This window comes from Nyctereutes procyonoides, unplaced genomic scaffold (assembly GCF_905146905.1).
Source record: "Nyctereutes procyonoides isolate TBG_1078 unplaced genomic scaffold, NYPRO_anot_genome, whole genome shotgun sequence".
Taxonomy (NCBI): Eukaryota; Metazoa; Chordata; class Mammalia; order Carnivora; family Canidae; genus Nyctereutes; species Nyctereutes procyonoides.
The window spans coordinates 49,643,678-50,216,177 of NW_026575043.1; the positions used below are offsets into that span (position 1 = coordinate 49,643,678).

General features: G+C 46.0%; 3 protein-coding genes and 1 long non-coding RNA gene across 5 annotated transcripts; 2 read left to right on the top strand and 2 right to left on the bottom strand.

The window, feature by feature from the left end:
* Window positions 1-1,693: 1,693 nt before the first annotated feature.
* Window positions 1,694-20,402, top strand: WSB2 (WD repeat and SOCS box containing 2). Of its 2 annotated transcripts, none has more exons than XM_055322502.1 (9): window positions 1,694-1,800; window positions 8,006-8,174; window positions 12,920-13,164; window positions 13,317-13,448; window positions 15,768-15,868; window positions 17,089-17,261; window positions 18,006-18,116; window positions 18,241-18,348; window positions 18,970-20,402. In XM_055322502.1, the coding sequence occupies exons 1-9, from the start codon at window positions 1,788-1,790 to the stop codon at window positions 19,130-19,132; spliced, it is 1,215 nt and encodes a 404-aa protein (XP_055178477.1). In that variant the 5' UTR covers window positions 1,694-1,787; the 3' UTR covers window positions 19,133-20,402. The 2 variants fall into 2 exon arrangements, with proteins under 2 accessions (XP_055178477.1, XP_055178476.1); XM_055322501.1 differs by lacking the exon at window positions 1,694-1,800 and adding an exon at window positions 6,818-7,534.
* A 402-nt stretch (window positions 20,403-20,804) lies between these two features.
* On the bottom strand, window positions 20,805-32,518 carry RFC5 (replication factor C subunit 5). Its single transcript, XM_055322504.1, has 11 exons — window positions 32,338-32,518; window positions 30,599-30,663; window positions 30,199-30,335; window positions 28,724-28,803; window positions 27,755-27,828; window positions 26,287-26,446; window positions 25,435-25,516; window positions 24,902-25,031; window positions 24,249-24,326; window positions 23,034-23,088; window positions 20,805-21,728 (listed from the first exon to the last, which is right to left on the bottom strand). The coding sequence occupies exons 1-11, from the start codon at window positions 32,400-32,402 to the stop codon at window positions 21,632-21,634; spliced, it is 1,023 nt and encodes a 340-aa protein (XP_055178479.1). The 5' UTR covers window positions 32,403-32,518; the 3' UTR covers window positions 20,805-21,631.
* Window positions 32,519-66,982: 34,464 nt separating this feature from the next.
* Window positions 66,983-466,206, top strand: KSR2 (kinase suppressor of ras 2). The gene is made up of 19 exons (XM_055323016.1): window positions 66,983-67,162; window positions 155,496-155,636; window positions 159,311-159,461; window positions 228,683-229,196; window positions 301,460-301,644; window positions 366,686-366,755; window positions 369,857-369,940; window positions 386,931-386,996; window positions 389,805-389,931; window positions 399,297-399,465; window positions 407,241-407,282; window positions 407,727-407,799; window positions 411,814-411,862; window positions 413,787-414,154; window positions 453,376-453,472; window positions 454,453-454,586; window positions 460,015-460,146; window positions 464,902-465,031; window positions 466,069-466,206. The coding sequence occupies exons 1-19, from the start codon at window positions 66,983-66,985 to the stop codon at window positions 466,204-466,206; spliced, it is 2,850 nt and encodes a 949-aa protein (XP_055178991.1).
* A 14,595-nt stretch (window positions 466,207-480,801) lies between these two features.
* LOC129507543 (uncharacterized) lies at window positions 480,802-490,064 on the bottom strand. The gene is made up of 3 exons (XR_008664029.1): window positions 489,927-490,064; window positions 488,856-488,995; window positions 480,802-481,840 (listed from the first exon to the last, which is right to left on the bottom strand). It is a non-coding gene; the product is annotated as an uncharacterized LOC129507543 (long non-coding RNA).
* Window positions 490,065-572,500: the final 82,436 nt, after the last annotated feature.

Below are 572,500 nucleotides of genomic sequence, written 5' to 3' on the forward strand. Positions count from 1 at the left end.
TCTTTCTTTACTGCGCTCCAGGTTGCCTCTGCTGCCCCCCACTTTGCTCCCCAGCTCTTTATCACAGCGGCTCCACCTTATTCCCTAACAAAACCCTTAACCTCAGTATCCCAGGTTCCTTTCAACCCAGCCCCTCCCTTTGACTATGTGTGGGTTTATTATTTTTTTTAATAATTTTTTTCCTTTTTTAAAATTTTTATTTATTTATGATAGTCACAGAGAGAGAGAGAGAGATAGAGAGAGAGAGAGAGAGAGGCAGAGACATAGGCGAGGGAGAAGCAGGCTCCATGCACCGGGAGCCCGATGTGGGATTCAATCCCGGGTCTCCAGGATCGCCCCTGGGCCAAAGGCAGGCGCCAAACCGCTGCGCCACCCAGGGATCCCCTGTGTGGGTTTATTATTATTATTATTTTTAATTTTATTGATTCATGAGGGACAGGCAGAGACACAGGCAGAGGGAGAAGCAGGTTCCCTGTGGGGAGGCCGATGGGGGACTAGATCTCAGGACCCCGGGATCACGACCTGAGCTAAAGGCAGATGCTCAACCACTAAGCCACTCAGGTGCCCCTATGTGTGGGTTTAATCCCCCCAAGAAGGTTCCTGAGCCCCCACCGTGCCCCTGTTTCACTTCTCTCCGTGCAGTCCCCCAACACCTCTTTCCGCGACCTCCAGCCCTCCCGGGTCACACCCATGTTTACCCAGCTTCTCCATTTTTGGACCCCCGCTCTTCTGGGATTCCCCCCTCTTTTGGTCCGGCCCGCTGCCTCTTTTCTCACCGCCCATTTTAACCCGGACACGCTCGTTTTCACCCTCCATTTCCCGCTGGGCTGGTCTTTTTCTGGTTCCCACGCTTTAGAAGCCGGGGCGCACCCCCCCGCTCTGGTCCTCGTTCATTCCTAGCCCCGGAGCTACGCTCCTCCGCCACGGCTCCCATTGAACCCCCGAGTCCCCGGCCCCAGCGCCCCCATTTTATTCTGCAGTCTCGTTCCTTCCCTACCCCCGTCTCAGCGGCTCCAGGGGGTTCCCGGCCCCCCTCCCCAGTTCTCTCCTCGCCCTCCGCCACCCCCCAGCTCCCCCGATCCCTGGCGTCTTCAGGGCTTCGCTCTCGAGCCACAGTCTCCGTCCTGCTGGCCGCGCCCCCTCCCGGGTTCTCTTCTCAGCCCTGCCCCCCACCCCGGACTCCCTGCCGCACCCCGTCTTCTGCCTTCAACTCCTGCACCTACTCGCCCACCCCCGCCGTTGTCACCGCGTTCCTTCCGCTCCCGGCTTGCCCCCACTCGGTTTTCACCCCTCCCCTGCTTCTCTCAGTCCCCGCAGCCCCCGGTTTTGAGCCTGCCGGGCTCACCTGCATCCCCCCACCGCTTCCCCTCAGCCCCGCCCCCCGGACTGTATCCCGTCATTCACCTGCCCGCCCCCCTACTTCCCCCGGCCCCGCCCCCCGCGTTCCTCCCAGCCGTCTGCCGTACCTGCCCACCCCGGTCTTATTCTGCGCCCCCCACCCCGCCCCTGTTTTATCCTGCCCTCCCACCCGGTTCCCCGAGGCCCCGCCCCTTCGCCCCGTGCCCCGCCCCCCGCGCATCCCCGCCCGCTCCCGCCGCCATGTGACGGGAAGCAGCTGATGGCCTCTCCGGGCGGCGGCGGGCGCGGCGGCGGGGCCGGGGCCGGGGCCGGGGCGGGGGCCGGGGTGGGGGCCGGGGCGGGGGCGGGCTGTTTGGGGGCGGCATGAGGGCGGGCGGCCCGGGGGGCTGAGGCGCCCGCCGCCTGCCGCGGGGCCGCGCGCGTCCTCCATGGAGGCCGGAGGTGAGCGGGGCCGGGGCGCGCGGGTTCCCCCGGGCGGGGCCGGGCCCCTTCCCCCCGGGGCGAGCGGAGGCGCGGGCTCGGCCGTGGGAGGGGCGCGGGGCGGTCGCGAGGCCGGGGCTGTCCGCGCGGGCCGGCGGCTGGGGGCGCGCCGGGCGCTCAGCTTTGTTTCACTTTCGCTGTCAGAGGCCGCCACCCGGTCTCCCGCCCGCTGCGGACTGGACCGGAGGAGCTGGAGCCACTGCGTGCCGGGGATCCGCATCCCCCCAGGACCTTGGGAGGCTCCCGGGGCCCGACGCCTACGCCTAGGGGGACCGCGGGGGGCCGCCGGGCCGCAGGGGGTGATGACCCCGGGGGTGGGTGCCCAGGTGCCGGGTGACGCACTTGCAGGTGTGGGTGGGAGTCCGCTCCGTCCCTTACAAGCGGTGTGATCGCGCACCGGCCGCTTAAGTCGGTTTTGTATCTGCAAAATGGGATAATAATAGGACTTGCCCGGGTGGGTGGTCGGGAGCTTCCCAAACTTGCCTGTTCGTAAGAATGGGGTTTGGGTCCCTATTTAAAAATACCTATTGCGAGTCTCTCCCAAGAGGAGACTTATTCCTAGAGGTGGGGTGGGGCTGGGGATGCTGATCCTTGCTGGCTTGTTTGATCGGGCAAGTTTAGGATACATTGACGGGTGAGGTGCATGCCTTGTTAACAGCTGTCATCAGAAAACAGTGTCGAAGTCAGAATATCGGATGTACTTGGAGAGTCGGCCCAAATGGACGTGTGATCTCAGTGTGCTTGTTATGTGTGCTTATTAGGCACAGGCAAAACCTCCAGACTATCCTTCTGTCTTCTCGCTTCCAACCACTTTGCCTCTAAACTCGCCCTGTACAGAAATTTGGGGTGGGCTTGGGACTTATTCTGGGAGTTCCAACTCTTGAATATACCCCCGTGCTTAAAGGCAGTTTCTTTAGAGAAAATTCTCAGAAGGGGTCAAGGCCTGAGGTTTAGAATTGTTGCAGAATGTCTTGGTACTCTTCCAGTGAAGTTCAAGCCTCGTCTTGCTCTGAAGGCTTCTGATTGTTGATGTTTGCGTTTCCCTGGCTAGTTTGATGGAGCTGGGGATTGTGGGTGGGTAGGTTCAAATCAGGGTATTCCCTGGGGTGGTGTAACTTTTTAATTTGGGAAATGACATTTCTTTGTTTACTGTAGTCAGGCATTCAGTAAAAGGTGTAGAGGCAGCTCTCTCTGCCTTCCCATCTAGATAAGGGCTTTCTTTTCAGTGAGTGTTACCACTTTTTAAATGGCCCCTACTGTTTGTCTGAATCTTATGTGAATCTTTTTATAGCTTCCGCTGTTGTTTCCATTGACTCCTTATAGTTAAAACTGAAAGCGATCTGTAGCTAGTCTCCCTTTTTAGCTGGAATCTGTTTCCAGTTCTGAGTTTTTCCTAATGATTGACGACTGTGTTTTGGGGTGTGAGCAGAGCTGTTGAGAGCTGCCAAGTTGCTGTAAAAAAAAAAAAAAGGCTAGAGACTTTTACGTTCTTTTGAAACTGAATAAAGCCCATTGTAATGGGATTACAATGGACAACAGTAGATATTCTTCAGAGCACTGGTTAGAATTCATTTATTCTTTCGACAAATATTTATTGAGTATCTACTGTGTGCCAGGCAGTCTCTAGGCCAGTGCTGACCAATAGAACTAGAATGCCACAACTGTTATTTAAAATGTTCTAGTGGCAGCATTAAAAAACTGAAACAGGTGAAACCAGTTTTAAAATTGTATCTGTCAATCCAACACATCTAAAATATTGCCATTTCAGCATGTAATCACAATTATTGATATATTAGGGTTTTTTGGTACTAAGTTCTAAATATGACGTGTGTTATATACTTAAGAGCCCACCTCAGTTTGGACTTCGCATATTGCAAATGGTCAGTGGTCAAGTGTGGCTAGTGGTTACTATATCGGACAGCTGCAGCAAGCAGATAGGCAAGTTTGGGGGTGGGTGGGGAAGAGATAGACAGTAAATATATAAAAACAAGCAATCAAGGCAAGATGAGCAAGTGGTACCTATAAAGAAAATTGAACGGAAGGAAAGGAAAGTGACTGAGCCACTTCAGATAGTGAGGCCAGGAAGGTCTCTAAGAAGGTGACATCAACACTAAGCCCTGAATGGAGTCCTCAGACAAAGATCTGGGCCTACCATTTTCCGGGTCAGATGAAACAGCTAATGTCAAGTTGCTAAGGCAGGAAAAATCACCAAGCTTCTTGCCGGCTGGAGTGAGCCATTGCTTCCATCTCTATGTTCAGGTGAATGTCCTTGCATGGAAGAAGCCAATAATATATTTTCCATTCAGCCTGGTTGTCCAAATACAGCCCAATGTTTAACTAGAAAACCCTGATCCGTGGACCTTTTCACCATGAAGGACCATGGCATGTTCAGTCCCAGATGAAAGCTGAATCCTCTCTGCTCTGTTTTTTTTTTTTTTTTTTTTTTTTTTTAAGTTCTGCACTAATTATGGCTTTTCGCCCCCAGCAGCCAAGTTTAGTTTGGGCCCAGACTCCACTTCAGAATTTCCTTAGTTCTAGAAATGAAGAGACAGGAGTCCCTGAGTTTTTTTCTTCTTTTAGCTCCTGGATTCCTGAGCCTGAAATAGCAGGAGATTAAATCTCCAAATCACAGAAATAGAGTGTGAAATCTGGGTATGGCTCTTGTTTAAGAAGCATTTCATATGAAATGTTTGGCATAGGCATCATAATACTTTAAGGGGCTTCATTTTGTTTATATTTAAAGAGGTGTACCATGTTTATTTATTCAACAAATACTGCCTGCCTGCTCTCTGCCAGGAACTCTGTTCAGCACTGAGGATAAACATACGAGGTCCTTGCTTCTCTGGATTTGTCCTGGTTGGGGGGAGACAGATAACTAGTCATAATGGTGACTGTGCTGTAAATAACATGACGTGAGGAGTTGTGAAGGAGATTGACTCGAAGGAGTTGTTATTTGAGCCAAGACCGAATGAAGAGAAGGTGCCAGTCATGGAAGGGTATGCCAGGTGAAGAGAATAGCTTGTCCAGAGGCCCCCAGGTGGTAACTAATTGAGCACAGTCAAGGGGTGAGGAAGGCTGGAGCCTGGGGCAGAGAGGGGAGAGTTATAGGCCCAGATAGGAGATGAAGGCCTGGGGTGAGGTTATACAAGGCTTCAGGGACATGGTAAGGAGCTTGAATTTTATTCTAAGAGTGGTTGAAACTGATCACTCGAGAATGGATGGGGAGGAGCAGAATGGAAGCTAGGAGAACAGTTGGATGGCTGTTTAGTGAGAGATGACGTTGATGAGATGGTTTGCATAGATTAGAATAGTAGCCATGGAGATGGAGAGAGGTTAGGTTTGCCAAGCCTTTTGGAAACAGCCTTGATAAAACTTGTTAATGGATTTAGTTTGGGAAATAAGGAAAAGAAAACAAGGAGGACCCCTTTTTGTATCGGCCCAGCGGTCTTGGTGTCAAGAGGATAGATAATGTGCCTGTTGTGGAGGAGGTGAACCAAGTGTGAATATTATCAGGGTGGAATAGATATCTATCCTCCAATAGATAAAAATGTACCTCCAGATCAATCAATGTCATTTAATATTTGACTACATCTGAGTTTCTCAACCTTAGCACTATTGATGTTTTGAGCAAGATAATCCTTTGTTAGGGAGGGCTGTCCTGTGTACTCTAGGACGCTTAGTAGGATCCATGACTTTTTTTTTCATTAGATACCAGTAGCACCACCCCCAATTATGACAACCAAAAATGTCTCCAGACATGTCCGCGTGTCCCCAGAGGGCACCATCCCTTCAGAACCACTGGATTGCATGAGGGAGGTATTGACAGTTTAGGGCTAGATCACCATAAGAAAATGTCTAGGAATAATGAGAATGAAGACAATGCAACAGAGTTGCTTGGTAATATTGAGAGACCTGTTTTGGATTGAAAATGTAAAATAACTTTTTAACATGCATATACTCCCACCTAAAGGAATATGCTCATACAGACAGTAATTGTGTAAATGAAAAGATGCCATGTACAAACTTACAGATTTCAGGAGAAATCCGTTGTTTAGGCCTAAACGAATGCCAGTTTAGATAGACCTAATGTATTAAAACCTAGATTTATACATAGAACCTCGAAATGAATATTCTCTTTGCAAGGAAACTTAATTTTTCTTTAAATAGCAAAGCCACCAAAGGTCTTATAGATTAAAATTCTATTTAAAGACAGAATCTTCAGCAACACATTCATTTTATAAAATGAGGTAGTTACCTACATTATCTTCTATATTACATATACCAGGAAGTATTATAAATATACATATATAAATATCATATACAGATATGCTTCTCACTACATATGCATGTTTACCATCTGTTTCATTGAACCCAAGATACCATGGTTCATATGTATCACTGAGAAAAAAATACTGCCTATTTAACTATAAAAATTCATTATGTGTAAGACACATCCTGATTTCAGTGAGGTCAAAGTGTGAGAAGATCTCTAAAGGTGTATCCTAAAATATATGAAATAGGGGCTGTTTAAATTAGTATCTATCTGGTGACAGGCATAATAAAAGGGTCAAGGTCTCAAAACTACTGAAGTGGAATGTAGCCATCAGGAAGTGACCTCATTCGGAGTGGAAGCCAGTTTTTATAGGAGTATGTATCATAATCATGATTAGTGATCAAAAAAATTCTGAATGCCTTTATTTTTTTATTTTTTTTCAAAGATTTTATTCATTGGGCAGCCCCGGTGGCGCAGTGGTTTAGCGCCACCTGCAGCCTGGGGTGTGATCCTGGAGACCCAGGATCGAGTCCCACGTGTCAGGCTCCCTGCATGGAGCCTGCTTCTCCCTCTGCCTGTGTCTCTGCCTCTCTGTCTCTCTCTGAATAAATAAATAAATCTTAAAAAAAAAAAAAAAGATTTTATTCATGAGAGACAGAGGCAGGGACACAGGCAGAGGGAGAAGCAGGCTCCACACAAGGAGCCTAATGTGGGACTCGATCCCAGGATTCCAGGATCACACCCTGGGCCGAAGGCAGGCACCAAACCTCTGAGCCACCCAGGGATCCCCCTGAATGCCTTTAACTTATGATCTGCATCAGGCATTTGAGAACCTTCTGTTAGAGTAGAGACTTGACCTAGAAACTGCCCTCCAGGTGGCTGAAGAAGCACCAATGCAGCACCCGCTCTTCACAAGGCACCATGCACAGCCCTGAGGGAAAGGAAAATGAAATCATTTTGGTGTTCGAACAGTGTGCTTAAATTCTGGTAGAGGGTAATTTGTAACTATAGGAGATAATGAAGTAAGCAGGATGGGACTGATTTCTGCCTGGGTAGGGATCAGGATATGTACTTGGGATTCTCATCAGTCCAGGTGTGAAAATGAGTGAGCTGCTTGGGGTGTGGCCAGAGTGTGGCAGGTGGCCAGAGGTCACAGGAAGGAGGCGGGCCTGGGCTCCGCTGCCCTCACTGTGTACCCAGGTGGGAGCCTTGGAATGTGAGGGAAAGGTGATGTGTGTTCCAGCTTTAGCAGAGTTCCTGGGGCCAGGAAAATCAGGGCTGTCTTATAAAAGTTCTGGGCAAGATTGGGATGAAGTTTAAACTAGAGCAGAGATGGAAATGGGAGGCCAGATCAAGGGGTCTGAACGGCAGGAAGCATGGCGGGTGCTGCACATTTTTGCCTTGATGAGGAGGACGATGCTGGTGAGTGACCGGGAGCCTTTGAGTTTCAGACATTCCTTCTTGCACTGGCTCCCCAGTTGGCAGGTTCTTTGGGGGAGACCTTAAATCCATTGGAAGGCTTCCTAATCTGTACCATCTAGCCTGGTCCCAGCCTGACCGGCTCTCCTTTCTTCCTCTTCAGGCATTCATAGGAAAATGAGGCCCCCATTCACCCGGGTCACTCGTACAAAGGTTACTCTGAGTCATGGTTAACTGGCAGTGGCCAGTGCCAGGGCTGAGTAACTAGCTGGAATGTGGCCTGTGGCTCCTGTGATTGCCGCAGGTCATTTAAATGACAACTCCCTCCCGGAATCCAAACTATCACCCATTGCCGTGGGGAGACGGTGGCTTTCCTGGGTCTGAGTCAGCAAGGTGGTCCGGAGCCTGGCTCCCTACTTCCCTCGCCCCTGGAAGCGAGAGTGTTTACTTGAAGCATGCTGTCTCCTGTCTCAGAGGAACCGCTGCTGCTTGCTGAGCTCAAGCCCGGGCGCCCCCATCAGTTTGATTGGAAGTCGAGCTGTGAGACCTGGAGTGTCGCCTTCTCCCCAGATGGTTCCTGGTTCGCTTGGTCTCAAGGACACTGCATCGTCAAGCTGATCCCCTGGCCACTGGAGGAGCAGTTGTAAGTTCTCACACCCCCAAACCCAGAGGAACGGGGGAGTCCTCATGGCGGGGAACCAGAGTGGTTCCCACTTTACTCCCTGCCCTTTGGGGTCTCCCTGCCTGAGCACAGGAAGGGGGGGATGGCTGCCAGCAGTTCAGGATTTGATCATTGGGGTTTCCAGAGTCCCACGGTCAGTTCGTGTGAAAATTAATTCTGTGGAGATCATGTTAGCCCTGCTGTTATTTTTTAACAGCTTTAATGAGATATAATTTACATACCATACAATCTGCACATTTAAAGCACACAGTTCAGTGGCTTTTAGTATATGCAGGGAGTTGTGCAACTCTCACCATGATTAATCTCAAAACCATTATCATTGCCACAGAAAGCAGCCCCATCCCTCACTTGTCATCCTCCAATCTCCAGCCCTGAGTGGCCTCAAATCCCCTTTCTGTCTTTGTTGACTTGCTTATTCTGGACTTCTTCTGTACATTGAATCTTACACCTTATAGTCTTCTGTGATAGGTTTCTTGCACTGAGGATAAGGTTTCCAGTCATCCCTCTTATAGTATCAGTACGGCGTTTCCTCTTACTGCCCAATAATTCTCCATTGTATGGAGACAGCTCACCTTATGTATACATTTATCAGTTGCTGGACGCTAAGGTGGTTTTCCCTTTTTGGCTGTTTGCATAATCCTGCTGTGCACATGTATGGATGGCATTCTTTTGCATGGACACGTGCTTGCAGTATTCCACCACTTGGAAAACAGACTGCTGCTGAAGGTGGCTGCGCCATTTTGCAGTTCCACCAGTGATGTGTGGGATTTCCATATCCTCTACACCTGTTCCATATCCTCAACACTTTAATTATTTTCTGTCTTTTCCATTCTATTTTTTTTAAAGATTTTATTCATTTACTCGTGAGAGACACAGAGAGAGAGACAGAGGCACAGGGAGGAGAAGCAAGCTCTGTTCAAAGAGCCCGATGCAGGACTCAATACCGGAACTATGGGATCACGTCCTAAGCCAAAGGCAGGCACTCAACCACTGAGCCACTCAGGCATCCCTGTCTTTTCCATTCTAGCAGAGCCATCCTAGTAGAATGGGAAATGGCATCTCATTGTTTGGATTTGCATTTCCTGATGGTTTCTGACTTGGAGCACCTTGTGGTATATCTTCTTTGGAGAAACATCCATTGCACATCCTTTGCCCACTTTTAAATTTGTTTTTTGGTTTTTTTCTTTATCAACCAAATTGTTTCTGGTATTAACTGGTTTCTTTCTTTGGACTGGACAGGGCCCAGCGTCTGCATGCTGTGAGCTCCAGGTCAGATGGCCCAACCAGGGACAGGGCAACTCCACATGGGTCTGTGTTTATTCAGGCAGCATTTGTTGGAAATCTTTGCCTGACGTTGAGCTAGGGGCTGGGAATCTTGAAATAAACCCACTGTGGCCCCTACCCTTGAGGGTCCCATTTATTTTGCTTTAGGCATTTCTTATAAATTGCACATTAGATTAAAGTGTTTTGTAAGTTCAGTCTGGAACTTGTGGCCTTGGTGACAGGTCCCACTGACAAGAGCTTGCTGAGACAGGTATTCTGGGCACCACTAGGTTTGAGGGGTGTACATCTATCTGCCTTTTCGGCATTCTGCATCAAGGACCTTGAAGATGTTTTTCCAGCTACTAGGAATCTCAGAATTGGGGTCATCTATTTCTATACACTGACTTTCATCACGGAATTAGTTCTATAGTAGGGAGAAATCAGAAATCACTTAAAACCTGGTAGTGAAAGGATGGTAAAGGAAATCATGGCATTGTCATAGAATATTTTTGCAGCCTTCAGAGACTTTTTTTTTTAATCATGATTTTCAGTTCCTTCTGTGGTCAGTTTAATGAGAATGCTAAGGTCTTTCATTTTTTTTATTGATATCTTACCCTAAATGCAAGAAACTCAACTTTATATCCAGTCTGGTATAAATTTAGAGTCTGAAAAAGAATTTTTTAAAAAGTGTACAAATGAAAACTCTCTTTTCCTGAAAATCATTCTTATATTCAAACATATATATCACTACAGGTAAATATATCTGTCCAGTATAAACTCAGGGAACTCGAGTATTAATCCATTTTGTGTATCTGTTGCTTAAAATAATAAGAGAAATGTTATTGTTTAATATGTTAAGTGAGAAGTTACTTGTTTTAGGGAAAAATCACACATTTTGAAGAATAATAACTTAGGAAAATGTTTATAAGACTTAATAAAAAAGTAAGCTATAAAACCATATGTGTAATATCCAAATTTGTCTTTTTTTTATGATTTTATTTATTCATGAGAGACACAGAGAGAAAGGGGCAGAGACACAGGCAGAGGGAGAAGCAGGCTCCACACAGGGAGCCCGATGTGGGACTCGATCCCAGGACTCCAGGATCACACACCCTGGGCATGAAATGAAGGCAGGCGCTAAACCACTGAGCCACCCAGGGATCCCCCCAAATTTGTCTTTGAAAAACTTAGGTACATATGCGTAAATAAAAACTCAAAAGTGAAATGTTTACTCTGGCTAGAGTAGTGTTAGGATTATGGGTAATTTTTATTTTATTACTTGTCTCACTTCCAAATTTTCCCCACATCTTTATTACTTTTATAATTTAAAATAATTGTTATTTTAAAAGTCCTTTAAAAGGGGCAATCAGAAGTCTTTAGATTCTTGTTTGAAGTGCTACACACTTTTTAAAAAATAGTGCTTTTGATATTGAGGAAATAGTTGGTACTAACCAAATAATTGTACTACCTTGTGCAGCTTTTAGAAACTTGAATTTCAGTAAAGTTAAATTCCCCCAGTGACTCTGCCCTGCCCTGAGCCATCCCTTTCCTGTGCATGCACCCCCCACGTAACTCATCCCTTGATTCATTGTCAAACTCTGAAGTCCAGGGGATCTGTTAAGTAGTAGGCTTGGATACCCAGGACTTAAGTTCTTGTTCCAGTTCTGCCCCTGATTTTGTGAGCCTAGGAAAATTAACTCTACACCTAAAATGGAGGTTTTAGTATCTCTTTCTAGAGAAATTAAATCTATGATGTTAAGATGAATTAATATGCAGATGTGCCTTAATTCCTTTGCAATAAAGTAGCTACAGATTTTTCCTTAATCAAATGCAGAAATTAGGATTTTATAAAAAAATAAATGTAGGTTTGGTGGTACCAAACTGTCCTAACAGAGCTTCCCTGTGGCTTGCCTTTTCCACACGGCTTCCCTGGATAGCAGACCTAGGCCCCTGTGCCAGGCCTAGGCAGCTCTGTGAGGCATGTGGATTGAGCAGGGTCAGTCAAAAAGACATTCATTATCACATTCAGATGTTTGTCAGGACAAGAAGTTTTCAAGCTACATTTGACCTTTGAGACCTGGGATCAGCAAACTTGTCCTTTGAAGGCTCAGGTGGGAAATATTTTTGGCTTTGGGAGCCATATAGTCTTGATTGAGACTTCTCAGCTCTGCTGTTACAGTGTGAAAGCAGCCATTGACAGCATGTGAACAAATGAACGTGGTGGTGTTCAAATAAAACCTTATCTATAAAAACAAATTGCTGGCCTGGGCGTAGCTTGCCAACCTGTGATTTCGACTAACAGAGTTTTAGAGCTGATGGAGCCTGTTTGCCTCAGTTATTCCCTTCTAATTTTATTGGTGAGCTTGGTTAAAATTCTTTTTAAAAGAATGTTAAATTTAATATGAAGTATTAAAATATTTCAACCACACACTTGGCAAAAATATGACTCACAACTTTGGGGGGACAAGTCTAATGCATAAAGAGGTCTTAGTTACATATACATTGAGTATAGGATTTTTCATGGAACTGGGTTCCAGCTTCATCATCTTCATTTCCCTAGTTTAATACACCCCAGAGTGTGTTCAGGGTCACACAGAAAAGGAGGACTTACTACTTGTACTGATAAAGTATACTGCAGACAATAAACTTCGATTTTGAGCCTCAGGGATAACCAACTGCTCAAGCCTGTTAGATTTGGTCTGCTGTGGGGGTGATGGGCAGGGTCTAGATTTTAGGGAATTAATCTCATGCAGCTCATCTGGGCCTGTGTTTCACCATAAGTAGAACATAAAAGGAGCGGTTCAGGCCATGGGATCTTTGAGGTCAGTGTAGCTCGCCACAGCTCTGTGGGCTCTTTCCTCCTGCTGGTTGGTTCCTGTGCTGGATGTACCCAGAGAAGTAAGTGAAAGAGCCTCACTAATTGGTTAGAACATAGTGGAGGTAGAAACCCAACTTGTACCAAGCAAACTGTGTGAGCCAAAAAAGGCTTTATTTTCTTGCTCCTTGGAGCTTTCTAACCTAGAGATAAAAGGACTTGTCAGGCAGGGAGCAGCAGATGGCTATTCAAGTTCTAAGATCTGTCCTAGTTCCACACCTACAGCATGCTTTCTTCCTCATGGGAAGAACTGTGTGCATCTTTCCTTCCATGCACCAAACCTGAGAGAACTTTCTGAGGAAGCGTATGGCTCCCTGGAGCTCCTGTGATCTAGTTATCCCACAAGGCAGGTCATCCCATTGCAGGACTATCACAAATGGTGTGAACTAAGGCTAGTGAAGTATTTGTTATGGGAATTCTAAAAAGAAATGAAAAGTCATGCCAGAATTCACCGAAGACCAATTTGTTTCTAGAACCTTAATGTCTCAGCATGCCAATATCATGGCATGAAAAGTTGGTTGACTCAGTGGCAATTTTTGACTTATGAAGAAATCTCTGCTTCCTGCAGCATCCCTAAAGGGTTTGAAGCCAAAAGCCGAAGCAGCAAAAATGATACAAAAGGACGAGGCAGCCCAAAGGAGAAGACTTTGGATTGTGGGCAGATTGTCTGGGGTTTGGCGTTTAGCCCGTGGCCTTCTCCACCTAGCAGGAAGCTCTGGGCACGCCACCATCCCCAAGTGCCGGACATCTCTTGCCTAATCCTTGCTACAGGCCTCAATGATGGGCAGATCAAGATTTGGGAGGTGCAGACAGGTAGGTCTTTTCTGGCGGGACAAGGTCCCAGGGTGCATGTTCTCCGGGACCAGAGAGGCTACCAGCCTCCTAGTTGGTTGAGGGGTGTAGCCATGACCAGCAGACTGGCTGCTGCCTCTCCCACTGACTGAGTGCTCCTGCTCCCATGCCAGGGCTCCTGCTTTTGAATCTTTCTGGCCACCAAGATGTTGTGAGAGATCTGAGCTTCACACCCAGTGGCAGTTTGATTTTGGTCTCGGCATCTCGGGATAAGACTCTTCGCATCTGGGACCTGAATAAACATGGTATGGAAGTGATGGAACTACTTGGTAGCTCTAAAAATACTATATTTGCCCTTTCTCTACCAGTATCACTTTTATCTAGAATAGTGTTTCTCAATTGAATTTCCTAAGGACTCTTTTAAGACCTTTTTTCCTAATCACACACCTGCCTCGTCCCCATGAGAACATCAATACCAAAAATACACTGCTTATGCACTGAATGCATATGTATACTTTGTACATGATTACTAGGAATCAGTTTTCACCCCTGTCGAAAATAGATGATGTCACATAAGTTTTCTCAACCATGGCACTATTGACATTTTGGGCACACTAATTCTTTGTTATGGGCTGTCCGTGCATTCTAGGATGTTGAGCAGCATCCCTGGCCTCTCCCTACCAGATGCTAGAAGCACTTCCTGTAGTTATGACAGCCAAAACGTCTCCATACATTGCTCCCTATCCATGTGGAGGCATAGTCTCCCTAGGTTGAGGACCACTGATCTAGAGGAAGTCGTCCATGTTGGGTACTTCCTATTAGAAATGAAGTTTCTTTGTGAAGTGGAATCTTTGCCCAGAATCCTCTTAGCTAGAGAGGGTCAACTTTGGTGGAATTTTGCTTTGGGCAGAACTGTATAGAGAGGTAGCCCATACATCTCTGGTTATTGATCTTCAACTGGAAAGGTGACATAGGGAAGGGGAATTTATTGCCAGGCCCTTTATTCCCCATGTGGGCAGGACGCAGGGGCTGGAGGGAGGTGGAAGGAGGAAATGGCAACATGGACAGATAAAACAGAGGCACACCCATCCCCAATAATACCAAGGCGCCGGTACTCTTGCCCCAGCCATGACTGCTAGCTTTCCACAACCATGAGGGGACCTACTCCTGCCCTCTTAGAATCATGCCTGATGACTTGTCAGACTGCCAAGTTGGTGCTTGTGGTGTCCTCATCTGATAGCATCTGGTCACCAAGAGAACTCTGGGTAGTCTCTGCCCTCAGCTGTGGTACTTGAAGTCACAAGATAGATCTGCTGGTGGGAAGGCCTCTCCAAGGCAGTACCATTTTTAACGTGTATCCAGAGGCAGCTTGTCACCATCTAAAGAAGATCCTTGAAGTGACTTTAAGTCTTTCTGTGGTTGGGAAGGGAAGACTAGCTGAAGGGGACTGGGAGCTGGCAAGCGCACTAGGACTTTCTCAGGAGGGGAGGGGGCCCTGCCCAAATTTGTTCAGCATTCACAACCACCTGGGGGTTGGGGGTGGGTGTTGGTACTATTCTTATTTGATGGCTGAAGAAACCATGACTTATTAGTAATAACACTATATACACCCACACACACACACACACACACACACACACACACACACACTCTTAAAGGCATATGCATAACTATTCATAAAAGTTTTTTCCCTTTTTTGTTTTGGTTTTCATCCTCTCCATCTCTTTCCCTATTTTGTCCACCCCACCACTGCCTTCCCTGTAATCACCCTGTAATCATGACCCATGCTAAGAACCTTTTGTATTTCCCTCTATACTTGCATGATCCTTCTTAGACACTTAAGACACTTATATTTGTGGGCTTTGGGATATTGTTCCCAAAAATGGGTTCCTCACATTTTCCCCATAAAACGGAAAATCTAGATCCTTAGTGCCATCTGAATTAATGGGGTAGATGTATTCCATATATCCACATGGTCTCTTATGCTTATGGATGGGCATTTAATTTTTTTCCCAAAACTCAGAACTGGAGCAGTTATGTGAGTGGGCCTGGGGTATGTGCTGAGTAATCAGTGGAGTCAGGGTTCAAACACAAGTTCTCCTGACTGCAGAGCACATAGCCCTCGTTATTCTGCACCATCACTATCCAGACACTCTGGTGAGGGTGAGAGAGAGAGCAGTGGGACCCTTGGGAGAGGGTGAGACCATTAGAGTGTAAACTACAGAAGTGAAGATAGAACGTTCTTAACATTTGAAAGGATGCTTCAAAGTACTAGAGGTAGTCTAGTCTGGTGGGGGTGGGGGGGTGGGTAGTCTGAAAAGAATGTTTTCTATCAAAGGGGTTGGATCTGATCTATGTACAGCCTTTATCCTACTGATCTTGTGGATTTTGGTGAAACAGGAGGTAATGATTTCCTTGGGGATTAAAATATTGTATTAATATCAGGTGTTTAAATGACAAATCATGGCGTATTTCTTTCTCTGCATTAAAGAAAGTGGGCCTTTGGGCTCAGTTGATAGAGAACCAGGTGAATATATTGGGTAGGTGGGCCATTACTACCAGTCCTGTCCCCCAGCTGTATGGTTACGGGAATTGGTTCACCGTTTGCTCCTTTTCTGTGCCAGGTAAACAGATTCAGGTGTTATCGGGCCACCTGCAGTGGGTTTACTGCTGCTCCATCTCCCCCGACTGCAGCATGCTGTGCTCTGCAGCTGGAGAGAAGTCGGTAAGGCTCGGACATTGGGTGCCATTTCCTCTGTTGCCAGAGTCTAGCAAGACCTGGAGGTCTGAACGGGCCTTATGTGTGAGAGGGCAAATAAGCCCAGTGCCTCACAATCCATCTGCAAACCAGCTCTAACAGAAGGCATGCTTATGGGCCAGCACCTCCTTCTGCTCTCTTTTGATTTGCATTTTGACATAAACCAAAAGAGAGGAGGTGTTTAAGTAGATGGATTACTCTCATCACTGGAGATGGGCTGTTTGTTTGCCTTTATAAAATAATAAAACTGTGCTTTGTAAATTTCTTTTCCCCTTGGAGTCTCAGCTTTTTAAAAAAAATTTTGGAGTCTCAGATTCTAGAAGTTGTAACCCATATCTCTGTTCAGATTTCCCTCTGAACAATTTAATTAGAATCTGTGTAATTTGGATTTCCATTTCAAATCAAAATGGATGGTTACTTAGTTGAACGGTGTTCTGACGTCTGTTATTTAAGAAAGTGTTAGAAACTCAAGAACAATTTGGAAACAGTTTGTGTAAATTTTACATCTATGTTGAGCTGTTTGCTGTGACTAACTCGGGAAAGTTGAGTTCACTATGTGGTACAGCCCAGGTGGTTAATCATTTATTTAGGGTTTGGAACGACGTGGAATCGAGTTTAAAGGGAAGAAAATAAGATCTCATTTTTAATGATTCTCAAAGACCTTTCAAGTGATGAACCACGTCAGATCGTATGTACAGTTGTAGGGCAGATTTCCACCATTCTGTAAACACATGGTGTAAAATGTACTGGCAAGGTGCCACTGCTTTGTTGGGAGCCCTGGAGCTCACCTGACCCCTATTTTTGGTTTTAACTGAAAGGACAAGATAGTTCTTGGCTTGAGTCTTCATCAGCACACACTGTGATTTTGCAAACAGGGCTCAGAAGCAAAACTCAGAAATCTAATGGTACATTTTGGCAGGTGGTCTTCCCAAGGTTGGCTGGGTTTATTCTCCCTCAGAGCAGGCTCCTTGAACATGTGTATTGGTTGGGTGTCTCAAGAATTCAGACCTATTCCTTTACCTTAACCGCTGTGATGCATTCTGGGAGAGCTATACAAAAGTGGAGAGCTTGGCTTCACCTGGCCGTGCGTGGGGTCTGACGTAGGCATTGCTATGTCCTTTCACTCATTGTTCACATTCTAAGCATTTTATTGCCACCCTTAACCAGGCACCTATTCCTTTCCACAGGTGTTTCTATGGAGCATGCGATCCTACACATTAATCCGGAAGCTAGAGGGCCACCAAAGCAGTGTTGTGTCTTGTGACTTCTCCCCTGACTCCGCCTTGCTTGTGACGGCTTCTTATGATACCAATGTGATCATGTGGGACCCCTATACTGGCGAGAGGCTGAGGTTTCTCCAGTAAGGATGGAATCCCTGCTGATGACTTTCTTGGGCACGGGGTCGGGGTGACTGATGAGAAAGCTGCCTTGGGTTAGGCACGGCCCTCGTAGAGTCCGGGGCAGGGAAGGGGACAGCCTGGGTAAGAAGCACTGTGCATTCAGTGCTGCTTCTGAGACAGTGGCATGCAGTGGCACTCCTTTGTCACTTATGTTCTCAAATCAGACCCAAGTGCCTTCGAGGCTACCAGTATAGGAGGCTCTGTGTACTTCTCTGGATTCAGTGATAATGAAACCTCAAAATGACTGTTTCTTTCCATTTACTAATAACTGTAGTAGCAAGTTCAGAATGATCCTCTTACTGAAACTGGTATTTCCAAAATGAATTTTCATGTTCTCTCAAACTTGGGTCTTTTTCCTCTCTGTTGTTTTCTGAAGCAAATAATAGGTAGTCCTATAATTATCATGTATCTTAGCTGAAAAAAGACTTTCAGTTTGTACTGTGGCATTAAAGTGAGGGCTGACCTACTTTGCGTAAGGAAATTAGTACAGGGAGTGTGACTAACTCTTTAGCCCCTTCCATGAGACACTTAGGAAATACGTTCTTTTTCCAGTCTGCTTTTCCCAAGGTTTTCCATATGGGGTAAGACTGGGTCTTTGAGCCTATCATATAGTCACAGCATTTGGGCCACCTGCCCAGGAATGAAGGTGAAGGGTGGAAAGTGGCTGTCACCCCAGGCCTACTGTCCTGTTTCTTTCTCCTCAGCCACACGCAACTTGACCCCCCCATGGATGACAGCGACGTCCACATTAGCTCCCTGAGATCTGTGTGCTTCTCTCCTGAAGGCTTGTACCTCGCCACAGTGGCAGATGACAGGTAATGAAGAGAAATTCTGTGTGTGGCCTCAGAGCAAATCTCTGCCAGTCACTGTAGCATCACCCTCCAGGTCTGGCCCCAGGTCTACTAATGTGTGAACATTTCTTTTCTCTTTCTTGTCCAGACTCCTCAGGATCTGGGCCCTGGAACTGAAAACTCCAATTGCATTTGCTCCTATGACCAATGGTCTTTGCTGCACATTTTTTCCACATGGTGGAGTTATTGCCACAGGGTATGTGTCTGATAGCTGAACAGATGGAGAACAGTTTCTGCTGAGTGTACCATGTAGCTTTTTAAGGAAAGAATCTAGAATGTTCTTGCCTATGATGAAGGCTTTAAGGAAATCCAAGATGACATAAAATTCTAATATTCTTTTCTGCCATTATAGGCTGTCATTTACTCTTAGTATTTAATCTAAATGTAACTAAAAAACTGATTCGTGCCACTTAATGGGCCAAGTCACAAGGAGGCGTAAGTCGAGATGATGCAGAATCTCTGGAAAACCATTTAGGGAAAAAACCGCCTTATAGGGAGCATCTATAATTCAGGAGGCAGCACTCTTCCCTCTGATACATTGGAACTCACAATGTGATTGAGAAGGGGCCATTGCTCACAGATAGCACTTTGGTAACAAAGGTGTCTCGAGTTCTTATGATCCTCTCAATGGCCTTAATTATTCAGCATTACAGCCTTAACGTTGATTTCAACCATCAGGATTGCATTTAAGGGCTGCATTGCACTCCCTGGGTGTCTCCTGCTAATGCAAGTCAGAGTAGAAACAGTAATATCCATCACAGTGAAAACATGGATTTCTAAGGTCTGTCTTAAAGCGCTGGTTTCTGTTTGGTTTCAGGACAAGGGATGGCCACGTCCAGTTCTGGACAGCTCCTCGGGTCCTGTCCTCACTGAAGCACTTATGCCGAAAAGCCCTTCGAAGTTTCCTGACCACCTACCAAGTGCTAGCACTGCCGATCCCCAAGAAAATGAAAGAGTTCCTCACATACAGGACTTTTTAAGCCACGCGCCATAGTCTTGTTTTCTTGTAGCAAGATAAGCCTTCCTGGCAGAGGAGTAGCTGGAACGATGGGCCAAACGTCTGGTCTTGGATTGAAATAGAATTTCTCTTTGAGATAGTGAACAGAGTGTAGCAAAAGCAGATTTTGGTGGACTAGTCATCCGTTTCTCTCCGTGACCTGTGGGACTCAGCCACGGAGAGGATTCCACTTCCATGGCAGCAGAGCCTCACCTGAAATCCTCAGCCCACTTAGAGACGGCAGTATCCAACGCTTTTCCAGGTCATTTTGATTCAGAGCGCAGTTACTCCTGTTAATTTGATAAGCAGTGTAACCAGGCCTTGAGAGCCTCTCTGTAGTGGCAGATTATTCCCTCGACTGGCAAGTACTGGCAAAGTATGGCTTCTTCCTCATATATGTCACTATCACATCTAGGTGCAGTGGTGACATTGTTTAAAGTTCTCTCCTACTGTGTCAGAGTGGCTTTGATGTTGGCAAGTGCTTTCCTTCCTCTAGCTCCCTCTGACCAGCAGGACCAAGTTTTCGTGGAGCCGTCTGCTGTGAGGTATTAACTAAATTACAGGTGACTCAGAGGCCGTACTCCTGACTGATACACTATAAATGGCTTTTTTTTTTTTTTTTATAAACAGTGGTGTGCATGTGCAGGAGATGACAAATGTGTATGTCCGATTACACAAGGATGTGTTCCTAAACTGCATGACTGTTCAAATGGCTACTGAGTTGTCAGTGGTTTGCCATCTGTAGCATATTTATTTGTATTTTCTCAACAGATGTTAAGGTACAACTGTGTTTTCCTCCGTGGTATCTAAAAACCATAGTTCTTAAGTCGAACAGTTGTGAAGATGTCTCTTCTTCATTGTGTAGAGAATTGTTGTTACCCTTTTGGCTGATTTTCACGTACGGTCTGACTTGCTGCTTCACCTCAGCAGACTAATCAGCCAGTTTCAACTCTACCCCTTAACAAAAATAGCTCCTTGAAAGTACTGTTCTCCTCCAGTGGTGTGTAGTTATCGATCAAGACACCTCATTCAAATGAAATCTGCCTTTGGAAAATTTAATATATTTTAAATTATTTTAAAAGAAATGCAACATCTTATCCTTTGGCTTTCTTACTAGGTGCTTTATGAAGGCCAGTGTTAACATTATAAAACTTGTTGCAAAAGTACAAGAGTCTCCTCTACCACCTTTGTTGCTGAAGAAAAACATTTCTTTTCAAGATGAGAGGCTTTCATTGAAGGAAAAGTTAAAAAGCTCTTGGCTCACTGTTTCATTTTTCCACTAAGAAAAAAAAAATCACCTTTTAAAACAAGTGAGTACAACAGGACAGTGGGGAATGGCTTGGGCAAATTCTTAATTTTGTGGTTATCTTGAAATATCAGTGTAGTCTGAGAGGTTCTGGGTGGTTCCCCAGAGGTCCCACTTGGCCAGGGGCTTCAAACTTTGATATCTTTGGGGAGTGAGTTGTATGTGGATGATGGAAATAACCAACCTCTCCCTTTTGATAGTATAAGAACCTACCACCTTTATAAAGAACAGCCTCCTGAGTAAGCTGATTCTATGCTATCAGATGGGGGAGGCTTTTTCACATAAACGCAAGTTTAATAAAGTCCATGTCTTTATAACTGGTGAAGAAAAGAGTCACTTGTAAGACAGCCAACATGCCAGCTTCTTTATTTTTATTGAGAAGAACACTATCATAAAGGCAGTCTGTTTGCTATAAAATAAACTGCTACACTGGACACTGGGCCTACCCTTTCAGCACTTGGAGGTTTAGAGTCTGGCCCGAGCCCATCAGCCCTCCATACATCAACAAGGGAGTATTATACAGCCTTGCCCCCACGGCCATACAGTGACACTTCACTGTCCACACCACAATTAGGAACCTGCTAGCACTGGAGAAATTAAAAGACGTTTTTAAAGTAAGAGAACTGAGCACATTTATAAGAGCACAATAGTTTAGGCCAAAAATCTATTAATACCTATTTAGAACAGATACACTGTGACGCAGATTGAGGTTTATGCAGATTGAGGTTTATACGCTGAATTGTGGAGATGCTTTGTTTACCTGGAGTTAGTAGGCAATGGCACCATGGGGGGTTTGGAAGCCTTTTAAGTTCTAGACCAAAATAAGGGAGGGCAATTTCCTCCCATCCAAGCAACTGAATGGTTAAAAGCCTTAAGGCTTAACAACAACAACAAAAACCCACACACAACTTTTTGCACTTTCTTTTTCCCTGTAAAAAACACAAACAGGCAGCACAGTAAGACAGCTGTCTGTTCCAATGGTTTTGTACCTGCTCCAAATAGCCACAGACACGGTACTTTTTCAACCTTTGCCCGCCGGTGTCGGGGACAGAGGTTTCCACAATTCGGGGCGACTGGCTTCACTCTCCAGCCTGGGCAGCATATCATCCTGTGACTCAGTTTCCTGTTCTTCAGTCACCGCGGGGCCTGCGAACCGCAGTGAACAGGCTTCAGCCTCTAGGCCTCTGTAACAATCAGGTCCCTGGTGACCTGGAAAGCGGCAATGAGAGAGCTCAGCTGAATCTTCTCATTGGTGCCAACAGAAAGTCTGTATCTAAGAGAAAGCAAACGAAAGGTAAGAATATGGAATATTATGGACAGCTACCTTTTGACAACAGAATGATAAAGTTTGAAGGTGGAACAGTTTGCTAGAGAAAAGCAGGTAATAAAGCTTCATCCCAGACGGTCATCTTCAGTATGTCCCCTAACGTTTTCTTCTCATTTATATTCGATTCAAACTGGTAAGGGGAGGGCAGCCTGGGTGGCTCAAGCAGTTTAGCACAGCCTTCAGCCCAGGGCGTGACCCGGGATGGAGTCCTGCGTCAGGTTCCCTGCATGGAGCCTGCTTCTCCCTCTGCCTGTGTCTCTGCCTGCCTCTCTCTCTCTCTCTCTCTCTCTCTGTCTCTCATGAATAAATAAAATCTTTAAAAAAATGGTAAGGGGAAATTAAAAATTGATAGTTATCAATGACAGTGTTCTGAACTGAACTTCATGCTGGCTCTATAGACATACACAGAATTTACATGATAAGGATTTACTTCTTCACAAAATGCATTCAGAGAAATTGTTCCTCTTTTTAAAAAAAACATATATTTTTAAATTTATTCATGAGAAACACAGATAGATAGAGGGAGGAGCAGGCTCCCTTCAGGAAGCCTGATATGGGACTCGATCCCAGGACCCTGGGATCACACCCTTGAGCTGAAGGCAGACACTCAACCACTGAGCCACCCAGGCATCCCCATCTTGCCACCTTTCAAGTGCCTAGTCAGTGGAGGCAAAATCATGACACTCATCACATAGAAGTGGTGACCTAATGTGTGCATGTAAAGGCCAATGACAGCAAATTAGAGTTGATCCTCTGTTGGTGTCTGTTTCAAACCCAGTGCTCCTGTCCACCTAAATGCTAGCTGCCAGCTTCACTGGGACAAATACCTGCATTTATGGAACCAGGCAAAGTGGAAAACAGAATTTATGTTTACTCTCCCCCCAGTATGGTTTGCTATGCCAAAATGCTTTCATAACAGCTGGATGGCTGGTTGTCCCTGAATAACCGAGATGTAACAGCTGCGGGCCTCCCACAAGTGGCTCTTCTAGAACCAACATGGACTCTAAGCCTTTGAGGTGTAAGGAGAGGCCTTTATCTATAATATGTAACTGAGCTGAACCTGTCCTTGTATTTATTCATGTTCTTTAAGCAAATCCTACTGTTCCTGTTTCTTTCAGTGATCCCACCAAAAACTAGATTTGTACCACAGGGGATTGATGTAGACAAGCAAGTTGGAACCAACCAGGCAGAAAAAAAACCACACACAACAGGGTAAAAAAGGGAAAACAATAAAAATTGGGGAGTACTCACTCTATGTCTGCCATTTTGGTCAGTAAATGTACTCGAACTGATGATGGAAAGTCAACTAGGGAAAAACAAAACTGAGTGAACAAGGGTCTGCCATCCCCTACTACTAAAACAAAACCAAACACACAATTATGAACTTAAACAGCAGGAGACACTAAACTTGTCTAGAGGGGGATCCCTGGGTGGCGCAGCGGTTTGGGGCCTGCCTTTGGCCCAGGGCGCGATCCTGGAGACCCGGGATCGAATCCCATGTCGGGCTCCCAGTGCATGGAACCTGCTTCTCCCTCTGCCTGTGTCTCTGCCTCTCTCTCTCTCTCTCTCTGTGTGACTAAATAAAAAAAAAAATTAAAAAAAAAAAAAAACCTTGTCTAGAGGCCTGAGGTCACTAGGTGCCACACCTCTAAGGAAGTGATCGCTGCAGGAGTTTTCAGTTTTTACCTATTTCGTGAACAGGTTCCAAAGCAATCACAAGAACACAGGGAAGAGTCAACCACGCTGCTTTAGCAGCAGGGCAGGTTTTAAAAACAAATCCATCGATCTGTAAGTATTCATTTTCCACAATCAAAGCGCAGAGCTGGGCTTGAGCCGACCATGTTCTTGGGCAGCGATCAACCTGCTGCTTGGCCCTGGGGAGGCCCACAGAGGCACTGGCAGAACAAGCCATGGACCTGACTGTCGGCAGTTGGCTGTGGCGGAGGAAAGAGCCTGATGGAAGAGGCCTCAGAACAGACCACCCGGGAGAGCCTGAGGAAATCCTGATGCTTGCTTGGTTCCCCCCAAAAGGCCAAGTGATTGGTCTGGGATGACTACTATGTGCTGCCAAGGTGGAGAACCAGTTCTCTGTATGGTAGATACAGCCAAGTGTGCAACTTAAGATGGTTTAGTTAAGACTGCTCTGGTTTACATCGAAGATAGTTCCTTCTCTTTCTCTCCTTTTGAGGGAAAATACCTTTAGAAATGTACTATTTACTGCTGTAAAATTTAAACCCTTGGAGGAAATAAAGTCAGCCCTCTGGAGCTTCTTCCCCCAGGAGCTTTGGAGGTTAAGAGTAGTTTTGGAACAGAGTTTTAAATACTAAAGAAAATGGACTACAGGGCTATGGTTTATACTTCATTCTCGTCTCTTTGCTTCAAAAGTGAAGCCTCATGTTCCCTCCCTCCCACCCTTAACTCCACTCACCTCCTCTCCCATCTCAACTAGGGAAGAACGAGAGTTACCTCTGTGCACAAACAAGTGTATCTCTGTCAGGATATCATGTAGCGCCAAGCCCTTCAGCGTTTTCAACTCCATTATATCTAGAGGAACAGTTAAGGCAGAGGGCACAGGTTCCAGAACAAATACACAACATGGAATTCTGAACCCAGATTCCGGTGAGTGGGAAGGAGGGCTTTTAGCCCCACCCAACAGAGTGGTTTCTCTCAATCTGAAGTTGCATGAGGTGGACTCCACTTGTTACCTTTCCCATGTTTCCCATTTTCCACAAGGGCTTTCTGGCAGAACTGTGTCTCTGCCTAGTAGAGAACAGAGCCCACCCATTCCCCTGAAGGCGTCCTATCACTGCCCCTGGCTTTTAATTTCACAGCAAAACAAGAATAACACCTGCCACCCCAAGATCTGACTGCTGCTCTCCTCTGTGAGGAAGGTGGCTTCAAGCCAGACCTATGTCACACTCCTTCAGGAAGAACTTCAGGGCATTAAAGACAGGACCCACTCCACCCACAGACACCGTTCGTCCACAGCAAGCCGACCAGCCTCTGGAGCAGCCATGTCTGGCCAGCAGGGTGCAGGCACTGGCTGCACCCTGGGCTCCCAGGCCACACTTGGGCCTGAGAAACAGCACCTACTGTCAGCAGGACACAAGGAAGGATACTCCTGTAGGCTGTGGTGAAGTCTTGATTCAACATCCAGTCCAGAATGTTAGCAATGTCTGACTTGAGGGGGTGCCCGGTACAGGTGTAGACGGTTTCCTCTGTCACCTTCCCGAAGGCCATATTGGTGCTCTGTGCAAAGAGGGAGTATCGTGGCTGTCACGGCGGCCACCACGGTGCAGGCGGATCAGGAGGAAGCTGAGGCAGCACTGCACATGCGCAGTAAAGTGACTGGGCACAGGTCAGCTCGAACGCTGCACAGTTTACCTGGTAAGACTTGGCCTCAGCTGCAAGCACGAGAAGATGCTGCTGCTGTGTGCCAGCCAGCCAGAGTCCTGCCCTAGCTTTCCCTCACTGGCAGCACGTTATTCTTTCAATTATTTAAAACCCAAAGGTGGGGGGAGATTGTTGGTACATGATGAAATTGAGATCTTACCGCTCTCTAGATTTCTGAATTTGTAGGTTAGCTGTGCTGCTGCCTACCTATAACTCTTCCAAAGCAGCAGCTTGAGATCTGCTACGAGTAGTACTGTACCTGCAAAATGTTCAGAGCCCTCCGCATATCTCCGCTGGAAAGGGTCACAAGTGCTTTCATCCCGTCCTCACTTAGGTCCACTCTGAAAGGAAAGAGGCAGGAGGAATTCAGAGGCCCCGAGAGCACCAGCACTCACCCTGGGAACGAGATGCCCCCCAGAACAACGAAGGCTTCCAGTAACGAAAGAGAGGGGAGGGATGGAGTTCACAGGACTCTCCGGATCTACCGCTGGGGGCGGATCCAGAATTCACTTTGGCTTTTAGGGCTGTGGGCTTCACGTGAGCAGTCATGGCCACTGCAAGTCGGGAAAGGCCCTCACCCAGGACCAAGCACTGAGGACCAGGTGAGCAAGCGGCTTTGCATGCTGTTCTGCGAGGCCCGGCCCGGCGAGGCCCCGCGAGGCCCCGGTCACCGAGCCAGAGCGCCCCCTTTCAGAAAGCAGCAGCTCGGGCGGCCACTGGCGAGGCAGCTGAGTACACAGAAGGTAACGTCTCAGCACCTTCCCTTCTGGCCCGAAAAGGCTGGAGGCGTCTCGGCAGAAGGGGCGCTGGCAGCCTGCAGTCTCCAGTGACAAAAGAAGAGTAGGAGGAAATCGGGACAGCTTCCAGGGGGGAGGGTGGATCAGGAGCAGGGCCCAGGGCCTGCCTTTATGAAGGCTGCCCGGGGATGCCGGAGGGCGGCGGCGGCGGCGAGGGGGCTGCCCACCGACCCACCGACCCACCGACCCACGGACCGGGCGGCCCCCCTGGTTCCCTAGCCGCCCCCCCCCACCCCCCACCCCCCGCACGCAGCGCCTTCCGCTCCCGCCGCCGCCGCCGCTTGCTTCTCCTCACGGCTTCTCCCCACACGTACTTCTCCTCTCCTACGACGTGCTCCAGGCGGGGAACCATGAGCTCGGGGGTCAGGGGACCGAATCGGAACCTCGTACACCGGGACTGCAAGGCCGGGATGATCTTCGACAGGTAGTTACAGATGAGGCAGAACCGGGTGTTCTCGGTGAACTTCTCGATCACTGGCAAGGGAGAGGAGACGGCGCTGAGGGCTGAGGGCGGCGCGGGGCGCCGGAAGGGGCAGGGGCCGGCTCCTGGCGGAGCTGCGGCCCGCGCCACCGCCGCCACCGCCGCCGCCGCCTTAGGGGTGGTTCCTTAGAACGTGCCCCGATTCTGGATTCGGGCGTTCGTGCTGCGCTGTTCCATTAGGCCACGAACCCCGGGACCCCTGTCTTTGGCCTAGAATTCCATCTGGCAGGTTGACGAAGCGGCGGAGGGGTGGCTCTCCGCGGCCTTCCCAGGGGGCTGGGTCTCGAAGCCTCGGAAGCCCCGGGGCGCTGGGCGGAGGGATAACTCGAATTCATCTTTTTTTTTTTTTTTTTTTTTTTAATTTACGATAGTCATACAGAGAGAGCGAGAGAGGCAGAGACACAGGCAGAGGGAGAAGCAGGCTCCGTGCACCGGGAGCCCGACGTGGGACTCGATCCCGGGTCTCCAGGATGCGCCCTGGGCCAAAGGCAGGCGCTAAACCGCTGCGCCACCCAGGGATCCCGATAACTCGAATTCAGAAAGCTTACGGAGCACCGGGTTCGCTCCGCAGTTACCCGACGTTCTTGCTCGGGGATCTGCCCAGACCTTCTGCAGAACAAATGCTGAAGAAAGGCTGCCAAAGCTTTTAAGATCAGAAGATACTCTAACTGTCCTCCCCCTCCTCTTAAACCTGGCCTGCACTCCACTGTCTCGCCAGACTCCGAAAGATCACTCCGCTCTCCTAGCTCATTACCTCTGAATCTTAATGCGAGAGGTGACCGATGTCCTTTCACAGAAATCCCCTGCACCAGATCCCTGAAGACAGACAACTCACATGATACTCCCTCGGCAAACAGAGACGCCATGTCAGCTCTGAGTGCTACCCCATTTCCTGGATTATTTTCCCGGCTACTGTGTGTCTCCGGGTACCAAGAGCAGAAGGGTCTACCCAGCAGCCCCTTAGGAACCACGGGCTTTCCCTACCCCATCCTCTCCCTCACCTAAGAATACAAATTCCCAGCCCCAAATTGAACCCCGTGGAAGAGGAGGATGGGACACCAGTGTCTGGTCAGACTTAAAAGTCCCATCAGGTGAGGCCCTTATCTTTAAGCTGCTGAAAGAGGGAAACCCCAACATTAGAGATTTGGTCTAGATTGACAGCAAAGGTCAACCGATTTCTCTGGGCCGGAAGATAAATGAAAACTGTCAACCATCCATGCTGTTATCTCACATCCAAAGTTCCTAATTCTCTTTCGAATGCACTTAGGAGCCAACAAACTACATCTGGGAGCTCTTCTTACCTCTCCTCAAGGCATTCTGGGCGTCTTGAGTCATGGCGTCAGCTTCATCCAGGATCACTAGTTTGAAGCCTTTCCTAGGAAAACAAATGGTACCATCTGCATATCTCTTCGACCTCATCTCAACTTCCAGGCCCAACCTACATTAGTGCCACGAGGCCCTGCTGGGACAGTCCCTTCCTCCTTGACCTCGGAGCGAAGCAGACATCTGTGCTCACACAGGGGACACGCCCATTACTCTCAGCTCTTTTTTTTTTTTCCAAAAATTTTTTTTAAATTTTTATTTATTTATGATAGTCAGAGAGAGAGAGAGAGAGGCAGAGACACAGGCAGAGGGAGAAGCAGGCTCCATGCACCAGGAGCCTGATGTGGGATTCGATCCCGGGTCTCCAGGATCGGGCCCTGGGCCAAAGGCAGGCGCCAAACCGCTGCGCCACCCAGGGATCCCCTACTCTCAGCTCTTAAAGGAACTAAGGTCTGACCTCTGCATGTTTGCTGCATTGTTTCCTCTGGCAAATGCACCTTTGTTCTGCGCACGCAACGTATCCTGCTACTCAGGCGCCTTGCTTTTTTCTATCACCTTCACCCTTCACTCATGCCTGTCTTTTCACCTTTTCCTTTGTTTACCATCATCCCGGTTATCCATCCTGATGTCAGTTCATTTTGGTTTAAATTCAAACCACCTCATCCGGTCTCAGGATGTTATCAGTCTTCAGGTAACTAAAAAAATGAAGTTAATGCTTCCCAAAGAATGTGCTGATATATATATATATATATATATATAGACTTACATAATATTTTGATACTTGCATTCTTTCCTACTCCTGTCCTTGTACTTTCTTTCTGATGCCTACTTTTTACAAAGTCATTTTTAACCTTTACAGACTGGCAAAGGGAAGGATTGAAAAACTAAACTCTGTCATCCCACTGATCAAAATCTCCAGGGAGAGAAATTATGCCAATAATTCTTACTTAAATATTGTCCTTGTGCTAGCGAAGCTCAGGATTGGTCCCCGAACAATATCTATTCCTCGGTCGTCTGAAGCGTTCAGCTAAATGTGGGAGAGAGAAGTCGGAGTAAATTAGAAATATGCTGGTGTGCTACCTATGAATTAATTCATCTCTTTATCAGTCCCACTAGGCAGGCTAGGTCTAGGTCTCTCAGTCTAACAGCCAAGAGATAAACACCTATTAAAAAACCAAGATCACAATTGTATTTAAAACTCACAACTCACTAGATCGTTACATTACATTCTGAAAGGCAAATGAATGTGTTTCCTTCCCCTTTCAAAGACAATCATTGACATACTCTGGAGGAATAATTAATTGGCCTGGTCACAGTGAAGAGCACCTCTGGCATGAGCAGAATCATGCTAATTTTAGCTACCACAACCCAGAGTGATCCGGAAGTTACCAAGTCTTTTTTTTTTTTTTTTAATTTATTTATTTTTATGACAGTCACAGAGAGAGAGAGAGACGCAGAGACACAGGCAGAGGGAGAAGCAGGCTCCATGCACCGGGAGCCTGACGTGGGATTCGATCCCGCGTCTCCAGGATCGCGCCCTGGGCCAAAGACCGGCGCTAAACCACTGCGCTACCCAGGGATCCCCCAAGTCTATTTAATACATTGAGGTAAGAATACTGGTGGCAGCCAGGTTCTAAGATCTATAACAAAAAAAAAATAAGTTAAACATTTTTTTCCCCCGGCAATAGATGATATTTAGAATTTTGTAAATCTAAGTGTATCAGTCAAATCTCAGAGGCAAACAGATGGCATACTCAAATTCAGTGATTTGAAGAGAATTACATGAAGCAGTATTTTAAAAGGTGTTGGTGGGGTGTGGGGAAACCGCAAGGGCTTTGCGATACCTCTGCAACGACTAGGGCCCATTACCGACCGACCCCAGGTCTTAGGTGAGTGGGGGAGCGGTGTGGGCACCTAGAGAAGGCTATGTGGATTTGCCCTGCAGGTGGGGATGCTGTCAGCCTGTGGTGACCAAGACAGGACGAGGCATCCTTCCTCTTCCCCTAACTCCTGTCAGGGCCCCTACTGGCCAAACCTAACCAGGAGCCAAAGAACAAGGCAGCCTGTAGTCAATACAGCGCAGCCTTCCAGGGCAAGAACAGGGTGGAGCCATGTGGAGGAGAAATCTGGACAGGGACATGGGAGACAGCAAGCTACTTAGCAACCACTCACTGAGTGACCACTGAGTGCTTGAGTATGAGTTGGCAAAGGCAAAGAAAAATACCTAGCCCTACAACTGCCCTCTAGCTGATGCCAACCAAGACCAAAATGTCTATTCTAGATAAAAAGTGACTGGAAATATTCTAGGTCTGTTCCTTTCCCCCACCTCCAGTATAGCAACTTAACTTGTAAAGTAAATCGAAGAGTACTAAAAGTAAGAGACTCGAGTTCTTTGCTGAGTAAGAATAATCCTCCTGTTTACCTCCAAGACCATGGAGCCAAATTCCTTATCTTTGTATAGCTGTTTTGCACAGGCCAGGATGGTGGAAGTCTTTCCTGTCCCTGGAGGACCATAGAGGAGCAGGTGGGGCAAACGGTCTTCACTGATAAATTTTTGAACTGAGGAAGAATGAGAGAGGCCATCAGTTTCAAGAGTTACCTGATTTACCTTGGGCCCTTGGGGTTGGCCTGAATGCACTTCAATCCCATGTTCAAATCAGAGACAGATGCAGGAAAGAAAAATCCGAAGGACCTAGCTCACAGAGCAACATTCCATACAGCTCAGTCAGATACTTCGAGGTTATTACTCAGCAGAGACATAACCAAGAAATTTATACAAGTCTTCCAACTAGAATGACAGCAACTGACACATGGATGCTTACTGGTACTCAAAATGTCCTGATGAGAAATCAGATCATTCAGTGTCTGCGGCCGGTATTTTTCAACCCTGAAAGACAATTTAGCAGGGATTACAATATATACCAATGCAAGAACACACTGTAATGTGCAAAAGAATCCTTTCCTACTCTAATGAAAAGAGGAAGAGAAACAAAATCCTCTAAGTTTGAATACAGACCATTGGTTCTCAACCAGAGGTAATTCTGTCCTCCAGGAAACACTCAGTGATATCTGGAGACATTTTCAGCTGTCACAATTGGGTGGAGGTGCTATAGGCCTCCAGTGGATAGGCACCAGGGATGTCACTAAACCCTACAATGCACAGGACAGTCACCATGCCCGCCTCCACCAAGCGTCTAGCCCAAAATGCCAATAGTGCTGCTCTAATTTTACTTTCCCAGCTGTCTGCCTATAAATAATCTCAACCTGGATGGGCACCTATTATTTCAAAATAAATTAAAAACTGAACTCATTGGGGCTCCTGGGTGTCTCAGTCGGTTAACCATCTGCCTTCAGCTCAGGTCCTGATCTCAGGGTCCTAGGATCCCACTCTGCATCAGGCTCCTTGCTCAGCAGGGAGTCTGCTTTTCACTCGCCCTCTGCTCCTCCCCCACACTCGCGTTCTCAAGTAAATAAGATCTTTGTTAAAAAAAATTGAACTCGTACCCAACTATACATCAAAAGATGAATGGATAAATAAATGGTGGTCTATCCATACAATGGAATATTATTTACCCATAAAAAGCAATGAAGCCATGACACCTGCAACAGTACAGGTGGACCCAGAAAACATGATGCTGTGAAAGCAGCCCAGTCACAAAAGGCCACATACTGATTCTATCATGTAAATATCCATGGTAGTCACTCCAGAGGCAGAAAGCAGATTAACGGTTGCAGCAAGTGGAGTCGGGGGGTGAGGGGGGAGATGGCGAATAACTGCCAATAGGTGTGAAGTTTCCATTTGGGGTAAAATGAAAAATTTTGGAACTAGACAGTGACCTGGTAGCACCACATTCTCAATGTACTTAAAGTCATTGAATTACACGCTTTACAATGTTTACAACTGTAAATTGTATGTTATGTGTTCTTTCCATGAGAAAAGCAAGCTGAACTCAAGAGACAAGGCCGACCAACTTGGAGCTTTCACAAGAACTCAAGCTGAATCCCATCAGTTTCTAAAACACCATCCAGATGCAGCCGTGGAAGTAGGATGCTCAAGAGGGCAAGCTCTGATTTCACCTGGATGCAAATCCCAACCTATTTTCCTGCTCTGGACCTCAGGCAAGTCATTTAACCTTTTTGTTTTACAACGGGAATAACGACCTACCTCCTAGGGTGTTTGTAAAGATCAAGCATCTAACAGGGTCCCTGCCAATCTAACGGGAAGCCATTTAAATACAACTCCACTGGGGAGCATTATTATGACCGTTGTCCTTTCAGTAGAGAATTTGAGCAACATTGCCTGAGGATTCCGGCAAGAGTGGCCGATGCAAAGTCAGAAGAGGAGGGATTGAAACCTCTACGCTGTCACCCAGTGAATACCAGGAATGGGGGCGGTGGGGGTGGGGCAGCGGGAAGACCTGGAAAAGGCCTAAAAGAACGGAGGGCGCTGGGGCGCTGGGGGTGTCAAGGCGAAATTCTGGGGCTCCGGCCGGCCGCAGGTCGGGGGCGGTCGGGCGAGGTCACCGGTCCCCTTTCCCGCGGCTGCCGGGCCTCCTCCTACCAGGGCAGGTTTCTGATCTTGGCCGCCGCGGGCTGCTGCTGCTCCTGCTGCGCTGAGGTCTCCATGGCGCGGTGAGAGAGGCGTCCGGGTGCGCCGGCGTCGTCGCGGCCCCCGCGGACCTGCACAGCTACCAGCCGCGAGCCGACCCCGGCCGGGACCCCGGCTCTTAGAGTTCGCGCGCAAAAGCAACTCTCGCGAGATGTAGCCTCCTGCTTCCGACTTCCTGCCTGGGTCCCGCCCCCTCTCTGTTGCCAAGGGGTCGGTTACCAGGTTACCGGGAGGCGCCGGCCGCACGCCTCCCTCCGGGTCCGCCCTTCCAGCCCCCGCTGCCCCCCTGCGCGCGCGACGGAGCTTCCCGGGCCCCGGGAGCCCAGGAAGCTGGGGAGGCGAGGCCACCCTCTGCAGCCGCCAGTCGTCCTTACAAACTAAGTATCACGGCCAGAGCCAATTCCAGCTACCAGCAAAGTTCAAACCCTCACCGTTCAGAGGAACAGAGAGCGTCCAGCCCTAAAAAACAAAAGACAAACAAACCCGAGGATCAAACAACCGCGATTCCCTAGGAAAAAAGACTCCAAAAAACCTTTTGGCCCCAAAGCTGGGAGGTGAGTACTTCGAATTGATGAACAACTCCAAACACACACAACTCCAATTTACCTCCCAAATCCATGCCCCTCGCCCAACAAGATCTAGAGAACCAAGTTCCGGAAGCAACCCCAGTGAAAAACAAAAAATAAACTTCCAGTTAGGTTAATGTGTGTGACTGGAAAGCGCTGGTTACCAAACATGGAGGACAGGGACCCTGCGATCTGAAGATAGGAGAACCAGTATTGAAATTTTTTCTGCAATGAGGTGATTATGGAGCACTCTTATTTTCTTCTATTTTGCTGATCTGTATTTCCCAGCAATATGTAGTACATATTACAGATCACATGCTTTATCCATAATAAAGTTGTTTGTTGTTATTTTTTTAACATGTTGAGAAGGACATGAGGAAGAGAAGGGAGAAGACTTGAGGCTGGCCTGAGTCAGGAGTGTACTGATGCAGAAGTAGCTACTCCTAGGCCACCTGGGTGGCTCAGCCAGTTAAGCATCATCTGCTTTCACCTCAGGTCGTGATACCAGGGTCCTGATAATTGAGCCCTGCGTCATTTACCTGCTCATCAGGGAGTCTGCTTTTCCTTCTCCCTTAAATTAAAAAAAAAAATTTTTTTTTAAGTAGCTGCTCCTTGCATCTTATTACATCACTGGCACCTGCCCCAGGAACAGAGTAGAGGGACAGTTGGGCAAATACATGATGGTGACTATGCTTCACACTAGCCCCTGCCTATAGATTCAGAAGAAGGGGGGGTTCAAATGTGGTTTGTAGTATGACTGTGGCTAACTCTAACTCTGGTTGTTTAGGTCCTTAGTGTGCCACTTTGCCCCTTAGCTTTGGGCAGCTTGCCTCTCTCCTAGTCCAATAACCTCTACTCCAAAGGTGTCTCGAGAATCAAGTAACACATGTGTGGCATCTGGTACATGGCCACTTTACTCTCTTCTTCCCTTCTAGCACTTTCCACCCACCCTGTTTGTGTTTCAAATGTTTCCTCTCAAGCAAAAACCTACTCAAGAATTGGCTAGTGTGACGATGCCCACCAGGGTCGGTTTTATGTGTTGACGTGACTGGACTCTGGACGCCCAGGAAGCTGGTAAAATATTTGGAGGCTGTGTCTCTGAGGGTGTTTCTGAAAGAATCTGGCATTTGAATCAGTGGCCTGAGTAAAGATTATCTCACCAGTTCAGGGGGAATCAAAATCCACTGAGGGGCTGAATAGAAGGGAAAGGCAGAGCAAGGGTGAATTTGCTCTTTTTGAGCTGGGATATCCATCTTCTGTTGCCCTCAGGCATCAGCACTCTTGATTCTCAGGCCTTTGGGTTCAGACTGAATGACACCGCTTGGCTCTCCTGAGTCTTCAGTTTGCAGACAGCAGGTCTTGGGACCTCTTGGCCTCCCACATCATGTCAGCCAATTCTTAGGATATAAAGAAGATGAATATATATGTGAATATAAAATGAATATATATGAATATAAAAATATAAAATATTTTAAAATACAAAATATAATATGAATTATGTTATTGATGTAATATATAAAACTAAATCATATATCATATAATATATAATGTAAAAATATTTTAAAGCCTACATAAATACAAATATAATTGACATATAGATAGCCATTCTGCTAAGGGGCCTTTGCAATAGAAAGAAACATACCACTACCTCCTTGAGCTGGAAGATATGAGTGAGACTGAACAAAGTTCTTGTAAAACTCTGTGTGCACCTGCTGTTCAGTCAGCTTGGGATGTAGAATTCTTCTGTGTGACATATTTTATATTTACAAGGTCATGTATTGTGTGCCTCCCCAATGGATTGTAAGCTCACTGGGAGGCAAGGCTTTGACTTATTCACCTCTGTGCACCTGGTGCCTGGAACAGTGCCTGGCTCAAAGGAAACAGTTAATAATTGTTCCATGAATAAATAAATGAATGAATGATAATAGCTAATATTCATTAGGCAGTTATGATGGGCCAGACACTATTCTAAGTGCTTTGCTTTACATTTATTATACTCACTCAGTTGTCAAGATAAGCCTAAGCCACTGTCATTAATCCCATTTCATAGACATGTTAGGTCACTTGCCCAAAAATTTAGTAGGTTTTGTGACTTGATGTAAGGGGTACAACCGGATCTTTTGTGTGATCCTATAGCCCAGACTGATAGCCACTAAGCTAGTGTGGTCCCTGGCCTAGCAGCAGCAGCTGTATCCCCTGGGAACTTGTTAGAAATGTTAATTATTCTTCTCCTCACCCCAAACCCACTGAATCTGAAACTCTGGGGGTGGGCCCAGCCATCTGTGCTGTAACAGGCCCTCCAGGGGATTCTGATGCACTCAAGTTTGAGAACCAAGGCCCTACCCTCTACTGTTTCTCAGTCCTTGAGCTCTACTGTTTCTCAGTCCTTGAGGTCCCCATCACTTCACTTTCTAAGAATGAGAATGGGTGCTCACATGCATACTCTGGAAAAACAGAGGTGTCCATTTAATGTGTGTGTGTATGGTTTTGTTTGTTTCTGTTATTAATTGAATTAATCGGAGGTATAGTCCTTTGGGCAAGTTACTTAATACGTCTTTGGACCTCAGTATTGGCATTTGTAAAATGGGCATGGGTAGGAGGTTGGCCTAGACTGAGAGATGACATTAAGAGCACCTGAGGATTTTACAAAATTCCAATACCTGAGATCCAGTCTGACCCATTAAACTTGGCCTCTGGGAGTGGGACCAAGCCTTGGCAGTTTAAAAAAGCTTCCCAGGTGATGAGAATCAACCCAAGTCGAACTAGGGCCCATCCTGAGCCAATCACAGCAATCCTAGTCCCCTGATTTGCATAAAGGTGAGCATGTGACCCAGTTCTGCCCAATGAAATGGAAGGGGAGGAGGGGGCGGGGCCTCTGGGAAACTTCTTCGTATGAACTTTGTGGATGCTTGTTTTGAGTGGTCTTTCGCCTTTCTCCCAGGAGAAAGATTTTGTCACTTTAAAGAGAAAGAGGTAAGAAACCAAAATTACAAGCTCACCTGAGTCTAAGCAGCCTGGGAGTTAGTATCTAAAGCAAGAGGGATGGGTGGAAGATTTAAGCAGAAAAGGAATGCTATAACAAAATATTGGCTGGCTCACTATCCATCAGAAGGCTGGAGACCCCGACTTGGAAAATGGGACAAAGACAGGCCAAGGAACTGAAACCATAGTCCAAATTACACCATGGAACCAACCAGTAAGGAAAGTGTAGCTGCTTCTGACCGTCAGAGGCCCCTGCCCCCTCGCTGCCCCTGGAAACTGGATGTTGCTTTCACCATTTCCACTGTCGGAAAGAATTCACCCATTCCTTCCCTGGATGCTAACTGAAACTAGCACCCCATTTCGAGTCTGGGAAGATATACCTGCTTGTCCAGGCTGGGGCTGCATGCTAGCAAGTCCCTGATACAGAGCTTGAATGGCAAGGACTAATGTCTGCCTCCCACCAAGACTTGTGAACTAAGGACATTCTTGAATATAGGAGAGGGGTCAGATGCTGGCGACAAAGGATCACAAACATCCACTTTGCCAGTATCCAGCTATGAGGGATGGCTGCCAAATGTTGCCAGAATTTAGGATTTTTTATTTTATTTTATTTTTTTTCAGAATTTAGGGTTTTTAAAGGCAAATCATAAATTTAGATTTTTTTCTGTGAAATTACTGTATGTTATTTTTAAAGATTTTATTTATTTATTCATGAGAGACACAGAGAGAGAGAGAGAGAGAGGCAGAGACACAGGCAGAGGGAGAAGCAGGCTCCATGCAGGGAGACCGACAGGGGGCTCAATCCGGGGTCTCCAGGATCACACCCCAGGCTGCAGGCAGCACTAAACCGCTGCACTGCCAGGGCTGCCCCTACTGTATGTTAAATATTGACAACTAATTAAAAAAAAAATCTGGTCAGGAACAAATGTTGGATCACTTTGTGACTTTTTCTTTCTCAAGTACAGATGACCAGGCAAAAGATGGAATTATCCCTTCTTACCCTCTGCCTAGATTAAGGGTAAGAATCTGGGCAAGAATCTGGGGGAATTAAGGGTAAATCAAGCTGGTATCTCCATGCGAATTGTGACATTCATGAGCATAGGCACAAACTTTTCTTATGTAATCAGAACCAGATTTGGAAATGCTTTAATAAAACAGCAGGTCCTAGAGATGGCAGGATCAGAAGTTACAAACATAATTACCAACGAAAGACATTTGCTCTTAAATTGAATTAGGGAAAGGGAGCCCTGGATTTTATTACTCTCAGCTTTGGAACAAACTTGGCTTTAGACACAGCACTTACTGCCTTAGTTTATTTTTAAGATTTGTTCTTATGAGAGAAAGGGATGCGAGGCTATCTTTGGAAGATGCTGGCAGAAGAAAATCAAAGTGGGTCTTTCTCCTGAGCATGTTTATACTGGTGAAATCATGTTTAAATGAAGAACAAGGGCTTGAAGAAGGAAAAAAAAATCCCAAAGGGCAATTTGAAGAGTTTGTGTAGAGGAAGGGCCATCTTCTTTGGTGACCACAGCAAAATCAAAGACTGATAAGGGACATAAATCCTTGGGGACATGTTTCCCCTTCAGTGACTTTCTCTTGTCAGAAGCCTCAAAATGCCCCATGTCAGAGTTTAGGGAAATCCATTCATCATCCCCTAATGTGTGTTATCGAATAACTAAGGAATGGTTATTTTTTTTATTCCTGAATCTGATACGCTTTAAGTTTGAGACTGAGAGCGTGATTTATATCAATTTTCTCCAGGGGCTCAAAAAAATTCACATTTTTAAATTTTTCTAAATTAAATATGTGGCTCCAAGTCCTCCACTGTCTCTTCCTCAAGCCAAGGGAGTTTGGAAATTCATTCTGTGGGAGTTGGGTCCCTTCCCTTGCCTGGCGTCATCCAAGAAGGCTGAGAGGTTGTGGGGAAATGGGCCGGAACATTTGAGGAAGGGCTTTTAGTCTTCAGTTTTTCCTGTAGTCTGTTGGAATAGACGCTCTTTGTCCTAAGGTTAGAGGTTTAGACTTCCCTGTGCCCCTCCTCTGAAATTCTTCCACCTTCTCCTCCTCGCCTGCTTACTAACTCAAAGTGAGGTTCCAGAACCAATAGTATAAGCACTCCTTGGGAGCCTGTTAGAAATGCAGAATCTCTGGACCCAATCCAGGACTCCTGAATCAGAATTGCATTTTAACAAGGTCTCCAAGCAGCTGGTGTGCAGATTTCAGCCGAGAAGCCCCAGATACCGCATAATGTATCTCTCTCCCACCATCTTGCTCCTCACCGCTGTTCTGCATTTTTAGGGTGGGATTCTTCAGAGAGTAGGACCACTGGTCTCTCCAGTACACTCCCACCTCCCCTCTGCTAAGCGCCTAGCATTTTGATAATTCAACTCCAAGTCCCAAAGTTTCAAGGCACGTAAGCTCCCCTGAGCTGGGCAAACCCAATGCTCCAGGATTCAGAGGCTTAATTGCTTGGGGAAAAGACAAAAAACAAAACAAAACAAAAAACCTGAGTTTTTTTGTGATGAGTCTGCAGTAGAAAGTAAGTCCAGCTAATTTCTCAGTCATATTAATAATAGGCCCTTTGGGCTGATGAAATTTTAAAAATATTTCTTCTAGAGTCTTCCTGATTCCTTCCAGTTTGAGTCCAGCATAATTCCCCTGGGCTAGAATCTCTAGGGCCATCTTGATTAAAAAAGAGGAAAAGGTGTTAATAAGGAGTGGATGGAAGTGTAGTTTACATTATCCTGGCTCTGTCTAGTAGGTCCAGCCATAGACCACACTGCCTTTGGGTCTATGCAACAGAATCACGAGGCAAAAAGCAGTTGGTGTGTACCTGTTGTACAGTCTGTTGCAAAACAAGGGGACTGTTTCTCTCCCCTCTCTCATCATAGCAGGGACCCCGGGGGGGATGTAGTGAAGTAAGAAATAGACCTTAATATTGGCAAAAGACTGCAGATTCAATTCAAGGACGAATAGTAATAAGAAAATGCAAATTACTATCATTATTTACGTTGCGTGGCAGAGTTACACAACACTTTATTATACAGTAGATGCTATACAAAGAACTGCTATTTATAGACATTTCGTCCTGTTCCTCCAATCTCCCTAAACTCACTCTTTCAAAGCATCTGGCCCAAGTTCAATGGCAATGTGATAAAAAAAAATACATATTTTATTTATTTATTTTTTAAAGATTTTATTTATTTATTCATGAGAGACACAGAGAGAGAGGCAGAGACCTAGGCAGAAAGAGACGCAGGCTCCCTGCGGGGAGGCTGATGCAGGACTCCATCCCAGAACCCCGGGATCATGACCTGAGCCAAAGGCAGACGTTCAACCACTGAGCCACCCAGGTGCCCCAAAATACATTTATTTTAAATAAATGCAATACTGAAAAATAAAACAAGAGAGCAATACTGAAAATTGAAGAACCAAGGTCCCCCAAGTCAATGTGAAGATTTTTTAAACTTGAAGATATTTTAAGTGTTCCAAAGATCTAGATGTTCAAAATATATTTTAAAAATTCTTGGGCAGTCCAGGTGGCTCAGCGGTTTGGCGCTGCCTTCGGCCCAGGGCCTGATCCCGGAGACCTGGGATCGAGTCCCACGTCAGGCTCCCTGCATGGAGCCTGCTTCTCCCTCTGCCTGTGTCTCTGCCTCTCTCTCTCTCTCTGTCTTTCATGAATAAATAAATAAAATCTTTTAAATAAATAAATAAAAATTGAAAAAAATCCTTTCAACTTAAGAGAAAGTTTTGTTGTTGTTGTTGTTGTTGTTGTTGTTTTTAAAGGGAGGCAGCTTAGAAATCAATCTTATTCCAAACTGAAGATACTTGGCAAATGTGCAGGAAATTAGAATATCTGGCATGTTCATTAATATGAAGATTGGACAATTGTGTCTTGAAAAAGTCTTAAAATTTAAAGGTCATTTAAAGTACAGATTTTTAAAAAATTAATGAAAGCAAATTTCCTTTCTTAAAGGGGTATTTAATTAAAGTTTCCTGAATTTCATGGGAGTAAATTATATTGTACCCTCTGCTTTAATTTTTTTCTTAAATTTTTAAGGGATATTGGACAAAAACAACATATTCAGTATGTCATATTTTGGCAAATGTCAACTAGAACTGGCTCATTAAATGTGGGTTATCTTCAGTTTATGCCAATTAATTAATTTAAAATGCTTTCTTTAAAAAAAATTTTTTTTAAGATTTTATTTTATTTTATTTTATTTTTTTGAGAGAAAGAGAGAGAGCACACAAATGGGAGAGGCAGAGGGAGAAGGAGAAGCAGACTGCTGAACAGGGAGCCAGAAGTGGTTCTTGATCCAGGGACTCTGGGATCATGACCTGAGCCAAAGGCAGACACTTAACAGAATGAGCCACCCAGACACCCCTAAAATGTTTTCTTAATGCTAAATTCAAATAAGCTCTTGGTTTTGCTACAGCTTCTAATTTTCTTTTGTTGTTCAGGTGATTTGAAATTATAATTGAGAATAAATTTTGCTAAATTAACACATAAAAAGGCATCACTAGAAACGTTTTCCATTGCATAATTCCAAATGCCATGGAAATAGTTGGCATATTTGGATAATCATGTAACTTAATTCCATACGTACATATTTCAAAATTATCCATCTGCTTAACACCAGGAAGGGTTTCAATGGTAAGATCTTGGTGTACCCGATTGTGGAGAACTTGGTGTGATAAAATTTGCAAAATCAAAATCGTGTTGTTTCTTTAAAAAAACAATTAGTGGGATTAGAAAGTTGGTCCAAGCCTGCAATATGGTGTTATGAGAACAAGAAAACAAGATCATGTATTCATGTGTCCCTGTACTCCTATGTGACCACCAGGGAGAAGACACACACAGAGGTAATGAACTAAAGATCCTCCTAGGTCTTAAGGACTAGGTGACTTTAGCTTAAGCTTTACTGTTTTTAACCAAGCAAGACCATCTCACTATTATAAGTGCTGAAAAACTACAGTGACATTCAAACCCTGCCTTAAGTATATTTTATTGGGAAAATACCTTGACATCTTTGATCCCAACTACTACAAACTATCCCAATACTAGTACTAAGCTATGGTAGATAAACTTCTCCTTTGATTTGTAGCAACTTTATAAACAGAATGGGTACCAGTTATTTATAAATACATAAATAAAGGGACACCTGAGTGGCTCAGCGGTTGAGCATCTGCCTTCGGCCTAGGCCGTGATCCCGGGGTCCTGGGATCAAGTCCCACGTTAGGCTCCCTGCATGGAGCTTGCTTCTCCCTCTGCCTATGTCTCTGCCTCTCTCTGTGTGTCTTTCATGAATAAATAAATAAAATCTTAAAAAAAAAAAGAAAAATACAAAGTTACATAAATAAGGTGACCATGGTAGATTGTCTGCAAAGATGGTTGCTGCCCATTCCTTCTGTCCCAATGGGCTGCATGCAGCTCCTGCTCTCAACACCTGGATTCTATTTCCTCACTCCTTGAAAGCTGGTTTTGACTTGCTTTGACCAAGAGAATGTGGTGACAGTGCCATTCCAGAACTTCCAAGCTGAGGCCTGGAAGTTTACCCTTTAGCTAGAAGGAATACCATCTGCTGTGTCAAGAAGTTCAGGCTTTTCTGCTGGAGAAAGAAGCCAAGGCAGGGGGACTCCAGGAACTCAGATGATAGCCAGAAGGCCCCAGAGACATGAGGGGGTCCAGCTAACACCACAAGGAAAGAAGCCCAGCTGTCCTATGCGGTCCTCAGTTGTTCAAGCCATTCTAGCTGAAGCCCTATGAGTGAGGCCATCTTAGGTCCTCCAGCCCCACAGGGAGCCACCCAGCTAACACCATGGGAAACACACATGAACTGTCCCTTTGAGCCCTGCCCTAGTTCCTGGTCCACAGATTCATGAGCAAATAAAATGGTTGTTATTTTTCACCATTACATTTGGATGTGGTCTATTATATAGCAGCAAGAGATAACATCACAGTGACAATTTTCTATTAAAATTGGGACTTACCAACTCTTTTTCTTTTTTAAGATTATTTATTTATTTATTCATGAGAGACATAGAGAGAGAGACAGAGACATAGGCAAGAGAAAGAAGCAGGCAGGCTCCCCCAAGGAGCCTGATGCAGGACTTGGTCCCGGAACCCGGGATCACACCCTGAGTCAAAGGCAGACGCTCAATTTCTGAGCCACCCAGGCGTCCCAGGACTTACTAACTCTTGAAACATTTTGGAGGTTGAAAGGAAAAGACAAGTAGAATATTCATTAACCAATGCTGTCATAATGATGGGAAATTTTAAAGTCCTTTTGAAAAAGTTTTGTGGCTATGCTTATAGACAATCTTATTTGCTAATAATTCTGTCACGGGGAGTGATTTATTTATAAGTTAGCTAATATGTAACCTTGACTATAGCAATGACAAAAGTAGTTTTTTCAATACTTATCTCATTTTCACTTGGTTATGATGTAAATGAGAAATTTCAAGGAAGCTGTAAGGAAGAACAGCCTTACAAACCAGACCCTCTGCTAAGCACTCCTAGGCTGCTAATATAATCTGTATAAAGTACACTTGATATACTTGTATATCAATAGAAATGCTTGTCTGCATGTATTCCTAGACCTAAGGCCAAAAGAAATTTATCTAGGCCTAAAACATGTTTTAAGTAAGTTAGAATTTTTATTCAAATTATAAATATGACTTGCAATACTAGTACTGAATTTTTAAAAACTTGGCCACCTCATGTTACCAAATTTGCCAGAATTTTGACAATGGTATGTATGGAAACATTGCTAGCAGTTTTGTCGACCTCAGGATTTTTTTTTTTTATCTGCAAAATTGGGATAGATTTTTTTTTAAGAAAAGAACATTTAAATTAGCAGGTGACATATGGATCAGATACTAGCTATATTTGGTGCCTGTTCACTAGAAAATTATATAAAAGGATAGTTAGGAGGTGAAAAAGAACCAGTAATAGGAGCCAAATACTAAGGGAAGAAAAATCTAGTTTATACATAAGACATTATTAGCTTAAGGCATTTTGTTCTGTAATGTAACTGTTGTAAATGTAGAAAGAGAATAGGAGAAAAGTGGTAAATATACAGAAAATAACAGGAGAATAAAGTGACTTAAAAAACAGGTTCATGCACATAGACTGAGGGAAAGAATATAAACTAGTCTACTGGGTTTCCATTTTGGGGCATTATTTTGGACTAGATAATGTAAAAACTTTCCCCACAGTTAATAATCATCTAGATAATGCTGGATAAAATATAACACCACCAGAAAACAGGAATAATCTTTAGGAGTCAGAAAAACAGAAGGTGAAAACCAAACTGGTAAGGATTGTCTGCATGCATCAGGGGAGGGGTTTCAGTTGTAAAAGTCCCAAAGACAGGGGACAAAATTTGGGGGGAAGGGAATTGTGGCCTCCACCCAAAGACCCTCAAAGAGCTACACCCTTATAGAGAAAAGGATGGAGGGACTAGAAAATTTCATCTAGCCAACATAGGGAGATAACAAGGAAGCTTATTTCTTTTATTCTGGACCCAGAGTGGGAAAGAAATACCCCCTTAGGGCAGCCCCGGTGGCACAGCGGTTTAGCGCCGCCTGCAGCCCGGGGTGTGATCCTGGAGACCTGGGATGGAGTCTCACATCAGGCTCCTTGCATATGGAGTCTGCTTCTCCCTCTGCCTGTGTCTCTGCCTCTCTCTCTCTCTATGTGTGTGTGTGTGTGTGTGTGTTTCTCATGAATAAATAAATAAATCTTAAAAAAAGAAATACCCCCTTAGAATTTGTCACAATAGGACTATACTCATTTAGACTTGGGGTTCAAATTCACACTATGAGGAACCCTCAAACCAAGAAATGAGCTAAACAAACTCTGGAAGGACAAACCTTCAGTCTAGATGTACTGGATTCCCACAAATAAAGATCTATGTGTTTGAAATTACAAAACACACAAGGAAAGAATTCACCATGAGCAAGAGTCAACAGAAACAACAAACAACAAGATCAGATCCCGAATGCTTCAGATAATTGGTTTACTAAAAACCCATTTAAAATAAATTGGTTTCCAACGATTAAAGCCACACATAAATTAATAAACACAAGAAAAGGACAACTCTTAAAATAGATGAAATACTTTTGAAAAAGAAACTAGGATGTCTTCATCTTGGTAAGCAATTTTTCTCTTTATCGTTGTCAGTGGAACCAAATATTCAACATGAGACTGCACCTACGCATTGTATATTAACCAGAAGTGGTAAAATTTCCCCATGAGTCATTCATTATCACTCATTTAGCAAACATTTATCAACACCTGCAATGTGCCATCAACTGTGCTATGCCTGGAATGAGGACATGGGGGAGGCGTTCAGCAGTTGAAGGAGACAGATCCTCCAGTGGGGCAGAGAGAATTGCAGGCAAGATAGACGTGGAGTTCATTTCTAGCATGATGCAGGTAACCCAGGATGAAGGAAATAAAACAAAGACCCAGGCTGAGAGGGGCCTAGAAAAAACCTAAGGAAGTGATGCTTTAGCAGAGACTCCAAGAGTGATTAGAATTCAGGAGATAGAGAGGCAAGGAAGAGGGATGTTGGAAGGCCTAGATTCAAGGCAGACTGGTGCATTTAGTCTGCAAGAAGACCACTAAGAATGAAGAAAGCCAGTGGGGGTGGGGGAAGGGCATGGGTTGTACGTGTAAGTCTACCATTGGAGGCTGAATAGCTCTAGGGGCCAGATTCTTTTTTTTTTAAATATTTTATTTATTTATTCATGGGGGGCGGGGACACAGAGAAATAGAGGCAGAGGCATAGGTAGACAGAAGGAGAAGCAGGTTCCCTGTGGGAAGCCCAATGTGGGACTCGATCCCGGGGCTCTGGGATCACGCCCTAAGCTGAAGGCAGATGCCCAACCACTAAGCCACCCAGGCATCCCTAGGGGCCAGATTCTGAAAATCACTTTCTGCAAGGCCAACGGGCACAGATTTGGATTTATTCTGCAGGTATTGGGGACATTTTGGAGAGAAGAGACCTTCAAATTTAAGCTTTGGTAAGACCGTTCTGGGGACAAGGCACCAGATGGTTTAGTAAAAGGTAGATCTCAAGGTTGTTGTAGCCACAAAGAAAAGGAAGTTCTTATCCTGGCAGTTTTTGGGGAAAACACTCAAAACTATTTGATAAGTATCAATAGGGAAATGAAACAGTTAAGAGAAAGCAAGCTTGGAAATGCATCCACTGTGCATTCCTAAGTGGAAAAACAAGCATAAGAATAATATATAGAACATACTTCCATTTTTAAAAATGGAAACAAAAACCTAAAATCACCCCTACCTACATGTGTGTGCATGGTAAATATATATATATATTAATATGAAAAAAAAAGCTCCAAAGAACTTCTAGCCTCCTTTTCTTGTTCCTCAGGTTCCAATTGTAGATAATTGTCCAGAAACAATAACAATGACGCTTCCTGTTTTCAAATTCATCGCTGATTGTGCAAAAGAATTAAAAAAGAGGGAAATTAAAAATTACTCTGAGGTCAAAATCATGACTCCCTCCCTGAAAAGTGAGCTCCCTGGAAATGAGCCACATGTTTTATTCATTGTTGAATTTCTCCAGCGCCAGGCACATAAATGCCCAATAAAAGTTTATTGGATGTGAGAATAAGAATATGGGAATTTGGGAATGGCCTAATGGTTGTGTGAAACTGGCAGGGGATTACATTTTTCAGAGTTCGATCCAACAAATATTTATAGAGCCCTTATACTGTGCTACCCTGAGCTGGCATGTAGGGTGAAGGATGGTGGCTGTGGCTGGCAATTTAAAGACCCAACCTGGGCAGCCTGGGTGGCTCAGCGGTTTAGTGCCACCTTCATCCCAGGGCGTGATCCTGGAGATCCGGGATGGAGTCCCACGTCAGGCTCCTTGCATGGAGCCTACTTCTCCCTCTGCTTGTGTCTCTGCCACTCTCTCTCTCTCTCTATCATAAATAAAATCTCTTTTTTTAAAATTTTTATTTATTTATGATAGTCACACAGAGAGAGAGAGAGAGGCAGAGACACAGACAGAGGGAGAAGCAGGCTCCATGCACCGGGAGCCTGACATGGGACTCAATCCTGGGTCCCCAGGACGGCGCCCTGGGCCAAAGGCAGGCGCCAAACCGCTGCGCCACCCAGGGATCCCCATCTCATAAATAAAATCTTAAAAAAAAAAAAAAAAAAGACCCAACCTTAGCGAAAAGCAAAGGAGGATTAGAAAGACTTGATCAAGGGTACCAGCTTTGGAGTCAGGCTAACCAGGGTTTAAATCAGGATTCTTCCATTTACCAGGGGTTTGACCAAATGCAAATAGCTTAACCTCTTTGGGTCTCTACTTCCTCATCTGCAAAATAAAGATTATAATAATAGTGCCTATCTCAGAATTGTTGAGAGAAATAAATGAGGTATTCGTGTTGAGCACTTAGCACAGTACTTGAGCCAGAATAAACTCTGGATTCACATGAGATATGATTGCAGACAAAGGTAGGGATCACATTAATGTACCTGGTAGGTGCTACTCTTACCAGCTGCTCTAAAATATCTCTTTGGTAACTGGTAGGCAGAATAATGGTCCCCCAAAGATATCCATATCCTAATCCCTGGAACCTGTGAAGATGGTACCTTACATGACAAAAGGGATTTTGCAGATGAGATTAAGTTAAGGATCTTGAAATGCAGAGATTATCCTAGATTATCCTAGTGGGCCTCTTGTCATCATGAGTCTTTATAAGTGAAAGAAGGAGGCAGGGGAATCAGTAAAAGGTGTGACTGTGGAAACAGAGGTTGGAGTAATGTGTTGCTAGCTGGGGGGTCACAAGCAAGAATTGTGAACAGTCTTTAGAAAATGGGAAAGGCAAAGCCATGGATTCTCCCCTAGAGGCAACCAACACCTTGCCTTTAGCCCAACGAGATGATCCAGGATTGTAAGATAATAAATGTATGTTGTTTTGTTTTTGCTAATTTGTTACAGCAGCTGTAGGAGACTCAGACTGTAATGATGGACAGTGAGATGGGCTGCCCAGATCCTATGCAAGGAAAGACTACTATCCCATTGCCAGGAGAATCATCAAGAGATGGGCTCTGGTGTTAGCTCCTTTGGCTTCAAGCCTCAGCTGGGGAAAGCTGCTCATCTAAGGTCGTGTCCTTTCTGGGGAAGCTCATACCGAGTGGCTGAGGGAGGCAGGAGTGGGATGGGGCTCCAGGAACCTGTTACTTCGGCCCAAGTCCAACAACTCCCACAGGAAATCATTGCTGCAGAGCTTCCTGTGGTTTGGGTGGAGGCTTTGTTGGGTGCCCACTCTAGCTGGGCTTTTCTTTCTGCTCAATTCTGCTTTGTTTAGAAAAAACCCCAGTTCTCCCTCCTGTGTTTTTCCTTTACTTTCACAGGACTACCACATTCACAACACTTCTGACACCAGATATGTGGGGGTTTTCCCTGCACCAAGCAATTCTGCAATACCAGCTGGGTGTCCTACAATTCAACTCAATTTTGACACTATCTATCTGTAGGTAGCATCAGATCCCACAAGACTGTCCCCTCAACCCCCACTTCAGATGCCTGTTGCAATAACCAGGCTCAGCACCTGTACTTCTGACCCATTGGCTATAAATCAGACTTCCCACAATCCCCTCCTCAGATTCAATTAATTTGCCAGAGCATCTCACAGAACTCAGGGAAACAGTGACTTACTTTTACCAACTTATGAAAGGACATGATAAAGGATATAGATGAGGAACCAGATGAAGAGATACACAGGGGGAGGGTCTGGGAGGGTCCGGAGTGCAGGAGCCTCTGTCCTTGAGGAGTATGGGGTATGCCACTCTCCCAGTATGTGGATGTTTTCTCCAACCTGGAAGCTTTCCAAATCCCAGAGCATTGGGATTTTATGGAAGCTTCTTTGTGTGGCATGATCAATTATTAACTCCATTTCTAGCCCCTCTGCCCTCTCCAAAGAATAGGCAGTGAGGCTGAAAATTCCAAGCTTCTAATCCTGGCTTGGTCCTTCTAATGGCTAGCCTGCATCCAGGAGCTCATCCAGGAGGCCAGAGAGAGTCACCTCTTTGATAAAAAAATTGTTCAAGATTTCTTATCACTTAGGAAATCACAAGGGTTTCAGGAGCCCTCTGCCAGGAGCTGGAGGGAGAGATAAGCATGTATATTTTCTATTATCTCACATGCTTTTTCCTGCTTCTTTTCACAAATGTTGAGTGCTAACTTTTATACTTCAAACTGTTTCAGTATTCTTTCAGAAAAATCAACCTGTAGCAGAAACCCATTTGAGAGTAAAAGACAGTGCCTTTGAGATTGTAGACCACTATTTAACTGTCTGGGCTTTTTTTCCTTTTTCTTTTCTTTTCTTTTCTTTTTTTTTTTTTTTAAGATTTTGTTTGTTTATTCATGAGAGACACAGAGAGATAGAGGCAGAGACAGGCAGAGGGAGAAGCAGGCTCCTTGCAGGGTGCCTGATGGGGGACTCCATCCCAGGACCCCAGGATCATCCCTGAGCTGAAGGCAGACACTCAACCACTGAGCCACTCTGGCATCTCTAACTGTCTGGGTTTTTTAAAGCTTTTAAATTTCTCTAAAAATAGAGAATATAATGGAAATCTGGGTGGCTCAGTCAGTTAAGCCTCCAACTCTCAGTTTTGGCTCCGGTTTGAGTTAATAGGTTGAAGGATCAAGTTCCGTGTTGGGCTCTGTGCTCAGCAGGTAGTCAGCTTGAAGATTCTGTCCCTTTGCCTCTCACACCAACGTGTGCCATCTCTCTCACAAATAAATAAATCTTTAAAAATTAATTAATTAATTAAAATAGGGAATACTAGTATTTTATACATAATCCTTTCACCAATGTATTTAATTACTTTTCTGTCCCCTTCTTAAAAATAAAATAAGATTGAGATAAAAGCAAAAATCTGATTTAGACCTGGAGATCACATATCCTGCTTATTTTTTTATACTTTGTTTATAAATAGGAAAGCCAAGTCTGATTGCATTTGTAATTTATGTGCACAGGAAACAGTTTGCCTTGTTTAGGTGTTAGCCAAGTTGAGCTGAGGAGTATAAATCTCACAAGAGAGTATAAAGGTTATCTTCTCTCCTCAGACAAAGAGAAAAGAGGGCAGAAAATCCATCCCCTGGAAGGCTCACCTTTGTTCATATGCATGGATATTTTATTATATTATTCAAGGTACTTGAGTTTTATTTAATAAACCATTGTGGAATTTCCAATTAAAACTAGCATATTGGGAGACATCTTTATTTCTTCTTCTTCCCAAAATCTGGCTAAAATATAATAAAGGGATGAAAATGTACTAACTGGGGATCCCTGGGTGGCGCAGCGGTTTAGCGCCTGCCTTTGGCCCAGGGCGCGATCCTGGAGACCTGGGATCAAATCCCACATCAGGCTCCTGGTGCATAGAGCCTGCTTCTCCCTCTGCCTGTGTCTCTGCCTCTCTCTCTTTCTCACTGTGTGCCTATCATAAATAAATAAAATAAAATTTAAAAAAAAATTAAAAAAAAAAAGAAAATGTACTAACAAGGACAAAGAGAATGGGTGGAGAGACAATTACAGATAAAAGATTTCAACAAATATTGAGAGACAAAAGGTTGTTGGAGGGATTTCCAGTTGAACATGAAAGACCAAATACTTTACATTTGTCTTTGTGCCTCTTCTAAAAACCTCACTGAAACAACATTAAGGAGTGGCACCTGGCTGGCTCAATCCGTAGAGCATGTAGTTCTTGATCTTGGGGCCATGAGTTCAAGTCCTGCATTGGGCATAGAGTCTGACAAAAAAATGTTGAAGCTCCTGGCTGGCTTCATCAGTAGAGCATGCAACTCTTGATCTTGGGGTTGTAAGTTCGAGCCCCACATTGGGTGCAGAGATTACTTTTAAAAATATTTTAAAAAATAAAACAACATTATGGAATAAAAAAAAAGTATGTATTAGACATAGATGTACCATACCGGAGGGGAGAGTAGTCACCAGCTTTCCAATCTAGAATTCTATACCCAGCCAAACTATAACTGAAGAGTGACATTAGAACAAAGGTATTTTCAGGGAGGCAGGGACACAAACTACCTCTTTTTAAAAAAGATTTATTTATTTATTTATTTATTCTTGAGACACACAGAGAGAGGCAGAGACACAGGCAGAGGGAGAAGTAGGCTCCTCCAAGGAGCTGGATGTGGAACTTGGTCCCTGGAACGGATCACGCCCTGAGCCAAAGGCAGATGCTCAACTGCTGAGCCCCTCAGGCATCCCTGAACTACCTCTTTCAGTAAGCTTTTGGAAATGTACTCCAACAAAATGAGAGTAAAATAAGAAAGAGTGAGAGAAGACTTCAAGGAAGAGGAGATTCAAAATGGACAAAAGGCAAAGGAAATTCAGAGGATGGTGGCAAAGAGGTGATTCAAAATGACAGCTATGCAGCAGGCCCTAGAGAACAACTTATCCTGATTGGAGCAGTCACTGGGATGAAATAATCCAGGAAAAACATGAAACTGATTCTTTGAAATGTGGAAAACATATTATAGACAGACCTATAGCAGAGATGTTGGAGCCCTTAGAAAATACTTAGAAACAAACCACGTTTACTAAGGTTTGGTAGAAAACAAAAATTTATATGGTCATAATATAAACATTTTTTCAAAATAATACAGTTGAGGGCAGCCCAGATGGCTAAGCGGTTTAGCGCCGCCTTCAGCCCAGGGCCTGATCCTGGAGACCCGGGATCGAGTCCCATGTCAGGCTGTCTGCATGGAGCCTGCTTCTCCCTCTGCCTGTGTCTCTGCCTCTCTCTCTCTCTCTCTCTCTCTCTCTCTCTGTGTGTGTGTGTGTGTCTCATGAATAAATAAATAAAATCTTAAAACAAAACAAAAAAACCAAAATAATATAGTTGAAAAGCACATAACTTGAAAGAGCCTTCTTCTTATGAAATTGAAGAATTGACAAAATATTCTCAGCATAGTGGTTGGGCAATGACTCTGGAGTTCAATGATCTGCTTTTTAGCTTTAACTCTGCCATGTGCCTTGGATAAATCACTTAACTTCTCTGAACCTTGATTTTTTCTTGCCTATACAGAGGGGGATATCAATAATACCTATGTCATAGGAATGATTTCAGAATTAAATGAGATAAAAATAACAACAATAACAACTAAGGAACTGCTAAGCTCTTTGTACATGTTATCTTATTGGATCTTCACAATCTGTCAGTTTTATGAAGAGCAAACTTATCATAATGCCTAACTGATTATTAATTATTTAACAAACATTAGCAGTTTTCTGACAGTAGTTTTATGGGAATAAAGACAAACAGGAGAAGCAGAATGAAAAAATAAAGATAAACTCTGCTTATTTTGAGACCAGATTTGTGATGTCCTCTGTCCCCCTATTACACATAGTCTTGAATATGAAATAAGAAGAAAAAAGTCACCACGGTATCAAAGTTCTGCTCAAACGTGACAGTTTTTGGCTTAGCTCTGCACTCTTTTTTATTTTTTATTTTTATTTTATTTTTAATTTTTATTTATTTACGATAGTTACACACACACACACACACAGAGAGAGGCAGAGACATAGAGGGAGAAGCAGGTTCCATGCACCAGGAGCCCGACGTGGGATTCGATCCCGGGTCTCCAGGATCGCGCCCTGAGCCAAAGGCAGGCGCTAAACCGCTACGCCACCCAGGGATCCCTCTGCACTCTTTTTTTTAAAAAATTGTGGTGGGGCGTCTAGCTGGCTTCATTGGTAGAGAATACAACTCTTGATCTTTGGGTTGTGAGTTTGAGCCCCACATTGGGCATAGAGATTACTTTAAAAAATAAATAAAATTGTGATAAAATATACTTAACATAAGATCTACCATTTTAACCATGTTTACTTTAGTACCATTAAGCACATTCACATTGTTGTGCAGCCATCACCACCATCTGTCTCCAGAATTTTTCATCTTTGCAAACTGACACGCTGTCCCCATTAAGCACTAACTCCCCACTGCCCCCTGCCCCAGCCCTGGGAAACCACAATTCTATTTTGTACCCCCATGGATTTGATTATGCTGGGTATGTCATGTAAGTGGTATTTGTCCTTCTAAGTTAAGTTATATAAACTTAGCATAATGTTTTCTTTTCTTTTTTTTAAGATTTTATTTATTTATTTATAGAGACACAGAGAGAGAATGAGAGGCAGAGACACAGGCAGAGGGAGAAGCAGGCTCCATGCAGGGAACCAGGCATGGGACTCTATCCAGGGTCTCCAGGATCACGCCCGGGGCTGCAGGCGGCGCCAAACCGCTGCGCCACCGGGGCTGCCCAGCATAATGTTTTCAAGGGCTATCCATGTTGTAGTATCTCTCAGTACTTTGTTCTTTTTTTTTTTTTTTACTTTGTTCTTTTTCATGACTGAATCATACTTCTTTGCATGTATATTCCACATTTTATTATTCATCTGTCAATGGACACTTGGGTTGGTTCCACTCTTGGCTATGATGAATAATGTTGCTGTGAACATGCAGGTGCAGATATCTGTTTGAGTCCTTGCTTTCAGTTCTTTTGAGTATATGACCAAAAGTGGAATTGCTGGATCACATGGTAATTTTTTGAGGAGGTACCATACTGTTTTCTGCAGTGACACACAAGGGTTCTAACTTCTCCACCTCCTCACCAGTACTTGGGGCTCTGCACATACTATTCTGTGCCCATGAGGAAGAGATTCTCTTGCATGGATTTTTAGGAGTAGAATTGCTAGGTCAAAGAGTATAGGTCCCCCAGAGGAGTTGTACCCATTTACACTACCATTCTTATCTGCTATATTCTTAGATAATATTGCACTCTTTAATATTTGCAATGCTGATGGACCAAAGATACTTCACTGCATGAACTTGTATTTTTCTTTTTTAAAAGATTTTACCTATATATTTGAGAGAGAGAGAGATTGAGAGAGCACAGGAATGAGCAAAAGTGGGGGGGGAGGGGCAGGGCAGAGGGAGAGAAAGAAGCAAGCTCCCTGCTGAGCAAGGAGCCTGATATGGGACTTGATCCCAGTCCCCTGGGATCATGACCTGAGCTGAAGGCAGATACTTAACTGACTGAGCCACCCAGGCTCTGAGCATCCCTGTATTTTCTTGATTACTATTAGAGAATTTTTTTTTTGCATTTTTATTGGATGCCCATGTAACTTTGCTGTGTTTTAATCAGTTCTCTATCGGTGGACATTTGTCTTGGTTATTAGCCCACTTCATATGTGGAATGGCCAAAGAAGAAGGTGAATATGGGAAGGTGTTAGAAATGTGTCCAATGACAATAAAATGACTGCAGAGACATTCAAAATAATAACCTTGAATCATCAAGTTTCACTGTATTTAGGAAACAGAATAGTGTTCTACAAAGAGTTCTATCAAAAATGGTTAAAAATATGAAGTCTTGGTAATTTTTAAAAGCTACCATTTATTGGGATCCCTGGGTGACTCAGCGGTTTAGCGTCTGCCTTTGGCCCAGGGCGCGATCCTGGAGTCCTGTGATCGAGTCCCGCGTCAGGCTCCCTCCGTCTCTCTCTCTCTCTCTCTCTCTCTTTGTCTATCATAAATAAATTTAAAAATCTTAAAAAAAAAGCTACCATTTATTGAACATCAACCACTCGTCATCCTCTGTGTTAAGGCTTTTCAAACATCATTTGATTTCATCTTGGCTTAAACAAGTATGTCATTTTATTTTGTAGCAAAGAAGGTTTCTGGAGACTTGCCCAAGGTTACAAACCACAGTTGAGTGGGTAGTTGGAGCCTAATCCAGATCTGTGACACCCTCGCCCTTTGAGAGTGACATCTGAGGGAGGTCCTGGAGACTCATGGACCACAGGTCCTGTACTTATCAGCATCTCGAATGGCCCAGGCCATTGTTTTTGTTTTTGTTCTTATTCTTGCAAGTCCAGAGTCAGTAGACTTTCAGGTAAAGATTTTATTGTAGTCCTGCACAAAGCGTGCCCCTTGACTCACTAGGAAATGACTTTAGGTGGTGCTCAGACACAACATTCAACAACACTATATCACCCAGCGAGGAAGCTACTCTCCCTTCAGTCCCTCTCAATCATGTCATCAAGGAGAAAGTCTCCACTCGGTGCTACCAAATCTGTAACACCTCTCTGACACTTGCTGATTTTTTTCTATTTAACAAATGCTGCTGCAGATTCAGAACTTCAGCCGGTAACAGTGTCTATATGGAATTTAATCACATTATTTTTTAAAAATGATATTTACTTTTACAGCTATCATCTAGTTGTGGCAAGATGTCTATTTTTCATTTGCACTAATGAAATGAATTTCCCTTTTTAAATTATTTTTGAAAAGATTTTATTTATTTGACAGATTGCACAAATAGGTAGAGCTGCAGGCAGAGAGAGAAGGAAAAGCAGGCTCCCTGCTGAGCAGAGAGATCAATGCAGGGCTCCATCTCAGGACCCTGGTATCAATGACTTGAGCCCAAGGCAGACGCTTAACTGACTGAGCCACCTAGGTGCCCCTAAATTTCCCTTTTAAAATGAATTTATTTTGAGGGTGCCTGGGTGGTTCATTTGGTTAAGCGTCTGCCTTGGGGTCAGGTCATGATCCCAGGGTTCTGGGATGGAGCCCTGCATTAGGCTCCCTGCTCAGCAGAAAGTTTGTTTCTCCTTCTCCCTCTGCCCTTCCTCCCTGCTGTGCTGTCTCTCAAATAAACAAAATCCTTTAAAAAAATGAATTTACTTTAGAAAACATAGTGTGTCACTTTAAAGAAAATTGTAAGCATATGCTGTTACTAATTGTCAAGTAACTGGACAAAATTGTGAATAAAGGTAACACTTGAATGATGTTTGGGAGACACTACTTTCCTGGATTCATAAGAGTAGTCTCTAGGCTCCATGGATATCACTCTTTGTTAATTCTAATCATACTTTCCTGACTTGAGGGTACATTATATCACATGAAATGCTTGTTAAAAATTCAGATGCCCAGACCTTTAACCCCAAAGAGCCTCAGTAGGTCTGAAGACAGGGTCTGAGTTTTGCAAGTTTGATTAAGCAACCCAAGTGGTTCTGATATGAGCTGGTCAGCACATGGCATTTGAAGAAATTCTGAACTGGATCTTCCCATTTGAACCCAATATAGATTAAAAAAAAAGATTTATTTACGTATTTTGGGGAAGGCAGAGGGAGAGAGAGTCCTCAAGCAGATACCCTGCTGAGCGCAGAGCCCGACATGGGGCTCAATCCTAGGACCCTGAGATCATGATCTGAGCCAAAACCAAGAGTCTGTTACTTAACCCATGGAGCCATCCAGGCCCCTGGTGATTTAGATTTCTTTGGAAATAGATGGGGGCAGAATGCTGCATGCATGTAAATCTGGCAGAATGCAGGCATGCTTCTGCCTTTGTATTATTCTACTGGGTTCTGTTTCTGGGGCAGGAGCAGTCACCTCTAATTTTCAGGCAGCTCTGTAAACACTACACACTTTGAGTCATTTCATCCCCAGCACAACCTGGGGAAGCAAATACTATTATTACCTTCATTTTACAGGTGGGGAGACCTGGACACAGAAAGGTAAAATCACTCACCTAAGGTCATGGGGCTGGGAGGTACCAGAGCTGGGATTTGAACGTGGCCATCAGATCAGACTCAGAGCCAAGACTCTTACCCGCAGTGGTCGGCTACCTCACCTGGACTTGTCTCTATTTGTGATGATAAAGATCCATCACGCCCTCTAATTCTGTAGATTCTTGTTGTCCTATCAGGAGATCAGACTCTCTACTTATAATCAGAAATTAATTGATAATTGAATTAAATGAATGAACGAATCTGGACTAGGTAAACATCCCAGGGCTGCTAACCTTCCAGCTCAGTTGAAACCATGGACTAGGCCTGTCTTTAAAAACTAAAAGCCAATATTTGTACTTCCTATGACAAAAATAAAAAGTATTCTTAATTTACCAGGTGAACCAAACCGGTACTGATTTATCTGATTCTGTGCACAAAAGTACAAGATAGGGGAAAACCTGTGATCTGTCCCACTCAGCATTTCTAATTTTTTCCCCCATTTCCTCAAAGAAGAAAGTCTAAAAGTCACAGAAGAGACTTATAAAAGACCATCAGTTCAATTTTTCAGACTGAAATACAAGAAGAGTTCCAATAAACCCAGGGTCTGTATCTTTCAGAGGGCAAATCAAATTGTGGATGATTTGAGGCTCATCCAGGACAACGTGGGCAATTTGGTTCATCTACATTTCTTTTTTCTTTTTTCTTCCTCCCCCCACCCCCCACCCCAAGTCGGAGATGGGTGTGCTGGAAGCTGAGCTAATACTGCCACGAGTTGCAGACAGCTGTGGTGGGGTGGGAAGAGGAGGCACATTCTGCCTTTACTGACCAGACAAATGGCCCACAGGTGAGCTGGAAGGCAGGCGTGGGCTTCATTTCTGACCTGGGCATTGCTGACTGCGGGAAAGGTGTGTGCAAGGGGAGGTAACATGCCTTGAATATGTCCAGACTATGGAACAGGTTTTGTTTTTCCTGCCAGCAGATGCTTTTTTATACTGTTGGAGAGCTTGGTGGAGGAGTTCACCAGCAGAAGCACATGGAAAATGCATGGCCAGGATGTCAGCAGTTGCGTCACGGTTGCACTCTGGAAAGGGGTGATCACTTTGAACAATGCACAACGTGTTCACATGACAAACCATTAAGACTCCAGCCTGGGTAAACAGCACATGTTCTTTATCAGATTGCTTCCTTAGTCTCTAGCACAGCATAGGTTAGAGACCTTCATGCTAATTAAACAAATGCAGGGTTAAGTTCCAGGTTTTTATGAGGTACATTCAATGCTGTTTTTTGATAATGAAGCCACAGGGTCCCCTACAAAAAAATAGAGTATTTATTCCTATGTTTCTTGTATCTGTCAAGATAACTGTCGAGCAGCTGAAGATGGCATATGTTTGTAGGGGTAGCTATCCAGAACAACAAAAGATATTTACTTTAAAGTCAAAGCTTTAAAGATTCTCAACACATGTGTAGTTTGATCTGTGACATCTGAGGCTAGAAAAGGTGCAATTCTCTAAAAGGAAGATGTAAAACAGTACTTCTCAACTTTGGCTCCATATCAGAATTCCCCGGGGAGCTTCTGAAACTCCCTCCCAGGATCACACCCCAGACCGAATAATTCAGAATCTCGGGGGGGGGGGGGTGGTGGTGGTGGTGGTGGTGGTGGTGGTGGTGGTGGTGGTGGTGGTGCAGGCACCAACATTTTTAAGTTTCCCAGGTGATTCCCTTGTGCAGCGAAGGTTACAAATCGTTGCTTTAAGGGGAAATTTCCTCACCTTTTTGAAAGTCGTGTGTAACACTTCTGGGGAAATGAATCCACTGACAGCTCATTGATGGATGAATGAAAATGGAAATCACCATATCGATTGCCTGATTTCCATATTTGATTATCTGCCTCTTTTCTAATTGTTTTGTGAAAGTATTGGAAATCTGCACTTTAGCGCCCCTGGGGACCTAGCAGATAGAGCAGATAAGGATCCCAGGGGAAAGAAGGCAGAAGGGGATCCGAGAAGCTCAGCTCCAAAGCTGAGTAGCTGCTTCGCCTTCCTCATGATGCTGCCGGGGGCAGATGGAGCTCAAGTGGGGCCTGGGTTTTGGATTTTTCCGACTAAATTGCTCATCAGAATTTTTGTATGTAAAATATCCCATTTTAGAAGCGTTAGCCACAAATTAAAGACTTTTTAAAAAAACCTCCATGCAGCCAAATGAAACTCGTCTGCAGGCCAAATTTGGTCTTGTGGGCTGCCTTTTAGGTCACCTGATTTATACACCTTTTGGGAAGCAGGGATTCTTTTTCTTCTTTTTTTAAAAAAATTATTGTGGTAAAATACACTTGCCATAAAATTTATCATTTTAACATGTTCAATTCAGTGGCATTAAGCACATTCATGGTGTTGTGCACCCATCACCTCTGTCCAGTTCTAGAACTTTCTCATTACCTCAAAGAGAAAACCCATACCTGTGAATCCCCTTCTCCAGCCCCCTCACAACCACCAACCTGCTTCTCTATGGATTTGCCTATTCTGGATATTTCTTATCAATGGAATCGTTCAGGCTGTGGCCTTTTGTGTCTGGCTTCTTTCCCTTTGCATAATGTTTTCAAGTTCATCCATGTTGTAACATGCCTCAGTGCCTCATTCCTATTTATAGCTGAATACAATCCCATTGTATGGATATGCCACATTTTGTTTATCCAACTCATTAGAAGATGGTTTGTTGGGTGTTTTCCACCTTTTGGCTGTTGTGAATAGTGCTGCTGTGAACATTTGTGAGCTTGTTTTGTTTCAATAGAGGGATCATCCTCACATAACAGATACCCCCATAACACTAATCTCAACTCTGAGCACACTAACAGGTGCTCGAGAGTCGGGGACTTCACTATAGGACCAAATTGTCCCACTTTGCCTTGGATTGTCCCGGTTTTACCATTGAAGGCCCCACATCCAGTAAACCATTAGAGGGAAGTCTGGCAGTGCCACATCCCATCCACCAGCAAAAGCCTTCTCAAGGCAAGGCTAATGGTTTTAGTATTTTTTATTGTGACAAACATGTTTCTTGCAGTTGTCTGTAATCACCAGTGATTTCAGGGTGCTGTGCTTTGGCACAACCAGTCCCTCCGTGTTGTTTAATCTAAGCTTTCAGAATCACGTCCTCAACAGAACCTTCCAAGAGACCCTCCCTTGTACAGGGTAAAGGACTCCTCTCCTTTATTCCCAGAGCATAGAATGGTTATAGGATGCACTTGCATGGGTTTCCCCCCTTAGACCATGACTCCCTCAAGGACAGTGGAATATGACTGTTGTTTTGGTCTGTCCAACATCCATCCCCTCTTCTGACAATAGAATTTCCCCCTTTCCTTTGGGGGGACCAGCTCTCCCCTAATCTCATACAGCACAATACCACTTTCGCTCAATGTCTCCACACTGCATTTGGGTAATTCTTGCAACATTTCAAAGTTTTTCATTATTATTATATTTGTTATGGTGATCTGTGATCAGTGATTACACCTCACTGAAAGCTCAGATGATGGCTAGCATTTTTTCGCAATAAAGTATTTTTTAAAGATTTATTTATTTATTTGGGATAGAGAAGGAGCATGTGTGCACATGCAGAAGTGGGGGAGAAGGGCAAAGGGAGATAATCTTTAAGCAGATTCCCTGCTGAGCACGGTCCTGATGTGGGTTTGATCACATGACTCATGAGATCATAATCTGAGCTGAGACCAAGAGTCAGATGCTTAACCAACTGAGCTGCTAAGGTGCCCCAGGAATAAAGTATTTTTATTTCATTTATTTTTTATTTTATTATTATTTTTAAGATTTTATTTATTTATTCATGAGAGAGGCAGAGACATAGGCAGAGGGAGAAGCAGGCTCCCTGCAGGGAGCCCAATAGCGGGATTCAATCCTAGGACCCCAGGATCACACCCTGTGCAGAAGGCAGATGCTTAATCACTGAGCCACCCAGGTGACCCAATAAAGTATTTTTAAATGAAGCTATGTACATTGCTTTTTTTTTAGACATAATGCTATTGCATACTTAATAAACTGCAATCCAATGTAAAGATAACTTTTATATGCATTGGGAAACCAAAAAATTCATTTGACCTGCATTATTATAATATTTGCAATATTTATCATGGTGGTCTGGAACCAAATTCATCTCCAAGGGATTCTCATATGCCCAACAGAATGGATGACAGGTGTTCAAACAACTGGTACACAAATGTTCACAGAAGTGCTACTCACAATAGCCAAAAGGTGCAAAAACCCAAATATGCACCAACAGATGAATAGGCAAACAATGCAGTCTATCCATATGATGGAATATTACTCAGCTGTAAAAAGGAATGAACTACTGATCCAGGTTACAACATGGATGAACCTCAAACATTATGCAAAGAAGCCAGACATAGGAGGTCTGATACTGTAACATCCCACTTCTCTGAAATATCTAGAATAGGAAAATCCGTAGAGACAAAAAATAGATTTGTGATTGCCAGAGGCCCGGAAAAAGGAGGGAATGCTGAGTGACTGCTAAATGCATATGGGACTTTCCTCTGGGGTGATGAAAACATTCTGGAAGTACAGAGTGGTGATGATGGTTGTACAGCGCTGAGTGTCATAAACGTCACCCACGGTAAATTTTAGGTTATGTATACTTTACCACAATAAAAACAAAACAAAAGAATCAGGAACTTCACCAGGGCTGCTGCAGATGGATGTCATGCAGGTTGTTTTCTTCATCAGGTGCCCAGACCTGGGAGGAGAGGGGCATGTCCTAAATCCAGACTGTATTCTGCCCCCAAGCTGCGACCCCTTGTACCTGAGCAGAGCACCTGCTTGCTTCAGATTCACCCTTTAGGAAAATGCAGTGCTTCGCAGACAAGATGGTGTAAAAAGTAAGCAAGTTTGGTCGATGGCATCACTTTCAGGCAATTGTCAATGATACTCCTTCACTGTGTTCTAAGTGGTCGGCAAGTGCCACAGTACACATCCTCTCCCATCCTGAGGGTGCTGTCTGAAAATTCACAATGCATTGTTGAGTGCTTAATTTGTAAAGCTAGCATAAATCACTGGACTAAATTGTCCACTACTGTGAGCTCAAGTTATCTGGCCATCAAGAGAGTGATCTGGTTGCTTTGTTTGCACTGGAAAATTAAGAGACAAAGAGGCAAAAGGCCAAAAGGGAAAGAACTCTAGAAAAAGTCAGTTTTCTGATGTTGGAAAGACTTCACAAGGTTAAGGATAGGAGCATTCTGTCTGCACTCATCAAAGGTATTTTTTTTAAAGCCATTTATGTTTTGGGGATCAATGAGTTAGAACAGAATAATAACAGTCCCCTTGCAGCTAAGGAGGACTTGGTTGTGTCCTGAGGGCTGGGATTCTGAGATTGCTGCCCACCTCTCCCCACCCCCCATTCCACCCCCACCGACCCCCCTCCAAAGAATCAGTAGAAAAAAGGGAAAAGGGGGGGAAAATGCCCTGGGAAAGCAGTATGTTGAACCCTTCAAGGAGAAGTCAGTGTTAGTTTTGTTCAGTTCCAGGAGCATTGGCCACCCTGCTACTTCCTAATGTGCCACTTTCCCATTTGGGTCCCTATTGACAATGCAACTTAGAAAATATCGGGGACAGCTTATCACTAATATAACAAAATGTGGGATGGGATTTTTTTCCTCTTGACCCAGAACTTCACCTGAAGCTTCAAAGCTGAGGGCAATGGGCAACCACACTTCCTCCTGTCCAGAGGCGGTCAGATTGGTCCCTTGACCATCAATAACCATCAGCCTCCAGCCTATATAAAACAAGGTCAGATTCTCTGCAGAGGACGTTTCTCTGACAGGTCTTTGTAGGGAATTTTCTTCTCCTCTCTGATCGCCAAGCCAAGAGAGGAGAGCTCAAAGAAGAATCACTCATGAGACTGGGGGCACCAAGGCGGGGTGTGGCTGGCATGTCCCTGCCAGCACATGGGTTGCCCATGACAGCAGGGCAAGAAATGAGGGCAGAGGGCAAAGGCGCACCCTATTTCCCACGGGCCAGACTATGTATGTAGGTCTGAGTCATCCTGAAAAGACTCACCCAGAACCTCAGGAAAAGAATTTGGGGGTACTTCCTGGGGTATGAATGGAAAAGAGGAGTGCAGGAAGTCACCCAGCATGTGCACTGAGTCTGTACAAAGTCCCCACAGAGTTCTCCAAACATTTCCCCAGTGCGCCTCATGTAAAAGATCATGTGAGTGCTTGCCAGCGCATGGCAGGGGGTGGGGGGCATGTGACACTTGAGAGAACTATACCTGTTCTCAGCAAAGGGTCCCTTTCTGCTTGTTCCTCTTCTCCTATACTTCAGCAAGGCGACCCAGGAAGGGGCAAGAGAGGACACACCTGCCCTAGTCTCCATGCAGATTCCTGAGCCATCTGTGGGTCAGACCAGAGTGGGTGGAGGAGAAGTATTAAACCGCATATAAGAGTAGAATTTTGATTGGACTGGATTTCTAATATGAGACTGTTCTTATAGTTGAAACTAAAAGCTGTAGGATCTGATGTGATATTTCCAAGCTCAGCTCATTCTATAGCCCAGTAAGAATAATTTATTCCCACCATTGATAAAGGCACTGTGAGACATGGAGCATCCAGAGTGCTATGCAGTTTCCAGAACAAAGTCCCAACAACCACAGCACAACGCTGAGCAGTCAGTTCCAGTTCTCCAAGCTGGTGATTGGTGAGATTTCTATTGATCTGAGGTGCAAACTACCTTAAGTTGTACCAGGGGCAGCAAATGCAAATGCCAACAGGGGCCAGGCAGGAAATCCAAATAATCAATGAAGGGTGTTAGGTGGGGGCCCTGGGGAACTGGAGAGCCTGTGTCCCATCTGAAAGGGACAGCTGTCTCTCAAATCTAGCCAATTGTTGCCCAATGAAGCCAGATCTTCCTGTTTTCCCAGAAATGCCAGAAATCTCCACTTTTGGTAGTGTCTCCTGATTTCAGAATTGTTGGTAAGAATATCAGTTAGGGTCCTTTGTGGCAGAGACACAATGTACTCCAGGTGGGTCAAGTAAAAGTGCTTTTACAGGGTGGTACTATGGACTGAAATGGGTCCCGTCCACATTCATATGTTTAAGCCCTAACCCCTTAATGTACCTTTACAATGCTCAGGAGGTAATTAGGGTTAGGTGAAGCCAAAGGGTAAGGCCCTAATTCAAAAGGCAATGAATGGCCTAATAAGAAAAGGAAGCCATGTGAGTCATGCCTGCCATGTGAGACACATCAAGATGCCCTCTGACATCCAGAAAGAGGGCTCTCCCCAGAACCCAAATATGCTGGCACCAACGTCTCCAGCCTCCAGAACTGTGAGAAAAATAAATTTCTCTTGTTGAAGCCATCCACCAGCGGTATTTTGTTAGGTTAGCCAAGGCAGACTAAGACAGGTGGTTAGAAAGCCTGTGGAATCTCCAGGAGGACAAGAGTGCTAGTTTCAGACTGTACAGCTGGGAATGATGCTCAAACTGCACAACTGGACACTCCTGTGAATACCATGCTATGCCTCTCGGCACAGACCCCATGCTTACACAGGGGCGGTCCACCTGGAAGCAGGTGCATTGGCTGCTGTGCTTACTATCAGATAGACTCCTCTTTGTTGCTCACTTCCAAGTATAAATCTCATGTGACATGTGTAATGGTAGAGCCCAGATCACATGAAACTTGCTTGCGAAGGAAGGTTCTGGAGGAGTGCTTTGGTTTCTTTCTTTCTTTCTTTTTTTTTTTTTTTGCTTTGGTTTCTCTTATGGAGAGATGTGACTCATAATGTAGGTATTTTCCAAACATAGGAAAGGTATTCAAAGGGGGCTGGATGCAAAGCATAACAAATATCCACTATAGCAATTAATTGAAAAGATGTGATAGTGGTTATGCAGGGATGGGGGCAAACAATGCCTTTGTGTGCTTGCTTACAACCCTGCCAGTGATGACTTCCGAACTATGGGCTAATTTTTTAAATGTCTATTTCCTCTGAGAACAACTAGAAAAGCCAAATCAAATCATTATCATCATCACCATCATCACCATCATCATCTACTTAAAGGCATTCAGAAAGCTGCTGAATCAACCAGAACTGGAGGGGCCAAAATTCTGAAACAATGTTGAAGTGAGTTGACAAACTGCAGCCACTTTTTCCCTGGGGCATTTGCAATTTTGGGCACTTAGAAATCTAGAGTTTTCCTGGGCAAGGATGCTGCTGCTGGGGGACAGAGAAACCAGCAGAATTTCAGCAGTGTCTTAGGACTGGAGAGACTATCCTAGAGAGAAGGGAGGGATAGAAAAGTGCTTGATGTTGGCGTTTTTCCCCTTAAGATATTTGGTAAATTCTGAAGCAGTGCAGGCCAAGGGGCTAGAAGCCAAACAGAAAGCCCCTGAAAAACAGAGCAGAGTGTCCAGCAGTCTTGCCATGTTATGGCTACAGAATTAGAGCACAGGACCAGGGGGAGGTGCCTCGGTGAACATCTGAAGTTCTCAGTTGGACTCTCTGAAAGGCAGAGCCTTAGAGGGGGGAGCCAAAGTCAGATGGTCTCTTATTAAAACTGCAACACAGCCTCCACCCAGCTCAGCCCCTGATTGGATTAAGATGCTTAGTACCCCTGCCACCTGCATGCAGAGAAAGGGCGAGCCCTCCCCAGAGTTAGATATTACCTGGAGACTTTATATATATATTTTTCATACACAGATGTTATATGGCATTCAATAAAAATTACAAGGCCTGCCAAGAGACAGGACCAAATCCCTGAAAACAAATAGAAAAACAGGCAATAGAAACAGACTCTGCAGGTGACTGAAGCACTGGAATAAAACCAAGGCTTTAAAATAATCATGATTAATATGTTCAAGAGAAACAAAGCAAAAGAAGGGGAAAATAGAGGAAAAGATAATTTTATCAGAGAATTGGAATCCAGGAACTTCACAGTCCAAAAGAATGAGGACACAGAGAACTCGCTTGAGCACCTCCAAATCCACAGATGGATTTTGAAAATGCTGAGTCAGCTCTGTATGAGCCATAAAACCTCATGGCCCACAGTCCAAAAAAAAAAAAAAAAAAAGTTTCCATCACTGTCATTCTCTCTACTTCTCAAGTGGCTTCCTCTAAGGGATACATATTGTACCATGTGTTCTGAGTCACTCTGCTCTATAAACCCAGTTGCCGGCCATGGAGCTCTGTTTACCTGGAGAAAGAGGAGCCTTTTGCTAATTATCCTAAATACATCTTTTGAGCAATGTGTGTTGGGAGTACTAATAGTTAAGATAATCATCAGGAAGATGAAGCCTCTCTAGGATGATATTTGAGTCAACACCAAGTGACAAGGAACCAACCAGGGGAGAATTAGAGGGAAATGTGGTTTGCACAGAGGTGATATGGAGAGCAAAGAACTGAGGCAAGAATATGTTTGCTGATTTAGTCAGGGGTGGGCAGACTTTCCTGGAAAGGACTCGATAGCACGTATTTTAGGCTTTACAAGTCATACAGTGCCTGTTGCAAGTACTCACTTCTGCTGTTAAAACACAGCAGTAAATGCAGACATAAAACGAATAGGTGGCAGTGGTCCAATAAAACTTTATTTATGGACACTGAAATTAGAATTTCTTATAATTTTCACGGCACAAAATCTTTTGATTTTTCCCCCAACCACTTAAAAATATAATAACCATTCCTAGTTTGCTGGTGTAAGGTCGTTTAGGTAGGCTGGGATCAGATCGTACATAGGACCTGGTAACAATCAGATTAGGGCAAAGCCCCTTTCCCCGTCCAAATGGAAAGCTACCCGTCAAGGTAACTGCAGGCCAGGGTACCAATTCTAGGGGTGGGCAGCTTCCTACAGCTCATGGAAGACATCAGGTTTGCATTGCTCTTCCCCAGTAGCAAGAAAGGACAAACGAACGCACACGCACGCACTCGGGGAGGCAGCTCTCCACAGCTCATGGAAGACGATCCTGTTTGTTTTCTTTTCCCCAGTAACAAGAAAGAACAAACGAACAAAAAGACAAACAGATGCGCACACACACAGGGCTCATGGAAGACGATCAGGTTTGTTTCGTTTTACACACACACACGCCCCGAGCCAGAGAGCCAGAGAGGACGTGCCCAGGTTCACGCTGCCGCCTCTCCAGCACGCACTAAGGGTCTGAAAGTTGGGTGCACACCTGCTCCCAGCCCGAGCGCACCTGCGGAGCGGTCCTCGGGCCTCGTCTCGCGAGAGCGTGCCGTAGTAGTGGCCCCCACCCCCGCCCGCCCCCCCCCGCCCGCGCCCGCGCCCAGCCCAGCCCAGCCCCCGCGCCCGGGCGCTCTCCCCGCAGGCTCCCTGCCCGCCGGCTCGCACGCACGCACGCCCGGTAGTAACTGCGCTCCGCCACGCGAGCCCCGCAGCCCCGCGAAGCCCGCCCCCGCCCCCCGCCCCCCGCGCCCGGGCCCCGGGCCCCGGGCCCCGCCGGAGCCGCAGCCGCAGCCGGAGCCGCAGCCGCAGCCCGAGCCGGCTCCTCCGCGGGCAGGTGCACGAGCCTGCGCGCGCCGCGGCCGCCTCCTCCGGCGGGTCCCTGGCGCGCCGGGCCGGGGCGGCTGCGCGCACGGCGCCGCTCCACCAACCCGCTCCCCGCAGGTCCCTCGCTCGCTCTCCATCCCTCGCCGGCGCCCCCCCCCCCGCCCGCCCGCGCTTTGATTGACAGGCAAGATGTCGGTGTGGAGCGAGGCAGGAGCGAATGCAGCAGCCGTCACCCCCGGAGCCCGGCGGCGGCAGCAGCAGCAGCAGCAGCAGCAGCGCGAGGAGGAGACAGCAGCCAGCCGCAGTCGCCGCCGCAGCCGCGCGAGCAATGCAGACCGCATCTTGAGGACGCGCTAAAGCTCCCCAAACGGTGGACAATGCCGTGTCACTGCAACCGGGAGGGGGGCAAAGCAGAATTTTTTTGACATAAAAGCCAGCCAGCCAAAAATATATACATTTGTCCTTCACGGAGCCGGTGTGTAAAGAGTGAGCGCTGTTTTCCTTCGCCTCCTCCTCTCCCTCCTCTCCTCTCCTCCTCCTCCTCCTCTTCCCCCCTCCTCCTCTTTTTCCTCCTCCTCCTCCTCCTCCTCCTCCTCCTCCTCCTCCTCCTCCTCCTCCTCCCCCCTAAGTGTACAGACAGCATCACATCACCTGGTTTGCTTCTGAGAAACAGCATCTCTCCTTTTCAGGGACCAGAGACTCAGAGAGAGAGGAGACATTCTAATGGAGTCTGCCTGATACCCCAAAATAAAATAATAAATTTTGGCTCTCGTCCCCTCCTCCCACCCCACCCCCTCAACCCTGTGTGAGATGTTGGGTTTCTTCTACATGAGACATTGTTGAGAAGTCGCAGTGGTTGGAGAGCGTAGGGGGTAGACTACCTCTACTCCCCCCCCCCTTTTTTCTCTCTGGGAGGAGGAGGAGGGGAAGGGGGCTTGCCGAGCAAGCGATGGATGAGGAAAACATGACGAAAAGCGAGGAGCAGCAGCCTCTGAGTTTGCAAAAAGCCTTACAGCAGTGCGAGTTGGTCCAAAACATGATAGACCTGAGCATCTCCAACCTGGAAGGGCTTAGGACCAAATGTGCCACCTCCAACGACCTCACACAAAAAGAGATCCGGACCCTGGAGGTAGGTGTTGCCTATGGAAAAAAAGCAATCTTTCCTTACCTCTCCCTGCTCCCCACCACCCCCTTTCCTTGGATTCTGTTGGTTGGGGGGGGGGGGAGGGCAGGAGGGTGTGGAAGGGCAGCAAGGTGGGCACGATTTGATTTTCTGTGATTTATCCTCTTTGCAAAGCCTGCACTGGATGTCCCTTTACTGTACCGCTGTCGTCTACGCTTGGTTGGGTGGTGGTAGTAGTAGTAGTAATTGTGATTCCTTCTGTATTATTATTCTTGCGGCTGTTATTATCATTCGCTTCCTTTCCGAGGAGTGAGTTCTCTCTTTTTTCCGCTTGTGGATTTGTTTCTATGCCACGGGGGCTTGTGTGCTGGGTAAGACATCAAGGCGCTGCAGAGAACCCACGTGACCTTGCGCATTCTGCAGGTGGTCAAAAGGTGGTTTTTGCTCGCGGAATGGGGCTGCCTATAAATATAGACCTCTTCTGCTCTCGGCCTCCTTCCCAGCCCCGATTTTGCCCCTTGGATTTTGCTTTTTGTTTTTGTTTTTGTTTTATTTCAGTGGTATACATGTCAGGAGGCAAGATGAAAAAAAAAAGGAAAAAAAGAAAAAGAAAAGCAAAAAAGAAAGAAAAAATTCCCATTGAGCTCCCCATTTCCAATCAAATCATTTGATGCAGGGAACTGTTGCAGGCCTGAAACGTATAAAAAGAACATAAAATATGCCTGGATCAGCACATGCGAGTGGTGTGGGAAAATACTCTTGAATCTTGGTGGGACCGTTCAGGAGAGGGGTCAGAGGAGGAGTTACCTCTGTTGAGTTGTAACGTTGTCTCCCACAGAACTTGAGGGGGAGTTTGAAGCAGTTTGGGGGATGGAGTTGGATTCAAAGTTACTCTGAACGAAGATGATAGAAATTATTTCTTCCCAAGGCCATTTGGTCAAAGGAGGAAGGTTTCCAGAGCCTTAGAAAATGTCTGGTGTGCACGTAATCATTGGGCATCCACGTTGTTGGAGACATCTGAAGGGTTCCACTCACTTCTCCCTCAAACCAGCTGTACACATAGCTTGATTAAATTTGGGAACTCCCATTAGCTGGCATTTGCTGAGGGTGGTGGCTGTGGGGCTGGGAGCAAAGGAAAGTTCTCCCTCTGGCGAAGTGGGCATGTGCAGTGCTGGGAGGTTCCCTCATTCCAGCCCATGAGTGTCTAAGGCCTGAACTCTTCTGTCCCTGATGAATCTTTGAGCCCTGTGTCCCCTGTTCTGGCCTGGGATAAGCCCCCCTCTCTGATTCACTTTAAAATCTTTTTTTTTTTTTCCCTTTCCATGGTTTTAACTTCAGCTGGTTGTCAGCACACAGAAAGGTCATCGATTTGAAAGTGGAGTGTGTGTGAGTGTAATATGCTGTTTGCTACCCTAGAATACATGTCTGTGTGCACCTGTCATCTGGGAAGATGATCCTCAGAAATGAAATAAAATAAGTGTCAAGAGATATCAGAGGAGTGGAAATTCAGTTGGGAGGCTAGGTATTTTCTTTCTCAGAGCTTCGGGAGAATAGTCTAGGCTAGGACTTTGTTGCTAGAAGAAAAAGTGTGGGATGCCCTGGCCCAGCCTTCTATTGTGTGTGTGAGCAGTGTTCAAGGTAAGATTTTGTTCAGAGCTGCAGGCAGTGAATAAATAAGTAACCCGAAAAGTCGTCTTCTGGTCCTTTGTGCCAGGAGTCCCAAGTGCTAGTTCTGGTATCACTAAGTTCCTTCAATTTTCTTTACCTCTTTTCAAAGCATGCTTCATCCTCTGATAGCTCCTTGAGTGATGGTGATGGTCACAGTGGACCCTGGTCCCTGTGGCTTCTTCCCTGCACAGTGGTTTTCTTTGAAAACCAGGGGATGGAGTTGAAAAAGGTGGCAATTACTCAGAGTGCATCTGATTGTTAGTTTCCTGGTCCCAGGATGCCACAGAGCAACCTCACAATCACTTTCCCGATATTGCGCAGGGAAGGGTCTCCAGCATTCAGGCCAGTCTGTGCTTCTCAGGTCCCTGGGGCAAGGGTGGGGCCACTGAGGAAGAAGGGTGGTGACTCCAGGTACAGCCAGGTCCCTAGGAGCCTCACCCAGGTGTTGGACCAGACAGAGGTCCTTTATTCCCCCAAACCTTCACCAGAACCCTGAGGGAGCTTATTTAAAATGCACATTCTCAGCCTCTTACCCCAGAGGTTCTAATTCAGATGGGACTGGGGGGGCAGAGAGGGGGGGAAGGCCCAGAAATCTGCATTTAAGAAACAGTCCAGGTGTTTCTGATGCATGCTTTCACATCGACACTCTGAGAAATACCCACCTATTAGGAGGTAGATGGTGTATTTCTGCTATTTGATGGTGAGCACTTCCTGCTCACAAACACTAAAGTAAGCGGTGAATCTACAGACTATCCCTGAAAACCGTAATAATAGGCACAAGTTAGTAGCATGCATATGACCCTGTGGGAACAAAAATGTACAGCGTGGAGTGAGCCTTCCGGAAGTGTCCTGCATGATTAGGGAGACAAGGCTAATAATATACATGTGAAATAATGATCAAGTCCAAACAGCAAATAATATGGGAGGGCAGCATGTGGGTCCATGAGGAATGTGTTCAAGCCGCATGAACTGGAAAATCCAACCACAGTGTTCAAGTGAACAGTGGCTGCTTTTTCTCGTGTAGCAAGAAGTCTGGAGGTATATGGCTGCTTGAGTTGGCTCAAGTAAGTTAATAACATCAGGGCCGATGTCTCTTTGAGTTCTCAATGGCCTCTTTCTTATGGTTGCAAGATGGCTCTTGAAGCTTTAGCCATCACACCCAGGTGAGGCGTGTGCAGGGATAAACGGTTCATCATGTCTTTGTATCACTTCCCCAGGATACCTGCAGTTACCTACCCCGCAGATGACGTTTAATTGTGTCTTCTCGGCCAGACTCAGTTAGATGGCTAGTCCCAGCTGCAAGGCTGGGAGGTGGGGAAGCGAGAACACCATCGTGAGTGGTTTATATGAGTCGTGGTCCATTGCCTCAGTTGATCTGTTGCCACTCCATACAAAATCAGGGTTCTGCTGGCATGGACGAAATCACGAAGGGATATTGGGTGGATAGCCAGTAACATTGGCCTTGGCATGTTACCAGGAGGTATTCTGGGAGAGAAGAAAGATCATGAGCTTTGGAGTTAGACCAATAAAGTTTTAAATTGTAGTTTTTCTACTTAACTTTATCTTGGGCTAGTGATTTAAGTTTTCTGGACCCATGGCTTAATTTTTTGGCAAAATGGCAAGAAAAAAATAGCATTACCTACTTTGGTGGTTATGAGGATTAAAAGAGAAGATATTTTCTTTCTTTTTTTTTAATGAATGTATATTCTTTTTTTTTAAATTTTTTATTTATTTATGATAGTCACACACAGAGAGAGAGGCAGAGACAGAAGCAGGCTCCATGCACCGGGAGCGTGGGATTCGATCCCGGGTCTCCAGGATCACGCCCTGGGCCAAAGGCAGGCGCTAAACCGCTGCGCCACCCAGGGTTCCCAAGAAAAGATATTTTCAAAGTTCTAGGACTATGTGTAGCACAGCCCTCAGGGGCCAAATAAATGATAGTTAAGATGATGATATGATTAGCATTACATGGTGTGGGGTAGATAACACGGAAGGAGCAGCTAGATCTGAGGGAGAGTTTGAGCAGCATTTCCAAAATATGGAAGGGAAGAGTTTGAGCAGCATTTCCAAAGTATGTTCTGTGGAACTCTAGTTCTGTGGGCTCTTGGCTTTTTTTTTTTTTTTTCTCTTGGCATTTTTTATTCTTCCAACAAGTACTTGAAATCCATGGACTGTATTAGATGCTGGTAGTTAACAAGTACTCTGTAAACAAAATGAATTCCTTGGTTCAAACATCTGGGAAAGGTTGAGTTAAACAAGGGGAAACAGACTTCTCAGAGCCTTTACTATATCAGGTATGTGTGTCTGGTGACTCCAAGAGAGGATAGAATCTGCTGCGTTTCCTTTTTCCAAGGATATCCCTTGGGACTGATGTTCCATAGAATACACCCAGGGAAACATTTGGCAAAGCAGTTAGGGTAGCTTTCTTGGTTGGGGACTTGGGGACCCTGAGTGGAGAGAAGGATGGGGAAGGTTGAGATCACAGCAGGTTGGTAGAACCTGCTCGGCAAGAACAGCCAACCAGATGAAGGCATATCGCGCCCATTCATGCCTTCATAGGGCAGCCTCGAGACCAGTTGGTCCAGAATGGAGAATACTGGAAGAATGTCATAGAAAATGAATTTAGGTCACAGACTCTTGAGATCTGACTAAGGACAAGGGAGTCAGACTGACCAAATTTCATTCCTTTGAGGAAGGAGATTGAAGTCTTCAAAGGTTTTGGAGTGATACGATAAAAAGTTGTTTAAAGGTTAGTCTGATGGCCCTGCAGCAAGGGCCAGCAAACTTTTTCTGTAAAGGGGCAGTTAGTGAATAGTTTAGGCTTCGTGGGTTACACATCTTCCATCACAGCCACTGAGCTCTGCTGTTGTACTGTGCAGCAGCCGTGGACGAACTTTCTCCACAAATGGACGTTTTCCAATGCAGCTTTATTTATGGATCCTGAAATTCAAATTTGATATAATTTTCACATGCCAGAGAGACATTATTTTCCTATTGATTTTTTTTTGACATTTAAAAATGTAAAAACTATTCTTAGGTTTTGGCCCTTACAAAAACAGGCAGTGGGTCAGATTTGGCCTGCAGGTTACAGCTAGTTTGCTGGTCTCTGATCTGTAGGGTGGATGATCTAGTTCTGCTGATCTTGCCTGGGTCACTCATGTGGTTGTCATCATTGGATGGCTCAGCTGGGCTGGATGGTCCAAGATGGCCTTGCTCACGTGGCTGGTGGTTGGTTAGGGTACCTTGGTTTTCCTCCACATGGCCTTTCCAGTGGGACAGCCAGATTTCTTACCTGGTGGAAGCATCAGTGTTCCAAGAGAACAAGCCCCATTGCACAGCCCCTCTTGGGCCTTGGCTTCCGTAATGTTTGCTAATGTCCCATTTGCCAAAGCAAATGGATAAGCACAGAGTCAATGTAGAAATTACTATCTAAGGGTATGTGATCTAGGAAGTGTGGTTCACTGGGGGCCAATGAACAATCTAATGTAACAATGTACTGCAGCTATGGGAAGAACCCAAAACCCAAAATAAAACCAAAATAGCATGGGAAAGAGGGAGGGTCGTGGAATGATCAGCAAAGGTACCCTCAAGGAGGTTTTACTTGAGGAAGCAAGCCAAAACATATCTTTGGAATGCACTAGGCAGAGGAGCAGCAGATGCAAATTTCTTGGGTGGGAATGAACTTGGCATGTTATTAGAACAGCAAGGAGACCACTGTGGTTGGAGTGGAGTGGGTGGGTAGGGAAGGGGTGAGGGACACAAGGGAGGCAGAAGCAGGGTCCTGGTCATAGAGGGCTTTGATAAGATACTTGGATTTTGTTCTAAGTGTGAACAAGGAGGTGACTGATTTATGTTTTTTAGAAGGTCCTTCTGGTTGCTGCAGGGAGAATAGACCATAGAGGGTAAGAATGGGAACAGAGAGACAATTTGGGAGATCATGGAAAAACCAAAGCCAGAAGTGACTGTTATGCTGGTTGGGGGAATGGGGCAGGTGGCTGGATTCAGAAGGTCAGGTGCACAGGAGGTGCTCACAAATCAGATATAGGGAAAATAAATGATGGAGGATTACTTCTAGGTGTTTGGCTTAAGAACTGAGTGAAAAAGAAAAAAAACGAACTGAGTGAATGGTGGTGTCTTTATTTGAAATGTGAGAACTGGAGGTGGAATAGGTTGAGCTTGACAGACAAGTCTGGTTTGGACACGTTCCATTTGTCAAGTGGATAGTTGAATATTCGAACCTACAGCTCTGAGGAAGGCTAGAGACTTAACATTATAAATAATACCTTAGTAGACATTCTTGTGATTTGTAACTGTCCTTTAATTCCAGGGGAATTGCTAAATCCCAGGATATGCAAAGTTTCAGGACTTATGATAGGTTTTGCCAGATTACCCTTCACCACGCATGTGAAAAGGGCCTGTTTTCCCCTTTCCTCAGTGTAAGTTCAGGCTTTTTTTAAAAAAAAAAAAAGATTTATCTACTTATTTTTATTTATTTAAAATGAATAAATTCACTTATTTGAGAAGGAAAGAGAGAGCGCACGAGCGGGAGAGGGAAGGAAAGGCAAAGGGGGAGGGAGAGAGAATCTTAAGCAGACTCCCACCGAGTGGAGCCTGATGTGGGGCTTGGTCTCCCGACCCATGAGACCAGAAGGCAAGCTGAAACCAAGAGTCAGATGCCTCACCAACTGAGCCACCCAGGTGCCCCTGAATTTATGGTTTATCTTTTGGTTGCCTATGTTTTGATGACTGAGAGCTCAAGGTTAAGGAGGCAGCTGCCTCAGGTTAGAATCTCATCTTTCCTGCTTCTAGTTGAGAAGGACCTAGGGATTTGTAGATACAAGAGGAGTACTTGGTTTTCCATACAAAGTGACCAGCCTGTAAAGACCTAAGCCTCGTCCTTCTTCTTATTCTTATTAAAGATATGGGGAGTGGGGTGGTCTCACAACTCTGAGTCAGTGGCAGAAGTTATTTCTGAAGGGTTCTCTCTCCCCTCTGGGTATTTGGATTGGATTCTGTTAGGGAGCTTGGTATCCTTCTTCCTCCAATGGGCAGAAAACTGGGGAGTCTTCTTCCTCCCCCAGAGTATCAGTCATTTTCTGGGCTCCCACCCACTGGGCTCCAACTGTTGGGACCTGGCCTTCCTCCTCGCCCCCAGAGTGCTGCTTTGGAGCTGGGGAGTGGGGAGGTGTTCAGAAGCTGAAGAAGACAAGGGACACATGGCAGCTGGGATGGAGGATGGAGAAGCCAAAGAATGGGGAGGAGAAAGTCAAAGCAGAGAATAACTGTCTGTAGGGTTTCCGTGACCCTTGCAACATCTCTCCAGTGGGCAGGTTCCTGTTTCACAAGTGAGTTTACTAAGGTTTAGAGTCACTGATTTGACCCAAACTGGAGGCTGAGAAGAGGTTTACTGTTCTGCTGTGGGCTCCCCAAAGGTGGCGTGGCCTGGAAGAGAAGAATGGAAGAGTGAATAGAAGGCAAAGGGGAGGTGCAGGCGATCATGCTGAGGTGGTCAGAGGTGATAGCTATCAGGTTAGTGAAAATCATCATGGTGCAATACTCTCACTCAGATACTTTCATTTCATGGTGACTTTTATTTATTTTATTATTATTTTTAAAGATTTTTATTCATGAGAGATACAGAGAGAGGGGCAGAGACATAGGCAGAGGAAGAAGTGGGCTCCCTGCGCAGAGCCTCGATCCCAGGATCCCAACCTGAGCTGAAGGCAAATGCTCAACCACTGAGCCACCCAGGTGTCTCTGATAGTGACTTTTATAGGTGAAAGCTATTGGGGAGAAAAATAGAACCAATGGAGACAAAGTAGGGCATCCACAGAGGCAAGTAAGGATGAGACAAAGAGAAGGAAACAGATTCAGGATGTCCAGTATGGCAACCACTTGCCACCTTGGCTCTTGACCAGTTGAAATGTGGTGACTTCTGACTGAAATGTGTCATTGGTATAAAATACACACCAAGTTCTGAACCTTTAGCATGAAGAAGAGAATATAAAATATCTTATTAATAATGTTTTATATTGACAACATGCTGCCATGATGTTATTTTGGACAGATTGGGTTAAATGAAATCTGTTAAAATTACTTTCACCTGTATCTTATTATTCTTTTTCTGGAGGCTACTAGAAAGTTTTAAATTACACAGGTGGCTCACTGTGTATTTCAGCTGGATAGTGCTGCTTTTGGCCATTGAGATGATTTGTCTATTTTTCCATAATAGAAATCTTGTTCTTGGTAAAGACTGAGATTGTTACTAGGGGTTACTAGGCAGCCATTGTCCTGAGTTTGCTTGGACCAGTAGAAAAGTGAGATGAAGACTCAGAAATAATAATTGAGTCTTTAGGAATTTTTGTGGATCCTTAAAGTAGTATAATCTAGTGCAAGCCTTGGGGTCCGCCATAAGATTGCTTGGATTCCAGTCTGAGTTCAAGATAAACTAGCTAAGTAACTGGGAGAAATGAGCTCTCCTTTCTGAGCTTTAGTTTCCTTGCTTTTAAAATTAGGATCATGGTTATTAGGATTGTTATGCTGATTACAATGGAATCATGCATTAAATTGTTGAGCAAGGTGCTTGGCACATGGCAAGTACTTAACAGCATTCCCTCCAATAGATGGGCATGGGAGGGGGAGGTTAGGGTATCTCAGCCTTCCAGAGGTTCCATCTTTGGTTGTATCATTCATTTATTCAGTGAATCTAACTGAGCTCCCAATGTGTGTGAGCAAGGTGTGAGAAGGAGAAACCCATAGAAGCCTTCGATGGGACAATGGCACACCTGCTGGGTTGCAGGTGACGTAAGTGAACAAGATTCTGATACTAGGTCTGGATCTTTGAATTCGCCCACAGATGACTCACTTCCCATCAGTGCCTGGCAGGCTTTAGTCTTTAAACCATGTGCTCATCACAACGCTAAGCTGGATAGCAGTTATGGGGTTGGGCCTCATAGCTCCTGAACTTCCCTTAAGCTTATTGTGGTAGAAAGAACTGTGGTACCCAATTGCTTGAAAATTGTATCCTCTCAAGGTAGGAGGACCCTTAAGAGGTTGGCTAGGCTTACCTCTTAGCCAGTGTCCAGCTTTGGCGTGGTGATTTGGGGTGAGCACTATCTCCCAAGGCAGCCTTTAAAAAAAAAAATCTTTTTTATGGTGGTAAGTATATATCCCATAAGTTTACCATTATAACCTTTTTAAAGTATGCAGCTCAGTGGCATGAAATAACATTCATAGCATTGTGCGACCATCATCGCTATCTATCTGCTGAACTTTTTCATCATCCCAGATAGGAATTCTGTACTGATTAAGTAGTAACTCCCCAGCTGCAGGGTCACCTCCATTTCCTGTCTATATGAATTTGACTATTTGAAGTATCTCATAGAAGTTGAGTTGTACACCATGTGCCTTTTGTGTCTGGCTTCTTTTGTTTAGCACTGTATTTCTAAGATTCATCCATGTTGTGTCAATGCTTCATTCCTTTTTAATGGTTGACTAATATTCCATTGTAGGCATAGACCACACACATTTTGTGTATCCAGTCATCTGTTGATAGATACTTGAGTCATTTCCAGCCTTTGACTATGGTGAATAATGCTGCTTATAAAAATTGATGTACAAGTATCTGTTTGAGTCCCCGCTTTGAATTCTTTTGGGTATATGTCTAGGAGTGGAATTGCTGGGTCATATCATGAGTGTCTGTTTGATTTTTTAAAAATATTTATTTATTTTCAAGAGAGAGCATGTGCACACATGTACTAGTGTAGGGTAGATGGGCAGAGGGAGAGAGAATCTCTAGCAGACACCTGCTGAGCACACAGCCCAATGTCAGGCTTGACCTCAGGACCCTGAGATCATGACCTGAGCTGAAACCAAGAGTCAGATACTCAAAGTGACTGTGCCACCCAGGCACCCCTCCATGTTTAATTTTTTGAGGAACTGCTATACTATGTTCCACAGTGGCTGCACCATTTTATATTTCCACTGGTAATGTACCAGGGTTCCAATTTCCCTACATCCTTGCCTATACTTCCTATTTTCTTAAATTAAAAAAAGTTTTTTTTTTTTTAAATTGTAGCTATCCTACTGGGTATGAAGTGGTATCATTGTGGTTTTCATTTATAGTGCCCTAGTGACTAATGATATTAGGCATCTTTTCATGTGCATATTGGCCATTTCTATTTCTTCTTTGGAAAAATGTCTATTCAAGTTCTTTCAAAAGGCAACCCTTTGATCTGGGTGAGTTATAATGGTTAGAATTAATCTCCTTCTGTTGAGTTGGATCTGTTCTCTGATGACTTCTAGCCTTTGACTCTACTCTCTGGAACAGAGAGAATGAGGCCACTCCTTATTCTGGCTGAAAAAAATAGTCTCAAGAAGAGTCTGTATCTAGATTTGGAACCTACCAGGTATAGACAAGAGATAGCCAGGCCCACAGACTCCTGACAAGTCTCTGACCCAAATTTTGCAGCCGCCACCTCCATGCTCTGTCCTGTGTTAGTTCCATTCCAGAATTCCAGAATCTGGGGTCACAGGCAATGGTGAATTTCCCCTTTCCTGTGCACCTCTTAGTCATAGTATCATGCCACTCAGACGTAGTCATGAATGTTTCTCTGTGAGCTCAGCCCCAAAGGCACTAGGATGGTGCTTAGGCAGGATTGAGTGGCTTGGACTCAAGCAATGAGGCAAATAGGTATGAAAAAGAACTCATCAGTCAAGTAGGGAATCCAGGGGCTTTGTTTTTATTAAGAGGTGGCAGAGCAAGTTTATTTTATTTTAGTTTCGTTTTTAAAGATGTTATTTATTTGTTGAGAGGGGGGGGAGGGCAAGAGAGGGCAAGAGAGAAAGAGAGCACATAAGAGAGCTGGAGGAGGGGCAGAGGGAGAGGGAGGGAGAGAAGCCCAAGCAGACTCCACACCGAGTACAGAGCCTCATGCAGGGCTCACTCTCACAACCCTGCGATCATGACCTGAGCCAAAACCAAGAGTCGGACACTCAACCGACTGAGCCACCCAGGCACCCCAGGAGGCAGAACAAGTTTAGATGTCACTTTTTGTATTTTTACCTTTATCTGGCTTAGACAAAAGTGCTTTGTGATAAATCCTAAAAGCAATATTATTCTCTTCATATATTGCTAGATTTAATCCATTAATATTTTGTTAAGGATTTTGAGTCTGTTCATGAAGGATGTTGCCTATAGTTTCGTTTCTTGTACCATCTTTGTTCAGTTTCAGTATCAGGGCCTCATTAAATGAGTTGGGAAGCACTCCCTCCACTTCTGTTTTCTGGAAGACATAGTGCACACACAATTGGTGTTATATCATCTTTACATGTGTTAAATGCTGGTAGAATTGAGCAGTAAAACTATCCAGACCTCAAGATTGTTATTGTTTTTTTTTGCACATGGAAGTTTGTATTTATTTATTTATTTATTTATTTATTTTTTAATTTTTTTTTTTAATTTAATTTAATTTTTTTTTTTCATTTATTTATGATAGCTACAGAGAGAGAGAGAGGCAGAGACACAGGCAGAGGGAGAAGCAGGCTCCATGCACCCGGGAGCCCGACGTGGGATTCGATCCCGGGTCTCCAGGATCGCGCCCTGGGCCAAAGGCAGGCGCCAAACCGCTGCGCCACCCAGGGATCCCCTATTTTTTAATTTTTTAAAGATTTTATTTATTCATGAAAGACACAGAGGAGAGAGAGAGGCAGAGACACAGGCAGAGGAAGAAGTAGGCTCCATGCAGGGAGCCTGACGTGGGACTCAATCCCAGGTCTCCAGAATCAGGCCCTGGGCTGAAGGCAGGCGCTAAACTGCTGAGCCACCCAGGGATTCCCACACATGGAAGTTTTTAAACTACAAATTCAATTTTAAAAGTTTGTTCTTGGGTGAATTTTGGCAGTTTGTGGCTTTTAAGGAATTGGTACATTTTATCTGAATTGTTGAATTTACATGCCCAGAGTTGCTCATGGTATTCCCTTACTATCCTTTCACTGTCTGCAGGATCCTCCATCCCTGATGTTGGTAATACGTATTCTTTTCTCTTTGATTCTTTGCCAGTCTGGCTAGAGGTTTATCAATTTTATTCTTCTTTTCAGAAAACCAGATTTAGGCTTCATTTATTTTCTGTTATTTTTTCAATTTGATTTTTTTAAAAATTTAGTTATTCATGAGAGACACAGAGACATAGGCAGAGGGAAAAACAGGCTCCCCGTGGTAGGGGGTGGGGGGAGTGGGGGATGGCAATGCGGGACTTGATCCTGGGAATCCAGGATCATGCCCTGAGCTGAAGGCAGACGCTCAACTGCTGAGCCACCCAGGCGTTCCAATTTGATTGTTTTCATTATTATTCCCTTCTGCTTTGGGTTTATTTTGCTCTTCTTTTTCTGTTTTCTTAAGATAGATGTTTAGATTGTTGATTTGAGATCTTTCTCTTTTTCTTAGTGTTTATCACCACAGATTTCCCTTGAAGGACTACTTTAACTGCATCCCACAAATTTTGATGTTATATTTTCATTTCTTCCATTTCTTTCTGTTTGATGCCTGCGTTATTTATTTATTTATTTATTTATTTATTTATTTATTTATTTTTTGCCTGCTTTCTTTAGATGAGTGTTTTTTAATTCCTGAGTGTTGTGGTTATTTTCTAGTTTAATTCATTTAGGGTCCATGAGCACATTTTGTATGGTTTCAATTATTTTAAAGTGCTTAAAGGTTTATTTTATGACCCAGAATATCTTCCCTCCTGGTGAACATAACATGTGTCCTTGAAAAGAATGTGTATTCTGCTGTTGACAGGTGCAGTCATATAGCCATCATTTAGATCCAATTGGTTGATAATATTGTTGAGACCCTCTATATCCTTGTTGATTCTCTCTCAAATTGTCTTATATTGATTACACAGAGAGGAGTGTTGATAGCTACAGCTGTCATTGTGGATTTGTCCCATTCTCCTTACAGATCCATCAGTTTTTGCTTCATGTACTTTGAAAAGTTACTATTCATTCCTGGAACTTTATCCTTGCTCTGAAAACTGTTTTCTCTGATATTAATATAGCCACCCCAGCTGTTACTTATTTAGGTTTTTAAAAATTGAAGTAAAATTCACATAACATAAAATTCACCACATGGACTACTTTACAGTCTGCAATGGAATGGCTTTTGGTATATGCTTCATGTTGCCCAGCCATCACCCTTATCTAATTCTAGAACATTTATTTAATTCTAGCCATCATCACAACCACAAAACACACAAATACCTTGCACAGGCACACCTTGGAGATACTGCGGGTTCAGTTCCAGACTGTTGCAATAAAGTGAATATCACAATAAAATGGGTCAAATGATTTTTTGGGTTTCCCAGTGCACATAAAAGTTAGTTTATGCTATACTATAGTCTGTTAAGTGTACAATAGCGTTATGTCTAAAAGAGCAATGTGAATATCTTAATTAAAAAATCCTTTATTACTAAAAAATGCCAACCAGCGGGACACCTGGGTGGCTCAGTGGTTGAGCATCTGCCTTTGGCTCAGGTCGTGGTTCCAGGGTCCTGGAATCAAATCCCATTTCGGGCTCCTTCTGGGGAGCCTGCCTCTTCCTCTGCCTGTGTCTCTGCCTCTCTATCTGTTTTTCTCATGAATAAATAAATAAAGTCTTAAAAAAATGCTAACCATCATCTAAGCTTTCAGGGAGGCATTATCTTTTTGCTGGTGGAGGGTCTTGCCTCTATGCTGATGGCTCCTAACTGATCAGGCTGGTGGTCACTGAAGGCTGGGGAGGCCGTGGCAGTTTCTTAAAATAAGGCAGTGATGGAGTTTGCTGGATTGATTGACTCATCCTTTCAAGAATGATTTTTTTAGTAGCAAGTGATGGTGTTTGATAGCATTTTACCCACAGTAGAACTTTTTTCAAAATTGGAGTCCATCCTCTCAAACCCTGCTGCTGCTTGATTGACTAAGTGTATGAAACATTCTGAATGCTTTGTTGTTTTATCAACAGTCCTCACAGCATTCTTACCAGGAGTAGATTCCATCTCAAGGAACCACCTTCTTTGCTCATCCATGAGAATCAACTCCTCTCATCAATTCAAGTTTTTTCAGGAATTCTAGCAACAAGAATCATCTTCTTGATATTTTGACCTCTTCACATGAACTGCAAATGTTCTTGATGGCATCTAGAATGGTGAATTCCTTGCAGAAGGTTTTTGATATTTTTTTCCCTAGATCTATCAGGGGAATCACTGTCTACAGCAGCTATAGCCTTAGAAAATGTATTTCTTTTTTCCTCCCTTACTCCTTCCTTCCTTCCTTCCTTCCTTCCTTCCTTCCTTCCTTCCTTCCTTCCTTCCTCCCTCCCTCCCTCCCTCCCTCCCTCCCTCCCTCTCTTCCTCCCTTCCTCCCCCCCCACCTGGCCCATCTTTCTTTTCTTTCTTAGTTGGCTCCATGCCCAGGATGGAGCCCAGCATGGGGCTTGAACTCATGACTGTGAGGTCAAGGCTCGAGCCAAGATCAAGACTCCAGACGCTCAACTGACTGAGCCACCCAGGTGCCCCACAAAATGTATTTCCTAAATAATAAGACTTGAAAGTTGAAATTACTCCTTGCCCCATGGGCTGCAGAATGGATGTTATGTTAGCAGGCATGAAAATAACTTTATCTCGTTGTACATCTCCACTTCATCAGAGCTCTTAGGTGACCAGGTACATTGTCAATGAGCAGTAATAGTTTGAAAGTTATCTTTTTTTTCTAAGTAGCAAGTCTCAACAGCTGGCTTGAAATATTCAGGCAGTCTTGTTGTAAATACATGTGCTGACATCCGGGCTTTGTTGTTCCATTTACAGAGCACGGGCAGAGTAGAGTTAGCATACTGCTTTAGGGCCCTGGGACTTTCAGAATGGTAAGTGAGCCACTGGCTTCCACTCAGAGATACCAGCCGCATAAGCCGCTCACAAGAGTCAGCCTGTCCTTGGAAGCTCTGAAGCCAGGCACTGACTTCTCTCTAGCTATGAAAGTCCTAGATGGCATTTTCTTCCAGTGTAGGCTTGTTTCATCTACATTGAAAATCATTGTTTAGGGGGCACCTGAGTGGTGCAGTTGGTTAAATGTCTCAGGTCATGATCAGGTCCTGGGATCAGCCCTGTGTTGGGCTCCATGCTCAGCATGAAGTCTACTTGGGATTCTCTCTCTTCCCCTCCCCCTGTCCCTTCCACTTGTCTGTCTCTGCCTCCCTTTCTCTCTCTCTCAAATAAATAAAATCTTTTACAAAATTATTATTTAGTGTGACCACCTTCATGAATTATCTTAACTGGATCTTCTGCAGAACTTGCTGCAGCTACTCCATGAGCACCTGCTGCTTCACCTTGCACTTCTGTGTTATGGAGATGACTTGTTTCCTTAAACCTCATGAGCCAACCTCTGCTAGCCTCAGATGTTTCTTCTGCGGCCTCCTCACCTCTCTCAGCCTCCACAGAACTGAAGGGAGTTAGGGCCTTGCTCTGGGTTAGGCTTTGGATTAGGGTAGTGTTGCACCAGGTTTGAGCTTCCCTCCAGATCACTCACACTTTCTCCAGATCAGCAATTAGGCTGTTTTCTTTCCTTATCATTTCTGTGTTCCCTGGAGTAGCACTTGTCACGCCCTTCAAGATCTTTTCCTTTGTATCCACAACTAGGCAGATGGTTGGTGCAGGAGGCCCAACTTTCGGCCTTTGTCAGCTTTTGATGTGCCTTCCTCACTAAGCTTAATAATTTTTAGCTTTTGATTTAAAATGATGAGATATGCAACTCTTCCTTCTACTTGAGCACTTGGAGGCCACTGTAAGGTTATTAACTGGCTTAATGTCAACATTGTTGTGTCTTAGGGAATGGGCAGCTCTGAGGAGAGGACAAGACACAGGATAACAGCTGTTGGTAGAGCAATCAGAACACACACATTTACCAATTAAGTTTGCCATCTTAGGGCACCTGGGTGGCTCAATCGTTTAGCATTTGCCTTTGGCTCACATCGTGATCCGGAGGTCCTAGGATCAAGTCCCACATCAGGCTCCCTGGAGGGAGCCTGCTTCTCCCTCTGCCTATGTCTCTGCCTCTCTCGATGACTCATGAATAAATAAAATCTTTTTAAAAAGTTTGCCATCTTATATGGGCACGTTTTGTGGCACCCCAAAACAATTACAGTAGTAATATCAAAGATTACTAATCACAGATCCCCATAACAAATATAATGATAATGAAAATGTTTGAAAAATTGTGAGAATCACCAAAATGTGACACAGAGACCCCCAAGTGAGCAAATGCTGTGGAAAAATGGGGCTGGTAGACTTGCTTGACACGGGGTTGCTACAAACTGTTAATTTATGAAAAACACAACATCTGTGACCACGATAAAATGAGGTGTGTTCCTACCTGCTTGTTATCATCAATCCCAATTTCCCTGCCCTCCATCCCCTGGCAAGCGTTAATCAGTTTTCTGTGGCTACATTTTTCTTCTATTCTGGGTATTTCACATAGATGAAATTATATGATCTGTGACCTTCCTTGTCTGGCTTTTTTCACTTAGCATAATATCTTCAAAGTTCATCCATTCATAGCATCATATGAGTACTTCATTCCTTTTTATGGCTGAATTGGATTCCATCGTGTGGGTTTATCTGTCCATCAGTGGATGATTGGGTTGTGTCCTCCTCGGGGCTATTGTGAATAGCTGTGGACATTTGTTTGGCTAGGGCAGCAGGGGCACTTTGGAAGTAATCCATTTTTCCTTGGCCAGAAACTAAAGAAATGTTCAGGCTGGAACATGGTAAGGAACCCTAGAGTCAGAGGTTCCTTGCCTACGTTTGGTAATTGTATGTGGTGGTCTCTATGATGCTTTCTGGAGCTCTTAAGGGTGCTTAGTTGGCTAGTCCAGTTATCTATGCCCGGTTATGAATTGTTCATGCAGATCTCAGAAATAGAAGTCATTAAATAAAAATGTCATTGTAAAGACAGACATTTATAGACATCAAAGCAAACCGTATTCATCATAAGGAAAATAGAATATATGCTGAATTAAAAATGCACACACTTCTCCTACCACCCACAGACGAACACTCTTCATACCTTGTTACAGAGTCTTCCAGGCTTCCCCTCATACAAATCTGTGTTTTTATGTGACTTTTAAGAATAACTGTATTTTATATATTTTGTAGTCTCTTTTCATCTTAAAAGTTGATTTAAGATGTGAATGTCTCTCCCTGTCAAAAGCATTTCAAATGACTAGTAACATTCCAGGCTAAAGAGAGAGCATAATTGAGTTGACCGCCCACCTTCAGTGAGTTATTTGTTTTTTTCCTTACTCTCAGAAACACAGCCTTAATGACTACTTTTGAAGCGAAATCTTTGTGAAGTGCTTCTATTTGTTTCTTTAAGAAACTTCCCGAGAAGTAGAATTCCTACGTGCTTATGAGGCTTTTCCTCCTCTCTGGCCCAACAGTCCTTTCGGAAGATCCCCATTTATAGCCTTTGTAGAGTTTACAAGAGTCTGTCGCCTTGTGTTTTTCAGGAATGACAACGGTAAGAGGGAAATGTTCCAATAAATCTGTGGCTTAATAAAAAATATATAAAGTCTCTTTACTGCATCTGTGAATCAACTTGTAATGAGTTGAGAAACTTGACGTAGGCCTGGTTTTTGACAATGCACACTTTCTGTTGAATTATTACTTATTTTTAAAGATTTTATTTATGCATGAGAGACACAGAGAGGCAGAGACATAGGCAGAGGGAGAAGCAGGCTCCCTGCGGGGAACCCGATGCAGAACTTGATCCCAGGACTCTGGGATCATGACCTGAGCCAAGGGCAAGATGCTCAACCACTGAGCCACCCAGGTGTCCCGACCAGATGACTGTTACTGCACCAATAATTCCTTAGTCAGATATTTCCCTAAATCACAAATCAAAATACCTGTACACAAAAGAGAATTGTACTTTTGAAGCAGCCACAATGGCAGGCCTTTGCCTTGCCCTAGTTCTGCTGGCATTACGTAGGATGTTCTTGAAAACTGTCTTTAGAGTCACTTTACGAGAAAACAAGTCTCTTTATTTTTTGTCTTTATCCAAAATGGTAAAGCCTTCATGATGGCTCTTTGAGTCCCAATGATTTTTGTCTATTTAGAACATAGAAATATTCAAGTCTGCTCTCAACGAACAGGATGTGTTGCCACTGAAGAGGATCACGACAGAGTTCTGGGCTCGGTGTCTGAAAGGAAACTCAAAGAGAAGAATCATAGCTCTGGTGTTGGGCTATGTCTTCAGCTACTTCCAATGTCTGCTCTGAGAGGGCAACTAGTTGGTTAGCTTCAGCATGTACCCGCCCTCCATCCCTCCTGCTTGGTGTTAAATGCATTAGCTATACTGAGGCATCTTGCCCCCATGGGCAAGTACTGAGTGCCAAGTACTAGGTACTATGTTAGGTCCTGGGACACAGTATTTGCTCGTGTTCTAGTGATGTGATATTCAAGATAAGACTTGAAAGATGGGATTATCAGAGGTGAGGAAAGGCTGTTCCAGGTAGAAGGATGGTGTGTGCAAATGCCTAGAGGTAGAGAGATCATGGGGTGTTTGAGGGGCCAAGTAAGTCCAATGTAGCTGGAGTATAGAGGATCTCAGGCCCATTTGAAGGCGAGGTAATGGGATAACCCTTTCTCCTTTGTCTAAACGGGGTTCCTTTGCATCCTTTTCCTGCCTCATCTCCTCCTCATTATAGAAAAATGAGGCGGTCTCATTTGCCAAATTGAATAAAAGTCTAATCTATGATCTCCATTTCTGAAATACGATTTGAAAGCATAACATGAATTTATTGGTCCCCCAAGGTGGAAGCTGGCCCTTCCACACCACCACAAACACAGGCCATCCCATTATAATAATACACGGGCAAGACCTCCAGAGGGGTCGGCGAGGGGCAGGGGGTGCAGGGGAGACAGAATCAGGCCAGGAGAAAAGAGGCGGCGAAATGGAAATACATTTCAAATCCCATGCTTTGTGGTTTATTATTAACAGCAGCGCAGAAAATGTCTCTACAGAGTTATGAAAAATTCATTAGGAGCGTGCTACAGGTCTGAGAAGCTGGTCATTGTTTGATCAGATTAACGATAATGAGAGCAGTCTTAAATTAACTCAGATTAAGAGGAGGACTCTCCCCCTTACTGTTCAGTCATACGTGTATAATTATATTTCCTCACAGCCAGTCGCCCTTAGTTGTCTGCTGAGATGGGAACGAGGGGCTTTTTGCAAAGGTGAAACCAGGCTGGCAGACGGTGGGCTGAGCCCAGATGCCACCTTGAAACTGGGGTCTGATGGAGCAAGAGTCCCTGGACACTCCCTCCCGTGTCCTCCAGCCTCTGTCTCGTCTCCCTGACACTGCTCTTCTGTTTTCCAGACCTGTTTCCTTCTTCCTGGCTCACGATTTCCCAGCATGTAATGTCTACAAAATGCCATGCAGTATTCTGGGGTGGGGGCTGGGAGTGGGGGGATACATCCGTTGAGTTAAATAGGCAGAGTCCTGCTGTTGTGCCTAGTCAGAGGAGACAATACATAAACATAAGAATAATCAAGAGTGGTGAGTATAGCAAAAAAAAAAAAAAAAAGAGCGAACTTCATGGAAAAGGTGACATTTGGGCAATGATTTAAAGGAAGTGAGCTAGTGAAGATATCCAAGGCAGGCAGAAGAACAATTATGGTGAGGCAACAGCTTGTGCAAAGGTCCTGAGGTCTTGGAGGAACAACCAGGACGCTTGTGTGACTGGACTGGAGTGTTGAGGATTGTAACAGAGCAGCGAAATAAGACCAGTCTAAAGACTTTTACTAAGTGAAGTGAGGTGCACTGGAGGTCTTTGAGCAGAGGTTAACATGATCTGACTTGAGTTTTAAAATTATCCTTCTAGCTGATGGTTGAGAACAGACTATAGGGTAGAAGCAGAGGAGTTAGAAGACTATTTAGGTGAGAGACGAAGGTGGCTCACGTCAGACTGGTGAGCCATGGATGGACTTCGGATATATTTAGAAATTACAGCCAACAAGATTTCCAGATTAAATTTTTTAATTTGAGTATCATTGACACACAATATTACATTAGTTTCAGGTGTACAATAGAGCACTCGACAATTCTGTCCGTTATGCTGTGCTCTGCAAGGGTAGCTATCATCTGTCACCAAACAACACTATTAGAATACCTTGACTATAGTCCCTATGCTGTCAGGATTTCCAGATATATATATATATATATTTTTTACCTTGCCTGTTGAGTGATGTGAAAAATGATAGTATTTACTGGTTATGTTAGCCTGAACTTTTTGGTTGCAAGTGACAGTCATGTACCTCAAATTTCTTACGCAAAAAATCGGAATTCTGTTTCTACAACTTGGAAGTTTCTAGGATAACACTAGCTTCAGCATGGCTGTACCCAGGTACTTGACGAATGTAGTTAGGGACCCTTCCCTCTGTCCCTGAGCTCTGCTTTCTTGCTGTATTGCTTTCATTCAGGCATCTTCCTCGTGGTGCTGGGATGGCCATCGGAAGTGCCACTCCTCCATTGTATCACCTTAGCTCCAGTGGAGAAAGAGCATGATTATCTACCGGTGACTCTGACAGATGTCCTTTTTGCTGGTCACACTTGATTCATTTCTCCAACTCTGGGGTCAGGAGTGTTCTGCATTCTCCTAGTTTGGTTCTGGAGGGAGGTCAGCTCTTCCCAAGCTCCCGTGGACCAAGAATGAAGGTTCTTCAAAGGAAACCTGGGATGTTAAATCCAGAAAGTAGTAAGCTCAGGAGGAAACAATAGATTCTATCATCCCAACATAGCTGAAATTCTTAATCTAGAATTCTAGCAAATGCAGGAAGTTCTAAGCAGGGTGTAGGAATCTAAAGTGTAAAGCATACCCTGGGAGTGTCTGGATGTTCAGAGTGGAACATTTCAGAGACCTTTAAACTCAGTACTCATGAAGTCAGCTGGGTTTTACATAATAGCCCCACTCCACTAGTCCAAGAAACCTTTGCTTCCAGCATGTTCTCATGTCTGGCCTCCCAAGATGGACCATGTGTCTTTGTTGGGACAGAAATTAGATGGAGGACCAGGACAAGGTGCCTATTTCCAGCTCTGCCACCCTCTTGCCACTGTCTGACTTGGGCAAGTTACATAACTGCACTGAACCACAGAGGGTACAGGGGGAATCCAGGGAAAGAAGGAGTTTTAGTATTGCTTCTGGTTAAGCGGTGCTTAACATTCGCTGATCATTGAGTTGCCAGGTAGGAAGATACAGGATGCTCAGTTAAACTTGAATTTCAGATAACTAATGAATACTATTTCAATATAAGTATGCCCAAATATTGCATAGCACATATTCATGCTAAAATGTTATTTTTGTTTATCTGAAATTCACATCTAACTGAATACCCTTTTATTTGCTAAATCTGGTAGCACTAAGCGATCGTAACAAGGCAAGTGTGTTATTATTGTTCCTGACCACTCATGACTACCCCGAGACAACCACTTCATGTTAGGATTAGGAACAACGGTACTCTGGAGTGTAGACATCATTCATGTTTTCAGATTGGATGCGAATGAACATTTTGTTCTGTCTTTTGAGTTTTTTTTTTTTTTCAAGATTTACTTGAGAGAGGGAGAGCATGAGCAGGAGGGACAGAGGGAGAGAGAATCTGAAGTAGAGTCCCTGCTGAGTGCAGAGCCCAACACAGGGCTCAATCTCACGACCCTGCAATCACAACCTGAGCTGAAACCAGGAGTGGGACTCCTAATTGACTGTGCTACCCAGGCACCTCTTGAGTATAGGTTTATGCTAATTTTTATTTCTCGAATTTGACTGTATACCTATGTCAATCCTTTTTTTTTTTTTATGTCAATCCTTTAACACCACGTTAAAAGATGTTCATTTTGAGATATCTCAGGTTTGAGTTTTGGGTAACAGTGTTGGCTAATCCAGTTTTGTGCCATAACATTGGAATTCATCTTCTCAGCATCTCAGTTTCCCCATTTGTCCACATAGAAAAGTGACATGCCTGCCTGTAATGTGGTTATGAGGGTTAGCTAAAACGTGCAAAGTGCTTAGCTCAGCATCTGGCCTGTGACAAGTGCTCTTAAGTGTTAGCTGCTGCAGGTATAGTAAATCTACAGAGATTAATCTGGCTGGTCTAGAATAACCCGTGTTTGCTTTTCCAGATTAATTTCTCAGCTCTATTTTATTTATTTATTTTTTAATTTTTATTTATTTATGATAGTCACAGAGAGAGAGAGGGAGAGAGGCAGAGACATAGGCAGAGGGAGAAGCTGGCTCCATGCACCAGGAGCCCGACGTGGGATTCGATCCCGGGTCTCCAGGATCACGCCCTGGGCCAAAGGCAGGCGCCAAACCGCTGCGCCACCAAGGGATCCCTCTCAGCTCTATTTTAAAGTTTTCTGGTTGAATTGTTCTTCTGGTTTGGGCTCGCACTTAGCAGGTCATACCCCTGAAGCAGAATGATAGGATGCAGTGTTGTACGTGACACGTATGAGAAACTTTCAGCTCCAAGTTGGGGGAGGAAAGGAGGAAGGGGAGGATTGTTATTTCTAGGTTTAATGGGCATGATTTTGACAGTCTTGACTCTACATTCTACCCTGAGTCCAAGCAGGCATGCCCTGGTTTGCAAGGGGGATGGACATAGGAGTGTACCTTGAATCCAAGCCATGGACATGTGTCCTTTTTTGAGTCAATGTCTGTAGCCCTGGTCCCTAACTCTTTCCATCTATTTCTCACTTGTAGGCCCTGAGCAGATGCTGGGGACAGGTGGAAATGAACTCTGGGGTCTTCAGAAGTTTTTTGGGGCTGCCCAAGGACAGGGGGTAGACAGGGCTAGCCCGAGGTTCACCCTGGTGTGTTATGCATGCTTCTTTTTGCTTGAGATCATTTAAAATGGAAATGTTTTTCAAGCTTGGTGTTTTTATCCATATGCTGCTTAGAGAGAAATGTTTTTAGATGACTGTGGGAGACACAGCCGCTGAAGTCTCTGTTCTGCAAGGCTCTTGTAGCTTCTGTAAAAAGAATGTGCTTGGGGGTTATGAAATTTCAGAGGCAGATCAAAATGTGCTTCTTTCTTCTTGAAATGAGCATTTTACCAGTGAAAGACAAAGTTGTTGGAAAAGTCTGTATCAACTTCAGTGTTTATCTTGTAACCATAGCTAGCATTTGCCTGGCTCTGACTGAATCCTGGGCACTCGCCTGAGCTTCTTGTGCATGGCTGCCCAAAGTGTAGTCCATGGGTTGGGTGGCATTGGTGCCACCTGGGACCTGGTGAGAAACGCAGAGCCTCATACCCTAGTTCAGACTCACTGAATTGCGTTTTAACCCAACCAGGTGATCTGTGTGCACATTAAAGTTTAAGAAGCACCAGTTTAATCCTCAGAACACACTGTTATTAATTCCATTAAAATTTGTATGGTGGTAAAACATACATGGCATTTATCATCTTAACCGTTTGTTAAGTGTTGATTCAGTGATGTTAGGTGCATTGACAATGTGGTGTAGTCATCACTACGAGCTTTGCCCAAAACGTTTTTATCATCCCTGGCCAAAACTCTGTACTCATGAAATAGCACCCTCCTCTTCCCTCTCCCAGCACCTGGTAACCTCCACTTTCTGTATTTATGAACTTGCATGTTCTAGGTACATTGCATAAGGGGAATCATACCGTATCGGTCTTTTTGTCTGTCTTATTTTACTCAGCATTCACTCTTCCAGGTTCATCTGTATTGTAGTGTGTATTGGCACCCCATTCCTTTTCACAACCAAATAATATTCCATTGTATGAATAGACCCCATTTTGTTTAGCCACTCATCTGTTGATGGGTATTTGGGCTGGTTCTATTTTCTGGCTCTGGGAGTAATGCTGTTATGAGCATGAGGGTACATATGTCTGTCTGAGTCCCTGCTTTCAGTACTTTTGGGTATGTATATTCCTAGGGGTTTTATCTCCCTTTACATATGACAAGAGCAAGATGCAGAAATGACAAGGACTTCCCTGAAATAACACAGCTGTTCAGGAGTGGTGCTAAGTTTCTGGATTTACGTGGTCCCTTCCCTTGACCCCCAAGGCCACATGCATATATTCCTTAAAGAGAAGGATGGATGTTTTTCTTCCTTTCTAGAGGTGACAACACAGCTGGTGGGAAATCTTGGGCTTCAGAGTCTTTAAGATCTGAGTTCAAATCCTAGCATTTCCCCTTGCTAAGCTGGGTCTCTTGGACACATTACCTACCCAATTTCAAGTATGTCCCAAGGTCTATTTTCTCATCTGTAAAATTGAGGTGATGATGTCCAAAGCAGTGGTTGGGAGGATTAAATGAAGAAAAAAAATAATCCAAGTGCCTGGTGTATAAATATTCGACAGGTAGAATAATTCTGCTTGCTAGTAGAAATAAGGAGGTTCCTCAAAAAAAATTAAACATAGAATTACCATATGATCTAGCAATTTTACTTCTGGGTATATACCAAAAAGGATTGAAAGCAAGGGCCTGAACAGATATTTTACACAGTTGTTCATAGCAGCATTATTCACGGTAGCAAAAAGGTGAAAACAACCCAAATGTCCATTGATGGATGAATGGATAAGCCAAAGGTGGTAGATACACACAGTGGAATAGTAATTAGCCACGAACAGGAGAATACCACAATGTGAATGACCCAAGAAAACATTAAAGCTAAGTTAAATAGGTCGGACACCAAAAGACAAATACAGGTGACCCTTGAACAATGCAGGGGTTAAGAAGACTGACCCCCCCATGTGGTTGAAAATCCACATATAACTTTTGACTCCCCTCAAACTGAGCTACTGATAGCCTACTGTTGAGTGGGAGCCTTACCACCAACACCAAAACTCAATTAACACCTATTTTTATGTTGTATGTATTATATACTGTATTCTTACAACAAAGTAAATTAAAGAAAACATTGTTGCAAAAATCATAAGGGAAGAGAAAAACATTTACAGTACTGTACTATATTTCTTGAAAAAAAAATCCACATGGGAGTGGGCCCACACAGTTCAAACCCATGTTGTTACAGGGTCAGCTGTACTGTAGTATTTCATTTATATGAGATACCTGGCATGGTCAAATCCACAGAAGCAGAATTGTAGGAGCCTGGGGCTGGGGGAGGGGCAACGGGGAGTTAATGTTTCATGGGGACGGAGTTTCAGGTTGGGGAGATGGAAAGTTCTGGAGGTAGATGGTGTCACGTGATGGTTGCACAACAATGAATGTACTTAATGCCACTGAACTGTATGCTTACGGTTAGAATTGAAAATTTTATGTATGGATCTTTTACTACAATAAAAAAAAAGGAGGAAGAAGAAGGGAATAATGGATTCTAGGTACCGATATTGTATTGGAATGCATCAATTACCTTGTTTGTCCATAGCAGTGTCTGATTAGTGCCTGGGAAAGGCCTGGTTCTTTTTCTTTTTCCTTTTTACATAAAATGATGATAAAAAATCATTACTTGTAAATGATCGGTGTCAGATACTGGGCAAAGTACTTCCTATATGTTATCCTGTTTTCACCCACACGGCAGCCTGAGAGGTGGGTGCCATCACATTTGACACCCGATGACTGAGAGATGAAATGTTTTCTGAGAGACACAGTTAGCCATTGGTGGAAGCAGGATTTTAGAGCCTGGCGATGTGATATTCTACAGGCCATGCTGTGTTGCCTCCCAGGCTGCCTGCCCAAAGGCAGTTGACCAGGGGGCACTCTTAATTCTGCCTCCATGTTGCAGGGAGAGGGTGGGTGCTGTGAAGGTCGCCAGGCCACCTCTGCCAAAAGCAAGGCCATCTGTGACTCTCACTGCCGGTGGCTGCTGAGTGATTTTTCTCCTCTGGGTTGGTGTAAACACATGATGAGGAGAATGGATGTTCAGGGAAACTTCCTCAGTGCCAGAAAGTGCTCTTGGAAACAGCACCATGAGAGTCCCTTCTGGGAGAGACCAACCAATTTCCTCCATCTAAAGCAGCCCTGACATATGCAAATCAAACTCGTAATTCACCTCCAAAGCAGCAGATTCCAGATTCCTAACTGAGAGATGCTAATTAGGAATTATGGAGTGTTTGTCATCCTTGGGGGTGCTTTGCACATGATGTTCAGTGCTCATAGCATCCCTGTCAACAAGTTATCAAGACTCCTGTTTTTGTTCCAGAAAATATGATGGGCTAGTGAAGCTTTGCATAGTTCCCTCAGGAGCAAAATCAAGGCTAGGATGGGGAGACAGCTGGTTTTTCTTCTCTTTTCTCTGTTGTTCAATTCCACATGTACATGAGGAAGATCAGTAGGCAGCCATTACTTGGTCTCTGAAAAGGCTACGTTGCACCATAGATAAGCACACACTTTGGAATCGGTCCTTTGTTCAAATCTCAGATTTGCTGTTTATTAGCACTGTGTCTCTGAACTGCTCTGTGTCTCAGTTTTTCCATCTGTAGAATACAGATAATCACAGGACTTTCCTCTCAGGGCTAGGATGTATTTATTTATTTATTTAAAAGATTTATTTATTTATTTATGATAGACATAGAGAGAGAGAGAGAGAGGCAGAAACACAGGCAGAGGGAGAAGCAGGCTCCATGCCGGGAGCCCGACGTGGGACTGGATCCCGGGACTCCAGGATTGCGCCCTGGGCCAAAGGCAGGCGCTAAACCGCTGAGCTACCCAGGGATCCCCCTAGGATTTATTTTTAAGGATTTTATTTATTTATTCATGAGAGACACACAGAGAGACAGACAGACAGGAACAGAGATATAGGTAGAGGGAGAAGTAAACTCCCTGTGGGAAGACCCATCCTAGATGGGACTTGATCCTAGGCCCTGGGGATCACCACCTGAGCCAAAGGCAGACATTCAACCACTGAACCACACAGGTGTCCCAGGGCTAGAATTTAATAAGATAACACCTGAAAAATGCTTAGCCTTATATCAGACATGCAGGCAGTAATAATATGAATAGCTTATGGCTGCTGCCATTATTCTGTAATTATTATGTAAAATACCACCACCTGTTAAAAATGATCAGCATGAACTCTCTTCTCCTTTAAGGGGTAAGGTTAATAGGAGACAATTTATTATTTTTCAAGTCCTTTTTAACAGAAAATTTTAACACCCAAGAAAAAAAATGGGAGAATGAGCTTTTGTGTCTCTATCACCAGATTTAACAATAATCAACACTGGCAATCTTGTTTCATATGTCTTCATCCCACTGTGTGGTGTGTGTATGTGTGTGTGTGTGAGAATTTTAAAGCAAATCTCGATTATAGACTTATATCTTTTATAGACTTTTATCATGTATCCTGAACAGATAAGGGCATTTATATAAACACAAAGCTCTTACCCCAGCTTACAAAATTTTAAAAAACCCCTAATTTCTTAATATAATTTAATACACAGTCCTTGTCCAAATTTCTCTGGAGGTTTTGAAAATGTCTTTTTGCAGCTGATTGGTTTGAATGAGTATTCATAAGAGGATGTCACATTGCATTTGGTTGCTTAGTCTCTTAAGTTCTAAATCTCCATAGTTCGCCCTCTTTTCTCCCCACATCCCTTATTTGCTGAGGAAATGGAGTCATTTGTTCTGTAGGTTTTGTGCTTCCTTGGTGTATGATTTACCGTGTTCCTATATCCCTCTATTTCCTGTCAGGTGATAGCTAAATCTAGAGATGGTCAATTAGATTCAGGTTTATTTATTTAGTTTTCTTTTGCAAGAATACCTCACCTGTATTTGTCATGCTTACACCAGAAGGCACACAGTACCAGGGTATGGTGCTTTTAGTGATGCCAAGATTAATCCAGTAGGATCAGGTGTTGTCAGTCTGATCTACCCCTTATAATGCGTCCCTGCGGTCTTTTACCCAATGACTGGCATCTGCTGACAACTATATCTAGCTCTCTTACTCTGTTAGGGGTTGCAGTATAAGGCTTTTCAAATTCTATCATTCCTCTTGCATTTGAAGCTAGAATTACTTTATAAATAACTTTTGTTTATCACCTATATGGTTACCTTGAAGTCCAGTTTATATGGAAAGGCAGGATAAATGCCTGTTCTTTCCCTTTACTTACCAATTTTTCAAATATAGAGTTGGTACACTGGCACATCCAAAGATGGCCAGTGATTTTTAAGAATGTTATTATAAGTTAATGGATTAAAAAATTTACTTGATTTGTTTCAACCCATTGCGGCTGTTATTCTTTTTGAAGCTCAAAATGTCCAATTTTGGCCAATGGGAGCCACTTTATGTTGCCTCACAGGTTCTCTGGATATGATCTCAGTTGTCTAAAATGGTTTCCATGCCTTTTGGTACAATAAGTTGTCCCAAGATTATTTTGTTTCCCCTTATCTCTGGGATCAGCTGTTTCCCAAAAGAAGCCCTGATTCCAGGGCAGCTGGATGGCTTAGTGGGTTGAGTGTCCAACTCTTGATTTTGACTCAGGTCATAGTCTTAGGGTTGTGGGATCGAGCCCCCGATTGACTCAGCAGGGAATCTGCTTGAAATTCTGTCTCCCTCTCCTTCCCCTTACTTGCATGCACACTCTCCTTCTCTCAAATAAATGAATAAATATTAAAAAGAAAGAAGGCCTGACTTCTTTTAGAGAGAATGATATTTAGAAAACACAGTTGGGCACCAGTGGTGCTCATTGCTACTGGGTTATCATTTTAGTAGATAGAGTTGGAAAATACACATTTTTTAGAAAGGGAAAAATGAATTCAAGATGTTATTTTCAACTGAAATGTAAGATTATATAATTTTATCTAACTATTGATTTTCTATTTGTATCTTATTTCTTTTAAGCTAAGAATCTTGGTTTCTAACTACATTGACCTGGATACCTATTGTATATGTTTCAAAATAGTGATATTTATACTGTTATTTTTAAATAAGAATACTTTTTAAAAAATATTTATTTATTCATGAGAGATAGAGAGAGAGAGAGAGAGAGAGAGAGAGGCAGAGACACAGGCAGAGGGAGAAGCAGGCTCCATGCAGGGAGTCTGATGTGGGATTTGATCCTGGGTCTCCAGGATCAGGCCCTGGACTGAAGGCAGCGCTAAACTGCTGAGCCACCCGGGCTGCCCTTAAATAAGAATACATAATATAATTATAATATCTATATAGTATAGATAATACTATAATTGTATATGTCTCAAAATCATATTTATATTGTTACTATTAAATAAGGAAATAATTAAAATAATGCTTAATACAATTAATAATTTTGAAGTTCTTTTTGTTATTGGGATACATCCTGCTAGGTACATATATACTCAAAACACTGTTTTATAAGAAACATCTGTATAGTTACCAAGGTGACATGCAGATAAGTTCCTTTGTTGAGTTTTTATTTTATTTACTTTAAAAGTTTTTTATTTATTTATTCATGAAAGAGAGAGAGGCAGAGGGAGAAGCAGGCTCCATGCAGGGAGCCCGAAGTGGGACTTGATCCCGGGTCTCCAGGATCAGGCCCTGGGCTGACGGTGGCATTAAACCACTAAGCCACCTGGGCTGCCCCCTTTGTTGAGTTTTTAAAGTTAATTTTAGTTTTAGCCTTCATCAACAAAACAAATATGCATGTATATATTAAAACATATTAATTAGGGTATTACCTGGGTAGCTCAGTGGTTGAGCATCTGCCTTTGGCTCAGGATGTGATCCCGGGGTCCAGAGATCAAGTCCTGCATCGGGCTCCCCACAGGGAGCCTGCTTCTTCTGCCTGTATCTCTACCTCTCTCTCTGGGTCTCATGAATACAATAAAATTTAAGAAAAAAAAAACATATCAATTAATACTACCTCTTTCTTACACAAATCTGGACTACCATAAGCACTACATACTCTAATAATCTAAAGTACGGCACTCCCTGTTTAGTTCAATTTCAGCTTAGTAGTTTGCTTCATTGCATTTATAGATTTGAATTCCAGTCGATTCTTATTATTCACAGTAGTTATATTCTATAAAGTCTTCACTGAATTAATGAGCAACTGAACCACTGTTCCAGGGGAGACAGGGTTGGGTTCCTGCAACCGTCTGGTCACGTTTCCACCGACTGATCAATACATAACCTTGTTTTATATGTGTTTCTGTTCAAAAACACCTTATTTAGCGTGCATTAATGTTGAACTCCTGGCCAACACTACTGTTACTCATGCTTAAATGAAGCTTCTCAAACACAAATTTTCTGTGTAAGGCACATCACAGCCTTCTTGTGCTTAGGAGCACTAGACCGTGTGTCACCACTATGCTTGGGGACCATTTGAAACAATGAAAATCACCAAAAAAAAAAAAAAAAAAAAGAAAAAAAAGAAAAAATTTGGTTCTAAATAAACCATAGAAAGAGGGGAACAAGAGGCTAGAGTATCACTTTGTTTGACCTCAGTGGGTGACTCAAATGGTTTATTGCCCTGTGATTGTCCCCAAATGCCTGAAAGCACCATGTGTATTGATTTCAGGGTTACAAATACATTTTAACAAGTAGGCAAATCTGCAATAGGAAATCCGTGAATAATGAGGATGGATTGTATTTTATTTTCCTGTATTCATTTTCTTTTTCCTCCATCTCTGCAAAGTTATAGGCCTCAAAGGGGGAGAGACCATGTTTGTGCGTGTCTTGTACCTGGGAGAAACTTAAAAATACAAATGAACGAATCCTCAAATGAGAATGGATAGTTTCTACTCTGGGTCTTACAGCTCTAAATATATGTTTAATTTAGTTTAGATGTATTTCCACTCTTCTGCAATAGTAGTTTTTTGTCAATAACACTGGTCTGACACATCAGTCATCAAAGCTTTGAACTCTATTAATAAGTCTCGGTCTTTAGAAATGACTGAACCCAAAGTGAAGCTCATGTCAAATTCCCCAAGTCCTTTACTTTCGACTGTTGTTCACCCTACCAGATGATCTGCCTGGATTTTCTTTAACTAGGGAACTCTACTAATATGTGCAAACTGTGCTTTCATTTGCTGCAGGTTGACCGACATGTACTCTTTCAGCCATACAGACTCTGACCAAGAAGCTCATTGTCCTGATAGCTGATATTTGAGCCATGAACTTTAGCCTGTTAGGGAGAATTTCTCATAGAATTTCTCTGAGCAGAAGTTAAAGCATTTGCATTAGATTGGCTGATGAGATTTTGTAGGATGTTGCTAATTTGAGACTCGCTGGGTTTGCCCTGTCTTCAGATAGGTGGGAACATTTCTGGGTGTGATTAGCAGCCTAAATATACCACATCAACATGCCTGCAGAGGAGCTAAGCTTCCAAAGAGCTTGGGAAGGAGCCCTGGCTTCTGTCTGGGGAGTGCTTCTATTAGAGTCTTCATCATACTTTGTTTACATTTAGTGCATCAAAATCTAGGCAAATAAAAGTATACAGCCTCCATAAATAGCTGTCACACAAACATACATTTGCAAAACTCTTCAGGGATTTGCATTCATATATGTAAGAAGAACATCTACTATTTACTGATTACTTCTTTTTCCTTTCAAAGGTTCAAACTACTTTACTAGCTATGCATTCTCTGTGGTTGCCATTATCACATTATTTGTTGTGGAAAGCTGTTGGGTTAAGTGAGTCCAGTGTATTGACTTAGTTGTTAATAGTGTCATTTAATGAGCATATGTTATATGCTGGGTGTGGTGCAAGGAGTTTAATGCTGATTGGATTTAGTTCTTAGAGCACTTCTGAATAGATCATATCAACATCTCCATTTTACAGATGACTAAATGAGGCTCAGAGAGATGAAGTAACCTACCCAGAGTCACACAGCCTGTTAGTGGCAGAGTCCAGGACTTCGTGACTCCAAAGCCTGTGTGCTAACCACCTCGATTAGAAGTGTCTCTAAAAGTTTCCTTGTGAAGAGGTCTTTCTTTGTGGTCTCAATGACAGCCTATTCAACTTGTTTAATATTTACTGAACATTTATCATGTGCCAGACACCACAGGTGGCATTTGTGCAATTAAGAATCACAGCAGCAGTGGCCAGCATTTATTTAGCATTTAATGTACCCAATGCTCTTCTAAGGCTTTTGCATTTATTGGCTCAGGTAATCATTTTAACAACCATTGGAGGTAGGTCTGATTATTGCACTCATTTTACAGATGAGGAAATTGAGTCCCAGAGAGGTTAAATGAGATGTTAAAATCACAGAGTGAGGGAATAGCAGCCAGGATGCAGACTCAGGCACCAGGGTGTCTGAGCTAGACTACTACAGTGCTAACTGCCTCTCAAAGATAAACAAAACTCCAGTTTCAGGAGTGAGAACAGGACCTAAGGAGCTGTAATTTAATGGGGGGAGAGTTGTGTGTCCATCTATGGTGAGCCCACAGTTTCATAAGTTTGGCAACCCCTGCCCCAGAACTTTGCCACCTGTTGTCCACAAATCCATTTTGAAGCCAGGTGGGCCCTAAATTCAGAAATTCTGTTTCTCTGTGCTCCCTTCCACTCCATTCTGGGCTGTGCTTCAAGTTAATGCATATGAATAGCTGGTTTAGTGCCTGGCCTACAGTAAGTGTTCAATAAATGGCCTCAATGCATTACTATTATTGATCTCTTTTATTTCAATATAGGTAATGGTCTTATTCTTCCTCTTTTCCAGGTTGAAGCCACTATCATAGGACCTCCTTTATTTTCTCTCATTTAAGTCTCTCATCTAATAAATCAAAAAATTATTGATGGGATACATGACTCATTTTCCTGGTTAAATATTAGAGTATTACAGATAGCACTAAAATATTCTTGACCGCCCCTCCAGGTCTGGGGGCTTGTTCTCTGCTCCCCTGAACTAACTAGTATGGACAGTTTGCTGTGTATCTTTCTAGACTACATACACACCCTTGTTTTGTGTATAAATGAGTATTTTATGCATTTACTATACACATCATTCAGTAATCCTCTTTTTTCACTTAGTAATATTTCCTGTTATTCCTTCTTTTTCAAGTCTTCTCTGTTCTTGCCTATTTTGTCTAGTTCTTCTATCATTTACTGAGAGTGGAATATTAAGATATATTAAATATTAAAATACTGAAAGGATAAACAGTATTTAACTATTGTTATTAAATTGTTTTTCCCATCAGTTCTGTGAGTTTTTATTTCATGTGTTTTGAGGGTTTGTCATTAGGTGCATATATGTTTATAGTTATTAGCTTCATCTTTTAGAGTACTGCATTATATTCTTTGGAACGTGTATCAGTCAGCATGGGCTAGGATATGCTGCAGTAACAAACAGCCCTCGAGTTTCAGTGGCCCAACACAACAAAAGTGTGTTTTCCTCTCACATGTTCAGTGTCAGTCAGCAGGGGTCTTGGCTGATGGGGAGCTTTAATCTCCTAATCACTGAGGCAGAAACAGGAGATGGAGAGACTCCCACCCTGACTCTTGAAGGTTTATGTTTAGACATGATACCCATTATTTTTGCTCACATTTCATTGGCTAGGATAGGTCATATGGCCATGCTTTACTTTAAAGGATATGGGGAGGAATAGCCTTTTATGAGAAATTAACAAGGTTATGTAATAACCAGAATGTGGATGTTAGGTAGCTTATTTAACCGTTTTCCTGTTAAAAGTCTGGTAGGAGAGACACTTGGGTAGCTCAGTGGTTGAACATCTACCTTTGGCTCAGGTAGTGATCCTGGGGTCCTGGGATCGAGTCCCATATCAGTCTTCCTGCAGGGAGCCTGCTTCTCCCTCTGCCTATGTCTCTGCCTCTCTCTCTCTGTCTCTCATGAATAAATAAATAAACTCTTAAAAAAATAAAAGTCATGTAGGAGATTTCTACTTATTTTGTTATTATACACAGTGCTGCAACAGGTAGCCTTGTACCTTGAGGATTTACCTTCCACCACATTGTGTTTAAAGCTGATGTTACCCTGACCTATTCCCTGGAATGCTTCTCTTACCTCTTATTCTGTTCAAGGCAGTGGACAGCAACAAAGAGACACAAAGGCTCTGCAAAGTAATCCTATGCTTAGGACCAAGATAGAAATCTCAACAGTCTCTTCATTGTTGGGGTCTGAGCAGCCTGGGGGCTCTGGGACTCGTTTAGCAATAAGCTACAGTTAGAGCATAGGAATTGTTGAAAGCAGGGGCAAGAGCATGCCTGGTATGAAGGAATAGGAAAGGTTTATAAGAGACAATATTTGAAATGGGTATTGAAAGGTCAGTAGGACATGATAAGGGGGAAGGAAGGAATAACAAGTGAGAAACAGGGCAAGGAAGTGTATGTAGGGTTTGTAGCTCGAGTGTGTGGCAGTTGGCCATTGAGACTGGGACCATATTGTCAAGGGTTTTAAATACTCAGTAGAATGGGCATTGGGAGCCAATGAAAGTTCATGAACAGGAGAGTGGCATGATCACAGGTGTGTTTTAGGATGCTGATGAGATACCATGTAGGGCTTTGGTTTGCACACTCAAATAATTATAAGTGTCAAAGAGGCCATCATAATGAAAGAGGTAGAGTCCCCCTACAATAAACATACAGTCTAAGTAACAGTAGCTTGCTAGGACAGGGCAGCTCAAGTCAATGATCAGCCTCCTCTTTTGATCAGAAAGCCATCCTAGTGGAGCTGCCATTGACTGGGTGTAAGGTAATAAGGAGTGCAGGGGTAGGGAGGGAATGGGACACACTGGGAAGTTGGGGACAGCCACTACTGTGTGCCAGCTGATCTTTTCATGCAGGAATGCAGACTCAGAATTCTCAGATCTTCTGTTGTTTTTCAAGAGAAGCCAAACATTCAGATTTTATGTGATTTCTCCTCATTTTTAAAGGTTGGAAAACCAATGCAAAATTGGCAGATCACTTTTGTGGGCTGGATGTGGCCTGTAGTGGCCCATTTTCATCGTCTGCTGCTGGGGAGAGAATGGAACACAGGCCATATAGAGTAGGGATTTAGAATATCGATTATCATCCAATATACCCACAGATACATTCATCCATGGGTGCTGCTATGTCAGTTGGGGTTTCTCCAACCGAAAGAATATTCCTCTTATAAAGGAAAAAAACTTTTATTTTTAAAAAACAAATGTATTTATTTATTTGACAGAGAGAGCACAAGCAAAGGGGAGAAGCAGGCTTCCCCTCTGAGCAGGGAGCCTGATATGGGGCTTGATCCCAGGACCCTGGGCTTATAACCTGAGCCGAAGCAGATGCTTAACTGACTAAGCCACTCAGGCACCCCAAAAAGGCTTTCAGATATGTTATATAGACTTAATTATTTTAATGTGACTTAAAATCTCTACCAACACAAGACTAGTTCTTTTATTTTTATTTTTATTTTTTTTAACAAATTTATTTTTTATTGGTGTTCAGTTTACCAACATACAGAATAACACCCAGTGCTCATCCCGTCAAGTGCCCCCCTCAGTGCCCGTCACCCATTCACCCCCACCCCCCGCCCTCCTCCCCTTCCACCACCCCTAGTTCCTTTCCCAGAGTTAGGAGTCTTTATGTTCTGTCTCCCTTTCTGATATTTGCCACACATTTCTTCTCCCTTCCCTTATATTCCCTTTCACTATTATTTATATTCCCCAAATGAATGAGACCATATAATGTTTGTCCTTCTCCGATTGACTTACTTCACTCAGCATAATACCCTCCAGTTCCATCCACGTGGAAGCAAATGGTGGGTCTTTGTCGTTTCTAATGGCTGAGGAATATTCCATTGTATACATAGACCACATCTTCTTTATCCATTCATCTTTCGATGGACACCGAGGCTCCTTCCACAGTTTGGCTATTGTGGACATTGCTGCTAGAAACATCGGGATGCAGGTGTCCCGGCGTTTCATTGCATCTGTATCTTTGGGGTAAATCCCCAACAGTGCAATTGCTGGGTCATAGGGCAGGTCTATTTTTAACACTTTGAGGAACCCCCACACAGTTTTTCAGAGTGGCTGCACCAGTTCACATTCCCACCAACAGTGTAAGAGGGTTCCCTTTTCTCTGCATCCTCTCCAACATTTGTGGTTTCCTGCCTTGTTATTTTCCCCATTCTCACTGGTGTGAGGTGGTATCTCATTGTGGTTTTGATTTGTATTTCCCTGATGGCAAGTGATGCGGAGCATTTTCTCATGTGCTTGTTGGCCATGTCTATGTCTTCCTCTGTGAGATTTCTCTTCATGTCTTTTGCCCATTTCATGATTGGATTGTTTGTTTCTTTGGTGTTGAGTTTAAGAAGTTCTTTATAGATCTTGGAAACTAGCCCTTTATCTGATACGCACAAGATTAGTTCTTAAACAGGGGTGATTTTGCCCCCTCCCAGAGGTCATTTGGCAATTTCTGGAGACATTTTTGGTGGTTATGATTTGGGGGAGCATAGTCCGCTATCAGCAACTAGTGAGTAAGGGCTGGGATGCTGACCAACATCCTGTAATGCATAGAGTGGTCCCCACAACAAAGAGTTGTCTGGCCGAAAATATCAACAAAGCCTGTGTGGAGAACCCCTATAGAAACCTGGGTATAAAAGTCCTTTGCTTATAGATGTTGAACAATTAGGAAGACAAAGCAAACTTCTAAAAATTCAGCATAAATTATTTTGCAGGCCCAGTACATTCCAATAGATAACATCAGTGGGGCAAATGATATTTTGCTGAAAGTCATTGAAACTTATGTGGGACTCTACCTACTTTTGTACAGGTTGTCTTGTCTTTGGTGGCTTCGTTCTTCTGTAATACAAGAAAGGAAGATGGCAGGTGTGACTTCATTTGGCCTTCACTGAGTGGGGGTTGGGGGGGACTCATAATCTATTTTCATTAGCTTGTGATAATTAAAGCAAAACAGCTTGGCACCAAAAGGCTCATAAATTATAGGCATTAAAATTGCCAAGGAGAACTGGTTTATAAAGTGGGCATCCAGAGGCACCTGGGTGGCTCAGTGGTTGAGCATTTGCCTTGGGTTCAGGTTGTGATCCCTTGGTCCTGGGATTGGGTCCTGCATGGGGTTCCCCGCAGGGAGCCTGCTTCTTCCTCTGCCTGTGTCTCTCCCTCTCTCTCTGTGTCTCTCATGAATAAATACATAAAAATCTCTCTCTAAAAAAAAAAAGGGCATCCAGATCATCCGGCAGGTGTATTGTATGTTCTGTGTTCCATTTAAAAAATTACCTTTGAAGTGAAAACTCAAAATTTAAAAATTCGTGTAGGGAACTTAGAGACCCTTGAGAATTCACCTAAGACTCCTGAAACTTCCATGCATCCTAGCCAAAGGGGCACTAACATGGACCCTATCAGAAGACACTGGGTTAAAAAAAAAAAAAAAAAAAAAAAAAAGAAGACACTGGGTTGGTAAAAATAAAAGCAAGAAATGGTAGTGGAGTTATTTGCTAATCGTTCAGTTGGCAACTTGATATATTGGCCATTTCCTCAAGGTCTGCTTAGTGGTGGGGAAGGTTTTGGTAATTCTGGGTGTGGGGCAGATGGTGGGAGGGTGTTATGGGTGTGTAGGTGAGATATTAATCTTTGAGTCATGGAGAAGCTTCAAGGAGGAAGAGATATTTGAATCAGGTCTTGAAAAAAAAAAAACAGGAAAACTTTTTAGGCTATATCTCAGGCCAAAGCTTCTAAATTTGTCAGGTTCCATGGACACACAGATATGACAGTTTTCCTTGGCTTTCCGAGGTTAAGTTTAGCCTGTGGTCAGCCTCACAGCAGAAGTCAGAGCCATATCAGTGTTGGTTACTACTATTTCCTCACTGTCTGGTAGGTACATGTATGCAGTACCTACAAGTATGCAGTTGGATATTGGCTAAGAGAGTGATTGCATGGTCATCTCAGTTCAAAGTTCTCTGCCCTAATAGCGCCATAAGGAGCTTGTCAGATCCTGAATCTTGATTTTGGGGGAGGGAAAAATCCACTGGAGACACAGACTATTCCTGGGACAGAAATATGGCTTTGGATGACCCCAGCTGACTTGTGATGAACTACATGAACTTGACTCTGAGATGCTCTGCTGACCCATAGCCCTCCACACTTGGAGATCCAGCCCTGACTTCACACTGTATTTAGCTTATGCATATAAAAATTGATTCCTTGCCACTTTCATCAAAGTAGTGTCAAAGCACTACTACAAGAAGCAAAGCACTTGCTATTGCCAGGTACTGAGACAGGCACGGGGATTGAAGGGGAAAGAAATCAGGGATCTTGTAATCTCTTTGTGATATAACAAATCTGATTCTTAAGAAAGCAGAGAACGCACAATGAATGTTTGGTTGAATCTAAATTCAGCAATCTGAGCTTCTGTTTTTTTTTTTTTTTCTCTTTTCACCCATACAAGGGAAATAATGACTTCTTCGCTAAAGTTATTACGAGACTGGAACAGATCACAAAGTGGAAGGAGTTTGCAAACTCTAAAGGGGTAACATTTCTGGGATTGAGGATTTAGTAACTGCACATTTTTCTACACCATTCTTGGAAGCCCAGAATCCTTCACTCTTCTCTCAGCTCTGCTTTTGTCCAAGGCTGTGCAGATGGACCTAGCAGGCAGTGCCAACGAAAGGGGCATAAACTGCTGAGTAAAAGCATTACTGATTACGAGAGGTAAAGTCAGTTGAGTGTTTCCGAAGTGTCAGGTGTTGTGCTGAAGTGCTTTGCACAAGATTACTTCTCTGACCCCTGCAATAACAGTGTATGCCCGGAATACCATTAATGCCAGTCTGCAGATGGGAAGTCTCATGCACCAAGAGTCTGATGGGGTGTATTATCCAGTGCCACACAGCCAGCAAGGGGGCAGGACCCCCTTAGGGGTGGAAGAGGTGGGGGAGGGTAGGCATATTCATTTCCTGGGGCTGCTGAAACCAAATTCCAGAGACCCAGTGGCTCACTACAATAGAAATGTATTCTTTTACTGTTCTGGAGGCCGGAGACTGATGTCACTGATGTCAAGGTGTTGGCAGGGCCAGTCTCCTTCCAGAAGCTTTAGAGGGAGGATCCTTTCTTGCCCCTTCTGGCTTTTGGGGGCTCCTTTGGCTTGTGGCCACCATCCCTCCAGTGTCCTCACATGGCCTTCTTCCCTCTGTATGTCCTATTTCTGTCTCTTATAAGGACATGCTTACGGGATTTAGGGCCCACCCCAATTTAATATGATCTCCTCTCAATTCATATCTTAATTACATCTGCAAAGATCCTATTTCCAAATAAGGTCACATTCTGAGGTCCCAGGGGCACATGGATTTTGGGGAGACATTAAACCCACTGTGGTAGGACAGACAGATTTAAGGGGAGGAGTGGCATGGAAGGGGAGGGAGCCATGGTAGCTGGTAGTGGTGACTGCTTCCTTGTGTGTGTGTGGGGTGGTCTTTGAAGCTCCCCCAACCCCCTGACATTTGAGCAGCTCACAGCAGAAAGAAACCAGGTCCCCGCGTCCTGGTCTAGAAACTTGCTGTACAAATCCCAGGATGTTTCTCCTTTTGAGCCACCTGGGATCAAGCACTCTGCTTCTGAAGCCAACGCGGGGAGGGGTCAAGAGATGCCATTCATTTTCTAGTCGAAGATGTCACAGGCATCCCATCCTTATTCCGGGCTCCCCTGCCCCAGGTAGGGCCTCTCACCTCTGGGGCCTCAGGAGATTCTCATCAAAAGATTAATTTGGAACAAATTGTTTTCAGAACTGCTGGAAACAGTGTCTGCCCTGAGGGGACTGACTGCCAATGAATTTTTTTTTAACTAGGTAAGCCTCCCTAGCTAGCATTTCACTGTCTTTCCAGGCCCCGGCTTGCTCTCCTCCTGAAATATAGCATTAAAAGAGCTGTGATCAGAGGAAGTTCTGTCCTCTGGGGTGCTGAGCCTCCCTTCTACTTTGTGTTTTAAAATCTGACTCCTTGTTGAACATTTAGACAGTATGCAGAAGTGTTAAGAATTTCAAAATGATTCCATAATCCCACCACCCAAAAGCCTGCGCTGAAACATTTTTGGTATTTTTTCCCCTTTTTATATTGGGGTCATCTAGATGCAATGCTTAGTGTTGTTTTTTCTGGCTTAACCTCACCTTATTAGCATTTCTGTATCATTTCAAAACTTTCAGACAACTCTAAAGCTCTCGTGGACCAACAGAATTATAGTTTTCCAGAAGGGCATTCATCAGGACACAATCCTTCTATACTGGCATGGATTTGCCATTTGCAGGGTTCCAGATGGTCAGGAGGTCACAGGCATATATTTTTGTGTTTCCCAGCACACTATAACATACCATTATTTGAATGATATTAATCTCTACTTTCATTTTTTTTAAGATTTTATTTATTTATTCATGAGAGACACACAGAGAGAGACAGAGACACAGGCAAAGGGAGGAAGCAGGCTCCATGCAGGAAGCCCGATGTGGGACTCGATCTGGGGATTCCAGGATCACGCCCTGAGCCAAAGGCAGACACTCAACCGCTGAGCCACACAGCGTCCCTCTACTTTCATTTTAACAAGGAGGCCAAGATACAGTACTAAGCAAGGTTCAAGATCCAAGCAGACAAAAGCAAAGTAGCTTTTCCCACTCAATGTGGCTACTTCGTTAGACCCTGGGAGAAGTTAACTTTCATATTTAGTACGTAATGGCATTGGAAATCTAAGATGCTTGTTTACTGCATCACCTCCTAGAGGTGGGGAGAGGCCCAGGCCACTTCTATTCTTTTAGTTTCCCATTCTTTTGGAAAGGAAAAAAAAAGAAAAAAAAAAAAAAGAGGAAAGACCCAAACAGAATCCTGCAAGTTGGTGATATATTTTAAATGTTTTCACTTAGAAAATCAACATATTAATCACACATAATACAGTGACTAATGATTCACATGGCCTTTTGAGATGGCATCAGATGTCTGAATTGCAGCTCCTTTCTGGCTGCAAAGCTCAGAACAAGTGGTCCTCTTGGTCGAAGAAGCATAAGCCCTGCCTTCTTGTCAAGCAATATGTTGGGGTGTTTTAAATTTTCCTGTGTTTGCTACTTCTGCCCATAGAGACTGAGAATTTGTGATCACTGTGAATCATAGTATTTGGTCAGTACTGCAATGTATTTTCAGCAAATGTATCGACTACCTATCTGCTTTATAAGAAAGTGGAGAGATATGGTTCCTGTTTTCAAGGAATTAAATATCTCATGAGGACATGGACTTAAAAGAAAAGAATTTTAAGTATGATAAGAAGTCCTTGATTGGAAATACCTTCAAATACTCTCATAAGCAGAAGAGGGAGGTCTTGTTCGGAGAACGTACTAGTCAGCTTTTGCTGCAGTAACAAATAGTCCCCAACTTCAGTGATAATTACAGCATTCTTATTTCTTGCTCATTAGTCTGTGAGTCATGGCAGCAGCTGTGCTGTAAAGCTGTGGTTAGGGTTGAAGTCTGCTCCAAGGGACTCTCATTCTGGGACCCAGGCTACAGGAACACCAGCTACTGGGGCATCTTCTTATGAGAGATCACAGCAGTACAGGAGGTCAAACCAAAGCAGGTGTATGCTCAATGTGGCAAACATGTCACTACATGTTCCATTGGCCAAAGCAAGTTACCTAACCAAGCCCATCATTAGTGCGGTGGGGGATTATTCTCTGTGTGTGTGTGTGTGTGTGTGTGTGTGTGTGAAAGAGAGAGAGAGAGAGAGAAAGAGAGATAGAATGAATATTGGCCAGTTAGTAATACAGTCTACCATAGAGAAGATTTATCAGAGGAGATAGCCTTCAATTGGGTTTTGAAGGATGCACAGAAGTTCATCAGGCATGAGTGATTCATGGAGGCATAGAAACATGTAGTATCTTAAAGGCAAAGTACTGAGTATTACAACCACTTGCTTGGGTGGGTGCTATATGGCTGATAGGGCAGGGGCCTCTGATAGTGAATTTCAAACATGATCAATTGTAGGAGATCATTGAGTTCTTTGGTCTTTGTGAATGATATCCTTCCCTTTGCCAGTGACAAAGCAGCATAGATGAGCACACAGATGCTCACCTGTTTTCTTAGGATCACACTATGGTATGCTTCCTGCTAGACTCATGCCTGCCTTTTAAACTGACATATGAAGAAAAATTTCCCAAAGCAGCACACTCTAGAACCTCCTTTTAAGAATTTCATGATGCTATATAACGCTATGCCCCATAATAAGAGGATACAGGTGAAGATCTGGTGCTGCCTATTGTACTCAGAGCACTTTTCTAGTTGTCTACAAGAGATCTTGTGAAATACTAAAGCTTTTCTAAAGGCAACGTAAGTTTAAATTGTGATAACATTGGGGGGCATTCCCTTTGAGGGCAGGGGCATCATTCAACCCATCCTTTCTGAGCCTTATGCAAGAGTAAGTACAAAGCAAAATCCCATTGGCCAGCATAGACTCTTCCATGTCAGGCACTGTATTGAGCACTTTTCATGCAGTATCTAACTTGAACCTCACAGCTATCCTACAAGGCAAGTATTCTTATTACAAATGAGGAAATCGAGGCTGTTCCTTGTTTAGAAGGAGATTAGCAACCACTGGAGAGTTGTTAAGAATGTAATAGCACTAAATTGAGACTTTCTTGGTATGAACTTGATGTGCAAAAGAATTAGAAAAGAGAGCAACTGGGGTACCTGGGTGGCTCAGCGGTTGGGTGTCTGCCTTTGGCTCAGGGCGTGATCCTGGAGTCCAGGGGTCGAGTTCCACGTGGGGCTCCCTGCATGGAGCCTGCTTCTCTCTCTGCCTATGTCTTTACCCCCCCCTCTCTGTGTCTCATGAATAAATAAATAAAATCTTTAAAAAAAGAGAGCAATTTTTATACCATATGATTCAGGGTTTTGTAATGCTATGTGCACATTCCAGCTTCTAATATTCCCTGATATTAACAGGTGTACACACACCACATTTGGGGAAATGGCATCTTAGGTAATTGGGGATGAGGATAGAGGATAAGATAGTTAGAAGACATAGGAGCTGTGGTTGGGAGCAGTGGAAGAGGAACTGGAGAGGCCTTGCCACCATCCTGGTAAACAATGTCAAGCAACTTAGACGTGGTAGAGAGGGAATTTGTTTTATAAAAGACGATAGGAGTAGTACAGACGTGGTAGAGAGGGAATTTGTTTTATGAAAGACAACAATAGGGGTAGTAAAGTGATGTCGAAATCTTGTTCAGGCTGTAGAGTCCCTCTTTCTAAGTGAAATCTTATCAAGACTCCAACTTTATATGTTTACATATACTTTATACTTTTTACATACTTTATATGTATATATAAAGTTATATATACTTTACATATACTTTATATGTAAAGTATAGCTGCTAGGTTAAAACTGTTGGGGTTCTTGGAATCCAGCCTGCTAAGACTCTGTGTGGAACCCTGAGGGATCCATGGAACCCAGTTTGAAAACCATGAGTGTAAGGCCATGCATATTTGTCTTGGGAATCAAAACCAAGGATGAATCTTGGTGCTGGGACAACTAACTTGCTTTTCGGCTTTGTATGGCATGCCCCTCCCTTATGTCTTATTTTCCTTACCTGCAAAATTGGATTGGCTCACTTTTAATTTCAATATTCTACATAGCGATAGACCACAGTGAATTAAATACTGGAACTGAATAGGACATTTCATTGCTCAGATACCTCATTGCCTGAACAGCTCAAATGAATAATACCCTGCAACTTGGGTTGGAAACCCAGGTGTGACTTATTCCAAGTGGATAGCTTTTCTCTGTAATGTGTTAGAAGGTTTGTTTACAGTAGTATGTGCCTTCATACACTATGCTCCCCCACTCTTGTGTGAGTCAGAGCACACATGGAAGTCTCTTTGACCTCAGAATTCTATGGTTTCTCTATTCAGATCCCAAAGATTGAGTATTGTCTTTATGTATTTGCGTCATAGTGATTCTTAAGAGCTACACTGTAGACATCCTCCAGGTAGTAGGAAGGGCAGCTTTCATGAGTTGTGCCTCTGTTTACAGTTCTACTCCAAAGGCTGGTTGCTTAGGAATATTTTGCCTTGATGATGTCCCTTAAAGGTGAAGGTGGGTGTGCATTTCCACATTTATTCAGACTTTAGAAGTCTTGTTTTTCTCACAGAGCAGCCTCACTCAGCAAACATGCCAGTGGATTAGAAAATGTAATCCAGAAGAAAGCTTAAACTTCAGTAAATAATTAGTCTTGTAAAAAAGCATGCATGGAGCCAAAGTTAATGAATTTTCTAGTTATTCGTGGCTGATGTTTACTTGGAAATGTATGTAAAATGGATATATGACAAGCTCATGTAAATCAATTCTGTGCTTTGCTTTTCCATTATGAATCACTTTCATTTCAACATGAAATACAAATTGATTGCTGTCAACCACTCTGTCTTACAAATACCCACCCCCAGTGGTTTTTTTTTCTTATTACCTTTTTCTTTCTTGGGAACTAATTATCACTTCACTTTTAGCCAACCTGAATCTTCCAGTATTTTCCAGCTCTCACCAGGAGCTTCCACTTGATTCTTTTCTTTCTAGAAGCCAAGTATTGTCATTGTATTGAATACCTTCTCAGCCAGTTGGCAGCTCCCAAAGAGGGTCAGTGGAGGGATGATTATGAAGCCAGTGTTATATAGCTTTACAGGAAGAAAAAAGAAGACAAAAAAAAATGCAAGAAAGATGTGGCTAAAATTCCCCCCTCCAGATATTTCTGGAAAGCTATCATTAATTTCTCTTCATTTGCATTTCATGACTAAACAGTGTGAGGTCAACTTATGTTAACCTTGTACTCTTAGAGGTGGTTGGTTTGTGTGCAGATTTTTCCATTCACTTTTTTTTCTGATATTTTTCTCCCTCTCCCTCCCTTGCCCCCCCCCCCCCCCCCGTGTTGTGTGTTCTCTTAATCTCTAAACAGGTCAGGGCAGGAGAGCAGTTTCCATTGGGGCTGACGTCAATCCAGCCCTGCAGATTAGTTAGCAGAGGGTGTTGGGAGAGAAGTGCAGCTGTTGTGCCTTCACCTGGAGACCAGATCTCACCTGAGGTGCCTGCCGAGTGTGTCGTCTTGGGCTCCCAGATCTGGCACATCCAACTTCACAGGATAGAAGACTCATTTCTTTGAATTTCATAAATTCTGGCTGAAAGAAAGTGCACCTGTTCCGTCTCTGCTGAATCAGCATTGGCAGAGCTCCCCATTCTAAACAAAGACAAATAGCAATGGCTAATTGTGTAGATGTCATCAGAAAGAACCAAGCATGAATCTTGGTGCTGTCACTTCCTGTGTTGATCTGAGGGAGTAATTTGATCTCTCTGAGCCTCAGTTTTCCTAATTGTCCAGTGAGGAAAAGAAAGTACCGACCTCATAGAATTGTTGAAGGGTGGTGGCTCTCGTAGTGGGGTCCCCGACCAGTGTGAATAAGCATCACCTGGGCACTTGTTAGAACTATAGATTTTCAGATCCTACCCCAGACCTACTGAATCAGCAAGTCTAGAGGGGGCGCCCAGCGGTGTTTTTTTTAATTAATATATATATATATATATATATATATATATATATATATATATTTATTTATTTATTATTTATGATAGTCACAGAGAGAGGGAGGGAGAGGCAGAGACACAGGCAGAGGGAGAAGCAGGCTCCATGCACTGGGAGCCCGATGTGGGATTCGATCCTGGGTCTCCAGGATGGCGCCCTGGGCCAAAGGCAGGCGCCAAACCGCTGAGCCACCCAGGGATCCCCGCGGTCTGTGTTTTAACCAGCTTTCCAAGAGATGTGATTTGCTCTAAACTTTGAGAGCCACTGCTGTAAGGTGTCAGTGAGACAATCACAGACACATCCAAAGCTTATACTTGCCCAGGGTCACAGGTGTATGAAGACAAGTGATTTAAGAAATTAAAAAAAATTTAATTCCAATATAATTAACATACAGTATTATATTAGTTTAAGGTGTGGGGATGCCTGGGTGGCTCAGCGGTTGAGCATCTGTCTTTGGCTTGGGGTGTGATCCCACACTCTTGGGATCGAGTCCCGCATGGGGCTCCCCACAGGGGATCTGCTTCTCCTTCTGTCTATGTCTTTGCCTCTCTCTGTGTGTCTCTCATGAATGGATAAATAAAATCTTTTTAAAATTTTCTAAAAAATAGTTTCAGGTGTGCAATATAGTGATTCAACACTTATACATTGAAGGAAATTCATTTTCATTTTTTAAAAGATTTTATGTATTTATTTGAGAGAGTGAGAGAGAGAGAGCAAGCATGAGCAGGGAGAGGGCAGAGGGAGAAGCAAATTCCCTGCTGATCAGGGGGGTGCATGTGGGGCTTGATCCCAGGACCCTGAGATGATGACCTGAGCTGAAGGCAGATGCTTAACTGACTGAGCCATCGAGGCATCCTGGCAAGTGATTTTTAAATGTATATCATCCATGTGTTCTCAGCATTTGGAACAGTGCCTGGTGCATTGTAAGTACTCAGTAAATATTTGTAGAATGAATGAATGTTAGCTATGATCGTGATCACCCTATTGCCATTCTTATTACTAATTATTACATACTATCTTCCTACTTTTAATTGATGTGTTGATTTTCCCCCCTACTTTTTAAATCATGGGATCAGATCAGAAAAAGGGGAACTTGGTGTGTTTTAGTCCAAATCTCTTCAGGAAGATAAAGATACATGATTTCTACTTTGTGATGATTTTATTTAGTATTTTCCTTTTATTATGGCTCTGTGTCTCAGCCTCAGGCAGAAGGCAGAGCTGTGATTCCAACCCTCGTCACTTGGCTCTTCAGCATAATGTGTTTTTCTGCTATAAGTTGCTGTCTTTATTGGGAAGAGAATAGATTCACAGCAGTTCTTGGTTCTGCGTAATTTTTCATGCCTTCGGTACCATAACTATGGTACATAGCCTACAAAGCGCACCAGCTTCTTCTCCTTCTTCCTCTGATCACCTGCCCTCCTGCGTTGCTATTACTAGTTCTGGAGTTCCGAGCATCCCAGAGTCTGGTGCACTGATCACCAATGGACACTTCGGGATTTGGGACTGAGGTGTGGCCTGTGGGCAAAACATTTTGCATTTTAATGTGGTCCATTTTATTTGTATTAGAAAATACGTAACTAGCATATCAAAATTATGGCTTTTCAGGTATTATGTAGGACAAGGCTAACTAACATGAGTCATAATAGCAGCTCTGCATTGACTTGAATACAAGTTTTAAAGAAGTAACAATCACTGATTTCAAATAACCAGCAGTGGCTGGGGCAAAGGTTGTAAAGGTGGTGAGCAGGTGGCTAGGTTGGAAGAAACACTGACCCAGAGGCTTGAGAGCATCAGCTTTAGGGTTCAGCATAGCTGGGCTTGAGTTCAGAATCTGCCATTTACCAGCTCTGAGACCTTGGCTAGGCCATTAAACATCCTTAAACAATGTTTCCTCATTCATAATTGTGAATAATATTTCCCTCCTCCCAGTGTATATGAGTCCCCTGTGTGTTTACTAGAGGAAGGGGGTTATAAAGCTTTTTAAAAGACAGCCTAGCCTGCCTTTAAGCAGAGCGTTGAGGTGGAAAGCATGAATATGAATGGCATGGGCTGGACTTCTGAATTCTCCTATAATTTCAGTCTCTGTGTGGCTGGTTGAGAACTGATGAGACTATGTGTATATATACTGGGCACCCACAATAATCCCATCCATTGAATTTCAATGTCAGTCAATGTATTTAGAAACTGAATATAGCAGAAGCACCTTCCTCCAGTGGAGGAACTCCGCTGTGAGGCTGGTGTCCTGTGATGTGAACCCCCAGGGCCTGCGGAAGGGGGTTCCCTTTGTGTCATGTCAGGGATACTGTCCTATACCTTGCAAGCGATTTTTCCTGGCATGTGAGGACTGCTCTATCAGGGGCTAGCATGCTAACCATTTTCAACAAAGCATTTCAAAGTGTTTTTTTTTTTTCCCTAGGAAGGGTTGTGAGGTACAATAAATAATGGACAATTACATTTGGATTTCAGGTGAACAATGAGTAATTTTTTCTTGTTTTGTTTAAGGATGTCCCATGCAATCTTTGGGACATGCTAAAAAAACTATTCACTTACTTGAAATTCAAATTTAACTAGATGTCCTCTATTTTTATTTGCTAAATCTAGCAACTCTATAGCCTTACACTATTTGCTATTGCACTGTTTGATAGAAGGCACACTTTCCTGTACCAGGGCCAGCTGTTGACCTGTGCTGTCTTATGACCCCAGAGAATCATAAGATGTAAGTCAAACCCTTATTTTTAGATGTGCTTTATTTATAAATTGTAGCCTGTCTTAACCATGATTTTATCAAAACTGGCGACTAATGCAACTGAAAAGAAAATCAAAGGGAAATGTCTTTATAAATATGTATTAAGTATGAAAACCAAGCTCTTACCCTGATTCATATGGCTCACATTTGTCAACGGCTCACTCTGTTTAGAGTGCTTTAAATGTATCATTAAAAACCTTCACAACAACACTGTAAATAGAAAGCAGGATTTTCCTCTATTTTTTTTTAAGCTCAGAGAGGTTAAGGATCTTGCCCAAGGTCACACAGCTCATAAGTGGTAGCAGGATTTGAATCCAAGCAATCTGACTCCAGAGCCAGTGACTGACCTCTCCGCATTGTTCAGTATATGTCTGTGATAAATCTGTAAATAAATGTGTGGAGCCTTTGGAGGAATTTTTCTATTAGGGCTGGCTTAGCAGAGACATCTTATAATAGGAGTCTCTTGATGTTTGTACTGAAGACTCCCTTTTTCCTTTTCTGGTAATTCACTTTTAGCAAGCAAGCATAGACATGCTTCGTTACACGCAGAATTTTCAAATTTTCAAACCAAGTTCAAAATTATGTTCCTTATATTTATCTATTGGGTGTTCATGAAGATAGGAATCTTTGACTGTGAAATGCTGGCCAGGGGCAGGGGCAGAGGGTAGTTTGGGCTGTTTCTCTTAGTGCTAAGCAGAGCCATATTAGGGCAGGAGGGAAGAGGAAAAATGTGTGCCCCCATGCACCTTTATCAAAACATCTTCCCATACCCTGAGCCAAGTGGGAGAGTTAGTAAAAGTTCTGCAATCAAAAAACATCACTATATGTAAAGCCCTGCATTGTCCAGTGTGTTTGCCAGCTGTGATTGTCAACCCTCATAAACCTACTAGAAGACATGATGACCTCGTGGCTTTAGGAGACCAACTAAAAGGGACAATTCCTATTGTACAGTAATGCAGAATCTTAAAATGAACAGTCAACCACAGCCTATCTTTTAAACAAATTTAGATATTTTGTTCATCATGAATTTTTTTCGCATTGATTTGGATTTTGAGAAGCATTGCACTCAAATATTGCACATTTTATTTAGAATTTTGTATATATTTAGTGTCGCATAATACATTTAATGTGCATTTAATTATTTATTTATTGTATTCCTAAATGTTTTGGTATGCCTTAAACTTTGCACCCATGGTGAGTAACTCACTTGCCTCACCCCGAGCCCTGGTTCCCCACTTCAGTGACCCCATGGTGTGTTCTTTCCTTCTTGAGCATTTGTCCTGATGATAGTCTCTTCATAAGCTGACTTTTTTGGAAGAGCTCTTGATGTTTCTGAATTTATTATGCCAATAGGTTCTTTTCTGGGGAAGATGAAACCATCTTTTGGTCTTAATGATTTGATGCCTTGCCATGCTGTTCTAAGCACTTTGAAGAGAAAAGATGCCTTTGCCAGCATCACTGTTGGTTTGGAGGCATATGAATTTGCTGTGTCAGATCAAGCATCCATGCAGCCCAGAGCTTGTCCGCCTCACATGCTGGCCCATCACATTTGGTTTTCACAGTTAATGCTTTGGTCTAATGCCAGTTGACTCAACAGCTTATAAGTGTTGGGTGCATTCTTTTTTTTTTTTTTTTTTAAGATTTCTTTATTTTACTGGAGGGGGGCAGAGGGAAAGAGAGAGGGAGAGGAGAGAGAAAGAGAGAGAGAGAGAGATATCCAAGTAGACTCCCTGCTGAGCATGGAGCCCCAAGGGGGCTAGATCCCATGACCCTGAGATCATGACCTGAGCTAAAACTACGAGTCAGATGCTTAACTGACTGAGCCACTCAGGTGCCCCAGTGTGGGGTGCATTCTTAAATATGGGTTTTGGTCATGATGCTGATGTTCTAATGATATGAGAGATAATAAAATGTAGTGGGTTACAAGTTGTAGGTTGAGTTTGCCTACCTGTGATATCTCAAAAGCCCAATTGGTAATAATAATGATAACCAGCTTATGCCTACTATGAAGATGAATTATATGTGTATACAAAGTCCCAGCACTGTGGCTGGCACATGCTGGATTTTCAGTAAATGGTAGTCATTATTATTTTGAGTTTTATGTGTATTTCCTGTTTTTCTCGCCTTTCTCTTGATGCATCCATGAAGTGTTCTTCGAGTATCCACTGTATGCTAAGACTAATTATAGCACCTTTGTGTATAGTCAAAGAGTCTCTTTCTTATAGGGTCTGTTCCTGATGGGTATGTCTTCTTAGTATTATGTTTCTTATTCATTGTGTTCCACAAAAATATACACCTCAATTTAGGTCTTGAATAAGAGTCAATAAGCTTGTGTATTGGATATTAGGCAGGAGTCAGGAAATCTCTGAGTAAGTAGTTAAGGGCCTCTGTGTTAGTTTTATATTGCTGTCTACAAATCATTATAAACTTAGTGGCTTAAAATAATACATGTTTATTATGTCACAGTTTCCATGGGCCATCAGTCCTGGCATAGTTTGGCTGAGTCCTGTGCTCAGAGTCTTTACAAGGTTGTAGTCAGGGTGTTGGCTGGGCCGCATCCTCCTCAGAAGGTTGGACTGGAGAAGAACCTGCTCCTGAGCTTGTTCACATTGTTGGCAGGTTTGTGATGGAGGGCCCCAACCTCTTGCTGACTGTCACCCGGGGGCCACCCTCACATCCTAGAGGTTACTTATAGTTCCTTGACCATATGGCCATCTCTGTAGGCAGTTCACAACATGGCTGTGTGCTTTTTCCAGACCAGCAGGGAAGCCTTTCTCTCCAATCTGCTAAGATGGAGTTTTATATAATGAGTCCTGACTATGGGAAGGACATCCCATTACCTTTGCCATATTATTTTGGTTAGAAACCCTGTCCCATGTTCTGCCAACATATCAACCCACAAAGGGGAGGACTTGTACAAGGTCAAAACAGTTCATGAGGCCGTCTCAAAATTCTGCCAACCACAGTCTCCTTGGGGAAAACACTTTGGTGTTAGTATATGGGCTTTGTTTAACTTCTCATAGGACTTCGTTTACATTTATTTTGTGATTGTGTCTCAAAGGGGAGGGGAGTTGGTGAACGTGAGGCCTAAGGATAAGCAAAGATTTTGATGTTTTTATCACATGCTAAGTGTCCATTATGTACTGATCATATTTATAAAACTGTTGAGATAATCTGCTTACAGGATGTTGGGATCCACAGGATCAAGGACCTGTGAAAGGGAGGGACTTTTTAAAAAAGCTTTTATTTAAATTCCAGTTAATTAACATGCAGTGTACTATTAGGTTCAGGTGTACAATATAATGATTCAGCACTTCCAGATGATCCCCAGTGCTTGTCACAAGTGTGCTCCTGCATCCCCAACGTTTCCCCCATCCTACCTGGCCCCCCCACCCCCACCTCTCCGGTAACCATCAGGGTGTTCTCTGTAGTTCAGAGTCTGTTCCTTGGTTTGCCTCTGTCTTTTTTCCCTTTGCTTGTTTGTTTTGTTTCTTCAATTCCACATATGAGTGAAATCGTATGGCATCTCTCTTTCCCTGATGTATTTCACTTAGCATTATACTCTCTAGCTCCATTCATGTCATTGCAAATGGCAAGCTTTTATTCTTTTTTTATGGCTGAGTAATATTCTATTGTATATATAGACCACATCTTCTTTATCCATTCATCTGTCGATGGACACTTGGGCTGCTGCCAAATCTTGGCTATTGTAAATGATGCTGCTCTAAACATTGGGGCGCATGCGTCCCTCTGAATTAGTGTTGTTGTATTCTTTGGGTAAATACCCAGAAGTGTGACTGCTGGATCATAGGTTAGCTCTACATTTAGCTTTTTGAGGCACCTGAAATGGAGGTACTTTTAACGAGAATTGACATAGAAGGAAGAGCCTGAGGTCATCTGATCCTGCTTCCCACCTCCAGGCAGGGATTTTACTTTAGATAGAACTTAGCCTTCCCAAACAAAAAGAATCCAAGAGACAAAACAGCCCCTTAAAAACCTCCTACAGTCTTCTTCAAGAAAGTGGAAAAAGAAAAGCTTCCCTAACCCCTTCTCAGGCTGGAGGACTTTTGAAGTGTGATTGCATTTGGCTCTGTGCTAAGACAGTTGTGGAGAGGTGCGGGTTTGGCCATCAGTGTCTGTGTTCAAACACCATCACCCTTTTGAAGTGCATTTGGCTCTCCTAACCCTCGAGCTTGGGGACTGGCTGCAGGCAGCTGATGTGCAGAAGGCTGGAGTTCGCAGGAAGCGACCCAGGAGAGGTGTCAGGTTGCTGAGCGGAGTGTAATATATGAGTGTTTGCATGCGTGAGCGCGCACGCGCGCACACACACACACACACACACGGTGTGCACAACAACTGCCAACCCTTTTGTGTGGGTGGACATATTCTCAAGCCAACTGAAACTTCTGCGGGGGTGTTTTCATAGGAGACTGCAAAATAAAACTGTATTCCCAACAATTTGGAGACTTGAGCCCATTATATTTGTAGGGCATCTGCTCGATGGTTTCTGCTGCATTAATGATCTGGCATCGCTGGGTGTCTTTGCTCTGCACAAAGCTAGCACCCAAGTCACCTAGCTCACATTAAAAAATATATATATAGGAAAATTATCAACCCAGTGCTTATTTTTGTACCAAAGGGGATTTCCACGGGGTAGGGGGGCAGGTGGAGAATTTTCCTTTCCTCTGAAGGCCATTGCTACCTCAAAGGCATGTCTGTTCAGCCAGGTAATGGGGACGGCCCGAAGACAGGAGGAAGCCAGAACGCGGCCCCTTGCATGGGACTCACAGGAGGTGCTGGTGAGGCTTTGATTGTATTTTTGGACACTGCAAAGCTGGTGTGGTTTCCTAGTCAACCTTTCATGCTGCCTGATAATGGAAGCTGCTGGGCGGACTGGAGTGCTTTCTTTTTCTCTTAAAAGAAGCCGAGATCTCAGACTTGCTGGGTCAGGGAAAACAACCTCCTCACCTTTCTTCTGTACAGCATGCTGAGTGCCAAAGCTATTCTTAGTTCAAGTGCATTTCCTTGGCACCCATGCCTTGGGTATTTTTTTTCCCTCCAGATCATTCCTGCTGTGCATAATGTAGCTTGAAACTGGCATTTGCCACAGCTTGGGAGATGGATACTAATGAAAGCATTAATTCCTGATAACAAAAGTGTGTGTGCTTCCTGCCCCCCGAACTGAGCACCAATCTCTGTTGACCTGGGCAAAGAGGAACAGGGCAAAGGGCAGGAAACCGCTCCCCTCTATCACCCACTGGTTGGTGGGGGAAGTGTCTCAGCCCTGCTTGGCACTGCACCTGCCCTGTCAAGCTCTCTGCATCTGAGCCCTAGTGGAGCCTTGACCTTGCTGAGTGGGAGCCAACTACCAGTGTACCCATTTTTTAAAGGTGGAGACTGAGTTCCTTGGCTGCGTGTTTGAATCACATGGGGAACTTTTTAACTGAGATGCAGTTCACATCCTATAAAATACCCCTCCCTATAAAGTGTACAGTTCAGTGGTTTTTGGTATATTCAGAGAGTTTTATAACCATCACCACAATTTAATTCCAGAAACTTTCCATCATCACCCCAGAAGAAATACCATGCCCATTGGCAGTTGCTCTTCTCTCTCCCTCCCACCAGCCTCTGGCAGCCACTAATCTACTTTCTGGAAGTTGCATCTAAATGGAATCATATAGTATGTGGCTTTTTGCATCTGGCTCTTCTCCCTGAGCATAACGTTTTCAAGTTTTACCCATGGCGTAGTAGGCGTCAGTGCTTTAGTCCTATTTTATGACCAAATAATACTCCATTGTATGGATGTGCACATTTTCATACATTTCTCAGTCGGTGGACATTTTGGCTCTTTCTACTTTTTTTTGGCGATTGTGAATAGTGCTACTGTGTTTAATCGTGTACTAGTTTTTGTATGAACATATGTTTTCAATTTCCTTGGCATATCCCCACGAGTGGAATTGCTGGGTCATGTGGTAACTCTATGTTTAGCTTTGGAGGAACTGCCAAGTTGTGTTCTACAGTGGCTACGCCATATTACATTCCCACCAGCAGGGTATGAGGGTTCCAATTCTCCACATCCTCGCCAGCACTTGTTACTGTCTCTCTTTTTGATTATAGACACCTTAGTGGGTGTGAAGTAGTCTGGAGAACTTTTTAAAAATACCAAGTGCCCACACCACCGCCTCTCTACTTCTGATTAATTGGTTTGGGCATAGATTTAGGCATTGCTTTTGTTATGATTGTATTTTGAATTCTCCTGGTTGAGTCTCATGTACAGCCAGGTTTGAGAACCACTGGGCCAGGAGAACTTTGTAGTGCAAATGAGATAGTTAGTAGGCCTCCACCCAGGTCTGGGACTAGGCACTCCCCTTGGGTGAAAAGTTGAAGGGGCAGAGAGCAAAAAAATAAAAAGCAAAAATTCATGATAAATGAAACATCATCATTTTCTTTTCTTTTTTCTTTTTTCTTTTTTCTTTTTTTTTTTTAGGTTCGAGAGTGCTTTAATGGGGAGCGCTCCTGGGTGAGGTTCCATGACTTGGAGAGGTGGCCCAAGTCAGGGAAGTCGCAAACATCATCATTTTCTATAAAGACAGCCTATGATGTAGTATCTGCATGATTTACCTCCCTCTGCTCACCCTAGGCCTGGCACAGTTTAATCCTGTCTTTATTTAAAATGGTGAAAGTTTGTTCTTCATGGATTTTGGGTCGGAGTATTAATTTTGATTTAAAAAACTAATTGCATTAAAATATAACTCATCTTGATGACTGGTTCTTTTTTTTTTAATTAATTAATTTATTTATTTACGATAGTCATACAGAGAGAGAGGGAGAGAGGCAGAGACACAGGCAGAGGGAGAAGCAGGCTCCATGCACCAGGAGCCTGACGTGGGATTCAATCCCGGGTCTCCAGGATCGCGCCCTGGGCCAAAGGCAGGCGCCAAACCGCTGCGCCACCCAGGGATCCCCTTGATGACTGGTTCTTTTTTGGGGGGTGCCTCCTTCAATTTTGCACCTGGGGGTTCATGCCTCACTGTTCTTACCCTTCCCCCAGCCCTGCCTTTGCCTGCCGCCAGATACTTAATGAAGTACTCACTCTGTTTTGGGCATGTTTAGTTACTGAGTGTGATCTCATTGAATCACACCTCATTCTTGCAATAATCCATTAGAAGTAGGTGATAGAATCCTCAGTTGATAGGTGAAGATGTGAGGTTCAGAGAGATAATGTGATGTAACCCAAATTACACAGCTAGTATGTGGTCAATCTTGATTTGCACCCAGATTTTTGAGCCCAGAGATAATGCTTTTTTTTACAGCGCTGTGTTGCTGCCTGTGAGGGAATGTGACATGTTCAAGTTTATGAGCCTCAACCAGCCCTGCAAAGTACAAAGAATGGAAGGTGTTGGTCTCCATCTACAGATGAGAACACTGAACCCGAGTCACTAATTCATTGGACACTTCAATCACCTCTTTTTGGGAAAGGCTTTTTTTTTTAGCTTACATAGAATCTCATTCCAGTTTTTCCTTAAATTTCATTAACACTTCATTAACTTGGCTCAGCAAAAAATTCTTGAGCCTGGCTGTGTGTCCTGTCTTTGTTGATTATGGGGCAGGGACCAAACTGCTACAATCCTACATGTGGAGTAAAGATGTAGTACTATTTGATAAAATTCACTTAGAAGCAACTTCTCAAAAAAAAAAAAACAAAAACAAAAACAAAAACAAAAAACAACTTCTCATGAAATTGACTTTTTTTTGGTATGTAGAGCAGGAGGCCCCAAACTTTTCTATGAAGAACGAGATAGTAAATATTTTAAGCTTTCCAGGTCATGTAGTCTCTATTGCAGTGATTCAACTCTGCAGTTATAGCACAAAAGCAGCCACAGACAGTATGTGAACTAATAGATATGTCTGTGTTCCAATAAAACTTTATTTATAAAAACAAGTTGAGGGCCAGATTTGGCCTTCAGGCAGTAGTTTGCTGACTCCATGTATAGGGAAAGGTGGATCTTTGAACAGAAGCCAGTATAGAAGAAAATGGTCAAAAGAGTCTAAAATTGGCTGATGAAGAAGACCGAATCTTGAAAGACAGGAAACAAAATAGGAAGAATCCTGAAGGGAAGAAATGGAAGAAGTGGGAATATTGTGTTGTGAGAGTCCCCAGACTGGGAGGCATGAGGAGTGGGAAATTAAAAAGAAGCAGCAGCAGCAGCAGTCACCAATAGTTTTGTTTTTTTGGGGGGATGAGAAGTTGCTTTTAATGTATCCTTGAATTTTATTTTATTTTATTTTATTTTATTTTTTATTTTTTTTTTTTGTATCCTTGAATTTTAAATAGGAAAAAAGAACATAAGTTAGAACAGATATGTTTAAAAGGACATGGAAGCTGCTGCCTTCTTCCCCCTTTGATTCTCATCTTCCTTTTTTAAAATTTATTTATTTATTTATTTATTTATTTATTTATTTATTTTTAAAGATTTTATTTATTTATTCATGAGAGACATAGGGAGAGAAAGAGGCAGAGACACAGGCAGAGGGAGAAGCAGGCTGCAAGCAGGGAGCCTGATGTGGGACTCGATTCCGGGACCCCAGGATCACGCCGTGGGCTGAAGGCAGGCGCTAAACTGCTGAGCCATCCAGGGATCCCCTCATCTTCCTTTTTAAATTATTATTTTTAAATTTCATTATGGCAAGGACATTTGATATGAGATCCACCCTCTTTACAGATTTTAAGGGTACAACACAGTACCATTAGATAGATATCTGTAGGCACAATGGTGTGCGGCAGATTCGAGGACGTATTCATCTTGTGTAACTGAGATCTTATACCTGTTGGTTAGCAACTTCTCATTTCCTTCCCCCCAACCAATGTTTTAAAAATCACTTTAGATGTAACAAGGCATTTGTAATTTAAAAAGTGAGCTCTAGCGATTGAGACCGTATGGCTAAGAATGTAGGAATCTCATGTCTTCTGCTCTGCACACTTCTTGTGTGACCTTTGAATGATTTAACTTTTCTCAAGCGAGAGATGACAGTGCTTTACCATGTAGCAAGGTGACCCAGTGGTAATTCCTCATTAACAAGGGAATCCAGTAGCCCTTCGAGGTAGAAGATGGGATGTTGCAATATTCCACTTTGAGACCTCCTTTTCCCATCTGTTGGAGCTTAAATCTCCTGGCTCCCGGTCCAGCATTATTTCCATTACACCATTCAAGTGTGATGCAAGGTTTGGCAGAAAAACGTCCCAGGGTGGATCCAAGTGGGAAGAGGAAAAAAAAAAAACCCACTATGGTTTATGGATATATAAACAACTTTAAATGCAGTAAGATGGATCTGAATGAAGCATGAGGGAGGGGGTCTCCACATAAAGTTAATTGGGCATGAAACCATGGATAAAATAGTTCTTTTATAAAAAGTTTCTAGTACCTGCAAAGGGCTTTAACACAGAGAGGATCTTTTAAGTGGTGATCTGGTTTGAAAAGACTAGATTTACAAGCTGTGTTACCAGGAGAACGCGATGGTGGAATTCTGAGGTTGAGCCCCTTAGTCTGAAACTTACAAATTTCATTAACAGAGGATGATCATGATTGGAGAAAACCCATAGCAAAGGTACCATCCTGGGCTCCTAGGACACTTGGCTGCACACTGTAGCCTATGGGCACCCAAAGTGGCACTGGATACTGTACGGATCTGGGTTTAAGTACTGGTTCTGTTGATAATAGCCGGAGTGACTTTGGACAACACTTGACCCCCCCTTGAAGCCTTAGATCTTGCATCTCTGCAATAGGAAGAACAGTGCCAATGCCAATGACTGTTATGAGGATAACCCAAGACAGTGCTTCTCACACTGTAGTCCCTGGCCCAGCAGCAGCAGCATCACCTAGGCACTTGTCAGAAATACAGAGTTGGGCATCTCCCCAGATCTGCCTGGGGAAGCAGGGAGCATAGGGGTCCAACAATCTCATTTATTTTTTGAGGGAGAAGATTTTTTTTAAATTTAAGTATAGGGGCACCTGGGTGGCTCAGTGGTTGAGCATCTGCTTTTGGCTCAGGTTATGATCCCCGGGGCCTAGGATCGAGTCTTCCCGCAGGGAGCCTGCTTCTCCCTCTGCCTATGTCTCTGCCTCTCTCTCTGTGTCTCTCATGAATAAATAAATAAAATATTTTTTAAAATTTAAGTATAATTGACACACAATGTTACCTTAATTTCAGGTATACAACATAGGGATTCAACAGGCCTATACATTATGCTGTGCTCACCACAAATGTCGCTACCATTTGTCACCATACAACACTATTACAATACCATTGACCGTAGTTCCTATTCTATACCTTTCATCCACATGACTTACTCATTAGAGAACTGGAAGCCTGTACCTTCCACTCCCCTTCATCCATGTTGCCCATCCCCCCACTTCAGCAATCGGTCTTAACAAGCCCTCCAGGGAATTCTGATACATGCGCAAGGTGGAGAACCATTGGCCTAGGAGTGGGTTTCTCAATCTCATCACTATTAGTATTTGGGGCTGGATCATTCTTGGTTGCAGGGGAGGAGGTGCTGTCCTGTGCACTGTAGGGAGTTGAGCAGCATGCCTGGCCACCACTCACCAGGTGCCAGTAGCCACCTCTCCCCTGCCTAGTTGTGACAACCAAAACTGTCTCCAGACATTGCCTATTGTCTCCTGGGGACCAAAAATCACCCCTCGTTGAGAACCAGTGGCTTAGGGTAAAGTGAGTTCCTGGCCTATGATAGGCTCAACGTCTTAATTATCTTTTACTTTCTTTTGCCGTTTGGCTATTTGAATTGTGTTAGGGGAAAAAAAAAAGGAGAACGAAGAGGCAAGATGTGAGCCTTTTTACCTTTGCGAGCATGCTGACACCGTGGCCTGATGTCTCATTTAAAAATAGTTGCACCCTTTAAACTTTCTAACAAAATTTTCCTCTGGGTTGAAGCTAAACATGGAAAATCTCAGCCCTAGGGACTTGCGTTAATTCTCCCCCAAGAGCTAAGTAGCTGCACATGGGGATTTTGGTGGAAAGTTTTAGGCCACCATGGCTGCAGAGCTTGCTGCCCAGATGTACGGGCACGAGGTCCCTCCACTTCACCTTGGGTTTCTCTCCTGTGAAAGCCACACAGCTGGTACCCTCCACAGCTGGCTGCCTCGCCCTGCTAATAATAACCAGAAGAGGTCTTCTTTGCTGGTGAACTCTCATGCCTGGATTTTCCTTCTACATGAGACCCAAGTTTGAACTAGCATCTGAGGCTGGGGACAGGGTGCATTGTCCCCATGTGGTGCCTTGGAGTTGGGTGAGTTGGGTTCCAGTTCTTCCTCTGCTGCTAAGTTGCACAGAAAATGCTGGGAAAGTCATCTAGGGCCCTGATTGTGTTTCTGTGTTTACATCTGTAAAATGGGCAGAACAATACATCCTTTTTAAAGTTATTATGGCAAAATATTATGTTTTATATAATATAAAATTTATCATTTTAGCCATTTTACATTCTGTGGAACATAAATTTGCAGTTCTGTGGAAGTAAGTAGATTCACATTGTTGTGCAACCATCACTACCCTCTGTTTCCAGAACTTTTACAACATCCTAACCTGAAACTCTGCACCCATTCACCAATAGCTCCCTATCAGCTCAGGCTGCCTTAACAAAACACCACAGGCTGGGGAGCTCAAACAACAGAGATTTATTTTGTCAAGGTTCTGGAAACTGGAAGTCTGAGATCAGGGAGCCAGCAGGAGTGAGTTCTGGTGAGAGCCCTCTTGCTGGCCTGCAGATGGCTGCCTTCTGCCTGTGTGCTCACATGGCAACAGAACATGCATAGATTTCTTCCTCTTTTTTTCCCTCTCTTTAGTTTCAGTGAGATAGAATCAGCATGCAGACTAAGTTTAATGGGTACAGCATAATGACTTGAACACAATAAGTTAACATCCATCATCTCATATAGATACAAAAGAAAAGTTTTTTTCTTTGTGATAAGAATGCATAGGGTTTACATGGCAACTCCCCCCACCCTCGACCTCTGGTAAACACATAGTTTATCTTTTCCTATCTATGAGGGTTTTTTTAAAGATAATACAGATAAGTGAAATCATAGAGTATTCGACTCATTTCCCTTAGTATATCACCCTTGAGAGTCATCCATGCTGTTGCAAATGGCAGGATTTCCTTCTTTTTTATGGCTGCATGGAATTACATTATGTATATGCCATATTTTCTTTATCCATTCAGTATCTGTCAATGGACACTTGGATTGATTCCATATCTTGGCTATTGTGAGTGATTCTGCAGTGAACATGGGGGTACAGGTAACTCTTCAATATAGTGATTGCATTTCCTTCAGGTGCATACCCAGAAGTGGGATTGCTGGCTCATATGGTAGCTCTGTTTTTAATTTTTTCAGGAACCTCCATACTGTTTTCCACAGGGACTGCACCAATTTTCATTCCCACCAACAGTACATAAGGGTTCCCATTTCTTCACATCCTCGCCAGTATTTGTTGTCTCTTGTTTTTCTGAGGATAGCTGTTCCTTCTTTTTTTAAAATTTATTTTTTATTTTCTAAAGATTTATTATTTATTTTAGAGAAACACAGAGAGAGAGAATCCCAAGCAGACTCCCCTTTGAGCATAGAGCCTGACACGAAGCTTGATCTCACGACCCTGAGATTATGACCTGAGCCAAAATCAAGAGTTGGATGCTTAACCAACTCAGCCACCCAGGTGCCTCTCTTCCTCTTCTTATAAGGATGCTTATCCAATCATGGAGGCCTGACTCTCATAACCTCATCGAAATCTAATTACCTCCCAAAGGGTTCCCCTCCAGATACCATTGCACTGAGGATCAGGGCTTCAGCATATGAATTTAGGGGAGACACAAGCAGTCCCTAATACTTCCCACCTGCCACTCTCCTTGCCTGGCAACCTCTAAATTACTTTCTGCCTCTGGGAATTTGACTAATCTAGGTACCTCATATTAACTGCAATCATACCATATCTGCCCTTTTGGAGAATATACTTTTGATATAGTGGAAGCTTTTATTTGTAGCATCGATCCCTTTTGAGTTTTCCCAGAAGCCTCGTCTGGGCTGAGTCTGACCTCCGGTGGAAAATTTGGAAGTGCCCCGGGGAAAAGCCAAAGGTCAAATATCTGAATAAAAAACTAAAAAAAAAAAAAAAAAAAAAAAAATGCTGGTGGTTTTTTGGTTATCCTCAATAGGGATTTAGGCCAGAAGTTATTTGGGGCTGGGAAAGAGGCTGCAAATCTTTAGAAATTTTATCTAAAACATTCAGCCTTTCTTGAGGCAAGCACCCAGTGTGGCAGACCCTCTGATTTGCCTTTGCAAAGCCATGAGCCTTCCTCCTTGCTTCCCGAATCCTATCCTGGTTTTATTCCCTCTCATCTGAGTAGCATGCCCCGAAACAGCTCACTGAGGGACTGGTCTCAGCCAATGACATTCTCCTTGCAGTGATTGGTTGACCATAGCCAACTGACCCTCCTCATCTAGCAGAAGCCTTCTGGAAGAGGGCCCCTGGCAGAGGCTTGTCTCATTCAGAGATATATTGGAGAAAATGTTGTGCATGTCTTGGTCAAGACTTGGAGTTGCTGCAGCTACTTTGTGCCTGTAAGGAGAGAAATCATTGATATTATTGATGAGCCACTGGATGGACCAACCCTGGCAGCCGCTGTGCTTCTAGATTTCTTGCTTTGTAACTACAAGATAAATCTGTTGAAGCCACTTTTAATAAGGTCTTTAGTTCCCTAAAATAGAGCATCCCACTGATAGGTTGGATTCTTAGGAATTGGACACTGACCCTTGTACTCTATGTCCTGTGTGTATTGGATTTTGAGCAGACTTTGGCCTGCATATAAACATCATAGGCACCGCCTTCCCCCCCCCATCCCTGCCTCTTCTTAGAAGACAAGATATTCTTTCTCTTTCCTAGGGGATGACCCTATTTTTTTAATAGCCCGGGTAGTAGATGTTTATGATGTAAAATATATATAGTAAAGACAAATAAGAGATATATATAATAATTACTTATACATAGCTATATGTGTGTGCATAATTATATATAATGTATGTATATTACATAAATGTGTATATGTGTAACTATAATATGTATATATATTTTTAAAAATTTTACTTATTTGAGAGAGAGCACATGAGCAGGAGGGAGGGGCAGAAGGAGAAAGAGAAGCAGACTCCCTGTTGAGCAGGGAGCCTGACTTGGGCCGATCCCAGGACCCTAGGATCATGACTGAGCCAAAGGCAGATGCTTAACCAACTGAGCCACCCAGGCACCCTGAGTATAATGTGCATGTTATTATTACCTGTATACATGCATGTGTGATTATAGGTATATTATGTATGTAATGCAACACATGTGCTTTTTTCTCTCAGAGATAACCCTGGCAGGGTAGCCTAGTGGGTTGGGTGCCTGGGCCCTGAGCTAGACCTTCTATTTTCATTTCCTTGCTCCACCTTTTCTGGCTGTGTGATCTTGGGCTAAGTGCCTTACCTCTCTGTGTGCCAGTTTCCTCATCTGTCAATTGTGATGAATAGTAATATCTACTTCATAAGATTGTTGTGCATGTTGTATGAGATATACATGTAAAGTGCTTTGCATGATGCCCAGCATGTGGTAAACATTCATGAAAGAGGGGCAGTGGTGACTTCTACAACCTTCTTTGGAAAGACCCAGATTCTAAGTCCAGCTGTACCACCTCTTAGGTGTGTCAGCCCAAAGGAGTCATTTTGCCTCGCAGAGCCTGGGCTTCCCTGTCTGTACCCAACAGGCTGTGGTGACCATGCCCACCTCAGTGGAATCCAAAGCCTGCATATGTAATGTGCCCAAGTATGCCCAGCTGGGACTTGTCCTCCCTCCTCCGGGCAGGAGCATCCTTTGCCATTACCCACTGCACCTCGCAAAGGAGGACAGAGAGGCATTAGTTATGTGCAGTTTTTCTCCATGGCAGGTGCTGCAGCGGCCTTCGTTTAATGTAAAGAGAAGGCTTTAATGTAAAGAGAAGGACTAGAGCAGGTGGTAGAGAAGATGGTGACAGAGAAGGGAGGGGAGCTCTCGTGGCCCATTTTCTAAGCTGGGTTGTCTAGAGATCTATTTCATGCAGCCTTTTGACATTTCTCCTTGCTACTCAATCTACAACAGCTACAGAGGCCACAGGCATATGATTTGAGTTTTTAATTATTCTTGCTAGATTATTTTTCCTAAAGAAACAACAAAGTGCACATCCACCAGAAATAGAAGACTATGTGCTTCCTCAGCTGGAGGTGGCATTTTGGATGACATCTCTTCTGATAATCACCTTTTGGTGGAAATGGAAGATGTGGGCCTGGCCGGCAATCAGGATGCTGGGAGGGCTTCCCCCACCCCCACCCACCCCTCCAAGTGATAGAATTTCAGAAATTCCCCTTCTCAAAGGGAAATTATTAGTTCTAGTGGCACCTGGCGCTATGCAGGGGGGAGGGCGGTGTGTGGCCTATCTGATATGGAGCTCAAAATGTCCATCCCAGCCTAAGTCTATGCTCATTAATGAACATTGTGCAGAGGTTTCACTGGAGACTGGATTTCTCCTCATCCTTGGTCTCATGCCTCCTTCTCTCTTTTGTTGTGTTATTTTGCTGTGGGATTGAGGATTGTGCAGAGGTGTCATCGGTAAGAGGGGTTTCACCATTTAGAGGCAGGAGGAGGCCCAGATAGCTAGCTGGGTGGGTTATAAAATTACAGGGCTTGAACAGATGGATCAATTGGTATCTCTCTTTCTCCCCTTTGTAAAATGGGCATGATGATGACGTTGGCTGGAAGCATCTCTCACAAAGTTGTTTTCGGGACAAATGAGAATTTTTTTTTTTTTACCCATTTTATCGAATAATGTCATTCCACCCTTACAAAGTTTCTGCAGTTCCCCACCTTATAGGAGTGAAATACACCTCCTTGCCATGACTATAATAGGACATACATGAGCTGGCCACTGCTTTTATCTTTGACCTCATCTCCTCTTCCCTTCACCCAGAATATGCCAGCTCTCAGTTCTTGAAACATGCCAAGTGTTTTCCCACCTCAGGACCTTTGTAAATGCTGCATGTGGCCACCTGGCCCTTTCTGTAGGGAGACTTCTTAGACTGGTCCAGCTAACAAACCATCCTTCCTTATTATGGGTTCTAAGCTCTTTATTGCAACCATAGCATTTATCACAACAATCTGTGGTTATCTTATTTATTGCTTATTTGGCATCTCTTTTTCCCACAAAAATGGAAGTTCCGTAAGAGCAGGGAGCAAGCCTGCCTTGTTGACCATTTTATCCCGGGCCTTAGCACAGTGCTTGATACTTACAGGAAATCAACTATTCATTCATTGTTGTCTTTGTGCCAGGTAATAAGAGAAGCACCTGAAAGCATTATCCTATTTTATTATTTTATTCTGTGTATTTGGTTATAAATTAACCTTATTATTAACAATAGTAATAGGAATTTATATCACTTGGATGTAACTGCTACACATAGCATGATGTGCCCACTATGATGTCATTCACTTTCAAAATGGGAGTCAAGGGATCCCTGGGTGGCTTAGTGGTTAAGTTCGTTCCTGCCTTCAGCTCAGGGCATGATCCTGGAGTCCTGGGATCAAGTCCCACATCGGGCTCCCTGCATGGAGCCTGCTTCTCCCTCTGCCATGTGTCTCTCATGAATAAATAAAATCTTAAAAACAAAAACAAAAACAAAATGGGAGTCAATCGTGACTTCCCTGTGCTTTCACTATATGGTGCTAAGCAAGTACCATGAATGAAATGCTTATGTGATGGATAGATGGTTGCATGGATGCATAGATGGGTGGATGGACAGATGGTGGATGGATAGTTGCATGGATAGATGGAAGGGTGGTTGGATGGGCAGATGGTGGATGAATGGTTGCATGGTTGGATAGTTGGATGGCTAGATGAATGGGTAGTTGGATGGGGGGATAGGCAGATGGTAGATGGATGGTTGCATAGCTGGATGGTTGCATGGCTAGATGAATGGGTAGTTGGATGGGTGGATGAGCAGATGGTGGATGATTGGTTGCATGGATGGATGAGTGGTTAGAAGAATAGTTAAACCCCAGATCTCTGAAATTAAGGATTCCAGGATTGAAAGGAATCTTAAGACTCACCTATCCACATGTGATTCCTGTATGCTCAAGTGGAAGCCAGTGTGGGTGTGTTTGTGGGTGTGTAGGGAGTAATGGAATGGTGATTTGGAACATAGGAAATGATAAGTATCTGTCAAGGTCTGTTCTGGATGTGATCTCCTCCAGGGAATTATCTCAGATTGTCCTTCCTGGACATCATCTCTCCTTCTTTGGAACACTTTGCTTCTGCCTCTACCATAGTGCCCACTGCCCCCTGCAGTCACAGTCAGGTAAAGGAGCTCTGTGTGCTCACACTCACTCCCCTACATTCTGAGCTCCTTGAGAGGGGGCCTTGTTGGGAGCTGCAAGGTGCTTTCCTCTTTTGGTGGTCTGGCCTGTTAGAGCTGCCTGGAGTTCTCCTGCTAAGGCCCATAGCTGCTTCTGGATTTCAGGGAAATGTGTGTTCTTAGTAAGTGTGCATAGGACACTACTGCATCCCCTTACAGGGATCCTGAATAGGATTGTGGTACAGAGGGTGGGGCCCCCTAAGCTATGCTATACAGGCTCCTGTTCTCTGTTCTCATGACCTTAAGTGATATGAATTGTTCTAAGATGCATAGTCACTAACCAAGCCTGCTGGGCTTGAATCCACAACGTTTGGCCTCTGGTTCCCTTACCAGCTTGACTGGCTGCCATAGCTTGTGAAAGGACTGCAGCTTCAGAGTTGGATGGCCCTGGGATCAGCTAGATTGTGCCAACAAGTTCATTGACCTATTCTTTTCCTCATGTTGACAGTGAGGCCAACCTTGTAGGTTTGAGAGAATATGCATAAAGAGCCTGAAACATGGAGCTCTGCTGTTGCCATTTCTTAGCTGCTGAGACACTTGGGAGGGATGGTACAGCAGGGGCTATGGGGCAGTGGTGGTAGCACCAGCAAATGAGAGGAAATGAATCTCGCTCCCTTTCTCAGTGGAAAGTAGCTTTTCACTTCTCCCTGCTGTCAACAACCTCATTGCTAGGTTAGTAGCAGATGGCTGGAGTTGCCAATCTGTTGTGTTTGTATCTCTTTTTCACCAAACCCCCTCCGTACCCCAAAACAAGCCAAAACAAACAAAACAAAAAAAGTCCTTGGGAGTCCAGGCTGGGAATCCAAACCCAGGACTGATTGGGCAGCTGTGGGGTTTGTGCATGGTGAAGGTCTTTCATTTGTTCATTTGGGTCCATCCTTCATTCATTCATGAATCCATTGTATGGATTAAATGGCTTCCCAGGGGAAACCACTGTATTCATTGTTGGAGGAAGGCAGAGATAATAAAGACAAGACAAGGCTCCCTGCCTTTGGATATGTAAAATCTGGTGGGGGAATTAGGACACGAACATAAATAATTCTGATACAAGGGAATATATTTCAGGTGGCAAGCATAAACGCTGTGGTTTAAGAGTTGAGGGAGGTGGATTGTACTTCTGGGTGGGAAAGAGATAGAGCTTCCAGGCAGAGTGAGCATTTGAGCTCAAACATGAAGGCTAGACTGGAGGTCAAAAGGCAAGGAGATCAGTTCAGAAGCACAGAAGGATCTAGAGCAGGTGCTCTCAAGCCAGAACATGCATCGGAATCATCTTGTGAAAAACACGTGGCCGTGTCATTACTATGGTTTCATCCAGTGGGTCTTCTTATGGACTTGGGTCAGGTGTTGTGGGGTTCCAGATGGGGGAGAAGTATGCAGGGCCCTGCAGGCCAGGGTAAGGAAGGTCTTGGGTGACATTCTCAAGGCTGTGGGCCTTTGTCCATGACTGCAACAAGATCTGAGAGGGAGAATGTCCCAAGCTCGGCGTGACAGAGCCATCTCACACCTTCTCTTAGCAAATCCTCAGCTCTCAGTAGTCATCCCTTTATTCAACCCTTACAAAACACCTGGAAAGTAGAAAGGAGTATGTGTGGGTTTTTGCTGAGGGGGAGGGAAATGGAGAGAAGAGATGTTATGGAGAAAAGATTACATCTTGCTTCCAAGATGGTAGCCATTGGCCAGTTGCATGTGGCTATTTATAGCTGAATTAATTAATGTTAAATACAACTTTGAATTCAACTCCTCAGTTACATGCAATAGCCACATTTCAAGTGCTCAACAGCCACATGTGACCCCTGGCTACCATCTTGGACAGCATAGAAATAGAACATCGCCACTATCACAGAAAGTTCTACTGGACAGCCCTGGCTTCAGTGATTTGCTGAGCGTGCTTCTGATCAGCTTGTTCAGGAGAGAGCCAGACAGGAACATGGTCATCTGAACAACTCCCAGCTTGGAGCTCTTTTTTGCTCCATCATTTCACTTTGCTGATCCCATGGTAGCCATGTGTGCCAGAGTCTCCCTGCCTGGAGCTTTGTTTGGTTGCAATGCAAAACCAGAAGGCTCACACCCCTAACCCTGAGCCCCACCTGCCTGGCAAGTGTTCTTTTCTGAACACTGTTGCCAAGGTCCCCAGCGCAGCACAGAGACACACAAAAATGCTTTTCCTTGCCCAGCAAAGCTGAGACTAGTGTAAACCTACAAAGGATACTTTTGCCCTTCCCCCCATTGGTGTCACCTATAGGAATAATCCTGGAATTTTTGAACTTGGAGTCACTCTGGGAGAGCAACCATTTTTTAACCTCTCATTTAATGAAGAGAAAAATGAGTCTGTGAGAGGTCCCACAGCAACTTAATTGCACAGCAGGGAGTCGAATGCCGGACTCTCTGCCCTTGATTTTAGGCTTTCATCACCTGTGCATTCAAAAGACATAGTGATGTTGTATGGTTCATCTTGGCTGGACCATTTTCCAGCTAACTTGAAAATTTCCAGCTGTATTTTGGGGTCAGATTTTTTTCCTGTGTATATGTGAAATTCACCAATTGGGGAAAAAAAATCAAAATCACTTAAACCACTACCTGATTTCCCATCCCAAGCTGCTCAGTATTGTGCAAGGGTCAAGATGACAGTAATACTGAGAATTTGGCAAAAATCCTTACAAAATAAAATGGAGAGGGGTTAGTGGATATGTTTATAGCCTCTGTGCTTCCTCCTAAAGGATTTTATGGATTCTCTTTGTTCTGGGGTAAATCTCACGGCCAGGATTCCCGGCTCTGTTCTCTACCTCTCCCACTCAGATCTGCTCTGTGTAGACCTATGCCTCCTGTCATTCAGGAGCTTGCGTTTTCCATTGAGACAATCTGCAAATCTTGGAGAGAGTAATATTGTGCATTTAGGGTAAAGGGCTTTGGGGTGTTCATTTCCTAAGAGATCTGCTACAATTGCATGTGTGGTTTAGAGGACCCCCCCCCCTTGAGATGGTGGATGTATTCTGTATCTGTGGGGTCGACACAACAGCCACTGGTCAAATGTGGCTACTGAGTGCTTGAAATGTGGTTGGTGCAACTGAAGAACTGAATGTTCACTTTTATGTAACTCTTCTTTGGTTTTAAAATTAATATTTAATTTATTAAATCCATTCACTTTACGGAAAAGTTCCATACCCTTATTTTCCTTATGCTCTTAAGATAATATATTTTTAAAAGATTTTATTTATTTTTACTTTGTCTTTTAAAATATTTTATTTATTCATGAGAGATACACAGAGGCAGAGACATAGGCAGAGGGAGAAGCAGGCTCCCTGTGGGGAGCCCAATGCAGGACTCAATCCCAGGACCCTGGGATCACACCCTGAGCTAAAGGCAGATGCTCAACCACTGAGCCACCCAGGCATCCCCATTTATTTTTCTTATAGAGACAGAGTGTGTGAGAGAGAATGTGTGTGAACAGGGGAGGAGCAGAGGGAGATAATCTCCAGCAGACTCTGCACTGGACACAGAACCCCAGGATCCTGAGATCATGACCTGAGCCTAAACCAAGAGCTGCTCGCTCAACCGACTGAACCATCCAGGCACCCTTTTCCTTGTACTTTTAATCCAGTGTATATACAGTATTATTCTGTTCGTGTGAGTCCAGCAAATTCCAGCAATCACATCTAGGGGGGGTTTTGCATCATCTTTGCTTCCACCGACAACTGTAGTGAATTAAACATCACCAAACAACTTAAACTATTTATAAATTTGATATACAGGAATTAAAAAAAAAACTGCTCTAATTATTGACAGGCAAGCCTTGCCACCTGTTTACACAGCACATAGAAATCTAAAAAAATCAGACTTACAAATATGCTGGGCCTTAAGCCCTTCCTAATAATGTACAGAAATTGTATACAATTTCAATGTCAAATTCATGGCTAAATTATTCAGTTACACGTTTCAAACCAGAAAAGTGAATTCTTGCTCTAAATGGCCAAATTATTTAAAACCTTAAGAGAATAGAAAATAAATACTCCAAAGGTATGGACTCTTTACTTTTTATTTTATTTTCTAAAGATTTATTTATTTGAGACAGAAAGAGAGAGAGAGAGCGCACGCACACACAGAAGGAGAAGCAGAGAGAGAAGCAGGCTCCCCGATGCGGGGCATGATTCCAGGACCCCGGGATCATGATCTGAGCTGAATGCAGATACTTAACCGACTGAACCACTCGGGTGCCCCGGCATGGACTTTTCAATTCAAATATTAATACAATGGATTTAATTATCTTAAATATGTCTATTATTCATCCTAGATTTTCCCAGAACTTAAAGGTGCTAAACCATCTGGACACTAGCTTGTCTCACATAATTCTCGGCTCAAATTCTCATGACATTTTTTGGGAGTTGAATTCTCTAATTGCCTATATCCCATGATGATCATTAGGGATGCTTTCTGGATTTTTTTTCTCATTTTCTGGATTTTTGGTCAGTGGTTCCCATAAGATGCCCTATCCTTGTTTATTCTCTCTGTGAAATATTTATGTAATTTTAGTCCATTTTAATTTCTCTGTACATAGCCACATGTGCTGAGTGGCTATGGACAGAACAGGCTTCCAGGGTCAATGTGAAGAAGTGCCCCCTCCCAAAGAGACTTTACTTTTAGTGCCTGTGTGTTTTGTGTTTTTTCCCCTGATGCATCTAGTCTTTATTTCTGGGATCTTAGTTCTACTTTACCTATAATGGAGGCAGTGGATAATAAGGCAACATATTGCTTAGGGCAGACCCTCCACAGATGTGTTTGGCTACTAATTGCATCTAGCTTTGTCCCCCCCAGCTGTCCAGGGACCATAGTCATGGCATCCCAGAATTTCTGCCTAATTCCTCCCCAGCTCTGCTTCCTCTAGTGGAATACCTGTCCCTCCCTCCCTCCTTCCTTCCTTCTTTCTTTTCCATCTATCTTTGTTACTTGCCAGGAGGTCTCATGGTTCAAAATGCAGGTGCAAAGGATGGACCCCCACCCTATGAGCTTATGTTTCTCTGCACAGCTTGGTCCCTGGTGAATAATTAAGGAGGGGATCAGGGAGGTGGGCAGAAGGTGACTTAGGCCTTGTGCCCCTAAAATCAGCCCTGGACAAAACACGTGTTATTATTCATTACTCTTCATGCAGGCCCTCCTTGTTCCAAAAAGGCTGGGAGTGGTTACACCTGTGGCCAACCTAAGTTTGCCTTAGGGGACCCTGCATCTTATTTTTCTCCTGCTCCTTCTTCTCCTTTTTAGGATTGTTGGTTCTACATACATCGCTTGAAACTGCCCTCTCTGGAATTTCAGCCCCTCAAGACTCATTAATTTAATCAGATCACCTAATTGGCACTGCACTGGTAATGAGTGACAAAAAAACCGAAAGGCGGTGGTTCTGGACTTTTTGCCTTTGTCAGAACTATCTGGGGACCTTGTTTAAAAGAAACGAGAAGCCCCCTGGCCCCGAGAGTATTTGATTCTGCATGTGTGGGTTGGGGGAAGCAGGGGCTCAGCCTGTGTATTTTTAAGACTGTCCTGAGGGGGTTCTGCTGCAGGCTAAGTTGGACCACTTTAAAGTGTGGTATGGAAGGAAAGAATTGGGGGCGACTTAGAGCCCTGCTTGCTTTCCATGTGACTTTCAGGCAGGTTGTTATTCTGTGCCTTCAGTTTCTCATCTTTATAATGGGCATAATTGGACTCTTAGCCTTCCGTGTGTGTATGCAGTAAAATATTAATGAAGCACTTATCACAATGCCTGGCATGTAGTAAGTGCTTAGTAAAACTTAGCTCTGATAATGTTTATGACTATCATATTCTATATTCGTGTATTGATGACAGCATCGTTATTAACCTAATTGTGTAGTAAAATGGTAGACGCTGGCTGGCATATGAGAAGTATCAACAAATGTCGGTTTTATCATTAGGAATATATACTACATGCTATATAATATAAATAATCTTATATTTCTAGTTATGTATTATATGCCTAGAAATTCCTATGATTTACATATGAACATATATTATACGGTATATAGACATACTACTGTATTCTAGCATGTTTTGTTACAGCATAAATATTAAAATTATAATGATGACTATGTGAGAAAGTTACCAGTGGGTCTGGCATCTAGTAAGTGCTCATTAAATCAATGAAACCCCCCCATTGTTTGTAATATTCATTAGCAATAGTGATGTAAAGAAAAGCCACTAGCAACATCGAGGGCCTTACTCCCAAGTGGTGTGCAGTGGGCATTTTCTGGCATCCGTGGAGGACAGCCCAGACTGGTGGGTCCCACCTGCTTTGGCCAGAGGGACACCGCCCAGATGGATCTGGGGAGGGAGAGCAGAGAGGAGGAAGGTGCATCTCCCAGACCTCCAGCCCTCAGCAGGGAATTTGCCTACGGATGCAAATCAGCTGGTTACTTGAGACGTTAGCCAGTCAAATAATTCTCTCCCCCGTCAGCTGGCCCCATGGAGCACCAGGGATGTTATGACAATGGTTGCCCTGGCAACCGCGGGAAGGCGTCGGGCGGCTGGCTGGGCCCCCGCCACGCAGCCGGAACGCAGAGCCTTGGCCGGAACGCAGAGCCTTGGCCGCAGAGCCAGGGCCCCGCTGCTGGACGAGCTTCGCTCCCACTGGAAAAGGGGTTGGGACTTCCTGGGAGAGGCCTGGCCCTCCCCACCCCACGCCCGCATGAACCACCAAGAAAAATGTCCTGAGTACTGACTGTGTGCCAGGCACCGCTCTGCAAGCTGGGGGCAAAGCCTGTGGTGCTCTTTTGAGCTGGCATTCTGATGGGTGTGTGTGTGTGTGTGTGTGTGTGTGCGTGTGTGTGTGAGTGTGAGAGAGAGAGAGAGAGAGAGAGAGAGAGAGAGATGTGGTGCTGATGGGGGCGTAACCATGGAAACCAATCAACAGGCTCATTTGTGGGCTAAGGATAAGTGCTAGTGAGGAAAAAAGCAGGGTGGTGTGATGGTGACACTGGGGGGTGGTTGGGAAGGGGTGGTGCCCGAAGGGTAGGAAAGTACCATTTGTGCCTGTAGTGGAGGAGAGAGCTCTGGGCAATGGGGAGAATCGCGGGGCGACCCCCCCCCCCCAGCTGTGGGTTCGCAGCTTCCAGCTGTCTGCTGCTAGCCGGGGCCTGCCAGCCCCAAGGCAGCAAGAGTAGGGTGTTTGCTGACAGGCAGCCCTGAGAGGGACAGCGCTGTGGAGTCTGCCTCTTCATCCGTCAGATTTTCAGGCCAGTTACGCCACATTTCTGAGCCTCAGTTCCTCCATGTGTAAAATCCGTGGGAGATGAGACCCTCCCCTTGGCATTGCCGTGGGATTTATAGCAGAGGTGATTTGTGAAAGATCACATAGAAGATGCTCAGTCTCCCTTCCAGCTTTCACACACTCTGCTTTAGGTTTTTGTTTTGTTTTTGTTTTAAATAGCACCTGAGGGGGACCTGGCCAGCTCAGTCAGAAGAGCGCGTGACTCTTAATCTTGGGGTCGTGAGTTCGAGCCCCATGCTGGATGTAGATAACTTTAAAAAAATTAAACGAAACAAGATAGCATCCAAGCAGTGCTGGTTTGGGGCTCAGCAAAGTGAACCCCAGGAGCTTAACCATGGGTCAGTCCCAGGGTTTACCTTGGTGTAGATTCTAAGTGCAAAGTTCCCCATTACACATTAAAGATTTCAGACAGGATTATTTATAGTTCTGTCACATGTCTTGACTTTAAGCATTTTTTTCTTGTTGTTTATGCTGCTAAATTTACCATCATGCTAATACGGAGTACAGTAATAAGGCACTGAGGATGCTCAGATCCAGGAGGGTCTGAAAAAAAATTTTTTTCCAGTCTGTGGTGGAAAGTGCCAGGCTGCCCCCTGGTGTGGAGTTGGAGAACTACACCTCTGGGTGCCTTTCTCTGTCAGGACTCCAGGGGATCCTTGGGACTCCATCCAGGTCCGGAGACCTTGTTTTGCACCCGTGCAGGGCGAGGGCAGGTGGTGGGCTCAGCATGGATGTGCTCTTTCCAGGAGCCCTGTGTTTCTTTACTTGAAGGTGGCACCTTTGGACCTTGGGCGGTTCAGCCCTGCATTGACTTGAATTGAGGGTGACCTAAAAATAAATTAGGACACCTGGCAGGGTGAGGACATACAAAGATCCATTTGCAACTGTACTTCTCAACCTTGATCTCTAGGCCTCTCTGCAGAAGCAGAGGAGTATTGGGAAGAGGGCCCGTGACTGGTAATCAGAGTCTGAGTTTGAATCCTGATGGGGTGTTGCATTTGTTGTATGAGCTCGGGCAGGATTCCAATGGCCAGAGTCTTAGTCCCCTGTCTGTAACATGGCAATAACAATTGAACACCCACTTCAGCATTGCTGTGGTGCTCTCCTAAGGCTGTATCCCTGAAGCCCTTGTGCAGAGTAATGTATTTAGTCATGTAGGGGGATTCAGCTTCATCACCGAAATTCCCTGAGTGTGGAGGACAGTGACTCTCACACCCCCTGGGGGTGAAGAATCAGCTTTTCTGTTCTCCCAGTACTTTGCAGCCAATGCTTTGGTAAAATATGATAAAATGATTTTGTAGAAAAATGAAGGGGACTGAAATATCCAAACAAAATACAAGCCTCACTTTGAAGACATTGGATTTAAGAACAGAAAAGCACTCTGTCAAATCGCTATCAAAGTAATGGAATGCTCTCAATTTCTGTGCTTATCTGAAGGAGGCTGGCCTTCATAGCCTTCAGAGCAGGCTTCTTCAGGCCACACCTAGAATAGCTGAACAGCCCTGCCCTGGGGCAGGGAGGATGGGTCATTGATTTTGTATCCCTCCCTCTTGGTATTTAGAAAGCCCCTTAAGACACACACTCAGTAAATGAATGAATGGCAGGCCTTCTCCTAGAATAAACAAACATAGAACTCCCACCGGTATCCTGTCATCATGGCACATTGCTATCTACGAGACTGTTCTCTTAATTTTGCACCCTTGTGCCTGTACTGAAGCCTGGCTGCTCCTCTGTTCTGGCTCCTCTCACCTGGTCTTGTGATTTGTGTTTGCACCTCTGTCTCGTCTGCCCCCCTGGGAGCCCCTTCAGGCCTGGACCGGTGCAGACTGCTCTTTGAATTCCCAGGGCCCTGGACAGGGTCTTTCCCTTAGAGCTGCTCAGTGAATGCCTACTACCCACAGGAGCCCACAGCCCCAGAAGCCACATGGACTTCCGGAATTGGGTTTCTGCCCCCGTTTTGTTGTCCAAATGTCCTGATGCTTTAGCTTGTCAGAGAAACAAACTGCTTTCATTACGTAATTCAGACAGTAGATGAATGTTTCTCCTGCTTGCCTGACCCTCAGAGTCATTGGGGCGCTTGTGTTTTTATGAATTCCTGGGCCTTCCCCAGATTTGGTGAATCAGGCTTTCTAGGGGATGGGCCTGGAAGGTTGATGTTTGAACAGATACCTCTAGATGATTCTTATGGTCAGGGAATTGGGGAAAATGGATGCTTATATGTAAAATTATCTTCTACCTTGGAGAGCTGCTAAAGCTCTATGGCTCTCAGTCTCCTCATCTGTAAAGTGGGGACATCTCTGGGGTTATGAAGGTTAAATGAAATAAGGTAAATGAAATGTTTAGCTGAATACCTGTACTGTGTATAACATACAGTATATAATAGTTATATATGTAGTTTAGTTATATATAGTATAATTATCACATGCATAATATAGGGTTATATGTAAACTTTTTTTTTTCTTTAGAGATTTTATTTATTTATTCATGAGAGACACACAGAGACAGGCAGAGACATAGGCAGATGGAGAAGCAGGCTCCCTATGTGGAGCCTGATGGGGGACTCGATCCTAGGACCCCAGGATCATGACCTGAGCCAAAGGCAGATGCTCAACCACTGAGCCACCCAGGTGTCCCTATAAACTTTTATATATAAACTTATTTAATGAAATGGTGGGCATTGCATGTATCATATATATGAGATATATGTATCATGTATTTATCAGATATTGTCTAAGGGCTTTATCATGATTTCATGTAATCTTCATATATATATGTATATATATGTGATGTATATATGAACTGTCACAGCTAGCACTGTTGCATGGATTAAGAACGAACTGCAGGAAAAATGGAGACCTTATTTAATGAGGTGGCTGACTTTGGCTATGTCCCACATAGCTTTATTGTTGCTAAGTGTCAGATTTTCATGAGGTTTGTGATGAATGATCATATAAGTAATTCAAACTTATAGAAAAATTATAAGATATACATGCACAGAAATAAGCAAATAAATCCCACTGATGATAATCCAGAGATGCAATTTAACTTTTTCTTAACTTTAAATGGGGGCAGTGATTGATATCACAGTGTCACTGTGCGGAGTAAATAGGTCACAAAAAGTGTTTATCACACCATTTGGCTCAGAGAGAACCCCTGTTGGCTGACAGCTGCGATTATTCTATGCTATCAATCTCGGGGACCCGCTGGGGGAAACTGCTAATTCCCAGGGGATATGTTCCACTTGGGAAGTATTGTTTGTCCAGCCTCACACTGGCAGGTTTCTGGGTTTTTCCCTGCTCAGATTAGCTGTTCTCTTGTCCTGAAAGGTGACTGGTTCCCCTTTGCTTCAAGGGGAAGCCTCGGTCCTGTGATTGCCCTCTCTGCCTTTCTTCCCTACTCCGCCTGCTTCTTAAACCCATCTATCTCCCCCTCATTCCTTTTTTTTTTTTAAATTTTTTATTTATTTATTTATGATAGTCACACACACACAGAGAGAGAGGCAGAGACACAGGCAGAGGGAGAAGCAGGCTCCATGCACTGGGAGCCCGATGTGGGACTCGATCCCGGGTCTCCAGGACCGCGCCCTGGGCCAAAGGCAGGCGCCAAACCGCTGCGCCACCCAGGGATCCCCTCCCCCTCATTCCTAATGTATCATAGTGGGGATGCCCCTTGATTCTTGGTCCTGGGCAGGTATATAAGGTCCAGTCTCTGGGTGACTCTGGAAACATCTCCCAGAATTCAAGCATTCCTTCAACAGATAGTTAGGACACTATGTTCATGTCGGAGGAGGGCCCAGCTTGCCTTCTGCACAGACAGTATCTCATGTGATGCCTCAGCAGGCCTGTGAGGAAAGGTGGTATGTGCCCATTTTACAGATGAGAGAGTAGAGGCTCAGGGAACTAATGTGACTTGCCAAAGCCTCAGAACTAGAATTTAGAAACTCACTTCTCCCATAATACCTGGAAGCCTTCCCAAGATGAGTGAGGGGTCCACGCCTGACTTTGGATTTCCAGTTCAGTGAGAAGGATCCGTGAGCAACTCATAGTGCAACATTCTGCAAAAGGGAGGGAGCTTTGGGATCATGCTGTGGTTCCCCAACTTACATAGTTTTGTGGATCTGGGTAAGTGATTTAACCTCTTGACACCTCAGTTTTCTTGTTCACAGAATGGGCTCAGAATACCAGCCTCACAGCTAACATTGTTGCATGGATTAGAAATGAACAGACACATTCAAAGCACTTGTCCTACCGTGCCAGGCTCACTGCAAGTATTTAGTAAATGGTGGCTGCTCTCATGGCTGTTATTCCTAAAACGCTTTATCAGAGCCGACAAAGATGCCCCCAGCAGACATCACAGAACTGCTCACATCATGGGCTTTTGACCCTGGGATCAAAGGAATCCCTCATGCAGAAGATTAAAAAGAATGAGTTAGATCTGTATGAACTAACAGAGAAAGATGCTCGAGGCTTGCTACTGAGTGAAAAAAGTAAAGATATAATTTATGCGGAAAAAAATAACCCTACACATCCAACTGTGGTGTGGAGTTTATACACACACACACACACACACACACACGGACATGCATAGAGGCATAGAAAAAGGTCTGGAAATATGGACACCAAACTAATCTCTGTTGTTACTTCCATTATGTCTAGGGAGAAGAAGGCCAGCATTAGTAGGAGTGGGCAAAGGGGGCTTTGGCCTCATCTGAAATAGTCCAACTTTTCCACAAGGAAAAGATATACACGTGCTTGTTAAATAATTAACATTAAAATAAAGTTACCCTTTCTGCAATATTGTGGGCTTGGAATCAGATTGGGTTTGAATCTTTGCTCTCTACTTACTAGCTATGTGATCGTGAACAAATGGCTTAACTTCTCTGTGCATAATTCCCCCATCCATAGAATGTAGATCTTTTTTTTTTTTTTTTATGACAGTCACAGAGAGAGAGAGAGAGGCAGAGACACAGGCAGAGGGAGAAGCAGGCTCCATGCACCGGGAGCCTGACGTGGGATTCGATCCCGGGTCTCCAGGATCGCGCCCTGGGCCAAAGACCGGCGATAAACCACTGCGCCACCCAGGGATCCCTAGAATGTAGATCTTAACAGCATCTAGCCTCTGGGAATGTGTGAATATATTGACATGATGGTGTTAGCCCTTTAGCCTGGGCTTGGCTCATGGAAGTGCTCAATAATGGTACTTTTACTATTGTGCTTACTTCATTTATCCAAATGATAAATCCTTCCAAATCTAGAAAGGGCTCCTTAACCTTTTGAGAGATATCCAGTGTCTTCATTATTAGCTGATGATAATGCAAAGAAAACTGTGATAAATGTTATAATAGAGTATGTAAAAATAAAATGCCGAGGACTTGCTGGAGAAGGTGACATTTGAGATGGACTTCGGAGAAAAATATTTCCATGAGTTGATGGGGTGGTGTATCAGCTATGTGCCCCCATAATGCTGCGTAACAAATGACCACAAAACCTTAGTTGCATACAACATAAACGCTTGTTAGCCATGCATCTGGGGGTCAGTTGGAGATTCCTGGCTCTTCTGATCTTGACTGGGCTCACTCACAGCTAGGCAACAATTGGCTATTGTCTGAGTTGAGATGGTTTTGTCTGGGGTGTCTGGGAAAACTTGGCTTTACTCTACATGGTCTCCATCCTTCAGTTGACTAATTAGCCTGGACACATTCTTACATAGATGGCAGATCCAAGGCAGCAAGAAGAGCCATGCAAAGCCTTTTTATTTTGGCCGAGGCAAGAAGCTTCACCAACTGATTGCAGGGTTATGGGCACAGACTCTGCCTTTCTTGTGAGTTAATTGTAAGGGCACATTGTGAAGGGTACAGAGGCAGGAGGCATGAAGGATTCGGGGCATCTTTACAATCTACCCACAGGTGGGTATAGAAAGGACTTCTAGATGGGGGAGCCTGAGCAAAATCATGGAGGGGCAACATTTGAGGTGATGTATTTAGGGAATTGCATGGAAACGAAAGAGGTAAGGAAGGAGAAATGGACTACAGTTGAACCCTGAATAATGTCTGAGTTTGAACGTTTTTCTATAGAACAGTATTTCCCAAACTCATTAGTTTGATACCACCATTGTGCTTTTTGCCATATCTGTATATGTTCTTTAAACGAACTGTTTTTTAAAAAAAATATTTTATTTAAGAGAGTGAGAGAACACGAGTGAGGAGAGGGGCAGAGAGAGAGGGAGAAGCAGGCTCTCCACTGCGCAGGGAGCTGGATGCGGGGCTCAATCTCAGGACCCCAGGATCATGACCTGAGCAGCTGAAGGCAGATATTTAACTGACTGAGCCACCCAGGTGCCCCTAAATCAACTCAATTTTTGAAAACATACATATATTTATTTTTTAAGGTTTTAGTTATTCATGAAAGACACACAGAGAGAGAGAGAGGCAGAGACACAGGCAGAGGGAGAAGCAGGCTTCACGCAGGGAGCCTGACGTGGGACTTGATCCCGGGACCCCAGGATCACGCCCTGGGCCGAAGGCAGGCACCAAACCGCTGAGCCGCCCAGGGATCCCCCCATACATGTATTTAAAAATAAAACATTATTCAACTATTGTAACAGAAAACTAGTACCACTTGCCATAAATGGAAGCAACCAAGAAAATAAACACCATACAAACAGTAGTGTCATTATATCGCACTCACTATTGTTACCTGCCCAAGGCTGTGAGTCTGTGTCCTGCTGTCTTTTATAGAGATCAGCAAGTGTTAGGTCTTAAGGACATAGCATCACTGAACAGAGACTGTCTCCTTGATATATGGTGAGATGGCTGAAGAGAGATTTGGAGAGAGGACATGTTTACTGTGGCACTCATTGTCACTTAATGCAATGCCTCAAGTTATCAGTGTTACCCAGACTTGGGAGATCTGCTACTTAAGAATGGGTTTTTAAGCAAGGTAGTGACATGGCTCCCTTGCTCCTGCCATTCGGTATCAATGCTTAGTCCAATTTTTCAATCTTCTGGGGCAATGAATACTTAATTAAAAGTATGAGAGGGCAGCCTGGGTGGCTGAGCGGCCTTTAGCCCAGGGCCTGATCCTGGAGACCTGGGATCGAGTCCCACGTTGGGCTCCCTGCATGGAGCCTGCTTCTCCCTCTGCCTGTGTCTCTGCCTCACTCTATCTCTGTCTCTGTGTCTCTCATGAATAAATAACTAAAATCTTTAAAAAATATTTAAAAGTATGAGAGACTGGGGCACTAGCTGTTTCAGTCGGTGGAGTGTGTGACTCTTGATCTTGGGGTTGTGAGTTCGAGACCCATGTTGGGTAGAGATAACTAAATAAAAACTAAAAAAATAACGGTATGGGAGACATGATGTCACTGGTTTTCTTTGTTTCTGTAAGTCAAGAAACCATATTGTGGGGCACCTGGGTGGCTCAGTTGGTTAAGTGTCTGCCTTTGGCTCAGGTCATGGTCTCGGGGTCCTGGGTTGGAGCCCCATATCCGGGTCCCTGCTCAGCAGGAGCCTGCTTCTCCTTCTCCCTCTACCACTTCCCCTGCTTGTGCTCTCTTTCTTTCTCGTCAAATAAATAAATGAATAAATAAATAAATAAATAAAATCTTTAAAAAACAAATGAAAGAAAGCATATTGTTTTTATTTATGTCAAGAAAACACATTCTTATTTCTTTCACCCCATATTTGAAATCCAACATGGGCATATATAAACATAGAATAATAAACAGCAAAACTTTGTTTATTTAGGTGAAAAGTCTGAGGAAGGCCAGTAAGCAAAAATCCCAAATTTATAGATATTGTTAATAATAAAGTAAGCATATGTTACTTTTTAAGCAATTTCTGTAAATTGGGTTTAAATCCTATGGATTTCAGAATCAGTATTTAAATAATGAATTGAGAGATAGTTTTCATTTTAATCCAACTAAAAGCACATTTCTTTGCAGTATAATGTACATTTTAAACATTGGAGAAAGGATATGTTTGATCTTTTTTTTATATGTTTGATCTTTAAAGAACATATATTTTGAAATAGATTAATTTAATTTTATTTTTTTAAGATTTTATGTATTTATTCATGAGAGAGAGAGAGAGAGAGAGAGAGAGAGAGGTAGAGACATAGGCAGAGGGAGAAGCATGCTCCCTACGGGGAGTCTGATGCAGGACTCGATCCCAGGACCCCGAGATCATGACCTGAGCCAAAGGCAGATGCTCAACCACTGAGCCACCCAGACATCCCAAAACAGAATAATTTTAATTTATTAGAAAGACTTTTTCTGGTACTGAGAGTTAGTAAATTGGGGGCACAGCCCCTTTGAGGTAACTCTGGCAGATGCTTGTGAGCTTGGGTGGTACAAAATCAGCATCATTGGTGTGGCATTTGGAGTGGTTCTTCAGCACCACTTTGTGTGAAAAATCCCTTTTAACTCTCCCACCATCTTGTGAAGTAGGTATGCTTGTTATAGCCTTCAGTTTCCAGGTGAGAAAACTGAGGTCAGGGCGCTTTTGAAACTTGCTTGAGGTGGTTCAGCTACTAAGGAGTGCAGTGCGATTGGAGCTCAAGTTAGCCTGACTCTGGTGCCCAAAGTTCTGGCTCCTTCCTGAGGCTTGCCTCTTATTCCAGCACGCTGGCATGGAAAAAAAAAATTCAAGATTTGTACAGTATAGTCCTCTTTCTCTGGTACTATATTGTGCATTTCTATTTTTTCAATTACTAGGAAGCCCTCAGCTTAAAACCGTGCAAAGCAAGCAAGCTTGCTAGGCACACTTACTGCCAGTCAAAGATGGCATTTATCTGAGGGTCTGAGAGATCTATTTTGCTTTTAATTACTGGAGTTTCTTTTCTGCATGATGAAGAAAGTTGTAATCTGAGATCTCCTCTGTCCTGAAGCTTCCTCAAATGGATAGAGTGAGTGATAACTGCTGGAGACAGATTTCATATCTAAATCTTCAGAAGTTCAGAGCTGACTTTGATTCTCTGTACCAGAAATATCAGAAGGCAAGTTTTTGGTTGATCATATTCGTTATTGAATTCCCAGAGCCCAACGAGGTGCCTGGTGCACTGGTGAATAGGGCACACTTAGTAAATATTTTATGAATGAATGAGTGACCCAAAGGTTAGGTAGGTATATGCAAAGCATGGAGAAGATGCCTAAACTAAGTCTTAAATTAAAAAAAAAAAATCCTTCTGGGGCACCTGGGTGGCTCAAGCAGTTAAAATTCTGCCTTTGGCTCAAGTCATGATCCCAGGGTCCTGGGACTGAGCCCTGCATTGGGTTCCCTGCTCAGTGGGGAGTCTGCCTCTCCTTCTGCCCCTACCCCTCCACTTATGCTCTCTCACTTTCTCTCTCTCGCAAAGAAATAAAATCTTAAAAAAAATTCTTCCAAATATCGAAAAAGCAAAGCCGTATGTACTTATTATAAACATCCAAATAGCATCTGTTTACAGTAAAAAGTGAGTGCCCCTCTTCCCCCCATGCTCGTTTGCCATTGCAGTTCATTGTAATCTGCCCAATATTTTTCTATATAATTATATCAGAGATTTATTTATATGTTTGTTAAGATTTTATTTTTATTATTTTTAAAGATTTTATTTATTTATTCATGAGAGACACAGAGAGAGAGAGGCAGAGACATAGGCAGAGGGAGAAGCAGGCTCTATGCAAGGAGCCTGACATGGGACTCGATCCCAGGACTCCAAGATCACACCCTGGGCCGAAGGCAGTCACCAAACCACTGAGCCATCCAGGGATCCCCTCTTTTATTTTTTAAATATTTTATTTATTTATTCATGAGAGACTCAGAGAAAGAGAGAGGCAGAGACACAGGCAGAGGGAGAAGCAGGCTCCTTGCAGGGAGTCCGACACGGGACTCGATACCAGGACCCTGGGATCACACTCTGAGTCAAAGGCAGACACCCAACAGCCAAGCCACCTAGGTGTCTCTAAGATTTTATTTTTAAGTAATCTTTACACCCAATGTGGGGCTCAAACCCACAACCCCGAGATCAAGAGCCTTGTGCTTCACTGACTGAGCCAGCCTGGTGCCCCGACACACATAGAGTTTTAAAAATATAAATGTAATTATAGTATATGTATGTTGTCTTTGCAGATTGTTTTTTCACTGAAAATAAAAATCTTGGAGATTTTCCCAAGTCAATATGTATCAGTCTACCTTATTTTTGAAAGTTTATATAATATTCCATCCTGTAGATGTGCTATAATTCATTCATTCTTAGCTTTTTGGGTAATGTACCTTTTAATTATTTTATAATTTTTTAAAAAGACATAGTTTTTATTTTTTTAAAAGATTTTATTTATTTATTCATGAGAGACACAGAAAGAAGAGACACAGACAGAGGGAGAAGCAGGCTCCATGCAGGGAGCCCAATGCGGGATTCAATCCCTGAACCCCAGGATCGCACCCTGAGCTGAAGGCAGATGCTCAACTGCTGAGCCATCCAGATGCCCCATTATTTTATAATTTTTTAAAAAATAGTTTGTTTGTTTATTTATTTATTTATTTGAGAGAGAAATAGAGAGCTGAGGGGAGAGACAGAGGGAGAGAAATTCTTCAGCAGACTCCACACTGAGTGCAGAGCCCCACATGGTGCTCAATCTCATGACCCTGAGATCACTACCTGAGCTAAAACTAGGAGTCAGACACTTAACCAATTGTACCCCCCAGGTGCCCCTGGGTTCATGTACCTTTTTAAACATTATTTTCAAGTTTTAAAACTTAATTGTGCTGCAGTAATGAGCAAGCCTTTATCCCATGTACAAGCATATATAAGTATGTCTCTAGGGTGGAGTCCTAGAAGTGAAACTATTAAAATGTTGAGACTAAAATCCCTTTGCCCTCCAGTGGCATTCTCAATGGTGTCTCCCATTCTTCCTGACACTGGATAGTATCTTTGTAAAAGAAATGTTGCCAAGCTCATCTAAACATTTTTTCCATTTATAAGCAGGTAATACATATACATTGTATTTTCTAATTTTGCTGTAGAGAAGCAAATAGAAACAATCTCTATTGATAATATGAATATTTAATAATAATCCCATCATTAATAATCTTAATCTTAGTTGTAATTATTCTTAATCTTAGTAATCGTAATCACCCATAATCTTACTATCAGAGATAACTGCAGTTCGCATTTTGTAATATACCCTTCCACAGCTTTTCTATGCATATATACACAAATAGTTGTATACATTTTTATGATTATTTGTACATTATAAATATACATATTTTATACCTTATTTTTAATGATACACCATCATATAGATATATTGTAATGTATTTACATCTTCCCCTCTTGGTGAAGAGTTGGATTGTTTCCGATCTTTCTTGGCTATTATCAACTTAAGCAAAGCTTTGTGAATATTCTTAATTATTTATTTAGGATAAAACCCTACAGCAGCACTGTCCTTTAGAAATACATTGACAGTGGGACATCTGGGTGGCTCAGTGGTTGAGCATCTGCCTTTGGCTCAGGGCTTGATCTCGGGGTCCTGGGATCGAATCCCACAGCGGGCTCCCCGCAGGGAGCCTGCTTCTCCCTCTGCTCATGTCTCTGCCTCTCTCTGTGTTTCTCATGAATAAATAAATAAAATCTTTAAAAAAAAAAAAAAGACGCCTCGATGGCTCAGCGGTCAGGGGCCTGCCTTTGGCTCAGGTTGTGATCCCGGGATCTGGGATTGAGTCCCACATCAGGCTCCCTGTGAGGAGCCTGCTTCTCCCTCTGCCTGTGTCTCTGCCTCTCTTCCTCAGTCTGTGTCTCTCATGAGTAAATAAATAAATATTTAAAAAAATAAAAATAAATAAAAAAGAAACACATTGAAAGTGACAGATGTGTGCCAAATGTGTAATTTAAAATTTTCCAGTAGCCACATTAACAAAGAAATAAATTAAATTCATATTAATAATATATTTTATGTAATCCAGCATATTCAAAATATTATCATTTAAACATATAATCAGTGTAAAAATATTAAGGGGATACTTTATGTTACTTTTTCCTACTAAGTCTTTGAAATCGGGTATGGATTTTATACTTAGAGCACCTCTCAATTCAGGTGCTAAAATTTCAGTTTTGAAGTAAAGTGTAATTCTATCAAAGTAATAGTTACGTTTAACAGAAAAACATTTTACATGGATTCTATTTTTTTTAAAAGATTTATTTATTTGAGGGCAGCCCGGGTGGCGCAGCGGTTTGGCGCCACCTGCAGCCCAGGGCGTGATCCTGGAGATCCGGGATGGAGTCCCACATCGGGCTCCCTGCATGGAGCCTGCTTCTCCCTCTGCCTGTGTCTCTGCCTCTCTCTCTCCTGCTCTGTATCTCTCATGATTAAATAAAATAAAATCTTTTAAAAAAAGATTTATTTATTTGAGAGAGACAGCATGAGTGGGAGGGGCAGAGGGAGAGAATCCCAAGCAGGCTTCACACTGAGTGTGAGCCCCAACTAGGGGCTCGATATCATGACCCTGAAATCATGACCTGAGCCAAAAACCAAGAGTTGGATGCTTAACTGGCTCTGCCACCCAGGTACCCCTATGGCTTACATTTTTAAAATTTCAGTTAAGTAAGGTTAAAATTCCATTCTGTGGACAGACTGGCCATGCTTTGACTGCTTAGTTAGCCACACGTGGCTAGTGGACTACCATTTTGGACATTTCACTCAGACCTGAAATCAGTTTCATTCTCATAAACCAAAGCAGGGAAAGGAGTGTGTCTGCGAAGAGGATCTGAGCATCCCCTGGCATGTGTCAGCATCTGAAAAAACAATTTAACTCAGGATTCAAAAAACTCAAAAAGGAGGTAACAGAACTCAGGAAAGGATGAGAAATAAAAGGGGAATGTCATTCATTAAGGTAAATAGGTGAAAAGTAAGAAAACTTTGTACAAATCAGACATACGTGGAAATCTCCATAAGACAGGCAGTAGTGCTAGGGTAAGAAGTCAGTGCAGCAGGGGTTGAGGCCCATGAGGAGAGCATCCAAATAGGGCAGTGGCCCTGTGCAATTGTGAAATTAAATCAGTAGACTGAACAAAAAAAAGTATTGAAGATTGTTTTTCTCACTGAGATGAGTGATACAGATGTGGGAAATAAAAAAGTTAGAATAAATGCTATGGTATTGGATTGTGACTGGAAGTATTGGTTATCAATACATATAAAAAATCTAGGCATAAACTTGTGTATCTATGTATACATCGGTGCATTGCACAAGCATACATATATTGCCCAGGCTGTCCGCAGAGGGGACTGGAAACAATGACACCCCAAATTCAGTAAGCACATCAAGCACTTGAATCTTGGCTTCTAAATACCATTTCCCGTTCAGAGGAAGCAGTGCTTCCTGGGTGAGAGGACTGATTCTAGAGCCGTGGCAGGGAAAGAACAAGATGAGCCTGGACAATTTTGTTATGTGGCAAAGAGAGGAATTGCTCAGAGAGTGACTGTGTATGCATCAAAGTATATTTCTTTCATGTAGTTTTTTTTTGTACCTGAGTAAAAAAAAAAATGGTTAAAGCAAGTCAGAAAATAAAACAAAGGACAGACAGGAGAGGTCTGTAGGTATCTTAGTTGAAAGATCTGCTCTGGGGCTTCTGGATGGCTCAGTTCGTGAAGCGTCTGCCTTCGGCTCAGGTCATGACCCCTGGGTCCTGGGATGGAACCCTGCATTGGGCTCCCTGCTCAGCGAGAAGTCTGCTTCTTCCTTTCCCGCTGCCCCTCCATCCTGCTTGTGTTCTCTCTTGTGTACACACACACTCTCTCTCAAACAAAGAAATAAAATCTTTAAAAATTAAAAAAAAGCTCTGCTCTATTAATAGGTCAGACCCTATTCATTCAGAATAGGGAATTAGAGAAAAAAACATTCTTTTGGACATTTTCTATTTTAAAACTCTAGACTGAGATTCCGGATGACAAGTGTGGGAACATTAGCTTCATGTGATTTTTGTGCCACTATTGCAATGGAACTTAGGCCACTATTGCAATGGAACTTAGGCTTTCTTTATCAAGAAGAATGACAACTTTCATTTTATTAGTAAGGTGAATAGAGTTAATGTTAACTGAAAAATGAGTTCTGATTCCTTGCAATCAGCCTCAGGCGGGCTCCCATATGGCAGCAGGGCTGGCCTGGGCAGCTTCTGGCTCTTATGGTGTCCCCTCATTCCCCAAAAACTCTAGAGGGAAGTGAGGGCTGTCTCCTGAGCACTTGGGAAGGGTTGCTGGGGAGGGTCCTTGGGGGCTGGGTCTGGCTCACTTCTTGTCCTTGATCCAAAAGCTGTGATCAGGCCTGGGTCATGTGCCCGTCCTGCAGCCCGAGTGGAGTGGGTGGGTGAGACTAGCCTTACCAAAAACCATATGGACTGGGATCCCAAGAAGGAAGTTTCCCCCAAAGAAAATTGAAATATTCTTTTCAGCAAAAGGGGAAATGCAGATCAGCTGGACAGAAGCAACAGATGCCCACTACCATCATCTCACTGTTAATGTTAGTTTTCACATAACTAGTTTTCCTTTCTTGTGTCATGGAATCTCTCCATAGCATGAGTTCAAGTCCATCTCATTCTAAAAGTATTTGTGAATTTGTGAATATTTGCACGTGAATTAAGATTCACAGAGTACAAAAGGATTTATTTATTTTTAAAGATTTTATTTATTTATTCATGAGAGACACAGAGAGAGAGGCAGAGACACAGGCAGGGGGAGAAGCAGGCTCCCTGCAGGGAGCCCGACGTGGGACTCGACCCCAGGACCCGGGGATCACACCCTGAGCTGAAGGCAGACTACTGAGCAGACCACTGAGCCACCCAGGTGCCCCAGTACAAAAGGATTTAAGTGAAATGTTTCTCTGCCATACTTTTCATATCTGTGACTTATTTATTTTCTAACTGGAAGTTTGTACCTCTTACTCTCCTGAAAGGTACAGCATTGGGAATACAGTCAATACTACTGTAATAACTTTATCTGGTGACAAATGTCACTACACTTATCTGCTTACCATAGAGAGCACCGCATAATGTATATAATTGTTGAGTCACTATGTTGTACACTTGACACTAATATAATATTGCATGTTGATTATACTTCAATTAACAATTAGAAAAAATAAAAACAAAAAAATGTTTCTTCCACCCCTTTTCCCCACCCCCCCCTTCCCTTCCATAGCATTTTGGAAATCCTCCCAGAGTGTCTGCATTTACAAAGCTGTATAAATGTAAACAGTGCCCACATGCATGGAGAATATTTATTTTTATGTATCAATGTATCTTGGAGGCTGTTCTGAATGACTACATAGCACACTGCCTCATTTTATTTTATAGCTGCGTAGAATTCCCTTGTGTCATGTACCCGCATTTGTGAGTCTTCTGCTCATGGACCCTCAGGGTGTTTTCAATCTTTTGCCATTGCAAGTAGAACTGTAAGAGCTATTCTTTTATAGTCACCTTGCACAGGATGGCGCCTCTAGGAGATTTCCTAGAAGTGGAATCATTGCATTGGGTCCGAGGACTTATGCAGTGGAAATGTACATGATTGCAGCCCCAAAGCCCCCTGATAAAAGTGGTAACAACGTGTGCCCCTCCTTCCTACAGTGACACTGGTGTTTGAAATAGGGGTTGGATGGGGTTCAGGCAGGGAGGGGGGGTGGGGGGCGGGGAGATTCTTGCCTATTCTCCCATGGCAATGCCTGTGACCCATCCCCTGTCCTCATCTGTGTCTCCACAGAGCAAGCTGGTAAAGTACTTCAGCCGACAGCTGTCCTGCAAAAAGAAGGTGGCCCTGCAGGAGCGCAACGCCGAGCTGGATGGCTTCCCCCAGCTTCGACACTGGTTCCGGATCGTCGATGTGCGGAAGGAAGTCCTGGAGGTGACCAGAGACAGCCCCCCACCCCCTGCCCCTTCCTGGCCAGAAGCCAGCCCCTCCGACAGCAGGTTTTTGCCTGTGCCTCACGCAAATATGTGTTGGATGAAGGCGCAGAGGATCTCAGATGCTGTCCAAGTGGGTTGTTAAGAATATGGCTCTACATTCAGTTGGATCCTCTTTCAGCTCTGCCTATTTATTAGCTCAATCACCTTGGCCAAGTCACATTACCTTTTAGACCAGTGCTGCCCAGCAGAACTTCTGTTATGATGGAAATAATTTATATCCGTGCTGTCCGAAGACAGCATGCCATACATAGCTGTCGGGTGCTTGAATTGTGATGAGTGCATGTGACTGATGAGCTGGATTTTTAATTGTATTTAATGTTAATTAACGTGCCCAGTGGCCACCATATTGGATCCCACCATTAAATGGGGGTAAAGATTATCTCCTCTTCTGAAGTAGCTAGAATAAAATGAGAAGATCCATCTAAAATGTTCCGCTCACAGTCTGGCACCTTACCATTGAAAACTTTGGAAGTAACGAGAGTGGACCACATCCTTAAAATCTCAAGGATAGTGAGATTTTTTTCCTACCCTCTTGGATTCTAGGTCCCCACTGATTCCAGTGACCAGTCTGGCCCTTCCAAATAAAACTAGTTACTGAATGTTTGGGGCCAGGAGTTGTCCTAAGGGCTCTACACCCAGGATCTCAACTGTTGAGGCTCGCAATGACCTTTTGAGGTGGGGACAATTATCCCCATTATGCAGAGCAGGAATATAAGGCTCAGAGATGAAGCAACTTCTCCTGTTAGAGTAGATGGGGCTGGCAGGAAAATGAGCTCAGTAGGACTCTGGAGCCTATGGGAAGCGCTGTGCTTTCTCCTCCTTTTGATGTTGCTGGGGACTCCCTGAGCTGGGCAGACAAGGGAGTGCCCCGCTTGCCTGCAGGATCAAGTGCCATTTCTCATGGTGCACCCTTCTTCTTGCTTGAAGAGGTCTTCCACCTTTTGTCTTTTTCAGACTTTGACCTCTATGCGAGAGCTAGCATGAACCCACCTGATCCTGAGCTAGAGGAAGGGCCCATACATTCCTCAATCACACCCTACCCCAACCTCGTGCATGCACACTGGCTGACGTATAATTCTATGTTCCTTTCATTCCCAGAATGGTAATTTCATGTGAATTTCCTTAAAATGAAAGGTCACGAGAAACTACAGACAGCACATTTTATTTGCATGGGCAAATCCACTTTTTAGAGGCTTTTGGGACCATTTATTTATCAAGCTGGATGAATACAGAGACAAAATCCTTTCAGCCAGGGATTGAAAACTGGTGGTTCCCAAGCTGTTCTTCCTTGTATCTGATGCACAAACATTTTTTGTTTGTCTGGTATAGTGTTTGCAACATATTTTTTTGAGCCAATATTTAAAAGCTTAAAGAGTTTGCATTAAAAAACCCCAGATCTCTGGCTTCTCTTGAAAAAGTCCAATTGGGGAACTCACTGAACTGAATTCCTGTCTGGTGGCAGTGAATGACCTGATTTCTGCTGCCCCTTCGGATCCTGTAGGCTCCTGCTAGTGAGCAGTTTTGCTCATTTACATTTACCTGGCCTACAGGTGCCCCAACTCTGGCTCTTTTTTTTTTTTTTAAATTTATTTATGATAGTCACAGAGAGAGAGAGAGAGAGAGGGAGAGACACAGGCAGAGGGAGAAGCAGGCTCCATGCACCGGGAGCCCAACGTGGGATTCGATCCCGGGTCTCCAGGATCGCGCCCTGGGCCAAAGGCAGGCGCCAAACCGCTGCACCACCCAGGGATCCCCCCAACTCTGGCTCTTACCTTAGTCTGTTAGAATCCTGAGTCCACTAACCGGGAGATGAGGACGAGCTGGGCTTCCAGCTCTCTGTCTGTAGCTCCCATGTGCGTCCACCAGAGGTCCCCTTTCTGAGGAGGAAAAGGCTCCCAAGTAACAGCCTGGGTTCAGACTTACTTGCTCTGCAACCCTGGGCAAGTGGTTTAATCTCTCTGAATTTTAGTGTCCTAATTACAGACCAATGATGATGATGATGAAAGTACTCCTTTATGTGGTCTTTGTGATAGTAAAAAAAAAAAAAAACCCAGGGAAAGCCCTTAAAACAGTGCACCATCCATTTCGTTTTTGTTTATTATTATCATTTTATTGGAAGGAAGTGCATCTGGTCTGTTAGTCCACATTTCTTAAGGCTTTGTCCATTTTTAATGTCGTTATTACTTTTGTGGTTTTTTTTCTATGACCCCAAATTTCAGTGAAAATTGAGTGTTTGGGGGAGTAAATGATAGGATTAAAATGCACAAGTGAATCCTGCAGCAAAGAAGAGAATTATTTTATGCTGTCAGTGAGTTTCTCTAAATGTGATTTGTTTTTTACCTTCAGATCCTGGACCCTCAGTTTTCTTAAAGTGGGCTTTACAAGCCATGTGTCTCTATTTGAGAAAAGCCCTAAATGCCTCAAATATTGTTTGTTCCTGCTCCTTGCCCTAGTGAATTGGAAAGGCACTGATTTGTCTTTGTGGCCTTTGCCCTGCATCTGTTTTGAGGTGGGGAAAGAAATTTTCCTCTTTTTGGCTGCCAGTTTAATGCCTGTGTGTGTGGTAGAGATGCTGGTGTGGTGGTGGTGGTGGTGGTCTGATTTTGTTGTAATACACAGATGTTGCCACAAGAGGGCAGTAATGTTCCACGTTGTCCTAGAAACCCCATCTTTAGGTATCTCAAATTCTTACTTAAATAATATATGTAAAAACAATGGATACCATTAACTGCTATAAAATGAAGCCTCTTCATTTCATATACATGTATAGCTATAGATGTATACAGATGCATAAATGCAAAAAGATGCGTAAATATTGAAGTTTGACAAATTTCAAGGTGTATCCATATCATGGTGTTCAGGGGACACATCGTTTTGGGAAAGGGAGGGTGGTTGCTTTTGGTGGTGAAGGGACATTTATATCTGGGAATCCTACCCTCTCCAGAGGTATCCCTGTCCCCACCCTATGCTATACCCCAGCCTTAGCACTTTGTCTTAGAATGCAAAATTGTGCCCTGTGGGCTCAGACACAAATCCAGTTCCATTTCCAGCACTGAACTACAGACAGGGTTCTGTTCTATGCTCAGGCTACTGCCTCTTAGGATTCCTAAGGCCCCAATCTAGACCCTTGAATGTGTAGCTTGGGAGGACAGCCATCAAGAGACTTGGGCTCTGCTCTGAGTTCACCCCTGTATTGGGGCCAAGCCAAGCCAAGCAGGAGGCCCAGAGAGCCATCTAAAGATGATGAAAGTGGAATCTGCCCATAAGAAGTTCAGAGAGTACAGAGGAGGGCAGATAATTAACCACCACCATCCATGGAGCAGTGACTGCGTGCTCACAATAGGTGCTACCTTACAAAGTAGGTGCCATTAAGACTCCCATTGTACAGGTGAATAAAATGAGGCTCAGAGAACGTGACTTGCCCAAGGTAATCAGCGGCAAAGCTGAGATTCAAATCCAGGTCTGTCTGACCCTAGAGTCAGAGACCTCAGCTGCAGTTCACACCGGGTGTTGCACGTAGGCTGCTAGAGGGCAGTGTGGAGGCTCAGCCCACTACCCTTCCCTCTGGGCACCTGAGGTGTGTTTACCGTCTTTCTTCCTTCCCTCTTCTAGGAAATCACCCCCGGCCAGCTGAGTCTGGAGGACCTCTTGGAGATGACAGATGAGCAGGTGTGTGAGACCGTGGAGAAATATGGAGCCAACCGGGAGGAGTGTGCCCGTCTCAATGCCTCCCTGTCCTGTCTCCGGAACGTCCATATGTCAGGTGAGCAGGCCTTGGGGATGGAGACTCGTCCCCAAAACATCTGCCTCAGTTCCTCTAGATTTCTGTGCCTGAGCTGCAGGCCAGGATGAGACAGAGTCAGCTTTAAATACCACTCATGAGCAGAGAAAAGAGAGGCCTGGATTCGGAAGCCAGAGGTGGTGAGGGCAGCTCTTGGAAGCTCTTCCTTAAGGGAGAGCTCAGGTGTAGGGCATTTGGTTCTGGATAACACCAGCCAAAGGGTCATTAGTTCATCCACATAGTTGTTTCAGTTTCCACCACAAGGTGTCGCTGCAGAACCTCAGTCTGGACCCATCAGGCCGCTGGTTTTCTGCACAAGCCCTTTACAGGGTTCAGCCTGGGACATTCAACAAGTATTTACTGACTACTGTGTGCCAGCAGGCTGGGGTACAGCAGGGAATGCAAGAGAACATATATGGAACAGGTCATTGGCTCAGGTTCCCCATGCATACCCTTTGGTAGTCTTTCTTGCTAGCGTATCCTTATCAAAGTTATCATCAAAAGGGACCCTGAATCAGGGGCTGTCTGTCATTGAAGAATATATGGCAACAACCCTGGCCTCAGTTACAAGATGCCAGTAGCACCCTCTCAGTCCCGGTCATGACAAACAAAAATGTCTCCAGATAATCTACATGGCCATGTAACCTTCCAGAAAGTTTGTATCAATTTATGCCTCTCCCCAGATCCTGCCCCCTACAATACACGAGGGTGAGCATTGATGTTAGGTTCTTAATTGCTTTTCTGAGTTCACAACTTCCATCAGAATTCTGCTGCTGAGTTCAGTGAAGTCCTTATAAATGGAGCTGGCCTCCAGCTCTGCCTGAGATAGGTGTTTCACTCATCTGTGGTGACATCCTGGGCTGGACAAGACCATGAGAGGACCTCTAATCTTGTGTTTTCCAGTTTTGATCAAGATGCCTAGAAATGAATCGGATTTACACTGCAACTCTGTACAGATACACACACACACATACCCATACACATACATACCTGAAACGAGTCTCGTGAAATAAAGAATGGCCATCAAACATGCATGGTATTTTGCATCCTTTCCTATTTTATTCTGTATTACTTACCAAATGCTGTTCATGACCCACCACTTTCATGTCACACCTCATTTATGGATTGTGAGCCATGGTTTGAAAGACAGCGATCTTTTTGGTTCTGGTGGGGAGAAAAATTTTTCTCTCTACTCTTCTGGGTCCTTGGCTGAAATGGCCCCTGAAATAAAAGACCGATTAACAGAAGAAAAAAAAGTTTTAAAGTTTAATAACATGGTTACTTCCTGTATGTGTGGAAGAGCCTTGGGGAAACTGAGGAACTCCTTAGAGTGACCCAAGACACCACCTTCAATTGCATCTCTAGTTAAAGACAAAGGAGAGGAGGCAGTTGGGGGGTGGGGGCAGTTGTGGGAGGTGACCAGGAAAAGCACAAATAACAAAGGGAAGGTGGGTGTGCAAAAGTCTCTGCCTTCTCCATTGAGAGGAAGAAGTTTCTAGAGTCACCCTTCTGATACTGAGTTGGAGACACCTTTATAAATGGAGGTTTCCTATATAAATGTCGATGTCTTTTGCAAAAGTGCAACTTCTACTCATGTTTCAGAGCTTCACCTGTGTCTACTGTTTCTTCAAAATAATCAGCCTCAAATAGCTTTTATGCTAAAGGGACATATCTTGGGGTAGCAAATTCTGCTCCCTGTCATCCTTTTGCCTCTACAAAGTCTTCCCAGGCAGCTCAGATGCTGTCTACAATGTCCTGCTTCTGATACCAACCTTATGGCCACTGGGACCTTGACAGCAGTGGCCAAGTGCTGCACGTTTGCCCAAATCCTATGGCACTTAGTGTTGAGGTCAGCATGGGGAGCAGCGCAACTCAGTGCCATGTGGGGCGCATTCCACTGAACACAACCCAAGTAGGTGTTGGAAGTGAAGACCTTGTTATTACTTGTTATAAGGAAGGAGGCAGGGAGATAACTCTCCAAACAAGGCCTCTCCCAACAACAAAATTGGGGAGGGGTTTAAGCTGCGGGTTCATACGTATTCAGGAAGGAGCATGACAAAGGATGGTTCAGGCTAGAATTGGGGCAAAAGTCATCCTCAGGTGGCAGAGTCCAGGTCCTAGTTGACTGAAGTCACAGGCCAGCCAGGTTCAGCATCATCAGCGCTCTGGCTCCAGGTAGTCCAGTATTTGTGTGCTCAACAGGGTTTAAATCCTGCAGAAATGACACAAGAGTGGGCATTAGGTCAGTCTTTACTTTTGAAAAAGCACTGGGAGCTTTACCACTGATTTATTGTCTCTGCTGTGGTCAGACTGTCCTGGCTTGGGAGTGGCTGTTTGTTTTTCACTTTCTTTTGTTCCCTTAAAATCATTAACTACCAAGATCTATTTTTTTTCCTGCAATTTTTATGCATCCTAAGAAGTTCTGTGAGAAATGTGCTTGTGCAAATAGTGCTGGTCTGGCATCGATCACAAAACGGCTGGGGTCCTAACATGACTTCTGTGATGTTAAGAAAGCTGTATCTCATCTTTACTTTTCTGGGGACCCTTAGCTCTGTCTTGTCTACACACCCAGCTCCGAATTTCTATGGTGTCATACTTCATGTCTGATCTTCCTGTATGCCGCATGGTTGTTTGTTACATTTTAATTTAAATTTTAACCATTTTTTTTGGGGGGGGGTGTGATTTAAAAAAAAAAGGATGCCTATCTCCCTACCAAACTGTAAGCTGCAGAAGGGCAGGGATCATACCTCTTTTGGCTCACCGTTTTATTCCCAGCCAGAGATCAGTATGTGATACAATATTTGACTCTATGAACTTAGTAAATATTTTTGAATTAATGCACCTTTCCCCACATGTAGCCCATGCAAATCACCAATGGCTTAAAGTATATGGCCTTTCCATGGGTTGTAAAGAAAGCTCAGGATTTGGCTTCTATTTGGAGCCCCACCGTTCACATTTCCCCCTCAAGCCTTGACTATTGGCTAAATCTACTAGTTACTTAGAGTTTTCTAGGCCAGGCATGGATTTCGCATGGATTTCTTGCTCCCAGTGCCACTGCCTAGAATTCTCTTTCTCTTTGTTTTTCCAGGGAACCCCTGCTTATCCTCACACCCAACTCCTGCCTCAAAGCCTCTGCACTTTGTTGAGCGAATGAATGAATGCTTCTGTCACCAACTGACCATGTCTTGCAGTGGTTGTTAGTTTCCTGGCTCCCTCATCTAAATGTGACCTCCCGCTGGGCAGGTGCAGGACAAACCTAGCTCCTGGCTGGGGTTGTCTCTGTTAAGGGAAGACCCAGGATGCTGTTGGATGTGCTTGCCACTGATCTCCACCAGGGGGAAGCAGTGAGCCATCCTGGACCCATCCTTCTTTTAAATCTTCCCTCAAAAATGATCATTGGTTCCTAGAAGCTTCTAACTATCTTGGGAGCTGGATGATTCCATCATTTCCTGCCCTTCGCCTTAACTAAAAATGTTATCCCAAACTAAGGAACAAACTAGTGTCTTTCCCACGAGACTCTTGTTCTTAAGCATCATGCCATATTTATGCACCCTGGTAACCCCAGCTCTCGGCTGGAGGACTGGAGTCTTCTACGGCAGTGAAGTCAGATATTTTAAATTCTGGCTTGTAAATGGTGACTTGATGCATGTTTGTTAAATGACTGAAGGAATGCAAGTTGTATTGAGAAACTCATGGAAGCAGATAGAGACAAGTAAGCTTTAGGCCTGGCTGAGGATACTCTCTGCCTCTCTGTCTCTCTCTTAGGGGATCAGGCAACTTTATTTTAGACGTGTGACTCTAATCTTAGTTTTCTCCTTGGGTTGGGTATATTTTTGTTTTCCAGTGTCCAAGGAGCCCCTGAGTTAGGGAAAAAAAAAATTAACCATTCTTGACTTTTCAGAGCTTGTTAGATCAGCCTCACAGCCTGAAACTGAAGAAGCCTCAATTGTCCTTTCAATAGGCTCGGGGGACCCCAAATCCATGATATGTTAACCTTTTCTTATCATATCAGATGTGGCCTGCAACCAAAAAAACATTCAGTCATTCAACAAAGTTTGTGGAATGCCTGCACTGTGTCAGGGACTGTTCTGATCTCTGAAAATGCAGGCTTGGATGTCAGTCCTCGGGGGTTTACGTTCTAGCAGGGGGAGACAGATGACACGTTATGATCATAATAAGCAAATGCATTGCAAAGTGTGTTAGAATAAGTGCAGTGGGGGACAGAAGAAGAAAAGTGGAGCAGTCTCAGGGGGGTTGGCAGAGCCTTCTGGGAATGGTGGCCAGGTTGTCCTATTAAATAGTGTGGTCAGGGCAGGCCTTCCTCCTCTTCAGTTTTCCTCTCTGCTCTCCTTTCCCAGGCTTTCACTGTCTGCTAACAGTGTGGAATCTGGACAAACCCAGCCTCTGCCAAATTCTGAGTCTGCAACCTATCAACTATGTGATTTTCAGTATGGCCTCTCCAGATTCTGAGCTTAGTTTCTTAAGTAGTGGGATGAAGATGATGATCATTTCCACCCAGTGGTTGTTGGAAGGATTACATAAGATGGCACAGGCAAAGCATGGGGCCTGGCTCAGATTAGGTACATGATGAGTCCTCTTGTTACCATTACTGTCATTGTCCTCATTAGCACCCTCCCTGCCCCTGTCCTACATCCATTACCACCATCTCTGCTGAAGTTCTACTACCATCACCACCCATCACCACCATTGTGTCATCACCATCATCACCACCAGACACACCATCACCACCACCATCAGTGCCACCATCACCACCACCACTATCCACACCATCACCACACCACCAACCACACCATCATCACCACCATCATCATCACCATCACCACCGTCATCACCACCAGCCCATCACCACCACCATCAGTGCCACCAACATCACTACCACCACTATCCACACCATCATCACCACCACCATCACTACTATCAGCATCACCATCACCACCATCATCATCACCACCAACATCACCACCATCGCTATCTACGCCATCACCATACCACCAACCACACTATCACCACCACCATTATCATCACCATCACCAACATTGTCATCACCGCCACTATTACCATCACCAGGGTCCACTAGCCTTTCTCTGCCTCCAACTCTCTTCCTTCTACCTTTCTGCCATACTCCTCCCTTTTTTTTTCTCCAAAGGGCGCCTGGCCTTCAGTTTTCTAATTATGCTTCTTATTCTGTGTTTCTCTGATTTCCCTTCCCCCTGAGCCACTGTCTCCCTCAACATTGCTGCTTCTTTAGAACCTATTTCCCCCCCTCTGTTTGACTTGATTGTTCTCTAGAGGTGGCCCACGTTTCCTCTGGCCAAAAGCATCAAACAGAAAATCCCGAACAATTTTTTCATGGCACATGGCCCCATTTTCTCCATCATGGTCAGTACAGAGCCAAGGTCCTAGGGTTAAATTGATTTATTGCTGGAAGAGTGTATTCCTGCCATTTGCTCCCTCTCCCCTTCAGCCCCGGACTGGGCCTCAGGCCTGAAGACCACAGCCTCTCTCCTTGAACTCTCCTCTCTGGGTCACAGCTGCTTATCAGAGAAGAACTTGGAGGGGACAAGGCTCAGAGATCAGAATACAGATGCTGTGCTTTTCTTTCTCTTCTGCTTCATCTTTGTACTCTTGGTCTTTTGACTGTTTTCAGACTAATAATGGGCAATCATTTGCATCTTTGCTTTCCCAAGGAAAGACCCAGGTCCCACATCATGGAAGACCTTGATTTTCTCCTTCCTTCCTTTCCTTCTTCCGTACTGATTTATCAAGAACTCAGTATGTATCAGGCACTGTGCTAGATTCCAGGCTTGGGACTCTTTTAGGGCTTCAGGGTGGAGAGTTGAGAACCAAAGCATGAGGAGGAATTCTCCTAATGACTTGGGCGGGGGGGGGGGGTGGTTGGGTAGCATGCAGAAGTGCCTTGTGGCTGGAGGCAGCATGTTACATTCCAAGCACAGACAGACCTGTGTGACTGGAAGTCTGGGCCGGCTTTCACAGTGGACCCTGGCACAGAGCTTGCATAATGGGGTTTTGAGCAGAAGATGCACAGATCATTGTCCACTTTTCAGACAAACACTCTGGCTTCAGAGGAGGGGAGTGGCTTAGAGTGAGTTGCTGGTAAGTGCAGCAGGAGGAGGCTCGAGGACTTCCAGGGTGTTGGAGGGTTGTGGAATGCAAAGGTCAAGAAAGAATTCTTGAGATTTTGTATGGTGCAACTTAGTAAGTTTATTTAAGTAGCATGGGGACAGGTGCAGAAAAAATGGGCAGAAAAAGCTGAACTTTTGTTGTATGAAGCTGGTGGTTGTATGCTTTGTGCTCAAGGGGGAAGGGACATGTAGGGAGTATATCATAAGTGTCTTCGGATTTCTACTCCTAAAACTACTTTCCCAAGATTTTTCTAGTGCTTATCATTGAGCTTGACATTAATTATTGGTGAGAAATACAGGCAGTCAAGAGGTCCTTGAAGAATGTAGCAATCAGCACATATTGATCCTTATCGGAACTCTGCAGGCTGTAGGCCAGCCTTCTGGGCTAAAGATGAACATTTTTTCTGCTTCCATCCCTTATCACAGGGAGAGAGAGAGGAGGCTGGGGTACAATTGGCCAGTAGGTACCCCCATGCCCCAGCAGCCTCTCTGGAGCTTGTGCTGTGTGGCCCCCTCCAGTTCCTCCTCCTGCATGTCCAGGGGGAAGACTGGGAGTCAGGAGAAAAACAGGACACAAAATGCCCTGAAATAGGACAGCCTCAGATGTTCTCTTGCTCCTTCCCGGTTTGGGCGTCGAATGAAGCCCACTAGAACCTTGCCTTCACTACAGCCTTCCTTAGACTGGAACAAAGAGTGAGAGCAGGATTGATTGCCCTATTGTTCCAGTTGCTTCTAACTTTGGGCTGACTGGGGAGGCTGAGGGAGAGTGGCCCCTCCCAAAACCCACAGTGTCTGGTGTGTTCCAGAGCCCATGTCCTCTTTCCATCATCAAACCCTCTCCAGCCCTGGGCTATAGATCCTCAGGAACACCTTGCACACAAGTAGTGCCACTTTGGGTCTCTCAGTGGCGAGTGATAGAAATTTAATGCAGCCTTACGCACAAGTGGCTCATGCATTCATTCAATAAATACCAATCCAACTTCCTGGCCCAGTCACTGTTGGGGGCTAAGGGACATAGTGGTGGGTAAAGCCCACCAGCTTCCTGTGCTCAGGGACCTTATATTCTAGACCCGCACTGTCCAATCAAGCAGCCACTAGATTGTTGGGTGTGAGTTTAGTTCGGGCTGTGTGCTGGGGCACCCAAATATTGCCTTTCCATGTAACTTGGGTTTCTTATAGAATTAGTTGATAAGGGGAGACTGGAGATTCAGAGCAAGGTCTCTAACCTGTCCTGATGTGGGTAAGCCAGTCTGGGTTTTTGGAGACCTCTGGAAGCCAGCATGTCCATCTGTTGCAGGGAGACCAGGAAGAGGGACCAGGGTAGATGCCTATGGAAGGTTATGGTTCTTTGGAGCTGTTCCCTCTGGGAGTTTGCAGGAAAGTGTCTGGTGTCAGATTTGAGGTCACTGTTGGTCACCAGGGCCCACTGTCAGGATGAAGAGGTGGTCATGGAGCAGGACCCGATGAAGGATAAACTAGACCGGCACCTCTACATCTGTCTCCTATTGTCCTGGGCCACAACACTCCAGGTGGACCCCACTGTGTCTCCTGCTTCCTACACTTCTCACATTTTATATGACTTTGGCCAGCTCTAATCTGGGACCCAACAGAGAAGGAAATTCTGGAAACGTGGATGCCAGCACAGCCAAGTTGACAATACACCGGAGAAGTGCAGGGAGCAGGAAGAGAGGCGAGCAGCAGCATGGAAGGTACAGGGAGGGGAAGAGAGTCAGGTACCAGCTCCTCAGGAGCCTCAGAGCCACAGCAAGAATTGGGTTTCTTTGAAGCAGAATAGGAGGCTGTTGGAGGGTGTGTGTGTGTTTTTTTTTTTTTTAAAGATTTTATTTATTTATTAATGAGAGAGACAGAGAGAAAGTGAGAGGCAGAGACACAGGCAGAGGGAGAAGCAGGCTCCATGCAGGGAGCCTGACGTGGAGCTGATGTGGGACTCGATCCCGGGTCTCCAGGATCACGCCCTGAGCTGAAGGCGGCACTAAACCACTGAGCCACCCGGGCTGCCCTATTGGAGGGGTTTTAAGAAGGGAATTGCCTTGGTTTGATTTCATTCAAGTCATCAGGCAAGGGTGAATGGAGCTGGTTTTAGGCAAGTTCCAATCCATTGGCCAATCTCTCTTCCTCCTTCTTCATCCCTTAGTTCTACTTCCCTTGGGCTTGGCCTCAGCTCCCCCTGCTTATTTATCTCTATCTTTCTTTCCTCATCTGTAAAATGGGGATGCTGGTAGTATTTTCCTTGTGGCACCGTTGCCACAAAATAAATGAATTAATACAAATAAACAGTCTGATGTCTGGCCAATTATATGCCTAATACATGGTCGGCTCTGGTTATCTTCATTATTTTAAGTTGATCCCTCTACCCTCTGCCCTGCCCTGCCCCTGGCCTTTGTCTTATAGCCAGGGAAGCAGAACCCCTGCTGAGAAACCTCGTCCAGGGCTTCATCTGCCCTTCCCAATATAGCTGCTACTTTTACTTTCTTGCTTGCCACCTTTGGCCTGTCTCTTTAGACCCCCGCCACTTCATGCGGTCAGCCCTGGCTTTTGTAGGAGCCTCCCAGTGAGAACAAAGAGAATCTGGTTTCTGGCTTTCATGTCTGATAGAAGCCAAGGTTCCCCCCTCCCTGTATTCCTTGCATTCTGGATGTAACAGAGTGAGAAGAATTAGGCTCCAAACTGAGACTGAACTTGGACCGTGGAATCTGCAGGGGCCGAATTGTTTGAGGCTCGTGGGTTCTATGTTTACTAACCAGCCGAGCTGAATCAGACTGAAACTGACCGTTCCATCTTAGAGTCAGACCCAAGCCCCTTCCCCCAGGCTCCCAGGTGGTCCATCTCCAGATGGCTTCGTTAGCTTATCACACCAGCTACCCTGACCTCATGGCTTTTCTTTGAAAAGCCCGCCTCAGGGCCTTTGCACAGGTCATCCTTTCTGCTTGGAGTGTTGTGGCCCCAATCTTCCCATGGCTGGTTCCTTGTCATTTTGGTGTCAGCTCAGATGCCACCTCCCCAGCGAGTCCCACGTCTGTCCCAGCCGTTCACAATCCCCTTACTCTATCATGTTTTCTTCACTGTTCCTATGACATCTGAAATGATTCTGTTTATGTGTCTGTTTCTCTACTCCTCACTAGCACAGTGGTTCCCAGACCTGTGTGTGCATCAGCATCCCCAGTAGGGCTCCCGGATTTTCTGTTGGGGCTGGTCTAGAGAAGCACCTAGGCACCTGCATTTATAAGCAGTTCCCAGGTTCTGCTGTGGCTGGGGGTTTGGGGACACCACTTGGAGAACGGCTGTGCCAGAACTGTTCCAGAGCCTGGCTTTGAAGGGTTGAGTAAAAGGTAGTCACTGAGTGGTTAAGTGAATGATGGTGGCCCATGATACTAGTAAAAGCAGAAATCAGTGGAGTTCTTACTGAGAGAAGCAATGTGCTAGATCATCGACAGGCAGCACTAGCTCATTGAATCCTTTCGACAACCTCATGAGGTTTATATACTTAGTTTTTTTATTTACTGGTAAGAAAACGGAGGCCCAGAGAGGTAGACACTTTCACCAGGGTCACACAGCAGTGTGTTAGAGCCAGGGTTGGAACTCAGGTTGGTCTGACTCCTGTCAAGCCAAGTGTCCTCCCATAAGACAGAGGGTGGGGATGGCTTTCTCCTTAGCCCTGGAGTGGGGCGGGGGGGAGGGTCCATGTATTTCCATTTGCTCAGCTGGAGTGTGCACCCCTCTGGGGAGCTTATAGGGGTGTGGCAGCTTAAACCAGAAATGAGAGAAAAAGACATTATTTAGAGCATATATGTAAATACTGAATAACAACAACATTGCATATGCACAGAACACATTCAGTTTTGAGAAGCTCCTGCCTGCAGGTGGTCTTATTTCATCCTCACAGATGTATGAGTGGTGGGCAGACCAGGATGAGCACCCATTTCACAGGTGAGAAAACAGAGGCCAGCAGAAGGCTGCTCTGACTTGCCATGGAGCTGGAATTGGAATGGCAGCACCTGTTCCTGCTGCTCAGCACAGAGCCCTTTCTACAGTGGGGTGTTTGGGGCTGCTGGCGGGGGCCGCCTTGCCCCTCCAGGTTGAATCCCAGAGCTGCGGAGCTGGGACCCTGCCCTGAGGTGGGTGTGGCTGGGAAGGTCAGCAGTCCCTGGAGCCTCCTCGGAGCCCTGGGAGGCTTCTCCCCCTTCCTCCAGCAAGGCTTAGTCTCCCTCAGTGAGTATTTCTGCCCTGTTCTTAGCAATGGTTCTGGAAGAGAGTGGGTCTCTGATCCTTGGGTACGTGATTCTATTTGAAAAGTTCAGTAAATGTGCCAGAGGAAGCAGGGAGGGTGGGGGGAGTGGAGAGAAGTCTTTTCAGGTGATGGTATTATTTGGAACCAAATTTGCCCCCTGTCCATGTCCCAACACTCTGATTGTAGCATTGCCGGACACAAGGAGATGGCTCCAGCTCCTTATGGTCATGCTTTGCACTCAGGTGGCCTTTTGTGTTAATTATTTTCCTGAATATCGACTGATAGTCTTGTATGATAAGTGCCCAAACTACTGTTCAGGGAAGGAGGAAGAAAAGGCACTTTTTTTTTTTTTAAAGATTTTATTTATTTATTTTGAGGGGGGGAGGGGCAAAGGGAGAGGGAGAATCCACAAGCAGACTCCCTACTGAGCCCAGAGCCTGACAGGGCTGATCCTGGGACACTGAGATCCTGAGCCAAAACTAGGAGTCAGATATTTAACCTGCTGAGCTATCCAGGGGCCCTGGAAAGGCACTGTTCTGACCAAGTTTGAGGGTTATTTTTGTTTTCTAAATGAATACATAGCAAACAATTCTAGAAGGAGATACAGTTGGATATTTAGCATAGTTGTCTTGGATCAGGGGTGATTATTCTTTCTCTTTTGCTTGTCTGCATTTTCTGTCTTTCTGGGAAAGAAACAAGTAATTGTGTAACTTCAAAGAGAAAAATTTGAAGGAAAAAAACTCCACGTTGTTTACCTTGTTCTGTTCCCCTTGTCCTGTGTTCCTCCCAGCTGCTGGTACCTGGTGGGCCTGGATGCTCAGACCCTGCAGACCTGGATGATTTCATATATTTATTAAATCCCCTCTTTGCATCTGTTCAAAAGAGAAAGCCTCCTGACTGCATGTTTTGGAGTAAACCTTCCCATGGCTTAGCAACTCCTGACAATGCCTCAAGACATAAATGCCCCCACTGCCAGGAAGCTTGCCTTGATTGCCGCTGCTCTCATCTTGGCAGTTATCTTATAGTTGTTGTTTGGATATATAAATCTCCCCTACAAGATTATAAATTCCTAAGGTAGCAGGTGCTATCAGTTAGTAACAATAAAAATAATAACAATAAGTTATTGAAAGCATATTATGTATCAGGTATTATCCTAAGCTGATTTTAAGAAAAACTTCAGTTACACTTCAGAACTTCCCCAGGAGAGAGACACCTGGGTGGCTCAGTCAGTTGGGTGTCTGACTCTTGGTTATGGCTTGAGTGGTGATCTTGGGGTTGTGATCTCAGGGTCATGGGGTGGAGATTGGTGTAGGGCTCCATGCTTAGCAGGGAGTCTGCCTGGGATTCTCTCCCTCTCCCTCTGCCCTCTCGTTGCTTGCATGTGCAAGCTTTCTCTTTCTCACTCTCTCTCTCTCAAATAAATAAACAAATAAATCTTAAAAAAAAGAACTTCCCCAGGAGATAGGGATTCATATTCTTTGGTTCTCAGATGATAGAACAAAGGTACAGAGAGGTGAACCGAGTGATCCAAGGTCATGTGGCCATTAAACTTGGGGCAGGAGGGCCCCAGTCAGCTTTGCGGCCCACACACTCAACGAACACAGGGTTTCTTTCTTTCTTTTTTTTTTTTTTGTAAAGATTTTATTTATTTATTCATGAGAGACAGAGAGAAAGAGAGAGAGATCGAGAGAGACACAGGCAGAGGGAGAAGCAGGCCCCATGCAGGGAGCCCAACGCTGAACTCGATCCTGGGTCTCCAGGATCACGCCCTGGGCTGAAGTCAGTGCTAAACCGCTGGGCTACCCGGGCTGCCCTCTTTTGTTTTCTATAAAGTACTCATCACCGTGGCAAAAAGTATCATTGAATGAATTAACAAACAAATGAACTGTCATAATTGAATCATGGAAATTGCGCCCTTGGAGCAGAAGGTTGAAGCATTTTTAGATTTGCCCCGGGAGAGAGAAATGAGTGGAAGACAGTTTCAGGCTATATGTCAGTGATGGGCTCATGGGGTAGAGATGAGGAGCAGATAATGAGAGAGAATTCTCTCTAAAACAGAGATGGGCAAGCAGCCCACAGGCAAGTTCTGCCCTCCGTCTGCTTTTGTAAGTAAAGCTTTATTGGAACACCACCATGCCCATTTGTTCACATGCTGTCTGTGGCCGTTTTCACACCACAACAGCAGAGCTGAGCGATATGACAGAGCAAAATGGCTCAGAAAACCTAAAACACTCTCTTTTTGCAGAAACAGTTCGGTAACCCTTGCTATAAAAGGCCAGGCAGGAGATGAATGTCAGCGCAAACAAATGCATCCATGGTCGAAACCAGAAGAGACCTCAGTTCATGTAAAGAGGGAGGAGGGGAGTAAGTAAGGAAAGGTGTCCTGAGGGAGGGGAGGGCATTACCTGTGGAGAACTCTATGGATGAGGGTGAGCTACTCTTCACACAGCAGGACAGCATTTACGTGGAGCTGTCATTTATTGATGCCTTACAATATTCTGTGCCTTGGGGAGGGAATAAAGGGCATGAAGGATGGGCATGCCCAGAGAGGCTAAGTAACTTGCCCAGGGTCACACAGCTAGGACACGATAGAGCCTGCCTGCATTCAAACCCGTGCCAGTCTCACCCAAAGGATGTCCTTTCATCAGACAGTGTCCTATGTGCTGACTTTTCTGATCTGTCCCCTCCAGACTGTGGATTCTCTGGGGTTGGGGACCATGGCTTATGATCTCTAGAGTGCTGTCCAACTAATGCCCTGCAAAGTGCCCCACTATCCCATTGGGATTCTGGGCATGCTGTGTCTCATGCTCCAGATCGCCTTCTTGACTTCAGCCCTCACTTGGAAAAGAAACCTGAAATGGCCTCCCTTCCCCCAGCCACCCAGAAGACCTGTTGCCACCTCCAGCCTCCCACGTCAGCCCCGTCCTTGGGCACGGAGCTCAGTTTAGTTCTATCATCTGATCACTTTCTTTCTTTAGCGCTTTTGTTTTTTCCCTTCTCTGTCTGGTACTTTGTGGAAGAGAAATGAGGAGGACAGGCTTTGTAATCGGATACCAGGGTGCCCTTGGTGGCTGAGGCTGGTGCTCTCCCTTCTTAAGACCTTCTGCCTTCATGGTCGTGGAGGGCGGAGGAACCAGGGGCAGGGCTATAGCTCAGCTTTCAACTCTAGGCTCCTTGCTTGAAGAATTTAGCTCAAAGAGCTGGTCGGCTGCAAACACTGAGATACTTGGGGATACTTTTTTTTCCTCCCTGCATTTATCACTCTGGACACATCATCCCACCAGGGCCACTTTGTGATGATTCCTGACGGCCACCGGAGGTGCTCCCTGACAAAGGATTTGCTCAGGTGCCGCTGCGAAAGATTTATGTCAATGTGCCAACGGCAAGACACCTCAGTCTCATCCTCTTAACTTTCAAATAAGGAACAATGGAGTCCCAGAAAGGAGGAAGGCAGGGCCCAACCATGGCGGGGAAACAAGTGTGGGCTTGGCTTACACACTGGGTGTCATCCACAGAACGTTCTGGGCAGGCTGAAAGCAGGTGGGTTGGGGGACCTTTGGTCTCCTTTTCCAGCTGCACAGACCAGACATCAGAGCAGGCTCGAGGTTCCTGCTTGCCTCCAGTTGGCTCAGAAGGGGTCTTGCTGTCACTAACCTCCCTGCAGGGCTCTTGTCATTGTCGCTCTCTCTCGTTGGTCTCCCTGCCACGCTGCAAGGCCAATGGAGAGAAGAAGATGAGCAACCCTGAAAAGCAGGTTCCAAATAATAGTGAAAATGCAAAGGGAGCTCAAACGGACAGGGGTCTCATTTCCTCAGGAGACATCTCAGAAGAGCTTGGGGGGCAGACCTGGGGTGCCTCCTGTGGTAGGAGCCCTCCTAGAGCCTGTTGATTGACTCAGGGAAAAGCTGTCAGACTTAAAACCAGCATCTTCCCCTTTGCACATGCCCAGCATTGGGGGCACATACAGAAAAGGCAGAGCCATAATTGGCACAGGAGACCCCAGGCTGTAGAGAACCTGGTCCAGCCCTGTCTCCCACCAGAGCCTGTCTTTGAAACAGGCCTAAGAAATACCTAATCATTTGGTGTTGTCGCGAATAAGTGAGATGCTGTACATTTTGCCTCTGTCTGGGGCTGCTTCCCCCTGTTGGAACAGAACCTTACTTTGGTTCTTTTGGCTGGAATGAATTGGAAATTGAACCACCCAAATGAATGGGCCGAGTCAAAGATTTCTCTCCCTGGTCTCCTGTTCTGCCTCCAGCCTCCTTCGGGAAGGCTGGGAAGGCCGAGAAGGCTGGGAAGGCCAGGAAGGCCAGTTCCTCTGGAGCTGAATGGCCACAGGCGCCAGAGCTGGTGCCACCTGCTGTGTGATGAGTGGGGCCAGCTGAGGGTTTTGCCTCAGGGACTTTGTCTGGTGGAGCCCCTGAATTTGACAGAGCTGGTGCCCCATGCAGGACTGGGGGCTTTGCAACTATTTTAGTATTTTGGAGCAGGAAAAAAAGGTAGCGACCAATCACAGTCTTCCTTTAACATATTTGGGAGTTTGGAAAACCTCCCATAATCTTTTATAGAACCACGGGACTATATTTATCCCTCCGAAGTGAACAAGCTTCTAGACTAAGGGGCTTTTAGGCAGGGGGTCTGTGGGTTTACATGTGGTCCTTTCTCGCTGAGCTCTGTCTCGAGGCTGTGCGGCGGGGGAGCCGTGCTTAAGAACGTAATGGTTGCCTGTTAATGCCATCAGACCTCACCAGATCTTGGGTCCCCAGTAGGGGATCTTGGGGATCATAGCATGTAAAGGGCTGGCCTGGGGTTTCAAACCTGGGCACCATTGACGTTTGGGGATGGATGATTCTTCATGGTGGGGGCTGTCCTGTGCATTACAGGGTGTTTGGCAGCATCCCTGGCCTCTACCCACCAGATGTTTGTAGCATATCCTCCCTCCCTCCCCCATTGCCCCAACTCTTCAGCTGTAAAATCAGAAATGCCTCTAGACATTGTTGAAGGTTCCCGGTTGAGAGCTACTGTCTTGATGATGCTCTGGCTCGGATGATGACAACTTAAGTATTCTGAGGCCAGACGAAAGCCAGGAGATTTTTGTGAACTGAGGCTCTGTAAAAGCACAGAAAACCATAATTGAGTTGGGAGTTGGACTTTGGCTTATCAAGCCCAGAGCAAGATTTTCCCAGGGGTCCTTAGTCACATTTACAGGAACCAGATGAAAGCTAGGAGCTTTGATGTGGCTCCCTCTCTCCCTCACACATAAACACACCACATGCAAGCATACACACCCTCGCATTCACAATCTCCCCCTCTCTTCCCAGGGACCTTGTTGCAACTTCAGGCTTACAGGCAAACAGCTTCCAATCATCCTTTTCCTTGAGGAAGGATTCCGTGAAAGGGGACAGTAGTGGACATTGCTCAGGGTGGGAGGCCAGATGCTTGGATTAGCCCTCCCCTGACTTCTCTGGCTATGGGAGTCTGGACGAGCCACATGGCCTGGCTGAGCCTGGTGTCCTGGTCTATAAAATACCCGGGGACAGGAAAGATAATAAATCCCCAGCAATTCCATGTCTGAAATTTGACGTTCACATCAGGCCAGTGAACTGACAGCAGGAACCATGTCCCCATCCTCATAGACAGCTCTTTGGCTCTCACCTTGGCTCCCAGTTGCTGTTACTATTAATTGTTATTGCATCGGGCCCCATATCAGCTCAGTGGCACCTTCTTTGGATGCTTTGAACATAGGAAACTACTCCCCACCTTTGTTCCTGTTTCTTCTGCCTGCAACAGAGGCCATGGGCTGGCTCTTTCTCATTAGTGCCAGCTCAAATGCCGTAGGAAGCATTCAATACACAGTAGTAGTATGATTACCTTTGCCACATTATTTGTTGTAGACACGGAAGCAAGGGGGCTGAGAGAGCCCAGGGGAAGGCGAGAATGCAGCCAAGCGAGTCTGGGGGCACTTTCTAGAGGGAAGACCTGCTACGTGTGGTTCCAAGGGTGACAGTCTGTGTTTGGGCTTCTTCTTGGGTTCGTTATTTTGTTTTATTGCCCGCCAAATGCCGTATCTCAAATCTGCTCAGGGTGGATGTGCTTTCTTTCAAATTATCATAGCTCAAAATTCTTTTCCTTTTCCTCTGCAATATCTTTCTGGTTTTTTTTTTTTTTTTTTTTTTTTTTTGTAGTATCTTTTTGGACCATTTTGTGTTAAAAAGCTGTCTGTAGACTTTCAGTACTAAAGTCCGTAACATACACATTCTGGGGGAAACTATGCCTATCTCTCTCTCTTTTTTTTTAAAGATTTTATTTATTTTTTTACTTGAGATGTAGTGTGAGCGAGAACGCAAGAGAGAGCACAAGTGGCAGGGAGCAGTAGGCAGAAGGAAAGGGAGAAACAAACAGGCTCAGCACTGAGCAAGGAGCCGAATTACGGGGCTCGATCCCAGGACCCTGAGATCTTGATTCAAGCTGAAGGCAGATACTTAGCCAACTGAGCCACCCAGGTGTCTCCCTCTTTCTTTCTTTCTTTCTTTCTTTCTTTCTTTCTTTCTTTCTTTCTTTCTTTCTTTCTTTCTTTCTTTCTTCTTTCTTTCTTTCTTTCTTTCTTTCTTTCTTTCTTTCTTTCTTTCTTCCTTCCTTCCTTCCTTCCTTCCTTCCTTCTTCCTTCCTTCCTTCCTTCTTTTTTTTTTTTAAAGAAGGAGGTAGTATGTAGGAAAAATGCCTGAATCTTACCTAACTATATCCACTTTTCTTTGATCCTCATACCAAACTCCAGAAGGTAAAAGAGGAGTTTAAATGGAATTCCTTGAAAGCCTTGACCATGGGCTTTATTCAGGTTCCTGGCTTATGACACTTCTCTGATGAGACGCTGAGATTTTGGCAAAGGGGCATGATGACATCAGTGTAGGGCCAAACATGTTGGAGAGGAGGAGATTGGAGGTTTCTGTATGAAGGGGGTGCTGGCGTCCAGTGGATTTTTCCAGATATTCCTGATGCCACTGCATGTGGAAAGGAGGAGCTACCCCCTCTTGGCTCCCATCTTTTGTGGGTCTCTTTCTGCATGAAGGTTTGTTATTCCTGCTATGTACAAGGCGTCGGTCCATGTGTATGATGTGCTAGATGTGTTGCATGCAGGGATTTTCCATAGATGGCCTCCTTTAGCCTTATCACAACTTTGTAGGATTAGGGCTGCCCCATTCTTGTAAAAAGGGAGGAGATGGTCTTCAGAGAGGTGGATGAATTTGGCTAAGGATGCACAGCTTTGACAAGGCATGAAGGCAGGCTCACACTTGGGGTTTTGGTGTGCGACCACTGCTTTATGCCACACCCCGAAGCTCTGAAGGAGAGAAAGGAAGGGGGTGGCACTTACTGAGAACCCCGGTGCTCTACAGAAGTCACTCCAGTGAACTCAGATCTGCTGAAAGAAAGCCCGTGGGCTTTACCATTTAGACCCGACTTTGAGGAACATGAACCATGGGATGGTAGTGACTTGCTGGCCCTGGTCCAGGTAATACTGGAGGGTAGTTTGATGCCCTTTGAGTAGACTGGACCAGAGCAGCTCAGCAGGTGAGCCTGGAGGGAGAAGTGGGTGAGGAGGAGGGAGAGGCAAGGTGAGGTCAGGAGGAGGCTGGGACAGGCCTGGAGTCTGAAGGAGTATCCTGTTCTGTGATTTCAAGCAGCTGCGGGCCTGACCTTGTTGGATCTCTAATTGAAACAATAATGGTGCCTGTATCTTCCTTAAAAGGCAGGGTGGAGGATGCCATGAGGTGGTGCATGGAGAGCTCATGGCTCAGCACGTGGCATACAGTATGTGCTCAATAAACAACAGATGCTACTTTGGCTATATTTTTTCCAGTGGCACAGTTCAAACGGAGCTTTCCAAGGGGCAAGTAAGAGTGGCCGCTGGGACTGTTTCTTTAGGTGAGGTGTCAGGTCAAGGGAAGGCCTGGGGGTCCATGTAGTGAAGGGGGCTGCCCAGGTCTGCCTGAGTATGATATTTTCCCTCCTCAGTGGGCTGAGTTGAATTCGCAGCCAGTTTTGAGGTCTGAGGGCTTTGCTTCCTCGGTGTCGGCAAGCTGGGGTGAGCCCAGGGAACGGCTGAGAGCTTAGGGTGGTCACCACCAGGTGGGAGAGAAGAAGGAAAAAAGTGTCAGACTGTCCCACAAAACAGGCATCATCCCCCTAAGCACCGGCTCAGCATTTAGGTCACGTGGTCCTGGTCTCAGACTCTGGGCTCCTGCAGCTTACCCGCTTGTAACCTTGGGAAGTCTGTTTGTTCCTTCGGACCTTGATGTTCCCATCTGCTTGATGGGGATGAGGCCAACATTTGTGTGAGTCTGTGGAGCAAGGGCCGTGTGAGCAGGGAGCATCAGGAGAAGGCCCAGCAAACCAGGCAGGGGACACGGGTCACAGGGCCAGAAGTTCAAGGTGAGCAGGGACAGAGGTCGTGTGAATACCACTCACCACCTGCTCTGCATTTTGTACTTATCCTGTGGGTTCGATGGCTTCTCGGGGCCATAGAATGTCTTGGATTCTGCAGCCAGCAGCCGTTCTGTCTCTGACCCACGAGCCTCCTTGCAGACCTGGGCTGTGGGCACAGTTTCCCAGGACAGAAAAGCAGCCCAGGGCAGAGAGCCCCAGATTTGGACCTGAAATCTGCCTTGAATCCCTTGTACCCACTTCCTAGGTCACCAGAGGAAGTCACATCACCTGAGCTTTGGTTTTTCCCTTTAAAAGAGAGAATTGAAATTCTTGTTTTCCTTTCCTGCCAGGATCTTGGTGCGGACTGAACAAGGTGAGGTCCCAAACGCGCTTTTGCAAGCTGTCAAGTGGCGAGAATTGGAAGGAGCCATGATGGCTGGCTCTGAAGCCTCCGCTTCGTCTGGGGCCTTTAGCAAAGAAGGGCAGAGTCTCTGTGTTGAAATAAATTCCTTGGACCTCTGGTTGCCTCCCCCAAAACATGTACATGTGGACACGATACAGACTTTGTAGAAACACACTCGAGTGGCCTTAACAGCACGCCCTTGGAAAGAGAGCCAAGTTAGCCATCTAGAGAGGTTGTGGCAGTCAAGAGACAAGGATATTTTAGTGTGTAGTTCATTTGTATACTCAGCTTTAACCAGCATTTATTAAACACCTACTGTGTTCCTGGCCTTGTGTGAGAGAGCCCAGTTTTGTGGCCCTGGGCGAGTTCCTTCATCTCTCTGTGACACCATCCCAAGCATGAAAATTTGGTAGCAACCTGTTCCTACTTCTTGGCTTGTTGCAAGGACGAAATTAGATAAAAAATGCAAAGTGCACTGCCTGGCACAGAGTTACTGTGGCTGCCTGATATCTGGTCCTTGCTCTTATTATTAGGGAGCTATCGTTATTGTTAGTTTGGTTTCTTCACCCATCTGATCTCACTTCATGCTTTTGGGAGTCCCGCAAGGATGATTTGACTTCTCTTTCAATGCCACTTTATTTTTACATTCTGTCTTTTGTGTGAATTAAGTGCCTGGTGTTCACAGCTCCAATCTGTAGATGAATAAAGAAATACAAAGGCTGAAGCCACATGCCCTGATCTCAGTACCCCAGAGAGAGGGGTCCCTTGCCTGCCTCCAGCGAGGTGCACCAGGTGGGAGGGTTCTGGTAGTGTGATGCTGGACACTTACCATCTAAGGAAAGGAATGGCTAAGTGCTGGTGGAGAGAGATTGTCAACCAAAAAGTAGAATGAAGGGGAAGGAGCTAAGAAATAACCCAGATTTTCTTTCCTAGTACATTTGTTGGGAAGGGAAAGAAAGAACAAAACAAAATGAGTTCTGTCTGGGCGGACGTGATTTAATGTGGCCAGGGCATATTGACAATAATATCAGGGAGTTTCTTGCTCTGGGACAAGTATTTGGATTTTTCATGCACTGCCAGTTCCCCTAGAGACGGGGGCAGGCATGGGAGGAAGTTGGATTTGGGGACATGTCACATCTCTTTTCTTTTACCGTCAAGAAATCTATTTATTTAATTAAATTTCCTTCGAGTTTGGTTTTTCCCTTGAGCTAATTTTCTCTTCTGTTTTCTTTCCTTCCTAAGACATTGGTCAGGGCAGAATTTATCAATGGAAATGACAGTATTAGTAATAACAGAAGAAAATGGTAATAAAACCCACTCGGCACCCACATCCTCTGTTATCTGAAGTCTGTGAAGTCACCTCTGTCTCTTCAGAGGAATCTGTCATTAGCTCGTAGCTTACTTAGATTTTATTTTCATGTCCGCCTGAAGGATTTGAAGCTTGAGGTCTAAGGGAGTTCTGAGAAAATCTTTTTAATCATCCAGAAATGATTCAGGCTTTCTTAGGAGCTGGCAAGCCTTCCCTCCCTCCCTCCCTCCCTCCCTCCCTCCCTCCCTCCCTCCCTCCCTCCCTCCTTCTATCCTTCCTGCCTTTCCCTGTTCTAGCCTGGCCAGATATCTTTGAAAGAGAAAATGACTTGCTAAGGATGAGCCTATCTCCTTTATGCCATTTTGAGACGTATTAAATAATCTAACTTGTTAAATGAGTAATCTAACCCAGGAGTTGACAGACTGTGTTCTACAGGCCAAGTCTGGTCAGCTGCCTGCTTTTTACAATAAACTTTTATTAGGACACAACTATACCGACTCATTTATGTACTGTCCGTGGCTGCTTTTGCTCTATAATAGCAGAGTTGAGTTGCAACAGAGGCCATATTGCTCAAAAGTTGAAATGATTACTGTCTTGTCCTTTACAGAGAATGTTTGCCAGTCTCTGTTCTAGTCCTTGGCTGTGGTCTGCTATTATTTTTTCTGCTGCCTATGCTTGTAAACAAGTAGGCTCTTTCACTTATTCATTCATCAAGTATTTAGGAAACACTTTCTTTCTGCCAAGCTCCATGTTTACATGCAAGGAGTATTTCTTGTCTTTGAGGAATTCTTGCAAAGCAGTAGGGCACAGAAGACCGTATTGCAGCGGTGACACAGAGGAGGAGGCAGGTAGTATTTAGGAGGTTGAGTGCAGGAGAAAGCTGGGGAAGCATTCATAGAGGAGGAGACATTTGAGATGGCCCCCTAAAGGCTGGGGGACCATGAGCTCCCAGGTATGAGAATGGCCTGTGGTGAGGTGTGTAGTTGTGATAAAGCAAGACCAGCTCAGGAAGTGGAAGTCAACCTGGAAGAGGGCTTGGGGGATGAGGGAAAGAAATGAGGTTGGCGACATAGGTGAAGGGCCATGTGAGGAGCATTCTATGAACAGGAATGATGACTTCTGTTTGTTAATTCCATGGTGATTAGCTCCAAGCCACAGTTTTGGGGCAGTGTGTAGTTGATGAGATTCGTTAGACTGGAGGGCACCCCAATGTCACTTCATCTGCAGATAGCTTTGGAGCTGACTGATCTGGATTCATGTTGGCTTTCTACTTTTATACCTATCCCAAATGTCTCAGAGGTCTCCCAGACTCTTCAGAAAGCCTATTTTTTTTTGTTTTACTCCTTGCCTTCTGAAGTCAATAGAAATGTAAGCACTAGAATAATCCAAGGCACAGTTTCTCTTTTCTTTTGAGATTTTATTTATTTATTCATGAGAGACACACAGAGAGAGGCAGGGACACAGGCAGAGGGAGAAGCAGGCTCCTCGCAGTGAGCCTGATGTGGAACTCTATCCCCTGACCGGGACCATGCCCTGAGCTGAAGGCAGACACTCAACTGCTGAACCACCTAAGCATCCCCAGTTTCTCTTTTCATAACATGGTGCAGATGGCAGTGGGAGACTGGCCAGGAGAGAAGGACAGGGGGCTTCTGGGGACACACCTGCAGTCTGCTGTGTTCCATAGAATGTCTGGGCAAATCCCAGAGGAACGTGTGGTCTGGATACCGGATGCCCTAGGCCTGAGGTCAGGGCTGAGAGGTCTGAGAGTTGGCAAGATTGGGATTGGTTGACTTTGAATGCTAGCTGTTCTTGTAACTCAGGACAGCTTGGCTCTAAGGGTGGGTGCACAGTTTATACATTCGCTTTGATAATGAGGTTTGGAGATCTGTGCTTCCTCATCTGTGAAATGGAGACAATTATAATACTTCTTGGGGTTCTTTTAAGAATTCAATGAATTACAATATATAAAGCAAGTACTTTGTATTAGTAAGCACTCAATAATATGGTTTAGTTATTAAATAACTGCTCAGGGAAGCATTTTATAAATGATATTAGGAGTTCTAAAAAACAAATCAAACAGATTTCTTTCCTATAGTCTTCTTGGTTAGTTAGTATGATGCTATGCACTATGATTTTACTTATAACATCATGATTCCATTTGGATTTGGCTCTGGCTTCCTTGTTCCCTTGCACATATGTTGAGACAAGAGTCTTATGAAGCAGGCTTTGGTAAATGCTGTTTAAGAAAACTGTTGGTTGAGGACTTTCTCTGTGCCAGGCACTGTGCTGGTGGGAACTGGGAACATTAGGGTGAACACAGGCCTACCCTCATGGACTTTGGTTGATAGCCCCTAGAGTGAACATGAGAGTCCTGAGCTGCTCTACTCCTCAATGTTAGAGTCTATAAAATGGGAACAGTATGAACCCTGCTGCATTTTATCTTACTAGGAGGTTGGAAAGATCATATAAGATACTGGCTTGGGAAGGGATTAATGGAACTGGGCTGTGGAAGGATCATACCTAGCATAATGCAGGAGTGAAGAGCATAGACCCTGAAATCAATTGGCTGAGGTTGGAGAGCTCTGCTACCTACCACCTGTGTGGCCTTGTGCAAGTACCTTAACCTCTCTGCGTCTCTATTTTTTCTTCTATCAAATGAGGAGAGTACTGCTAGTACCTCATAGGGTTGTTATGAGGATTTAAGGAGTTATAAAGGCACTGACATATATACAAAGTGCTTGTTAGTGTTATGATAATAACAGCCAACATTGACCAACTATGGTACTTTACACGGATTGTCTAACTTACTGCTCACAGTGACTTTATGTGGTATTATTGTTATCCCCATTTGACAGATGAGAAAACTGAGGCTTATAGTTAAGCCACTTCCAGGGGTACATAACTAAGAAACTAAGTATTAAAGTTGGTTAACAGACTTCAGTGCCCGAGATCCTAATTACTGCTCCATCCCTGTGTGGTTGAGCTTATTTCGGAGGGAGGATGTGGCCACCAAGCAGAGATCCAGCTTGCAGGTGGGCATGGAGGGGAGAGCCCAGGAGCTGCTGAGGGGGCTGGCTGCATTCAGTTGAGCATTTCTGAGGTCACCCAGGTCCGGTGTTCAGACTTCTGGGAAGAGGTACACCTTCTCCTTGCTGTCTTTCAAAAATACAGACTTGATTCTCTTTCTTCCTCCTCTAGCCTTTGTAACAGCTTTTAGAAGTCAGAAGTAGAGTTCAGGGCTCCTGAGAACAGATCTGTAAAAGAGAGAGCTACTTTCCATGAGAAAATGTGAGCCCTAATACTTTAATCAGTTCTCTGTGTGTGTGTATGTATTTTTAAAAAGATCTTGCCAAATGCTAATACCTGCTTCTGCTAATGTCAGGCAGTGATTCATGGAGGTCACCCTTTAGATTTTATGTGTCTCTCGCTTGTCATCTTCTGAATATTTTTGTGAGTGGGGTGCTTGACCCCCTCCCTAAGAAGCAGTGTATTTTAAAAATGCTTTTATTGTTGTTGTTTGTTTGCTCATTAGAGTGGTTTTTTTCCCTCCTTGTCTCTTAAAACCTCCCTTTTTCTTCCTTCCCAGTGCCTGGGAGCCTGACCCTGCCTTGCTTATCTATGACAGTAAAACAGGAGCGAGCTAATGTCAACTCCCCAAGGGTAGGATGTTGTCGCAGCTCTGGCCAAGGCTACAGAGCAGAATTGCCGTGGCCTTTGCAGAGAGAGAATTTAAGTCCTTTAGCACCTGGAAGGGTTATCTATCTTCTCTGTGAGCACTGTGGGCTTTGTCAGCAGGTGGCTGAGCACAGGTAGAGCAAGACTAGGTTAAGGGGGCAGGTGTCCTGAGCCTAGGTTGGAAGGGAATAGGGTGCATTCATTCATTTACTCATTCATCCATTCTTCCTCCATCTCTCTCCCACCCTCCTTTCTTCTGTCCTCTCCTTTGCTCCATCCATCCATCTGTACATCCATATGTCTCTTCCTCCATCCATCCATCCATATATCCATATATCTATCCATCCATCCATCCATACATACATATATCCATTCATCCATATATCCATCCATCCACACACTCATCCACTCACCCACCCACCTGTCCTATACACCTATCCATCCAAATGTTCATCCATCCATCCACACATCTCTCCATCCGTCCATTCATCCACCCATCCAGCCATCTATTTACTCTCCACCCATATTCCATCCACCCACTCCTTTGTCTTTTTACCCACCTATGCATTCACCTGTTCATCCATTTGCCCACACTCATCTATTTTATGGGCACAGAGTCCCTTTTATGCACCAGGTGGTTTGCTGAGTCCTGGAGATGTAGAAATTGTGAACAAGGCCCCTGCCCTTGTGGACCAAACTGTCTAATGAGGGAGGCAGACCATTAAACATAGAGATGTGATGATCTGAAAACCTGTTTAACATTTTGAAGAAAGTAGTGAGAGAGCCATGTTAGCTAAAGTAGTCAGAGAGAAGATTTCTATGAGGAAGTAACACTTGAACTGAGCTTTGAAGAATGTGAAGGTGAGAGCAAGTGACATAAAGAATTCTCTAGACTGAGGGAATGGTGCATGAAAGGGAGAAGGGGTTCCTGCTTGAGGAACTAACTAGAATTCTCTGTCTGAGGCTATTATGTCCATGCCCTATCCATGTACCCATTCATCCATGCATCCATACACACCCATGCATCTATACATCCATCCATTTATTTATACACATATCCATCCATGTACCCAACCATCTATGCACCTGTCCATTCATCTATGTACACCTTCGTGCACCCATCCATCTATTCATCTGTCCATCCATGCACCCCCATCCATTTGTGCACAAATGCATGTACCCACATACCGATTCATGTATGCATCTATCCATCTATATGCTCATCCTCCATCGATGCCTCTAACAGACACTCACTGACAACGTACTATATGTTAGACACATGTTTTTTAAAAAATATTTATTTATTTATTTGAGAGAGAGGAGGGAAAGAGAGAGCAGGAGTGGAGGGAGAGGAAGAGGGAGAAGCAGATGCCCCGCTGAGCAAGGAGCCTGACTCAGGGCTCAATCCCAGGACCCTGGGATCATGACCTGAGCCAAAGGCAGATGCTTAACCAACTGAGCTACCCAAGTGCCCCACATCTGTTTCTCTTACTTGACCTCCTAGTAGCATAAACAACTAACCACTTTTTCCTTTTGGAAATTTTCTCTTCTCTCAGCTACCAAAAAAAAAAAAAAAAAAAAAAAAAAAAAAAAACCAACAACAAACCCATACTCTCCTGGATTTACTCCTGCCTTATCTAGGCCCTACATGCCTAAAATAGAATTGATTCATCTTCTAGGACCCAGAATTGCTCTTTCACTAGATTTCTTTCTTCTTAATAAAGGGCGACACCATCTTTCTGGTTGTTTAGCTGCAGATCTGGGAGTCATTCTGATTCCAACCTTATTCCCTCTCCTCAGGAGCTGCATGTCCCCAGGTCATGTTAATTCTGTCTCTGAAATGTATGTCAAATCTGCCTACTTCTCACAGCCGGTCCTCTAGTCTTGCCTGGAAGACTTCAACAGCCTCCTATCTGGTTTCCTTGCTTTCATACTGGTTCCCCTCCACTGTCTTCTCCACTTGGAACCAGATTAATCCCCTAAAATATTGAATTGAGTCATGTGATTTCCCTGCTTGAACTCTCCATCTACCTGCCTACCTTAATGGTCTCATCTCCTATTTTCTCTTTTACTCAAAACCATTCAGTCACACTGACCTTATTTTTCAGATCTTTGAATGCTTTTCTCCCCTTAGGGCCTTTGCATATGCTGTGCCTTCCATCTGGAGTATTCTCTCTCTTCCTTTTCCCTAGCTGACTCCTACTGAACTTCTACATTCTGGTTTACAAGTTTTTTCCTCTGAGTAATCTTTCTGTTTCTGCAACTCAAAAGGGCACCCCTCTGCTTCCTCTTGGGTTACCCTGTTCCTTTTCTTTATAGCATATGTCCAAGTTTTTAAATATATATATATTTGTAGGCTTATTTGTTTAACCTCTGTTTCATAATACTATAGCATTCCCTGAGGCCAAAAACTGTCTCTGCTTTGTTTACTACTGTTTCCCTGTCACTTCTTCTGGAGAGTGGCTCTCAGTTTAACTGATTTGTTAAAATAAAATGAATATGTTCTCAGGGAGCTAATATCATATGAGGATATATTGTATGTTCACATAAGAATATACTAGGTAAGAAGTTCTATAAAGATAATTCAGACAACAACAGTATCTAACATAGATTCATTACTCTGTGTCAGGCGTGGTACAAGGTGCTTTCTATGTATTATCTCATTGAATCCCACAGCACTTACTATGAGGTAGGTGCTCTTGTTATCCCCATTTTACAGATGAGCTGACTGAGGCACAGGAACCTGAACTTATTCTAGCTCTCACACAGAGTTCATGGCCAAGCTGGGATCCAGATCCAGAAATGTCTGATTCTTGAATTCTTGCTCCTTCGTCTCAGTTCTATAGGGTTTTAGCATACAGAAGCTCAGTACATGTTTCCAGACTGGAAAAAAGATGGTCTTGGCTGAGAACTTGAACGTTCTTTTGCTTTGAGGCAGGGAGGTATACCAGATGAACCACAGCTGGAACTCCAGCCCTGGCATTCCTCAGAAGGTCTTACCTTGTGGGTAGCACCACGATGTTTTTTCACACTTCCTCTGATGCCTGCTAAGTTTTTTTGTTTTGCAAAACTGAGGGCAGTTTGCAGCTGATAAACATCTGGTTTGGTGGGGGCAGTGGTGGTGTGCTCCTCTGCCTTCCGTGTTGGGTGGTCTTGGGTAGGAATGTGACCTTGCTCTCTGCCTGAGCCCTTCCATTTCTTCCCATTCCTCCTGCCCCTGGGATCTGGAGCTAGAGCCTGGTTTTCAAATTGCAAGATAACGATTTGATTTAGTGATTTATCAGATTAGACTTAAATGTATTTATTACATGCTTAAACATATTCCAGGGAGCTCTGAAAACGAACCGCAGGACTGTCCTGGGCTGAATTTCCGGGACCCACTGGAGCAAGTTCAAGAAAAGCGTAATCTACTTAGAGGGAAACAGAAGCAAGACCTAATCCAATCGGCATCTGTGTCAGGCAGCACATCCCCTACCTCCTGCCCACAACCTCTGTGCCCCCTAAACCTCCGTCTGGAGATTGGAAGGGGCCGTAGGGGTTGGTCTTCAGGACATTAGGGCTCCTCTGGATTCTCCCTCCCCAAGAACTGATATGAGGAGACTTTACCTACCTTTTATTTGTTGTTTTAAAGTGATATTTATTTCCCCTTTTTGATACTAAAACCATTTTTATTTGCAAAAATTCTAGAAAAGTAAAAAAAGAAAGCCTAAATCACTCATAATCTCGCTCAGATTCACATTTTCTGGTGGGTCCTTTCAATATTCAAAAATGCTTTTAAAATTACCCAAGGATTCCATTTTAACTGTGATAATTCCCAGGCTTTTTTTAAAATGTATTTTTAACAAAATAGGAAAAATATCAAATGATAGAGTCTCATATCCTTTTTCCTTCACTCTTTTTCTTTGAGGAGGGGTTATGCATCACATTTAATAGCCATACCCTATTTCTTCTTGTGGATATGGTGAGTTTGCATAACCATTGTTTTTTGGTTATGTTGCGCTTTCTGGTTATGTTCACCTCCCTGAACATCTTTGTATCGTGTTGTCCTTGTATCATTTACTGCCATTTCACTTTTTAAAAAGATAGTCTTTTTTTGTTTTGTTTTATTATTTATTTATTTTTTTAGAAATCTCTTCACCCAGTGTGGGGCTCAAACTCACCATCCTGAGATCAAGAGTCTCACGCTTTACCCACCCAGCCCGCCAGACATAAAAGATGGTCTGTTTTTTAAAGAGCTTCATTGAGATATAATCAGCATATAATGAACCGCACAAAGTGTACAATTTAATGAGTTTTGACATATGATACACAAGGGAAACCATCATGATGAATCAAGATAGAAAATGTACCTGCCACCTCCAAACTGTGAGTCCCTTTGTCCTCATTGCATTTAAAATGACCTCCCATGGTCTAGGATGTTCTCAGCAACTCTGGATCCCCATGTCCTGCACATAGGAGAAGTCTTAGTGGGTGTTTTCTTCTGCTTGGTGTAGGCAGCTTCTTGCCATGGATGCCTTTAGTGATGGGGAGCTCACTCCCAGATAAGTCAGCCTCCTTCCACGGCTGACTTGTTGTGTACAGTCTACCCTGGAGGCATATCAAACCGGCCTCCTAGCACATCTTTCACCCTCTGATAATTCTGCACCCCAGACTCCACACGGTGTGCCACTTCTCTCACCCTCCTGATTGCTGCTCCTTTCCTGTTCATCTTTCCACTGGGCTGATGTGAAATAGTCTGACCACAGTGGTGAGTGGGACACACCTGGTGCCTGCCTTCACAGAGCTCAGTTTGGTGGGGAAGATAGACTTGCAGCGACTAATTGTGTCAATAATGATTTAACCCCAGCGTGAGCTATGAGCGCTTATAATGGGGATCTGGCCTTTCTTGGGGCAGGTGGGGATGCCATGGTCAGGGAGGACCTCCATGGAAAGTGACGTTTAACGTGCTTTTTGCTGTTTGGAAGATAACATCTTATCTGCTTTTTATTTATTTTGTATTTTTAATTTTTTTTTTTAAATGGTTTTATTTATTTATCTGAGAGAGAGCACACTTGCAAGAGAGAGAGCAGGAGCTGGAGGGAGGAGCAGAGGGAGAGGGAGAAGCAGATTCCCTGTTGAGCAGAGAGCCTGACACAGGGCTCAATCCGAGGACCCTGAGACTATGACCCTGAGCCGAAGGCAGCTGCTCAACTGACTGAGCCACCTAGGTGTCCTGTCTGCTTCTTTTCAGTTCCTTTCTCTAGACCAAGCATTTTCAGTTCATTTGGCCATTCCTCAGTGGGCAGGACCTTAGGACCTCTCAATCCCCTACCTGCTCTTGGTTCTCTGTGAGCTCAGACAAGAGGACACTGAGAGCTCCGCCTTGGAGGACATGACTTGCCTAATCCTGTAGTCAGTCCTTGCTTTATCGTTTCCTCCTCCAGCCACAGGACATTTTCAGCAGGATCAAAAGCTGGCTCAGAAGCAACAGTAACCACAATGAAGCAACAACACTCAAATGCTTCTCTTCCCAGCACTAAGCACTTCCATGCACTCGTTCCCCTAGTTTTCCCACTAACAATATAAGAGCCAATCCTTTACAGCACGTGGGGTGTGAAGACTCTGGTATGAATGATTTATGCATCTCAGCTCACTTAATTCTCTTAGCAACCTTCTCTGGTAGGCATTTTTATGATGAGGAAATTGAGGCAGACAGGTTAAGTCACTTGCCCCAGGCCACACAGCCAGGCTCAAACCCCCAAGGTCAGTGGGTGGAGCCACTGAAGCACTATACTGCCTGTGCAGTGGTTCATGATTCTCAGGTGAGGATATTACGGTATAGAAGTTTCCTGAGGCCAAATGGTGACACTGGGATTTGGCTTCATCAATGTGGCTCCAGATCCTTATTCTGTTTTACCTTCTCTTTGAAAGAACAGCTGAAGGAAGGGAGGTTAGGTGGGTGAGGTCGCAGCAGGGAGAAGTGATCTTTATCTACCGCCACAGTCCCTGGGGTCTACTTTGGGTGTCATGAGCAGCATCAGTGTTGGCACGTGGACGAAGGAGATTGGGAGAGAGCCACTAATGAGGACCCCATCTCAGATCTGGAATGGGGCGCCTTTAAAGAGCAGTGAGTCTGTTGTCGGGAGGGAGACTCCTTAGGAGCTGAGATGTGTATCGATGATCTGGAGTGAGTGTCATGCCAACTTTTTCCCTTTTTCTCTATTTATTGAGTCATTAATTAGAGCTGTCTAATTTCCCATGCCGTTCTTATTTGGGAACGTGAGGAGGGTGCATGAGGGAGGGAGAAATCAGATCATTATCTCCCATGCCACGCTCAGAGTCTAATGAAGTTTTGCTAGAATGCTTTAGAAATTCAGACACGAGCCGACAGTAGATCTTAAGGGACTTCTCTTTGTCAGCAAACTTTCTCTTCTACAGAAAGAGAAACTTCTATGGAAAGACTCTGAGAGGTACTCTGAAAGGTCTTCCATGGCTTATCAAAATGTCCATGAGTAATTGTTGAACTTGGTTGAAAGCTGAGTTTGGGGATTCCTGGCAACATTTGGCAAAAGGGCATTGTGCCCTGTGGCCCATCCATCGGGGGCAGTGATGTATCCATCTGGCCATATGTTTTTCCAGAGGCTTCTTCATGGTGTGTTGTGTAATGGTTCATAATGCAAGTTACGCATCTATCCCAAGGGCTCTGGGTTGCCATTTCTGTTTTACCACTTAGGAGCTGACGAACCACAGGCACACTCACTTTACTTTTCTAAGCCTCGTTGCCTTATCTGCAACATGGGTGGTCATCCCTATATCCCAGGCTGGTTGCATGAATTAAAGAAAATAGTGCAGCTCGCTTTGAGCTCAGTGCCTGGCCCCTTGTGAACACTCAGTCATGTGTTCCATTGGGTCCGTTTCTGCTCTGGGGACTGAGGATGCAGGAAGGTGTATGACATGGACTCACTTCTAAGGAGCAAGCAAGTTGCTAGAGGAGACAGATGTGTATGCTGATAAATAGAATAAGTTATACCTGCTGTGGTCCAGGACTTGCCCCCTCAACCATCATGATCTTCCAGAGGTTGCATGATGACTAAGGAAAGACAGGATCAGCTATCAGACACTTGTAACATGTTATTATTGTTCCTGCTCTGTAACAAATTCTCCGAAATCGGTGTGAAACCATTTTATTGTGTGGATGGATTCTGAGGGTTGGGAAGTAGGACACGGTCCAGTGAGGATGGCTTGTCTCCATTCCATGGTGTCTGGGCTGGAAACATCTAAAAGCTGACCTACACTCTCATGTCTGGAGGTTGGTGCTAGCTATTGACTTAAAGCTCAGCTGCCCCCCCCCCCGCCGTGCCACACCACTAATGCAGTTTTGCATTTTCTAGAAGCCCCTTTAAAAAAAGGAAAAAGAAACAGCTAACGATTATTTTCCAGCTTTATTGACCTATAATTGCCCTGTGATACCATATAAGTTTAAGGTGTATGATGTGATGATTTAATTTGCAAATATATTATGAAACGCTGACCCCAGTAAGGCTAGTTAGCACTTCCCTTACCTCACAGTCACCGTTTGTTGTCATTTCTGTTGCTATGGTGAGAATATCACAGCTCTGCTCTCATAGCAACTGTCAAGAATATAGTACGGCATTAACAGTAGTCATATGCTGTCCGTTAAATGTCTGAAACTTAGTCATTTATAACTGGAAGTTTGTACTCTTGACCAACCTTTCCTCATTGCACCCCCCACCCCCCAGGCTCTGACAACCACTATTTGAGTTCCTGAGTTTAATGTCTAGATTCCCCCTAAGAGTGAGATCACACGGTATTTAGTTTTTGTCTTTCCCTGTCTGGCTTCTTTCACTTAGCATATCGCCCTTAAGGTTCATCAATGTTGTTGTGAATGACAGGATTTCCTTCTCTTTTTTTGTGACTGAATAATATTCCATCTATCTATCTATCTATCACATTTCTTTATCCATTAATTGATGAACACTTAGGTTAGCTTGGCTATTGTGAAAAATGCTACAGTGAACATGAGGGTACAGGCATCTCTTTGAGATAGTGGTTTCATCTCCTTTAAATAAACTCCTAGAAGTAGAATTGCTGGCTCATATGGTAATTCTATTTTTAATTTTTTGAGGGTACCTTCGTACTGTTTTCCACAGTGGCTGCACCAATTTGCATTCCTGCTAACAGTGTACATGGGTCCCTTTTCTCTACATCCTTGCCAGTATTTGCTATCTTTTGTCCTTTTTTTTTTTTTTGGTAATATCCATTCTAATAGGTATGAAGTGATATCTTACTGTACTTTTGATTTGCATTTCCCAGATGATGAGTGATGTTGAACACCCTTTCCTGTACCTATTGGCCAGCTGCATGTCATTGGAAAAATGCCTGTTGAAGTCCTCTGTCCATTTTTAAGTCAGATTGTTTACTTTTTTTGCTATTGAGTGATAGGAGTTCCTTGTATATTTTGGTTTGCAGATATTTTCTTCCATTCCGTAGGTTGCCTTTTCATTTAATTGTTTCTTTTGCTGCATGGAAGATTTTTAGTTTCGTGTAATCTTATTGTTTTTGTTGCTTGTAGTTTCAGTGCCATGTCAAAAAAAATCATTGCCAAGACCAATGTCAAGGGGCTTTTTCCTTATGGTTTTCTTCTAGTTTTATGGTTTTGTGTCTAACATTTAAATCCTTCATCCATTTAGAGTTAATTTTTGTGATAGGTGTAAGATAGGAATCCAATTTTATTCTTTTGCATGTGGATATCCTGTTTTCCCAATACCAGGTATTGAAGAGACTATCCTTTCTCTGTTGTGTGTTTTTGGTTGCTTTGTCAAATATTAGTTGACCATGTATGCCTGGGTTTATTTCTGGGCTCTCAGTTCTGTTTCATTGGTCTATGGATCTGTTTTTAATGCCAATACAATACTCTTTTGATTGCTATCATTTTGTAGTATGATTTTGTAGTGTAATTTGAAATTGGGAAACATGACGCCTCCAGCTTTATTCTTTCTCAAGCCTGCTTTGGCTATTTGGGGTCTTTTGTGGTTTCATATACATTTTAGGATTTTTTTCTATTTTTTTCATTAATTTTTAAAAATTGTTTAAGTTTTTTAGAGAGATTATGCGGGGGCAGGGGAAGGGGCAGAGGCAGAGTGAGAGAGAATCTTAAGCTGGCTCCATGCTCAGCATGGAGCCTAACGTGAGGCTCAATCTCACAACCCTGAGATCATGACCTGAGCTGAAATCAAGAGCTAAATGCTTAATTGACTAACCCACCTTGGCACCTCTTCTATTTTTTTTTTAAAAATGTGTTCGAATTTTGGTAGGGATTGCACTGAATCTATAGACAGGTAACATTACGTGTTTTATTAACCCAGTACGTGCAAGATATAATTATTGCAATATGTAATCAAGATGAAAAAAAATGATTGAGACATTTACATTCTTTTATTTCATGCTAAGTCTTTGCTGTATGCTGTATACTTACGGCCCATCTCACTTCAGCCACATTTCATGTGCTCTGTGGCCACGTGTGGCTGGAGATTTCCCTGTATTTGCTAGGGCTCTAGGGCTCTCACAGGTACGGGTACGTAGTTTATGAACATGAACAAACCATTCCTCACACTTGGGACTTTAACCCATTCCAAACAGAATCCTGGCTGCTCCCTGGACCCTGGCTCAGTGGTCTGATGCCTGGCAGGAACTTCTGCGTGGCATTCCCAGCTGGCCTGCTGAGGAAGGAGACCAGGACAACCAGGCCCATTTCTCAGGTGGGGCTGAGAAACTCATGATGCTCCCCAGAAGACACTCTGAGTTCCTGCAGAATCTCCAAAGCACCTCCTTTTTCTGAGCAGACAAACCTAAGGAGACCTCCACAAGATTAGGATCTGCCTTCTTTGTAGCTACCAAACCCTGTCGCAAACAGATTGTGATAATAGCAGTGATCAGAACCACCTTTTACCAACCTGCTTCCCAGGTGCCAGGCACCATGTTAACTTCATCATAGACCTTATCTCACCCATTCCTCACAGCCACCCTGTGGTGCGGATACTTCTCAGACCCCCCTCTTATAGACGGGAAATAGGCAGAGAGCAGTTAAAGTAACTTGCTAAGAGCTGTCTTAGTGTGAAACGGTAATTTTCAAGCTTGAGCAGAATCCTCAGGAGGGCCTATAAAAAGCACAGTTTGCTGGGCTGCGGGGCCTGGGATTTTGCATTTTTGACAAGTTCCCAGATAATGCCGATGCTGCTGGTCTGGGGGTTAGGGTGTGAGAAGCACCTAGCTACAGTTCTACCTTCCTCCGACTATTTCCCTTGCAGGAAGGTTGAAGGAGCTAAAGATATTTTTCTGGAGCAGAAGCGGGGAGGCACACAGTCACCCCTGTTGTCACATAGGAGAAGGGCTGTCATGGGGCAGAGGGGGCCGTACTGTGTGTGTAGAGGGCACAGGAGGAGCAGGAGGGTGGAAGTCATCTTATCTAGAATTGGGCTCCGTAAAAGGAAGAATTTTCTATTCATAGGCCTGCCCTCCATGCAAGGGACTTCTAAAGTACCAGTGGCCAAGAAGTTTGGAGTTGAGACCTGGTATTAGTTGGAGAGCAGGTGAAAAAAAAAATCCCTTCCTTGGTGGATTCTATCAAGACTCATCAATTTATCAAGTTTGACTCTCTTTAAAAAAACATCCCAGCACATTTTAATATTGATTTAATCTTATTCTGTTTCACAACATTATTCTCATTTATTCATTTATTTTTAGCTTCGTTCTTTTAAGCTCATTAACTTTACTTGTTTGGTTCTTTTTTTTTTTTTCCTGTTTTCTCTTTTCTAAAAGCAACTGAAAATAATTCCTCATGAACAAAACAAAACCGAGATTAGCTGAAGGTTTGGGATGGTTAAGCATGGCTTACTCATCCACATAAGGCAGTGGCTGGCCTTCTATTCCTCTGCATATTAGCTGGGAATGTTAAGAGGAGGGCCAAGATGCAATTACTTGACTTGCCAGTCAGGTATCACATCCAAAATTGAGAGAGGATTCATTTTATATGAAACTAGTGTTTGATAGAGATACTGCAGCATCTGGTTTAATGGAGTCCCAGCTTGTGAATGATGTGGATTCTTTGTCATTCTACTGGCTTCAGGGAGGTGGAAAACAGGTGGGTTTGTTGGCTTCCATTGGCCAGCAGCTCACTGGTGGTCAGTCCCCAAGGGGTAGTAGCCTCATGTCTGTCTTTCCCATAGTACCTGTTGATGTGTTGTGGAGCAGTATTATCTGGCAGAGTCCAGTTTGGGGAATGTTCTACAGCGACAGTGGTTTTATTGTGCATCTTCTCTCCCTGTCTCTCTTTCTTCTACATCATACTCAGGCCCTCCCTCACTGGTTTTCAGGTGGCGAGGGGATATCCTGGCGGTCAGGTGGAATTGAGAGGAGGGTTTCTATAATATAGTACAGCCGTGAGTTTCCCAAGAGACCCAGGAAACATCTGCTTCATTTTCTCCTCACTTTGTTTCTGGAACAGGCGTGTGAGAATGATCAGCTGTCAGGTTTCATCAGGGCCCCGAAGCCTCCCTGTGGCACCGCACATTCCCCACCATGAAAAGGAAGTGTCACAGTTGCTCTGTCTGAGTCTGAGTGGGGCCGAGCAGAACAGGTTCCCATGACCCGTGTCCCTCTGTAATGGATCCTGGCAGGGCGGGGGTGCTGGGGGGGAGGCTGGTGACAGGCGTGGGGGGCCAGTCCACTCTGTTCTTGAAGACCAGCCGATGTCTTTAAGCCTCCGCAGGGATTAATTTGAGTTTCGATTCACGGAACACTAGAGCCTGAATATGATTTAAAAGGAGTGAAGTGCTGACACCTGCTACAGTGTGGAGGAGCCTCCAACACACTAGCCGAGTGAACAAAGCCAGTCACAAAAGGCCACAGAGCATGTGATTCCATTTCTGTGGAAAGTCCAGAATAGATATACCCATAGAGGCAGAAAGCAGATCTGTGTTGCCAGCCCCTGGGGACGGGAGTTGGGGAGTGCCTGCTGCTGGATACGGCATGCCCTTTGGGGTGTTAGAAATATTTTGGATCTGGATAGGGGTGTTGGTTGCCCAGCATTGTGAATATAAATACCATCAAAGTGTGTATGTAAACATGGTGAATTTTATATTATGTGAATTTTACCTCAATTTTTTTTTTTTTAAAGTCCTTAGTCTGACTTCGTCAATGTAGAGGGTGGGACATGGACCCGACAAGGGGTTTTGGGATCCGTTTGAACTGAAATGGGGAGTCTCACCCCAGGCTCCAGTTATAATGACCTGGGGAGCTTTTAAAACCCTGGCTGCCTGAGCTCCCCCACCAGAGGGTCTTTGGTGGGATCTGTGGGGCAGGAAGTGAGAATCAGAAAAAGTGGCAGGTAAGCAGCAAAACCAGAGCCAGAGCAAGCATCTCCTGAATCCCACCCTCCCATCCTGTGTTCTTTCTTTATACCCATGTCCCTCCTGAGTCTCAACTGTCAGGAAATGCCAGAAATTTGAAACAGTGCTCCTCATGTTCTAATGTGCATGTACATCCTGTATGGGGAAGGAAGGGTCGGGTTCAGCAGGATCAGGATGGGTGTGAGAATCTGCACGTGCAGTCAGCTCCTGAGTGATGCCTGCTGCTGCTGCTGGTCCCAGCACCACACTTAGCCAGGGTCTGAAATGCAGAGAAATCAGCACAGTTACAATTTGGGTGCAGAGATCTTTTTTAAGCCCAGCTAGCACAAGGCGATGTGCTATCAATGACTATTGAGTGTCAGGCTCCCTTATGCCCTCTGGTCATTTAAACTCATTTAATCCTGACACCAGTTCTGTGAAATAACTATTTCAATGGTCCCTGTTTTGCAAATGAGGACGCTGAAACTTAGAGGCAAGAGTAACTAGCCCACACTTGTACAGCTTGAAGTAGCAGAAATGGGAGTCCGTACTTTCAGCTTCTACCCTTCTCTGCCGGGAGGGAGAGGATGGGGGAGGGCTAGCCCTGCACATCTTAGCCCAAGATGGTGCCAAGATGGTGCAAAGACAGCCCCCTGATATTCAGAGTCCAAACTGAGCACACCTTAGTTAGGCCCTGCAAAGGTGCATGGATTACGATTCATTAAATAGGTCCCCTAAATGGAGAGCTTTGTGGTTGGCTTCTTCAGGGCTTCCCATCTGTTTCTGATGATGTGAACTCCCCATGTCTCATGCTGAGGATGACCAACTCATTCTCGTTTGTCTGAGACTTTCCTGGTTTTAGTGTAGAGAGTCCCATGTCCCTAGAGGTCTCCTCTCCCCCGGTTCTTGACTAACATCTCAGTTAGACTGAGCCCCAACTTAGAGTTCAGGAGTTCTTTTCCGGCTTTAGAGGATGCTAGGTTGGCCAAGGCCAGCAAGGCAAAATGTCTGAAGGTGCCTCTACTCTGGCTATTCCCACCTGTCCTACTTAAATAGCTTTCACCTTTTCCAACTATGTACCTTTGGACATCCCTGGCATTGGTCTGTGGTGGGAAGGAAAGCAACTTACATTTTTGGAAGAGCCTGTTGAAGGAACACAGCTGTGATTTGAGTTCCCAGTAAGAACCAGAAACAGTGAAAGCCTTAAAATATTACTGAATATGTGGAAGGATCTTGTGATCGACTGCAGGAAACACAACACTTATTATCTTGAAGTCTGGTTCCTTGATGGGCTGGTTGGAAAGATTTGTCTTTCTCAGGGAGGGAGAGATGGTAAGAGTGGCATAATGATGACAGTGATGATAAAACCACAACAGCAATAATGAAGATAAGGATGATTTTGGCCACCATTTACTGAGCACGTAGTGTAGGGTCTCCAAACAGATTGTGTGCTGGCAAATGGGAGGGTAGCAGGTGTCCATAAACTTTCTTAAAGAACCAGACAGGAAATAGTTTAGGTTGGGCAGGTTTAGCGCCGTCTTCAGCCCGGGGTGTGATCCTGGAGATCTGGGATCGAGTCCCACGTCAGGCTCCCTTCGTGGAGCCTGCTTCTTCCTCTGCCTGTGTCTCTGCCTCTCTGTGTGTGTCTCAATAAATAAATAAAATCTAAAAAAAAAAAAAAAAAGGAAAAAGTTTAGGTTTCGTTTCTTTTCTTTTTCTTTCTTTCTTGATTTTATTTATTCATGGGAGACACAGAGAGGCAGAGACACAGGCAGAGGGAGAAGCAGGCACCCAGCGGGTAACATGGGACTCGATCCTGGGATCACGACCTGAGCCAAAGGCAGAGGCTCAACCCCTGAGCCACCCAGGCGCCCCAGGTTTAGGTTTTCAAAGCTGGACAGTCTCTGTGGCCACTGCTCACCCCTGCCATTCTAGGGTGAAATCAGCCATAAACAATACATAAACAAACGAATGTGGCCGTGTCCTGGAAACATCGATTCTACAGAAATAGCCCGCTGCTGGTTGTAGTGGAAAGAGCACTGCCTTTGGGAGTCAAACCTAGGCTCCAGATACAGCTCTGCCACCTTCTAGCAGTGGGACCTTGTCTTTTCTGCGCCCTGCCGCACTCATCTGTGACATGGGGACAGGGACGGGGTCCGATCTCCCAGATTTGCAGTGAGGACTAGTGCAGTGAGTACTCGCATGTGAGCTCCGCAGCGTGGGGCAGGGTGCACGGGAGGCAGCTGGCAGCTCTTTCGGAAACCGTGGCCACAGGACGATGAGCTCTGCTGTCCAGACTCTGTCCCCAGCCTGGCCTGCAGACTCTGCCTCTTGATGGCCGTGCGCCCCGGCTCTGGGGAGGAACGCCTCGTTCTTTCGCCCAGGTGTTGCTTAATGACGGAGAAGCGAGACTTTCCCTCCTCAGTCTCACATCCCATAAATCACCTTGACAAGGGCTTGTGATTACTTAACTCTCTACATTGTTTGGGCAGTTGCTGGCAGGCGTGGGGCGGGGCGCCAAGAAAGGGCATCATTTTGCCCAGAATTGGTTCAGGAATGGAAATATTTTTTTTTGTGAATTAATATTCATCACACAGATCAGGTAAACATCCAGTAATGACAATGCACAGGCGATTTATCAGTTCCAGCTTCGCGATGCAATTATCAATCAAATGGCACCAAAACACTGTAATGAAGCCTGCCCAGAAAATCCCATTTGCTCCCAGATTGGGGGGCGGGGAGGTGGGTGTGAAGATGGCCCACTTTTATATGAAGAATGATACCTTTTCCACTTTTATATGAAGAATGATACCTTCTTGTCAGAGCTGGGGCTGGAAGTCAAATGTTATTCTGTCCTGAGCCTCAGACCTGATTTCAGAGATGCAACAGGACTCCCGGGGTTTTCTGGGAAAGTGTGAGGAGAGTAAAGGTGGGGGAGGGAGCCCCAATCACGCCTCCACCTGCTGCTTCACCTGCCGTGCTCAGAGGTCATCCTATGCCTGATGTCATCCTCACAGAAACCCAGGACATTGGTGCAATTATTACCATTATTATTTTCATCCCCATTTTACAGGTGAGAAAACAGAGGCTCAGTGTGGAGAAGGTGCTTGCTTGCTGTGGTAGCCAAATAAGGGTCCCCACAGATGTCCACACCCACATCCCGGGAGCCTGCGAATATGGTACATTACAGAGCAAAGGGTCCTAGCAGATGGGATTAAGTGAAGGATCCAGAGATGCAGAGATTATCCTGGGTTATCCAGTGGGCTCCGTGTCATCCCAGGGGCCCCCATAAGATGGATAGGAAGGCAGGAGGGTCAGAGCCAGAGAGCCAGATGGCAAGGTAGATGCTGTTTGCTTAGAATGTGAGGGAGGGGGTGGTGAGCCAAGGAATGCAGGGTCCTCGAGAAGCTGCAAAAGATACTGCATGTATGCTGCATCGAGCCACTGAGTGTATGGTGATTTGTTACAGCAGCATTTGGGAACTAATTTACCTGTCCGAGGTGACCTGGCGGGCTCCTCTCAACACCTTCTGCAAGCACATCCCACACCCCTTCTATTACCTTGTGTTGCCCTTTCCTCCAGGGCAATGTCTATGTAAGAAACTCAGATGAGGTAAAATTCTTGAGCCTAGGGCCCCTTGGGAGCCCAACGCAGGTGTCTGATGGGCTTTCCTCAGCTAGAGGAGCTTTCTGCTTCCTGGATCTTTCCCACTCCTTCTCCGTCCGGTTGGATCTGCTTTTCTTCAGCTGGCAAGGGCTTGGCCTCCCCAGCTCTTCAAGGGACATGCACCCAGGCCTCTGTGACTCCTGGTGGTTTTATGCTTTGGTAATCAAGAATAGCAGATGAGGAAGCAAGCACCCATGGGAGCTCTACCCTCAGAGCTCCCTGACCCCCCGCCCCAGCGCTCCCTGACCTCCCGCCCCAGGGATGGGCACGGGGTGAGAGCCCTGTGAAGCCACTAGAACAGCCATCTCGGCTCCTAGTCCCTTTGACACCTTTGAATGGTGTCCAGCAGGCAACTGGAGCTTCCATCCTGTTGTTATTTGTGCCTCTGCCCGAGGTGAACTATCAGCTCCTAGAGCTGTGTAATTGCAGGTGGTGCCTGAGGCCCTTCAGAAGGGCTGGTGCCCGCAGGTGCCTACGCTTGGGAGATGGATTCTGGATATTTCTCCTCTGTCTCCAAGTAGAGTCAGCTATGGGAGGTGGAGAAGAAGTTTGGTGCTACTTACAGGCTCCTCAGGTTCTTAACAATCATCACTATTTATTCAACACCATGAGCCAGGCATGGTGGTTTGCATCCATGTTGACAACCACCCGCAGCCCCCAGGGTTCCATTACAGGTTAGAAACCAGGCTCGGAGATGTCAAGTGCCTTGTCCAAGGTCACACTGCTTGGAGGTGGCTGTGCTAAGCAGCAAACACCGATCTGCTTGATTGCTGATACTAACCAACTCTCTGAATTTTGCTTTTAGGACAAATGAGGCCAACGACTGCTCATTGCCTATGATTTTTTTTAACATTTGTTTATTGTGGCAAAATATGCATTATGTAAAATTATCATCTTAGCCACTTTCAAGTGTACAGTTTGGTGGCATTAATGACATTCACAGTGTTGTACAACCATCACCACTGCTTTTCCCAAAACTTTATTATCACTTCAAACAGAAACTCTGTTACCCATTCAGGCAATAACTTCCCATTCTTTCTCTCCCAATCTCTGGCTAATCTTTTTTTTTTTTAAGGTTTTATTTTTTTGCTCATGAGAGACACACAGAGAGAGGCAGAGACTTAAGCAGAGGGAGAAGCAGGCTGCCTGGGGGGATCCTGATGCAGGACTCCATCCCAGGACTCTGGGATCATGACCTGAGCCAAAGGCAGACGCTCAGCCACTGAGCCACCCAGGCGCCCCACCCCTGGCTAATGTATTCTACTTTCTGTGTTTATACATTTGCCTATCCTAGCTTCTTCATATGCCTTTTTGTGACTGACTTATCTCACTTAGCATAATGATTTCTAGGGTCATCATGTTGAGGTATGTGACAATGATTCTTTTTTTTTTTTGTGGCTTAGTAATAGTACATTTAAAAAATATTTTATTTATTCATGAAAGACAGAGAGAGAGAGACAGACAGACAGAGGCACAGGCAGAGGGAGAAGCAGGCTCCCTGCAGGGAGCTCGATGTGGGACCCGATCCTGGGACTCTAGGATCACGCCCTGAGCTCAAGGCAGGCGCTAAACCGCTGAGCCACCCAGGGATGCCCTGTGGCTAATAGTACATTACGTGGAAACCACGTTTTATTTATCTAGTCATCCATGGATGGAAATTTGGGTCCACTTTTTGGCTACTGTGAATAAAGCCACGAGGAACAATGGCATACTGCCTCATGCTGCCCATAGCACCTCATGCTTCCAAGCACGTACTCCGTTATACATAATGCAGTCTATTTTTAGATCATTACTGAGGTGAAACTCACATAACATAAAATTAACCATTTAAAGCAAACGATTCAGTGGTATTCAATACATTTACAATATTGTGCTGCTATCACCTTTATCTAGTTTCAGAACATTCTTATCACCCCATATAAAAACCCACACCCTTTAAGCAGCCATTCCCTGCTTCCTTCCCCCCAACTCCCCAGCCCCTGGCAGCTACCAATCTGATTTCTGTTTCTGTAGATTTGCCTTTTCTGAACATTTCACGTAAGTGGAGTCCTACGAATGTTCCTTTTGTGTCTGGCTTCTTTTGCTTAGCTTGTTTGCGAGGCTCATTGACGTGGCAGCAGGTGTCTGTGCTTCATTCCTTTTTATGGCTGAATAATATTCCACTGTATGGTTAGATCACATCTTATTTATCCATTCATCCAATGAGGGACATTTGGCTGGTTTCCCACTTTTGGTGATGGTGAATGTGCTGCCATGAACATTTGTATGTAAGGCATAGTGTGAGCCAAGGGGAGACGTGTCGTCGGCTGAGCCACTCATGCGCCCCCTCATGTGGCAATTCTATGTTTAACTTTTTGTGGAACCAAAATCCAGCCTTCTGTGATGATTTCTCTCGATATTGCAGTCTGTCCTGCAAGAACACGGGCTGCCTTGGTTCTGCTCTCTGTGGTATTTCCAGCCTCTGGTTCCAAACTTGACATACAGAAGGCACTTGGGAAATGCTTGTCCAATGAGTGAGAGCCGTGAATAAAGTGCCCGTAGGTGGACCTTCCTGTTCAGAGGGATTCCAGGCACTTTGGTGACTGTGCAGTGGATCTATGACCCCAAGTGCCATTGATTCTATTGGCAAGTGGCTTGGATTGGAGATCTGTGGACAAGGTCCAGTAGAGTTAATGGGGAGTCAGCTAGGCATTACTGGTCCATTTTATAACTGAAGAAACTGGAGCTTTGGGTACCTGGGTGGCTCAGTAGTTGAGCATCTGCCTTTGGCTTAGGTCATGATCCCAGGGTCCTGGGATTGAGTACCACATCAGGCTCTCCACAGGGAGAACCCTCTGCTTGTGTCCCTGCCTCTCTCTCTCTGTGTCTTTTGTGAATGAATAAATAAAATCTTAGAAAAAAAAGAAAGAAATCAAGGAATGAGGGGCACAGGCCTGGTGAATGGCAGGCTGGGGTCTGAACCCAAGTCTGTTGGATTCTGAAGGGTGCGCTTTTTATCCAATACAATGTTCTCTTTTGGGTAAACAGCTTCCCTTTCAGGAATGTAACACAAGTCTAGAAATTTACAGGGCAGCTTATATCCCTTACACATCCCATTAGAAGTGATCAGGGTGATGTCTTGGTCCTTACTATGTGGTCCTGAGTGATTTCCTTGCATTATATGATTGAGTTGTCACTCATCACCTTACTGGGTAGATACCATTCGCCCCTATTTACAGACAAGTAAACTGAGGGTCACACAATCCCTTGCTCACAAATACTAGCTAGCAAATAGGAGAGCTTGTTTTTAAACATGGGCTTCCAACCCTGACCTACAGTCATCCTAAACCCACATTCTCCTGCCAGCAGGCTGGTATGGCCTCTTTCCTGCATCTTGGAGGCTGGGGTTTTTCTCTAGGTACCAGGGGGCATCTGTGAAGATTCTGGATCACTCTCAAAGAGTTTCCATGTCCTGGCAGTCCAAACCTTGTCACGTCTTCCCAGGTGTTCTAGTCTGTTTCACTTGGCATGTGGATTTCTATGTGAAAAGGTGGCATTCTCTTCTGGGGTGGGTGTCACCAGGAGGCAAGGGGGATGGGGTCGCTGGAAAGATGATACCCAGGCCTCAAGTTGAGCCTCATCTATTTTCTAAAAAACTTAGAGGTTTCAAAACCCTGTGCCAGTAGCCCCTGGAGTATACAGGAGAGAAGCAAACCGGCTCAGCCTCCCAGGCACTTTCAAAAGCAAGGGACAAATTTCCAGCCATTGAAGAATGATGAGCCAGTGTTCCTTTGCTGTGCAAGTCAGGATGACATGTCTGGGGGGCATTTCTCTGCTAAAACAAGGAAGCATGACACCACCTTAGAATAAGGGACACTCTTGTGGCAAATGAAGTCCGGGGAGGTTGCTAGAGCTGGGAGTCAGTGCTTTGCTGCTGCCTGGGGACAGCTGTTTGCCACCGCTGCTCTCTGATCCTGTAGGTAGGCTGCTCATTCTGTCCCCGTCCGGCTGCCTCCTGACAAGAGCTGCTAGTAAAACGTCACCATCACAACTCACAATGGGAATGATAAAGGAGGAGAGGACTTCTGCCCCTTGATTAAAGTTGGTGTGTTTTCCCATCCCATTTAAAGTGACTAGTGTGTGTGTGTGTCGCGCGTGTTGATGTGAGTGTGTGTGTTGGGGTGTGTGTGTGTGTTGATGTGAATGTGTGTGTCTGATGCAACCCCACATTTGCCATGGTGCCTTTACTTCCAAGACACCGGTTATTTTTAGGGATGACGCACCCAACATCAAAATAACTGGTTATTTTTACTATTGGGTGCATCAATCACATTATGACATATCCCAGCTCTGGAGAAACAGTGGCCAACCAGCAGTGGAGACATGGGAAAGATGCAGAGTGAGTCAGACATGGGGACAAAGCCAGAGGGCCAGGGGCCGCGGGGCCACCAGAGGCAGCTGATTTGACTCAAGTGACCGGGATTCCTAACCAAAGCTCCCTTGCTGGAGGGCTTGCTTTGCACATGGCCCAGTGCCCAGCTCTCTGCATGTGGGGTCCCAAGGACTTGGTGCAGGTATCCTCCAAGATGGGGGCTCCCATTCCCTCTGTTGCAGGTGTGACCACTGGAGCGCAGAGTTAGGTAGCCTATCAAGGGGTTGTCTGGAGTGTAACTTGCTTCATATGACTCCAGAGCCCTCATTCTTTTTTTTTTTTTTAAGATTTTATTTATTTATTCATGAAAGACATAGAAAGAATGAGGCAGAGACATAGGCAGAGGGAGAAGCAGGCTCCCTGAGGGGAGCTGGATGCAGGACTCAATCCCAGGACTCCAGGATCACAACCTGAGCCAAAGGTAGAGGTTCAACCCTTGAGCCACCCAGATGCCCCCCACCAGAGTCCCCGTTCTCAACCACTGCTTCTCCTCATGTCTTATTGTGGCAATGCTGATCCTTTCACCTTGATAACATCCATGTGGTTACAAAACGGTCACTCACTGTGGATGCTGAGTGAGCTGTGCAACTTATCTCTTGTGGTTGGAGAGAGGTGCAGAGAGGGATGTGGAAAAGGTGTGTCTGGCTCGTCTACAGGGAACAGTTTAGTGAGGAGACAAAATGCCGATGTGTGCTTGACACAGTTCGCCCTCTGGGCAGAGCAGTGGGATGGACTGCTGGTGTTTTGATGGGTGAGGCTCCCTTTCCTTTCTCCCCCTCATTCATTGGTCACACGTCTGTCCAGATGTCCCTTGAGTTGATGCGTGTTCCTCCTGTCCCTCTGGCTGCTCTGGTCTCTCTGCTGGATTCCCTGCCAGTCTCCAGAAGGATCTTCCTGCCGTCAAGTCGGCCCTACCTTCCCTCCTTCTGCCAACAGTCCATTTGGACTAGATCTATGTTTCCCAAACTGTGTACCATAGAATATGAGTCCTGAAAGTACATTTGGGAAAGACTCATGCTCCTCCCCGCCCTCCATTATCAGCCCAGTTTCCCATCAGATGGACTTGCAGCATTTTTTGGCCTCTCACTCACTCATTCCATAGATATTTGAAGACTTATGTGCCAGGCTCAGTTCTAGGTGGAAGAACAGTAAACAAGATAAAGTTCCTGCTTTTATGGAGCTTACATTCCAGTGGGGGGAGACAGACAGTAAATGAATAAACTACAAAGTATCAGAGAATGACTCAGTGCTTTGAAGAAAATACAACTTTGATATACTAGGAAGTGAGTGGGAGGAGAGGGGAGGCTGCCCTGAGAAGGTGATGTGTAAGCTAATGACCTGCAGGACAGGGAGGTAGTTCCTGAAGGATCGAGGGGGAAGAGCTTTCCAAATAGGGACAAGCAAGTGCAGAGGTCCTGAGGTGAGTTGATATATTCGGAGAAAAGAAGGAAGGCCAGTGTGGCAGGAGGTGAGAGGGTTGGGGAGGAGGCAAGAATGAGGAAGGAGAGATGTAGGCTGTGCCCTGATGAAGGGTAGGCTTGTGGGTATGCCAGGAAGGAATTTGAATTCTAAGAGTAATAGAGAGCCATTGAGGTTTGTAGTAGAGGAGTGAGGGTCCATTATAGGACCATGCCAGATGAGTTGTTGTTGCAGAGTGGGTTTTAGAGGAGCTGTAGGGTAGGCAGGAAGGCCAGCCAGGAGGCATGAGGTGATGGTACCTTGGACAGGGCAACAGCAGGAGTGACAGAGCAGAATTCAGGGTGTGTATAGAGGTAGCGTGAGCTCTACAGAGGGGCAGAAGGGACAGAGATGCATCAAGATGACTCCTAGGTTTGGCCCCAAGAGCTGAGAGGATGGCATTGCTTTGTATGGAGTTGGGGGGCTAAGGGGGAGTGGCAAGGGTCCAGGGGTGACAGTGGAGGGGTCCACCCAGGGCTCCTCTTGAAGAGCATACCCTGTTAACTCCCTCCCCTCCAAGATTCAACTAAGATGCCATCTCCTCCCAGAAACCCTGTCTGAGCCACCAGATGTGCCACGTATCTAAGTGTGGATGATGCATTGCACCCTTGGTGACAGTTGTCTCTCTGTGTGACTTTGACCCCAGCAGGGATGGGTGCCTTGTCTGTCTTCCTCACGGCTGTGTCTCCAGGTACCTGATGCTTAGTAGTTCTTCATGAAATTGAGCAGAATTGATTACAGGACAAGTCAGTAGAATGGAGGGGGTAATTCTAGAATATATTCCTGATATAAAGACAGAGATTGAAAGATAGGAAAGAGGAGGGTATCCTACTGGCAAGAAGAGAGTCATGCAGTAGGAAGAGTCCCAAACATGGTCTCAAATGATCTGGGTTCAAACCCCAGTTCCTCATCTTTTTACTGTGTGACCTTGGCCAACCACTCCACCTCTTGAACCTTAGTTTCACCTCCAATTAGAAGGGCATCATGGTAGCTGCTGGGATAAATGAGACTGCATGAGTGAAAGCATCCACATGGTATCTGGGAAAGAGTAGGGGTATGATTGTGTTAGAACCTGAGAGGTCTGAGCATGGGCTGGCTATGTTTGACATCCCCTAATAATGCCATCTGGGTTTTCTTTCTTTTATATATATATATCTTAAGATTTATTTATTTATTCATAGAGACACACATAGAGAGAGAGGCAGAGACCCAGGCAGAGGGAGAAGCAGGCTCCCTGCAGGGAGCCTGACGTGGGATTCAATCCCGGGACTCCAGGATCACTCCCTGAGCCCAAGGCAGGCGATAAACCCGCTGAGCCACCCAGGCTGCCCCCATCTGGGTTTTCTCTGGCTGGAGAGGGCTTTGCAGACTGTTTACAACCTTAAGGATCACATTCCTTTTTTGTGTTCCCTCTCGGCCTCCCATGAAGGAATGAATTATAAAGGTTTGAAGACTAATTCCAGAATGAGATGTGTGAAGCTCTCTGACTTTGGGTTGGTTGAGATACTGAAAGGTCTTAATCTCAAAGTATGGGTAAATGGTTTCCAGAGGAAAGTCCCTAGACCAGCAGCATTGGCACCATCTGGGGACTCATTGGAGGTGCAAAACCTCAAACTGTACCCCAGACCAAAGGCATTAGAACCTTGGGGGTGGGCCCCACAATAGGTGTTTTAACAACCCTTCAGGGGACCCGGATACATGCTCAAACTTGAGATCTACTGGCCTAGAGCTTCCAGCCTCCAATACTACTTTCCCTTTAATGGAGAGAGGATCAGAATGTTCAACTTGAGATCAGAGTTATCTTCTAGTCCAGGTTATTTGAAATGTGTGCAGTAGAACATTAGTTTTACCCACGTGTGGTGGAAATGAGGTGATTTGGGTTCCATGATCAAATAAGTTTGAAAGATGCTGAGTGTCGTAGAACATAAGCCCTATTGTGCAGCACTTCTCAAAGCCTTTAATATGCTGATATGCATATTGTTGTGAATCTCCAGTGGAGGGGTATAGCACGCAATCTTTCTCCTGTATACTTTTGGGATTCATATTCTATTGCACACAGTTTGGGAAACATGGATCTAGTCCAATCTCTCATGGACAATCCTATCTCTAAATATGTGGTTATTGTTTTTTTTTTTTTTTTTTTTTAAGAGGGACTGTTAGTAATTGTTAGTATTTGCCTTATACTAAGCCAAATCTGCCTGCCTTTAATTTCCTCCTGTGGGTTTTAGCACTGAGCCCTGGAACCACCTAGGATGGGCTAATTCCTCTTTTGTATGACAAAAGAAAGACACCTGTCTATCCACCATGTCTTCCTGAGACTCCTCTCTTACAGTTCCCATCCCATAGACACGATCTGACTTTTGTAGCTAGTGAAGTGCTGGGAAATTGCTTCTTTCAAATGGCTTCTTGGCCACGTGTGGTTTCATAGAAGTGATTACAAAACACAAACATTTATCATCGAGCTGAGAGGTATTTTAAGAATCTTCTGTTGTAGTTTATCCCTATTCCATCTATTTGAGACAGATAATAAATAGTCCAGCCTATTACTAAAGATCTGGGGAGATCACAGCCTTTCTGATTATCAAGTCTAGAAGTTTTGCTTATCTTACAGCTCCTTAAGAGGAGATAGAGGTAAGATAACCACCTGGTAACTTACCTTTCTATTTCTAAACTCTGCTCTTCACTCTAATGAACCAATTGATTTGATTGACTTCCTTTTTTTTCATTTGCCCATTTATTCATTCATGCGAGCATCTTTGAGTGTCCACTCTGTGTCAGGCATCTACTAGGTGCTTCAGAGCCAAAGCTGAACGAGACCAATTTGATGGGCATGGACCTCATAGTCTATAGGGAGAAGAACAATGATAATGTTAAAAAAGAAACAAAAACAAAAAACAAACTAACCCATAAATAACAACTTTTGAATTTGTGCTAAGTGGGAAGGCAGTAATGGAGAATCACAAGGGGTGGAGACCAACCCAGAGAAGATGGTTTGGGAAGGATGCTTGATGTTGGAACTGACAGCTGATAATCGTTGTAACCCATTGCTTTTGGTTTCTTAGTTCTATTTGATCACATCATTATAATCGGGCTTAGATTATAAGGACCCAGGGAGTAGGGGCTGGTTTTTCATATTGTGCTTGGTATAAAGACAGCCATTGTGGTTCTCATTCTCCCTCCTTCCTGTTAGAGCTGCCGTATGCATTCTGTCAATAAATGTTGGAGTAGCTTGGGAGTACCTCCTGGACATTTGGAGTATCTGTCGCGAGATTCTGAGTTTCTTCCGGAGAATATTGATTTGTTTGTTTTACTTTGCTTTTCTTAAGCAGGGTTCTGTTTTGCCTTCTGTGGCTGGTGGTCCAGGGCCAGATCGTTCTCAGAGTTTCTGTGATGCTTCTTTGCATTCGTTCTAATCACGTGGCGAGTTTTACACAGAGAGTTAGGGAGCTCTTTCAGCTCTTGGGCTCTTTCCCTTTGGAGATCTCTTCCACACTCTCTGGCCCCCAGGGGCTTCTTTCTCCAGTTCTTTTGGCCAAAAGTTTTAGCCTCCTGCCCTGTTGCGTGGTTCTGGATGTCTGATCATGTCCTCACAGGGAAATGGTAAGAGAAGACAGTGAGAGAAAAGCCCATGGACTCTCCCTCAACTTTATTCACAAAACATTGGTCCCCACTCCTGGTTTCTCTCTCCCCGAAGGGATGGGTTTTCTCCTGGGGGTTTAGGTGCCTGTGCTGTGTCTGTGTCAGGTCAATGCTATTGTATGGCTAAGTTGACCTGAGGGCAGGGCTGAGAGAGGAAAAAGAAAAAAAAAAAAAGAAGAAGAAGAAAAGAAGGGTGCATGCAGGGCCTCATTTTTTGGTCCTCTGCTCAGAAATCTAGGCTGCCCTGGATGTTGACTGTCACACCCACCCAGCACACAGTTCCGAGATTCTCCTCACTTTCAAGGCAGAGCTAGGAATTGGTGGGACATGCACCATGGCCATATTATTGGTCATTCTTCACATTTTGGCCTTCCTCCCCTATTCTTCTGTTATTTACATTCTTTGAACCCTCAGGCAGCTGCCTTTGTGTTTTTTTCCCAGAGTTTTTGGCTGTCACCAGTGGGGAAGACAGTCTGCTTGGGTGGGCCTACTCCACCAATGCCAGAACCAGAACTGGGGTGGGTATTTAATAAATGTTGGCTCACTAGATGCTCAGAACAATCCTAGGAGGTAGGTGATACTATTCCCATTTTATAGGGGAAAAATCAGAGGCCAAGAAAAGTGAAGTCAGGATCCAGACCATCGTCATGCTTGTCTAAAGCATCTACATGGCATTGAAGCTGCTTCCCTGGGTACCTTGCCTCCCCTCCCCTGCTAGGGGACCCTTGGGGCTGGGGGCCCCATCCCCCCTGTCCTTCATCTATGAAATGGGGGAAATCTTAATATCTCTCTTGTGGCACCCTTGCAAGGATTGGGTTCAGAAATCTAAACATTGGAAGCAGCATCTGGCACACAGTAGTAAACTCTGTGCAGGGTAGCTGTGGTCATTGTCACTGTTATCACTTGGTCCTGTATAGTGAGCACTGAGCAGCGCAGCACCCAGCATACCCATCCTGAGTGGCGCTCAGGAAATATGTATTGAAATACCTGTTGAGTTCAATCTTTTGTGAAACCATTTTGCCCTTAAATGCAGTGGATTGTACTTTGTTGGTTTTATTTGTAAATACATTAGCATTTTTTGGCCATTACCCCTTTCACTGCCTCAACTGCTGACATTGCTCATAGCGGGCTGGGGGCTGGTTCCCATTCCTGCTCTTTCCCCAGTTTCCTTTTTTTGTGTGTGTGGGGCAGTTGAACTTCTCCTTCTCCTTCCTTATGCTCCTCCACCACAAGAGGGGTAAGGAGGAGCTCTGGGTCCATATTTTGGCTTTTTCACTTAACAGCCATATAAAACTGCAGTACTCTCCACCCCCACCCCCAATCTTATCTATACCTTGTGAATGATTGTTTCTGCCTCACTATGTTGCTATGAGAAGTCAAGTGAGATAGTATGGGCAAGGTGCCAGCCTACTTCCTGGTGCATAGTAGGTCCTTAAAAACTGTTGGTTTCCAGATGCCTGGGTAACTCAGTCTGCGTTTGGCTCAGGTTGTGATCCCAGGGTTCCTGGGATTGAGTTCCTCGTTGGGCTCCCTGCGGGAAGCCTGCTTCTCCCTCTGCCTATGTCTCTGCTTCTCTTTGTGTCTCTCATGAATAAACAAATAAAATCTTTTTTAAAAATGTTAATTTCCATATGAACCATATTAACGATAACCAGAAGTTTCTGCTGCCATGGGAGAGCAGCTGTTCCAGGCCTGACACAAGAGCTCCGGTTCAGATACAGCTGGCCGAGACTTCCAGCACCTTCCCCTATGCTCGCTCTCTCTGCTCCCTATTAAGTGCCCCACAAATGTTTGTGGGATGAATGAGCAACTGGAAGGCTCAAGTTTGGCACCTTATCTATCAACATCAGACTCCCCACCCTGGGGTTAGTAACTAGGGGTAGGATGCTGTTAACTATGAGCATCCGCATTGCTAATATCTAGCTATGCTTGTTTTCATCTTGGTCTGTGATTTTTATCAGCGTAGAAGGTTTAATTATTGTTTAGACCTGGGGGGAACATTTGTAGTTTTGCATTTGTTCTTCATCTCTGGGCTTGGCAGCATCTGCTTTCAGAAATGTCCTTTGGAAGCATCGTCAACATGGGTTGGGTTCCAGTGGCAGGCTGGGTGCAGGGAATGGATAGGTGCAAGGGGGACAGACCCACTTGTGTTTGTCTCTTCCAGATCAAGCCTGCAGACATTTACGGGTGCCAGTGTTGTGCCAGGGGCTGAAATGGAAGGTGCCAGGATGTGGCCTCCTGCAGTTCATGGTCAAATTGCAGACTTGGATCTGCTACTTAAGTGCAGTGGGCTCCTGATGGTGGTTAGCAGGGCTGTGGGAGCACAGATGGCACTGTCCTCTGGATAAATGCTCAGATCCCCACCTTGGCCTGGGGGTCCCTGCCCAGTTCCCCCAGCTCAGTTCTCACCCACTTGGCCCTACTGGCCCCTTGCATTTCCTCCAGTGGGTCCCATCCTGGCACACCTGCTGGTCCCACCTGGGATGATTGCCCTATTCCTTTGCCTACTTCGCAGAGCTGCTCATCTGCCAGACCCAGCTCAAAGATTACTCCTTAGAAACCTCTCCCCAGCCCTCAGCTCCTTCTGTTCTGTCATAACTAAACGACTGAAGTGTGATCCTGTGTTTAGCACCCGCCTCCTCTCCTAGACCCATGTGGGACATTGTATATCTCAAGGGAAGACAATGCAAGCCATGTCTGTAATTTAACATTTTCTGGTTACCATATTAAAAAACATACATGGAGAGGTGCCTGGATGGCTCGGTCAGTGAAGCGTCTGCCTTCGGCTCAGGTTGTGACCTCAGGGTCCTGGGATCAAATCCTGCATCAGACTCTCTGCTCAGCAGGGAGTCTTCTTCTCCCTCTCCCTCTGTGTTCTCTCTCAAATAAATAAATAAATAAATAAAAATCTTTAAAAAATAAAAAAACACATGCAAAGAAACAAGTGACATTATTTTTCTTATTGTGGTAAATGTACACAACAGAAAATTTACCGCTTTAAGTGTACATTCGGTGACTTTAAGTACATTCTATATTTAAGTGTTCTATAATCACCAGCATTCTCCCTCCCTAGCTCTTGTTTCAATCATCTCAGATTGAAACTTGACCCCTGAAGCCACCTCTGCCCCTGGTAACCTCCTTTCTGCTCCTGAAGTTAGCTACTCTGGATCCCACATTGAAGTGAAAAATATTAACAATAGGTATCCTTTTTGCTCCTGGCTGGTTTCACTTAGCAGAATGTTCAATGTTCATGAATGTTGTGTCTGTCTTTTAGGTATTGTGATGAATGCTGCCGTGAACACAGGTGTACAAATGTCTGTCTGAGTCCCTGCTTTCTGTTTTCATGGGTCTATTCTTTGACTGGAATCACTGGATCATGGGCTAATTCTATCTTTAACCTTTTGAGGAATGATATTAAATTTTATATGTTTTATGTAACCCAGTATTTCCAAAAAGAGACCACATCAATATGTAATCAATATAATGAGCAATTATTAACGAGCAATCTTACTTTATTTTCCTGTGAAGTCTTCATTAATGTGGTTTGCAGGGTGTGTAAGTACTGTGTGGCTGGAGAAGCTATCCATCTTGTGCATCCAAGTGCCTTGTCCATAGTAGGTGTCCAACCCAAAGATGGATAGACATAGCTACCTGCTGCTGGGAACAGAATTCCTGCTAACAGTAGCAATGATAGTAACAGCGATGGCAGACTGACTGTTTGCAAGGCACTTCATTTTCATGAATTCTCAGAACAACCCTGTAAAGTGGGTACTTTTATCATTCAGTTGTAGATGTACAAACTGCAGCTCAGAGAGGTCAAGCAGCATACCTCAGGTCACACAGCTAGTGAGTGCTGGAGCTGGGATTCACACCCAGCTGGGTTCTGTTGTCCTTTGGCCAGGAGTTATCTCAGGAAATGCTAAACCTAGATGTCTTGGAGAAGCCCATGGAGATGTCTGCCTTTGTTATCTGGGGTGAAGAAAGATAATAAAAGTTTACCCAATACATTTTCTCCTGGAGGCATATGCATTTCTCTCTGCCTCTGGGTCAAGACTGTGAGTATAACCTCAAAAAAAATTGACCTCCTGCTGCACTGGGCTGCAAACCTTCACAAGCATTGTCCCTGGAGAGGGAAATTGGGAGAGAGAGCAAGGCAGATGCTGGTCCTGCTCAATCCACATGGCGAGGGAGAAGACAGAAGGATTGAGAAAAGCTACTTCAGTTGTCTGGAGATAAAAATAAGGTGCTTTGCAACACATGAGGTGATCTAATGCTGCTTTCAGTGTTCTTGAATTCGCCAACACAAGAGGTTAGAAAACTAATATCATGCCTGTCACTCAAAGGGTGGTGAGTTCTGGAATGAGAAGAGTCTCAGAGGTCATCTTTTCAAATGTGGCTTCTCCTGGTGTAGACTCTCTCCTGCCATACCCCTCAGAGTTGATTGGGGCCAGATGGGCCTCCCCAGCCTCTGCCTCCTTCTCCTTCCTCAGAGGCCCATGGGTGGGGCATCGTGTTCTTCTGCAGGGAAGCTGAAGGCGGGGAGGTGGTAGGGAAGGCATGCTATTTCTCAGAGGATGTAGAGGCAAAGGGAGACCAGATTAAGATAAGGACATCTTCCTACCTGGTTTCTTTGGTCACCAGACCTTTATTTCTCAAGACTTCATCCACCCAGGACAATCCCAGGCTTGAATGGAATTTTGGTTATGGCAAGGCATTTCCCACCTCATATCTTAATTGACAAATAACATTGTATAGGTTTAAAGTGTACCATGTGATGATTTGATATACACATATGTTATAAAATAAACAACTGTGCTTGGTGCCGAGCAACACAGTGGTAAGAGAGGCTGGGCCCCTGCCTTCTGAGACCTTGTATTTTAGCAGGGAAGAGAAACAAATAAATGATAAGTCCAGTCAGTCTTCATCATTCATGAATTCCATATTTGTAGATTCTCCTACTTGCTAAAATGTATTCGTACCCCCCCGCCCCCATCAATACTTGCATGTGCAGAGTAGTGAAACATTTGAGTCATCTGATGCTTACATCCTCAGCTGAGGTCCAGCGTGGTGACATTTGGCCTTCTTGTTTCAGCTCTCATAGTATGAACATAGTATGAATTTGGTGGTCTTGAATTTAGGCCATGTTTTTCACAGCTTTTGTGTGTTTTGGTTGGTGATTTACTGTTCAAGACGACCCCTGAACACGGTGGTGAGGTGCTGTCTCCAGGTCCTGAGCACAAGAAGGCTGCCATGTGCCTTATGGAGAAAAACACATTGTTACATAAGTTTAGTTCAGCTTCATATCATAAGTGGTAGAGCTGTTGGCCATGAGTTTGCTGTTAATGAGTCGACTATCTATATTAAACAAAGTGCCTTTAAACAAAAACCCACGTAAAACAGGATGACATATGGAACTGTTGACAAAAATGTGATAGAGGTGAGGTGCCTGGATGGCTCAGTTGGTGAAGTGTCTGCCTTTGGCTCAGGTCCTGATCCTGGTGTTCTGGGATAGAGCCCCACGCGAGGCTCCCTGCTCAGCAGGAAGCTTGCTTCTCCTTCTCCCCCTTGCTGGTGCTCATTCTTTCTATCTCTGCCTGTCTCTCTCAAATAAATAAATACAATCTTTAAAAAAAATATGACATAGGTCTGTAGGAACCTAACCCTGTATTTCCATGAGGGATGAGGGTTCAGTGTTTGCAGCATCTTTTCAGCAGGTAATGACTGCGAATAACAAGAATTGATTGTATGACAAAATAATCCCACTGAGTGGAGAGGGTGTGAGGGCATGAAAGGGGAGAGGGGGGGACAAAGGGGAGGAGAGTAGAGGTGATGACTCATGGTGATGAGCGCTCAGCATTGTGGTAAGGGGGCCAGGGCCATGCCCAAGGCCACGTGGATCCTGGGAACCCTGATGTTAGTCTAGTGCCCTGTGCAGTCTACTCTGCTTGCCGTCCATGTGGGCCTGCCTACAGCTGCCTTGTGATGCTGATGGTCACTAGGTTCAGAACCATGGTTCCAACAAGACTGCGGCATCCAATGTCAAACCCCATTACTATCAACAATGTGGGTGTTGAAGATGCCACTCTGAACAGTACCTCTACCCTTGTGTCCATAAATCTGGACTTGTATGAAACTGGGGCTTCGGTCAGCACTTCCAGCGTTTGCTGCTCACTGCTGTACAACTGCCCTAGCCACAAGATTCTCTGGGATGTGTGTGTGGTTTTTTTTTTTTTTTAAAGATTTTATTTATTTATTCATGAGAGACACATAGAGACAGAAGCAGAGACACAGGCAGAGGGAGAAGTAGGCTCCACACAGGAAGCCCAACGTGGGACTCGATCCCGGGTCTCTAGGATCACGCCCTGGGCTGAAGGTGGCGCTAAACCGCTGAGCCCTGGGCTGCCCTGGGATGTGTTTTATTGCAGAATTCCCTATATAGAATCTAAATGTGATATTAACCAGGAAAGCTTGTTTTCAGTTTAAAATGCCCAACAGATGGTCCCAGTTGCTCTCTTCATTCTGGAGACAGGAAGGAGCCCAGTCACAATTTGAATTGTTCTTGACAATAAAAACACTGAATATTGTCAGAGTATTTATACAGTGGAGGCAAAACACCATGCGGTTTGGAGTGGGATAGACCTGGAACTTTTTAGATGGGTGGGCATTGGGAAAGTCCTTGCTCTTCTCTGAGACTCAGTTTCTCCATCTGAAAAATGGGACTGATAATATGGCTCCCCTTAGGTGGCTGTGAGGATTAATTCAGATGTGCTGTGTGTCATGTAGCAGCCAAGAGAACGTGCTTTAGGATCGGATGGCTGGAGTTTAGATCTTGGCCTTGGGCAAGTGTTTCAACTTTTCCAAGCTCTGATTTCCTCACTAACCTCACAGAGTTGTTAAAGAGAATTAAATGTAATAAGGCACATGAGGATGAGAAAGAATGTGGCCCCAGTAAGCACTCGTGAGCATCAGCTATGGCCATTATTATAAGTGATTTGGTAAATGCTCATTGGGATGGCAGTCATCATTATCATCATCATCATCAAAGAAAAATAACAGGAGCTGGCTAGGATGTGTAGATACAGAACACTTGCACATTATTGGTGGGAATGCGAAATGGTGTAGCTCCTGTAGAAAAGTTCAGTGGTTTCTCAGAAGGTTAAACACAGAACTGCCACGGGACCCAGCAATTCCACTCCTGGGGATATCCCCCAAAGAACTGAAAAGCAGTTGTTCAGACAAATAACTTATATGCAAATGTTCGTGGCAGCACTGTTCATCATAGCCAAAAGCCAATAAATGACCATCAGCTGATGATCAGCTAAATGTTATGTGGTATAGGCCTATGATGGAATCTGATTCAGCCACAAAAAGGAGTAAGGTTCTTATATATGTGATACCATTGATGAACCTTGAAAACAGTACGCAAAGTGAAAGAAGCCAGTCACACACGGTCATGTATGAGGCCATTTATATGAAATATCCAGAATAGGTCAATCCAAAGAGACAGAAAATTAGTGGTTGTCCGGGGCCAGGAGAAGGGGGGTGGGGAGGAGGAGTGGCTGCTTCATGGGCATGGAATTCTCTTTTGGGGTGATGACAAATTTTTGGAATTCATAGAGGCAACATTGTGACTGTACCAAATGCCACTGAATTCTGTGCCTTAAAATGGTTAATGTGAAGTGCACCCTAGTTTTCTTTTTTCAAAAAACTTTTAAAAATGATTTTTAATTTATTCATGAGAAACACACAGAGAGAGGCAGAGACATAGGCAGAGGAAGAAGCAGGCTCCCTGCGGGGAGCCCGACGCAGGACTCAATCCCAGGACCCCGGGTTTACAACCTGAGCCAAAGGCAAATGCTCAACCACTGAGCCACCCAGGTGCCCCATGCACTCCAGTTTTTTTTTTTTAAAGAACTTTTTTAGAACAGGAAAGCTCCCCTGAAATTAGTGACTGGAGGTTGACCTCACGGGATCTTTTGGTGGGTAATAAGCTTGCAAATGCTGTATAGAACAGAGCCTGAGAGGCATTACTGGGTCAGAGCCCAAGCTCCCTGCCCCATCCATTCTCCCAGATGACCTCCACAGACCGGGGTCGGTGCATTTGTTTGGTTCTGCCTGGGGACGCCAGGGTTGGGGAGAGCAGTGCCCAGCGGGACCCACGGCTCGGCCAGATGCCAAGCTCATTAATGAGGTCTTAGATTAAGATTCTTGCCAGCATTGAAATGCTTTGGCAACTGTGTTTTTCATTTGTCCTTATTTGCTTCTTTTTTTTTTTTTTTTTGCAAGTACTACTAGAAACTTGAAATTCTTCCTGGGGTTCAGGTTTCACTCTTTCAGAAATTGTGGCTAAAACGAGTGTCATATTTGACTTTTGGAGAATTGGACAGCATTGCTCCCGGTGCTGATCTAGAAGGTCTTTGTAAAATGATTTAGCCTTTTGAGGACTTTCTGGATGGTTTTCTCATTTCTGGAGGGTGTCGGGAGGCTCCCTGGAAAGTCATGATGGTGAGGGATACAGACCTGGACTGGAGACCCCAATCTACCACTTACTAGCTGTGTGATCTTGGGCAACTCAGTTTCTCTGATAATCTTCCACTTTCTCCACTGCAAAATGGAGACAAGAACAACATTTTCTTCCCTGGGTCTTATGAGGATAATGTGAAGTTATGCATCTAAAATACTTAGGACACTAACTGACACAAAGTGCTCAATAAATAGTCATTAGTGGTAATAATAATTGTTACTGTTACTTTTCTTCTTTTACCAATGACTCCAGCGGAACGTTTCAACCAACATCTAAAAGTTTCATTTCTTGATGCAAACTTAGGAAGTTGAAAGTAAAAAACTTATTTTGTTGTTCCCCCAATGTATCTAATTATATTCAGTCTAATATATTCAGTCACCATCTAAAAGTTGTGTTTCTCCTTAGAAAGTGGTAAGGATTAAACTAACAAGGGTTTTGAAATAGTCACGAAAATTACAAGCAGTGGTGATGCTGGAATTGCAGACTTTTCCCTCTGCCTCTGAAGAGCTAATGCATCTATGCCTTCTGCTGCTGGCTCTGAAATTCAGACAAGTTCGAAGTCACCCGTTTGCCTGTTTATAAAATTTTAATGGGAAGGGACAAAGAAGTTAGACACTTGCCTAGACTTTCTGAAATCATTTTCTCCCCTGAGAATGGCTTTTATTTCTCTTAGTCCCTTATCGGAGAATGTCAAAAGAAAAACCCTACACCTTGAAACATCTTTAATCAATCCTCAGACCTTTCATTTCTTCAAACCTATTCCCTTCTCCCCGCCCATTTCGAGACTTGAAATAAAACGATTTTCCAGAAACGGATGATAAGATAGCAAGAGCCACGATTAATAACCCCCAGAGCACCTTGGTACCACACCTTCCCTATTTAAAATGAAAAATTACCTTTTTCCCCTCAGACTTTATTAAAAAGAGGATCAAAAGAGAGAGAAGAGTTGATATAATACAGCCCATCAGTGAAAGCACTTCTGAAGCCTCAGCAGAGAGAAGCCGAATCCCTGTCAATTGAGCAGCTGGCAATTTGGATAATGAAATGAGGCACTTGGCTTCTTCATTCCCAAACTTCTGATTTTGAAATGTAGAGGTGGAGAGGAAGAGTAATTGATGGAGCGGGGAATTTGGCAGGGGTAAAGCTGTGCTTGCTCTCTTTTCATCTCTCAGACTTAAAACCACTTTAGGGCAGGGGTTCTTGGGGCAATGTGGTGCTTTCTTGAACCTGGTACAGGTGTGTGTGTGTGTGTGTGTGTGTGTGTGTGTGTGTGTGTTTGGAGGGATTTGTAGGCTTCCGAAAGGTGGGGCAGTAGGTCCCAGCTCAATTGCAGAATGCCATGTGGCAAAAAAGGAAGAGAAATGTGTAGATTTATTACCTACTATGGGACATTAGCCACGTCCTATCACTCAGCCAGAGCTCATTTATAAAATGGGTCGATAACACCTATCTTACAGGGCAGGTAAGATGAGCGCTGAATCCCCTGAGTCCGGCAGGTGCCCTCCAAATGTTAACTTTCATGTCATGACCCGTCAGTCTGTAGTCAGTAAGTGTCCTTGGCTCCTGGCTGAGGAGTGTTTTCATTTCCTAGGGCTGCTACTACAATGCCACGACAAAGTAGTGGTTTTAAATAGCAGAAATGTGTTTTCTTACAGTTCTGGGGGCTCCAAGTTTCAAGCCAAGATACCGACAAGACCATGCTCCCTCAGAAGGCTCTGGGGGAGAGCCTGCACTGTGCCTCTCTCCTAGCTCCTGGGGGCTGCTGGTAATCTTTGGCATTCCTTGTTAGCATTTACATCTCTTTGATATCTGCCTCTGTCTTCATATGGTCTTTCCTTTGGGTCCTCCTTTTCTTATAAGGACACTGATCATTGCATTTAGCTGCCCCCTCCCCCGTCCCCTGCAATCCGGTGTTCCATCATCTTAATTTGATTACATCCAAAAAGAACCTATTAGCAAATAAGGTCCCACTCATGGATACCGAGGGTTCAGACTGCAACATGTCTTTTTGATGGATACAGTTTAACTGTAATAAATACTCATTGGCTTTTGCTTCATGGGTTTGCTTTCTATAGGACAAGGTCAGGGATATAGTCACTTGAATGCAAGTTGATTTATGTGCTTATCTCATTTTTTTGGTATATTTTTTTATTGGAGTTCGATTTGCCAACATATAGTATAACACCGAGTGCTCATCCTGTCAAGTGCCCCCCTCAGTGCCTGTCACCCAGTCACCCCATCCCCCCCGCCCACCTCCCTTCCACTACCCCTAGTCCATTTAATCCTCCCCATTATCATATGAAATAGATGTTTTACTCCCATTTTACATGAACATTTATACTATATTGGCTGGATGCCAGAAATCATGCCAACTGCTCTACTTGCATTGTCTTATTTAATCTTCACAACAATCCTAGGGAGGAAGCTCTACTGTGATTCTTAGTCTACAGTTGGAGCAGCTAAGTCACAGTGAGGCAAGGTCAGAGCAAGTTAAGTTCTAAGCTTCATGTTGCAAAGTTCAGGTGTTCAGTGCATATAAAAATTCCTGCTTCCTTGCTCGTGTTTGTTTAGAATTGATTCTTACTCTTGCAGTTCAGAAAGCAAGTCTTCTAAACACAGAGCTGTCTCTCTTCCTTCTGAGGGAGCCAGGCAATGGGTGGTGTGCTCATTCCCTCCCCATCCTGACCTGTCAGTTAGGGCCATGGGACAGATGTCTGCTTTGGAGACTCAGAGATCCAATGGGAGAGGAGACAGAGATGAACATCATGTCTTTGTCAAAGAAAAAAAAAATCTAAGATGAGCCTGACTCTTGGATAGACTTGGGAGATTTTAGAATCTCACGATCCATTTTCTCAGCCTGGAAAAATAACTTCCTCCTAGGGAGTGATCTCAGAACTCCTGGGGAGAGGCAGGGGGTGCAGGGGAGGTTCTGCTGCATCCCGGGCATCTCCTGCTTGATGTCCTGCAGGAGCCCCAGGCTCAGCCTATGTGACCCTAAGCTTACCTCCTCCTTTGTGCTCTGTTTCCTTCTCCTGTGTCTCCTATCACTGTGATCAGTGCCACAAGCCACCATGTGACCCAGGCCTGGAATCAGAAGGTCAACCTTGGCTTAGTGTCAGGCTTAAGGATGGGGACTGCAGCCCCAGCTGTCCTCCTCCCAGCTGTGTGGTCTTGAACAAGTCATTTAACCTCGTGCCTCGATTTCCTCATCTAGAAAATAGAGTGATGTTTGCCTAGTAATTGTTGTGTAGCTCTATAATTTTGTACATGTAAATTATATGACAGTGTTAGGAGCATGGTAAGTTCTCAGTAAATGTTAGCTGTTTTTGTTTTGTTTTTGTTTTTGTTTTTTCCTCCTCTGCCTGTGCCCTGTCAATGCACTTCTCTCCATCTTTGCTGCCACAACCCTGCCCCAGGTCCTCATCATCTCCCATTCACATGTTTTCAGTGGCCTCAGGCTGATCTTGCTGCTACCTTTGATCTATTTGATCCCTTTCCCATGCTCTGGCCAGATACAACTTTCCTCAATGCTCATCTGATCGTGACTCTTCCCTACACGCAGTGGGTCCTGTTGAGCAAGAATAGATGCCTACACATGAGAAGATCCTTATCATCACTTATTATCAGGGAAATGAAAACCAAAACTATCACCTCACACCTGCCAGAATGGCTAAATCAACAACCATAAGAAATAACAGGTGTTGGCAAGGATGTTGAGAAAAAGGAACCCTCTTGCACTGTTGGTGGGAATGCAAACTGGTTCAACCACTGTGGAAAATAGGATGGAGGTTCCTCAAAAAGTTAAAAAATAGAGCCACCCTGTGATCCAGCAATTGCACTACTGGATATTTACCCAAAGAATACCAAAGCACTAGTTCAGAGAGATACATGCATCCCTATGTTTATAGCAGCACTGTCTACAATCCCCAAGATAGGCAAGCAGCCCAAGTGTCCATTGAGTGATGAATGGATAAAGATGTGGTGTATATATATATATATAACGAAATATTACTCAGCCATAACAAAGAATGAAATCTTGCCAATTGCAACAACATGGTTGGAACTAAAGAGTATAATGCTAAGTGAAATAAATCAATCAGAGAAAGAAAAATACCATATGATTTCCCTCATATGTGGACTTGAAAAAACAAACAAAAAAAAAATGAGCAAGGGGAATGAGAGACAGAGAGAAACAGGCTCTCAACTATAGAGACAGACAGAAACAGGCTTTCAATTATAGAGAACACAGTGATGATTACCAGAGGAGAGGTGGGTGAGCGGATGGAGGAAATAGGTGATGGGGATGGAGGAGGGCACTTGTGATGAGCGCTGGGTGATATATGGGAGTGTTGAATCACTATATTGTACACCTGAGCCTAGTATAATGCTGTAGGTTAATTATACTGGAATTCAAAAAAAAAATTGTTGCCCACAGAACCCATGCCCCAGGGTCTCTGGAACAGCTTTAACCACAAAAAGGGCCAGGGCCAGAATACTGGACTCCAGCAGGACTTGCTGGCAAAGAGATCCCAATGGGCTATGTGATTTTTAAGCCACATGATTAGGGACATACCAGCCCCTGCCCTGGTGTGACCAGGGGCTTGGATATAACAGTGATATCATGGGCAGATCCTTGGCCTCCACACCCACACCACTTCTCAGCATTCGCCTGTTGGGAGAGCCAGCCCTTCCCTTGGCGTGAACAGGGGTTCGGGGGCCCAAGTCTTGTGGATATGGCCGTATGGCCAGGCAGGAACTTGGCTGCAATCATTTATGGTTGGGGCAGTGCCAAGTGCTCCCTTGGCAGGACCAGAGGGCTGGGGCCCAAGCCTTGAGCTTAGAGCTGCACGATGTGGCAGACAGAGCTTCAGCCTTGCTCGTTCCCTGGCCTAACGGCCAGGTGCCCTTGGCTCCTGCAGGTTTGAAGGTTTGAAGGGGCTCTGTGGGAGACCACCTCCCTTTGCAAGGCCAGCAGCAGGGGACCAGTTGAGGTGACCCCTCCCTCTCTATATCCCCCTGCCCTTAGGAGAGCAAGTCCCTGGATGGTCCTCCTTAGTCCTTCTTTCTGGCCTCAGCTTGAATGTCTTCCTCCCTCCAGGTAGCCCCTGCCACCTGAGCCACTTGTAGTCCTCCATACTCGTCATGTTGGGTCATCTTCTGGCCTTGACTCTGTTGTCCTATCTCCACCCTTCCCCCCTCCACTCTGGATTCTATTCCTCTCCTAGCGAGTTCTCCTTCAACCTCAAGCTCTGGGTGTAGGCACCACCTCCTCCAGGACGCCTTTCCCTACCCTTCCACCAGGAGCCGGGCTGCTCACCTCTGCTCTCACACACCTGCCCTTTCTCTGACATCGGATACCCTGTTCCACATGGTGGGGACTTAACTTATTTCTTTCATCGAAGTGAAGCTCACAGAACAATGGCCATTTTAAAGGGAACAGTTCTGTGACGTTTCGTGCATTCACAATGTGGTGTAACCACTGCCTCTGTTAAGTTCTCCAATGTTTTTATCACCCCCAAAGAAATCCGTGTACCCATTAAACAACTGCTCCCTGTCCCCCCTCCACCCCCAGTGTCTGTCAGCCATGAATCCATATTCTGTCTCTAGATTTGTCTGTCCTGGACCCTTCATAAATGGGATCTTACACAATGTGGCTTTTCAGGTGTGGCTTCTTTGACTTAATGTAGTATGTTTGAGGTTCATCCAAATTGTAGCACACGGCAGTACTTCGTTCCCTTTTACAGGATAATAATATTCCACTATAGGGACATACCACATTTTGTTTATCCATTTGTCAGATCAGTGGACATTGGGGCTGTTTCTGCCTCCTGCCTGTTGTGCCTGCTGCTGCTGGGAACAGTCACATCCAAGCATTCGAGTGCCTGTGTTCACTTCCTTTGGGCCTCCACCCGGGAGTGGAATTGTAGTGAATGCTGATTTCCTTGTCAGTCCTCCTGCCAGACTGCAAGCACCTTGCAGGCAGAGGAAGGACAGCCAATCCCAGGGGCTGGCATGGAGCGAGTTCCTGAGGAGCAAAGTGGATGAGTCCCGGGCATCCAGAATAGATGCCTTCCTTACCCTCCATTATCTGCCTATCGGTCTGTGCAATGTGGTGATCCAGGCTCTGTGCCAATGATGCGACTCATTTTTTAAAAAGTATTTATTTATTTATTCATGAGAGACACAGAGAGAGGCAGAGACACAGGCAGAGGGAGAAGCAGGTTCCCCTGTGGGGAGCCTGATGTGGGACTCAATCCAGGGACTCTAGGATCACAACCTGAGCCAAAGGCAGATGCTCAACCACTGAGCCACCCAGGCATCCCGATGGCATGACTCATTTGATCTCATTAGCTCACCCCTCACTCGCTCTGATATTTGCTTGTGTCCACTGTCACCTCCTCACCCTTGTCTGACTGAAGTAGCCTGCCAGCACTTGTGCCCACTTTCTTTTCCTCCATGGCACTTACTACCACTGACATATTATATAGACAATGCATTTTAAATAGCATATAATGGATAATATATATGTCACTTGTTTGTTCATTCCCCTTTTACTCTTTTTCTGCACTAAAGACATATGCTCTGTGAGGATGGGGGCCTTGGTCTTTTTTGTATTCATTGTTCTCTCCTGGTGTCTAGAGCAGTGCCTGGCCTATGAGAGGCATTCAGATATTTATGAAGTACTCAGGTGAATGAATGCATTTAATCCTCACTGTACCCTCCAACCAAGGGGGCCATGATTATTCTCATTTTACAGACCCCAAAACTGAGGCTCAGAGAGATCAAGTAACTTACCCAAAGTCACACATCTCATCAATGGTAGAATCAGAGTTTTAAGCCAGATCTCTCAGAGTCCCAGTCCCACATTTTTTTCCAGTTCCCAAGGGGTGGGGGTGAGAGCCATAGCGATAACGTCCATAGTGCTTCTCTGTGGCCTTGGACTGCAGTGTATGATTAAGATAACTTAAAAAAATAGATTTACTCTCTTAAACATGTTTTATTTAGGTTATTTGGTGATGAGTTTGTATATCCTGAGCAAATACACCAATCCAAAGTTTGCTGGGTGATGGAGAAGCTGACCTGGGCTTGATTTTCTCTGCTCCCAGTAATCAGAGCTCTTCAGCCCCTCTGAGCATGAGCTTCTGGGAGGTACAAGGGTGATGGTAGCATCTGCTACATGTACACTTCTTAGTACAAGTGCACACTCTTTAAAGGGGAGATAATGCCATATCTCAACCTCAGTGCTGAGAATCACAATATGCATAGCTAACATTCATGGAGTTCCTGCAGGTGTCAGGTGCTGGGCTAAGTAAGCACATCAGTTGTGCTGTTGCATTTATCTTCATACTGTTCCCCTGAGGCAGGTCCTATTGTTGTCCCATTGCACGGGTGATAAAGCTGACTCAGAGAGATCAGATAAGTGCCTAAGGCCACATAGCCAGTAAGCGGGTAGCCAGACATAGGGCCAAGTCACAAGACTCCAGAGCTGGCTCTTAGTCATGGGATTCACCATGTGTAACTCTAAATTTGAAGATTTACACACCACCATAGTGATGGTATGGTGACTTTGGTAGAATGTTCTGGCAAAGTCTGGGAGAAGGGAAGAGGGAGACCAGTGTCAGAAATGAGCCCTCTCTCCAGTTTCTATTCCCATTTGGCTCATCTGTGATGGCCCAGGATCCTTGATTAAGTCCCAGCCCTCTGTTTTCAGATGCATGGTTGTTGGGGTGGCACAGGCCCTGGGTTTGAATCCCAGCTCCAGTCCCCCATCTTCATCCGGTGTGACCTTGAGCCCATCTTCATCTCTGCACATCTATGTCCTTATTTACAAAGTAGAGATCAATATGGCCCTTTGCACACAGAAAAATTAAGTAAGATGTAAAGCGGTCCAAATATAACAAGTGAAGAAAGCAGATGACAAATCATTAAGATCTTATGGCATTTCTTAAAAAAATATGTACAGAAAACCATCTGGCAGGCTCCACTGCCAAACATTAATAGGGATGGTGGTTAGGCTGTGGAGCTACATTGCCTTTTTCCTTATCCAAATTTTCTAATTTTTCTATAATGAATATATAATAACCAAATGAGTAGTTTTAATTGAAAATGGGGCAGTGAGTCAGTGTTCATGAAAGCACTTTGCAAACTGTCAAATGTTCTATAAATTAGCTCTTGTTATGGTGCTTATAGTAATTATTATGTTTATTGCTAGTTGGCCATGAGCTGGAATTTGTTTCTGCCCCTCTTCTCTTCTTTGGCCTGTGATGGGAGGGCCCTTCCACCAGGTCCTGCTTTGTCATGCAATGATTCCCCAACTACTTCTCTCCATCTTTGCTGCCACTCCCCACGCAGGGACCAGCATCATCTCTTGCCTGGCACACTGCAAAACCCTTCACGGGCTCTCCTTGTCCAAACAGGATCTTTGAAAAAGGAGCTTTCTATCAAAACTCTCACTGGCTTCCGATTGAATGTGGCATGAAATCCACACTGCAGTTTGGCCTGTGGTCCTGGTGGTCTGTCCCTCACCTGTCCTTTCACGCTCTCCTTGGGCCACTCATCTCATTATCACCATGCCTTGGTGCTTACTGCTTTGGAGAAGGCACCCCAAAAAGGTCCCCAAAAAGGGACCTAAGAAAGTGCCTACCCTAACCTAGATGGATTTGGAGCCTGTCTACCTGGTCTTCTTTGACCCTCATGCTTTTGTATCTCTTAGCATGGAGTTTGTGCAGAGACCACATTGGTATTTACCCCTCCAATACGGCAAATGAGTAAAAAAAAATTAATGCATAATTGGATTTTTAATATTTATTTTTTTGGTTTAACTTAAACCAGGGCCTTCCTACCTATGTGCTTTTGTCCTTTGACATCGTCCTCCCCTCGCCCCACACCTGCCATGGTCTTTCCTTGGTTCTTGGCAATCCCCTTCTTGTTCTCAATGCCAGCTTACATGTCACTTCCTTAGGAGGCTGAGCACTCCACCTGAAGTCAGCCTCACCTCCAACATTTTTATTTTTAATTTTTTCATTTGAAATTTTTATTGACCTAATTATGCATTGATATACAGTCATAAGAAATAATGCAGAGTGATTCTGTTACAGTCTGTTCAGGCTACTATAACACATACCACAGAATGGGGGGTGGGGCTTACCCAACAGACATTACTTCTCCCAGTTCTGGAGGGGAAGTCCAAGATCAGGGTACTGGTGGATTTGGTTCTTGTTGGGGATCTTCTTCCTGGCCTCTAGACAACCACCTTTGAGGTCTCACATGGCCTTTCTTTCCTTGGACCACCTGTGTCTTCATCTCCTTGTAAGAGCACGAATCCCACCCCGAGGGCTCCACCTGTACCACCTCGTCGTAACCCAGTCACCTCCCTAAGGTCCCAACTCCAAGTACCATCACCTGGGGGTTAGGATTTCAACGTCAGAATTTAGGAAGGAATTGAACACTCAGCCCGTAACAGATCCCCTATACCATTTGCACAATTTCTCCTAATTGCTAACTTTGGTGAAACTGTAGTACAGCATCGCAACCAGATTATTGACTTCAAATGCAACCTCCTGATCCTTTGGATTCGTTCAGGTTTCCACAGTTTTAGTTATACTTGTGTGTGTGTGTATGTGTGTGTGTGTATTTACTTCTATGCAATTTCATTACTGGGTAGGTTCACATATCCTTCACCCCAGTGAAGATAGCAGACGGTTCCAACAGTGCACACGTCCCTTGCATTTGTCCTCTTATGGCCACATCCATCTGCCTCCTGCCTGTGTCCTCCATCTCTAAACCCCAGCAACCATCAATCTATCCTTCCCCTCTAAAACATGGTCACTTCAAAAATGGAACATGAATGGGATCTTCCAATATGGAACCTGGGGTTGGCTTTCTCTACCCAGCACAGTTTTCTGGAAAGTCACCCAGGTTACTATGTGTTCGATAGTTCATTGTTTTTCATGGCTGCATAGCGGTCTATGACTGACATGCCCCACAGCTTGGTGACCATCCACCAATTCTTATCATATCTTACCAGTTCTCTTATCACATCTATTCTGGTCCCCACCCCACCCCCAACTCCCTACCTGGCACTCATCCTCCTCTGAAATCCTTTCATGGGTGTCTTTTCTTGTCTGTCGTGTCTTTCCTTTGCAGAACTTTTAAGTCTAGGGTACCAGGGAGCCTGGACTGGGTGTAATCTATTACACCTTTCTCAAGCATAGTGCCTGGCACATTCAGAAAGTGTTGGGTGAAGGTGTGCCCAAGCTCATGGCAAGAGCAGAGTTGGGAGAAGTGTGCAGTGGCTGAATAAGTGGGCAGGGAGTGACTGGGGACGAACTTGACCTCTGCAGAATTCATGTATCTCATTTGGGGCTAGCTAGTAAAATTGCTTTGGAAGGGAAAAGTTATCCTTGAAAATCCTTTAAATCACCTTGAAGTTGCTGGAAGTAGGATCCTTGGAAGCTCAAAAGGCGAGAATTAACTCCTTTGCTTGTCTGGACATTTGAATTGTGGGCTCCACAGCCACAGGAGAGATGGGGGCAGGGCTGTTGAATGAAGATTATGGGGAGAGGGATTTCATTCTCTTTTTGGAGGGGCCGAGGGGAGATGAATTTATGTAAATGGGTATGCAGTATAGTGAGCACACAGTGTAATGTGCACACACAGTGCAGTGTGTATAGGATGTCATGTGCATATGGTGTAAGATGCAGAGCTATAAGACATGTATGCTGTAAGGTGCATAAGGGTAGCATGTATACACAGTGTGCTATATATAGGATGTGATGTGCACAGGCCATAAGGTACATTCACTGTAACATGCGTACATGGTAGGGTGCGTACAGTATAACTGGCCAGGCTTTCTCATGGCTTATCTGTTGTCTCTCTGCTCCTTTGTTCCAACTCAGGAGGCAACCTTTCCAAACAAGACTGGACCATCCAGTGGCCCACCACGGAAACGGGGAAGGAGAACAACCCTGTGTGCCCCCCGGAGCCCACCCCGTGGATCCGCACCCACCTCTCCCAGAGCCCCAGGGTCCAGACCAAGTGTGTCCAGCACTACTGTCATGCCAGCCCCTCACCCGGGGCCCCCGTGTACACTCACATGGACAGGCTAACTGTGGATGCCTACCCGGGTCTGTGCCCGCCACCGCCACTGGAATCAGGCCACCGCTCCCTGCCCCCGTCGCCCCGGCAGCGGCACGCGGTCCGCACCCCGCCACGCACCCCCAATATCGTCACCACCGTGACCCCACCTGGCACACCACCCATGAGGAGGAAGAACAAGCTGAAGCCCCCAGGGACCCCACCGCCCTCCTCCCGGAAGCTGATCCACCTGATTCCAGGTTTCACTGCCCTGCATCGAAGCAAGTCCCACGAATTCCAGCTGGGTCACCGTGTAGATGAGGCCCACACTCCCAAGTAAGTGTGTTTGGTGGGTGCCCTGGGGCTCCTGAACCCCGGGGCTGTCAGGGGCTGCCCCATGGCCTCAGGACCACCCCTTGTGCACTTGCATTTCCTCTCTTCAGTGGAATGAAAGGTGGCTTTTCCTGGAGGGCCCATGAGAAAATGAAAAGCATTTCCCAGAAACAATCCTTTTTATAACTATGGATTCTCTCATGTAGGGGGCGGTAAACCATCGCCTAGTGGCCAGATCTGCATTTATTGACACAGCCAGGTTCATTTCTTTGCGTGTTGTCCCGTGCGTGCTTTTCATGCTGCTTGGCTGAGATGGGGATGGCCCGCAAAGCCGAAAGTATTTGCCATCTGGGTCCTTGACAGGGAAGGCTCACTGGCTCCTGCAGAGCTGGAGCTGTTGGTGCCCGGAGAAATAGGCTGTGAGCTGCATATCTAGCCTTATATTTTCTTAAAAAGAGTAAAAAGGAACAAGTGATATCTTTATAATATGTGTCATTTAATCTAATATATCAAAGGATTACCACTGCAACATAGAATTGATATAAAATATTAACACCGAAGTGTCTTCCATTCTTTTTCCCATATGAAGGCTTGGAGATCCAGTGTGTATTTTACACCTACAGCTCATCTCAATTCAGATTCCCTGCATTCTAAGTGTGCAGTAGCCCCATGGGGGCAAGTGGCTGCTGTACTGGCAGCATGCATGTGGGACATGCTCAATGTTTCTAAAGAGAAGGCATGGTCAGGTCTGCTTGGGGTCAGGGGTGGGTCAGAGAGTGGAGAATTAGACTATCAGAGCAAAGGACTTCATACAGAAGCTTAGGGTGGACCTGTAGGCACCCAGGGGAGACAGTCATCAAAGTGGGTGCAATATATACATGGCTGTGGTTTGGGGGGTGGATCTTGCTGCCAGCAGAGGGTGATGTGGTATCTGTAGCTACATACTGGCTAGTGGAACGGACAGGGAAGCCCTCTGCAGGGTCCCTCGGAAGCAGGCTGTGGCCTGGGTCCCTTACATTGTTTTGAGGTTCTCAGTATATTAAAATGGAAGGAAGGCTATAAACAGGTTTACGAAAGTGGGTAGGATGTATTAAATATTTACACTTGAGCAAAATTGCCATTGAGGCATAGAACAGAAAAATGATAATTTATAAGCTTTAGGAGATACCATAAGGCTTCTAAGTCTGGCACCTGTTACATATGAGTCCTGGATCTCTGCTCTGGGATCCCTGCAGCTAGGATGTGGGGGATCAGTGCACAGAGTTCCACTGCACGCCAAGGCCTGTGTGGGGGCTGAGGCCAGCTAGAGACAAAGTGTCTGGCCCAGGCTTCTGTAGGAACAAAATGGAGAGGCACTGGCTGGCTGCACCTGACCTTCACTTGGCTTCTTGTGACATTGCAAAGGCTCTCAGGGATTTTCAGACCCCCCACCCCTTAGCTGTACCCATTCCTCTTTGACTCAGGCTGACTCTCTGTCTCAGCAGATATGCAGAGGGAGTCAGGGGGCTTGCCCCAATCTCAGACCTTCTCCCTTCCTCCTGTCTCAAGCAATAGAAAGCCGTGATGTGGCTGTCATCTGTTACTTTTGCAACATGGTCCCAGCATCCTCTGGGACTCACAACTGACCCCTTCTATTGCCCTTGATCATCCCTCAGGGGGTTCAGAGTAGCCCCTGCCTGTGAGGGTCTTCACTGTTTGAGCCAGTGTCTTATGAGCTCTCATCACCATATGCAGGTGGATCTAAGACATTGATTGTTAAGTTGCATCCTGAGATAAATGTAAAATTTGTATGTCTTAGAATTGATGAAATGTGGTTTATTCTCATCTCTGGGCTAGTTGGTGGGGGTATGATGGGAAGCAAAAAAAGACATAGCCTTGATCTTGTAAAGTCTGACATTAATCAAATAACCACACATGAATATTGTAAAATTGTGTCCAGTAATTTCAAACAGTGTTACAGGCTATAAAGATGCAGTGTAGGGCACCATCAGAGCTTATGACCAGATGGAGCTGATCGAGTTTGGGGTGGCAAGAAGGTGAGTGAGGGGCTTGGGGAGAGTCTGGTTACACAGAGTTCCCAGAAGTGATGTTTAGGCTGAAGGCTAGGGAACAGTTAAGATGGAAAAGGAGTGGAGGTGGAGGGCATGGGAGGTCTTCCTGCCAAGAGGTGTTAAGGGGTCATGATACATTTGAGGAATCGACAGGAGGTGATGGAAGGCCTCTGTGGCTACAGGACCAAGGTGTATGATGCAGGAGGAGGCTCCAGAGTTAGGCAGGAGGCAGTGCTATTCACGGCAGCCCCAGAGTGGAAACAGCACTATTGTCTATTGGTGGGTGAATGAATAAACCATATGTGGCCTCTGTATCCAGTGAAGTATTATTTAGCCATCAAAAGAAATGAAATTCTGACACATGCTTCAACGTGGATGAATCGTAAAGACAGTATGCTAAGTAGAAGAAGCCAGTCACAAAAGGACAGCTATTGTGCAAATACACAAAACAGGCAAATTCATAGAAACAGAGAGTAGAAGGGTGGGTGCCAGGGGCTGGGGGAGGGGAAATGGGGATTAGTGTCTATTGGGCACAGAGTTTCTGTTTCAGAAATGAAAAAGTTCTGGAGACAGGTGGTGATGATGGTTGTACAATATGGGAAAGTACTTAATGCCACCAACACTGTACCCTTAAAAATGGCTAAAATGGTAAACTTTATGTTGTATATATTTACAATACTTGACAAACTTTTTCTGTAGAGGGCCAGATAGTGAATATTTCAGGCTTTGCGGGCCATATAGTCTGCACCTCTGTCATTATAGCAGAAGCAGCCAGAGTTAATAGGTAAATAAATGGACATGACAATGTTCCAATAAAACTTTACTTGTAAAAAAATAGGTGCCTGGCTGGGTTTGGTGCCACAGGCTATAGTTTGTGCTATCAGAAGCCATGCTATCGAAAGTGATTTTTCCTTATAAGGCACTGGGAAGGTCTTCAGGGTGGAAGGCATGATCCCATATGATGGTCACTCATGGTCTGAGGCTGTGGTTTCTCCCAGCTGTGCATCTCCCTCATCCCTCCCTGTGCTGACCACCAGGTGTCATGAAACTTAAAAGAAGGTAGAACTCATCTCTGTAGACACATGATCTTTGTTCTATAAGGAAGGGCTGACCTTTGGGGGCTTTCTCTAGCTTTACTGACATATAATATTATGTACATTTAAGGTGTGCAAGCTGATGATCTAACACACAGAGGTATTGTTGTAAAATGATTACTACAATGACATAAGTTTTTTTGTGGTGGGCGTATTTAAGATTTATTCTTTTAGTAACTTTCAAGTATATAATACAGTGTTGTTAACTGTAGTCACTAGGCTGTACATTAGATCCCCAAAACTTATTCATTGTGTAACTAGAAGTTTTCATCCTTTGGCCAACATCTCCCCATTTCCTTCAATCCCTGGCAATGACATTTGACTCTGTTTCTATGTTTGATGTTTTTAGATTCCACATACAAGTGAGATAATGTAGTGTCTTTCTCTGTCTGACTGATTTCACTCAGCATAATGACCCTGAAAGTCTATCCATATAGTTGCAAATGTTAGGATTTCCTTCTTTTTTATAGCTAAATAATATTCCAGTGTGTGTGTGTGTGTGTGTGTGTAACATTTTCTTTATCCATTCATCTGTCGATAGACACGTAGGTTGCTTCCATGTCTTGACTACTATGAATAGTGTTACTATAAACAAGAGATTGCAAATATCTCTTCAAGATGGAAATTTCATCTCCTTTGGATATATATCCAGAAGTAGAATTGCTGGATCATATGGCAATTCTATTTTAATTTTTTTTGATGAACCTTTGTACTGTTTTCCATAGTGGTTGCACCAATTTACATTCCCACCAATGGTGCATGATGGTTCCCTTTTCTCCACATCCCTACCGGAACTTATCATCTCTTGTCTTTTTGATAATAGCCATTCTAATGGGTGTGAGGGGAAGTCTCATTGTGGTTTTGATTTGTATGTCATCAATGAGGAGTGGTGTTAAGCAGCTTTTTGTTTATCTGTTGGGCATTTGTATGTTTTCTTTGGAAAGAATGTCTATTCAGGTTTTCTGCCTATTTAAAAATCAGATGATGATTATTTTTTGCTATTGAGTTGTAAGAGGTTTTTTTATATAATTTGGTTATTAATGCCTCATCAAATTTGCAAATATTTTCTCCCATTCTACAGATTGCTTTTTTGTTTTTTTTGATTGTTTCTTTTGCTATGCAGAAGCTTTTTAGTTTGATATCATTATGTCTGTTGATTTTTGCTTCTGTTGTTTGTACTTTTGGTAGCATATCCAAAGGAGTCATCAAGGAGCTTTCCCCTGTTTTCTTCTAGGAGCTATAGTTTTGGGACTTATCTTTAAGTCTTCAATTCATTTTGAGTTAATTTTTGTGAATGGTATAAGATAGGGATTCAGTTTCCTCCTTCTGCATGTGAATATTCAGTTTTCCCAATGCCACTTATCCTTCCTTATTGAGTGTTTTTGCCTCCCTTGTCAAATATTAGTTGACCATATATACTTGAGTTTATTTCCGGGCCTTTGATTCTGTTCCATCAGCCTATATGTCTATTTTTATGCCAGTACCGCACTTTAAATGTGAGCCTTTCCCCAGACCCCTGAGGGATTTACTTTGTCTGAATAGGGTTGAATCATCTACTTTTTCAAGGCCTTTTCAAATTGACCCGTCCACCATAGCTGTTTTAGAAATTGTCTATCAGGTTTCAGGCCAAGTTCAGGTTGGCCCATCAGAGTTCTTCTGTCTAGTTTAGCAAGTTCAACACTTCCTTGAAGAAAATACTTCTCCTGGCTCACCTCATGAGATGCTGAGATTTATGGCATGGAAGCAGCAGAGTGGTCAGTTTCATGATGTAGAGATGCAGTGTGACCACTTGGCCTTGGACCAAGCCATTAGATCCACAGGGCTATTAGGGTACCTGGCCTTTGGGAGTAAAAGAAATCCAAGACAGAGACAATGGCACTTTGGACTGTGTGGGCAGGGGAAGCAGGGGAAGAGATTAAATCTAATCTGGGAGCTTTAGGAAAGGTTTTTACAGAGACATTAGTTGAGTTCCAATACGTAGACTGTTAACAGCCAATATTTGCTTTGGTTTGAGCTAGTCCTGGTTCTGCAGGGGAGTAGCCCTGTGACCTTGGGCTTAGCCTGAGTGTTAGTTTTCTCATCTTTGAACCAGAGGGGTTGGAATACGTGTATGCTATTGAATCTGTGGTCATGACCCATTTGTGGATGGTGGCATCAGTTTAATGGGCTGTGACCAGCATTAAGGAAATGAAATAGAATAGCCTAGGCTAGATATTGGGATGTGGTGAGGCTATTACTGTTGTTTTGTGAAACACACATACATATATTTGTGTGTGTGTGTTTATATATCTTTCTTACTCTGGAGGTTCTTTCTACTCTGGACAGCTTTGATGCTAGAATAAACCCATCAGGGATTAGATGAGAAGGTTTGAGAAGCCAGCCCTTTATCCTGAAATTACTCAACTCACTCTGTTTTTTTTTTTTAAGAGATTATTTATTTATTTATTCATGAGAGACACAGAGAGAGAGAGACGCAGAGACATAGGCAGAGGGAGAAGCAGACTTCATATAGAGAGCCTGATGTGGGACTCCATCCCAGGATCCTGGGATCATGACTTGAGCCAAAGGCAGACACTCAACCAGTAAGCCACCCAGGCACCCTTCATTCTGGTGTCAGTTGTCTGTTTCATGTCTGCTTTTTTCCCTCCTCCAACCTTGTACCCCTGCTGGGCATGGTTCTTTTTTGCCATCTTGGCTGTTGCAAGTCTACCTTTATTTGCCCTTAATGGATGAAGCAGTTTCAGAAGTCACAGGTCTTTCTGAACAGATCTGAGTCTTGCACGACCATTGATTTTTGTGAATTTTCAAGCCCCCACACCCTGGTAGGTTTCGGGTTGGTGGAAGGCTAGATTTTAGACTCTTTACCCACAGCATATCTGTGGTGGTGTGTATCAGATGGTGTGTTTGAGCTCCATTCCTGTCCCCAATAATATACCACGGGCATTTGCAGAAAAAAAGCATGGCAAGAAAAGAAAATATTAGCCATAGCACATCTCTCACCTCCATTGGGAGCTGTGGTATGGTGGAAAATACCAGAACTACTATAAGTCATCTTATCAAAACCATTTTTCCTGCCTAGTGTTCATTCTCAAAGTCCTATTTACTCTTTTCTTTCTTTCTTTCTTTCTTTCTTTCTTTCTTTCTTTCTTTCTTTCTTTCTTTCTTCTTTCTTCTCTCTGCATCTGAGTTAAGTGTGTGGTTTTTCTTTTTTTTTTTTTTGAAGATTTATTTATTTATTCATGAGAAACACAGTAGAAAGAGAGAGACATAGGCAGAAAGAGAAGAAGGCTCCCTGAGGGGAACCTGATGGGGGGTTTGATCCCAGGACCCTGGGATCACCTGAGCTGAAGGCAGATGCTCAACCACTGAGCCACACAGGCATCCCTGTGGCTTTATCTGTATGGTATTAGTAAAAGGCACACACACACACACACACACACACACACGTGTGTGTGTGGGGGGAGAAGAGACTACTCTTTTTTCCCCTTGGTAAAAGCAATACTTGATTATTGGAAATTGAGACAACACAGGCAATTTGATGAGGAAAGTGGAAAGTATATGCCAGTCCTTTGTTTTCTATGCAGACGTGTGTACATGTGTGTATAGAATGTATATACACATATATACACATACATAGTGTTTTTTCAACAGGGCTGAAATCATCCCCAGGGGAGCAAAAGTCAGTTCTTGGAGGAGGAAAGCAAAACAAAAAAAAACCCCAAAAAACAAAAAACAAAAAAACACCCAAACCCAAACCCACCTGATATTACAATAGTTTGTGGCCCTCCAAAAAGCCGCTTACAGAAACAGATATATGGTATATTTGTGGTATTAAAATTTCCTTGGGGGTTAGGGGTGACAGAACAAAAATCCAAAAAGTTTCCTTACAGGGTCATAATGAAAAAAAAAAAAAAGATTGAAAAACACTAACATGACCCTCTGGCTATATTCCTGTAGATACAGGTGGACTTAGACATTGGAGGTTATCAAGAGTCTCTCCAGTGTTCCTCTTGGTCTTTCTCCCTCTGGCTTTGTGGCCACACTTACACGGCTCAGTTGGCGCCAAGGCCTTATGGTCAGTCATTTGGAAAATTAAGTCCATACAATCTCAGGGACTCTGGTCATCTTACCTTCCGTCTAGGGATCCCATGGCCACGCTAATGGAAAAAGGAAAAACCTAACAATTCCAATGCAGGAGTAGTTGTATGTTCTATCTGCCTGTGATACAAATGACTTGCTTTCTCTTGTCAGGGCATCTGAAAGGGTAAATTGGCTTTCTAAAAACTAATCCCATTGTAAATGCATGGGAGACACTCAGTATTCAAGAGGAATTCCACTGTGAGCCCCGCCCTTTCTTGCAAATCTTTTTTTAAAGGTGATTGTCAATTACAGTTTTAATTACGAAAGGCATTCCCAGACACATCTTTATTTTGAAAATACAAGCAATATAAAGTGTAAGCCATCCAAGGTCAAAGTCCCCTTTCCCCTTGCTGTAGAGAGAGGGGCTGTGACTGCTGGAATACTTTGATGGGAATCCTTGCATAAACACACATACTGTGTTTGTATGTGCATATATTACATATTTAGCTTACTTTTTTCATAATCAGAACCACACTCTATACATTTACTAAGGTGCCTTCCCTTGGTCAGTCCTATATAAATATGAATATTCCATTTGTAACCTTCTCACACTTTTAGAAATTCTCTTGTTTTCCCCAGACCACATCTGGAAGGGGTCTTTGTACATGCCTCTGCTCTCAGACCTCTATACTGTATACGTAGACACATTTCACCCCTACCCTTTTGGGAGAGCGCATGGAAACTCTCAGGTGGCCAGCAAGTAAGGGAACCGGGCTGGATGAGACCCACCCTCATCCTCATTCTGGTTCCAGCGAATTCAGATTCTGTCCATGGCCTGGGCTTTATCATTTGTAGGTAGTAGGAGCAGGTTAATTATGTACATAAGATTTCAGGAGGGATCTTTTTGTTTGTCTTAGAAAACTAATTATGTGCAAACACTCAAACTCACTGACACATTCCTATAGATCATCGTGCTGATTATTACAACAAACTCTACTGTATTTGTAAGGGCAAGAGTGGAGTGATTAGTTTGCATATAATAGTATATTCATTTAAAAAGGGAAGGTTTTTGCCATGCTCATGCAAGGGGTCCTTTTAGGTCTAATTAAATATTCAGACATGTGATATAAGTCACACCTGGCATGAGTTTGACCTTGGAGGATGCAGAGCAGCCTCGAGTGTCTTTTCTGCAGGTCCTCAGGGGCTACTTTTCCTTGTCCCCAGCTCTAAGTGGCAGTTCAAGGGTAAGGTAATGAGACCCAGGTTAAGGAGGTATGGGAGCCATCCTGACTCAAGGGGTAGTAGCTCTTGTAACAGCTCCATCCATGTGGCTCCCAGGGGGCCCTGCAGGGAACATGCATAGTTAGGAGAGTCCTACAACTCAAGGGTCCCGATGGCTCTGGATCCATCCTCAGGTATTTCAAGTTCATGGCAAGCACTCCCAGTCCATAAGCAATCTACCAACCAGAGGCAGTTCAACCACAAGCAGTGCAGTCTGCTAAAACAGTTGACATTTCCACTTTAGGGGGTATTCAGAGGATCAGACCTAAAGAATCAGCTCAAGGTCAAATTTCCTTTTGCGGAAGATGAAAAGGTTGTGTTCACTCTTTCCCATAGTTTCTCTTTAAAAATCTTGTAAGGTGGGATCCCTGGGTGGCGCAGCGGTTTAGAGCCTGCCTTTGGCTCAGGGCGCGATCCTGGAGACCCGGGATCGAATCCCACTTCGGGCTCCTGGTGCATGGAGCCTGCTTCTCCCTCTGCCTGTGTCTCTGCCTCTCTCTCTCTCTCTGTGACTATCATAAATAAATAAAAAATTAAAAAAATAAAATAAAAATCTTGTAAGGTGGAATTGTCACCAATTCACACTGCATTTCTTATTTTGAATCAGTGAGGTATTTAATGAAATCTTTTGTAATTTGTATACTATTACATAATATGTATATTCTACATAACGTAATTTATAAATATTTCCAGGAGAATCCATGCTTATCAAGTTTTTAAGGTATTGTTACTATTTTGCATAAGAAAGTTCTGTTGACAGCCCCATATTCCTGGCCAGCATTGACCTAATGTCCCCTCTCCCAGATTCCAGGTTCCCTTTCCTAGGTCTGGAGCAAGAATAGGCTCCTACCCTCATTGAGACCTTTCTTTTCTCCTCAAGCTGCTGAATCTGTCAGTCCTGTGATGAGGCCATGAGACTCATTTAAAATAAGTCTGGTTTTCTAAATATCATCAGAATCATCTCCTTGTATTTGCCCCAGAGGCTTATAAAAACACCAGTGAGGCATCGTTCATCACCACATTTCTACTGACATAGCAGCTTATAAGTTCCACCATGAAAAATTAGCTCAGCAGTGTGCTTATTTTATCAGAAATTATTGTGGTCAGGTGCGCTGTGGGCTAGGTAACGTGGTATTTCGTTGGGAGTATCTTGTTATTTACAAGGAATAACTGAAGATACTATTCTCGTGAGATTTGGTCTGATTATATGTGGAGAAGTTTTACTTATCTGGCATCTGCCTCTGTTTTGTGTTCTACACACTTTCTTGGAGGGTTCCCAGAGGGACCGAGCCCTAGGGGTCAGCCCCATGATGGCAGAGCCTGCACCCCTACCTCATGCCCCATATCACATCCTTTATGGGTTTTCCTTCCTTTCCTGCCTCCCCTCTCCACTTCATCGTACTTCCTGGGATCACCTCCCAAATATACTGCTTGCACCCCCAAAATTTCTCTTAGGGTCTGATATTTTGGGGAATCCAAACTAAGACAGGTAATTGAGTTGCATTAAGCTCGATACCCTGCACATTTTCACTAAATGAAAAGGTTTGTTGATTTCATGATAACCCTAGTAATACGCACGATGGCCATCTCTGATTGAACACTTACTGTATGCTGGCACTTTACCTGGTTTATTTTATTTAATCCTATTTTGCAAGAGAAGAAATAGGCTTTAGGAAAGAACATGGTTTGTCCAAGCTCATTCAGATGAATGAAGTACTAGAGTTGCAGCTTGTTCTCACCTAAAGTCCACGGGGACCCTGGAGGATAGAGAGGGTAAGGGCATGGGCTCTGGAGCCAGATGGCCTGGGTTTGTGTCCTAACTTCACCACTTCCCAGTTGTGTAAGTTTATTCAGCTTTCAGTTGTTCTAATGCAGAAGAAAAATACAGATCATGTGCTGAATCACACTATCGTGACGCCTTAGTTTCTTTAGATGGGGAAGCATCCCTGAGACGAGCTCTATTTTATAGACCACCTCTCAATTTGGGTTTGTCTCTTGTTTCTTTATGATTGGATTCGGGTTAACAATTTTAGCAGAGATGTGATGGTATCCTCAGTGCATTGGAGCAAGAAACACGTGTCGATTTGGCCAATCACTGGTGGCGCTAATTATGACCATTTGGTGGAGGCCTGATTTCTGCACCTTGCAGTTGCTATTCTACCCGTTGAAGTTAGAATATATCTTATGGGGAGGTACTTGGAAACCTCGCAGACGTTTTGTTACTCCTCAAAATTCCACTACTGATTTTCACATCCTCTGACAATTCTGGACTTGAATCAAGTATTATTATGATGGTTTCCAAAGGGTCGTTTCTAATTTCATCATTTCTTCCATATTTGCTAGTCAGCATTTTTTTTAAAGATTTTATTTATTTATTCATGAGAGACAGAGAGACAGAGACAGACAGAGAGAGAGAGAAGCAGAGACACAGGCAGAGGGAGAAGCAGGCTCCATGCAGGGAGCCCGACCCGGGACTGTATCCCGGATCTCCAGGATCAGGCCCTGGGCTGAAGGCAGCGCTAAACCATTGAGCCACCTGAGCTGCCCCCTGCTAGTCAGCTTTCTACTGAAAGGAAAATACTTTCCCTTCTTTGTTTATATTCATGTGGTCTCATGGATTCCTACTTTACTCAGTGGGTTATAGTCCTTTACTGTCATTATTTATTTTGACGCTCAGTTGTCTTTGACGTAGCCAGTGGAACCCCTTCAAGCTGGTTCCTGCATCCTTTAGACATGTTCTTGTCTTTCTTTTAGTACTGACTTATTTTCTGGTGCAAGAAGATGTGGAATCTCCATCTGAAGGCAGGTGTCCTTTCTTCTTCTTCTTCTTCTTCTTCTTCTTCTTCTTCTTCTTCTTCTTCTTCTTCTTCTTCTTCTTCTTCTTCTTCTTCTTCTTCCTTCTTCTTCTTCTTCTTCTTCTTCTTCTTCTCTTCTTCTTCTTCTCTTCCTCCTCCTCCTCCTCCTCCTCCTCCTCCTCCTCCTCCTCCTCTCCTTCTTCTTCTTCTTCTTCTTCTTCTTCTTCTTCTTCTTCTTCTTTCTTCTTCTTCTTCGTGTATCAGATACTATTTGTAAAGAGCTTAGTGTTGTGCCTGGTGCAAAGTAAGTGTTGGCTCTGATTGGAATCATTTGCTATTATGATGATGTGCTAGCCCTTGACAGGCCCTCAGACCTCTTGATCTTTTTCTAGTAGCAGTGGACAGGCAGGTCTGCTAGAACACAGCTGGCTGTCACAAAGGCATGCAGTATCTCTTCTTTTCTGGTACCCAGACCCTTACCTCACAGTGATACAGTCTTCAGAGGTTGTCCCTTGAGGGGTGTAATTTTCTGAGAAATTATGAAGTATACAAAAAAATGCAATGACTAATAGAATGGACCTTTAGGTCCACTACTCAGAATAAATGCACATGAACATTTTTTCCTCTTTGCTTTGCCATTTTTCCCTCCCAACAACAACAATTAACAGGTGAGGTAAGGATCCATCTGAAAACTCAACCCCGTTTCTGCTACTTCTTCCCAGAGGCAGCAACAAACCCACTTTAGAGTGTGTCCTTTTCAGTGTATGCATAGGTATTATTTTGTACACTTTAATCTTTTCTCATAACTGGTATGTAAATACAAATATATCATTGTTATTTGCCTTGCTTCACTCAGCATAGCTTCTTGTCACTTACTTTCATCTGCTGTATAATATTCCATTGTATGAACATGCCATTGTTTACTGATTCCCCCTTTGGTGGACATCTCAGTTGCTTCCACACCTTTACTATTGGAACTGAAATTGCAATAGCAATTCTTGTACGTGTTTCCTTGTGCACAGACTTAGTTTCTTTAAAAGGCACCCTTCAAAGTGAAATTGCTGGGCCAATGTATTTAATACATTAAAATTGCATTTGGGGGAAGGAGGATCTCTTTGAGATTGCAGTGCTTTCAAGGATCAAAGGAAGGCTCAGGAACTAAGGCTGGGGATGGGGGGGTTTTTCTGGAGTCTTTTAAACTAAATGTCTTAAAAGGCTGGTGCTGCCACCTGTTTGCCTTTTGCTCTTGGCCATCACATAAGTATTTAGAGCCACAGGGGGAAAGCCGTGTCCTTCTCTCTCCTCACTACTTTCTCTTTATCTTAGATGGATGACAAGACTGGAGGTTCTTCTAGAGGGGCTGCCCCATGGGCATATTTGCTTAGGTCCAGCTTGATGGGAGACTATTTGCACTGGGCAAATATTATTGTCTTTCTGATCCTTTTTTATCACTTTCATTATTACCTGGTTGGAATATGCCAGGTTTTAATAAAAATAGATCCCAAATATGGCAGTCTAACCACGTGCCACGGCTACCTCCTGGGGCTCTTCCTTGATCCTGTGCTCTGAGCAGGGTTGAGGGCTTATGTTGGCTTCCAGCTTCCCAGTGGTGGCTCCCCATGGTGCACCTCGCCTGATCTCCAGCCACCTTCTATAGTTGTTTCCCATCTGTCTCATTGCCTAGAATGTCTTTGCCACTTCTCTTAGCTCTGTGAGGGCCCTCCCAGTCTTTCTCAGCACTAGTTTCTTAGTGAAAATTCAGCAGACCCTTGGTATGCATTTGTTGAATGAGTGGGTCTTGATAGTATCAGTGTCAAGCTCACTTGACACTGGTTCACGTGGTTGAGTGTCTGACTCTTGATTTTGGCTCAGGTCATGATCTCAGGGTCCTGGGATCGAGCCCTGAGTTGGCTCTGTGCTCAACATGGAGTTTGCTTGAGGATTCTCTCTCCCTCTGCCCTTACCCCACTCACACGCCAATGTCCTTTCTCTAAAGTAAATAAATCTTTAAAAAATAATAATATTATCAGCATCAGTGATTTATTGAGTGCCAGTGATGCCTCAGGCATTTTCTTGTTTTATCCCCACAGCACCCCATGTGAGGTGGGTATTGTCATTATCTCCATCTTAGAGATGGAGAAGCTGAGGCTCAGAGAGAATGAAGAAATTGTTTAGGGTCGCAGCTACTAAGTGGGAGCCAGAGTTCAGATGCCGCCCTGACTCTAAATTGCTTAGCTGCTGCACCCTACTGCTTCCCGGATAGTGCTGACTTCTGCCCAAGAGAGCCTTGGGTTTGAATCCCTGGTGACGATAGATAGCCCTGGGAGAAGGCACAGGTTGCTACCTTGCTGTATCTATGTGTTTCTGGAGCAATCTGTGAGGGCTATTATTGGGACACTCTGGGACTCCAAGCACTGAGGCAGGCAAGATGACTTTAGGAGGCACATGGGACTGCTGGAAACCTTTCAAATTATGCTAGCATTTAAGTGCTATTCACAAAAAGTGTTGCTGACACATCAGATCCAGGATTCATTAGAAGTTGTTGCTTAAGATGAGACTAGCTAATAATTAATAATAATAACAATAATAATAATAATAATAATAATAATAATAAAATTAAACCATCAGTAAGCAAATAAGGCAGAGCTTCAGGAAGTGGTTCAGAAAAGGAATAAAGTTTGGGAAATACTACCTCAATGTTATCTTCCTACCACAAAAGATCAGATTTAACTTTCAAAAATGGATAAAAGACACAAGTTCACAGAGGTAGGAGGAGGAAGAGTTGCAGATGGAAGAGTTTGGATCACAGATGGGGGAGGCGTCAGGTTCCCCCTGTGAGTCTCTGCTCTGTGAACTTCTGTGCTTCCCTCTGAGCTGTGGAGCCTAGTTCTTGGAGAGGGAAAGCCCTCCTGCTCTGGAATAAGCTTGTTGGAATCTCCTCTTTGTGGAAGTATATCCATACCCCTTATTAGTTTTAAAAATTCTCGGGATGAGATGAAGATGTGATGGAATTTGTTCACATGGAACACGAACCCAACAAATATGTGCCAGGCCCCTACCATGGACCAGGCACTGGGGTAAGAATAGGGATATAGAAGGGCACTTGGGTGGCTCAGTGGTTGAGCATCTGCCTTCAACTCAGGTCTTAATCGCGGGGTCCTGGGGTCGAGTCTCGCATCGGGCTCCCCACAGGGAGCCTGCTTCTCCCTCTGCCTCTGTCTCTGCCTTTTTCTGTGTCTTTCATGAATAAATAAATAAAATCTTAAAAAAAAAAAGAATAGGGATATAGAGATGAATGTGGAGGCAGATTCCCCTGGTCAGTATTAGAAGTGCTAGAGAAGAGCAGATGTGGAGTTTACAGATTTGATCACTTTACATGTTTGAACAAGGGGGTGTTTATTTTCCCTGAGCAGAAGGGAACTATGCCAAGGAAAGCAGAAGTGAGTAAGTGACATTTTAATGGGACCTCATGGGGAGGTATTAGAGTTGGCTGGGTACAGAAATGGGGAGACATTTCAGGACCCATTTTGACCTGGTTCAACTATGGTCAGATGGCCAAAGGGAGGGTTGGTGTTTCTGGTAGTCTAAGGCTGGCCATTGTCTGTCTGTTCAGTTCCATGGGCAGGCATTTTTCACAGACCCCAGTATGACTTCAGAATCCTTCTCAACACAGCGTTCTAGGCAAGTGGCTTCCAGTCAGTCAAATGTGGAATGTTTGATGAATATCTGATTTCTGTCTTTTCCCAGGGCCCTTCATTCTATAGGTTAGGGAAAATGGTTCTTCTCTTGATGGGGATGTGACTTAGAATGCAAAACCAAGCTAGAGGTAAGAAGGAAGGAGGGAGAGGGAAAGTGTCATCCTTAAACTGGTAAACATATTTTTTAGCTACTATTTAGAGCACCCTGTGGTTTTATGGCGCTGTGATTATCTCATAGATGCACTTTCCCAAATCATCCAGAAGCATCATCCTACAGGCCTGTTGTTTATGCAAACCATAGGCTGCTTCACCACAAGTGAAATGATACAGTTTGCTTGGTGCTGGTATCTTGAATGCATAATTATAGTTATTGTTATTGCCCTGATAAAAGGAAAAGTGTGAGAATTAGATTCGGGTTTGAGGTGCCCTGGAATAAACACCCATCTCGTGTACAGGACGCTGCAAGGCTTCCCGAGAGACTTCATTCATCATGTAGGATTTATGGTTTCTTTTTATCTATCCTTGTGGTAATCATGTTGAGTTTTTGCTTCTGCTGCTTCCCTCTCTTTGCTCTGCTCTGGTAGGCGCCAGGCTTCTGGGAGGGAATGTCACTTGGTTGCCAAATTAAATGCCCAAATCTACTCACTCTAGAGGGTGATGCCATTTCTGGAAAGAGAAGGCCCTGCTCTCTATCTTGATATTTGACCTAGTTGATAGAATTTGAAATGAGCCTTTTAGTATGATAAATGGGGAGACACACAAATTCTTTGCAGGACCACTTTCTCCACTGTGCTTTGGCTCCTGGATGGCAGCTTGGGTCACAGAGGGCAGCTGCCCAGTGCTTTGATTTAAGATAATGGGTGCTCGTCTGGGGGCATGATACTAGCATCACGTGGAGTGGTCACACTGAGGCAGGCAATTACGTGAGACCTTTGAAAGCCAAGGCAGAGGTTAGGAGCAAGTCTGAGGACAGCTGAGACCCCAGAAAGGCCTCAAGAACCTGGAGGCTATGATGGAGAAGCTATTCAAAGCCAAATGTGTGGCCTCAGCATGCCAGTTGGAAGGTAGCCACGCAACAGTCATGAACACCCTTAACAGTCGTGACCGCATGTCCTCTGTGTCCTTTATTGGGTCAGTGGTCAGTCCTGGGTCCACCTGTAACTCTGTACCACTATAAGCCAGATGGAAGACTTTGATGATTGAGTTTTATTTCATTCATTCATTCATTCATTCCTTTATTCATTGATCATACATTTTTGCCCACACGATGCCAAGTCCTAAAGAGATTCCCTGGTGAGCAAATGACCCCTGCTGTTCAGGAGGTTACAACTGAGCAGAAAAGAGAGATTACTTAGCAGATTAAAATAGTAATATGTGTTGAGCAGGACACAAAAGGCCAGTGGGGCTAGCTTGGAAGCAGTGATAGGGTTTAGAGTTTGAGTCCCAACTTGGAATAATAGTCTACGCCCACCTGTTCATGAACCTTCCCTCGCTCTTCCCTTGTGTTGCTCCAGGAACAGTTCTCTAGGAGATACTTTGGGGCCTTTTTTTGTTCTTTGGATGAGCTAATGCTTGGGGCTTCTCCTTTTTTTCTGGTTCTTTCTGAAGAAATACTGCTGCCATGTGGTCTTCTGATCAGGGCATCAGCAGTGAACATTAGCTGTACGCTCTTTCATGGTGTCACTGGGCTCTCTGGCACTGCATCAGAACCCTTACTTGTTTGCTCATTCATTCCACAAATTTATTTTTCAGGGCTTACGATGTGTGAGAGATCTGGGCTGCCAGAGTTGCAAAAAATCCAGCTTTCCTCTTGTGGAGCTCAGGGTTCAGAGGAGGCAGACTAGAAGCATTGATTTATTTATTATTTTTTTTTAAGTTTTAATTTTTTTTAATTATTTATTTATTTATGATAGTCACAGAGAGAGAGAGAGAGAGAGAGAGAGAGAGAGAGAGAGAGACACAGGCAGAGGGAGAAGCAGGCTCCATGCACCGGGAGCCCGACATGGGATTCGATCCTGGTCTCCAGGATCACGCCCTGGGCCAAAGGCAGGCGCCAAACCACTGCGCCACCCAGGGATCCCCTAAGTTTTTTTTTTTTAATAAATTAATTTTTATTGGTGTTCAATTTACCAACATACAGAATAACACCCAGTGCTCATCCCGTCAAGTGTCCCCCTCCGTGCCCGTCACCCATTCACCCCCACCCCCCGCCCTCCTCCCCCCTTCCACTACCCCTAGTTCATTTCCCAGAGTTAGAAGTCTTTATGTTCTGTCTCCCTTTCTGATATCTCCCACACGCTTCTTCTCCCTTCCCCTATATTCCCCGTCACTATTATTCATATTCCCCAAATGAATGAGAACATACACTGTTTGTCCTTCTCCGATTGACTTACTTCACTCAGCATAATACCCTCCAGTTCCATCCACGTTGAAGCAAACGGTGGGTATTTGTCGTTTCTAATGGCTGAGTAATATTCCATTGTATACATAAACCACATCTTCTTTATCCATTCATCTTTCGATGGGCACCGAGGCTCCTTCCACAGTTTGGCTATTGTGGACATGGCTGCTAGAAACATCGGGGTGCAGGTGTCCCGGCGTTTCATTGCCTCTGAATCTTTGGGGTAAATCCCCAGCAGTGCAATTGCTGGGTCGTAGGGCAGGTCTATTTTTAATTCTTTGAGGAACCTCCACACAGTTTTCCAGAGTGGCTGCACCAGTTCACATTCCCACCAACAGTGTAAGAGGGTTCCCTTTTCTCCGCATCCTCTCCAACATTTGTTGTTTCCTGTCTTGTTAATTTTCCCCATTCTCACTGGTGTGAGGTGGGATCTCATTGTGGTTTTGATTTGTATTTCCCTGATGGCAAGTGATGCAGAGCATTTTCTCATGTGCATGTTGGCCACGTCTATGTCTTCCTCTGTGAGATTTCTCTTCATGTCTTTTGCCCATTTCATGATTGGATTGTTTGTTTCTTTGCTGTTGAGTTTAATAAGTTCTTTATAGATTTTGGAAACTAGCCCTTTATCTGATATGTTATTTGCAAATCTCTTCTCCCATTCTGTAGGTTGTCTTTGAGTTTTGTTGACTGTATCCTTTGCTGTGCAAAAGCTTCTTATCTTGATGAAGTCCCAATAGTTCATTTTTGCTTTTGTTTCTTTTGCTTTCGTGGATGTATCTTGCAAGAAGTTACTGTGGCCAAGTTCAAAAAGGGTGTTGCCTGTGTTCTCCTCTAGGATTTTGATGGAGTCTTGTCTCACATTTAAATCTTTCATCCATTTTGAGTTTATCTTTGTGTATGGTGCAAGAGAGTGGTCTAGTTTCATTCTTCTGCATGTGGATGACCAATTTTCCCAGCACCATTTATTGAAGAGACTGTCTTTCTTCCAGTGGATCGTCTTTCGATCCCCTAAGTTTTATTTATTTATTTTTTTTTAATTTTTTTATAAATTAATTTTTATTGGTGTTCAATTTACCAACATACAGAATAACACCCAGTGCTCATCCCGTCAAGTGTCTCCCCTAAGTTTTAATTTTAATTCCAGTTAGTTAACGTATGGTGTAATATCAATGTTAGGTGTACAATTTAGTGATTTGACACTTCCATACAATACCTGGTGCTCATCACAACAGGTGCACTCTTTAATCCCCATCATCTATTTTACCCATCCCCCCACTGACCTCCCCTCCAGTAACCATCAGTTTGTTCTCTAAAGTTAAGAGTGTTTCTTGGTTTGCTTCTCACTCTCTCTATTTCTCTTTGCTCATTTGTTTTGTTTCTTTGATTCCACATATGAGTGACATCAAATGGTGTTTGTCTTCTGTGACTGACTTATTTTGCTTAACATTATACTCTCTAGCTCCATCCACCTCATTGCAAAAGGCAAGATTTCATTCATTTTTTATGGTTGAGTAATACTCCATTATATATATATCTTCCACATTTTCTTTATCCATTCATTAATCAATGGACACTTGGGCTATTTCCATAATTTGGTTGTTGTAGGTATGCTGCTATAAACATTGGGGTACATGTATCCCTTTGAATTAGTATTTTTATATCCTTTGGGTAAATACCCAGTAGTGCAATTTGCTGGATTGTTGGGTAGTTCTATTTTTAACTTTTTGAGGAAACTCCATACTGTTTTCCACAGTTGCTGCACCAGTTTGCATTTCCACCAACAGTGCAAGAGAATTCCTCTTTCTCCACATTCTCACCAACATCTGTTGTTTCTTGTGGTTGTTGATTTTCGCCATTCTGATAGGCATGAGGTGATACCTCATGGTAGGCTCGATTTGCATTTCCCTGATGGTAAGTGGTATTGAACTAAATCTTTTCATGTGTCTGTATATCTTCTTTCTAAAAATGTCTGTTCATTTCTTCTGGCCATTTTTTAGTTGGATTATTCATTTTTCTTTTTTTTTGGATTATTCATTTTTCTGGGGCGGGTATTGAGCTTTATAAGTTCTTTGTATTTTGGATACTAACCCTTTATCAGATATGTCATTTGCAAATATCTTCTCCCATTCTTTTGACTGCCTTTTGGTTTTTTTGATTGTTTCCTTTACTGTGCAGAGGCCTTTTCACTTTGATGAAGTCCCAGTAGTTGATTTTTGCTTTTGTTTCCCTTTGTCTCAGGAGACAGATCTAGAAAGAAGTTGCTACAGCTGATATCAAAGAGGTTACCACCTGTGTTCTCCTCTAGGATTCTAAGGGTTTCAGGTCTCACATTGAGATCTTTCATCCATTTTGAATTTATTCCTGTGTATAATGTAAGGAAGTGGTCCAGTTTCATTCTTCTGCATCTTGCTGTCCAGTTTTCCCAGCATCATTTGTTGAAGAGACTGTCTTTTTCCCATTGGGTATTCTTTCCTGCTTTGTCAAAGATTAGTTGACCGTGCAGTTGTGGATTCATTTCTGAGTTTTCTATTCTATTCCATTGATATATGTGTCTGGTTTTGTGCCAGTATCATATTTTTTTGATCAATGCAACTTTGAATATAGCTTGAAGTCCAGAATTGTGATGCCTCCAGCTTTGCTTTGCTTTTTCAAGGTTGCTTTGGCAGTTCGAGGTCTTTTTTGGTTCCAGACCAATTTTAGGATTGTTTGTTCTAGCTCTGTTAGAAATTCTGGTGGTATTTTGATAGGGATTGCATTAAATTTATAGATCACTTTGGGCAATATAGACATTTTATTTTATTTATTTTATTATTTTTTATTTTAAATTCAATTTAGTTAACATATATTAGGTATATTATTAGTTTTGGGGTAAAATTTAGTGATTCATCAGTTGCATATAATACCCAGCACTCATCCCATCACATGCCCTCTTTACTGTCCATCATCCAGTTAACCCTATCCCCTCACCCTTCTCCTCTCCAGCGACCCTCAGTTTGTTCCCTACAGTTGAGTCTCTTATGGTTTGCCTCCCTCTCTGATTTTGTCTTATTTTGTTTTTCCTTCCCTTCCTCTGTGTTCATTTGTTTTGTTCCTTAAATTGCACGTATGAGTGAAATCATACAGTATTTGTCTTTTTCTGACTGACTTATTTCACTTAGCATAACATCCTATAGTTTCATCCACATCACTGCAAAAGGCAAGATTTCATTCTTTTTGATGGCTGAGTAATATTCCATTGTATATATACACCACGTCTTCTTTATCCATTCCTCTGTTGATGGACATCTGGGCTCTTTCCATAGTTTGGCTATTATGCACATTGATGCTATAGACATTGAGGTGCATGTGCCCCTTCAAATCACAGTTTTTGTATCCTTTGGATAAATGCCTAGTAGTGCAATTGCTGAGTTGTAGGGTAGTTCTATTTTTAATTTTTTGAGGAACTTCCATACTGTTTCCCTTCAGTAGACATCTTAACAATATTTGTTCTTCCAATCCAGGAAAGTGGAATGTCTTTCCTTTTTGTGTGTGTGTGTGTTATGTTTGATTTCTTTCATCAGTGTTTTATAGTTTTCAGAGTACAGGTCTTGCACCTTTTGGGTTAGGTTTATTCCTGGGTATTTGATTGTTTTTGTTGCAATTGTACATGAGATTGATTCCTTAATTTATTGTTATGCTGCTTCATTATTTATAGAAATGCAACAGATTTCTGCACATTGGTTTTGTATGCTTTGTATCATGTGACTTTACTGAATTCACTGATCAGTTCTAGCAGTTTTTTGGTAGAGTCTGTAGGGATGGGTTTTCTAGATAGAGTATCATGTTATCTGCAAGTAGTGAAAATTTTGCTTCCTCCTTGATGATTTGGATGCCTTTTGGTTCTTTCTGTTGTTGTCTAATTGCTGTGGCTAGGATGGAAACATCAGTTTATAATTCAGTGGGGAAATGTCTGGGGAGAGGAAGTAATACTATGACTGAGGGAGCCCCAGTGAAGAGCAACTAAAACATCCAACAGCCAGAGTCAGCTTCCTGGGAGAACTGTCATCTAAGAAAGGGGTTGGAACACTTTCCATATAAGGGCTCAAGTAGTAAATACATCAGACTGCAGCCCTATGGTCTCCCTTGCATCCACCCAACTCTGCAGTAGTGAAGCAGAAGCAGCCATAGGTGGTTTGCCAGTGGCTAGGCGCGGGGATGTCCCAATAAAACCTTATTTACAAAAACAAGTGTTGGGCCGAATTTGGCCCTCAGGGTATACTTTGCCAACTTCTGACTAAGATAAGACCTGAAGAGTGAGTGAGAGTTGGCCAGGTGAAGAGAAGGCAAGTGTCCAGGTAGGACATTAGCTGGTGGCAAGGCCTGGGAGCCAGGGCTGGTTGGGAGACAAAATAATTGTGGGGCTAGACTTTGTGGATGTGCGTGTGTGTATATGTGTGTGTCTGGCATGGTGTGGGTGGGAGGGGAGGGTTAGGGAAGTGCTCTTGGGCAGTTTGGAGTTTATCTAGGAGGCAGGCAATAGGGAGCCTCTGGAAGGGCTCTCAGTGTGGAGGGGCATGACTTACTGTGCATCATTTTCAGAGCGGTGCATTTTGGCCTCAAGGCCTCAGTCCAGTTGCTCTGAGACCGTTTCTTCCTGTTTCTCATTAATTAATTCTTTCAGGTATGCAGTGTGCCTTCCAGGACACAGAAGAGTGTGGCTCTGGTGACATGGGTGAGCAGAAGTCAATGGGAGGCTGTGCCATCTGCTCCCGGAGGCTGGTGGCAGAGAAGGGAGCCCCTGGCCCCCCTTTAGTGGTGCTCGCTTCCCCACGTGCGTCACCTCCGATGGCCTCCTGGCCTCTGGCTCCTGAGGGTCCCCGTTGGGACTCTGTAATTTGAAATGAATGTGGCCAGGGGCTGTCTGGTCGCTTGCAGTGAGTTCTTCACCCCCTCCCCCTGCTCCCCTTGGACTGGCGGTATTTATTAACTGGAATTAATAGAGGAAGAATAAAAACATTAACAACTCTCTAGGCCTCCAGCCAGGGCCCCCTCCACCACAGCTGGGCTTCTGGAAGCTACAAGGAGAGCAGACGAGGTTAATTTTCTAGAGTGGTGCTTAATGATTTTCAGGAGATAGTCGCTGGGTTCTTCCTTCCAGCCTGGCCGTGCTTCAGGATCATGAAGTGTACATTAGGGGGGTGGCCTTTCTGTGTCCAGCAATTGAATCGGTCACAGGTTTAGCGGTTACTGCCTCAGCGACTTGGGCTTTAATCGCCGAGAGGGTGTGGGATGCATCTGGGGGTGGAGATGGAGCTGTGGTGGATGTCATCTCATGGGACCTGCGGTCGGCACCTGCTTGGATTTCACTCTCCAGGAGGTTGAGACTTAAAACATTTTGTTTTCAGTGAAGATGAGGAGGATTATCCAAGAGACATGTTCTTTGCTCTGGGAGGGTACAGATTCATTTTCTTATATCCTTTGTGTCACAGAAACACTGTGTGCAAGAACCTGAGGGTTTTCTGGTCTTCAGAAAGCATTGTGGGGGTAAAAAAAAGAAAGAAAGAAAGAAAGAAAGAAAGCAAGCAAGCATTGTGGACAGCAACCCAGCCCTGCAGGGAAGTTAGTTAGGCTTTGATCTTGTTCTAATAGGTAAATGTAGAGGGGCTCGGGGCCACACTGTTAGATATGGTTTTCTCACATGGAGCTGACCTTGCCTCTGTGTGTACACTTCTATTATTATACTATAGTGCAATTAATAATAATAATAGAGTTAACATCGACTTCATCCTTACCAGGTTTATGGGCTGTTATCACCATTTCTCTTATGTAGTAAAGGAGACTGAGATATAAGGAGATTATATAACTCACCTAAGAGCACACCTTCTCTCTCAGGGATTGGTAAACAACCACCCGAGAGCCCAATCTGGCCCTCCACCTATGTTTGTAAATAAAGCTTTATTGGAACATAGTTGTACCCATCCATTGACATGTTATCTATGGCTGCTTTCATACTGCTATGCCAGAGTTGAGTAGTTGCAACTGAGACCATGCTCTGTAGAGCCTAAAATATATACTGTTTGGCCCTTCCAGAAAATGTTTGCAGATGCCTGGCCTTAGCTGGAGTGGCAGATGTAATACAGATCTGACCCAGAGGTTGAACTCATGACTATGCACATATGGTAGGCTGTCTTTATAGTTGCTATGCCCATCCCTATCATTTGTTCATCCAGCAGGTTTTAAGTATCGTTTTCCAGACTCATAGCCTGTGAGATCCTGTCTTACTCATTTCTTTCACTTCTCTACTTAATGCAGCATTGGGTTCAAATTCTCAATGAATGTTTTTTGGATAGATGGATGGGTGGGTGGATGGATGGACAGAATGGTAAGGGGATGGATGAATGAATGGATGGATAGATGAATGGATAGAAGGATGAATGATGGATGGCTGAGTAGGTGGACAGATGGGTGGACCAATGGATGGATAGGTAAGTGGATGGATGGATGAATGGATAGATAGATAGATGGATGGGTGGTTGGGTGGATGGATGGATGGATGACTTTCCCAACCCCCTACATCATTGGAGGCCATCCATCCCGACCCTTGGTCCAGTGCTTTCCCTATTATACAGTGAATTTGAGAGAAGCTACACAGGATGGCCCTTTTTCAGCTATTTCCCTTAAAGGCAAGAATGGGGGGTGAGAAACTTTGGCCCTGCTGAAGACACCTGCTTCATCATTTCCAGCCCTGGTCCTGCCAAAGTAATGTAGAAGCATCTGTCCAGTGCCAGAGGAAGCATTCTTTTACTGTTCTTTTTGACAAACCTCTTAGAGTTGTCCTTGCTTGGAACTCAATTTCTGAACACTACTAAAATGCCATTGTATTCAAGCAACACTTATTGACTTGAATGGCAAGCATAGCCCTGAGTGTGAACTCATGGGGATCCTTCCCTAGAGCTGCTACAAAACATCTGCACAAGAGCCAGCTGGAAACGAAGTCTAGGGAGATGCGAAGCAGCATCACCCTTCTGAAAGGGCTGCTCTGAGGCCAGACTCAGTGATGTGCCTAGAAGTGTTTTGTCAAATGCCAAGGCTACAGAAAAGGAAGTCTCTGGCAGGGTACACTTTTATAAGCAAGGGATATAATTCATTGGGTATCTGCAACATAATTTAAGGCTGCTTCTAACTGCATTTACTAAAAGAAACCAGCATTTATTGAGCACTCATCCCTGACATGCATGCATGGTTTAATGTTTTTCCAGTTTCCTAGATGAGGAATTGATGGCATAAGGAGCCCTGAGAAGAAGCAGTGCCTGCACTTAACTCTGGACTATCCAGAGCCAAAGTTAATGATTTTGGCCTCTCCCCACATTTGCAGTGAGCTCCTGGCATGGCTTGGCTATGAGTAGGGGCAGCATAGGAGACTTTGGCCTCTGGCTGCTACTTCCTTACGCGAATCCTAATAACGTCTGCAGCTCACTCCGTCCAGGTTTGCAGCATTGCATGAAATGAGAGCCTGGTGCCATCCCAGGGGTGAGGGCTGCAGGACTGTCATCCCACTAGGAGTGTTTCATGGCCCTGCCAATGCACATGGGTTGCTCATCAGGCACTGTGTTCCCAGTTGTTCTCAGTTGTCCAAGAATTTCCAAGAATACTCCTGAAGTGTGGGGTGTCTAGGGGCTCTGTGGGAGCCAGAGGGGCCTCTCAGAAGTTAATGTTCTGTTCTGGGTCATAATGGACAGCAGCTGGGATGTCTGCCTGGGCCAATTTGTTATGAGTGGCTGGGCACACTTGGCCTCTAGTGGAGAATTTGTGAGTTTATTTAACCGTGGTGGCGAGTGCAGGTGTAATAAAATGACAAAACTTGCTGGAAGTGTTCAAAGTTGCTGGTGTTCCCCAATTGGTCTTTTTCTCATGTGACCCCTTGCATTCTCCCTTTCTTTTCTTCATCTGCCCTTTCTAGTTGTGAAAGGGTCACATGGTCCCCAGGTTTTTCCCCGCTTCTGTAGCCTCTTGATTTACAGTTTCTATAATTGAGTCTTAATTTCTATACAAATAAAAACACAAGTTTTAAATTAAATGAGTTTTTAAAAAGATTTTATTTATTTATTCATGAGAGACACAGAGAGAGAGGCAGAGACACAGGCAGAGGGAGAAGCAGGCTCCCTGTGGGGAGCCCGATGTGGGACTCGATCCCAGAACCCTGGGGTCACAGCCTGAGCCAAAGGCAGATGCTCAACCGCTGAACCACCCAGATGTCCCGAGTTTTGGTCAATGTATATACCCACCACCCCAGTCAACTCAGAACATTTCTCATGCACTCTGGAAAGTTCCCTTATGCCTCTCCTCTCCAATAATCTCCCCCTCCTTGAAAGCAACCACTGTTCTGATCTTTATCACATAGTTTAGATCTTGTACAGAATTTCATATAAAAGGAATCATGCATTACAAATGCCTTTGTGTCTGGCTTCTTTCACTCCACATAATCTTTTTGAGATTAATCCATATTATATGTATTAGTTCATTCCTTTGTATTACTTTATTCCTCTATATTAATAATATTTCATTGTGTGAAAACACCACAGTTTATTTAGCCATCCTCCCTGTTAGTTTCCTGTGGCCACTGTAACAAAGTATCACAAACTTGGTGGCTTAAAAACCCAGAAATTTATTATGCCACTGCTCTGGAGGCTGGAGGTGCAAGATCAAGGTGCCAGTTAGATCTTCTTCCTTGCCTTTTCCAGCTTCTGGGGGCTCCCAGCAACCCTTGGTGTTTTTGGCTTAGAGCTACATCGTTCCAGTCTCTGCCTCTGTCTACCTGTGTTTCTTTCCCTCTGTATGTTCTCTCCTCTTCTTATAAGGATGCCAGTCATTAGTTTCCATGCCCACCCTAATCCAGTATGATCTTCCTGGAACTTGATTATATCTGCAAAGACCCTGTTTGCAAATAAGGTCACATTCACAGGTATTGGAGGTTAGGACTTCAGGATATCTTTTGAGGACACACTACAGCCCATTACACACACACACTGATGGACACTGGAGTGTTTCCAGTCTGGGGGTATTGAGAAGGAATCTGTTAGGAACGTTCTTTTTTTTTTCTTTTTAAGGATTTTATTTATTTATGAGACACACACACACAGAGAGAGAGAGAGAGAGAGACAGACAGACAGACAGACAGAGACAGAGAGACAGAGAGAGACAGAGACACAGGCAGAGGGAGAAGCGGACTCCATGCAGAGAACCCGATGTGGGACTCGATCCCAGGACTCTAGGATCATGCCCTGGGCTGAAGGTGGCGCTAAACCACTGAGCCACCCGGGCTGCCCTGTTAGGAACATTCTATACAGGTTTTTTTTGTTTTTCTCTTTTTGGTCAACATGTTTTCATTTCTCTTGGGTAAATACCTGTAGAATTCCTAGGACATAGTGAATGTATTTATCTTTCTAAGAAACTGCCAAAGTGTTTTCCAGAGTGCTTGTGGGTTTTACTACTCCACCAGAAAGGTCCGTGGCTCTATGTCTGTGGTTTTCAGCATGGGGCAATTTTGTCTCTTGGATCACATTTGGCAGTGTCTGGAGACATTTTTGGTTGTCTTGACTTGAGAGGAGGGTGCTGTTAGCATCTAGCACCTGGGGTAGAGACCAAGGATGCTGAGAGCTATTCTACATTGCACAGAATCACCCTCACCTTTACCCTCCAGGAAAGAATTACTCAACCTGAAATATCAATGGAAAGTGGTATTTCATTGTGTTTTCATTTGCATTAATTAATTCATTAATTTGCACTTCCCTGATGACTAAAGATGGTGAACGTCTTTTTGTGGACTTACTAGCCATTTCTCTCTATCGAATTATCTGCTCATATCTTTTGCCTGCTTTTAAATTGGGTTGCTTATGTTTCCATTACTGTGTTGTAGGTTCTTTGTCAGGATATGTATTGTGCCTATTTCCTCGCAGTGGAGTTTCCTTTATCACTCTCTTAGGGTAGTCTTTCAAAGAGCCAAAGTTTTCCGTAAATGGGAGTGCCATTTATCACATTTTTTCCTTTTATGCTCAGTGCTTTTTCTATCCTAAGAAATCTATGCAAATCCCAAAGACACTGATGTAGTCTCCTGTTTTCTTCTAGATGCTTTATAATTTTTGCATTTATGGTAGGCATATTATCTGTATCACGTTAGTTTTTGCATATGGTGTGAGTTAAGGGTCAAGGCTCATTATTTTCCATATGACCATCCAGTTGTTCCCACACTGTTTGTTGAAAAGAGCACCCACTTCCCACTGAGTTCCCTGGCACCTTTGTTGGATATAAACTAGCCATTTATATGTGAGTCTACTTTAGGACTCTCTATTCTGTTCTGTTCTTATGCCAGTACCACACACTCTGGTCCTTCTCTCCTTGTCCCCTCGTTCTGTTTCTTCCTCTCTCAACTTCCCTTCTTTTGCTGAGTAGTTGGGAGAGAAAAACAAAGCGAATTTCTTCTTCTTTCCTGCCTCTTTGCAGTCTATGTCCCTTGCCATCTTCTCCGTGTGTGTGTGTGTATGAAAATTAAGCCAGGAGTAATAAAATTAAATGGCTTTACCCAGCATCCCTGTTCTTATTAACCAGTTTTCTTATTTTTCAGTCAACACCTTTGTTCTCACTGTCCCAAGAACATCCTATCTAAACAGATTGGCCAAGTCTGATTCTTCCCCTTGTCTTTGACTCTATTGACTTCTTGAAATCTCTTCCCCCACCCACCCATGAATCTTCCTGGAATCGATAGGAAAAGGTCATGTTTCTTCTTTCCTAATGAGTGACTCATCAAGCCAGGGCTGCATACTCACAGCCATCTCTACAAGGGATCAAAAATGTTTCTTGTCTCTGTTGACTCTCCCATTTATTCTTGGCTTGTTCTCTTGCATCTGGGATGATGCCATTGGCTATGTCCTGTCAGTGCAGACCCCCTGCCTGTTTGATGTGGATCATGGAGCACCTAACAGCCCAAAACTGCATAGAAGGAACGTAGGGGGCCAAGACTATTTTTTGCTAATGATCCAGAGAGATGATGCTTGTTGGGTAGCTATCAGCAGCATAACCACAAAGAGTCTCATGACTCCATTCAGGACTGAATGGAAAGGTTATATTGCTCATTGCATCACAATTCAGGAAACGTCCAGTTTTTGTATAAGCAAATGATAGGTCAGAACCTGTATTGATTCCTCAGTATCTGAGAGGTGTTGCTGCTTATGTCCAGGTAGAGTCTAAAAGGTGCACATTAAATCTGATCCCCCAAATATATTATGTTTTAAAGAGTAAACTGAAATAAATAGTAAGAGCAGGCTTTGAAGACAGCTTTGAGTCTAAAATACTTAGATTAAAAAAATTTAGAATTTCGTGGATCTGGAAATGATTAGCTTACTTAAAGCATATACTTAGTACTTCTATGCCAGAAATATGTAATCATTCTTTTGCACAACTAGGAAATGAGATAGCAGTTTCTCTTTCTTGCAGGCATTTCTGGAGAACAGGAATGCGCTCTCTTTGTGAATCCTATGCCCTCACAATTGGAAGCCCAAAACCAAACCTATCCCCCTGCCTCCTCTTCCATAGCCTAGGGAGGAGGGGGCAGTGAGAGTCAGGGTATGGGGCTGACTCTGCCTTCTCTTTGTTACCCTTGTGGGAAGGAGCTTGGTCCCAACTCTGGCTCATGGGCAACTCTCTTTAAAGAGTGAAGTCATTTATGTCTTCTATTTTTAGCTTTGGGCATTAACCATAATTCTTATTAATAGGAGAAACCTGATATCTTATTACACTGTTACTATGAGTAGTATCATTCTGGCTGTATAACCTTCTAGACTTACCTACAAGTATGGATGTGTACGACCTTCCGTTTCTTGTCTACATTCCAATATAGCTGTTCATTTATCAACATTTCCCCCAAATTTCTACTTTGACTAGAATTTCCATTTTTTAAAATTGGCACATAGTATTGCATCATATTGAAGCTCATGGTTCGTGAGTGGTTCCTCTTTTAGTTGGAGATTTCCATTATTTCCAGAGCTTTAATGTTATGGAGAGCACCGTTGTGAGTGTCTTGGTGTATCTAGCTCCTTGCTTTTGGTGATTTCTTTCCTTTGGAGAAGTTTTCCCATAAGTGGGAAGTGGGATTGAATTTACAAACCTCTTAACTCTGTGTCAGAGCTTAAATTAGCACTCCCTGCCACCCAAAACACACACTAGTTGTGGGGCTGATGGCTGAATGGGACCTAGAGGGGTTATCTGGTCAGCGCTACTACATGTGTTGTGTACCACCTACACATCTTTTCTTTCCAGTTCCGTCTCATGCCACTTTCCTTTCCCACCAGCTTAGGGACTTTGCCTGTGCCCTTCCCTCCGTCTGAATGCTTCTTCTCTCTTCCTTCCCCCTCTTTCATTAATTCCTATATACTCCTTAGATCTCAGATCTAAGATTTCAGATCTGCGCTGAAATGTTATTTTCTTCGAGAAATCTTTCCTTACTTCACCACCGTCAAATGTCAGACTCCCTTGTCAAGAAGAGTTCTTTTCCATGATAGCATTGATCATGATGTGCTTCGACATTTATTTGTGTAATAAGTGCTCTGATGTTCAAGTCCCTTGTTAGGATTAATGGTGGCGCTCATCAATGCATGCCCACTGAGTGTCTCGCACATAGGCATTTAGAGTTTGTTGAATGAATAAATCCGTCTGATGCTGCAGAGTGAAGAGGATGCCAGTCAGGATGTCAGGCTTTTATCAGTCTATCCTTTGTCTCATCTCACTTTGAATGACTCGTTTTTGGGGATGGAAATGAATCAGGGATTAAAAAAAAGCCTGGAGCTTCTGAATGGGCTTCAGGGGTCTGTGAACACCCTGATATTCAATCTAGAGATGTGGTGTAAATAGGTACATTCAAGAGGGGGAGGCAGTAGAGGGGCAACAACCGTCATTGGATTTAGAAAAGGGTAATGAACCCTTAAAATGATAAGAACTGTCGGCCTGGATGATTGTTGGGGTGTTTGGGACCATCAGTAACTAGCCCTCCTTCCCTCACTCTCTGCATGAGCTCTGAATCAGTTAAGAAATATGACTTAGATAATGATGCAGATGGGAATCAAAATATACTCTTTGCTACTCAGAGATATTGGAGAATGTGACTTCCATCTGTGGACAAGCAACTACCCTCCCCACCCCACCCCCAACATCAATAAAGACCACCTAGTCCCTGTCCGTGCCTGATCGGGGCAGGCCTCCCTGCCTCAGCAGGGGTGAACCTGGTGCTTGTAGAACTTCAGGCCAGGAGGGAAGATGGGAATCTGTCTTTTCTGCAGGTGGTTCACCCCTGCAGGTGCTCCTGGTCTGAAGAACGTAGATGGAGAGAAGTTACATTGTCAGCTCCTCTGCCAAACTGGTGTCATGGAGTCACCCTCTATTCAAGGAGGGAGTGATTGAGGGTGCAGAGGGACCCCAAAGGGGATGCTGGTAGAGCTTCTTGCACATGGGAAGAAACATTAAGGGTGGGAGACACACCTGTTCCTCATGCTTTTCAGCAGTGGCCTAAACATCTTATTTCACCTACTTGCTTGTTTAGATTTTACCTCAACAATTTACTGTGCAGTTAATTCATGTATGTTTTGCAAAGCTTGCAAACCCCGATACTTAGTGTGACCTGTCAGGAGATTCAAATGGATGAAGAGGCCCTGGTGTAAGATGATGAATGGTAGTTGACATTCTGCTTCTAACTCAAGGAGTAGCAGGAGGGCATGGTGGAGAGTGGGGCAAACGGGCAAGCCCCTGCCCCATCTACAGAGAGGGCAGCCACTACTCATCTCCTGCTCACTCTTGCCATGTAGGATGCAGGTCCTGAATTATTTCAACTTAGAAGTGAATAGAGAAGCCAGAAGTGTGGAATTTCTAATGTGAAATTTCTCTATTAAAAAAAATGTTGCCAACAAAATCCATATGTAGACCTCATGAGAGCCAGCTAACATTTGTCTGCTGTCCAGATGTTACTCTACAGGTCACCACTTTGCATACAAAATTTAGATCCCTGCAAACCCATTTAATAAATGCTTTCCTTGAAGTCCACCAAAGTAGAAAGTCTGCTGGGGTCCATTGCTGAGCAATTGGTCAGGAGGTTAGAAGTCCTCTCTTTTAGGGAGATGGTGACCCTATGTCATTATGTTGGACCTTGTCAGTGTCTCCATAGTCAAATTATATATGGCAGAGGGAAAATAGCAGAGATCAGGACACAGCTGAAAGGCCATGCTCTGCCAAGGGTGCTGTCGGCATATGGATTCAAGCCCCATGCAGCAAAGGCTGAAAATAGTCTCAGGTGTATGGGTGGCTGTTTTGTTTTAACCACCAGGCCCTTGACAACTGTCACCTCATTAATCTTCATGACAGGGAGCCTGACTTGGAGGGTAAAGCTGGATTTTGAAATTCACACACTTACTTCTGGCTGGGCATGTGTGACCCTCAGTTTCCCCATCTGCATCTGTCCATGAGGCACCTACCTAGTCTCATGGGCTGGCTGACAAGGTGACCTGAGGCCAAGATTTCAAGGTAAAGGTGGGGTTTTTCCAGGCAGCATTCTAACAGGGGGTTTGTCTCAAGAAACAAGAATAAAACCCTGAGGACCACATTAATTTAAAGTATGGTTTTGCCCAGTACAGTTTTTCTTCCATGGATAGTGAACAATGAGATTTTAGTAAAATAGAGAAAGTACCCTTCTTGTGGACCTCTGTGCATTTCCAGTGACCTTTGAAGAGCCTCTTTATACTTAATTCATAATCTGGTTATAAAAGATTCTTAGCAACTCCTCTAGACAACACTCAGTTAACCCAGAGGGAGTTACTACATTAATTAAAAGTCATAAAAGTAAATTTATTTTAAAATGCATTGTACTGGAACTCTCTTTGCATTAGACAGGATTTTTTTGGTTGCAAGTGATTAAGTCTGAAACTGGCTTTTCCCACAAAATGTATTTGTTGGCTTTTGTGACTGTGAAGTTCAGAGGGATTGCTAACATCAGGTATAGTTAGATCTAGGTGCTTAAACAATGTTGAATAGGACTCCATCTTGATTCTTTCTCCATGATAGCTTTGCTTTCTTGTGGTTGTCTGGTTCCTCCAACTCCAAGTCTCAAGTAGTTCCAGGCTTCCAGCCTCAGTGGTAAAAGCAAGGTTCTTGAAGGTTCCTGTAAAGTTCTGGAATTAGCCCTCACTAAGTCAGCTTGGGTTTCATGTCCATCTTTGAAACCGTTCCTATGTCCAGGGAGGTAGAATAAGCTGGTTGGCACAGGTATACGCACACCTGTCTGCTCTACACAAACCATGTGGGTGTAGACTCAGGAAGGAGTGGGTCCTCAAAAGCAAAATGATTTGCATTTATGGGTACCAAAGGAGATGCGTGGCAGGAAGACTAGACCAATATATCTCATCTATATTTTAAAAATAATCAAAACCTCAGCCCCTGGGCAGCCTAAATATATAGGGCTCTCTGAAAGGTATAGTTAAGAGTGTGCAGCTGTAATGTAAGAGGAAGTTGTTTCTGATTGATCACATTTTTCCATGGCACCATCATTACTTGAAAGATCACCCAAAGAGGGGCGGGAAAGTAGATGATGACTTTGGTGAACTTGAGGAGTCTGACAGTGGGCTTGTCTTGCCAAACTCTTCAGCTCTGAAATCCCATCCGTTGGGCTGGATAGGACAGAGCAGTGTGTCACTTGAGAGGAAGAACCAATACCGACTCCAGAAGTCAGACCATGAGGATCAGAAGATGGGAAAGATAGAAGCGAGGCCATATCCAAGAGCCAGTGAGGGAAGGAAGAACACACTAGGGGATTTGGAGAGAGTCAGAAAAATCTCATTACAGAAGAGCTTGTATTAGTATAGATTTTCTTCTGGGCACTTTCATACCCATTATCTCATTTGAGCTGTGCCACAACCCATGTGGTTGGCAAGTCAGATATTCTTATATTCATTTGTTGCATAAAGAAACCAAGATCTATTGAGGTTAATTGACTGAATCAACATCAGAAAGCTAATTACAAAGAAGTCTGGGAATAGAATTGGGGAGGTTCTAGACCAGTGCCACTCAATAGACACATTATGCAAACCACATATGTAACTGAAAAAGAACTTTAGCAGCCACATTTTAAAAAGGTAAAAAGAAACAGGTGAAATTGATTTTAATCATTTATTTCATTTTACCCACTAAATCCAAAACACCATTTCAACCTATAATCAGTATAAAAACCTGAGGTATTTTACTTTTTTTTTTTCTGTGTGAAGTCTTCAAAATCTGTGTGTGCTCTGTCGTTATGGCACATCTCAATTCAGACTAGCCATATTTTAGTTGCTCAATAGCCAGATGTGGCCAGTGGCTTCCCTGTTGGGTGCTATAATCTGAACTGTGCTAGATGGAATAGGTGGAAGCCATACTTTGGAACCAACTTTTCTGAGTTTAAATTCATTAATTTAGTTCAGTAACTACGTGTTGGAATATACATTATGTGCCAGATGCTGAAGTTATGATGACAAACGAGAAAGACCTGATGTCCACCTTCATGGAATCCCTATTCTAATGAGGGAGGCTGCCACAAAACAAATTCAAAATGAAATACATAAAATATTTCAAATTGTCCCAAGGACTATGAAAGAAACACAAACGGTAGTGGGATTGAAAGTGATAGAGGTAAGTAGTTGCAACAGAGATTCTATAGCCTACAAAGCCAAAAATATCTATATCTGGCCCTTTACTGAAAAAAGTGTGTTGACTTCTTATTTATAAAATGGGGACAACACTAAGATTAACTTCGTTTAACAGTTGTGAGGATTCAATCAGAGGAGGATGTCCCTTGTCTGTCCCAGACACTAATCTCTATATACACTCAAAAGAGCTGCATTTCCCCTACTGAATTCTCTCAAATCCTTCTCTGAGCCCTTGTCCCAGCCTTCTGTGGACCTTTCCTGTTCTGAGGCAGCTGAAATGGGAGATTGAATTTCCTCTTTGGATCCCTGCCCTCCTCTTCCTGAATGTTATATTTTATTTGCAAGGGGGGGCGGGGCTAGGATGGGGTCGTCAGGCTCCCAGACCTGCCTGTGATAATCCTCGAGTGTTGATGTGTTGGCTGGTGGGCTGACTTTGGGCTTTCGTTAACGTTAATTACGGCCACGCTTCATTTCAAAGGAGCCCAGATTCTTACTGTTCTAGGCGGAGAGAAACTTAGGCCATGCCCCTTAATGAAAAAGTTGTGCCTCTCTTGCCACCGTGAAATTGTGAGCGTGAGCTTGAATTTAGATGAGAATTTATGTATCCAGGGGCAACGCAGAGAGGCAAGAATTCCCCAAATACCTGCTCAAGACCAGGTGAGTTTAAGTCCTGGGCACTGGGCAAAAATAGAAGAGTGCCGGGTGGAGTTTCTAGATTCCCAGGATGAAAGCCAGAAGCCAGGGTGATTGTGAATGCCTGCCACATAGCTCAGTTTCTCTGCCTCAACACTGTTGGCATTTGGTGCTACATAATTCTTGTGTGGTGGGTGTTTAAGTTTCCCCAGCATCTACTCACTGGATGACAGTAGCGTGCCCCTCCCCAAGTTGTGACAACCACAGAGGTCGCCTGACACTGCCCACTGTCCCCTGGAGGTCAAAGCCATCCCTGGGTGAGAAGCACTGGTAAAGTGGGGCCCATCAGATGTCTGTGTGAATCTGGAGGCAGCTGCTGTTGGGCACAGGGCTTAGAGGTCAGGTTGACTGGATTCAAATCCCTGGGGTGTGCTCGGCTAGCTGTGTGACCTTGGGCAGGTCACTACAACCTCTCGGAACAGATTCCTGCTTCAAAGGTAGAGTTGAAATGGGATGATTAAAAAAAAAAAGAAAGAAGAAAGAAAGAAAGAAAGAAAGAAAGAAAGAAAGAAAGAAAGAAATGGCATGATTTCTTTCTCTCCTGGCTGTTCTCTCCTCCCCCTTCCCTCACCCCCCTCCTTCTCCTCCTCCTCTTCCTCCTTTTCTTCTTCCTCCCTTGTCCCCAGACTCTGAGAATCCTTTTCCCTCTTAGCTGATCTCTAGGGGCAAATGGGCATGGGTGGCCCTCCTAAATTTTTCCCTGCTCCCTCTCTTGCCATTCTTCATGAGATTCAGCACAGGAGGTCACATGTTGGGGTGAAGAAAAAGTTGCATTTGATTACTTAAAGCTCCCTTCAAAGAATGGCGCAGGTCTTATAATTTGCAGCTGCATGAAAGAGTTCCACCTGGGGCTCTAAAAAGAATAATAGATCAGTGAGATTCGAACCTTAAATCCACTCATCCTCCTGGAACGGTGACAGGCATTTGAATGAATATTTAACGATCCGGGCTTTGATAATGAAGAGCTGCTGCCTCTCCTGGACCTGCCCCCAAATCAGGCAAGAAAATTCCTCTTCTTCATTCTGACCTCTTCGATGAATGCGAAAAGGATGAAGTAAAAGATTGGGGAATAATTTGCCCTCCCCAGCCCCCAAACATCACAAGTAATGCTGTGCCGAACTCATTTAATTCCGACTTAGAAGCAGTGGGTTGCTGGCATCTGGGGAGCTCAAGCACTTGAAATTGAGTCAGCCTCCGGGAGTAATTTGTGTTTTTGCCTCATTCCCTGGGGAGCAGCCCCATCTCACCTCACTCTGGAAGCCCTTTCTCTAGGACCTGCTCATCAGGCCTGATAGAACTTGGGAAGAGAGGGCAGAGGATGGAACTGTGGAGGCTGGACAGACTTTCCTCTTCTTGTCCTGTCCCCCCATTCCCATCTCTCACCTTCCCCTATTTTAAACTGTAAAGGTAATTAATCTGTGCTGGTCTAATAGATACAAATGATGCAAAAGTGCACAGCAGTCTATTTACTAATCAGTGAAAGTCTCCCCCGCCCCCCCAACTGTAGACCCTAAGCAACTGCTTCTAACCCTTTGCTGTGCATCTTTTTGGAGAGTGATAGCTAACATACCAAATTCTGTTAGGCAGGGTTCTCTAGGGAAACAGACCCATAGGGAGTGTGTGTGTGTGTGTGTGTGTGTGTAGATCTCTTTATCTCTACCTCTCTAGCTATATTTTCTCTAGCTCTGCTTGAGAGATTTTAGAGAGATTTTAAGGAATTGACTCATGCAGTTGTAGGGGCTGGCGAGTTGCAAAGCTGCAAGGCAAGCCAGCAGGTGGGCAGTCTTGGCCGGAGTTGATGTTGCAATTTTGAGTCTGGAGGTAGAAGTTTCTCCTGTGTGGCAGGTGCCGTGTTCAGCCCTTTAACAGGACTGTAGCACTTACGCTAGAGGGTAGAGACTCAACACATTGCCACGTTTTACAGGTGGAAGGAAGGAAGCCCAGGTGGGAGCTGGAGAGAGTGTTCCCCCTACAGGGCAGGGAGGAGCAGCTCCGTGTCCTGACTCCCACCAGTGGTGTTTCTGAGGGTCTCCACTGCTGAGCTGCTGTGGTCTCTGTGGCTCCTCCTCCCTCCCCAGTCCCAGTCTGAGACCCTGTCCCCAGACTTCATCCTTTTTTAGGAAGAGTTGCTATCACCTCCCAAGGCCTGTCCCCTGGAAAAGAGCTTGGGAGTGTCTTGTTAGTGAAGATGAGGCTTTTTTTTTTTTTTTTCCTCCTGGGAGGATAAAGAAAGCTTGTGAACCTTGGTCTTCTACCTCACCTGAAGAGAATGAGGATCGAGAGTCCTGGTCACTGCCAATGTGGGGATAAGACATGCATGAGCTCGCCAGCAGCCTTCTTCCGGGCCTGGGAGGGTTGGTGTGGGTGACTCACACCTGGGTCCTGGGGGCCTCATGCCCTGGCAAGCCTCACATGTATGCCTGCAGCCTGCATGGAAAGGGAGATGGCCGTGAGCTCAGCTCTGCCTCCTCCAAGCAGGGCAGGCCTTGGGAGGAGCAGAGAAAGGGGGTGGGCTAGTCAGACTCCCTCATCCCCATGCCACTGGGCCAACTCCTCCTGGGCACACAGCAGGCCTGTCTTGACTCCGTCTACCCTTCCCACTGGCATGTCCGTTGGCTGGCTGTGACTGCCTCCCAATCATGATTGTCGTCCTCCAAGCCATTCTCCGGAGAGCTCCAGCCACAGTGACGCCCAGTGAGCTCCCAGAACATGCAAACACTTCCTGCCTCAGGGCCTTTGCACATGCCTTCCTGGGACATTTCCCTGGAACACCGTCCCCATCTCCACCTCTATTATTTTCATGGCTGACTCCTTCTAATCCTCCTTCCTATCTCAGCTTCAGCTGCTCAGAGAGGGTTTCCTGACCACCTTGTCATCCTCAATCTCAGCACCCTGTGTGTTTTCTTCGTAGCACATGGGACACTTCAAAATGATTTTTTGTATTTGATTGTGAGCCTGTAGACCAACCCATGTCACTGCTTTTGTAGTACATAGAAGCAACAATAGTAGGTAAGCAGGTTAATTACAAACAGAATTATACAAACCCTAAAGTTGTGATAAGAGATAGGAAGGAAAATAAAGGGCCCAATGAGGAATAAGGCCAGGAGGATCTGGCTTAGGCTGGACAGTTGAAGAAAGTGTCTCTGACTGGGTGACATTTAAGACCAGCTCTCAAGGACACGTAGATATTGGCCAAGTGCAGAGTGGAACGAGACTGCCCTACCCAGAGGGGATAACGTGTGCAAAGGTCCTGAGGCAGGAGCAATATTAGTGTGTTCACAGGAGGAAGGTTGGTGTGGATGAGCATGGTGAATGAGGAGAGGAGACTGTGCTAGGGAGGTAGGCAGGGGACAGAGCTGCATCTGCCGAAAAACTACCAGCTAATGGTACTTCCCATTTTTTTTTCTCATCCCTAGTATGTGTGAGGCCCTGAGCTAAAGGCTCCATATAGCTCCTTTAATTCTTCCAACCATGGGTATGATTATTCTCAGGGTTTAGATGAAGAAACCAAGTCCTCCAGAGGTGAAGGTAATGTGCCGAAAGCCCACCCTGCAACCTGCAGGGCAGATCAGATTTGAACCTGGGATTCCAAGCTTTTAAACTTGCTTCTGTCTACACTGGGTTCCCGTATCAGATTCCTCTGCCCCAGCGTCCAAGGGCACTTGGGGTGTGGGGAGGCACGAGCACCCCAGGCTCCCCGTAACCCACCCCAGCCCTCATACAGTCTTCATAATGTGCTTAAATGCTCCATTCTTTCCATTTCCCCAAATGCCTGGAAACATTCCCATTTCCTTGTTAAATAAAAGATGAGAGGCAGATAATGAAATCCAGATGCCCCCAAGGCCTTTGATGTCACCTGCCAATTTTTCTGTTGGTCATTTTTTTTTCTTTAAACAAAACAGAAGCGATGGTTTGATGGTTCGGAGCAAGAGGCCGTATTCAAATAGCATCATTACCTGTCGGGTCTCGCTATGTTTTATTCACTTGTTTCTCTCTTTAGATTCGGGGCTTGGATTCAATATTCTAACCTGTCTTGCAGTTGATTTTTCAAGCACCTCTCAGATGCCCAGGTTCCTATACAGATCCACCCCCTTGAGAGCTGGGGGCAAACCCACTCTGTGACCTTTTTTCTTTTCCCTAGGATAAGAACTGGGTATGAATCTAGTCTTTTACAAACAAGTATATTTAGAATCTGTCTCTCGTATAGGCCAGCGGTTCTCAATCTGGTTGATTTTACTCCCCAGGAGTCATGGGGCAATGCCTGCAGTCAATTTTGGTTGTCACAATTGGGAAGGGGAATGCTACTGGCATCTTACAGATAGAGACCAGAGATGCTGCTTGATAACCTACCATACACAGAATAGCCCCTCACAATGAAGAGTTATTTCTCCCCAAATATCAACAGTCCTGAGTCTGAAGAACTGTCATTTAGATTGTGATTCCTGTGGGAAGCTATCTCATCTATGGCCATGTCCCCAGCCTGGGTTCCTGCACTCAGTAGAAGCCCAATAAATGTTAGCTGAGTGAATGATCTATTTGGCTGCCCTCAGCCAGGAGTTTGGGGAGCACCATGTCTGCCTCTCTATCCTCATGTCCCATCCTTCCATGATCCTCTCCAGCAACCCTCAACCATGTGTATTTCCTTTACTTGGTCCTTTCTCCATGTTCTTTATTGTCTTTTCCCCCTGGCAAACTCCCGTGTATTCTTTAACACTCAAGTCAGGTGTCACCTCCTCCAGGAAGCCCTCCTTGACTCCCTCTCCCCAGGGTGTGCCAGTGTCCCTCCTCCTCTGAACCCTATCACACTTTCCACCCACCCATTGTGGATAGGCACACAACTCCCTGCCTCACAAGTGGCCCATCTGTACTGTAACCTGCCCCCTCCTGACCTAGCCTTCTATTCCTGCTGACTGCCATCCCCTGACATTCCCTCAGAGTTCTCTCTCAGGGAAGAAAAAAAAATCACTTAGAGGTTAAGAACTGACATTCTAGGAGTTGGAGGCTGTATTAGTCTCCCAGGACTGCTGTAACAAATGACAACAAAATGCATGGTTTAAATAACAGAAATGTATTTTCTCACAGTTCGGGAGGCCAGAAGTCTGAAATCAAGATGGTGTCATGGTTACTTCCTTCTGGAGGCTCTGAGTGAGAATCTGTCACATGCTTCTCCCCTAGCTTCTGGTGGTTGCCAGCAATCCTTGACATTCCTAGGCTTGTGAACACCTCACTCAAATCTTTGCCTCCACCTTCCCCTGGCTGTCCCCTCTGTGTGTCTCAGATCTTCCTCTTCTTCCTCTTTTAAGATGCTGGTCAGTCATTGGATTTGGGGCCCACCCTAAATCCAGAATGACCTCATTTTGAGATCCTTAACTTAATCAGATCTGCAGAAACCTTATTTCCCAATAAGGTCCCCTTCACAGGTACTGGGAGCTGGCACCTAGATGTATCTTGTTGAGGGACACAGTTCAACTCACTACAGATGCTTGAGGTCAAGTCAACTTGCTACCAATTAGCCTGATGACCTTAGAAGAGATACTTGACCTGTTGGAGTCCCCACTGGGTCACTGAAGTTGATAAAACATAAAGAGCATGTAGCCATTGGGTCAGGATCATTGGGTGAGGTTCCTTGAGAAGCAGCCTCTCAGCTCAAAAATAGTGAACAGGGCATTTTTTAGGAAGTGCTCTTGGTACCAACATGTGGGGAAGAAAAGATCAGAGGCAAGATGGGCAGGGGAGTGAGAATAATGCCCTCTCCCCACAGAAGTCCACATCCCAGAACTTGCAGATACGCTACTGTACGTGGTAAAAGGATTTTTGCAGATGTGGTTAAGAATCTTGTAATGGAGATTATAAGAATATGGGTCCTTGTAAGAAGGAGGCAGGGAGATGAGAATCAGAAGTGTGACAACAAAAGCAGATGCTGGAATCTGAAGGTGGAGGGAGGGGGTCATAAGCCAAGGAATGCAGGCGGCTCCAGAGGCCAGAAAAGGTAACTTGGCTTTTCCCCCAGAGCCCCTGCTGACACCTCGATTTAGTTCTGCAAAACCTATCGACCTTCCGACTTTGGGGACTGTACAGTAGCACAGCTGTGTTGTGTAAAGCCTATCAGGTTGTGGTCATTGTTACAGCAACAGTGGGAGACTCACGCAATTGAGGAGCAAGGAGGTGGTGGACAGGAGAGGACAGGAGTCTCTGTGGAGACCTTAGTGGCCCTACAGGGTGGTCGATGCTGCTGTGACCTTGTTGCATATGGAGCAATCCATCTTCAGGTGCAGCTCCACCCCTGACGGAAGTTCTAGTTTCAACACAACTGCTCATTCGCTGAGCAAGCCCCTTTATCACTAGAGAGGAAGGGAGGTTCCAGCCTCTACCTCCCTGTTCTCAAGAGGATCCCACAAAATAAGGCGCAGAGAGCCTGGCACTGGAATCAGTGGGAGGATGGAGTCCTGATTTGAGTTTTCAGGTGTCACTCTCTGACTTAATATCCAACAGTAGATTCTCAGAGTGGGGGGGTTGATTGAACCCTAGATCTCTGTTTAAAGATTTTATTTATCTATTCATGAGAGGCACAGAGAGAGAGGCAGAGACACTGGCAGAGAGAGAAGCAGGCTCCCTGCGGGGAGCCTGATGCGGGACTCCATCCCAGGACCCTGGGATCATAACCTGACACCTAACCACTGACCCACCCAAGTATTCCCTAAGGGATTCTTTTGTTTGTATTTTGTTTATTTGTTTGTTTTGTTTTTTTTTTTTGTTTTGCCAAAATGTAGTACCACCAGAAGCTCTCAAAATTGGTTTGTGACCAAGTTAGCTTTGAAAATTCTGGGTGCTGTCTCCTTATATAGCTTGAGCCCTGGCTGTCCAAGATTACAACTAACTCTCCTATATTTTGTTTTGTCTTTTAAAGCTTTATTGAAATAAAATCTTTATGCCATACAGTTTGCCTGTTTAAAGTGTACAATTCAGTGGTTTTTAGTATCATCATAGAGTCATTAGACCATTATCGCCATCCAATTTTAGGACATTTTTGTCATCCTGGAAAGAAACCCTGTGCCCATGAGAAATCACTCCTTCCTGTGCCTGCAAACTCACTGTGGACCACCACTAATCTCCTTTCTGTGTTTCTAGATTTGCCTATTCTGGTCATTTCATGTAAATTGAATCATATACTCTGTGACCCTTCATGTCTGGCGTCTTTCGGTTCTTTCCTTTTTCATGGCTGAATAATATTCGCTTCTGTGGATAGAACACATTTTGCTTATCCATTCATCAGTTGATGGACATTTGGCCGTTTCTACCTTTTGGATGCTGTGAATAATGCTGCTATGAACATCGATGCTCAAGATTTTGTATGGACATGTTTTCCTATGCATTTTAACCCTCTTATTGTTTAAAATGTCTATTTTATTTCTATAGCCATTATGTTGACCAGGCTACTTTTAAAAAGCATAATCATGTGTTAATTTGCATACCATGAAACACACTTATTTTAAGTACAACTCAATGCATTTTAGTAAATTTACAAGATATGCAACCTTCACCATACCCTAGTTTTAGAACATGTCCATCACCCCTCAAAAGACCTTTTGGGCCTGTTTGCCATTAACCCTTGTTTCTGTCCCAGCTGCACATAACTGCTGATCTGTTTTCTGTCCCTACCTATGCCACTAGAACACTTTTAAATTGGTTTTCCAAGCAGAATGACTAATACCGAAAAAGAAGAGGCTGCCCTTTCTAAATGTCTGTGCCTTATGGGCATGTGGATAGGTGATGTCACCTCTTTGAGTCTCACCTCTTTTTTTAAATTTTTATTTATTCATGATAGTCACAGAGAGAGAGGGGGCGGGTGCAGAGACACAGGCTGAGGGAGAAGCAGGCTCCATGCACCGGGAGCCCGATGTGGGATTCGATCCTGGGTCTCCAGGATCACGCCCTGGGCCAAAGGCAGGCGCTAAACCACTGCGCCACCCAGGGATCCCGAGTCTCACCTCTTTATCTAGGGGCTTGATCACTGTAGATGGTTTTACAGGACTGGAAGTTGTCATCGGCAAATAGACTTGAAACACTCAACTTAATGTTCAGCACATGGTAGGCACTCAGTGAGATGAAGACACTAGGGTCATGTCTCACTTTGTCCTACCAGCTCTATGAGGCAAGCGTCATCACCCCATTTTACAGATGAACACACTGAGGCTCAGAGAAGTGGGCGGAGGTGCTGGGAATGAATTCCAGATAGGTAGATTCCTGAGCCTGGGCCCTCCTACCTCGCCAGCAGGCTAGATTTCCCAGCAAGAAGTCCCACAGAGGGGGGCAACCCCTGGCCCCAAGCCTGCCTGGTGGGTTCTAAGTGCTTTGTTATGGCCCAATCTGTCAGGAACCAATTACAGCTGAGAGCACTTAGCTGCAAATGTGGTTTCTGAGTATTGATGGTAATGAAGCAGTTGGAAACTGTCACCCAGCAGCAAAAGGCACATGCAGCTGTTTGCCATAAGTCAAGGCCATGCTTGAGGCTGCGGCTTAGGATCCTAAGTTATCAGGATAAAGACTGGGTTAGGGACCTCTGCTTGGTATCTCCAGGGGCCCCATCAGAGCACCTGCCACTGTGCATAGAGGAGCTAGGAAAGGGTGTCCATGAACCACAGTGTCCTGTGTCCCATGTCCCTGAGTCTTGATACATAAGTGAGCCTTTCATATACCTGGAAGAACATTGAAGCAAATGGACAAAGCTGACATTTTTCAGTGCAGGGGAGAAATGACACATGTGTCTCCCCCTCGGGGAATGTCCTTTGTCTGACTTGTCTCTGCGCCCTACCACTGGCCTTAGCTTCCTCAGGAAGCCTTCCAGACTTCCTTCACTAGGCTTCATGGCTCTGATCTGCTCTCAGAGCACCCAGGACTGCCCTTCTGTAGCACTTTCCATAGTTGGAATTAAACATCCGTAAATGAACTCTAAGCTGCCTGGGGACAGAGCCTGAGTGCTCCAGTTCACAGTCATATTACCAGTGTCTAGCCCAGGGCTGGGCATAGAGAAGGCCCTTAATAAGGAACAGTTATGGGACACATCACTAAATGACACTTGAGCCCTTCTGACTGTGCCCTCCTCTCTAATCTTAGACTAAATTTGTAGACTTAGCTTCTAATTAAAAATCATTCCAGCTTAAGATTCTTTACCATTGTATCTTGAGCTGGGTGTAATGCAGAGATCAGCAAACTTTTTTCTGTAAAGAGCCAGACAGTACTTTAGGCTTTGCAAGTTCCTGTTGCAACTATGTCCATGCTTACCATACAAGAGAAGTCCTAGACAATATGTCAGTGAGTGGATGTGCTGTGTACCAATAGAACTTTATTTATAAAAACAAGTGGTGGGCCACATCTGGTGGGAGGGCATAGTTTGCTGACCTCAGATGTAGAGAACTGTAGGTGAAAAATGGGAAGATCTGGCATTATAAAGCCTGAGAGAGGAAGGTGATCGCCTCTCTGCTCCTCTATTGACCCCCTGTCCTTTTGTGGGTCAGCCTCCTCGACTCTGTGCACACAGCAGGAGGTGGGCACCCAGTGTGGCAGCCTCACCCCCAAGCTCATGCGTCCTCACAGTGCAATGTCTGCAGCTAACCAACCAGATACACTGGGTCCCAGCTCCAAAAATCCCAAGAGAGAGAATCTGATTGGCTCATCCTAGGTCAGGAGTCCACCCTCATCGAATCACTTGTGGCTGCGGGGGAAGGAGAGGTGGATCCATGTCATGCAAACTCAGCTGCTGGTGGTGGGAGTCTTCAGACCAGGTTAGTGTGGGCTGTGGGCATCTGAAAGATGTCTGCTGAAAGAAGGAGGTGGGGTCTCCTTTCTGGTGAATTTCAGGATTAGAGAGAGCATCAGCGGTGAATGGGTTGAGTAGTATCTCCCCACAACGGTGTCCATCTGGACCACATTTGGAATAAGAGTCTTTGCAGATGTAATCAAGTGAAGACGAGGTCATTCTGGATTAGGGGGAGCCCTAAGTCTGCTGACTGGTGCCCTTAGAAAACGAGGTGAGAGACACTGAGACACAGAGACACACAGAGAAGAAGGCCACGTGAAGATGGAGAGAGAAACAAATGGGAGTGAGCAGCTACAAGCCGAGAAACCCCAAGGCTCACCAGGAGCCACTGGAGGATGATCGAGGCAGGGAGGGATCTTTTGGAAGGAGTGTGGCTCTATCAACACCTTGATTTTCAATGTCCAGCTTCCAGAGATGTGAGAAAATAAATTCTGTGATTTTAAGACACCCACTTTGGGGGGAGAGTTGGTTACAGCAGCTGAGAAAACTAATGCAGGTGGTGGGGGTGTCTGTCTTGCTCGGAACCGCTGATGGCCAATGTGGCCAATATACGGGAGCTGTCCATGGTTGCTCATGAAGTCTTCACAATGGTCCCGTGAGAGAGACACCACTGTCATTCCCATCCTACAGATGAGGAAATTGAGGTCTATGAGGACTATTTTGTTTAACTGAGTACAGAATGGGCCAGGGATTTGGACCCAGGAGTATGATTCGGGATCTCATGCTTTTTGACATTCTTGCTTCGTGGGTCTCCAGGGGCCCAATCCAGTGCTATTTGGGGATTCCCTCTCTCCCCAGTGGTCTGGGCTACGTTGCTGGGTTATTGAAGAGATGCTGAAGTCAGATCCCAGATCAGTGGCCAGTTGGATTCCTTTGGCTATACCCGTGACCTATTTCCCTTTCCATGCTGGAAACGTGCTTTTCTACTTGTCCACTTGGCAGGAGGTGGCTGTGGGTGGGGTCTGGTGTTAGTTGTTTTCATGACTTGAAGACAATTGATGCCAAAGATCTTTCCAGGTGCACATGCAGCCCAGGAACCATTCACCGCAAAGGTATGAGTATAAATTTCCTCCATCCATGAATATGAAATGTCCTCCTCAAAATCCAGATAATACCATTGATTATAAGTTCTTCTGTTGCAACCCCATAAGAAGCAGTGGTCAGACTGAATCGTGCCCCAAAACAAGACTCAGCTTTTACCCAGAAATTGCCCAAACTCTTCTGTTTATGTGAATTACCTCTCGATTGTAGCAATGTGCTGTTTTGTCCTTTTTTCCCATGGTTTCCATGCAAAGTAAAGAGACTCGCTGATTTCAGCCTATTTACACCGCATGGAGTGGAGGTAATTTCAGCACTGGCGATCTAGACCACCCGTGTGGTTGGGAGGACATACACTCTGGCAGAGTAGAGTTGGGAGAGCCGGATGGATCTTGATGGGGTTTGTTTGCATTCATTTCCTTCGGCCTCTAATCCTGCTCTCTGGGAAGATTGCTGGGTAGCTGTGTGCATTTGATAAATTCAGCCTGGCCTGGGACTCACAAGTGGTTTTTCAGCGGGAGGTGGAATTACCTTTTAAGAACTTCAAGGTGCCATTTTTTTGCTGTTTTTGTTGTGGCCAGGGGTTTAGGGTCACGAGGTGTAGGCAAGTTCCCTCCCCTTCTGCATGTAGACATGATGCAAAACAGCAAAATGGTCTTGGTGGTATTTGTCAGGGGGACCCCAGCAGCTAGCACCAGGGCCAAGGTGAGACACATGAAGATCAAGGGGAACAATGTTCAGGGTGTTCACTGCGGGGTTGAGCATGTGCCTGAGGGAAGAGGCCCCTTAATTCTGCTGTGCTATGGCACCCACTCCCCTCCCTTGGGGCCTGGCCCCGCCCAGCATCCTGCTGGCCCTCCCTAAGGGTCTGTTGAATGGACAAATTAAACCCGGCTCTCTAAATGAGGAAACGAGAATCAAAGAGGTGAAATAACTTGCTGAGGATTTGGCACCTGGCAGATTCTGAGTTTGGGATTTGACCCAGGCCTGAGTCCAGAGCCATCTGTCTCTCTCTCCCTGACTTCAACTCTATCCTGGCTTTCTTCTGTTCCCCTTCATTTCTGGGTTGGCTTTTCCTAGGGGGTGGATGAGTGTGAGTCTGGAGAGGATGAGAAGGAAACAAGTCTGTTGTTGGAAAATGGTCCTTCCTCACTGTTTCTGCCTGAGTCCCCCAGAGAGCTGGCCGGCTTCCCCTCCAGTTGAGTGTCCAGCCATGAACAGAGAAAAATGGCCCCAAACGTGTGCTAATGGAGCTCTGGAAGTTCTCATTTCGAGCTGAACATCCCATTAGCCAGAAAGGAGCTTTTAACAGGGCCACAGTGTGCTGGCCACTCACTTCACTGAATTTTTATCTTTCTGCAAGTGGCTGGAGCCTTTGACTTGTACTCTGGGAATATTCCAGTTCAGTGGGGGCAGGGCTAAAAATGGTCCTTAATGAGGAAATTAGTTCTGCTAACTCTGGGGGAATCTGGAAGACAAGGAGTCCTGGGTTGACAGCATCCATAGGCTCTGGAAGTTGTTTTTTTTTTTTAAAACTTTGATGTGGTTTTGGGAAAACAAGTTGGGCTAAATTGCCTGCTCACCCCAGAGACCTTTTTTTGGTTTGTGTTTCCCTTTATAGCTTGATGGGTTTATTTGATACCTGGCTATAGCTTCTGTTTTTGAGATACTCTAAATTGCTCTTCCCTTCACTCATTCAAATATTTGGGGGTCAATTATGTATCGAGCACTGTATGCATAGTTCCTGAGACAGGAGTGAAAGAGATAGATGTGACCCTCACCCTTGCAGACAAATTCTGATGAGAGAGGTTACTGAGTCCCATACCTTTGCTGTATTAAGTGGAGGGAGCTACTTGATGTTGGGAGGGGTCTCTAATGGGGAAGGGAGTCAAACAGGGAATGTTTGGCCAATGACATCAGAAAAGGCTTCCTGCGGAGAATGATAATTGTGCTGCTATCTGAAGGTGAAGAAGTTAACCAGGAGCTGACAGCGGCAATAGCATGTGCAAAGGCCCTGGGGTGTCCAAGAAGCATGTTGCATTTGAGTAAGTGAAGAAGGGCAGGGTGGCAGGGGAGAGAGCAAGTGTGAGGGGCCAGATCCCATGGAGACTTTGGAGGCTGTGTTACCTTCCTGCACTGCTGTACCAAATTACCCCAAACCAGGTGGCTTCAAACAGTAGAAATTCATTCTCCATAGAGCAGAAGTCTGAACAAAGTATCATCAAGGCCCTGCTCCCTCCAAAGGCTCTTGGGGCGCATCATTCCTTGTCTCTCCCAGCTTTGGGTGGCTCCACATGTCACCAGCTTGTGGCTGCATCACCCCAGTCTCTCTTCCCTGTTACACAGCCTTCCCTTCTGTGTCTTCTCTTCTTTTTCAAAGTTCCCTCTGCTTTTCTCTTATAAGGACACTTGTCATTAGATTTAGGGCCCAGCTGGATAACCAGGATAATTTCACCTAAAGATCCTTAACTTAACTCCATCTTCAAGGACCCTTTTTTTCCCAAACTGGGCAAGATTCACAGGTCCCTGCAGATATGTATTGGGGGGGGGGCGGTTGTGTGTGTACCACTCAACCCACTACAGAGGCAGTGGCGAGGAACTTGGTATTTATCTTGTGAGCCTTGGGAAATCACTGAGGGATTTTAAGCAGGCATGTGGCATGATCAAATTTAAACTTTTAAAGTTTTCTCTTCTTAGTTTGGAGAGAGGATTGGTGGGCATTCAGGTGCAGCGACCAGAGGTTTTTCTCCATCACCTGGTGAGAGGCGATGGTTGTGAGTCCTGGAAACGGTGGGGGGAGGGATGTTGAGAAGCAGATAGAAGTAACTGGAAGTTTGTCCTTATCAGCTTGAGTCACTTCTTTGGTGTGTCACCCTGCACGATAGCCCTGATGTTGAGGATCATACAAAGACCTGGAAAGAGGACGTTTTTGCTGTTTGAATGAGCCATTCTCCCTTATCTGAGAGATGCCGACATTTGCTCCTGCGTTGACGATTCCCTCATTATGTGGCTTTTTCATGAATAAATGTTTTCTTCAGAGCAGTTAATAGCATTCTCATCTAGTTAAGTGCACACGGTGGCAGGAAGCCAATTAAAGCACGGGCAGGCTTTATATATCTCCATATATCTCCATGGCATCCGTGGAGCATCATTATTTTTCAGTGGCTTATTATTTTTTTTTAAATAACAACCAGGACAGTCCTGTGCAGGAAAAAATAAATAAGAAAGGCAATTTGGTGCTTGTTGGTTGCACTTAATTTGCATTTCATGAAGGACCTCACTCTGCTCTGATGCTCAGGTCAGATCATGGCTGAGGAGGCAAAGTAGTAGGTAGACAGTGACAGTCATGGTCACATGGAATGCATAGGAGGTGGGCAGAGGGAGCAAGGCAGATGGTCCAGCCTGTGGGCTCTGGGATGTGACATCTCATGGTCCACTCCTACCTCTGGCAGCCTGTAGCTGGCTGGCTTTGGGTGGGTCACTGAGCCACTCTGTACCCCACGTATAAAATGGGAGAAGAATACCTACTTTATTGGGCCCCTGGGACAAGGCATCAAGAAATACTCAGTAAAAGGGTAGTGATCATTATCCCTGACATTTTACACAGAAGCTCTAATAGTTATTTGTTGAATGCCTAGCGCATGCCATGTGATGCCTTAGGAGTTGGGCTGCAAGTGTAACATGGCATCTAACGGCCCTGTGCTCATGTAACTTGGTGAAGGGGCTAGACAGTAGGTGCATAAATCAATCGATGTGCATGATGTCAGGTGATGATAACTGCCGTTAGGGAAATAGCCAAGGTAAGGAGGCAGAGAACGTTGGAGAACAAACTGCTATTTTAGATGAGGTGGTTGGGGTGGCTTCTCTGATGAGAGCGCACTGGGGCACAGAGATGAATGAAATAATGGAGCAAGCTGTATGGATTTCTGTAGCAAGAGTATTTCGGGCTAAGGAAACGGTATGTGCCAAGGCCCTGAGGTAGCCAGTAAGCACTGTGACTCCAGTCAGGAGATGGGTAGGAGATCATTAAACAAGAGGTACCATAATGTCAGCTGGTGATAGGATAACCAAGGAGAAAAATAAGGTGAGCAAGGGGTTCAGAACATAACATGGGAGGCCATTGGAAACTTTGGGGTAAGTGGTAATGGAATGTCTCCCTGAGGATCTTGTTATCAGGGCTATGTACATTCTAGACTGCTAGCTTTGGGGAGCTACTCTGCATCATCCTTTTTGCTCTTTGGTGTTGAGGGTGATGGTGATCTCAGCTGGGGTGGGGAGCTGGCTGGAGGGACACTGCTCTTAGCTGTGGTGTCCCAAAGTCTTCCCAAAGTCTCCACCAGGCGCCACTCTGTGAATCCACTGAATCCTCCACACCGAATCAAGGTGTACATAACTGCTCCCAGCCTAGTTGTGGACAAAGCTAGGAAGGGTTGACAGATGCAATGGTTAAAACAAATGACACAGGAGGCCATTACTGTGGGAGCCTCTCAGGAGCTTGACTTGGGATTCAAGGAAGGGACAGAGGGAATGTATTAGTTTCCTCAGGCTTCCTGAGCAAGAACTGCAGACAGGGTGGGCTTAAACAAAAAAAATGGATAGTTGCACAGTTCTAGAGGCAAGAAGCCCCAAATCGAGGTGTCAGCCATTAAGGTTCCTTCTGAGGGCTGTGAGGAGACCTGTTCTATGCCTCTCACCTAGCTTCTTGTGGTTTGCTGGCCATCCTGGGTATTCCCCAGCCTGTGGGAGCATCACCCCAATCTTTGCCTCCTCTCCCCATATCTCCTCAAGTCATCCTCCCTCTGTGTGTCTGTATCCAAGTTTCCCTTTCTTCATAAAGGACAAAAGTCCCATAGGATTTTGGGATCTGCCCTACTCTGGTATGAGTGCATCTGAATTTAACTAATTTAATTAATTACATTTGCAATGACTTTCTTTCCAAATAAGGCCCTATTCTGAGGTATTGGGTTTAAAGACTTCAACCTCGGACCCTGGGTGGCTCAGCAGTTGAGCATCTGCCTTTGGATTGAGTCCCACATCAGGATCCCTACATAGAACCTGCTCATCCCTCTGCCTCTGCCCTCTCTGTGTCTCTCATGAATTAAAAAAAAAAAAAAGACTTCAACTTTATTTTTTTTTGGGGGGGGGACACAATCCAACCCCTAACAGGGGCACTTAAAAATCTTTTTATTGAAATCTCACATGTGTACACAAACATGCACACTAGTAAGTGTATAACGGCCTGAATTCTCATCAGATGACTGTACCTGGATAATCGGCATCCACATCAAGAATCCCCAGAAGCCTTCCAGAGGGGGGCTTCTATTTTTTACTGTGTACCTTTCTATACTGTTTTGATATTTGAAAACTATGGGGACTTACTTTTACAATAAAACCAAACTAAACTTAAAAATAAAGAGCTTTAGCCACTCAAGGAGAAAGAGCTGATATAGATTGCTCCAGTGCCGGGGAAGGAGAGCCAGCTTTGCTCTCATGCTGGATGCTTCTCAGTAGAGCTTCCCAACCACTTGTCCTGCAGAATGGTTTAAAGGTACATCCAAGTATCGATCATCTCGGGCCCCTGACTCCCTGGGACAGCTGGGGACAGCTCCTCATCTGTTTCCCCTGGTGTACGCCTTGTGTCAGGAGGCTAAAAAGGTCGAGGAATCCAGCTTGCCATGTACCATCTCAGGAAACCCTCCCTGCCACCCAGGGAAGCAGGAACTATACTGAGTTCCATTAGGCAGGTGTGAAGGCAGAGACTCTGTAAGGTGACTTCTGGGTACAATTTCTTAGGGGCTGTCTCAACATTACCTAGATGTGGCAAGGGGGAGGTCATGGATGTCTTGAATCACTCATTAGTTGATATACTAGTGAGTCTCCGGGAGGATTAGAGCAAGAAGGGTCTTTTTGGGGGAATGGCACTGTCTAACCCAAGGCAGTCCCTTTACAAGGGAGATTAGACAACCTCACTTAAATTGCGTAGCTGGTTGGCTGCAGTGGTGGGTTCTGTTTCCTATTCCAACTCCTGAGTCCAAATCCCAGATGACTTCATGATACTACCTCCAACAGCATTAAAGTATAGGTCCTCCCTTCTTTTTTAAAAAAATTTTTTTTTGTTTATTTATGAGAGATACATAGAGAGAAGCAGAGATATAGACATAGGGAGAAGCAGGCTCCCTTGGGGAGCCTGATGCAAGACTTGATCCCAGAACCCCAGGATCATGAAGATGTAGGTCCTCCCTTCTTACAGAAGAGAAATCCAGCGTGCAGAGAAGCAAATTCCAGGTTTGTCTGAGTCCAGATCCACATTTTTCTTGGCGTCCACCATGAAACTTAGCTGTAAGGATAGCTCAGGTTATTCTAGGACAATTACTGCCATGATCACTTCTGGAAGTCTGTACAAGTTGTGCATCTGGGAAATCCACTCTCATTTGGGGTTCACTGTCCACTGGTTTTCTTATGATGCAGATAATATTTTTTTTTAAATTTTTTTATTTATTTATGATAGTCACAGAGAGAGAGAGAGAGAGGCAGAGACACAGGCTCTGCACCGGGAGCCCGATGTGGGATTCGATCCCGGGTCTCCAGGATCGCGCCCTGGGCCAAAGGCAGGCGCCAAACCACTGCGCCACCCAGGGATCCCATGATGCAGATAATATGTTAATCATGGGTGCTGTGGGACCCCAAAGAAATCCAAGCTGGGGCCCGGCAACCTGCCCAGGGTGGCAGGTGGCAGGTGGCGCCGCACTGTCCTCCGCCGGCCTGGGTTTTACAGCTCCTTTATTAATGGTCATAAACCTGGCATTTGCTTCTGGTACTTGGGGAGCCCTGACCCTCTAATTAAATTGGATCTGAGCAGGTGGAGAGCACTCAGCTACAGAAGACACTTAACAGCTGGAGAGAAGGTGTAAGGGAACCAGACTCAGCTGGCTGTGCTGGCTGTCAGCGTTCACTTGCACAGGTTCAGCCTCTTTTTCCCAAGGGATGGCACCTTGTCCCTTCTGTGAGTCTTGTGGCCTCCATTTGGTCCTCTTAAACAAAAGCAATTCCCTCTCCAAGTGTCTCTCTCTCTCTTCCCCCCCACCTCAGGACCCTCCTCCCCCATTTCAGCTTTCCATGATCAGAAGATGGGTTATCCACTTGTCACCACATCTTTTTTATTGTGATAAAATGTATACAGTTTAACAGTTGTCATTATAACCATTGTAGGTGTACAGTTCAGAGGCATTAAGTACATTCACGTTATTCTGAAGCCCTCACTACCTTACTGTCTCCAGAACTGTTTCATCTTCTCAAATTGAAACTCTACAGCCATGAACACTAACTCCCCACTGTCTCTCCCTCCAACCCCCCTGCACCCACCATTCTACTTTCTGTCCCTACAATTTGGATTTACTCTAAGTACCTCATTGAAGTGACCTCCCACAAGATTTATCCTTTTGTGACTTTCTGATTTAACTTGACATAATAGCTTTAAGGTTCATCCACGTTATCTCAGGAACCAGTATTCCCTTCCTTTTGAAGGCTGAATAATATTCCACACTATGGATAGACCACATGTTGTGTTATCCACCCATTCGTGGGTGGATACTTAGGTTGCTTCTACCCTTTCACTGTTGTGAATAATGCTGCTGTGATCACTGGTGTATATAAGTATCTCTTTGAGATCTTGCTTTCAGTTCTTTGGGGTATATACCCAGAAGGGGAATTGCTGGATCGTATGGTAATTCTGTGTTTAATTTTTTTGAGAGATTGCTATAAGTGTTTTTTTTTGCAAAACAGCTGCAGTATTTTATACTTCCACTAGCAATGCACGAGGGCTCTGGTTTCTGCCTATCCTCCGTGCAGGTTTAGGTCCCTCCCTGCAGACAAAGTTCAAGGGCCAAGTGATGACCCTTCAGCCAGTGTAGCTTAAGGCATGTGGAATTGGGAATAGTAATTTATTTGAGAAGGAAGAGTGGAGTGGTTTGGCCCAAAGGCATAGGAGTCAGAAATAGTTTCATTGCAGCCTGAGTGTATTACTCATGGGGTAGATGACTTGAACACATGATGCTCCCCTCTAAGCCTCAGGTGTCACTTGTCAATGGGGATAGTAGTAGGACCTCTTTCCTGGAATAGGGAGGATTCCATGAGCTTGTACCTATAAAGCATCTAGCCTGGGGTTTCACAGAGATAAGCACTCTGGGAATATCACTGTGGGTGGAGGGTATTTATCCGCCCAGGATTTATCAATGTTAAATTTATCCGCCCTGGTGTTAGGTGTGGGGGGATCCACAGAGCCACATATTGTCTGTTGTGATTGTTGCTTTTCAAAACCCAGTCCTTGAGGAACTGGGGTCCATAGAAGTGTCCATTCATCTTCAGTGACCAGAGCAGAGATGGGATTGGGGGAGGAAGTCTAGTTTTTGAACATTGAGCTTCTTCCTTCAATTCAAGAGTGTTCTAGAAAGTCAGCTCCATTCTCTGGGCTTTCATAGAGCATGGATTGGGAGTAATTCGCTGCCCACAGGTGGTTCATTTCATATTGATTCTTAGTCTATAGTATCTCCTGTATTCTTCTTTGATTAACCAAACCCAGCAGGCACTGGGCATTTATATAACACTGTGTGTTCCTCTTTGTCATTATTTATTTGTTTTGTGTAACTTCTTGGTGGGGGGAGTGGATCTGTCTTGGCTCCTCAAATAGATTGTTAGCAGCTTGAAGGCAAGTGCCTTGATATGTTACTCCATGTCCCTGTACGTGTATTCTGCTCTATTGTTCAGTAAATATTTGTTCAGAGAGTGAATAGAAGACTAGATAGTGCCTCAGTTTCCTTATCTGTAAAATGGATTCAACAGAGATAGTACTTACCTCCCGGGAGTGGTTGGGAGAATCAATCAAGAGTACACATTAAATTTTTTTCAGGATGGTGCCTGGCAAATAGGAAGCCCTGAGTAAATGTTATTTTATAGGGATTATAGTGCTATTTGCAGTAGGATATGGGGCTCCAGGGACTGGTGATGTTTCACCAACAGGAATAACATGAAACACTTAGGAAGCATTAATTAAGTGCTGGGCTCATGCTCTTTACACACATCACCTCATTTAATCCTCAGCCTTGGAGATAGGCGCTATTTCTAACCCCATTGTAGAGACGAGGAAGTGGAGGCTTGGTGTACTTGGAATGACTCACCCAAGCACGCAGCTTTGTAAGTGGCAGAGTGGCATCTGCCTCCTGCATCTGGTGATCTGCTTGGTTTCCCCTTTCCTTTCCTACTGCTTCCTGTCCCCCTGCACTACATATCCCATTCACTCAACTCACACTTTCCCTTGCAGTCGGTCACACAAGCAGCAGGTGGCCTGTGTGAAGTTATTTCCTGCCTGCCCGGGACCAGTGGGTGTTTGCAGGGCTGTCTGATGTGGCTGGCCTCTGTTGGCAAAGCCAAACCGAAAGAGCCCCTGAGTGCAGGCTGAGAAATAATAAATGTTGTCTCTGCTCCTAGGATTACTTGGGCCTGAATGCGATTCGGCAGAAGCCACACGACCCTCGTGCACATGGCTCTCTCCTAGGGGAAAGGTCTTTTTGTGTGTCAGGGGCACCATCGAGCCCTCTGTGCTTGTTGGCTTAATCAGCAGAGTCAACTCGTACACCCCCTCTCACCTTTCTCCACATCCTCACAAACCCTTATTCTTTACCATTTAAAATTTTTTAAAAAAGATTTTATTTATTCATGAGAGAGAGAGAGAGAGAGGCAGAGAGACACAGGCAGAGGGAGAAGCAGGCTCCATGCAGGGAGCCCGATGTGGGACTCGATCCTGGTCTCCAGGATCCCGCACTGGACTGAAGGCAGGGCTGAACTGCTAAGCCACCCAGGCTGCCCTCTTTACCATTTTTTTAAAAAAGATTTTATTTATCTATTCACGAGACACACAGAGGCAGAGACACAGGCAAAGGGAGAAGCAGGCTCCCTGCAGGGAGCCTAATGCAGGACTCAATCCCAGGACCCCGGGATCATGCCCTGAGCCAAAGGCAGACGATCGACCACTGAGCCACCCAGGTGCCCCTGTTCTTTACCATCTTTTAAAAAATTATAGCCACCTTATAGTGGATGTGAAGGGACATCCCATTGTGGCTTTCATTTGCATTAATGATGTGGAACATCTTTTTGTGAGCTTGTTGGCCACTGTTTGCCTGTCTTCTTTGTGGAAATGTCTATTCATGTCTTTTGTACGTTTTTGTTTTCCACTGGTTGGTTGTTTGTTCCATACTCTCCTTTGACTCACATCCATCATCCCTCCTTCCCTTGAGCCCCAGTGGCCTGGTTGTTCCAGGGGCATCTGCAGAGAGGAGTGAGGATAGACACTGGGTGGAAGGCCACCTCTGTGGGCCCTGGGGCAAGCAGTGTCCACTCTCCGTGCCTCATTCCCCCATCTGTACAATGGGGACATGGTGCTCTGCCTCCCACATTGGGCTCTGAAGATCGGAGGTCACAAGGGGGACATGTTCATCCTGGCATCCAGCATGAGGAGACCCTCATCCTTTCTCCCACGGGGTGGCAAAATTTCTTAGTAGATTGATATTTACTCCTGCTTCTCGATTTCACTTGTGGCTCCTGGCCTGGCCATGACATGTACTCCCTTCCTAGATGCTTTTGAGTCCACCAGAGATCTGGGGTGAGCACTAGAGAGTGCAAGAGACAGCCATACAGCATAGGGATTCTGCAACACCTTGATGTGCTGGCTGTCTTTGCACCCAGCATGGCCTTGGGTGGGCAGCCGTCTGTCTCTGTCAGCCATCGAAACCTCTCTGATGCATAATTCATCTTTATGCCAGAGTCACAGGGAAGGCAGCAGCCCCAGAAGAGCAGGCGACTTTGCATATTCAGGAGGAAGAGGGGAGCCTCCTCTCCAGCTTCCCTGAGCCCTGTGGCTCAAGGTGAAGACCAATGACTCCATGGCCATGGCTAGAGTCTTTCTTTATGTTGGGAAGCCTTCAGGTTGTGTCATTTTCCAGTGACTCCAAGATGGCATTTGACATTGCCTCCCTGATCCACCAGTGGAGACACCAATTGCCCTTGATTCCAGGGCCTCCATGGAACAAAGTGTCTAAAAGTGCAGCAATTTTCTTTTTCTACTTTAAAAAGCCACTTGCACAGCTTCTTCCCTCCTGTCCCCTCGAAAATACAGCCCTGATTCTTTTGAAAGTCACCCCTGCAGCATTGCCAAACCATCTCAGGTCCTCCCTGAAGCCCTGTTTTCCAGAGAAGGTTTGCAGATTTTCCTCCAAATCAGAATCTGTTTGCCTGTGGTTGGAAAACACTGTGTGGCATTTAGAGATGCCGTTACCTTGGAGATAGAAACATCTGCCTGCAGATCTGGGAACCTGCATGACCACAGACCAGCTTTTGAGCCTGGTGGGATCTGGAAAGCAGATCTCTAGATGCTGAGCAGAATCCATTGCCCTGTTTTTCTTTTTCTAAGCCAGCAAAGTGCCACAGAACGAGACCCCTTTGATGTGATAATGTGAGTATGAGAACTGAATTTTTTTTTTTTTTGAGATCACTGCCATTTAATTAACCTGTGTGCTGGCAGCAATTAGTTCAAGATGTTTAAATAAGTAACACACGGCCAAATTCCCTTTAAACATGCTTGTGTCAGGGACTTAAGATAATAGTTGAATTGTTCATTTTCCAGGTCAATAGAGGGAAATGAACAAAAGTGCCATGACTCTGCCTTCTTGGAGTTGATAGTCTAGACCAGATGTCAAAAACTATGGCCCATGGGCCAACTGTGGCCCCCTGTCTGTTTTTGTAAATAAAGTTTTATTGGAACACAACTTTCCTTCTTACCTTCCTTCCCTCCCTCTTTCCTCCTCTCCTCCATTCATTCTTTTTTTCCATCTTCTCTAGCTGCTTCTTTTTCCTTCTTTGAAAGCTATACACAATTATACTCATGGTAGGCATTTTTTTGGTAAAAATTCACACACCCAGTCCAATGTGAAAGTTCCCCGGCCCCCCTCTTCCCACTGTTTTTCCCAGTAGAAACCCTTCCAGTTCTTTTTTTGTGGCCTTTGTCAAACAAAAAAGGAGGCAGAACTGAAATAAAACAAAAGCACTTATTTGGAGTCTTAGAATTGCAATTCAGGGAGCCACGGTTCAGGTAGCAACCGAATTTGTATCCCACTAGGGAGCACAAGTCAAGGGCTTTTAAAGGCAGAAAAAAACACTTGTGTTCGTTGTTTACCAAGAATTTTGATTGGTGTTGGTGGCAGAAGACTAATTTTGGCTGAACATAATTGGTTGCTAAGGCTTTCACTAAGCAAAGTCTCTTACTGTAGCAGGTTGCAAGTGCTCCAGCTGAGTCCTCGGACTATTTGCCATTTGGGCTGGTTCAGAAGTTCATGGTTCTACTTGGTGAGCATGCCACCTCCTAAATGGACTCCTGGGTTCTTTTTAAAACCCCTTGATGTTAATGGCCCAATTTTATGTCACCTTCAATACATCATATGACTATATAGGAAATACATTAAAACAATTTTGCAAATGTATTTATCACGTTTATGTATATTTATTTGTATTTGTACAAATGAGATCATACTATATGTGTTGCTTTCTTCAAAAGTCAACGTGTCTTGAAGTTTGATATATCTGCTTGTGGAGAGCAGAGTTGGTAAACTATGGCCTTTGAGCCAAATCTGGCCTGTCCCTTGTTTCTGCAAATAAAGTTTTATTGGGACATAGCCATGCCCATGTGTTGATGTATTGCCTAGGATGGCTTTGTGTTTCAATGGCAAAACTGAGTAGTTGTGATGGAGACTTTATGGACGAGACAAAGTCCACAATATGAACTATCTGGCTCTTTACAGAAGTTTGCTGACCCCAGCCATAGAGCCTCCTCATTCTTCTTAATGACTGCATAGTAATCTGAACTATAGATTCATCATGTTTTATTAAATCCGTCTCATGTTAAGATGTCTCTGGTCTTGCTCTCTCTACATACTCCAGTGAGGATCTGCTATGTGGGGCTGTCTCTGGGGAGCCTGGGATGATCATAACTACTATGGGCTTTTCTGATGCAGAGCGGGGTGGAGCTTGGGTTTCCAATGTACAGGACAGGGTTTATGTCCCTGTGAGTGTCCCAGAGAATGTCCTTTGCTGCTACATTACCTCTTTTCTTCTGGCATGACCTCAACTCTCAGCCTTGTCATCTGGTCTGTGGAGAGCCCGAGGAGATGCTAGCGATGGGAATGGTATTTTATTCCAGAGCATCAGCCTTTGCCAGACCCACTGGTAACAATGAAGGCAGGTGTCATTGATGTAGACTTCCCAAGTGAGCAATGGTTCTCAGGAGTGGGGAGGGGTTCCTACAGAGCTTGTTAAAATGCAGAGATCAGGGCCCTACCTAACATGAAAAGACTTGAGAAACTCTGGAGTCAAGGATACTTACCTGACTTAGAGAAAAATTGAGCTGTAGACTTTTTTTTAAAGAGAAATTCAGCTTTAGTGGTTTCAAGAATGCATTAGGGGTCTTTGGCTGCAAACAACAGAAGCCATCTCTGGTTGGTGTAATTAAAGGATGAACTTATATGGAAGATTCTAGTTCTAGGGTAACTCTTAGGATAGACAGGAAAGCCCAGAAAGGAACAGGATCCAGAGCATTCCGGGAGGGCTCTCAGTAGTGGGAAGGACTTGATAGGTTTTGGGGGGAGCCACCAGTAGGTTAACTGAGATTCAAAGATTTTTTCCCATCATTGTCATGCCAGTCATGATTCATGTTTTCCAGAGAGATTCTGACTGGTCTGACTTGGCATCTGGTGACATGGGGAGGGTGGCATCTGTTCTCCTGGTCAGTACCCCCAATGAGATTGTGCTCAAAGGAAAGAGAATTCTCTCAAATTGGGATTGGGGCTGAATGCTAGATGGTCACAAACAACCCACTGCAAAGAAGCATTACAGGTCATAGGCTAAATACATGACAAGCCTTTGTGGTCAGAGTAAGTCCTCGCCATGGAACATCAAGTTGCAATTCCCCAAAGGCCCATCCATCCTCTATATTATTTCATCTCCAAATAAACAAATTTTATATCCTAACAAGTCACTGTTGGATGCAAAAGTTGAAAGCAGGTCAGAGGCCTTGGTTTGAAAAGAAAAAAACCCAGTGTTTTCAGGCAATAATTCTTCAAACTTATCTGGAAAAAGAGGTTCAGACTTACTTCTTGGAGTCACCGTAGGATAGTCAAAAATGATTTATTGGAAATCCCACACTGCTGGGATCACACCGGCTGAGATTTTGCTGTGTTCTCCATTTAGCTCATGCTGACTCATTTGCCCCCCTCTGAAGCAAGGGGCAGATGGAGGGTCTGGAGAGGTTATCCCACTGTATAAATAAGAAGACTAGAAGCCTCATAGCTGCCCAAGGTCACGCTGTTAGTCTGGAGGAAAGGGAGCCTTACCGCAGAATCATCACAGGGAGGATGGATGAGCTTTTAAGGATGGCCTGCTCTCGGCCTTGTTTTACAAGTAAGGATGCCGAGATCACACTGGGTTGAGCGGCCGGCCTGGGGCACCAGCCAGCCCCCAGTATTGTGAATCCTTCCCATCAACAGCTGGTAGCTGCTACTGTCTGTCTCACAGGCTGTGATGGAAGTTTTTCAGTGTGGATTTCATAGAACCACCAGGTTGACAGATTTGCCTCTTAAGGCATGTCCACAAAGATTCTCTCTCAGTTAATTCTCCTTAGGGTAAAGGAAGCTTCTTTGAAGTATTCCATAGGTGGCAAAATACTCTGTTTCCCTGAATAAATATTTTGAGCCAACCCCAGCTCACGAGAGAAGACCCTTTGCTGGCTTAACTTTTGATCTGACATTTGTCAATTTCTGCCTTTGCTGAGGATGCTGACCCTGGATGATTTTATCTGGAGGTGCCCGGGGTGTTGAGAATCTGAATGGCAGCGTGCTTCCTTGCCACAGTGTGCCAAGGAAATCCAGGCCCTAAGGAGGCTGGAATATGTCTTAGGACTGTGAGCATTGGGGTCAGACAGGACCAAGTTCAAGTCCTGGCTCTCTGCTTTTTAAAATATCTATTTTTTTAAAGAATTTTATTTATTTATTCATGAGAGACACACAGAGAGAGGCAGACATAGGCAGAGGGAGATGCAGGCTCCCTGTGGGGAGCCTGATGCAGAACCGGATCCCAGGACCCTGGGATCACAGCCTGAGCCAAAGGCAGACACTCAACCACTGAGCCACCCAGGTGCACCTGGCTCTCTGCTTTTTTATAGGCTGTGTGACTTTGGGTAAGCTGCTTAGCCTTTCTGTTTCTTCACTCACAGATGATTTTGCCATCTTAAAAAATAAAATGAGCTAATACTTATGAAAATGCTTAACACATGGCCAGGCACATAGTAAGGGCTCAATGAATGGCAGCTGTCACAATTAGAGCCAAGACACTTTGAGCAGAAAGGGACAGAGACCACTCAACAAATCCCTGCTTTAGATGGGAGAGGAAACCAGCCTCAAAGCCCACAGTGACTTGCTAATAATGACAGAGCCAGGTCAGGAACTCAGCCTCCTGCTTTCTCTACCCAGTCATCTTATCAACCCAACACATGGCCTCCCTCGGGGTTACCCAGTAGGGTGGGTGTCATGGGCGGAGGGCAACCGTGTTGCTGATTCACCCTTCCTGGCCCCTCTCCTCTCAGTCTCCTTTAGAGGTTCTGATTTTAGGGGAGGTTTATGAGTCAAATGACTCCCTGCCCATGGGAAGGCCAAGAAAAGCGGGAAGAAGCCAGTTCTGGTCATCACTTATTGGGCTGATGGAGGCTGCCCATGTCCCACTGGCCCCAGGGAGACAGCAAGAGCAGACCTCTATGCCAATTTATCTTGGAAATTGTCTTTTCTTCAGGCAAGGGGAGGGGGAAGGAAGCCTAAAAGAAAACATCCAGCCACATGCCTGTGAAATCTCTGCCCAAAATCAGTCATCCTTTTTAATAATGAGGGCTGTCAGAGCCCTGGTTCAGTCGGAAATGATGGCCTGTGTAAATATTTGGTCTGTAACTGATTTATGGGTTGGGGAACAAAAAAATAAGATTAGTCGCTAATCACAGGGATGCAGGAAAATCAGCGGGCCTGGAAGGCAGAAGTGAGGTTGGCTGTCTGGGTGAACTCACATAGGGTCGGGGGAGGCTGGGCTGGGCTGGGCTGTACAGTGGTATTCACTTGGGAGGGGGGCCATGGGCTTCCGGATTATTCCAGAATAATCCAGAATGGGCAGAGGCAGCGTTATCCATGTGCAGGTCAAGAACTGGGCGAGACCAGCTTTGTGGCAAGATGCCCGGTTTGCAAGAGCAAGATTGGCTCTTCGCAGCGAACCCTGAAATCAACAATCTACACAGCCCCAAGCGTGCACAGGCACCCCTAATAAAATGGGAATATATGCAATCAGCTCTTTCAGTGGAATGGATGGCGCCATTAAGAACAGGCTTTGAAGTCAGTTAAATATGTATTCACACCCCAGGCCTTTATTGAGTTGTGACCTGTGTACATTAACTGTTGAGAACCCCAGTTACCGTAACTGCAAAATAGGGGTTGTAATTGTTCTATCTCAAATGAGATAGCTGTCCCAAGCTCATCAATTACTCCTGGCATCTCAGCCAGGCAGATCTTTTTTTTTTTTTTTTTCACCCAGGCAGATCATAATGCCGACACCAGCAGCCCTGTGAGTTCTGGAATTCACAATCCCAGGTGGGCTAATATAGGTGCTTACCTCTCCTGCAGATTAAGAGTATATTATCTTAATATACTCTTAATATACCCCCCCCCGCCCCGCCCCACCACAGCCACCAGATGCACATGCCTCCTATTAGAAGTAAATGTATAGGGTGGGGTGCTGGCCTGGCCCCTCCCCATACAGCTTAGAGGCAAAGTGGATGCATTGGAGGACCACCTTCTCCTCCTCAACCCACCTGAACCAGGAGCCCGTCAGCAATCGTGTGCTGGTGCAGTAGAAGCACACAGACTTCCATGTGTTCATTTAGTTCATTGAACTCTCACTATGCCCCAGGTCCTGTGCTGGAGGCTGTGCTGAGAACAGGTCACATATGATCCCTACATGAGTGGGAGGAGCCCGCACTCATCAGATCATCAGAATTGCAGGGATGTACTCTAGAAGGGGGCCAGAGCTTGAAGAAATGAATAGGTGCTATGAGAAGGCCAAGTCTATGGGGAGGATGAGGAAAGACCCAGGTGGCAGGAGCTGCAGCTCTTGGGGTGAGCCAGGTGATGGGGATGCAGCATGGTTTAGGTGGGTTGCTTCACTTTTCCTACTTTTAGGTAAGTCCAGACCCTACTAGAACAGGGGCAGGCAGGCTACAGCCCAAGGAACAAATTCAGCCACTGTCTAGTTCTGTAGATAGTTTTATTAGAACTTACCACATACATTCATGCACATGTTGTCCCAGGCTGATCTTGTGCCACACCACAGAGCTGGGTAGCTGAGACAGAGGACATATGGCTTGCAGACGCCTTTTACAGAAAAAAAATTCACCGACCTTTGCGCTAGCCCACTTTTCCTGTCCTCTCTCTTTCCTTCTTCCTCTCTCATTCACCCTGGGAGGATCTGAAGTGGTCTTAGCAGACAAGAGAGGAATATATATATATATATATATATATATATTTTTTTTTTTTTTTGGTTTAGATATATATGTAAAACAATTTGCTTCTCCTGATCAAGTCTTACTAGAAAGTCTGTTTGATATTGAGAGCTAATATGTTACTGAGCAAAATTTAATCTTAAAAAAGATAACTGTGTATCTATTCTTAGGATATTTTGCATGTTTTTCAAGTATATATATTTGTATATAACATATATTTAACCACACACTATAATACATATATAAATGTATATACATAAATATATAATATGCTATATTGTATATTATACTATTATATAATATATAAATAAATTTGTACACATAAATATATAGTATATTATATATTATGCTTGAATATGTTATATATAAATTTACATATATAATACTATACTGTAATATACTATATTATATGCACTATATGCTATATGCTATAAATATGTAAGTTTATATATAATACATATATATATATAAAATGAAACGTATGTATATGTTCAATTCCTAGGAATCTATAAACAACCACATTTGTATATCTGTCAACTAAATCTGAGATACCAGTTACCAAGTGACAGAAGCCATTTGGGAAACAAAATCCATCTCAAATTTGATCTTCAATTTAAAACTTATTGAAAAAAATAATGAAACATCATTGAAATATTAAATAAAGATTGACCACATTATTTCATATCTGTACCTTTGTTTTCTAGAAGTAGAGTTTTTTTGTTTGTTTTGTTTTAATAAAATAAAGAAAAATTCAAGCCAAAAATACTTCTGTCATTTTACAATTATGTGTTATTATTATCATCAAAGAATACTCCTGGTACTAAGTTCCAATGGTTACTAAGTTCAAAGCCTAAAAAAAGTACTTACTCCCTAGATCCCAAGCCCCCTCACCAGCCTGCCAATTGCCTCTGTGTATCCTTCCAGAAAATGTTTCTATACATGGGACCGTATCCAGCTAAGACTGGGCTCCTACGTAACGCAATGATTTAGGATGTCAGATGACTCTTCCTCTGACCCCACTACACTGTTGGCCAACAAGTCCTAGAAGAGCTGTGTTTCAGATGCTTCCTTTCCCTTCCCTTCTGATGCCTAGAACTTGGTCCACACCACTGCCATCACCTTTTGTCTGGGTGACTGCCACAGCCTCCTCTACAGAATCCCATTCTTGGCTGCATCATGGTCAACTCTACACATTGGCAGAGTGGTCTTTCGAGAACAGAATTAGGTTTTGTCACCTTCCTTCTTAAAACCTGCGGCAGGTACCCATGGCTCTCAAAACCCCACCTTCCTCCAGGGGCAAGCATCCACCCAGCAAGCACCATTTGATCGCACTAATCCAGTCTCATCTTCCCTGATCCTGCCTTCCCTCTCTCCTCCTCCCTCGCTCACTATGAGTTGACTTGCCCTGGTCTTGGACTCCCTAGCATTGACTTTGCCTCACTGCCTGGTCCCCTCTCCTTCCAGATCTTTGCAAATCTGACTTCTTTTGACAACCAGTTCTCAGCCTAAATACCATTTGTCCACGAAGGCCTTACTACCCACTCATTACTGCATTACCTGATTTTAATTCTCCATGAAGCTCCTATTATTACTCAGTATTTTATTACTATTTTATGCGTTTTTCTGTTTCTGTTCTGTTCAGTTTTCTATTTCTGTTCCAGGATACCAGCCCAGGCAGGGCATGGCTCTCATCTACCTCCTACACTACTAGAGTCCAAGCACCTTAGTGTTCTGGTGATATTTATTGGATTAATTTTTGGAATTCCATTTTTATTTTGTTGCATTTTTCTTGTCCTAGGGAGACACAGGGGAGGGGTGGTTTGAGCAAACATTCCTTGCCAAGCCTTTTCTCTGGATAACTTTGAAAATCCTGTTGTAATTTTTCTTCTTCCAGGAAGGCTTCACGGCCGCCTGGCCTGGTCATCACCTCATCCCAGTGATGGGAATCCTTCTTCCCCAGTCGATGTGGTCTGTGGACTTTTGTGTATTTCCCCTGAGGCAAGAGGTCCAGGGTGAAGGGGAATTCTTTGGTCCTCTTCATGGATACTTGTCCATTTTCCTTTGATTTTGAGCCTGACTTTTACATCATCTTTGCCCATAAAGAACTTCAGTCTATCTAGAGGAAACAAAGTATCTAAACAAGGGACCAGTGCACGAAAGACTATCACCTAGCAGGTGCTAGACACTCTCTCAGGTACTCAAAGCACATTATTTCATTGGATCTTCATAGAATCTTGTGAAGTAGAGGAATTATTATGCATTTTTACAGGACATTGAGGTTCAGAGAGGTTAAATGACTTCATGAAGGTCACCCAGCTAGTAAGAAGGAGAGATCTAGTTCCTGTGTTACTATTATATATTTTCCTAATTGTAGTAAAATACCTATAGCATAACATTGACCATTTTAACCATTTTAAAGTGTATGAGTTAGTGGCATTAAGTACATTCATAGCCTTGTGCAACTCACCACTATCCAGTTCTAGAACTTTCTCATCACCCTAGATGGGAACCGCAAGCCCATTAAACAGTCACTTCTTATTCCCCCTCTTGCCCCTAGACCTGAACAACCACTAATCTGTTTCCTGCCTCTGTGCTTTTGCCTATTTTGGATATATTTTACCTAAACGGAATCATCATGTGTGGTTTTGTGTGTGTGTGTGTTTTCCACTTAGCTAATATTTTTGAGGTTCATCCACATCATAGCATGAATCAGTACTTCATAATTCTGAATCATATTCTATTGTATGGATAGACCATAATTTGTTTATCCATTCATGTGTTGATGGGCATTTGGGTTGTTTTCACCTTTTGACTCTTGTGCATAATGCTGCTATCAACATCGTGTAAAGTTTTTGTTTGAACACCTGGTTTCAGTTCTTCTGGGTATATATCTAGGAGTGGAATTTATGGGTCTTATGCTGATTTTTCTACAATGGGCACACCACTTTACAATCCCACCAGCAATGGACAAGGTTCTGGTTTCTCCACATCCTTGTCAACACTTGTTCCTTTTTTGACTTCTTGATCATGGCCATCCTAGTGGGTGTGAAGTGGTATCTCACTGTGGTTTTGATTTGCATTTTCCTAATGACTAATGATGTGGAGCATCTTTTCATGTAGGCTTAGCCAGTTGTATATCTTCTTTGGAGAATGTCTATTCTAGTCCTTTGCCTATATATATAGTGTGTGTATATGTTTTAGTATTGTTTCCTTGAAGATTTTGTTTATTTATTTGAGAGAGAGAGAGAGAGAGAGAGAATGAGAGAGAGACAGCACAAGTGGGGAGGGGGAGGGCAAGAGAGAAACAGACTCTCCATGAGCAGGGAGCCCAATATGAGGCTCACTCCCAGGACCCTGGGATCATGACCTGAGCTGAAGGTAGACGCTTAACTAATTGAGCCACCCAGGCACCCCTATTTTAGTATTGTTTTAAGAAACTTTTTGTAAAGCATAACTTTCATTCAAAAGTAAAGTGCACAGTTTTTAGGTACAGTTTGATAAATTTGTATATATTGCGATACCCATGTACTCACCACCCACTCAAGACTGAAGATATGTCCAGCCCCCAGAAGGCTTCTTGAGTCTCATTCTGGTCAATAACCTACTCAAAGAAAATCACCCTTCTGCCCTTTCTAGCATAGATTATAATTTTGCCTGTTTTTGAACTTCATGTAAACAGAATCCTGATGGAGTCATACAGTACAAGCTCTTTTGTTGCTGATTTCTCTTACCCAACGCATTATCATTGAGATTAAGCCATGTTTATAGTCTAGCAGGAGTTTTCTCTTTTTTTGTTGCCATGCAGTAATCAATCATATGAGCACACTATGTTTTATTTATCCTATTATTGACAGACATTGAGACTATTCTCAGTGTTTGGCCATATGAGTAACGTTGCCAGGAACATTCTTGCATGAGTTGTTTCATGGACATGGGCACACTCATTTTGGCTGGGTACATACTGAGGGGTGAAATTTTGGGGTCAGAGGGTATGTTCACTTTAGTAGATATAATCAGATAGCTTTTCAAAATGGTTGTACTAGTGTATAATCTCACCAGGATTGGGGGGAGGGGTGGATTCTGGTCACTATCTTCTTGCCAAGGGTCTTGCCTGGAGGCCTCAGTTTGGGTAATTAGATCAGGTCAAATGCAAAGGATTTAAATGGCCCCATTTAAGAGGGAGTGAGCTGTCTCTCCTGTGTAAGGCCAGTGGGCATTTTTTCCTGTTTGGGAAAATGGTTGATGGATGAGTGCTTTGCTCCACTGAGCGATTGTGAGAATGTGTGCTGTGCCTGTCCTCCAGCCATGCTTGCGAGGAGCTTGTCTGCCCCCAGCTCTGCCATTTCCTCCCAATTGGCTGGGCCAGATGCTCCAGACACCGTTAATGAGATGCTGAAGTTTATGGCCGGGTGAAGGCATTTGAGTTCAAGGGGACACAACCCCACACACGAGGAAGCTGAGGGTAAAGAGGCCATGTGAGTCAGCAGCTCTGCTTGACTCAATGCCCAGCAAAGTTTTGGAATAGGAAGTGATACAGAGACTAATCATCAGTTTGGGAACCCCCTCAGTGATCTTTGCAACCGAAGTTCTCAAGGGCAGGTGACAAATGGGCTTTGATCAAGAGCCTTTGGAGTGCAGAGCTGTGTCTGCCAGACCTAGGCCAGGGGTGGCCAGGGGCTGGCAGAAGAAATCAGGTGTGTCTCTGCCCTCAAGGAGTCCATAGCTGGAATTAGCTGAGAAGATGTTGCCAAACCAGGTCTCTTGACTTGCAAGTCAAAACTGGGCTACATTCCTTTAAAACGTTCCCAAGACAGAAGATTCCAGGTTGTCTTTGCTTGAGCTGGGGCACATGGGCTTGGGTGGGAGTCTATACACCTAGCTTCTGTTCTTGGCTCTGTAACTGTGGGTTGCCTGCTTTGTGTTAGCTGCTGGGATACAGGCTCATCCCGTGTGTGTTGGTCACAAGCCACGGGGTGGGCGGGGGGGGGGGGATAGACATTCATACAGCAACCACATAAGTAAAAGCAGAATTCCAACTGGGATGCATTCTGTGAAGGAAAAGCAGATAGTGCTAGGAGCATATGTAATCTGGAGATCTGACTAGTTCTGAGGGTTGAGGACTGTGTCTCTAAATAAGTGATGCCTAAGGTAGTTCTTCACTAACAGGATGGGGAATGGTGTTCCTGGCAGAGGGAACAGCCTGTGCAAAGATCCCGAGGTAGCTAAGAATTTGGTATCAGAAAGATAGAGTCTGAGCATGACAAGGCAATGATAATACAAGAAGTCCTCCAGAGAGAGAGATCCTTGAGGGTCCCTTGAAGCTTTTATAAGAAGACCTTTGGAAGTTTTAAAGCAGGAGAGTGACATGATACAGCGTATACTTTTTAAAACTTCACTTTGGTGCCTGGGTGGAGAATGGATTATGAAGAATCAAAAGTGGGATGGGATGGGATTATTCAGCCATAAAAAGGAGTGAAGTTTTGCTACATTGTTACCACATGGATGAACCACAAAGACATTAGATTCAGCCAAAGAAGCCAGACGCAGAAGTTCACATATTGTCTAATTCCGTTTAAATGAAATATCCAGAATAGACAAATCCATAGAGATAGAAAACAGGTTGATAGTTGCCAGGGTCTGGAAGGAAGAACATGGAAAGGAATTGCTTAGTAGGTACAGGATTTTGTTTTGGGGTGATGAAATATTTTGGAACTGGATAGGGATAGTGTTTGCACAATATTGTGAATGTACTTAATGCCACTGAATTGTTCACTTTAAAGTGGTTAATATAATGTGAATTTTACCTCCTATAAATAAAAAGTAAAGAAAATCAAAAATAAAGAAAAAAATTTAAAAGCTGAATTGGGGGTCTGATCACACACAGCAGCAGCAGCCGCTGAAGTGAGGTGAGGGAGGAAGGTGGCTCGGACCAGAGCTTTAAGGCTGGAGATGGAGAGTAAGGAAACAATTGAAGAAGTAAGGATTCTCAGGATCCTTTTAGTTCAGATATATTCTGTGCAAATTAAGCTTCAGGAAGGTCAGAAGAACTTTGCTAGATTCCAACACTGGAATGAATAATCCTTTGCTCTACCTGGTAAAACAAGTGCATTTTCCCTAAGCACAGACTACGAAGCTGGGTGTCTTCCCTCCATAGATGTGCGGCCTCAGCTGAGCCCGGCTCTGGGGCTGCTGTCAGCACCGCCTGCTGTCAGGGAGCTCGGACTGGCCCGCAGACAGCAGCACTGTCCACCCTTGGCTCGTATGGCCCCAAAGGATGGAGCTGCCCTCACCGATGCTTTGTGCCACCTCGTTTTGCTGCTTTCCCCAGAACTGGCCCTGATTCCAGGGAAGACATTTATGTAATAGATTTCTAATATCCTGCGATCATGGGGAGATGTTCTTTTTAATTACACCTGCAGATCATACTGCAAAATATGCACCGAATCTTACACAGTCACAGTCATTGGACAGTCATTTTTGTTTGTTTTCTCCTCTGAGCGTGCTGGGTGATGAGGGCAGATGGTAAAGGTGAATCCCACATCTGTCCATGGAGACTTCCTTGGTGGGCAGGAAGTGATATGATTCCCTTCCATCTATCCTCATCAAATAGCCATTCATTCTCCACTTTCTCTTTCTCCTGCCCTCGTTTCCTCCTATTTGTCTTTCCCTCCTTCCATCCTCCTTTCCTTCATTACATCTACTTCTCCATCCATCCATCCATCCATCCATCATCCTGTCCTTCAGCTTTTTCATCCATCTACCCCTGCATCCATCCATCCATCTATTCACCCATCCATCCTTCTATCCATCCTTCTATCCATCTCTTTTCCATTCATCTATCTATCCTTTGTCCTTTTCCTCATCCATCCACTCATCTGTCCATTCATCCTTCTACCCTTCCTACCTTCATTTTTCCCTTTCTTCTTTCTTTCCTTCTTTCCATCTATTCACCCAGCCAGCCAGCCAGCCAGCTTTTTATCCATCCATCTGTCCAACTAACATTTATTTATATATTCCCCTTCTCTTCTCCATCTGCGGTCCTGAGTTAGTAAAGCAAATTGACTTTGTAGTAGTTACTGAACTACTGTTAAACTTATGCTGTGTTGGGCTTGGTTATCCTTATACAAGGGATCTGGCCTTGTCATTTGGTGGCCCAGTGCCTCAAGGCTCCTGTCAGTGTTTTGGAAATAATGATGATATCTATTGCCAGAGGGTATGACTGCATCCTATTCATCTGCCAGGGGTAGTGGTGGGTTGAGAGCTGCTGGATGTTTCAGATGAAAAACATGGCTCAGCTTTAACTTTTGGCTTTTTCCAGGTTAATTCCATACCAAAGAGACACCCAGTCTAACCTGGTCATAGTGTTATTAATAACAGGTAACCTGAACCCTCACTCTGTGCCGGGCTCTGTGCCAAGTACGTTATTTCATATCTCATCGAATTGTCACAACATCCATCTTATAGGTAGATACTATTATTTTCCTCATTGTCCAGGTGAGAAAACTGAGGCACGAAGAGATGAGATCACTTTCGTGAGGTCACAACCAGGACCCGAGAGCTGGTTTCCCTGACCGCAAAGTTTGCGAGTCCAACTTCAAAATTATACTACCTCGGTGTAGATGCCTCTTTGAATCTCCACCATTGGAGATTCTTGTGGAATGAAATAACACTCCCTTGTTTCTCTCTCTTCTCCACCCATGGGCAGGGAGAGCCAGCCACTGTGCCCTGCTATAACGGGAAGTACCTCCCTGGGCCTTGTTGCAGACCCCTAGGGATATAATAAGCAAGGCTGCCAGCCCAAGCTCGGTGAGGAAGCGACTCTGCAGGTGCACTTGGATTCCTTATAGCTGATGAGCAGCGGGCCTCCTGGAGAGGGTGACTTTTAGGCTGCCTGTGTGGGAGGCCTCCAGTCTTTCGTTAAGGCACCTTCCTGGGCTCTCCATCTAGGAGAACACATGCAAGGATGGTTCACTTTGGCCACAAGATGGCACCCAACTCCGAGCTAGACCTGAATGGGGCTTCAGTGGGGGGGGATGGGGGATGGGGGAGGGAGGTGGGAGGGTAGAATGGTTAGTTTGGGATGCTGTTCTAAATCACACTCTGTTAAACTGATCACCCAATCTCCTTGGGAAGGGAAGAAACATTTCCAAACCAGCTCCAGAGGTTCATTCCATTCAGCTGGTGCCAAGCCAGAGGCTGAAAGATCCAGGAAGGAAAACCACAGAGTTCCTGCCCTCAAGGAATTAGAATGCAGCATGATTAAATTCCAGTCATAATCCAGATTGATCATTTAATAGGCTTTTAATGACCACCTACTGTGTGCCAGGTTCTGTGCTAATGGTTGAGGACAGAGAAATGAACAATACGGGGAATCATTGCCCTTGAAGACCCACAGTTCACTTGGGAGACAAAAACTAAAAGAACAGGTTGGGGAAAATAAGAAAGTATAGCCACAGGGATACACACAGAATATCATAGAATTGAAGTCCGGGCAAGGAGGGAAGGGACTATCAGGGAAAGCTTCCTGGAGGAGAGGACACCAGAGTGGAGTCAGAGAAGACTGATGGAGATTAAGCATCCAGGGATGGGGAGGCTATTCTGGGCTGTGGGGACAGTGCCAGCAAAGGGTTGTAGGTGAGAAACAGCACAGAACCAAACTGAAGGGGAGATGGAGCAGCCCCAACAGACCAGGTCAGTTTGGGGAGTGGACATTGGTGCCATGGTTTTTTTTTTTTTTTTTTTTTTAAGATTTTCTTTATTTATTCATGAGAGACACAGAGAGAGAGGCAGAGACACAGGCAGAGGGAGAAACAGGCTCCCTATGGGGAACCTGATGTGGGACTCCATCCTGGGATCCCAGGATCATGCCCTGAGCTGAAGGCGGATGCTCAACCCCTGAGCCACCCAGGTGCCCCATTGGTGCCATGTTAGAGAGACTGGGTCTGCCTGTGTACACTTATGGATATGTTGTCCTCTCTTCTTCTGTCTCTTTCAGAGCCAAGAAGAAAAGCAAACCCTTGAACCTCAAGATTCACAGCAGCGTGGGCAGCTGTGAGAACATTCCTTCTCAGCAGCGCTCCCCACTCCTGTCCGAGCGCTCCCTCCGCTCCTTCTTTGTGGGACACGCACCTTTCCTGCCCTCCACCCCTCCCGTCCACACTGAGGCCAACTTCTCTGCAAGTAAGTCACCCACCCGCCCGCCTGGGGTTGTTGTACCTTCTTGTCTGCCAGGTGCACACTCCATGTTCTCTGCGGATAAACGCTCCTGAAACACTTTGAACGTGGCTCAATCACCTCCCACCTGCGCCGCTCACGCCCCTAGGGATGGTTTCGAAGGGAAGGGGCGTAATTAGTACTCAGGAGGCTGACTGGCTGTTGTCATTGGTCCTACGTTCCTACTCTTTTTGCCTGCAGGTGTGGAGGGATGACAGAGGGGAAGCAAGCATGCAGGGCATGAAAGGAAACATCAGCTTTTTCTCTCTGCTTCTCGGCTGCCGGGTCACAGGATTTTTCTCGGGCTGCTGTGGATAAGGCATCTATGATTAAATTTTGTAATTTTTTTTTTGCCCCACTCAGGTCAACACATATAACCTTTCATTTCAAAGATGTATTTGGGTTCAAACTGAGTTGAGCATGGCCTGAGGTGTTTTACATTCTGCTCCCGCGAATTTCTGCTGGAGACAAAGTGGTTATTACTCGGAACGGAAATGGAACTTTCTGGTGATCCAGGGCTGAGGTTTCAGAAGATGTTTAATCTTTTCTGCCCAGAGGCCCATTTTGCTGAACAGGCACAGATGTGGTCAGAGGGGAGCCCCTGAAAAAAAAAAAGCCCAACCCGTCCTCTAGCTCAGATATCGACTTTTATGGACTGGGAATTCAGGAGGAGGAGGAGGGGCTGCTAGAGCAGAAAGAGAGGAACCCTGGGTCCCCAGTACAGCCATGGGGTGATCATGCTGCTGCTCTGATAAATGAGAAGCGATGTTCACTGAGCACCTGTACATGCTCATAACCCCCACGCATGACCTCATTTGGTTCTTGCAACAAGCCATTGTGCGGACGAGTTATTCTCATTGTATAGATGAGGAAACAGAGGCTCGGGAACATTGAATAACTTGACAAAGTCACACAGCTGTTGAGTCATTGAGGTAAGCTTGGAAGCTGGCTCTTCCTAACTCCAGAATGGATAAGCTTTACCACCACATGTGATTTGATCCAAGATCCCTCAAATATTCAGCTGGGGGCCTTTCTCTAAATGTGGGATTCTCTTCTTTACCTATGCATAAGGGTCTCTGAACTTTTTTTTAGGGAAGCTATGGACCCTCCACCATGAATTTCATGAAATCTGTTATTCCTCTTCCTTGGAAAATTGTACACTGTACCTCCACCATGGTGTCCAGTATCAAGACTGTTGGGCTCAGATGCTCTGCTTTAGCCCCACTGGATGGTAGGCCTGGGCAGAATGGTGAACTGTTTACAGTCCACACATGTGCATTGTGCATCCACTGCAGGGACCAGGAGAACCAGAAGTGACCAATGTGGACATCAATTAGGAGAACTTCTAGCTAGAGTCTGGCTTGTGTCTGTGCCCGGGGGCACAGGTCCTGAATCAAGCAAACTAAAATAGACTCATGACACATATCAACACCAGAAGGCCAATTTATTAATTTGTCGAGAGAAATCACTGTCAGACCAGAAATACTCTGTGGGGGTGGGCCCGTGTGGCAGTCAGAGGGTGGCCTGGGAGCCCAGACAAGGAAAAGGGATGATGACGTATCAAATGTGTCATAGCAGCAGGGTGAGGCAGGATTTCATGGCCCCGGAGGGTGATGCCGGTTACCAGTGCCAAGCTCTGTTTCTTTTTGAGCTGTGTGCCTGACCTCGAGCAAGTGCAGAGCCTTTCTAAGCCTCAGTTTCTTCATCTGTAAAATGGGGCTAACCGTAGATGCATTCTATCGGTGGTTGTGAGGATTAGATCGGCTCCTGCCTGTCGAGTCAGCTGCATAGGGCCTGGTACACGGTAAGTGCTTAATACATGGTAGCTGTTGTTATGATGTTTATGAGGTCCTTTTCCCTGGCAGCATTTACCTCTGACTTTATGATTAATTAGGGGGCTGTGGGAAAATGTCTTTCAGTTCACCACCCCTAGCATACACACGTACTTCCCCATGGCCCTAAGGGTGCTTGGAATTTACCTTGGCATGACGCCGGGTGGCTGCCTCCAGCAGCCATCTGTCTCTGGGCATCACTGTCCTATGAGTGATATTACCATGGCCATCTCTGGGGGCTTAACCACAGCTCTGCACTTTAGCTCTGTCCAGAACAGAAACATCTTCAGCCTGCTTAAAAAACCACATGCTTATTCATTTAGACCCCTCCTCTCCTGCCAGAAAGTCTTGGGAAGATTCACCATGGCTCCCGCCTTTTCATGCCTGCCCTGGTCTCCATGTGAGAGGAGAGGCTGCTCCACTTGCCTGTGAGTAGGAGCAAAGTCCTTAATTAAAATCAGCCCTTAGCATTAAGAGGCTACAGAAGCACAGTTTACTGTTTGGACGGTCCCAGTCCTTGTATGAAGAGAGGTCGCCCTCTGATCTTCCGTAAAGGAGAAAAGTAACATTTGAATCTTAGCAGGAGAATGAGTGTGTATCCCAAATATTAGCTGGAATCCTGTGGGCCAGTCCCACTTCCACTGATCCTAACAAAGGATGGAAACAGAGGCAGCCCAATAGAATAGGCTCCAGGTTAGGCGATGAGAAGCTCTCTGTTAGAGTTTCCATGATGCTACCAATTGCTTGTGTGACCTCTGTCTCTTCCTCACCACAGTTCAAACTCACCACAAACTTTGAGACAAGCATTATAATTCCCATTCTATAGATAAGGTAACTGAGACTCAAAAGGACAAATGATCTTGCCCGCCTTGTGGGTTTTTTTTTTAATATTTTATTTATTTATGATAGTCACGGGGGGGTGTGGCAGAGACATAGGCAGAGGGAGAAGCAGGCTCCATGCACCGGGAGCCCGACGTGGGATTCGATCCCGGGTCTCCAGGATCAGGCCCTGGGCTAAAGGCAGGCGCCAAACCGCTGCGCCACCCAGGGATCCCCGCCTTGTGTGTGTTTTTTTTTAAATTTTTATGTATTTATGATAGTCACAGAGAGAGAGAGAGAGAGACACAGGCAGAGGGAGAAGCAGGCTCCATGCACCGGGAGCCCGACGTGGGATTCGATCCCGGGTCTCCAGGATCAGGCCCTGGGCTAAAGGCAGGCGCCAAACCGCTGCACCACCCAGGGATCCCCGCCTTGTGGGTTTTGAAGCCAGTTTCAACTCTAGCCTGTATCCTTGTTCTTTGGTGAAGCGAATTCCTTTCTCTGTCTGGGTCTCAGTTTCCCCCGTTGTATAATAAATGACTCCACAGGGGTCCAGTCCAAAGCTTAGAAACTCTGTGATTCCAAGGCTAACCCAGTGGGCTTTTCCTGGGTTACCAAATCTTTTGATCACTTAGAATGCTGGTCTGAGGACTCTGGGCTGGGACAGTTGGGAGGATGCGTGGGTCAGGCACTGGGTCACCCTTGTTTCCCCTTACTACGAGCTTCAGAAAAGACCTTTCTGCCTCTGGGTCCCAGTGCCAGCCTTCCTCCCTCTGACCCAGTGGAGGGAGCTGCTGAAGCTGTGTCCCTGGCAGGCTGAGTCTGTCTGTCCTTTTGTCACTGTCAGATCTGGCTGTGGCTGCACTGTGATCCACCATCTTGTTACCCCTACTGGAGACACCTGGGGACAGCATTAGAACATTAGACAGATCTGCCTGTAGAGTGGCAGAGACTCAGACCCTCAGGGTGCCCTGCTTCCTCCGATGGGTCATGAGAAGGACTTCCCCTCCTTGGGTTTACCCTATGTTCCTGGTCTGGGAGTGACGAGCAGGGTAGAGAAGGGAGTGTCAGAGCCCCAGCTTTCAGAGGAACCTTTCTCTGAGGCTAACTGTGGTCAAAACACAAGTTACTAAACCCTACCACTCAGTGAAAGATGGTGACTCAGGAGTGAACCTACCTCCCAAAGAAGTAGAGAACAATGGACTTATCTTCCCATCCTCGAGGCATTTCTTCTGTGTTTTGTTTGGGCATGTCATGTGGCCCAGATGGTGTCTGATCAGATGCCCCCTACCCACCAACCAGTTTTGGCCCAACAAGCTGTGTGCTGGTGGCTCCTTGTAGGGTATCAGGCTGCCACTATAATCCCCAATAAAAGTCTTCTTCAGAATGCAGAAAATACTGTCTAGATGGGAGAGAGTGATGACTCATCATCATTCATTACCGGTTGGTGGAAGTGATTTTGGGAGTATAGCAACTGAGTGGTTGCTGACATATCGTTCGTGCCCTCACTGAGCCCCCTGAGTCTGTTTTAACCTGGCAAGGATGTAGTGAGGACAAAATGAGGAATGGGTGTAAGTTTCCCAGCACAGGGGCTGGTGCTTAGAGCATGAAGTGTCATAAAGGGTAGGTTTGGCAGCAATTGCTGCCTGTCCTATGATGGGATAACTTGTAACAATGATGAAAATGATGATAATAATAGCAATTGGCCTTTACTGTGCATTGATGATGTTGCAGGCCCCGTTAATTCAGGCAAAGCAATTTGCTTGCATTATATAAGCTTCCCAGTTCTCCATCAGGTAGTTTCTATTCTTATGCCTATTTTCCAGATGAAAAACTGAGACTGGGAGGGTTTGAGTAGCTGGCCCAAGATCACAAGGGCAGGTAGGAGTTTGCCTTCGTTCTCAAGTCCCCATTCTATGGTGCTGAGGAACACAACTGCCATGCTGTCTTTGCTGAGACCTGGTTGCTTATCCTGGAGGGACCTTAACTTGTGCCAGTTTCCCTTCTGGCATCCTTGCCTCTTTGGGGAATTGTGTTGTGGGGTTCCACCTTGCCCCAAGGATGCCTCTCGTTTATCAGCATGCTGTGCTCACTCAGAGAGCAGCACCCATGCTGGCTGACAAATTGTTACCCTGCCAGACTCCGGTGTCGATATTCAGGGGCCATTGTCCCAGGTGGTGGCTGTGCCTGTAGGGGCCAGGCAGCTGCAGAACGCAGCCAAAAGAATGAGTTGCAGACACCTTCTGCAACTCGTTTATCCTGGACATCTTTAGTAGAAGATGAGGAATGATGCTCTACTTTTCCCACCTGCAGTTTTCTGGGTGTTTCTTCGTTAGCTGCCTATGGGGGTCTAGGACTTCAGGGCAGTAGCTCCCAAAGGGAACAGATAACTAATGATTTCCAGACTTCCCCTTATTGGTCCTAATGGCACCAGCTGGGGTTTTATACACGGCCCCCATCCTATAAAATATAGTCCTTCGCAGGTGTCTTGAATGATGGTCTGCCCTCCCCTTGTCCTGTCTCACCAGACGTGCTCTCCTCATCTCTTTGCTGAGCATTTCCTGTGCTTTTTCATGGACACAAGGCGACAGAGTTGACCCTCAGCTGAGGGCTTGGTCCCCGTGTGCCTTGAGGCTGAGTCAGAAGCCTGATTTGTTGAGGGAGGCAGCAGGTAGCAATAAAGACTGATGAAGCTGAACTGCATGGTCCCAAGAAACCAGCCACTGGAGGGTTATAAAGAGACTCGGGATGGGGGTGATTATATAATGGGGTTTAATGAGGCTTGAGGCCAAGGTTCATTACCCCTTGAAGAGGACGACAAGAAGTGCATGTCTTGACAGAACTTTGCTGCCTGAACCATGTTCTCATCTCAGAATTTTGAGATTTTTGAGAAATCTCTGTCTGGCCTGACTCAATGGTGGCAGTTTCAAGGGGGAACCCATCTATCACATAGGAGGGTCCCAGAGAATGTTTCTTCCCCCAAATGAGCAGGTTAAAAGTGCTGTTCCTCATCTTGCCTCCCCCCAGCAGATACAAGGCAGCACCCTTGTTGCCTGGCATCTTTGCTGTATTTTAGAAATTTTGCTATAATTTAGCAGGTCCTTAACCCATACTGACCAAGTGCCGCTTGCCGGGCAGGTGCTGGTCTAGGCGCTTCGTAGCCATTAAGATATGTGTACCTGGAAACCAGTAGAATCCACAAAGGTTCGTAATGCAGAATACTAGTCCTCTGTGCCATCTCTCTGTCAATCCTGCTTTTAAAAAAACTCATCCTGTGTCTTGTTCTTTTGATAATCACTTCCACCGTTTAAGCTAGATTGTACCCTGGCTTTTCAAATCGTGTCCCAGGCCAACAGCATCTGCATCACCTGAAAGCTTGTTAGAAATGCAAATTCTTACTTTCCCCCTTCCAGACCTGCTGAATCAGAAGCTCTGAGGAGAGAGTCCAGCAATCTGAATCTTCACCAAAACTCTAGGGGATTCCGCACACTAACATTTGAGAATCATTTGGTTATATGACAACTTAAAAAAATTGTTTATTTTGAGATAATTTCAAACTTACAGAAAAGCTGCAAAAACACTACAAAGGATTCCTGTACCCCCTTTACTGGGATTCATCCATTTTTAACATCTCCTTACATTTGCTTCCTCTGTAATCCCCCACCTTGTTTTCTCTCTCATTTTTGTCAACCATTTGGGACTGGGTCATCTACACTCTTATGTAAGAGGTACACAGAGGCACCAGGTTCAGTAACCTTGACACTGATTCAAGACTTTCATCTAACCATATTCCTATTTCGGCAATTGTCTCAATAGTATCCTTCATAGCAATTTATTTTTCTGGCACAGGATCCAATCCAGGATTACATATTGCATTACGTCCTTGTGTCAGGCTTGAATAGTTGTTTGTGACTTTGACGTCTTTGAGGAGCAGGGACCAGCTTCTTCACAGAATGTTTCTCAATTTGTGTTTGTCTGCGTTTCTCCCTGTTAGATACAGGCTGTGCGGTTTGGGCAGGATTTCTACTTATGTGGTGGTGTGTGCTTTTCAGGGCAGTCCCTCTTTATGGACGAGGTGTTTAAATATTTCCAAAGAAGTCAGAGACTGTGACTTTTCTTTTTAAGGTTTTATTTATTTATTTGAGAGAGAGAGAGAGAGCACGAACAGGGGGTATAATGGTGGGGAGGCTGCGGGGCAAGGGGAGAGAGAGAGAAACAGGCTCACTGAGCAAGGAGTTCTACTTGTGTCTCCATCCCAGGACCCTGAGATCATGACCCAAGCCGAGGGCAGACACTTAACCCACTGAGCCCCCCAGGTGCCCTGAGACTGTGACTTTTATGAGAAATCTCCCAATTTTAAAATGCTAACACCCAATGAAAAGTCTTTTAACACTGTTTGAGGTGGTATTAATCCCACAGATTTGTGGGCTGTATTTGGTCTTGGGGCTCTCAATTTTTAACCTCTGTTCTAAAATCATAGAGCTCAGGCCTAATAGGGAACTGAGAAATCACTGAGTCTAAGCCCTTATTTTACAGATGGAGAAATTGAAGCCAGAGAGTAGAGGGAACTTGCCTAGGGTTTCAGAGCTGAGATTTGAACCTGGATCTCCTTATGCCTAACTAAGAGTTTTCTCCATTATGCCAAGATGATTGTAAAATTATAGAGTCTGCTGCTACTGAACGTGCTCTAGAGGAAGGAAACAGTACCTTTCTTTAAAAGGTGACACCATTCGTGTGTACAGAGGGCTGGTAATTGTGTGTGAGCATGCATGCGTGTGTGTGCGTGGTGCATGCATATAGTTATGAATGTTCTAGGCGAGGCAGCTTCTGGGTTTTTATCATCAATCCTTTCTTCTCTGTAATTTGGCAGTTCTTGCCCTAGCACAAACAGTTTGGGCTCAGCATGCAATAGACAACCTTAGACCTTTTGTTATGATTGCTCCCATCAGGAATTGTGGCAGCAAAAATTGGTTGGTAAGTGGTTGGCATTAGCAGCCAGGGGACCATTTATATCTATTGGAATGAGTCCTGATTCTTAGGTACACATTGTTGGTGTGGGCAGACCCATTCCCTGTCATCAGGAGTGTGTCTGATTGTACCTTTGTCCCAGGAATATCCCCCAACCCCTGGCTGAGTACTTCAACCAATTTTATAGCAAAGAGAAAAGAAGTAACAAGTAATGTGGCTGTAGAACTACGCGATGTACACCCAGTATTCATTTTCCTCACCCATGTTCTCGCATCCCCATTCTGTAAATGAAGAAACAGATATTCCAAGAGGGGAAATCCATGCTTGGCTTCAGTTTATACAACTCATCAGAGCCGAGACTAGAAACCGTGGTACCTTTAGACTCTAAGTTGCATGTGTTCTCTGCACATAATTTGGTCGGACTTCATTTCCAGGAGACACCAGTTGGGGCATGGTGGCTTTTTTTTTTTTTAAAGATTTTATTTACTTATTCATGAGAGACATATGAAGAGAGATGGAGACATAGGCAGAAGGAGAAGCAGACTCCCTGCAGGGAGCCTGATGTGGGACTTGATCCCAAGACCTCAGGATCACGATCTGAGCCAAAGGCAGACACTCAACCACTGATCCAGGTTCCCCATCCTGGGTTGCTTTTATCAAATTTGTTTCCCTCCCCAAGAAAAAAAATTCATCTCTAGTGGCCTCATCTTTTATATCTACCCAACTGAGCAAGTCTGGATTTTATCTAGGTGTGATCTTTGGCCCTTCCTCTCCATGATGCCCCATATCCAAGTCTTGTTGAGTTGACCTTCTAAATAACGGTTGACAAACTTTCTGTAAAGGCCCAGGTAGTAAATACTTTCAGATCTGTAGGCCATATGGTCTCTATTATAACTACTTAGTTTTGCCATGTAGCATGAAGCAGCCATAGACTGTCTTCTAATAAAGTGGGTATGGATGTGTGTTCCAATAAAACTTTATTTACAAAGCCTGGCAAGGGGCCAGATTTGGCTCAGGGGTTATATATTGTGAGTTCTCTTCTTCCAGTTCTTTCCATCTCCTCCTCTATCACCACCACCCTGGACCAGACTATTCAGTAGTCTCCAAATGGATCTTTCTATATCCATTTTAGTCCCATATCCAGTCCACCAAAGTGATCTGGCCCTCAAATCCAGTTTCTACCATGATCTTAAGTGAACTGCGTCCTCTCCTGTTTTGAATGGATGGGTTACTGGATACCCTGTCATTGTTGTCACTTCATCTCAATCACTACTTCCTTGGGAAAGCATTTCCTAACTCCCCGAGTTATGTCAGTTACATCTTCTCTTGTCTCTTGCGCTTTCCTTCTGAAGCACTTATCATAATCCACAGCCATCTGTTTGTTTATATGAGTATTTGTTTAGTGTCCTGTTCCCCATTATCAGTTTCTCAAGAGCTGTGACTTTGCTCTTGCTTGTTACTGTATCCACAGTGCCTTGCATGGAGCTGGAACATGTAAATGTTTTTGAGTGGACAACAACATTTTTGAACATTCACTCTGTAGCTGGCACTGTGAGCCTTCAGTTACTCAGGGTCTAGAGGACAAAAGAGAAAGGATTCTGTTATCCTCCAGAGCTGCGGTGCTGGCTGAATTTGGCATTACTGAGGAAGGGGATGAAGTTGTTGTACTTTGATGCAGTCTTTGGGATGTTATGGGTAGTCTCCTGCCTTACCTGACCAAAGAAACAGCATTCAGCAAAACTGCTAAAAACCATTTTGTTGATTGGAAACAGGGTAGTCTTTATCACTGCATGGTGGTGGTAGTACTAATATAGAGCTTAACACTCACAAGTGACAAACAATCCAAGTTGTGGGTTTGTTATTTTGTTTTTGTTTTTTGTTTTTTAGTAATAAGGTCATGTATTGACACATGTAACTGAAAAGTCCAGGGGTTGTGTAGGCTGCAGGTATGGCTGGATCAGGGGGACTCAGTTCATGTCAGGACTCAGTCTCTCTGTATCTCTTGACTTGCCTCTTCCCCAGGATGGTTTCACTTTTAGGATCCATGTGGTAGTAAGATGATCCTGGAGGTCCCTTCCCTACTCTGGTACAGAATGGGAGAGTGAGATTGTTTAGGTCTGAGATGCACTGATTCAAATCAACGTGGCCATGTGCTCTCCTCTAAACCAATCAGTGGGGTCAGACTTGTGGAATGTTAACTTATTGGCTTAATCCTAGGCTGTGATCTTTTCTTTTGGGCTTAGGAATTGTGGGTTTTATCTAAGAATGGAGAATGAATGCCAGGGAAGCTGATAACCAGTGTCCACTAGTACAGATAATGGATCCCTATCCTAGGGGTTTTGAGGAACATCCACATGGCCAAGTTAGTTCATTATCCAAATTAGTGGGGCCATGTCTCCATGCTATGCAGAAAACCCTTTCAGTTCTCCAACATCTCCCTTGGACTGTGTTTCTCTGTGATCCCTGGCAAGGAGTTTCTTTACTATCCCTCTGACATTCCCTGGGAGTCTCTAGGACGCACACAGCCTCCCAGAGAAGGTTAACCCATGGTGCTGGGGAGAGGCTCAGGGCCATTCCCAAGACCAATAGCACCCCACTATTGGCCAGGCACCAAGCTGAGAGTTGGACAAGCTTGGGTTTGAATCTTATCTCTGTTTACCTAATGTCTATGAGCCTCAGTTTCCCCATCTTTAAAATAGGCATAATATGCCTTTCTTGTGGAATGGTTTCTAAGCTGAAGTGAGAGGGTGCTGAGCATGGTGCCTAGTGTGTAAAAAGCACTACCTAAGTGTTGTAGTCATCAACACTCCTGTATGGTGTTTGGGTTTTGGTCAATTTTGATCCTTGTCAGTTTCTGCTGGACATCACTCCTCCCACCACCATGTCTGAACGGAGTAGTCAGTACTGATTGAATTCCTGATATGTTAAGGGTCTCAGTCCATTAGGGCTGCCGTAACAGAACACCACAGACTGGGTGGCTGATAAATACCGGGCATTGATTTCTCATAGTTCTAGAGGCCGGGAAGTCCAAGATCAAGGTGTTAGCATGGTAGTGTTCTGGTGGGGGCCCTCTTCTGGCCAGTGTTTTCTTACTGTCTTCTCACATGGTGGAAGGGGGCTTGCAAGCCCTTTGGGTCCTCTTTTTTATACATCCAATTCCACTCATGAGAGTCCACCCTCATGACCGAGGTACCTCCCAAAGACCCCACTTCCTAAGACCATCACATTGAGGGTTAGGATTTCAACATTCGAAATTTGGAGGGCCACAGACATTCAGATCATAGCACTGAGTATCATGGAGGCAACAAATAAATGTCTGCTACCGTCCCTGACCTCAGAGAACTTGCAGTCTGGTTGGTTAGAAGACACATGAGACACAGCCAAAACTGCTAGGCCAGGAGTTGGGAGATCTGGGTTCTCCTCGCAGGGCTGCTACCCCTGGCCATGTGGCCCTCGCTAGATTGCTCAACATTTCTGAGCCCTGGTTTCTTTATCTGGCCAATGGGCATGCCAGTCATTTTCTGCCCATCTCACGGGAATGTTCATTGTTGGGAGGTCTGTGACCACCATCTGAAAACTAGAAATTGTTTAGATGGACAAAATGTCATTATCTCTGCCCAGTAAAAAGCAATACAGACAGGCGGTGCAGACGTTGGGCTGTTATGCATTTGTAACGCTATTTAATCTGATTGGCTGGGCTTGTGTTCTGACTGGCTGAGCATATCTCCTGATTAGCTGGGCCTGTGTTCTGATTGGTTGGACGTGTGTTCTGATTGGTCAGTGCCCATCCCATAACGATTGTTAAATATTCTCAGACACCCCTAAATGTAGATGCCTACTTCTCTAAACATAAGAAAATTCTCAAGCCTCAGTTTCCTGGTATGTAAAGTGAGTGTAACCATATTGTCATCATATGGTTGTTGTATAGACTATAGGAGATGAAGTGTTAGTTGGATTAAGGTCAGCTTTCTTCACCAAGTGGTGTGCTCCAGAAAGGCGATGTTTTGTCTGTCTTGTTCATGGCTATATCCTCAAGGCCTGGCACTTCATGGATGCTGAGAAGTATGTTTTGAATGAATAAATAAAGCCCAGTGCCTCCTGCTAGGGACATGGTCATTACTCAGTAAATCTGCATTTGGGACATGGTGGGGGTGAGGGATGCCCTTGGCGTCAGGCAGTAGGGAGAGGTGAGGACTGCGGAAAAACACAGAGCACCTACCCCCCTTCTAAAGAAGGCAGTCACCACTCATAGCCAATTGCTGCTCTATGGGAAGGGGACAAAGTGTCACCAGATCATCCAATTTTTCCAAGAGAAGCCAGACTTCTGTGGGCAATTACACAACTTTTAACATATTGGCAACGGAGGAAATGCTTTAAAAATTCTGTCATAGGTTAAGCAACATTTGCATGGGGGGGGGGGCCACCAACTAGTGACCAGACCCACCATACCTGGGATGTCCTTTGCTAATTCTTGTAACAGGAACTTTTTTAAGAGGTGGAGTCAGCCTTCCTTTCCACCCTCAGGACTGTGTCCTGGGGCCCCCCTCTTGACCTCCACTGTCACTCGCGTGCCACAGAGACTATCCTCCCTGATACACATCTGCTCCTAGGGTGTAGCTTTCAAAACTGATTTTTCACCCTGGGCATTTTGCTTATTTGTTTCTCCTTTTGAATGGAGAGAGTCCTTTTTCTCCAAACAACAGGCTGCCTTCTGCTTCCTAGCCCTCAGACAGCCTCATCCCAGCAGCCCACCAGCGGTGGCTGGGGCCCCGGGCTGATTACCAGCACACATCCTTGCTCTGATATCCAGGCCTCACCAGCTGCTGGGCAGGATCTGAGAACCTGCTCTTCATCTCAGGCCACATTCCTCTTGGCCAGAGATGAAAGTGGCAAGCATCTCACCAGGCCCCATGCTGCTGTTTGAGGCTGTTAAAGCAGTTAAAGCAGTTCTTCCCTCTGCTGAAAGCCAGGGCATCGCCAGGCAGGCACGGGTGGGCACTGGCACCCGCATCCATTTCCCCCTCCTGCTTTCTGCCAATCTGCCTTTCTGTCTCTCATCTCTTCTCTCCTTTGCCTTCTCACCATCCCTTTCTCCCTCTCCTCTCCCTCCTGTCTCTGGTGACCCATCTTCTCCAGCCTCCTGAGCACTGCTGGCCACTCTGTGCCACATTCCTTGGTAGAGAGAGTCTGGAGATGGTAGGGGGTGCTGGAGGGAGGGAAGACTACTCCTCACCCACAGAAACCAGAGCACCTGTCCCGTGGGAGGAAGGCCTAGCATTTGGTGCTAAGTGCTGCGGAGAAGGAGTGGGGGGCAGATGGCAGAGATGTCCTGTCTGGGGCAGGGGATGGCATGCTCCTTTGGATGAACACCCTTACCGATCCCATCATGAAAGACCCTTGGCTCCTAGGGCCTTAGCCATTCATTGGCACACCCAGCTTGCTGCCCCATTATTTTCTGTTTCCCAGCAGCATTTGGTCTCACTGTTGTCTGGAAGCCCCAGGAGCCGCACTGTACCTGGGAAGCTAACCAAGTTTAGTCACCCAAACAGGGGCTGAGCAGGACCTTCTGGGGTAGGGGGTAGCATGCTGCAATTGAAAAAGCACAGAGGCTGTGCCTCTGCCAGCACCAGGGGTTGGCTACTTTCTCACTAAGGGGCAGCCTTACATAATTGAGTGGGCAGGGCTGTGTTTCAATAAAGCTTTATTTATAAATGCGGGTGGTAGGCCAGATTTGGCTTAAGCTTCAGAGCTGAACAAGACCTGGTTTCAGATCCCGGCTCTGCCCCTTGCAGGCTAGGGGGCCTGAGGTAAGTGACGTCTCTGAGCCTCAGTTTCTCACCTGTAAAGTCAGGAGAATAGTCAGATCTCAGAGGGTGATGGCAAGATTAGATCAGAGAATGTGTATGCACTTCTAACACAGTGCCAGGCATGTAGTGAGTTGGTAATAAATATCAGTAATTGTTATTTACATAATGTTACTAACATATATATATATTAGATATATGCACACACACACACACACACACACACACACACATCCATTCCAAGAGGTGCAGTTATTTTCAGTGCTGGATTTGGACTTGCAAGAAGAGCCAAGAGTGTGGGTTTTGGTGAGGCTTTTTGTTCCACTGTATTTAATGAGGCTACTTCACCTTTGACCCTCATGAGGATGGATTTAGCCAAGGCCCTGTTTCTTCTGTCAGGGACCACCATGCGCACGGCTCAGCCTATCCACACTGAGGTGACTGCTCCATTACAGCCTCTTCCCAGTAGTCTGGGATTCTGTTTTTAGGGATGATGGGTGGAGAGGTAGACAATGAAATAGAGATTCTCCCAAGAAACAGTATGGTCTCTGCATATATGTAAATGTAATTCTGAAAGCAGATGTATGGGATGGGGGGTTCAGGAGTCTAGAGAGAAGAGGCAGTCTGCCCTTACCCAGTTTCTCTCCCTCTTGGAAATCCCACAGAACCTGGACCGAGGAGTGGGGGGATTATTGGCAAAAGAGGGGTACCTGACTTAGAGACCCTTCAAGATTGCATTTGACAGGGCTTTTTGTGGTGGAGGTAATAGACACCCATCATATAATTGGCTTCAGCAAATAAAAGGGAACTTGCTGGTTTGTGTACTGAAAAAAAATCTAGATACAAACAGGGTGTCAGGAATGGCTGGATCCAGGAGCTCAGTATCAACAGGGCATGTTCTTTCTCGATTTCTTTCTCTGTCCTGCTTTCTTCCTAGTGGGTTTCATTCTCAGTTAGGCTCCCCATTCCTAGTGGCCCTTGGTTGTTCCAGGCTTCCATTTTTATAGATCTAAGTGCATCAGGAGAAAGAGTTTCAGTATTAGCTCTAATTGGTCTGACAAAAGCATACACATGTCTATCCTGAACTGATCTTTCTAGTCAGTTAGATAGAATTCACTTATGTGGCCCTAGTCACTGGCCCATTCTTGAGTCCATGGAGTGGAGTCCAGTTGGGTGGCAATTAAGGGGGAATGGACCTCTGAGGAATACTGGGGGGATATAACTCCCAGCATAGGGATACTGAGCAGGCAAGATCAACAAGTGCCCCTCATAAAATCCCACTGGTCTGCGGGTAGGACACCTGTGATGCATGCTCCCATCTGCTTCTCTCATTGAGCAGCCAGAGGGAAATATGAATGATTATTAATTCAGAAGAGGAGCATAAACCTATTTGATAAGTATTGCCCTTTCTGCTTCTTTGAGATTCCCATTTTGGAAGGTGTCAGGAATCTTTTTCCCCTTCATCATTGCTTTTCAGCTGGCCATGAAGTAAGAAGAAACCTCTTCTAGCCTGGTGGTTCCAGCCTTGGTTGTACATTCAGACCATTGGGGGGTGGGGCAGGGAGTTGGGGAGGTTGGCAGGATGGGGGGTGCTTTTCAAAATTCTGATTCCCAAGCTGCACCCCAGTCCAATGAATCAAACCCCATGGAGGGTGGGGCCCAGGCATCAGTACTTTTTTAAACTCTATGGGTGATTGCAACATGGTAGCCAAGGTCAAGAACCACTGGTCCAGCTGGAGTAGCCAGTGTATTCAGGAACTCTTCTACATGGGTAAAGCTAAGCTTTTGCAGGATTTTCTGAACACCTACGACTTCCATGTAGGTACTGCAAACTTTCTTTTCTCATCTCGAGCCCCAGAAATAAATAGGAGACAGACTTTGGACTGTGAGGTGATGCCATGTGATTTACAGGTGCTGGAACCCCGCTGGGGCAGTATTCCATCGGCACCGTTCCTGCTTATTAACCCGCTGATGACTGTCAGATTATCTGGTCCCCTTGCTGCATCCTTGCCTGCTCTGGCACCGAGGCATCTGCTCAGGTCCCAGAATGCACATTTGCAGAGGTGGAGGAAGCGGGAGGGCAGGCAGGTGTGAGATGCAGACAGAGCTGCGGTTCCTGGGGCAGATGACAGACGGATCAGGCTGTGGGGACAGGACCAATGAGGAGACTTCAACAGCTGTCCAGAGTGCCTAAGATACCCGCCGCCCCCCACCCCGGGGTCATTCATTCGCTCAGCAGATGCTCATGGGGGACCTGCAAAGTCAGGCGCTGTGTGTTGGTGTCAGAATAAAATTGTTAATGCCATACTTAAGGTTTAGAACAAAAGACACGGGTAGTTCTAAGTGCTGGCTCTCTGCATCAGCTGCGTCTGAACCTCATTCCTACCCCCTTCTCAGGGTGGAGATTTAACAAAAAGCTCCCATGGATTTAGGGCACAGAGACCAGCCCCTTAGACCAGGCTTGTGACCTGGTGATGTTTTCAACCAGCTGCCAGCCGGGTGAGAAAAATAAAACAAGAAACAGTGTTTCCATCATCCATGTTTGTGAACTAAATACATAGCCCTTTGGTTGGAGAGAATATCCTTCATATCTTTCTGGTGTTAAATGTCCTTTTTAAAATAGAAATGATGGGTAATTATATGAGATGGTGATTGTTTTTTATGTAGTTTCTTTCCTTGGAAATAAACATTGGCAACTCTAGTCCTTTATTTATTACATTTACTGGTCCATAAAATGCAAGTCAGAGATTGGCGTTCCAAAGGTTGATGATTAATCTTATTTAGAAACAAGCCCCTTCTTCTAAAAGCATCTTACATAAACCTCCAACATATGAATCAGCAGATAAAAGAGGAGTTGTTCTGAGTTGTGTGCAGCAGGGGCCTGGTGTCCCATCCCCATCCCTTCCTCCTGTCCCCTGACAGTAGAGACCCTGAGACACTTCTGTGAAACTCAGTTTGGAAACTGCTACCCTAGGCATTTCTATAAATGTTATGAATGAATGGGGAAATGCAGGACCCTTAGGAGGGAAGGGTATATTCCAAAAGTCCTGATTCCTAACTGAGTTTAGTCATTCCAAGGCTGACTTTCACAAATTAGAAACCCTTCCCAACCCCCATATGGAAGCACCTGTAGGTGCCAAGCAGTGCAGTCCCCATCATAATAGTCCTGGGAGGAGGTAGGGTCTGATTTTCTTACTTTGAAAAAGAGGAAACATGGTCCAGGGAAATTACGTGGCTCTCTCAGCATTACCAAGAGGGAGGAAGGGCCTCGGGTCACATATGATTGCTTAAGATCCAGGGCTTTTGTCCACTTTTCTTTATGCTACAGAGCCAGCTCTGGAGTCTTGGAGGGGCTTTGGAATTATGAGCTCCCCTGCTATCCAAAACTAGGACATTCTTCTGAAACATTTTTTTGAGCCAAAATGGTGTGAAGCAAAGAAGTAATGACATTTTGTAAAAGTGAAAGTCCTCTTTGGATTTCTTTCGCTTAGCGAACACAGGTCCTAATGCAGGTCTTTTGTAAAAGCAAAGTGGCATACAGTGAACTTGCAGAGAGCAGGAAAACCTGTATCCAGGAACTGTGGCTTTCCGAACAATGTAACTCTTGAGTTGATGACTTCAAAAGTCATCCCTCCATCTGTCCATCCAACCAGAAATATTTTTGAATGCCTACTCTCTGGGTGGGTACCAGGGATATGGGGATGACTAGACATTCAAGATCTCCGTTCTCATGGAGCATCCAGACTGCTAGGGGAGACAGATGTAACAGAACCAGTTATAGTGGCAATGAGTGGATGTCTAGGATGCTATGAAAATTAAAAGAGAGGAGCAGGGATGGTAGGGGAGCAGGGATACCTAACCTAGCCGCTCACAGAGAGGCTTGAACGGTTAGCCAGATGACAGGTGCGGGGGTGGGGGATGTGCATTTAAGGCAGAAGGAACCCCTGTGCTGAATGCATTGGACATGTTTCAGGAGCACAAGAGTCTATGGATGGAGCAGCAGGGAGAGGGAGAGGTGAGCAGGAGCCCCATCAGGGGTTATAGTTTGGTATTGGGGGTTTATTTTTTTTTTAAGATTTTATTTATTTATTCATGAGAGACACAGAGAGAGACAGAGACAAGGCAGAGGGAGAAGTGGGCTCCCTGTGGGGAGCCCAATGTAAGACTTGATCCCAGGACCCCGGGATCATGCCCTGAGCCAGGCAGACGCTCAATCACTGAGCCACCCAGGAGCCCTAGTATCTGGGGTTTAATCTCAGTGCTGGGGGAAACTTTCCAGCCTCCGGCTCAGGTGCTGTACCTTACCTGTGCGGTTTCTGCATCCCCTTCAGTGGCAGTTTCTGCTACCTGACAGGTGTGCCTGTTACAGGTTGGAATGAATCCCCTCATAGATATGTGGAGGCCCCAACCCCCAGGACTGCAGCGTGTGACCTTATTTGGAACTGGGGTTGTCGCAGATGTAATTAATGAAGTGAAGATGGGGTCTTGCAGGAGAAGCGCGGGTCCCTACTCCAACACAACTAGCGTCCTTGTAAGAACAGGGAAATTTGGGCAGAGAGACAGAAACATGCAAGGAGAATACAATCTGACCATGGAGGCAGAGACTAGGGGAGGCGGCTGCAGGCCCAGGAGCCCGAGAACTGACTGAGGCCCAGTCGCTGGGGGAGGCCGCGGAGGAGTCAGGGGTCTCCAAGGGGGCCTGGCCCCGCCGACACCCTGATGCCTGACTTCCAGCCTCTGAAAGGGCGAGGATGCCTTTGTGCCCTGTGAGGCCACCCAGATCGTGGCGCTTGGCGACGGCAGCCCCTAGCCAGGGTCTCTCAGAGGTACATCTTCAGCCCCGACATGCTGGTGAGTCAGTCTCCCGGCGACTGCATAATCAGTCTGGGAGTAAACGGGGTGCTTTTTGTGAAAACACGGTGAGCTCTTCTCAGCTGTGAAATTGCTCATCAGTCAGTGCGTTCCTGTGATCACCCCGCAGATGGCCTCCTAGTGACCATAAAGAGTTAAGTGCTGCTTCCCCAAATGCCCCACTGGCTCCCTGGGTGGCTGTTTGCCTTGGAAGAGAGTCTCTTGAAGGCAGCCCATGGGGACCATTGGTGGAGGAGGGGGTGGGAGCCCATTAGACACAGCTGCTGCTACCCACCCTCAGGCACATGGGTCCAGGCCTCCTGCGACACGGTGGCAACAGGCTCTTCAGATTAAACCGTTCGCACAGCCCAAAGAGCTTCACTGGAACTCCCTTTGCTTACTGGCATCACCCCACTTTCTGATTTCATAGTAAACCAGGCAAGGCAGTTCTTAACCCAGAAAGGCCACCAGTCAACTGGCATAGGACAGAATGAGTGTTGAATGGATTCCAAACCCCCTGGATGAGCCAGGCTCTACCATCCGTTATTGGGTAACGTTGGCCAGGTTAATTAACCTTGCCGAGACTCAGTTTCCCCATCTGGAAATTGGGGCTTCCTCTGCCTCCCCCACAGCAGTAAGATAAAGATTACATTTAAAAACAGATGACAAAAAGGCTTCTGAACTGGAGAATGCTGTCCCCCTGAGGAAGGCTGACTGAGAAGGTTCCTTGGCGCAGCCGGCAGAGCCTTGAGTGAAGCCCCCTACCCTCTGCTTGGGGTTTGCAGTGGGAAATAGCACTTGATCTTCCTGGTAATGACCAATAGAACTATCTCAGCCCATTGTTGCTTTGGGTGTGGATGTTCTTCTCACTGGCTTTTCCCTTTCTGCAAAATATTTTTTAAAAAATATATCACAGGAGTGCCTGGGTGGTTCAGTTGGTTAAGTGTCGGACTCTTGATTTCAGCTCAGGTCATGATCTCAGGGTCATGGGATCGAGCCTCTTGTCAGACTCTGTGCTCAGCGAGGAGGCTGCCTGAGATTCTCTCTTTCCACCTCCCTCTGCCTCTCCCCTCCCTACGGCACTTCTCCCCTCCTCCCTAAAATAAATAAGTAAAATCTTAAATAAAAAAATATGTCACAAATAAAAAATAGTGCATTTTCATATATCCATATGTATGTAGATGTGCTGCTTGTATGTTTATAATCTACAGACACTTTGAAGAATAATAAAATTTTAATGTAATGCTTTAAAAAATCAAATGACAAACTGTGGCCTGTGCACTGGCTGCCTATTTTTGTTGATAAAGTTTTATTTGTACCAGATCTGGGATTAGGGAATGGCTAGCAAAGCAAGGTCATATAAGAGCAGGGTGGAGGGCAGCCTGGGTGGCTCGGCGGTTTAGTGCTGCTTTTGGCTCAGGGTGTGATCGTGGAGTCCTGGGATTGAGTCCAAGGTTGGGCTCCCTGCATGGAGCCTGTTTCTTCCTTTGCCTGTGTCTCTGCCTCTCTTTCTCTGTGTCTCTCATGAATAAATAAAATCTTTAACCACAACAACAAAAAAGAGCAGGGTGGAATCCTGTCCTTCTATAAATGTTTGATACTTAGTTCATGAATTTTTGCATTCATTTAAAAAACATTGCATTACAATATTTTTACCTTGGGCACCTGGGTGGCTCAGTGGTTGAGCATCTGCCTTTGGCTCAGGTCGTGATCCCGGGGTCCTGGGATCGAGTCCTGCATTGGGCTCCCCGTGGGGAGCCTGCTTCTCCCTCTACCTATGTCTCTGCCTCTCTCTGTGTGTCTCTCATGAATAAATACATAAAATCTTTAAAAATATATTTTTTTACCTTGATACCCAAGTGTCTTGGCCACTCCCTTGAATTTTGTGCTCAAAGCTTGTGCCTTGCTTGCCCTTCCCCCTGATAAAAATATTCAGAAACTGGCTTCCAACTTGAGAAATAGATATCACAAGTTCCTGGAAGCCCTTTCTGTGCATCTCCTGATCCCGTTTCTCTTCCTCTCCCCCCAGAGATGGCGCTGTCTCAAACTTGTTTTCCCATGACTTCTTTTTTTCTTTGTGCGGCACCTCATGTATATGTGTCCGCAAACAACATATAGTTTGGTTTTGCATGTTTTTGAACTTCATACAAATGGGATCATACTGCACGTATTCTCCTTCCAATGAATATTCTGGTTCTGAGATTCATTCAAGTCTATGGGAATAATTGTAGTTCATTCATGTTTATGCCGTCTCATACTGTTGGGCCAACTCTGCAACGCCTACACCTCCCCCCAGATTAGCATCTCTGAGATTGGGCTGTGCTTTGCAGTCTCTGGCATCTCATAGTCACCGTCTGTCTGGCAGGGTCAGCTATAGTGGTCATTGCTTGCCCGTCCAGCACATAGAGATGTGGCTCTTCCTTTTGTCATCACTTCTGAGGCATTGTGCATTATTGATCTTACATGAGTTGAATTTAATTGGAGTTTGAAAGGTCTTCAAAAATATTACACTTTCACTTGGCCTTGAAACAAGAAACTCTCTATGCATCTTGTCTATGCAGAAAGGCTTGGGCACAGAGCAGTGTGATACATGGTCAAATATGTCTAAATCAATCTAAGAGAGATTGGAAAATAACACTAAATCAAACATTTTAACTATAAAAAAGCACTGTGCCAAAGATTAATCGGCAGCCTCTTTCTTTCTTAGTGGCTCATAAATTAATGACCTTACACTCAGTGGCTTCTTAAAAGTCAATGAAATATGGTAATAATCCATTGTATGAACAGACCACAACTAATGCATGCATTCCTCTGTTGATGGACATTTGGATTCTCTCCCAGTTTTTCACTTTGAAGTATTCTTGGACATTCTCCCCGTGTACTTGAGCATCTAGAACAGTTTCCCAAACTTCTCTGGCAGTACCAGTTATCTGGGGAGCATTTGTTTAAAAAATACTGATTTGGGGGTCCCTGGGTGGCTCAGTGGTTGGGCACCTGCCTTCTGCCCAGGGCATGATCCTGGAGACCCGGGATCGAGTCCCACATCGGGCTTCCTGCACGGAGCCTGCTTCCCCCTCTGCCTGTGTCTCTGCCTTTCTCTCTCTCTCTTTCTCTGTCGCTCATGAATAAATAAATAAAATATTTTTAAAAATACTGATTTGTGGGTCTCATCCTGAGTCTTTTGAATCTCTGGGGCAAAGCCTGGGATTTAGTTCCTTGAGATAAGTGCCTTTCTTAATTTCTATCAGGGAAGTTTTGGAAAATCTGATCACAGAAATATTCCTGGGAGAACATCTGCTGGGTCTGAGTCTATATGTCTTCACTTGACAAGATCAGAGTTTCACAACTTCAGCACTGTTGACCCTTGAGGATGAATGATTCTTTGTGGTGGGGACTTCCCTGCACAACGGAGGATGTACAGTAGCATCTGTGGCCTCTACCCCCCGAGATGTCATTGGCACCTCCCCGAACCCCAGAGAAACCAGAATATCTCCAGATATTGCCACATGTCCCTCTGGGGACAAAATGAGCCCTGGCTGAGAACCACTGGACTGAGATGATGTTTAATCAGTTGTCAAAATGGTTGTGTCAATTTCTATGCTCACCAGCAATGCGTAGGTATTCCCATTGCTCCATATTTTTTGCCAGCTTTCCTATGGCCAGACCATTTGCCTATTTTGCCCATCTGGTGAAAATAAAGTGGCATCTCAGCTTAGGTTCAGTTATTATTTGCCCAATGGCTGAGAAAGTTGTAGATCTTGCCACAAGTATATTGGTCTCTCATGCTTCATCCTCGGCGAAATGTCTAGGTCATTAGCCTTTTTTTTTTCTTTCCGTAGAATTGTCTCTCTTTTTCTTATTGATATTTGGGAACTGAAAAAATATTCTAGATTCTAAATCTTTGTTATGTATGTGGCAAATATCTTTTTCTGATATGTGGTGAGTGTCTCTTTTGATGAATAGAAGTTTTTAGCATTAATGTAGTCAAATATATCATTCCTCCCTTTATGGTTTTTGCTTTTAAAAAATTGTATTTAATCAGTTCTTTCTGCCCTGAGGTCATAAACATATTGTCCTAGATATTCCTCTAAAAGTTGTGAAATCTTGCCTTTCATATTTAAGTCCTTAATCCACCTGGAATTGACTTTGCTATATGGAATAAGGCAGGGTCTTATTTTCTTTTCTCCCTAAATGGATAACCGGTTTCCCAACACCATTTGTCAAATAGCCTTCCCTTGCCCCCACTGATCTGCCATGCCAACTGGTCATTGATCAGGTGGTCTGAGTTCACTCAGGAACATTCCTCTGCCTTTTATTCTGTTCCACTAGCTGTCACTCATTTCTGTGCTTTGTATTTCCTTTTGTGTAGGTATCTGGATCATTTTTCAAATTTTGCACTGATTTTCTTTTAAAAATAATTCTTCTTAAATCCACTGTGGTATCCCAGAACAGAAGGATGTTAGCAAAAAGACTAGTGAAATCCAAATGAAGTCTGGTGTTGACTTAATGGTAATGTACCAATGCTGGGTTCTTGGCTTTGACAGCTGTGCTATGTTTATAGAAGATGCCAATATGAGCAGGAGCTGAGTGCAAGGTAGATGGGAACTCTCCAGACACTCTTTGTGGCCAGATGAAAAGTATTCCAAAATAAAAACTTTTTAACAAAGATTTATTTATTTATTTATTTGAGACACAGAGAGAAAGGCAGACATAGGTAGAGGGAGGAGCAGGCTCCCTGTGGGGAGCCCAATGTGGGACTGGATCCCAGGACCCGGGGATCACGACCTGAGCCAAAGGCAGACGCTCAACTACTGAGCCCCCCAGAAGCCTCTCTAAAATAAAAATTTGATGTAAAAAGTTTTTCTCATTTTTTCCTTCCTTCCTTCCTCCTTCCTTCCTCCTTCCTTCCTTCCTTCCTTCCTTCCTTCCTTCATTCCTTGTAGCCTCCATGCCCAGCATGGACCCCACAGTAGGGCTTGAACTCATGACCTTGAGATCAAGACCTGAGCTGAGATCAAGAGTCAGGTGCACAATCAACTAGCCACCCAGGTGCCCCTGATTTCTCCCATGACTTAAAAAAAAATCATTTTTGCCGTTTTTGTAATCAATGCCTTCTATTAAATCCTTAAATTCATATTTACTTTTACATTGTTAATTTAGCATCTCTGGGGTTTAAACCATTTATCTTCGTTTCTTTGGTCTACCATCTTTTACATCTTTGCCTCATTGCCTGGCAATTTGTAAAAGAATCTCCTCTCTTTTATCTTGCTGTTTAAGGTAAAAATTCTTAATGTCCCCTACATATTGAAATTCTAACTCATTTTTAAGGTTGTTTTTTTTTAGGTTATTCATCTCTCCTCATTTGCTCTCAGCTTTAATCTCTTCATAATCATCTACTTTCCATTACTTATGATGTGTAAAAAGTCACAGGGCTATAGTGTATGGCACAGGGGACATAGTCGATAGAAGTGGATGCTAACTAGACTTATCATAGGGATCATTTCCTAATATATAAATTTATCAAATCACTATGATGTATGCCTTAAACTAATAGGCTATTATATGTCAGTTATACTTATTAAAAAAGATCTATCACTCTTCCCTCCTTCTTCTTTGTGAATATGTTATAAAATTTTTGGTTATGTTTATAAGAGTAGAAAAACTTGGTCATGGGGAGACATTAAGAAGCAAACCCCATGAATGGGGGACACAAGAGGCTTGCTTCCTTCCACTCTTGAGTTTTAGCAGCAGATTCTGCTAAAGGAGGAAGCCTCTAGTCCCCTACTGAGACAGGCTGTGGGATAACCTTCTTTCTGCAGGCTGTAGTTCTCTGTGTGCAGATGATGTTTGATTTGCTAGAGCAGTCACTTCCATGATGCCTGGGACAGGCCATGTGTGTGATGTCACCTCCTGAAAATCTATGGCCTGAGTATCTGGAGCTATTGCATTTGAGCTCACTGCTCTCACATATCCTACTTCAGGATGGCTGGAGGGTCTGCTTCTGGGTCTCACTCAAGTTATCTAGGAAGATGGATATGATTTGTCTCCACACTCACAAATACCATCTACTCAGAGGTAACCCTGGTTGATCACAGATTTCTCAGGGCAGGCAGATCATTTCTGGGGTGTTGGGCACTAGGCATGGCTGGTCTAAGGGGATGCAGCCCTGAGTTCCTGCCTTCCCTATGGCTAATTCATAGGGTAACTGATGTTTGACTTGAAATAGAAATTCCTTCTTGCTGGTGCCTTTGAACAGTAGCCTTTGGGAGAGGTAACTCCCATCTAACCTTATTCTGGGGACATCTCCCAGTAGCCCCCCTTTCTGCTTGGAGTGAAATTTCTATTCTTGTAATCATGGCCTGGCAACCCTCTGAGTTCATGTTTGGCCTGTGCAGGTTTGGTGGCCAAGGAGCACCTGCTGGATACAGGGGTCTCAGGCTCTCCAGGGAACCTGAGGCACATGAGGGCCTTTAAAGCTCCATCTTGAACATCCTGCCTTTCTCCTTCCATCAGAATAAATAAATGTTTTATGAGGGCTTTAATGATTTCCTTTTTTACTTTGGAATTTTGTTTAATGAGTGATAATAACAGCTCACATTTTGTATAGTGCTTTTTGGCTTAAAAGTACTTTTTTGTGTATTATCTCATCTGATAAATCAAGATAATTATCCCCATCCTACCCCCAAGTAACTTGATTCATCTTATTTGTGAGTACATAGAAAACACTGAAGTTTCATTTGGTTTCCGGGCATTAATGAACACTTAGTATGCTTAGAAAAGGAGCTGGCCAAAGATTATCTAGATTTATTATCACAATATTTAGCATATTGGAATATAGATGAAGAAAAATAATCAGGCATGAGAGATGTAGATAAAAGTTAAGATTTTTTTTTTCTGATGGAGAATTGACAGACCTAGATTCCTTTTTTTCTGACTTACATTGTTTCTTTTTTTTGTATATTTTTTTATTGGAGTTTGATTTGCCAACATATAACATAACACCCAGTACTCATCCTGTCAAGTGCCTCCCTCAGTGCAGACCTAGATTCCTAATCACTACAAAGAAGATTGACAAAGTTGGTTTTTGATCGTAAAATAAGAGTCTAAAATTTTTTTCAAGCACAGACATAGCAATAGGAGGTCAGGCCATCACCTAGGCTTACAGCTTTAAAGTGGCAGCTCCAGACTCAGCTTTGCTTTTATTCATTCAACAAACATTTGGGACACCTAGGTGACTCAGTGGTCCACCTTCGGCTCAGGACGTGATCCTGGAGTTTGGGATCGAGTCCTGCATCGGGCTCCCTGCATGGAGCCTACTTCTCCCTCTGCCTATGTCTCTGCCTCTCTCTGTGTCTCTCATGAATAAATAAATAAAAGTAAAAAAAAAATTATTGAGGGGCTTGCTCTAGTGTCAGGCTCCTGTCAGCCTGGGAAGTATTCTCACCTCTCATGGAGCCCTTTGGCCTGGGTTGTAAATCCCCAGGTCTTTGGGGGAATTGAATCTAACAGGAAACAGTACGGTGGTCCTTTATTGTGGGATTTCTGCTTTTTACAGAAGCATAATCTTGACCTTCACTTTTGCCAGGCGTCAGTACCTCCCTCTGTACTACCCATTAGCGCCATTCTCCTTCGCCCATCCAATGACCACAGCTCCCAGGAAACCTTATGTCCCCAGTGCCTGCCAATTTTCACTCGCCCGCTAATTCCCAAATTCTCCTTTCCATCCATATTCCCACTGCTACTTCAAAGCCATGACCACCACAGCCAGGTCATTCCCTACACTGCGACCAAGGGGATCTGTGCAAAAGAGAGGACCTTATCAGCTCCTCCCTGCCTATAACCCTTCTGTGACTCCCCAAAGACAAAACTCCTTAATATGGCCACCACGCTCTGGGTGCCCTGTGTTTCGTTTTGCTCTGTACCTCCCACAACCCCAACTCACCAACTCCTTCCCCTGTACACACACACTCACTCTCTCTCTCTCTCTCTCTCTCTCTTCCTTTCCCTTACCTCCCCTCTCTTCCAGCTACGCTCATTTCTTCCAGCCCCTCATACCCCTATATTCTCTCCTACCTCAGGACTTTTGCACATGCTCTTCTCTAAGCCTGAGATGCAAGTGAGCACAGATCATCTTTGTTGCCCTTCTGCCTGAAGTATGGCAGATTAGTGTTTCCACAAGGGGAGACTGAGAGACATTACTCACAGGCATACATTAGACATTATTTAAAAAAAAAAAAAGAACTTTGGGCTTTTCCTTGCTTCTTCCCCTGTACACTTGGAGGAACCCAAAACTGCTTGATCTCCATGGGATCTCCTTGGCCTGCCCGTGAGCACTTGCATGATCCCTTCTGTGTGGGCCCAGGGAGCTGAAGGTGAAGTGAAGGGCTGCTCCACGAAGCTGTGGACAGTTCATTTGGTAGGGGTTCAGTTTCTTACTTTGGAAAAGGTTGGTTGAAAAGGTAGAATTTATGGAGAATGCACATAGCTCTTCTTGATATGCCAAAATACGCCTCTGTGGTGATGCCCAGGCTGCATCTTTATGACTCCCCATAGATTGCCTTCACTACTTACATTTTGGTTCCTATATGTCTTCACTTTAACTGAGGGACAATTCAGGAGAGTTCCAAGGGGGTATCGCTGAGGATGTTGATTGCTGTAATAAGTGTCAAGGACCTTGAGAGGTAATTTATTTCTTGTGTCAGGAACAGGAAGAGTCTTGATTGTCACCTGCTCTTATTTCGTTTTTTATATGATGGAGCCATGACTGGGTCAGGTGACCTATTTATGTTTTCCTCTTTCCTATGGCCACCAACAGATTCAAAACCAAATCTTTGGCCAGCTTCTTGCAGTTGCCAGCATAGGTGTTGTGTCTGTTTTCCTTCTTAGTTTCACATTTGTTTCCCGGTCCTATTTCCTTCTGGCTCAGCTTTTTTTATTAGCTTGTTCAAAAAACTTTTCTTCCTCTCTAATGAGTGTGATCCTTTTAATCCTTTTCAGAATAAAGGAAGGCATAAATAAACTTGCAAATGTTAAGTTTTGTTACATGATTTAACTACTGTTCACCCCTGAGGGCACATGGGGCATCTGCCAGGTGCCAGGCACTGGGCTATGTGACTACATTTACATGATGGAATTCAAGGAAAAGGAGCTGCAAAGAGGTAGCTTGCAGACTAGCAATTGGCAGAGGCCAGTTTTTTTTTAAAGATTTTATTTATTTATTCGTGAGAGACACAGAGAGGCAGAAATATAAGCAGAGGGAGAAGCAGGTTCCCTGCGGGGAATCTGATACAGGACTCAATCCCAGGACCCCAGGATCACGACCTGAGCCAAAGACAGACACTCAACCACTGAGCCATCCAGGTGCCCAGCAGAGTCCAGTTTTAAGGTCAACTCTGTTCTTTAAAATCCGTGCTTTGAATCACTACCTTCAATTTCCTCCACTGGAGCACTTGCCTACCTCACTGCACTGTAATTATTTTGCTGCTTATCTTTCTCTGAGACCTGACTGTGAGTTCCAGGAGGGCAGTATTCCTGTCTTGCCTCTTGTATTTCTGGCATTTGGCATTATGCTTGAGATATAATAGTCTAGGTTCAAGAAATATTTGTGGAGTAGGTATCAGCTTGGGCTGGGTCTGGCTAACAATTTTCTCTTATTCCAAAAAGTGGAGTAAAGAGCATTTCTAAACAATTCAAGATTCTAAACATTCTATCGAATCGAAGCTTTTTGGTATATAATGTCCTAGACATTTTCTGTGGTGGTAAGATAACCTCTCCAACCAGTGCGAGTTAGGGTGTTACCTCTTTTTAAAGCAGGGAAAGGTAAGGTATTAACAGGAGTTTAATCCTGTTTGACCTTTTCTGTTAGGGACAGGGAGAAAAGAATCTTGGTAACTAAATTGTACAACCCTCAAATTACACAAATAGACTCATTCCGAAGGAGATGCTAGTTGAATAAAGTAACTTTTGTTGTCTTATCAAAGAGGCTTTCTGCAAGAGAATCTTTTGCTTTGCAGATGTTTTGGGTGCAGAGGCTGGGAAGGCTGATTGTAAATCTCAACAGTGTTGGCTCTCTGAGCTCTTGAATTACACATGTAAAATTAGATGCAGGAAATGATGATTTAATCTTGAGCAAATCACATCCCAAATCCTGGATTCCCAGAGGACTGGGTTCTTTTTCTATCCCCCACCCCATCCCATTTTTAAATCAGAAGTGCGGAGAGATATGGGGACATGCCTCAGGTTGTATTGGGAATCATTGTTGGGAGTGATCTTGGACTCTCCCATCAAGACGGGCTTGAGTTTAGCAACTGGCACCATCTTGCTTGTGAGGCCAAAGCTGTTATATAACTTTCATGTGCTGAATGAGATCATCATCCCTTAGTTCCCTAAATTGATAGAATAGGATGCAGATACCTCCCCAAGATGTGCACAGAATGTCTGTGGTCCCTTTATCCATCTCCCTTTGCAAACTTGCATTGTGGAGGCTAAAGCATAGAGATGTAGGTGATGGGGGTAGAAGGTAGAGGCTGATGAATAGGGAGAAGGTCTGCATTGTGATTATTATTTCATATTTGACTTTGGAATCTTAGAAAAAAAGCTTTTTGTGTATTTTAACATAACTTCAGACTTGTGAGAAGATGCAAATATGTTGCAGAGTTCCATGGACCCTTCACCCAGCTTCTCCCAGTGACATTTTCTGGAACCGTAGTGCATCATCAAAACCACAGAAATGATACTGGCAGGATATAATCAGCCAAATGACAAAAGAAGGTCTGTAGTGCTTATGTGCTCATATATGTGGATGCAGTAACTGAATTCTTGCTCTGTGCCCACCCCTTTATGCACTGATATCATTTTAATCCCTTTAAGAACACTTTTAGGTGGATCCTGTCTTTATCCCCATTTTAGAGATAGGGAGACTGAGACAGAGAGAGGATTAATAATCTGCCTAAGATTATGCAGCTAGTAGGTGGTACAGCCATGAGACAAACCTGGAATCTAACTCTGGAGCCTGTGCTCTGAATTACTTCTTCTGTACTGCCTCCCAATTCAGTAATACAATTCCTTGGAAGTAGGGACTTGGATCATACATACTAATCTTGCAGCAGTTTGCCAATGGTAGGGGATCACTACATATTTAGGTTTGGTTTTGAGTGTTCATAGGTTGGGATGATGCAGTAGGACAAGACTGGCTCCTCCTGCTCTTCCAGAATTTGCTGGTAAGTCTAAGTCACAAGAACTAGGAAGGAAACAATCGGGGGGGGGGGGGAAGGATGGGAAGTACCTACACATTGTCATAGCCCACAGAGAAGTGCCTCAACCTGATACCAGCATCCTGAGCCATGCAGGCAGAGAATGGTCCACCTTTCTGACCTTTGCTGCCCATAATGGAGGTGGGTCCCCCATGATAGACCCAACTTATCTCTTATCAGGACACAGATATCTGCTCGCCAGCAGCTCTGGAGTGTGTAAGCTTCAGCAGCATTTAACCCACAAACTCTTTGTTCTGGGTGTACTTCCATAATTTCTTCCTTTATTTTCCTTTGGTTAGCCATAACGCAAATATGTGGTCCCTAGCTAAATATCAACGAGTGGTGGGTGACATGAAGTTGCACAAAATGGTACCTGGAGATAGTGAATGAGGGTGGGGGCAGGAGCCAAATAGGACTTAATTGATTTCAGTTCAAAAAAAAAATTACTGTGCACCCATGATGGGCAAAGAAAGTGTGCTCACCACTCAGGATCGAGGGGAACCTATCTCTGGCTCAGAGGTAGCTTGTGGGTGATGGCTACAGTATTGTAGAGGGACAGAGCTGTCAGACATGAGTTTGAGTCCCAGTGTCTGTGTCATTGACCAGCTGATCAACTTTGGGCAAGTGTCTTAACCTCTCTGACCCTCAATTTTCTCACCTACAAAGTGAGGATAATACCTTCATTGAAAGTCAGCTGTGATAAATGAATGAAAGAAGACAGATGTAAGACACCACATACCGCACAATTTCATCTGTATGAAGGGCCCAGTAAAGGTAAATATAGAGATGCAGAAAGTAGTAGATTAGTAGTTGCCTGGGGCAAGGGATGGGAATGGGGAGATAGGCAGAAGGTGTCTTCTGGTATGATGGAAATGTTCCAAAATTGGATTGTGACGATGATCCCAACTCTAAATTTACTAAAAGTCACTGATCTATACACTTAAACTGAGTGAATTTTACAATATGTAAATTCTACCTCAATAAAGCTGTTTAAAAAAAGTATCAATTGTGAGGCTCAAGTGAGATGATGAATTGGCATCACTTAAGACATTATGACATGCTGTACATGTGTGCATTATCATTAGCATTTTCAAAATTGGAAGTAGACTGTTCTGTGCAGCTGACTGCACACAGGAAATGTTGCTGGGGGAGAGCAATCACACCAGCTTGGTCGCCTGGCAGGCTAGCATACATCATTGTAGTAACTCAATGAAAATTGGAAGTTGTAAGTTTCTTGAAGGTAGGGGCTGGCTTTGAATCTGCCTCCCCAGGGTCCAGCAGAAATTTCTGTCTTTCAGCCATGGTGCACTTTTCTTACGTGGACCAACTCTCTCAATCAGAATAACTAGAGAAATTGGACAAAAATATTTTTAAAGATTTATTTGAAGGCATCAGCATGCTACTGAAGTAGTGAGGGTTTCAGGAAGAAAAGAGGCACAGAGAAGTGAGCCCAGCATTCAGTATTGCTTTGCCCCTCAAAGAATGGCTAATTCCAAAATGGTGGTTGAGAGACTGAGAAGCTGGGAACTTCCTGCATCTCACAAAACTGAGGAACAAACATTGGAGCTTAAGATAAACAGAAGGGATGCTGGTAAATACCAATGTGTCCAGTAAAAACCCCAAGGGGCTATACTGTAGGAGGAAGGGTAAACTAGAAATAGAAATAGACTAGTGCTTATAAAAATGAAGCTGAGCTTCAACTCTGCTCAATCCCTGATTGGTTAATATGATTTGCCCTCTCTTAACTGCCTGCCGAAAGCAAAATTTCAATTCTCTCTGGAGAAAAATAACATCATCCAGAAACTCAAATTATCTCAATTTTCATACACAATTTTATGAATTCAATAAAAAAATAAATTACCAGGCATATTAGGAGGCAAAACCACATGACTTAAAACCAGAAGCAAAAGGCAGACCCAGAGGAGATCCAGATATGTGAGTTATCAAACATGGACTTTATCTTGTATTTTGAATGATCTAATTTTTTAAGTCATGTGTTTTGGGATTTGCCAGAATTAGAAGCTGTCTCCCCAATTGGTCTAGGTCTAATTTAGGTTTTCTAAAACCAACACTATTGAGTTATAATAACTTGTTCCCATTCAAATTTACTGTTGGATGGGTTTTGACAAGTATATATACCTCTCTAAGCTCTGTTACAATGAAGATACAGAACGTTTTCATCACCCCAAAAAGTTCTCTCATATTCCTTTTCAGTCAATCCCTCCATTCCTCATGTCCCGTCAACTACTTATCTTCCCTCTGTCACTATACATTATTTTACATTTTCAAGTTTCACACACATTCATTTATACAGTATGTGCTCTTTTGTGTTTGGCTTTCACTCAGCATAATGTTTTTGAAATTCATCTGTGTGGTGCAGTTATCAGTGGTTTGTTACTTGCTTTTGCTTGTATTTCATGGTAAGACATGGACTTTAAATAACTATAATTAAGATAGGTAAGAAATTAGATGATGAGTTAGAGAACTTCAGCAGAGATCTGGAAACTATAAAGAAATCATATGTACATTCTAGAACTCAAAAGCATTATAACTGAAATTAATAATTCAATATGTGGAATTAACAGCAAGTCAGACACATTTGAAGAGAGAATTAATGAACTGGAAGATGAGTCAGAAGAAAATATGGAGATTGAGGCACAAAGGGAAATCAAGGATAGAAAATACTGAAAAGAATGCATGTGAGACCTATGGACATGTCAAAATGGTCTAATATATTTGTAATTGGGATTCTGGAAGGTGAAGAGATAAAGAAGTGGATGAAAACAAAATTTGAAGAGATAATGACAGAATTTTCCTAAAATGACAAAGGGCATCTAGCTACAGCTTCTAGAAGTGTCTTGAGCCCCAAACAGAACAAATACAATGAAAACCACACCCAAGAACATCTTGTAAAACTGCTAAGCCCAGTGAGCTACATAATCAAATCTTGGTTCATAGAGGGCTCTCAGCCATTGCAAGTGTGCATGGGGGAAAGAAGGGAGGGAAGAAAGGAAGAAAAGGAGGGATGGAGGGAGGGAGGGAAGGAGGGAGGTGTGTCATAGAGTCCAGCTTTCTTTCCCTGGTTTGCCTTGTGTTGCAGGTTGTTTCCTAGGAAGCAGAATCTGGGATGGAAATTATCATGTAGGAAGTTTATTAAGGAAGCCTCTTTGAATCAACAGCAGTGAGGGGATAAAGGATGCAAAACTGAACAGAAGGAGAAGTTGGGCTGTGATATGGTCTCAGTGAAGACCTCTTTGGATTTCAGAGTGGTCAGGAGTTGGGCTAACAATGCAGACTTGTTCAGAATTGGGCTGAAGGACTCCAGGTCTCTATATTGATGCCACTGAGCAGCCCTTGGGCTGTCCCTGGGGATGGGGTATGACTTTGGGCAAGGCTGTTTTCTTTAGGCAAGGGCAGGTGCTGGAAGTGGGCATCTAGGTGGTACACCACAGTATCCATTAGCTCTCTGGTATCTCTTCCATTCCTTTTTTGTCATAGACCTCTGGCATGGGAACTCAGAACCCTAAGTTGTAAGAAACCAGTTTCTTACACCCATATACAATAACCTAAGTCCTTACATTATGTGAATGAAGACAGTGCATTTCTCTTATCAGGCATAGGGGTGAGAGGGACACTTATTACCTATTCTGATTTTGCTATTTTCTTCCATTTTCTCCAAAATTCACTCATTTCATGATTCATCAGTATTAAAATATTTATAAAAATATTTTTATACTTGGCCCAAAGTTCTTTCTCCTTAAAATCTTTATGTGTTATCTGTTGCTGCATGAAAATTATCTCAGGACTTAGAAGCTTGAAACAGAACATATTTATTCTCATATAAGGAATTCTGTAAGGAATTTTGGAGCAGCTGAGCTGTGCAGTCTGGGATAAGGGTCTTTCATGAAAGTGAATTCAAGATGTTGTTGGGATTTTGGACTCATCTGAAGTATTGACCGAAACAGTCTTCATCCACTGGGGCTGCTATGAAAAAATGCCTCAGACTAGGTAGTTTATAAATGAAAGATATTTATCTCTCACAGTTCTGGAGGCTGGAAGTCCAGGATCATGGTGCCAGCATGGATAGATGAAGACCTTCTTCTTGAGCCAGTACCCTCTTGCTATGTCCTCACATGGTGGGAGGAGCTAGGGAGATTTCCAGAACCACTTTTTATAAGGCATTAATCCCATTTATGAGGGCTCCATCCTCATGCTTGAGCACCTCCCAAAGGCCCCACTTACTAATACCATCACCTTCAGAGGTTAGGATCTCAACGTATGACCAGGGCAGAAGTTGGAGGGTCTACTTCCAAGATGGTGCACTTATATGGCTGGCAAATTGGTGCTTACTTTTAGCAGGAGGACTTTGTTGCTCTATGGGAATCTTTCTTTAGGGCTGCTTGAGTGTCCTTGTGACATGGCAGCACTAGTTTTACACAGGCTAGTCTTGACCTTGCATTGGTCTCTCCAGTCTGCTTTGTCACAAGGAGTACATAGCCATAAATTGACATTTTCCTAGGACTGAAGGCGTGGTGGTGAGCAGGTAATGAGGGGAGGGAGAGTAGCAAAGAAGAGCAATGCATTTACTGTTGGTTAGTAGATATCCCTGAATCATTGGACAGGATGTAACCCCCATATCTGAGCTACCCCAAAACCTTTAAAGTATGAGTTTTTATAGACCAAAATGGAATATGATGCCCGTGTCGGTGTGTGTAACTGGAGAGAAGGGGAACATGCTTCTCGCATGTTCTCATGCACTCTGGGTATGTCTCATCAGGAGAAGACAGAGTGGGAGGGGTCACCTCTGCTATTACACCAAGATTCATCCTCCAATCGCAGATAGACTGAAGTGGGGAACAGCCCAAGCAGCACAGGTACTCTGGGTATCCCCATTGTATGTTTTGGGTGGGAGGAGAAGAGAACTAAATAGATTTTCTCTTAAGATAAATTCTATCTTAACTGCCACCATTACTATCAAATTCAGGCCAAGTCCTAGCACATCAGAAAAGATGTCAGGACAGGAAACAGAGAGCAAGTCTATCCATGCTCACATATTAATAGAGAGATAACACTCAGAGAATATCAAAGTAAATTCCAGAGGCAGTGGTGACATTTCCAGAATAAACATTAGTTAAACACTTATGAACGACCATCAGAATTATTTCATGGGTGTAAATTAAAAGTCAGCCCTGCAATGTTGATTCATTTTCCTCTCCCCAAGTTCCTACAGTTGAATGCACAAAAGGATGGAAGAAAGATATTAAGAGGCCTTTCTCCACATGGAGATGTCAACAGCCTCCCCTTTATCTTCTGTTAACTCCCCTTTGCAACAGGATCAATCATTTGCTCCTAATAGCATGATTACATTCACATTTTATCAGATAAGGAACCAGAATTCTGAGCAGCCCACCCAGAAAGCTGTGTTCCAGAGTTTCAGAGCATTTATTATTATTATTATTATTATTATTATTGAGGCTGAACAAGTGCAGTCAATTCTCAGTTACCCATTTGTGTACTTCCTTCTGTGTGTCTTTTCCTTAGAACAAGTTTTCTCTAAATTTTTACAGCTTATTTCAATTGCAAAAGATCGTTTATGCTTATTTCAAGACATTTAAACAATAAACAAGCATACCAAGTAAACAGATCAAATTCCATTACCAGAATGTGTCCATTTAAACTAGTTTGAGGGTATCCTTCTTGAATTTTTTTTCTGTATATAGCAGTGTTCTACTCTTCCATCCAAGTATTAACCAGGCCCGATCCTACTTAGCTTCCGAGATCAGACGAGATTGGGCGCGTTCAGGGTGGTATGGCCGTAGACACAGTGTTCTACTCTTAAGATGGAATTACATATGTGTTATTCTATACCTTGTGTATTTTCACTTAATCTATGAGGGGCATCTTTTCATATCAATACATACATGTTTATGGCATTAATAACACAATATTTCATAGTTTTGATGCACCATAATTTATCTATTTGCTCACCTATTTTACTAAGTTTTTCACTGTTTCAGGGCCACAGTGTCTTGTTTTAGGTCTCTGAGCGCAGTGCTAGTTGTGTTACCCTACCTCTGAACACAGAGCCTGAGTCAAGGATTAAGCACTAATAGTTTATTTGGGAGGTGCAGTTCCAGGATATTGAGAATAAGGGATATGAGAAGTCAGAAAAGGCAGAAGGAGAAGCAAGGCAAGGTGATGCATTATCTCCTTCCCCCAAGCCAGCTAATTCATTGTGAGCCAGAAAGAGACACAGCCATCATTTAGCAGGTGCATCTGCTCTTCCACATGGGATGTCTAGGATAGGCTTCACAAAGAAACCATGCCTCAAGAACAGTCCACTGAAGAAGGGAAGGGAGAGAAAATGGATCTGCCTAGTTGCTTGTTAGTCTGTCTTCAGGGGTCGTGGTTCAACCACAGTACACTAACCTTCCTGTATCTCTAGGTTGGATCATCCAATCCATTTAACAGCTGCTCAGAGAGGCCAGGTCCCATGCTTTGTGGCTTGGTGTCTCCTGTGAGTCCAGAGTGGGAGACTCCACAGAGGCTCTGAATGTGCAGTTAATCCGCCTTACCTGGCTAAACCATATCTGACAGACGGAATCAGCTTAGGGGGTGGCAGCTGAGGCAGAGTGAACAGGTGAGGGTCTGAGAGGCATTGAGGTTGGGAGAATCTGCCCAGTGCTGTGTCTGACAAACAACAGTCTCTACTGAAGGAGAATTGTTAGGTGAAAGTGTGTGCACATGGAATTTTGACAGATTCCAACAGATTCCTTTCCAGTAAGGTCATACTGATGTACAGCCCCACCAAGAGAGCATGAGAGAGTTATTTCCTACCCTTCCACCAATGCTGGGTATTATCAATCTTCATCAACATTTTCCAACTTGATAGGTAGAAACAGTTTTGTTTTAATGGGCAATTATTTAACGATGAGCGAGGTTCAGCATTTTTCATAAATAACGTGGCTGTTGGATTTTCTTCTGTGAATTTCCCCACTCATAGATCTTAGAACAAGTTAAAATTTCTATGTCCTCAAGAGCTTCTAGGATGCTTTGACAATGAAGTACAAAGATATTGAAGTAGTTTCCTGATTTAACCTAAATAAAGGACTCTTTCTACTGAAAAGAATTGTATTATTCCTTCCAAAGAACTCCACACTTAAACACATATATGACCTTTTTTTCCAAAAATTTTTATTGTGATAAATTATTCATAAAATAAAATGTGCCATTTTAACCATTTTTAAGTGTGCAGTTCTGTGGTATTGAATACCTGCTTAGACACAGAAGGTTGTCTCTAAGAATTTGATTACTCTAAATATTTCATATCAGTGGAATCACATAGGACTCAACCTTTTTTTTTTTTTTTTTGAGAGAGAGAGAAAGAGATTGAGAGTGGAGGGTGGACGCAGAGGGAAGGGGAGAGAGAAAATCTTAAGCAGGCTCCATGACCAGTGCAGAGCTCAATGCAGGGCTCAGTCTCACAACTCTGAAATCATGGCCTGAGCTGAAATTAAGAATCAGACATTCAACCAACTAAGCCACCAGGCGCCCCCAAGGCTTATCGTTTTGTGACTGGCTTCTTTCACTCAGCATAATGTACTCAAGTTTAATCCATTTAGTCGCATGTGTTAGAATTTCTTTCCTTTTTAAGGCTGAACACACATGTGATTTTGAATTATTATTGATTAGAATTACATATGGTTCTCCAGTAGACTATAGGCTTCGTTTCGGAAGTGATTATTAGAAGAGGCTCCAGTTTGCTCTTTGACCACTGGTTCATCTGTCACTCCTGCTCAGGACCTGCTCCTGGCCAGATCAAGTGCCCTCTCCCCTCCCCATCTCCCTTCCCATGAACATATGCTCGGTCAATGCCTTCCTATGCCATGACCCAGCCACTCACCAACCTGCTTGCTGATAGGGAGTCTGCAGTGAATATACACTTGTGTGTGTGTGTGTGTGTGTGTGTGTGTGTGTGTTTTCAACTATTGACAGATTTCTTTTTTTTAAGATTTATTTATTTATTTTAGAGGTGGGGAAGGACAGAGGGAGAGGGAGAGAGAGCCTCAAGCAGATTCCACACTGAGCATGGAGTCTGACATGGGGCTAAATCCCACAACCTGAAGATCACACTAAGATCACAACCTGAGCCAAAACTAAGAGTTGGATGCTCAATCAACTGTGCCATCTAGGCACCCCACGTATTGATAGATCTGTGTCAAGCTCAGGGGCATACCTTGATTTGACTGGTTTAGAGACCATATGTGAACCCTGGCCTTACCAGACCCTGGTAAGCTTTCTTTTGTACATGAGAACCAAGTCATAGTGGCTCAGGCTTCCTTTTGGGACCTTCCCTCCCCCTTCAAGGGCTTATACTTCCCTAGGCTTCATTTCAACCCTCTACAGGGTGCTGAGGGTACCAGGAAGGAAGAGAAGAGAGATGATTTTCAGGTTCTTTGAAAACTTATAATCAACAACACTAACTCATTCTTTACATAATAGTGTGGAAGTGACCTCACTACTTAGAGTTCTTTTTTCAAATTAAAAAAAAATTTTATTTTAGAGAGATAAGGATAGTGGCAGAGATAGTGAGAGAGAGCATGAGTCGGGAGAGAGAGAGAGGGAAGCAGACTTCCTGCTGAGCAGGAAGCCCAGCATGGGGCTCAATCCCAGGACTCCAGGATCATAACCTGAGCTGAAAGCAGATGCTTAACCAACTGGGCCACCCAGGCGCCCCTAGAGTTCTTATTAAATGTTTTGAAATGTGTATGTCTCCTGTATTTCTGTCTCCCCAAATATATAAATATATTTGTGTGTATTTTTCTAATTGGGATAAATTTTAATGACTGCATAATGTCATAGCAAAATATGTCCTGTGTTTTATTTACTCATTTTCTTATTGTTTCACGTTCACGTTGTTTTCTAATTTGGGGACATTCTAAATAATTCTGCAATTTCAAGACAATCTACATGACTATTGAGCTTTGTGTGCATCCATGATCATTTCCTTAGGTGGCATTTTTAGAAGAATAATTTCTTTGTCACAGAGTGTGCATATTTATAAGGCTATTGAATTATATTACCAAATTACCCTGCAAAAATTGTATGATTTATACTCTGAAAGCTAAAAATCTTCCCGCCTAGGAGGCTGGGTAATATAGTAGAAAGAACGCTCAGAAAAAAATATAAAAATAAGAAAGCCAGTCAGTCCTGGCTCTGCTGCTCTCCAGCTGGGTATGTCTGGGCACGGAGTGCTTCCCCACCCACTGCCCCCACACCGCCTCCCACCCCCACCTCCCAACCCCCCCACTCACCATGGCTGTTTTCTGTTTTGTGCAACAGGAAAGTTGGTTTAGCTCAGGAATTGGTAAACTTTTTCCATAAAAGGCCAGATAGTAAATAGTTTAGGTTTTGTGGGCCATATGGCAGTAGTTTTCAACTGAGGGGGGGGGGTGTTTCTGCTCCCAGTGTCTGGAGACATCTTTGGTTGTCAGAACTGGGGAAGGAATGCCATGAGCATCTCCTGGGTACAGGCCAAGGATGCAGCTCAGCATCCTACAATGCACAGAGTAGCCGTCACCACAAAGATTTAGCCAGCCCCAAATGTCAGTGGTGCCACAGTTGAGAAACACTGCCATCTGGTCTCTGTCACAACTTCTCAACTGTGGCACTGTAGTACAAACGCAGCTACAGACAATACAGAGGTGAGGAGGTACGGCTGTGTTCCAATAAAACTTTATTTGTGGGCACCGAAATGTGAATTTCGTATAATTTGTCACATGTCACACAATCTTCTTTAAAAAATTTGTGTTCAATCATTTAAAAGTGGAAAGGCCATTCTTAGATGGAGACTATACAGACACAGATGGCAGGCTTTCGAGCCAGTTTGCCAACCACTGGGTTTGAAGATTCTTGTCAGACGGAGGCGATGGGTATTACTGATTGAGAGTTTATTATATGCCAGCCACTGCACCTGGATCATCATCGTGTTCACTCTCATATCACCCCTGTGGAAGGGTCCTATCCCCTTTTAGAGATGAGGAACTTGAGGTGAGTGGGGGGCAGAGAGATGAAATCACTTATCCGGGACGTCTCAGTGACAAGTGGCAGAGCTGGGATTTGAACTCTTTTGGAGCAAGGCATGAAATCAGCAGGCCACCTGCCTCCAAAGTCACATGCGCCTTCCCCAGGCCTCGATGTGTCTGTCTGAGCTTGGGACCAACGTGAGAAGTGGGGATAAGAGGGGGAGAGACAGGTGGGTAGGAAGTTGTGGGGAAATGCAGCATGTCAGGGAAAAGGTCAGGGAAGACACTGCTTCCTGTTGTCAGAAGGTAGGAAGGAGGCTCCCAGAATTCCCTGTGCACCCCAGTCTGAGGTTCTGATCCCCAACTGTGTCCATCGCAGGCCACACAGTGCTTAGCTCCATGCGGTTTCCCAGTATAGACAGATCCGTATTGTCCAGGGTGGGTCTGAGCCACTTTTGCACCTTCCTCCATTTTAAAAAAATTGTTTTTAATTATATTTTGTGACTATATTGGCATCAAGACAGCTATGATCTATGCTGGATTCATTATTCTATACTCATTATTAGTACATTCATTTATTTTCTAACTTAAAAAGAAATGAAAGCAAAAGCATTTTTGAGGGTCCCCAGCAATGTCTTTCCTGTAATGGGCAGAGTGGTTGCTCCAATGCTGCTTCCTCAGGGTTCTGGGATCAAGTCACACCTGCGAGGCTCTACATTCTTGAGCAGGTTTCCTTATTCTCTGAGCTGAGATGTCCTTGTTTTTAAAATTGTAACAATGACACCTTCTATGTCCAGATCAGGAGGTGATGATAAAATGATCTGAAGTTTCCTTGGTTTGTTTGCTCATTCCTTTATTAAGCAGATTTTTTTTTGCCTTTAATTGAGCAGCTTCTATGTGCCTGATCCCTTTAGGCACCAAGTAAGACACAGCCACATCTTTGAGGAGCTTGTGGTCCAGGTGAGCTCTTCCTACAGCACTGGGAAGTGTGAGTCACCATTAGGCACTTGGTAGGTAGTTTGTCATTTAACGAGGCACTATTTTCAGCTCCATTGTACAGCTGAAGAAACTGAGGCTCAGGGAGATTAGATAACAATCCCTGGGGGATGCTCCCCTTGCAGAGTCGAGCTGGCCCCCCTTGGTATAGTGGTCCCTGTGGGCTGGTTGTCCATGCTGAGGAGCCATTGCTCATGCTTCAGTGGCCTCGGGGACAACCCAGTCTCACATGTGGCAGCCACTGTGCCCAGACTCGGCTCCACTCTCTCCAGAGGGGCACCCATGGTGTCAGAAACTCTTTATCCGGCTGTCATACCTGTCTGTTGGCCTCAGATCCACAGAACCCCCGGGTTAATCTCCTGTCAACTAAATGGCCTGACACTGTCACCCTCTGCCCATCAAGCCTGCCCATTGCTTCTTCGAAGTTTCCTTTCCAGGGAGGTCTGCTGATGTAAGGTGGGTGGTGGAGCATGAGGCCAGGCAGCTTTGAGCTTTGCCCGATTCCCCCTTAGAGAATAGGAGAAGTGACTTGTGGTGGGGGGCTTGCAGAGGCGAGAAAAACCCAGAGAATCTCAGCTCCTCATGCCAGGAGGGGGCACAAGCCCTGGAGGCTGGTGTAGAGACCGCACAATATGGAGCCTTCTGAGACTGCCCATCCTGAATCTGGTGCTGGCTTTGCCTCCTATCAGCTGTGCCTCTCTCTGGGCTCAGTTTCATTATCCACAAAAGGGGGATATGCATGCCCCCTTCCCCTCCGCCATTGGGAAGATTTCATGGGGTCATGCATACCAAGCTTTTAGTATGGTGAACACATCTCAGTTATGTCATTAGTTAATATTAGGGGGATTTCCTCTGTGCAAACTAGCCTAACCCTACTTTAATTTAATGCAACTAGACCTTCAGTCGAGACCATTCAGAGCCACACAGATCCTGGGCCAGCACCTGGGAGGCTGAGATGAGCCAGACACATCCCTTATCGAGGAGATTGCTGTCATTGGGCATAGTGGCACAGGACACATCAGCCTGCAGGTATCACCACCACCCCACCAACCCAGAACGGGCCTGGCTGTGTCCAGGGTCCGGCCACCTACATGCCTGCCCATGGACTTCAGGCTGGTCAGAAGTCTGGGAAGCAGGCAGGGAAGCTGAGTGGCCAGAGAGGAGCTTGCAGGACCCTCTCCCTCTCAAGCTGGGAACTCCGTCCACCCTGTCCCCATCCCTATGTTCATCACTGCATTCTTCACTTTCTTCCTCGTTTCCTAGTCTTTAAGACACACGTTCAGAAGGGACTGTTTGCTTCTTAAGGAAAGTGACCTCGTGTTCCCAGAGCCAAGCCCAGTGTGTGAGCCATGAGTCAGCAAGTGCTCACCAGCAGAAGAAGGGAGGGAGACAGAGAAGCAGTTTGAATAATCAGCAGAAGTCACCAAGAAGTTGGTCTTAGTCCGTTCTGGCTGCTGTAACAAAATACCATCGACTGGGTGGCTTGAAAGACAGAAGTGTATTCCTCACAGCTCTGGAGGCTATGAGTTCAAGGTTAAGATGCTAGCAGACCTGGGGACTGGTGAGAACCTATTTCCTGGTTTTCAGATGACCGCCTTCTCCTTGTGTCCTCACCTGGCAGACAGCAGACAATGTAAGCATGTTCTCTTCTGTCTTTTTATAAGGTTATTAATCCCATTCCTGAGGGCTCCACCCTCATGACCTCATCACCTCCCAGAGGTCCTGCCTCATAAACTCATCACATTCTGGGTTAGGATTTCAACATGTGAATTTGTAGGTGGGGCACAAGCATCCAGCCCATAGCAGAGACTGTTTATATTTTGTTTGGATACCAAGGCTTTGCTGCTTTACTTAAAGTTTTGTAACTGTTCAGCTTTTATCTGTTCAGCTCTCCTGTACACTAGGCTCTGTCCTGACATTTTGCATGTATAGTTATATCACAGCATTGCACATCAGCCATGCCCCCCAACCTTGGGGTACAGACATTACCATCCACAATAAGAAAACAGAGAGAAGCAACTTGCTCATCATGCCCCTGCGACATATGAGCTCTTGATGTCACCCTCTTTAGTGGGTAGATTTGGAGGATTTTTCTCATCCTGACCTTCCTTAGAAGGAGCCACTGTGACCCTTCCTCTTTTTCCAGAGGTGAGGGTCATGGCTGGAGAAGGGAGCCAGGAGTTGGAGATAAAAGATTGAAGTCAGCACAGGGCACATGGAAGCTGTTAAGAAGCTTCCAGGGGTCATAGGCTAGGTGGACTAGCCACAAACAAGAAGTGGTAATCCTGAGCCTCCATTGTGTCAGTTAAATAGTAGTTACCTGGGATGTTTCTAGGCATCATGGGGAGAAGAAAGAATTCCAGGCTCAAACAAATTTGAAAATTCTGGGTTCCAACAAGTTAAATGAGGTCTCTTAGTACAGGATTTTTCAAAGCTTATAATATTCTTTTTTTTAAGATTTATTTATTTATTCATGATAGAGAGAGAGAGAGAGAGAGAGAGAGAGAGAGGCAGAGATACAATCAGAGGGAGAAGCAGGCTCCATGCTGGGAGCCTGACGTGGGACTCGATCCCGGGACTCCAGGATCATGCCCTGGGCCAAAGGCAGGCCCTGAACCGCTGAGCCACCCAGGGATCCCCCAGCTTATAATTCTTAATGTTCATTGTGACTTTTCAAAATTCAATGATCATGGAATCATAACTGTCTTCATGGAGCATCTCTCAGGGATAGCGTGGTCTATGTGAGAAATACTGGAAGAGGCTGAATTATATCTGCCAACCCCAAATGCTTTTAACTTGCAGGTCAGAGAAGCAGGGAGAATGCTTACCATGGTCTCCATCTAATGGCTTAGGAAACCAAGGCACAGAGAGGTGATGTGACTGCCTCTAGTAAGTAGAAGAGCACCCCTCAAAACCAGCCTAAAACCCCAGCCCTGTGCTCTTGCCAACAGGCAAAGCTTCTTTGCAGAGCTCCCAGTTCCCTGCCCTAACATTAAAGAGCCCTTCTTTTAATGGATGAACCTTCTTCACTTTGGGCCTCATTGTTCTTTCTTTGATTTCTTTTGCTTATTTCTGGAATCCACATGAGGCATAAAATAAACCGACTGTAATTTAGTCCAGCGGACGCCCTGCCCTCGAGCGATGGGGTAAACAAGTCTGGGATCCTTGTCAGCACCAGAAGAACTTTATGGATGTTGGACCCTGGTTGGCTTGCAGGCAGAGTGTCCTGAAAGCCCAAATCAACCAGATCGCCATAGTAACACTTAGTCCAAGTTAGGGTGTGTCTGTCCATTGACAGACTCTTGGGAGAACCTCAGAACATGCAAAACTACAGAGGCCCCAGTGAGTCTGTTTGACTTCTTCTCTAGAAGCTGCCACCAATATTAGAAGAAAACATGAGAGATCAGAAGTCTTGAATGTGGCCTGCAAATACATTTTGCTTGGTCCAGGCAAATGAGTTAATTTTCCCCCTGGATTAATCAAAAATTAGGAAATGTCATATAAAAGTCTGAATTTCTGGTTTCTCTTGGAAGAACCAGAAAACCCAGTAACACTGGATGCACATTCCTGCTTGGCCACAAAGGACCAGAGCTGAGTAGTGGTCACCCTCCTTATTTATTTATTTATTTATTTATTTATTTATTTATTTAGTCGGTCATCTCCTTTAGATTGGTCCACGATCTCCAACTTGCTACAGTTCCCCCCATTCCTGGCGTGTCCCCATTAACAAGGCAGATGCCAGCTGCCACCTAGCATTACAACACCATTGTAATATACATAATATATAATTATGTATGCTGATAGTAAATATATCAGTTGTATTCATGTTCATGAACAATTTCCGTCATCCATTTGTCTATGAAGGTTAGGAAAACAAGGGAAAAATCGAGAGGGCTCCTGTTTTATTTTTCTGACTTGTCTCTCATTTGTGTAACTTGTAGGCATTGAGGTTTCATGTCCTCACTCTGGATCAAGGACTGGCAAACCAATTTGGCTTGCCAATCAAATCTGGCCCACTGAAAGCCACATGGTGCAGCCACTGTGGAAATCAGTTTGGCATTTTATGTTAGAGCTACCATACAAAAGTTAGACATTAGAATTACAATACAACCCAGTAATTTCACCCTTAGCTATACACCCAGGAGAACTGAAAACAGGTTTTTTAAACAAATGCTTGTATACAAATGTTTGTAGAAGCACCATGCACAGGAGTCAAAAGGTGGAAACCACCCAAATGTCCATCAGTGGATGGATAAACAAAATGCAGTCTCTCCATACAATGGAATATTATTCAGCCATAAAAAGGAACAAAGCACTGACACCTTCTACAACATGGATGAGCTTCAAAAACACTGTGCTCACTTAAAGAAGCCAGACACAGAAGTCTACACAGCAATGATTCCATTTACGCAAAACGTCCTGAAAATGAAAATCCGTAGAGACAGCAGGCAGATTGGTGGTGGCCAGGGGCTGGGAGAAGCAAATGAGGAGTGGCTGCCCAATCAGTCTCCTTTGAGGGGTTATGATTCTGCTTTGGAAGTTTGACAGAGGCTGACATTTGCACAACATGGACAGTATACTAAATGCCACCGAATTGTACATATTAAAAGTGTTTTATGTTACTCGAATCTCACCTCAATTAAAACAGAAAAATCTGGCCCACTGCCTGTTTTCTTGCCTGGCTGAAAAGCTAAGAATGTAGTTTTACATTTTTAAATACATATAAAAATCAAAAGAAGGATCATATTTAATGACATGTGAACATTGTGTGAAATTAATTTTAGTGTCCAGAAACAGTTTTATTGGAGAAAAGCCATACATGTGGTCTGTGGCTGCTTCTGCACTACAGTGGCAGAGTTAAGTAGTTGTGATAGAGACGGTGTTGCCCACAACATCTAAAATATTTATTCCTGGTACTTTACTGACCGAGGTTGCTGACCTCTGCTCTGGGTCCTTCTAAACCAGGTGAGGGAAATCAGGTAGAAGCCAGATACGAGAATCGAGAGATGGGAGGGTCAGTGGGCTTGTGCCTGGAGGCAGAGGGGTGAACAAACAGGCTGCTCTCCATACCAGGTGTTGTACTTTCCTGTGGCTGCTCTAACAAAGGACCACACACTGGGTGGCTGAAGAAAAAGACAATTATTTTCCCCTAGCTCTGGGGCTTGAGGTCTTGAAGTCAAGTCATTGACAAGGCCAGACTCTCTCTAAAGGGTCCAGGGCAGGAGCCTCCATTGCCTCTTGCTGACTTTTGATGCTTGCCAGCCATCCTTGGCATTCCTTGGTTTGTAGATGCCCCGTTCCAATTTCTGTCTGTCCTTACACAGCAATTTCTCTCTGTGTGATGTCACGTCCTCCTCCCTCTGTGTGTTACTGTGCTCTGGACATACATTTTGGGGGGACACTTCAAGCCAGTACATCAGACACCCCCAAGACCTTTGATTCTAAATAATGAGCCCAGGCTCTTCATGTCTTATCTGCTGCACTCTGAGGCTGAGTGGAATAAGCAGAGAGGGATATTAATTAAGTGCTAAATTAAATATTAATTAAGCACCTTCTAAGTGCTAAGCATCGTTCTAAGTGCTTGGTTAATCCTCCGAGGAACTGGTGAGGCACAAAGAGATTAAGCAAGAATCTGCCCAAAGTTTTAGTTGACATGTAGCAGAGCCAGGATGCCAACCCCAGGCAGCACAACTGACTCCAGAACTTTTATTAACTCTGGCAGCCACCTTGCAGGGTTGCTGTTTAAATTCTTATATTGTAAGTAAATAAGGGAATGATCTCAGCGATGGTTGAGAGGCTCGGCCAGGGTAAAGCTGAGATGGGAACTCAGGAAGCAGGACCTGGCTCTTACCAGCACAGGGGGGCAGCCCCTCCCTGAAACCCCCATGCCTTTAACACTTCCATTTCTTCCTTAGGTGGGTGGAGAAAATCTTTTTTTCCTGTCCTTACTCTAGGGTGATATCTAGGGATGAAGGGAGCCAGCAGATGCAAAACAAGTCACCTGGAGGCTTTGAGTGGGGCTCTGAAAACCCTGAGCTGGCTCCAGGCATTCACTTATGAAAACCCCTTTCAGACTTTAGAGAATCAAGGTCCTATTGACAAATGCAAAGATGTTGACATGTGCTTGGAGGCTGCGCTGCCTGTTCCAAGGTAAAAGGCGTCCATCAGGCCGGTGAATGTGCTTCCTCAGAGTTCATCAATCTTGCCTTTGTTTGGTACATAAGCGAGAATGATCACACTGAACACATCCATCATTAGGTTGTGTTCCTTTCCACAAGAATAGGAGCACCAGGTAGAGGAGACGAGGGTGTGGCCCAGGGGTGCATTCAGAGCCCAGCTCCATGGAGAATGGGGGCAGGTGTCAGAGCGAAGGCGCTCTGAAAGTGCATCTGATTGCATCCACACCCATCCATCAGGCCTGGATTCGGCACCTCTTCCTTTCCACACCGACTATCAGTCACGTGGCTTTTGAAAAGCCTGAAAAGATTGCACCTTTGGATTTGGTTTGCTGAGCTTGAGAATTGGGAACTGGGGCCGCTTTGTGCATTTATGTTTTCCTCTTTGATATTTGCAGTCAGACCGTCTTTTGAGCATTGGCCCTGGGTGCTTTCAGTGGCTCACTCATTCCTTAGTGATTGGCCAAGATTGGCCATTCCGTCCTTAGTGACTGGGCTGAGTCAGTCACTTGGGAGCAGTGGCTTCTCTGAGCGCTTGGGGAAACTTTGAGAAGACAATGAGCCACTTGGCTAGTAGAACCTATGGCTGCTTGCTTGACCTCATAGTCTGCAGGAGTGACAGACTTAGGCAGCTTGTCCCCCCCATCCCCTGCCCCATGCTCACCATTCAGCCCACGCCCTTGATAAATAGTTGAGACTATGGTCAAGAGCCTCAACACATTTGAGGGTCACCTTCAGTGACTTCCTTCCTCATGTGCATTCTTGGTATCTCTGATCTAGAGCAGTGGTTCTCAACTAGGGGCAGTTTTGCCCTTCTACCCCTTGAGGACACTTGACGATATCAGACATTTTTGTTTGTCACAGTGGGGGAGCAGGGTGCTGCTGGCATCTGGTGGGTAGAGGCCAAAGAAGCCATTCGACATCCTGTGATGCTCAGGACAACCCCCACAACAAAGAATTATCCAGTCCCGAATGTCAACCATACCAAGGTCAAGGAACCCTGATCTAGGACATTTGTTCTCAAAGTGCAGTCCTTTGCAGCATCAGTTCACCCTGGAACTGGTTAGAAATGCAAATTCTGCTCCCTACCCCAGACTCAGTGAATCAGCGACTCTGGGATTTCAGTACTGGTATTTCACCTATTGGTAACTTCCTGACCAATGCAAGAAGTTTGAGAAGCACTGATCTAGAGCAATCTGTGGTCTAAAAGGCCTGGAGAAGCAATAGGTCTGGTTTACATGGTCAGGATGTGACTGACTTCAGAGCATCTTGGTTGCATTTGAAGTTACATCATTTTACAAATCGCTACCTCTCTACATCAGGGCTCAGTGTCAGTCTGAGAGGCCAAGCACTTTCTAGGTAAATTAAGACCTGCTAAGTGACTGTAGAGAGAGTAGACCTTGGGCTTCTTTGGATGGTGCCTTCTCTTTTGGGCTTGGTAGATGAAACTGCTTCCAGAAAGGGTAGGGCTTTGACTTTCATGGGATATTGGATCTTGTTCACAGATATTACCACCATACCAGTTCCATTGCTTCAGGCCGCTAGGCAAATAAACAGATTTGTGGGTTTCTTTCCTATGAAAAATTCCTAATAAAAGAACTGGCAAGAAGTCCCCCACTCCTCAATTCACTGGCTGTGTTGGGCAAATTACTGAACTTCTCTGATCTGCAGTTTTCTCTTCTGTGAAGTGGGATGTGGTCTTGGTCTTTCTGGTTGCTAGGAGAGTCGTGTACATAAGACCCCAGACCTGGAGAAGGTTCATAAATGCCCATTTACACTTGTCATTTGAAGGAAGAGCTGGGAGACACATGGCAGTATTAGTTTCCTATGGTTGCAGTTTACTATAACACAATATCGTAAATGTAGTGGCTCAAAACCACAGACTTATTCTCTTGCAGTTCTGCAGGACAGAAGTCCAAAATTAGTCCACTGGGACCAAAATCAAGGTGTCAGCAGGACTGGTTTTCCATGTCCTTCACAAGGCTCCAGAGAAGATCTGTTTCCTTTCTTTTTCTGGCTTCTAGAAGCAAACAGCCCTCATTCCTTGGCTCACAGCCAGCCTCACATCATCTTTTCTTCCCCGGGGGTCAGTGAGGTCATAGAGCCTTCCTCCTGGGACTTTCTTTACTCCCTTTTATAAGGATACTTGTGATTACATGTAGGGCCCACTCGGATAATATCCTCATCTCACTCTCCTTAATTTAATCCCATCTGCAAAGTCCTTTTTGCCATATGAAGTCCATTCACTGGTTCTGGGCATCAGGACATGGATAACTTCAGGCAGGGAGCATTACTCAGCCTAGCACAATCTTAGCTCTTCCAGGCTGCCATAACAAAAACACTATGGATGGAGTGGCTTAAACAACAAATATTTTATTTCCCACAGTTCTGGAGATTGGGAAGTCTGAGATTCAAGTGCCAGCAGATTTGGTGGCTGATGACAGCCTGCCACCTGATTTGTAGCTGGCCTTCTTCTTGCTTTGTCTTCATATGGCAGAAGGGGCAAGGGAGCTTTCTGGGGTCTCTTCTATTAGGGCACTAATCTCATTAATGAGGGCTTCACCCTCATGACCTAATCACCTCCCCAAGGCCATACCTTCTAATACCATTGCTTTGGGGGTTGGTATTTCAACATGTGAATTTTGGAGGGACCCAGACATTCAGTGCATAACACACATTGACTAAAGTCATTGGCAACTCTAAACAAATTCTGCTGTAGGAAACCCAAGAGTGAAAAGGCTCTTGCACTAAGGTATGGTTGTAGGGTGGTGTCTAGGTACCACTGCTTTTTTAGTGCTGCTCCTCACTTTATGGCTGATGAAGAGCAGCACACACCACCCTGTGTGTCTCAGCATCCGGCGGCGTCACATTCCCTGGGAACTCATTAAGATGCAGATCCTCAGGCCCTGCTCCAGCTTTAACTGAATCCGATCTCCTGGCAGTAGAGCCCAGTGATCTGTATTTTAACAAACTCCAGGTGATTCTGATACCTGCTTCAGATTTTTAAAATAAAGCTGTTAAAAAAAAAAAAAGTTTAAGCAGGCACCAGAATCCCTGGAGCTTGTTCATCTACTGCAAAGTTTACCCTTTTCAAACAAGTCAGTGAGTTTTAGTGTATTCCCAGAGCTGTACCACCATCGCCACTATCTAATTCCAGAATGTTTTTATCACTCCTCCAAAGAAACCGCATACTCATTAGCTGTCACTCCCTACTGTCCCTCCATCAAGACCCTGGCAACCATTAATCTACTTTCCATCTTTATGGGTCTACCTATCCTGGACATCCATATAAATGGAATCTTACAGTATGTGGCCTTTTGTGTCTGGCTTCTTTCACTTAGCACAATGCTTTCAAGACTCATTTACATTGTAGCATGAATCAGTACTTCATTCTTTTTTACGGCCAAATAATATTCCATTGTAGAGACGTGCCACATTTTGCTTCTCCATTCATCAGTTAATGGCCATTGGGTTGTTTCTGCTTTTTGGCTCATAAATAATGCTGCCATGAGTGCTCAAGTTTGAGAACCACCGCTATAGAGAATCCATCAGAATTCAAAAATCTGGATCTTACTTTGCCCATTTAGAAGACAGATTCTCTTGAAGTCCGATTCACATTAACCAGACTTTGGAGACTGATGTATAAAACTGGAATATCTGTGTATTGAGGTACTATGAGAACTTGCTATTACAGGCACTGCCTTTCTCAAATATCAGGTGATTATCCTATTTCCTCTCTGTAGTCTGCCTTTCCTGGATGCCAGATTTTCTTCAGCAGGTTTCCTGGTGAATGTGGAATAGGGAGAAGGGAAGTTTGTTGCAGGGAATATTTGAAGGCCTCAGGCTGGGGCGGCCTGCTGTCTCTGAGGAGGGTTAACTGAGAGTTCAGGCGAATGGCCCAGGTTTAGATCCAGGCTCCACCACTTGTTAGCTGTGTGACCTAAATCGAGTTGTTCAACCTCTCTGAACTACTTCCCTCTTTGAGATAATAATAATGAAGATGTCATAGGATTATTGTGCAGAATAAATGAGATAATACCCATAAAGTGTTTGGTACTCATGCCTAGTACCTGGCCTGTAAATGGTGTGCTGCACCACCTCTGTGGCAATTAGCCATCTTGTGGTTGGGGTGGGGCAGCCCTAGGGACTGTAGCTGTCAGAAATCTGCTAGTCCCATCTGTCTCCATGACCTTGCATCAGGTCGACTTTCTTCTGCTTATAAGTGAAACAACTCAAACTACGTTAAATGTTCAAAAATGAGGACTTGACAATAACTGGAGAAGATTCAGGGGCACCAGTAACAGACATACGAGCCTTTGGGTGGTCTCCGTCTTTCTGCTCTGCTTTTGAAGTGTGATGGCTTCCTTCTCAGGTGGGCCCTTCCAGAAGGTAAGGCCTGGGCTTCAGGTGTGCAGACCCACCTGCTTAATTAAACTACTCCAAGGGCTAGAGGACCTCTTAACCAAAAAAGGCGGGGGGGGGGGGTAACCCCAGGGCATTTCATGGACTCTGATTGGCCCATCTTGGGTCACATGCCTACCCTTGGACCAATCACCTCTGTCCCCCCTAGGTGGGCTGGGAGGGTCAAGCCAACACCCATCCCTGCAGCTCCCTGCAGCTCTCTTTGCTCATCCTTTCATAGTTGGCTGAGCCCCTCTTCCAGTCTGTATATTTAATCAAGTTGTATCAGGCTCTGGACCTAGATCCCTTCGACTCTTTGGGCAGGGATTCTCAACTGCAAAACAATTGCCATTTGGAGCTGGCTAGTTCTTGTGCTGGGGGCCATCTTGCATACTGCAGGATGTTTTATAGCATCTCTGGCATCCACCCATTAGATGCCAGTAGCATCATCCCTTCTGAGCACTTACCCCCTAAAATGTCTCCAGATATTGCCAAATGTCCCGGGGGGAGGGGCAACAACACCCACTGCTGAGAACCATGGTTAATGTTTCTCTGTCCAATGATCCATTAGGAGTTGGGCTAGTTTCACTCTTGAAGGGTCAACTTCTTTGCTTATCTTCAAGGTTTTGGGGAGTGAAGTTTCTCTGTACCTCCCCAGGTCCCCCTCCCAAACTGACAACACTTCTCACTGAGAAACCGTGGCCCCATGGCAGCTGAGGTCCCCTCTCTCAGTGGCCTCCCTTCCACAGCTGCCACATCAGGGCCAGGGCCCGTCACATCTCCAGCACTTCAGTCCCATTTTGGGATGCTTTGGGGCATGGACACCCTGCCCTGCCCCTGGAATGCGATCCATTACAAGGCCGTCTCCACCACAGTCTGCAAGCCACAGACAGTGTGACCCGTCTCTGGTTGGTGCTTTGAGCGTCAGGGAGCTGAAAGAGGGAGAGGATCTATTATGTGAAGTTCAGACCGAGGATGTCTTGGGTTTCTTGAAGCTAGACCAGGGTCTCTCACAGCAAGCTCTCCTGGTCCATCCTTGCTGAGCCCAGTCAGGCAGTAAATCCCAAGGAACGACTCTGTGTGGGGAACTTCTCAGCAGCCCTTTGTTCTACGGACAATTAAGTTCCACTGAACATTAGCTACCGGGCGGCTGCATAATTAAAAAGCATCACATTTCCACAGGGGGAGAATTTCAGCTCAAGCGACTCAGAATGGCTCTGATTTAAGATCCATAAACTCAGTTCAAGGCAATAAATATGTAAGTAATTGATGATGTAGTGTGCAAGGAACGTAAGACCCATCCATCACACATCCATCCATAGGGAGGGCTATGGACACGCTCTGAGAACAGGACAAGAAGAGAGGAATAAATGGCCAGAGGGACCTAGACAGTTCCACCCTCCCCATAACTCACTGCTGTTCTCCGCTGAGTTGTGGCCTCGTTCCCTACAAAGCCTCGTCCCCAGGTTTTGTCTTCTCAGGCCAGAGAGAAGGGCCACTGGGCAAAGCTGCCAACAAACCGCCTCCTTTTAATGCCTACCTACTCTGTGCCCAGCACTTGCTTCATCCATATCCATGGATGGTCCTTTGGGAAACTGCAAGATGGGTGTTATCACTCCTGTTTTACAGAGGAGGAGGTCCAGAGGGGGGAAGACGAGACAAAGCAACACAAGGGATACAGATGCAGTGAAATGCCGGAACACCTGCACCCCAACGTTTATATTAGAATCTGGATTTCAATTCAGGTCTGCCCCTATGAATTAATTCCATTTTGTCCCTCTGCTTCTTGGGCAAAAGAGGGGGCTTGGGCGCCTGGGTTGCCTGCCTTCATTGCGATCCACAAACGAGTTCTGTCACCCGTTTCTGGGTCCAGATGTCAAGCCCAACTTGTAGATTCCAGCCTGTGGTCTGCGTGTCCCCCACCGCTCCCCGCCCATGCCTGTCACTGATACTGCTGTTTCTGTTGGTTTGTTTCAACGTGAGACCATTTACAATTGAAATTGATGGAGCACAGGGCTGGCTGTTTTTCTCCCTTCACAGGGACATTGTGGTGATGGCAGCGTGGGGCCTCTGTCTGTCAACTCTTGTTTTGTCCTCATGTAAGCCTGAGCCTGGCACAGTAAGCCAGCCTCTTCCAATTAGCATTTTCCTTCGGGTCAAGGAGACAGATCCTTTATCTGTGTGGTCTGAGATGGCTCTGCAGTGCTCCCCGGGTCTCCGGCTGCCTCTCCCCAGGGCTTCTCTCCCAGGAGGAGTGCACAAGAAGACTCCCTTACCAACTCTGCTAATGGGCTCTCTTCCTCATTAGCTGAGAGATGCTCATAAGTGTTAGGACTCCCCAGTGAAGGACAGCTAGGTTCCAATCCCAGGAGAACATTTTTCCTTAGCTGACTCCCAGACTCAGTTTCCCCATTTGCAAAATGAGATCATTGGTACTTAACTTATCGGGCAGGTCATTCATTCATTCATTCATTATCTATGGAAGTGCCACCCTGTGCCCATCACTGTGCTTGCTGTGGAGGATGCAGGAGGGAATGAGGGACACATGATTATGACAGCCAGTGAGCAAACACGTGCCAAACACTTAGGCCAGGGGGCCCCCAAACGTGACTGCACATTAGTATCACCTGGAGATCTTTTAAAATTTTCAAAGCCAGGCCAGAGCTCACACTGTTATATCAAGGGTCAGCCAATGTGACGGTAGAGCCAGATACAGGCTCTATATCTCTGTCCTGGCTCCTCAGTTCTGCCCTTCCAGTGCAAAGGCAGCCGTAGACACTGGGCCTGGCTATGTGCCAATAAAACTTTATTTATAAAACAGGCCATGGGCTGGATGCATGGCCCAGGGGTCAGCAAATGCTGGGGTCAGGGGTCAGTGGGTCAGGGGTTTGCCAACCCCTACATTAAACCACAGTATGGGGCAGGAATGCAGGCAGGCATCAGATGATTCCAGTATGCTGACAGTTTTGGGAAGTGACCTAGGCAATGCCTGGTCTGCATTAGCCCTTATTCGTTTTACTAATGTGGCTCAGAGAAGCAGTTAGGGGCAAAAAGAGGACAATAACCCTGACTCCAAATCCCATTCTTTTGATCACTCTGCTTCTCTGTTTGATAGCTCTCAGAGCCTCGGTTTCTCCATCTGTAAAATGGGATCAATGTGCAAATTGACTTAAATGCTAGGTCTGCCCTCTGGAGGGGCTCTGTCAGTGGTACCCATTATAGGCAGGAGTCAAGAGGTGCTGAAAATGGTCCAGGGGTCCCGACCCTGAGGGAGCTGAGGAAACTCTGGAGCCCTGGACAGACAGGCAAGTGGGGAAAGGTTTGGGAGAGGAAGTGCTTGGGCTCCATTTTGGGGCAGATGGGCTAAAGTTTGGTTTGCTGCCCCAGTTGTGGTCCCAGCCCTGGTCAGAGCTTGAGGGCTGGGGCTGGAGGTGTAGATGGGTGGCAGGGCAGAGTGGGGCCCCTTGCTTCCCAGGACCCCTGAATGGCCCAGGCCCGTGTGAAGAAGTAAAGCCTCATTCAGAGGGTTGGGCTGCTGGCTTATTTTTGCTGGAGTTAACAAGGAGAACGTTCACCTCTCAGCTCTAAGCCAAACTCTACAGGAGACACTGGACACATAAGGATGAATCATTAACTGCTCCTACTCTCTAGGAACTCATGGTGAGGGGTGGTGGGGAGAACAGATTCCTAAGCAGAGGCTGTCCATGTAGGGAGGCAACTGGCCTGGAGGGGTAAGCACGGGATGCTACATGAGAGGCATGGCAGAGGTGCATTCTGGGAGGGCTTCCTGGAAGAGCCACACCTGGGCTGGATCTTGGAAGAGGAGTTGGATGGGTCAGGCTGAGAGAATTGGGGAAGGGGGTACAGAAGCATGTTCTAGAAAGAGAGAACAGCATCTTTGAAGGTAAGAGGTGCAAAATAGCAGATCCATGGTGTGAATGTGACTCGAGGAGGGCTGGGCGGGGGCTGGAGGCAGCTGTGGGGCCATGAGCACCATGACTGGCCCTTTCCTCTGTACTGCTGCCTTCCAGATGCATGGAGCATTTTTGTCCTTTTTGGCCAACTTCGGCCTATTCTTTCTCCCTCTCTGACCTTTCCCTGTCACTTGAGTGGTAGATATGACCTATAACAAAGGTCCTTGAGACAACAATTGTGGATACACCAAGCCCACTCAAAGGATCAGATTTAAGGAACCCACATGCCCCCCATACACACACACCAAACTCCAACAGCACGTATTTCCTTATTGATAATTTATTTCCCAAATAAACCAAGGTGGGTCCATTATCCTCATGAGATTCTTCTGGATTTCGAGATACCATTTTCTTCCCTTTTTTGTATTTTAATTTTATTATCTTATTACATAAGCCTCTTTTGACATTTCAGGATGATCCCCCTCCTCCTCTTTCCACACCACAGCAGAAAAATTATACCAAGAGGACATTTGTGGGGAGGGCTTGGGGTAAGAATACGAGAAGAAAAGAGAGGTTTCCCCGATACATCTTATTTTTAGGATCGAGGGAAGCTTGATCATTAATGCCACTCCCCACTCCAGTCTGTGGGGTGGTGGCTTATGGACTTAGAGGCCCATTGCCTCACTTTCCCTGTTATGCTCCCCATGAGCCCCCACGTCTCCCAACCCCTCTCCCCTCCCTGCATGCACCCCTCCTCCCTGCCTCTCACTGTTAACATCTTGGATTCTCCATCCATCATCCCCACAAGGAAGATAATTACTCATATGGCACCCAGGTCTCCCATTGTTTGGTTACGAGGTTAAAAATCCCTGATACACTTTAATAAATTCAGCAGTGAGCACATTATAAAATGTAATTAAATCCCTCAGCCATCCTCTCTTTCTTTACCGGCCGTGAAATTTAATTGAGGCCACCTGAGGGGGCTGAGATAAATCACAGGTGATGACTCTGGGATTCACGTCCCTCATCGGGAGAGGGAGTGATGGCCTCACCGTCCCCACGCTGATTAGTGGGCAACGCAGGGGATACCAGTTCTGCCGGGACCTGCCAAGACTCAGACACAGGTGGCAATGGACTTCTTAAAGGGGGAGAATGATGTTAGTTTGTCCCCTAATCTCGAAGGTGCTTCCAGTTTGTCTTCAATATTAAAAAAAAAAAAATTGTGACCTGGGGCCAGAATGAATGGGTGTGGAGAACTTTGTGATTCCCTGTCATGTCTTCCCTTCCCACTCTGTGTCCGCACCTTCCTGCCTATTGCCCCCATCAGCGCTTTGTCTGCTGCGCTACCACTTATTTGCTCAGTGCCCTGACTGCTCACCTGTCCTTCTGAGGTAGGCTTCTGCCTTGAGACACTCTCAAGAAGGCGCTTTCTCCATCTCTCCCCGTTGGCCATGACCAGCACCACCACCCCTCCAACTGTAACTTATACGTCCTCAAGGTCTTCTCTCTGCCTGATAAAGTGACAACTGGATAATCATATTAATTAGCCGAGTCAGAAGTGGCAAGAAGAGAGAGTTAATTTGCCTTCCCCTCTGCTTTCACAAGCTGACATGGATTTCAGCAGTGGCAGGTAATCAGAGACATTGCCTCCTCTTGGATTGTTCTATCAGGAGTGAGGGAGGGCTAGGAAGTCAGTCTCGGGGCGAGACTGGTATGGGTCAGAATCTTAGCTGGAGGGGCACCTGGGGGGCTCAGTGGTTGAGCATCTGCCTTCCGCTCAGGTCGTAGATCCCAGGATCCTGGGATCGAGTCCCACATCAGGCTCCCCATAGGGAGCCTGCTTCTCCCTCTGCCTATGTCTCTGCCTTTCTCTCTGTGTCTCTCATGAATAAATAAAATCTTAAAAAAAAAAAAGGTTCATCGCTGGACTGCTTACTGGTGCTACTGTGCCTTGCTCCTCCCTTCTGTAAAATGGGCGTTAACATGACACAGCCCATAGGCTGCTAGGCTGAGGTGAGTGGAAGGATTCACACTTTGGCTTGGAGAGTGCAGGGCATTTGTCCAAGGATTGTCACACCATGTAAGTGGCGGAAGTGGATCTACAATCCAGGTCTTCTGGCTTCAGAGAAAAGAATTCTTTACAATGGATACGTACATTGAATAGTCACATTGTAGACTTTAAATATCTTATAATTTTATTATTTGTCAGGTGTACTTCAATAAAACTGGAGGGGAAAAAAAAGGTGGGGAGGGAATCTCTCCCACCCCCAAGGAAATGAATTACACAGCCTTAAACCAGGGGTTGACACATTTTTCCTATAAAGGGCCGGGTAATAATTATTTTTGGCTTTGTGGGCCATACCGTGTCTGTCACAGTCACTTAACTCTGCTGTCCTGGTGCAGAAGTAGTCACAGACGATGCGCAAATGAATGGGTGTGATGGTGTGCCAATTGAGCTTTACCTACAAAAGCAGGTGAAGGGCTGGATTTGGCCTGCAGGTAGTAGTTGGCCCGGCCAGCCAGTCAGCCATAGTCGTTGGAGAACTTTGTCCTGTTCTAACTGGTGTGTTAATCCTCGAAGCAATAATAACAGTAATGTAGTTGGCACTCAGCTGAGCCCCTTGCTGACTACATGACCCCTCCTCGTCCCCCTAAGATCTTTTGACTCCCTTTTCCCAGGAGGCAAAACAGAGGTCAAAGTGCCTCAAGCCTCCTCTCTAGTAAATGGCAGAGTTGACACAGGATCTGCTTACGGCCAAGTCCCACACTCTCTCCCACACTCCACTGGGCAAGTTGATGACCTGGAAGCCCTTCTTGTAAATAGGCTCCCCTGTCTCTAAAGGAGGTCCACATTCATTCCACATTCAGGGCCTTGTCACTAGTTTAAACGCCCTACACAGGTAGATTGGTGTGGTCCTGATGCCTCCATTCCTGCAGTTTTCATATTTCTAGACAGATCGCTTCCCCATGCTCTTTGCTTTGACTCAATACCATGGGAATCCCTGACTCTCCTCCCAATGGTCTCTTCCATCAGGAGCAAGCAGCACTGTCCTTGCTCACTCCTCACATCTCTTACCCAAGTCAGCCCCCTCTGCCCGAGTCTTCCCCCGTGACATGGCCCTCAGGCAGTCTTATGGATGTATGCACTGACCAGCACCAGGTGGCTCCGTGGGTGCCTCCATAGCCACTGACAGCCCTAGATAATGAAATCTGGATCTTGGGAAGGGGGTTTAGATGTCTCAGGGAGGGAATGATGTCCAAGGACACAAAGAAAAACCCATTTTGGCTTCGAAGAACCGTGGAACCGTAACCTTTAGAGACAGTACATAATTAAAAAACTTTGAGATCTGACATATTTGAATTGGATATTAAAGCAAATAGAGTTATTCCCTGCTATGTGAATCATATCATGAGCAGCTTTAGCTGAGGATTGGTTGGCCCATTGGATAAATCAGGGAGGATTTTAGCTGGCGACTGGCCTATGACCCCAAAAGACAAGTTCCATGGTCTAAGTTTTATTAGTTTCTGGTATCTCCTATCATGTCTCTGGGTTGGAAGCTTATGGGCAGCTGGAAAAACTTCCATTTTATTTGTGGTGTTTCTGAGGATGAGCTCTCTGGGTTTGACTGCCCTGGCTCAAGCCCCAGCTCTCTCAGTGAAGATGGAGTTATGGAGATTAAATGAAATAAATACATCTAAAGCACTTAATCTGAGTCCTGCCATGCAGTAGGTGCTCAATTAATGTTAGCTGTGATTATTAATAGTTTTCTGTGCTCAGAGGTCTTTATCTCCATGGAAACATGTAAGGCTAGCATAGCTTCTATCCGAGAGGGTTGAGAGGCTCAGAGGCTGCAGCAGAGAGCTTCTTTCGGTCTCTTCTAGCTCCAGGACTACATCATTTAAACAATAATTCTCACGCTTGCCTCAGAAAAAGACATGCTATGGGAAGATAGTGTGGTGTAGGGATGCAAGGAAACTGAGTTCAATCCCCAAAGTGTGCCAATACCTGCTGTGGGACTCTGAATAATTCACATTTTCATTTTCCTTACGTTTAAACTAGGAATACAACCTCATAGGATTGTTTGGATTAAGTGAAGAAATGGCTTCCAGAGGCATATCCCCGCTTGGGAGTCATACAGATAAATAAAACCGAGCTCATTGCTCCCCTGCTTGCCAGGCAGCCGACTGATGACTCTGGGGTGTGGATTTTTTTATTGGGGCCTGCAGCTAGCATCATGACAGCTCAAGTGGGAAAGCCCTGGGCTGGGAAGAGAATGGCCTTGTACGGGTCAGGGCTGATGCTTTGGACCACTGTGGATGGGGAGTTGGAGGATGAGGAGGAGGGTTTGGTGGGGGAATGGGGGTGCTCAACCACAGCTTGACGGGCTATTCTCCCCTTGGCCACCAGAGGGAGCTCTTCAATGAGTGAGACCACCCCCACCCCCCAAACACACACCTCTACCCTCAGCAGCAGGCTTCTGTTTTGTTTTGTTTTGTTTAAGATTTTGTTTATTTATTTGAGAGCCAGCGAGAGAGCACAAGCAGGGGAAGTGACAGAAGGAGAAGAAGATGCAGGCTCCCCACTGAGCAGGGAGCCCAATGTGGGGCTCCATTCCAGGACCCTGGGTTCATGACCTGAGCCTAAGGCAGATGCTTAACTGACTGAGCCACCCAGACCTACTTCGGGGTTCCCATCGCCCTAAAACAAATGCCAAAGTCCGTACGGTTTTATTTCCCTTATGAAATGTATCACTGTTTGAAATTACCTTGGGCTTTTGTTTACTCACTATCTGACTCCCTCACTAGGCTCTAGGCTCAGAAAATTTAATTATCCTGTTCACCATACACCTACCTCCTAAAACTGTCACCCGCACAACAAAGGTGCTGTATTGGTTTCCTATGGCTGCCATAACAAATGACCACAAACCTGATGGCTTGCAACAACACCAATTTATTACCTTAGTTTTGCAGATTAGACATCCAAAATTCGTCTCACGGGGCTGAAGTCAAGGTGTGTCGGCAGGACTGCTTCCTTCTGGAAGCTCCAGGGGAAAATCATTCTCTTGCCTTTTTCTAGCTCCCTTGGTTCTTAGCTCTCTCCATCCTCACAGCCAGCAACTGTCATGTTGCCTTCCTGAACACAGACCCTCCTGCCACTCCCCCTTTCATACATGAGGACTCATGCTTACTTTGGGCCCATCTGGATAATCCTTAATTTAATCACATCTGCAAAATCTCTTCTGCCTGTTAGGTGACTTACCTAGAGGTTCCAGGGATTAGGACATCCTGGGGAGGGGTGTGGGCATTATTCTACTCATCAAAATATTGTTGGCCAACTGCAGGGGTGAAATGAACAGCATCCTACTACACCACCTGCCAGGCCTCTGCAGCCCTTCCCTGAGCTTAAAAGGGTCAATGTTCAGCATTTCCTTTGTTCCTCCCAGACAGGTAGGAGGCATGGACACTCTAGGATGGGTTGAGCTCCGTGTATCTGGAGAGCAGTCTCGACTAGAAGCATCCGGTTCATTCTTCCTTTCTGTGGTTCCAGTCCCAACTCAATCGCTAGCTATGGATGATTCAGTATTGCTTCTAAGCCTCAGTGTTCCCATCTGTGAAATGGGGAAAAAAGTAGCCGTCACTTATCAAACCCAAATTCCGTGACCTGAATTAAAAACCCCACTGCTGGCCTTTATTTGCTGTGTAACTTTGGGCAAATGGTGTAACTTCCTGATTTATTTGTTGGGGTGATGGGGTAATAATCATAGCAGCTGCTATGTTCCATGCATCACATGCAGTGGATGGATTACATGAGACAATGTACGTAAAGGGTTTATTTGGCAATAGTCCTTGGCACACCATAGTGCTCAACAAAAAGCATATCTATTTTTTTTCCTTATTTCTCCTCTTCTTCTTTGTCTTCAGCATTTTTTTTTCTCTCTTACTTTTGCCCCTCCTCTTCCTTGGCTTTATCATCCCGTTTTTACCTGGTGTCTCTGTGTTAAATGTTTCTAGATATTTTTCGCACATATGGCTCTTCTGTTAGCCTGAGCTTCTTCCCACCAGGTCAGAGCCCAGGCTTCTCATTTCAAAGCTCTATGCAATGCACATGCTTTATTAATGTTGGTTCCTTGTGTCAAGGCGTCTGTCTATCCGTCTGGCCTCTTGAGGGGGTTTCGAAGACTGAGGCCCCTTTCTGTATGAGAGAGAGCTGCTGAGAAGGCATAGACAGGGAACTGCAGAAGGAGAAAAGAACCCTCCCTCCCTCCAGCACTCCCTCTCTGTGGAGCACTGGAAATGAAAACATCTGAGAACAGATTTCTATTATTCTACCCCTGGGACTGAAGGCACCAGGGACGCACACAATTCTGCCTCCGTGTCTGCATGACTTGTTATCAGAAAATTAGAGTAGAAAAGAAGCTTTTGTTCAGCTATGGAGACATCTTAATAGGCGCTTTGATTGTTAAACAGAAGTTTCTGTATCAGTTTAATTGCTGTAAATGCTGTTTGCCTTCTCTGTTATGATAAGGCCTGGATTTTCATAGATTCCCCCCCCCCATTCCCTTTAAACAGTTTTCCTTTGCTTTAAGGCTTGAGTTGTTGGCAAGTTTAATGAAATCCACACGAAGGAAGTGAAGAGAGGATCTCTAAGTTCAGATCTGCACACCCACGTCCGAAGCCGTGTGCTGGTTATTATTGCTTGAGACTAATGATGCTGTAGCTGTGCTGCGTAATTGACGGAATTCACCCCTCCAACCAGATACCGGGAAATGAAACCAAACGACTCAACTTAATTACTTCTACTTCTCGAGAAGGGGCTGTAATTGAGAATAACAGCATAACCGGGATATGAATCTAAAAGTGAGATGTGCTTATAATAAAAGAGGATTTGTTCTTTGCGGACTTGAGCCTCAGAAATATCGTCTTGGCTTCTTGGGGTGGGGGGTAGGGAGGAGGGAGGTGAGTGGCTAGGGAAGTGGAAGACATCTCGGTGGGGGATTCTCAACCTTGGCACTTCTGACATTCGGGGCTGGTTAACTCTTTGATGTAGGGGCCAGCCTGCGCATAGTAGGATGTTGAGCTGCATCCCTGTCCTCTACCTGCTGGGTGCCAGCAGCACTTCCCCACTCCACTGTGACAACCAGAATTATCTCCAGATATTGCCCAATGTGTCCCCTGGGGGCCAAAAGTCACCTTGGTTGAAAACACTGGACTTAGGAGCAATTGCAGAATTACCCCTCGAGGTTCTGTGGCTGCCTAGTTGTGTGACCTGTAGGGTGTCACTGCATTTCTCTGAGTGCCCGTGTCTTCCTGTGTAGGGAATAATGAGAACACTGCGAGAGGCATAGTTTCCAGGTCTAAACTGTGCAGCATAATGCCTAACACATATTGAGCGATCAATTAACTCAGTGCTTCTATCATAATACGCTTGGGCTCAGCAAACATGTAGGAAGTACTTTGCTCCTGGTGATGCAAAGATGAGGATGAGGTCCCAGTCCTTGCAGAAGGGGCCCATTTATGCACACTTGTTGGTACCGCTTTATTCTTCACCTGTGGCAGACATTGCTAATCAATCTTGGTGTTCTTTTCTATTGGGTCTCAGAATCATTGTCAACACACTTTTCTAGACAGCTACTACGAATGTCCCATGAGATGAAGCCCATTCGGCACTCCTAGTTTTGTAGATTCCCCGTGACGAGGCTGTGTATCTGAGCTAGCTAACACTTTCTCTTCAGCCCAGCTGTCCCATCTGCACCTGCCCCAGCGCTGGAGAAAGCATTTTAAGGAATTAGCAAGTAGCATCCGTCTTCCCAAATCAGACTTAAGTCCCCAAATGAGATAGGAATGGAAAGAAGACTCTTTTTTGAAAATTTGGGTTTTTTTTTTCTTTCTTGTCTTTCTTGTTTCCCTCAGAAACTGGAAAAAGTGGCAAAATGGCTTGGACTTCCTTTTAGTTATACTAAAGGAAATTCCACTGGCTATGATGCTGATTGATATATCACGCTGTCTCTCTCGTGGCTTTTCTCTGCCCTTTGGGCTTGGAAAATCACTAGCTCTCCCAGAAAGGGTCCCAGTTTTACAAGGGCAGAATTGGAGTTTCTGGAAACAGATCTCAGGTGGCTGTCGACAGCGTCATTGGACAGAAGAGAGGAGTGAATGGGTTGGGGGTCAAATGTTCCCTGACATCCCCAGCTCCCGGTGAACACACCACTCCATAACAATGGCTGTGAAAAATGAGGTAGGTATTTGTAGCCCGGAAAACAGGGAGCTGGCTCCATCTACCTGGCCTAAGAAAGGAGAGCTGGTGTGTGGATCAGCCACTTGCTTTCTCTCTCCCTCGCTGGTGGAGACTTCACACACAGCACAGCTTCATTTCTGCTGTTGTTTCACACCTCCCCAGGGCCTTTGAGGGAGGGATGTGAGGAGGGATGTGAGGGCGGCCGGCTGGTGGAGTGAAGGTGGGGGCTGGTGCTCAGCATCTGCGGAAGAAGTCCCAGAACTCAGTCAGAGGTGGAGTGATAGCAGAAGTCCCTGGGATTTAGCCTCAGGCATGAAAGGAAAGACCAGATGGAGCCAGGCATCCTGAATGAAATCTGTGTGATTTTTTTTGTTTCTTCTTCATTCCCATTCATCCATCAGCCTATCTATCTATCTATCTATCTATCTATCTATCTATCTATCATCTATAGATACATACTTCTACCCACCCACCAGTTCATCCATCCATCCATCCATCCATCCATCCACCCACCTACCATTCCATCCAACCACCTACACACCCATCCATCTACCTATTCATCTGTCTTTCCACCTACATATCCAATCACTTGTCCACCCAATTATCGAAATATTCATCCATCCATCCACCTACCAATCCATGTATCCATTCATCCACCCATCCATCCATTCATTCATCCAACCACCCACCTACCCATCTGACCATCCACCCACCTATCTAAACATTCATCCACCCATCCCTCTATCCACTCACTTACCAATCCATCTACTCATCCATCTATCCACCCACCCTTCCTTTCACTCCTCAATCCATCCACTTGTTTCTTTATTTTTTTTAGAGAGAAGTGGGGAGAGGAGCAGAAGAAAAGGGGAGAGAGAAACTTATGCAGGCTCCACATCTGGCATGGAGCCTGACTCAGGGCTCGATCTCACAACTCTGAGATCATGACCTAAGCCAAAATCAAGAATTGGACAAATCAAGAATCTTGACCAACTGAACCACCCACCCCTCCATCCACTTATTTTAATGAGTTTAGATGGTACATAGTTGGACATAGTTACTGACAATATACAGAGAGTGATATCAGATTTCTATATAGAGTGTGCTTTTAAAATAAATGTATTTAAACAAAGAGTTAACTAAAAATAGGAAGTAAATAATTTTATGGAGTGTACGGGACACGACAACTTGGAAAGTGGTCCGTGCATGATTGGTGTTTGGAGTCTACCTCGTTAGAACTTTGCACACAAGGGCGTATGCTCAAGGGGCTCTCAAATCTAGATTCACAGCTGCTATGCAGCCTCCAAGGTGTATGACCTTGCAGCAATGACTTCCTCTCTCCAAGCCTCAGTTTCATTGTCTGGAGGGTGGGGATGCTAACAAACCCTTTCTTTGGGGTTGTTTGGAGGATGTAATGAGCTAAAGCATGTGAGTCACTTACCGCATGCCAGGCACACATTAAGCACTCCATAAATGGAAACAATGCTCATTTTTATGCCTTCCACAGCTGGCTTCTTTCAAGGCACTCCCTGGCTGCCCTGCCCAGGGGAACTTGCTTGAGTCCAAGGAACACATGTTAAACCAATGTTCCATTTAGCTTTGGTTTAGCAAGTGATGGTAGTGGTCACTGACGCTGGTGAGCCTCCCTCTTCCTTCCAGAGGGCTTGGCTGGAGCCTGCCCCATCCTCTGACCCTCTGTGTAATCGGCTCTTCTCCTCTCTTCTGCCCCTGCAGACACACTGTCCGTGCCGCGCTGGTCCCCACAGATCCCTCGCAGAGACCTCGGCAACTCCATCAAGCACAGGTAGGCTGGATGCCTGTGGGCACTGGTGCCCACCTCTGGCACAGTGAAGGCTGGCATCTCTGGCTGCCAGAGTGGGCAAAGGCTGGGCAGATATTTTGCTCTAGCTCCTGTGTCACCATGCCCCTCTCTCCTCTGCCAACTGAAACCTCATCAAGGCATCTTATTAACCTGGCCCTTATAAAATTAGCACATAATGGTTAAAAACCAGGGCTTTGGAGTCTGTCTTGTCTTCCAGTCCCAGCTAGCAAAGTGTTGCAACCTTATTGAAGTTACTTAACCTCTCTGAGGTTCAGTATTCTCATTAGATAATTCTGCCTACGTATGGGGTGTCATGAGGATCAAATGCGATAATATACATAATGTGCTAAGCAAAGGGCACAAAATAATCATTCAGTAAATGGTATCATTGTCAAGACAAATGCTTTACATCCTAATTTTGGGCCTCCCTACTTAGAAAGCAAGATTGCATACTGAACTCAGAGACGCTCGCTCTCTGTGGAACGTAGGTCAGCCCAGAGCTCCAGCCCTGATGGGTCTGTGGAAATAATCTCACCTGGGGTACACCTGTCCTTTCTGGAAGAAGACTTGTATCTACTAGACATCCCTTATAAGAAGTTCTTTAACTTTCCAGATTTAACTTTCTACATTTTATGTCATTATCTTCACAGTCTCCTCACAAACTTAGTGGGGTAAGTAGCACAGGTGTGGTCATGTCCAGGTGATAGTTAGGGAAACTGAGGCCCTGCACGATTTAAATGACAGGCCTACAGTCTAACTGACCTCAGTCCTCTGTGTTCTTTGGACACTGCTGCTCAGAGTTTTCTTTGTACTGAGGCCTCTGGGAACTAGTGGACGGGGCTGTTTACTCATTCATGGATTCTTTGAGCTAGTATTCGCGGAGAATTTCTGTGCCTGGGCAGCAGCACGGTACAAGACGTAGGGCCTGTGCCCTTGGGGAGCTTGCGGGTCCGGTGGAGGGTTAGGCGGCTAACAGCCCATGACAGTCCATGGGATCGAGGCTGCAAGGCTGGGGACAGTATCAGGGGCAGACACATCGCCACAGGGTGGGGGGCTGGGGGGCGAGGCCCGAATGAGCACACTCTCCCGGAATTGCACCTCCTCAACAGTTTTGGAAGAAACATGTTGACAGGATAGTTGTTAGGACTCAAATGAAGAACCAGTGGAGGAAGCAGTGAGAAACATGAGATAGACGCCTCGATGGTCAGCAGGGAGATGCAGGCAGATGCAGGGAGATGCAGGGAGATGCAGGGAGAAAGGCATCACAAAGAAGGGCCTTTTCTGTCGGCTTCCCCACTGCCCTCCCTCAGTTCCCTACTTGAATCCATCCCACCTCGGGATTGGCCACACCCCTGGCTCAGCTCCTCCCCCGGGTTGGCCACACCCCTAACTCGGCTCCACCCTTAGATGGCCTCACCCCTGAACCCCTGATCTGCTCCTCTGGGTTGGCCACACCCCTGGCTCGGCTCCACCCCTGGATTGAAGCTGCCCCCCCCCCTTGCCTTCTGGCTCAGCCTCATCCCCCAGCTCTAGCAACCTACTGTTAGATCTGGTGTCACCTCAGATTCAAACACTGATTCCCAGGGGAAAGATGATGATCTTGGGCATCAGGAATGTCTTCTTAGAGGAGCCGGGACTTGGAATGACCTGTTACTCTTTAGTCTCACCCTGTTTCTCCCCAGGGCTCCATGCCAGAAGGGGGAAACCTAGACTCAGCCAGTCTTGGTAAAGAAATTAAAATCCCATTCCATCCATTGTCCTTAGAGTCCCCTCAGCCAGAGCTCAGAAGGAGAGAGCGCTGATCCCAGAGATAGGAGAGGACTGGAAAGGAAAGAGAACACCTTGCTACGAGGCTCACGCTGCCTGCCCTCCATCCCCACGCTGCTGGCTGGGGGGTGAACACAAGCCTATTCTGTTCATTCCTAAGGGCTGCCAAGTCCCACAAGGTAGACCCTGCCAAACTCGCTGGCCCCGTGGAAGGGGCAGAAAAAGGCTGGACCACCCCCCAGTCCAGGACTGGAGGGGGTTTCCTTAGCCACAAGAGTCTCTGTTCTGAATATTGCAATTTGGCTTCGGTATGCAGGTTTGGGCTGCAGCTCATTTCACTTGGAGGGTGACTGACCCAAATCAAGCAAGTTGGTAGAGCACAGGGATGCAAACTTGCCCTCCGAATTCTCAAGCACCAACTTACATAATCACTTCTGATTTTCATTTTGACACTTGGAGGCAGTCGAGATTAGATACAACTCCAGCTGAAGGTGGCAAAAATTGAAAATGAAAATTAACTCTGACCCGGCAACCTTCAATACTTTTCTGTGGCCTGGCCCCGCTGCCGCCTGGTATCTCTTGGGGGAAGAAAGCACCCCAGCAGCTGCAGGATCCCCGGGAAGTTAATCTAAGGCACCTCTGTTCCTGTGGGTGCCTGGTTCCTAGCTGTGTATCGGAGGCCTCCAAACTGCCTTATGTTTGCAGCAAGTCGTGCTGGTGGCAGAGGAGGATGAGCTCACCATCTGCAAGGGCTTTCACTTTCGGGACTCTGCTTCTCAGGTTTGCAGCCTGAGATCTTCTGGGAGAGGCCCTTGTCAAAGCTCCCCAGGTGATGTGCTGGGCAGTGAGGGGCAATGGGTCTCCCAGACTCTTGAGAGGCTCCACCTTGCTTGTGGTTCTCTGAGGACATTCTAGCTCCATCCATCACTCTGTCCCAGAACTGAACTTGACCTATAGCCAGCCACCAGGCAAGACTTGCTGAACTAATGAAGGACTGTCACAAATGTCCAGGTAACAATATAGTCACAACCCCACTGGGTGAGTGCTGAGTATGCACCAGGCACTGTGTGAGGCTCTTGACATTCCTGGCCCATTGGTCCTCCCAGCAACCTGTGAGATTGGCTATCATCTTCACTTTACAGATAGGGAGACTGAGGCTCGAGTGGTCTAAACAAATTGATGAAGTCACCCATCTCAGAAGCAGCATGACTAGAATCCAGGGCCTGTGTGCTTACCCTTTAAGCAGCTCATCCTTCCAGAGAGCAGCTCGGTCACCACCACCTTGCCCTTGAATGTTTTCTATCTCTTTTCCACAGGTTTTCCACCAAGTACTGGATGTCTCAGACATGCACAGTCTGTGGGAAAGGAATGCTTTTTGGCCTCAAGTGTAAAAATTGCAAGTAAGTGGCTGTACCTGGAAGCATGTTTTCACAGTACCTGGTGTCAGCGAGAGCCATGCTGGGCTTTGAAATAGTTTACCGGAGTTTGGTGTCTTGACTTTCAGGAGGATTGCTTGCTCCATTTTTCAGAACTGTGTCTTGAGTGAACCTCTACCCTTGGCCATGGGGTCAAGGAGAATAATTCTGAATAAGAACCAGAGCTGATGGAAGGTGCTGGAAATAACACTGCTGATGCCCAGTGGATGTTCCTAGCATCTAAGATTAGGGGTTGGCATACTTTTTGTCTAATTGACCAAGATAGTGAATACTTTAGGCTTTGTGGAGCTGAGGATCTCTGTTACAACTACTCAACTCTGCCAAGTGACCATAAAGCAACCAAAGACAATATATAAACAAATGGGTGTGACAAATTTCTTTATTCCAAAAGCATCTTATTTGCAAAAATATCCTGCGGGCTGGCTTTGGCTCCTCAGCTATAGTTTGCCAATTCCTGAGTTAGAGTTTGTGAAGTTGTTTCCCCTCTGAGGGGGTATTTGATTCTCCCCATCTTACAGATGTGAGAGCTGAGTCTTGGCAAGGATCAGCCACCTGCCTGAGGTCACAGCCCTGACCCCTAACTCCTCTTCCTTCCGTAGCGGCATGTTGGCCTCCAGTTCTGGTTTAGAAGTCTCGACCACACAAACCTCCCCCACTTTCACCCCCCCGTGCCAGGTCATGGCTGGCAAAAGGCAGGGCGGTAGGAGAGAAAATTGTGATGTCCAACGTGGGCTCTGGAGTCAGAATAAAATGGGTTCACACCTTGGCTCTGTTCCTTTCTGGCTGTGACCTAGGGCAAGTCACCTCACATTTCTGTTCTGCATTTTTTGTTTTATCTGCACGAAAGGAATTATCATCATCCCTGGTGGATTTGGTAGTAAGCACCCAGTAAATCAGTACTCCAGGACACAGCACGGTGCCAGGCACGGAGTTCTGGCCTCTGTCAGAGGTCTCAAATGCCTTTCTGCCTGGCCTCTCTCTCTCCTTCCATAAACATGTGTGAAATATCTCTCTAGTCCAAATCCTATAAGATTGTCAATAACATTTAACTGTTTCTAAGGGTGACAAATGGAAATGCCTCTGTCTGCTTTATAGGAGCCATTTAGTTTAAAAGAATGTAGGAATTGTTCTTTCCTTGTCCAGCCTAGGCTGGCAAACTCCTGTTTGGGCTCCTTCCAGCCTCTCCACGTCCCTGCCCCTTGATACAGGGGGAACAGCAGTGGTGGCGGGCGCCCACTCCCCCCCACCCCCAGCCTGGGTGTCTCACCTGAGGCATGGAGGTGAGGCTGAGCTCCCTTCCCTCCTGGAGTCGCGGAGGATTCATTAGTTCCAACCCTAAAGAGCCATAGGCTCCCAGGCAGAAGAGGAGGTGGGGAAAAAGGACCAAGCATTACTGTTTAGAGACCGGCATCCTCACCTTGGTCTCCCACTGACCCTGGCTCTCAGGTGAGCCCTCAGCATGGTGACCCCTGGTCTTTCTGACTCGGAGAGGCACAAAGCCAGGTCCTCCGGTCCATCTTGAGGGATGTCTGATAGCCCCCCCCCCCACCAGCAGTTCTGGGGGTCTGCCTCGTCCACGTGTAGTCACACCGTGTTCTGAGAAGCTGCAGCTCTCACATCCTCACACCTGCCGAGTGGAGGCTTTGAAGTCAGGTAATTAGGTGACAGGGACGCAGCCAGGAGTCAGTGAGGCTGAACACCTTCTGAGCCGTTTTAATTTTCAGCCCTAGAGGCAGAACTCATGAGGCGGCCTTTGCTCCTGCTCTCTGTTCTAGAAGTAATGAACAAAGACTCAGACCCTGCCAGTGGTTGGGGGAGGAGGCTGGGGAAGGGATGGGGACCGGGGCGAGAAGCGCAGGGCAGGGTTCGGAAGCAGCCAGAACCGAGTGTGAGGCCCAGCTCCACTGCTGCATTCTCTGTATGAGCTTGAGCCAGTGACTTCTCAGTCATCTCGGCACTCAGTTTTCTGATCTGCAAAGTGGGTGTGATGCTGGCATCCTCCACAGGACCGTTGGAAGGAGCCGATGAAATGTTCTTGCCCCAGATGACAATGTTCTGCCGAAGAACATTCTTCCTCACTCCATCTGGCGCAGAAATGGCTCCTGGTGTGTAAGAAGCAGAATTCAAGCCATGGTTGGATTGCACTGTTGATCTCACCAGTTTGCTCAGATGGTAGAGAAGCTCCCAGAACAGTGAAAGCGGAGTCTGTATTGCTCTGAAGGTCCGGCATGCTTCTGGTTTTTTGACACTCGTGTGACTACAATTTTGTGCTTTTGTAGCTACAACTGAGCTTAGAGTTTTCTCCAGGACATAATTAGCGTGCTTTACTGCTATCACCAGCTGAAGTGTGGATTCACTCTTCCATGAACCAGATCCTGCATTTTTTACATGAATTATGCCTTTTACTTTTACTTTTTTTAAGGATTTTATTTATTTACTTGAGAGAGAGAGCAAGCGAGAGAGGGAGCACAAGCATGGGGAGGGGCAGAGGCAGAGGGAGAAGCAGAGTCTCCACTGAGCAGGGAGCCCAGATGTAGGGCTCGATCCCAGGACTGCAGGGTTGTGACCTGAGCCAAAGGCAGACGCTTAACCGACTGAGCCACCAGGTGCCCCTGAACTGTCTTTTATATGTGTTTTCAAACATTGGCAAGATTTTGGACATACTAATGGGCTGGCAGGTGGGTGGGGGACAGAAATAGGTAACACACAGAGGCCATTGTCAAGGAGCTTAGGGGAAGACACACAGAGAGAGAATGAATTTCGGTGGAACCGAAGCGCTTGCATGAAGAGCCGTGACAGTAACATTGCAGAGAGGTAGTACCAAGAGTGCAGAGGCAGCTTTTCAGAAAAAAATGGGCAGAACAGTTTGTTCATTTACTCGGCTGTCTATTGAGCACCGACTCTGTGCCAGGCACTGTTCTGGGCAGAAGCGAAATCACAGTGACTAACCCACACGAGGCCCCTGCCCTCATGGAACTCACAGGCCAGGGGAGGGGAGCGACAGGAAACCAACCCGTGAAATAGATCATTGGTTCAGAGGATGCTAAGTGCTAAGCAAAAGAACAAAGCAGGGAAGGGAGAGAGGAAGGGCCAGGGGAAGGGCTAGGATTTTAATTAAAGGGCTCAGGGAAGTCCTCATGCTTGAATGGGAACTTAGGAAAAGTAGTGGTCTGTGACACAGGTCATTTCCTGTCGTCCCAAAGCATCCCAGAGGCATGAGTTTGAATTTGAATCTGCCCTAAAGGCAATGGCTTTTTTTTTTTTTTTTTTTTTTAAACCTAGAGCATTGCTGGTTCTGTTAATGCCAGAAACTCCCTGGGTGAAAAGGATTGGCTTGAACCCATGGACTCCACGTGTGGTCCCCTGAACCAGCAGCATCAGCTTCACTTGGGAGCTGGTTAGAAATGTAGACTCTCAGACTCTGCCCACACCTGCTGTATCAGAATCTGCATTTTAAGATTGTCCTGGTGATTTTTGTACACAGTAAGGTTTGAGGAGCATTTCTCTGAGTGATCTCCAAATTCCCCTTTAGAGCTGATTTTCTTTCTCTAGATCAGGGGTCTCAAACTCGAATATGCATCAGAATCCCCTGGAAGGTTTGTTAACACACAGATTCCTGGGCCTGCCCTGGAGTCCCTCATGCAGCAGGTTTGGGGTGGAGCCCAGAATTTGTTGGCTGGTAAGTTACCTGGTGACGCTGATGCTACTGGTCGTAGGATCACATTTTGAGAACCACTGCTCTACATAAAAGTAGTAATTTGACAAAATCAAACTTTATTTTCCAGCCTGACATTTCAGCATGTGTGGTTTGTTTTTTGGATTTTTGTTGTTTTGTTTGTTTGTTTGTTTGTTTGTTTTTTATTGGTTTTTATTTTTAGATTTTTTGTTTGGTTTTGGTTTTGGTTTTTTATAGAGTGCTCAATCTTTGCTAAACTATTTTTTAGGCTTTTATATTATTACATCTCTTGGCCTCCTTCTGTAAACTTGAGTCTTGTTCATCATTATCTCTGCAGTACATTCATCTAGTAAATATTTGTGTGATAAATCAAAAAGATAAGGCATGATTGGAACCCAGAATTGTAGGTCAGACACACACACACACACACACACACACACACCCCTACATCTGAATCCTGACTCTGCCACTAACATCTGTGTGACCACTTCTGAACACCATTTCTTCTTCTGTCAAAAGAGAAAAAAATATCTACTCCACTAGATTGTTAAAAAACAAAAAACCAAAACCAAAACCACATACAAACAAATAAAAAAACCCTGAGTGAGGTAAAATAAGGTAAAATGCTCAGCCCAGTACCTGGCACATTATGAGGACATCATACACGAAAGCTAATATTGTTACTAACTTTATGGATTAATTTTGGGGTACCCCCCCCAGGAAGCCAGGATACTCACAAACGACTAACCCCCTTTCCTCCTGCTTCGTCTTAATGGCCACTTCCTCCGGAATTATCATCAGCTGTCTTGTTGGCGTTCTGAATAGAGAGATTAGCGAACTAATAGGAAATTATGCTCAGAAAGCAATTTGCAGTTATCTAAATTGAGGACTTTTCATCTAATAGGTTCATGAGCGCGGAATGGAGTTTCGTTCTAAGTGGTCGGATGTCAGCACAATCCACGTATTGTCTGATGACTGTGGATTCAGCTGCAGGAGGATGCTGATGGATTTCCCAGCTCTTAAGCATGTGTTATCTGCATCTTTCCTCCTTTTTGGGGTCTTTCCACAGGTTTCTGCAAAGCTGAGGTTTGGGTCCCTGGAAACCTGTCCACTCCTATTTTAAGATTTTATTTATTCATTCATGAGAGAGAGAGAGAGAGAGAGGCAGAGACACAGGCAGAGGGAGAAGCAGACTTCACGCAGGGAGCCTGACGCGAGACTCAATCCCGGGTCTCCAGGATCACGCCCTGGGCTGAAGGCAGCACTAAACCTCTGAGCCACCCGCGCTGCCCTCTATCTGAGTTTCTTGCAGGAAAGTTGCACGGTGGTAAATTCAGGTGGCTTATGCTCTAGGAAACAAGAGTTTGAACCAAAGTCCCCCCCCCCCCCCTTTTTTAAACTGCAGGGACTGGGTGTGGAAGGGAGGGAATGTCTTTCAAAACTGCCAGTGGGGAAGCATCTGAATTGTTGGTCTCTCATGCATCCCCCTCCACCCACTCTCTTTTTAGAGTGTGCTGTGGTTCTGGTCAGGTCAGCATCCCGCTGGCTGAGTGTCTGCCCTGGGGGAGGTTCTGTGCTACCTCTTTGGGGTGTGAGGGTGAGAGAGTCACAGTTGCTGTCCTCCAGATACTCAGAGTCACTGCCAGTGATGTAAAGCTTAAACTTGTCCTGTCTGAGCCCCTCCCAAGACTTCCTGGCCCAGTCACTGGGGATAGGGCCTAGAAACTCGCATTTTTAAGAAACCTCCCAGAGCATTCGGATTTGCACTGAAGCATAAGTAAGGAGCATGCATCTGGAAGGAGAGATGAACCAGGTAAGTAATTATTACCATAGGGGGAGGTGCCCAGGCTGCCTCTGGCTGGGAGAGATGCACATCAGGGGAGGCTGTCCCGGAGGCCTCTGAAGTCTTGAGGGAGGAGTGGGAATTAGCTCAGTGGAGCAGAGGAAAGGATGTTCTGGGTGAAGACAGGGCATGGGCAAAGCTTGGGTCAGGACTTAGAGGGACTTGAGGATATTTTGCCGTTGTTGGTACCAGGCAGGGCCTGGGATCCGGAGAATACCTGTTCTGCTTTGCAGCCACAGTACCAAGCCCTGCCGCTCTGACTTGTGGCTCCAGGCTTGGGTAGGGACCACTCACTCCCATCCAGCCTCATTCCTTGGACTCTGGAGCTGTCATCTTGCTGGAGGGAGTCGCTTGCCAAGGATAAGGCCTTGGGGAGGACAGTGTTGGTCAGGGTGGCCTTTTCTCCTGGCAGTAGAGTGGGAGGCAGAAGCCAGGAGTCTTGATGTTCTTCAGGTCACTTGCTCTTACAGCCTGAGATGGGAAGGGTTTGGGTGTCAGAATGCCTTGCAGATGCTAAGACTCATTTTTCTCTAAGACCAGGGAGGAGGACTTACTCCTCCACTTCGAAGACAGGATGATGAAGTTAGTGGCCACAGAGCACAGCCTTCCCCCATCCATATATGTCTTGATGTCCTGCTTATATTCCCAAGTGACCTCATTTACCAGTTGCTGTGGGTGCCGCTGCCAACAGCTTGTACCTGAGACCTCCCCTGGAGGTTTGTCCTTGGGTGATTGCAGCTGCCTTGCCCCTACGTGCCTGGAGGAAGCCTCCCCCTCTCCTCCCCCACTAGTTCAGAGTCAGGCACTAACTGGGGCAGGAGTACAGAAGGCCAGCTTGCTTGCTCAGGGCAGATGCCATCAGTGGTGCAGTTCACAGTCCAGAGCCTTGGAGGGATCAGACTGAGACTCATCACTTGAAGCCACATCTTTGCTTAGCTTCTCCATTTCCTATCCTGCTCCCTGCACAATGGAGTTCTCTTGGAGAACTCCCTCCATATATCACTCACTAGAACATACATCTCAGGATCTGCTTCTGGGGAACCCAGCTCTGTTGCTTTATGCTAAAACAACAGCAGGATCCGGACCCTGGGGCCAGAGAGAGCTGAGTTTGGGTCCTGCCTGGCTTTGCCACTTCCCAGCTGTGTGATTCTGGGGAAGTTTCCAAACCTCTCTGAAGCAAAATGAGGCTGAACCATTCATTTGATGTATTAAGACATATGAGTGCATCAGTCACATTAATGGCTCAGGGATTCCCTCAAATCAGAATCTTTAAATAAGTTGTTCAGCATTTATTTACTGTAGAAACTGATATCCTGTTAATGCAAAGTAGGAAGAGAAACCTACTTGCTAAATCACCTCCATGGGTTGAAGTTCTGGAAAATTTAGCACATTCCCTCCTTTCCTGTAATGCTTGTTCCCCATTCATCTTTTGGGATTTTCTGAATCATCTAGCTTCTTGGGAGACATGTTTAAGCATTTATACCAGGGTTTCTTGACTTTGGCACTATTGAAATTTGGGGCCAGATAATTCTTTGTCTAGGTGGCCGTTCTGGGCATTGCAGGACCCCAGATGCCAGGAGCACCCTCAAAACACATGCACACAGACACACACTCCATCCCCAGTTGTGACAACCAAAACTGCCTCCAGACATTGCCAGATCTTCCCAGGGGGCGCATGGTTGCCCTTGGTAGAGAACGGCTGGTTTATATAACAGATCAGTCATTGCCAACCAGTGGGACTGTGGTATACATTATTCAGTTCTAGAGTGCCAGCGTTAGGGTGCCACTACTAAAATATTCAACAGAGTGATCAAACATCTCAGTTTGCCTGAGACTTTCCGGTGTTTAGCGCTGAAAGTCCCACGTCCCAGGTGACCCGTGTTGGTTGGGGTCAGATCTATGCATGTAGGAACGTTTCATACTCCACTTCTGTAGGAGTGAGGCCCATAATTATTTACTTGGAAATGTAAAGAATGAGCTTGGAAAACTGAGTTAACCAGCACAAATTTTCCAGTTTATCCCAGTGCTTGCATGTCCTTTATACACATCCTGTCTCCTACCTTCAGTAGCCTGGCCACTGGACATGCTTGCACTTAGGTCTTTTTTTTTTTTTTTTAAGATTTTATTTATCCATTCATGAGACACAGAGAGAGAGAGAGAGAGAGAGAGAGAGAGGCAGAGACACAGGCAGAAGGGAGAAGCAGGCTCCATGCAGAGGGCCTGATGTGGGATTTGATCCCGGGACTCCAGGATCACGCTCAGGGCCGAAGGTGGCGCTAAACCGCAGAGCCACCCAGGGATCCCCCAGGACTTAGGTCTTTTTATGTAAGCTGTCACTTTAATAATTTTCATTTGAGTGAGCCTTGCACTCTTTTGTCCAGCTTTGCTCTATTGTTGGATCTTTTCCTTTGGATTTTCTGTGCTTCTTGGTTCCTTCCTTTCTTGCCCTATATATATTCTCCTCACCTGTGTTTCTGCATCAAAATGCAGTGTTTTATCTGAAAATTTCCTGGTTTTGTACAGTGACTCCAACCACAGGTGATGAGCTAGCTAGAGGTGTGAAGTAAGCCATGGTTGGTTTGAGCCAGTGGGTGCACTAATTTTCCCAACCCAGGAAAACCTGGAGAGATGATCAGCACTGGTGTCACAGCTGCTGCAAAGCTCCTGGAAGCTTCAGGAATTTGTATAACACACAGGATATTGGCAGGATATAATTATGAGCATGCATTTCAGGGATCACCAGCTTAAAGCCTGAACTACTTTTCCATTAATAGAAACATTTCTCTTTTTGCAACAATCATAATGGGAATATGTGGTACCTTATGTGAGTGTTGCTGGACATTTTGCCAAACACCTTTCATGCTTGATCTCATATAATCCTTGCAACAACTGTGGAAGGTAGGGTCTGTTCGCCCCCATTTTACAGATGAGGAAATAGAGGCATTCAGGAGTAAATCCCACATCTCCCAGTGGGTAGATTTCCTCATCAAACAACTGGTCTCTCTGATTCAAGATCTGAGACTCTTAACCACTTTACATGGGTAAAGGGCCAGCTACACAGTCCACCAGCAACAAATGCTAGCCCTCACTCCGCTTCTCCTTGAATTAAACAGGCAGAATGGAAGATGAGGATCTGATCTCAACCTGCCTCTGGACCAGAGCAGTCATCTTTCCCTCCTCCTTCCCCCAGCCTACTACCCTGGCCCAATTTCTTGAATTGAGAGAGGGCAAACTGGTTTTTGTGTTTTGCTGAGTGCCTCCAGGCCCTGGGAGCCAAGAAGACTCTGTGGTCACTCTGTCCTCTCTTGGGAGGTACAAGGGGGACATCTCCAGCTAAGAAATGCACAGCTGTCCTGCAGTATATCCCCTTATGGAGAGAAGTGCCGAGTTTTCCTGATCATTGTTCATTATTTTGCTGGAGCTTATTAACATATAACCATATGTTAACACATACAAATCATATGTTATATGTAAACACTCCCCACTCCCCACTGACCCTGTTTGTGTTGTTGGATTGTTTTTTTCTCTTGAACCCAGACATGGGCCAAAGAGCTCAGCCTCACTGAGTTGTCAGCAGGGAGGGAAAGAAACGTTTGATATTTGATATCCTCCACTGACAGCATATGGGGGCATTTCTAGAAGCCTTGGCTCAAAGGAGAGACCACAGGGAAACCAAGATGAGACGAAACTGCTCAGTTGGGATATTCAATGAAACAAGTCCCATTGGAAAGGGGGCAATGATTTGGTTTAATGATTTTGCAAGAAGCCTTGAGGAGTACTTAATGCAGTGACTTGGGAAAAAGAAAGCAGAGGCAGGAAGTCAGATAATGAATGAGGGATGCCTTTTAATTGTAGACATTTACTGCGGTGGGGGGGGGGGTGCTTTCCAAAATGCTAATCTAGCCTTCGCCTCCTTGTTTAAAATCCTCCCTTGCTTCTCCCTTGCTCTCAGGGTAAATCCAGGCTCACGATGATACACCGCACTGTCTCTTGCTCAGCTGTCCCTTTGCCCATCTCACTACCTCTCTCCTCCCACCCAGAGCTCTACAGCTTCATTGAACTGTTGACCCCTGTGGCAGGCCACATGCCTACCAGTCAATACAGCTTTGAAATGCTTTTTTTGCTCCTGCCCAGCTCTCTCTTGCACACATTAGCTAGCTCCTGTTTATCTTTCGGGCTCATCTCAGTCACCACTTCTTGCAGGAAGCCCTCCTGGACTTCCCACAGGTCTGAAGTGCCACACCCTGCCCTTCACCATCGCTCTGTATAATATAACCACGTTGTGTTGGCCTCCAAATCCTGCCTGTCTCTCTGACTGGACTTTAAACTAGATGAGGGTAGAGCTGTGTCCGTGTTGTTCACTCTTTGTACCTCCAGGGCTAACATGGTACTTGGCACACAGAAAGTGCTTAGTAAATATAGTAAATATTTGTTGGTGGAATAGATCTCCAAAGGAACCTCCACAGGGAAAGTGGTTCTTGCCAACCCAAGGCCCCAGTAACCTAGTAGGGGATCCTTTCTAGGGGGCAACTCTGAATCAGTGAGATGAGTGGAGAGATGTTCATGCTTGAAATAGAAAGAGATAGGTTCACATACCTGGAAGGTGGACTCCATGCTAGACGTTTGCAAGGGAGATGATTAAAGAAAGAATTCCTGCCCTGTTATTACACACACCCAGGACCTCACACAGCACCTGGCACAGAGGAGGAAGGCAATCCTGTTTTGGGGTGTGTAAATGAATGAGTGACCCTCACTCTGCCCTTTTCTGTCTATATGATTGGGCCACTTACCAAGCCTCAGTCTTCTTGACTTTGAAATGCGTGTGATGGTATCCACCCTTCATGGCATTGCTGTTCAGAACAAACAGGTTATATAAGAGCACCTGGCCCAAAGATGATGTTTCTTTAACATTTCCTCCATCAGATGTTGGGAACCAGGGTTTCAAAACACACCATGTACACCCGGAGTGGAAAGGCTATGCCCTGCTCAGATGGGTTGCAAAGCAAGCTGGTGTGGATAAGAGAAAGGCGGGCTTAGAGAGTTGGGCTGCTTGGAGCCAGCTTCTTGTAAATTGATCACAGTAGCTCAATGAACCACTTGAAATGGGCAGGACTGTGTTCACCAGCAAAAATCATGTCCACCTCTCTTCGGGGAAGACTAGTGTTCTGATCCTTGTGCCATACCAGGCTCTGGGCTCACATCTGCCCCATGGGGCTGCTGGGGGTCATGACAGATCCATTAGGGAGACAGCAGAGCTGCTTAGGAAGGTGCCATGTGTCCCCCCACAGTTCCTGGGCAAGGTCCATGAAAGTTTGCTGTGCTTCTGGCCCAACACCTGTCCTGCTCTCACGCTGGGGGTCGTGAGAAGGGAATGCAGACAGGAACACTCCTGCATTTCACAAACTTCAAGAGATACCATTTGTAAGAAATAGGAATCATTTCAAGAAGCCTTTAGATAGAGACTATTTGCTCCCATACACCAGTGGTGTGGGATGGCTTTCCCTTCTGCCCTTCCTTCCTTTTCTGTCCCTCCTTGTCCGTAGTGTTTATTCAGCATTTTTATACACCAGCCACCAGGCCAGGCACTGAAGGGGGGTGGGCATAGGAACAGGATTTACAAAAATGAAGAAGACCCAGATCATGCCCTCAAGATGAATTCATTTATTTAATTTTCAGATGGAGAGGATGTCTCATTTAGCTAGCAGCTCCTTTGGGGAACGAGATAGTCCATGTAAGCAACTTTTCTCAATAACTGAAGCTTATCCTCTTAGCTTTGAAAGTTAAAAAAAAAATTAACCCCCTTTGATGAAAAGTTTTTAAATATGTCCTTTCCAAGGTTCCAGGCTACATGAGGTTTGTGTGCATTCTCTGTGTCCGTTCAAGTGGGTTTTAGCCCTGCCTGCACAAATGTTGACCTGTTTGCTGTCTGAATGGACCCTACTTGGGCATTTTCTTGTTAGATCCTCATCACAGTTTTGGAGATGAGGAACATGTTGCTTAGAGAGGCAGATGGATGTCCCCTTGGTGTGGGAAGAAGAGAACTGGGATTCAGGCTTAGGTTAGCTTGACTCAGAAGCCCAAGCTTCTCACCATTTCTAGAACCACAACCACCTTGCCCTGGTGCCTGGCATTGTTCAGAGCCACCACGTTAATTCACGGTGCTCCTCTTGGCCACATTTGATGGGGAGCTTTGTCCTGGGCAGTCATCTGTGTCCTCTCCAACCCCTCTCTTTCCTCTGCATGGAACGGAGAATCTGGAAAACCAGATTCATTGAGGACCAAGTGCTGAGGACACACGAGGGACAAGGAGCAGAGGGCTTGGTCTTGGTGTGAGAGCTTGGGACAGGCCACATTGGATTTTGAACCTCTTTTAACCATCATGGTGTCCTGATTGGACTCCCTTATTTCTAAAGACCTCAAAACAAGGATTTGAGGGTGAATGGTTTGTTTGAGAGGTGTTCCAGGCCACACCAGCAGGGGAGCAGGGAAGCAAGGCAGGGAATAGAGAACAGCCAGTACTGAGTACCTCGTAGGGGAGGTAAGGGCTCTAGGCTGCTGGGGTCCAATCCCATGTCTACACACCTCTGAGTTGTCCCACCCAAGGGAGAGGGGACTGGGATTGTCCCCAACCAGCTCCCACCCATGGGTGTTTCAAAGCTCTAGGCATTGTAGTCAGCCCACATTTCAGCAAGAGGAAGGATCTCAGGGGCTGAGAGGAAAGCTATTGCACAAACTTGGAACAGTAACAACCTACCCTGATAAACTTGCTACTTCAAGTAATTGTCCTCAGCACCCTGCTCATGTCATATCATTAGGGTTCTCTGCAACTGCAGATACTACATTTCTCTATAACTATAGATACTATGATTGTCCACATTCTATAGATAAAGAAACTGTAGCTCGGAGCAGATCAGCAACTTCCCCAAATTGTCACAGCCAGGAAGGGGTAGTGTCAGGCTTTGAACCCAGATTCCTTCTCCGTACTCTCCTGACCCCATTTTCCTTTTGGGAGGAGAGGTGCTGGATTCCAGCAAATCTGGGCTTCTAGATATCTCTCATTTGGGAAGTAGAAGGTGTCCTCCTCATGTAGCACTTCTGGAGTGCTGGCATGTGCTTGCTGAGAACCCACATTCCCAGCACAGACCGAATCAGAACCTTGGAAGGTGAGCCTGGGGGATCTGATGGGGAAGCAGGTGGTCGATCTTTGCAGTGTGTGGTGCGAGCTTTCTTTTCTATGGGCGGTGAAAGAAAAAGTCTAATTTGAGTGGAATCCTGTGTGTTTCCTGCTGGAAAAACAATTCTTCGTAAGTGGGGCATGGTGTGTCTGCATCGTACGAAAGCCTCCTCTCCATCCCTCTTCCCCTCCCCTCCAGGGTCTGTGTAATTTCAGCCCTGGGCTAACCCTGCCAACTCAATTAGCCGATCCTGGACACGCGGCGCTAGTTCTTGACGGATGAGCCTCTGTGCAAAGGGTTAAGTGTCTTAGTGTAAAAGCCAGTTCTCTGGGCTTTTCTCCGTGAACAGTGGCTGTGCCCCTGTCCCCAGTGCTGATGCCCCTGTCCCCAGCCCTTTGAAGTGCTGGCTGGAAGGACAAGCGTTCCATCTCCCACCCTTTGGCCAGAGATGAAGGAAGGCTTTTCCGTAAGTGCAAAATACAAGCAACAAGGGACACTAGAGAGGAAAATGCCAGGGGGAGGCAGGAGATGACCGAGGTCATAGGAGAGGCCACACCTGCCCCGACCTGGTTTGGGCATGGTCCAGAGGTTGTGTGAAATTGCCTGTCCCTGCTTGAGAATGCTGCCCACGAGAGTGAACAGGCTTCCTCACATCTGCACGTCACCATTCCAGCTGGGCTTGTTTGGGAAGACTCGTAGGCGGGAGAGGCAGAAAGGAAACATTTCTTTCTGGAAGCTTCCAGGGTGGAATCAAGCCATTTCAAACAAGAATGAGTGCAGAAACTTCTTGGTTCCTTCTCAGTTTGACATCAGCAGATTCCCCAACTCAGGGCTTCCCAAACATCAGTCTGACCTGACACAGTTGTCACAAGCCTCCAGTGGCTTCTTAGGGTGTGCACGATCAAATACAGGCTCCTTGCCAGGGTTGCCGGGGCCCTGTCCATGCCTCCTCCCCTCCCTTGTGTCTTTATTCACCCTTTACCCTCTGACCCCTGAATCCACCAAGCTCGTTCCTGTCCCCAAACTTTTGCACTGGCTGGAAGCCCTTCCCTTCTCACTCTCCTACTCTCCATCCTGTTTCCCTTATTTTTTCCCTCCATCTTCCCACACCTGCAATGATCTGATCTTTGTTTAGGTGTGTTTTATCCCTCCCCATAAAGATAGCGGCTTTGTCTGCCCTGTCCCTTGCCTGTGTGTCCCCAGGACCTGGAGCCCAGTAGGTGCAATTAAGTATTTGCAGAATGAGAGGCTGGTTGTACATTCAGCAGAGCTTCCTGTTAGGGTTTGGATGCAATGCCCTTGACCTCCCTGGGGGCTGGGACCTTCCCTGTAGGTCTGAGAGTCTGGGAGCTTTAGAAATGAAAAAGACAGAGATGCCTGGGTAGCTCAGTCAGTTGAGCGTCTGCCTACACTCAGGTCATGAGCCCAGGGTCCAGAGATCAAGCCCCTACATCAAGCCCCTGCATCAGGCTCCCTCCTCAGTGGGGAGTCTGCTTCTCCCCCTCCCCCACCTTTTGCTGCCCCTGTTCCTGCTCTCCTCTCTCTCTCTCAAATAAAATCTTAGAAAAAAGAAAAAGACAAATCAACAGTAAGGTTGGACTTTTACTATCCTTGTGGAGTCAGGCTGCTGTAGGGGGAAGAGCAAGATGACATCTTCGGCTTATCTCAAAGGAGGCCCTTTTGATTTTGCTGGTTACAGATCCCAGGAAGCTTCCTGTTTATGGAGGTTTTGGAGGCATCTGCATGCTGGTTAGAGCTGGGCTTGGCATCTCTGTCTCTTCCTGGCTATTTGACCTTTGGCAAGTTATCCAAATTTGCTGAGCCTCAGTTTTTCACTCTGTAAAATGGGGATAACGATAGTTGCTGCTTTTTAGGATTGTTACAAGGATGATATAAATTGTGTAAAGCCCGGGGGCATTGCCTGGTATTTCACAAGCACTGAGCAAATGATAGCTCTTCTTCTTCTCTGAGTCACAGCATCTTTGTGACATTCGTGACCGATAGTACCCCTTAATGTTTTTCAACCACCTTAGGCTTTTGAGTGCCAAGCGCTGCCCCCTCTTTCTGACAGTTACAAATTATGTAAACCAACTTGTCCCAATCTAGTTCAATCATTTACACACCACCCTGTCGTGATTTTGTTATATTTGTGTAGCAGTCTCATTTTTATTTATTTACCATTTATGGCTTTTTTAGCTTACATAAATTTATTTAAAGATGAAAATGCATTTTATGACCATGAGTGGAAAATCCATTAATATAAGGCAACCAGGGGAAAAAAAAAGACATCAGGTGGAAAAACAAATTTAAATTTTCTGTTGATACTGTCACCCATCTGAATCTAGGACTGTGGTTAGCATGTGGTAGAGAAATGTAAAGATGTGTTAGCAGCAGAAACCTTCTCCTGGCTGCAAAGTGAAGGGGATTTGGAGACTGCCTAATAATGTTTTTGCCGTATGATTCATGCTAGCACTGTTCCATGCTGCCCGCGTCCCTCCTTGCTGCCCCTCTGCACTCCTGGGGGTCTCACGTCTAATTTTTCCACCATGGAGAGGAATCCAGTGAGTACCCAGTTAGGGCCACAAAAGACTGAAAACAAGAAAAATTGGAGAAACGTGCATAGGCTTTCCAAAACAATCAACTAGACCAATGGTTCTCACACCTCAGCATGTATCAGACTCAGGTGGAGGGCTTATTAAAACAGGTTACTGCATTTCAGCTTCAAGTCTTGGATTCATCACATCTGGGGTGGGGGCCCAGGAGTTGCATTCCTGGAAAGTCCCCAGACCACCGGTGCTGATGTTGCTGGTCCTGGGGCTCCACTTTGAGAACTACTGAGCTAGATGAGTCAAAGTTGAGTCTATGACTGGGTGTTCAGATCATTCTGTTAGAGAGAACTATCAGATTTCTAGAGGGCAAGAAGGTAAGAGCAAATCTCAAGCTCCCACCTCTCTGTAGAGAGTTTTTAAATATGAAACCTCTAAGCAGGCTGCAGGTGCCTTCTGGCAGAGATGCTGGCTGCTGCAAGTTAGGCTGGCACGCACAAAAATTGTAAGGGAATTCAAAGGGATGCAGGCACCGATAGCATCTGCCACAGTGTGTATTCCTCCTACTGACAAAAACTCTAAAGACAAAGCCAGATCACAATTAGTTGGGGTTTTTATTATCCTTTGGAAGCCTGGCAACTCTTTAGGGAAGAGCAAGGTGGCATTGTCTCAAAGGAGGACATTGTGACTCTAAACTCTTCCTACCTCTAAAACGGAATACCTGTCACTAATCTCATCCTAAATGGAAGCCTTGGTTAGCTGGTTCCTGTTGCTTGAGCCTTTCAGAAAAAGGAGAGACCACCATTGGCACCACTCACCCAAGTTTTCTGCCAGGAAAGCTCAGTTAATCTGTGTTTCCATCTGTAAAATGGGAATGATAATAGTATCCATTGTGTAAGGCTATTGTACAGATCCAATAACATAGTATATGTAATACGTTTAGTTCAATGGCTGGCAGATGAGTCTATAAGTAAACAATGGATGATTATTAGGATTGGATGATTAAAAAAAAAGACTGGATGATGATTATGATGATGATAAAGATAAAAAACACAGACTGGGGAGGGCGTGGGTGGCTCAGTTGGTTAAGCACCCAGCTCTTCATTTCAGCACAGGTCATGATTTCAGGGGCGTAAGGTTGAGCCCTGTGTTGGGCTCCAAGCTGGGCCTGGAGCCTGCTTAAGATTCTCTCTCTCTCTCCCTCTGCCCCTCACCCCACCCCCCTGCTCTCAGCTCTCTCTCTCTCTCTAAAACAAAAAAGGAAAAAAAATACAGACTGAAAGGGGAAAATATCTTTCAAAGCATAAAACCTAAGTGGACACTGCTGGTGAAAGAGTTGCTATACATCTTGGACCACTTGGGTCTGACCTGTGAGAATGGAATGACAATAGACTTTCTCCAGAGTTAATTTCCTAGGTGCCAAGGAGGTGTTTTAGCTACCCCATTTCATCTCCACAGCTTCCAGAGCTTTCTGAACCACCAGGGCATCCCATCCATCCATCCATCCATCCATCCACCCACCCACCCACCCATCCCTCCACCCACCTGTCCATTCTTCCATCCCTCTATCCATCCACCCACCTATCCATCTATCCACCCACTCATTCCTCCACTCATCCATCCACCCACCCACCCATCCATCCACTCATCCATCCATCCATCCATCCATCCATCCATCCATCCATCCTTACTTCCTTCTCTGTCTTTCCCGCAGGTTAAAGTGCCACAACAAATGCACCAAAGAAGCCCCTCCCTGTCATCTCCTGATCATCCACCGAGGAGGTAAGTATTTAACACTTGCTGCCCTAGGGGTAAGTAGGGTGGAGCAGGGGCTCCTGCAGACCCTCTGATATAGCTGTCCCATCCAGGCCATTTCTGGGTACCTCTTAATCCCCTGATACTTGCCTAATTGTTTTCCCTTTGACACTCTTCTTCCTGCATCTGTCTCCTTCCTCCATCTCCTGACCCCATTCTCCCTATTCCTTGCCCCTCTGCTGGTCTCACTGATACTTTAGCCCCCAGACTCGTCTCCCCCTTCCTAAGTCTTTTTCTTTCATTCTTGTCTACTCTCCTAATTTCCACTCTCCTCTCTTTCCCCCAATCTCATTGCTGTTACTTCACATTTAAAAAGAGTCTGGCTGAGTGTTCCCCATGATGGGCTCATCAGACTCAATCACCGGGCCTTGCAGAGGTGGGCGTGGGGAGGAGTTGGGCTTGGGTCTGTGGGTTTGGGCCATCTGTGTTCTGTCCCTGGGGGCTCTGGGAGTGTCAGGGCCAAACTGTCCAAGCAGGGAACCAACAGCTACCCTTGGGAGACTCAAGGACTCAATGGGAAGCCTTTCCTCATGAAACCTGGCAGTTCAGCTTTCAAAATAGTTCCCCTGACTCTTGTCTCATAGGGTGTTTATCTCTGACCTTATTGTCTACATTGCAATTCATTTACCACAGGACTCTCAAGGCCTGTGCTCTTTAATACAGTAGCTGCTAGCCACATCTATTTAAACTTAGCTTGATTTAAATGAAATTAAAGCAAAAATTCAATTACTCTGTCACATCAGCCACATTTCAAGGGCACAGTAGCCACAGGTGGCTACCATATTGGGTAGTGCAGATAACAAACACTTTCCTCATGGCAGAAAGTTCTATTGGGTATCACTGGTCCTGACCTTTGCTATTCAAAGTGCAGTCTGTGGATTGGCAACATGGGAATCCCCTGGGAGCACTTTAGAAATGCACAGTTTCTGGCCCAATCTCAGACCTACTGAAGCAGAATCTGCATATTTTTAACTGCCTCTGCGAATGGTTCCCTTGCCCCTTAAAGTTAAGAAGCAAAGCTCTAGAGTAGAAGTTGCAAACTCGGATGCCTACCAGGGCTAAGCAAGGATCCAAAATGAGAGAAGGGGGCCAGATGGGGCCATGGAAAGTGGAGAGGGAACCCAGGCACTGTCTAGAGAGGACAGTCACTCCAGCAACGATGGAAGCCATCTGCACCTGCTCTGCATTTTTCTCATGGTTCAAAGGAAAGTCCAGATAGTTGTATTAAGATGCTAACAACTTATTAAAAGTTTTAAAATTTTTGCTGGCCAATTCCCCGTCACCCCATCTGTAGGTTGGATGGAGCCATGGAGTCGATGTTGCAATATGCAACCTGCTGATCTGAGACAGAGTCCCTCCTCATCCCTGCTGTGTCCCTCGCAGCTCCCCTGGCCTAGGCTCTGAGGAATCTGCCCTGTTTTAGAATGAACCCAAGGGAAATGTAAAGCCTTTTTGACAATTGGTGCCAAAAGTCCTAGGATATGTTCCGAAGCCGATGGGCCATTGGTTTTCAATGATCTTTGCATTGCTTATCTCCACAAGGAGAGGAAATTGCAAATAAGGAAAAGTCATCGGCCCTCTTGCCCCTTTCCACCCACATCCTTAATTAAGAACCATCTGTTCCTTGCACAACTTTATACAGTCAACGAGGCCATTTTAAAACCTGAATTCTCACAACTCTTGAACCCTTGAGTCAGGTTCATTGGGGAAATTCCTCTCCATAGTGGACTCTGCTGGAGCCCAACTCCCATGTGGAGACCAGAACCAGCCTGCTGCAAGGTGACCCACTCTCAGAGGCTGACATCTAAAGAGGGGCTCCCTCTGCTTGTCCACCCACCTTCCTGGACATGTCCCCTTCACCCAAAGGCAGCAGGTGCCTGTACAGGCGAAAGCAATGGCTCTTTCCAGAAGTCCACCAGCTTCTTGCTTCCCCTTCGCCCTCCACCCTTGTTGATAGGAAGTTTAAAATATAGTTGGTTTCCATGGAGATGGTAACTCAGGCTAAACAGAGAAATCCCTGGGTCAGTGCAAAGCTTTAACTTTTCCACTAACACCCCAGTCCCACTCTCCCCCGCAAAAAAAACAGCTAATGAGTAACACTGCCAGGCATGGAATTTGAATTTGAGCTTCTCAATGTACCCCTCCCTGTTGTCCTGATAAGATAATAACAGAGGAGTAACAGGAAGAGGAGCTTGGATGATGTGTTTGGATCAGGAAGCATTTATTTAGCATTAGCTATGAGCCCAGCTTTTTGTGTGGCTTCAGGGATGGCACTGAGAGGAGGTCTGGAAATACTAAGCCTTCCCTTCAGGAGCCCAGTGGTTGAACAGCCTGAAAAATCCCACAAGCAGTGATGGAAGATCCCAACACAAGAGTTCGATGGGGGCTGGGGAAAGGTGGTCATTCTGAACTTGTCCATTGACTGCAGACCTTAAGGAATCAAGAGGAACCTCTTGTATTTCAAGGGAGAGTCAAGTCTGATTTGAATGCCAGTGTGAAACAATTATGGTATTGAAAACAGCCGGATAGCTTCAGTGTTATGAAAATTTCTAATTGACCAGTCATTTGTTGAGAATATAAAAATTTTAGAATGCACGGAGAACACTGGATCTTACTACCATGACACAAGGGCTATCATTTTTAGAGAATTCCCTTTCTGTCCTGGGACGGGGTGGGGAGACCGTCGGGGTAGGGTCCCAGCTCTGTTCTCCTGGCATAACCGTATAAAATCAAAGTAGTACTTAAACTCCCAAATTGCTGTTTTTACCCCTACGGATCCAGCAAGGTTAGTCCGAACAGAGTCCGTCCCATGTGACATCAACAACCCTCTACGAAAGCCACCCCGGTATTCGGACCTGCACATCAGTCAGACGCTCCCCAAAACCAACAAAATCAGCAAGGTGAGGCTGGGGTCCTGCTGGGTTGGGGCATGCTGGGGCTGAGGCTGCCCACTGCCTGGGAGGGGCAGGAAGACGGGGTGGGGGAGCTTGCATGGCTGGCTCTGGGATCCTTTGCCTCCCAGTCCACTTGGGGTGTCCTAGTTCTGTGTTGTTTGTGTCAAGCTAAGCTTGGGGGACATCCAGACATCACAGGAAGAGTCAGTGTGCCAGAAATCTGTCTAATTTAGAGAGAGGGCACATAAAAGTGAGAATGAATGAGTCTTTCATGGAGGGACAGTGGGGATATAGCAGGAGAGCCTGAGTAGATTCCTTAGTGGACCAGATCTGCCCTCTTTGCTCTGTGAGATGTTTTGCCATCTGCCATGATGAACTTCGCAGATGGTTCTGGGCTGACACATCTTTTGAATCGGACCACCGAGGGATGGGGCATCTATTTCTGAGCTCCTGCTGGAGGCTCAGTGATGGATACGGGCTGGAGGGGGCCCAAAGCTCTGAGCCTCAGCCAGTTTGGTTGGCTTGTGGCTGGTCCTCACATGGTGGTCAGCAGTGAGCTTCTCTGTGCATCTTTCTCTCCACCATGGCGTGGAAATTTCCGGGGTGATTTCCACATCCTGTGTTTGGTCTATTGGTCAGACAACACCAGAACTATCCCGGGGAGACTTGCAGCCTACTGTGACAGTAGGAGGCAAAGGCTGCACATGCCAACAGGTGATTTCTCAAAGTCTCTAGTGCTTTCATGTATTGTGTCGAAGGTGGGTAAAGTGTAGATCAACTCAAGCATGTGGGAAGTCACCACCTGTGTTCAGGACCCAGGTGAGCATCACAATGGCTGAGTGACCTCTCCCTGGCAAGGTTCAATCTTGCTTCTCTGCATAAGGCTGGAGAGAGCATTGCCCCCTCCCCAACCCACCCTCCACGTAGTAGCCAGAGTGATTCCTAATGAACATTATTTGAATCCCGTCCCCCTCTGCTTAAAAACCATCCAGTGGCTTTCTACTGCATTTGGAAAACAGATCAAGCTCCTTACTGCAGCCTGCAAGGCCCTGCGTAATCTGGGCCCTCCCCCCATCCCTGATCACTCTTTGCATGCCTCCCCACCAAAGCACATATGTTCTTTCTCTCATGCACTATCACCCACCGTTTTTACTACTGGCTCTCAGCCATTCACCATCTGGCTCCTTGTGGCATCATCTCAGCAGTAGAGAGCTTGGCCTCTGCAGTCAGGCAAACCTTGACATCAACCTTGGCTTTTCCTACTTATTAGCAGTGAGACTCTGGGCAAGCCATTCATCTTTCTTGGCTTCAGTTTTCCTGTATGTGAAATGGGTATGTTCTGGTTATCCACCACTGCACGACAAAGTACCTCAAACTTTTGGTGTACCACAGCCTTTTCATTATGCTCATGGAGTCTGTGGGTCAGGAATTAGGTCAGGGTATAGTGGGTCTGGTTGAGCTCTGCTCCATGATGTTCAGGGAACATCAACAGGGAAAACTCACACCGCTGGGGGCTAGATTCTTCTAGAACAGAGATTGGCAAACTGTGGCTTATAGGCCTGACCAGCTCAGTACCTGCACCCACTTTTGTGACTAAAGTTATATTGGAATGAGCCACACCCATATTGTCTATGGCTGCTTTCACACTACAATTGGGAATTGAGTGGTTCTAATAGAGATACATGGTTCACAAAGCCTAAAATATTTACTATTTGGTCATGTCAAGAAAAAAAGTTTGCCAACCCCTGATCTAGAGCCTTCTTCACTCACCTGTGTGGTGTCTGGACTGGGAGTGCACGGGGCAGGGTTCAGCAGAGACTCAGTGGGAGCATCTACACGTGGACTTGCCTTTTGGTTTGGGCTTCCTCAGAATATAGCAGTTTCAGGGTAGTTGGGTCTCTTACAAGGCCAGTCAGGGCTCAAAGAGCAAGTGTTTTAGCCAACAAGGTGAAAGTTGCATGGACTTTTATAACCTAGCATTATAAAAGCCAGTGCATTGTCTTGATTTGTCACTAGCCAAGGGTTGGTATATGTATACTGTACTGATAGAGGCTTTCATGCTCCTACTCAGATTCAAGGGAAAGAGGGAGGCATAGATCCCACCTGTCAATGGGAGGAGTCCAAGGAGTTTGAGGCCATGTTTTAAAGTGCCCATGGCGGGGGCACCTGGGTGGCTCAGTTGGTTAAGCATCTGCCCTTTTAGCTCAGGTCCTGATCCCAGGGTCCTGGGATCAAGCCCCACATCAAGCTTCCTCCTCATCGGAAAGTCTGCTTATTTCTCCCTCTGTCTCCCTCTGTCTTTCCCCTGCTTGTAGTCTGTCTCTCTCTCTCTCTCTCTCTCTTTAAATAAATAAAATCATTAAAAAATAAAAAAGTATTCATGGTGGCTAATAAGAGCGTCAACCTCAGAGAGTTGTTTTGGGAATGAAATGAGATAATTAACGTAAAAGCACTTAATATGGTTCCTGGCACATGGTAAGTGCCCAGGAAATTCTAGATACCACTATCAGATTCAATGTTGGGCTTCCAATCCAAATGTCAGGCTGGGTCCACTTTTTCTTTGTTATTTGCAAAAGATACATAGATGTCTCTAGAAGAAGGGATCCCCACCTCTGGGGGTGTTTAGGGGGCTCAAATTGTACAGCTCCTGAGAAGTAACTGTGTGTGTCTATAACCCTTTCTTTTCTTTGTGACATCTTAAGGGGTGGGTTGCTCAGAGCCATCTCGAGACCTTCCCCTCTGGCTTTGCCGGCACAGTGAGCCTCTCAATCAGATGGGACAGAAACACAGGTCAGATAGATCAGTGACTATGACATGGTTCTGCTTGTCTGCCAGCAGGAGAATTTGATAAGAGAAATAAATTAACCTCTATTTAGAAAGCAGCTTTGACTTGAAGGTGGACAGGATCTATCACAGGGCTGGGTTATTTTTTCCTCTCTTTCTCTTCTCACTGGCTTCACACAGATTCTTTTTGTCAGGCAATGATGTGGTTAGTGCAATAGATTTCTGAGCCAATTTGGTCTGAAGACTTCCTTTTCATTGCTCTGTCTCCTCTCCTGTCTGGCTCAGTCAGTCCAGGTTCACGAAAAGCCTTAGCTTTTCTCCCAACAGAATAGTTAAAGAGGGTGCATTTGGGAGTTAGAAAGGCCTGGGCTTGGAACTTTGTTCCTTCACCTGAGTGGTCACAGCAAGCTCTCTCTGCCTTGGTGTCCCCCCCTTCCCAACCCAATCCCCATAAAAGGGACAATACGATAGCAGACGTGATTGGGATTGTGGAAAGGATTAGATGCAATGACACGTGTGAAGGGTTTAGTCCACCACTGGATACTCAGTAACAAAGAGACAGAATGGGGAGGGGAACAGGAACAGGAGGGGGGGGGGACAGCAGCATCTGCCAGCAACTCAGGGGCCAGTCTACAACACTTACGCTTCCACATCAAGGCATCAAAACCCCATGTGCAGTGGTGTCCAAGGCTGAAGACCTGCCTGCTCCGGTGCTGCTATTTGAGACAGCTGCATGCAGGCATGCCCTTTCCAATTGGTCTTGCGCTGGGGCCAGCTCCCTGGACCTGCCACAAGACCATGGATCATTATCCTGTTCTTCCATCAGAACCATGACTCAGCTACTCTTTGTGGGTCTGCTCTAAGCTGTTACTGTTGACTGGTTTCCTCATCCTCTACCTCCCTCTCTCCATGCCATTGCTTCTGCTGCCATATGGTTCCTATTCTTCATCACCTCAGCTTATTTGTTTTCTGGCCTGTTGTAGCTCTTTATGTTCTCTTTGAACCTCATTTCCTCTCTGCTGTGCTCCTAATGCTGTTTGCCCTTTTTCCTGTTGGCCAGTTCATCTTTTCATCCCATGTCATAGTCATGGGCCAGCTGCAATCTCATTCTGACCTGTGGTCCTGTGTTGGGTATGAGCTGTGGAAGTCACAAGACAAGTGTGATTGTTCAGGACTACCTGTTCAGCACAATCTATTGGGTTGGAGGGTAGGGACAGTTTCCTCAGGAAAAGTCTGTGAGAGAGGCAGTTATCATCACCACCACATCCAGACCAGTACACAACTGAGTGGAGTGGGGACCTGGGAGACGAGCATGCTTCTGTTTCCTTCCCAGAGTCAGATGTGGATTTCTTGTGACTTGGCACTATCTTGTGTTTCTGCTGCTGGGCTGGAGGTTAGGACCTGGGTCACAACTCTCTATATGACTCTAGCAAGTCATTCCCTGCTCTCCAAGTCTCAGTCTCCCTGTTTACAGAATAAGGGGTTGGACTGGGAGGTCTCTGAAGGATACTTCTGCATCTCAGCTGGGCTCAGAAAGAGGATTTATGCCACCAGCCCTTCCTGGAATGATCTGATAGAGTGTGAGTTTCCTCTCAATGGAATCCAACCTCCAGTTGCTGGTCCCATTGGGCTGTAGCTCTGGGTCTGAAATGAAGAAGGAATTTCCCCTCCTGTTGTAGCAATTCGGCCAAGGAATGTAGGTACCTATGCAGTGCTCTTTTAGGATGATTCTATATATTTACAGCAGCCCTGAGCTACACAGATGAGAAAGACCTAATTCCTACTCTCAAAGAGGTAGAGATCATTCCTTCCTCTATAAACACAATTCTCTCCCTTTCTCTCTCCTTCCAGTTCTCCTTCTTTTCCATTAATTCACTCATTCATATAGCACTTATTACTACCTTTTACATTTTTATTTCTGTGCTAAGTTCTGCAGATTCCTAGATGAATAGGACACAGTCTAGTAGGAGGAGATAGATCTTTTCAAACCTCCCTCCCTCTCTCCTTCTCTTCATCCATCCAACCCTTTCTCTCCCTTCTTTCTTGTTTTCCTTAATCTAGCACATATTTATGGAAGGACCACACTGTGGCATATTTCTAAGTGCTGAGAATAGGGAGCTCCCAGCCTAGAGAATGAGAATGAGAATGAGACAAACAAGTAGACTGAGAAGTGACGAGGTAGAAGCAATAGCTGAAGCTGAGGGGAGTAATGCAGAGGTAGCTTTCAGAGCGAATGATGTGCTTTACTGGGTGGATCAGGGGTCAGGGGAGCTTCTCAGAAGATAGGAAAGGTAAGCTGTGTCTTCTAGGCAGACTAGGACTAGACAGATATTCCTAGTAGGAGTAAGAGCATGTCCCAAGTCTTGAAGATGTGAAGTAGCCTGGTTTGTGTTGAGGACTGTGAGCCCCCTCATCCAGCAGTAATGCAGCACCCCCACCTGATGAGGTAGGGTCAGCCAAGGCCTGATGGAGAGTCAGGACATTTACTACCACCCACCTTTAGTGAAGCTATTCCCCATCCCTGGTATCAGTGGAGGCTCCATGGGGAATAGTAATGAGGCACTCCTACTTCTCCCAACAAGAGTGTATCAGTGGAGGCCTATGAAGGAGCTGGAATTCCCACCCCCACCCAGCAACAATTAGAAATCCTCCTGCCCTCAGTGGCCAGGCCAATAGAGGCAGAGAGCCTAGGCATCTGCCCTTACCCAGCAATAACAAGACAGCACACACCCTCTTCCCTGCTAGGGCAGTGTCACAGGAAGCCAGCTAAAGCCGAAGATTTATTTATTTTTAAGATTTTATTTATTTATTCATGAGAGACATACAGAGAGAGGCAGAGACATAGGCAGAGGGAGAAGCAGGATCCCTATGAGGAGCCTGATGTGGGACTCAATCCCAGTATCCCAAGATCATAAACTGAGCCACAGGCAGATGCTCAACCACCGAGCCACCCAGGTGCCCCTAAAGCCGAAGGTTTGAATAAGACTCAGAGTCTCACACCCTAATACCCAGATGTCCAGGCTTCAGTGAAAAATCACTCATCACACCAAGATCCAGAAAGATCTCAAACTGAATGAAAAAAGACAATCAATAGATGAGATGAGTGAGATTTTGGAATTCTCTGACAAAGATTGTTAGAGCAGTCATCATAAAAATGTTTCAATAAGTAATTATGAACAGTCTTGAAACAAATGAAAAAATAGATCACTGCAAAGAAGTCAAAAGTCTCAGCAGGTGAAAAGAAGATATAAAGGAGAACCATATGAAAATTTTAGAACATATAACTAGGAAATGCAGTAATTAAAATTAAATAGTGGAGAGACTCGATGACAGAATGGAGGGGCAGAGGAAAGAATATGTGGGATTGAAGATAGAGAAGTAGAAAGTACACAGTCTGGTAACAGAAAGGAAGTAGACTGAAAAAAAATGAGTAGAGCCTCAGGGATCTTTGGGACAACAATAAAAGGCATGGTGTTGGTGTCATTAGAGTCCCGTGAGGAGAGAAAGAGGGCAGAGCTAAAAAGTTCTGCAAGAAATAATGGGCAAAAACGTCTCAAAATTGGCAAAAGACATAAACCGCTGTTCCTATTTTCTAATTTGGAAGCAAATAAACATACCATATTCATGGATTGGAAGATGCAACATAGTTAAGATGTCAGCTCTGCCAAAAATTGATACCTAATTCCTATCAAAATCCCAGCAAGATTTTTTTCCAGCAAGATTTTTTTTTATAGATAAAGACAAGATCATTCTAAATGTTATATGAAAAGGCAAAGGAACTTGAATAGCTAAAAACAATTTTGGAAAAGAATGAAGTGGGAGGAATCAGTTTGCCCAATTTCAAAGCTTATTATATAGTTAACAGTAATCAAGACCAAAAAGGATATACAGATGGCAAGTAAACACATGAAAAGATGTTCAATATCATTCACCATTAGGAAAATGCAAATTGAAACCACAGTGAAATATCACTACATTCCTATCAGAATGGCTAAAATAAACCACAGTGACAACTCCAGATACTGGCTAGGATGTAGAGAAAATCAATCACTCATACAGTGTTGTATAAAATGGCATAGTCACTCCAAAGAACAATTCTTGCATTTTCTTTAAAAATTAAATATGCAATTCAATTACCATGCTGTTCAGAAACCTCACCCCTGGGTATTTATCCTGGAGAAATAAACACTATTGTTCATATGAAACCTGTACAAGAATGTTCAAAGAGCAACTTTATCCACAGTAGCCATGAAGGGAAAACAACCCAGCTGTCCTTCAATGAGTGAATAGTCAGACACACGGTGGTACATCCATGTCATGGAATACTACTCAACGATCAAAAGGAAGAAACTTGGGGTACCTGCGTGGCTCAGTGGCTGAGTGTCTGCCTTTGGTTCAGATCATGATCACAGGGTCCTGGGATCGAATCCCACATCAGGTTCCCCATGGGGAGCCTGCTTCTTCCTCTACCTATATCTCTGCCTCTATCTAGGTTTCTCTCATGTATAAATAAATTAAATCTTTTTTAAAAAAAGAAAGGAACAAACTTGATACACACAACAGCTTGGATGTATCTCCAGCGAATTCTTCTGGGGAAAAAAAAGCCAATCCAGAAAGTTACCTACTGTATGATTCCATTTGTGTAGCATTCTTGAAATGACAGAATTATAGAAGTGGAGAATAGATTAGTGGTGTCTAGTGTTAAAGATGGGAGGAAGAGATGCAAGGAAAGAAATGGGGATAGCTATAAAAGGGCCACGTGCAGGATCCCTGTGGTGGTAGAAATGTTCTGTATCTTGACTGTGTCAACTCGATGTCTGCATTGTGATACTGTGCTATAATTTTGCAAGATGTAATCATCAGAGAAAAATGGCTAAGTATGCACAAGACTTCTGTTACTTCCTAAAACTCATGTGAATCTGCACTTAACGCAAATAAAAAAACCTTAATAGCAAATTATGTCATCAACGTAATTGCTACCATTTATTGACAGCAAAGTGCCTCGGCCCAACGCAAGGGCTATAGGTGCATCTGTAACCTCATCTAAACTTCACAGCAGACCCAGCACATGGATGTTCTTAGCCCCCATGAGGGACTAGGAGAGACTGAAACTCACAGAAGTGAAGTGGCTTACTTGGAGGCAGTGGGGGTGAGCGGGTCCTGGGAGAGTGATACGTGTAGCACAGGCACCCATTGGGCATCTAAATGGAAAATGTCCATTTCCCATTCCCCCTTGCCCTCCTATGCTGGTTGGTGTTTTTATGCTGACTCTGGAATTTGGCAGGTAAATACACCTGTTGTTAAATAATGGAGTCCTCAGGCACCCAGAGCAGGTCAGAGTGATGGACCTCTGAGTAATGCGGGGACCAAGGGACCGCTGTCTTGTGTGTGGACAGATTAAGTTGCCTCTGAAAACACTTAGTTCTGTTGGCTTCGAGAGGCAGGAATCCCTCTTATAGAATGTGGAGGTTTGCTGGTATTATTCTCATTTTACAGTGAGCAAAACTGAAGGATGGAGAGGTTAGGCATTTTGTCCAGGACGTAGAGGGAGGAGGTGGTTGCGGGATTTGAATCTGTGCTTGCCTGACTCGGGTTGCTGCTGGTATGAGTTTCCTGGGGCTGCCGTAACAAATGACCACAAACTGGGTAGCTAAAGTAGCAGATATTATTTCTCTCAAAGTTCTGGAGGCCAGGAGTTTGAAATCAAGGTGTCTGTGGGGTGGGTTCCTTGTGGGGCTCTGAGAGAGTATCAGCTCCATGGGTCTTTCCTAACCTCTGGTGGCTCTGGCCATCCTAGTCATTCCTTGGTTTATAGATGCAGCTGTCTAATCTCTACCTCTGTCTTCACATAGCCTTTTCCTCTGTGTGTGTCTCTCATTTCCCATTTCTTGTAGGGACACTTGATATTGGATTTAGGGCCCACCTTAATCTAGAATGATCTCCTGAGATCTTTATTTCCATCTGCAAGGACCTTTTTCCAAATAAGGTCATTCTGAGTTTCCCAATGGGCAGATCCTTTAGGGAACTCTATTCAAGCCACAATACTGTTCCTGATGCCACCGCCACCGGGTCTGTCCTGAGGGTGCACACATGGATCTGTCTTCGTGTTTGCTTAGAGCAGGTTTGAGGTCCAGGCGAGGCAGGGCTCACTCCAAATGATATGTGAGGGAAGAAGCCGAAGGCTCACACTCACTCTCTCTCTTGAGCTGTCAGGCTGTTGATTCTTTAATAAACACTCGGGAGGAGAAGTGCTATGATGGGAAGAGCACTCTGGGCACCTCGGCGTGGGACTTTCCAAAATCAAAAGGCACAGGGAACATAGCTGTCACCTATGTGGCTTTTCATTATGTGGTAACCTTTTGCTCTGGAGTCCAGACAGTGGACAGGAAATTGATGCCAGAAACTGTTCCTTCCACAGCTGGATGCAAACCAGCTGGCAGGTGGGGATGATGAAACAGGTGGGACATGGGAAGGGTCGTGGCTGAGGGGAGGGGGGCTAAGGATGTTCCTTCCTCCTTGCTCTCTCTCACTGCTGTGTCTCTGCTTCTCTGCCTACCCCTGGCCCCTGCCCTGTTTTCTTTCTGCAGGACCACATCCCTGTCCCTTACCAGCCAGACTCTAGCAGCAATCCCTCATCCACCACGTCCTCCACACCCTCCTCGCCAGCACCCCCGCTCCCTCCCAGCGCCACACCGCCTTCTCCCCTGCACCCTTCCCCGCAGTGCATGAGGCAGCAGAAGAACTTCAACCTGCCAGGTACTTCTGCACCTGGGGAGTCGCCAAGGCGGGAGGGATTGGGTTCGAACCAGAGCCGTGTCCAGGGCAGTCAACAGGTTGAAGACAAGCAGTTGAGCCTTCCCATGTGCAGGGAATCACCACATATTACCATATTTGATCTTTAGTTTAGCCACAAAATAAGTCTTCTCCGCTCCATTTTACAGATGAGGACACTGAGGCTCAGAGAGGTAAAGGGACTTTTGGTCAATAGCAACTCAGTGTCTCCAACTAAGCGTTGGACATGTATTCGAGCTGGCAGTGGTCTCATGAGCTAAATAGCTTGAAATTGGCATCAGGATCCTGATGCAGAGCTGCATTTAGACAGAGTCTTACTCCAGATGTCAGGATAGGGCACTGAATGAGCAGCTGGAGTCCTGGATTCAGTATCCAGTTCTGTCCTGTTCATGCCACCTGACCTCTGACTTCAGCTTCCCCACCTCAGAAAGGGTACAAATGAATGAGAGGATCCAAAAGGTTCTCCTGGCTCACAAATTCCAGGGCATCTGACTGCTAACCTGCAACCATGCATGGGGCTATGCAATGCTGGAGAAGCCACTCACAAGATGTTTGGCTGCTGAGCCTCCTTTGTCATTAGACTTAAGAGATCTTCCTCTGCTCAGGTGAACTGGATCTAAGAGTGTTCCCATCTCTTCTGAGGTCTAGCCCAGTCCACTTCCTCTTCTAGAACTCTAAGGACTTTCCATCTTGGCCATATTTTCAGCCCCACAGCTGATGTCAGGAAGGAGACTGGTGGAATGAGGTCTGGCTTGGTCAATGGGAACCGGAATCTAGAGCTGTGTCACTCAATATGGTGCCCATAGCACATGTTGCTATGTAAATTTAAATGAATTAAATTTAAATATAATTAAAATGTTAATTCCTCAGTCACATTAGCTGCATTTTGATTACTCAGTAGCCACTTATGGCTGATGGCTGCTATATTGGACGGTGTGGCTATAGAACATTTTTTTCATGACAGAAAATTCCACTGAATGGTGCTGATCTGGGGGCTGATTTCACCGGAGCCAGGGAGCTTCATGCAGGGGGAGGAATTCCTGGTCTTCATTCACACGTCGCACTTCCAAGCCTAATCAGCCATGAGGGCATGGCTGGTAGGCAGGTGGAAGCCCAATCCCACACCGAGGCAACATCCTGATACAGCTACTGGATTTAAGGACAAGCTGTCACCTGCCCACACTGTTTTGATCTGGGCTATGTCCATAGGAGTAGGGCACATTTTGAAGTCTTGGCAAAACAGATTTTTTTTGTTAAGTTCAAGCTTAAGACAGTCTTGTATTTGTTTGGTGTGAAGGCCACTCACTTGGCAGCCACCAAGGACCATAACGTGAGTCAGCAGCTGGAAGCATCTCAGTGTGTGCTTCCCTGAGTCAATTAGGCCAAAATTGTCCTCTATGTTCACAGATAGAGGGCTCCCAGTGCCACCCCAGGGTGGTCCATTTCTATTTCACTGGAAGGGGGTGAATGGAAGAAAGACCAGTTGGTACTTCATGACCCCCCAAACCTGGAGGGTAGTAGGTCTGGGTGCTTTCTTAGAGCTACTCCACCACACCCCCAGACACTGACTTCAGGGTATTTTCCCTGAAATTGTTTGCTGCTTGTGTAAGGGCTAGGGCCTGAGAAAGGATCTCTTAAGGGAGAACCAGAAAGAGCTGTGGCTCTTTCTGTCCCTAAAAGACTCTGCTGGCATCTGTAGACAAGAGACCCAGCTAACCAGGAGTGATCACTGTTTCCCTGAGCTTCTTCATTCCTTCGGTCCGGTCTCTGAGGAGTCCTTGCTGATTTGCTGGTAGCCTGCCAGTGGATCTGCATCTACTCCAGAGCATCTCATGACTGTGACATTTGGGGAGTGGGCCAAGGGATCCGCTGAGCAAGGGCACTTTAAAACAGTATTAAGAGTATCTGCTCTGGAGCTGGGCTGCTTGGGTTCAAATGCCAGCCCTACTACTTAATACCTGCATCATACTGAGCCAATCTGTTACCACTCTGTGCCTCTGCTTCCTCATCTGTAAAATGGAAATAATAATAGTATCTACTTCATAGAATCATTGAAGGACTAAACCTCGTCATACACGTACAGAGCTGAGCAGAGTGCCTGTCTCATTGAAGATCTTAACAAATGCTGAGGCGCCTGGGTGGCTCAGTTGGTTGAGCATTCAACTCTTGATTTCCACTCAGGTCATGATCTCAGAATCGTAAGATTGAGCCCCACATCAGGCTCCATGATAGGTGTGGAGCCTGCTTGAGATTCTCTCTCTCTCCCTCTCCCTCTGCCCCTCACCCCCCCCAAAACAAAAACAAAAACAAAACTACCATGGCTACCATTTTTGGCATTTTCTCCATCACTGCTGGTTAATATGGGCCTAATCAGAATTATGGAAATAAAGATGAAATCCTCATATACTCTGGTATTGGGAGTAGGAATTGAATCACCCATTGAGAAGGTAATTTTGCATTGTCTGTCAAAGTTTTATATGTACATTCCTTAGACCAGCAATATCACTTCTAAGACTTTATATACAGATATGCTTGCATAGGGTGCAGGGATCTGTATGTAAGGATTTCATTGCAATAGTGGAAAATCTGGACTCAACCCAAGTGGGGAATGGTTGACAATCAAGAGGCCCTGATACACTGTAATATATCTGCATAATCAAATATTCAGCCTCCCTTAAAAAGAATGGGGTGACTTCTTGTAGCTATCCTGACATGAAAGATATCCACAATGTCATTTAAGTGGGAAAGTAAGTGATTTGCAAAGCTGTTGGTATAATAACATCCTACTATTCTAAAATAATTATATATAGCTGTATGTTTATATGTGTGTATATATAAACTTGTGTATTTATACATGCACAAAAAAAGTCTGCAAGAACTTCATGGCAGGTGTTTCTAAGAAGAATAATTTTATTTTATGCATTGCTACAATGTATAGAATACCAAGGAGCATGCACCAGTTTTATAATTGAATAGTAATGGTAAAATGCAATATTGAAATGGAAAGCAAAATAGGACCATCCCGAAGAGCTGCCAAACCTTCTCTCTTGACTTAGAAGATTTTAGCAAAATTCTCTCAGGATGACAAGTGCCTGTCCTGTTCACATAAAGTCCTAGTCACTTGTCACACTCCTGACTGTGAGCCTTTGCTGATGGGAGAGGCAGCTCTGACCATGGTTCCCTGCCAGATACTGAGTTTTCTAAAGACTGTTCCAGCTAATGCCTAGGTATAACAATGTCTCCAACCTGGACTGATCTAGAACATTCTTTTGCAAAAGGGTTTGTAGGGGGAACAGACATTTGACTCACTTGTTAACCTCATGACATAGGAAAGGAGGGTTTTTAGTTGGAAAACCAAGTGCATCAGACACAGGCTTGGTAGGGTTTGTGATTGACCTCCTTGTTCTCTGCTACTCACTTCCAAATCATGTGGGTGTGTTTGACATGGCGAGTGGCAAGTGGGTGTTTCCTCCTTTCAAAACCTTCAACCTCCCCTCACTCTGCCCTGATTCCCTCTTAATGCTCAATAGTGCTCCTCCTTCCCTGCCATGAACTTGTTCATTTATTAACTTTAGTGTTCATGTCCTCATGACAATAAGAATTGTCAGCTCCATGAGACAAAGAAACGCGTCTGCTTCATTCATGCCTCTATACCTGAAACCCAGCATGTTGCCTACTGCCAAAGGCACTAATGAAATGTTTTGTTTTGTTTTTTTAAATAAGGGAGTGATTGAATGAATCAACGAATGACTTGAGATTCTTGAACTGCCCAGGGCTGCAGTTTTCTGTCTTCAAGTCATCCCCTAGCCCTCAGACTGCATTCATCCATCTATTTCCATAGCACATATTTACTGAGCATCTACTTTGTACCATTACTACACGAGGCAGTAGGGATGGATCAGTACACAAACCGGGAGTGCCCAGTATGAGTTTCCAGTGGCTGCTGTAACAAATCACCACAAGCTTAGTGGCTTTAAACAGCCCCAGTTTATTATCTTACGGTGATGGACGTCACAAGTCCAAAGTCAGTTTCACCAGGCTAAACATCAAGGTGTCCGCAGAGCTGTTTTCTCTGGGAAGTGCTAGGAAAGAATCCACTTCCTCGCCTTTTCCCAGCCTCTTGTGGCTTTCTGCATCCATTTGCACAGAGCTCCACACCACTCTCACCCCTATTTCTATCACTGATTTCACATATCTGATTCTCTCCCTGACTCTGAGCCATCCTCCTCCCTCTCATAAGGACTTATGTGATTACATTTGGGGCCCACCCAGAGGATCCAGGATAACCTCCCTGTCTCATGGCCCTTAACTGAATCATACCTGCAAAGGCCCTTTTGTCATGGAAGGGGACGTAGTCACAGTGTCCAGGGATTAGGATGTGGACCTCTTGGGCAGAGTGATATTATTCTACCTGCCACCGTCCCTGTTCTCACGGAGTCTATGGCTTAGTGAGAGAGATGGGTTAGCCACGCAGACATACACCTCAAATAAGTTACGACAAGTACTTTGACGGGAAAAGCATAGCATTAGAGCAGCCCTACAGCAAATTCGAGAGGAGAGCAAGTTTAGGTTGAAGGGTCAGAAGTGGCTGAGTTCCGAAGATGGGGGAGAGTTGACCAGTAGAGGGAGCAGAGCATGTGCAAAGTCCCTGCCCCAGAAAACAGCAGAAAAAATGTCCCTGTGACCTGAGTGCCATGAATAAGGGGAAACAGCACCAGGCAAGACTCAGAGCTGCAGGGAGGAGGCCTGGAAGGGCCTTGCAAGGCATGACAGCAATCTGGATTTTATCTAAGAGGTGAGGGCAAGAGATGACTTCTCTTCCATTCTTCCTTCTAGATCCTTCCTTCCAGAAAACCATCCAGGCTGCTTTGAGGGAAGGCCTTGGGGAAGGAGGGGAGGAAGAAGGGCTTCAGAGTAGAAGTGCCTTCAAAATGGTCTGCTTATCTCTCTGGCCTCTGGCCACCTGCAGCCTCTCAGTTCCCAAGTCCTCTTCAGTTCCAGAGAGCAGGGAGCCACTCAGCTTTCCTGAACAGGCCACTCAGGTTCATTGGCTTCCCTATGGAGTGGCTCCTTGCTGGTGTCTGTTGGCAGCAAGGACAGGGCTCACAGTGACGCCTTGACTCCTCTCTGGCCACTCTCTCCTTTGCAGTCATCAAGAGTGAGCCGTTCTCCAGCACGCAGAGCAGTCGAAGAGGGAGGGGGGCTCTGTGCGTGGAGACATTTGCCACTGTCCCTGTGCCTGACACCTGTCCATTTTCAGAGTAGTGCTTGCTCCCTCCCCCAGCTGCTGCTCTGTATAAGAATATCACTGCCAGCTAGCCTTTTCTGCAGACACCGAATCCCGTCCCAGTTGGGGAGGGAAGAGATCAGCTAAGCCTCTTGAGAACCCCGGGTGGTTCTTCCTTTTTAATTTTAGACCCTTGTTGACTGTGTGCAATGAAAAAAACCTAAGTTATCTAACAGAAGAAGGTCCTTGAAATCTTGGGGGTTGGTTTTCTTTTAAAGCTCTGCCCTGGACTTCGAATGAATTGCTTCTCATCCCCAGCGCCTCATTTTGCCGAATCAGAAAATGCATCCGTTTGGATTCCAACTGTCTGGGATATCTGGGGACCGCTGTGCTAGAAGAGAGTAGATTAACTCCACAAACATGAGTTGTGCACCCACTGGTCCAAGGGCCCTTGGGATCCTGAGATACCAAGGTTTGTTCTCTGTCCTGGGGGAGTTTATAAATCAGTTCCAACCTCAGAGGCAGCTAATGACTTCGCTCTTTGAAATTGATTTTCTCTTAATTATAAGTCATTCTTGTCTGGTTATTAACAGAGCTTAGAAAGATACTGGCTTATTCGTTGTGGCTAATGCTTATTCAGCGTTTCTACGCACTGTGATCTCATGTAATGATAATCTCAGCCCTGGTTGGGAGAGACTGTTATTATCTCCATTTTACACACATGGAAACTGAGACTCAGGAGACAGTTGCCCAAGCTTTTACAAACAGCTGAAGGAAGAGCAAGGATTCGACCCTCTAGGATCAGCCTCCTACTCCTGCTGTGTAGCTCCTCTTTGCTTTAACCCTGAAGTCACCAAACTTTCTATAACGGGCCTGATAGTAACATTTTAGACTTTGTGGGCCGTATCCCCTCCATTGTGGCAAATACCTCTGATGTTGTAGCACAATGGCAGCCAAAGACAGCATGCCACTGAATGAATGTGAGCCTGTCTTCCAATAAAACTTTATGTACAAAAACAGCTGATGGTACAGATTTGGCCCGTGGGCCATAGTTTGTCAACCACTGTGTGAATTCTTGGTGAGTCAACGTGCAGTTGTAGGTTGTCCCTGGAGGTAACAAAATTGTTTCTAGAAGCATAGTCACCAATTCAGACTCCTATCTGACCCCACTCCTGCTCACTTCCTCTGTCCAGGGAGATTAAGCTCTGTGTGACCTCCCCCACTGCCCATGATACCTCTTGACCCCACTGGAGGAACTGGTAACATTAGAAATCTCAGGGATGTCCGGAGCAGTTGGCCTCTTTTGAGTGGACTGAAAGTTAAATGAATCATAGGGAAAGCAGCATCAAGTTGAGGATATTTCTTTTGTCCCTAAATATAGAGACCAACTCATGCTCGTGGTAGGCAGGATCACGGTACCCCAAAGATGGATAGGCTCTAATCCCAGAATCTGTGAATATGTTACTTTATCTGTGACTTTACGTTGCAGATGTGATTAAGTTAAGGATCCTTAGGTGGGGAGATTCCCCTGGATCATCCAGATGGATCCTAAATGTAACCATAGGGGTCCTTATAAGAGGGAGCCAAGAAGGCCAGAGACAGCAGGAGGTGATGTCAGGACGAAAGCAGGGACTGGAGTGATGGACTCTGGGCCAAGAAATGTAGGCTCTAGCAGCTGGAAAAGACAAGGAGCAGGTTCTCCTCTGGAGCTTCCAGAAAGAACCAGCCCTGCTGACACCTTGATTTTAGCCCCTTGTGACTTATTCCATACTTGTGATCTCTAGAACTATAAGAAGTTGTTTTAAGCTACCAAGTGTGTGGCAATTTGTTACACCAGCAGCAGGAAAGCTAGTATGATGCTCAAGGCAGAAAATTTGGAAGACACAGGAAATGCATATTTTTTCTAATTTTATTGAAATATACTTGACATATAACATTGTATAAGTTTAAGGCACACAACACATAATGATTTTAATTGTTTGAGGACCCTCCAAACTGTTCTCCACAGTGGCTGTACCGGTTTGCATTCCCACCAACCATGCCCTACACACTTTCTCCACACCCTCGCCGGCACTTCTCTCTTGTCTTTTTGATAGTAGACATCTTCACAGACATGAGAATATTTCATTGTGTTAGAAAGGATTTTTTGAAAGCCTCTGTAATCACTCTGGCAAATCACAGACTTTTTCTGTGTGTGTGTGTGTGTGTGTGTGTGTGTGTGTGTGTGTGTCCCTATGCAGTTAACAAAAATGGGACTGTGCTCTGGGTGACCCTCCGAGTTGAGATGCTCTGTTTTCAGGGGGCTTCAAGTGAGAGGGTTGGCATTGGATGTATAGAGCTCTGGTTCCTTTATATATCCTCCCAGTCCCTTGTCATTTAGGGTGTCTGCAGAAATCTGGAAACCCTCAAGGGTGGGCAGGGAACTCACACGATTGCTGTGGGACCAGATTTGTTATTTGAAGGGACAGCCCCCAGGGCAGCACTGATTTTGCTGTTTTCATTGTTTTGCAAGCATCCCACTACTACAAATACAAGCAGCAGTTCATCTTCCCAGGTGAGTCCTGAGCAAGCCTGCTGAGGGACGTGTGTTGCTGGAATGGATGAAAGCAAGGCTCTCGGGGTGGTCAAGCTCAGAGAGAGGGTGGCAGTGGAACCGCTAGATCTGTCTTTCTTTTCCATAAAACCAAGTGGCCTCACCATCCCGAAGAGAACTCAGGAGTAGGGGGTGATATGGAGGTGACCAGGGTGCTTCTGGTCAGAGGCTGAGGGTACTGGCCACCCTCTAGTCAATAGGGGGGTGTTTTGTGTCATCTTAGAACCCTGCTGTGTCTGAGCAGGAAAAGTTCAAGCGATGGAGGAAGGGAAAGGGGATGGCCAGCCCCAAGGACCTGTGATGTTTTGCAAAGTTACTAGCTACTCCATCTCCCAGGAACCAGGTTCTTGGGGGAGGCTGCGGACCCCACATTGGGTTTCTGACTGTCTCATGTCTGCCTCTCAGATGTTGTGCCGGTGCCAGAGACGCCAACCCGGGCACCCCAGGTCATCCTGCATCCAGTGACCTCGAATCCAATGTAAGTAGAATGGAGACCTCCCTCCCCTGTCCTGGGCCTTCAGCCCAGTCAGGGTCACTGTCTTCTGTCTTTCTTTTCCTGAAATTGATGGGGTGGGATACTGGGGTAAGTCAGCTCTGCTTCATGTCCTGGCCCTGCTTGTCAAGTCTGATTTCCAGGGGCTGGACCATTTCCTTAGGATGCCCAGGCTCTTCTATAATCAGGAAGATAATTTTCTGCAATAGTTAGAGCTTAATGAAAGAAGTTATTCTACATCATTGCCCCCCCCACTTTAAAAAGCATAATTGGGGTTCATCTTGCACAAATTGTGCAAGCATAAAAAGCATGATTTAGGGTTATGCTAGGGATCAGCAAACTATAGACTATGGGACAAATCCAGTTTGCTGCCTGTTTTTTTTTTTAAATAAAGTTTTATTGGAACACAGCCACATACATTTGCTACAACATACTGTCTATTGTGGGTTTCAAAGTCCACAATAGCCAAACTATGGAAGGAGCCTCGGTGTCCATCGAAAGATGAATGGATAAAGAAGCTGTGGTCTATGTATACAATGGAATATTACTCAGCCATTAGAAATGACAAATACCCACCATTTGCTTTGAGGTGGATGGAACTAGAGGGTATTATGCTGAGTGAAATAAGTCAATCGGAGAAGGACAAACATTATATGGTCTCATTCATTTGGGGAATATAAAAAATAGTGAAAGGGAATAAAGGGGAAAGGAGAGAAAATGAGTGGGAGATATCAGAGAGGGAGACAGAACATGAGAGACTCCTAACTCTGGGAAACGAACTAGGGGTGGTAGAAAGCTAGGTTGGCGGGGGGTGGGGGTGACTGGGTGATGGGCACTGAGGCGGGGCACTTGATGGGATGAGCACTGGGTGTTATTCTATATGTTGGCAAATTGAACTCCAATAAAAAAATAAAAATAAAAATAAAAATAAAACAAAGTGCAACAGCAGAACTGAGTAGTGGCAACAGAGACCAGATGGCCTGCAAAGTCCAGAATGTTTCCTATCTGTTTATAGACCAAGGTTGCTGACCTCTGGTTTATACCATGATAAGAATAATATAAGCTAATTTTGGAAAATGTGGACTCTTCTAGAAAAAAAAAAAAGAAGGGAAAAATAATCACTCACAATTGTACCACTCTTGGAACTTTGATGTGTGCTCTTTCTATTCCTGTTTTACATACATATGATTCATGACCTATGCAGTTTCCAGCCTGCCTTGTTATCCTGGAAAGCTATAACATCTCATTTTTTGTATTATTCCAGACCCTTTCTAGATACTGTTTTTAATGGCTGTAAAATATCATTATTGATATAGAAAATTGTCCTTAACCATTGCCTTATTGCCAGATCTCATATCTTCCCATATTTCACTGTCATAAATAACACTGCAATGAGTGTCTTAGGATGTGGCATTGTTAGCATCCTCTCTTTTCAGGTGGTCTGTTCTCTGCACCCAAGTGAAACCACCTTCCTTGACTTAACTTCTTTGGTTGTGGCCAGAGTGTGAGGCATGCTAGGGACTTGATTTCGATTCAACCAGTTTCCCAACTCTTCCCATTTTTGCCTACTTGGTTATTCTTTGGGCTCCCCTAACTACTCCATCCTTTCTGACCCGTGTTATGGATTTTGTTAAAGACCCAAATGGTACCTCTGTGAAATCAAAAGAGCAGCAATTTGCTGGGGATATTGTGCCGACATCCAGCTCCGGATCATTTCTTGGCTGCACATAAACCAATTCTACTATTTGTGTAAGACGAACCCCAGGTTATTAAATGGCAGTCGGGGAGTGCCAGCGAAATGCCTGTGATCTGCTTAAACATGCACAAAGTGATGGGTACTAACTCTTCGCAGAAGGAAATAATTTAATCGCCAGGCTACCATCATCACGCCTTGATGCAAGCAGAGGAGGGCTCCCTGTTCTGTTGTTGGGCGTGAGGAGGGACTCCAGCTGCATTATTCCACCCAGATCTCCCCAAGTCATCAGGTTCCCAGCATTTCAGCTGTCACTGTGTGGTTGCATTCCGCCTCCCCAGCCGTACTGTAAATAACTCATTTATATGAAAGCAAACAGCACTTTGCGGTCCACCCTTCTTTCATTTTCTTTTAATTCTTACAGCCTCTCAGGATCCCTGTCTGCAGGAGCCTCTCCAGCAAGTGGACTGGCTCTTTCTGCAGGGTAGGCAGTTTTTTTTGGGTTTCAGAGTCAGGAGAGCAGTGGCCCTTCAAATGAGGGGTGGGAAGGTGATCTGCCGAGCTTGCCCAGGGGAAATAGGAAGGGGGCAGGTGTGGTTCTTTTCTGCCCCTGGGTCCAGCTTTTCTTTGCCTTTAGCAGCCCAGTTACTGTCTCCCCACTGCACTCCACACACACACACACACTCTCTCTCTCTCTCTTTCTTTCTCTCTCTCTCCTCTGGAAGCACACCCCCAGAAACACCTCTAACACACACTGTACCCCACATGCCCGTCGCATACCATGTGTTCCCATACTCCCTTCATACCCCAGGACATAGCCAGCTACACTGTCAACATATGGCATGCCTCCAACATCCCCAGGAGGTACACCCAACTCACATGCACCCAGAACAACCCCTGCACAGAGCATATCCCATCATACCCACATGGTACTCAACATATACTTAGTACTCACACACACAAACACATTGTGTCCTCCAGCACCCACACCTGGCATGTGCCCACGCTTAGCACAGCTGCAGCTCGCAAGCTCATGACTGCCTCACATTCGTGCATGGACACATATGTGTGTGTGCACACTGCACACCCATGCGTGCACATACACACCTGTCTAATGCAGTTTTGCTTCGTTCTCATTCTACACATCCTGATTCCATGTGACTGGCAACAGCCAACTAGCTCAAACACGGAGAATTTTCAAAACACATCCAGTAATCTCTCCGGGGCATTTCCATCAGACTCCATTTACTCAATCTGTACCTAACTTTGGCCCTTGTTATTTTTAGCCTTTCTGCACAATATCTCTGCACTTGCTCTAGTCCCTTCAGTAGTGACATATAGTATTCTTCAAAGTTAGGATCCATGCCAGTTTCAAACTCTGTGTCCCCTCTGATGGCCTCACACCATTCCTGTCTCATGCAGTTTTCCCCCGCTATCTGAAAGTAGAGCATTCCTATGAAAACTTTCATGAGCCAAAATGGCGTGATGCAAAGAAGCAATTATTACTCATTTATATGAAAAAATTGAGGAGTGTCCCCCGACCCCCCAAAAAAATACTTCTCTTGGCTTTTCTGATACCTGAGGACACACCTTGCTAATGGATGCACAGAATAAATGGAGATGAAACAGATGCTTATAGACACAAGTAAAAGCTCTGGTGGCTGGATGCTGAGATGCTGAGGGTCGCTCCTAGGGAAGGAGCTTGGATGCACCCACTCAGGCTGCCCTGGATGCACGCTGCCTCTGTAACAACTCGCTGCAAAACATAAGCTGAATGCAATTTCACTTTTTACCCTTTTTCATAAAAGCAAAATCCTCTTCATATTTCTTTTGGTTAGCAAAACAGATACCAATGTAGATCTTTCCTAAGAGCAAAGTGGCACGATGCCAGCTTTCAGAAAGCAGGAGGTACCTGTAATCCCGAACACTAAGGTTCTTCTTCCATACGATTCCGAACCCAAGCAAACTTTAGCGATCTCATTAATTCTTTCCTAGCAAACACCCAGAGCTGAGGATTCTTCTGCCCATGACATTTAGGCCAATTTCTAAGGAAGCTGCTAGATTAGTGGAAACCAAAGCAATAAAAATGAACACTGAGCAGTCCAGAAAATCTTTTTAAAGCAGTGTCCTTGTCATTGCTTCTTCATGGTGAGGTTATGGATTATTTTAGATGCAAGTGTTGAAGTGAATTTTGAGATAAAGCCTTGATGGTGAGGGCTTCTCATTCAGACTCTTCATACATGGATAAACAATACACAGACCTACCTTTTCACCTGAAGGTCACATATATTTTTCTTTCTTTAAAGCTTGGAAGGAAATCCATTACTTCAAATTGAAGTGGAGCCAACCTCAGAGGTGAGATTCGAAGAGGAAAAAACACCTTTTTCCTGGGGCTGCCCAGGACTTGGAGAGCTGACAGCTGACTTTAATGATGCAGAGGGCTGGGGGCAGGTGGAGGTGGGGGGACCCTGTTTGATGGATGTTCTAACTCCAGGACAGCTAACGAGTGGGTGGCCCCTCCCGGCACCAAGCCTAATGGGGTGTTATATGGTGTGCATCATGGAAAAGCTAGTTGTGCAGAAGTTGGCAAGAGATTTGCATTCTTCATTGAAAAATCAGCTTAGGGCCGGTGAGTACCAAGGGGGATGTGCCCCCAATGCCTTCCAAAGAATACACTGGAGGTAGAGTCTCCGGGAACACTGAGCTTGGCAGGCTTTTGAGAATGTTCTAGGACTTCTTCCCATGTGCCAAAACTACTAGAGGAATAAATGGAGTGTCCTGGGAAAGAACCATGGACTCCTCAGCTCTAATGGTGTGTCCTGAAGCTAAGGGAGTAGAACCAGTATTTCCAGAAAAAAATCAAGTCCTTTCTGCAGTTACTGCGCTAGTTGAAAAATTATCCTGGGGAAGCCAACGGAAACTGTGTCATTTCTCCAGAGTGTGCCATGAGGGACAGGTTGCTCAGGTTTGGGGTCAGGAAGATCTGTGGCCAGCCAAGAGGCCACCTTCTCAGGCTGCTGTCAGGACTCACGCCTCTGGGAATCCCACTGGCTGGGGCTCCTGTTGTTCCCTCACTCAAACCAAAGAACCCAAGGGGGAGAGCATTTGCAACCACCGCTCTGGGAAGACAGGCCCCTGGACCGTGCAGGAGTGTGGGACAAAAATGCAGAGTTCTGGCCCTGGCCTGACTTTTTTTCTGATTCAGTAGCTCTGGGGAGGGCCCAGGAATCTGCATTTTCTCAGGAAGCCCAGTGGCTGTTGGATACAGGTGGTCAGATGTGTGCGAAGCCCAGTGGCTGTTGGATACAGGTGGTCAGATGTGTGCAAGGGATTTATGAGGCTTTCATTTCATTGCAAACCTCACACCGTCCCTGGGGGCAAATTTTATTAGCTCTACTTTATGATGAGAGAAGGCAATCTCAGAGAAGTCAAGCAGTTTGCCCAAGGTCACACAGAGGCCAGATTCCAGCTCATTTTGTCTGATTGTTAAGCCCATCCTATGAGCCTCCCTCCTACCCTTTGCCCTCATAGCTTTGGAGGAAGCCTGGTCATCTGGCCTGTGCAGAGTAGCTCTGACCTGTTCCCGTTTCTGATTCATCAGTTCCAATTTTCTTGGGGGAAGCAAAAGGCACTGCATATTGAGGGTTGTCACATGCTCCATGCAGACACCTGATGCACCCATAGTTCAGCCTGTTGTCTTCATTACACATGCATGAGTAGGCAGGTCAAAACATCATGGCAGAATAGGAAAGCATTGGATATTAGGAGTTGAGACACTTGTATCTTAACCCAAGCTCTGTCTGTCTGTGCGATGCAGAGCTGGGCAACCTCCCGGGATGACCAACCATCCCTGTTTGCCGGGACCGAGGGGCTTCCAGAGGGAACTTTCATTTTTCATTACTCTCTACACTCAGTAGAGGGGTCAGACTTACAACCCCGAGATCAAGAGTCATATGCTGTCCTGACTGAGCCAGCTAGGTGTCCCCTCCCCCAGGAGACATTCAGTGCCCAAACCAGGAAAGTCCAGCAAACCAGCATGGGTGGTCCTCTAGCATTTCTTCTCTGGGAGCCTCAGTTTCTCCCCTAGCAAAAGGGCATTGGATAACCATGATCTCCCTTTCAGCTCCACCTTATATGATTCTAGACAAGAGTGACCTGGGCAAATAGATATATGTCCACACTGGCGAAAAACGCACATAGAGATGTGTCCAGAACTGGGGGACCTCGTGGAAAGGCAGGGCAGGAGCCACTCTGATCACTCTCCCCTTCCCGGCCACAGAATGAAGAGGGCCACGATGAGGCCGAGGAGTCAGAGGATGAATTTGAGGAGATGAACCTGTCCCTGCTCTCAGCCAGGAGCTTCCCACGCAAGGCCAGCCAGACCAGCATCTTCCTGCAGGAGTGGGACATCCCTTTTGAGCAGCTGGAGATCGGCGAGCTCATTGGCAAGGGCCGCTTTGGGCAGGTGTACCATGGCCGCTGGCATGGCGAGGTGGCCATCCGGCTGATCGACATCGAGAGGGACAACGAGGAACAGCTAAAGGCCTTCAAGCGAGAGGTGATGGCCTACAGGCAGACGCGGCATGAGAACGTGGTGCTCTTCATGGGCGCCTGCATGAGCCCACCTCACCTGGCCATCATCACCAGGTCAGTCCTTCCCAGGCTTCCCACCCATGGATCCATTCCCAGAGCTCTGCCTCTGGTGGCCTTGAGAAGCAGGGGTTCTGGTTAATGCCTTGTTCTGGTAAATGGCGCTTCTTCTGGCTCTACCATTTACAATGGTGTGGTTTTAAGATTTGACATTCCAGAAAATACTTTTGATGCCAAAATCCTTTGGCAGAGTGGTGCCACAGGAAGGGCACCATAAATGGGAGGTTAGGAAAGTTGGTTCTGGTCCCCATGTACTCCAAGGATTTGTGAAACAACATCACTGAGATTCACTGTCTCCGTATTTAAATTGAGCTGAATGGATCCAATCAGGAATTGGCTGATTTTTTTCTGTAAAGGGCCCAGGAATGAATATTTTAGCTTTATGGGGCATACAGTTTCTGTACCAACTGCTCAACTCTGTCCTGTGATGTGAAAGCAGCCACAGACAAGATATAAATGATTGTATGTGGCTGAGTGCCAATAAAACTTTATTTATAAAAGCAGGTGATGTGCTGGATCTGGCCCTTGGGCCCTAGTTTGGCCAACAGTGGGCTGAGATCATGATGACTTCTTTCATTCAAGAAGCAGACAACATTTGCAGCACTTTACCATTGCTATCTTAAATATCCAACAACCATGATCTATAGCTGCACAAGAGATATAGTGAGAACTGACATTAAGAAAATGTCAGGTGATAGCAACTTTCCAGAACTTGATCTCTAGCCTCACTCAGTGACATGGGGCATTGAAAAAAAAATAGCTTTGGTTTCAATTCTTTGGTGTGTTTTTAAACTCTGGCTGTTGCTCTCCTGTTGCATTAGGGCTAGCCATACTCATGCCATTCTTGGTGTGGCCTGTGATGCCAAGAGTCAGCTAGGATCTCTCTCCTTCTCATTCTCAACTCCAGTGAGAAGATCCCAAACACACAAGCCTCTCATCTTGACAGGTGTCATAGTAGGAGCTGTGAGCTCAGGAAGAGCCAGTGGGTCTTTGGTTCCCTTGTGATACAAAGCATCTTTGAGCCCACTTATAAGATCTCAGGGGTTAGAAGAAGGTGTGTTATTGTCTGTCAGCATTGACTGTGCAGATGATGGATTGACTGGAATCCATGTGTCATATGGTAAGTGTTTTCAAAGGATTGGAGATTGAGAAGTGCCCTTCAATCATTCCTAAACGAGGGTAAACATGTTAGTTCTCAACCCTGAAGAGAACAGAAGAGGCTCTCAAATAACCAGCTCAGATGGTATGCAGGGGCTGAGCTGTTCTCATGAGGTGAGTGTATCAATAAGCTTGTGCTGAGTAACAAGCTACCCCCAATGCTTGAGAGTTTTCCTCTCTTCTGTGGACAGTTCTGTGCTGAGCCAGGCCCAGTAGCTGGGCTCATGGATGTGTCTGTGGTCAGCTGGCAGGTCAGACTAGGAGCTGGTCATTCTTGGATATCCCTACTTCTGTGTCCACAGGTTGGCAGGTTGGCAGCTGGGGTGCCCTGATTCTCCTCTTCATGGCCTTGTATCCCCCAGCAGCCTAGCTTGGGCTCATTCTTGTGGTGGTCTCAGGATTCCAAGTGCTGCAAGAGGTTGAGCCCTGATGGGCAAGTGCCTTTCACACCTCTGTCATGTTGCATTGATCAATGAACGTTGGCCAAACCAACTCACATGGTCAACCTAGATTTGAGGCATGGAGAAAGAGACCTTACCTCGGCATGGGAGGATTTGTGATGTCATGTGACAGGGGCATAGATGCAGGGAGAGGGACAACCTGTGGCTACTTCTACAACCTGCCACAGCTCCTTTCCTCCTCTCTTCATTATCCAGAATGTATCATCTTCCTGCATAGCCTTTTATTTTGGGATGTGTACATCTGGTTGGTTGGAAGGTGGTCTTTCCCCTCCCCTCACTGGCCTTCTTTCTACTGCTTCCACCAGACTGTCACCCCAAATTTCTCTCTGTCAGCTTCTCACCTTCCAGTAACCCCTCTTTTTGACATCCCCAAACTAGAACTTTGAAACCCATCATCTCCTGTCCTTTGCCTGGCCCTTCTAAGGACCTCTTGCCTCCCGCCCTCTGACTTTCTCAGTGTTACTGACGGATCCCAGTACCCCAAGCCTCCCTCACCCCTTTCCCAAGGGCTGGGCAATTAGAAGTGGACAGATTCAGTTAGCAGCCACCCTTGAGAAATAAGTGGTCATTATGAAAATGTGTCACTCATCCTGTAAGCCAGCTGCATTTGGGGCCTGAAATTTCTATTATGTACAAACTCTGCCCCCCTACTCCCCGAGCACCGTAACTGCCTGCAGATTTCACAAATAGCACAGCCTTTTCCTGGCACCGTGATAAAGACTCTGCAGCTTTGGGACATGTAATTGGTCTATGAAGTGTTTTGGTATTTTGTGTGAAGAAGCCAGATGAGCCCCAAAGAAGTGGCATTTATTCTATATTATTGTATCATTATTTATTTTTTTATCTTGGGGGATGCTCTGTGAACCGCATTCTCCCATGTAGCACCATCCACTTGTTGACCATCAGGCCTTTTATCTGAACATTCAGTTTGAAACCTGATATTTGAGTAATTTGATTAATCACCTGCATCCACATAATTGGCTGGCTGAGGTCGATGGTTGGACAATAGCCAACCAACTGGAACAATTTTGGGACCCTGGATTTATTTTACAGGGAACATAAGACCAGATAATTACCTGGCATATTCCAACTAAATTCACAATGGCGTGTTCTAGCCAATTACTTAGTAATTATCATCGGAGTTAACAAGTATTTCTAAGATTAGCTTCCTTGTAATACGATGTGTATGGCTCTTGGGGAATGAGTAATAACCAACTAGTTACCCAATTGCTATATCCACAAATACAATTAGCAGCAGGATTGCTAAATCGTTTCACGATTGGGTCATTATGAGATTATTGCAAAGCTATTGGCAGTCTGCACAATCGTTCATTTTAAAAACTCCAAGTGGAATTTGAAAGCCGACAGAGCTGAATGAAAACATCTCTCATCCTTCCGCCTTGCTGCAGAGTTCCCAAGGCCTCAGTGTCCCCATCTGCAAAATGAGGCAGAAGTGGGTGCTTGTGGCAGGGTCCCTCCAAATCTGACAAAAAGCTCTGGGAATGGGCTGGTTTGAAAAGCAGCCTGGAACAGCTCTGGAGTGGTGCTCCCTGAAATATAGTCCGCCTGGATCTCCTGCATCAGAACCAGCAAAGGGAGGAAAGTCGTTCAAATGCAGGCACCTGGGTGCTCCTGTATTGGTTTCCTAGGGATGTTGTGATGGGCACACACTTGGGTGGTAATATGACACATATTTATTGTTCTGCAGTGCTAGAGGTTGGAAGTCTGGAGTAGGTCTCACTGGGCTACAGCCAAGGGCTGCTCTCCTTTATGAATGAGAACATTTCCTTGTCTTTTCAGCTTCTAGAACATTCCTTGCATTCTTTGGCTTGTGGCCTCTTAATCCTATCTTCAAGGCTAGCGGTATACCCTCTTGCTTCCATGGTCACATAGCCTCCTTCTGTGGTCAGATCTCACTCTTACAAGGATACTTGTGATTGCATCTTGGACCTATCCATCTGGAAACCTCTCCCATTTCAACATGCTCAACTTCAATCACATCTACAGAGTCCCTTTGGCAATATATATATATATTTTTATTCAGAGGCAGAGTGAGAGAGAGAGGCAGGCAGAGAGGTAGAGACACAGGCAGAGCGAGAAGCAGGCTCCATGCAGGGAGCCCCATGTGGGACTGGATCCCGGGTCTCCAGGATCACACCCCAGGCTGCAGGCGGCGCTAAACCGCTGCGCCACGGGGGCTGCCCCCTTTGGCAATATTGAGATAACTTTTGTGGTTTTCAGGGATTAGAACCTGGATATCTTTGGGCTTCAGTTTTTAGTTTATCACATCACCTTGGACCTAATGATTTAAGCCCGTTTGTAGGTTAAGACTTTCTAACCAAGCTCCCCAGCCCATTCTAATCTGATTAATATCTGGGAACCATACCCTGGGGCATATTACCAGTGAGTACCTACTGTGTGCTTAGCACAGATGCCGATGTAAACCAGCTAGTGCAGAGGGAAATGGAAACAGGAATGTTTTTGGGGAAAAAAAAAAAAAAGACAAGACAAAATTACAAAATAATTAGGATCTCAGTGGGAAGAAATTTGTTATTAATCTGGTGACAGGAGCCAGGACCAACCTACCTTAGCTAGGTGCCATGGAGACCAGACCAAAGCAAAACACTACCACTGATGTCTCTAGGAGGGCTTCATTAGCAGGAGCCTGATCCCATTGAACTCATCCGGGCCATATTACAGATATGGAGACTGAGGCCAGGACAAGAAAGTGGGGCTGGGACAGGAACACGAGGTCTCTAGCAATGCACTTGATCCTCCAACAGCTTGAAAACCCTAGCCTCCCCCAATCCTTGTCCATTCATTTATTCAGTCATCAGATACTTAGTAAACACGTTGAGTACCAGGCACTTTGCTGGATGCCAGGGGATGACACTGAGCAAGACAGACATAGACCCTGTTCTCAGAATGCTGTCATTGTAGTGGGGGAGACAGACTAGTGCTAAGTAATAATGAGACCATTTGAATAGGTCCCAGCATATTGAAGGAACCAAGCCAGAGCAGTGCTATAGAGAGACTTGGGGATGGAGTTATTTTAGGTGTGCATTATGGGACGGAGGATCCAGGCAGCCTCTCTGAAGAAGTGGCATTTGTGCAGAGACCTGAGTGCAAAGAGCCAGCTGTGAAGACATGGGGCAGGGCACACATAGCAGAGGGAGTAGCACATGCGAAGGCCCGGGGGTAGGAATGAGCAGGGTGTGCTTTGGACCAGAAAGAAGACTGTGGTAGAACATGGTCGGTGAGGACGAGAGGGTGGGAGGTGAGGAAAGAAGCCAGCAGGGGCCAGACTGGGGAGGGGAGTGGTGCTCGAGCCTGGTTGACTTGGGCACTGATGCCTACAGCAGCCCATCAGCTTGGCACCAGCTCATTTGGGGCAAGATTGTTCATCTATAGGAGTCTGGCCCATGCATGTAGGATGGTTAGCAGGATCCCTGCCCCCTACCCACCAGATGCCAATAGTACCAAGTCCTTAGTTGTGAGAACCAAAAATGTCTTCAGAGATGGCCGAATATCCCCTGGGGCAAAGTCACCCCCAGTCAAGAACCACTCCCTGAGAGTCTCTGGTTTAATTAGTCTGTAGAGACCACAGGTTTCAGTACAAAACTTCCCCCACATGACTACGAGGCACGTGGGAGACCCTCTGCTGTAGGACCTGGAAGCCTGGCGAGAGGTCTGGATCTTATGCTCAGGGTAGCCCTTGGAGGGTTGTGAGCAGGGTCAGGAACTAATGTCTTAAAGGACAAAAGAAAAGAAAAGAAAAACCCAAAATAGAGGGTGGTGGCCCAGGAAGAGTATTTTGACAGCTGCCGAGGCACTTTATCTGGAGGAGGGAGGTGGGGGCTTGTGGGAAATGCCAGTGTATCTGCCCTGACTTCCCATTCTGGTCGGCGCCGATGACTTCACCAGGCACCAGTGCCTGGTCCCTCATCCCGGCCCGCTGCCCTTGGCCAGCCCGGGAAGCACTGCGTTATGACGGCCCTGCGCCGTCGCCCTTCTGCCGGTGGTGCGTCTGTACCAGCAGCTCCACCCTCGTTGTCACTAAGGGTGGGTCAAGGGAGGGAGAAGCCGCCCCATTCTTCCCGAAAGGTTTATCACCATGTCCCAGTGCGCTTATTAGCTCCTGCCCCAGCCCTGTCCCTGGAAAGGAAGACGCAGTGCGCTCATGGGCCAGGCGGAGATGACCGGGTCCATCGCGGGGCTCCCTTCCTGGAAGCTAAACGGGGCACAGCTGATCCTCATGTCAGAAACCATCTCCCTGCCTTGAGAGGCATTTATTTAATGTTGATAAAGGCAGAGCCCCCCAAAGACACCAAAACAGCAACAGGTTCCACCAGCCTTCCACAAGTGCCTTGCTTTGGGCCGGGCATGGTGATGTTCTTCCTTTTGTTACTGTGCCCATATTACAAGTGGGCAAACTGGGGTCAGACAGGGAAGGGGAGCCCTTGAACAAGACTGGCAGGACCTGGAATTGAGCAGAGGGGGATCTGATGTTAGCCCAGCGGCTTCCTTCTTTGCCTCGGGCTGCATCCGCCAGGGCAAGGGGGGTAGGCAAGATTACTACATTGCAGGATTTCCCGGATCACACCAGACTCACCTGCGGGACTTGGTAACAATGCAAGAGCTAGGCTCCCTCCTAGATCAATGAGCCAAAGCCTCTGTCTTTTTAATTAAGTTTTGGAGGATTTGGTACACTGCGTTTTGAGAGCCACTGGCTTATTAAACCGGTTTCATTTTTTTGTAGCTTTGATTCTGTTTATGTACTAACATACCCTGTAAGTTGCTATGGGCCAGCACACACACACACACACACACACACACACACACACACCTCTTCCATATACACTCTACATCACACACTCTCTCTTCTCTTTCTTTGTCCTGCTCTTTATCTTATAAAACACACACTCTCTCTCTCCCAGCAAAAGACTTGTAGTATTAACAATAACAATTGACGAAGATCCCATAGCCCACAAGCCCCCACCTCCCTCCTCCAATCTTTTCCTAGAATCTCCAAATTATTTAAAGCCATGCTTCAGAGCAGCCCGGTGGCTCAGTGGTTTAGCGTCGCCTTCAGCCCAGGACCTCATCCAAGGGACCTGGGATCGAGTCCCGTGTTGGGCTCCCAGCGTGGCGCCTGCTTCTCCCTCTGCCTGTGTTTCTGCCTCTCTCTCTGTGTCTCTCATGAATAAATAAATAAAATCTTAAATAAAGCGATGCTTCATAGCGTGGACCCCTGGCTAGCATCACCTCGGAGCTTTTTAGAAAGACAAATATAGGATAAAAAATTCCCTCTCTCCTAATCAGAAGCTCTGGGGGTGGGCCCACTCTCTGAGTTTAAGAAGCCTTCCAGGAAGTCTCTATGTGCTCAAGATCAGAGCCCTCGCTCTAAAGAGACCGGCTCCCACTTCCTACCCTGAGTGATCAGGCTTTTCTGCTCCCAAGAGCTGCACACCCTTGAAACCTCCTGCGGCCTCAATGAACCATTTTGCCAGGCGGCACGGATTGGTGAGTGGCTGGGCCCAGGAAGAAGGAGGGCCCAAAGTGAAGACCAGCAGGGGCCTGAGAGCCACCCGTTAGCTTCAGTGCTAACGCGTGTTCACAGATGTGCATGGGACCCTGGCTGAGTGCCTGGCTGCCTGCTAGGTTCTCAGAACACAGTTCCTATTGTCCTACAAAAACTTTCCATTCCAGCAGAAAAGACGGTCAGTAACAAATTAGACAAGTAACATAACTACAGCATTGCCTTAAGAGCTGTGAAGACCACAAATGGAGGATGGGTCAGAGTGACAGGAGGGCTACTTTGAGGAGGGGCTGAGAAGAGGTGTCTGGGGGAATTGACATTTGCACTGAGACCTAATGAAGAGGAGCAGCAGGGAAAGAGTGGTCCAGGCGGTGGTACAGCAGGTGCAAAGGCCCTGAGGTGGGAATGAGACGGGCACATCTGAAGACCAGAAGGGAGTATGTGAATGACTGCAGGGAGGCAGGAAGGAGGCTGCAGGGCTTCAAAGGTGTGAATAAAGGTGTAGAATTTATTCTATTGCAGTGGGAAGCCAATGAAAGAGCTAACTCACAGCACTCTGCAAGTTTCCTGATGGCCTGGCTGCCTGCTGCCTCCTCTTACACTCTGCTAATTCGTCAGTTCAGTGTGTCAAAACTCATTTGGTTGAGAGCAGTGAAAGCACCAACCTAGCCCAGCCCCAAAGAATGCAAGCAGAGGAAATGGGATTCTGGGGTGCCCTGGACATCGCTGTGGTGTTTCCACCTGAGTGGGGCTTCAGAATAGGTGCCTGAGTGGTTCCTCTGAGTTTGGGAACACCGAAAACTTAAGAGGCTTTTTCAGGGGTGGGAATAGGAGGGATCAGGACAATAAGGGGCATTCCAGAGACATCTTGTCGTGAGAGAGGGGCTTGGGATATACACCCCAGGAAAGAGAAAGGAACAGGACTTCCCCACTGCTTTCAGGAAGATTTTAAAAAATTTCTCATTGGGCAAGTGTCCTCAGTCGCTGGGTGCCCAGAGTCTGAATGCAGTTGTGATGTCATGTGAGGATGGCTGGATTTCACCCACCCCCCAACTCCAACCCCTTGGGGCAAGGTAGTAATGAAATGCCGTGGGGCCTCATTTGCACAGCACTCTAAGTCTGGTAAATATCAGGAGCTTTTTAATAGACAACGTCCAGCTCCGAATCAGTTCTTGTTTTTTGTGCTTTCAAATATTAACAGCGCCAAGCTGTAATATTTGACAAATAGAGGACCCTGCCTTCTAAGACAGTAGTAACTCCATCCCCGAATGAGATCTTGACTTCCTTTTCCAGTAACTCTGTGCTTGTGGGCTTTCTGATTTCTTCCCCTCTTTGGGCCAGTTTGATTGTCCTAAATATAACATACAAGAGTGGGGGTGGGGGGGGGCACTGAGCACATGAAGATTCCGCCCCCCCCATCATCTAGTGGAATCGTCTTCCTTTTATGTTCAAAAAGCTGAATTGCTTTTCCTTTATAAAGCACAGCTGAAAAGGTTTTTTGTCTGTGGCTGCCTTTAATTGTGCTGGAATGTGAAGCACCCCGGGACTTTTGTGAAGGAAGCGCTATAAATGCACTGCATCATTATCATCATTATTATTAACATCATCTCATGTACATTGCATATGCCTGTTGGTAAATGACCATATGACCAGCAGAGGAGTTGCCTGGGTGAAGGCTTCGCCACTGGCCACCACATTCCTAAAATCTCAAAGATTCTAAATTACTGTGTGGGCCATCTGTTATCACTTAAAAAGTCACTTGGGCGTCTTATTAGGCAAGTGATAGCTTATTGAAAATACAGATCAGCAAAAAAAATGAAATTCACCTGTAAGGTCTACAGCCAGAGGCAATCACATTAACATTTTGGTATATATCTTTGCAGTTTCCATATATATATATGTGTGTGTGTGTGTATATATATATGTGTGTGTATATACACACACACACACACACACACAAACTGATGGTTTGTATTTGTCAGGCTAACAGTAGCTGCTATAACAAATAAGTTGTAAAGCATTAGATGGCTCTACACAATGGAAGTCCATTTTTTGCTCACATGGTAAGTCCAAGATGGGTGTTTCTGGAATGTAGGTGGCTTTTCCTCAGATGTGGAGGGATCTAAGGCCAATCTCAACTTTTGGATCCAACCCTAGGGCTCAGAGTGCTCTGCATCTAGCTGGGGAAAGAAGAAAGTGCATAGAAGTTGTGTGGGATGTTTCCATGAGCCATACTTACGAGTGATGCACATCATTCTACCCATGTGTTATGGGCTGGCACATTTCCTTGACCACACCAGGCTGTAAGGGAAGCTGAGGAAGAGCCAATTGTACTCCCAGGAGGAAACTGACATGGGTTTTGGTGAAGAGCCAGCAGATCTTTGACTACGCAGACATTTATGGATAGATCTTCTATCCCATGAAGATAGACTCATCTGGCAATCCTGTTCTATGACTTTGTTACTTTCACCAAATATACGTATGAATGCTCCATTTTTTGGATTTTGATTTTTTGCAAATTTCTTTACTTTTGTGTGCTTCTGTTTCCTCATCTGTAAAATGGGATGACCCTTTTCCCTCCTGCAAGGTAGAAATAAGAATTAGAGATCAAGCTATAGCTTAATGCCTCCAATAGCCAGAGGTGCTCAATACCTTGTATTTCCCAGTTGCTATGATAATAATGATGCTACTCTAACGATGATGGCAATAATGATAGTGATAGCAATTAACAGTAGTGGTGTATTTCCTCCCGGGTGCCAAGGCATCCCTGGCACTACAAGCAGCAGGTGTTTTATGTTTATTATAACATCAAATGATACAAGGTGATGGCTATAGGTTGACCCCTTGGACTCATGGCCCAGTACTGCTCCTGGCTTGTACCTTGGCCATGTTACTTAACCTCTCTGAGCTTTGACCTATCCACAGGGAGATGTTGACAAGGAGCTGGATATCCTGGTCTCTAGCTCAGAGAAAGGTTGAGGCTGGAAATAACCATGTGTGAGTCATCTGCAAAGGAGTGGTGATTGAAGCTGTGGGCTTCTGTGGAAGCTGAGGTCATCCAGGGAGGTGCAGGAGTCACCTAAGGACAGAGCCTAGAGAACCTCCCCCCTCACAGGGTGCCTTGGTGGGGAAGGGTCACCATGCACAGGGGACTGAGAAGAAGCAGGCAGGACTAGAGGAGCCTAGAAGAGCATGAGGCCCTGGAGTCAATCCAAAGTGGTATTGCATTGCCCACCTTCCCCCCTCCCTCATTCCCTGGTACTCCATCGCTGTGTTTTGTTTTCATTAGAGCACTTCTCACCATAAGATAATATCTTCCTCAATTTGTCTGCTTGCTTTTTGTCTCTTTTCCCTACATCCTTTCCCCCACCCTAGAACATAAGCCCTAGGACAGCTGAACCTCAGCTATTTGGCTCACCTCTGCATCCCCAGTCTCTAAAACACTGAGTCCTCCTTAAATACTTGTTGAATGAGTGAATAACTATTTCCAAAAATATATTCACACACATTATCACAGCCTGCTCCTCTAGGCAAGTGTAGCAGCAAACAATGAATGGTACTGTTTACTCGGAATCACTGAGAAATGAGTGGGACATAAGTAAAATGTAGTACAAACTGGTGGGGGGGTGGCTATAGGATGTGAGGGAATTAACAGGGACCAAAAGCAAAAGATGCCAACTATGTGATGTAAGTGAGAATACAAAAAGAGACTGGGTGTAATGGTGGAAATGAGGAAGGGAAGGCATGGCCCCTGCCCCCTGATGCTCACAGACAGGTAACTGGATGATTCTCAGTGTCGCAATCTCTGCAATAGGATCCTGGGGAGCTGTGGAGACCTGGAGCTGGCCCCTTTTCCAACCAAGGAACTGGCCAGAGGGACAAGAAGGTATTGGCATTCCTAACAGCCAAGAACTGTAATGCAGAGGGCTGGCGTTGGGAGGGAACAAGATAGGGAAGAGGCAGCAGAGTCAGCAGCTGGAGTATAGGACCCATTTGGGTACTAGCAAGAGATAAGAAGCTGGAGATAGTCTGAAAGGATCTCATGGGCCAAGCTAAGGAATCTGGACTTTTCTCCCAGAGGCAGGGAGTACTACCCAGAGTTTTAGCCAGAGGAGTAACACAGTCCAGTTCGCATTTTAGAAAGACCACTTTGGGGTGATCCCTTTCCTTAGAGGAGCTTGCAGTGGGACTGTCCATCTGTTCCCCGTCCCCCCTCCAAAAATGGTGTGGACAGTGTTAATCCTCCTCGGACATCAGTGGGAACAAATGTGGGGTTTAAAATGCCCTAGGTTCTAAAAGATACTTGGCATGACTCCCTGAGGGGAGAGAGCAACAGCAAGCTGGCAGTCCTCTGGAAACAAAGGCATTTTCAACAGCTTTCACTATTTACCCAAGTTAAAAATAGCCAGCTGTGCTCCCATGTTTTGAAGGCAAGTGTGGGCAACATCAGGTCCTTAACATGTGTTCCAGAAACCAGAGGGACGGTTTCCTCAGCTTTGCTGGCAGGCCATGGTTAAACAGACTCAGGAGCATGGGGGCAGCTTTGCAGAGGAAATCAGGGTTGTAATTAAAAGCTGGTTTTCTGCGATCTGATCGGCCTGCGTGCAAATACTGGATTTTCTGTCTTTTGAATGGGTTTAGTGACTGTCTGAAGTAGGTACATTCAATTCCCCCATTTATGGATGAGGAAGCAGATGAAGCAAGGTGGCTACGGTTACATAACGCTGGGGATGGTCAGGATTTGAACTCAGGATTGTCTAATTCAGACCAGAGTTCATAACAAACCACTCCCTCCTGTTCTTTCCCTTCCCAACTCTAAGTTCATCCTTCTTTCTAATGCCTCTTGGGCCTCTGAGAACCCTGATCTGCTGGTCCTCACCCCTGGGCAGGGGGAAAAAGCTGACCTACATCCAGGTCCTGTTCATTTGTTTGAACCACCAAACTTACCTGGCTTATGACTTGTTGAGTGGCCAGGTGCAAATTGTAACCCTGGCATGTGTCAATCCCCTCCCCTCTCCTTGTGGTGGCCTTCAGGGTGGTGTGGGTGGGTGGAGAGTGGGAAGCGTCAGATCAGTATGTTTTCACTGCTCTGGGAACTTGCTGGGCCCTGGGCTTTGCTTTGATGTATTCCCAAACTGGTTACGGTTGCTTGGGCACTTCTCAGCTTCTGCTTTGTCCCTGCCTGGTCGTGTTTAAGATAATTAAGCCCATAAATCAAATAATAAATAGATATTGACTCTTTGTCATGGACTATATCAGGATTGATTGACCAGTGGGAATACTGCTTTCCTCAATCAATGGGGAGCCAGGGGGATAAATAAATCTTGATAATGACTGGCAAGAGGAAAATCAATAGGTATATTAATATATGCATTGGGAGCCTATCTCTTTGAATGTGAAATAAGAGTTTGTTTTGGCGGAAGAGGGAGAACCCGGGAGACAGGGAGCAGGACGAGACAGACAAACAGTATCCCTAGATGCAGGCATGGTACCTGGCACACCTTGGGTACTTATTATTATTATTATTTTTTTTTTTTGGTGAACTACAGAGGTCCAAGGAAAGGTCTGCTTTAAAGAGAAATGGTATTTATTTATTTTTTTCTATTCTCTGAATGTTGAGTGCTCAGAAATCTCGTCTGCTTGTGGGCTGCACCCTCCTCTGGAAGAAAAGAGAGGATGGAAGCCTGGATTGATGGGGAACGGAGACCAGGCTGCTTAGTGGCTGGCAACCCCCACCAAGGAAGAGATTGCTGAACTCAGGGACAGGGAGCAAAATCAAAAGTCTGGTTGGCACGTTGAGCATAAGGTACCTCTGAGCCTTTCAAGAGGTGACGTCAGGTAGGCATTTAGATAAATGGCTGTTCAGAGTGCAGTTCTGGACGTGAGGCCCAGAGCTGACAGTCATCTGTGCTATGAGAAACGAGGAACCAAGGGCCTGGGGCAGCACTTCTCCAAGTGCAACTCCTGGGTGGGGCCTGAGAATTTGCATTTTTAACTGGTTCCCAAGTGATGCTGACACTGTAGGTGTAGGAACCCCACTTTGAGAACCAGTGAGGGCAGTGGGGAAAGATGTAGGCGAGAAGAAGGCAGAGTGTGCCTATAAGGAAGCCTGATCAGGAGGGGCCAGAGAATCGAGGAGAACCAGGAGGGTGTTATCATGGAAGCCCAGGGAAGACAGTATTTCAGCAAGGGAGCGTGGTCAGCAGTCTCAGATGCTGCTATAGAAAGACCAGGCGAGATGCAGCTGGAAAAGTGTTCCCTGGAACTCCTGCAGCCTCAATATTTTGTTGGGTTGTGGCTTTCCACCCATTGGCAGACATCCCTGTTTACCTGTCCAGGGATGTTTGACTGCCCAACCTGTGCTCCTAGGTGTACACCATGTGAACTTCCAGGTTAGGGCCGAGGTTCACGTGGGAATGGAGCTCTTTACCCTCTGAACTGGAAGGATGGTGACCATTTCAGCGATGCTAGTAATAGTTTCAGAGGGGCTGAGGCACACAGCTGGAAGATCCATTCCCAGAACAGCAGGAAAGAGCTGAAATTCATCAGAATGGCTGTACGGATTCACCGAGGCTGGAAGTGAGTCCGCTCCCAGAGTGCTCTTTCTGGGCACGGCACAGCATTGTTTTCAAAACCAATCCTTGATGTTCAGCACAACTAAAAGGAAGGAAGGGAAGTTGGTTGCTTGGTTGAATCCTTGTCCATATAAGAGAGGGCTTTGTTGTGAAGTGCCACTCTCGATATCAAGGGCAACTTGTGTGTTGAGCTTCTACTGCATGCTGAGTTCTCTGCTAGGTACTTTAGAGCTATTGCTTCATATAATTGTTGTCCACATTTTACAGATGAGGAGGCTGGGACTTTGGGAGATGAGGTGGCTCATCCAAAGACCTACAGCTGGTGTGAGTCTGAATCAGGCAATACCATTGACCTCTCTGATCCTTAAGGCTCTCTTGAGCCTTAACACTACCAGGCTCTACTGTGTCATCTTAAGAACAGACATAATTTTGTGTTCGAATATTCCTTGTGACTGTTCTCCAAGGCTCTCTGAATGAGTTTCATAGATCACTGTCATGCTCTGGTCGCTTCTCTCATCCTTGGGTATGGAGTAAAATTTTTTTAAAGATTTTATTTATTTATTCATGAGAGACAAAGAGAGAGAGAGAGAGAGAGAGAGAGAGAGAGAGAGAGAGAGAGGCAGAGACACAGGCAGAGGAAGAAGCAGGCTCCATGCAGGGAGCCTGATGCGGGACTCAATCCCGGGTCTCTAGGATCACCCCCTGGGCCAAAGGCGGTGCTAAACTGCTGAGCCACCCAGGCTGCCCAAGTATGGAGTAAAATTTATGGGGATTTTCCCTATATAGAAAATTTAACTGGGGTGGGGAAGCATTCTTACATGTTAAAGTCAAGAATCTGTATATCTCCCAGTGCCCGGCCGTGTGCGTCATCAGAAAGTACAAGCCGACAGTCACCAAAATAAGCTCCAAAAACTCTTGGTTTACTAGTTGTCTGGATCTGAGTAATTAGACTTTAATACAGGTTTGTCAATGTAAGTTTTTCGTTTGGACTGGTAATTTTTAAGCCTTTCTGAGCCTCACTTTTCTGTATCTGTGCAATGGAGATTATAGGCCCCTACCTTGTGGGATTGTTGAGGATTAAGTGGGTTTCTACATATAAGGCACTAAGCCTGTTATACCTTGTAGAAATTGGTAATGGAAAGCCTCACTAAAGTGGACTCAGGATGCTGGCAGGGAAGGCTGGAAGGGGGAGCTGTGCCACTCAATGTCAGTGGCAGGAAGAATCATCAATTTACAGACCCCTAACAAAAGAATCTCCACAGGAAAGAATCATCAATCCAGACCCCAGCAGGGAAAGATGTACATTGCTTCTCCTACAAGGATCTACTAGCCCTGGAACTCAGCTGATGAGCAACTCCTCACCCTGAACCCTTGCTTCTCTCCTCTGGACTTGCCTTTCAAAACAACCCCTCCCAGCTTCCGCTTCCTTCTCCATAAAATAACGTCCTCTTTGTTTGTTGGACTTACCTATGGCTTTGCCATAGCTTGCTTAACCTGGGTTGCAATTCTCTGCTATTTTGCTGTTATAAAATAATGGGTGTTTTATTTTTAAGGCTAATAACATGAAGTTCTATGTAAGTATTGGCAATTCTCGTTGCCGCAGTGATTATTACTAGTAGCCCTGCATCGTGAGTATGCAAGAGGGGCAATGCAAATACCACTCTTGTCATATGCTGCAAGAGGAAGAACTTTGGACATGGAGTTATGAGTCCTGGCTTTATCACATGCTGGCTGTGTGACCTTGGTCAAATCACTTCCCCTCTCTTAGCCTCCGTGTTTTCATCTATAAGGGGAGATAACCATGTATGTTTCCCTGGGTGGCTAGCAGGAGCATATGGAATGGCAAGACTGAAAACTTGGCATGAAATGGCCAGAATTAGAGAAATGTGGACTGGTTTTAAAAATTGTCTAATAATAACAGTTTATGAAGCATTGACTACATGTCTGGTGGTGATCTAAGCACTTCGACTTTTCCCAGCTACCAGGTGAGGTTGGTACTTCTGTACTGGTGGAGCTGGGATCAGGGCTCCTGTCTGCTGTTGTCAAAGCGGGTATACATAAGCACTTTATTGGGGAGGAGGATTTTCTTCTTGAACTGGCAGGTGGCAGTGACCCAAGTTTCAAGCTGGGGCTGCAGCTGAGGGGAGCGGCAATCAGTGTCCCCTTCCTGGGGTCCAGTACCTCAGTGGTCTCCCGGGCAGACCATCCCTCTACCATGACTGACAGATGAGAAATAGGGCCACGGGTCCCAGCTGTCCTCTCCTTTTGACAGAAACAGAGAGTCTTGGGGTTGGGAAGTTGTTCTTGCCTCTAATCAAAAGGCTCGTCTCTGAGTCCTCTTCAAAAGCAGATTCCGTTTCTTGTAGGTGTTCAAAAGACCCAAATGAATGCCGAGCAGGAACAGACCCAATATCTTCAAAGGCAAGGAAGGAGTCCCAGCCATCTTCAGACTTTCCCCAGCTGGAGCCAGTCCCTCCTAGGCGACTATTAGTACAGCCTTTTGGGACTGAGGCCCAGATCAAGGATTTTCAGTGGACTTGTCTGGAGTTTATGTAGACCACTGGGGCATGTCCCTGCATGTCTGGCACCCAGGTCCGATCTCTATCTGAGCAATAGAAGTGCTTCTGACAGGCTCTCAGGCAAAAGATGCTGTACCTTAGCCCAATGGGCTATTATTCATCTTGTTAACTCACTGTTTCCTGGGCCCAGCCGGCCTTGCACCCGTTCCTCCTGTTGGAATTCTGCTTTCCCTGCCCCACCCTCTTCCTCTCCAGCTTTCAGCCTTGGTGCTGGGATATCCCTGGGGCTTATCTCACTCATCCAGTTACAGAATATGAAGGTGGAAAATGAGTGCTGTTGACATAGCATCTGGAGGGATGGGCCTTCCATTATGTGCTGCGTATGGCAAGGGAAGGGCCGGAAGGGAGCCAAAAGTTCAAATACTACTTCTGCTGTGACCTCAGACAAACCTTTAACCTTTCCAGCTCTCAGTTTGTCTGTTTGTGAAATGATTAGAACATTACCTACTTCATCTTTATCTGGGTCATTTTCCTCCTTGACTGGGCCTGGTTTGCCTAAGCTGAACCCTTAGGAGTGAATGACCACTCATTTATCCATCTATCCATCCATCTATCCACCTTTCCACCCATCTACCCACCCAACTATCCATCCATCCATCCATTCATCCATCCATCCTCTCCTCAATTCATCCATCCATCCATCCATCCACCCATCCACCTTCTCATCAATTCATCTACTCATATCATACCCCCACCCCTCTTTACAGATGTACCCATCCAACATCACCACCCTTCCTTCCCGCGCCCATCCAGCATTCGCCCTGTCTTCCCCATCCATCCATCCATCCATTCATCCATCCATCCATCCATCCATCCATCCAACATCCACCTGCTCAAGTACCCTTCTTCCTACCAACTCATCCTCCCATCTCCTGCCTAGATATTCATATGCCCATCCACCTACTCATAGCCCATCTACTCATAGAATGATCTAGCCATCTAGCCATTCAGCAAATGCTTGTTGAGAGCCCATTAGCACTGGTAGGCACTGGGAATGAGAGTTTAGAGCTTTCCTTCTGAGACCTGTTGGAGGTCAGACAGTGTGTCATAATTAAAGCCAGCTCCTTGGAGCAAAGCAAGGGTAGAGTAGGGAAACATCCATAGACGGGAATCGCAGCAGACTGCACGCCCATGGAAATGAACTTTGGGTGGCACATTCCCAGATATGAAAAGAAAACAGACCATCTAAACAAAAAACAGGCAGCAAGGCTGAAAGAATCATCTCTGCCTCCTGTTTCCTTGCCTTTGGTCTTATTTTTATGGGATTCTGTGCTGATGAGCATGGAAGCAGAGACCCTAGAAGTACCTGGAGGTCTTGGGCTGGTGGGGATGGGGAGAAAAGATGCCAATTTAGTAGGCTCCAAAGTAGCTTAGCACATTTTCTGAAGGTTGGAGGTGGGGAGAGGGATGAGTGGCAGGGCTGTTCCCTGCCTACTTTACACCCCATTAACTCCCATCTTGTAATAATGTATCAGTGGCAGGCTGGAGTTGAGTTATTCATTATTTATAGAGAAAGAGTTTGCTAAGCAAATCATCAGTTCAAACAAGATCACAGGGGGGTAGATTTAACCCACTCAAAAAAAAAGAAAACAACCAGAGTAGAGCAGAGCCTCAGCACAATCACTGGCTGCAGGCAGATGGAACTGCTGGGGACAGACGGACACCCACTGGCCTTAATGGTTCCTGCCTTGTAATTCCAGAAACCTTCACTTTATTTCTAAGTGGCCTTTCTCTGAGGAACGCATCTCCTCCCCTTCTCTGCTCCATTTGGCCCGGTTTCAACAACTGGTTCTGTGTTGCCTTTCAATACTGCAGTAAAAGGCTCCAGTCAACCCTGATAAGAATATCTTTGGGAGTCAAGTGTCAAAACCAGGTCTCTTGAACTCCTTCCCCTGTGTGAGATGAATGGTCATGGTTTTCTTTAAATGTCTTAAAGATCTCTGGGCCTTTCATGTAAGGACATCCTCTTGGACTTGAAGTTGGGACACCTGCTTTCCCATCTGGGTGCTGGATGATGCCAGGTCCTCCACTTCCTTATCTGTAGAATGGGCACACTACATGCATATGCTATACATACATCCCTATGCTATGGAGATATTTCAAGCAAGAGATTAAACCAGACAGTGTTTTGTAAACCAAAAAAAATTTTTTGAAACAGATGTGAGGGCAGATCATTTTTTAGGTGGATGTCAATGAAAATGAGAGGCATTGTTTTTTGTTTTTTTTTTTCTTTGAAAAATGAGTTGTTTCCATTTTTCTAGTAGTTCTGAACCTTGGCTTAACATTGGGATTATCTGGGGAGCTTTTTTAAATTTAATTTTTAATGAATGATGTTGGGACTCCACCCCAAAAAAGGTCCTGATCCAAATGTTCTGGGGTGGGACCTGGATGTCCTTTCATTTAAGCTCTCCAGGTAATTCCATCATGGAACCAGGATTAGGAACCACTATACAATTCCCAGATGAGCCATGTTCAATTTCTCCCCTGACCTGCGCCCAAATCCCTGTTCCATTGTAACAGGGACCCTGGAGTCTTAACCTCCTAGCTGCTATGTTCTTTAAAAAGGACAGATTATGTCTCGGTTATCAGAATTATTAAGAGGAATAAATCCGACAACATAGGTGAAGTATGTTTCTTTGATGCCAATACACAGCTTGGGCTTGACAACTGATAGCTAACATCACTGTTGTTACTTCTCACGGGTTGGCCAATAAAATACCAGTTTCAAGTAGCTTTTGGGCTTCCTTGGGACAAAGTTCAGAGATAAAATTCAGTTTCTAAAGAGCAGCAAAAGCTGTGTTAATAGATAGAAACAGTTCTCACCAGAAGACTCGGAATAGCAACAGTAAGGAGAATTACAGTTTGTTGGGTACTTAGTAGGTATCAGGGCTCCTGCCAAAGCCTTTACTTGAATGATTTGGGGTCATCTTATAGCTACCCTCCTGAAGTAGGTACAACTATTATTTCCATTTGACGGATGAAAGATCTAAGGTTAGTGCCATCCAGGGAGGAGTCAGGGAAGCTGGGCATTGAGGCCAATAGCCAAGCCCCAAGCCTCTGCACTGTGAGTTGGAGAGGAGAGAGATAACAACCATGGTGGTCCTACCCGGGATGGTTAGGCGTGTGCCTGGGCTCATTTCGGTTCTGCCGAAGCACAGAGACCATTCTCCCACCTTGTCTTTTCAAGAGAACTAGGGCCAAGTATGCTCAGGTAGTCCCTTCCCGTTTCCAAGCCTCCAACCACCACCACCCGCTCCCCGCCCCATAAAATGGGGATGATGAGAATACATGAGATTATGTAGAGGATCCAAGGTGATGCCAGTGAAGGGCTTGAAACAGTGCACGTAAGGAGTGCTAGTGAAAGACAGTGATTAGTCCAGCTGTACTGTTTTTCTTGGGGATTTCACAGACCCCAAAACTTACCTCTACCACACTGCTGTGCATCCTTGGGCAAGCTACTTCCCCTCCCTGTGCCCCTACTTTCCTCTTCTGTACAATTAGGACAACCTAATACCCTGTCCGGTATTAGGTATTAGGATCAGATGGCTGTGGAAAATTAAAGCAGTCTGAATATTCAGATGCTTAGAGTAGTACAGGGCATAGCTAAGTGTTAGCCATGCCACTGTTGTTCTCATTGATTTATTCCTAATTCATTTGTTTTCATTTTTTTCCATATGCTAAAATGTAAGTTCCATGAGGGCAGAAGCATTGCTTTTTAACCTATTACCTAAAACGGTAGCTGATACCATAGTAGGTGCTCAATAAATACTTGAAGGTGTGAATGAGGGAGGGAATGAATGTTAGTTCCCAGGTGGCTGATGTATCTCTTAGACTATGCTGGGGTTTGGCTGTACCACTGCTGTGAGCGTCTATTGGCTCTGACATGACATGATGTGATGTGGCTTGGGAGCTCAGCCTTGGCTGAGACTTTGCTCACCTGTCTGTCTGTCTGTCTGTTTGTCTTACCCCCTCCTTTAGAAGAGATGGCCATTCCCTGAGTCACCCAGACATGACACTTGGCAGTTACTTCCTCCTGGATTTAGACACTGCCCTGGTCCAACTTTACCTGTCACTCAGGTGATTGCCTGTATGAAGGCAATTGCTCATTTGGGCTCTGGAAGTATGCAGAAGGAGTAACTGCCTCCCTGCTCCCAGCAGCAGTCTCGGGCTCCCTTTGGCTGGTTACAAGGGACAAGGGTCACATGAAGAGGCCAGGATAGTGGTAGGTGGAGTTGTGTTGCACGGGACAAGGTTTCATCATTCTGCTGTGGAGCACTCTGGAAGGATTTGTATTGGCACACTGGATGGGGCGCATAACGTGGTTTCCTTTTGAGTCACAAAGCTCATTGCCCTGCTGTGTGCAGAGCAGGTTGGAGGGAGGGAAGTGGAGGAGGAGGCAGGCCAGTGAGGGACCACTGGGTTCATCAACTGAGAAGGGCCCTTAGGACTTCCTGACAGCAGTGGGAGGTCTCCTTGGGCCCCAACACCCTGATGATATTGGGACGATGTCTTAATGATGGCAGATGCTCTCTCTTTGCCTTCTCTGCACCTTTGCCAGAAACCCTCCTCCACAGCCACCCTTCCCCCACGCAGCAGGCTCTGCTCCCTCTTCTGTGCCTATCCTCCCACATGTAGCCTGAGCCAGACAAGGGTCTTTTCACGCCTGTGTCCTCCCCTACACTAGAAGTTCCAGGAGGGCCTGGATTGTCTCCTTGAGCCATGTGACTGACCCCAGAGTCTAGCACTCAGCCTGAGACCCAGGAGTCACCTGTTTATTGTACAAATTTACGCCCCAGGTGGTTACTTACAGGGAGACAGGAAATGAACACACTGTTAATTGTTTTTAATCCTTGTAAGGAAGAGCAGTGTTTTGGTTGGTACTCTCCATGTGCCAGGCACAGCAGTAAGCTCTTTAGATAAATTGCTTAATTTTCAGAACAGTGAATTTGGTTCATTAAATCCAGCTTATGGATGAAATAAATGGAGGCTAAGAAAGATAAAGCAACATGTAGTGGTAGAGGCAGGGTTCACATCTAGGCATTTCCTTGACAATTCATGAGGATGGTCCCGTCACTCTTATTTTGTAGATAAGGAATTGAGGCTCAAAGGGGTTAAATCACGTGACTCTGTTCCTTGACTCGGAGGCACCAGAGCCTATCCATTCACTCTGAAGCCCGTGAGCTACCTCTGGGCCTCTGTCCAGCTGCTCCTCTTATAGGAGAGAGTCTAAGGTCTGCTTGTCTGCTTTTCTCCTGGAAAAGCCCCCACACCAGGCTTTCTTCTCCCATCTTCCATGTGATTTTTGAAGCTGCACTGGGAGGTGACAGTCAGCTTTGTGGACAACATGGGGCTGTTCTGACACCAAGAGGATGGTAGCTCCGAAGCAAACAGACCCTCATTCACATGTGCTAAACAGGAATAGAAATTACAACCTGAAACTGACAACTCAGGAAAAAAGAAAGAAAAAAAAAAAAACAAAAAACAATGTTTTCTAAGTGGGAAAAGAGAGGATATTGGCCGGGAAGAGAAATGTCATTTTCAGGCTGCCAAAAAGAGTGTTAACATATGATCTAGAGAACCGATAAAATCCATAGACTAATTCTTCTGGGCTGCCTCATTGAAATAATTTTTGAAATCACATCTGAGAACCTTGACATTTTGTTTCTAATTTTGATAGAAATGATGTTTTGTTGGCTCAATACGGTGGCATGTGTGTCAACTTTGAAGGTTCCTTCCTAGTTATGGACATTCCAAACCTGTGTCCCCAATTGAAATTTTCAAAAATGGCTTTGTTAATCATTAATGTATGTGTTCCTTCTCTTGGCCGTCCATCCAGCCGCCCAATCCAGCACAGACAAGAAATTCAGCATTATACCAGGGAGGAAGAGGGGAAACACGGGTATGGGCAGGGTATGATGAAAACTCATGGAGAAGGGCAATGGGCTATTTCCTGACAAATAAGACCTTTAGAAGAAGTGGGAGATGGAGGAAGGGTGTCCTTGGTGGAGGGGATAGTGTACTCGAAAGCAAGAAGGTAGGAGAAAGAAGGTGCCACATTTGGAAAAGTATCAGTTGTGCAGTTGGATTGAAATAAATGATGCTGGGGCAGCTGGGTGGCTCAGCGGTTGAGTGTCTGTCTTCAGCTCAGGACGTGATCCTGGGGTCCTGGGATGGAGTCCCGCATTGGGCTCCCCACAGGGAGCCTGCTTCTCCCTCTGCCTGTGTCTCTGCCTCTCTCTGTGTCTCTCATGAATAAATAAATAAGATGTTAAAAAAAAAAAAGGAAAGTAATGGTGCCAATTTGGTGGGGGGTATGGTGGGTCCCAAAGTCTAAGGTATTTTGACCCGGAGGGACAAATAATCAGTAATAGTAAGAGTAGATATTAAGCCTTAGAGTGTGCCAGGCACTGTGCTGAACAGACTGTTGAGTGCCACTTTGTGTTAATGAATGCTCACAGCCAATCATGGGGGTGACTATGATTATTTATCAGCTTTTTATAGATCAGGCTCAGTCTTTGTCCATTCAAGCTGCTATGACAAGACACCATAGAATGAGTGGCTTATAAACAGACATTTATTTCTCACAGTTCTGGAGGCTGGGAAGTCTGAGATCAAAGTGCTGGCAGAGCCAGTGTTTAGTGAGACTCTGCTTCCTGGTTCACCGATGACTGTCTTACCCTTGCCACCTCACCTGATGAAAGGAGGCAAGGGGGCCCTCTGGGGGTCTCCATTACAAGGCACCAATCCCATTCATGAGAGCGCCCCTCTTATGACTTCATCACCCCTTAGAGGGCCCACCTCCAAATACCATTGGCGTGGGGATGAGGTTTCAACAGGATTTTTGGCGTGGACAGGGACATCCAGTCTATAGCAAGCTCCAGGAAGTTTCGTTCCTTGTCTCAAGTTCCCCGGGGGTAAACCACAGGAGCATAAGTCTGCTCAGGCAGGAGCCTGGGGAGGGCTGATGAAACTCAGAGATGAAGGAGTAGCACGTCTGGGCTCTGGTTTTAGAGGGTGAGCAACATCTCCACATGCCAGCTCCAGGTTGGGGTTAATCCCTGAGCTTCCATTTCTTCACTTTACAATGGGGCCGACTATACCCACCAACACTCAGCGCTTGCAGTGATGTGATTGATAGCTTCCACACTGGTGGGCAGGATGGTTAGAGACTGGCATGACATCTGAGCTCTGGCCTTGAGCTTGTGAGAGGTCTGGTTGGTCCTAACTCTTTATAAATATCCCAGCCCCCAGCCCAGACATCCCCTCTTACTGGCCTCCCCAGAGCATCCCAGTGTGCATGCCCCTTGCATGTTGAGGTGGCTGGACCCTTGTGCACTAGAATCTCTGCATCTTTGCCCTGGAAACTTTGTAGACAGGAGCGAGGGATTTAAGGAGGCCTGAGAGGGCAAGATTACCTGGTGAATGATGGGAAGGAATTCTCTTGGTGCCCTGGAGTCAAGAGCTTAAGCAGGGGGGAAGAACCCCAAATGAACTTGAGTGGCAATTTTTGCCCGTCTCTGAAAAATTGGCACAAACTTACATTTTGTTCGTGCACCTTCTAAATTGGGTTTTGGGGAATGACAGGGCTTTGAATTGAAACAGATTACCAAGGTGAGGCTTGGTGACTAATGGAAATATTTGTAATAGGATTACATGGAGTTTTCATCTTTCCCATGAAGATGCCACATTGTCACATGGCAACCTTTCAGGGCACGGAACCTGTGTTTTTAATCTCTCCGGACATTTATTTTCTGTTTTTAAATGATTGAGAGGTGAGGTCACATCCCTGGGGTGACTTGCTTTCTATCTGTGAGAAGCAGGAGAAAGCTATTAACAAAAACATGAAATTGAATCTCACCGAGCAGATTCCCATTTGCCTCTGCTCTTTGAAACCACTGTGCTGCCCAGTTACGTACAAATGGAGGTGTCTGTGGGCATTTGGAAGAGAACTGTGCTTCTTCAACATCAAGGAAAATGCAGCTCCCATCACAGATCCTGGTTCCCCTGGTGATGTTTACTGTGCTAGTGTGACCCTGACCAGAGTCTCCTGGTTGCATGTTGCTGTTGTCTCTTTCTCTTTCATGCTCATCTTATGCCCTCACTCATGTTGTAACTATGTGATTCAGTACTATTTGGGGCTGGTGGTACCTATCTTGTGTCCTGGGAAACCCTGATTCATCTAATCCCCAAACCTGCAAACCTCCTCCTCCTTCCTGCTTAGTATATTATTAACCGGGAGCTATGTCAGGATAGGATAGGCTCATGCAACAGTGACAATCAACTCTGAAATTTCCATCGCTCACTCAGAAAGTTTACTTCTCACTCACATAGAATTTGCTGCAGTTTGGGCAATGCTCTGGGTGGTGGGGGTGGGAGTGGGGCTGCCTTCCACACAGTCCCTCAGAGACCCAGGATATTCCAGTCTGCAGCTCTATCCTATCATCTAAAAAGAGATTATAGATGGGCTGCTCAGTATCCCAGCCAGGAAGTGGCAGGGGTCACCTTTTGTTGGCCAGAACCAGTCAGCCGATGCTGCCTAACTGCAAAGAAACTGGGCAGCATGGTCTCCAGTGGCACTTGGAGGGAGCATCTCTGAAGCATCTCTGGAATTCAGAGACATATGGTACTGTCTCTTCCATGCACATTTTCTAATCTAATCCCCCCAGACCTGTGAGGCAGGTTCTGGCTTGTCCATCTGCATTTATTTTAGGTGACTTGCCCAGAAGCTTAAGAGTGCCCAGACTGGGGACACCTGGTGGCTCAGTCGGTTGAGCATCCAACTCTTGGTTTCGGCTCAGGTCGTGATCTCAGGGTCATGAGATTGAGCTATGTGTCTGGCTCCACGTTCAGTGCAGAATCTGCTTGGGATTCTTTTTCTCTTCTTCCCTCTCTTCCCTCCCCCTCCCCTCCCCTCCTCTCCCCTCCCCTTCTTCTCCTCCTCCTCCTCCTCCTTCTTCTCTTTCTCTCAAATAAATAAATAAAATCTTAAAAAAAAAAAAAAAAGAATACCCAGACTGGACCTGGAACTTCATTCTGCCCAACTGCAAGTTCTAAGCTCCTAGCCCTGAAGTGCTACTGCCTCCGTGATATTGTCTCTGTCCCTTCCATTCTCTTTCTCTGTTTCCGCCTATAAAAGGAACACGTACTCCCAGCACATTCCCCTGTCTCTAGATCTGTGTCCGTTTCTCCTGGGATAATGAAATGGTAGCTTAAATTTGTTTCTGTCCAAGTGGTCACCCCAGCAGTGCTGCCTGTCCAGCCTGCCTTAGCTCCCCGCAGCATTCTGGCTTTATCTAAAAAGCTTCCAGTGCAAAGTACACAGTGCTTTTTGTCATCAAGCTGGCAGAGACATGGGCTGTAGAAACAGGGCAAAATTCTTTCCCTGATTGACAAGTCTGCAAAATCAGGGGTTCTTCCTATTTCCCAGACCATGGCTCCTTTGTACCTCTGCCAATGCAACAGGAAGAAATGAGTGGGGATTTTTTGTCAACTTCTAATTTTCTTTCTTGAAAACTTTATTATTTTATTTATATATCTCCTAAAATTTGCTCATTTAAAGCGTCCATACAGTTGAGTCGTTTCTAGTATGTATTCGCAAAATTGGGCAACTATCACCAACTCTAATTCTAGAACATTTCACCACCTCAAAAAGAAAAACCTTGTATCCATTAATGGTCACTCTATACCACCACCCTCATCAGCCCCCAACTCCTGGCAACCTGAACTCCCAGTTTTCAAAGAATCCATGGTTTTATAGGAGTATGTCAAAGGCCAAAGAAAATGTAAACACAGAGAGCTTTCTGAGAGGTGAGAGGCTTTGGCACTTCTGCACGGTCATATCTCCCAGGCTCTCCCGACACCAGTCACAAAAACATACCCAGGGATAGACATAGATGAACACATAAATGCAAAGATGCCCCCACACATGTTTGCATGGCTACACGAACATGCATGCATGCATGTCCTACCTCATTGCACCATATGCACACACAGATTCACTCACATGTGTACACATGTATTCATGAACACATAAACAGGCACACGGAGAAGAGCACGGGCATCCATAGAAGCAAGAATGTGTACATACATATGGGTACACACAGACATGTGTCATGCCTGTGGCTTTTGACTCAGCTACAGTGATCCATTGTGTGGCAGCAAAGGATCCGTGATTTCCTCTGCGGTGGCCCTGTGAGAGCCAGTGACCTGTAAGGAAGATATTCTAAAGCAATTTGGGATTTGCCTCACTTGGATGAACATTTGTCCTGCTCATCTAGTGCCCAGGGGCCGCCAGGGAAAGCTCCAGTGGGGGAACAAGATGTCTTGTTAAGCTCTAATTCTAGTAGCCCAATTTCTGTTGACCCATCCCAGTTTCTTAGAGCAAGGCTGAGTACACATCTTCTGTAGAGTCAGAGAGTAAATATTTTTTAAATTTAAAAAAATTTTACTTATCTTTTTCAGACAGTAAATATTCTTAGCTTTGCCAGAGTCTGTTACAAGTACTCAACTCTGCCATTACAGCAAGAAAGCCTCCATAGACAATGTGCAAACAAGGGTGTGGCAGAGTTCCAATAAAACAGTGTTTACTGGGTACTTGGTCTCTTAAGCCTGTGTATCTACACTTTTTTCAAATTCTTTGTGAACTCCTAACCTAGAGCAGTGTCAACAACGAGCTTGTTGGATGTGTGCTGGGGTGTCCCATTCTCAAGGAAAGGGAGAAGCAGCAGAAAGGGAGCTTTGGGCAAGCCGATCCTGTTGTCACATCTTGGCCATGAAGGATCCTGGACAAGTCATTCATTCCCTTGAGCCTTTGCTTCCTCATTGGAAAAGTAGGAAGATGAACTGTTCCCCCACAGGGCTCTGGTGAGGCTTATGTTGGGAGCTTGAAAAATGTTGGCTCCCTTAGCCCTCAGCCCTGCTCTTTCTAGTCCCCAGAGAGGCCATGTAGCTTAGTGGCTGAGAACAAGACGCTGGTGTCAGACAGACAACAGGGGCGGGTAGCCAGTTCTGCTCCGTAGGTGTCCTCTACATGAGCTGAGCCAGAGACTTGACCTCTCTGGGTCTCAGTTTTCCCATCTGAAATAGCTATTGCACTTCCCTAATAAGGTTAAAGTCAGGAGTACATCTGTTTGTGACCTTTGAACGACACAGGTTTGAACCGCAGTTTCATTTATATACAGATTTGCTTCTAGAAATACAGTATAACAGAGGTATTTTCTTTATGGTTCTCTTGATACTTTCTGTCTAGCTTACCTTATTGTGAGAATACATATATAATGTATATAGCATACAAAATATGTGTTCGTCGACTTTATGTGATCTGTAAGGCATCTGGTCAGTTAAGTTTTGGGGGGGAGTCCAAAGTTACATGGGGTTTTCAACCATGTGGGGAGTTGGTGCCCCTGACTGCCGTGTCGTTCAAGGGTCAACTGTAAATAAGATTATTCATGTCAAACTCTTAGCAGAGTGCTCGTGGGAAGGTTCTCAGTGAATGATATTGATGAGTTTTTTTCACTTCTGTCTTTTTTTTTTTTACTGGAGTTCTATTTGCCAACATATAGCATAACACCCAGTGCTCATCCCATCAAGTGCCCCCCAGTGTCCGTCATATTGATGATTCTTAGGACGCAGCATGGCTCTGAGGCTGCAAACGCAGAATTTAGCCTCAGGCAGATCTGGAGGTTCAAGCCTGGCTGTACCACTTGAAGCACCACCTTAGGAAATTCTACTTTCCTCTGCATTTTGGTATCCCCATTTCTTCCATGAAGGAGATGGACCCAGTGATCTATAACACTAGTTTATAGCCTGAATTCTAGAACTTTCTATACATGTTTTCTTACATCATGGCCAGGTAGGTGCCACACTGAGGTCCATACTTCTCCTGGGAAGGTGGACTCTCCCGTCCCCCTGCTGCTTCCCCTCCCCACCTCACCATCTCCCTCTGCCCACTTGGGTGGTGGGCCCCATAGGCAGAAAGGACACAGCAGTTTGTGGGGTGATGCATACAACTCATTGTCTGTTCCTCCTCCTCCTACCAGACACACAGTTATTTTTAAAAATCAGGTCATTGACTCTGCCCTCTTCATTAAGAATTGAACTTTTCCAGGGAGAGAGTGCTGTTGGGGTTTTCAGGTAAGGACCAGTCACTTGGTGCATGCTCAGAATGCGCTAAGGCCTGTGCAGAGGACAAGGCGCAAAAAAATGCTTCCTGCCTTGAAAGAGTCACAGCTGGACAGCCTTCCGAGCAAGGCCAAGGCTGAGCTGCTTGGAGCATGGATGCAGTTCATGCATTCAGCTACCTGCCCCCATCCTCATTTTAGTCTGTGGCCAGCTCGGTATTTTCCAAACTGTCTATAGGATAAACATGCATGTGGTTTCATTGCAGTCTGACTCAGAGGTGCCTTTTCTCCCTTTTTCTCTCGTTTTACAAAAGTAACGTGTTTATTGGGAGAAAAAATGAGAAAAGAGAGATAAGCAGCAAAGGAAAAAAAATACTTGTAAAGCTCTAAATCCCACTACCTGGAAATAACCCTGCTGACACCTTGGAGTCTGTCCTCTCTGGATTTTTAATGCGTATAAATTAGGTGGTATGCATATACATTTTTTAAATGGTAGTTAAGTTTACTGTTCAGCTTTTAATATATATATATATGGTCTGGTCAGGGAGCAGCAAGAACTGATGTGTTACGGGATCCAGCTCTGGAAGGCAGGGCCAGCGGTCTGTATGGTCTTTTGGTACCTTGCGCAGGCAGGGAAGAGGCTGCATGCTTCATCAGTGACTTACCCTGGCTTGGCCCTCGGTCTGTTTCATGTGCTAAGCCAGGAAGAAGGATCTGCCCTGGCACTAAACACAGCTCTTCCAGCTACAGTGGGTGATGGGAAAAAGGAAGGTGGTAGGAACCATGTGTTGGTTCATTCACTTGTTCTAGGAGCATTTCTGGAATTCCTCCCCGGGTCTGGCTCAGCTACATGCTGTAGGGGTGCATCCAGGAGCTCTAAAGACCCCCTCAAATGGTCCACCCCCATTCGGCCTGCCATGATTATCTCCAGGTGGTGGCTAGGTATTCACAAACAGAAACAGCAAGTGGACTGTCAGGCCAGACTTGGGCTGGCCCTGAATTTAGAGGGTTGAACGATGGTTGAGCTGGGGGGTTGAGGGGGAAAGGGTGTCTCAGCTGAGCTCAATGGATGAAGTTTCTTAGAAGTTGGGCCATCCTGCGTGGGTTCAGCTCACTCCTCTTGGCCAAATCATTTTTTCCCAAGGGATCTTCTAAAATCCTGGAAAGGTGTGGTGCTTTCAGACCTGGACTCAAATCCAGAGCCTGTCACCTACTGAGTGTGGGACCTGGGGCTGGTGCCATAACTCTCCTGCACATGAATTGCCTTTTTTGTAATCTAGAGGCCTGAGAAGTGCTTAGCTCAGTGCCTTGTCACAGAGAGCCACGTAACAGAGACCATTGTTCCATCTTGTCTCATTTCCAAGCAGTGCCAATTAGTACCTTCTCAAACTAGGGGCAGAAGCCACACACATACTCACACGATGCATACTCCCTTCCGTCCTCAGCCCACCTCACAGGTCACAGAGCACTGTGAGTTCCAGAGGTTTCCAGTAGCCTGCCTGAGGTCACACAGCCAGGAAGGGGCAGACTTTTATCCCAAGCGGTTCTGATTCTGAAGTGTGTTCTCCTATCCAAGCTGGCTTACTGCCTCTGTCTCCCATCCATACGATGTGAAGAACCCTACCCACTTTAGAGAGCTCTTTGAAGCATTGAATGAGAGGATCCCTGGAAACCTTTTGCCTCTGTCCTGGTCCCCTGGCCAGCCTTCAGGAGATGCTCATCATCCTGAACAAGATGGTGCCTGCCCTTCTTGGAGAGATGAGACTGGTTGGGGGGGTTGGGTGGGCACGTGGGGAGAAGTTGCCAGAAGCCGTGTAGTCTTTGCCATAAGACAGCATGATGTGGCAGGAAGGGGGGCACCCTTCTCAGGAGGAGTCCTGAGATGCCAGCCTGACCACTTATGAATGGAGGCACCCACCTCCCTCTTCTCCATCTCTCTCTGACCCCATGTTAGTTTCTCCATTGTCCTACTTAGAATTGTCCTATTTGCTACTGTCTGTTCCTCCATGAGCATGTCAGTTTCATGAAAACAAGGATATGACCCTTTTTGTCCTATCACTGTGCATAGGACAGGAGACAGGGGTTTGCAGGTACAGGGATTACATGAGGTTTTCCCAGAGGGGAGGACAGGTACTGCTCGCCCCACATAGCATTGAATCACGAAGGGTGAGACCCCCTCCCCTTTTCTTCTTCTATTCTCTTTCCGTCCTCCTGGTGACATAAAGGAGAAAGTTTCCACCCAACGCTAGCATCCAGCACCTTCTTTTTTTTTATTTTTTTTTTAATTTATGATAGTCACAGAGAGAGAGAGGCAGAGGCAGAGACACAGGCAGAGGGAGAAGCAGGCTCCATGCACTGGGAGCCTGACGTGGGATTCGATCCCGGGTCTCCAGGATCGCGCCCTGGGCCAAAGGCAGGCGCCAAACCGCTGCGCCACCCAGGGATCCCATCCAGCACCTTCTTAACCTTGACTTGCTAAATTTCTTTTTTTAAAAATCCAAAAAACAAAAAAACAAAAAAAAAACAAAGAAGGGGCCTCAAGATCAGACCATTTGGCAGGCCACAGTGCCCAGCTAGGATTTCGTTTTGTTTAACGTGTTGGCTTTCACCATGCTTACTTTTACATTTATCTGAGGCTAGAGATACTGGCTTTCTACCTGGCAGTGATAGAAGATAATGATAAACATTTCCTTAAATACACATTTTTTTTCTAGGAGGTGCACCTAAATGAAATTATTAGCAAGCGATAAATAATGCAAGGTGGCCCATCTGGCGGAAATCTTAAGGTGGTTCTGGAATGATCACCATGAGATACACGTCTGATGATTAGGAGATGATTTTTAAAAAACCGATATGCTTCAGAGTTAGGGAGGATCAGGTCCTGGGATGTTTTTGGACAAGGTCAAAAGGAACAGGTCTCAGATGGCAGCTGGACCACGCAATGTGACGCAATGTGACCGGAGAGAGGGGGACCAGCTAGGCTACCATTTCCTGAAAGTGCTTCCAGTAGTGAGCTAAAGGCTCCAGCTTCCCCCACTGGCTCCCTGTGCCCTTGGAGCACTTCTTCCCTTGTGAAGCCCAGAACCACCAAGAGCAGGATGTCACCAGATACCCAGAAGCCTGAGGTCACAGTCGGGGGCAGGAGGGCTCACTAATTGGCACAACCCTGTCTCCATACTGGAAGGACTCAGAGCAGCAGCCTCTGCACTTAGCAAAATTGGATCCAGCCCTGGAGAGAAGATCCAGTAAGGTAGGGTCTAAGCTTCCTTTTTCCCTCCCTACTTCTCGAAGCTTTTCAGCAATATCAGAAGCTGGAAAGGGGGTGTGTGCATTAGCAAAAAGTAAGCCCCGCTTTCCTGGGCAGCTAGGCTCCTGCTCTACACGGTCCAGTATCTGGCAGGCCACCATCCTCTTTCTGTCTGGCTGGGACACGAGCCTTCTGCCACCAACCCCTTACTAAATGGAACTCTATAACTCTTCATTTCCTGGACGCACGTCGGGTTAAGCAGGTGGCAAACAGCTGGCATTTCTCACTTGCTTTCTGGCATTTCCCATTTTTAATAGGAAGCTAACCTGGCATTTTTTATTAGAAAGCCCCAGAGTCCCAAGGTTTAATATCTTCAGTGTTAGATTCATGAATGACTTGGAAGTTAAAAGCTTGCCTGCGGCTGGAATTTGATGGAGGATGCAACTTGTCGCCTGAAATGTGATTTATTTGCTCAAGGGAAGGGGGGAGGAGACGGGCAGTTAAGTGGGTTTGGAGTTTTGAGTGGTGGGCGATGCTTAGAAGTAAGTGAACAAGCAAAGGGTTGTAAATCCCTTCTGACAGAATAGAGTGTTTTTAAAATAACAGCTGACTTTGAAACCCATTGCCTTAGGGACTCAAATCAGACAGATCTAAGAAGGATGGTTTTCACCCAACTGTTTTTTTTTTTTTTTAATTTGGAAGATCAGCACTTGAGGGGGGGGGAAGGCCCTGGGAGATGTTCTCTAGAGCCCAGCCATATGGCCTTTGCTGTAGTACTCAAGTGTACCCTACCTCAGGGCCTTTGCACTGGCTGGTGTCTGAGCCTGGAACTCTCTTCCTCAAGATCTTCATGTGGCTGGCTTCTTTCTTCGTTCAGCTCTTGGCATGAATATCACCTCCCCTGAGAGACTTACCCTGACCATCCTTGTTAAAGTAGCCCCCAGCTCCATAACTCTCTGTCCAGTAAATCTATTTATTCTCTCCTTGGGCCCTGTGACTCTCTGAACATCTCATCTATCTGCTTGGTTTACTTACTTATTGCCCAATGTCTCCCCTGGCCAACCAGCCCCATGAGATTAAGGACTGGTCCTATCTTGCATACGCCCACAACAGTATCACCTACCCCTAGAATGCTACCATGCCCACAGTGCCACTCACTCAATGGGGGGTGAGTGTAGCTGATTATCTCTGGGCCTCAGTAAAATGAGACTGGTCTTGAGCAGTGGTTCTCAAAGTGGGGTGTCTGGACCACTAGCATTTTAGCATTACCTGGGAACTTGTTCAAGATGCAAATTCTCTGCCCTAGAATCAGAATTTCTCAGGATGGGGCCATCTTTTTTTAACAAGCTCTTCCAGGGAATTCTGATGTACATTTAGGTTTGCCAGCCACTGGCCTCATGCTTAAACAACTATGAGGTCTAGACACGTGTAACTTGTAGGAAGGGGAGCAGGTGTGGCAGAGGAGACCATGCATGCCAGGTCTAGGACATTCCAGTTTAAGACCAGGCATATCTGAAAGCCCAACAGCCCCCTCCAAAACCAATGGACCATCTGTTACCCTCAACTAGAGGCCCTTAGAGCTCACAAAATAAAGCCCACAAACAAATAAGCCCGGAGAGACGAAGACAGACCCTTGAGAAGTTGTTTCTGTTTAATTGGATGTGATGTTCCGGTGGTGATCTCACTCCCTGGAATACTGAAAGAGGAGGTCTGGCCATGTGAGGCAGCCCGTGGCATTGCATGCATTCATTTCTTCAGAACCTTCTGTGTAGTGGGAGTACAGGTGCGGCCAGATTGACCTAGACCCTGCCTTCATGGAGCATAGTCTGGAGGAGGAGACAGCCTGTCATCAAAGATTCCAGGCAACAAGTGTATGATTCCAACCAGGACAAGTGTTGCAGAGATGAAGTCCATGGTGCTGCAGGGACCTACTGGGGAGGAGGGAACTAGTTAGGGAGGCCAGGGGAGGCTTTCAAGGACACATGGGGAGAGCTGAGGGAACAGCACATGCAAAGGCCTTGAGGTAAGCATGTGTGGCTGGAGCTCAGTGAGCAAAGGGAAAAATCCCAACAAGAAAGGGGTGGGGCCAGTCTGTGTAGCACCTGTGGGCACTGGTGGAGTTGGGTCTGTATCCAGAGAGCACTGCGGGGAGTGGGAACGGGGCGGGGGGGCCAGAGTTGGGGGGGCACACACTAGCAGGGAATGGCCAGGTCTGCTTTGTATTTTGACACGGCCCTCAACATGCTGGATAAAGACCAAATCAGGGAAGCCAGAGAGGCAGTCAGGGGCAGTTGTGGCCACCTACGCAAGAAAGTAGTAGTATTTGCAATAATATCAGCAGTAATATTATTAGCAGCGATCTGAGCTGCTGTTGAAGGAGTACATGTTCCGGCCAGATGCTGGGCCAAGTGTTGTACCTGCATGACCTCATTTCAACCTCATGCCCTCCTGCCAGGCAGTATGTACGTGCTGCCCGCTGGATTTGTTTCCTATAGCTGCCATCTGTATCTTGCAGTTCTAGAGGTCAGCAGTCTGAAATGGGCCTCACAGGGCCAAGATCAAGGTGGCAGCTCTATTACATCCTGGAGGCTCCACAGCAGAACCTGTTCCTTTCTCTAGCTTTTAGAAGCGACCTTCATCCTTTGGCTTATGGACCTTCCCCATCTTCACAGCCAGCGATGGCTGGTTGAGTCCTTCCTCCGTACTCTAATCTCTCTCTGACTCTTTTTTGCCTCCTGCTTCACTTTAAGGGCCCTTGTGATGACACTGGACCAACCCAGAAAACCCAGGATAATCCCCCGCCTGCCCCCCACACTGAAAAAGTCTTAATTTAATCACCTCTGCAAAGTTCCTTTTGCCATGTAAGGGACAGAGTCACTGTTTCTGAAGATTAGGAGGTAGACGTCTTTGGGGGATCACTGTTTGCCGACCACACTCACAGTTACAGATGGGGACACTGTGCCTGGATCAGTCTCCAAGGCCATGTGGACTTGGAGGTGGCAAAGCTGGACTGGGAGCCGATCTGTCAGTCGGAGGAGGAGGTGGCCCCCAGGCACATATCCCCCTACCTGGTTCGTTCACACAGGCCTGGATCCCCAGATTTGCTAAGGGGTTTGGAGGAGAGAAGTGAAGTGGCTGCCCCAGACATCTTGATTTCTCTCCCAGTCACTGTTTTTGGTAGAAAGTAGCCAGTTGGACAGAGGTCCTTGATAAGCCTCGTAAATGGTTTTATCTTGTTGTTTCTAGCAATCCTCTTTTAGGCTGGTTTGTAACAAGCGTCTCACATGTGCAGTGCCATCCTGGCCAGAAGGCTCACTGTTACCTGGGACATGGGTTCAAAGGTCAGAACTGTGTGAATGAGTTGCCTGGGGTCAAGGCTGGGGAGACCTATCAGCCAGAAGATAAAGTGGGAAATGTCCCATCCTTGTTTCTATTTTTGGAGAAATGTGATCCTTTTGCAGAGAGAGATACTGAGAGGGTAATGTGTGTATGTGTGCATGCGTGCGCACGCATGCTCCTGTGTGTGTGTATGTGTGTGCACACGCGCATGCTTACCACCCCAGAACCTAGAGAGGTACTAACTACCTCATGAACTAACTACATCCTGAAGCCACTAAAACATCTTCTCCTGACCTCCAGACTGACTGCTACCAAGGCCAACAGCCTCTATTAATCTTTATTGCCTTAGTAGCAACATTATGGCTACTATTCACTGAGGGTGTACGACGTGCTGGAGTCTCAGAAAAAGTCATGGAGCAGAAGATGGGAGTTAAAGAGCGTAAGCTCTGGAGCCAGGCTGCCTGGGTTCAAATCCTAGCTCCACTTAAACTCTCTGAGCCTCAGTTTCCTTCTCTGTAAAACATGGCTGATCCAAGACTTCATTAAATCCAAGATGCCATCAGTCACAACATGGACCATGTATTCATGAACTATAAAGAATACAGTGAGAGCAAAACTGTTACCTGTTCGTGAATAAGACGCATTCTGATCTTAGAGATGTTAAGTTTCAAGGAAATCCACATCTTAGGATCCATGAAAAACAGAAAGAACACCCACCGTGTGGGTCTATTGTGCTTAGACTGGCACCTGGCACATAGAAAGGGCTCATGCACGTTAGCTGGTGTTGTTACTATTACCCCCATTTTACAGATGAGGAAACTGAGATCAAAGTCACTTCCCAAGGTCACCCAGCAAGTAGTAAATGGTAGAGTCAGATTTGGATTCCCTTGCCTGCATGTCTCTTAAATGGTCCCAAAATCATATCCACACCACGGAGGAGATGAGAGAAAGATCAGGAAAAGGCTGATACCATCTCTGTATGTCTGTGAGCAGGTCTTCCACCCCTCTGGGTCTCCATATCCTCATCTGTGGGAATGGGCCAGTGGTGTCGACCCTGCAGCGTTGCTGGGAGGATTTGTGAAAGTGAATAGGTCCCACGCACATGCTCAGTAAACCTTCATCCTTTATTCCCTTCCCTTCCCACCTCCTACCCTGCAAGCAGCTTTTTGGGCACTGCCTTTAGCCACAGAAACCCCAAGCTCAGAGCAGTTGCCAAAGATACTTGGACTGACTTGCCTGGAGTATCCGAGCCTCAACCGCCCTGGACACCTGCCTGATGTCTGCTCCGGCTTAGAGCTCAGCCTTCTCTCTGCACCTGCTCTCCAGCTCAGCCCCGATGCACACCTGGCAGGCACAGCCAGGCCCGGAGCCCCTAACTCCTCTGCAGACACTGCCTCTCGGGACTATACTGCTTGGAAGCAGATTCCTGGGGTATCCGTGTTGCTTTAGATCCTCTTGTAAATTTTTACACGGTGAATTGTTCATCCTTGCCTGTTTGTTGAAAGCAAGACTATCTGGCAAAGTGTCCAGATCCTAAGAGCACAACCTGCTGAATTTCCACTAAATTCACACTCCTGTACCGGTACCCAAATCAAAACAGAACATTGCCTGCGCCATCCCCCCCCCACCCCCACCCCCTCATTCTCTCTCAAGCCTCCCAGTCCCCAACTGTCAGCACTGCACAGACTTCTAGCACTTGGATCAGTTTTGTCTGCTTTTGCACTTTATACATGAAATCATTCAGTGTGAGTATGGTGTGCCTGGCTTCTCTGGTTCAATGTTGCGTTTATGATTTTTGCCGTTAGCAATAGTTTATGGTTATACAGTACAAATATATACATATTGTTATATGGCTACATCACAATCTATCCATCTTTGTTGATGAATACTTGGATTGGCTCCGGTGTGGGGCTGTAATGAATGGGCTGTTCCTAATGTGGTAGTACATTCTGGTGTATCTGTGGGTGAATGTGAGTATGCATGCCTGTTGCCTATATACTTCGGGGAGGAATTGCTGATCGTGGGTTATTTGTATCTTTCACGTTGGTAGCCGTGCCAAGCTGTGATTGTGCAAATTTACATACCACCAGTCTGTGTTGGTTTCTCCAGCAGCCCCAGAAACCACAGGGTAGTGAGAGAAGCAAAGGTTTTAGCAGCTGCTCCTAGAGAGAAAGATGTGAGCAGGGAAAGATGGGATGGATATTTGAAGCCTGTGACTTGTATGCAGTTATTCTGGGAAGGAGAGTCTGGGAATCCGGGAGCCTATTGCAATGATTTGCTCTGCGGGGACAGTATTTTCTGGGCTCTGGCCTGTAATGAGTGTAGGTGGCTGTTCAAGAACTGAGTATCCAGGGGAGAGAATCCACCCACGGTCCTCACCATCCCCAATATTTAAATGTCAATATGGTTTAATTGGCTGCACAGCCCACTGTCTCCCCATCTCCTGCAGCAGCCACAGCAAATATACCCTAGGACAGCAACAACAGGGGACAGCCTTGAGTCACTGTTGCTGCCACCTGCCAGCTTACTGGGTGACCTTGGACAGGTTAATCAGACTCCCTGGGAGTCAGCTTCCCTAAGAATCTCACCTTAAGGAAGTAAAGAAACACATCTTAGTCAAAGATCATTGGTAGCGTGTGGGATGGGTGGATGGGTGAATAGGTAGCTGGGTAGATAGGTAGAAATATAATAGATGGACAAACAGATGTGATGCGTGTATAAATATACTATACATATTTGCACAAGGATGTGCGTGCATTTGCCATTGTATTGATCATTTGCCACCTCTCCTAACAACCCGCATTTTGTGAGCACTTAATATGCGTCAAGCACGGAGAGATGCCTGTACTTTTACACACCTGATTTCATGTGATTCTCTTTAACAATCTCATAAGGCAGGAACTATTTACCCCCTTTTACAGATAATAAAAATGAAGCTCAAAGAGGTTAACTCATCTGCCTGGGGTCACACAGCCACTAATGACAAACCAGGATTCTAAACCACAGAGTTTGACTAGACCTCGGTTCTAACTGCTTTGCTACACTTTCCACCACATGCCTTCTCTCATTCAGTTCTCACAGTGACTCTACAAGGGTAGGTATTCTCTTTGATAGCTAAGGAAACCGAGGTCCAGAGGGGTTAAGTAACCCATCCAAAGACACACAGTAAGAAGCCGAGCTGGGATCCAAACTGAGGTCCCTCTGCCACAGTTCTAGCTCCAACCACATTTTCTCAGCTAAGTCTTGCAGGTGACAAAGGCTCAAACAATACTAAAGGAGGGACTGAGAGTCTTTTAGCAATTAACTCCTAGATTAAAAGAAAAATTCAAGCCATTATTTTGACACAAGATGGAACGTGAACTTGCCTAATACCATCCCTCCCTCTTTCAGCCAACACTGGATACTATGAGCCAGACATGGTGCTGAGGGCTGGGGATGAGGTGGGGAATCTAGAATTCATTCACTAACTCATTCGGTGACCACTTACTGAGTGTCTGTTGTTGCGTGCCAGGAACTGAGCCTGCTGCAGAAGGGACAGACGGATGGGCATGCAGGCAACTAAATGAGGAGGTGTTACTGTCACTGCATTAATGTCCTTTGTCATCTTTTCATTTATCTTAAACATTGGTCCTCAAAATGAATTCAATGAGGCTGAAAAAGTTTGAAAATCCCTCTATGTAGAATGTAGACAGGCATCTGGTTTGGGGGGAAGAGCATTGATGTTGACAGGCCACCGTCTGAAGGCTTGAATGCATCATTGGTCAATGGTACTTGGTGGATGTGAGCCACCATTCTGCTGGTGTTTTATCACTGTCCCCCCACCTCAGCAGCTTCTGTAGAGTGGGAGCAGCTGGGACAAGTGGCTGGCAGAGTGATAAGTGGTGTCTGAGGACCCCAGAAGTTTCTGGTTTATGTGCAACTTTCCTTCTGTGCAACCCTAGGACAGATGGAACTGGGCCCGGGTTAGATTCTGTAGGTATCCTATGATGCCGGGGTGGGGTGGGGGGCAGTGTTGGTGATGAACCCAAAGAACGTGCCCCTGATCTGCATCCCAAAACCAGGTCTGAGGTCCAGTTACAGGCTCATTATCCAATAGGCAAACTAGGGGCACATCCAGTCTATTTGTCACATCTAACAACTACCGTGGGTCACTCTCATCGGAACAACTGCCAATCATTTATTTTGTCCTTTTGCTTTCCAGCCTCTGTAAGGGACGGACGCTCTATTCTGTGGTGAGGGATGCCAAAATCGTCTTGGATGTCAACAAAACGAGGCAGATTGCCCAAGAAATTGTGAAGGTACCACAGGGTCTGGGGCTCCCTCCTGAGATGCATGGTTTATCTTCAGATCAACAGTCTGGATTAAAAAAAAAAAAATTAATTTGACCTAAAAAATACCACACTGCAAGTGAAGAAGAGTTTTGCCCAGATGTCACCATTAGGGTTGGTCTCCTGATGTTTGACTTCCATCTGGTGCCTCATTGTCATGATAATTGGGCATGTACAGGGACCAGGAGAAGTTTGTGTTGCTAGATTCCCTTACCCCTCAGATGCTTGAATTCCTGTGAGTGCAAACCATCTCTCTCTCTCTCTGCAGCTGCTGGGGAAACATCCAATTGTTGCAAGTTTTTTGGGATTAAAACAAACTGGAACATCCTGTGTTTTCTGGCAGGTGCCTCATTAGTCAGTTGACTGGGGCTTTTAGTTCCCATTTGGAAGTGTTAGGACTGAGCCGTTAGAAGAGATAAAATGTGACTGCTCATAAAGGCAAAACCCCAAAAATCTAGAGACTCACCCTTGAGTGAGACCTCCACTAGACTGTGATCTTGATCATTGGCTCATGATCCATTCAGCACTGATATGAGTTAAGTAGATATAAAACAAATCTCCTGCAGAGGAGTTATTTTTTTAAAAAAGGAAGTGTGGGGAGGTGGTTGATGGGATTCCTTTCTCCGGGAACCTCTTCTTCGTTTTTGTCTTCATTTTTTTTTTCCCCACAAGGGACATCTTCCCTTGTTTGTTCTTCAGGAAGCAGACAAGCTAGGTAAGAATAGTGGTGGTCATCCGGGGGTGGTGGCAGACATGTGTCCTGGGGACCCTGCCTGTTCCCACTTGCCATGACTTCTCTCACCCTACCTCCAAGCCTCTGTGTTTGGGCTCCCAGTGCTGCAGCTGTCCAGGACACTCTTGTTGGAAGGGCAAGGAGGGTGAACCCAAGCCAGAGTAGCAGCAAGCACTCAGGTGTTCCCTGGAAATTCCTATTTCCTTGCTTCTTGCAGGGCATGGGCTACCTCCACGCAAAGGGGATCCTTCACAAGGACCTCAAGTCAAAGAATGTCTTCTATGACAATGGCAAAGTGGTGATCACAGACTTCGGGCTCTTCAGCATTTCTGGGGTGCTGCAGGCTGGCAGGTGAGTGGCAGTAGAAGGGCATAGTGGAGTTCTTGACAGATGACACTCAGGGGTGAGAAGTCACCCAAATGACCAGTGACCTAGACTGGGTCTTGGGCCGGAGGTCATTTAGCTGAGCAGCTAAGTAGGCTATTGCTGATGCTACAGTGCTGATGCCAGGTCAAGCCATGATTCCCTGGGAGCCTGTCTTGCAAGCAGTACTTTTGAGCCCACATGCGTGTTGTTGTTTTTTTTTCAAAGATTTTATTTATTCATGAGAGACAAAGAGAGGCAGAGACACAGGCAGAGGGAGAAGCAGACTTCCTGTGGGGAGCCTGATGCAGTGCTCGATCCCGGGACCCCAGGATCACCCTGAGCCACCCAGGCACCCCTGAGCCCACATGCATTATTGAACACTGAGCATTCCTGAATCCTGAAAGACCTTTCCCTTGAATTTAGCTGGAAGACCCTTTGCCCTGAGTACCCACCTGGAAGTTGGAATCACCCAAGAGTCCTTGCTCAGAGTTTTCTTATGAACCAATCCATTTTAGTGCAGCAAGAGTACAGTTAAGGGATTTAAAATCTGACCCACCTGTGCCCCACCCCCACCACTTGGCTCTGCCACTTAATAAGTGTGACTTTAGTTACACAAATGGAACTTCCCTGACCTTCAGTTTCTGTGTCTGCCAGAAAAATGACAGTGTGATCATGCCTACCTCGTAGGATCATTGTGTGGATGAAATGACACAATCAGGCGTCCAGCACAGTGCCCAGAGCATAGGAAGCACACCACACAGAGTAGCTGCTGCCAAGTTGTTGAAATTACTATTAATTTGCATATACCTCCCCCAGTGTCACCCAGGAGAATCATTAACCATCCTTAAGTAATTAATTCTCAGGAGCCACTCACCCGGGGCAAGCTGCCTTGAGTTGACCAGGAGAAACAGCTTGATTCCAAATAAACAACCCATGATTCAGAAAGTCTGCCCTGGGTGACTTTTAATTTGGAGCTGCACGCATGCGTGCGCACACTCACACAAACTTAAAAACCCTGTGGTTTTCTCTAATCGTGCCTTTTATAAGAGGTGCCTGTCTCCTCTGGATGGCAGCCCCACACTCTTCTTTTACTTCAGTTTCAGCTGCTTTGAGGTACTGATCTCTTTGAGGTCCACCCCAGGGTCCTCCCCTACCCAAAGTGAATTTCATTCAAGCTGTATAATATCTTAAATCTAAGAGCCTCCAAAAATCAGCAACACTTGATCTAGCTGCTTTGTGTGATCTAGATACAGGAAGCATAACAAAAGCATAAGTTTGTCTTCAGCTTTTACTCCACCCAAAAAAAGAGTCAGTGCGGTCTCCCAAACTATCTATGGCACCTCAGATGAAAAAAGAAGTAGGTAAATGAACAAAGATACGGTGGATAGGTTGGTGGAGAGAGTCCATCGAGTCAGAACCCAACAGGCCAGGAAGGCTGAACCACATTCCTTCTTCCCCTGGTCTTCCCAGCAGCACTCACAAGTGGGTTTGCTGGCAGAGAATTTGCACGTGTACACGTATGTGCGCACACACATAATTTGCAAGCATGCATACACGCGCATGCATGCTCACATACACTCCATCCATCCATCTATCCATCCATCCGTCCATCTATCCATCCAACCCCCCGGGGTTAAGAGGAGGAGAAAGCAGTTGGTAACGTTACTATGCACTCAAGTATTTGTGTCCAGACATTTGTCTGCTGGAGGTCCAGCAGATGCTTTTGGGAACCTACTTCAAGGCTCTTTAAAAAAAATCATCCAATTGCTCCCTCCTGGAGGTGTGTCCACATACCTTCCCTTTCTCCTGGCTAGTGGATTCTCCTGAAGGTGGAGGATAAGGAGGCAGGACCTCTGATTTTCTCCCTTTTGGTTCTTGGTTTTCTAAAGCCTCAGGGTAAAGAGGAAGAAAGGAAATGGAATGACGTGAGCATCCTTTCCTTTACCTCACTCACAGGGGCCCAGTGTCAACCGGGAAGCAAGTTCAAGTCAAGGGCAAAGTGGCTGCTGGCCTTGTCCAGCCGCCACTCCCCCCACCCCCACCCCTGCCCAGCCTGGTCATCAAAACAAACCTGGGCAGTGTCAAGAGAGGCCAAGGAGTCCTCAGCAACCTCTCCCACAAAAATCCACATTTCTTGGCTGCCTACCCCCCCATCGGGGATCTCCTGTGCTTGTTGTATGTTCCCTGCTACAGTTGTATATAGGGCTTCAGTTTGCTCCCTAAGGGGGGCGTTTCTCTAGGAATTGCTGTAAAATTATGGTTGGGAGTCTCTGGAGTCACTTAGTACATCTACAGCTTCAGGCAGGTCACTTAAGTGTTTTGAAGCTCTGTATCCTCATCCACAATACAGGGATTTTATCCATCTGATTGTCGGATTAGTGGGACTGAGTGGAATGGATAACCTGGCACACATGAGACACTCAGCGGGGGCTGCTTGCCATCCTGCTCTGCCCTCAGTGGGGACTTAGGGCATTCACGGTGCTGGGTTCCCCGCAGGGGAAGATCTGCTGGGCCTGGACAGGGGTAGGGGGTTACCCTGTGAAGGGAGGGGAGCGTGCCCTGAACATCCAGACCGACCGCAGGGGCTTCCCTCGAGCCTGTCCCCAGCGTTGCCAATATGCAGCTGTTCTGCTATCGTCGGGAAAAGGTGTCATTTTTAATGCCAGCACCATCATGCCAGCCCCCCGCAGTCTGTTATTAATCATAATAATAACCATAATGAAGACGATTTGAGTTTGTCACTGGTGTGCCCATCGCTATGGGAACGGGACATCCCGGAGTGTCTGGGTCAGGCCTAGCATTGAGCCCCCTCCCAGGCATGTGTCCCCTCCCATCCTGGGTTGATGGATAGGAAGGGGCCAGCACCCCTCCTTCTGGCCTATCTTGCAATTCCAAACCTGCACTGAGCCAGCGAGTCCAGAATAGGCAGCAGAAGCGGTCAGAAAGAGATCAGAACTGGGGTACTCTCCCTTTGGGCAGCAGCACCGCATCTCATCATACCCCCAATGGCCTGGCCATGCCTGGAGAGTGTTAGCTGGCTCAGGCCATGGCCCACCCTTCTTGAAGGATACTCTTACTTTGGGCTCTAGGCTCAACTTCATCTCTGTGTCCTTGGGATGAAAATACATTTGTAGGGCACAATTCTGTCTAATAATCATGTGGCCCCCACCAGAAAGGATTATCCAGCCCCAAAACTCCTAGAGGCTCTCTTATCAGGGTTCTATCCTTCCCCTACACATGGTCCACAAGATAACTTTAGGGATGGCATGAATAAGCATTTTTCATCTTAATTTTAATTAAGATGAAAATTTTAATTAAGATTAATTTAGTACTAAAAAAGTGCTAGTTCCCATGTATGGTCATGTAAAGAAGTAAATGAAAAAACCCATTTGCAGTAAATAATGGTCAAGAGCAGCACTGTCCAATAGCTCTCAGCCATATAAGGCTATGTAGTTTTAACTTTAATTAAAATTACATAAAATTAAAAGTTTAATTCTTTAGCTGCACTAGCTGGGTTTCAAGTGCTCAGGGGTCATGTTGGCTAGTGGCCGCCATAATAGTCAAGAGCAGCACTGTCCAATAGCTCTCAGCCATATAAGGCTATGCAGTTTCAACTTTAATTAAAATTAAATAAAATTAAAAGTTTAATTCTTTAGCTGCACTAGCTGGGTTTCAAGTGCTCAGGGGTCGTGTTGGCTAGTGGCCGCCATATTGGATGGCACAGACAGAGAACATTTCCATCATCATGGAAAGTTCTATTGGATAGTGCTGCTCTAGAAGGTTTTCAGATAATCATCAGGGGAGCAGGGCATCACACCTGACATAGCTCAGAAGCCATCCTAGGAGAACTGTAGAATCTAGGCAGCCCCAGGTCCCCCACATTCTGGAGGCTCTGGACCATCACAATCTCCTAATGGTTGGAAATATCTATCCCCCCTCTCCCATAACTGCCCCTTTTCCCTGAGTTAACTGGCCCTTTCCTGGGAATCTTGAATCAGTGGAAACCTTATGGGAGATCTGCTCAGATTCCAGTCCCAGATGGAGAGCTCTGTACTTACAATAGTGAAAAAGGCAGCCAGCGTCTTTCCTCTTCCAGGAATTTATCCTAAGGAATAATCATAGATGTGGGTGCAAATATATTCACAGTGGCTACCAAATGATGTTCTTCCCAGCATTGTTTATACTGATGAAAGAGGGAGGCCCATCAACTAATGATTGGTTGTATACATTTTAACAGATACATGGGATTGGCATGATATGTGCCAATGATGCTGGCTGCCTTTAGGTTTCTAGAACACCCCAAACAGGGCTTGCCTTACACCTTTATCCTAACTTCCCCTTCTGCCTAGAATAATACCCTTCTCCTTGTTCATATGGCTTGGTCCTTTATGTCCTGTCAATCTTAGCTCACATTTTATCTAAAGTGAGTTCACTCTTATCTTTAACACATTCCCCTGTTTAAATTATTTTGTATAATGCTTATCTCTCTCTATTTTTCCTATTAATTTAATTCATTTGTCATCCCCTTCCCCTCCCAAGGCACAGGCTCCAGGAGGGCAGAGACCTTGCAGTGTCCTTCACTGCTATGTTTATGGTGCTTAGGCATAGTAGATTCTCCAAAAATACAGTGAATCCTCATTGCTCTTGGATTTCATATTTGTGAATTTGCCTACTCAAATCTATTTGCACCTCCAATATCAATGCAGCACCTTCTCAGTCATTCACAGGCATGCATAGGGTGGTGAAAATTTGAATCACCTGATGTAAGTGTTCCCAGCTGAGGTCAGACAAGGGGATGCTCTGCATCTCATACAGTGATGACCAGGGGACAGGAATGGGAGGGGGCCATGCAGTACAGGGCAGGAAGTCCTGGCCTCGGGACCAGTTGGACAGAGTTTCGCAACTCTGGCAAATGGTCATGGGGCAGCCTCAGACACATTATATGACACTTTTGAGCCTTGTTTTCTCTTCTGTAAAATAATGAAAATAGAATGTACTAGGATGAGTTGTTTTTAGGATTTAAGATTATGATTTATGTGAGGTGTGTGTGTGAATACATATTTCCTCTAGGAGCAATTTTCTTTATTTGCTAATTCACTATTTGCAGAGACTTTATAAAACATAACTACCATGAATAAGAAGGCTCAGCTGTATTGGTTGAATGAATATGCAGAAGGGGGTGCCTCAGAGGCAGAGGGACCCAATGAGGGTTTGAGTGTTGAGTGTGTCTCTCCAGATCAGTCTTCTCTGCCCCTTTCCCCGGGTCTCAGCCTCAAGTACAAGGTCAGGCAGTGCCCATTGGGGGAGATGCAAGAAAGCCAGCAAAGGGGGTCCAGAGACTTGCGGTCACTGCTGGGGAATTAGTCCTCCCTGGGCTGTGAAATGGGGCTCACTCTGTGTTTTGCTTCTCTAGGAGGGAGGACAAGCTGCGCATCCAGAATGGCTGGCTGTGCCACCTGGCACCAGAGATCATCCGCCAGCTGTCTCCTGACACGGAAGAGGACAAGCTCCCCTTCTCCAAGCATTCAGATGTCTTTGCACTCGGGTAGGTGGCCCACACTGGCTGTGGAGAGCCCCAGCCCAGGTAGAGGGACATTGCCCAAGCCTTTCTTCCATACTTTTGGAAGAGATGGGGTACCCATCTGCTGGGGCCGAGGTGGTTACGTTTCTGGGTGAGGGTTGGGGGTATCCAAATGGAGTGTAATAGAAAGGGTGACCTTAGCAAGCCTTCATGCCTGGCTTCTAACTTGTTATGGACTTTGACAAGTTACTTGACCCATTCATTCATTTGGTTAAGCAATATCTATGGAATGCCTACTGTTAACAAATTATCTAAAACTTAAGGGCTTGAAGCAATATTTATTATCTCAGGTTTTCGTAATCAGGAATTTGGGGGGTGACTTAGCTGAATGGTTCTGAGCTGGTTCAGGATCACTCATGGGGTTGTCTGGGGCTGTGGTCTCGTCTGAAAGTTTGATGGGCTCCACTTCCAAGGATCCCATCCACTGGGATCCACTTCCAAGGTGGCACACTCACACGGCTGTTGCCATGAGGCCTTGGTTCCTTGCCATGAGGGCATTTTCATAGGCTGCTACAGTGACCTCATGATATGGTGCCTAGAAGCCGCATTGCCTTTATGAACTGGTCTCAGAAATTACAAATCCTCACTTCTAGCATATTCTGTGTGTTAGAAACAAGTCACTAAGTCAAGGGGAGGTTCTGAATGAAGCTGTAGATTTTGTAAGAAGGAATATCAAAGAATTGGTAGATCTATTTTTAAACCACCAAAGGCCCCTACTCTATCTTATCTAGTAGAAGACCAACAGGGAAACAGTCCATTTTAGCAGAGGATGATAAATGCTATGCTAAGGATAAACACAGGACTGTGAGAGTAGAGGAGGAACTAAATCCAGCCTGGGAGACCAGAGAGAACTTCTTGGAGAAGGTGACTCTTGAGCCTAAGTTAGAGGTTGAATATAAGTGGGCCAGATGAGGGTAGGGTGAGGTGTCTAGATAGAAGGAACATGTGAAGAGGCCTAAGGTAATGGAAAACAAATTGCCCACAATGGAGGAACATGTGGGGAGGGGGAGGAGGAAGGAGCAGAGGAAGGAGCTATGAGATGGAAAATCAGGATAAAATGAGCTTGGGGTGGTGATATAAGAGACTAGAGAGGGAATCAGGGTCAATCCTACAGGGACTAAGAGGCTGAGTTGAGTTTTCACTTCATCTTCACAGCACCTGGGGAGCCATTGATAGTTATTAAGCAGAGGAGTGATGTGATCATATTTTGAGTTTTAGAACAATCACTCTGCTTTTCAGAGAATGGAAAGGAGAAGGGCAAGATTAGAAGGCTGGGTGACCAATCCAGGGGGAGATGCTGGACATAAACATCTCCACTAAATCAGTGCCAGTGGGTTTGGAACCTGGGAATGGACATAAGCATTTAGGGGGTGGCTAGGATGGGGTCTGATGATGGGTTGAATGCAGGTGGTACCCAGATACCTACCTTAAGCAACTGAGTGGAGACTAGTGTCATTCCCAAGGTAGAGACCCTGGAGGGGATGCCTGGGCTATGCTAGGAAGGCAAGGAGAGCAGATTTGGACACAGTGAGTCTGGACTACCTTGGAGATGACCAATGGAACCAACCAGAAGGCAGCTGTATCTACACATCTAGAGTTTTGGGAAAGAGTTTAGGGCTTTTCAATAAAGAGAGAGAAACTGTACCTATAAGAGAGAATGGGATGTCTTTCCAAGTGTAGAGAACAGGATGCAGCCCCAAGTTGTGGGACAGAGCACTCTGAGAAGGTACTTATGGGAAGACTGCTGGGCTCCCATCCTTCAAATAGCCATGCTAATCCTTGCCTTACCCTGTCCACTGCGGTGGTTGCAAAGATTGGTGGCTGCAAACAGAGACGACGCTGGGGAAGCTGTTTGGGCAAGTTGCAGCCCTGCAGATGTGTGCAATTAGACTTAGCACCACAAGAGATGGTAGAGAAACTGTCTCCCATGGAAAAGTACCTCTACTGTGTCTTCTCTGTAAATCTTGGGGAGGAGGGGTGGGGGGGTACATTTGCTGGCACATCAGGATTCTCAGCATCTGTCATTTGGACCCCTTTAAGCATTGTCATTTGCCTTGATTAGTTGATGTCCAGAACTTTATCTAGTTAGATACTGTTATCTGAAATCAAACTGCAATAATTAAGTTGGTATATTTTCATATAAATTTAGCAAAAGAAAAAAGAATGTAATTAACAAATGTACCAAAGTAATTGGTTTTCCACTGGAGTTTTAATCTTTAGCAATTTATTTTTTTCTTAGTGTGAGTTTCTCTTGGAAGTTGGGTTTGAAAGGAAGTTTTAATGAGGCTTTTATTCCTGACACTGCTGAATTCCGAGGGACCTGGCACTCTTGGTTTCCTGCCAATTAGGTGCATCTTGTTGCTTGGGAACATCATGCTCAGACATGATTTAGAACAAAACTGGACTTTTAAAAGCATATTGAGCTCCGTGTTAAGGTTTTTGTGGGTGCTGTCTCCTGGAATCCTCACAGGCATCTTTTGTGGCAGGTACCGTTGCTGTTTCTCCAAATAACAGGTGAGGAAACAGGCTCAGTGACTTGCCTTATGGTATTCAGAGGTAGATCTGGGAGTCACTCTTGGGACATCCTAACTCCAGAGTTAGAGCATTTGGCATCAGACCTTCAGAGTCATTTCACCACAAAAAGCCCTATTGTCCTCAACCATAATTAAACATAATAAACCCACTCTGAGGATTAAACGCAAAAACACCTATAAAGCCCCTGCACCAAAGCTCCTGCTGGGCTCCCTTCCCCCTCCCCCATGAGCCCTTGCCTTTCTGTGCCTCTTTCCCGAGGCCCCAACCATCAGCTATAGGGTTCTCTCCCGTTCCCCTAAATCCTTCACTGCCCCAATTACAAAGGACTCTGGAATAGGATGGAGTGTGGGTTTCTTGTAGCATAATGGCCAGTGGTGCAATTCTGCAGTCAGAACAACTGGATTCAGCTTCTGGCTGCATCTCTCATTTGCTGTGTGACCCTGGGTAAGATATATAACTTTCTGGAGCCTCAGTTTCCTCTTCTGTAAAATGGGGATGATGATCGTGCCTCCTGTTTGAAAATGTAGGTCTTATTTTTATTCAGGTATGATGTTAGGCAATAGATCAGGAGGCAAGAGTCATTGGAAAGATGATTTGTTGTTTGTGGTTTCCAAAAGGAGGGGCACATCAATACCACACAGGGAAGCACCAGCGTCAAGAGGCAGAGGGAGTGGGAAGAAAATGCAGGCAAGAACCTTTAATGTAGTTTACTTGGGAGGAACTGATGAGGCAGGGTAAGCAGGCTAAGATTGGCTAGTTTGACTAATTTAGTGGGGGGAGGGGGAGGTTGTCCTGAGTGGAAGCCTGCTGGAGGTGGGGGTAGGGTTTTGGATTGCTTAGTTTGCATTATGAAGTGCAAACTCACAGGAGAGTCCTTTACTATCTCTAGGAATAGGCTGGCCCCAGAGAGAAAGGCAATCCCTCCAGGGTCAGGGAGGCCCCCACACGTCAAATCATCAAAATAAGAAGGCCTGCTTCATATACCTCCCCCATAATCATAATAAATGCAAAGGGCTTCGAGCACCTACCGCAGAGTAAAAACTCAGTAAGTGTTACTGATTATTACAATGACAACAGCCATCATCTAGCGCCTTAATGTGACAGCTTCCTGACCATCTAACTCAACACTCCAACACCTGAGCATCACCACTCCTCAGCCCAGAGGGATGAGGGTGGCAGGGGAGAGAATATGCTGAGAAGGGGGACCCTAGAAATAGCTGGTTTGACAGAGTCCTCTGATCAGTAAAGAAGATAACAGAGCACTTCATGTTCTTTAAAGCAAATTTGCATAAATTATCTTAGATTAGAGGAAAGATCATTTCCTAGGATTGTTTCAGATATTTCCTGAGTTGGGGAATTTTGTTCCCAGTGAGCTGAGACCTCGTCCCATGGTACAGCTCAGCAGTTCCCCAGCATCCTGTGAGCACCGCATGGCATCTGCCAAGGCCCTCACTGTCACCCACAGCCCCAGCACTTTTTTCCCTACTATTCTGTGGGATGGTTTATATTTAGAAAACAAAACTATAAAAAAAATCCTATGCAGTCACCCAAGTTAGCCATTGTTAATATTTTGCTGTCCCTTTATTCTCTTGCCCATGCATATATGATTTTTTAAGAGTAAGTATCACCTTATATACAGTCTTGTGTCCTGCTTTTTTCACTTAAAATTACATATTAAACATTTTTTATGTCACAAAATTTCATTGAAATGTTTCAATAATAGTATCGTATTCCATTTTGTTTTATGAATTTACCATAATATATGCAACCTATTCCTTCTGTTGAAGAATAGTGTCATTTCTCCTTGTTTTGGTGTTATATATAATGCTGTAGAGAATATTATTATAAGTGGTTTTTGTATCTCTAAGTATTTTCTTACAGTGGTTTCCTAGAATTACAAGTCTAGGGTCAGAAATCCTAGCTTCATTCTATTAAACTTTCCAGTTCTAGGTTTGACTCATTTTAATTCAGGTACCAGGGAAGGTATCCTGGAGTAACCATGACCTCTAAGACATCAAAAAAAGATTTAGGCACATCCCAGCTAGCAAAACACCAGGCCCATGAGGAAGAAACTAGAAAGTGAAGGGGTTAGCCAGGGGTCTGGCTCAGTGTGTGTGGGTGAAGGGATACAGGGTTGGAATTGACACAGCACATCAACTCCTCTTTAACAACATCTGCCAACAGCACAATTTGGTATGAACTCCATGCCAGGGAGTGGCCTTTCAAGACCCAACCAGCAGAGGCAATAATCTGGCAAATGGGCACAGGCATGAAACCCAACCTCAGCCAGATCGGCATGGGAAAAGAAATCTCGGTAAGTCCTGGGACAGTGCCAGTTCTGGGGGACAAGGAGAAAGGTAGACACAGTCTGGGCCTTCTTTCTCCTGTGTGTTAAGGCTATGAATGCTTCCCCAGAGGGTGGTACAAAAGCTTGCCCATAGCCTTGTCAGATAGTGATTTGGAGTTTAGTAGGAGGTGAAGTTTCTGAACTGTGCCTGCAATTCAGGTTTGCGCCTCAAGGGTGCAGTAGCACTCGGCCAGATTTTCCCTAGCAATGGGTTGGTGCATCAAGTAGAAACAATGAATCCCTTTTTCTGTTACTTTTAAAAGATATTCACTAAAATATTACATATACTAATGATTCTAATTTCATTTGCATCTAGATAAAAACATTTTTAAGGCATACTCCAACTCAGAACAAGATATACACAAACAGAGAAGCCTGAGAATAAATTAATAATCACCCTCTAAAACACAGCAGGAAGAGTGCTGTCTTTTGATCAGAAGACAGATAAGTCAGGGAAGGAGTTATTATCTGGTATGTTTTCAAGCATTACCTGTGTCTAGGTTTCCTTTCTCGAGTGAGGTGATCATTAAAAGTAACTTTCCACTCTTTGACTTTGAAGAGCATTTGTAATATTGAGATGTGGATAGAGACCTCAGGATTTACTTTCCTTCCTCCCTTTGAGAAAAAAAATGGCCAAAGAGCTCCTTGGGGAGCATTACTGATATCTGTGTATCCTAGACCTTCTAAAATAGGACATACCTAGTTTGCTATATGGGCTCATGAGTTGAATAAATGGAAGGATAGATGAATGGATGGAAAGAAAAAAGAACATAGAAAGACAAGGATGAATGCATGAATCGAGATGATTTGATTGATGGATGGATGGATGGATAAAAGATAGATAAGGATGAATGCATGATTGGGATGGTTGGATAGATGGATGGATGATGGAGGAATATGCAAGTGGGGCAAATGGATAGACAAATGGACAGACCCAAAGATGCACCAGAGAGTATCAAGACATCACCATTTATGTTAAATTACCACTTTTTGACTTCTTTTAGGACATTCTTCTCTTTTGCTGGGCCTTTGAACAAGAAGAAAGACCTACATTCACTAAGCTCATGGACATGCTGGAGAAACTGCCAAAGCGAAACCGCCGCCTTTCTCACCCTGGACATTTCTGGAAGTCTGCAGAGTAGGTGTTCTCCTTTAGTCTCTCTCCCTGCTGCCTTTGCTGCCTTTCTTGCTCCCCTCCCCAGCATCTCTGTCAGCCATCTCCTTTCCATCCACCCACCTCCCTCCCCCTGCCACCACCCTCCCTTACCAGGTTTCTGTCCAGGGGACTCTGCTCTGGGATTTGGGTCCTAGAGTCTACCATCTGTCCTTGGTCCCTGCTGCTACCATGGCTACCTCCTTGCCTATCCCTTCCTGATGAAGGTTAATTCCTTCATCAGGTGAGTCTAAACATCAGGTGCAAGGTGATGCCCTGAACCAAGTAGTATATGCCTTCAGGAGGCCTGGCTTGCAGGAAATCTTCCCCCTGGGCCAGCAACCTCTCCCCATCATGGCATCTCGCAGCTTCCAGAACTCTCTGTCGCATGACCAGGGAAGGGAAGGTTCTCAGCTTCTCCTTGCTGTGTCTCTCTGGCTTTCTCATTGGAGGCGCTGTGCCCCTCCCCATCCTTGTTCTTGGACAGAGATCAGTGGTTCTGCATGAGGATTACCTCATGTGGGGCATCTCTCTGGGAGCCTCCCTCCTAGGCCTAGCCTCAGTGGTTTCTCCAGAAGGTGAGAGCCAGACTAGCCCAGATGAGGCTGCTGAGAGGTCCCTGCTACCCACTGCCCTGCTGTTCCAGGCCCATGTGGTTGTGTACACTCACACAGACACAGCCAGGTGTACACACACACATACAAACACATACACACAGACACAGAAACTTAAGTTAAAAACATACCTCTATGTATGTTTTTATGTACATAGCACAAGAGCACTCAGATGTACGTATGCACCGCACAAGAACCTTATAGGAACACACACCACAGGTGCAGGTGGACTCAGATGTGCAGGTGGACTCAGATGTACATGCACACACTTTGCCTGACACATGCACGCACACACCTGCTCTTCACCACTACAAGCCTTTACACAGGCACGCAGATGTAGGTCCATGCTTGTGCAAACCCTCAGCTATGTGTGCAGGCACACCAGAGTAGTTGTCAGCATCTCACCACAGGACCCAGGAGGCCCTCAGCTGCCCCTCACCCCACCATTTGGGCTTGCTGAGCCAGGGAGGGCAGGATCTCTTCCTCAGAGCTCAGACTTCCCGGGTCAGACAGACATGGTTTGGAACCTCCGCTCCACCACTTCATAGCTGTGTGGCCTTGGGCAGGTTACCTGGCCTCTCTGAGCTGCAGTGTCAGCCTCCGAAGAAGGAAGGTGGTCATCGGCTCTAGCAGGAGTGCTGTGAGGGTGCCGTCAGGTCATGCACTGGGGCGCCTGGTATAGTGTTACCCCCGTGGCAGGTGTTTTGTGTCCTTGAGCAATCTTTGTCTGCCGGGAGGGAGGACAAGCTGTGTTCTGCTGGCCTTCCAGGACTGAGAATGGGTTGAATTTGAAAATGGAAGGAGGGAGGCTCTAACAAGCGGGGACTCTCTCCAGCTAACGGAGTGCAGGCAAGGTGGCCCATGAGTGTCAGAGCTCTGGGCAGGGTCCGAGGGGTACCCATGTTACAAAACCTGAGTGTCATTTGGGCCATCACCCAGTGGCCTCTACTTTCCCCGGGGATCAAGGAGGAGAGGGCAGGAGTTAACTGAACAGAGAGTCTTAAAGCCCCTCGGTTGGAGGGAGAGCAGGACACCTTCTCTTCTATATTTTTCTGTACAGATGGGCTGAGGCACAGGGAACTGGAGACCGGGGAATGGGAGTGAAATTTCCTATCCACTCACTTTTTTCCTCCATCTGTGTGTAATGAATACCTGTCCTGTGCCAGGCTCGGTTCCTGGAGTGCAAATGCAGTGGTGACTCAAGTCAATCAGGTCCCTGAGCTCATAGGGCTCACATTCCAGAGCTGGTACAATGAGCAGATAAACCTGTTTTAAAGGGGTCACCATTTCAGATGAAGTCGTATTGAAAAGACAATGAAACAAGTCGGCGATAGTGATGACTGGGAGCTTTGGGTAGAAGGGACGGGTCCAGGAACGGCCCTCGGAGGAGGGCATGTTAAAATGAAGCCCTTGAGAGGAAGCCAGCCCTCCAGGTGGGAGTGAGCATACAGAGGTGGCACAGGAGGTAGGAGGTGGGTGTGACCAGGCCATGGAGACCAGGAGGGAGACATGGCAGGTGAGATCTCACGGGGGTGGCCAGAGGCCAGGTCTGCACGGTGTGAGTTAGGGTTTGTTCAGAGGATGACAGAGCATCACAGAAGCTTTTTCAGAACCAGAAGGCTCCCAGGAGGCCACGTGGTCCCACACCTGCTCCTTCCAGGCTCATCCACCGTGTGAAGGTCATGGGGGGTGTGGAGGACTTTTCCTTTGTGGACTAGCTGGCGGTGGGCTTGAGGGTACAGAGAGCTGAGGGCAGCTCCCACTTCTGTCCCTACCCACTTTGTCACTTGGGGCCCTCTGTTTATTGCCTGGCGCAGCTATTTTGTTGGCCACACCATAACCCTTCCCTCGGGGAGAGGGAATATGAAAAGACACTATGAACAGAAGGAGGGAACAGAAGTCCTCTTTGTTTCTCGGTGTCAAAGTAGAAGAGCCCTGGGGATTACCTGTCTGGTGGATACCCTACGCCTGCCCCTGTGGCCGACATGGTGGATCTCCCATGGCACATCCACCATCACGCAGCCCTCTTGCTAGCTACCACTGGTAACTCAGAATCAGTGCATGCAATGCCTCCATTGGCCCTTCCAGACTGACCCAACCTCCTTTTACATATGGAGGAACTATGGCCCAGAGACATTCAGAAACCCAACTGCATCTACAGGGGGTGTTGTTGACAAAGCTGGGAACACAGGTGAGGCTCAACTCCCTCACCTGCAATTTTCTCTCCCTACATCAGCCCCTAGGGTTCCCTCCATCATGCTCACCTGGCTTTGAGATGGCCACTCTGGTGTTGTGCTTAATGTTGGAGTCCTCTCAGAAGTCAGCAGGCAGAGGGCTTAGCTACACTTGGCCCAGGACCTGGGTCCTATCTAGGCCTTTGTAATCTGTGGAGGAGACCAACCAGAAGGTCTCAGCTGCAGCCACCATGTTGCAAGGACAGGAGCGGCAAACTCCAAACTTACCTCTGGGGTCTTGGGTTTACCCTTCTAGTGGGTCACACTTGAGGAGCTGGGGTTTCCAGAATCCCAAGTATGCCTTAGCACATGGTAAACTGGAGGCAGGCCTGGGGCAAGCTTGCATTCTAGAGAAGTGCATCTTGAAATTTAATATACACCCCAAGCATCTAGGGAACTGCAGATTCCCATTGTATATGTCTGGGGTGGGGCCCAAGATCTAGCATTTTCAAGCCCCAAGGCAATGCTGGTGCTGCTGGTCCACAGCACCCTCTGAGTAGTGAGGGTCCAGACCTATGCTGCCCAATAGTGGCCACTCTCCACGTGTGGTTCTTGAACACTCAAAATGCAGTGAGATGAGATGTCCTGTGAGTATACAATCCACCCAAGATTTTGAAGATATAGGATAAAAAAAAAAGAACATAAAGTAATTTGTCCCATTACATAGGACAGTGATATGTTGAAATTCTGGTGTTTGGGTGTATTGTGTTAAATAAAATATCCTATTAAGTTTACCTTTTTAAAACCCCTTTAATATATAACTAGAAAATTTACGACTTCCATGGCATTTCTTTTTTAAAAAAATAGCCTTGTTGAGTTATTAGTTTACATATCTTTTAATCCTCCTGCTTAAAACATACAACTCAAAGGGCTTGGGCATATTATTGTTTTTTAAAATTGTGGTAGAGGGGTGCCTGGGTAGCTCAGTTGGTTAAGTGTCCAACTCTTGATCTCAGTTCAGGTCTTGATCTCAGGGTCATGAATTAAAGCCCCATTTTGGGCTTCACGTTGGGCATGGAGCCTACTTAGAAAGAATTGTGGTAGAACATATATAACATATAATTTGACACTTTAGCCACTTTTAAGTACACAATTTGGTGGCATTGATCACATTCACAGTGTCGTGCAACCACCACCACCATATCCAAAACCTTTCATCCCCTCTGAACAGAAACTGTACATACCCGCTAAGCAGTAATGCCCAGTCCCTCCTCCTTCCAGCCCCCGGAACCTCTCACCTACATCCTGCCCCTGTGAACTTGCCTATTCTAAATATTTCATAATGGAGAATCCTACAGTATTTGTCCTTTTTGTGTCTGGGGTCTTCGCTTAGTGTGTCTTCAAGGTTCATCCACATGGCATGTATGAGAACCTTACTCCTTTTCACCACTAATATTCCATCGTATGTACGTACCATGTTTTGCTTGTCCTTCCATCCATTGGTGGACACTTGGTTTGTTTGCACTCGGGCTGCTGTGAATAATGCTGCAGTAACAGTGGTGTACAAGTATCGGTTGGAGTCCCTGCTTCCAATTTTTTTTAAATTGCGCTGTATGTCCATTGCACGTCCTTGGTCTAGATCATTACCACAACCACCAGCATGATCACCATCATCTGGGTACCACTTATTAAACATGTGTAACAGGCACTCTGTCAAGCATTCCATCTGCATTGTCTTGCTGACTCCTCAGAGCTCCTCCTAAAAGCCAGGCACTGTTAGTATTTTACTTAGAAGAAAACCAAAGCACAGAGAGGCTAAGTACCTTCCTAGAGGTCACACAGCTAGTAAGGAAGGGAGCAGACCTTGGAACCCACGTTGGTCTGGATGCTAAATCCATGATCTTGATGCCTCTACTCTGCTGTCTTCTGTACAAAGATTACCTGTGTACCTTCAGAATTCTTTCCAGAACCATGCTGGGAGAGTGGGCATGAACATCTGCCATGGATGCCCAGATCCCAGCTCAACAGTGGGTGGCAAAGCCTCTGCTCCTAACAGGAGTGTATGGTGTGGATCCCGGTCTCACCTCCTCTTCTTGTATTTCTAGTCCTTATCTAGCATGCTCAGCTGCAACACGTGGCCTCAGCCCAGCCCACCTGCTAGCAACCATCCCTAGCCTAGAGCCTACCTGCTCAAATGGGAAGAGTTCTAGGTTCAAATCCTGACCTTGCTGCTTCCTGGCTGTGCACCCTTGGGCAAAACACTTAACCTCTCGAGCTTCCATTGTCTCATATGTAAAAAGGGTGACTATCTCACGGGCTGCTCTCAGGTTTATATGAGATCGGGTACATGTGGCACTTGGCACAGAACCTAGTATATAGTAGGACCTCAGTATAAATGGGTATCCCTTCCACTTTTTCAGGCAGAGGGAGAAGCAGGCTCCATGCAGGGAGCCTGACATGGGACTCGATCCCGGGTCTCCAGGATCCCACCCTGGGCTGAGGTGGCATTAAACCACTGAGCCAGCCGCCCTCCACCTTTTCTTATAGAGGACAGGAGCAGCTCATCTCAAACCTCCTAGGCCACCAAGAGGGTTCTCATTGACCAAAGATGCCATTACTGTATCAAGTGACCTCCTGCCCCTCTTTTCTCTCCCTACTCCAGGCTGTGACCATTGGACAAAGGGACAGCACTCAGCTGCCTCAGCCCCCGAGCCACCTCTCCTTCCCTGCTCTGCCCTCTGCCAGCTCAGGAGGCCAGAGGCTCACCATCAGAGGGTACCGACCCCGGCCGGCCTGGGAGCACTGCACGACCCCGCTCGGCAGCTTCCCCACGCCCCAGACCCGTGCCCTTTTGCCTGGGCAGGGTTGGGGACCCCTGAGCTAGGACTTACCGGGACCAGCCAGGGAGACGCGGGATTGATCCATGAGGTCCAGGGGCGGTGTAGAGAAGAGACCTGGAGGCTGCACGTAGAGCCCCTGGGCCATGGAGATGAGGGCAGGAGGCCCACGTGGGCAGGCTTGCAGGACCGGTCTGTGCGTACATGTGTGTGTCTGTGTGTGACATCGTCTGCTCTCCATCCCCCTTGACAAGCAAGAGCCAGGCTGCTCCAGTCTTGGAGCTCCCCTCGGCTGACTTGGTCCCTGGGTGGTGGGTTCCAGCTGTGCTCTCTGGAAAGATGGGGTGGGTGGAGAGCTGAGCCCTGACTTCATGGAGGCCACAGGGCCAAGACCTAAGTTGGAGGGGGGCTCAGCTGTTCCTTTGTAAACCTCTGCTCTCAGAGGTCCTCACCCAATCCTGTCATGGTCTGTGGTCCCTTTGCACATAGCTCCAAAGTGCACAAAACAGTCTTGCATGTCTTTGAATTCTGGGTCTCTCTGGGGTATGGTTCCCCATTTCTGCCACTTTCTCCTGTTCTGTGAGAGCACCGTCCCTTTTGACTTCACTGCCCCCATGCTCCCCTGCCATTTGAAAAGCACAGTGGCTTCCTGGCCAAGATGACTTCTGGGGAATCCTTGCAGCTCACCTTCATCCTTGACACCCCCTGAAGTCTGGGCCATGAGAACTGGGAGGTCTGGGAAGTTCTAGAATGTTCCTTTTTCCTCCTCTTGCTCTAGCATCGACACCAGCTAAGTTTGTCCACCACAGCGATGGATGCAGGTCCCTGATATACATGTGTTGGATTATATGGCATATGTGTGGCATCTTGTTTGCAAAGGACCCCCAGCTCCTTTCACCCTTTATAAGTCCTGTTGGGGAGGTGAGGAGGGAAGCTGTAGAGGTTCACGCTCTCAGCTCCAGCCTGGTGTGGAGTCCTGGAGTGGCTTTCCTGGGAGAGGTCTGTCTGTGCTTGCTCAGTGCCCATGCCTTCCATCCCTCCCTCTTGCTCCCTCCTGGGATGGTGGCTTTTCCCAGCCACCTTGGGACCAAGTGTTGTGCACAAAGGATCTAGGAAGCAGGTCGGGCATGCAGAGTAGTGCAGCGAGCCTCTGTCTTATGTTCTTATGTTCCATCCCATATGAGGGTATGTCTTATGTTCCCAAAGTCCATCTGACTTGGCTCCAAAAGGAAACCTGTCCCCCAGCAGGGCAGTAGCAGAGCAGCTGGGTAGCAGCCAGGATGCCCAGGGTCAGCCCACAGCATCTCTGTCCTCCCTGGGAATTGCCCAGGCTTGGTTTTCTTCTGGTCACCACCTTATCCTGACATCCATCCCCCTCCCAGAAAGGGGACCTAAGACTTCAGAAATCCTACCTGAGCTCAGACTCAACATCCCACCTGATGTAAGGGATGTGAGGAGGTCTTCCCCATGTTGGGTGATCCCCTGACGAATTCATGCTCTGGGGGCCAGGCCACTTCCAAACTGGGAAAAATGATGATATAGTCATGCTTTTGGAGACTCTGGCCAGGGGATACTCATGAGCCTCCCAGAGGACCCTCCTGAATGGGCTCCCTACCTGCACAGGACCAGAGACTAAAGGCCCCTGCGAGGGCTGTTCCTAAGTGGAAGTACCTCTTCTGGGTACTCCTATAACTGGGGCTCTTGGCTCAACATTCGTGTATCTTGGAGTCGCGTTTTATACACACCTGCACAAATCCTGGCAAGCCCTCTTGTGGACCAACCCCGAACATGGGCATGGGCCTGCCTAGAGGCTTCCCAGAGGCCTGAAATCCAATCCTGCCTTCCCTTTAATCCAACCAGGACTTCTGGGGTCTGCGGACCGCAGCCTTTGTTGTGGACCGGGGTGCAGGAAATGGGGAAACGGAAGGAGCAGACAGGACACAGGAACCCTGAAGCCGAAATGCTCACCAGGATAGCAACCTGCTCCATCCTGCGGCTCCCATTTCCATAATTCACTGACATGGCAACCCAGAGCCTTTGGCAAGACACGGGGTGGCGGGGGGTGGGGGTTGGGGGCTGGGTGGGGTCTCCAAAGGCTGATTTTTCCATCTGTTCATGAACAACAGCTTAAGAGTGAGCACAAAGTCTGAAGGATCCAGGGGGATGCCCCAGCCTTCCCCGCTTCCTAAGAGCTTCTCTGCTTTGCCAAACAGGGTTCCTTGAGTCTGTCCTTGGCCCGACGTCTCCTGCTCTTGACTTCTCCCCCTTCCCCCACGTTCTTACTTTGCCCGCATCTCCCTTGTCCTCCACAGAGCCAGGCTTCCAGCCCCTTCCTACCACCCTCCTCCTGGAGACACCACCCTGAATTGTTTAGAGTGCAGTTTTAATTTGCAGACATTTCAATTCAGGAAGAACCAAACCTCTGCTTTCCCTGCTGACCTCAATCTTATTCATGAGTCAAGTACTGGGAGGAGGTCATATTCATTAATCTTTTGCGAGAGGAAAAAAAAGGGAGGTGTGTGTATTTTTACATAGTAATTGCCAGGCTCGCCTGTGACTCATTCTATAGAATCCACACAACAAAGACTGTGTGTGTGCCTGCTTGTCCCTGTCACAGCTGTGTGTAGGTGCCCCATGCCCTACAGAGAGTTGCTTATCCCCATGCCCTGCTCTGAACAAACCCTTACATACACCAGTGCACCAATCCACAGGATGAAGATGCCCTGGGAAGCCTTGACCTTGCCTTCTTTGGAGGGCATGTGGATTTGCCTACTGAATGCCACCCAACTTCCCAGGCCACGTATAACTCCTACCATGGGGCCCCCTTTCCAGGGGCACCCCCTTGGCCATATGTAGGGATATCCCCGGGCACGAAGCTGGAGACTCAAAGTCTTTACTTAATTCTGTTTTGTCCTTGTTTTCCTTTTGCTAGTTAAAGGGAAAAACCTCATCTGGCCACAGAGCCCCCACGCCCACCCCCTTTCTGGATTCTTGGTGCATAGAAGCCCTGGGTTGATCTGATGACTAGACTTTTTTTTTTAAAGATTTTATTTATTTATTCATGAGAGACACAGAGAGAGAGGCAGAGACATAGGCAGAGGGAGATGCAGGCTCTCCTGTGGGAGCCGGATGTGGGACTCGATGCCAGGACCCCAGAATCATGACCTGAGCCAAATGCAGACACTTACTCACTGTGCCACCTAGGCGCCCCATGACTAGACTTTTGTATCCAGGGTCCCTGGTTCTGCCCCTTTCCCGCCCTGCCCCCACAGAATCAGACTTCATCGGCTCCCACAGTTTTTGCCTCCCCACCCCAATCCACTGCCAGGGGACTGTCGTCTGAGGAACACAAAGGAAATGGTACACCCTTGGCCCCAGCCCTATCCCTATCTTCAGAAATCTAGAACTGGGGTCCGCAAATGATGGCCCTGGGCCAAATCCAACCCACCAGATAGCTTTTACATTCTCTAGTTGGGGAAAATCCGGAAGAATATTTCCTAAGACATGAAAATGCGATAGAATTCAAGTGTCAATAAACAAAATTGTTATTGGCACACAACCACAAGCCATTCATTTACATACGAACCTCGGGGCTTGGTGTGGGGTTTTCGTGTGCTAGGGCGCCAGAGTGGACTACTTGTAACAGAGACCGTGTGGCCCGCTAAGCTAAGAACATTTCTAACCTTGCCTTTATGGAAGACTTTTCCAACCTCTGATCTTGGGGACTGTCTTACTGAAGAAGCAGCCAACCTGCATATGGCTCCCGAGGGAGGAACATGAGTCAGGCTGGGAGTTATAGGGGCAGAGGACTCTTTTCAGTGAGGGAAGAACTTTCTGGCAGCTTGCCTCAAGATGCAGTGGGCCACCTGGGGAGGTAGGAAGCTCCCTGTCCTTGGGGATGGCTGCTTGGTGGGCATGACAAAGAGGGAGCACCAGCTTTGGGGGATGCAAGGATGATTCTATATAAAACTATATTAAGCTCAGACTGGAAGACAAAAAATACCATAGATAGGAGACTTCAGCAGCAGAAAGGGATTTCTCACAGTTCGAGGGGCTGGAAGTTCAAGACCAGGGTGTTGGCAGGAATGGTTTCTGCTAAGCAGTCTAATGTGTAGCCTGCCTCCTGCTATGCGCTCACATCCACAGGGTCTGTCTCTCTTATGGGCACTAGTCAGATTGTATGGGAGCTCATCTTCAGGAGCTAATTTAATCTTAATTACCTCTCTGAAGGCCCTGTCTCTGATCCCAGTAATCATCTTGGCGGTTAGGGCTGCAACACAGGGATCTGGGGGCCTGGGGTGGGGTGTGTATGGTGGCCGGGGGCACAGTTCGGTTCCTTAACCAAGACCCTTGATATTCCTGAGACTGGGATTGTAGGGACCTTCTGGGCAACACTCCTATTCCTGCTGTTTGTTTCCATGCTGTTCTCAACCTTGAGTTCCCAGATTGGTCCTCCCTGTTCTCATCCCCCGCCAGCCTTCACTTCACCGTCCCCCGCACCCCCAAGGACTGGTCTTGTTTCAAATATTCCACCACCCAGGCCCCTCTTTTGTGTGTTTGTGGACCGGGGCCACTATAACAAAGTCCACAAGCTTGGCAGCTTTAAACGACTGGAATGGATTCTCACAGCTCTGGATGCTGGAAGCCTAAAATCAGGGTGTCAGCAGGACTCCACTCTGATCCCCCACGTCCCCCATAAAGGAGTCCTTCCTTGGCCTCTTCCTCTTAACTTACGGTGGTTGGCTGGCCATCTTTGGCAGCATTGGCATTCTTTGGCTGCAGGTGGATCTCTCCGCCCCTGATTCCATCACATGGCCTTCCTGCACGGCTGTCTTCACGGGGCCATCTTCATATAAGGACACTTCCTTACTCAAGTTTGGCCTTACCTTAATTAATTATATCTGACATGACCCTGTATCCAAATAAGGTCACATTCTGAGGGACTGGGGATTAGGACCTCAACATTTTTTTTTTTTTTTTTTTTTGGAGGGGACATGAGTCAACCCATAACATTCTCTAAGGAGATTTTCTCTTCTGCCTTGACTGGTCACTGTGGTCCCTCCCCAGCAGACCTCCTGGGAGAAGGGCCCCAGAGCCCCTGGGCCATGAGGGTCAGGACATTGATGTTGATCTTATCAAATTTGATGCCTTCATCACTGAGTCCAAAAGTGGTGAGGGTGAGGGTGGGTGGCGCGTCTGTGATGTGATGGTCACTTGACCGCTGAATGAATGTGCTTCAGCCCAGTCTGACATGGTTGATGGCATGACGTTTGCTTTTATTTGTGCTGCTCATGCTCAGCGGCAGAGGAACAGACTGTGGCGAGCTGTGCACCTGCTGGTGTCCTTTTCTGGTTGTGCTTGTGAATGAGGAAGTTTGGAGCAGGCTCAGGAAATCCTCCCCCCAGGTCCCAGCCTCCCCTAACCGCCCCCACCACAGCCATCAGCTTCACACACCTGTAAGGGCAAAGTCCTGACCTCTAAGGGGAAGGAGAAGCAAAATGAGGTCTGGGCTTCAGAACATGGGGACCAGGGTCTTGAAGGTTCTTGTTCTCCCTGAGTCTCTCCATGTCATGCCACGTGGGCCACGTTCCTCTCCAGTCACTGCTCCTGACGATCAATTCAAATGACTGGTTCCTGTCTTGAGGCCCTGCCAGCCATGCTGCTCTAAACAGCTGGGGCAGAGAGTTGGGGGGAGGTTTTTATCCTGAGCTCCTCGACTTATCTATGTGCTACCACCTGGTATACTTCCTGGCACATAGTAGGTGCTCAGTAAATGCTTACAGAATGCAGAGGGGGAGCAAGCACTAGCACAGGGGGCCAGATGCCCCTCCTTGCAGGGAAGGCAGAGGGACTCCACAGACAGGGCCAGGCATTAATGGGATTCCCAGGCTCTGTGCTATGGGTCCCACATCACCCCACATGAATTTGCCGGGTTCCGTGGATGTGACTCATAAAGAGACCCGTTGGCAGGTGTCCCGGAGCATCTGAGCCCTGTGAGGCTAGAGTAGTAATCCATCTCTTACAGCCTCTGTTCACTGAGCACTTCCTATGTGCCCAGACCACTGAATCCTCATGATGGGACAGTCCTGGGAAGGAGAAACCGTTCTCCCCATTTCACAGGTGACAAAACTGTGGGAAATGCAAGCCAGCCTACTAAGAGGTAGGGCCAACATTTTAAATAGGAGTCTTTGGACCCATGTGTTTTGAGGAACCCACCACCGTTTGAGTGGTTTATGCCCCAATGCCCACTGGGATGTTACTGTACCAGCCTCTGTCGTCATGTGTAGCTTGTAACCAGGAGAGAGGGAGAGAAAACAGGAAGTGGTTGAAGGAGGGTACAGGAGAGGGTGTGGACCCTTGGAGGGGTTTGCACGGAAGCTCTCACTTGCATTCCCAGACTGACAGGCTGCCAGCAACGGCCTGGGTTTCCGGAAAGTGTGCGTCTAGGTTGGCAAAGCTGCTCCCAGGTCCCTCCAGCTCCCCTGCTTCAAGCAGCTTGCACCGTCAGCCCAGCCCTCTGCCTCTCTCATACTGGACTGGATATTTAACTGTGATCCCCTGTCCCAAGAAACTCAGCAGTGAGGGCCCCTCTCTCTCAGGAGTGGGAAGGGCTCCTTCCTTCCTGCTCACTGGGACCACACAGCCTAATACCAAGAATATGAAGGATCCATCTCCATGGGGTTGAGATGGCTGCTCTCCTTCTGTTGAGGACTGAGCTGGAGGAAATGAGATTTGCCTGGAGCTTGCCTGATCCAGGTTAGACCCAGTTTACCAAGCATGTTCCGTAGACCTTTAATATCATAGCAGACTAGATAGAAATAATGTTGCATTATTAGAAGGGTCCAGGGACAAATATGCATTGGAAATGTTTAAGCAAACCAAGATTAAATTTATTTCTTGGTTGCAGGACTTAGGAGAGCATTGAAGCACACCACTGTGTAGTTAAAATATTTAAAAGGCTGACAGCAGGCTGCTCTTCCCAAGCTTTCCCAGGCTGATTTCTAAATCTACAACAAAGATTAATCTCTGTGAATTTTACTTGATATCTTGCACGGTACTTTGAGAGCAAAGGCCAATGTGCTGGCCCCCAGAAAAGAGCAGCTAATCACCAGGATTTACAGACCACTTGCTAAAAGTTGGCCTCCCCGGGAGGCTGGCACTGTGAATGATGAACCTGGGCAGAAAGATGAGGCGGGGGATGGCCACTGGCCACCAGTGCTCTTGCTTTTCCATTCCATACTGGTCGGAAACCCTGAGCCCCAGAAAAGTTTGCCCCTGCCACCTCACACACGCTGCGCAGGCCTGCTGGTGGTGGACCCGACCACATAGCCATGCATGTGGACAGTGGTTGCATGCACAAGGATGCCACGAACTAGAAAACTCTGGCTGATTGTGTCTTTCAGTGGAGGAGTTGAATCCACTGCCTGTTGGTGACTGTCCCAACGTATCACAGCTTGGAGACCAATGTGGAAATAATAGACATGTCCTGCCCTCAGGGGGGGTCAGCTAGGTCATCACCAGAATTTTTTTTAAGATTATTTATTTATTTATTCATAGACACACACGGGGGGGGGGCAGAGACATAAGCAGAAGAGAGAAGCAGGCTCCATGCAGGGAGCCCAACATGAGACTTGATCCCAAGTCTCCAGGATCATGCTCAGTGGGCTGAAGGCAGCGCTAAACCGCTAAGCCACCCGGGCTGCCCCATCACCAGAATTTTTATCTCAACTAGGTTATTGGGATGAATATCTAGAATGATCTATATCTAGAAGATCTAATCCAAGGAGGGCAAATCTGTGCCATTTCTGCCACCGCTGCCCTCTCCTGTACACTTGGCAGACGTCACTAATCAATCACAGCACGCCTTTCTGCTGGGCTCAGATGCAGTCTCGGGGCATCAGAGTTGCCACTTGATGGGGGCACAGGTAACCATCCCTGATTCATCACACCCCTCCTTTCAGAGAAGAAAGAACTCAGGCCCAGTGGGGAAGGTAAACTCTCCCAAGTTAGATTCCTTTCTTAGAGGCAGAGGTGGGTTTAGTCCTAAGGCCTTGGAAGCTTCCAAAAACCCAGTCATTTGAAGTCTTGGCTGTAGCTGGTGATTGTCCATAAGGCCCTTGCAGAGGTTTCCTTTTCAGGCAGGAAATTTAGAAAATGCAGAAAGATTCTGTTCTTAAGACCCAGGGTATGAGCCTGTTTGGTAATCTGCCTGCTTGGAGAAACACCATCCATCTTCCAAGGAACGGCTTCTCCTCGAGGCCAGAATGCTACCACCAACCACGTAACAGCTGGGCTGGAAGGCCCCGGGACCTTCAGGAAATATAGTGTGTGTGTACGTATGGTACTAGGCCGGGGAGCAAGAAGGGCTGTTCTTGGAGCAGTTTGTAAAACTTTCTGTGGTTCAATCTGGACATCTTGAAGTTACAGAATGCTGAATATGGAGGGAAGGAAAAGGAACCTGACTCCAGTTGCTTTGGATTTCTTCCCTGCAAAGAAGGCGCAAAATCAAATTTTCATCCAGATGGAATTCCCTGGGGTCCTAGTGGACCACCAGCTCTACTCCTGAGCTTTGAAATGCCCCTAGGAACCAGCTTGGTGGCTAAGAGTACTCTCCGTCTGCTGGCTCTTCACTTCCTTCCTCCCCTTATCCACCACCACCACCACCTCCTGCCAGATAACATCCCCCCCCCCACCCCAGCCGTGAGCTGAGGAGAAAATCACACAATAGTAGAGACGAAAAATAGCTGCCATGTATTCAGCTTAAATTAGCTCAGAAGAAAGGCTCCCTCCCTCCATTGAGCGGGCAGCAATTGTTTATGCCAACGTGCTATTTGCATCGTGCCTTCTTAGATTTGAAAGTCTAATGATTAAAAGCAAATCTTAGTTTTTCTTTTTCACCACTTAAGAGGGGAAAAAAAAAAAAAACAACAACCCACCAGCTTGGCTAGTTCTTCTTGTTTAAAAATACCCCGACTTCCAGAGCTAGAGTGAGGATTTTGGAAAGCCTGGTGCTAGGATAGGAGGCAGACAATAGGCCTTTCTGGAGTGGTAAGTGATGAGGTGCTGAAGGTGGGGGAGGGGCCTTTGCGTCCTCACTCAGATGCCGACGTCTATCTGTCTAGGTGGGTTCGGAATGCAGTGGGCTTATTTCATCATCAGCTGTATTTCATGGGTTATTTATTGAGCATCTACTATATCTTGGACACTGGGCATTCAGCGATGAGTGAAACAAAGTCATTTTGACCTTAGAGTCCAGCAGGGGAGATGGATAAGGAGCCACCCAGCAATATATGAATCACAACTCATGGAGCCCTGGGGATGGAAAACCAACAGGGGGCCAGTAACAGGAGATGGGGGGGCACCCACTGTGGAGGAAGCAGGTGCAAAAGTCTTTCTGAGGAGGTGACATTTGAGTTGAGATCTCAAGGAGGAGAAAGAGGAAGGGATTATCATTCTAGGCCAGGGTCCCTCAAACATGGCACTGGTGATGCTTGGGACCATTTGTTGTGGTGGAGGGACAGTCCTGTGCATTGCAGAATGTTGAGCAGCATCCCTGGTCTCTACACACTAGATGCTGGTGGCACACTCCCTTTCTTTCACCCCCAAGTTGTGACAACCAAAGATGTTTCCAGACATTGCCATATGTCCTCCAGGTGGGGACGACGGAGGGGGGCACCAGGTGGGGAGGTATAGAATCACCACCATTCTAGACAATAGAAGCAGCAAACACAAAGACCCCAGGGGACCGGTGAGCAGGGTGGACAAGGGATGAGCTGTGCAGGGGGCCGGAGAGTTGGAGCATCCAGGCTGGGGAAGGTCTCGAAGGTCTTCCGAGGGCAGTGGCAAAGCCCTGGGTGGGCAGGCGAGGAGGGGACAGTTTCAGGAATGCCGTGTCACTATCTGATCTTCACTGGTTTGAGCCAAGGCATGAGGTCTTGAGTAGGCTGTCTCCTGGCCAGATCACTAGGGTCCAGGTCCAGCCTGCTGCCATCTGCAGCCTTGCAGAGAAAAAGGAAATCAGACAGAGAGAGATGGGAAATCTCAAGAAGGAAGATTCTTGAGTGACAATGACACAGAAATTGGTTTTAAAAGTAATATTTAGCATCTTTAGAGATTTGAAGGCTGCCTAGGGAAGGAGGACGTTGACTGGCCATTCTCTATCTATATAGACAAGGCGTGACACCGCAGCTCACGGGGGTAGGAAGTGACCCTCAGGCTCTCCTGGTCACATCCTCCCCTTCCTCCCATGGTGGTCCACTCCATCCTCCCATGGTCCTTCTAGGAAGCAGTTTCTCCCTCGACCTTGGCCTCAGGCAACCCTAACGCTGCTCTCTGGAGCCACTCAGGGAAGTCCCCTCTGTCTTCCTCAGAGGAGAGTCCCCAGGTTCGCCAACCTCCTTCCGATCCCCTACTTTACTATTGAGGAGAGAGTTAACAGGGCTGTCTCTGGTGGAGACGATATAGTAAAATGGATGGTATGGATGGGAGGTGGCAGTTGGATCCCATCCCACGTGGCTGATGTGGGCACAGTGGCAGGCAGTGGGTGTGGATGAGCTCTGTGGGGCCTATGGCTCTACCCCTAGAATCCGATCCCACGGACTCCAGCAGTCCCAGGACTGGGTGGCAGGGCAGCCAGGCATGCAAAGGATGGGGGCTGGGAAAACCATTTTTGGAAGCTGGGGATACTCAGCCAAGCACCTTCCAAGAAGGATGCAGAGTCAATTGGGGTCCTGTTCCTTGGGGGGGCCGACCTCTCCCCACCCCAGCCCTGCCCGACTTGGGGCAGCGGCAGCTTAAGTGTGTCTTGGACAATTAATGCAATGCATTGGTCATCCAAGATTGTAGCCATTTCCCTTTGTTTATTTTTCTATCTGTGTTGCTAATAATAATAATAATATTAATAATAAAATGGGTACTTATGAACTCGTGTAAGTTCAAGTAACTGCTATGTAGCTACAGTGTAGACACCAGGCTACCCTCATGGACTGGTCCAGCCGCAGCAGGGGCTCCCACCCTGGCCCGCTGGCTTTCCGACCAGCCTCCTAGGGAGCGCTGAGCAGCACCCTGCAAACCCCGGGCAGCCAGCGGGGCAGTGCCTGGCGGGAGCGGGCAGTAACAGGGGGCCCGGCCCCAGCACAACTGTGAGATGCACAAAGTCTTTTCTGGCTCCTTCCTCCCCCTGATAAGGCACCCCTTCCCTGGGGCCCCCGTGCTCCCTGCCCCAGGGAGTGCTGTGGGCTATTCCTCTCCCAGCCCGTGCACACCTCCCAAGCTTGCTGTCAGAAATAAATCTGCAGACAGCCCAGGCCTTGGCGCACGCACAGAGGCCACAAGCCCAAAGGGCAGAATGTCGGGCACGCGGTCACCTGAGCGTGGTGGTGGCTTTGAGAGCCTGTGCTCCTCATGGGCCTCCCCACATCGGTCCCACAATCCACACAGTGCTGCTGCCATGCCATGGTCCTCTGGCACCACTGAAACTCCCAACTTTTTTGGCCTATGTGTGGATTTTAAGTGCCACCATTCGAGCTACTTGAAGGGTTCTAGAACAATCTTCCCCGTATTTCTAGTCACACTCACTACATCTTCTGCTGACCCCAGTATCAAACAACCCTTATGCCTTCTTTTCCTGAGACTGCAGGTCAAATATTCATTCAACAAATATTTACTAATTGCCTCCTGCACCCCTGGGAAAATAGGAAAGAAGGGTGGCACCTGCCTTCAAGGAAAACTGAGTCCAGGGGAAGGGACAGACAAGTCCTGAGAGAGGTCCTGAGGTCCCAGAGGAGCACCTGACCCTGGCAAGGCTTCTCAGAGGAGGGGACTTCTGAACATTGACTTGAGATTTGAGTAGAGAGTAGGAGTGGGAAGTAGGGAACAGTGTGCTGGGTAGAGGAACGTAGAGGCAAGATCATGATTTGTTGAAAGCCTGACACTGGGCATTTGTTCTGTTCTCACCTACTGTCCCCCAAGCATGGCATCAGGTCTTGGGAGACCCCCCATTCCCAAACAGGAGGTGTCCTGGCTCAGGCATAGAGACCTCAACGTCTCCCGCCATGTCTTGGTCCTGGCAGTTGGCCCTCAGGTCCTGGAGAAGATGATGTCCTGGGAGAGTTTTATGCTTGCTAGAGTCAGTTCATGCTTAGGCTGCCTGAGATCCTCTCTGCATCTCTCTCTGGCCCCGTGGGCCTCCCTCCGTGTCCCTGACTGCCTGCACACGCTCTCTCTGGGTCATAGTGCCTCTTCATCGGGTTCTTCAAACCATGGGCATCTCTGCTGTGGATGGGTTAGCAGTCAGCCCTCCCTCTAAAGCATTTTCTTCCCTGTCTTTGCTTCTGCTTCACAACCCTTTCTACCTCCTCTTGTGACCTGTGTCTCTGATCTCTCTGAGGCCCACACAACTGTCTTGCCAGAAAGATATCTCACCCTGGCCTCTTTCCTAGAGAGTCTATGTCACTCTGTGGCATAGGCCACTGGAGTGTTGAGGTCAAGGACATGGAAATTTACTGATGGAAAGACCCTACTCTAAGGGTTTCCAACTAACCATGACAGGTGTGATGGGCAAAATACTGGTTTGTTACAGAGTAGCTGAAGAAGACCTAGGGATCATAGTGGGCCACAAGCCAAGTCTGTAATATAGCATAAAATGTGGGAATGTGTCAACCCTCTTGATGGGATGGTGTCCCACTGTCCTTATAAATGTATGTCAGGGTTTGAAGAATAGGAAACATAGTTCCTTTGCTGACTCTCATGGTATGTGTCTGTGTGGTTGCTGTAAATTATCAGGGCTTGTTTTACCTGCTTCAACTTGACTCAACATGCATTTCTTAAGGCACTCCCTGTTGTGGATAATGACCTCACCATCAATTTCTCAGCGCCAGCAGTTCCCCCAAAGCCTTCCTTGGATTTTTCTTAGCTTCATGCAGCCTGCTAGCACTTAGTATATCCTTAACCCTCAAGATTATTGGAGGGAGTAAATGAAATAATGAATGTCAATAGAATTGCACAATACCTGGCACACAGTAGGTGCTCAGGAAACATGGTTTCTCTTCTCAATAGCCCAACCAAAACATCCCCAGGAATCCCACCTCTAAGGAAATGTTCCTGAAAAAAAATGGAGAATTGGAATAGAGAGGTGGTGGGTATCACCCATTTTCTTAGGTGCTGGTGCATTGGTAGACATGGGGAGGGGGACCCAAGACTCCTAAAGACACCCTCCAGCTGCTGTGGAATCAGCATGCATCAGGGCGAGGCTCAAACTTAGGAAGCTGGAGAGCCTCTGGAAGACCAGTTCCCTCCAAGGCCCCAAGATGGAGGCCAAGGGCATTCACTGAGGCCAGATGAGACTGGTCACACGTGATGAGCACCCTTGTCTATGGCTGGGCCAGGCTGAGAACATCCAAAACTTGGGCCATAGAGTCCTACCCTGAGCTTGTTTCTCTCTCCCTGTGCTTTGATCTTGCACCAGGGTCCACTCCACCAACTTTACCGCATGATTCATCCGGTTGATTACTCTCAAAGTTAGGAAAATTCTCAATTGTAAAAAGGCTTTCTCTCTATGTAAATTATGCTGTTACCTTTTCTATACAAAAAGTATATATATCTATAAATATTATACATATATATTATATATATATATATATAAAGATGAATTCTTGTACAGACCAAATGGACCAATGGTCCAAATTGTTTTCTCTGTGTTTGTGCTGACTGTTGCAGAATGAGTTAATGTAAGAAGTTGGTTTCATGTTTTCCTTTTGGGGCCACTTCTTTTCTTCCCTTTTTATCTTTGTCTGTCTCGGTCTCTGTCTCTCTCTTACTCATTGCCAATGTCTCATTGCTGAGAAAGAACAATCGATTCAGATGCCATCCAGGAAAAGAAGGCCAGATGGATGGAGGGTCCACTGTGTATATTTGTACAGAATCATTTATAAAGTTTTCTACACTTCTCAAAAAAGTATTTCTAACTTGGGCTGTTGGACAGGTTGTGAGCCTCTGAGCCGGCAAGCCTATTGTTTCTTGTGTTTAGTGCAATGTTTAGTGAGAATCCAATTGTCTGAATTATTTATGCCAATAAAGAATTTGAGAATTACTGCATCACACTGCCGCCAAAACAGGTGTGAATTCTGTTGTTTGCTGTACAGAAGAAAGAAATCCTGAGATGTGACGGTGGCCAGTATATTAGCCAGTTCTTGCTGCAATAATGGGGCATAACAAATTTTCCCAAAATGCCATTGCTTACAACAACTAGCATTTATTCTCATGCTCCTGGGTCTGTAGGTTTTGGCTTGCTTAACCAAGTCTCCTATTTAGGCTTCTGGTCAACTTCAAGTTTGCTTTACACGTCTCTCTGTTTCAGCACCCCTGCTGAAGGAAAACCTTCCTGGACCATGCTCGTCCTATAGCCGATCACCAGATCAGAAGAGCCAAGCCAAACTGCACAAATACATTCAAAGCATCTTCTCAAATTACATCCGCTAATATTTCAGTGGCCAAAGCAAATCATATGACCCAGTCTTTCTTTTTTTTTAATTTATTGAGAGAGAGAGAGAGGGAGAGCGAGAGCAGGCGTGCATGCATGCTCGAGCAGGGGGAGGGGCAGAAGGAGAAAGAGACTCTCAAGCAGGCTCTGCACTGAGCGCAGAGCCCAACGTGGGGCTCGATCTATGTCCCTGAGATTATGACCTGAGCTGAAATCAAGAGTCAGAAGTTTAACCTACTGAGCCACTCAAGTGTCCCTACCCAGCCTTTCAACAAGATGGGGCTATAAACTTCACTCAGACCAGGAAGGAAAGGAAAGTGAGTGTTTGCTGAACAGTAATGTGGCTTATCACTGCCTGGCCAAGTATTGTTCCAGCCAGTCAGCCACAGGTGAGTTTTCTCCCTAGAGGTAATACGGTATGATTAATAAGTCCACACACATACACACACACACTCTACATACCCACACGCAGATACAGCTCTGCATATTGACCACCTGCTCTGTGCCCAAATCAGAAAATACTTAGCATTGTCTCACTAATCCTTACAACTATCCAATTCCACTTGACAGACAGGGAAGCTGGGTGCAAGGGGATGAAATAATTGACCCAACCCAAGGCAAGAACCTGAAGCTCATGCTTTCTTGAGTATACACACAGCACAGCGGCTCCTAGGTACCTTGGATTGCTGAAGCCACTTTACAAAGTGCTTCTGTGAAACAAGATCTCTTCTAACGTGGAAAGTCAGTCAGGGAGGCAGGAAATATTCCACTTTCACGAGCACGATTTCTTCCCACTCACCATGATCAAATAGGGAGGTGGGTTTGAGGGGCCCCATTTTTACAGATGGAGAAACTGAGGCTCCATAAAGTGAAAGTCTCATGCAGCGTCTGAACCTCAGTCCTGGGCTATACTACCCAGGCCAGTGGTATGACCTGGCTGGACGGGGATGTCGACTTTCAGAGCCCTGATTTATTTGTGGAATTGAGATAATGGCTCTCACTTCAAAGAGCTGTACTCAGAATTGAAAGCAGGTAAAAAAAAAAAAAAAAAACGAAACAAAAAAAACACTTAACACCATTCTTGGCGCCAACAACCAATAGATATTACTTATTTCAAGCCCAGACCTGACATTTAGCTCTGGGTCAGTATTGACTTGGGGAGGAGGTGTGGGACAAAACCAGAATCTTCCATCCTCATTGCTCCTATTTCAAGCAAAGAGAAGGGGCCAGAGTCTTCCCTGGGGCCTGGAACTAATTGACTGTCCCGGTTCTGGCTTGTGGTCCTCTGTGGCCGCAGGGCCACCATTAATCAGGCACAGCAGGTGTTGAACTGAGGGAAGGAGGCCTTGCAAATCAGCGGAACTGAACAGCTCATTAACCTCCGTGCATGAGCTGCAGGGGAAGTACCTGGGAGCCAGCAGCCAGGCACAGAGGAGGCCACCCAGTTGCCCAGGTGGCAGAGACAAGGGCTCTCAGTCCCTTCTGGCCCCTGGGTTCCTCCTCACGTTTGCCCCACTTGAGACCCTCCGGAGCCCACCCCCATCTCCCGCCTCCTATCAGCTTGTTCCCAGACACCATGCTAAGCAAGTTATATTTGTTATCGCATTTAATCATCATCATTGTCCTGTGAAGCAAATACTACATTGTCCCTCTCATACAGATGAAGCAAACTGAGGCTCAGAGAGGCTGACTTACCCTAAACAGTACGATGCTAAGCATGGAGCCAGGCTCCAAATCCTGACAATAGGAACCTGGGACCCACGTTCTGATTGGCAGTGCTGGATGGACTCCATGCAAGACAGTTTGCCATGAATTCAAGCAATTGCCATGAATCATTGGTTCTCACCCAGGGGCAGTGTGGCCCCCCGGGGCATTTGGCAGTGCCCCACTGGAGAATGCTACTGACATCTAATAGCAAGAAACCAGGGATGCTGCTCAACATCCTGTAATGCACAGGACAGACCCCCAGCCCCCCACCATCTCACATACACAGATAATGCAGAATTATCCAGCCCAAAAGGTCAGTGTTCCCAAGGTCAAGAAACCCTGCTACAAATAGTGCTAGGCTTAGAGCGGGGAGGGGAGCTCTGGCTGAGTCTAAGGGGGAGCAGTTAGGAAAGCTTTCCTGGAAAAAGGCAATTCAACTTTCGTGTTATAGATGGGGCAAGAGAAGCCATATGAATTGCTAAGGGACAGATTCAAACTCAGGTATTAGTCACTGAACACCTTCCACATGGTGGGCATGGTGCCACGGAGGCCACCAATCCATGCATTAAAAATCATTCACTCAGGGGATCCCTGGGTGGCTCAACGGTTTGGTGCCTGCCTTTGGCCCATGGGCGTGATCCTGGAGTCCCAGGATCGAGTCCTGCGTCGGGCTCCTTGCATGGAGTCTGCTTCTCCCTCCTCCTGTGTCTCCTCCTCTCTCTCTCTCTCTCTCTCTCTCTCTCCCTCTCTCTATCATAAATAAATAAATAAACAAATAGATAAATAAATAAATAATATAAAAATCATTCATTCAGACATTAACCTACTACATCAGAGTCCTCGGAGGTAGGAAGTCATCCCCGTGCTGTGTGGTGGACGTTGACCCCAGGAGGTGGCCGGTTGTGTGTGCTCAAGCTTGTACAGTCAGAGGGGCCCAGCTGAGAGTGGAGCCTGGTTCTCCCATCATCTGCCATGAGAACAACAAACCGAGAATGTCGATGTCCGGTGTCTGTCAGCCCCCAAGCAGGTGGGCCTAAGCCCGGAGCACCCTGATGCACAGGCAGGTTGGTGACCCCGGGATCTGCACTTGAGTCTGGGCTGTAAACCACTTAGCAGCTCTGCGACCTTGGGGCAGTCGCTTCGTTTCTTAGAGCCTCCACTGCTCATCTGTCAAATGGACCTGAGGACAGAGTCTCTGTCCTGAGATCATTATGAAGACTCGGTGACATGGCATAAATTACTGAAAGTGTTTAGCACAGGGTAGGCCCTCGGGGCATGTTTTAGTTTGGGACATTCTGGGAAACAGGGTTGGGACTTGGATGGGGGACACGTGTGGAAGGCCTTGATTTGCCAGGATGGGGTTTTGGGGGCTAGGCCTGATGAGCGGTGGGAATAAGGGGTCACCGGTCAGTTGATGTGAAGTGCTCGGACACGTGAATCTCACGGAGCACTGGGGTGAGCTTCCCTCCTTCCTGAAACAAACATCCTGGGGGAAGGATGCCCCTTAGCCTTTCCTACATCTTCCAAGATGCTCCAAGAGGTCCAGGCAGCACTGAATTGGGGGTGAAGAAGGTATGGCCTGTGCAGGTGGCTCAGGCTCCAGCAGGAGTGGAGTTGGGCAAAGGAGGGGCTCTGGCCTCTGACTTGCACTCCCTTCTCATCGGCCTACAGGTCCCAGGGGTGTACCGCCCTCAAGCCCCTGCTTTACCTTCCAGAGCTGACCTCCCCATGTTCACATGAGCGTGCACACACATACACACATTCTTGCATTCCCCCACTTGCAGACTGTTCAAATTCCCACTGCTCGTCCACACGCGCACACACACACCCCTTGATCCCCACACTCCCTCACCCCTACTCCCTCACCCCACTCTTTCCCACTGGTTGCAGTTGGGTACCTGCAAGCCTTATTTGACTTCCGCATTTGTGTTGCTAAGACATGCCTGAAGGTCACTGCTTGTCTGAACAATCCACGATCATTGCTCCAGGAGTGGGCTGCTGGTTCTGGGGCTGCAGGCAGGCTGGCTGGCGCTTGCCTGCCTCCAGCTCTATGCCATGTCATAAATGTCCCTGCCTTCCAAGGGCTCTAAATCACCACAATGTCTGGCAATTGGGTCATTGTTTCCCCTGCACCATTTATAACTCAGGAGGCTCTCCTGGGACTTTACGCACAAGTGAAACGCCACCTCAGCCACTAATGAGCCAAACAAGGAAAAACACATTCTTAGGCCCCAGAAAGAGTGACTCTAGCCAGTATATGGAATTTTCCTGAAATATGTTCATGGCAGGTTAATGAGTGTGATCAAACGGCAAAAGCGCATTGGGTGAAACTAAGTTAAGTACATTTCTTTGCTACGGGACTTGTCAGAGTCTTTACTATGCTCACGCACCTTATAAACTCTCTCAGAGGGAGTTAGAGTATATAAGTTTCCCAACTTAGTTGTCCCCAGAGCCTTTTATTCACTGTATCTTAGAGGATTCGTGTTGCATGGAATGCTTTGAGAAACATTGCTCTCATCCATGGAAAAAAATCAAAGTATATTCTTAGACCTTGATGGTTCACATGTCCTGGACCATTAAATGAAAAGGAAAAAAAAAAAAAACAACTTATGGAAGCTGATATATTGTCTTAGCTTTTTATTTTACCAAGTAGAGACATTAAAAAAAAAAAAAAGCAAAACCCAGATAGGATCTCTGCAACTTACTATCATACTGTTTTATAAAAGAAAATCTAGCTTATTACCAAAAAAAAACATTTTTAAAAATTCAGTGACCAGAATTTGAGGAATAAAAATGCAAATACATTAGTATTTTCCCTCGTTTCTCTGAGGCCTGGTGAGCACTTTGACATGGACCAGCAGGAGTCCATATATAAGTGTTTGGAAGAGGTGTGGCTGGGCGGGGCACCAGCTTCAAGTTAAAGCTCCAGGCTCTGGAGTTGGAAGCCAGGGTTTTGAACCCAGCTCTTCCACTCAAGGACCTTGGCCCTGAGTCATTGCCATTATGTGTGTCCCTTGGCCTCCTCTGTGTGTCTTTGCTCCTGTGACTTCTTGGGAAGACTGTCCTTGGGGTGCTGGAGGTGCTTCCACATGCCTCCAGGGCAGCCCTTAGTGGGGACTGACGAACCCTTGAAGGGGGATGACCCCTAGATGCACCTAACACTCCAAGCCCCTTCCCCGCCCTCCCTGCAGTGTCACAGCAAGGCTAGGACCTCCCCTAATATAGCTCTTTGCTTGCCCCCTCCCTTACTCATCTCCCCTGGGAACACTTCCTTAATAAATGGGCTGCACCTGGCTCCTCATCTTAGGCTCTGGGAGAACCCAGACTAAGACCTTATGCAATTTCCGAGCTTCGGTGTCCTCGGGCGCCATGTGGGCATATGCACCCTAAAAATCTCACCTACCTTCCTAGGTGGGAGTGAAGACTACAGGCAGAGATCTATGTGAATCATTTAGCAGGGAGCCTAGCTCCTAATCAAGAAAGGCTGACACTTGCCATTGTTCTTACATGTTATGGGAACCTATGTGCCTTTGGGGTTTGTAGCAGCTTTCCCTAGTCTAGAAAACCAAGAGATCAGTTTGGTACAAGAAAGACTGGCGATGGAGTCACGACCTACCTGGGATCCCAGCTGGAAGCTGCATATCCAGCCTCCCCAAGCCCCCCTCGCCCTACCCACCAGGGTGACAGGGCCTGGAGCTTGAAGCTCTGGCTCCAAGTCCCCTCTAGCACCCGGCTCCTTCCCCTCTGACTTTTCATTCAGAAAGAGTGGAGCTTCGACACCTCCAACAAAACATCTGAGGATTTTGATCTTTTTTAAAATTTTTCTTCCTCTTTTTTTTTTTTTAATATTAACATCTGATTCCAAACCAGCAGCGTGACTGTGGGGTCTGGCTTGGTGGGGAGGAGGTGGGCAGCAGACCTGCCACGTTCTATCTAGTCCAGCTCCATCCTGGTTCTTTGTTTTGTGTGACACTCTTCAATCCCAATGAGGTAGGGGGTTTTTGGGGGGGTGTTTTTTGTTTTTTTGTTTTGTTTTGTTTTTTAAGAAAGGAAAGTCAGATCTTAAGGGACAACGGCTAGAAGTTCTTCAGGAAACCAGAATTTGCTAATTGCTGATGCCACTTTGACAAGGAGGCAGATGTGAAACACAGCAGGGTGAAATCCCCTGGACACTGACGGGGAGAGGGGTAGATTGATCCGTATCACTCACTGACGCCGTTTGCAATTACTTTATTAAATATGAAATTAAGTCCTTTTAAGGCCCACTTAGCTTTCATTTATAACATATTTGAAATGGTATGCGCCTCCATTGCTGATTTCTCTATCTCAAAGTAAAAATTCAGATCAACGGACTTAATGTTGTTTTTCATTACAGCAGGAGTTGGAAAACTACAGCCCCTTAAGCCTCGTCTGACCTGCCACTTATTTCTGTACAGACTGATCCTTATATTTTAAGTGGTTGGGAAAAATCAGAAGAATACTCCATGGTATATGGAAATTATATGGAATTCAAATTTCAGCATCCATAAATAACATTTTATTGGAACACAGCCATGCCCAAGGTATGGTCTGCGAAGCCAAAAATATTTACTGTCTGTCCCTTTACAGAAATTGTTTGCTGACTCTTGCATTTACAGACGTGTCAGCACTCTCTAGGGAAGGAAGAGACAAGCCTGTTCAGGATGGGACAATGGAAGGTCATCCAGCCACAGTGGATTGGGTTTGGGAAGGTTCTCTCTTTGGCTCTGGTTGCCGGGTGGCTCACCTTGTCTCCTCCCTGCAGGTGCGAGCGTCCCCAGCAGCCCTGTCTAGGACAGCACTGCATGAATCTGCCTGCCCACCACAGCTGATTGGGCCAGGGGGTAGGCATGTGACCCAAGCTGGGCCAATCAGATTTATTTTCCTGGGACTTTAGAATTCTGACCTGGGATTTGCAGGGGCCATTGGGTAGTATTAGAAGCTAAGTCTGTTGTTCAAAGAAGGTCTGAGAACTTTTGCTTGCTGACACCCCCTGAGGAGATGGTTTCTGCTTTTCCTTGATTCCTTGGATTCACCAGATGTTCAATATTCTAATCAATTCTGCCCCTTCCTCTTCTTTTCCTCCAAAGCTCAGCTGGAATCTTTTTCATCACTTGCAAACCAAACAAACCAGAGTGACCTGGTCTCTAGCCCAGAGCTCTGCTCTAGATCCGTATGATACCAAGTCAGGTCTTAATGTCATTTCTCCTTGCAAAGAGGGATTTATTGTGAAACATCCAGAGCCAAGAAGATGGAGACAATTACCCCCTAAGTAAATTAGAAAGATCTGAACAGAGCAAAATATGAGGATTTATTTTTAAATATAAAAGAAAACTGTACAAAATGATTTCTGAGACAATTTCATTAAAGATGCCCTTAAACTAATATTCTATTAGGTAAGTTGTTGAGCCTATTGGTGACCCAATTTTTTCATCGTTGCCAAATGGGGATATAACATGATCTTAAAGGATGAATGTCAACCTGAATAGCCAGGGGAATTTTAAAAAAGAAAACCATATCTGGGGGCATCACAATGCCAGATTTCAGGTCGTACTACACAGCTGTGGTCATCAAGACAGTGCGGTACTGGCACAAAAACAGACACATAGATCAATGGAACAGAATAGAGAACCCAGAAGTGGACCCTGAACTTTATGGTTAACTAATATTCGATAAAGGAGGAAAGACGATCCACTGGAAGAAAGACAGTCTCTTCAATAAATGGTGCTGGGAAAATTGGACATCCACATGCAGAAGAATGAAACTAGACCACTCTCTTGCACCATACACAAAGATAAACTCAAAATGGATACAAGATTCCATCAAAATCCTAGAGGAGAACACAGGCAACACCCTTTTTGAACTTGGCCACAGTAACTTCTTGCAAGATACATCCACGAAAACAAAAGAAACAAAAGCAAAAATGAACTATTGGGACTTCATCAAGATAAGAAGCTTTTGCACAGCAAAGGATACAGTCAACAAAACTCAAAGACAACCTACAGAATGGGAGAAGAGATTTGCAAATGACGTATCAGATAAAGGGCTAGTTTCCAAGATCTATAGATCCAAGAACTTATTAAACTCAACACCAAAGAAACGAACAATCCAATCATGAAATGGGCAAAAGACATGAAGAGAAATCTCACAGAGGAAGACATAGACATGGCCAACATGCACATGAGAAAATGCTCCGCATCACTTGCCATCAGGGAAATACAAATCCAAACCACAATGAGATACCACCTCACACCAGTGAGAATGGGGAAAATTAATAAGGCAGGAAACAACAAATGTTGGAGAGGATGCGGAGAAAAGGGAACCCTCTTACACTGTTGGTGGGAATGGGAACTGGTGCAGCCACTCTGGAAAACTGTGTGGAGTTAAAAATAGACCTGCCCTACGACCCAGCAATTGCACTGTTAGGGATTTACCCCCAAAGATTCAGATGCAATGAAACGCCGGGACACCTGCACCCCGATGTTTCTAGCAGCCATGTCCACAATAGCCAAACTGTGGAAGGAGCCTCAGTGTCCATCGAAAGATGATGGATAAAGAAGATGTGGTCTATGTATACAATGGAATATTACTCAGCCATTAGAAACGACAAATACCCACCATTTGCTTCGACGTGGATGGAACTGGAGGGTATTATGCTGAGTGAAGTAAGTCAATCGGAGAAGGACAAACAGTGTATGTTCTCATTCATTTGGGGAATATGAATAATAGTGAAGGGGAATATAAGGGAAGGGAGAGGAAATGTGTGGGAAATATCAGAAAGGGAGACAGAACATAAAGACTCCTAACTCTGGGAAACGAACTGGGGGTGGTGGAAGGGGAGGAGGGCGGGGGGTGGGGGTGAATGGGTGACGGGCACTGAGGGGGCCACTTGACGGGATGAGCACTGGGTGTTATTCTGTATGTTGGTAAATTGAACACCAATAAAAATTAATTTATTAAAAAAATGAATGTCAAGATCGATGCAAAATTGCTGAGGAGCTATAGAAACATAAAGAGAGTTGGACAGGAGAACAGTATCACACTGTGGAGAAAGAGCAAGGCTTCACAGTCAGCCAGACTTAACATGGGAATCCCAGCTCTGTTGCTCACTAGCTGTGTGACTTTAGGCCAGTTGCTTGACCTCTCTGAGCCTCGGTTTCACCATTCATTCATATCATGGAGACAATAGTAGTCTCTATGCCATAGGATCATTGTGAGCATCAAGTGAGATGATACATGTAAACCACTTACCACAGAGCCAGGCACATAGTAAACTGGATAAATGATAGCTATGGTGAGCAATTTTATAAGCCACTAGTCAAAGGTTGGTGCTATTTCCAAGTCATTGCTTGGTCTCCATTTGTCACAGTGTAAACAGTCCGGCAGCCTCCACCTCCCCCAAGTCTGCGAGCTACCTGGTCCATCTTTCTCTTCTCATTGCCTCATCAAAGGTTGACTTTTCAGACTCGAGGCTTTTGCTGGAAGGAACCTGCCACCTCCCAACATGTCTGGAGGAGGAAGCTTTACTGAGAGTTGAGGGGGTTTTGCACCTTCTGCATCTTTAACCCCCTTGATACTTCTTTCCCAGCGTTGGGTGATTTCCTTACACTGACCATCAGGATCCGTGATTACTTGGGAGGAGCTGCTACAATCTTTGTAGACACACCAGCCAGGTAAACGAGGCAGCAGGTGAAGTTCTGCTCTGTGCTCGGGAATTTATCCTCAATCCTCCCATGACATTGGGAAGCTGTGCTCTCTGATACAGTAGCCAGTAGCCACCATATGCTATTTAAATGTAAATTTAATTAGTCAAGTAAAATCTGAAAATCTGTTCCTCCATCATGCCAGGCACATTTCAAGTGCTTGAGAACCACCTGTGGGTAGAAGCTACCACCTTAGTGTCCACATGTCCATCCTTGCAGAAAGTCCTTCTGAACAGCAATGCATCAGATAAAAGTGGAATCATCCCCACTTTACAGATGATGTGGGGAAATTGAGGCTCAGATCACACCACCTCTTCTACTGGGTGACCCAGTATCAGTAGTAAAGAGAATATTCGGTAAGAAGCAAACAATCATTAAGCAGACTGCCTTATGAGTGAATGAGTTCCCGTCAGTCTAAGTGTTCCAGCGGCATGTTGTAAGGGGCCTCCAGAAATTGGGAAAGAGTTCTGGAAAAGCTGGTCCATATCCAGTTCAGCACTGGGCTGGGCTTTAAGGACAGAAAGAACAGAGAGGAGTCCTCAGCCAAGCAAAAGAGAGAGATGAATAATGAAAAAATAATAGCATGGCAACCCACAGGATCTGTGGGTTCAGGGACACCTTTCCCACTGATCTGAGAATATCCTACCCTCTATCCTCATTCTCTTAGTCAACAAAACTTTTTGGGCCCGCCCAATGCAGGAACCACTAGTCACATGTGGATATGAAGACCTTGAAATGTGGCAAGTCTAAATTGAGATGTTTGAAATACCCACCACATTTCTAAGATGTTCAAAAGATCAAAAAGAATGTAAAATATCTCATTAGTAATTTTTTAGATTGATTACACACGGACATGATCATTTTTGACCCTATGGGGTTAAGTAAAGTACTTTATTTTTTTTTTAAGATTTATTTATTTTTAGAGAGCAAGTGGAGGAATGGGTATAAGGAGAGAATCTCAAGCAAACTCCCCGGTGAGCACGGGAGCCTGACTCGGGGCTCCATCTCAGAACCCTGAGATCATGACCTGAGCCCAAATCAAGAGACACTCAACCGACTGAGCCACCCACATGCCCCTAAATGAAGTACTTTAGAATCCATTTCACCTGTTTCCTTTTAGCTTCTTAATGTGGCCACTAGAAAACTTATAGCTAGGTCCGTGGCTCACAGTGTGTTTCTACGGGGTGGTGCTGCTCTATTGACCTACTGAGTGCCAGTCCCTGAGTCTGCAGGAAGGCACAGAGCAGGACCAGAGAGCCCACACAGGGAACAAGCTGCTCAGTGCATGAGCACTGGGTGTGTAATGGTGTGTATGGGACCAAGAAGCTGGAGCTCAGTCTTATGGCTTAACCAGTCACGTGAACAGGCAGTTTCGGCCGTGTGGGGGAGGCCCAGAACGTGGGAGTGCCAAGGCAGGTGGAGGCCCAGAACATGGGAGCTCAGAGGAAGCACCTGCCTGGGTGGGGGATGATCTCAGGAAGAGCTTCCAGGGGAAGGTGATGTCCGAAATTAGGCCTGAAGGTGGCATAGAAATCAACTAGCTTTTCTAGAACTCTCTCCCAATTTCTGGAGTCCCCTTTTCAACATCCCGCTGGAACCCTCTGGCTGACACTCACTTACAAGGCAGGCTGCTCCATGATTTCTCAGTACATCGTACCAGAATATTCTCTTTACTAGTGACATGCACTGCCGGGAGCTGGGGTGCAGTCACCTGAGCTCAGAGCCCTTCTCCTGCCATCCTAAGAGTCCGGTCCAGTCTGTACCCTGGGCACCTGCCCCACGTCTGGCTCATGAAGGCCTCATGGCTGGCAACCCGGCCAGCTGCCTGTGCCCTTCTCAGCTTGACAAGCCAGGCAGGCTGAGTCATGGGCTCAGCTCCTCCCCACCCACGTGGGGTCTGGGTCTGGGCCAGGGGGATGAGCTGCCTGCCAGGGTGCCCAGAAGTCAGACCAAAAGGAGCCCATGAGCCTCACTGAGGATTAGACCTAGGAATGTTCTGGAATCCCACACTGTACCTTGGAGCTCCCCAAGGGACAGACCTAGCAAACAGTCATGTTATTCTGTGCCCCCAAGAACACAGGGCAGGGGAGTCCTGTCCTGCCTGAGAATACTATTATAATAATTATTATTGCTACATATTATCACGGTTAATTTTTAGAACATGCCAGCTTCTTGTGTACAGGAACCCGTCTGCAGTGCTCACTGCTACATGTCCAGTGTCCATCACGGTATCCGGCACATAGTAGACACATGAGTGCTCTTATTGAATAAGTGCATAAATAACAATAGCTTCCTCTATTTCTCAAGGATGTGCTACAAGGAATTACATATTTATTTGTGTGTTCTTTTATTATCTGTTTATTGTTATTACTATTCTCTTTTATTTATTATCCACCACCAGGGCATAGACTGACTCTATTTTGCCCGCCGTTATGTCTTCAGCACAGTGACCTACACATAGTAGATGCTCAATAAACATTATTGAATAAAGAGGTGCTGTGCAGTTTCTCATTTGTCCTCACACAGCCCAGGCGGGGAGGCAGGGCTCCTGAGCACCTTATGGAGACCCCAGAGAAGTGAAGTGACCTCTGAAGGCCAAGTGGCCTATGAAGACCAGAGCCAGGATCTGGACCCATGTCTATTATTACAGACACCGTGTGCTTTTAACTGCTGGGTCTTACAACCTCTGGTGGTAAAGGGAGAAACCAGGGAGGGGAGGTCCCTGGGAAAGGCTACTGAGGCAGACTAGAGACCACCTCAGCACTCCCCGACCCTGCCCAGTGAGTCCCAGTCACAAAGCCCTTTCCACGTGGCGTCCTATTTGGTGCTCACCACAGCTGCACAAAGCCCAGAGAGGTAGAGTAACTTGCTCAAAGTCACACAGTCAGAAACATAGGTCTTCTGACTCCACATCCGATGTTCTTTCCCCTAAACCCCAGCTACAGCTCACTTGAAGACCTAATATAAGCAGGGATGCACGTAGGTCAGGAGAGAAGGCTTTTCTGGGCAGCCTGGCTCCACACATCTGGTGCCGAATCCAAACTCCACACTCTGCTGTGTGACCTTGAGAACTGCCCCCCCCAATTATCTGAAAGAGGGTGCCCTAGTCTGCAGGTGGGGGCTAAAATCCCTGACTAGGTGTCTCTCTGGCTGTGTGACTTAGGGCAGAAGCTTGGCTTCTCTGAGCCTTGGTCTCTTCACCCACAAAGTGGAGTTCATAACCACCCACCTCTCCGAGCACCGCGCAGGCACCATGCGGGGCCCAGCATGTAGTAAGTGTTCAATAAAAGAGGGTTTGGGGAATCCTCTGTGGCCACAATGGGTGGCCCTCCTGAGCATCCCGCTGGCCGGGCCTGGCCACCGCAGACCTAGTGCACGCACTCCCCGCTGCCCCCGGCCAGCCAGGCAGAAACCTGAGCCACCCTCCTCCTGGGCAGACGCTGTCACTGTCCCTGCTGTCTCTGAAATGAAAGAAAGGTCAGAGCCTAGGGAAGCGGGGCTGGGGCGTGCTATGGAGGCAGCAGGCAGGAGAGGACGGGAGGAGTGGCCCGCAGCTGCCTGACCGCCCTCGTCTCCCCAGGGGAGGCCCGAACCGGCCGGGCCTGGGTGCAGCCCCCCTGCCCTACACGGGGCCTGGCCTCCCTGCCGGGCAGAGCCGCCTCCCAGCCTGCCCCTGGGGAGGGGCCACCTGGTGTCAATTAAACCCCAGCCACTCGGCCGCACCGCGCCAGGCGGCTGATTAGTGCCGCTGGCCTCTCCAGATGGGGAGCACCGCCTGACAGGGGGCGGCTGCCACCACGCCGGGTGAGGCCTCACGGAGCCGGTGAGTACCGGGCGGGGGCCCTGCTCCCCCGGGGGGCCAGTGGGCAGGCGGAGCCAACCCGGCTTGGGCATCTCGGAAAGGGCCCCCGGGGGCTCTGTTCTCCTGGGGCCTTCTGGGGCCTCCCAGCATCCCCGACCTCCTTCGCCTCCGCCCAACCCGAAGGGAACCCAAGGGGACCCAATGCCAGCCCAGCGTCCGCCCCGGGGCCATGCAGCTGCAGGGGCAAGCCCAGACCATGGCTAGGGGCAACCTGATGGCTGAATGAAGGGCCTGAGTGTGCCCAGCTGCCTCCTCATCATCGCCGGAGGAGCTGGTTCTTTGTGCTGCTTGTCTGGGCATCGAAGGCCGTGTCCCTCCACCCCGCCAGCTCATGCCATGGGGTAGCCCCACTTGCTTGGCTGGCCGGAGACCCCTGCAGGAAGCAGGCATGGGGAGGCTGCTGTACTGCAAGCCTGAGGTCGGGAAGAGGCCTCTGGCTTCACAGCACCACACGTCCTGGAGCCCGGCGGGGGGCCAAGTAGGGCCCTGGCCCAGGATCCACATAGTTCTGGGGACACCAGTCCAGCCCACAGGCCAGGCAACGCTATAGGGGCTGAGCCACCTCCTGATTCCAGGGGTGGGCGGGGAGAATCAACGCCAGTAGTGGCAAAGGAGGGAGCAACTGCCTGCCCGTGTCACAGACCAGAGGGTTACAGAGGGACAGCTCTGGTACCTCCAGGAAATGAGGTGACACATGACTTGTCTCTGGTTCTGCACTGTGAACTCTGAGCCTCATCTCCTGGCTGATAGGGGTTCTGCGATCCACGAAAGGGGTACCTCGTAACAGATGGTGTTATCTCCTGGTGGGACCACAGGGTGATCCGTGGCCATCGTCTGCCTGGGGGCAGAGGCAACGTGTGGGATGGGATGACAGGCCAGGGGAGGAGGAGGTTGGAGGAGGAGTGGGTACAGGGGCAATGATGGGTGCGTATCCACATGCTTGTGCCACCTGGGGTGCATCTGGAAGATGAACAAGATCACTCGTGTGGATCTCTGGAGCCTTTCTGGACAGTGGCTCCTACATGTAGACTGGGGAGGAAGGATGGGTCACAGGAGAGCACTCTGTGCCCAGTGGGGCATGGCCACATGTCCCCATCTGTGTGTGCATGTGTGGTAATATCGATGCCAATGCCAAGCAAGCAAGGGCTCTTTGGAAGCATCCCCGGGTCACTGTGCTCTGCTCCTTCCAGCACAGTCCATGGTGGTGGTGGTGGTGGGGGGGGTGGTGAGTGTTTCCCAAGGGAATAACCTACGAGCATACCGGCAAGACAGTGTCCCAGTTATGCGCCTTGGGGGGCTTCACTTGCTCTGTTTTCCAGATCTGGCTGGAAAACATTCTACCCGGCTGAGGCCAAGCTGGGCTGGTGACTGGACTCAGGGGCTCAATTCCTAGAACCCACATCTGTGACGCTGGGGCAAGTGGGAAGATAGAATAACAGCTGAAGTCCAGTTATGATCCAGGGAAACACTGGATCTGGTTCATTTCCTCCATAAATATTCATCACCTGCCTGTGTGCTGGGATGTGGGCTCAGAACTGAGAACAGGGCAGCGAAACTAGAATTCATTCATTCACTCCAAAACATTTATTGAGAGACACCTATCCTCAGTGCTGAGCTCACATGGCAGAGCTCAAATTCGCTCCTTCCTTTGTGCCTGCATTCACTCCGCGATGCTCACTGAGCAAACACTGTGCACGAGCTCGGCAAGCTGCTGCAGATGCACCAGCGAATCTGGGAAATGAGAATCCACCTTCTCTTCCAACTTTTCCTTGTGTCTAAACACAACGAGTCTGGATCTGGGAGAAAGCCAGATGCTTAAGAAGCAGAAGAACATTAGGGTTCCTTCTCTGGTCCCTTTGCAGCAATGGATGAGGGCTCTATTTAGCCGTGTAGCTGCCACCTGGAATGTCCCCAGTGTCCACCTGGGATGGGTGGCTTTTGCTAGAGCCCGGTGATCATGGCCGTGATACACCATGTTGGGGCTCTGGAACAGGAAGAGATGAGCTTCACACACACCCATGGTTGAGCTCCCCTTGCCAAAGTAAAGTATGATACTTTTGACAGTTAATTTCTAAGCATGCCCAGAGCACTGCTTGGCTAATGAAAAAATACTAGAAGGTACCACTTATTATTTTTGAACAATGGCTTGCTCATTCAGTAATTGCTCATGTCCCCCAAATGCCAGGAGCCAGGCGCTGGCTTAGCACATCACGTGATCCATTTTGTTGAATTCTTGCCCAGGCTTCAGGTTGTAGCTCTGCTATTTTCCCATTTCATAGATACAGAAACTGAGGCTAGGAGGGAATAAATAATTGGCCCAGGGCCTTTCTGATTCCAAAACCTGTGCTTTCAACCTCGATTAGATGGGGACATAAGAGGACGTCAATACACAGCGTTTGGACAGGGTAGCATGAGGGAGGGTGTGCCCCAGGTCAAGAGGCATGGGAGTTGGAAGCAGATAGAAAATGTAAGACAGCAGAGGGGCTTCTTAGTCTTTGAAGCCACCGAGCACTTTCGTCCAAACAAAACCTAATGGATATAGGCCAAACAGCTGTTCTGTGTGAAACACTGATCCCTAGGCCCCCTCTGATCCCTTACCCTCGGGGGACCCCTGAGGACCCTAGGTGAACCTCTGAGGTATGCAGGCAGCTAGCAAAGTGCTTTGGTATGAAGTCAAAGCCAGCCAGGGTGAACATGGCAGGTGAGGATACCTGAAAGGTGATGGTAGAGGTGGCCTTGAAGGGCTGAAGAGAATATTAACAGGAATTCGGAAAAGCAGATGGTCATTCATGTCAATATTCATTCATTCAGCAAATGCTCACTAAGCTCCTACTCTGTGCCAGGCATTGGTCTAGGCCCCAGTGTTGCAGTGGGGACCACAGAAAACCAAGCTCCTCCCTTTGGCCAAGAGCTGATTCTCTGCATGGCCTGACCGAGGAGGCCCATGTGATTGGAGCAGAGACTTTGCACAGAAAGTAGGAGAAATGGCTTGTTCATTCAATAAATGCTTGTGACTCCCAAATGCCTTGACACTGGGGTCTCCATGATTATCAGGCTGTCCTGGCCTCTCCCGGCTCTGAAGCAGGGCCTGAGACGTGATATCCTGTGCACATATTTTCTGGAAGGAGAGCTTTCTAGAAAGAGTGAGTGAGGAAAGGAGGAGAGGGCAGAAGGGGCTGAGCAAGGCTGGGGTCTCAGCTGGAGATGCCACAGCTTGATCCCGCGAGGAGCTCTGGAGCATGATCCCACCTTGAGACAAGGGGGGCAGGCCTTTGGTGTATATCCCCATGCCCTCCAGTCACTGGTTCAGGCTGTCGCCAGTTGGGGTGAGGGGTGTCATCATCTCCCCAGCAAGAGAGCTTTCCTATATAAGGCAATACTCCAGAATAAAAGTCAGCAGCTGGGGAATGGGTGCATTGGTCTGGTAAAGGGGACTGGGACAAGGCACCATAGTCGTCCACCTCACTGCCCCCGGGTTGCTCCTGGCCCAGCGTGGGAGATGGGCAGTGAGCAGAGGAGGACGTGGAAGGTGCGTTGCCCCAGTGGAGAAGCACAGAAGCTGAGGGAACCCAGGAGGGGGCGCAGACCTGGTGTGGGCAGTCAGGGAAATGCAGCATTGAAGAATTTGAGGCCAGAGTTCAAATCCTAGGACTGCCACCTGCCAGCTCATGCTGTTGGGCCAATTGCTTCCCTGCTGGAGGCTGGGTTTGCTCAGTTCTGGGATGCAGAGACTACCTGGCAGCATTCGTGTGAGAATGGAGCAGCCCCGTTCTGGCAGTGGTAACCTACTGGGACCGTGCAGGTGGCAGTGCCGGTGAGCCTGTGAGCGTGTGTACGGAAGTCAGGTGAGACAGCAGAGAACCTGTGTTCCCTCGGAGCCTGGGCCCTTCCTTCAAACCCCGGGGGCACCTGGGAGGCCCTGGGACATGAGTCAGGAATGGTTACCAGGGGCAGGTCCCAAATATTACTGGCGCTTTGGGTCCCTCGGGAGGAGGAGGCAAAGGTGGGATGTGCACAGATGGAGCAGAGTTGGCTCAGAGCTTGACTGAGCGCCAGAGAGAGCAGAGCACTGGGACTGACCAAAGGGCAGGCCCCTGTCCCCTCCCCAGGCCTACTCAAAAGCCCAGAGCCCTGGTCTGAGGACACCACGTCCTTCCCTAGGTCTCTTTCATTCATTCAACCATACTTCTTACACCCACTATGTCCCTGGCTCTGAGGATGCACTCGTGTATAAGGCAGAAAAGATCCCTATACTATGAAGCTCAAAGTTCACAGTGCGACGAAGGAGGGGTCACCAAATGCCAAGGATAGAGGACAAAAGGAGGGATGCTGCCAAGGATATGAAAGCATTGAGCAGTTTCTGGGGATCATGGGGCAGAACCTGGTGGCAAGACGGTGAGGACATGGGCTCAGCACAGGGGACAGGCTTTGCTTTCAACCCAAGTTCAGCTGGGAAGGGGCAGAGGAGACATGGAACTCTGGCAGGGACTGTCTAATTTGAAGAACACGTGTGTGTGTGTGTGTGTGTGTGTGTGTGTGTGTGTGTGTGTGTAGGGCTGTGTATGGAGGATTCAGGTGGGGGTACAGTGGATACGTGGGTGTGAGGGTGCACATAAGGGGGTGTTGGGGGGACATGTGTGATGGTGTAGGGGTGTTATCTATGAGAGGGTCTGTATGTGAGGGATTGTGGGGAGCTATGTGCAAAAATGTGTGTGTGCATGTAAGTGTGTAAGCATATAAGTGTGTGCGCAGGGAGTGGGGGTATATGTGTGAGGCGGTGTGTATTTAATGGTGTATATATGGGTGTGTGAGGGTATATATGAATTAGCTTGCATGTGTGTGAGAATGAGTGTGCGAGGGGGTGTGTGTATAAATCTATGTGTGAGTATGCATCTGTATCTGAACATGTGTGTGTACCTGTGTGTACTGTGTCAGTGCATTTTCATCAAAATCTGGATTCTTAGAGCTAGAAAGAGTCTTGAAGCTTGCTCAATACGACCTTCCCCTGGACCCCACTGCTCAAATAACAACTCACCTCACATGTGCACTGCACCCTATAGCTTGCATGTTCCCATTCATTCTTCTTTGGGACCCTCACCACAGCCCTCTGAAGACAGCTTCATCCCATTCCACAGATGGGGAAACTGAGACCCGGGGACCCACAAGGGGATGGCAGTGCCTCTAAGTCATGGGAACTGGTCTTTGGCCAGATGTCAACCCTGACTACTCATTTCCGTATCTCCTCTAACTCAAGTGCTTATGCACGTAACAAGATGCCTATGCAGAGCCCACGTGCATTCATTATATTATTTCTTTTCTCCGTTGATTCTATTACCTTCTTTTTTTATCTGATTTCTCCCCTGGGTTCCACTTTGCTTCCACTCCACCAAGAATAAATGAGACTGTAACTTTAACGTCCCTCACCCCCCGCTCTGCCAAATGCATTTTAGAAATCACTTTTCAATTAAGAGGAAAATTCTGGTAAAAATGTTTAACCCAAAGTGGAGTTCATTATTCAAGAAAATACGGTTAGGGAAAAAAAATTGGTTTGCAATGCTCCCCATGATTCCCTGAGAACAATGCATTATAAAGGAGAGATTTAATGCTTACGAAGAAAAACAAATGATCTCAAATGAAGACCAAATATTTTCACAGAGTCAAGCCCCAAAGCAGAGAAAACAAATTCAGTCTTAAGCAAGCTGGCAGTGCTGTTGGTCAGCGACTCCCACGGATGAGGGGAATCTCTTTCTCTCTCTCCCTCTCTCTGTCTTCTCATTCCTCACTGGCTCCTGAGCATCTCTCCCACTCTGCCTTGCACTGTCCCTCTTACAACAATAATGGCAGCCCCTGGTCCTCCCACCAGCTCCTGGAAGTAGGCAAGGCTGGAATGGTTCCTTGTCCTCATTAACATATTGAGAGCCAGAGGCTCAGAGAGGTTATTTAACTTGTCCAAGGTCACACAGAGCTGGGCCTTACCCTCAAGACTGTGTGTTTTCCAGTCCAGAATGCTCCTTCTGATGGCATCACAGAGTCCCCGGGTTTCCTTCCCAGGTGTTTCTCCACTCTGGCTGACACCTTTATCTCCATTTTCCTTCTACTTTCTTGACCAGGATGTAAGAGATGGACACGGGAACACCAAAAGAGGGTATTTTTATACTATTAGACATCTCTTCCCTAAGCCCCAGGAGATAGAGTAATACTTGAGTAGTCATCGGGCACTGATCAGAGTTTAGGTGCTCGCATGAGCCACTGGCACACCCCAGCCTTACCTACCATGGCTGGGAACTAGCACCAACTAGTTGAAGGATATTAAATTGACCTGTTGGCTGATGTGGAGGGCCTGCCCATGTTGACCAGCAGGATACAGGGACCGGGGCTAAGCATTTGGAATATTAATTCAAAATGGGCAACAATTTTTGAGCAAGGGGTATGGCCTGCAAAACAGCATGGTGGCTCAGTATCTTTCAAACACAGAATATTCTCTCAGATACTTCCCTCCCAACAGTACCATGAAATATTTGTATTACGATGTGGCTTCAAGTGCTTACGGCAAAGCCGCAGGTATGAGTTCGTCACCCTAATATCGCAGTAAAACCAAAACGAATCCGCAAATTAAATGCAATCACAGTGCAAAACAAATCCAATTTGAATTCAAAGCCTGTGTGCCATGGGCAGAGTGATGTTTTGCTCAGCATGTGAGTGTAGGACATGCTGCCCAGAGGTCTGTTTAGATTTCTCGGGCCTGCAGGTGGGCCCCACGATGACTCAATCTCCTGCCATTTCTTTGCTCCATGCATTGCTGTGGATCCTCTGTCCATACAATGTAGCGTTCTGGCCTCTGGCCTTCACCAGGCATGGAGAGAATCGTTCTTGTATCACATCTGCAGCCTTCTCTTATTATTGTGCTGTGATTAAAGCAGTAGTTACCGTCATAATAGAGCAGTCACTGGGCACTGAATTGCCCAGGTGGTAATTCTTAGTGATAAGATGGTTATCAGTGAGTCCAGGAACGGCTGGTGGTAATGTCCTACGGACCACAGCACAGTTATAACTCTTCTAACACAATCACAGTGGTATACAACCCCCCAAGGGACCCCGATTTCAGGAACTCAAGTGCAGGTGCATGAAGCAGTCATGGGCAGTGTGCACCAAAGTTGGGGAACCTAATTAGGAGGCTATGGTGGCATGAAGATGTCATGCCGGGAGGGCTCCAAAGACTAGAATGGGAAGGAAGATTTGAATCGTGTGCCAACAGAAGGTAGGCAGGATGTGAGTCTTCCTGGTCCAGATGCCCAGGGAACTGGCATGGGTCCCTAAGCTTCCCAGAGCCCTAGCGAACCATGAGGCATGAAGAAGGAATAAACAAGCAGCTGGGCAAGGAAAAAACAGCTGGGTTGTTCCCAAGAACACTAGGATCCTGGGCTTGGCTGCACTTGATTTGTCTCATCTTCATTTTCTTTATCAGTTACACGAGAGCAAGACTTTCCTTTATACTGGACAGTGTAGGTGACTACTTAAGGGCACAGGCTGGGGAGTCCAGCCAGCCAAAGTCTGAATTCTACTCTACGCCTTACCAGCTATGGGGCCTTAGGCTAGTCCTTAAACACATCTGGGGATGTGTATCCTAGGCTGTAAAAGGGAAATTGCATTTTTGTCTTCCTACAATTATTGTCGCGGTTGAACCCAATATTGTTTGCAAAGGGCTTAGGGCAGTGTCCAGAACCTGTGAGTTCAGTAAATTAGAGTTATTGATGTCTTTACATGCTTGTACCATTGTGCCATCAGCTGTAATCCTTCATGCACCTGCTATCTGCCTCTCCATCAGCCTGGATCCTAGCTTCCCTCAATATATGGGTCCTGCTCTCTGCTTCCAAGACTTTATTAAATGCCTTACCTGGCATTTCTCCTCTTGGGAAAAGAGGTTCTCAACCTATTTCATGCCATACACTCCTTGGCAGTTTGGTGAAGCCCATGGACTCCTTCTCTGAAGAATGTTTTTCAGTGCAAAAACAAAATAAAAACAAAAAATGCTCAGGATTGCGAAGAACAAATTATATTTAACTACAGTTATGAAAAATGTACTTTAAAGAAACAAATGTCATATGATGAAAGTGTGCTTCTCCATCGATGCATTAAAGGGAAGCTGTGAGTGCAACAAATACTCTCATTTTGAAGTAGTGATGAGCATAAATATCTCGAGATATCTGCAACAATTATAAGGCTATATGAAAATACCTATGATTTTCATTGGTGAGAGAGTCACAGGTTTGGTAGTACCACTGTGCCTTTTTGTCTGTGTTCGTAATGAGAGCAAGTATTGAGTTTCAGTGAGGGGTTAGGAAAATAGAGATGTAATTATTTTTCCTATCCAAGTTCATGGCCTCTCTGAATTGTACCCATAGACCCTTTGCTCCAAATCCAGTGGTGTTAACTGCCTGTGCCATGCATTTGGCTTTTGGCCACTGACTCTATTAAGCGACAATTTATGTCTCTTTGAATGTTCAAAATCTTTTCTCTAAGCACACACACACGGGTAAAAAAATATTCAAGTAAAAGAGTAAGCCTTACCTTGGGGAGCAGTTGCCCACCCCACCTCTTTCCACTCTGCCTGCTTCCCAGGAGCTACTGTTCTTACGTTTCCTAGCTATCCCTTCTGTGCTTATCTGCAAATCTCTGATATTTATTGATTGACAGACCTTAGACCTTATCTATCAACATTTCCCACCCTGTCCTCTTAATAGAGGTCTATCACTATTTTTAGGTCCACACCGGTTACCTTGGCAACTTTAAGAAATGCCTTCACTCTATTCCTTCTCATTCCATCAACTACAGGTGGTGGATTTTGACTCCACACTATTTCAGATGAGAGGTTGGTAGTCTACCTTCCTTTCCTCTCCCCCTTTTCCCTCCACTGGCAACACTGATAACCCACTCTTTTTAACGTTAGGACCTGTCTACCAAATGTCATTTCAAGCTTCTGCAAAGCAAGGATCTGGCTTGCTTTCTCTCGTATCCCAGCACAGTGCTTGGGATGCATAAGTCTGTGCACTGCCCCTTGGCAGTTGTATGCACCCCAAAACCTGGCCACCTGTGTGGGCGATGAGCCCCCAGCCACCACCATGACCAGGGGACAGAGCAGGACTGATGCAATGCAAGCTTCTCCCTCCCAACCGGCCAAAAAACATCATTGCCCATAATTATGCACTACAGGAATTCTCTCCTGGTCTTGGGTCTGAAGTTCCCACTGGAGCTTCAAAGAAGCTTCTTCGGGGAGACTATTAATGACTGTCTGAATCATTAGCTTCCCTCCTGCCAGTGTCACTAGATTTTTCAGCCAGGCATAAAATGGCTCTGGGAGAGGAGACAAGCAAGACCAAATTTCAGAAGGAAATTTGTCAGATCTTTTGTAAATTTGATGACTTGCCTCCCACGTAGTGTTCCTGTTCAAAAAGGGAATCTATTTCCTGTGATAGAGACCTTTCTTGACCCTGCTCTCTTCACTCAGGCTTCTCTGACATCCACCCAAAGGCTTCCCAGTGTCTCAGGACCAAGTCCAAACTCAACCCGAGGGCCTGGACTCTAGACAACTCTCTCATTTCTTCCATGTTTACTTCCCATGATTTGACCCTACAGAGCACCTCACAGTTCCCCAACCTGGCACACTTTCTCTTGCTTCTGTCTGTGCACAAGCTTTTCCTTCTGCCTGGAAGGCCCTTCTCCCCATACAGTGTCCTCTCCTGGACCTCCCTGCCTCAGCTCAGACATTACCTCTGCCAGAAAGTCTTGCAGATTTGTGGAAGACACAGCCTCCATATGCATCCCTATCATAACCCATAGCCATCGAATCAAGATAACCTATTTGTGACTCCTCCTCTAGAATGTCAATTCCTTGAAAGTGGAATCCGTATGTCATTTAGTGTTAGATCACAACAGTGCCTAGTACAATGCCTGGAAGGTAGAAAGTGTTTGGTACATATGTTCACCATGGGCTATGGGTGGATAGATGATCTAATAGATAGATGGATAGATAGTTGGAGGAATGGAGGAATAGATGGACAAGGGGATGACTGGGTGGATATTCAGACAGATGGAAGGATAGATGGATGGATGGATGGATGGATGGATGGATGGATGGATGGATGTGCAGGTGAGTGAAAAGGTTAGGAGTTGGAAGGACAGATAGTAGATGACCTTTTGGTCCCTGCTAAGGATCCATATAATAAGAAATGCCACAGGGAACAAACTTCATATTTCTGTCATCCTAAAACTCTGTCATTGATGGAGACATCAAAACATATGCCCTATTGTGTGACCCTATTTCATGTAGCTCTGAGTTTAAGTTCATGTTTCAACTTCTCCCAGCCCTGCAGTAATACATGAGGGATCTTTCATTCAAAAATGTCTCTCAACCTTTCTGGAACCTATATTTTTATGGGGTGCCTTTGGAGCTCTAAATTTTAGATGTCTATTATCAATGGTGTACACAGGACTTTCTTTGAATTTATTATTCAGCAACAAACATCTCCTAGGGATATATTATGCTCCAGCAACTATTGTAAGTGCCAGGATATGGAGGGGACCATCACTGCCTCCCTGGAGCTTCCAGAGTGGGAGACGTGGCAGACGTAAATATGCACTCAGCTAATGATGACACTGACATTGGCAGTCAATGTTCCTGCCACTGGCTGAGGTCTTACTAGAAGGAGAAGAGAACACAGATGGAGAAAGAAAGAAGTGAGAGTGTCCCTGGTGGGAGAAAACACAAGAAAAATATAATATCCTCTCATGTGAGGGAGGTGCTATGAACTTCACTGTGTAAATGTAGAAAGTGAGGTGCAGAGGGGTTAGTGGAATAATTAAAGGGCAGGGCGCTGCTAAGTGGCAGAGCCAGAACTCTCCCTGCTTCCAGGACCCAGGCTTCAAACAACTGCATGGCCCCTGCCACAGCATGCAGCGGAGCACGAGGGGGGGCACCAAGAGCGGTCTAAGCCAGGTACCGAACTCCTCCTAGACGAATGGCAGAGACTTCACTCAGGATGGTGGGTTCTCTGTGGACTTGAGGGGCGTCATTCACAGAGTTGGAGAGGGGTTGTCCCATGATCCCTGATACCTCAGTGCCTGGTGAGCTCCACGGTGTGAAGCTTGAGCTAAGCCTCTGACCAAGGGCAGGGCGTGCACACCCCGGTTAGGATACCTCACTCCATTTCCCCAGACACAGCATGGTGCCAAGGATGTGGGGCCCAGCTTGGGGTCAGATTGGCCTGAGCTGGAATCCCCGGCCTGTGCCAGCCATGGGACAGGTGAGTGACTGAGCCCAGTGTCTGTCTTCCAGTCTGAACTCTCAGAGCCTCTGTTTCCTCATCTGGAAAATGGAAATGATGGTGTCTACTTTGCCCAATTGTATGGGGATGATGTATGTCAGCCTGGCACATAGTAGGGCTCAGTAAACGGTGGGTCCCTTCTCCTGACTCTTGGGCACAAGCAACCTCCTCAGATCATTCTCAGAGATGTTCCCTTTGTAGACATACAACCCCTTTGAGTACCTGATAACAGCCAGAAATTTTTTCTAAAATAAAAAAAATGTATATACACCTTGAATTGGGTAGGTATGCCATCTTAGGAGGTTGGCACACCACTGCAGGTGCAAAGTCAGACCTCCTGGTCTTAGCACTAAGGTGTAAGTCATATAGTTACTCATGGTAGCATTTTGGTGATTTTGGATTTTGGAAACCCAACGGACCACGGATGACCCAGTTTGAAAGTCTCCCTAGAGATAAGCAAGGAAATGCTCTGAAGCATCTGTGAATTGATAAAAATCACCACCACCACCATCAATGCTTGAACATTTTCCCACAGTCTAAGTGTGACACAAAGACTCTTAGACTCATTAGCATTTTCTGAACAGAGTCATCTCAGTTCATCCCCATTTTATGGATGAAGACATGGAGGCTCAGAGAGGTGAAGTTACTCGCCCAGGATCATTCAAGAAGTGGCAGAGCCAGGATTGGAATGTGGATGCCGTTAATTCTAATTGTCGTGTTTCTAGTGTAAGACGATTAGTGTGACTTAGGGCCAGTGGTTGCTCACACCCCAAAGATCAACATGGTAAGTCGGTGTCCCTGTTGGACCAGAGCTCACAGGGCGAGAGCAGAAGCAGAAGTGGATACAGCGAGAACCTCCACCCCTCTGGTAAGACCTCAGAGGTGGCCATAGTGACCTTCACCCAAGTGTGCTCTGCTCCCTGCCCTGGGACCTTCTGTGTGGGCTGCCCACTGACCCGAAGCTCCCTAAGCCCATTTCTTCCAAAGCCCTCCAGGGTTCCCAGGCTGGTGATACATGGGCTGCTCTTCTGACAGTGGCAGAGAACAGCAGAGGACAGTTTAATGACAGCACATGGGCATCCTTCATCAAATGGCCAGTCTCATTCCTCGAATTCTGGAACTGTCTAATAATAGGAGAAAGCACTGGGCCGTGCAGTCATCGGAAATCAGTTGCCCAGTTGTCTCCTGGAAGGGATGCAGTAGTGGGTTTTTCTCCACCATGACATTGAGAGGCAGAGAAGCACCAGGCTGACAGCCCGAGGGGGGTGTCCTCCCACACACAAGGCGGAGAGACCCAGTGAAGGGACAGCTTCAGTCCCTGGGTGGGCTTGGCCGCCGTCCACAGGGGGTGCGCCTGAACCACCAGCTTATGCCAATTAGAGCCCTTGCATGGAGGCTTTGTCTCCCTCTGTCACCTGCACCCCAGGAATGTGGGCGATGCATCACCACAGAAAGGAGGACAGAGGCAGCCTGGAAATATACCAAGCCCATCCCTCACTCAGGCCCGGAAGTGTTGGGGGAGGCCAAGCACATTATTGTCATCTCTGGGTACCACGGCCCCACCTGCGAAATGTGAGGGGCAGTGCCTACTTTGCGGTTGGCCTGTGGGACATTAACCATCTTGAAGAAGAGATGTGTAAGTTTGCTAGGGCTGCCATAACAAGCTCCTATGGATGGCTAGGCGTAAACGATAGAAATTTCTGGAGGCTGGAAGTCCAAGGGAAAGATGCCAGCAGGAATGGGTCCTTCCAAGGGCTGTGGGAAAGAATCTGCTGCCTGCCTCCCTCCTGGCTCTGCTGGCCGCAGGTGTTCCTTGACTTAAAAGTGGCGTCGTTCCTAACTTGACTGCATATCACCTTCCTCTCTGTATGTCTGGCTCCTCATGTGTGCTCTCTCTGTAAGGACACCAGTCCTATCTAATTGTCCCCCCACACCTAGGGGTTAAGATAGAACCTCATCTTAACTAGTTACACCTGCAGTGATTTTATTTCCAAATAAAGTCAGCTTCTGAGTTACTAGAGTAAGGACTCTATGTGAATTCTATATGTGAATTAATTAGAAGTTGGGGGGGGTGGTCACAATTCAACCACAAGACAGGATGCCACGGCAACTTAGGAAGAACACTTGAGGACTGGTCATCCCTTCTGTAAGCAGTCAACCGACAGATAAATGGATGAGGAGAAAGAGGATGGTGGGGAGAGAGGGGAGAGAGAATGTGGTCACGAATGAATGTGCAGAGCCTGAGTGTAAAGGACACAGGCTTGTCTCCAGAACTGGGTTATAGTTTTCTGCCTCCCTCCTTCCCCCCTCCTCCCTTGCCCCTCCCTCCTACTCTCATAGAGCGAGTGAGGTGCTTGTGCATTTTGAAGATGATTCCTTTATATGAAAGAAGACACCACTACAGACAAGGGAATTGAGTGGCCAAAGATGGTGGACAAAGAAGCTCTGGTGGTTTAAAAACAGAAATGGCATTCAATTCTTTTGCCTTTTTATTTTTTTTTAAAGATTTATTTATTTATTCATGAGAGACACTGAGAGAGAGAGGCAGTGGTAGAAGCAGGCTCTGCAGGGAGCCTGATATGGGACTTGATCCTGGATCCTGGGATCACGACCTGAGCCAAAGACAGGTGCCCAACCCCTGAACCACCCAGGCATCTTGCTTTTGCCTTTTTAAATGAGAGGATTCTGAAACTGTCCCCCTACTTTCAGGTGTGTACGTGCACACACACACACATACACACACTTACTTCAGGACCCTAGAGCTACAGGTATTAAACTTCAGCATAAATCTGATCCACCTGCAGACCTGGTAAAACAAGGAGAAGGAGACTTCCAGGCCCCACTTCTGGAGATTCTGACCAGGACGGACTATATGATTCGTGGGGCCCCTTGTTCAAAAGTTAATAGAATTTCAAGACAGCAACAGCAAAGCACAGCAGAAGCGCGGGGCCCTTCTAAGTGTGAAGCACTATGTTGCTTGCCCATGACTCTGACTCAGAAAGTCTGGGTGGGGCCCTGGAATCTGCCTTTTACTGAGTCCTTGTGATTATGGTGCAAGTAGCTACAGACCATCCTTGGAGACACCTGGCCCAGAGAGGGGAAGCTGCAGGAGCTTTCTGGACATGCAGGTTTGGGCTGCATGACCATCCTACTCCTCACCAATCTCTTAAATATGGTTCTATACATGTTACCTGGCAGGAAAGGTGTAAGAGTAACCTTCAGAGTGTTGAAAGGCTGCCTTGTGGAAGATCCCTCCTTCCACGCTCCCTCGAGGCAGGTGGAGAAGGGGTAACCCCTGGGACTTGGCCCCTGTCTCTCCCACTGCTGGAGAGGACTTTGGTAGAGTCTAAAGGACAATCTTTGGGTCCTCGGCTCTCAGCTACTCACGACTCACAAGCCCCAACACAATCTGTGGGTGACTTTGACTAAGGCTCACCCCAAAGAGATGTCAGGAAGGTGGAACTTGACTGAACAATGTACCTTTCCGGTGATAAAAAGAAGTCAACAGCCAGGATCCCCCGCAAAGTCAGGGCAAGCAGTGTTCCAGGCGGCATCCTCAGCACCATGTTCAAGGGACCCCACACCAGAGAGCTCCAAGGAGAGAACACCCTCGGATTTCAAGAGAAGCCATGCCCAAGAGAGGGCCTGACCTTTCCAGTCCTCTCGCTGAGCCTGTGATTTGGGTCAGATCTATCCCAATGCCTGGCGTGTTGAGGGGATGGATAATTAGTTAACATGGAACATAAAAGAATAAAGAAAAAGTAAAGACTGACAAGGAGTGCTTACGTAGGATCTTCCAGGGCTAAAAGTAGCCAGCATGTCCCCACCCAATGCCAAAAGATGAGGGGCTTTTCTCAGGTCTGTGAGGACCTTTGAGCAATGGTCAACCAGCTAATCTCTCCACATCCCAACTGCCAACCTCCAGGTGGGCACACCTTTGACACTCCCCAAGTAGGAAGAGATGTTGGGCCCCCCGTACCCCAGCCCAAGCCCTGATCCCAGCATCACTGGGATGGGTTTCTCATCACATGACTAGACCCACAGGGATTGATTTGGCTCTGCCTGACCTGGTTATGGGCCCAGAGAAGTTCTAGGTGAAAAACCACATCATTCCAGAGGCCGAGGATCCACAACTTGGGAGCTGGGAGTACAGTCAGCAATTTTAGATTCTGTAGAAAAAGATTATATTCTGTAGAATGAGACAATGTAATCAGTCCTGAGGGTTCAGGAGGAGAGAGGGAAGGTTGCTCTGACCTGGACCCATCCTGGGGAGCCTCCTGCAGAAGGCAGCGGTCGATTTAGGCACCTCAAGCCACAGCTCACTGCAGCGGCCCATCAATAGGATTAGTATCCAGTTGGATGCTTTTAATTCTCCTTCTTATCTTTATCTCTTGCTAAGGGTTGAACAGCGTCCCCCCCCCAAAAAAAAAGATATATCCAAGTCCTAGCCCCCCATACCTGTGAAAGGGATCTTTTTTTAAGATTTTTTTTAATGATAGTCACACACACAGAGAGAGAGAGAGAGAGAGAGAGGCAGAGACACAGGCAGAGGGAGAAGCAGGCTCCATGCAGGGAGCCCAACGTGGAACTCGATCCTGGGAATCCAGGATCAGGCCCTGGGCTGAAGGCGGTGCTAAACCATTGAGCCACCGGGCTGCCCTTGTGAAAGGGATCTTATTTGGAAATAGGGCCTTTGCAGATGTGATTAAGTTAAGGGTTTCATGATGAGATCATCCTAGATTTAGGGTAAGCCCCAAATGTAATGACTGAGGTCCTTATAGAAGAAAGGAACACAGGGAGCACCAAGGATAGCCAGCAAACACAGGAAGGATGAGCATACCCAGGATCCCCCCTTCCCTGTACAATTGTTGCAACTTCCTATGAATCTGTAATTATTTCCAAATAAGAAGGTTTTGTTTTTGTTTTAAGGAAAAAGAGTAAATATATTTCTAAAGGGAGAAGAAACTAAAAGACAGGGCATGAATTCTCCTCTAGAACCTTCAGAGGATATATGGCCCTGCAGGCACCTTGATGGAGGACTCCCAGCCTCCAGAGCTGTGGGACAATAAGTGGCTGTTGTCTTAAGCCTCCAAGTTTGTGGCTAATTGTCGTGGCAGCCTCAGGAAACCAGTACAGACATAATGGGCCCAAGCCTCGCCTGGCTGGATTTGGCACATAGTAAGTGCTCAATAAATAACGGGTTGATTTTAGGAAGTTGCTTTTTTGCTTCACAGACTTTTAAATAAGTTTAAACTTTTAAACTTTCTACCAGGGATCTTAAGATTGACATAACCGGCATTCCTCAGGAACATAAGGGCACAAGCCCACATTTGGGAAAAGAGGTTTTGTTGTTACATTTAAAAAGTGCCTAGGGATCCCTGGGTGGCGCAGCGGTTTGGCGCCTGCCTTTGGCCCAGGGCACGATCCTGGAGACCCGGGATCGAATCCCACATCAGGCTCCCGGTGCATGGAGCCTGCTTCTCTCTCTGCCTATGTCTCTGCCTTTCTCTCTCTCTCTCTCTCTCTCTCTCTCTCTCTCTCTCTCTGTGACTATCATAAATAAATAAAAAAATTTTAAAAAGTGCCTTATCGAATACATCATGTGGTCCACCTGAGAGCCGGTTAGATGTGCAGCACCTTGTGATGAGAGTCCACAGGACTGTATTATAACCTTCGAAGTTGCTAAAAGACAAGATCACGCTCACTCCCACCACAAACAAGAAACGATAATCATGCAATATGGTAGAGGTGTTACCTGATCGTATTGCAATATAGAAGCTATCCTCAAACTTACACAGTGTCTGTGGCATGTCAGTCACAGCTGGGGAGTAATAAATAAATAAGAAAGAAAGAAATGCAGAATCTCAGGCCTTGTCTTGGACTTGCCGAATCAGGATCGGCATTTTAACAAGAGCTCCAGGTGAACTTGTGTACCTCAGAGTTCAAGAAGCCTCAAGCAAGGGCACCTTGGCCCCACTCCAGCTTTTTGGTTGTTGGTGTTTTGTTTTTATCAGAAGTTACTTTTTAATTTTCAAGAAGCAATTTTAAATTCATTAAAAATTTATTTAAAATTATTAAAAATTGGTGGAAGGGAAATCTCATGATGAAGCTGAAAGATGGAAAATATTTAAAACCCCCAGTTTATAATGTTTTACCCTTTGGTTTAAAAAGTTAGATATAACTGAAACCATTTCCAGAAATAAGATTCTTCACCCTTAGAATCTAGAGTCCAGATAAAAAGACACAAACTTTACCTGAAGTGGGCCGGGTGCAGGGGCTGGAGGCTCTGAGATGGGGGAGCCTGTCTACAGGGCGGTCCTGCTGTGGACTCCCCACCTGGGGCCCGCGGGCTCCCCGCGGCTGCTGGAGCCTGGAGCCGGAGTTCCAAATGGGCAGCTGTGCCAGGTGGCGGGGCAGCCGCTGGCCCCCACTGCCCCTGGACACCCACAGAGCGAGGCAAAGCGGTGGGGGAGTGGTTCGCCACCAGATTCCTCAAGTCCCCTGTGTAGGCTGGAGGCCGAGCGTGCGTCTGGGTGAGAGGCCCAGCCTGCGTGTTTGTGGGCTCGGGCAGGTCCCTGGGGTGGAGAGGCCCGAGGGCATCCGCTGAGGCTGCCCGCATGGGGCCCAGGGTGTGGTCGCTCTGCAAGCACCTGCAGCTGGAGCCCCGTCTCACCTTTGGTCCCTGCTGGCCGGTAGCACTGCCATCACACGAGGCCACACGGCGTATCACCCACATGGAGGATTCACCACCTGTATGATCATCCTTCCACGGCAGGACCCACTGCTCTGACACCTGCCTCTGCAGGTAGTGGGGTGGCCAGAGCTGGCCCAGGTGTGAGATGAGGCCCCACTTCCAGCTCCAGGCCCACATCAGGCAGAGTGGCTCCCAGGGTATCTAGAGTGACAATTCCCCACTGTCTGCAAAGAACAGACCCTTCTCCAGGGGACCCGAGAAGCATGGCGTTGGGGGCCCCAGCAGCCACCTGTCCAGCTTCAGTCTCCTCACACAGCCACTGAATCCAGACCTGCCGATGGCCACTGGAAGCCTAGGGCTGACACCACTGGCAGGGAGGCCCCCCAGAGAGTCTGGGGCTAGGGGCTCCTGCCTCCTGGAGCTGCTGGCCAGGCCCCTCCTCGCCCTGGCCCCAGACCCCATCTGTCACCAGCTGGATCTGAGTCTTTTCCCATCACACAGACACCATGTGCCAGCAACCAGCCCATGAACACTGGCTGTCCTGGAGGCAGAGCTAGGCCCCAGGGCCTTCTGTCTGAGTGATGAGGTGTCCGTGGCTCAGGAGGAGAACCAAGGAGGGGCTGCTGGCCATGAGGGTGCACCAATCCCATCTTTTTCTATTTCCTGGGTCTCTGATGCTTCATCTATAAAATGGGACCAGACTACTTATCTCATAGGCTGTTCTAAGGATCCAGTGAGCCAAGTCCTAGACTGGACACTTTCCTGCCTGGTCCTCTCTCTGTCCCTCTGGTGGGTGTCTTCCTCCCAGCATCTGGCAAATAAAACATTGATTTTTTTCTCCCTCGCAGAGCTCTTCCAGAGCAGCTCCTGGGGGATCCCCACGCAGGCACAGAAGAAATCTGTGTCTGTGGGGTGGCATCCAGCCTCACAGCCAGGGCCACCTTGGCTTTTCTCTCCCTCCTATGCCGCTGCTGCTATATGTACCCCTGACTAAGACAAGCCCCTAGAGTGGAGAGTCAGTTGATACCAAACCCCAGATCAGGGCTGCAGCTTGATAACAGGGGCCAGACCTTCCTTCCAGTGAGAAACTCAGCAGCTTTCATGGGACAGATCTGAAGATTGAGTCAGCAGAGGAAGGGAGAGGGGGAATGTGCTCCAGGTGGCTGGAGCAGCATGTGCAAAGTCCCTGGGGTGAGGGAGAGAGAGTTGCAACCAATCACAGAACTGAAGGCACCCAGGTGTGGGCTGGAACATAGAGCCGGGGGTGGGGGTGGCAGGTGGTAAAGAGAGGGAGCCTGGGACAAAGGCAGGTCTGGGTCAAGGAGGCACCGTCAGACATCTTAGGGAGTTTGGTGTCAGTGGGGAGTCAAGGGGAGGATTAGAGCTACAGAAGGAGAGAGATAAAGTCAGACTGGCACTTTAGAACCACCTCCCTGGCTAAATGGGAGTGAAGAGTGGGCAAGACACCGGTTAGCAGGTGTTCACAGCAATCCTGGTGAGAGATGCTGGGAGCCTAAGGCTTTCTAATACGGCTAAGGAATTGAGGATAAAATGATGCCTGTCTTACCTCTGGGCTTCGAAACTTAACCTAGTCAGATGGCAGGGGGTAGAGTATCCCCAGTGGAGGTCAGGTACATCCCTGTTCAGATCCTGGTCACAGAGGAAGTTGCTATGTGACCTTAGGCAGCCCACTTAAGCTCTCTGAGCCTTGGTTTTCTCAACCATAAAATAAGGATAATTACCTACCTCCCAGGAAACATAACAGCATCTATTCTTATGGCTGTGTGAGGATTAAATGAGAAAATATACATAAAGAATGATGCCCAATAGACCAAGGACCCCACACAGAGTCACTGTACTCATTTCACTCATCAATTGTTAATTCTCCAGTGATTCAGCACCTATTTTGTGCCGCATCTGGGGACCCAGTGAACAAGACACTGTCCCTACTCTCAAGGATGTCACAGGCTAGTGGGGGAGGGAGACATGTATATAAAGGGAAGAGAAGAGTGAATCACACCTAGTGTACCTCGTAGGCATGGGCAATGGCCAGGGGAGTATTTGGGGGAAGAGAAAGAAGCTACGGGTGTAGACAAGCAATGAGAACAGCCCCTGGGATCCCCAGCACCAGCTGCCAGCCCAGGACGCAGACAGAGCAGAGTAACATGATCGGGCCTGGAAATCTCTCATTGGCACGGAGAGACCAACGGATGGTGCGTGTGTGTGTGTGTGTGTGTGTGTGTGCGCGCGCGCCTGCGTGTGCGTCCGAGCACGCTGGGATAGATGAGGTTGCCTAAATAGCCCAGATCACGAGGCTCATGGTGCAGGGTTTGTGACAGCCACAGGATCACGGGATCTGAGCAGGAGGGACCATCTTAGATGAGAAAGGCATTCTGAGCCTTGCCTGGCCCTGGGCCGTCCGGAGAAAAGGGCAAGGGTGCAAATAGCCCTGGACCGTCAGAAGCCACAGGCTGGAACAGCCTCCAGGAAGGCACCTGATGGGACCTGTTAACCTGAGAACTCCTCCTGCCTCTGACCTTGCCAGTTCTAGAGCAACAGCAGCCAAGGGGCATGTTGTTCATAATAGTAAAAAAAAAGAAAGAAAAACTAGAAACAGTCTAAATGCCCATCAGGAGAGGGGTGAATAAGTAAAATACGGTTTCTTTCCTGGATATAGCAATTTAAAAAGAAAGAAATCAATCTGTAAGCATTCACATGATGAGATCTCAGACACATCCTCTGCCTCTCTCTGTGTGTCTCAAATAAATAAATAAATAAATAAATAAATAAATAAATAAATAAATAAATAATCTTTAAAAATATTTAGAAAATTCACAGCATAGAGAGATTCTGGGAAGTAGTTAATCTTAGAAGATAACTGATATACAGACCAATTTTTAACGCTCCTCTCCTCTCTATGACAAGATTATTTGCTGTAGTAATTCTATACTAATAATTATTCTTTCCCTGGTTTGGTCTTTGATTTTAAACCAGTAATTTTAAAAGAATAAAAAATCTCGGGGATCCCTGGGTGGCGCAGCGGTTTGGCGCCTGCCTTTGGCCCAGGGCGCGATCCTGGAGACCCGGGATCGAATCCCACGTCAGGCTCCCGGTGCATGGAGCCTGCTTCTCCCTCAGCCTGTGTCTCTGCCTCTATCTCTCTCTCTGTGTGACTATCATAAATAAATAAAAATTAATAAAAAAAATTTAAAAAAAAATAAAAAAAAAAGAATAAAAAATCTCAATGTCAAAGATATATTCAAATTCACTAAAATAGATCGTGAATGAACTAAACATTTGTGCTTCACAAAAAACAAAAAATATTACGCCTAGCGTTTTATACTCCACTTTACTCTTAAATTTTAAATAGATACATTTTAAATGCCACTCCAGGTAGTGACAAAGAATGACTGAAGTAACTCAAGTGCTATTTCTTTGTGTCTATAACCATTGTTTATTTTGAATCTGCTGTTTAAATATAGGAATATATGTTATCCAAGAGGCAGGAGATACAAATCGAACCCAAAGTGACTTCGAACAACTTCAAGCTGTTAGGAACTTCCTAAATGATCAAGTGTAGCTGAGTCCGCCTATGTCAGGAGCCAGTGTATACCAGGGGGTTCTCTGAAATCGCTCTCAGATAGAATATCACATTCATTAAAGGATAAGTAATAAAATTGAGCTAATTTTAAGCCTATTCATAAAGCTTAACAGTAATGCAGCAGTGGATAATAGCTTAGACAAACAAAATACTTTCTCAGGGGGGAGTATTCATTTGATCACTACCTTTGGTTAGAATAGACGATGCTCAGTGATAATAAAAAGCAGATCAACTTCGGTCTGTTTTATTATTACTGTAAACTTTTCTACAGGCAGCTCATTATTGCCTGCTTTCAGAGTAAGCCACCCCCTCGGCCCTGCCCTTGGTACCCCATTGCTAGGAAGGCTGGGACGGACCAGGATCTAGGCTAGGGGTCAAAGGAGACTTTGGCTTTATCCATAATTTTCTAATTTTTCCCAGGACAGTGGCTAAGAGCATAGGCTCCAAAGTCAGACTTCTGAGGTTCTCGTCTTGGCCCCATGGGTGTGTGACCCTGGGCTAGTAACTTAATTCCTTCTGGTCCTGCTTTCCTTTTCCTGTAACATGGAGCTAATAATGCCTATATCAAAGAGTGGCTGTGAGGATGACATGGGATAATGTAGGGGATTTTTTTGTCTGTTTGCTTGTTTTAGATTTTATTTATCTATTCATGAGAGATGCACAGAGGCAGAGACACAGGCAGAGGGAGAAGACCCTCCCTGTGGGGAGCCTGATGTGGGGCTCGATCCCAGGATTGAGGACCCCAGGATCATACCCTGAGCTGAGGGCAGACGCTCAACCACTGCGCCACCCAGGCGCCCCGAGATAATTTGTATAAAATGCTTTTTAGAAGGACAATGTATACATATAATAAGAATGTCATTTTTTTAAGAAAATACACACCTAAGTCTACTCCTATCATGAGATCTAGCAATCACATTCTTTGGTATTTACTCAAAGGAGTCGAAAACTTTTGTCCCTACTAAAACCCCACAAAAGCAGTCAAATTTTTATAGCAGCCTTACTCATAATTACCAAGATTTGGAAACAACTGAAATACCCATGGGTGGGTGCATGGATAAATAAACTGTGGTCTGTCCACAGGATGGAAGAGTACTTTGCACTGAGGAAAAATGAGCCACGAAAGATATGGATATGCCATAAGTGAAAGAAGCCCATCTAAAAAGGCCACAGAACATGTGATTCCAACTATGGGACATTCTAGAAAAGACAAAACTAGAGAGAAGGTAAAAAGATCAGTGGTTGCCAGGGGTTAGTGGGGAGGGAGGGATGAATAGACAGGGGATTTTTAGGGCAGGGAAAGTGTCCATTATGATACCCTGAGGGTGGATACATGTTATTATACGTTTACCCAAACCCATGGAATGCACACCACCAAGAGTGAGCCTGAATGTAAACTATGAACTTGGTGATGAGGATGTGTCAGTGTTGGTTCATCAGTTATAACAAGTGTCCCACTCTGGGGTGGGATATTGACTTGGGGGAAGGTCGGTGGGGAGCAAGAGGTTGTAGGGACTCTGTACTTTCCATTCAACTTGGCTATGAACCTAAAACCACCCTTAAAAATAAAATTTATTTTTTAAAAGAAGATATGTCTAGAAAAAAATGCTAGAATGCCTTTTTTCTGTTAATCAAGGTTCATGCAGCATAGCAGGAATATGTGGGGTGGCTATTTTATTATCTGTGCTTTCTTAAATGTACCACACACACACACACCCATCTTGATGTTGGAAGGCAGTGAGGTAGTGTCCTGGGGGCCTTAGCTGCAGAATCAGAGCCCTGCCCTCAGCACACCCTTCAGCTTTGGGTCTGATGCTTCGAGATCTGTTCAGGACAGCTATGGCCTGGCCTGTGAAACTCTCTGACATGATCCAGGAGGCACCTTCTCTCTCTGAGTAGATATTCTTTGTCTGGAGTGGACACACGGAGAAGCTGAGCTGCCAAGGAAGTGGGAGGATCTTGGGCCAGGTTGATAAAGAAAGTGGGAGCTACCTCAAGGTTTGGGGGCCTTCTTAAGATGGAGAGATAAGGCAGAGGACTGGACAGGAGCACTAGTCCTGGTGCTTATCCGTCCACCTGTCCATTTACCTTTCCATCCCTCTGCCCATCTGCCCATCCATCCATCCATCCATCCATCCATCCATCTACCTGCCTTTCTGTCTGCCTATCTATCAGTCCTTCTTCTCATGCATCCATTTCATTAATTCATTCATTTATTCCACAAATAGTAATTGAGCACATATTATGTGCCAGGAACTGGGATAGGCCTGGGACGTTGCTGTGAACAGGGCGGACACAGTTCCTGCCCTCCTAGGGCTAACATTCTAGTGCAAGACACAGCAATAATAAGTAAACAAACACACAATTATATAATCACAAGTTGGGCAAAGATTCAGGCTGCTGCCTATCTGTCCATCTAGCTGGCCATCCATCCATTAGTGCTCCTACCTCTCCTGAGATTTCTGTCTGTCCTGATAACAGCTGGGAGCAGCCCCCAGAAGCCTGCTCCCCCAGAGGCTCCTTTCCATAACTTGTCTTCACTCTTGCCCCAACTCACCCAACTGTGAGACCTTCCAGTGCACCTGTTAAAAATACAGATTTCTAGAACCCTCCTGGAGATACCCATGAAGGTACCCTGAGTGTAACAAGTTCCCCTTTCTGACCCCAGGGGTGTTTAGGTGTGTGCTGCCCAGGGGTGGGTGAGCTTCCAGCTCCACCTTCTTCCCCTACCCTCAGCTGAAGCCCTGAATCCTCAGGTACAGCTCCAGGATCATGGGGACAGCTGGGCCCCGGGTGACAGGGCCCCAGGGGACACACCTGGGCTGGTTCTCACAGCCTGGAGCCCTGGGAGGGAGGGCTTACTGGGGTCAGGGTTCAGTCCTGTTCAGTGCCAGGCTTCCAGGAGGCAAGGAGAGAAGTGCCCACAGGATCCGCCCGCCCAGCTCCTAACCAGAAGGAGGAGGAAGAGGAGGAGCCTTGAAGGGTCTCAGCAGGTAGGAGGCCTGGGCAGGGAAGAGCACAGCCCTCCTGCCTGGTAGGGAGGGGCCCTCTGCCAAGACTCCGCACCCACCACCCACCCAAGGGGCCTGGGTAGGGTCTGAATTTGGTTAAGGAAATTGCCCATCGTGGGTATGGGAGGGGTCAGGGCAGGTTTGGTGGCAGAAGGGAATCAGTAAGGTGTTCCTAGAGGGAGCAACAGTGGGAGCCAAGAACAGGACAGCTCAGCACTCATTAGAGAGATCAGACTTCCCGAGACTTCCAGTAGACTGGAAAATGAGGAAATTTCTAAACAGGGTGTCGAAAACTTGCCATGGTACTTTAAACACTTGCAGGGAACTAATGGGAGGACATTTAACACCCACCCACAACAGGGCAATGCAAGTATGCTGGTCACAGGAAAACAGGAGGACTTGTTTTACATATCGGTTCATAGCCCAGAGCTGGGTAGAAGTTAAAAACTAATGAATGTCTCTGCTTGGGACCCTATCACTGCATCTCGGTGACTATGAGTGACCACAGTCACTTCGGTTCAGAGATAAGGTCAGGTATGTGGGTTTGAGGTCACTGTCTTCCTGCAGAGCAAGGCCTCCAGGCAGGTGATTAGGGAGACGTGGAATTTCTGTGAGTGGACGTAGGAGAGGTGGTTGTGTTGCAGGGCTGTGGAGCACGGGAAAGAATTCTCGAGACCTTGTATGGGGCAACTTAGTAAGTTTATTTGAGTAGCACGGGGACAGGACTTGTGGGCAGAAAGGGCTGCACTTTTGCTGTATGAAGCTGGTGGTTCTATGCTTAGAGCTCAAGGGGCAAGGGACATGCAGAGGGACATGTAGATCATAAATGTATTCTTCCAATATCTCCTTGTAAACTGCTTTTGCAAGATTGGTGCTTATCATTCAGTTGGACAAACTATCTGTGAGATGTACAGGCAGTCATGAGCCCCTTGAAGAATGTAGCAACCAACACGTATCTGATCTTTATCGGAACTCTGCAGGCTGTAGGCCTGCCTTCTGGTCTGAAGGTAAATTTTCTGTTTTGTATCCCTCATCCATGGAATGAGGCAGTGTACCATGGGAGCATGACGGAAACATCTCACCCAAGCTGGGAAAACCAGGGGGCCATGTGGTGGGTCTAATTTGGGACCTGGAAGATGAACAAGCATGAGCCGTGTAAAGAAGGGTACAAAGAGGACTCCCAGAGGAAGGAAGAGCAGGAACTGGCCAGAGAGGCCTGGAGTCCTTGGTAGTACTGCTGAGGATGGAGAGGTGCATCGGCAGACACAGAGAGGGAGTCCTCTTGGGTATATTCAGGAATATGGTCTTTAATTCCCAAAGTCAATTCAGCCAGACTTGCTTTACTTACAGATATTGCCAATGTGGGGCTTTTTTTTTTTTTTGCATGTTTTTGTGTCCTTTGTTAGCAAAGTGGAAAATACAGTAAAGCAAAATGATTGGGTTGCTTGTCATGAGAAGTGTGAAAGGACACAGGGGTCGAGTATTGCATGGGCAAGCCTGTGGCTTCTCTTTCCCGCCCAAAATAATAATGATGTGAAAAATAATGACTCCCCTTCCTGGAGAGCCCAGCAGGTGGGTGCCAGGCATCAGAACTATATAGATGAGAGATAGATCAATAAATAATGTATATATTAACTATTAAAAACATTAGCAATTAACATACATAATTATCTGTTATATATATATATATATATATATATATATATATATATATATATATGTGTGTGTGTGTTATCTACTGCTGCATAAAAAAAATCACCCCAAACCTAATGGCTTAAAACAACAAACAACACACAGATATGGTCTCAGTTTCCACAGATCAGGGACCTGAGTATGGCTCAGCTGGTTCCTCTGCTTCATGATCCCTTATGAGGCTGCACTCAGAGTATCAGCCAGCAAACAGCTCTCATCTGAAGGCTCGACTGAGGACAGCTCTGTTTCTAAGCTCCAGTGCCAACGGCTAAAGGATGACTCAAGGTTAGGAGGACCCACCACTGTCTTCTGAGCATCTCTGGGCTCTGGCACCTCTGATTGCTTCCTTATCCCAGCTCCTCCCTGTCTGATGCAGAACTTTTTGCTGAATGTTTGGGGGCTTTAGTACCCAAGGGAGAGATCTGGCTGCCTGACTAATTTTGAGTGCCAGTCTTCATCATAAGTCCAGGCTTTCCCAGGATTTTGGTTGTCCCCACATGGGTCCCTGACCACATAACATAGACATGAACCCTTACCTTGGCCTTTGTTAGCATGTGATTCGCAACTAGGCCAATCAGCTGGACCTAAGGGAGAATGTGTTCTCTTACACTCATTCAGTCTTTCATTCATTCATTTACTCCACACATATTGGGTACATACCTACTGTACTTCTAGGCACTGTGTTACTCAAGAAATATTTCATTCCTATCTCCTAGAGTTAAATATGGGGAAAAGAGAAGGGTATAAAAGTCAAGTAAGTAGCAGATTACAATAATGGGAGTTATATTCTGTTTTAGAGGTGTTGGGAGCTTGCCTGACTCTATCTTGTGTAGGTCTAGAGGAATTAGCAATGAGTTGCTTCCCTTGGAATGAGTAGAGGCTAAACCAGAGGGGAAAGGTGAGGGAGGGCACTCCACACACAGGGAACAACAAAGACACAGATTTGCAAAATGGCAATGATATATTTGATTTGAGGCAGGCTGGAAAGTTGGTCCTGTGTACAGTTTTGGTGGAAGAAGGTAATAGGAATGGAGAGTAGGGATGCCTGGGTGGCTCAGTGGTTTAGCGCCTGTTTTGGCCCAGGGCCTGATCCTGGAGTCCCAGGATCGAGTCCCACCTCGGGCTCCCTGCATGGAGCCTGCTTCTCCCTCTGCCTGTGTCTCTGCCTCTCTCTCTTTCTCTCTCTGTCTCTCTCTCTCTCTCTGTGTCTCTCATGAATAAATAAATAAAATCTTTTAAAAAAAGGAATGGAGAGTAAATAGAAGAAAACTAGAAGAGGAAAAGACTTTAAAAAAAAAGGATAGGATACTGTAAAGTAAAGGATAGCATTATAGTCTCACCATTTCCATGGCCCTTCTGTCCTCAATCAAATAGGCCAGTTGTCACACACGAACAGCTCTCAGGTGGGCACATTTTGTTTAGTCTGCAGTGTTATATCTTGTTAGATTTGCTTTTGGGATGAGTCACCAGATTTAAAATTCAGGAGATTTTATAATAAAAGTACAAAACTCAAGCCTTCTAGCTTCTTGTGAAAGATCAGATAATCTGGCCACTCTAAAGGCCCCACATTCCTACCCCATATGATTGACCAGAGCTGAGGGGCAGCCATGGGTATGCTAGTAGACAGCAGAATAGACTCTCCAGTTCAATCTGCCCCTCACTCTCAGCCCACTTCCTCATTTATATGTACACAGCCTGGCCCCAGGAGGCCTTGAGGGCTGGGGTCCCTACCTTGGGACCCTCCATGTCAAGGTTCCAACATACCCCCACAAGTCACACTATTTCCTGCTACTACACATATTTGATTAGCACCCCTTTGGTGCAATGAGGTATCTATGGTGATTGTGTGGGGGATCCTAAGCTCTCAACCACCCCTTCTAGCCCCACCTGGAGGGGCTGCTCTCCAGAGGCCAGGTTGGCTGAGTCAGGTTCAAAGGACTGTAATATGGCCAGACAAAGGGAAGCAAGGGAATGAGGGGGGGGACTGGAAAGAGAAGGCTGGAACTCCAACCCCAGCACCTCCTTCTGTCTCATCCAAAGCAATTCTCTCAGTTCCACTTATTCACCTCTGCCCCTACTTGCCTTTCCCATAATCACAGCTCAGAATTTGGTGCCAGGAAATGCTGAGTTCACTTCTTCCCCTTAAGCAGGAGCAATAATGATGCCACCTCATGGGGATGGGACAGGGCCGTATCATAAAGGAATGGGCACAGTACCTGGCACTTTATTCCAAAAAAAGACAAATGCATCTGTGCATTATTATTTCTTCAGTCTAGTTCTTTCTCTAAGTGTCTATAGCAGATGCAATCCCAAAAAGATTTCTTTACCATGTTTGTGCATACTAGCTCTCCATGTGCATTTGCTCCCAACAGCCAGAACCTGCTATGCCTGGGAGAGAACCCAAGTGTCTGGGAATTTACATCCTCCGGGGGTGATCCCTACCCAGTGATTGAGGAGTGCTGTCCCCTCAAGCCCTAATGGGGACAACTCTGGGGTCTTGTCTACACTGTCTACAGTTCTTCCCTATGAGACCAGGCTCTGGGGACTTTACGGATACCACATCCTCTTGGTCACCTTCCCTCCCTGCTCCTACTTTCCTCTCTTCCCTACCATTTTTCATGGAGACATGTCCCAATCAATCACTGCCAGGCATATCCTCATCTCAGGGTCTGCTTTTGGGGAACACAACCAAGGCAGTATCTCCATCTCAGCCTTGCAAATTCCCCTCCCTCTCAACCTGGTTCCATCGCTTCCTTGCTCTCCCCACCTCCTCCCTGCTCTGCCTTCCTCTCCCGGCTGGCTCACTCAGGCACCTCCACCACCAACTTGGAAGCAGATGGCATCATCTGGGCGAGAGAGCTCCCTTTGCGGTGATTTATGATCCTTGATTGGGCAGTGCTATTTTTAGCTGCCTCTCTCCACCTTCTGCTGTCCTCCGCGATGGAGGAACTTCTGCCCTGGTTTGTGGGCATCAGACAGTGGCTATGTCTGTGGTTTTCAACTAGAGACAATTTTATCCCCCCTCTCTCCCACTGAAGATATTTGGCAATGCCTGGAGACATTTTTGGCAGTCACAGCTGAGGTAGAGGGTGCTACTTGCATCCAGTGGGTAGACTAGAGATGCTGGAAAACATCCTACAAGGCACAGGACAGCCCTCCCCCACTCACAAAGAATTATCTGGTCCCAAATGTCAACAGCTCTGAGGTTAAGAGCCCCTGGGCTATGTGTCTCACCACTTCTTTTATTTTGTCACTGTGTGAGGATGTCGCATTCTCTTCCTGGAAACATAGGAAAGAGAAGTCAAGATGCTGCTGTGGGCTGCTGTTGGGAGCCCAGAATGAGAGAGAGGCCCAGAAGTGCTAACATCTAATGCATGTTGGCATTTACTCTGTGCTAGGCCTGTAGTGAGCAGGTTATGTGATTAGGTTATTGCTTTCTCACAGATACCCTATAAGGTGGGGAATCTTTATTTCTCCATTTTGCACGTAAAAAAAAACTGAGGCTTGGAGAGGTAGTGTTACTGATCATCACATTTGAGACTGAACTGTCCACACTCTTGAACACTACATTAGAGATGCCTGGGTGGCTCAGTGGTTGAGCATTTGCCTTTGGCTCAGGTCATGATCCTGCGGTCCTGGGATCAAGTCCCACATCAGGTTCCCCACGGGGAGCCTGCTTCTCCCTCTGCCTATGTCTCTGCCTCTCTCTATGTTTCTCATAAATAATAAATAAAATCATTTTTAAAAACCCCATACTAAAAAAAAAAAAAAAAAAAAACCCATACTATACTAGATTAGTCAACCAATGAACAGCTTTTAGAATGCTTACTCCAAACAAGATACAACTATACCTGTTCATTGCCTAAGAGGCATCTGTGGTCCCAACTTGAAATCAGGCTGGGTGGAGACCCAAGAGAACTGTCTATCAGACAGCAATTACCAAGGTCTTGGCCTCGGATGGGGTAAGGTCCTATTGCTATGGATGCTCCAAGTTCGGACAGATGTAGGGTCAGTGATGGCCCTTTGAAGTAGTCTCTCCTCAAGATGTATCCGTCAATTTTTGCCGTGTAACAAACTACCCCAAAATGTAAAGGCTTATTATTTTAAGTCACTATTGAAGTTTGTAATTCTACAAATTGGCAGTGTAGGCTGGGTCAGGTGAGTGGTACTTCTGGTTTCAGGTGGGCTCATTGATGCCCTGTGGTCAGCTAACCATTTTAAGAGTGTTTAAGAATGTGGACAGTTCAGTCTCAAATGTGATGATCAAGGATGGCTTGTCTCTGCCCCACCTGCTCTCCCATCTTCCAGCAGGTGAGTCTGCACTTGTAAACATGCAGAGCAGGATTTGAAGAGCAGGTTAGCAGCTACAAAGGACTCTTGAGACCTACACTGGGCACTGAGAAATGTCACTTCTGCTGCCTTCTATTGGTCAAAGCGAGTTACACGACCAGCCCAGATTCAAGAAGTGGGGAAATAAATGCAACTTCTTAGCAGGAAGAGTCACACAATGTTGCCGTAATTTTTGTGATCTGCTACAGTGACATTTTCCTTCCAGGCCCAGGTCAGGTATTTAGTTGGAATCTTCATGGTTGGTGGCACCAGCACTTAACCTGGCTCTACGAAGTTGTCAATTACTTAGCTATGTAGCCTTTGGAAGTCCAGAGAAACTAAACCTAGTGGTTGGGGTTTTTTTTTTCCCCCCATTTATATTAAAGGTAAAATATACCCATCCTGCCAGTCTCATAGAGTGTCATAAAGCTCAAATAAGATAGTGGAGAAAGAAAGGCCTATTATTTCATTATCTGTCCTTGAAACAGAAGGAGGGCCGGCTGTTCACGCTGGGCACGTGCATCTCTCCCCCTGAGCTGAGTCTCCTGTAATTCATCAGTAGCCAAGGCTTGACAAGCCTCCAGTGGTTCTTCATCAATCCTCCTGTCTGTTTTCCCAGGGAAAGCCCAAGTGATTTTGTCAGAAAAATCTCAAGACCTTTTTTCTCAAGTTTGAATGTTAAGCATTGGCCAAGAGCCCCTCTTATGGTTTTGTTATTTGGTCTGAAAACAAACTTTTAAGATTCCTTGGCCTGAACTTGTCTCAATGAACCCTTCTCACTGGCAAAGGCTCTCATTTAATAAACATAGCCTGGGTGCTCTGGGACATCTTGTAGGCTACAAGTCCTGAGAGCTGGGTCCTCCTCGATGGGAGTATCAGGCTGGCTCAAGGCATGGTGACCCTCATGCAAGGGACCCCAGGGATCATCCAGCAAGCCTCCCACAAGCCTGGGGACACTGAACCCAGAGATGCTAAAAGAAGAGCATGATTATCCCCACCGGAGTAATGGGTCTTTGGATTATTTGGAGCAGAGGAGAGAGAATGAACACTGTCATTTAGTTATTAAATGCTCATTCTGTTCCCTGGTCAAGGCTGGGGACTATTCCTGACCCATTCGCTGTTGTACCACTATGCTTGGCATGGGGTCCAGTCTAGGAGGCTCAGAGAGGTGTGGAATGGTCTCAGTTAATAGTGCAACAATCTATCCAAGTGAGTGCCATTATTACCATCCCATTTTGCAGATAACAAAGCTGAGGTCCAGGGCAGGGAGAGGATTTGTCCAAGTCACACAGCTGGGAGGTGACAGCATCAAGATTCAGACCAAGCATGTCTGGCTCTAAAGTTCATACTCTCCTGGCTACACCATGTCCCTTCAACTCTGCTGTCTCCATGATAGTCCAGGACATTGGACAGGGTGTGGGAGGGATACAAACAAAAACATGCACACCAGATAGATGAGCCAGAGGGTTCTTCCTGGGGAGGGGGAGACAAAACCACTGTTCCCTCTGGCCTCCTCCAGATCAAATGCACCCTGCCCTCTTTTCTGGTGTCAGCGTGGCATGTAGCAACAGGGACCAATTTGGACTTTTTGTACTGATTTCACACTTATTATATACTTCCTTGTACCAGGCACTGCTCAGAGCTTAGCAGAAACCAGAGCCACAGGAGCAAAGCACTACATGTTCATTGGGCCTTGCAAACAGTCACTGCATAGCTGGAGCCCTCTGGAAGAGGCATGATTAGAAAAACAAGGCACCAAATAGACATTTAAAGTGCCTCCTCTTTTCCCATTCCTTACTACAAAAAGAATCCCACTTCCTCCTGTGTACAAGGGAAGTAAGGTTTAAAAAATTATTAAGTGTGCCTGTGTGTCATGTGTGTTCCCTATGACCCTGGTTGTCGATTTTATTCTTAGTGCCCCTACATTTATTCTCCCACCTAGAGGGATTCTATTAAAATAGGAGTCAAATGACATCACTGCTTGCTCAATGCCTTCCAGTGACGTCCAAGAAAACTCAGAGTGAGGTTCAAGGTCCTTGCCATGGTCCATTAGGTCCCCATTATCTCTAGGGTCTTTTCCTATCACACCTCCTTTTTCGTTGACTTGTCTCAAATCACACTGCTGTTTCTCCAGTTCACTGAACATGCTTATGCCTCAGGGCCTTTGCACTGGTTCTTCCCTCTAGCTAGGACCCTATTCCCCCAAGTGTCCACATGTCTCATTCCCTCACCTACATACATGATCATGAAGAAGTGATTCCTCATCAAGAGGCCTCTACTAACCACCCAGCATCCCCTGTCCCTACCAGGTCCCTGCCCTGCCCTAGTTCTCTCCAGAGCACCATCACCTCCCGACACACTAAAGTGTCAGATGTCAGCTTCACAAGTGCAAGTACCTGGTGTGTCCACTTTGTGTCCCTGGGAACTAGCACAGTCCCTGGCACTTAGTAAATGCTCAAAAAATATTTGTTGAATTAATGAACAATTGATTGATGATGAATGACCCTGTTAGGTTGGAATGAATGATCGTATTGTACAGACAAGAAAACTAAGACTCAAAGGTAAAGGGACTCACATGAGGCTTCCCACCCTGTAAGAGGATAAGAGGACATAGCTTTATGAACATAATATTCCACCATCCAGTCCTCTATTGTCAAACACATTGTTTCCTCTCTCTGGTCAATAACTTGATCCTCCTTATACATTCACCCTTTGTCCTGTGTCTGTTTATTTTCTTGAGATTTTATTTCTTCCCTTGATTCCCCTGTTTCTAGGGAGCTTAGATTCAAATTATAATTAAATAGTTTCATAGACTAGATCTTGCTTTAGATAATTATTTTGTCTTTGCATTGTCAATAACCACTGACAAAAAATAGATTTATCTTTTCATTTTCCTGTTTATCACTCAGTATCAGTGCTTAAAACCACAGTCCCACCCATTCTTGGGTTATTTATTTTGATTCATTATTGGGTCAACTGGGGCTTATATTTGAGTACTTTTTTTTAAGGACACATAGATGGCAAACTTTTCAAATCTGTGCATGTGCAAGAATGTATTTCTGATGCCTTAACACATAAAGGCGATTTGAAGGGTTCAGAATTCTTGGACTAGAATTCATGCCCAGAACTATGTGTGCATGTGTGCATGCACACATGCATGGATGTGTGTGAAAGTACTGTATTCAGTTATCATAAACATACAGTAAAACAGAAATCTTTAGTGCACAATTCAATAAAATGTTGGCAAATACTTTCACCATGTAACCATCAACTAGATCAAATGTAAAATATTTCCACCACCACTGCATAATGTTCCCCTTGTGGTCTTTGTATTTGTACTTCAACCCACCACATGATGTGGTCTGATAGTACCATTGTCTCATGTTGTCTGTTCTTGAACTTCATATAAATGAAATCATGGTCCCTTATGTCTGGCTTTGTTCACTCAACACAATGTCTCTGAGATTCATCCACATTGTTATGTGTATCACTGGTTTATTCCTTGTATTTTTTCCTTCTGAGTAGTGTTCCATTGAATTAATAGACCAATTTGCTTTTCCATTCTCCTATAGATGGACACTTGAGTGGTTTCCAGTTTGGGACTACTATGCTCATGTAGGTCTTTTTGTGGACATGGGGTACGCATGTGGGAACAGGATTGCTGGATCATAGGCACACTAAGGTTTATCTTTGTAAGAACCTGTCAAACACTTTTCCAATGTGGTAAGACCATTTTACATTTGTTCCATATCCTGAATAATTCTTATAATTGCTGGGGGGGGGCAGGAGTTAAAAAATTGCTGCTTTGTGGTTTTTGCTTTGTTCCAACCATTCTGCTGGGTGTGGTTTTAACCTGTATTTCTTTGCTGACCAGTATTGAACACCTTTTCATGTGTTTATTGCTTGTCCTTTATTCTCTGATTTAGTTCTTGGCAATACTTCATCTTCTGTTCCCTGTTTCCAGTGTAGATTTTAATTTAGCAATCATGTTTGCCTCTCCCCAGTCTTCCTTAATCTCAGAAATGCCTCTTTCAAGAATGCTTCCTATGGGTTCTCAGACATAACATCCCTTAGAGTTGTCTCAAGAACACAAATTAGAAATTTGACAATTTTCCCTGATTCCTTTTGATCCTTCCATTACATAAGAATATGCTGTCCCATTCTTTTGGGTCCACCATCTTTTCCTCCTTACTCATTCTTCCTACAGGAGCTTTCTGGGGATACAGTGTAGTAGGGAGTTGAATGTGTTTTTTCTAAGATTATGCAAACTGTTGATACTTTGGGGCCTAGTAGAAATGAGAAGGGGAAAATTGAAGTTGTTACAGTGGAACATTTCTGCTTTGGGATTCTAGCCACCTGGGAGCACAAGGTAGAGAGTTGTACCATGGGCAACCTCATTGGGAAGCTCAGCTTTGGCTTAAATAGTGTCTTTTCTCTAGTAATACCACTATTACTTCTTTCTCAAGGAAAGAATTGAGGCAATGCCCTTAGTCTCTTGCCAAGCCTGGCTTTCCTCAGTGGCAGCCAGCCATGCAGTGCCCACTTGGGATTCTCCATAACATGGCAACCTATATTGTACCCTTCCCATAGGTACCAGCTGGACTTACTTGAGCTGCTTGTTACTCCCCATTCCTGACAGTGGTATGCTCTGGGGTCTCTTTTGCTCACTCGACACTGTCTTATTCTTTCACATATGACCTTCCATGGATGTTTAGACCTCCCTCCAATTTAATCCCATCTATACTCTATGTTGCATAATTTATCTGAAGTTTAGGTGATGTGGATGCCAAGCTTCCCTAGCTCACAACCTGATAAAGTCTTCCCCTTCATTTTTATATTTCATTGCTAATTTCAACAGATAACCTGAAGAGGAACACAGACCCTGCTGCAAAAGCTATCATCCAGCCCAGAAGTCCTTTGCCTTCCCCCGAAGCCACAGGAAGCTGGCATCTAATTAAATAGAGATCAGACCTCACCTGATAACCCACTCATTGTATTTTATTAAACAATCCAGGAACCCTCTTATTAAATCTAAATTGCTCACATAACTAAGTGTACTGTAGATGTTTCATCATGGCCCACGGCCTGTTTTTCTGCTGGAATTGAGGTACTTTCATGTTTGGAGACAAGGGAAGAGGAGTTACACTAAAGCCTCTGAAGCTTTGGAAGGGCTTTCATTTTTAAATGAGGGGTAGGGGCACCCAGGGGGGCTCAGTCAGTTAAGCAGTTGACTCTTGGTTTCAGCTCAGGTCATGATCTCAGGGTCCTGGGATCGAGCTCTACATCAGGCTCTGTGTTCAATGGAGAATCTGCTTGAGATTCTTTCCCTCTCCTTCTGCCCCTCCCCCCGAGTTGTGCACTCTCTCACTCTCTGTCAAATAAATAAATAAACAAACAAATAAATCTTTCTTTTTTAAATGAGGGGCAGTCTGGGGCTGGCCCCTACCTTGTAAAATAGCTGCCTCCTTCCCCGAATACCTTGAAGTTAATGCCAAGTCTACCCCAACTAAGCCAACAGCCCTGGCTTCGGCAAAATCATAGATCACAAAGTCCAGCCAACACTTATCTCCCTCCAGGCACTAAGAAGTGCTCCCAACAGCTCCACTGAGTGCATGCATTTAATATGAAGAAACTCAGGCTCAGAATGCTCCAGCGGGGGGTCACACAGGCACTGTGCGGCACAATGAGGATCGGAATCCATATTTTAGCTCCATTACTTCTCAGAGCAGACTGATGAGGTAGGCATCACTATTTCTACTCTAAGGTGAAGCAATTGACACCCAGGGAATAAAATTAAGTGCCAGGCTCCCCTGGTTTGGGAGCAGTGAAGCTGAGGCTCAGCCTGGGCAGGGGTCTAGGGACATGTTGGTAGCTCAGGACAGAGGTGTGGCCTGATGGGACAGTCTGGGGACATGACAGTGGGTATATTATGGCTAAAGTTCGGGGGGGGGGAGGGACAGAAGGGAGAAAATCGGGGTGATGAAGAGGAAACCGTGAACAAAGAAACATGTATGGAATGACACAGGAAGAGGTGTCCACAGGACAAGGAGAGGCCAGGACAGGGCAGCTGTGAAAATCAGAGGAGAACGGTCTCTCATGTGACTGGAGGTCATCAGAGCCTAAGCTTCCCCTGGGAGGGGCTTGGTGTAAAGTGGGCTAATCTGAGATCAGATCCAGCAAGTTGGGCCAGCCCAGGAATGTGCATTTCTAACACGTTCCTACTTGACATTCATCCAATGCACCTGCACCTGCTCCATAACCACCTTCAGAGCCTAGTTGTGTCATGGAGGGGTGGCTCTGGTAAGAGGAGGAAGCAGCAGTATGGCTGGAGTCAAAGGTGCTCAGCCAGGTCTCTGAGCTTTTCTTCCTTTCTCCTCTACCCTGGCCCTTTCTGCAGTCTCCTTCAGACTCTCTATTTATTTCCTGCTCTCTCTTTTGAATGGAGGTATAGCGCAGGCCCAGTAAGGCATACCAATCTTAGAGGCACGGGACTGGGGGGCTTTTACATTGATACACATCTGTTTTCCCACCACCTAGATCAGGATGCAGAACATTTCCAGCACTCTACAGTCTACCTCACGAGCCCCCATAATCAATAACCCATCCCTTGAGGTAACTACTATTCTGGAAGGAATGGGGTCCTTCCTCTTGAACTTGACAAGGCGGAAACACACAGGATGTTGTCTTTGTGCCATAGGTTCCTTCTTGATAGTTGAACTGTGTATTTTTTATTTCTCATTCATTCCAAAAAAACTCCCTCCAGAGAACACAGGTGACTATACCCATTGACAGTTCCCTGTGCCTCTTCCTCTCTTTAAGATGCATAAGTAAGATCCTCTTACTGCTCTTTGTCCTGGGCCAGACACAGGTTTCTGTATCATCTATTTCAATTCTCAAAACAGCCCTGTAAGGAAGGTGTTTATATTTCTGCCATTTTACAGATGAGGCTCAGAGAGGTTAAGACATTGGCTCCAAAACACACAGCCTATAGGAAGCAGCCTCTGGCAGTTTGAATCCAAAGCCTGTCCTTAACCACTGGACTATCCTGCCTTCCCTCCCAATGGAGCCTTGCGACCCACTAGATGTGCCATCAATGTTTGCTAACTGGCTAGGTGAAGTTAACCCCCTTAAAGTAGCTGTCTTCCTGGTCTTTGGAGTTGCCACAAGTGAAAGCACCTAGGATTACTTCCCAGGTGGTAGGTGACTCAAAGTCAGGCCAGCTTTGCTCCTGGGGTGAGCACTGGACTCATGTCCCCAGAAATCCAGCCTCAGCTTGACTTGCTCCTCAGCTGGCCAGTTTGTGAAGCTGAATCCAGAGGCCTGGAGGTCAGGCTCACTGATAGATGCCCCCAGGAGCCATCAAAGGGCAGAGTCAAGTGCACTGCTTTCCCAGACATTCTGGAGGCTTCCTGGATCCCCAGATGTGATCTTTATGTAGTATTTAAACCAGCCAACGCACAAGGCTGCCTAGGTAGGCCACAGAAGGGACCAGTGAGACAACCGAACAGTCAACAGCATTTATACCAGCAAAAGAGATGTTTAAAAAAAGGATGTCAAAAAGAATAATTTTTTTCTCCCCTGGTTTTTTGAAGCAGAAAAAAAGAGAGAGAGATAGGAAGAGCGGGGAAATGGGCCTAATTATAAATGAAGAGTGGCGTGAAGTTCATGATGACTCATTTTTTAAATTGGTGTTTGACAAGAACAAGAAAGAACTGAAATCAGGACAATTAGGAAGTAATGAAGAGCTTAAAAAACAGAGAGAAAAGCAGGTAAGAGAATGAGTCTGGAAGGCCAGGCCTGGAAATGACTAAGTGTGTCTCGGGAGCAGACTAGGAATGGGTATCCCATAGGGGATCTGTCTAGAGACAGACTGACTGCCATTCCCTTGTTCCAGATCTTTCTGGAGCTTCTCAGTGCACACCAGAGAAAATCTCAATGCTTCACCTTGACCTCTAAGTTCTAGTCTAAGTGATGATCTAAGTGATGAGCTCGTGTCTACCTGTCCAGCCTCATCCCGAGCCATGCGGGCCCTCACCCTCTGTCCACATCAGGATTTTGGCATCCTCAAACATACCAAGTTTGTCCCAACCTCAGGGCCTTTGCACATGCCCTGTCCTCTACCTGGAATATTCCATCCTCACTTGAGGGGCAGGGGAACTCAGTCTTGGCCTTCAAGTTTACATTTCAAGTCAGAGTAAATGTTCCAGAATACCTGACTGAAGTAAGTCTCCCTGGTCATCCTTGTTCACTGCACCCCGTGGTATTTCTTCATAGCCCTTATTGTGGCTTGTAATTATACCTTTTGTTCATTTGCTTGCATGTACGCTGTCTAGTTCCTACTCTGAACTATGGAAATAGGGACCATGGGTGTTTCATTTACCAACATGTTACCCAGCACAATGAATTATACACATAATAGAGTGAGAAAAACGGCCACCTATGCTGTAGTTCCAAGCTGGGGCTTCAGGCACAGTTGGATCCAGGTGGTTTTGTCATCAGGGATCTTTCTCCGTTCACTTAGATCTGCTTTCCTCTGTGCCTTCTTCATTCCCATGGAGGCATTCTCTTCTGTTTCAAGGTAGGCTCTTGTGGTACCAGTATAGCAACTCCAGTGGAAAAAGAGGCTCTCTTTCCTCATCACTTGAGCCACAGTTGAGTCACCATTTACTCCTGGACAAATCTTTATTGAGCACTTACTATGTTCTGGGCACTGTTCTAAGAATTGAGGAGCCATCAGTAAACAAAATGGACAGAGCTCTTGCCCTCTTGGAGCTTACATTCTAGTGGAAGAGACAGACAATAAATAACTTAGGATAATAAACTCTCTAAAATAATTGCAATGGGAGGGTGTTGGAGAGTCCTGAGCAGGAAGCAGTTGATGTGTGCTTGATCCTCTGATTGCCCTGGCTGGAGCCACTTGCTTCTCAACCAATCTCATGGCAATGAGAGGAAGGGGGGAATATTGTTCCCCAAAGGAAAGCGGGGTGCTATTCCCAGAAAAGGGCGGGATGGAGACAGTTGGGCAGATCCAGGAGATGCTCTCCTCCAGTGGTGCAGGAGAGAGGCTCAGGATTTGGGGTTGCACTCCTCAGCAAGTACACATGGTGTATACTTGTCTGTACCAGCTACTGGGGAAGAGACTCAGGGCCCTGGATGAGAGAGGTCATTTCTGGCCTCATGGCTGAGGGTGATGGTTCTCCCCTCCAAGGTGGGGTGGTGGTGTGTCAGGACCCACCAAGAGACCCTAGAGCATCTGAGTGTATAAAGACCTGATTCAAGACAAGTCAGAGCAGATTCTAGGAGGTCCCCACAAAAATGTCCCTTTCAGTAACTGGGAAACTTTCATGAGCAGGCGAGAAGGACCTAGAGTCTCCATAGGTATATGAGGGTCTACACCCACCAATCTGCCCTCTTTCGGTCACACTGTGCCTGACACTGGGAAGGGACTGCTGGGAGGTGGCAGTCCTGGTGATCACCAGCTATCACGCTGCTTTATTTCTCTGCAAAATATTTTCACAGCCTTAAAATCAGGCACGCCCATGAAGGTAGATTGCCTTATCTGTTTTGTACGTCTTAGAAGAGGGAGAGCCAAGAATTGCAATTTAGGGATATTAAGCAAATATTGCTCCAGAAAGGTCAATTCCCAGAAATAGTTGTGTTTGGGGAGGCAGCCAAGCTTTGGGTGGGGTTTGTTTTCAGCAGTTTTAGAAGGGTTTGGGGGTTCCCTCATGTCATTGGGAAATCATCTGAGGTCATGAAATTAGTGATCAAGGGCTTAGAAATGTTTTCTCCTCAAGATGGCCCTCGGGGGCAGGAATAACACCTGATTTTCATCTCAAATGTCATCCCACAGGGTTTGGAAAGGACTGCCTGGACCATCATGTTGAGCACAGATATAGGCTTAGTAAGAAAGTGTGCTGTGATCTACTAGTAATGTCTTCTGGGGACAAGGAAAGAGTGGGTTGTGTGCACATGCCAAATATTTACCAGATATTTACCTGGTCAAATGGATAACATCATGCATCCTGGTGAAAAATGCCTAGCTAGATAGATGCATGGCAATAACAGAGGGATGTCCCGAGGCCCCATGTCATAATGAAGAGCAGACTCTGAGTTCAGACCACTCCTGGCCCCCTCCACCACTTGTGTCCTGGGTGACCTTAGGCAAGTCACCTACCTTCCATAGCTTTGGTTTCCCCATCTCATTAGTACAGCTATAACATCATTCCTATCAGGTAGGGTTTTCATAAAGATTAAATGAGATCATATATGCAAATGATTCAATAACCCCTACTTCTCTTCTTCTTTCCACCCTCTCCCCTACCTATAGCCATCCACTCTGAGGAGGTGAGAAGTCAGGGAGAGGAGGGTGAAGAGCCTGGAATAACTGGATAAGGAATGTACAGAGAGGCTGATCTAGATAGGAACTGAAATAGCAACAACTGGAAAAGAACAGGAAGTATAGAAAAACCAACCCCAGAGCTTCCATTAGCAATACGAGCTCATCCAGCTGGCACATCGCCTCCTGGAGAGCCCATTGGGAGTCGTGGTTGACAGCATGCATTGTGGAGCCAGACCGCGTAGGGTGGAAGCCCAGCTCCATCTCATACTGGCTGTGTGCCATACCTCTCCGGGTCTCAGTTTTCTCATCTGTAGAATGGGAGCTGTAAGGGTACCTTCCTCACGAGGGTGTTGGGATAATTAAATGAGACCTATGGAAAGCACCAGCACAGTCCTTGGCACATAGTAAATACTATGATCATCGTGGTCATAATTATCGTTCTCATCATGATCTAGCAAACATTCATTTTTCCATGGCCTAGACGTCCACCATCAAGCTCCTTTCTTTCTGCCACAACATCACCACATGAACATGGGGACGTAGAAAAAGTGGCCATGGAGAAGATTTCCTCCCACAGCGTCCAGGAGATGCGCCGCTCCTGTGATCTGGGGCTGGAGGGTGTCCGAGGCCCCTGGGTGACCACACCACGCGGAGGCTTCTGAGTCCCATCCGGGCAGATGGCGTGCCCCGGGTTCTTCATTAATTATCACACAACAGAACCTTGCTGCTTCCAACTCTGATGCCCTGTAATCAGCCAAGAAACCTCACAATTTGATATTTGGAAACAATTAGCTCAGTTCACGGCCTCTGCAGCATCAATTAATGTGGACTCAAACGCAAATTATGGGGAAGCGGGGACAGACACAGGGGGATGAGGTCACAGCAGCCATGAACCTCTGGCTCAGATGAGATTCCCCCAGAACACGGCTGACAGCGAGGTTGTTCTCCCCTCAATCCCTCTCTCCAGCAGAGGCCTCCTCCAGGAGCCCAGAGCCAGAAGCCTGTGGCCAGGGCCTCAGAGCTCAGGTCCAGGAGGATGTGGGAGGGGCCCAGGTCGCCCTGTGCTCAGGCCACCTCACCCATCCCCCTGCCTCCACACAGACTGCTCTTCCACGTAGAGAAAGATGCCACAAACCCACATATCCTTTGGATATCCCTCTGGGCAAGACAACACTGACGCCCTTCTCTTGCCCTGGCACAAGCTAAGGGTGCTTCCTGGAGCAAGGGATGGGCTCCTCAGCACCCATTTCCCAGAAGGTCCAACCCAATCTGTTGGGAAGCAAAGGCTCCGAGGCCAGGCCTCTCTGGCTCTCTCTCATGCACAGGTGTCTTAACCTCCCCAAGCCTCAGTTTTCACATCTGGAAAATGGAGATTTCAAAAAGGGAACAGACAGATGGGCTTCCCATGGTGCCTGGCATACAGAGAGTACTAGGTCAGTGGGGGCTGCTGTTGGCAGTTGCCAGAGTAACAGTTAACAGATAAATAGCAAATATCTTAGAAGGCTTCAGGGCTTACAGAACCCTTGACCACCACAGTCCCCCTGGATCCCCCTAAAGACCAGGAAAGGGAGGCAGACCGGAGGTGATCTAAAGGTGTGACTGGGGAGGGATCCACCTCCAGGCTCATTCACATGGCTCTTGGCAGATCTCAGGGCCTCACCAGCCATCCCACAGAGACCTCAGCTCCTCCCCACCTGGGCCTCTCCATGGGGCCACTCGCAAGTTCCCCCAGGGCAAGAGCTCCAGTGGACTGGCAGGGACTGGGCTGTCCACTTTGCAGCCATCGTCCTAGTTCACTAAGGCAAGGGCAGGAGAAGGCAAGTAGACAGAGCCTCTGTCTTTTTGGAAGCTAATCTCAGAAGTGACGTACATCATTTTAGCTGTATTATTAGAAACAAGTCACACTCAAAGGGGGAGCCTTCATGGGGATGCGGATGTGACTACCAGGAGGCAGGGATCCCTGGGGGGCTCTGTGGGGGCCACCTGGCCCCAAGGGCCAGGTAGCCAGGCACCAGGTTGAATGCTTTGCTGGCATCATCCTATACAATCCCTATTTACGGGCGGGGGAAAAGTCTGCCAACTACTGTTACTATCCTTGTTTTATAGGTGAGAAAGCTGAAACTCAGAGGAGTTAGGTAACTGACCCAGAAATCGGGAAGAGGTGTTGGAATTTGAACTGTGTTTTCATCGTTGGCATTTCGCTCCACAAAGGTCAGGCCACTGTCCTTTGGGACCCAACCACAGACCGTCTGGACTGCCCTGAACTTAGGAAGTTGAATATCTGACTAATAGGGTCAGGAAGCCAGCTTCCCGGCTGATCAGGGGAACCTTGCAACAAACCATAATTTAGTAGTGCAATTTTTTTTGGCCAGGGAAGACTGGGTATTGTGGACCGGCAGGAGCAAATCTTGTGCCCTGTCTGGCTTGGTCTCATTGGAGACTTGAAAGTTCCTGAAGAATTGTAGGCAGCCAGCACTGTCTGCTCAGGTGAAAGTCACGAGACCAAAACTGGTCTCATTGGGAGGAAATTGCTTTGAACCCCCAAAGGTGGCAAAGCACAGTGGTATAGCCAAGAAGGGATGGGGACTCACACCCCAACCAGTCTGGTACACCATCCCATCTCTGCCACCATCTGATGGTAGACCTGTAAGCAATCCATGGGCCCCTTAAAGCCCCAGTTTCCAGACCTGCAAAATGGAGGAGATGGTCATCTAACCTCGCAGGATCACCATGAGGGCCTGCACAGCACCCCACAGATAGTGGGTGTCCAGCAAACAGTGGCTCTTCTTGGCATGGGGGACATGCCAGGCAGAGATATGCCACCTCTATGCTTGTCTCCTTCTTGCCTGCTACAGACTTGGTGCTTAGTCACATTGGGTTAGTCGATTAGGGAATTAAGGAAAAATGTCATCTCTGGACTGGGTGAAGGTCAGTAGATGCACATTCAGGAGTTGAGACCTTTCTCAGCTGCAGAGTTGACATGAAATGGGTCACAGCTCTATTCCATAGAGAGCTGTAGCCAAATGAGTCAGTGATGTTAACTCCCGCTTGGCAATCAGGTGTCTTTCAACCACCTCAAAAGAGCAGATTTCCCACAACACCTGAGCTGTAACCAAGTGCAAGGCTGGTTAGGAACAGCTCTCATCCATTCTTGAGAGGGCTCCCTAAGACTCCAAGGGGACAGGGATTAATCTGGGGTGCCTGCCATATGTCCACTCTACCCTGGACCTTTCGGTATGATCTGTGGCAATTCTTAACTTACTAGAAAACCCTGAAATAATGCACTTGCTCTGTGACCTTTGGAGGAATATTTGACCTCTCTGAGCTTCAGAAAATGGGATTCATCTGGGCACCTCCAGAGCTGTAATAAGGACTTGAATGTGACACATGAATCGCATTGCCTGGTGCCTGATATAAATCCTCAATTACTGGTGGCTCCCCGTTGCTATGTGCTTCTTTAGAATGATTCTACAACCCTAAAGACCCCGTTGGGTCCCAAGGAATAAAGCTAGATGTATTTCCTTGGAAGTGGATCAAGGAGGAGCAGAGCACTGGCAGGCATGCTCGCATGAGGGAAAGGGGACCGGGGTCTTTCTGAAGGCTTACGGAGAGAGATCTGAAGGCCACCTTCCACCTCCAAATGTCTGCCCTGGATGCATCGTGCCTCTGCTCACAGAAATTTTGGTGTCAGCACAGGGGACAAAGGGACTGTCCATCATAGCTCAGTATCCTAAGGAGAAGCACTGACAGAGGAGCAAGCATATGGCAGAGAGATGGACACTTTCAATGTCCATCAGAGCTCTTGGCACCTGGGGGATGGAGGCCATGCGGGTGTGCATATGCGTGTGTGAGGGAGCGTCTATGGTGGTGGACACGCTTCAGCAGTCGGGTCTTCACCAGCAGTGAATCGAACGCGCTGGGTTGCAGGGAGAGTCTTCTCATCTGCCAGGAGGGCTGCCTGCCGAGTTTGGGGGCTGCTGGCTACAGATGGTCAGATATTAAATTTTACTCTGCCTCCCATCTGGTGGCTGCTCTGGCTGGCCGAGAGAATTCCCCACGGGCCAGCTCTGGGTTCTGGACAAGCCACTCTGCCCTGACCCGACCCTCGAGTGACCCTTCAGACAGGGCTGTGCTCAGCTAATCAGGAGGGTCCTCCCCTTCCTGCCAAGCACCCCCCTCTTCCCTTGCTAAGGCAGTCACCTCTGCTCTCCCCTCTGAATCTGCTCCCCCACAGCAGAGGCTAAAAGAGCACAGGTTTGGCATCAGATCCACCAGGTTTTGATCATGTCCTGGCTCTACTGGGCATTCACCTGGACCTCTCTGAGTCTCTGCTTCCTCTTCCATGATCCCTACATCACAGGGCCATTGGAGAGACGACATGGGGTCTCTCAACCTTGATGCTGCTGATCTATTGGTCTGGATGGTTCTTTGCGATGAGGGGCTACCCTGTGCTTTGTAGGGTGTCTAGCACCATCCTTGGCCCATCCTTGACCTCAACCCACTAGATGCCTGTGCACCCCACCCCCATTTGCAACAACCAAAAATGACTCCAGACATTGTCAAATGTCCCCTGAGGGTCAATATTGTCCCCACCAAAAAAATCATAGCAGTGGAGTGTTTTGTACTCTGCCTGTTACCTGGTGAACACTCGGTACACAGAGGCTACACCAGCAGCCACGGCGCTCAGAACGTAGCAGGGCATGCGGTAAATGCTCGACAGATGTTCACTGTGACTGTTGTCTTGCCAAAGGACTTTTTGAACCCTTTGAAAGAGGTTTTAAAGTTTGGGGTTTGATGTTCATACATCAAACATGTATGGAGAGCTATAGACCAGCCTGAGATGGATACACATGGGTGCTCCGATTCAGTATTTAAGAGAAAAGGGAGCAGGGGATGGTGGGGCATGGGGCACACAGCAGAAACACAACCTGATTATCTCACCATCACTGAGTATTTTTCTGTTGCCACTATTGTCCTTATTATGATCCCTAGCATTTGTTCGCCCCTTACTCTGTTCCAGGCAGTGTTCTAAGAACTTGAAACATTATCTCCTGTAATCACCCAGATGACTCTAGCAGGAGACACCTCCGATTATTTCTTGTACAGACAAAGAGATGAAGGGATTTCAGTAATCTGCCCGAGGGCCCTGGCTCTGATGGAGGCCTTTCCGCAGAGTTCCTGGGGTGTGGTGCTGAGAAGGGTCACCCAGCTGGAGGGTCAGGAAAGCAGGCTGACACCTGAGCTGGGTCCTGAGTCCTTAGTAGGATTGCTTTTAAGAAAAGGCGAGGAGAGGGGTGGTCCAGGCAGCAGGGAGAGCCCGGATAAGGCTCTGAGGCCAGAAAAGTCAGCTTTATTTCACAGGGCGGCTAACTTTTAGGGGGAGGATGTACAGAAAGAGAAATGCTGGTAGCCCCCCCTCTGCCTCTCCCTGGGTCTCTGCCCAACACCAGCAGTGCCAGGTGGGTGGGGCACCCCTCCTGGGCCTCCAGGATCCTAATATTTCCATGCATAAGGAGACTTATATGTTCCCTTCTCAGCCTCCTTATGCATGGAAATATTAGGATCCTGGTCAGGGGACCTCTCCTGTGCTAGGGTGCCTGATGGTCCTGGGTTGCCCAGTACTGAAGGATTCCCAGGATATGGAACTTTCTGTGCTAAATCCAGAACAATTCTGGGCAAACCAACAAGATCTGACTGTGGCCCCTTTACACACACCACCCTGGGCTTTTATGGGCAAATCACCCCCATCTTCCTCCCAGCCAGCCTTCTAAAGCCCCCCAAAAAGGTAGGCATGGGCCAGGCTGTCCAACAGCTGTTTCCCAGCTGCTTGGCAAAATCCACCTTCCCCAGGGTGAGAGAATCTGAGACCCACCAAGGAGGGGGAGGCCCAGAGAAGGGAAAGGACTCACTCAGAGCCACCCAAGGGTCAGCAGCAGAGCTGGGACCGGAGGCCAGGTCTTCTGGAGAAGCAGAATCCTTTCCATTTAAATTTAAAGGAGAATAAGGGTGATAACTTGAGGTTTCTCAAGCTCATCCTACAGCCCGGCCCCACACTGAACACTGAATACCTGTCCTGACCCCAGAAGTAAGCACTTTTATCATCAAAATCATTTTACAAAAGGAGAAAGTGAGGCACATATAAGTTAAATGATTTGGACCAGATTTCATCCCAGGAAGCCAGACAGTACAGCTGGGGAAGATAACCATTGTACCACCCAGCCTCGTAGAAACAGCATCTTACCTGGCCCCTGGTGGCTTTGCTGTGTGCAGGTCTGAGTCTGAGACCCTTGCAAAGTATAGCAGTGTGGAACACACACACACACACACACACACACACACACACACACATGCCTCTGTCCCACGGGACACTTCCCTGACACCAGAACTATCACATACTTAATGTGATAAGGATCCCTTAGGAGGAAGTAACACTGACCTTCATTAAGGACTTGCTAATGGTGGTGTTGCCAGCACTGTGGTAGGTTAGAACAATGGTGGACAGGGACAGGGACATGGTTCTCTCAACCTAGTGGAGAATGAGTCACTTGCTTGATAATTACAGGGCCGTGGCAAATCGTGGCAGGGCACAGGAGGTAGAGGTGAAAGGAGAGACGGTATTCATTCAGAACTCTTTATTGCAACTCCCTTAGGCATTGGAGAGCCAGCCAATCATAAACATGACACAAAGAGAGAGAAGCAGCCGGGAAGCCAAGGGGAGTGTGGTCTATGCCAGGTGGGAGGTGAGCCCAGAGGACTCAGGAAACACAGAGGAGGCACTTGCCCCAGTCTCTGGAGGTAGGAGAAGTCTTCTAAAGGAAGTGACATCTCAGCTGAGATCTGAAGGAGAAGTAAGGTTTAGCCAGATAAAGAAGGTCAGGCAGGTATTGCAAGCATTAAAGAAGAGCTTGTGCAAAGGCCCAGGAGTGGAAGACAATGGCCCATGCTAGCAGTTGTCAGACACTTAATTCTCTATTTGGCCAGAGCCCGGGTCATGGAGGGGAGAGGAGAGGCTAGAGAAGTGGCCAGGGACCAGATCGGATAGGGATCTGTAGTTCATCCTATCTTGAGGACAATGGAAGACCATTGATGGGCTTGAAGTGAGGGAGTGACAGGTTTGATTATATCTGTGCTTTAGAATGCCACTGTCACTGGGAGTGTGAATGAATGGAGAAAGAATTGGAGAGATGGGGTGAAGCTAGTATGAACGTGGGACTACATCCTCTTGATTCTCTGATCACCTTCAACACTTATTAAGTGGATGGATGGAAGGGAGGGAGGCAGGGATGGAGGAAGGGAGGGAAGAAGGGAGAGAGGAATGGAACCCATAAAACAAATGAAGACAAATTCAAGAAAATTTAACTTGTATTCATTTCTACTTGAAATATTTCAACGTGGAATATGAGAGAATTCTATAACAATCAGAAGGGCCCAAAGATGGAAAGACGTGCCTTGAGGGGCAGTAAGTTGTGGGATATTGCGTGGGGGGATATTGTAGTACAGACTGGGATAGGATTCAGTACCATAGGGTAAACAAGAGCCTAGGACTTCACTTCTCTAAAACAGTTGCATAAACTTTGTCCCTTTTAATTGTCATAATATCCATGCATCTTGACTATTATCCTAAGTATCATCTCCTTTTCACAGATGAGGAAATTCAAATTCACAGAAGTTACGTGCCTTTTCCGGCTAGTAAGAGACAGAACTTGCCCTGGAAGCCTTCTGACTCCAAGTCCCCTGCTCTTTCCAGAGAGCCCCAGTTGACTTCCAAAGTTGCTTCTAACCCTGAAATGATGGATTTCTTAGTAGAAGAGGTTTCTGCCCTGTAGGGGCTTATACTAACAATTAAAATACTGTGGAAGCTCCAACTCAGAGAGCTGTTTCCTCAGGATAGGCAGAGTAGCATGGTGGAAAGAGGGAAGATTGGGAGTTATTCAAAACTGCCTCCTACTAGCTCTGTGGCTTTGGACAAGCCACCTTACTTCTCTGAGCCTCGGCTTCTTCATCTATAAAGTAAGGGTTATTAATACCATCTCACAGGGTTATTGAGAGAGACAAAGTATATGAGGGGCTGTATTGGTCAGGATTATTTTGGTTGTAAGTGATGGGAACCCAGCTCCAAACAGACAAAAAAGGAATGTATCACGTCCCTAGTTCTCTCTGTTCTCTGCTTGTCTCTTCTTCTCTTGCAATGGAACCCTCCGTCTCTCCCCTTACAGATGAGCCTCTTCCAAATGGCATGAACAGGACCACCCACAGCCTCAGTAGAGAGAGAGCTTCCTTCACCTATAACAGTATATCCATCCCAGGGAAGACCCTTGATTGGTCCTATTTGAGTCACATGCTCACTCCTCAGACCAATTACTTTGGGAGAAGGGTAGGAGGTATTAGGGTTGGCCACACCTCAGTCTTGTACTCACCACCATGGCCAAGGGAGTAGGATATATTATGAAAGGAAAGATGATTTTAAAAGATTAACTAAAACCCATTACAAGCACCTAAGACAGCGTCTGGCATGTAGTAGCTGCTCATTAAATGGGAACATTGTTGGTACCATTGTCTGGGGGAGTCAGTGACAGTTTTGTCTGCAGAGAAGTCTAGAGCTGTGTCTTCTCGGGAAAGTTCTAGAGGGGAGAGAAGGTGAGCGACATAGATCTTGTTAATACTAAGTTCATGTTCATCTCCATGGAGACCACCATATGTTGCACCTGCATCCTGTAGGTGTCCTCTATAGAGAATAACTTACATGTAGCAGAACTAAAATGGGGGGAGGGGTTTGGGGTATAGGTGAGCCACTCACTAAGGGTTCCCATGCTCTGAAATAGGCAAACTTGCTTCTGGGGGTGTTCCTCTTTTATTTGCCAGTCCCTTTCATTCATTACTTTATTCAGCACTATTTCTGTGCACTTTTCTCAGGCCTGAGGATTCAACAGTGAATAAGACACACAGCCTTCATGCTCAAGGTCTAGCTGGCTCCCAGTCATAGTTTATCTCTACTTCTTTCCCTCACGTGTTGATAAGCTTTAAATGTTTACCTCATCAAAGAGGGGAGAAAAAGAACCATGAATTATGGTTCACAATTTACGTGGCTGAGTCAAAGAACTCGTGTTGGTTCAGTAACAATTCCAAAATGATTCCATCTCTTCCCCCTCGGGCAATTTCCATAACTCCCTGAGGCTTCCAAGCTGGTTCCAAGTCAGGCATCATATGCACCATGCACATGTTCTTTGGCCCACAGAACACTTTAAGTGCAGTTTGTTGCCAGCATTTAAAACTCAGTACGTTTCTAAAATCTGAACTGGAGGCTTCTCTTAGGAAGCCTAAAGACCTAGTGAAAATGGACCAGTGTTCCACACTGGCAATGATCGGCTGGAGCCACATTGTGTCCACCCCTTTAGACAGGACCTGTGCTCCCTGATTCTTCAAGGTTCCCACATGATGCATTTTTCTAAGTCATTAACTGACTGGTCCCTGCAGGCATTTGCGTTTGCTACCCTGGAAGTAGAGGACATTTGGTGAAAATGTTATCTTTGCCAAGCGTCTCTGCCTAGTCAAACTGCCTCCAAGGCTGCCCAGAAGCCCTTTCCTCTGCAGCAGCTCCTCCAAAACCCCCATGGTGTAAAAAACTTGTAGCCCAGGGAGAAAAACAAGTGGCCTCATCCAGAGGCAGGTGAAGCCCAGACTTGCCTTTTTTTACACTCTGTTTTCAAAACCCAGCCTATTAGGTGAAGCCACTTGAGGGAATAAAAGGCAGAGATTCAAGTGGTTTTCATTGCATCAAAGATGAGTGAGTGTTTTACCCAACGTGTCAGGAAGGCAGTTTCAATCATCAGAATTACCTTCATTCAGCCTTTGAATGGCTGGATTCTCTGGCTTCTCTGAGCTCAGAGAGGCTCTTGTTCAATGGGCATATGAGAGCAGGGCAAGGAATGGATGGTTCTTTGGCTTGCTCTCAGGTTAGGGAAGGGGACTAATCACTTTTGGCTGATTTGTGCTCACGGACGGTCAAATACCGAGTAGAAATAGGAAGAAATGATTCACATTCTGATTCAGAAAGTGTTTATTAAGTACATACTATGCACTTCAAATGCTGTCGACAAGACAAATCCCTAAACTACGTCACCAGCTCAGACCTCTTTTGAATCCTTTTATCTTTCTACTTGACACTGCCATTTGAATGTCTCCTAGATTGCAAACATCTATGTTCTAAATCCAACTCTTTACCGCACCCCTCCCTCACAAAAGACTCTCTTACATCTTCCCCAGCTCAAGAAATATCAACTTTATCTCCACAGTTGCTTAAACTAAAACTTATAAGTTCTTTTTTTTTTTTTAAGACAGAGAGAGTGCAGAGGGAGAGAAAGAATCTTAAGCAGGCTCCACCCCCAATGTGGAGCCCCATGTGGGGCTGGATCTCACAACCCTGAGATCATGACCTGAGCCAAAATCAAGAGTTGGATGCTCAACCACCTGAGCTACCCAGGTATCCCTAGAAATTGTTCTTGATCCCCTTTTCACTTATCCACAATAACCACTCATCACTAAGGCCTGCTGGTTCTTTTAACTCATTTGTTCAATGGTTAGTTAAGGTAGTACTAGCTGCTGTAACAGATAGACCCCCTCAGTGGTTCAATAAAATAGAAATGTATACTTAGGTCAAATAAAGTCTAATTAAGGATCCAGATGATGATTTGGGGACCCAGGGATCTCCCACCTTGTGACTCTACCATTCCTTAAGGCCTGTGCTTCTAACCAATAGACTAGAAAAGAGAAGGCAGGGAAGACACACCTACTCTTAGCCACTTGAGCCCAGAAGTGATACCATCACTTCTCCTATTGCATTGGTAAGAACCAGCCACATGACCTCATCTAGATGCAAAGGGCACTGGGAAATGTAGTCTCTGGCTGGGCAGCTGCTTCCCAGCCACATCTATACACTATGGAAATGGATAGGCAACCATGTCTGCCTCAGTTCATTTCCTGCACCTTCACTGCCACTTGCCCAGTCTAAGCCACCATCCTGTATCACTTGGGTGACAGTCCTCTTCTGGTCTCCCTGACTCCATCCTGTCTCTTCTCTAGTCTGTTCTTCACACATCAGCCACAGGATTTCTTTAAACCATGTATCAGACCATATATGTTGCTCCTCACACTCAGAATAAAATAAGCACCCTCACTGAGGCACATGAAGCTTGATTAGCCTGGTCCTACTTCATCTTCTCCTTCCCCCATCACTCATGGTTCCTCCAGCAACCACCTTCATCATTGACCTGTTCTGTTATCTACACTTGGATCACCTTTCCAACCAGCTGATCTTCCTCATCCTCCAAGACTCAGCACAGACATTAGTCATTTTCTCAGAGAGGACTTTTTCATCCAAGTAGTACCCCTCATAAGGGAGCTCTTCACAGTGAGAAGTTGGGTATTTCTTTGTGTGGCTCCTTGTTTATGTCTTTTTCCCCACATAGGCTGTAAGTCCCCCGAGGATAACAGCAGTTATCTGTTCTCTTTACCACAGCACCAGTTCTCTTTGTCCCCAGCACCAAGCACTTTACCAGGTACAGAGTATGAATCCAGTCCATTTGTTGAATGAATGAATGAATGAATGAATGAATAACATGATGTCACTGACTTCCTGGCACAACTTAATGTGGTGGGTTCTATTAACATTCCCATTTCACAGATGAGAAGATGAGGCTCAGAGACAGGAAGTGGTTTTTCCTAAGGGCGCACAGCAAGGAAGTGGTAAACCTATAGCTCAGAGCTCTTTCTAGCTAAGTCTCGTCTTAGCAATCCTATTTGGAAATACTTTGAGAAACTTCTATTTGCCTTCTCCCAGATTTCCCATCCTCTTCCCAGCTCCTAAGACCTTGAGAAACTCATCACTTCTTCCCACCTCCTCTGAAACCTAAGCAGGCACAGATCATGGCAGACACTACCCCTTATATCAAACAGGGCCCTGACAAGAAAGGGATGTACACTCAAACTGTGTAATCAAGGAGAGATTAATGAAGAGTGTGTTTACAAAGATGTGGCCATGGTCAAGAGATACTAACAAGGGGTACAGGACCCAGGACCATAAGGATCCTCATAGAACAAGACGAGGGAGCAGCTAGCAGCACCTGGAGAGTAAGCTGTGTGGGAAGGACTGCCTTTAACAGAGGAACATAGCCACTGCTCCTTAGCCTACAGGAAGGGGGGCCCAGAAGGGAATAAACCCAACCTTGCTGTCTTCCCAATTCCCACTGTTCTGCCCAAGCTTTCCATTGGCCGAATCCAACCAGAAGCTAGAGGCAAGGGACTTTGCTAATTGGATCAGCCTCCACAGAACCAATAGAGGTACAGAAGGGGGGTGAGTAGACCTGAAGAGGCAAACAGCTAGCCCATGGGACTTTCAGATTGAAAGATGAGAGGTGGCTCCCATCCATTAGGGTTTCTTCGGTTCCAAGCACCAAACTGACTCGGGCAAAACTCCAGCAAAACAAGGGATATATTGGAGGGATTCAGTTAACTCTAAGATTTCAAGGAAAAGCTGAACAACTCAGACTCAGGAGTAGAAAACAACACTCTAGGACTGCATGTGAAGGGAAAGGGGAGCTCCCCAAAGAAAATTAAGGTGCAATTGTCAAAAGAAAGGATGCAAATGCTGAGCCCACAGAAAATGAGAGATGTCCTCACAAGATTCACTGCTACAAAAAAGAAAATAAAACCAAGTCAGTTGAGAAGTTAATACCTTTTCAAACCTCAGAAGGATCGCTCATTGGTGCTCAATCAACGTTTGTAGGTTGGAAGAATAAATGGACCAAGGAATGCTAGAGAATTTGGGCTTTATTCAGAGGGCATTGGGGACATTGAAGTGTTTCAAGCTCAGGAGGTGACATAGTCAGATTTGCATTTTGGAAAGGTGTCCCTGACTTGGGTAGGGAGACTGGACTGCAGCAGGGAAGCCTGTTGGGGCTGATGGGATGCCCTAGGTGAGGATTGTGGTGGCTCAGAGTGGTCATAGAGAAGGAAAGATAGAGTTACATCAAGCAATTCAGTGCCTGGGGGGTACAGTCAGAGTCTTTGAGACTATATACATGAGATGTTGATCAAGCTGCTAAATGCAGCTCAGAGCTCCATTGGTGGGCCTGAATTTGGGCATCTGCAGCCTGGGTGAGGGAATGAGGTATTCTTGATGCCAATAGCTGCAGCAGTATGTGCCAGCAACTCGTCAGATGCTATGGTCACCCCTAACCCACCATAGCTGTTGACTCCCCAGGCCAATCCCATGAACCAATATGAATATCCCTCTATCTGCCAAGATGATGGAGACCCAGTCACTGGCCCTGAGTATCTTCCATTCTGTTGGCACAGAGAGAAGGACACAAAGATAACATTTCCATCCAAAGACTAGGGGATCACCCAGAATCACTTGGCGGGTGCCCACACCCTGCTTACAGCATTTCCAGGGAGTATAGTGCAGCCAGAACTAAACTATGGCTCCAGGGTTTAGGTGGTTTGCATCCAGCTAAACCCTGAGCCACACTAAATTAGGCAAGAGGTTAGCTCTGCCTTTGACACAATACAACATCCCAGGGGTTCCTGAATATGCCATCACTTCCTGGTCTTCACGGGTCTTCGTGTATCTCGAGTTCCTCCCCCCTCCTCCCTTCCTCCCTCTCTTGGGCCAATCTTCACCAGACATCAGCTTAAAGTTTTATCCACTGGGTAGGAGTTTCTTTGCCCCAGGCTGGGTAGGCTTCCAGTGTGCTCCCATTATCTCCTCTCTTTATGGTCCTTGATACACTGCATTGTCATTGTATGTCTTTGAGCAATGACTTAGTCTTCTCTGAGACTCCCTTTCCTCCCCTAGGAAACAGGGTCATAATAGTAACTCCTAACTCGGTCGTTGTTAAATGGTATGGCCCTTAGAATGCACGCAGGATGGTGCCTAGAGCAGAGTAAGCAGCAGTGAGTATTCGCTGTTGCTTGCCTAGCCACTTGTTGGCCATGAGACTTACTGCAGAATCTGCTACAGACCTTGGTTTTCCAGAGCCATGTGATTTCCCAAGACCTCAAGCAGCCCCTCATTGATCCTCAATGATCTGGCAGCACTCCTACTAGTATTGATCAAATACAAAGACCAAGGCTGCCTTCCTCTCCAAGGTGTTAATTGGCCCAAGAACTGTGTGCATGGGGAACCTAGCAGATTTCTGAATGAAATCACTGATACCATTCCCATCACATCAACTCAGAGAAAGGGGGGTTAGTGATCTTTGGCGTGCTTGGAAAAGCCTTCTTTTGTGAGGTGCTCTCCTCATCTGTGTTATTATTCATTGGCTGGACAACTAAATGTCTTACTCCCTGTATGCATCACCCTTTATTAAACACCCACTATATACATATCTTCCAAGAGGTCTTCTCTGCCACAATACCTAAAATTACCCCCAGCCCAGTCCCCCCTTTGCCCCCTTACCCTGCTGCTTTTGCCATAGTACATGTCCTACTTTGACATTTATAGTACTTGTTTACTTGTGGGTGAGTATGCTATTTGTGTCTTTACTTGTTTTATGGTCAGTCTCCCTGACCAGAATGTCAGCTTCCTGAGGGCCAAGGCTGGGTCTGCTTTGCTCACTGCTGTGTCACCACAGCCTAGGACATACAGTCAGAGCCCCTTGAATATTTATCAGATGAATGCATGCAAAGCACCAGACCAGGGACTTTGCCAGGGGAAAAAAAATTGAACAATAAGTGGATTCTGGCTTCAAAATGTTTATTTGTTGGGTAGTCAAGCAAAAATAATTACAATTCTAGACAGAATTGGTGGGTTCTAAGAGAGGGACCTTACCATTCTCTGAGGGTAAGGGAAGAGAGAAGGGGAAGAAGTCTTGTATACTGGCTGTAGTTCACTTTTTACTGTCTGTTTCCTCTCTTGGCCTGACCACAGATTATAGGCTGACAGCAGGGATCATGTCTATCCAGTTAATCATTAATCTAGGTGCAGGATGGAGTGTGGCAACTAGTAGTCCCATCAATGTCTTATTTTAGTTTTAGCTGGGAGATTGAGATGAGGGTTGGAGTGCAAGGAATTTCTTTGGGAGGTGACCCCAGAAAGATACGTTTTATCATGCAAGTTACCATGGTGGGAAACCAGAGCTAAATCTTGCACAGGAGCCTTGGGAGCCAGTGTAGACCGCATATCTCAGATTATCCCACTCCAAGGGAAGATAGACTAATCCCCCAATGTTTCTTCTGCAAAAGAGTGCAGTTGCTACCAGTTGGAAGTTGGATCAGCATGTATGAGAATTGTAGATGCCAAGGGGATACGGGTAGGGCACTCTCAGAAGGTGCTACAGCAAATATTTATTGAATGAATCAATAAGTGGAATGAATGGACATTGGTCAGATGCCTACTACATACCAGATGCCTTGTGGCTGTTTGTTAATGTGATTTTCAAAGCTTTTGAAAGACAGGTAGATACTGGGGCTCAAAGAGGTTAGGTGACTTACTCAAGGTCACACAACAAGCAAGAGACCGAGCTTAGATTCAGCCCAGGCCCAGTCTTTTATATATATTTTATTTTATTTTATTTTATTTTATTTTATTTTATTTTATTTTATTGTATTGTATTGTATTGTATTGTATTGTATTGTATTGTATTTTTTGACAGATGAGCTAGAGAGCAGGGGACGTGGCAGGCAGAGGGAGAGGGAGAAGCAGGCTCCCCACTGAGCAGGGAGTCTGATGTGGGACTCAATCCCAGGACTCTGGGATCGTGATCTGAGCCCAAGGCAGATGCTTAACCAACTGAGCCACCCAGGTGCCCCCAGGCCCAGGCTTGTCTGGTTCCATGCCCCTCCTCTTTCATAATGTCAGTTGGTGGGATACAACTGCGATGTGGATACCTGGACTGAAAATTTCAGGAAGGGTCCCCACTTGTCTCATTCATCTTGCCTATCTGTCTTCTATTTGGCTCCAGGTGTGAATCAGCCCAGCCTTGTCCCAGGGTCCAGTCAATGGATCCCCTTGCCCTGAGGTCACTACAACCTTCTAGGGCTTCACTTCAGCCAGAATTCCCCCTTAGGATTTGTGGGCTTTGGATTCCAATAGTTCAAGTTCCAGAGCTGCCACCACTTAGATGTGAGTTCTGGAGCAAATCATTCTACCTCTCTGTGCCTCTGTCTCCCCACAAAGAAGGCCAATAATACCTAACTTACAAGGTGAAAATTAAAAAGATTAGCACAGCCCATAGTGAGTGTGCAAGAAATGGTAACCATGGTGATCTCAAAGCAGTGATGCTTAGCTTATTTGTCACTTGTTACCCCATCTTCCTGTACCCCAAACCACTTCTTCTACTCACTTCCTCCTCAATATCAGCAATCGGTATGTAGTATTAAATTGCATAGACCCTGGAGCCAGTCATCTTGGGTTCAAATCCTGGTTCTGCCTCTTATCAAGTGAGTGAGAGCTAATGAATAGAAAGTGCCCGCCATGTTATGGGTGCTCACATGCTACCAAGTATTTCCTATCATCATATTTCTTGTTATTGTAATCATTAATATTACCTAAAAGTCCTCTTGTAAATCAGCAAAACTTTATTAAACACCTACTGTGTGCCTAACACTAGGTGGAGCACTGGGGCCGGTGAAGAAAACAGGGTCCCCGCCCCAAGGACCACTGGGTCAGATGGAGAAATAGAGCCAGAGGACAATGAATACAGAGTTCACTAGGTGACTAGTGAACTGATCACTAGTGATTAGTGATCACTGATCATAGTTCACTAGGTGACTAGTGAACTGATCACTGTCCTAGTGACTGATCATCACTAGGACAGTGGGAAGGCCAGAAGAGCATTGACATCACATCCAGTAAAGAAGCCAAAGCATCCAGACCCTTCCCTGTTAACCCCCATACATAGCTTTATCTGAACACCCTGCTATCCCCTCTGTCCATACTTCTCTTTCTGCTCCAAAGCTCCCACTTCCTGCCCTACGGCATAACTAGAGTGGTCGGTGGGTCTCTACGCTTCCCTTTGACAACCAACTGTAAACTCTTCGAGGCTGGGGCAGTATCTTAAGTTCTCTTCCATGCCACAGAGTAGCCAACACACAATGCTGCCACAGTTTTATGGATGCTGGCAGGAGACACAAGACTCCTGAGTCAGAGATGCAGGTTATTACAGCAATAGTAGCAACCAGAATATCAATGTTTGTGCCAGTAGCCCAAAACCCAATTTCCACAGAAACTTCCACAGAGCAACACAAATAGGCCTGGATGTTGTGGTTTGGATTACAGGAGAGGAATCCCAAATTTAGAGAAGCAGAATCTTTTATAATGGGAGTAAGCAAACCTGCCCTTTGCTCTGGAGAAAGTCAGTATCTTTATTATACAGGACAGTAGGCATGCATGCCTTCCTTTTGCTCTTGAAGGGAGGTACTATTTCTATCTTCCAAAGCTGTTACACAAACATCTTGAAAAGATAGTCTGGAAAAAAGGCAATCAGTGCCTCTGCTGGCAAGACATGCAGAAACGAAAAAGATACGTGGTCTCCCAACAAATATAGATGGATGGATTGGTGGATGGATGGATGGATGGATGGATGGATGGATGGATGGTGGGTGGGTAGGTGGTGGATAGATGGACAGGAGGACCAAGAATTGAAAGGCAATGATTTTTAACCTGTGTTTCTAGAAATCATAAGAACTTGAGGGGTTCCCTGGAGGAGGATAGGGCAGCCAGCAGTCTTGCCCCATCCCCAATGATTTCTCATACCTCCTCCTTCACTTATTTTATATATTGGCTCATGCATACAATTCCACTTGGAAATTTAAAAAAATATATACATTGCCACGGCTACAACAAGTTTGGAAATCATTGATGTAGGAACGTGATTCTCCAACTTAAAAAAGTGTCAGAATCACTGGAGGTTTGTTGAAACCCAGATTGCCAGTCTGAGGTGGGTTTAAAAAAATTTCTAACGAATTCCCAGGTGGTGCTGCTGCTGCTGCTCTGGAGACCACACTTTGAGAACCACAGTTGTAGAGAAACTGTCCTGATTCTTCCATACAATAGAATTCAATTACTGAGTGCCTAGGATGTACTCGCAAACTGCTAGGCATATTGAAGTTCATAAAAATGGATTCAGGCATGGCCCATATTTCTCAAAGATCTTCTCATATCAAAACAGAGACAAGAGCCCCATGTACATTAATAAATAATAAAATGAGGAGGAGCTATCGTTGACTGACCATGTACTATGTGCCAAAGACCATACTAAGGGCCTCATATGCATGATCTCTGTGAATCAGCATAATCCTGGGAGATAGGGATGATCATCAACCCCATTTTGACAGACGAAAAAGGTGAAGTTCAGAATGGGTAATTAACTTGCCTAAGGTCACACAGCTAGGATGTGGCAAAATCCAAGACAGACTCCAAAGCTTTTGAATCACACCATATCCTTGCACACTCCTCTCTTCCACACAATTAGAGAAGAGTATAAGACAGTTTGCTTGAGTGTCAGATTAAATAAATCAAATGCCAAAATATATGAAGTTAATGGTGCTCTAGGCTGTCAGGCTGAGAAGAAGAAAGTGGGTTCTCTCATTAAGGCTTTAAACGTCAGGGTGCGGCCAGCTGAATCGTTTCTGGGGTCCAGGGAAGTGTAGATTGCAAAGTGTCGCATGCTAGCAGCCTGGGCTATGAGCTTGTCTGACTTGCTCTTTGCATTTAGTCCTTTAGGAGTGAGAAATCCTGCCTGGGGGTAGTTGCCCCAGTTGCTGGCACAGTGCCTGGTACATAGCCTATCAAAAAAGAGGGGATGGCCACGGATGGTTAAATGCACGGTACAAGATGCCATGGAGAGTTCCCAGACTAGTCGCACTCAAGTTTGTTTTTCAAATGAAAACTGAATGAGGAAGCCAGATACATAGACAAAGAAGAGATCAACCCAGAATGGAGGGGGAATTTAGGGGGCCCAGGGCACACTTCCCCAGCCTACTCCATCTACCTGCAGCCCCCGAAACATGGCCGCAGGACCAAGGGGGTCCTAGAACAGAGAAGGAAGCTAGGCTCCAGTCCAACCCCCTTAATTTTATAGATGGGAAAATAGAGACCCAGAGAGGGGAGGGGGTGGCCCAGGTTGCACAGTGAGTGGAGGATTGAGTCAGATGAAAACCCAAACACTATGGCCTGGGGTTGGTAGCTTTCCAGAATACTGAGCTGGGATTTCATCTGCTCCTCTGTCTACTGCCTCCCCATGACCCTCTCCCAAGGATTGGTGTCAGAATCTTTTTCCTAACTCTTAGAAATAAGTTCTAGTGTGTCGTCTTTTCTGTGCATGTCTCTGGTATGGTGGGGCCTGGGGCAGTGCAGAATGGCCAGAGTTTGCTGCTTCAGTGAGGGGAGGGAGCTGCCATTGTTGCTGAGGAGTTGTGTCACTGAACTCCAAGTATCTGCAAGCTGAGAGTGAGGACCTGACCCAGCTCACCAGCGTGGTCTTACTGGCACTGAGTAGCCAACCTGAGACCTGCCTCAGTTTCCCCTGAGGAGCTTACCAAAAATACAGCCTCTTGGGTCCTCTCCCCCCACCAAGACCTACAGATTTCAATGCTATCTAGGCATAGTCCAGGCACTATATGGACAATTAAGGCAATTCTTAAGCACCTAGAATTTTAAGGACCACTACTTTATGTGCTGATTAAGACCTCCCTTGCACTCACAATCACTTCCACTCCCGGGTGCTGAAATCCATTTCCTTGGTCAGGGTTCTTACACTGGTGGCTGAAACCTGCTTTATTCTAAGTGAATGCGTTTAGGTGGACCATGCCCTCCAGTTAGCCACAAGCCCCTCTACTCCCTGATGTCTCAGAGCCAGCCCACTTCATCTGTCCTGGAAGCACTGGCTTCTCCCTGCCATTGCCTTCAGAATGAAATACTTTGATTCCCCTTCACAGCCCAGTGTGACAGGCCATCAAACACTCTAGGTTTAGAGAATTTTGAGATATAACACCTGGAGTTGAGATGGGGGAGTTGCGGAGCGGGGGGGGGGGGGTCATCCTGTACTGGGGTTGCAGGAGAGAACGAAAGGACTGATTTGGGAGTATGAACAGAAAACTTGGGCCTCCTGCTGAGTTTCTGGTTGATTCTCTGGGGTGCTCAAGGCCCCACACCTTATTGCCCCCACCCTCATTTGATGCCTCCTCTGTGGACGGACACTGCAAGACTGGGTGGCGGCCGGAAGATACAGACAGTCCCCAGAGCAGCCCAACACTCTCATCCCGTTCAAGTCAGGTCAGCATAGAGGGGACTCAGGCCCAGAGGTCCCCAAAGCTGAGCAAACAGGAGCAGGAGATACCTGGCAAGTGGTAGGAAACAGGAAGGCTAGAGTGAAGGTTTAGCGCGCCATCTGTCGGTCATTCGGGCAACTGTCTCCGCCAAACGGGCTGCGTAGCGCAGGGGGCACCAGCAAACTTGCCCTGAGCGGTTTCTCAGGCAAGAGGTTGCCTCCTTTTTGTCCATTAAAGCACCCTGAAAGGCCACTGGTTCAGTTGCTCCTGGTCTTTTCAAGGTCTCAGACTCTTTTAAAAAGGCTACTGGCTACTACAAACCCCCTACCCAAGCACACTTAGACTTGATTTTGCCTGTAACTCCGGGGCTGTCTTCTGGGTGGGATCACTTTCTGAGACCCTTGCCGAAGGGTTTGTCCAAGCTCACACAGCCCATTCGTGGCAGAACCAAGTCTAGAAGCCAGATGTTCCAGCTTCAAATCTAGTGCTTCCTGTACCCAGGCTGCCCCTTTAAGCCTTAAAGGGCTCCTCTCTCTTTCTTCCCTGCAGGAATCCTATGAATGTCTGCCAGGGGTGTTGGACAAGTCAGTAACCATCCCAGGGACTGTGGCTCTCCCACCCCTCCCAGGGGTTCTAGGCTCTCAGACAACACTTTTCCTTGCTTCTTGGCCCTGCTGGCCTATTCCCCAAGGTGCCCCCAAGGGCCACTATATAGACTCACACTCCTTAGGGTCCCCAGAACCAGCATCTTGAGCTTCTTAGAAGCCAGGTGAGGGATCTGATAGGTCACTGGCAGGCTGTGAATCACCTTGGATCAACCACCAAACCTCCCTGGACCTTGGCCTCCCCATGTGTAAAAAGCCATAGTTGGGGACAGCCATCTCCAGGGCCCCTCCCATGGTGCTGCCCCTCTCACTCTGGGCAAGACTGACCCACAGGCATGATCCTTCATAAGCATATCTAAGTGACTTCCCCAACCACGTATCCAGGGACAGGGTTGAATTCTATTCTAGAATTAGAGGCGCTGAGTGGGTGGGGTGGGATGGAACACTACTTATGTGAGAGGGGATTTATGTGCAATGGGAGCAGGGAGGGGGGCAGCGGGACACAGAGGAGGGCGACCCTGGGTCTTTCAATACATAGCATGGACCTTCCACTCAGGGCAGAGAGGCAGAGCAAGGGGCAGTGCTGGCTGATGGAGGAGAGAGGGGTATGATGAGTGGCTGGGAGAGGCACAGGGTTTGGTATACAGTCGATGGCTAATTAAGGAGCTATTGTCACTACATAGTGGGATCCCAGCAAGCTCTTCATTCATTTATTCAACAAGCATTAATTTGGTTTTTGATTGAAGCAGATGCTCTCCAACTTGAGTGTGGACCAGGATCTCCTGGTGAACTTGTATAAAACAGATTCCTGGGCCCCCACGGCAGCGTCTGGTTCAGCAAGTCTGGGGTAGCCCCAGAACTGATATTGCTAGTAAGATTGGAGGGGCTGCCGAAGCCTCTGGTCCGGGGAACATGCTTTGAGAAGCAGTGATTTTGAGTTGACAGATGAGACAGACCCCACCCCCCCACCCCACCCCCCACTGCCTGGTGGTGCTCCTAAGGGTGCAGCATTAAACGATTAAATATCCTAAAGTGTGTTGCCTTAAGAAAGGGGAAGGGCAGGGCATTAGGGGAGCTCAGAGCAGGGCTCTCCCCAAAGAGGGGATGTCTACACTGAGACCCGAAGGCTGAGTAGAAGTGGCCCAGCAAAGCCACAGAAGGGGGAAATTTTCCTGAGGCACTTATTTAGAATCCACCTGAACCCCTCTCACAGTCCTCATCTATTTTTCCTGGTCAATGGGAGGGAGGCAGCATTGATCCCATTTTACAGATGAGGAAGCTAAGGCTCAGAGAGGCAGAGGACTAGCTCAAGATCATGTATGGAGAAAGTAGCCCCAGTGTCTGGCATAGGACACCTCTCAGCTGCTGCCTCTGTGCCGCTTCTCCCCAGCACCCCCGTTCCCCTCCCTGGGGGAGCCACCACCTAGACACAGCTGCAGGGTGGCCAGCCACACTCTGCTGCCTTCCCCCGCTCCCCGCCCTAAGCCCTTCAAGTGTTTTCGCTGCCGGGTGAATTCAACAGATGCCTTTCGATCGCAGCCTATTAAATTAGCCCCTCTCTGCAGCCAAAAGAAGATAATTATGTTTTCATTAGCCCTGGATAATGTATTACCCCCCTCAGTGGCAGCCACATTGGCAAACCTCCTCCTTCCCCCTCTTCTGCTCGGTTCCACCGGAGCACTGTTGCTCCCCTTGGCCCACCTCTAAGCCACTGGGTGGGGACTGATTAGGGTCCCCCCCAGGGTGGTGGTGGCGGTGCAGGAGGCAACCTCCCTTTGGCTGGGAGAGGGCTTTTACACAGCCGCCATCCACCCAGGAGTGGAGGGTGTGGGCCCAAAGAAGATTCAAGAATAATTGTTCTCATAGTGACCATTGCTGGGGAGCTGACTCCTGGATGTGTCTCAGCAGCTTGAATCCTAGAGCAGGTGGGGAGCAGGGTGGCTTTACAACATCCCCCGCCCCAGAACACCATGGGGATCCTGCTGGGATCAGCTTAGAGTGACTGACTGTCCGACTGTCCAACTGTCCGAGCAGCCTCTGGAGAGAGGGCCCCACAACTGAGGAGCTTTGGGGGACCATCACTCTGCACCGGAAAGACAGCACTGACATAGTCCCTCTGTTTCTCCACAAAGCGGCAGGCAGGCAGGCAGGAAAGGCCTCACTTTGGGGTCGGTAGGACCTGAGTTCTAATAGATGCTTTTATCACCAATTCACTGGGTGACCTGGAGCAAGTCACTTTGCCCCTCAGAGCCTCTACGTTCCCCCCTGTACAATGGGAATAAGAAAAAGAATCATCTCTTATGATTTGAGGATTCAATGAGTTATCTATAAAACGCTCCTTTGGGACTGACAAAATAATTAAATGCCCAATACAACATAGCCATTATTCTTTCTACTGTGATTAGTACTGTCCTAGTCACCTAACCTGATGGAAACAAGCAGAGTTAGAGAAGGGAAGTCTCTGTCTCTATCTCTTTCTCCTTTTACTCTCTCTTTTGCTCCCATACCCACACGCAGGACCCTTCATGGTGACAAGCTCCTCCTTTAGGCTCAGAGGCCCCGTCCCCCCAGATCTCTGTCTGGACAGCTACATTATCAAGCTTTGCCCTCAACTGCACCAGGACACATGGTGAATAGGGTTTCTGTGTCCCTCTTCCCAAACCCAGGCACAGTTCAGCCTTGGCCCTGACCCCACCATATTGTGGCTGCCTCTTCCCTACCAGCCACCCTTCTCCCAAGATCAGAACAGCAGGTGCTCCAGGAGAGGAGGGGCCCCGCCTTAGGCCTATTCTGGTCCCAGCATGCACACAGGCAGGCGAGGTAGCTGTTTTGAGCAGGTGAACGGCCAGCCCAGTAGAAAAGTGGCTTCCCTTCCCCGGGCTTCCTGCTTTTCCCCAGTTGCCATGGTAATTGAGGGGAGCAGCATTCTGAGTCTGACACCACTGAAACCCAGTGCTCAACTTTGAAATGGTTCAGACGAGGGAAGCTACAAGGACTCAGCCCCTGGATGCCCCATCCAACCTTTATGTCACTATTATTCTCCACGTTGGTATTTTTTCTGGCTACTGTTTACTGAGCACTTACTATATGTTGGGCACTATGCCAAGAGCTTCACCAGCATCATCCCATCGTAGGCATCTTCCCAATGAACCCAGACCCATTTCACCACTGGGGAAACTGAGGCTCTGGAACTTGCCCCGTGCAGCACAGTTAGAAAGTGGCAGAAGAGCCCTGGGGCCCAGAGGGAATTTCTGGTGTCTTCCTTCCAGTGTGCTGAAAAAAAAAAAAAAAACAAAAAACAAAAAAACACAGAGTTCCATGCCCCTGCCAGCTTACTCTTTACTCCCTCCTCCCATCCTCATCCCACCCCCACCTCTCTTCCTGCCCCCAAAGTCACACCCCCTTCTCCCATGCCTGATGTGCAAGATGATCTGAAAAGCACTTATTAGTGACAAAAGGGCTGTAGGGGCGGGGGGGCCCCTCTTTGCCTCTTCTCTGTACAACTCAGAAGCTGAATGGGCTTGTTTCCCTCTGCAAGGCTGAGGTGGAAATCAGATGAAGCCAACCTGCAACCAGGTGCTGTGTGTGTGTGTGTGTGTGTGTGTGTGTGTGAAGTCTCCTCTCTTTCCTTGATTTTCCCATTTGCCCAAGTGTGTGTGAGCAGCAGTAACAGTGAAATGCAAAATCCTTTGCAATCTGCCCAGGAAAAGACAGCTTTTGAGATGGGTTTATATGGTTACCCATATGTTAGAGCCCCTAAGAAAGGAAGGAAAGCTTGGATCTCTGTCTTCTCCTCCCCCCCGCAGCCCAGCCCCAGGCCTCTCCCCACCTGCAGGACCGGGCCACAGGTGAGCCAGGCCCCTCAGCGGCTGCCAGGCCTAAGTGCTGCTCCAGGGAAGACCAGAATAAGGCAACATTTCCAGAACTGGCTGCCCATCTCCCAGTCTGCCCACCCAAGAGCCAGGGCCAGCACACCTGGCTGCAACCTCCGGAGGGCCCCCCAGGGGGTTTCTATCCCTGCCCAGCGTGGGGGGCTGTGGGGCTCACTGTCCCGTTAAGGAATCGCATCCCAACACTGATGTAGAGACAGAAAGAACCATCCCTGCCTCCCATGGCGCCTCGTCTGCCCAGAGAGCTGCCCTGTGGCCACTACAGTCAGCCCCCTCCAGGCTCCCAGAAATTGTCGTGGGGTGTGTGTGTGTGTGTGTGTGTGTGTGTATTTCCTGATAGGAAAAAAAATGGAAATTAGGTTATATAAAAGATGTATGCTTCGGAGCCCGGAGTGGCTCTTTTAATGAGGGTTGCGACGTCTCCCTCCCCACACCCATAAACCAGCCGGGTTGGACGTCACCGCTAATTCGTTTCAGCGACGACAGGATAAAGGAGGGACATTAAGAAATAAATTCCCCCTCGCGACCCTCGCTGAGCTCGCGGCTCGGTCCCTCCACGTTTCTGCCGCGCTTGCAGCCGCCGGGCGGGAGCCGCGTCGCCCGGGCCCTCGGCTGCAGCTCGGAGGGCGCCCAGGGCGAGGCGGCCGGCGGCGCGGTGAGCCGGGCGCGCGCGGGGAAGCCCCAGCCTCCGTCCCGAACTTGGGTTCCGCGGGGCGGAGGGAGGGGAGGGCCTCGGAGGGGCGGGGGCGCGGCGAGAGGGGGCGGGGAGGGATCCGGGAGGCACAAAGCGGCGGGGAAGGGGGAGGGACTCGCGCGGCTCCTCTCGGAGGGGAGCGGGTGCGACCGGCGCCCTGCAGCCGCGCGGGGCGGCGGGCCCGGGCCCTGGGAGCCGGGAGCGCGGCGGCCGCGGGCACCCGGGAGGAGGCGAGGCGAGGCGAGGCGGAGGCGAGGCGGAGGCGAGGCGGAGGCGGAGGCGAGGCGGAGGCGGGCGGGCCGGCGGACCGGCGGGCGGGTGCGCAGCGCGAGGCGGCAGGCTCGGCGCCGCGGGACTGGGCGGCAGGTGAGTTCTCGGCCCCGCCGTCCCGCGCCCCCCCGCGCCCCGGGCTCCCCGCTCCCGCGCCGGCTCCGGGTGCGCACCCGCGGCGCTGGGCCCGCCGCGCGCCCCAACTTGCTTCGAGCGACCCGGTTCTCCGCGCCGCGGGCGGCCCCGGGCTGGGGGCTCCGGGCCGGGGTCGCCGCGCCCGCCGCGCTCCAACTTCGCAGGGACCCGCGTCGCTGCCGGGCTGCGCGCTCGGCTCCGGGCTCCGGGCTCCGGGCTCCGGGCTGCGCGCCCGCGGCCATGGCGCACCCTCGGCCCGGCTGGCAGCCCGCGGCGGGGTCCGCCCGCCCCCGAGCGGAGCCGCACCTGCCCGGCCTCAACTCCAGGCTTTCCTGCGCGCCCGCGGCCACGGCGGGCCCCTGGGCCTCGCGAGCCGCCCCCGCGGACGCCCGAGGCCGGGGGGGGGGGCTCTGCCCCCGGGAAGCGCGGCTCCTCCTGGCTCCCAACTTCGCGAGCATCCTCGTGGCGCTCCCGCGGTCACGGCGCGGCCGCCCGCACCTCCCGCTCCTTCAGGCCGGGCGGCTGGGGCTGCAAGAGCGCGGCTGCCAGACCTTTCGGGAAAGTTGTGCCTCCCGCCCCGAGAGGCTCCAGGGCTCCCGGCGCGTCCGCCCGGCCCGAGCAGGGCGCGCTGCGCGGGGATTTGGCGGCAGGCGGTGCGCTGCGCGCCAGGGCTTTGCTGCCAGGTGACCAGGGGTCAGGGCAGGGTCCCCGTGAGATCCAGCTCCCCGGGCCACCCGAAGGACCCCTGGGCCCGAGGGTCCGGATAGGCCTGCCCGGACTGCGCCCCAGAAACCGGGAGCCCCTCGCCTCCACCCCAGGGGCACTGCGGCCCGAGTGCCTCCCGCTCCGGCTCCCCGCGGGCTGGAGACCGCGCTGCCTGGGGTGCGCGCCCGCAGACAAGAGGCCCGCGCTGGTAGGGCTGTAGAGCGAGGGCAGGGAGCTTCGAGTGACACCCTTGGGTTCTGATCCTAGATTCACGCTGAACGGGGTGTGTGGCCTCAGTTCTCTTGCCTGTAAAATGGGAAAAACGATTTCTTTCCCGTGGGACTGTTGTGAGCACACTAAAATCATCAAAGTGTAGGGCAGGTGCTCAGTGTACGGAGAGTGTGGCTGACGTTTTATTATTATAACGCCCCTGGACCGGATCCGGGAGGCTCTAGGGTCAGATGTTTCCTGCCACTGGAACTGGGGAATCCCTCAAGGTCCCCAGGCTGTAGTCCGTTGCACTTCCTCTAGTGCAACCCAGTAGCCCAGGAAAAGATGCATAGGGTTCGTCCTCGCAGATGAGACCCTCTCTAATCCCATAGTTTAGTTCAAACCCTTTGTGGAGACCCCTGAAAAATGTACAAGTGGCAGGAGAGGGAGCACCCCCAAGAGGGTCCCTTAGCAGAGATGTGGTGCTGGTGAGACAGCCCAGGGCACACAGGCTGGCCTCCAAGGGACTGGGATCTTGGCAGAGAGCAAGAAGGAAATAGCCCCTCAGTCCAGTCTCCCAGAGAAATGAGGGGGATTTTCTTCTTCTACCCCTTTCTCTAATTGATGTTGGGGCAAATGTTGCCCGTTCACAGACCCAAGGGAGCACTGATTTTCCCCATCGTTCTTTTGAACTTAAAACAGGGAAGGGGGCCTTTTGTGCCCCCTAGCAGAGTGGTGTCCATTCTTCTCTGCCCCTGGGCATCTCAGCAGATGGACTGGAGAAGCCTTGGCAAGAATCCTAGGAGAGGCATTCTGCCCCCAACACTTCCACTGCCACCACCCCAATCCTTACGACCAATCCAGGTTCCAGAAGCCCCTGAAAGAGTACACAGCTTTGTGCCATCTTCAAGGCCCTGTCACATACAAGATATCCCTGGAATACGCCAAGAATACTCCCCAAAACTCCCCCCAGGTCACCAGTGCAGCGATCCGAATCCCATTTTGCAGATATGGAAGTTGAGGCAGGTTAAGCCAAGAAACCTGCCCATAGTCACCTAGTTGGTAAGCGGGACAACTGGTGACCCAAGTCCCGGCTTTTGGATTTTTTAACTTGAAGGGGTTTTGCCCACATCTGGACACCAAAGCAGTCTAACAAGTACAGGCTCCTGCCTTAGCACCCACAACCTCATTTCCTGATACATCTGCTCAGCCAGAGGCCACCCCAGTGGTCAGGGGCAGGACTGTGTCTCCAGAAATTGTCATTTTCCCAAAGTCTTTGACCACGTAGGGAAAGAGCAAGCAACACAGTAGAGAGGTCTGGTAAGGATCTTTGCTTGAGGCCATGCCACTTAACCTCTCAGCTTTAGTTTCATTATCTGCAAAATGAGAACATAACTCCCCCAGGGTTGTTTTGAAGATTTTCTTCATAATGTATGTGAAAGATAGTCTGGAAACCATAGGTCTGTGCCAAGATTGGTGGCTGTAGAAGAAGGAAGGAACCCCAGAAGGAAGTCTCCTGTGCACCATTTGGGGCTAGTAGCGTCGATGTGGTTTCCAGACCGGTCTTCCCTGTGATTTTCCTGCCTCTTCTTTATTTTCCCCACATGGTCAAAGCAAGCTGTCTGGGAGGCTGTCATCCACAGAAAAGGAGCTTGCCGGAAAAGATGAGAGGCTTGGAATGGTGTGGTGGGGTAGTGTGCTCCCTGAGGGTCTCTGCTTTTGAGTCTCAAGACGCTGTCCAAGGTACCAACTGGACAGTTGTCCCAAAACTTTCCTACTGATGGGAATGCCAGTTTCCTGGGACATAGAGGACCTGGGGGTCAGTTCACCTGGGTATTGTGAGCACACACAGGTCTGGCTGTGCTGCCTTCTCCGGTGTATGTTTTAGAGCGTCTTAGGACAAGACTCCGTATACTGCCCATCATTCAGTTTCTGTGCCTCTGAGCTTTGGAATGTGGTTGAGAACCACTGGCAACAATCTGTGCACATTACAACTGAGGGCCTTCTCCTATTAGAAACTGGAATGTGCAGAAGTTTAATTTGGCATTTTAGAACCAATTTTCACCTGGCCTGTTTGAACAAAGGGGCATGCTTCCCACCACAGGTCAGTGTGGGTTTGTGTGTTTAACCATACGATAGCTGCAATGACTGGAGACATGACCATTTTTCTCATTCTCATACATGATAGCATTTAAACATTATCTAATCCAGCAGATGCCAAACGGCCACCCAGTGCACTATCACCATCAGAATCTATCAAGATGCTGCTTAAAAGCAGAGATGCCAGATATCATCCCAGATCTAACAAGTCAGTGTTTTCAAGGGAGACCTGAAGTTTCTGTATTTTTAACAAGACTTCTCCAGCAGATTCTAACGCCCTCAGCTCTTGTCCATCACCCTCATTTGACAGATAGAGAAACCGAATTCAGAAAAGTTACGTGATTTGCTGAAAGTCACACAGCACTGTATTGACAAAACTGGGATAGAACCTCAGTGTCTTGACTCTTTGTCCAGTGCTCCACTATGATAACATCATGTTTAGTCCAAGATAGAGAAGCCTCATAGATTCCGAACTTAAAGGAATTTAATTACCTCTCTCCTTCTCTTCCTCTCTCTCTCTCTCTTTCTCTCTCTCTCTTTCTCTCGCTCCCTCCCCGCCTCTCCCAGTTGTTGTCAGATTGTTCAGGAGAGACTGAGCAGAATTTCTTCCACTTTGACCTTGCTAAGCATCAGCCCTGTGTCCCCATCTAATGTTGGGTGTTAGCCCCCTTGGCTGATCTATCTATCCTTTGAGAGAGAATTTCATTTAAAAGTGGTCTATTGGATGAAACTCTAGGAACCAAGTAATCAGATGCTAATAAACCCTGTATAACTACCATTAACTTCACCAGAACCATTGATTTGAGCTCTTTGACAGCTGAGTCAGCCCTCCCAACCCAACCTTTGCAAGTCCGACATGTTTATGTCACTCACATGCTTATACCTCTGAGCAGCACCAGTAATGCAGGAAAATTGAGTCTACTGGAATCTGCTAAATAAAAATGATCTATCAACAGAGAATGCCCCTAAGTCCCCAGTGCAGGGTGCAGCAGGCATGGATCACCGCAGAGGCATATTCAGTGACGATAAGCCGATGATGAGCAGCAGTTATGGGTGGCTCTGCGGCAGACGTCAGCACATTTGTCAAATGTGTGATGATGAGTGTCAAATGGCAGGCTCAGGGCCGGACCCCAAGGGCAGACACCCAGATTAGGGTGGTATAAGACCTGCTCCGATGAAGCCTGCAGTCCAGCCAGGCAGTGGGTACCAAACAAACCGTGTACCAAGTGTGATGGTTGGGTGGGACAGGTAGCGGTAAAATGCGGCAGCAGTACCCAGGATGGATGATTGGGGGCATCAGTGCAGGGCTTCTTGGAGGAGGCGGCGTCGGTGCCGGGAGCCTGCTGATTTGTAGCACCTCCTCAGTGACGGGGTCTCCAGTGCCAAACTGGGTCAACTGCAGCCAGGTTGAAAGGCAGAGCACCACACTGAGAATCACAAGAGGATGTCATCTGGGGAAGCATCTGACACCAGGCCCTAGCACTTGTGGATTCCGTGACCCGGGGTGAGTGAGTTAACCTCTCCAAACCTCAGGTATCATTATCCATAAAATGGGGATTATAGCTACTGCATGGGGCCGGTAGGAGGATGCAGCGTGAGATAGTATGTGTGGAACTCTGGAATGGGGAGAGCATCAGGCTCATGCTCATGATCAGTGCAAAGCAAAGAAATGCAAAAAAAAAAAAAAAAAGACCCCCCCCCCTCCAGTTAGCCAGCTGATGTGGACCATGCCTGTTCCCATCCCCCGGCCCCAATTTTTTCATCTGTGAAATGATCGTTAGGATTCAAAGGCAGCTCCATTTGGAAACCTGCAGATATGTTCTGTCTGGCTGGGGCTGGTACAGGGTTTGCATCTTGGTCTGGTTTTCTTTTTTCTTTTTTATTCTTTTTTTTTTTTAACTGTTAAGTCCCAACCCCCACCATTAAATATTGTTTATGTCGCTTGCCTGGCCCTTGAATATATTTCCATTTACAACCCCTGAAAGACCTTTTCTACTTTAACATTCTGTGGCTTGCCGGAGACAAGCATTTGCCCAATTCTTGTCCATCAGTGGCATTCGTGATTTCTGCTGACATTCCCCGGAGAAAGCCTGCTCTGTTAGCCCTGGAAACAGGGGCCATCTGCGGGGGTGCAGTTCTTGTTTCCAGCCGGGCTGATTTTCCGTATTCTGTCCCCTACCCTCACAAGATCACCTCTTCTCAGTTGGGGTTCCCAGGAAATACAGGTCTTCTTTTTGGCCATTTGAGATGCTTTAGGAGTCTTGCTCTAAAGGCACCTTAAGAGAAATCCCACAGATTATCACAAGGATGTCCTGGAAAGTGTCTTTGCTTCTGCTGGGAAACTTGGCTCACTGGCGTTAAATAATACTCAGGCATCCCTTCCTTATTCAAACCTGGCAGCTAAATTGGCTACTGTGGGGACCTGAATGGTGGGCCTATCTGGAACCTGTTTACAGGTTGAAATGAAGAAGGGAGCGTGGCAACTTTCAGATGCTGCAGACGAGCAGCTAGTGCTTCTCAGATAGAGGATTTCTTGTCACAGATGAGAGTCTGGGCAGCTGCTTCTTCATCTATCTAACAAGCCCCCAGCCCTGTTCCAGAACCCATGGGAGAAGCTGGGGCATAAAGAAGCAGACGACACTATCCCTACCTTTGAGTAGCTTGGGTGTCCAAGAAAAAGACCAACTTGTCAACAACTAGAATGCAATGGGGTACATCATATGGGCAGTCCATCCTACTTGGTCATTAAAATAGGCATATGGATCTCACTGTGCTATATTTCATTATAAGAATTTTAGGCATAAAAATGGAACCCAGAGGGATAAATCTAAATACTACTCGATAGCAAGTGACATATTTTGGGCATGTTTTTTTCCTTTGGATTTTAAGGCACTCTCGTGGCTCTGAATATTCAATATCCAATAAGGAAAATGAAAAATAATTATGTTCATGTAACCAGAATGCAGGTAATGAAAAGAGTCAATAACATCTATGTGCTAGTTTATGAAGATAAGTCTTAGCT

Excerpts from the sequence above, each read along its gene's own strand:
- KSR2 (XM_055323016.1), top strand. The coding sequence starts at position 66,983 with ATGGATGAGGAAAACATGACGAAAAGCGAGGAGCAGCAGCCTCTGAGT. Across the intron at positions 67,163-155,495 it reads AAGAGATCCGGACCCTGGAG|AGCAAGCTGGTAAAGTACTT; the intron begins GTAGGTGTTGCC and ends GTGTCTCCACAG. Across the intron at positions 159,462-228,682 it reads CCGGAACGTCCATATGTCAG|GAGGCAACCTTTCCAAACAA; the intron begins GTGAGCAGGCCT and ends GTTCCAACTCAG.
- RFC5 (XM_055322504.1), bottom strand. The coding sequence starts at position 32,402 with ATGGAGACCTCAGCGCAGCAGGAGCAGCAGCAGCCCGCGGCGGCCAAG. Across the intron at positions 27,829-28,723 it reads AGCACAAGGACAATATTTAA|GAAAGGCTTCAAACTAGTGA; the intron begins GTAAGAATTATT and ends TTGTTTTCCTAG. Across the intron at positions 21,729-23,033 it reads ACCAAAATGGCAGACATAGA|ATACAGACTTTCTGTTGGCA; the intron begins GTGAGTACTCCC and ends GCTTTCTCTTAG.
- WSB2 (XM_055322501.1), top strand. The coding sequence starts at position 7,489 with ATGGCGGGTGCTGCACATTTTTGCCTTGATGAGGAGGACGATGCTG. Across the intron at positions 17,262-18,005 it reads GAGAGGCTGAGGTTTCTCCA|CCACACGCAACTTGACCCCC; the intron begins GTAAGGATGGAA and ends CTTTCTCCTCAG. Across the intron at positions 18,117-18,240 it reads GCCACAGTGGCAGATGACAG|ACTCCTCAGGATCTGGGCCC; the intron begins GTAATGAAGAGA and ends TTTCTTGTCCAG.